This window comes from Podarcis pityusensis (assembly GCF_964106645.2).
Source record: "Podarcis pityusensis genome assembly, chromosome: 1".
Classification (NCBI taxonomy): domain Eukaryota; kingdom Metazoa; phylum Chordata; class Lepidosauria; order Squamata; family Lacertidae; genus Podarcis; species Podarcis pityusensis.
Genome location: NC_138028.1, coordinates 105,025,193 through 105,601,908, shown reverse-complemented (window position 1 = coordinate 105,601,908; position 576,716 = coordinate 105,025,193). Strand labels below are relative to the sequence as shown.

General features: G+C 42.8%; 6 protein-coding genes and 1 long non-coding RNA gene across 15 annotated transcripts in view; 4 read left to right on the top strand and 3 right to left on the bottom strand.

Annotated features, from left to right (window-relative positions):
• The first annotated feature begins 69,405 nt into the window (after window positions 1-69,405).
• RPRM (reprimo, TP53 dependent G2 arrest mediator homolog) lies at window positions 69,406-71,285 on the top strand. Its single transcript, XM_081014251.1, has one exon. It carries the CDS (start codon window positions 69,888-69,890, stop codon window positions 70,317-70,319), a length of 432 nt encoding a protein of 143 aa, XP_080870377.1. The 5' UTR covers window positions 69,406-69,887; the 3' UTR covers window positions 70,320-71,285.
• Window positions 71,286-264,636: 193,351 nt separating this feature from the next.
• Window positions 264,637-269,867, bottom strand: ARL6IP6 (ARF like GTPase 6 interacting protein 6). Its single transcript, XM_081009363.1, has 4 exons — window positions 269,498-269,867; window positions 268,727-268,780; window positions 266,832-266,964; window positions 264,637-266,048 (listed from the first exon to the last, which is right to left on the bottom strand). Exons 1-4 carry the CDS (start codon window positions 269,805-269,807, stop codon window positions 265,955-265,957), a joined length of 591 nt encoding a protein of 196 aa, XP_080865489.1. The 5' UTR covers window positions 269,808-269,867; the 3' UTR covers window positions 264,637-265,954.
• Window positions 269,868-270,248: 381 nt separating this feature from the next.
• PRPF40A (pre-mRNA processing factor 40 homolog A) lies at window positions 270,249-303,222 on the top strand. Its single transcript, XM_081006335.1, has 26 exons — window positions 270,249-271,065; window positions 273,407-273,544; window positions 276,589-276,669; window positions 279,244-279,274; window positions 280,528-280,550; window positions 285,528-285,605; window positions 285,703-285,813; window positions 286,188-286,308; window positions 286,933-286,957; window positions 288,961-289,251; window positions 290,707-290,815; window positions 292,246-292,310; window positions 292,734-292,898; window positions 293,628-293,736; window positions 294,166-294,316; window positions 295,527-295,660; window positions 296,165-296,279; window positions 296,427-296,518; window positions 296,661-296,777; window positions 297,456-297,593; window positions 298,385-298,480; window positions 299,584-299,670; window positions 299,759-299,855; window positions 299,953-300,014; window positions 300,689-300,817; window positions 301,897-303,222. Exons 1-26 carry the CDS (start codon window positions 270,655-270,657, stop codon window positions 301,987-301,989), a joined length of 3,069 nt encoding a protein of 1,022 aa, XP_080862461.1. The 5' UTR covers window positions 270,249-270,654; the 3' UTR covers window positions 301,990-303,222.
• Window positions 303,223-304,857: 1,635 nt separating this feature from the next.
• On the bottom strand, window positions 304,858-495,733 carry FMNL2 (formin like 2). Of its 7 annotated transcripts, none has more exons than XM_081006207.1 (28): window positions 495,056-495,732; window positions 391,981-392,064; window positions 371,773-371,853; window positions 369,143-369,219; window positions 366,123-366,206; window positions 363,948-364,100; window positions 352,535-352,643; window positions 351,424-351,500; window positions 350,973-351,066; window positions 345,152-345,226; window positions 339,287-339,397; window positions 335,285-335,434; window positions 331,816-331,917; window positions 330,877-331,192; window positions 329,929-330,123; window positions 327,304-327,324; window positions 323,439-323,563; window positions 322,806-323,005; window positions 320,519-320,753; window positions 319,424-319,492; window positions 319,148-319,228; window positions 317,945-318,074; window positions 316,826-316,989; window positions 315,418-315,519; window positions 314,533-314,631; window positions 313,010-313,133; window positions 309,936-310,029; window positions 304,858-307,311 (listed from the first exon to the last, which is right to left on the bottom strand). In XM_081006207.1, coding segments are annotated over exons 1-28 (3,270 nt in total). In that variant the 5' UTR covers window positions 495,173-495,732; the 3' UTR covers window positions 304,858-307,310. The 7 variants fall into 7 exon arrangements, with proteins under 7 accessions (XP_080862333.1, XP_080862337.1, XP_080862332.1 ...); XM_081006211.1 differs by having other exon boundaries at window positions 309,983-310,029; XM_081006206.1 differs by lacking the exon at window positions 309,936-310,029.
• A 31,650-nt stretch (window positions 495,734-527,383) lies between these two features.
• LOC308479287 lies at window positions 527,384-529,888 on the bottom strand. Its single transcript, XR_013987594.1, has 2 exons — window positions 528,709-529,888; window positions 527,384-528,346 (listed from the first exon to the last, which is right to left on the bottom strand). It is a non-coding gene; the product is annotated as an uncharacterized lncRNA (long non-coding RNA).
• A 537-nt stretch (window positions 529,889-530,425) lies between these two features.
• STAM2 (signal transducing adaptor molecule 2) lies at window positions 530,426-557,286 on the top strand. 2 transcript variants are annotated; one of them, XM_081007659.1, is made up of 14 exons: window positions 530,426-530,609; window positions 540,850-540,934; window positions 542,650-542,725; window positions 542,940-543,035; window positions 544,049-544,195; window positions 545,825-545,894; window positions 546,570-546,690; window positions 549,147-549,241; window positions 550,011-550,096; window positions 550,227-550,314; window positions 550,517-550,571; window positions 551,597-551,750; window positions 553,632-553,786; window positions 553,905-557,286. In XM_081007659.1, exons 1-14 carry the CDS (start codon window positions 530,570-530,572, stop codon window positions 554,119-554,121), a joined length of 1,485 nt encoding a protein of 494 aa, XP_080863785.1. In that variant the 5' UTR covers window positions 530,426-530,569; the 3' UTR covers window positions 554,122-557,286. The 2 variants fall into 2 exon arrangements, with proteins under 2 accessions (XP_080863785.1, XP_080863784.1); XM_081007658.1 differs by having other exon boundaries at window positions 530,427-530,609; window positions 546,504-546,690.
• Window positions 557,287-564,992: 7,706 nt separating this feature from the next.
• CACNB4 (calcium voltage-gated channel auxiliary subunit beta 4) overlaps window positions 564,993-576,716 on the top strand; it is a 135,762-nt gene continuing 124,038 nt past the window's right edge. For both annotated transcript variants that reach the window (XR_013986912.1, XM_081007614.1), the window contains exons 1-2: window positions 564,993-565,162; window positions 565,420-565,503. Coding sequence is in view for 1 of the 2 variants with exons in the window: in XM_081007614.1 (XP_080863740.1) it covers window positions 565,106-565,162; window positions 565,420-565,503 (141 nt within the window). In the remaining variant the exon portion in view is untranslated. The remainder of the gene's footprint in view (window positions 565,163-565,419; window positions 565,504-576,716) is intronic.

Here is a 576,716-nt window from a genome sequence, read left to right as displayed (position 1 = left end):
TGTGTCAAAAAGGGAGTATCTGTGGCATGCTGTTTCTCAAGAGTAAGGCAAAAACTTGAATCGGTGTGCCTGACTATGGGATTACATTCGCTGTGTTTCAGTTTTCAGATTGCTGTTTTTCATGCAACATCCACCACAAGTGAGCAGTACCTAAGAGACCACACTTGGGTTCTTAAAAACTGATATGAGAATCAACTCCAGATGAAATTCATGTAGTGTGACTCGCATGAAGCCTATGTAACTGCCCATCACAATATCCCCCTTTCAAATGCCAAAGCACCCCAGGTAAATGTGTGGTTACTTCCATATATAGTGGTGCATAGGGCTGGGGGAACTTACAAGATTTGCACTTCCCAATAAAATGTGTGAATTGAAATTTCTCAGAATTCTGTGGTACAGTTCTCCAACCCCCCCAAAAATGTGTACAAAAATGCATAGGTTGGGGGAAAGTGTGTGTAGAAATGCATATATTAGTGAAATTAACATATAAACATTGATTATATTGAGAAAAATACTTGAAAAATGTGAATATGATGCAGAATGTAATAGAAAACAGGCAAAAGACTAAACGGTAGACTGCAAGTTTTCACCACTTTGAGGTTGGTTGGAGATTTTATTTTTTGCAATCAAGCAGTGTATAAATTTTATGAAATAAATATCAAATGTGCCAACTCCACATTTTCTTATGTGTAAACTGTCGCATCCATGCATGAAGATGGCCGACTTACACTCTGTGAGTAGGCAGATAATCAAGACAGGCTGTGACATTGTGGTTTTTTGTGCCATGGCCTTGCCAAATATGTAAAATAAGTGCCCCCAAAGAATTCCAAGACACCTATACTCATAGCCAACAATTTAATGATTGTGATAGCTTGGTGGCTAAAAAATGTGAGCAGTTATTTAGGAAGTCAACCAAGAACTCCCAGGGACTGGGTGGATTTTACTTTCTCTAAGCCTCAGCCACCATCGGCAGTGTGAGAACGATCATATTTACCTACCTTGCAAAGGATATTGTACATATTACTGACATAGTGTGTGTGGAGGCCTTTGACCATACTAAGAATGCAATCTTAGACACACAGCAAGCGAGAGTAACTCTTGGTGGAGAGTAACTTTTCTGTGTATAGATGCAAAAGGCCTGCTGAGTTCAATGAAACGCCAACGTATTATGAGGCTGAATGCTCAATACTCTCAGACCCTCCAAGTATCCCTATTTTCCAGGGCTGTCCCTGATTTAGAGAAGCTGTCCTGGTTTCTGATTTGATCTTGGAATGTCCCACTGTTCCTTAGGATGTCCCTATTTTCCTTGGAGAAATGTTGGACAGTATGGAGTTATCTGACTCCTGAGTCATCTGATGGCAATCCTGTATAGGGAAGGTTTTTTAAAATTTTAATGTTTTATTATGTTTTTATATATGTTGTAAGATGCCCAGAGTGGCTGAGGCAACCCTGTGGTCAGGTGATGGGGGATTGTGTCCCTGCCTTGTTTCCTAGATGTAAGACTATATTTCAGCCACAGAGATGGAAGTCACTCAATGCACTATGGCAGTTTCAGTCAGTTCCTATGACAGCGTACCAGCTTGAGTCGTTGTTGATACATTTAATTAATTACCTGCCCTTCATCAGCAGCTCCCAGGGTGTATTACAACAATTTAAAATTCAGAATTAGTAACAGTTAAAATGTGTTACATCCACAAGAATAGAGTAGACCCTGAAAACACACGTCTTAGGTGCAAGAGGCCAGGGTAAATGGGTGTACCTTCAGCATTCACCAAAAGCTGTAAAGCGAACTCATATGATAGACAGCATTCCAGCCCAATCAATGCCATGAAGAGACGGTGGAAGAAGACTGGAAGAAGTTTAAGGAATATTTGAAAAAAATATGTTAATATTTAAACCTTAGAATAGCTTTGGAAGTGGATATAGGCTGTAGGGTTAGAAGTAGAAGATAGGGTGTTTTAAAATAGGATTATTTGTAAGTGATAAAATGTGAAGTTGTTTTAAGTATGATTTAAAAAAAAGATGGTTAAAAATTATAATATATGTAAACTGCTAAAGATGAAGTAAAATGAAATTCAGATAGGTGGGACTTGGGGAAGCCAACTTAACAATGTTTAGAAAAATAAGGATATGACAAGAATTTGTTCGTATTGTTTGTCTTTTCTGTCTGTGTTTTTTATTTGTGTTATAAAATGAATAAAAAAAATTTGGGGGGGAAAATATGCCATGAATTTTCTGAAGGGGAAACAATTAACAATGACTCCTCTGATGTCTATTGCATGTCTCAAATGCCAAGGCTATGGACTTTGAAGGTGTGATTTGCCTCAGTGAACCAATGACAAAATTAGAAACGATGGGATGCCATTTTGAACTCCTCCTGTACAAATTTAGAAATGCAAACTAAATCCATGATTTGAGGTGATTAAATATTCATCAAGCGTTTGCAAATACAGATTTCAATAGTTCTTACGAGAAACTAATGCACCAAGTTGATTAGCCAAGTTAAAAAGCCCTCTTAGCTCATCTTACTAATGTAAATACTAAGATATGCAGAAGCATCCCAATCAATACCATTTCAGTAGTGCTAAAAAAACCATAAAGGTTTTCAAAAGATTGAGGCAGCTTTTTCATGTTTGCCATCTTCTCTGCCAGTAATCACAGCTTTTCTTCAGCATCTTTTCTTTCTCGAGATGAGCTAGTTACGATTTATCAGACTGTGATGAAAACAATCTCTCCCAGTCAAATGGCAACAACATCAAATGGGGGGGGGGGGGGAAGGCAAAAAAAAAAAAAAAAGCAAGAGAAAAATGTTCCTTGAAGAGACACTTATTAAAATGTTCTGTTCTAAGTAAAGCACTCAAATCATCTCCTGGTCATATTACTTTCTGGAATTGCAACAGCACAGAACCAATGCAGTTGAGCTATGCGGCAGGCGTAGTGAACCTATGGGTCCATGGATGTTGTTGGACTACAATTCCCATCATCCCCGACTCTTGGCTATGCTGGCAGGGGATGATGAAAGTTGGAGACCAGCATTGCAGGGGGTTGGACTAGATGACCCTTGGGCTCCCTTCCAACTCTACACTTCCATGTTTCTATGATCAGGAGGGCATTGACTGTTGCCCAGCAGTAAGAAGACTGGGAATGTAGCAGAGGCTGTCCAGTACATCTGCACCCCCTGGCAGTGCTTTCCTGGCAGTGGCTGACCTTGTAGGGATCTAGGCCTGCTGAGATTCCTTTATGCTGTATCTGATTTTTATATTGTATATTATTGGGGGGATGCATTGAATTTGATTTTGATTTTGTCAATGGTTTGGATATTCTTTTGCATGATACTGCACCTCTGCTTTGTACAATGTCTGAAATTCTGTTCTTTTGTGTTTGAGTTCTGTTTTCTGCACACCACTTTGAGTTCTTTTGAATATAAAGTGATTAAGAAAATTTCTAGATTAATCATGGAAATATAGAATGTCAAATTGGCAGTCGCCACAAAGATCATATAGTCTAGCTTCCCTGCAATTCAGGAATCTTTTGACCAACATGGGGCTCAAACTCATGACCTTGAGATTAAGAGTCTCATGCTCTACTAGCTGAGCTATAAAGAAAAAGAGCAGGAAACATGCAGGCAGCAAGATGACTCTGGCTTTGGAAACTGGCTTCTGGGCACAGATCTGACTTCCCTCTCTTGCTTTGGATACCTGCCCAGTGTTTCTGCATTGGGCTTACACATACTGGTGGCTTCTAGGTTTTAGACTACAACTTCCATCAGCACCAGCCAGCATAGCCAATGGTCAGAGATGATGGGAGTTGTAATCCAACATCATCTAGAGGGCATGAGGTTGTGTCAGGGGGGCTGAGGAGGGCTGCACTGAGGAAGAATGGTGGGAATCACCCCCTCCCCCTGCTCCTGCTCCTGAATCTTTCCAGGAGCAGGACAGTATAAGATTTGGAACAGTGGTTTGCAGATGGGCATAGTTCAGAAAGCAGAAGCAGGGAAATACTGGATGGGGAAACAGATAGGAGAAGAAACAGTGGAAGAGAGAGGGTTAACAGATTCACAGTCTCTGGACAGCATTCCTCTGCCCAGCCCAAGGTCAAGAAGAGCTCAGGAAGTCTCAGAACAGAAAGCACAGAGGTTACAAGCTCAGATTACAAGACGCAGGAGTGACGTAGGTTAATAGGGACAGAAGGGGGTGTGATCCTTAACTGGGAGATGTGTTCTCTGTTCTCTCGCTGTGATTATGAAAGTTTCTAAATGGAAATATGTTCCTTTCTTTGATCTTCTTATCTACTGCCACAAGGGGAGGAAGCCGATTCCCTGAAGCCTGACAGGTTGGGAATGGCTGATTTTACCACCAAACAGATTATCAGTCCTGGCAGCTTTGACCATACTAGTAGTTTGGGGGTTATGTCAGGTAGTGGGGAGGGGGAGAGGGAAGAATGGGGCTAATACTGGACAGCCTGTTCTCCTGCCTTGCAAAAGGCTGTTAACATTTCCAAGAAGTTCATAGCACCATTTATTCTCTTCGGCAGGTTGCTTCGCACCAGGGGCAAGTGCAAATGTGACTTGAAACACAGCAGAGGGAAACGACCCCACTGCAGTTTAAGCTGCTAATGTGTACATCACCTTACTCATTCCGGGGGGGGGGGTATTCCAATATATTATTTTAAATATAATTAAGACTACTTATTTCCCACCACCCTTGTCTCCACCCCCTAAAAATAAAAAGGATCTTGGGTGCAATCCTGAACGAACTTACTACAGAGTAAAACCCATTGAACTTAATGGGACTGACCTATGAATAAACACATTTTGCTTTTCACTGTGTAGAGTTTTCTTGTAGAGCAGCTATCTGAGCTAGACTTTGGTTTGTTTAATTGCTTGGCTTCTACCATCCAGCTTCATCTGAAGCCAATGACAAAGGATAGATTTTAATGATTTTGGAACTGTCGAGTAAACCATGCAAGATCTACGGCACAAACCTAAGCCTTCCCATATAATTTTTTTAAATGCTTTGATTCAGTTATTGTAAATCATTATTTTTAATGAGAGGTCAAGAACTAATCGATTGGTTCTCTTTGTTTAAACACGTCGCCATAAACATTATTTTGGACCAGCATATAAGGCTGATATATAACAACGTTTGTTTCTTGTAACAGTGTGGGTACAAAAAAGCTATACCAGTTCAGCAGCAAGAGATTCACAAGGAATTAATAAAGTCTGAATAGATTGAGCCTGAGGAAAAACAGAATCCATTGGTTTACTAAACATTAGCACAACTGTCCAAGGATTACCTGGCTAAGTTTGTGCTTTGCAGTTGTTTCCAAGTGAAGTCAGGTGGCATATAAACTAAATCTTACTGCTATGGGCTTCCCTCTATTACATGACTTTTTAGATGGCAGTGCATGTGTGTGTTTGCACCACAGCAATACATGGTACTCAGGCTCTGTGTAAGCAAAGAACTGTGTTTTTCTGTACCAAAGTAGGAAAAAGGTTCTGCCTGTTCTAGAAGGCAAGAGAAAACAAATCAGTTTCTGGAATGTGGATGAGTAAAAGATACACTGCTCCCCACGTTCCCCATTCCACTATGTAATGCATGATGTAAACTAGCCTGAAGCAAACCATGACAGGCCAATGAATTTTCATCCAAAACACCTGGAGGGCACCAGGTTGGTGAATGCTGATGTGAACCTTAGTCTCCTCTTTATGTACTCACAGAGTCCCTGCTAAATGAAGTGAGATGGGAAACCACCAATGGGAGAGGGCCTTCTGTTAGTAGCATAGAACAGTATTCCCAGGGGACCTTATCTGGCAACAATTTTTTGGTCTTTTCAGCAACAGATGAAGACCTTTTCAACAACTTGCATAGTCTGTGCCTATCAATTTTTAAATGTGTCCATACTTCCGTCTCAGTGACGTCTATGCTGGCTTGGACATAGACACAGAATGGAAAATGGCAGGACCCCCAAGGATGTGCTTTATGGGGAGCCGACTTCAGGTACCAGGTCTGTTGGCAAGACCAACTCTGCATTACAAAGAGGTCTGCAAATGTGACATGAAATCTGGCAACATTAATCCTGTATTATTTCCAGTGACTGACTGGGCAGTGGGAGTCCCCTGCAGATGACCACAGTGCCTACAGACAGTCAGGACATGTATCCATAGCAGGGACCAGTGGAGAAATGACCACTGGGATGAGCTCAGAGAGCAGAAACGCCATGGTGCACCTGTAGCATCACAACCAGGCACCTTCATCTGCCTCACCTGCAACAACTGTGTTGGTCACTACAGCCACGATAGGTGCTGTAATTCTCCAGCAGTTTGACCTGACCCCCAAAGGTACACACTCTTCCATTGTCTCCCGAGACAGACAGATGATAACAGAACAGTGAGACTTATTTGGGTTGTATTTATGTAGTTTCGATTTTCATATTTTAAATTCTTGTTGCTGTTGTTGTTTACATACTTATTGCAAGTTGTCCGGACAACTTTATGTTATAAAGTTGCACACAAATGCTGAAAGGACACTTCTAGGCAAGCTGTTTGTTTTCCATTCGTCCTGATTTGTTTGCAAGAAGACTAGGTGACCTTAGCTATTTAATGAGCATTTGCTTGCGCCGAGACTAGATGAGGTTGTGACAAAACAAGTGTCATCTCACACTTTCCACTACATTTCCCAATCACTTTCCTCATCCCAAAAATCCAGATCTTTTGAGGTTTGTTGCATAACACCTCCCAATCAATTTTACTTGTGCAACTTGAATTTGCTGGTATGTGATGGAACTTCCAGCCCAAAATAGCAACAGTCTGGAAGCAACACAAATAGATCTACAGTATACATAAATTTTCCTTCGGTTAAATTTTGAAACTAGTAAAAGCAACAACACTGCATTCAACTCACCTTTCTGCTTTTTAAAAATTTTTTTGGATGTGACTGTTGTTAAATTGTGAACCTAGTAAAAAGAAAGCATGTTCCTTTAATTCAAATTACATTTCTGCTTATGACTGTTCAATTGTTATTTTAGTCCCAAAACTCTGGGATAGCATCATCATCACCCTCAGACTGTCGAATGTGACAAAACAGAACCTCAGCATGTCGCTCCGACACTCAACAAAGCACATGACACAACCAATTAGCATTCACTTCCGGAGCATGGCTGAAATCTTGGTCTGAAGTGCAAGGATATGAATGTGGAGGATTCAGTTGTGCCACAAGCAAACAGCACTACCCCTCCAATCTATCACACGTAATTTAGTTCAATTAGGCATGATTGACATTCCCTTTTCAAGAAGGAGTGAGAACCAGACTGGTCGGGAGAATGAATAACTTTTCTCACATAGCAAAGACAGCTTTCCCCAGGGCAAAGCTGAGTTAATTAGGAGAGGAAAAATTGGACAATGAAGTAGATGCAGCTGCTGTCAGTTGCTGCCACTTCCTTTATTATCATAAATGGAAGGATCTTCCCACAATAGGAAATGGCACAGGGATACATAAAATTGGTCTTTTCAATTTATTTTAATTGGACAGGATATATGTCTCAATATTTCCAAGCTGACACTCCAAATGTCAATCAGGTCCTTACAGCTAATGAAATCGATCTCTTTGGTTTCAGATAAAAGTGCACTATCAGGTCATTAAAAAGCTTCTGCTTCGCTTTTGTTGGACACTGCCTACACTATATAGTGATTTCTTAACAAAAAAAATAAATCCTCTGGCACCCAGGAGCACTTGGGTGCTGTAGGGTCAGTTCACACAAAGCCCTTGATTCAGATATAGCTACAACTAACAAGCATGTACACAGCCAGAGCACTGACTCACAATGCACATTCATACCTGCATTGCGATGTGTGTGAAATGGATATCCCCAGCAACTACCCTGTGCAGTGTATGCAGTGCCAGATTGATGTATAGACTAAGTAGGCTATAGCCTAGGGCCTCTAACTCTAGAGGGGCTCGCCAGCCTGCCCTCTCCCCAGCAGGCAACCTCCCCTCTCCCAAAATTGCAAACCCAAGACTTCATGCGAGGGCAGGGCAACTTGGGCCTCTAAATCTAGGGGGCCTTGCCAGCCTGCCCTCTCCCCAGTGCCGCAGTCTCCCCTCTCCCAAAATTGCAAACCCAAGACTTCATGCAAGGGCAGGGAAACTCAGGCCCAGCAACTATGAGACTCAGGGCTAGCCAGTGGGGCCCAATTTGAAGAAGTCGGGCCCAACTTTAGGGTTTTTTTGTAGGGCCCCAGTTCACAGCCAAAGTCTGCAACTTCTTATAGATATAAATAAAATCCATCTAGATTTCCCTGGTGTGTGGGCCCCCCTTAGGAGCAGCCCATGGGGCCCAATATGGCCAAATTGCTCCAATTGCCTTAAGGTCAGCCCTGATGAGTCTGTGCAGGGGTTGGACGGACAAGCCCTTCTAGGTCCCTGGTGTCACTATTCAGAGTACAGACCCAAGGACTTGTTATGAAAATAAAGGGGGGGCACTTACTGGAAATCAGTTTTGTCACCTCTTTCCCCCCCCCCCAAAAAAAACCCCAGGATGATGAGCCCAAACACCTTTTATTCACAGTCGCATAAGCACTACAGTACAGCATGGCCATAAACCTGTACGTTCAACTGCTGAAATACACACCCAATATGAAGCAATGGAGATTTATGTTACTGCTTTATGAATGAACACTGTGTTTTATTAATGGACTCTGTATTTTTGGAATTACCTAAGAGCCAGCAATAGGGAGCTCTAGAATCTGACAGTTAACCAATCGGGTACTACCAAACAGTGACCCCCATTGCTGAAAGCAGGTAACCAGCAGGAAACGATTCAGCTCAGCCTTTGCACTGTTGACTGAACACCCCCTACTGTGCAGATAATGGAGAGAGCTCATAAATTGTATCCCTTCTGGCGTCCTGGCCAACTCTATTATGCTGGTGTAAACCCTGGTTCATGGGAGCCCAGAACAGCAGCAAATAAAATTCGCTCATACGTCGGCGACTGATAAGACTTGCTAACCAGTTCTTCCAAAGTCTTCCTAAATTATAAAGCTCCAAAATACAGACCAAAAGAAAGCAGGTCTGGGAAGAGTGAGCCATACAATGGGCATCACCAGTGAAAAGGCCCTGCTTCATGTAGCTCATGCCCTGCCATTTGATAGGGTGCTCACTTGCCCTCCTTCTTTACATGGAATGCTCTCTATTGGAGTCTCCAGGCCCAATATAAAGACCATAAGAAGGGAGAGCAGGCACCTTGAAGTTCCCAACAGCTATTAATCAAGCAAGCAAGCAAGCACACAGGTCACCTTTTTCACAGGACGCCTATGTCCTGGCCAGGCCTGCACCCAATCTTGTTTTTGTACAATCTTGTTTGTTCTCAGTAACCAAAATTATATTATCAACATGTACAAGCAGAAAAGTTGTTTTCCTTCATTTGCAAGGAATCGTACAAAACAAAGTGGCACTAATAAAGAAAAGTTCCAGGGTGGCAGCAGAAAGCAAACTAAAAATGCTTTTGCAGTTCATCAGCAATATCAAGTTATAGGAAAGCTGGTGCTATTAACAGTAACCCTTCTAGTTGGTTAATTGATTTGGCAACTTCCATGCACATGACGTCTGATGCTAATTCCCTTGCTACAGTTGCAATGGCAACAAAATATCTGTGAAAGGAAGAGGAGCAGGTTTGCTCAAGGGTGTTGCAGGTAGAAATGCTGTTTGTAATGAAGTGAGAGCAGTAGCTGCTCGAATTAACAAATAAGAAAGTTTGAGAATTTACATGCTAGATTAAAATTGATTACTTAATTGAGAAGGGGATTGTAACAAAAAACACTGGGGCCTAATTTGAATAGTAGAGTGCCTGGTATCTGGTGGGCAATCTCATCCTTTATTTCCACACTATGAGGGTCATATGCCTTGTCAATCCCAGCAGGTATATAAGAGAAAGACCGGCCTGCCCAGGCCTGTGGCCTGCCCTATCATTAAGCAGTGTGAGGTGGCCACTTTAGATGGTTGACTTGGGGTGTCATGGAAGGGCATCAGATTGTCTTTTCATTTATTTATATTGCATTTTTTCTGTGAGGAAAAGCTGCTTGTGGGATTTTCTGTCTCAGGCACCAAAATAACTTGGCCAGCCTAGCATTTCTATGGCCGTATGGGACAGCATCATTTGCTGTTCTGCCTCAGGCAGCAAAATGTCTTGAGCCAGCCCAGTCCCTGAGGATATGCTGTCATATGGCAAATGTAATGTGTAACTGGGTGGTCGCAAGTATGGGATCAGCACCAAAATCAAACCAGAATCATAGCTGTCAACATTTCCCCTTTTTTAAGGAGAATTCCCTTATTCCGAATAGGATTCCTCGCAAAAAAAGGGAAAAGTTGACAGCTTTGACCAGAATTCCTTGCATGAATGAGAAACAATGATATATTGCCACACATCCCTTAGGTCACACCCACACCATACATTTAAAGCACTCTCATACCACTGGTGCATTTGTACTTTGCTAACCTCTGCATTGCCTTGTCCCATTCCATCTCCTTCCCAGTAAGCAGCAGCAACTCAGCTGTCAGGAGGTCAGGTGAACACCACTCCTCCACCATGCCATCTGCTACTGGGTTAGGAAAAGGTTAAGAGCTGGTCAGGTGGCTGATGTTGTGCTTGTAAGCTATGTAGGTATCTCCAGGGAGGGCTCCCCCTGCCCCAAGTGCGATATGCAGAAAGGGAACACAGCATCTGATGTTCTGTGTGGCAGATTCCGATACCATAATGTCAGGGAAATGCCATCTGTGCCGGAGGGAGAGAGCAAAAGCCAGAGGGATTCCAGAGAGCGTCCAGGGATCGGGAGAAGCAGCCCATCTTCTGGGGAAGAGAATCAGCGTAGCACCAGTGGAGAAGGGGGGCAGATGGGGGAAGCGGCAAGGCGGTCCCATGACTCCGTGCCTGGGACCAGCGGGGAGAGTAGGGGTCCTCCGCTGCCCACGCCCTCCTTGTGCAGAAGGCTTTTGCGCAGAGAGAGTAGGAGGAGACTAGGCGTCAAAGAGCTTCTTTGCTGGAAGAAGTTTAAGAAGCGCCCACTGACGGATTCTGCCAGCGATTGAGACAGCCACGGGTGAGTGGCTGTCTGGACAGAAAAGGTTCACTCAGGCAACCCAGCCAGGTGTTTGCACCCAGCCAAGGAGATAAGCTTACGCACGAGCAACCCCTAGAACCATTACACATAACATTCCCAGTAAGCCAGATGTTTCACCGTGGCTTTGAGTGAATTATGCTTTGGACCCACTTCAGGCCTGTACACCCTGTGCTTATGTATGACAATAATATTGTATGGTTGTGTGTGTGTGTGTGTGTGTGTGTGTGGTGGGGAGAGCAGAGACCATCTGAATCCATCCGCAGGTCATAATATACCAAACACTTGTCAGAGCACATTATGTCCTGTATAAAAACATGCTATAAGCTAGTGGGTAGTCATGCCCTCTGAGGCATCAGAGCCCATTAGACTAGATTTGAAGTGGCCTTTAAGACTGGCCTTCGGAATGTTCCTACAGTGGAAATGCATATGGCCTTAGGGCTCAGCACATACCTTCATGCAGAATTATTCTCTCTCTCTCTCTCTAGCTGACCTCGGAAGCTAAACTCTTGCTCAGAAAAGCAGCCAAGCAGTCACCCTGATTTCAGCTCAATCTACTCCTTGTTGTCTTCTTTTTCCACAGCTTTGCTGTACAGAGCCTTCCTCAACACACCCTTCAGAAATATCTTCTGAAAATCACATTTTTCTTGGGCTACATCTGCACCATGCATTTCAAGCACTCTCATACCAATTTAAACAGTCATGGCTTCACCTAAAGAACCCTGGGAGATGTAGTTTGTGAAAGGTTCTGAAAGTTCCCCAGTTCCCTTCACAGACCTCCAGTTCCCATAGTTCCCTGGGAAGAGGGTTTGATTGTTAAACCATTCTGAGAATTGTAGCTTTTTGAGGGGGATATGGGGTCTTCTAACAAGTCTCAACACTCTTGAGGAATAAAGTTCCCAATATTCTTTTGGGGAAAGCCATGACTGTTAAAGTGGTGTAATGGTGTTTTAAATGTATGGTCGTAGCAGAGATTAGGCATTATAGTGGTACCTCGGGTTACAGTCGCTTCAGGTTACAGACTCCGCTAACCCAGAAATATTACCTCAGATTAAGAACTTTGCTTCAGGATGAGAACAGAAATCGTGTGCTGGCAGCTGGAGGCCCCATTAGCTAAAGTGGTACCTCAGGTTAAGAACAGTTTCAGGTTGAGAATGGACCTCCAGAACAAATTAAGTTCTCAACCCGTGGTACCACTGTATATTTCCACATGGACTGTTCTGTTGTTTTCTCAGTATTTTTAGAAGGTCCCAGGTGAGGTGTGGCATACATTGGGACTTCTCCAAATGTATGCCCACCATATGATACCACACAACCTCCTTATTTCCTTTTGTTTATAATATCAAGGAATTCATATAATAACGATAATATAATTATCATAATCAAGAATGATGTGATACCACACAACCATATGATACCACACAACCTCTTTATTTCCTTTTGTTTATATAATATCAAGGAATTCATATAATAATGATAATATAATTATCATAATCAAGAAGATAAAATGAACAATCTTTCAGTACATTTTTCTTTTATTTTTATTTAGATTCTCTAGAAGAAGATCATAGATGAATTCCTTTAAATTCTTGAGGATTCTTTCTTCTTCCTTCAAGATTTGCAAAATTGGCTCCTGAGGTACCCTGAACCTAAGTTGCTCAGGACTTTGTAAATTAATACAAGGACCTCAGCCTTGGTTCAGTAGTAGATGAGCAGGCAGTGCAGATGTTTTAACAATTGTGTCACATGTTGTCAGTCAGATGCCCCCATCAGCAGTCTGGCCTCCACATTCTGCACCAGCTGGAGCTTCTGAACCAAGTCCAAGAGCAGCCCCACATAGAATGAATTGCAGTAATCCACATGGCCTACACATGGGCCACAGTGGTCGGCTGCCCTTGTGGTCAGGTTGCAGAGGGGTTGTAAGGAGGTACCGTATTTTCCATGTATAAGGCTATGTTTTTTTAACTCTAAGATAATGTTCAAAATCTGGGCTCGTTTTATACATGGATAGTATCTCCCCCCATTTTATTAAACCGGAGTCCCCCAATATAGGGGGCGTCTTATACATGGGGGCATCTTATAGACGGAAAAATACGGTAATGTGACTCTTAGACCAAACAAAGTTTAGCCACCCCTGCTATTGAAGGAATTGGAAATTCAGTGCAAAACAATGCTTTGTGAAAGAAGAGAGATGTTACATCCTTCATCTTCAGATCTTCATACAAGTGTGAAAAGAGAAATGTCAAAGTATGCACACTTGTAATAACTTTCCGACAAAAAAAGCAACTCAAATGATTTGCTTTATGGCTTCATCTTTTCAGTTTGGGAGACTGTAGTTCTCAAGAGTCATTTGAAGTGAAGTATTCAATTAATTCTCTTCCCTTATCATTACACTTCAACATTACGCCATTGTTGAGCAGTGTGTAAAAAGATGTTACGAGTTGTGAAAGCTGTAAAATGCATCCCAGAAAGCTGCATTTCACTTCTGCAGCTTAATCTTCTTTGTGTTTGAAGGAGGAGTGTAACAGATGCCATACAATGGTACAGCATTTTTCTGAAGAAGTGCCTCTGTGAAGGCTTATGCAACTGGAATTTGTTGGAAGAGTTTAAAGGTAAAGGTAAAGGGACCTCTGACCATTAGGTCCAATCGCGGACGACTCTGGGGTTGCGGCGCTCATCTCGCTTTACTGGCTGAGGGAGCCGGCGTACAGCTTCCAGGTCATGTGGCCAGCATGACTAAGCCACTTCTGGCGAACCAGAGCAGTGCATGGAAACGCCATTTACCTTCCCGCCAGAGCGATACCTATTTATCTGCTTGCACTTCATGCTTTCGAACTGCTAGGTTGGCAGGAGCAGGGACTGAGCAACGGGAGCTCACCCCATTGCGGGGATTCGAACTGCCAACCTTCCGAACGGCAAGCCCAAGTGGCTCTGTGGTTTAACCCACCGCGCCACCCGCGTCCCAGTTGGAAGAGTTTACTATCTGTCAAACTGGCAAGTGGCATCAAGATTCATCCTCTGAGCATCCTCATCCTCAGACTGGAACCTTGAGTTTCTGGTGGTGGCAGATGCTTCACTACAGACGTTTATGTGTGTAAATCCTAAGGAACACTCCCTGGGGGATAAAAAAATAACCTCAAGTAGCTGGCCTGAGAAAATCACTGCACATCAAGACTGATGGCATATACTGATCTATACAGATCATTGATCTTACTCATTATACTTTCATTATTGCCTCAGCAGCAGCAGAGGCTGAACCATTAGGGGCACTGACTCCAATGGACCAGCCTTGCCAATTTCAGTCTACCCTCAACCTGCCCTCTCTTTCCTGCCTTTTCTCAGAGGGTGGCATAGCCTCTCCACTTTCTCTTGCTCAGTCTCAGCCCGTTGGGCACAAAATTGGAGCGTGTTGGCTTTACCTGTTGTTGGCTCTGGCTCCCCCTAGTGTTGACTTCCCTGCCTGCTCCCCTATCACAGTCCTGATGAGCACTAGCCTCCGCTGAGCAGCAATAGAATGTGGGCTAGTAGCGGTTGCAGGTGCAGGGAATACTTTTCAGCTGCTGGTTTGGTAGGAATGCTGTCTCTTTTGAAATGCTATCCTAGTTAGCCAGAGATACCCCCCCCATCCCCAAATTAAACAATATGGACCTCTGCATGCACCCCTGTCAATGATTTAAAAAAAATGAATAGCCAGAACCTCTCTTTGAGTATATGAAAGCACAGCTGCAGGATCCTGAAAATTCATTCCAGGTGTTCTTTTCATAAACATCACTGTCTTTAGCATGGAGACCTTTTTTCTTCCTCTGTTCTCCATAAATGGCTGGTTCTGTGGAACGACTCTTTTTTATTACAATATGTGAGGAGGCATCAGTCATCAGCTCATGTCTCTGAGTATCTGCAGGAAGCTTCCCTGGCAACCAAGGTCAGGCTGGAGGGCACAACTCCAGAAATGCTGAGAGGAAGATGTGGGCCTGAGGCAGGGAGAGGCACGACACGGCACATCTGAAGAGATGGGCACAGGAAAAGCCCTACAGCATTTGGTGCTTCCAACAGGAACACAACCAGGCATGGACAAGCAAGGTAGTGGATGGTCCCCTTCGTCTCAATGCTGCAGATGTTGGGTGATGACAGGCTAAGTAGGATGGTGGCAACCTCAGTTCTTAGGAGCCAACCAGAAGATAGTTGGTGGGAAGAGAGCCTCCTCAGCAGTGGTGCCCTCCCTGTGGAACACCCTCCCATCAGATGTCAAGGAGATAAAGAACTACACATCTTTTAGAAGACATCTGAAGGCAGCCCTGTATGGGGAAGTGTATAACGTGTGGCATTTCATTATGTTTTTATATTATGCTGGAAGCTGCCCAGAGTGGCTAGGGAAACCCAGCCAGATGGGCAGGGTATTATTATTATTATTATTATTATTATTATTATTATTATTAAAGAAAGAAGCAGTAGTACTGGCTGTGTTGGTGGTGTAAAGATGCCATCTTAGGAGAAGGAAGAGGAAGGAACCTGAGCACAAAAAGTTAGGAAATGGCCAGTCTGGTTGATTTCTTTGCGTTGAATTTGGGGTAGGGGGTGGCACCACCTTGTTCTTCATCTCAGGCAGAAAATATCTAAAGTTGGCTCTGCTAGTGGACTTCAACATACAGGTAAGTTGATGTGGGACTAAGCATTTCTTCAGGTCCCAAGTTGTGCAGGACTTTGAAGATAAACATGGAAACTTTGAATTCTGGTCAGAAATGGACCAGCAACCACAGAAGGGCATGTTTCTGAGATTTGGGGATGGAAGAACATTCTGTAGGATAAGTTGACACTGTAAACAGCATCATCACCACCACCACCATCATCATAGATGGCTTTTAGATGCCATCTTGTAGGAAATGGTTTTTCTTCAGCTTCTTTAAAGCATATCATGGCTATTCTGATATCCATGATATGCTTTAATTGCAGCCTACAAAAATATTGGCAGATAGAGTTTGTGCATTTAGGAAATGTCAGTGAGAGTGCTTCTCTTTGCCATCCCTGCTCAATTTGTGAAGTAGGTGAGAATATGGCCCTCTTTTTAAATTAACATTTTATTAAAAGAATTTCAGTTATAGAAAATAAAGTGATAAAAAAGGGAGAAGAAAAGTGCAAAAATACAGTAACTATATTCAGTTACATTTCCATACATTATTATATAGACATATGAATAATATTATCATTCTAATACATATATGATTGTTAGTAACCTACTATATTCTGCATGAATTCATTCCAAATGTCAATATATTTATCCAAACCAAGTCTACATCCATAAGCAATCCGTTCATATGTTGCGAGTGTTGTCATGCCATCAATCCATTGATTAAAGGGGATCATATATTTATTCTTCCAGTTCATCAATACCACCAGTCTCTTGGTCACAGTTAGGGCACAAAGAATCCATTTTCGTTTTCCAGTTATCAACTTCCATATGATAGGTATATAATTCAAAAGCATATTTTCTTCTGAAATTTTTGACTTTTTGGCATAATCATATTTATATAGTCCAATAAATGCTGAATATTAATTTCTGATGTATAAGTTGTGGTTTAAGATCCATTGATACCATTGGTACAGAGGTTAAAACACTTTCCCAATGTCTAAGTAATACTGAAATGCCCAATTCTTTATTCAAGTCATTTCTTAGAGTTTGCATATCAAACTTATTTGTTAGTAACAGATATCTATAGAAAGAGATTGCTGGGGGGTTTTTTTGTTTGTTTTTTTGTTTAGTTTCAAAAGATTTACCCAATTATTCCAATATTGGATACTGGAGAATATGGCCCCCTTACCATTTATTCAAGCGGACTCCTCCTTTATAAATCATGGCTTTTTGAACTTGTAGAGCTATACACATATTGAGTTGCACTCTGTGGATTGTGCTGGAAACAGGAAAACAGAGAACTCTCATGTTGCTCTGAGGGTATTTTCTGCCTGGTTTCCCCTGCAGGCTGTTGGAAAGGTAACCGTCAGAGCAAAGCACACAGAACTGCGATTCATTTTCTCCCTTTGCGAGGGGGCAAAAAACCCCACACACCCAAATTCAGAAATAAATGCTACACTTCATTACAGTCTGGCTTGCTTCTATGAAATTTCACTTTGGTGCTGAGGCCATTTGCTCATCGTCCCCCATAGCATGTCAGCATTTCAGATAGTGCAGCCTTTGAAAGAGCACATTAGCAAAAGGTTTGCAAGTTCAGCCCTAAAATGGATTCTGAATATTTTATGTATCTTAACGTTTTGTAATAATTTCATTTCTGCAGTAAGTAGAGAAGTGCTGGGGTGGTGGTGGAGAGGGGAGAGAACATAAGTGTAAAATAGGAAACCAAATTAAACATACAATGCAAACATAATTAAAAATCCATCTTCTTAACATTCAAGCAGATAAAAGCAAATTAGAATGTTCATTCCAATAGAAGGAGAGAGAAATGATGGAAGGAAAAAGCAGCCAAGAGGGAGCCTCAATATTGCATTATAGAAATTATTTTCAGAGCAGCAAATGCCTTGCTGCGTAGAAGTCCAAGCGTGTGTCTGATTATTCAAAATATCATGGATCTTGCCAGGAGTAACTTAAGGGCATAAGAAGAGTCCAGCTGGATCAGGCCAGTGGCCCAATTGGAAGCATCCTAGCCAAGTGTGGCATTTCTCGCAGTGGCCAGCCAAGTGTCTGTGGGAAGTTGGAAAGCAGAACTTGCATGCAACTGTATTGGTTTCCTATGCATTCTAAAGACTGCCTACTTTAAATTACAAAGTCATGAGTTCGGAATGATTATGATTTTTTAGAAAAATTATAAGCCACTTGCTCAATCAGCCCACTTGCTCTCCAAGTGGTTTACAAGTTCAATTACATATATAAAACATGGCAGAACTGCACAGACCAGTTAAAAACAAATATGCTGTGCATACATCAAGCAACCATTAAAAACAAAGGGGCAAAAGCCAACAAAAGGTTAAAACAAATGTGACTCAATTATGTGTCCTAGACAGGGTGGTTGAAACAGAAAACTTCAGCAGGCATTTAAAAGAGTATACTGTTGGTGCCTGGCCAATGTCAATAGGCAGGGAATTCCAGAGCATAGGTGCTGCCACACTAATGGGAAGAGCAGGTCTGGGAAGAGTGAGCCATACAATGGGCATCACCAGTGAAAAGGCCCTGCTCCATGTAGCTCATGCCCTGCCATTTGATAGGGTGCCCACTTGCCCTCCTTCTTTACATGGAATGCTCTCTATTGGAGTCTCCAGTTCCAATATAAATATCATACGAAGGGAGAGCAGGGACCTTGAAGTTCCCAACAGCTATTAAGCAAGCAAGCAAGCACACAGGTCACCTTTTTCACAGGACGCCTATGTCCTGGCCAGGCCTGCACCCAATCTTGTTTTTGTACAGTCTTGTTTGTTCTCAGTAACCAAAATTATATTATCAACATATACAAGCAGAAAAGTTGCATAGGTGCTGCCACACTAATGGGAAGACTCCTTGCAAATGCAAAATAAACATTTTGAGACACTTGTAAACATACAAGTCCCACTTATTCCAAGTTCTTGGAATGCGACAAGAAGTCACCAAGCCCCAAAAGCTTCCCTGAGGCCTACTGCTTCCAAATACTAGATGTTGGGGGCTGGACCTTGTCAGCATTCAGACCTGGGTACCTGACAGAAGACCAGCTCAACACCTTGCTATTTTGTGCATCCATTTTTCTGTCATTGATTAATCTGTGCTACAGCATTATTTGTCCGCTTTGGGACTGTGTAGGAGATAAGTCTGCCCTGCTATTTATCAACTTCTAAAAGCCCCAGCTTTTGCTTTATTTTTTACTGTCCAGAAATGGACAGCAAAATTACCCTTTCATAATAAAAGGTCCCCCCCCCCCCAGGTTTACACTGTTTGTAGTTTGGGCAATTTGTCAATCTGTCAAACATATTCTGAAAGTTCTGCTACATCCCATCTGACATCTGCCAACGGAATGACTGAAACTCGCAATCTTTAATATCAGCCCAGCACTCAAAGGGCAGCTAATTAGATTTTAAATCTTTAGGGTCCAGAAGACTTGGAATAAGACATCAAGAATGATTAAACCCAAACAGAGTGATAATGCTATGCCTCTGGTTTATTGATTTCAAAGGAGGTTTTTTATATATTAAAAAACGACATTTTAACCCTAGAGCACTGTGTTTTTAATAGGGCTGACCCCAAATGCTTGCTATCCAGCTGTGTTGTAGAAGTCTGAAACAGAAAGAGGAGCTTTCAGTACCAGTCAACCTTTTCCCTTCTCTTCACTTTATTCTCAGCTTTCTTTTCATCATCATCATCCTCATTCTCATCCTTTCTATTAAAACATTTACAATGACCTGGATACTTCAAAGTTTAATATAATAATGCAGAAAGTGAAAAGACGATCTCTTAACAGGGAGCTTCATTGAACTTCATTCTGTAAAGGGCAAGATCTTGCAGAAAACAGAGGTGAACTACTCTTAGGATTAGCTAACATGGTGCCCTCCAGATGTTTTTGGATTCCATCTCCCATCATCTCCAGCCAGCAGTGCCAGTGGTCAGAGATCATGGTCTCAGGCAAATGTTAACACCCAAACAGATCTATGCAGCAGCCACTCCCTCAGTGAAGATGGGAGCTGGGTAACCTGGGATGGGGGAGGAGGTGGGGGAAAGCTCCACTACACAAGTCTTTGCTCAGGGCTTTTGCTGATGGGACCTGCTAGGCAAATCCTGTCCATTGTTCCCAGTGGGCTTCTAGAGAAAAGCATAGCTGTGCTCACCACAGCCACCACTGTAAAGCAAAGAGTAGAAGGAAGCAAGGAAAGTGTGTTTGGTGGGACATCAGAAAGGGCTTTTCAGTGGCAGCGCCTAGACTCTGGAACTGTATTCCTAGAGAAGTCCACCTAGGCTCCTCTCTAATGGCCTCCCACGAATGCTGTTGTTTCATTTATTTAAATTTTTTTGGTAAACTTACTTTTATTATTTATTCATTTGGACAGGCCTTCAGCCTATTGGATCAATGCTCCTTTTCCTGCACTGACTGATGTTTTTAGTTCAATTGGTGCAGGCTTTTGTTGCTGTTGTTGCCTCTCATTTTCTTTTAATCGGTTCATTTTTTGTTTTGATATTGTCTTTAGATTGCCTTAAAACTGTATGTTTTATTGTTGCTAGCCTCCATGGGAGCCCAACACGGGGAGGCAGGCTGTTACATTTTAATCATCCTGGTCTTCTGTACCATGTTGAGGAGCAGATGGCAGGGAACCTGTTATGATTAGGGGGAGGAAAGAATCTCCATGATAAACCTGGTAGCCACTTATGGCTTCTGCTAGCTGGCATGCAGCAGTGGCCACATCCTGCTGTGCACTTCAAGGCAACATGTCAGATCAAGGCATAAATGGTAAGTTTAATGGGAAACTCAGCCTGCTAAGTCTCTCAGCACCGAGAGATCAGAGCTGAGGTTGGACGTGTAAGGAACAGCAGGGCATTTCAGAAGCCTGGAGTTCAGAGGGAAGCTATGCTCTGCCTGCACATCTGATTAGAACAAGACAAATAAGCATTTCATGGATGTATGCCTGCAACCAAAATAACCCTAGGAAAAAGAAACTGCCTCTGGAAAAAGAAGAAGTGAAGCACATTGTCGTCATCTTCTTTCTGGAAGCACTAAGCCTCCCAATCTGCATTCTTAAAACACATGTAGAGAAGTAGCCAGAAAGTAGCACAAATATTTAAGATTATAAAGTGTGTGTGCATCACCACACTAGTGTGTGAGGGTCAAGCTACTACATGTTGTGTTGCATAGGGTAAAAGCATGAGGCCTCAAGATTGTTCCTGGAAATGTGGTTCATGGGGAGGAGAGGTTAAACAGGTTCCTTTCCCTGTTGGTGATCCTGACAAAGATCACACACACACACTGTATTATGCAACAATTAGCTTTCTCTCATTGGCACCTCAAGTCACCAGGGGGTGACTTGCATCAGGGTTGCAGTGGAGGTGGGAGGGACAAAGGGTTCAAAGTGAACTGATCTCCCTCAGGTGCTACATTCCCCATTGCAATCAAGGGTGGAGAATGCATGGATATGAACTCATTTTTCTGAACACTTTTGCACACAGCTCTTACAAAGAGAGAGATATAGGCCTGTACATTTAAGCTACTGGAAGATAACATGTGACTGGAGCTGGATTTCCGATTCTGAGTTCAATCTGCAAATCTATGGCAAAACAGTGTGCAAATTCCCAGGCGGCTCGCTTGAAGAAGAACACTTAAGGAAGGGTTGCTGCTATACAAATGCTAACAGCCACCCACAATCTTGCAATGGTTTGGAATAGCTGTGCTTAGGAAGAAGCTAGTATTTCGCCTGATTTCCAGTTATCAGTACTGCTGCCTGCTTTCCTAAGAAACTCCAGGGATAGGGTGATCTGGAATTGGTTTCTCCTGTATGTGGGAACACTGGAAGTACAATGTGTCTTTGCAAAATTGGCTTTATCCACAAATCTAAAAGAAGTGGAGGCAAACAGTAGACAGGGATGCAGCAGATCCCTCACTATAAGAATCTGCCCCAGAGGGAAAGGGAGAGGGAGAGAGAAAGACCCTGAACCCCAAGATAACTTCACCCAAATCACAGCTTCCTCACTCACTCCTATTGACTGCCCATTTGTTCCCATCAGCCAACCATTCTGGACTATTAGCCAGCCATCAGCCTGATGGCCCAGCAATCATCACAATAGCTTTGCAACAAGATGGGGGGAAGCATTCTTGGAGTGAACTATTTTAAGGAAAAACAGCAAGATTACCTATTTTTTTGGGGGGGGGGTGATTCCAAGAAAGCAAGGGGGGGGGGAGACAAATAGAGGTTGAGGTTAGTCTTTGACAAAAGGGTATTCATTATTGTATTCACATTGCACATTCCAGTTCCTAAATTGGTTAGACGTTGAAATTGGAAGGTAGGGGAGAAAACTCCAACAACGTCAACAATATGTTCTATTTTAGTATTTTTAAATACCATTCTCAAACTGGAAGTAGCAGGGCTGTGTGCATGGTTCCTTTTTTAAAAAAAAAAAAATTCTTCATCATCAGCATCTTATTTAAAACAAATGTGCATTAAGAAAGATTTATGTGGCCTTTCCTTCTGTGTAATTAAGTCAGCGATGCTGTGACACAGCCTGGGAGAAATATTGGGATAAGCACTCCTTTCTTCTGCTTTCTGCTGCCACTTAGAGAAACGTCTCTATTGACAGAGTCATTATTGAGTCTGTGGCAAATACTACTTAATCCCCCCAAACTTATTAAAAAGTCAGGCGCTTGTAATCACTAGGAAATAAGAATGCTCAGAGAGCTAATTCAAGGCAGGTTAACCCCATCAGATGACAGGCCTGCCATCGGGCCACAGCATGAATCATGCAGCAGCAAACCTAGATTTACCACTAAGTGTATCCTCAAGAGGAAGCCTCTGAACAGAACTAGATTTTTATTGCACCCAGGTCACATCCATGCCATACGTTGAAAGCACCCTTAACAAACCACAGTTCCCAGGATTCACCATGACCTTTTAAGTGGTCTAAATGGTCGTGGTGAATCCGGGGAACTGTGGTTTGTTAAGGGTTCTGCTCAGGCTGTGCTCCCAACAGTGAAATGGGGAGTTGAGTTTTGCTGACTCCCCCTCTCTCTACAGCTTCATTTGCCACCTTGCACACTGTCTACAAGGATGGTGTTGGGGGTGGCATGAGGCAAAATACACCTATCCCCCTCCTACCTCCACTAGATCAAAAGCCTTACATGGATGGAAAGAACCTTTCTTTCTATGGAAGTGAGGCCTGGACCCAGCCCATTATATTCTCTTGTTCATCACATGTAGAAACCAATGCATACCTGACTCTCTCAAAATTTCAGCAGTGACTCATCGGAGAGTGAAAGCTTACTTTCAACTTCCATTATTTTTACTGAGGTCTAATGGAATCTGAAGTGTCTGCCTATTTATATTACTTGTGGAAAACCCAGTGCCTCATCTTGGACAAAAGGCACTCTCTTCAAACTTAATTCTAGTAAATGATTCTATTATTAAATGCTTTTTTAGAAAGTTTAAAATAACACTCAACTCTTTGAAAAATGCCTGCACTTCAAACCATTCCTCCCATCATGCTGTGCATCATTCTGAGTTGGGAGGAAAACCAAGTTGTGCACGATATCAAGGTGAGGCATTTTACTGAGAGGACAAAAAGTCCTCAGTAAAATGCAAAGATGAGCTAGGCTGAGGAAGTTCATCCCACATTCAAGCTCTCCTAAACTTGCTCTAGGTCCAGAGGCCGGGAACCTGTAGCCCTCCAGGTGTTTGGTGGACTACAGCTCCCATGATCCCCTGACCACTGTCCAGACTAGCTGGGGCTGATGGGAGTTGGAGTCCAACAATTTCTGGTGGGGGGGGCAAAGGTTTTCCACCCCTGTTCTAGGCGGTTGCACTAAAAACAAAAACTCAGTGAAGATAGCCAAGGTCAGTTCATGCTGGAGCTAGCTAACTTGAGCTAATTTAGCTCCATCTGAGTGTTCTCTAAATTTCAGGATGTAAAGCTAAGTGTAGCTTTTAAATGAGGAAGAGTCTCCCTATGGGGCTCAACCCTTAAGCTTTATGTATGCAAAACTCCCCCTGACACCAAAGGTATTAAATTCAGTAAAGGTGTTTGCCAACATCAGAATTGCAAAACCGGGTCCTTAGAGTATATTTTAAATGCACAAGATGGGAAAGGTAAAATTATGGTGCCCATAACAGCTGTAAGTCTGCTACGTTACTGATATATAAAGGCATAAACATTATATATAATGTACCCGAGCTATGGCCCTTATGGGAACTATAACTTTGAATCTTTTGGGTTTTTTGCACATTTAAAATTGGATGCTCAGTGCAGAATAAATGCTACAGCTCAGAGCATGAACTTTTATTTTCGTTTCAAATATTCAGTCTTCGGGATTTTTCTGTTGGGTGGTATTCAACTAAACTTTACTCACAGTAGACTCATTGAATGAATGAACATGATGAAGTTAATTAATTCAAAAGTGGTTTTGCTGATTTTTCTATTGTAATAAAGGTAAAGATAAAGGTACCCCTGCCCGTACGGGCCAGTCTTGACAGACTCTAGGGTTGTGCGCTCATCTCACTCTAGAGGCCGGGAGCCAGCACTGTCCGCAGACACTTCCGGGTCACGTGGCCAGCGTGACAAAGCTGCTCCGGCGAACCGGCACCAGAGCAGCACACGGAACGCCGTTTACCTTCCCGCTAGAAAGTGGTACCTATTTATCTACTTGCACTTAATTGTGCTTTCGAACTGCTAGGTGGGCAGGAGCAGGGACCGAACGACGGGAGCTCACCCTGCCACGGGGATTCGAACCGCCGACCATGCGATCAGCAAGTCCTAGGCACTGAGGTTTTACCCACAGCGCCACCCGCGTCCCTTCTATTGTAATAGGATCTCTAAATACATTGCTCGGCATTTAGATATGAAAATATATCTGACAGAAACCTGGACCTTTTATATAAAATGGGGCACGCTGGAGAGGAATGTGGCCCTCCAGCCTTCTCTGTCTGGCCCTCGAGAATCCCTCCAGGTGTCAGGCTTCAGGGAATCCGATCCCTCCAATGGTGTCAGCCAAGAAACAGAGAAACAATAAAAAGTTCTTACCAATAAATTTATTCAATAATTCACAGAAAGTGATGAAGGAATGCAGTCTCCCTACGATAATAGCGTTGCTCTGAGTAAGTCCCACCCCCTCTGTCTCTCCTATTCTACGTCACCCCTGTGTTGGCTAATCTGAGCTTTCTGCCTCTGAGCTTTCTGTTCTACTACCCTCAATGCATGCTTGGTCCTGGGAGAGGGGGCAGGTCAGGAATGCTCTTCAAGGACACCGAGTCTGTCAGCTGACTCTCCCCTGGTGCTTCTTCTTCCTGCTGTTCCTCTTCCAATATTCCCCAGCTTCTCCCCTCTGCGGCCTCTGAACTATGCCCTTCTGCAAACCACGGTTCTAAATCTATACTGTCCTCCTGTTCTCAAGAAGGTTCAGAAGAAGGGGGATAGTCCCACCATTCCTCCTCAGTCCAGCCCCTGACACCAGGCCATATCACCTCTACAGCCACATCCTCTTTCCCCAAGCCACACTACCCACTGCCCCAGCCCTGCTTTGCCCTCCCCAAGAGTCTTTCCCCTTTGACAGTTATACAATTGTAGGATTGGAAGGTCATGTACTGCAATCACTGTACAATATATAACCTCTGCCCCCTGGTCAACCTCTGTTTGCACAGGTACCTTTGGCCATCTGTTTCAGAGTAATTGCATGAGGAGACTGCAAATAAGAGGCAAGTCACAAAGTGTGGGTTTAATCTAGGGCCACAACATTAATTACAATTTATGATCTGCATAGGGGAGGAAGCTCACATGCAGGAAACATTTGAATTATCTATCAGGCTCCTGTTGTGATAGGGTGAGCCCATCCAGACAGGGTGTGTGTGGCCTTAATTCCATCTCTTCCCACCACTGTACCCCTTCAAGTGAGGAGGGAAGCCTTTCTAACGTGCACCTCATTGGAGACCCACAATTCTGAGCCGGTGAGATGTATTTATCTCAAAAATGACCCATACCTTGGACCTCAGGTCTGTATGCAAGTGTCACCTGAAAAGTGGCCCAAGGTACTCCCCCTGTCCTGCACACACCTGCCAAGTGACCAAACTAATCAACCCATTTATGTGGCTCACACATCTAACCGCTCGAATCCTGTACTGCAGTAGGAGTAGGCAGGGAGGGGTGGAGGAATCCCTAATGCCAGCCAGTTGCAGAAGCCAAAAAAATACTACTTGGTCCCACTATGGTGACCAGCTAATCTCACACTGCATATAAGGTGGGCAGGCTGAGCACCACATCTGCTGTGAAGGAGACAAACAGGAAAGCCTTCTATACCTCACATCCACTCATTTCAATCACTGGAACACAGTTTGGTGTTGAGATGGAAGTAGCTTACTGCTCTACATCCAGACTTACCACAAATGCACTCATGCCCACAACTCTTTGGAGGCTTAAGAGAGGAGCTTTATTGTTGTTGTTGTTATTGTTGTTGTTGTTATCTTTGCTTAGTACCAGGTATATCATTAGCCACAAGCATTCTGCGAAGCATTTGGAAGTACTATCACCAAGTTCCCTACTTTTTCAGTCCTCACGGTATGAGCAGAATATTAATGGAAGTGCATCTGTACACATCTGTTCTGCTCTATTTTAGTTTCGTTATTGGAGTGTGTTCTGAAAATCACATCCTGCAAAGAATGTATTTGCCCACAGGTTGGTTTGACCTTTTTTTTTTTTTTTGGTAACCAACCCCCTTCTATATCTTATCATAGATTGTGATAGATTATTTTTAATCTTTCCTGCTTTACCACAAAGAAGTTCTTGAGTGGTAATTATCAGTCACCATATTTTAGGTTGCTGATTATATTTAGGAACACCATAGAAAATTTGCTTAGGAAGGCATATGCTGATAGAAGGCCTGTTCTACCTCTTCCTATATCTTAAGAGCCTCCCAGCTTCCTCACTCGTATATAAAACTATAATTTACACTGCCAGTTAATGCTGCTCAAGTCTAAGGTTTTAGTGTATAATGTTTCAGGTTTCCATCGGTTTTAGAGTATTAAAACCAAAGCAGATATTTTACTGACAAAAAGCACAGAGAGGTAAAATATATAATAAAAAGACATTTTAAAGAAAAACAAAAGATAAAATGAACTAACTTCACTATTCGCTCTAAAGCTTAAAAGGATGCTGACCTGCAAAAATTGCATCTGTATTTATGCACAAACCAACAAGCTTGCCTGCAAGGAGAGATGGATCAGCACCACGGACAGCATCTTTCCTTCTAAAAGGGGTGATGGTGGTGGTGGGGAGTTAAATGGCATGATCCCTTTAGCAGAAAACAGCCCATTTAAAAGGAATTCTTGAGCCTGTGATAATAGGACTTTTGAGCTGGCAGTAGTTGCAGCCAATTGCACTTATGCTGTAGAAATCCAGATCTCTTGCAGATGTCGATCCAGTCGATAGGAGGCTGGCCTTAAAGCTGGCCACCCCATGATCTTTTTAATTAATGGCCTGCAAACAGTGCAGGAGAGGAGATGGTTAGCACAAGGATAAAGATCTATGGAAATCTGGTTAGCTGAGGAGTTTTAGGTGGTTTCTACATTCAGCTAATAAAAAAAAAAGTTTTAAAATCAAAAGGGACGGCTGCAGACAATAGTTATGTTGAAATAAGAATCAACTGGCGTTGTATGTGGCTGGGTAATAGCTAATTAATGTGATGTCATAGCAGATTGCATAAAAATGTATCCTGGTCACCATTAATGCTTGTCAGAGCAAGATGTGGGTGAATCATACAGGGTCTAGTGCCAAGAGAACCAGTTGTGGAGTAGTGGTTAAATGTTGGACTAGGACCAGGGAGATACAAGTTCAAATCCCCACTCAGCCTTCACCGATGCAAGTTCACTGAGTGGCCTTCAGCAAGTCATTTTTTCTCAGCCTAACCTACCGCACAGGGTTGTTGTGAGGATAAAATGGGGGGATGGGAACTATGTATGCTGCCCAGAGCTTTTTGAAAGAAGAGTACAGAAGAGTACAGAAGAAGAAGAAGAAGAAGAAGAAGAAGAAGAAGAAGAAGAAGAAGAAGTCATAAACAAAAGACAACCACAGTCCAAAGGATCAGAGCATCAGGCAAAGTTGCTAGAGCTCATTGCTGTCATTTCTTTCCTCTAGCAGAATCCATGGTCTGAAGATCACCGCACTAGTTTGCTGTTTCACTTTGCTATCTACTTTTCCACATCGTTCAGCATTTTCAGCAAAGCACTGAGCTGGGCAGATTCCCCATTCTGTTGCTCATCTCATTTTATTGTTTGTTTGTCAGGGTGTGTGACAGTAACTTAAAACTGGAATAACACAGAGTCATAGATATAGTGACCTCCACAGCAACCTCAGCAGGACACTCCATATCTCAAGAGATGGCCATTTGAAGATTTCAATCACAGTCCTTTTATGTGGCAGTATATTCCTCCAAGGGGACATAAAAAGAAAGTGAAACGGTCAGTTTCAATGATGGAAAGCACTAGGGGAGGTTTAGACAGTGACAGAGAAATCATCGTAGTCGTTTCCTTGGTTGCAAGTAATATTTTGCAGGCTAGTTGTGCTTGCAGGGTTTACAAAACTCGACTAAAGTGCATATGCAGAAAAGACGGAGAAGAAAAGGGGGGCTTCAGCTGAGGTTTCAGCTGAGGGGGAAGATTGAAAAAAAAAACCAGCTTTTATCACACACACACACACACACACACACACACAAAATGCTGGTTATTTTAAGTCACTTTGAAGATACATATATCACCTCAAAGTGACTTGCAAAAAGGGATAAAACAGTAAAATTATCACTAAGAAACTTACAACCATAATTCAAAACATACAGAGGTTAAAACAGCAATAAAACAAAACTAAAACAAATCAAAACTTCTACAACTTTCAAAGCATCAGGGAAAGTTCCTCTAAAAAATACTGTCTTCAGCAGATGCTGAAAGGAATACAGCGAAGGCACCTGCCTGATATCAATAGGCAGGGACTTCCAAAGGGTTGGCACTGCCACACTAATCAATCTAGTTCTTACAGATGCTGTGTGGGAATTATGTGGTGCTTGTAATTATGTGGTGCCAATTCCACCAGCTGAAGCAGCTGAGTGGATACATGATGGGTAAGGTGATCTCATAGGTATACTGGTCCCAAGTTGCTAAGGGTTTCAAGGGCATTATTTGTTAAATAATGTGTATACTGCCTTTCATTTTGAGAAGAAATACTAAGGTAATCCACAAATAATTGGTCTCTTGGTCTATGTAGCTCAGTAATGTTTATTTTGATTGGCAGTGGCTCTCGTACCCATCAGCTAGTACCTGATTCCTTTTTTGACTGGAGATGTCAAAGATTGACCTGGGACCTTCTGTATCCAAAACACTGCTAAGCTATTGAACAACTCTGAATGCAAAAAGAAAGATATCCGTGTTTTTACATCCTAGGAATGTGTGCATGTCTACAGTTAATGATTTTCACAGGGACTGGCAGACTAGCCTGGGGGCAGAAACTCATACTCCGCTCATTCATATAGTGTATTCCACTGCTGTATGGTATGGAAATGCATAACAACTTGCTTTCCATAGATAGTGTAGGATTGCACTCTGCCTTTCAGATCTGTGCAGAAAACACCTGCAGAAAGAGCAAGCTATATAGACTTCCGGTTTGACTCGTGGACAGCGAGGAAGCACGGAAAACTTCGTCGGGGTTTTCCTGGCAACATGGGGGCTTGGGGGAGTCGCAAGGGCACTGCGCACCCCAAAAATCTCAAGGGGGGGGAGCCTTGAGGGACAGGCTACCCAGCAGCGGAGGAGCGGTTTTGCTGTCTTTTCGGGGGGGTGTGTGTTTCCGAAGAACTTGAGGACGACGAGACTGCGAACGCAAGCGGGAAAGCACCGACCCTGTGTTGCGATGCCTTCAGCTTCCCCTGAGAAGCGCGATGAATCTCCAGAAAGATAAGAATAAAATCCTTGGCGAAAGTGGAATATTTTTATCCTAAAACCTTGAAGATCGTACCAAGTGATTTTCGGATGTTTAAAGATTGAAAGCAGGGAATTCATCCCTGTTGAGGGGAAAAATGGCGCAGGAAACAAAGTCGCAAGAATAAGAAAGGAAGTGACTTGCTGCCTATCTGAGTGAGTACAAAACAAAAAGTCCACAGCAACTTTTTTGCTGCGGCAGACTTATCAAATACAAAGTAACTAATAAGGAACTGACTAGAGACTTTGAATACCTTTGGTGCTGGAAAGACAAAAGTTAAAAAGTAACCGCGTTGATTTACTTTAATAGAGTTGCAGTCAAGAAGACTGCGAAAAGATTTGAGAAGGGAAGATTTAAGGAGAAGGGAAAAGAATGAATGCATGAAATTTTACTCCCTCTTTTTCTTTGTGTGATTAAAAGAGATTCCATTCAGAAGGGGGATGTACAAGGATCATTAAAGGACTTTATTTTTATTTTATTTTTTTTATAAGATATTTATTGAAATTTTCAAAATATTACAAAAAAAAGAAAAAAAAGAAAAATACAAAATAAAAATAGTTAAAAACAACTCAATCTTTCCATTACTTATTTTTCATTAGCTTATTTCCTGGACCTCCTCATGCCTCCCTTTTTTCTTTCCAGTTCGCTTTGTTGGTTCAGCAAATCCTTCCCCTCTTTGTTTATCCAAGTCTTTAATCTTAAAGTATTGTAACGTTAAATTTTTGCCTGTTAGTAATCCATTTTTCATATTCCCTTATAGTATTACAGCTAGAAACCACTTACTTTCTATCCAACATCATTCTAACATTCATTAATTTTACAATATTTCTGTAAATAGGCTTTAAATTTCTTCCAATCTTCTTCCACCGACTCTTCTCCCTGGTCTCGGATTCTGCCAGTCATTTCCCATTAAAGGACTTTAAAGAGATAAAGGAAGGAGGCGTATAAAGAACTATTAAAGTTAAGATCAGCTTTAACTCTCTGCCTCCTCCTCGCCACATTAAGTGAACAAGTGACTACCCTTCCACCCTCCCCTGTATTAGGTTTTATTTGAAACTCCTGCCAATTTTCTTTCTTTAATCAACATAAAGGACTTGGGGAACATTGAATTACACCTACTCTTCTTTTGGAGGGACTCCCTAAACCTTTTTATTTTTACAATTGCTGAAGCAGCAGGGATTGGCTCTGCAGGAGGATATTTTGAAATGGACTGAGTTGGAAAGAGATGGAAGATTCTAGACTCTGACCTCAGTGGCTAAGACTGGAAATTACATTTACTCTCTCTGCTCCATGCCTTGTTATACTGAACTCACCTCTTTCATTATAATTTAAATTCCCTTTCCAAAACTAAATTATATTTGACCTTGCAAAGCTGAATGAACTTTGGATTTACTTAATGACTTTCAACATTGAGGATATTTGGTTAATTTGATATCTATGTGAAACAAATCATGATTCCATATTCTGAGGTCTTTGGGGGGGGGCTTCGACGAGACAACAATCGTGGAAGACTCAAGTTGGATTAAGCCGACAAGTGGCAGAAGACACCAGAATTGACTAGAACTGATTAGGATTGATTAGGACTACCTGAAAATTATTCTTTGTTTATAGAAAAATTATTTTTCCTTACTCTTTGCTTTTTTCAATCTCTCCGAAAAAATTACGCAAATAGGACTATTTTTCAACTAGGCTAAAATTACTTGGTTTCCTTTAGGGGAACAAACCAAGTCTTATTAGAGAACTTTGTTTGGGGTTTTTTGTGGGAAAGATCTTTAATTTAAATCTTAAAGTTTCTAATTCTGTGCGTTCGGACTAAAATATAATTCTATATAAGGTGATTTAAGGTAATAGACATCTCAGCTTTAGCAGATATATTGCGGACTCAGAGAAGAAACTATGGAACATTCTGTATTTGTGTTTGTATGATGTTTATTATTTAGATTGGACGGGGTTTTGTCTGTATTTTTGGTAACAGAGACACCACTCGGGTCTGGAATCCTGGAAGGAAGATATTGGGAGGTACAGGATTTAGACAGAGCAAGGGAGAGTGATTGTGCACCCTCTAAGGGAGAGACTAGGTAATAAAACTGACAATCTGGGAAAATAACGTAAAATGTTGGGGGAAAACGGAAAAAAGGCAGGAGGGACCCCTGGGGAAAGGAAAGCATCTCGACAAGAGGAAATCAAATATTTAGATATCTTGTGGTTAAAGATTGAGGAATTTAAACAAAGTGAGGTACATATGGAAAATAAATTAGGAGAGGTGCAGGAGAGGATAGACAAGAAAATAGAAGGGGCCGTAGGAGAACTTTCTAGTAAGATTCAAGATTTGACAGTTAGGTCAAAATCAATTGAAGAAGCAAATAAGAAAATTCAAAAGGAGATGAAAGAACAAAAGAAAGAGACAGAAAAAATAAAGGAGGAAATAAGAGAATGGAACAACAGACAAGACCAACTGTCGGATAATTTAGCCATGGTAGAAATGCGGCAGAAACAGCTCAATTTAAAATTTAGAGGAGTTGGAGAAGAAGTAAATGAGAATGTAAAAGAAAAAAATGATTAGAGAGCTATCTAAATGGCTAGAATTGAAAGAGGAAGAGGTAGCCTATACGATAGATAAGGCATTTAGAATTAGAGGGAAAACACAACAAGCTAAATCAAAAAAACTTGTTGGTGACTGCCTAGTGGTCTTCAATTCAAATGAGATGAAAAACATGATCTTAAGAATGAGCTATTAAAAAAAAAATTAATAATTGAAGGAAGACCTATTGTTATATTTAAAGAAATTCCAATCAGGCTCTTGCGTAAAAGGGACGGATATAGACAAATAGCAAGTGTTCTGAAAAGGAATGCTATATCTTATAGATGGGAATTCCCAGAAGGGATTACCTTCTATTACAAGGACAAGAGATTTAGATTGATGAATACCCAAGAAGTGGAAAAAAATTTGAGAAGATACGAGAAGAAGCTAGGGAAAGTGGAAGAAAGACTGGAAGAGAGAGAGAGAATTACAGAGGAGAGGGAGAGAAAGAGAAGGAAAGAGAAGGAAAAAGAGAAAGTGGAGAAAGGGAAAGAAGTGGAGGTAGAAGAGGAAGAAGAAGAGGAAGAAGGTGCAGTGAGAGGAGAAGAAGAGGAAGAAAAGGAGGAAGAAATTACAAGGAACAGGAAAACTAGACTATAAGCCTGAGAACGTGTGTAGTACGAATTAAAAAAAAAAATACGATAATGACTCTTAAAATTCTATCTTGGAATGTGAACGGACTAAATGACAAATCTAAAAGGAATAAAATTTCGAAGGTTTTGATGGAAAAGAATGTTGATGTGATATGCTGTCAGGAAACACATGTGGCCAAAACATATTTTCATAAATAAAAGGTTGGGGGTTGAATTTATTAATTCAGATGCAAACAAAAAAAGAGGAGTGGTGATATACGCAAAAGAAAAATGGGACCCTAAATTAATATGCAAAGATGAGGAAGGGAGAATTTTAGGGATACAAATTAATCATCAGGGAGAAAAATTCAATGTGGTAACTGTCTATGCCCCAAATACGAATAAAGCAGAATTTTTCAAAAAACTAGAACAAATATTATTGGACTTAGAGACTCATAAACTGATTTTATTCGGTGACTTAAATGGAGTACCAATACCAGAACTAGATAGAAGTGCAAAAAGGAAAAAATTGAGTCAAGGGAAATTACCAAGATCATTTAAAAACCTTGAAGAAAATTTAGACTTGACGGATATCTGGAGACACAAAAACCCACTGATAAAACAATTTACATACTTTTCAGAGCTGCACCAGAGCTGGGGCAGAATAGACCAGATTTGGGTATCAAGAGAACTAGTAACAAGAGTTGAAAAATGTGAAATACAACCCAGAACTCTTTCCGATCACAATTCAATATCCCTGGAAATTAAGTGTGGAATTCAGGGTGTGTATAGATGGAGAATGAATGAATATTTATTTGAAAATGATGATGTGATTGAGAAGGCCAAAAACACCTTTAAAGACGTTTTTGATTTAAACCTTAATAAAGAGACAAATATTGATATAGTCTGGGATGCCAGCAAGGCGGTGTTAAGAGGCTTTCTAATCCAACAAAATAGCCATAGGAAAAAAATAAGAGAACAAAAGAAAGATGGAATCCTGACCCAATTAAGAGAATGTGAGAAAAAATTAATAACAAATCCCAGTGATGAACAGAACAAACAAACATCCAAACTGCTACAATTACAATATTCAATGCTAATTAACCAAGAAGTCGAATGGAGAATTAAATCAATGAGGCAAAAAAATTTCGAATCAGCAAACAAAACGGGGAAATTCTTGGCCTGGCAACTACGAAAAAGCAAAAAGCAAAATGTGATTAATAAGATAAAAATAGAAGAACGGCTTGTGGAAGACCCAAATGAAATAAAGGAAAACTTCCTAAAATTCTTTGAAAAATTATACAAAAAAGAAGACGATATAATAGAAACAGAAAAATATTTAGAAAACAACAGAATAACATCCATAATGGAGGAAGAGAAAACCCAACTGAACAAGTCCATAACAATAGATGAAGTCCAGGAAGTGATAAAGAGAATGAAACCAGGGAAAGCACCAGGCCCAGATGGATTATCGGCCAAATACTATAAAGTTCTGGGAGAATATTTAGCCCCAGTGTTATGTGATGTAATGAATAATATCCTACAAGGAGGGAAGATACCGGACTCCTGGAAAGATGCTCACATCACGTTGATACCTAAAGCGGACTCAGACAAATTGAATATAAAAAACTACAGACCGATATCGCTCCTTAACAATGATTATAAAATATTTGCTGAAATAATGGCAAACAGACTTAAGAAATACCTAAAAAATGTAATACATACGGATCAAGCTGGATTCCTTCCTAATAGACAATTAAAAGATAATGTTAGGCACATAATAAACATCATCGAATACCTGGAAAGGAAGAATGAAATCCCTGCAGTATTAATTTTTATCGATGCAGAAAAAGCATTTGATAATGTATCCTGGCAGTTCCTATTAAAGTGCATGGAGACAGCAGGGATAGAAGGTGCCTTCATGGAGGGAATTAAAGCAATCTACTCAAGTCAAAGAGCCAAACTGATTATTAACAATAATTTATCTGACGCATTCGAAATTTCAAAGGGTACGAGACAAGGTTGCCCCCTGTCACCACTTTTATTTATAATGGTATTAGAAGTAATCACAAATAAGATAAGGAAAACACCAGAGATACGAGGAATCAGAATTGGGGTGAAAGAATACAAACTGAAAGCGTACGCTGATGACTTGGTAATATCGTTGGAGGACCCAAAAAAAAGTATTGATAAAGTCCTGGTACTTCTAGAGGAATTTGGGAAAGTAGCGGGCTTTAAGTTAAATAAAACCAAAACTAAAATGATGGTTAAGAACATGGGGGAAGATTTAAGGAGGCAGTTAGAACTTCAATCTGGAATCAAAGAAGCAAAAAAGGTAAAATACCTGGGAGTTTGGCTAACGATGAAAAACATAAATTTAATGGTCGATAACTACATAAACACCTGGAAGGAAATTCAAAAGGAATTAGATATTTGGAATAGGATAAAACTCTCCTGGTCAGGTAGAATGGCAGCAATTAAGATGTGCATACTGCCGAAACTATTATTTTTATTCCAAAATGTCCCGGTGATTAGAGGAAGTTCAATATTCAAAAACTGGCCAAAAATTCTCTCTAAATTTATATGGCAAGGCAAAAGACCTAGAATTAGATTTAAATTGTTAATGGATAGAAAAGACAGAGGAGGATTCGCGGTCCCAAATTTGAGATTGTATTATGAAGCCTCGTGCCTTTGCTGGCTCAGAGAATGGATTGTCTTAAAAAACACAGATCTGCTGGACTTAGAAGGCTTCGATTTAAGATTCGGCTGGCATGCTTATCTCTGGCAGAATAAGGAAAAGGTGAATAAGGCTTCTCAAATCATATTATCAGAGGAACATTGTTAGAGGCATGGGAAAAGAATAGAAAACTGTTGGGAAAAAATACCCCCTGGTGGCTATCACCTATTGATATCTTAACTATTAAAAAAATAAATATAGAAGGTGAGAGATGGACCTATGAAGACCTCCTGGAAAGATCAGAAAGAGGATGGAAAATTAGACCATACGAAGAGTTAAAAAACAAATTAACAGGTTGGTTGCAGTATCATCAAATTAACGCCTTATGGAAGGAAGATAAAAAGATTGGGATGAATGAGAAAAAATCTAAGTTCCAGGTAGAGATGATAGAAAGTAAAACCAAACATCTATCTAAAATGTATAATCAGTTATTAGAATGGGACACAAGGACGAAGAGGTCAAGGATGTTATGGTAAAATGGGCGATAGACATTGGATACAATTTGGATTTTGACAAATGGACGAGGTTGTGGAGTAAAGGAATGAAATTCACAGCCTGCACTACCCTTAGAGAAAATATGGAAAAGATGATGTACCATTGGTACATCACCCCTGTGAAATTGCAAAAAATGTATAAGACTGGAGATAAAAGGTGTTGGAAGTGTAAAACTAAAGAAGGAAGTTTCTACCATATGTGGTGGAAGTGTGAAGAAATTAAAAAAAATTGGGAATCCATATACAATGAATTGAAAAAAATATTTAAATACACTTTCATTAAAAAACCCGAAGTCTTCCTTCTGGGAATGATCGGAGACGAGATTAAGAAAGAAGACCATATAATGTTTCAATATGCAACTGTAGCTGCCAGGATCCTGTTAGCACAAAATTGGAAAACCCCAAATATCCCAACCGTTAAAGATTGGCAAATTAAATTATTTGAATATATGGATTTGGCAAAAATGACGCAGAATATCAGACAGCAAAAAGGTACAAAGTTTATTGACGATTGGACCAAATTTATTATACATGGAAACAAATTCTAGAGATATAAAAATCACAGTAGGTTTAACATAATCCTTGCAACGTGTAGATGATATAAAATGAAAACTGCAGAATGGAATTATTATTTTACATAACCCAATACCGAGATGGAGGGAAGTCAACCATTATTTGTTGTTAATTAATGTTTGTATTTTGGTCTGTTTATGTTTTCTGTTTTGGTTGATGTTTTCTTTTTTCTTTGGTGTGTGTTTATTTGTTTTTTTTCTTTACTTTTCGTTGTTTGGTTATAGAAAATGAATAAAAAGAATTGAAGAAGAAAAAAGAGCAAGCTATATCTACAGTACAGATATGCAGGCACAGTCTTCAGCCTACCATGGAATTAAGACATCATTTAGGATTTTATAGAAACATCCAAATGTCATCAGAGAGTCAATTACAGCACTCTAAAAAGGAAACAAAAGCATGGCTGCAATATCTTTGATGGGGACAAACCCATTTTCAGAAAGCAGACAATGTGCAAATTTTAAGGTATGTTCTCAGTAGCACTTCAATGTAAATTTGTATTTTAAGAGGCAAGTTCCTGTGGGATAAGGGGTCCGGGCCCAAGCATCCATCCTTCCAGAGCAGCAGACAGTGATGGGTGGAAGGGTGGCTGTGGTTGCATCAGTTTCTGTATAATGAACACATAGGTGATATCAGAGGCCAAGATTGGAAGAGGGGAACACCAATGTCAGGAGCCACCATGAGTAGAGATGGGAACCTTTGATTCTTTATGCAGCTACCCTATGTGATGAGCTTCCAACAGAACAGTTGGGAGCCCCTTCTTGGCAGTGACTGGCTTCACCTATTCTTAGAGGCCATTGGGTAGTCCAGGACAGGAAGGACTAGGAACAAAAAGGTTTTCTGTTTCACGTGAGCAAAAATGGCCTTCCTGGTCCTTGAGTTTGACCTTCAAGCACAGGGGAGCTCCTTCAGGAGGAAGGGTGGTTGATTGGCTTCTAGGGGTCAAGCTCTTTTGCCCCCCTATATTTTGGGGGGGTACCCCCCCATATCCTATGCAGGCCTATGCAGAGAAGTTGCTTTTATCAATTTCTACTGTTGCATGTGGGCTGCATCTGAAGTCACCACAAATCCACCTATCAAAGAAGTGATAACGTAAGCATCACCTAGCAGGAGATCTGTACACTATTAAGGTCAGAGGTGGGAATGGGCAGATCTCCCCACAACCATGGGCCAAGTTTGACAGGTCTGCAGGAATGTCACAATGGTGCCAGCTGACCTGTTTTTTTGCCTGCATGTCTTGAAATCGACCTGTGCGAGAAAAGGCACTGTGCATGCCAACAATCAGCCTGGGGCTTGCAAAATGCCATGCCCTGATGCTCAGCTGGTCAGTAGTGCCTTCCATCCCCCTTTTGGTGCAGCTACAACTTTACCTGCCCAACACATTGCGTCATCTATGACAGGCATCCCCAAACTCGGCCCTCCAGATGTTTTGGGACTACAATTCCCATCATTCCAGACCACTGATCCTATTAGCTAGGGGTGATGGGAGTTAAAGTCCCAAAACATCTAGAGGGCTGAGTTTGGGGATGCCTGATCTATGATGTAATGGTGCAAAATTGCCAAAGGGGAGGCCTAGCAAGTCTAGTGAGGTTGAGAGGCTAGAGGTTCTCCACTGCTGCTTAGAGGGCCATTGTTATGTCTGAACCAGCTTTAAGCTTCAGCCCATAACTGTATTTAAGGACCTTCAACATATAATGTTGAAGACAAAGTCTCATCTGCCTAGACTCCTCCTTGACATTGTACATCTTCCCTCATAGTTGTTAATTATATTTCTGGGAAGGATACAGCAAAACAAAAGGTTGAGTGATTCCCTGCCCCCCTATAAATGAGCTTCTGCCTTCAAAGCCAGTGGAGCCATAATGGCTCTTTTTTGTTTTCTTTTTGCTTTTCTATGAAAGCTGCAAGAAACCTCTTCGGGAAGAAGCAACCGCAGAAATCTAACTTTAACTGTGACACAGATTCTGCCATGTTGCCAAAGTGGGAACATTTAATGACAGCTGGCTCCAGAGAAATTGATTTTTGTCTTTAAACATTTGGATGGGCAAAGATAAATATAATTTTACTTCACTTTAAACCAAATAGTCTAACCCAGAGGACCTTTTAAGACCACTGTCAGGATTTATGGAGGCAGTGTTATTTTGAGCCAATAGATAGCAATTTGTTATCTGAAGGTATTTGGAAATCTTGAAGGGTAAAAATACATTTTTAGGAGCAATTATATTAGGCCATGGATAATTGAATGGCCACTGTCCAAAAAAACCCAATCAAATCTCAACTTGTTTAAGGCCACAGCCCTATATACAGTGACCTGGGAATAACAGTGCAATTGCACCCCCTGATTTGTGCTGCTGGAGGGGGTTAGGATAACACGGGGGGTGTTCATGGGCTTCACTTGTGGGGACAGCTCAGCTGCTACAAAAGCCCCTGCTGTGTGGTCCTGCCGCTGCTGGCAGTTTGCAGAAAATCAGCAAAACGGACAGCTTAGGGGTTTAGGGTCGATCCAAAGACCTGCACATACCTTAAGACGGAGCAAGTGCAGCAAAGAAGGAGAAAAAACAACTGCCTCCTCCCCACAAATGGTTGGGTTTGGAATCCAGCAGTTGCTCTGCTCCGCAGCTTCCCAGCCACGTTTTAGACATCCTCTAGCCATCCCACTGTATCCAGTTGGACTTCTTTCTGGACAGACATGCCTGGGATTGTGCTTCAACCCAGGTTGAGTGAGCAAGGCATCCCTTCAAAATCCTGTAGAGGTCCACCCTTTAAGCAAGAGCTGAAATGTCTTTATTGAGATCAGAGATCGTTCAACCCAAAAGTTCAAAAGGGAATGGGAAATCTATAAACAATATTTAAAAGAACAGTGTCCCCATATAAAAACTTTAGAATGCTTTGAATAACTCTCAGAACTGATTAAGGTATAATGAAGTCAAGCAAGATTTAATAAGGATAAAGTTTATAGAAAAATAGAGGCAAGTAATTGAGAAAACAAAGGACCCATATCAAGGAAGTCGGAAGTTGAGGGAACATTTTTTGTGAATTTGTGATGTATTGTTCTATTGTTCTTTGATTGTTTGTAAGAGATGTATTGTGCTTCTTTTGTTTTTTTGTTTTTCTTTTCTTTCTTTTCTTTTTTCAAGCTTCTGTTGTGTGTGTAAGTGCTGATTTTAAACCAATAAAGATTAATTTAAAAAAAGGGGGGGGAGTCTTCATTGTGTGGAAAACGAACAAGATCCCAAATAAAGAAGAATGGCAACTTAAGCTGATGGAATATGCACAGCTTGCGGACCTAACACATAGAATAAGAGAACAAGAAGAACATACAATTAAAGAAGATTGGAAAATGTTTATTGAATATACAGGGTAAAATTGTGTACACTTGAAAACGCTGGCAGTATTAAGATAAATTCAACAGTGTAAATAAGTTTTGATGGACGTAAGAATGGAATAATGAACTGTTTAGTTTATGTAAAATATGCAGGGATTTATGATATGCAAAATGAACCATGGAAAGAGAAGAAGGGAAGTAATGGGTATTTTAAAGTTGTTTAAACAAATATTCTAAAATGTAAAGCAGGAAATTTAATAAAAATTAATGGGGGGGCCCCGAAAAGTCCTTTTTGCGAAATCCAGTTGGATGATTCTTTCAAATTGTTTGGCTATGCATTTTCTGCTTGAAGTGACCCTGTTTTATAATTACAATAAAATGTAACTCAAAATGTCACTGAGAATCCTTCTTGTCATTAGCAATGAACATGCTACATTAGTGAGTTACTCATTATTTGAACTATTGATAGCTACCTGCAGATTTCTGCAAATTTAATAGAGCCACATTGCAAGATTACAATAAAGATGGCTTTAAAGCTTAACATGCTTTTAAGCTAACAATGCAGACGCCCGTATTATAAGCTATGGGGCAAAATGATCATTGTGCCATCAGAGAGAGGTACTTCAATAATAAGAAACTCTCAGAAATTGAACCTGCCCTTACCAGAACCTGCAAGAGTGAGGCGCCCACTCATTAGATGTCTCAGATTTGTTTCATCACTGCATTTATATGCTAGTCATATAACTAAGTCCTCCAGGCAAAGCAATAAATGAATAGACCAGTTATATGAACCACATTGTCTCACATCTGACCTAGTGTTACAAAGCTAAATAATTAAATTAAAATAATGAGAAATGTCATTTGTTTAGTCCTCAGCGAATACAGTGCAAAAAGCAATGCCAAAATGAAAGTGAGTACTGTAACACCAGGACAAACCAAATCACACTGTCTAGGGCTCCATCCAGATAAATTAAGCAGGTACAAAACAATGACCATCATTCAGCTGAAATTAAGTATTTTAAAATCACATTGAATTAAATGAGGAAGATTCATGTTTTGTGCTTAACTCTTGCACCAAGACTGAACGGACTTAAAAGTGATTTACTTGGCTGGATTATGCCCCCGTATAACAAAGCTTTTAGGGCCCAATTTATGTGAAGATTCATTAGCAAATTTACATTTTTTCTTTGGCAGGGAATAGATCTCCTGACAGATGATTTGGACTGGAGCCAGTTTGGAAAGAAAGGATGAGATTGCTCCAACTACTATGCCAGGGGTCTCCAATGTGGTGAGGGTCATGTGCCTCATCAAGCCCAGAAGGTGTAACAGGCCTGCATCCTTGGCCAGGCCTGCGAACCCTGGCCAAGCCCCACTCTCTCTCTCTCTCTCTCTCTCTCTCACACACACACACACACACACACATATACACAAACAGCTGCTGTTTTGTGCAAATCTGGTAGATTTCGTCCTGGCTGAAAATTCAGACTGAAGCTACAGTGTGGAAATAAAGGATAAGATTGCCTCTACTACTATGCTATGATCTCCAGTGTGGTGTGTCCAGCCCCCACTTTCTCACACCCACACACAAGGCTGCTGTTTTGTGCAAATCTGGTAGATTAAGAAATTTGTATTTAAAAACAAAAAATTAAAGGTGTGTGCTTATAGGTAAATAGATACTAGTGTGCATGTCCATAATGACCACAAACAAGGCCAGCCCACCCATGAAGTGGTGTGAAGTAGCTGCCTCAGGCAGCAGAAGCCCCCAACACAGCACCTGTCAGGCTGCTGCCAGCGACTCCCACGGCCAGTTGCCCAGGAATGTACAAAGACAAGGAAGGTTCTTACCGTCCACCTTTTATTCAGTTATTTCAGATAGAGGCTATAAAACCCAGCCTCTTGGATAGTGTTGTGAATCTCCTCCCACCGTGTCTTCCACATCCTCATTCGTCAAGCTCAACGTCTCTACTATAGGTGCTGTGAAGTGCCCTCTGTCTTTGAGCTCTTTGCTCTCCTACTTTCAAGGCTTACCAGGATCAGGGAGAGGGAGAGTCTGGAATACTTTCTAAAGACACTGTGTCCATCAGCTGTCAGCCCCCTGGTGCTTCTTCTTCCTCCTCCTCCTCTCCCATTATCTCCCAACTTTTCCCCTCATCTGCCTCTGAGCTGTGACCTCCCTCAAACCCCTGTTGTAAATCTAAACTGCCTTCCTCTTCTCTGGAAAGGTCAAGCTGGGGAAGTGGTCTCCACCATTCCTCCTCTGCCCAGTCCCTGACAGCACCCTCATTGGTGCCTCCTGCCGCCACCACCCCACCTCTACCAGAGGAAATGAAGTGACAGGCAGCCTTTCATGTGAGCAACTCCAAATCCTTACCTGGTTTGTACTGAGGCATTGCTTATTTTTATTATTGGACTACTTCTTTGTGAAAGCATAGTAGGTCACAAAAGATATATGTGCACATGTAAACAAATACCCATGGATACCAGGTTTCCTGGCTTGGAGCAAAACACCCACCCACCCACAGCTGCTGTTTTGTGCAAATCTGGTAGATTTTGTCTGGGCTGATGATTTAGACTGGAGCTACAGTGTGGAAAGAAAGGATGAAATTGCCCCTACTGTTCTGCCTGGGGTCTCCAATGGGGTGAGCTCAGCCCCCAATCAGGCTAGGGGCACCTGTCTGGACCCCAATTTGCTCTGTCAATTCTTTGGTTCAGGGGTGGCACAAAATGCGGGGTTTGCAGCACAAAACTAGCACAAAACCTTGACATCAGTTTGGGGGGATCCTTAATTTTGGGGTCACACATTAATGAAGCTCTCTTCCAAACCCTGTGCAGTCCTTTGGGATGCTCTGACAATAGTGATTTAGCAAGCACCTTTTCTATGCCCCCTGTCTTATTCTGAAAATTAAGAAAATATCCTTTTGTAATAGGTACTTGAGCTCCAATTTTAAATTTTTCTACAGTCTTACAGTACGGTTTTATGTATGAGTGTTGTAAACCACTGACATATTATTGTGTGGCAACAGTATCCAAAAAAATGTTTAAGTAGATAAATAAACCCCCTGGAGAAAAGATGGATTTGCATGGCTGAATTATTAAATGCTTGTCCTTCAAGCAGGTAGGCTAATGTTAAACCTATCCCTCCTAGACCAGTTGTTTGAGGCTGGGTAATGAGCAGCATGACTCCCCCAATGTGCGTTGTTCCAGTCTAGATTTCTGCTGCTCAAGGCTGGTGAAACTCTTCTCTTCCTCAGCTTTAAAGGCCTCTGTCTTGGGTACCAATGGAAAAAGGAGGAGGAAGGTGTCAGGCATGATCCGACTGGGGTTGCTTCATTATGTGTGGAGAAAGATGCTTGTTTTGTGCTTAAGTGAATTTGGGAATGAAATAAGACCTTTGAAACGAGCCTGCGATTTAGCATGCCTCATCACAGAGACAATGTGTTCTTATTTCCATTTGTGCTGCGTCTTTAAAACCAAACTGAGAGAAAATGGCACTGTGGAAATGAATCCAGTTTATCTCCATGTGCAGCTTGAGATATTGCAATCGACATCCACCGAAAGAGAATATCTGTGGGTGGCGAGGAAGCAGGGGGAGGGACTGCAACACAGCAGCAGTTGCCAAGGAAAATAAAAATTTGTTCTTTCCCCCCCTCTATGGGGAGAGAGCAACGTACAGCCATATTTCTGACTGATTAACTAGTTATGAAGGTTGGCAGTGGTGAAGCCACTTTGCAGCCTTCTATTTATTCTTTTTGTAGACCTCCCAATGCTTTTGTCTGCTTTGTCTCATAACCAAAAATCTGAAGCAGATTTTGGAAATTTGGGCTGATTTGAATCTGAGCATGAAGTACCTGCACAATTCCACAATGGCTGAGTGAAAATCCTGCATGAAAGCCCAGCATGGAAGCTTGCCTGATGCTTGCAAAACATAAATGAAAGGGGGAAATCCAAGCCCGTATTCAAATGATAGTCCCTGGAACCATAGACAGCCAGCAAGATTGGATTTTTTAAAATGCACCCAATATGTACCAATGGAGATTTATGTTACTGCTTTATGAATGAACACTGTGTTTTATGAATGGACTCTGCATTTTGTGAATTGATTCAGCAACTTCCATGCACATGACATGTGATGCTAATTTTCCCCCTAAAGAGTTATATGATAACTAATCAGAGGCAGCTACAGTTGCAAATGGCTAAAAAATACTTGTGAAAGGAAGAGGAGCAGGTTTGCTCAAGTGTGTTGCAGCTAGAAATACTGTTTGTAATGAAGTGAGAGCAGTAGTTTACTTGCTTGAATTAACAAATAAGAAAGTTTTGAGAATTTACATGCTAGGTTAAAATTGATTAATTAATTGAGAAGGGGATTGTAAGAAAAACACTGGGGCCTAATATGAATAGTAGAGTGCCTGTTATCTGGTAGGCAATCTCATCCTTTATTTCCACATTGTGGCTGCAGACCAAATCACCTGTCAAGAGAGTGATGAGATTCAGGTGAAGGTCAGATGCCTTGTCAATCCCAGCAGGTATATAACAGGAAGACCGTCTTTGCCCGGCCTTCGTCCTAGTCTGGCCGCTGTGAACATACAGAGTTCAGTATATTCCTCTGAGCCTCTATGACATGGGTGGCATTTAGGTCCCTAAAGCTGGCCACATAAGCAATTTTTTTCAAGTCCTCCAAAACTCCATCAATTATGGGAGCAGCTACCAATACTTTTCAAAACTTTTTAGAAAGAGGTACAGTCAGCCGAGCCCAGTGCCTTGGTGGGGATGGAAAGTGCCTGGAGGATTCAACTGCAGAGGCAAGAGTTAACCTCCCCAAGCCTACTTTCATTGGGGAAGGATGAGCGGGGTAACAGGACCCTGAGAGTGCCAGGAAAAACCTCTGCGTATAAGCCAGGGGGCACCTTGTTGGCAACCTTTCTTTTGAAGAGCATTATTTGCCACTATCTAGAAGGTAAAGAATGTAAGAATGGAGGGAGGGAGTGGCTCATCTGGTAGGGCAGAGCCACTACGCTAGCTTTCCACTAGGTGTGTCCCTCTTGTTTCCTGGGGGGAGTGGAAGGGTCAAGGCCACAGGGAGGTGGAGACAATCTGGTGTTCTGACTGGCATACCTGGACCATACTGAGGCCCCCACCACCACACTCCTTTCACTCCCAGTGAGTTTCAGCGGCACACCAGTCAGGAAGCTAGTGTCATAGCTATGCCCCTGAAGGAATGTCCTGTAGGATCTGAGCAAAGTCCCCTATTCTGCGTCTGACATTTCAATTGGCAAAATGAACCAAAATGGCAAAGTTCAAAACTTTGAGCTGGTTAACTTTAAAACATAATTCTCTACATCTGGATTTTAATAATTACCATTCCCATACTGTGGCTTTATGACTTCATGTTTTTCTCCTACTTTAATTAAAAATGGGGATTTGCTTTTACATGCAGTTAGCCTTTAATTTAATCCCCAATTTAGCAGAGCCGTTTTTACAGTAGCAGGAAGCTTTCCAATTACATAAGCTACGAATTGTTTCATTAAACTATCATTTGTAAATCCAGCACCTTAGCAGAACTTTGGGCTTACAAACTGGGAAGGCATCTGTGCATTTAAAGTATCGCCTGTTCCCATTATGTATGTGTTGTGTTTACACTTGTTTTTAAAGAGGGAGGAGAACTCCCCCCCCCCTTGAACTATTGAAAAGATAATCACTGTGCTAAGCGACAGAGCTATGCCCTGAAGCAATGGTTGGGGTCAGATGCTAAAAGCAAACAAACACAAATCCTACACTCTAGGGAAAACGCATAATTAACCACACTAATTTCAATACATTATAAGCTATAGCCTCTACTGATGAAGAGGAACAAACGCAGTTAAAAACCTATTCTGTATATATAATATGAACTGCTACCTTTTTGTAGACCTTAGTAAGTTCTGTTTAGGGACGCGGGTGGCGCTGTGGGTAAAACCTCAGCGCCTAGGACTTGCCGATCACATCGTCGAGGGTTCGAATCCCCGTGGCGGGGTGAGCTCCTGTCGTTCGGTCCCTTTGCCCTAATATGACAGGAGTCTGGACACTGCCTTATGGCTGGTTTGCTTATGCTTGATCATTTATAGCAAGGGAAGCTTGCACAGATTGCTTCTTTTTTTGTATGTCTATTTGCACTTCACATTTTGTGTGTGTGCTTTTTGAGATCTCTGAAAGACAGGGAAATGTCATGTCTCCACACTTCTGCATTGCTTAGATCCACTAGAGAATGGGAAATGCAAAGGAAAAATACATTTCTGCACTTTCCTCTGATAGGAGCAACCAGGGAGGAAGTTCAGAATGGCAAAGTACATTGTTCTGGATAGCATTTCAATGGGGAATTTCACCAACAACATTCTTTAAAGCATCCTACATTAAAACTGACCCAAAATGTTAATGCAAGTTATAAGTCAAGCCATCTGCTGTTGGGACCATGAGCCTGACGTAGAAACCTTCTATGTAAAGTTGATTAGAGCTGGCACTCAACTTGCTACCACGCTTCATTCATTTGTTTTCTTACATATATATCCCAACTTTCTTAAATCATGAGACTAAAGATGGCAAACATGTGGTTCCCAGGCAGTCATCCATCCAGGCATTGACCAGACTGACTCCTACCTAGCTTCAGCAAGGTGGTGGTCTCATATGCTTTCAGACCATGCCCTGGGACAGAGTGAAATTTTGAGATAAATAAAATTTTTGAAGCAGAGTGGGAAGTCCCTGCTGTGAAGGAACAACCAAGGAATTTTGAGAGAAGCAAAGAGTTTGGGCAAGGCGTATATCCTTAATTGCTATGAACAATGATGTCATGCACTTATCATTTTCCCAGCTCACTAGGGAAAGGCTGTAGTACCATGATGGAGCAAATGGTGCCTGTCTGCTACCAGATACACAGAAATTTTGAAGGTGCAGGCAGTCACCCATCCTTTGCTGCCAAAATGCCCCCTCCCAGCTCCCTCACTGATGTGAAGCTGGAACCTACACAGGTACTTCCACAAGTAGACAGTTGCTTGTGGAAAAATCCTTGAGCTTTCCCGCACCTGGTTCTTTTATATTTCTGGCCATTGACTCCCAACAAGAGCCACTCTATAGGTCTTTATGAAGCACAAAATCTGGCAGTTCTCATCCATCTTTGCCCAGTAATTTATATCAGAGCACCCATTGACATTGAACCGCATTCAAATGTTTATTATTGAAACAACTGTATATTTTGCCGGAGAGCACTTTTATACAAAGCCATCATTATAGACAAAGTTATCTCTCAAATGGTGGAAGTGGAGGGGCAGGCAGGGTGCCACGTCTTGACCTGTCGCTGCATGAGGTAGGTGCTTTACGCCACCTAATATCTGGTCTCTCACTCTCGCTCTCGCTCTCCTTCTCTCTCTGTGTGTGTTTGATGTTTGACATAGTTTTAGGTGGGACACACAAACTTCGTTGAGATTGCTAGTGTGATGGGCTGGTTAGAATATCAGGCAAGGATTGGGGAGGCCCAGGTTCAAGTCTCTACTCATTTATGAAACCACTCAGCCTAGCCAAACACAAGAATTTGTTGTGAGGATATAATTGGAGGGAAGGAGAACTACGTATGTCACACCCTTGGAAGGAGGGTGGCATATAAACATGATCAATAAATCAGTTTTCCTCTGAGCCGTAAGGACTTTGAAATCTGTGATGTCCATCATCCAGACTTTCTGGGCAACTAAGGGGGGAAGGCAAAGAAGAAAGAGATAGACTAGCTCAGGCTTTTATGTCTGGCTCATCTTTTCTCCTTTGTAGATAATAGATGGCAAGTTATCATGTTCAGGGATCTAGTGTCTCTATGATGTTAGTATGAGTAGTTTGAGACTACTCATAGCAAAGTCAAAAGCAGTTCTATCAAGAGATGTGGGTGCTCTCCAGATGAATTCAGAGAGGAGTATATTTGGACACTTTGTTCTTGTGGGAAGAAAGAGAGGAAATGCGGTAGAATGGAGGGAATGAGTCACATTAGCCTCTACCCTTCTTCTGCCCCTTGCCACCTTCCCATCTCCCACACACAAGCAAGCAAACAATATTTGGCCCAGATCCAGAAAACACTGGTCAGCTTAGTCAAATTCAAATCAGTGAATCAAGTTAGACCTCCTATTGGGGTCATCCGTATAGCACCCACAGGTACCACTGTGCACGAGAGAATTCCTTGTGGTGCCTGGGAAAGGACTCAGTAAATATCCCTTCAAAAATTAACAATGTATGAGACATTATTAGTTCTTCCTGCTCAGTTCCTGTTTACACTGAGTTGACCTCTCCTACAGTGTACATAATCGTTTCCACATTTCTTTGGATGCTAAGACTAGACATCTACCCAACCTTCTGTCTACCAGCTCCATCTGGTACGCAGGCTGAGCCCCTACATGCCCATGGACTGTCTTGCCAGAGTAGTGCATGCTCTGGTTATCTCCTGCTTGGACTACTGCAATGCACTCTATGTGGAGCTACCTTTGAAGGTGACTTGGAAACTGCAATTAATCCAGAATGTGGCAGCTAGACTGGTGACTGGGAGTGGCCACTGAGACCATATAACACCCGGTCCTGAGAGACCTACATTGGCTCCCGGTACGTTTCTGAGCACAATTCAAAGTGTTGGTGCTGACCTTTAAAGCCCTAAACGACCTTGGTCCTGTATACCTGAAGAAGCATCTCCACCCCCCCCACTTCTGCCTGGACAATGAGGTCCAGCGCCAAGGATCTTCTGGTGGTTTCCTCACTGTGAGAAGTGAAGTTACAGGGAAACAGGCAGAGGGCCTTCTCGGTAGTGGCACCTACCCTGTGGAATGCCTTCCCATCAGATGTCAAAGAAATAAGCAACTTTCTTACTTTTAAAAGACATCTGATGGCAGCCCTGTTTAGGGAAGCTTTCAATGTTTAATGCTGTATTGTGTTTTTAATATTTGGTTGGGAGCTGCCCAGAGTGGCTGGGGAAACCCAGCCAGATGGGCGGGGTATAAATAATAAATTATTATTATTATTATTATTATTATTATTAACAGAGGCGAGTAGCACAGAGAATCTATCTCAGACTAAGCTTGGGTGTAACTCACTTGGTGCCTTTGATGGAAGGGGCTGGTAGGGCGTGTTGGGTACCATTTTGTGTCCCTATCTCTCTTTCTGATCTCTTAGATGCAGCAGCCATTTTGTGCTATGCCACACACCCCATGACACTCATATTCTGACTTATGCCCATGGCACTTTTCAAAATGGCCCTCAAAGGTTGGTGATGTATGTAAGTAGCAATAAGTGAACAAAGGATCTGTCCTCATCCTCTGCCCTGCTGCGATGGCTTTCTTTCTGTAAAGAGTTGTTCATGTAGAGCTGCATTTGTGTGGTGCCCCACCAGCATTTGGGAGTGGTACAGCCCACTCCACCACTTTGTCAGAGTACCACCACATTGTGCTGCAAGTGCGGACTAGGGTCAACAGCACACTACTTCTATAAGAATAAAAGAAAATTATTATAAATTAATTTGGAGATGGTATTTAACACCAGTCAGATTAAATCAAATAAATAAGGAATATTCGGTGTTATGTTGGAGGGGATGCCAGGAAAGAGGGAATTATGTTCACATGTGGTGGGGGTGTAAATATGTACAATTTTTTTTTGCAAAGGATGTTTAAGGAGATAACAGAAATCGTTGGGTTAAAGCTGACCGAAAGTCCAGAGGTAGCATTATTATCGATTTACGATGGGGTGGAAGGTTCACAGGTTTTGAAGGACTTGCTCACAAATTTATTGATAGCTGCACAAATTATTATAGCCAGGAAGTGAAAGGGGCAAGCAGAATATAAAATGGAAGAATGGTATAAAGAGGTGTGGGGTGTAACTGTTAATGATAAATTAACATGTGCCATTAAGGTAAGATGGGGAATATGCAGGAGAAATGATTTTGAGGAGATATGGAGGGTGTTTGTAGAATTTGTACTGTTAAAAAGGAAAGGGGTCAGACCATTGCAAGAGGTGTTGAAATTTTGGGAGGTTGGATAACAGCACAATACTGCACATGCCCACTCAATCCCATTTCATTCAGGGAGGCTTGCTCCCAGGTGAATGGGTATAGGGCTGCAGCCTAAGACTATGAGATCATGGTGAAGAAAAGCACCTCAAAAACTAAAAGAACAAGGTTATCCAAAGCGAGAACAACATCCCACCCCAACCCAAAAACATGGGAATAAGTTCTTTATAATGAGGTGGAAGTTGCAGCTTGATATTCAGGCACTATTCTGCCTGGATAATATATTAATTTACATAACTATCTTTTTATAAAAAATACTCTGTTCTTTGGATTTCCTCTGGCCCATTTTTTTTAACTAGATCAAGCAAAACCAGCTTAGAAAGTCACATTTTAAAACATCAAAGAAATGGAACTCAAAGGAACTCGGCATAGACACTATGACAGGACTTGCTCATGAAGCAGGTTTAACGTAGCTCCCTTTCATACTGTGCTGTGTGTTGAAGGAACACTGTGAACCCTTCTATCCTGCTATTAATTTAGACAGGGGTCATCATGGCCACATATTATTGCAATGACAGCTTCCGTCAGAGAAGGATAAGAAATTTTTTGCTCATTTGGGGTCCCAAAAATAAAGAAATCATTGGTATGAATTATGTTATTTTATTACATGTGTAATCCTAGGTGAGGAGCACATACGTTAAATGTGCTCTAAATATATGGTGTGTATGCAGCTATTCTTAATGTTCTCAACATTCATATTCTTAATATGTTCTGGGTTTAGAATGTGTCTTATATCCCTTTCCTCCATGTGCTTGTATGTTTCTTATCACAATCAGTGATTGGCACTTCTCCAGTATGGACAAATTCATTTTCCATCATGCTTCCATCATGAAACCCAAGATGGAGTATATGTGGTTCCATCTAGGCATTGACCAGACCCAGATCTACTTAGCTTCAGTAAGATGTGGTATTGTACACCTTCAGACCATATTGTTTCAATGTTGTCTGTCAACTATTTTTGAAGCAAGACGCAACGACGTTCCATGTGTACTTCATGTGCATCTATATAGTAATGGAGAGTTAGGAAGCATGTTAACATGGACTTCCGGGTTGGCGCCATCGCCGAATGGCGGACTCCCTCCGAGCTCCGGAGGGAGTCTGCTCGGCAGGGGCTGGGTCCTACCGCGCCGGCGACGCGGGGACCCTTAAAAACCACGGGCACGGAGCCCGTGGACATGGGTGACTCGGCTGGCACCGTTAGCGCCCTCCCGACTCGTGAAGGAGCCTTTTTAAAGGCTACGGATCGGGTGCCGGGGAGTAGCGTGGTGCTGTGAGTCCTCTGCTTTCCCTGCCGAGCGAAGCCGCATGCCATTCGACGGAGAGCGCTGACTTCTTCTATTGAAAATTTGGACTATCAACAACAACCCGTGAGTAATTCAGAAACCGGGTTTAAAAGGAGAAAAAAAAGAAATTTTTTTTCGGATTTGGCACGAGCGGGGGGGATCCAAAAAGGAAGTCAGCCCCCCCCCCCATCGTAAACATTCTAAAACAAGGACTGGGTAACCAAGGTCGAGAGAGAAGCGTATTTCTGACAAAAATTAATAATTCCACGATGGGAAATTACAAGAACTGTGCTGGAGGAGAAGAGTGAAGGGTGAGAAGGAAAATGTAACCCCCCCTGGGAACCGGGGCGATTTGCGAGAGAGCCTGGTGAAGAGAGACGGAGACTTTGACAGCTGTCAAAGTAGCTGTCAAAGTTGGAGAATTTAAAGAGGACTTTGCCATGAGGACTTTGCTAGTTAATTTTGTTACAATTTGCTACAATTTGGATATAAACTGTCGAAAATAAGGAACAACAATCGGACTTTTGGATCAGAGGAAACAAAGTTATCACAATCCCCCTAGAGGGGTTTCGGGACATTACAAGAACGGTCGTAAGTGGAAAAATACTCTTGGAATCGTACAGGACTTGTTATCTCCTGGGAAAGCTGCAAAACTGAAACAGTATTTTGTCTACAGGGGTGTTTATATTAAAGGAGACAATAGAATTTTCTATTGAAGAAAGGAAGGGACTGGACGTAAGTTTTTGTTCCTGAACAACAATAACCCCTGTAGAGGTACCAAATTTCTGAATAAGAACGTTTTAGCAGCGGAACAGGACAAGAAACCTGAGAAAGTGAGGAAAAAAGAACAAAGGACTGACTACGACATGGAAAGAACAATGGGGGGAGCCTTAAAGACCAAGGAAGCTAAAGGCCCTTTGGGGCCGTTTTTAGATTGGATGCTTGAAGTTAAATATCATAAAAATAAATAAATTAAAAAACTGGCAAGGTGGAACTGGGGAAAATCTGATTATGGATCTAAGATTTCCAGGCTGACAACAGACAGACTGATGGACATGGGGAATTCAAACCGGGGAAGGGGGGGGGGAGATTTAGAATCCAAAGGCTGTGTAACTACTTTTTGAATCCTTTTATATTTTTTATTTTTTCTATCTTTATATAGCTTTTTGTATATCATCTTATTTTGACTGGACGTGTTTATTAAAAAAAGGGAATTCGTGGAAGGAAATTGGGGCGGACCTCGGGGAAAAAATCTTTTTTTCTTTCTGTTAATGATGAGGGATGGTGGAATGATTGTATAATTTAAATTTGAATAGTGGGTTAAACAAATTAAGTTTTAAATTGGGAGTGAGAGCTTGTAGAACCAAATTAATGAAAGGGGAATACGGTAGGGAGGGGGATGGGGGAGTCCCAGAAAGTTGGTAATGAAAGTAAGGTTTCAAATGTATTTTATTTTTATTTTTATTTTGGTATTTTTATCTTTTGTATCTTGGAAACTTTAATAAATATGATTTAAAAAAAAAAAGGAAGCATGTTAACATGGATTACTATTGGTTTTACAGAGCCACAAGAAACAGATCTGCTTGCTTCTTGGTTTCTTCCTTCCCAGGAAGTTCTTTAGAGTGGTATACTGTATAGCATACCTGGTCATTCCCAGTCATATGAAATTGAATCTGTTACTAGCTCTGTATTCCAAATGATTGAGGCTCATAAGTAACAATGAGTGTTGGACTAGGACCTAAGCGACCAGGGTTCAAATCCCCACTTGACCACAAAGTTCACTGGGTGACCTTGGGCCAGTTAAGTCACTTCCTCTCAGCCTAATTTACCTCACAAGGTTGTTCTGAGAACAAAATGGAGAGAGGGAGAATCACATATGCCACCTTGAGCTTTTTGGAAGAAAAGAGGGATATAAATGTAATAATAAATTATAAATTAGTGAATAGACACAGGTCACAGTAATCATGTTCTAATTTTTAACAGTGAAAAATATTGTTGGAAGGAGGGCTTTCTGTAGGTTTGTGTTTCTCCCTGATGTCCGGCACCCCCAAATGTATGGAATCAAATGTTTCAGGGGTTTTTTTTAAGAATGAATATTTTTTGGAGGTCTGCAGACTGTTAATAAAGTTGAACTCGTATTTATTATTTAAGACACTTTGATATGTTTCGGTAAAAAAAAATCAGGGTTGTTTATATCTTGATACCATAAAATGTGTCTGAACACACAAACTAAAGAACTCAAGTCAGGAAAAACAAACAACAGGACTGAAGTAATGTCTGAAAGACCTAGGCAAATGAAATCTCTGTGCCAAAATCAGGCATGAAATACAAATACCTGAAGGAGCATCTCCATCCCCATCGTTCAGCCCGGACACTGAGGTCCAGCTCCGAGGACCTTCTGACAGTTCCCCCACTGCAAGAATTGAGGTTACAGGGAACCAGGCAGAGGGCCTTCTTGGTAGTGGCACCAGCCCTGTGGAATGCCGTCCTGTCAGATGTCAAGGAAATAAACAATCTGACTTTTAGAAGACATCTGAAGGCAGCCCTGTTTAGGGAAGCTTTTAATGTTTGATGTTTTATTGTGTTGTTCGGAGGTGCCTAGAGTGGCTGGGGAAACCCAGCCAGATGAGCGGGGCATAAATAAGAAATTATTATTATTAAATGAAATGGACTTAGTGTCGTGCAATAATGTCTGTTGCTGTAGCAATCAACCACTTGAGCACCTAATGGAACTAGGAGCACCAGCTCCACACCCAGAGGTAGTGTCCATTTTGTTAAAATGCCCCGAGGCACCAGGGCAGGATGCAGACACTGTGCCTCCTGCTTTGCTCCTCCACCAGTCTCATCTTGGGCCCTCTTTTCCTGTATGCTGCAACCAATAGGACACATGCTTTGCACCGCAGGAGGTACCAAAGCAAAAGAATGAGGTAGGAACCAGACTGGTGTCAGTTCATCAGACCATGCAAAGATATCAGCACTATCTCTTGATGAGCGTCTTCAAACCCAGATGGGACTATTGAGCACTGAAACAGGCTGTGCACACACCATAACTTTAAAGCACATGGTTCCCCATTCAGAATCCTGGGAACTGTGGTTTGCTAAGGAAGCTGGAGAGTATACCTCTGTGAGAGGTATACTATAGTTCCTGGGATCCTAGGTGGGGAGCACATACATTAAATGTGCTCTAAATATATGGTATGTATGCAGCCATTCTTAATATTCTCAAGATTCATATTCTCAATATGTTCTGAGTTTAGAATGTGTCTTATATCCCTTTCCTCCATGTGCTTGTATGTTTCTTATCACAATCAGTGATTGGCACTTCTCCAGTATGGACAAATTAATTTTCTTTCTTTCTTTTTTAAAAAATAAGCATTTTTACAACTTTTATACACACATATCCTTCATTTATCCCTTTTCCTAGGACTTCCCAGTCCATGGCATTCTAAACAAACCTTGGTCAGCTGCATTTCCTGATATTCCACCTGTTTTCCTTTCAAATCTCCCTTTATCTGATATTATCTGTTGCTCTTTTCCTGTATGGAATATTTCCTGTTAATGGAATATTGTGCTAATGGAATATTGTACCCTCTAAGATATTCTCCAAAACATTTCCACTCTTCTCTTATCTGTGACTCATCCTTGTTTCTTAATTTTGCGGTCATAGTTACCTAATTCTGCGTATTCTATCAATTTATTCTGCCAGGTTTCTTTCGTAGGTACCTCTTTCTCATGCCCTCCATTATGATGGGACATGAGAAGGAAAGGATCTCTCTTGTGATGAAGGTGCCTCCCCCGCCACCCCATAGAGGAGCTAATTCTAATAGGGCGAGCTAGGCTTCAACGACGGATGGCCTTATTTTCTAACGTTCCATTATCACACCCTGTACTTTTGCCAATGAAAAATGTGCAAGTGAAATATTGAATATTAAGCCCTGGATTCCAGAGGACACCGAGGTGAGATATTAGCTCTGAGTTTTTCTGCTGGCGGGCAGAGCGTAATAGGAACGCGCTCTCTCAATCTCTCTCTTTAGGGATGGGGGGTGGATGAAAAAGCACCTGTTCGATTGCTTCATTAAATTTTCCTTAAATGAAGAGGATCTAATGAGCTGGAATGTTCTTGTCTCCCTCCCTCCCCTTCCTTTTTCACTACATAGAAGTAGAATAAATATATTTAAAATAAAGCCGTTAATGAGACAGAGCTCTTTGCAAGTCTATAAACCAACATTGGGAGGGAGAAAAAGATTAGCTCAGAGAGCAACATAGTTTCCCCCTCGGAAGGCAGTGTATGATAAAGGTGCTCCTGCGAGGTGTTTTTGATAAAAAGGACATTCATGAAGGGTGCTAATGAGCCGGAACATTCCATGTCTCTTTTCTACTTAGAAATAGAATAAATATATTTTTTAAAAGACAGTAAATGAGAGCCTGTTAGTTGTAAGGCATGCTGCCTAAATTGGACTATAGTTATATGGAGGTCGGAGGGGGGAGGGCAGGAATCTGCCATTTTCACATCAGCAGTTGTCAAGTTCAAGACCCACAGATGGAGATATTGTGTCTTCCTTGCCTTTGGGGCCATATAGCAAATTAAGGCAATAAAAAATGAAAATGGAAAAAAATAACAATGATTATAATAAGCATTAGTCACATTGCCTGCTAAGGTGCTTCAGGGAGATGACTGCATGACTCTGTCACAATACGCTGCAGTGGTATGCTGTTTATGAGCAATTCGTGGCCAATTAGCTGAATGAAGTCATATCTTGCCAAGGCAGCCTGTATGCTTGAGAAATCCACAGACCTTGAAAGCACCTGAGCTTCTCAGCCCTGCATGTGTGATGTGATGGTCATCGTGCTGCTCGCCCAAGTGCAAAAGGCTGTCTGTAAATAGCACTGACTGAGCCAATAAAGAATGAACTTAACTGTTCAAAAGAGGTGCTTGTACAGTAAGCCAAAAGATACCATATGTAATTATCCTGCTAGAGAAAGTATAGGCAAGTTGCTGTTCCAAGACACATTCTCCAAATAAGTAACATGTTAAATGCATGCATTTAAAAGGCATCTGTGGTGTCAAAGCTATAGCAAAGAAGATTATAGGCTTAAACTTTAAAAAATAAATAAATCCACATATATCTCAGCTAACAATAAATAATAAAAGTCCATTTGTGTTAAAGATGGGTGCATGGAGATCTAGAGATATGAATAGGTGTAATGAAATTTGTCACAGATTATGGATCTTCCTAAAAAGCCTGTTCTCTAAATGAGGGGCATTGCTCAGGGAAATCTCAAATACCTGCGATCACAGGTGGCCTCCAATTGCCTCCAGGGTCAGACCTTAACCCTGAACCCAGCGCCGCCTCCTGCACTTACCTAGTTACTCTCTAGCAAGTTTCTTTATCCCATGTGTCTCTGCTCCCCACCCTGCTCTCTCCAGCACTTAGTTCCTTCTCTTCTCTACTCCTCCAGACCACAGGGTTGTTGTTTTTTTAATCCCCCTTTGTTACCTCCATCCAACTTGGGATGTCTCTTTCTGATGTGCTCCTTAGATTTCATTATCATATTGGTGATAATCTCTCATCCAGTTTCTTGCTCTGCGTGTTCCAGATGGCACAACATGTCCCTCCCCTAGATTCCTCAGTCAGACATTCAATGAGCAAAACTTGTGTTCATCAACTCTTCATCAATTATTTGTTTAAAAATCTTGCCTACAGTATTTTTAAAACTTCACTATGTGCTAAACTACACTCCCACTTACTTGGCAAGCTCTAGTTGCTTGGAGTTGTGAGCCTGTATTAAGCCTTAGCTTAACTATTTCTTAGAATTAATCAAAGTTTGATCGATTCATGTACTGTCTATTGTGTCAACATGTGCATGTTATTCTACCCAGACAATCTTTTCTGAACACAGTTGCTTCTATTCTAGAGAAAAGGGGAGGAATTCAACATCATGTTAGGGCAATTGTTCCACTAGGGCAAGCATCCCCCCTCTCATCCCATGTGAGCTGTTCTTGGGCATCTCTCAGCACCCTGAGCCAATTTTTAGGGGGTGCACAAGGTTCATGGAGGGAGGAAAGATGGGAACCTGTTGCACAAGCTGAAGCTCTTGTGCAGAGCTTCTTTTGATGAGACTCATTAATCAAATCCTAACCTCTGTGAACCGCCCTGAGAACTCTGGGTATAGGATATAAATTCAATAAATAATGAATAACAATGAATAATAATAAGAAGAAGAATAGTATGGAATCTGCCTGTTGTTTTGTCCATGGAGTTTTCTTGGCAGGGATACTGGAGTGGCTTGCCGGTTCCTGCTCCAGGTATAGTTAAAGCTATGGTTTTCCCAGTAGTGATGTACGGAAGTGAGAGCTGAACCATAAAGAAGGCTGATCGCCGAAGAATTGATGCTTTTGAATTATGGTGCTGGAGGAGACTTGAGAGTCCCATGGACTGCAAGAAGATCAAGCCTATCCATTCTTAAGGAAATTGGCCCTGAGTGCTCACTGGAAGGACAGATCGTGAAGCTGAGGCTCCAATACTTTGGTCACCTCATGAGAAGAGAAGACTCCCTGGAAAAGACCCTGATGTTGGGAAAGATGGAGGGCACAAGGAGAAGGGGACGACAGAGGACGAGATGGTTGGACAGTGTTCTCGAAGCTACCAGCATGAGTTTGACCAAACTGCGGGAGGCAGTGGAAGACAGGAGTGCCTGGCATGCTCTGGTCCATGGGGTCATGAAGAGTCAGACACAACTAAACAACAACATGGAATCTGCCAAGCCAACATATGGGTCACCTTGCTGGTTGTACATTTTAAGGAATTTTCTCCTACTGCCAGATTAACAGAGGCTGAGATACAATGCAAAAAAAAGGGAGGATAGAAATTTAAAATGACACATTTGAGAGAGGAAGTGAAGGAGAAGTAAATTTAAGCCCTGCATTTTAATGTCCACCCTGGCGCTAGCAGTGCCTATGAGAGACGCGGCACTGTGCTCTGACAATATGCAGCTTGAGCCCTGCTATGTTGGTATTATTCCCTCTTCTCCAAAGCCATTTTCTGTTTGTTAATTAGACATCATTATGTGATATTCTCGGGTAGAAACAGTGAAAGAAAAGGAATAGAACAGGGGGTAGGAATCAAGCTGCCTCATAAGTACAAATATAGAAATAATAATAATGTCAGACTAATAAAACAATATTGTATAAAGGCAATTCAAAACAATCACCATAGGCAGTTATAATCCTGTCATGTTGTGTTTTCATTGAAGGCCCCTGAAATGACCAAATTTCCCTTTCCCCCAAATGGTATGCAGAGATGGAACCAGGAGAATTCCTTTAGCAGGCAATTCCACAGATATGCTGCCATGACAAACATATGGAAAAAGGCCCACTGCACTTCTGATGGTAGAGGGGCATGGAGTAGGGCCACAGATGTTGACTGGAGTGCCCAGGTAAGGTATGTGTGGGCACAGCCAGGCAGCCACTAAGAAGTCCAGGGGATTCAGCAGGAATCTCATTACCCATATTCTGAAAAAGAATTCTCATTGCCCACATCCATTCACTGGAGTGGCCAAGCTGGTTTCAGCTGGGAAACCAAGCTGCAAACTGGACTGAAATGAATCCAGATCATCAATCTCATCCCAGGTAGTCTGTAGCTGAGCTACCACCACACACTGAAACACTGTACCCAAGCAGAGAACATTCAGGAGCAGGTGCTAGTTATTTAGGTTCCAGGAGTTCAGTGAAGATTTATTCAAACTGGCAACCTCTCTCTTCCTGGCCTGTTCTACTGTGCATTTACAAGCACATTTCCACTTCATGGTGTTTGCTCCTACAAAGCACCTGTGTGTGTGCAGGCGTAAAGAGGGAACTGGCCCCTACCGTCTTTTATGAAGCCAGGGTTTATTATAGCAACAGTCCACAATTAAGCATGGCACCATTAAGAATTGCTACATAATGGAAACAAATGCATGTTGAATAAAATGGCAGCAATAACTTCTAGAATGATCCATATCTATATATCCTGGACATATGCCACTAACGTCACTGAGATCAGTACGGAGCACAAAATAATAAAATCTCTGTGTTATAAAGAAATATATTTTCATCTGCAACCTACAGGAAGACAGGTGCAAGCTGTGAATATTGACAGCATTGAACACTTCGTGGCTGCTACAAATACCCTCAGAGACAGCAGATGTTCACCGGCAAGCTAAGTCAGATGGCAGTCTTCTACAATGACAAGACTGCAGAAGGTCTGGATGCCACTAATCTAACCTGCCAAAGCAGCAGGTGATGTTTATCACAATCTCAAATGAGGTAAGCTAAGCAAACCCATGTTCAGTACAGAACAGGGTAGAAGCGGCATTGAAATAAGGGGATCAGACAAATTTCTGAAGTATGTGGCTAGTTAGATAGATAATTTATTACGGTCAAAGACCAGCTCACATAACATAACACAATAATACAGCGTTCATAAAGATAAAATATACAATCGGAGCAGATTGCAGTGATAGTTCATGAGTTAAAATTGAGATTTATACATACACCCGTACAACTGAGATTTGGGCTGCCATAAAAAAATTGATCCTGAGGCGCCCCAAAGGGCAACTTCAGCATTTCCCTAGTAAGCTATTTTATACTAGAGGATGATCTGTGCCTACAAATCTGGGCGCAGAATCTGGCTACCAGCCAGGTTGTCTTATGATCTTTGCCAAAGAGGAGAGAATTAAGTTTAGACTTGTCTGAAAGATCGGTGAGCCTCTTCAGCAAAGGATCAATGGTGTCTCTACGAATCTCAACCTAAAAAGGACATCTAAAAAATTTATGTTTGAGGCTTCCTATTTCCCCTAATGGGCAGGCGCAAAGTCTCTGTGTGTACAGGACCCTTCTATAAGAGCCTTCCAGAACCGGTGAGGGCAAGGCTGAGCTTCTAGCAAGAGTAAAAGTCCTTCTTGCATTTCTGGATTTGAGGAAATAGAGATGTATGTAGCTACTTGTCAGGATGACTGTGTACTGCTTCTGGGATCAGAGGCAGTATCCATATGATGAATACCAGTTCCTAGGGAACTACAGCCAAAGAGAGAGCTATTGCCCTTGTGTCCCATTGGTGGATGTTCTCATAGGCATCTAATTGACCACAGTGAGAAACAAGAGGCTAGACTAAAGTAAACCTCTGATCTGGTCCATGTTCTTCTGGAATAAAAGAGAGATGGTACGGAATGTACAGTATGTGCATGATATATTACATAGATGTTGTGTTGGTGCTGCACTTCATCTGCCTTACTGCTACATATTTACACGTTGTAAATATGTAGCAGTGCAAAAGCCTGAGGATTCTACCCCACCTTAGCCTGCGGGCTTAATGCAGTTTTCCAGGCAGGACCTTCAGGATGCTCACCAGCCTCACTCTGCACCCTCCTCAAGAAGTTTTGCCCTGGTTGGAATGTTTCCTGTATCTGTGATGGTGCTTCTTGCTTAACTGGATTGAGAGATTTGGGGTAGGGGAGTGGGAATTGTAGAAGTGGGCTCGGGGCAAACATCAGTGGTTGATTCTACCAGAATGCTGTGGCAGGGACCCCAGGGCCGGGGAACTGGCCAAATGCAAAATTTCAAGTCTCTTTCTGACCCTTAGGACTCTCCTCAGGCCAAACCCCCTCTGCAGTCAAACCTGCCATTAGACCTGTTTCACATCCTCCCTGAATGGTTTTGCCTGGCTGGAACGTTTCATTGAACTCCCATAATGCCTCTTGCATGCTTTAATGGGATGGAGAGGCTGTGTGTGTGTGTGTGTGTGTGTGTGTGTATGTGTGTGTGTATGTATGTGTAAAAGCCACTTCTGCCCCCACACGATTGAGGGAATCCCCGGCCGCATCACCCCCTGGACAGCCAATTGGCTGGCTCAGGGGGCATGGCCAGCCCTACTTATTGCTGGTGCGGCCGGGGATCTCCCTCTTTTGCCGTCTCCAGCTGCTTCGGTTTCCCACCCTCCCACCCTTTTAGGTTTTCGTCCTTGAGCTTGCTGTGGACCTTGGTTGGTCGCCGTTGAGGGGCCTGGTAGGAATTTTTTCCACATGGCAAATTGGCACCAGCCACTTGGTTTTTCGCCTACCTCATAGCAAATTGTCACAACTTTCTTGGTATTAGCGGTTAGGCATTGGTATTGGTATTGTTATGTAGATGGAAGACGGGAGGAAGCACCATCACCTGCCCCGCATATTGAAGGGTGGTCTGATAAAGGATTCCGGGGGGCGTGGCCCTGTTCGAAGCCTATGGAGGTGAGGGCCTAAGGCACGCCCCAGAGTGGTGACCCCGGGGGGGGGGGTTCTGAGTTGATGTGCATCAGCAGAACTCTCCTACTGGTGGTTAACCCTTCCTGGACTTCAAGCGGACAGGCTGAAGCCGGATAGTCAGTTAGGACCAATGCCTAAGCCAATACCGCTCATCACCTGTAACCAATAAAGTTGTGGCTACATTTAGCCCATTAACCTTAAATAATTGTGTCATGTGTCTTTATTTCCACTGGGGGGGGGGACTTACCTTACAACTAACTTACTGTACAGAGGTAAAATTTGCATTAATTACGCCACCCGTTTTTGCTTGTGGCCCCTGTAAGGTTGTCCAGAAGGGGGTGCAGCCGTTGGTCTGGAAGAGGTTCCCCACCCCTGCTGTAGGGGAACAAGAAAGGATTCTGTAAGCGCGAAGAGAAAGAACTGTCTGAAAATGCATTTGCCTTCAGGCCTGCAGTAAGACAGCTGGGCGAACAGCTGCGGCTCACTGAGAGTGGCTTCTCACACAGCAATTTGCACACAGCAATTTGCACACAGCAATTTGCACTTAGCTAGAGATACCCAAGGACAAAATACAGGCAAACCATGTCAACTCTAGGAAAGGCATGGGGGGGCGCTTCTCATCCTTTGCATGTTGCCACTTGTGTGTATTGAAACAAATGCTCATGGTACCAAGATAAGAGTCACGTTTGTCGCTCCACTTCCCTTTGCCCCTGGCTCTGTCCAGCACTGAACCTGGAAGGTTACCTACAAGGAATGGCGTCCCTTGAGCTGAAGAAAGAAACAATAGTTTTATGGTCTGGTTCCTCTTGGTATCAGTACAGTTGAAGGGTGGGTTCTAATAAATACTTTTAATAATAAAGGAGCACATAAATAAACAACTACTGAAGTACACCCACAATTGTGAGGCTTTCCAAGTTGTTACTGTTGGCTATATATTTTTATTTATTTATTATTATTATTATTATTATTATTATTATTATTATTATTATTTATTGTTATTATAAGCTACCTGTGATGTCGCAATAGCACATGGAAGTTTGGTGGATATAAAGGGTGGGCTGCTTCCTCTTCGCCAACAGAATGCAGAGGGCAACAGCTATGGCATTTATCATTGCCCAATCTTCTTCCACTTGCAGCTAGATAAATCCATATTTTCCTTCCCCCTTCTCATAAGGAATTATGGACAGAGGTTATTCCCTTTTATTTCCCCCCACAAAAAGCCCTGGACCTATTTGTCTGAAAGTTGGCAGGCTTAATCTATTCTGGAATGGGTCCCATGTCTTTAAATTTTATCCATTTTGGTCAAAGAGGGAAAATGATATAACTATTTTTTAGGTTCCCCTTTATAGTGAATGGGGGGGAAACACAGAGCTTCAATTTATGCAGAGCAGCTTGGAACCTGAATTACACACTGAAGTGGAGAAAACACAGAGAGACTCAAAGACAGATTTTTTTTTTTAATGGATGCAGACACAAGATGAATTACTAATTTTTTTGCAACAGTTCTTATTTCCTAAGTAACAAGGAGACACACTGAATCTACATTTCTTGAGCACTTTTTATACTTTCAAAAGCCACTGTCTGTAAATTCAGCTGGAAAAACTGCCTAGTGACTGTTGTGCCTAACACACACTAGATGTCACTGCATGACCTGGAATGTGCTCTGTGTTTGATCTATTCCTTTTCCTTTTCCCAGACTAAATTACAGAACAAGGCAGGTGGAGAACACCACTACCCTTGCCCTCAGAAAACACTGCCCTGGTTTTTTTTTCTTATTATTTAAAAACAAAAGATGAGAGAGAGAGAGAGAGAGAATGAATTATGCTTTCTAGTACAAATTGCTCTGCTCCCTGAATATATCTTAGGATTGATTTTACTGTTGGTTATTGCTGCTTTTTCTGGTTGGAGTTTCTTCAAGAAAGCATTGTGATTGTGATTCTTCTTTGAATGTTGACCTGGGCAGAGCCGACCCTGGGCAACTCCCAAAATCTAGTTGATACTGTGCTGATTAGGCTGATTTGGATAGCTTTTAAACTATATTTACTGCTAATGTTGTGCAGCAGGGCTCTTCTTAGGTTCTTAATGCACCATGTAAAATTGAAATTTGGCATCATGCAGAGAGCTGAACAGAATCTCAATTTTCATTTAATAATAACAGTAAAAAACAAAAGGTCTTTCTGCTATGCCTGCAATGATTGGCTTCATAATCTGTACCAAACACCGACCACTTCAGAAGCCAAGGTGGAGAGTTGAGGTGCCAGATTGCCAATAGTAACAGAACTGGACCAGAGTGCCTCTCCCATGACAGCTAAATTAATATACAGTGGTACCTTGGTACTCAAACGTCTTGGCTCCTGAACGCCGCAAACACAGAAGTATTCTGGTTTGTGAATGTTTTCTAAAGCCAAATGTCCGATGCAGCTTCCTCTTGAGCGCAGGAAGCTCCTGCAGCCAATCAGAAGCCGTGCCTTTGTTTTGCAATGGTTTTGGGAGTTGAACAGACTCACAGAACGGATTAAGTTTGAGAACCAAGGTACTGTGCAAAATAAACAAGGGTGCCCTTTTGGTGTATGCAGGCCATAGAATTCAGCTGGACAAAATCTGGGTTACCTTAATACAGAATAGGTGTGTGTGCCAAATTCACATTGCTATGCTGTTCTAATTATTTCTCCCCATTCTACAGTTGACCAGTGATTGCTTCAGACACTCGCGTGGATCAAGAGGAGCTTCAAGGCTGCTCAAGTCGAAGCTCAGATGTACTCTTAAGGAGCTATTCGAGACTGAGTCAGTGCCAATTTTCAGACTCTCCAGAGCCAACTTTAGGTAAAGCTAAAGGGACCCCTGACCACTAGGTCCAGTCACAGACGACTCTGGGGTTGCGACGCTCATCTCGCTTTACTGGCCGAGGGAGCCGGCGTACAGCTTCTGGGTCATGTGGCCAGCATGACTAAGCTGCTTCTGGCGAAGCAGAGCAGCACACGGAAATGCTGTTTTCCTTTCCACCGGAGCGGTACCTATTTATCTACTTGTACTGGCATGCTTTCGAACTGCTAGGTTGGCAGGAGCAGGGACCGAGCAAAGGGAGCTCACCCTGTTGCATGGATTCGAGCCACCAACCTGCTGATTGGCAAGCCCTAGGCTCTGTGGTTTAGAGCACAGCACCTACCTTAGACAAACACAAACACATATCCATTGTATCCAGCAGAGCCTGCATTATTGTTTATCTTCTATAGCTTCTGGAAGAGGGATCAAAATGTAATTGTCTAGGTTGTGTTAATGAATTTTATTCAAGAACTGACTTAATGTTCCTGCTCAAACCTTTATTGCTCCTCCTAGGGCAGGGGAAAGACTCCATTTCTCTTTGGTTCATAGAAAACCAGCCAGCCACCCATTCCACTTCTTCCCTGCATTTCTGCCTGGATGCAGTGGGTCATAAAATGCTGTTCACCATTTGAAAGGACCATAGAGATGACCAGGGTACCAGATAGTTACATGCATGCTTGGGAAAATATGCCGGCCAGCATGGCCAATGCCAAAGCATGATGTGAGTTGGAGTCCAACAGCTTCTGGAAGACCACGGGGTCGTCTTAAACAGCAACCAAAGCAGATTCTGTGCCAAAACCGGGCCTAAACATTGATTGAAACTGATCTAGAAAATCAGTTTCCACCAAGAGCACTTGGATATTATTCGGGGAGTTTGACAACTGGCTGGTAATTACTTAGATTTTCTGAATCTAAGGTGGGTTTCTGAAAGCAGAGTTCCTTCCCAGCCCTGCCTTGAGATGCCAGAGACTGATGATGTGCATTATGTATGCTGAGCTGTGGCTGTTCAAACAGTCAAATGGAGAACTATGTCCTTAATAGGCACACAGCAACATTCAGAAAACCTTCCCATTCCAAAACCAGAACTGCGTCCTGCATATGCTCAGAAAATTTATTCTAAAATCTTGGTGTACATGCAGTGTGATTTCAACCAAGTGGCATATAACCAGAAAAGGTCAAGTTGGTCATTAAACCCATAAACCCCACTTGGTGTGGCTGTCAATACAGCTCCATTGTTAAAGATTTGCATTGCTTGTGCAAACACTTTCAACTGCAGCTGCTTCTGTATTCCTCTTGTATTCCTCGAGGTCAACATTTAGCAATATTTTTGGATTGTGACTAACATTTTGGAAGACCCAGATTCTGAATCCTCAGCATTGTGACGCATTTATATTGGCAAAACTGATGTTCATGTGTATCTAGAAAGACCTGGTGCCGTTAGTAACTGACTGGGATGCACACAATTTGAGTCGCATGCCTTCAGATTCTTAACAAGAGTGTTTTAGAACAAATACTGTGGACATTTGTATTCCCTGGAAAGAGCTAATACCCACATCATCTAACTGAATATTTTTCTATCATTTCTGTTTACCAGAGTGTTGGGTGAGCAGGCTCCAGAAATTGATTATTCCTCTGGTCCTCCCTATATTTAATCCAATTGCCACATTTATCATGTCCCTTGTTTGGGAACTTGGCAGGTTGTTCTTGAGTTGCCTGGATGCAGATGGGGAAAGCAAAAGAAGACAGGTGGTCTTTCAAACACATGATGCCCTCCAGGGACCTGACTTTGCAACTAGGAAATAGATGAGTTTAAGTGCATGTTTTTATCTAGTTCGATCTTGCTGGGTTTTCTAACGCCACCCTTCACTACCACCAAAATCCCAAAGTGTACAACTGGAACAAAGAACATATTTTCAGTCTACAGGTCTTGTACACATGGAATCTCTTGCTGTACGGCCCACATTGTCAGTTTTGATGGTCTGAATCACAAAGTTGATCATTATAACTATATTAATTTAAGGAACCCATAAATATGTGAAATGAACACATAAAGCATCCTGCTGAAAAAGCTTGAGGAGGTGAGGAGGATCAAGAAGAAATAGGGGACCTTGCATTTACTTCTGCCCCCATGAGATGTTCAGAACTCCTGGTGTTGATAAAGACTAGTAATCTGCTAAGGCAGAGGTAGCACAGCCAAAGTGATGCTTTCTAGGTAATGTTGGACTCCAAAACTCATCAACCTCAGCCAGCATGGCCAATGATTTGGCATGATGGGAGTCCCAGCATGTGAGCTATCATTGTGCTAAGGGGCTTATGCTAAAGGGTCTGGAAACCAAGCCTTGTCAGAAATGGTTGAGGGAGTTGGGGATGTTTAGCCTGGAAGAAAGGAGACTGAAGAGAAAAAAAGGAGGAGAAATGATAGCCATCTTCCAGTGCCACATGATGGAACAAGCTTGTTTTCTCCTGCTCTGGAGGGTAGGACTTGAACCAATTGATTGAAAATACAAGAAAGGAGATTCTGATAAAACATCAGGAAGAACTTTCTGAAAGTAAGAACTGTCTGACAGTGGAACAGACTCCCTCGGGAAATGGTGGACTCTCCTTCCTTGGAGGTTTTTAAGCAGAGGTTGGATAGCCATCTGTCATGGATGCTTTAGTTGATATTCCTGCATTGCAATTTTCGATTCTACTCTACACATGTTTGACCCCCACCCCACCCCACCCACACATTAAACAAAGATTTGGATTCAGCATCTGAGCCATGCTTCGTGTTAGCCATGATTCTAAAAATAATATTTTGAATTCCAAAAACAGATGTTGAGACTATTAAAAGCATTTACACGAAGAACGCATGATCTTCAAAAAATTGGGACATTACATTTTCCTAGGATTCAATCCAAAATATTGGGGGGGGGGAGAGGAAAATGTTGCTCTTCCTTCAAATAATGCAGAACTTGCTGGTGTTAATACAGCTAGATGTTTTATGAGAGTCGTATGTTTCTGCTTTTTACAGTATTGTGTATTGTATATTACAGTTTATTTAAATCAGGCTGCAATCCTAAACCTATTCTAGGCTGCAGTGAGAGTAAGGGCTCAACTACACTTGTCCCTTGTTTTCTTCCATTTGTCATGGGCTTTCTAGATATGGGTCTGAGAGGTTTTTCATTTGCCCCACTGCTTTCCTTGGGAAAACCTACTTTTTAAGGCAGCTTCTTCCTATGTTCCCTGTGAAACCCCGTCCATATAAGATCACCCCTAAGTGGCAATTCTGTATGTGCTTACCAGGGAATAACTCCCATCCAGCTCAATGGACTTAATTCCAGTGGTCGGGTTAGATCATTTTTTGAATATGGACTTAATGGTTATATGGGGGGGAAATGTATTGAGATGGTAGTGAACTTAGTGAGCCTGGATAGCTCTGTTGATTAGAGCATGGTACTAATGATGCCAGGGTTGCAGTTTGGATCCCTGTATGGGGCAGCATCTTAAAAAGTAGAGACATCATCTTGCCAACAAAGGTCCGTATAGTAAAAGCTATGGTTTTCCCAGTAGTGATGTATGGAAGTGAGAGCTGGACCATCAAGAAGGCTGATTGCCAAAGAATTGATGCTTTTGAATTATGGTGCTGGAGGAGACTCTTGAGAGTCCCATGGACTGCAAAAAGAACAAACCTATCCATTCTTAAGGAAATCAGCCCTGAGTGCTCACTGGAAGGACAGATCCTGAAGCTGAGGCTACAATACTTTGGTCACCTCATGAGAAGAGAAGACTCCCTGGAAAAGACCCTGATGTTGGGAAAGATGGAGGGCACAAGGAGAAGGGGACGACAGAGGACGAGATGGTTGGAGTGTTCTCGAAGCTACCAGCATGAGTTTGACCAAACTGTGGGAGGCAGTGGAAGACAGGAGTGCCTGGCGTGCTCTGGTCCATGGGGTCACGAAGAGTCGGACACGACTAAACGACTAAACAACAACATGGGGCAGCTGGGGGCCCCTGCTGCTGCCCTGCCCTCCTGCCCAGGCAACACCACTGCCTGCTTCCGGGTAGAGAGGCAATGGATTGCCTATGCCCCAGCAGGGATGAAAATGTATTTCCTCCACTCCCGTGCAAGGCACTCCTAAGAGTAAACAAGCGAGGAATCAAAATCCACATAAAGCTTTAAAATATTGTTATTAATTTTCACCAAAACAAAGGTTGTACAAAATTCTAGTGTTATCAGACAGGATCCGATGACAATATACATAGTCCATATACAATTGTAGGTAACTGTAGAACAAAAACGGACATAAAACTGAAATAAATAAACCACAGGTGTGTGAATGCCTGGTAGGTGGCGTCTGGAAGTATCTGACTGTAGCATAGGCATAATGGTTAAACAAGACAAGGTTACAAAACATGGACCGTATTATATCAAAGGAAAGTAATGGAAGTATTCAAGTGCCCTGAGTCACTGCATTAGCCATATTCATTCGTCGGTCGAAGCGGGAGGGGGGGTTGGTTGGGGGGGGTCTTCGGCTATGTTCCTCCTTGCTTACACATGAAACAAAGTCAGAAATCGTCCTTTTGTCTTTGGTCCCTAAAGCCTTTCAGCTTATCACTTCGTTTTTCCCAAACTGTGCCGTGGTCGTTCCAGCTGCTATAAGCAGGTGCACTATCAAGCATTTTTTTCTGGTGCACATTTTGATCTACAGTACATCTCTTCTCTGAGTCAACCATTTATATCCCGCCTCTCACAAAAGCGTTCCTAAGGCGCTTCCAAGTGCGTAAAAGTTTAGCAAGAAAACCAATGGAAACTCTCAAACAGCCGGGAAAAGCGGCCAGGCGCAATTAGGAAGGCGGGAGCCCGCGGTTTCGCCTTGCCCAGTTCGCAGCGCATTCCAGGAGGGGAGGGGAGTTGATGCCCGTGGGCCCCGCCCCGCGAGCCATGCCGTGAGGCCGAACCGATAGTCCGCTGACGAGAGGAGGTGGGCGCTTGTGCGCTCCCGCCGTGCGCTGCGCCAAAAGAGCCGCTCGGAGGCGCAGAGCGGGTCACTTCTCCCTTTCTGCTGGTCCGCTCGCCCTCGACGCCGCGCTCTCGCCGAGGACCCGACCTGCTCTCGCTCGCTCCCCTCGGCGTTTTCCTTTCCAAGAAGTGGCGAGGCGCCCTCGAGGTTCTCGCTGCAGCTTCCTTGGCGAGCCGATCTGGGGCGCCCTTTCCCCGGGAGGAGCAGCCGCTGACGCCTCTCTCTGCCCACGCCACCTCCCCGAGGCGATTTGCAGCCAGCCCGACCAGTTCGGCTCCTCCGGGCGCAATAGTCCTAGCTGGAGAGCGGGGAAAGCAGAGGGAAGAAGCGGCTCCGACGTGGATTCCTGCCTGGGACGTCCAGCCCCGCCGGAACTCGCGGCTGCTGCTACCGCCACCTACCCAAGTCCTCCCCGGGCACCTGGTCCGCCGCCTCTGCCGCATGAGGCTCTCTGGGCTGGTTCCTTGCCGCCGGGGTAGCTCTTCCACGCACGTCTTCCGACGCCAGGGCCCGCAGCCCCTTCCTCTTCCTCCCGCCGGGGTCATGAACGCCTCGCTGGGGAACCAGACGGACGTGGTGGGGCTCTTCCTTGCCAACAGCAGCGACTCTCTGGAGAGGGTGCTGCGCTCCTTCACGCCCCGGTCGGTGGTGACCGACGACGGCTTCGTGGTGACCGCGCCGGACGAGAGGAGCCTGTACATCATGCGCGTGGTGCAGATCGCCGTCATGTGCGTCCTCTCGCTCACCGTCGTCTTCGGCATCTTCTTCCTGGGCTGCAACCTACTCATCAAGTCCGAAGGCATGATCAACTTTCTGGTGAAGGACAGGCGGCCGTCCAAAGAGGTGGAGGCGGTGGTGGTGGGGCCCTACTGACCTCCCCCACCCCCTCCGAAGCCCCGCGGAGCCCGCCTGGCCACGCCAAGACTTCGACGGTGCGGACCATGTTGGTGCCTTCGTCGGAAACTCCTCTCTCGGCTATGGTATGATATCTTGAGTTGAGATGGGGTAGGCTGGGGGGCGAGGAGGAAACGACCGGCTACCCCACCCTCCTCCTCCTCCCTCTCCCTTTCCCCCTCCGTCAGGGGCACCCAGAGGACCGGGCAAACTTCGCAAGAGGGAGCCGAACTGTGCTGAACTCCGCAGGAAGCGAAGCGCTGGGACTGTTTACAAAGGCAAAGGCGTGACACGCGCTCCCGTTTCTTCACTTCGGCGTCCCGGGCCTCGTCTTGGCTCTGGGAGAGGGGTTGATAAGAGAGAGAGAGAGAGAGAGAGAGAGAGAAGGGGCGCGGGGGTTCTGATGAAGCCGTGAAGCCTTCCAATTTGATGTCGGTGTCCTGTAAATATGCCGTGTCAATGCACACAGACGATACATTCCCAACTTCGCTGCTTTTTGTTTCGTGTGGAGCGGGTGGGGAATGGGGACAAATCGCAACTTTGAATGTAAAAATCGCTCAGCTCTCCTGTGAGACGTTTGCCTTCAGAGGTTGGAGCGGGGAGGGCAGGGACATCATCCATCGGGGTGGGCAGTCAGGTTGTGCTTTTGTGTGTGTGTGTGTGTGTGTGTGTGTGTGTGGAGGGTGCCCTAGAGCCACTTTGCAGCATGTTGTCTGTAACACACTTCCCAGTGCTGATGTGTGAATGGAACAGTTTCTTGCCTCCTCTGCTTTCTACTGTAGCTCCCTATCTATCCTTCCTTCCTTTTCTTTTTTAAAAAAATTGTATTCAGTCAGAGTCCACTTTGTATTTTGTACCTCTCATTTCTTGATGCTTGTCTGCTGCTAAAGTCAGCATGCTTGGTTGCTGCACCTGTGGCTTTATAAATTGCATTGGTTTACACAGCTCTGGTGGTCTTCTTCTTTTCTTATTTAACTTGCTGTAATAAAATCTGCCAAAAACTTCTCTCCAGAGTCTCCCAATGCAGCTCTTTCACATTGAAATTCCTCTTGCTCTTTGGGCAAGCTGTGATGAGCATCTGGGCAGACCAGGGGAAGCATGTAATGAGGATTTCTCCAGCAGTTGAGATAAAGTTGAGAAGGACAAGGCGATTGGGAGGGAAAGCATTAAAAGAGTTTCAGAGAACCCTGGCAGATAAGAAATGCAGGACACCTGTGCTTAGGAGTTTTGGGGACATTATTATTATCATTAATTTATTGCATTTATATCCCAGCTTTGCTCCCAAAGGAGCCCAGGTCATCAAACACAGCAGTGATAAAACTATACCTTTAAAAATAAAACATTAAAAGCAATTGAAAGGGATATAAAAGGGTGTGAATTTGCCTACAGAAAGAAAGAAGTTCAGATTTAGACGGTGGCACTAAAACCAAGCAAGTTAAAGGTACAGGGAGTATTTCCCCCACCTACCCACCCAAGAATGCTTTTCATCAAGCATGGATTCAAAGGGAAAGATCTGCAGGAAGATAAAGCAGCTGTCATGGAAATGATCCAGCTGGGGAAACATGTGCCGCTACTAATGAAAGGTGAAGGGTAGTGATTTTTTCTCCTCGCACAATTATTTATAGTCAGGAAACTGATGAGAAAGATGCATCGACTGAATCTGTGCCTGGCCAGTTGATTGAGCCAGCAATTTGCAACAAGCCCTGGGCTGCCTAGCAGTTCAAGCTCTGCTCTTATACTTGCATCCCAAAACTGCATGGAGAGGAAACAAAGGAAGGTGAGATCTTCTCTCTTAGCAGAACTTCCCATAGAGACTCGAGCTTCCAGCTACACACACCTGTAGGTTCCTTAAACACAGTGGTGTTAGAAGGATTGACAGCTGCTTAATTACATAGAAAGAGGTTCATTGTGCAAAGGTAGGAAAAAAACCCCTTCTTGCACCCAATATAGGGAATAATATAGGTCTTACAAGCTGCCCTGCCCAATATATTTCAAGACACTCCTAGCCCTACTCTCGCCATTCATTTTAATACTTGTAATATATAACCTCCCATCAAGACAAAATGTATAGTTCAATAAGGCTAATTGAAAGGAGTTAGAAATAGTTTAGTGGAAACAAAATGATCTAACCTCCCCAATATTTACTTTAACCCACCCCCTTGTCGTTTTGCATTGTTTTCTTCCCATGGTAAGAGCAGAAGGTTGTGTGCTATTGTAAAACAAGAAGCAAAACACACGACACAGTTTGGTTTTTTAAAAGTTGCTCGGTTGCTGTGTCCATGGAAGGATCGTCTGGGGGGGGGGCAGATTTTAAAGATTGGAATTGCACAGTTGACCCCATTCAGGCTGCCTACGTATGTGGCCTTGGAAGAGAGCTGTTATGTGTACATTGTGCACATAAGACACAGGAAACAGGGGTGGGGTGGGTGGGAAGGTAGCACAGAAGCCTGAACATAAAAGGGAACAGGATCACACAGGAAAAACTACTGCAGTGGGGGAAACCAAGCAGAGGTGATGAAGAAAAGGGGACTCAGAGAGATATTTGCAAGGATGTGATAGAATAAGGACTGATTAGGAGGAATCTGTTCTTTTAGCTCCCTTGGTCTTCAAGCCTAGGTCACAACAAGTTTCATGCATTTGGGCAGGAAGAGGTACATCAGATCTATGCCTTTATTTTTAAGCCACAAATCTTAATGTTTAGAGACACCACTTTGAACTGAACAGCAATATCTTCTTCTCAGATGCACAGGAAGCTTTGTCAAGAGAACATGGTTATGGTTTGGAAAGCAAGTTCTCGAATCTGAAACATCCGTTTCTGGCAACTTCTATCAACTGCTGGTTGTCTTAATCTAGACCAGCCTTGCCTGATTCGCCAGCCTTTCCCGTCTCTGCTAGTGATATTCACATAAGAAACAAAGGCTCGGCTCGGTAAGAGAGGAAGTTGCCAAGGCCTGTGTGGTATCTAAGGAAGCTGCGCCGAGTGACCAAGTCTCAAATGTGTAAGGATTATCTGTAACACAGTGATGGAAGGGAACAACACTAAACACAGAGGTATCTTCTTCAGTATTAACTGACAGGCTCCATGGTTGAACGAGGCCTAAAATGTATTTATTTGCCACAGTTTAAAGTAAATAAATATGGCTTGCTATCATGAAAGTGGCCGACTTTCATTGCAATAAAGGTTCAGACATTGACAAACAGCAGTAAAATTACAGTGTAATGCAAAACAGAGTAAAAATGGCAGCAGTAAAAAATCAAAAGGCAATGCTAAAGAGAGGTAGGTTCTTAGCTGCCAGCCGAATGCTCCCCCCCCGCTTTGTTTTTTGGGGGAGGCTGTCTCCTGACCCTTCTAGGTGGATTTGAAGCAGGCATGATGGCAGGGAGAGGGGAAAGCCCTATTGTGCTAGCAGGAGTCCTTATACAAGCTTACGCTAGCCAAACAGGTACAGTGGTACCTCGGGTTACATACGCTTCAGGTTACAGACTCCGCTAACCCAGAATGGTGCTTCAGGTTAAGAACTTTGCTTCAGGATGAGAACAGAAATTGTGCTCCAGCGGCGCGGCAGCAGTGGAGGGCCCCATTAGCTAAAGTGGTGCTTCAGGTAAAGAACAGTTTCGGGTTAAGAACAGACCTCCGGAACGAATTAAGTACTTAACCCGAGGTACCACTGTACATTGAATTCACCCCTCTGGTCCCAGGTAATTTAGGACCAAGAGTGAGAGCATGTTGCCCTTCGGATGTCATTTGATTCCAACATCCATCAGCCCCAGCCACCCTGCCCAGTCATAAGAGATTGTGGGTTTTGTGGTCTACAGGTGCCCCCCCCCGCACCATCCCTAATTTTGGATTTTAAAAGGCCAAAATCAGCACTTTGAACTGAGCCCAGAAGCAAATCGGTGCCTAGTTCAGATGGTATAATATTGGAGTCAAATGTTTCTGAACTACCAGTTCCAGTTAATATTCTGGTAGACACATAAATTAAGCCCTGAGCAAAGTGCAGAATTCTCAGGGGATGAATGTAGTTTAAACTGCTGGTTTTCTTGTACCAATATCCTATAGGAACACTGTCTAACAAATTGGGTCCTCTTGCCTGTCTGAAAGGCAATAATAGTTAAAACAGCACTTCAAGTGTCCAAATCATTCCACACGTATCACTGTGGCCATCTTTACCTACGTTATTATCCCTGTACTGTAGACAAAAAGACAGAAGACAAGATAACAGCCCTAGAGCTACAGAACCGCTGAGGTAAGATTTGAACCAGGGAGAGACTTCCCAGCTCACATTCTTATGCCACCAGCTCTGAATCTTGATTGACATAAGCATTGATTTTCCATTATTAAAGACCAGTGAGAGCGGCAACTAATTGTTGCAGTGTACCCCCTGCTTCCTATCCAGGGATCCAGCCAGCCATTCTCTTCATGTGGGACATTCCACTCTTCCCTCCCTCAAGTCCTTTTTTCTTTTCCAAGTGCCACTAAACTTTCTGGACTACTGAGCATGCTCAGTTCTCCTTTGGTCTTCTTGGGGGGGGGGGCGGCGTTTTGACCTCTTTAAGTGTTGTTCATTTATTTAACTGCTACAGACCTCAAGGTTCCCCAGAGTATGTTAATCCTTCCTTCGTTTCTTAGTGGCTCTTCTTGGCCTACAATTTTGTCACCATCTGAGTTTGTTCATTCATTTGTTCATTCGTTCACTGTGTTTATATTCCACATTTTCCTCTAAGGAGCTCAATGTGGGATATACGGCTTTCTTCCCCCCTCTTTCAACCCCCACAACAACCCTGTGAGGTAGGTTAGGCTGAGAGGCAGTGACTGGCCCAAGGTCACCCAGGGAGCTTCATGGCCAAAGGGGAATTTGAACCCTGATCTCCCAGGTCCCAGTGTTGTGACTTTCTAACCACTGTACAGCACTGGCTCTTTCGTTTGCTATCAGAAGGAAGAAATGACTCTTCATTTACCACTAGAAGAGAGGCAGAAAGCATTGTTAACAATTGCAGACACTGCAGGTAAGCAAAACCAAAGGGGTTGAAAAAAGAAGGAAGAAAAAAGAATGGATGATTTTCCTGTTCTTTTTTCTAAGAGCCAAGTGGCTGAAAATGTATGTGCTGAATCCTTGAGCAAGATACTGCTAAAGGTTGCCGTTGTAAAGACTAATAGAGAACAGGCAATAACGGTGTTCAGTTGTTCTTTCGAAGCAGCATGCCAGGCCACCTGAAGGCCCTTGATCAGAGACAAGTGTTACACCACGCCTAAGTGTTCAGCTGTTGTTTATAGTGCTGTCAGCCTACTGAAAGCAATTAACAATAGACAGATTTTGTAACGTACAGTACTGTATTGGTTTAAACCAGTTCAGCAAACACGTAACAGTGACCTTGTTCTCCAGTGCACCCAGGATTCTGGTGTTGTTTAACAAAAACCAGCTTTTTAGCAAGTAGACGTGAAATAGAAAGGCAGACTAATTTGCTATTGGGGGAAAATGCAAAAAGTTAGACGTAAGAGCCAATTAAGATGATGTGCTCGGAATGCTGCAGATTGGCCAGCATGAGTCGTGCCTTGCATCACAACTGAAATACTGCAATGTGCTACATGCTCAACAGAGGCCTGCCTTTGAAGACTACAGTTTCTGCTCAGAAACTACAATTGGTCCAAGAATTGCCACCTTCAGATGACCTGTTTATGGAGCTTCCATTCTGATTTGTCTGCACAAAGTTTGCAGGTCGGGTAAACAAGGCCGGCTATTTATTGAGCATTCATTCAGATTTGTTTGTGGGGAGGGCTGACGATGTTGGATCAAGCAAATGTTAACCAACACTTCCTGGCTCATTTCTGTCTCACTTTCCCTATCACAAAGTCTGGGGTGTGTTTTCTTTGGGGTGGGAGGAGAAGCTGGTTTGCTGCATAAGAGCTCCAAATAAACTTTAACTGCAACCGGTATGTGATTAAATCCCACCTGAAAATTGTGACAGTCTGGAAGCCCCTTCAGTCATCATTACAGAGACCACAGATGTGGTCACACTGCCCAACTAATACATTCCTGTGTTTTTTCACTTTGGCCTCCTGATTGTTTAAAAACCTAGTTAGTGGCAATTTTCATAGCACTGACTACAAATGCAGCATACCCAATCTGCCCCCTGCATTTATGTATTTGTTTTTTAAAATATTTCTATAAAATAAAATACAAAATCTCCTCAGCCTGCCACACTACTGATGCAGGCAGACTCTTTTACTCATCGCACAATTGTTTAGCTGCCTGCCCTGGATGGTCACACCTGTTTGTGTTATTTTAATTTATTTAAAGATTTGGAAACCACTTCCCAACAAATGTTTCCAAAGTGGTCTACAATATCTGGCAGAACAGATCTGCTAGCATAAGGATTTCCATTTGTGCCACGTAACCTTCCCTCTCTCTGCTCCCTCTGCATGCCCTCTAACTTTGTTCTGGGGTTTCCCCTCAACCTTCCTGGGCAGATTTGGGGTAAGGTATGGGAGGGATGTGTGGTGAATGGAGGAACAGGAGGAGGAAGAGGAGAAGGAGAAGTTCAATTACGCAAGCAGAAATCCTTGTGCTAGCAGATATGTTTAGTTGGCATACTGCCCATAAATATAAATAAATATATACATAGCAAGTTTGAAAAAGTGCACAGCTCTTAAAAGCGTCAAACTGCACAAATTCTGTATACAATATAAAATGGCTGAGTCACCCATCTGGAAAGCCCTCTGAAAAAGATTGCTTTGCAATAGCTACGTAAAAGTAAGAATGCTGAGCCTTGTCTAAGTTCAGTCAGAAACAGATTCTGTAGAGCTGGAGCTGCAAAACTAAAGGTTCAGTTTCTATTTGATGTCAAGCAGACCCCTGGGACATAGTTGTGCAGCAGAGAGAATTTTAGCAGACGCAGTTGGTCACTCATTAGCTGAAATTCCCTCTTCAACACAACGGTTAAAGTTGCAGGAGCCCTATCTTCTCTTTTCACCTGGCTACTTCCACTCTGCTCCACTATAGCTCCACTTCTCGGGGGAGTGGTGTTATACCTCTTATATTCTCCCCTCCACTCTGCCTTGTTTCTAGATACAGTGGTACCTTGGCTCTCAAACTTAATCCGTTCTAGAAGTCCGTTCCAAAACCAAAGCGTTCCAAAACCAAGGTGCACTTTCTCATAGAAAGTAATGCAAAATGGATTAGTCCGTTCCAGACTTTTAAAAACAACCCCTAAAACAGCAATTTAACATGAATTTAACTATCTAATGAGACCATTGATCCATAAAATGAAAGCAATAAACAATGTACTGCAGTCACACAATCAATCAGTCAGTAGCTGAACTGGGTTCCACACAGTCACAAAAACAAAAAAAGAGCCACAAAAACAAAATTGCAACATAAATAGCAAAAACAGACGGACCTCAGTGTAACACTCAAAACAGAAGTGTGGCACTCAAATCGGAAGCGTACCACTCAAAATGGAGCACGTTCAACATCCAAAAAAAGTTCGCAAACCGGAACACTTGCTTCTGAGTTTGCAGTGTTTGGGTTCCAAGTTGTTTGAGTACCAATGCATTTGAGAACCAAGGTACCACTGTGTTGTTCACCAGGGGGGATGGAGCTAACAACGGGTCAACTGTGTGTTATTCTGAGAAAAGCACGTCTAGATTTTGCTGATCGCTGCAGCAATCTTTGGGATAAGTGGTTATTGGCAGGTGAATTACATATTATGTAGATCCATAAGAGGATATTCCAGCATTATTATTTTTAACTTTTAAAGCAGCTTTGGGGAGCTGTAATCTTGATTGGAACAGCATCATAAGGGAGGGAATGGATTATTTTATTGCCACCTCCCCAAGACACTATTTTGTTGGTCTAAATCGGACAAGCATTCCCTGATGCTACTATTAGCCCTTCTAATGAAGACATGATAATACATTTGCTCCCCCCCCCCACTGCTGTATGGCTAGTAGCAGCTTGGGGGAGCAATTTAGATCACGAAAATAGTTTGTGAGTGGGTGTGGGTTAAGCTCTCCCTTCACCAGTGCCTCTACTCAAAACCAGAACCCAAAGCGATTGCTTATTTGCTTTTTTTATTTATTTTGCAAAAATTATATACCACTTGATTGTAAAACAAACCAACCAACCAACCACACACCTCTTAGTAGTTTGCAAAAATATAAAACAAAACAGTAAACTTCTCCGTTAAAACCAGTACAGTGGTACCTTGGGTTACATATGCTTCAGGTTACAGACTCCGCTAACCCAGAAATAGTGCTTCAGGTTAAGAACTTTGCTTCAGGATGAGAACAGAAATCGGGCTCCGGTGGCACGGCAGCAGCAGGAGGCCCCATTAGCTAAAGTGATGCTTCAGGTTAAGAACAGTTTCAGGTTAAGAATGGATCTCCAGAACGAATTAAGTACTTAACCTGAGGTACCACTGTATTTAAAAGCATGCAAAAGATTATTAAAATCAACCAGATTTTATTTATTTTTTTAAGATAAAAAACCTCATGTAACTTCTACGTGCCTGGACAGGCTTGCCCAAAGAAAAATGCTTCAAGCAGGCACTGAAAAAAGTGTAGCAAAAGTGTCTGCCTGATGCCAATAGGCAGGGAGTTCCAAAATATAGGTGCTGCCACACGAAAATTTGTTTCTTGTCATTGCAGAGCAGGTGTTATGTAGCACTTGCAACAGTGCCAGTTCTGTAGACTGAAACAGTCAAATGGGCATACATGGAGGAAGGTGATCTTACAAGTAAACTGGTCCCAAACAGTTAAGGGCTTTATATATTGCGGTACCCGTCGCAGTGCCACCCTCCGCCAGGCAGCAAATAATAAGAGGTGTGGTAGAACAAACTCAAACAGTGTTAAAAATGGCCACAACTTGATTGATTACAGGTGTAGGTGGAATTTTGGCTCAGGCATTGGGTGTATATCCGTTCCAGTCTCCTGCTGGAGGGCGGGAACCACATCATGGTCGTGCTAAGGAATGTGGGCCTTCCCCAAGATGTTGATCTACCAAGGTGGCCATCCTAAGGCCCACCTGCCCCAGGCTGGACAGATATTTCTACTGAGAGCCCTCTAACAAGGTACCCTGGAAACGCAACTGGTTCAGGACAGGGTGATACGATACAATACGATACGATACGATACGATACGATACGATATCTTTAATGTCATTGTCCCATGCAGAACAATGAAATTGAAAAACTACATAAAACATTCAAAACCCCCTAAAAACTCTGAAACCCCATTTTATAATACACTATACTATAGAGACCCCTTATGCTGCGTTTAGAACCAGAATTGCATTTGCGTGGAAACTGTTTCTCAGTCCTGGCCTTTATAACCCTATACCTTCTTCCAGAAGGCAGAAGCTGAAAGAGATCATTTCCGGGGTGCGTACTATCCTGCGCTATCTCTGCCGCTTTCTTATGGCACCTGGCAGCATAGATTTGATCTAAGGTGGCAAGAGTGCACCCAATTATTCTCTCTGCAGTCTTTACAACCCTGGATAGCATTGTTGTTTCCCTGGCTGTGCAGCTCCCAAACCACACACACAGACCATAACTTAATACACTCTCCACAGTGCAATGGTAAAATGCCATCAACAGGTCCTTTGAGAGATTGTTTTTCTGGAGGATTCTCAGAAAATATAACCTCTGCTGTGCTCTCTTCATCAGGTCTTTGCTGTTTTCTCCCGAGGTTAGGTCGTCTCTCAACTCCATTCCCAGAAATCAAAACACCGAGACCTGTTCCACTCACTTCCCCTCAATAATAAGTGGCTGAATATTCAATTTACATTTCCTAAAGTCCACAATGATCTCTTTTGTTTTCTTTAAGTTAAGGAGTAAGTTGTTTTTCCTGCACCACTCCCCCAACTGCTCAACTTGCTTCCTATAGGCCACCTCCCCCTCTCCAGCTGTGATTAAACCAACCACCATTGTATCATCTGCGAACTTAATGATCTTATTACTGGGGTATTTGGGGGCACAGTCAGATGCACCAATTCACCCAAAAGCTTCCTTGTAGGATTTGGCTTCTAGTCTCCTCACATAGAAAAGTAGATGCCAAACGGATGGGCAGTAGTTTAGACCTCTCCCCAATGTGCTGCTTTTCTGAGTGCAATGAATGTCTTTGCATGGCTTGTGTGAGCCCTCACCTGCACATGAGATAAAAGCTTGCATAGTGACAGATAGCATGGGGGGGGGGAGCACCGCTACTCAACTTCCTTCTGGTTGGTCTCACCACTGTTGCTCACCAGGAGGGAGAAGGAGAGATGTTGGCAAGGGCAATGCACTGCAAACACACAGGTGGAGTCAACCTGGCACCCTGCCCCTGTGTTTGCACCATGCCAACCTCCCAGCCACCTCAGTCCTCCCCTTCTACCTCCCAGTAGCCACCAACGATGTGACCAACCAGAGGTCAGTTGAGTGGCACCACCCCACTATGCTGCCCACTACTGGGTTTGCTGCCCTGATGGGGCTGCTGGTGTAGTACCCTCCCGATGTTGTTAGACTCCAACTCCCATCAGCCACCAAGGTTAGTGGTCAAGGATAATGGAAGATGTAGCCTGCCAACAGCTTGGAGGTGCCACCTTGGCTATTCCCTGCCCTTGGTGCTTAGGAATTGCTGTTTCATTTGATCGGGTATTAGTGTGGTTAGTCACAAGACCTGTTTAAGTGATGGAATTTAAAAGGAGTGAGAATATCCCTTGAATACTTCGCCTGTGGAACATAACTGGAAGGAAACGTGATCACTTGGTTTAGAGGGAAGGAAAGCACAAAGGCAGACAGGAATTTCAGGCCAGAGAAACCACTAATTCATTTGTTCCTCAAGCATAGCTTCCCTACCCAATCCCTGGGAGAGAAATTTGCTGTGGAATGTGCTGTGAAATTTAAAGTCATGCACCAGAAACATCTTTCAAATGTGACACTGACCAAAAACTAAAATAAAAAAGGGCAGCTCAACCCCCCGAACCTTTCCCTATTAACTTCTTTGTAGCTGGGAGAGCAAGAGCAGCCTGAGGAAGTGATAATTCTTGTATGCAGAGAGTTCAATCATTTTGAACCGTTATAACTCACCAGCTGCTTTGAAGCCTCTCATGCACAGAAGGAATCGAGCCAAAGGACTTGATTTGCTAAAGGTACATGCTGTATTTATGCAATATCTGGTATTTGGCCTCATTAAACTGTCTTAGTGAGACATAACAAACTGCTAAACAGTCATGTGTTATCTGCTAACCTGCAACGTTCCCCTGTGTTGGAGCCACGGCAAATGACGCTGGTTTCTTGTGTCGGAGAGATGCTTTTTCAAATGTGGGTGATTCAAAGGTCAGCTTGCTAATGCAAAACTGGAAGCCTGGGAGCTATATCCAAAGGCAAAACAACATGCCTTCTGTGCATGGCCACAGATTCCAGGTCAGTTATGTATTGATTCTGAATGCACACATAATTCAAGCAATCTACAATGTGTCATAGGCTGGTTATGTTTATATGCTCTTTGTAATCCAGCAACCAAATGAATCTGAATGAGTGGATGTTTGGAGCAATAATGGCACCGGTTTCTGATTTGTAAGATAATGTGATGGAAATACCCTTGTGGTATGTGAAGTGTAGAGATTATCTGTCTGTCTAACCTACTTGCTTGCCGATGAATGTGGATGGTTTAGGCTTTTAGAGTGAGCTGAAGGTACTTGTCCAGTAACCTTTGAGGAATGGGAGAGGAATTGTTGATGGCTGGTGCCCAATGAGCTGGGTCACACTTTAGCTTGGCTGGAGCTAGAGCAGCTTTCACCAAGCTGGTGCCCTCCAGATGTTTTGGACGACAACTCCATCAACCCCAGCCGAAACAGGCCAAATCATGCTATTTTGTAAAGCACCAAATTGGGGTCGGAACTGAATCTTGTGGTCAATGCACACCACAATCAATTAACAACACTCATATGAGCAAAGCTTTTTAGTCAGTCCCTAGCCTGCCTTCAAAACTGGCACTTAGACTATCATCATGGCACTCCTTCCTTGACACCTTTAGTCCAAAAGGGTTTGGGGGGGGGGGTGTAAACACAAAGACCTTAAAAGGATTTGGCAAACTTAAGACAGACAGTGAAGGAAACAGATTGTCATGCTTCCCTTCTGCTGTGGTTTTTTCTTCTTGACTTCTTGTCTACCACTGCACAATTCATCGTACGCTGGTTCCAAAAGAGCACTCAATGCAAGTAAGCTGACAAATTCATAGATCAGGGGTCAGCAAACTTGTTCAGCAGGGAGCCGGTCCACTGTCCCTCAGACCTTGTGAGGAGCTGGACTATATTTTGAAGGGGGGGGAAGAACAAATTCTTTGCCCCACAAATAACCCAGAGATGCATTTTAAATAAAAGGACACATTCTACTCATGTAAAAACTCGCTGATTCCCAGACCATCTGCGGGCCGGATTTAGCAGGCGATTGGGCCGGATACGGCCCCCCGGGCCTTAGTTTGCCTACCCATGTCATAGATAGATAGCCCTACCCTTTCACTTTCTATAGTAGACATTTACTCATGTATTAGAATTATATCCGATCTTTCCTTCAAGGAGCTCAAGGTGGCATTCAGCTACTCCATCCCCTCAGGTAGATATAGATAACACTGATAAAAAGAGTGTGGCAACTCCAAGTTCACCCAGTAGCTCCATGGCTGGCTGAGGTTTTGAACTCAAGTCTCCCAAGTCCTACTCTGACACTCTTAAGGCTGCTAACCTACCTGCATTTTAACTGGGAGCAGGCCCCATTTGAACTTAGCAGGACTAACCGCTTTGTCGATATCTACCACATTGTGCTATAAGGCTTTTTGCTGGCCCCAGTCCCAAACACGAATGGGAGGAATTAAAAATTTCTTTTCTATTTTGTCCCTTTCCCAGCTGGCATAGCCATCTGAAACCTTTGACAAAAGACTGAGTTCCTTCTGGCTCATGCTAGACTCACCTATGTTTAGCTGAGGTAAGAATGGCACCTGCCAAAAATTTGTATGATAACACGTATTTCAGATTATCAGTTTAGTGCTGTCAGGTCTCCAGCGGAGACAAATGCCCAGCCCTGCCCACATACACCAGGCAAAATGTCTTCTGCTTCCAGCATGGTCCACTTTCCTGCTTCTTATACATTCCTGTGAATAACAGAAATCTCTTGGTTAGGGCCAATCCCACAGCTTCCCCCCTCCCAAAAAACCCTGTGTTTGTAAAAAGAACGGAAACAAATAAGTAAGAGAAAGTTGAAATGGTTTTAGTTTGGATGCTAGAAGTTTGCACCTTACTTCACCTCTCCTGTCAGAAAGTATTTTTAGTTCCGAGAGAGTGAAAGGGACAAAGAACGTGGCACAAGTATTTGATGCAAAAAAAAATACACACAGCCATATTTCTTTTCTGTGTCCCTCACTCAATCAATAGCATGACAGAAGAAAGGGGGAGGAAAGCTATTTCAGGTGGTAAGGATAGCTCTAGGGAACAGAAGTATGGTCATTTAATGGCCCATCAACCCCAATATGCCTCTTTTTGTGGCAGCAGGTTTTTTTTATTTTGCCGGAGATTATGGTGCACTCTGCCCCTGCAGAAGGAGCTGGGTGCCTATGGAGAGCTATTAAGTGCTGACAAATGCCTGCTGTGCACCAAATAAACCTACCTTTCATTTCTCTGATACATGGCCATCCGTGACAACACCTCTAGCAAGGTAGCCCGTATCTAGCTACACATTGTTTCGTTATTTATTAAGATAATTTAGATTGCCAAGGTGGTTCACAGCAATACAGTACAACACAAAAAACAAATGGAATTAAAAATAAAATAAGAACAGAGACAACAAGTTAAAAATATATATAGTTGTACAAAAGTCTAAAAACATGAGCAGCCCAGAAGATTAAGCAACTTGCAAATTAACAAGGTGTTCATGAGCTGGCAAACTATCAAGGAGGGGGCCAACTGGGTCCTCCAAGGTCGGGAGTTCCACAACCTGGGTGCAATCACTAAGAAGTCTCTGCACTGACACCTACTTTTCCATCTGTCTATCTGTCATAGAATTTTATATAAAGCAACTATTGGATGGGATATGCACTGGATGGATCCAAGGCTCATGCTTAAGCTCTCTCCGTGCTAACCATGAGCTTTCAGCAAGATGCTAAACAAGAGACAGCAAGGATGCCCAGTGCTGACACTGGCCCTGATGCTGGAGTCAGAAAGCAGAGACCCGTGAAAGAATGTCACAGTGTGTGCTCATAGACAGCGGCGGAGCAAGCCGATCAGGTGCCTGGGGCGAGCTGGGGCAGGATGCTCCACGGGGCCTCTGAGGAATCTGCCTGCCTCCTCCCACTCAGCCGCCCTACAGCTGAGGGGGGTGGCGGGCGGACTGTTTGGGCAGCGCAGAGCCTGCCTGCGCTCAAGCCACCGTGTCTCTCCCATGAGAGATGTGTGGCTCAGGCGTGCAGTAGGCCCCAAGGTGAGTGCCGCCCAGAATTTTGTCACCCCCCTCAGTGGTGACACCCGGGGCGGACCGGCCCCACCACACCACCCTTCCTCCGCCCCTGCTCATAGACTGCTATGGTGAGAAAACTGAGCCACCAGTAAGATGTAATGCAGCACATAAGCAGTGCAACAGTGGGCTGGTCTACTCTATCCCACATAGGGCTTTCAGATGTGGCAAGAGAATTCCATTTGCAGCTTAAACCAGCCAGTGAAGGTATTAAGATCAACACCACAGCCTAATTGTTATTGGCTTTTATTCATGCAGAGGAGAGCTTTTCCACAAGTAGCACCAGTTTTATGAAATCCCCTCCCTGCTGAAATATGAAAGGCCCCAACTGTATTGGCATTCTGACAGCTTTTGATGATGTGCCTGTTTACACAAGCATTCCCTCAATCTCTCGTTCTCTCATTTATTTATTTTTATTGCTATGTGGTTTTAATGGGACAGTTTTATGGCGCATGCCAATAATGGATGTTTATATTTTAATCTTTGCATAACTTGTTTTTATTGCAAACCACTTAGAAACCTATTTTGGCATTGCATAGTATATAAAACAACATTATTATTATTATTATTATTATTATTATTATTATTATGGAGTTGGGAAATTGGGGCTCTGAGGTAGGGATAAGGTGAAAAAGTGTGGCGACAAATCCTTTGCCCCTCTGCTCTCCTCACATACCTGTACTCAACCCCTCTCAACGCCTTCTAATTTCCTCCTCACCTGCTTTCCCTCCCATCATCTGAAAACTCCCTCCTCCCCCTCCCTCCCTCCACCCTTCTCTTCCTCCTCTGTGTCACGGATTTGTAACTGCTGCCTTGTAAACTTTCCTCTGTTGCCCGGCAACTCCACAGAGCTGGCAGACAAGAGGATCCAGGTGGCAGCTGCGGCCCAGGAGCTTGGGACTTGGCTGCCACCTGGCAAGGGCTCCCATTGCCCTGGAGATCTGTGGAGTAGACAGGCAAAAAAGCCACCGAGGCCACGTTGGCAAGCTGAAGCAACACAAGTCACCTTCCCTGTGTCTTTTAAGTGAAACGATGAGCAGCGGCAAGTTCCCTTCACAATTTCAGTGATTCTGTTGCTGGCAGGAGAAATGTGGCTTCAAAACACATCACCCATCATGCACCTGGTCCACAGGCTGAAGGGAAGCAAGGAGTAGGCCGCTTGCTCCCCTTGTCTGCCGGTAGGCTCGTATGTGTTCAGTGCTTTCTCTTTCCAGTGTCTATATTCAGGGTCTTTTTTAGTTTGAGGGCCAAATTCCCTTCTAGGCAACTTTGGGAGGACATATGCAAGTGGTGGGCAGGGACAGAGCCAAAAGTGGTCAGAGCAACTAATGTGAATTTTACCTTATAATAAGCATCTGCTGCTTTTGTTTGTTGCTGAATTCTGCCTTTGTACAGGAGACTTGTTTCTACACACTCTCAACACGCACCTCTCTATCCTCTGTTGAGTTCAAGGTCACATTCCAGCCAATCCAAAATCAACAGGGCCATTGAGGTGCATGGCTGGGGAGGTGGGTTCAGCCTGGGAAAGGTCCCAAGGGCCAGACAGGATTGTACTTGGGCTCTGGGCCTGAGATTCCCCATCCAGGGCTGGTCCAATACACTTTGGCACCTGAAGTGAACCACAAAATGGCACCTCCCACTCCTCGCCAGGGAAGAAGGGATGAGTGAAGACCTATATCAAAAACATGGTGGGGGGGAATGAAGATCTACATCAGGATCTGCTGCCCTTATGGATTCTGCTGCCTGAGGCAGTCACCTCACTTTGCCTCATGGGGGTGCTGGCCCTTTTCTCCTTCTGTAGTTTATAGGCAAAATGAGGGGAAAGAGCATGTGAGCCCCTTGCACCCTAACTCTTGTTGGCCAGGATCCCTGGATTTGGGTGTGGTGTGTGGGTGGGTGTGGGTGGGTGGGTGGGATCAAAAAATGTTCCTTTTCATATCTCAGGTTACCCCTTGTCTGGAACAACCCCATGTTGCAGTAGGCTCTTTCTCCACTTTGTTAATTAAGAGGGATGAATTATATGCATGCACACAGAGAGAATGCAGCACATACCTATTCTGCTCCTTTGTTCTACCCACATTGTTGATGACAGTGGTGGCAGAGAATTGAGAATGAGGAAGGATGTCATGAGAGGAAATGAATAGGTGCAGGCATTGGGAAGGAAGCTACAACGTCTTATCCCCAGAGTTACTGACTGTGATTAGATTAGATTTCCTGCAGCATTTCCCTCACAAACAAACAAACAACCAAACAAAAAGCAATTGAAGGGACTGTGACAATTGAAAGCAAAGGGAGAGAATTAAAACATTAAGCAGAACTAGCTGAATAGTATGGAAACAAAAAGAATCATAGAATCATAGAGTTGGAAGAGACCACAAGGGCCATCGAGTCCAACCCCCTGCCAAGCAGGAAACACCATCAGAGCACTCCTGACATATGGTTGTCAAGCCTCTGCTTAAAGACCTCCAAAGAAGGAGACTCCACCACACTCTTTGGCAGCAAAGGCTGAGGCTGTAATCCTACATCCACTCAACTCAACTCAACTCAGCTCAACTCAACTCAACTCAACTCAACTCAACGGGACTGATTTCTGAGTAGATACATGCAAAGGATCACATGTCCCTTCTGGTTTATCCACAAATGCACACAGCTGTTAATCTGTTGTGTGGGATTCAGACAACATTTCACAATGAAGTACAAAACAGTTTCAGAGAACCACATCTGCACTCTTAAATTGCTAGGAAAATTCTCTCCCCCTCACCCCAGCTAGAGGGGCCATTGTAAATGGCAAATATGCCATTTTCAGTTTCTCTCCATTTTTCAGATCTCTATATTGCCACATAAGCTTCTTTTTTTTTAAAGTCCTCGTGAAAATTCATCAGTATTTCAGAGCAAAGTTCTCTTAATACACACATTTTTATGATATATACAAAAACGCTGGATAAAAAATGTGTTATTTTCACCCATATATGCATTTTTATGTGCAATTTATCCTTGAATATGCATTTTTGTACACAGGTACGTTTGTACTTTTGCTGGAGAATTGCCCTCCAAAATTCAGAGGAGTGCAAATTTTGGAGGATGGCTGTGTTTTGGTTCACTTATTGTTTCAGGAAGTGCAAATTAGATAAGATTGCCTTCAAATGAAAACCAAACAAAATTTCCCCCTATCCCTATGCTTTCTTGAACATAGGGGTTCAGCATGGTTGTGCTTTGAAGTCCAGCTGTGCATTTGAAAGTGGGAAGAAGAGAACAGGAACCTAGAAAGCTGCCTTAGTCCAGATCAGACCAATGACCGATCTACCTTAGTGCTGACCAGCAACAGTAGTTTTCCAGTTTCAGAGAGAGACTCTTTCTCAGCCCTGCCTGGAGATGCCAAGGATTGAAGCTGGGTCCTTTGGCTCTACCACTGAGCTACGTCACTTCTAGTGCCGAATCGTTCAGCTGGACACCGAGGTCCAGCTCCAAGGGCCTTCTGATGGTTCCCTCACTGTGAGAAGTGAAGTTACAGGGAACCAGGCAGAGGGCCTTCTTGGTAGTGGCAACCACCCTGTGGAACACCCTACCATCAGATGTCAAGGAAATAAACAACTATCTGACTTTTAGAAGACATCTGTAGGCAGCCCTGTTTAGGGAAGTTTTTAATGTTTGATGTTTTATTATGTTTTTATTTGTGTTGGAAACTGTCCAGAGTGGCTGGGGCAACCAGCCAGATGGGCAGAGTATAAATAATAAAATTATGATTATGATTATGATGACTTCTGCATTGACCTTTCACTAACTTCTGTTTCAAGCATTAGCGTCTGAGCAGGAAAAGGCCAGCAAACTGTTTAAGCAAAATTATTAACAAAACATTAGCAGCAATTTGTACCTTTCAGAGAAAGCTGTTAGCAATTGTGGGTGGAAGCTATCTATCTATCTATCTATCTATCTATCTATCTATCATCTATCATCTATCATCTATCATCTATCAATCTATCTATCTATTATCTATCTATCTATCTATCTATCTATCTATCTATCTATCTATCTCTCAACACCCACCCACCCATACCCTACACATTCAGAGTTTGGCTGAGAAATTTATTCCTTCAACTCAGAGCTTTGCTGCACATGTGAAAAGCCCTTCCATGTGTGCAGCAGATCATTCCGTGGGGCTCAAGAGTGCATGCGAAGTTACCAAGTCAAGAGGAAGCAAGCCCGAATGAGATTCAAAATCAGCCGTTTTATGAGGAAGGATAAGCTTGTGAAGAAGGATCGATGCTTTGCAATTGCTACCCTGACAGTGCTGCTTGGAGGAGATTTTATACCCCTGTTAAATATTTCTGTTCATCGAAAGGAAGTGTCCCGCAGAGTTTTCAAAATATACCTCTGCTTCCTCCACAACCCCCCTTCCAACCCACGTAATGGTTTCGACAGAATGACAGCATTTCCAGGACATGGATCTCATCTTGCCAAAGCTCCTCTTGAAAAGGCAGCCTGTTTACTAAACATTTTAAACAGATACATGGAACTGTATATGCTAGAGAGAGGGAGAAAAGGACAGGGATTTAGGTCATTGGTCCATCTCCTTGCCAAAGCAGAGAAATAGCCCATTGCATTGACTGTTTCTGTGTCATGTTTAGTGCAAACATCGAAACAGGGGCATTAATTCATTCTCTTGCAATGATTCTGAAACCACGTCCAAAGATTTCTCCCCATGTTGAGCTCTCCTGAATAATATTTCCTTTTGTAAGTCTGTCTCCTTTTAAAGCCAAATTACTAATTTTTATGGATTTTTTTTTCTTACTCATGTAGCCCCCAATTATTCAAGGCACACAAATCATTACAGGCTGAAAATATTCACTTTCTTTCCATAACATTATGTGAATTAGGGTCATCATGCAATTAAGCAAATCTTAGTCAATCTTAGGAGTTTAAGATGATCAGTTGATTGATAAAATTGATACATGTCAGTATGAGTAAAAATAAATAAATTCTGAACCCAACAAGGGCAATTTCTTTTCTTACTTTTTTATTCATTTCCTACATTTCTGTTCTGTCCTTCCACAAGGAGCACAGAGCAAAAACTCTCTCCCCCATCTCAAAGTTTTATCCTTGCAACAATCCTGTGAGGTTGGTGAGTCAGAGTGATCGTGAGAAAGAAATAGTGAGTGCTTCATGGTCACCTGGCAAGCTTCCTGGCTGAGTGAGGATTGAAACCTGGCCTCTCATGTCGCAGACCAGCACTGACAATGCAAGTTTAATTATCACAGCAATGTTCCAGTCTTCCATTGATATCACTCATCCCAGAATCACATATGTCTCCTAAGGGAAGACAGACAGAAAGAGACTGTGCGCATCTCAGATTGCTCAAAAGTACATATGGGCATAGAGAATAATATTTGATGGACAAAGAATGTATGCACAGATGCTGGTTGGCCCATGCGAACGATATTTTATGACTCACAGATGTACCATTCCACACACGGAACACCAACAAATATCTAATTCACTCCTACACAAAGCAGAGAGCTCTGGACTGCTCATTGCTTGCAGATGCTCAAAATGCCAATCCTGAGGATATTTTCACCCACGGTGTAAATGTTTCTTACAGCTAATTAGCATTTGTTTGACTGTGAATCTGAGCTTGTCTAACAGTTAGATTGCTCTCTTTTTTGTGATCTAACCTGCATCCCAACAAGAAGAATCAACAACAAAACCGTCAGTGTTGGTTGGATCCAGACTTCCCATTACTGGAGCTCTTTTCACAAGATGCTCCGTGGGAGGAAGGTGGCCGAGCCATTTTGGCAATGCCTACTTCCCCAAGAAGCTACCAGGGCCCCCTAAGGAACTGATCTGAAGGAGACACTCCTGAACAATATGGGAGATGGTGCTGGGAGCTACAAGGAGTAGTGGATCTTGGGGTCTCAACTTTCAGTGGTGCCCTGTGCAACACCAATATTTGGCGGCCCCTACCTCTTGACTTCCATTCTGCATCATAGTTGTGTCAGCCCCCAAAGCTTCATACCCAGTGCAACTGAACCAGTCGTACTTCCCTAATTCCGCCTCTGCTAAAAAGGGAGAGGGGAAATTGGCAGAAGCCACCACTCCCTTTCCTCCACTGGGCGCTTCTGAATCCCCTCTGCAAAACCGAAAAAAGCCTTTCATTTGCAGAAGGGCATGCCTGGATTCAACAACAATGGATTCCATTCCAGTCAAAAGCATGACACAAGCACTTTATTTCATTCATTGGATGGCAAGAAATCCCAGTGGACTTTAATCCGTCAAGGTATGAACTTGCAGCAATTGCTTACCAAAGCTTGCACTGTTATTTAATTCTTTCCTTTGGAGAATTGATTGAATTGTGCTTGACAAAATTATCGTGAATACAGTGGTACCTCGGGTTAAGAACTTAATTTGTTCTGAAGGTCCGTTCTTAACCTGAAACTCTTCTTAACCTGAGGTACGACTTCAGCTAATGGGACCTCCTGCTGCCGCCATGCTGCCACCCACAATTTCTGTTCTCATTCTGAAGAAAAGTTCTTAACCCGAGGTACTATTTCTGGGTTAGCGAAGTCTGTAACCTGAAGCATCTGTAACCTGAAGCGTCTGTAACCCGAGGTACCACTGTATTGAGTTCATAATGGGTAAGGGCTAATTGTACACTGGCTTAGGCATTGTATCATTAACTCTGTGAATCAGACTTCCACAACATTCTAACAATCCAGTACATGATATAATTATTTTCGTTCCATTGGCTGCAATGGGTTGGGGGAGAATAAACCAGTTGCCCCACTATCTGCTGCCCATTGTGAGGCAACAGGACTCTGGATGCTCTCGATCTCTCCCTGTCATCCCAATTATTAGCCTGTTCCTGGTGTTTCCAAGAACCTCCATCTTGCATTCAGATTGTGGCCTTGGGCTGGTCACTTGTCTCCATCTATTGCAGCATCTCTTTACTAACACTGGATAGCCACTGCCTCTAAAAAGTAAAGGTAACGGGACCCCTGACCACTAGGTCCAGTCGTGACTGACTCTGGGGTTGCGGCGCTCATCTCGCTCTATTGGCCGAGGGAGCTGGCGTACAGCTTCCGGGTCATGTGGCCAGCATGACTAAGCCACTTATGGCAAACCAGAGCAGCACACGGGAACACCGTTTACCTTCCCGCCGGAGTGGTACCTATTTATCTACTTGCACTTTGACGTGCTTTCGAACTGCTAGGTTGGCAGGAGCAGGGACCGAGCAGCGGGAGCTCACCCCGTCGCGGGGATTTGAACCGCCGACCTTCTGATCGGCAAGTCCTAGGCTCTGTGGTTTAACCCACAGCACCACCCGCATCCCTAGCCACTGCCTCTAGGAAGCTCATAAACCCACAGCTTCCTCCAATTTCTCTCCCTCCCTTTCCCCAGAAGTAGTATTTATTACCGCATTTGAACCTATACATTCTAAAAGCCGTTGATGCAGCCATTCTCACATCTCCTCCTAAAGACACCTAAGCCAGTGATGGTCATCTCATCTTGTTGCAGCAAATTCCATAGGATAGCAATGTATTTGTGAGGAGGACTACTTTCCTTTGCCTCTCCTGAATCCATTAGCAGTCAATTCTAATGGGTAATGTCAAGTTAGAGTGCTGTGAGAGGGGATGAAAATGGTCTCTCTCTGTTCTTTCCACAGCAGTCATAATTTTTATGAGCCTATTTACAAAAGAGAAGTCTACGTGAATCAAATGTGTCAATGGAACTGAAGAAAAAAATTGATCTCACTTTCCTGAGTACAGTTGTTATTCAGAGATAAAAAAAAAACCAGTATACAGAGAGGGAACAAAGCATTACACCAAGACAGGAACAACAGAGTATACTTATCTTTTAAACTCACTGCTATTATACAAGGACTTTATATAGCTATATTAAAAAAATTAACCTCATCTTCATACTTTGGCATAAGCACAATTTTAAAATACAGTTTGATTATGTGGACATCTAGCATCATGGATCTGCAATTAAAGGAGACGACCTGCCTGTATAACACTGCAAGAAAACAGTCTTCAAGCCAGCAGACATTTTGCACAAAGAGTGCCTGCAGAACTCAACAGGGGATCTGTAAGCAGAATGACTCTAGAATCAAGTCAGGGCTTAAATGAATTAGCTTACTGTACTGGTGGTGCTCACCAATACAATGTAGACTTACACAGTAGATGTATTATTGTTGTTATATTGCATAAATGTCATGCCTTAAATTACTCTCTGTCCAGATTCCTAATCAAGAACAATAGGCATAAGCAATGCAATCAGGAATCTTAGAAGAAAGTGCTCTCTCTATCAAATATCAGAGGTGAAGTGGTGAGAGGGTTGTTTTTGAACTGGGCAGACCGAACTTTCACTTTGCCTACTCAGTTTGTGTCAGCCTAACTGACCTCACCATGTTTTTGTGGCTTCTTTAAAATAATTGAGTAAGACTTTTGAAAGAAAAGTAAAATCCAACTGTGATTTTAAAAAAATTCTCAAAATGAATTTCCGTGCACAAAAAGCTTCTCCCAATTAAAGCTGGCCAAGTTGTTGACATTATCTTGACTGCTATGGGATCAAGTTGAGGAAAGGGCATGCTAATAGGGACCTGGTCATAGCTCAGGGGCAACACACATAACTTGTATTCAGAAGGTCCAGGTTCAATCCTTTCCCTTATATCTCCAAATAAAAAGAATCAGATAGAAAGTGATGGGATTGCCTAGTGCTTTCTTTCATCCTATACACCATCTCTCCAGGTGTATGTACTCCTTAGCCTTCCTGGGTGCCCACATTTCCTGAAAAACCCACAGCGTCCTCAGCTGTCCTAGGCTTTCTTGTAAGTACAGAAAATGGGGAGGCTGCCTGCTGTGTGCCTAACAACTTAGGCTCACTGGGGAAGCAGGCAACGTCTAGCCACAAGTCTGAGATAACACAGGACCTTGGACAGCTCCAAGGGACCTTGCGAAGGTGGCTATGTGAGGCATCTCTTCAGAGAGTGAGAAGGAACTCAAGCCTTGGGCTGGCCAGACTTGAAGTGTGGCACACTCTGCCTTTCTGGAGAGGTTGGCTGGCTGATTAAAGAACCCTTGCCTTGTTTTGTAGGCTTTGGCTTTTGTGAGGACAGGCAGACAGAGGAACTGCAGGGGACTCGTTCTCTGACTCAGATTCCACTGAGCACATGGATTGATAATATGGACAGATTAGCTAGATACGAATGAATTTCATGTTGATGCAAAATAACAATGGATAAATATGAAGAAATCTGGAACAAATATTTAAGCGATAAGGCGGATAGTGGTGGGAAGTAGAGGGAGGAGAGAGAGGTGGGAAATATTGTTTAAAAAGGTGTAGTCATAGGTATATCAGTGTATCCAAATCTGAATTGTCAAATTGTGTTATTACTGTTATTATGATTTTTGTTGTATGTGTCTTTTGCAGTTGATGTTTGTATTGAAAAATTGATTAAATAAATTAAAGAGAGAGAGAGAGAGAATGGAGACAGAGCTGTATCCTCTGGCTGAGAGGACTACAAACAAGCCACTGTGGTGCTCTCCCTGAGGAATTAGCCTGAATAGAATCATGGAATTATAGAATCATAGAGTTGGAAGAGACCACAAGGGCCATCGAGTCCAACCCCCTGCCAAGCAGGAAACACCATCAGAGCACTCCTGACATATGGTTGTCAAGCCTCTGCTTAAAGACCTCCAAAGAAGGAGACTCCACCACACTCCTTGGCAGCAAATTCCACTGTCGAACAGCTCTTACTGTCAGGAAGTTCTTCCTAATGTTTAGGTGGAATCTTCTTTCTTGTAGTTTGGATCCATTGCTCCGTGTCCGCTTCTCTGGAGCAGCAGAAAACAACCTTTCTCCCTCCTCTATGTGACATCCTTTTATATATTTGAACATGGCTATCATATCACCCCTTAACCTCCTCTTCTCCAGGCTAAACATGCCCAGCTCCCTTAGCCGTTCCTCATAAGGCATCGTTTCCAGGCCTTTGACCATTTTGGTTGCCCTCCTCTGGACACGTTCCAGTTTGTCAGTGTCCTTCTTGAACTGTGGTGCCCAGAACTGGACACAGTACTCCAGGTGAGGTCTGACCAGAGCAGAATACAGTGGCACTATTACTTCCCTTGATCTAGATACTATACTCCTATTGATGCAGCCCAGAATTGCATTGGCTTTTTTAGCTGCCGCGTCACACTGTTGGCTCATGTCAAGTTTGTGGTCAACCAAGACTCCTAGATCCTTTTCACATGTACTGCTCTCAAGCCAGGTGTCACCCATCTTGTATTTGTGCCTCTCATTTTTTTTGCCCAAGTGCAATACTTTACATTTCTCCCTGTTAAAATTCATCTTGTTTGTTTTTGCCCAGTTCTCTAATCTGTCAAGGTCGTTTTGAAGTGTGATCCTGTCCTCTGGGGTGTTAGCCACCCCTCCCAGTTTGGTGTCATCTGCAAATTTGATCAGGATGCCCTTGAGTCCATCATCCAAGTCATTGATAAAGATGTTGAATAAGACCGGGCTCAAGACAGAACCCTGTGGCACCCCACTAGTCACTCTTCTCCAGGATGAAGAGGAACCATTGATGAGCACCCTTTGGGTTCAGTCAGTCAGCCAGTTACAAATCCACTGAGTGGTAGCATAGTCAAGACCGCATTTTACCAGCTTCTTTACAAGAATATCATGGGGCACCTTGTCAAATGCCTTGCTGAAATCAAGGTAGGCTACATCCACTGTGTTCCCTTCATCTACCAGGCTTGTAATTCTGTCAAAAAATGAGATCAGGTTAGTCTGACATGACTTATTTTTCAGAAATCCATGCTGACTACTGGTGATCACAGCATTCCTTTCTAGGTGCTCACAGACTGTTTGCTTAATGATCTGCTCCAGAATCTTCCCTGGTATTGATGTCAGACTGACTGGGCAAAAAAAGCCTGAGATGAGCCCAAGTTCTCTGCTAGTCCCTGCAAGGTCCCTGGGTCATGAGACTGATGTGTGGTCTTGTCCAACATTGGCTTTGCATATGATGTGACCACACAGAGCTTTGGCCCCTTCTTCTATGATTCTATGAAGTGTTGAAATGTCTTCAGGAAACTATATAGAGAATATACACCTCTCTAAGAGAGAGTCTTTTAGCACTATGTTGACTAAGAGGTTTCTTGTGGCCTTATATTTAATGGACAGGAGCTCACTTCATCAGTGGCATGAAGTCTTACCCTTATCATGCATCTGAGGGAGTGCCCCCTAGTCCACAGAAGCTTATGCTGAAAAGGGGGCTATGCATTGTGTACATGTGCAAGTGTATGAGAGTGACCACATCCACCACTGGCATGTGGCTTCCAGTGGGTTAGCCAAGGGTCAATGTGACAAGCCTAGTGACAAAGGTCAACTACATATGGAGAGCATTCAGGCCCAAGCCTATGGCATATGCCCCATAAACACAATCTACATAACCACAAAAAGTGCAGGTGCAGATATATGGACATGCAATCTGCATCATGTGGCCTTCTGCCCATGATGTTGGGGTAGGGTGGGGTGGAGTGTATGAGCCAAAGTTCTTCACCTCTTGTGGAAGCTACAAGCCAAAGCAAAGCAGCATGAACTACTCCACAGTTTCACAGACCAAGGAGAGATCAAATGAATTCTGGGCGACCAGCTATATGCTTATGGTAGATATGCTTCACCCTGTCATGCTACTATTTCAAATTGTGATCATTAAGATTACAAGGCTTTCAAGCAAGAGGCTTCAGACATAAGCTATGCTTCTTCATATGCTGTAATCCCTGTTTACAAGTTATTAAAATTATACGAGCTACAACGACCTGGGAGCCTGTTGGCATATGTACATCAACAGGTAGAAACAAAAGAGGAGCAAGAAAATTTATCTTAAAAAAGAAAAGAAAAAAGCCCACCAATATCCTGAGTTTAAAAGAAGCATTCTGATCACTTGCTTGACTGGCAGATATTTGAAGCAGTGGGCTTCCAGGTGAGAAGCTACTGGAAAGATCTTTTGGACAAGAGCATGGATTAATGCTGAGAGCTTGAAAAGAGCTCACAAAAGAAGAATGCATTCACATCAGTTAGTGTTTAAGATTACCCGAGCATCACTCTCTTTAAACAAGTGCAAGGTTCTGATCCGCTGGAGACATGGCTTTATTCAGACTGAGTTCACAGTGCAAATGAAGAAATAGAGAAATTGTTTCATCCTTGATTTATCTTGGTACCTTCATATGCATTGGATTCAAAAAAAAAGTGGGGGGAATGGTACAAGCTTCTCCATTCATTATAGCTATCTGGCTTCCATGCATATTTCTGCTGCTCAGATATTAGTCTTTTCTCTCTCTCACCCTAGAGAAAAACCATTGATGTGTGTCAGGCATTTTGTGTGTGGATGGATAGATAGATTTAAAAATTCACACTCAAAGCATTTTGCCATTTTTGTCACTATGCCTGTGAAAAGAAATGGAGACTTATTCATTTATTTCAGAATATGAATACACCACTAGCCAACTCCCCACCACCACCACCACATTTTGGTTAATGAGGGGCAGGCGAAAAGAGGCAGGTCACCTCTAAGGGAGATGGTTTCATTCTCAGGTGAAGACAAGTGAAAATGCAAATAGGCAGGATAGCTGGGATGAAATTGGAGCATCAACAAACTGACATTCTGCAGGGAAGGTTGCCATGAAAATGAAAAATAATCCCTTGTCCCTTGCCTGTAAAGTGCAGAACACCTGTGGATCCCTCATCCCACCACAGCTTGAAGGGAGGCGAGTGGGGTCCTTTCAAGGGAAGCTGGTGCTGCAGGATGGGGAGACAGAATTAAGAGTGTGATATCAGCAGAGCACAGCCTGCGCTAAAACCTTCTCCTGATGTTAGATAATAAAGAAACAAAACAGAATCACACAAGCAAACAAAAGCAGCTTTAAAGTAAATCAGCTTGCGGCAGTCTTTCATTTTGGTAAACGGCTAAAGGAATGCGCCTGGTGATAATGCAGTGAGATTGTAATATATTACTGTTGAAACCAGGACACTGCACTATGAAAATGATTCAAATGCTGTTTATGATTCCAATGACAGCTCTGCCATTTCCCCTCCAAATCTCAGGGAAGATTAACGTGATGGTGGAAAGGAGGTGGGGGGGGAGAGAGAGAGATCATTATGTTCTGGTCTTTGTGCTTCACTCACAAAATCGTAACTCTGTTCATTGCTCTTTTTTATTTGGCATTTTCTTTTAATTTAGTGATCAGCAATGGCTAGCAACAGGACCAAGTGGATGATCACAAATCCTGTCTTGTTTCCCCGGTCCTGCCACCTTTCTCACAGCATGCCAGGAAACTTTCCCTTTACATACATATATGGTATATAACAGGCTGTCAGTAAGACAGAAAGTCCCTTTAAAATTTGGAAAATTAAAAAGAAAGAGCCAGGGATAAACAGGTTTATTTTTAAGGAAGGAAGTCCTGACGCTAAGTGCTTAAAGAGACAGATGAGCTAAGGGCAAGGGGATTGGAAGGAAAGCTGTTGCAGTTAATTCATAATGTTATCAATGAACCTATCATCAGTGCTGACAGTGGAAGTTAAATGGGGTTTGCTTACCTTGGCTATCCTGAGATCAGGTGCTGCCTGTCTTGAGGGAATTGGCTCAAAATGCAAGTGGCCAGGTATTTCTCCAAAAGGTCTTTGAATAACACTTAGCCTGCAACAGAATTCATGTCACTTTCAGCTTGTCAAAAGGATTTATTTTGTTTCTTTATTTAGAAAGGTTTATAATCAGAAAACTCTCCAAGCCATTGGTGGGGAACTAGAGGCCCAGGAGCCAAACACAGCTCTTCAGGTCTCTCTCTATCTGGCGCTCAGGACCACAGGCCACGCCCCCTCATCATACCCTCCTTAGCTTAGCTGTGTCCTTCCCTGTTTTAACTTTACCTTGGAAGTGCCAGATACTCCTGTGGATTCTCCTTCCTTGGAGGTTTTTAAGCAGAGGTTGGATGGTCATCCATCATGGATGCTTTAGCTGAGATTCCTGCATTGCAGGGGGCTGGAGTAGAGGACCCTCAAGTCCCTTCCATCTCTACGATTCTATCATTCTAAGACGTATCCACAGATAGCCATCTCCTGTTCACAAACTGCAAGGCAAGCCCTGTGTTGCACCGACATCCATTGTTTTGTCTCCTGCAGAGTTTCTACCCAGACATGACACCAAAAGTAATTCATGTGTCAGTTACTGAGATCTTTCCCGCCCCACGCCCTGCCCCCATTTTCATTTTCTACTTGTGTGTCAGGGAGACACACAACGCAAGAAGCTGATAAAGACCTCTAGGAGAAGTATAGAAAAACAACTGTGGGGGGGGGGATAATTGTATATCTCCCTGAATGCTTTGCCTTTGCACCAGTTGTTATTGAGGGTATTTTTAGCAGGAAGCTTCCATCTCATTCTTAGCATAGAAGGGAGTCAGTTCAGCTTTTGGCAACAAATCATAGGTGCCTTTTTCCAATCACTCTGGAACAAGTTAACATACATACCAATGTTCCAGGGCCATAGAAAACAGTATTTCATTTAATCCATTGTATGCCTTCTCCTATAAACAGAGCTATGCATCTGTATCTCTGTTTGCCTTTGTCTGGTGGGGAAGTAGATTAGATCTACTCTGTGAATAATGTGATCTTGCTATCTTGCTATGTCCAGGTTACATGAAACAATCTTTCAAAAAGCCTTTAAAATGTAATGTGAACCCCACATTTCTAAATCAGAATGAATGCAGTAAGTAAGGTACAATAACCATACACTAAGATATAACAGTGCAATAGCATCACAGTAACCTGCTACACCAGGGCAATTTTATCGCTATGTGCAAAATAATGTCTGCTTGTGGCCTTGGATTTTTACAAGCATGTGCTTTTCTCTTTTGGATATATTCATATGGGAAAGAAAACACGAATTCTGTGCTCATTTTGGCACATAAGCATGCCTGTCCCTGCCACTGTATATGGAAAATGCCACCTGAATCAGATGGTACATGTATACTTTATGTGCATAATAATGCTAACGCTTGCAATTCCTCCACCTCTTTTTTGAGGAAGAAGGCTCATGAAAACCCTGTTGATCTGAATATCACTTTATATATTCACCTACCTGTGAATCAGCCATTCAAATTCAATTAATGGCTGCTCATTTTTAATCCTAGTTCTAATATCTCTATCACTTCTCCCCAGAATTAACTTGAAATTTATTTATTTATAAACCTTCTTGCCTCCAAGAAGCTCAGGGTAGCATACATAGTTTTTCTCCCCACCTCCACCCCAACTCCCTAATTTTATCCTCACAACAGCCCCGTGAGTCTCCATAGGATGAGAGGTGGTGGCTGATCCAAGGACACCCAGTGGAGATTTGAACCCATGTCCCTGCAGTCCTAGTTCACTGTTACAAACTGGTAAAGGAAACAGTCTAGTCCCAGGGTGGGCAGAAAGCAGGTTTGGATCTAGTGGTAGATCTCTAAAAAGGAGGAAGCACACAACCACAAAGACTATGGATCACTGTTAATCCCTTAACCACGGTTATGCTGTTTTATGTCACAATGCCTGCACCACCACCCAGGACAGTTTTAAAGGAGTTTGTTATATAGCAATGGTACTTACAATCCAGATGCTCTTTCGATTGTGGTTGCTTGACAGATGCAGTTTACAAATAAAATCCAGGAAAAAGTATATTTGTGTCCCACCGATTTCAGTGAAAATGAATGAAGTACATGCTTAAGGCTGTCTTATTGCACCCACTTCCTTGTAAGTAAGCCCCACTGTATTCAGCAGAATTTACTTCCAAGTAGACAACACAGTCTATTGTAAATCTCCCCCATCACAATGAACAGGTCGGAAAATTGTTTGTCTTTGGTTGGGCTGTGTCCTATATAAAGTTCAGTAAACATTTATCTATTCATTTAAAAAAAAGGTGTTTTGAAGGTGGATTTTGCCTTCCAGCTCATTTTTTTTATAAATGTAAGAATCTCTGTTCAAAGACCATTTACATTTTCATTAAGAGGAAGATGGACAAAATCTTTGTCCCACCACTTTGTCATACTGCGCTTTTAACAACAAGAAGATGCACTTACAACATGGACTGATGCTTTCAATGTAGCAGTAGGCTATAGCTCTCTAACTCCTATGGTTGTTTTAACAGATTGATCTAATTAAAATGTCTTTCAAAAGACTAATTGTCCAATCATAGATCTCTCTGCATCTCTCTACACAGGTAGTCAATGTATTATTATTTCTTTAGCAATTGGTATAAGATCATCAAATTGTTGGGGAGTTTTCTGCATAAACAGTGCCTAAATAAATAAAATAGGCATTGTTTGTTTATGCAAATTTAGTGCTCAGAACAAAGTAAATCATGCATGTTTCAGTGATAGCTATGTAGCATGTGTGTGCGCATGTGTATGTACCAGAAAGTTCAAGCGGTAAAAGTTTGGGTTTTTTCCAAGCTGCAGCTGCAGAAGTTTAGATTTAAATGTTCCTCCATGAAAAGACCTCCCTGCATGAATAAAATGGATGCTCACTACCTGAACCCTCCTTTTTGACAAATTAAAGGTTTGCAAATGCACGGACTTTCTTTGGGAGAGAGCTGTGCAGATTCCCCACAGGCAGCCTGAAGGGGGGCAGTCCAGGAGAAGCTTTGCCACTTAATTCTGTTGAATGTATAAGCAAGGCTTTACTTAGGGGTTGGGTTGGAGACTTTGCACGTGAGTTGATAAGTTAATTCAGTGATGGCTGCCAACTTGGATGGCTTTAAAAGAGAAGTCTACAAATTCATGGAAGATAAACCTACAGATAGGGACACGGGTGGCGCTGTGGGTTAAACCACAGAGCCTAGGACTTGCCGATCTGAAGGTCGGCGGTTCGAATCCCCCAACGGGGTGAGCTCATGTTGCTCGGTCCCTGCTCCTGCCAACCTAGCAGTTCAAAAGCAAGTCCAAGTGCAAGTAGATAAATAGGTACCGCTCCAGTGGGAAAGTAAACGGCATTTCCGTGCGCTGCTCTGGTTCGCCAAAAGGGGCTTAGTCATGCTGGCCACATGATCCGGAAACTGTATGCCGGCTCCCTCAGCCAATAAAGCGAGATGAGTGCCGCAACCCCAGAGTCTGTCGCAACTGGACCTAATGGTCAGGGGTCCCTTTACCTTTACCTTTAAACCTACTGAAGGCTGCTACCTCTGATGGCTATGTCTCTACTGTAGAGACAGTATGCTTCTGAATGCCAATTGCTGGAAACTGCAGGAGGTGAGAGTGCTCTTGTGCTCAGATCCAGTTTGCAAGCTTCCCATAGGCATCTTGTTGAGCACTATGAGAACAGGATGCTGGACTTGATGGGCGACTGACCTGATCCAGCAAGCTCTTCTTATGTCACTGTGATGGAATTCACTGTATCTTGGTCAGGAAAAAAAACAATGAGGAAGATGAAGCAAGGGGGATGGGTGAGAGTTGAGGAGACTTAATGGGGTCCTGAGGAGGTCCAGAGAATGAACAGGGAGAGAAATGAACCAAGCAAAGCTACACACATTCTGCCTACTAGATGCATAAACATAGCCCTCTCTATGGAAGAAAGCGAACATTTTCATCACTTGCTCCAGGCAATAAGAACCCCCAAACACCTGATTCCAGTTATGCCAAAAGGGTGATAAAATATACTTCTCTGCATCCTGGGTCAGAAAAAGGACATCCATACCCCAAAGCAGGCTTTTGTACTGGTTTGGGAATGGTGAAGGGTTTTTTAAAGCAAGAACTCAGGATAGCTGAGTTCCTTTGCTTTTCTTAAAATTAAATAATATTTTTTTGTCTGTGGGAGCTGGAATGGATATACACCCAACGCCTGAGCCAAAAATCCACCTATATTTGTAATCAATAAAGAAGTAGATCATTGTCTGCTTGAGTTTATTAATCACATCTTACATTTAGCCATGGCCGGGGGTGGGGGCACTGCGATTGGGCCTACAATAAAAAAACACACTTCATGGTGAGTTCCCCCACCTTTTTTCCAGAAAAAAAACAAACACTGGGTACAGGCAGACATGGAGGCATATTTGAGCTGTGCTGTGATGTGGATCAGCAGACAGTAGCTGATATGATCCCCATTGACACTGCAAGGTGTGGATAGGAATGTCTGTTACTTTAGCATGTGTGTAGTTAAAAAAAAAAAAGTTCCATCACAGTGTTTAGCTTTACAATATTGGTGTGCATTAGTGTGTTATTCTTCATACTTCACCACTAACAAGTAGGTCCTCAGCCTTTTGACAGTGTAGACCTGCCTGTGCTCTTTTCTGAATGCCTAAAAAAGATCTGAACTTGCGTATTCTGTCAAATACATGATGTGAGGTATGTTGAGTTAAAGCAAGATAGACAAAGCACAGTTCATATTTAGAAAATAATGAATTCTTACATACCAAGGGGCTCATTTTCCAGCCTGAACATACAGCTGCAAAGTCGGGAGACAAAAGCACAAGCTGAAAACTCTGTCCAAGGTTCCCTTTGGTTTCTTTGGCACAAACTGCCTCTTCTATCTTTATTTTTTTTTAAAAAAAAATGAAAGCTATAATTTGTGTCTGACTGGAGGCTCCCAGTATGGAATTTTACACGTCTGCTTATTGTCTCTTTTATTGCACACAGAAGAGCAAATCAAAACATTTAGCCAACCCAAATTTAGTGATGCTTAAGAATTAAGAATAGAGGACTGCTCAAGAAAAGCTAAAATAGATTTAAAGTTAAGTGGCAAATCGCATTGGAGGGGGAGAGCCAATTAAACCAAAGAGTTGAATAACAGCATTGATTTTGTCCCCTCGTTAAGTGCTACAAGCATATTGATTAGAAAAAAAGCTCAGTTTAAGGGATATAGCAAGAAAATTGGCTTTTTCTTGATGTACTATGGAATCCTTTTAAAAATTAAAGCCTGTACATTCTTGCTTTGAATTAAGCCCCATTGTACTCAATGGGACTTGCTCTCCAGAAAATGTGCACCCTAAGAACACAGTCTGATGCCCACTAACCTGAGAAAGTATGCTCCATTGATCACAGTAGGACTAAATTCTTTTGTTGTGTTTATAAACTGAAAATAAAGACAAAACAATATTGATTATTTTATTTAAAGAGTTAAACCACCCACTGTTCAAAAATGTTGGGGCAGTGTGCAAAAATGAAATAAATACAAAATACAAAGGAAAGCATTGGTGGATATTGTTCTGGTTGAAGAATTTAATGGTCACAGAACCAAGGAGAGTTACTGGAGAGCAGTGTGCTCCAACTGAGTCTCAGAATGGACTGAATTGTACCATGTTCCAGCAACTTCTGGAGGGCCAAAGCTTCTCTATTCCTGCATCAAACATTAAAACCCTATCAAAATAAGAGCACTTTCCATTTCCAGTGAAGAGACACAAAGAGGGAGCCTAACCAATTTAGCTTTACAGATTATTTTGAAATCACCATAGAAATGACATTATCTCTTGAGCTCAAGTCACAAGATTTCCTGAGATGGCACTAAGAGCGAGTCCTCAAACACTCTTCTTGATCGCCAGGCAGGCCTGTATAGGCAGATCCTAAGGAACCTTTCCTCTAAGGCTTCCAGGCATGGCCAAACTTGGGCCCCCAGCTGTTTTGGGGCTACAGTTCCCGTCATCCCTGACCACTGGTCCTGTTAGCTAGGGATGATGGGAGTTGTAGTCCCAAAACAGCTGGAGGGCCAAGTTTGGCCATGCCTGCAAGCCATTCAGGATTTCAAAGACTAAAACCAACAAACTGAATTTAGTGCTGAAGCAAATAAGAAGCCAACAGAGATAACATGGTCAGAGTCACATGCTTTGACCAGCATGTGCCAGCCTAAAATCATGCTCTCATCTGTCCATATCAGGCACCCATGTTTTCTTTCTTTCTTTCTTTCATAAAATTTATATACTGCTTGATTGCAAGGGGGGTGGGATAACCTCAGAGAAGTTTACAATAGGATGAGGAACCTGTGACTCTGTAGAAGTTGTTGGGCTCCAACTCCTTAGAGCCCTATGCAACGTGGACAATGGTCACTGATGAAGGGAGCTGTAGTAGTCCCAACAAACTCTGGAAGACCTCAGGTTCTCCATCCCTGTTATATTCCAAGGTATTTTCAGCACCCTGGAAAGCTCCAAGTGAAAAGGTTGTCCCATCAAAGCATGCAGGTGAACTGAGGCATTATAAATGAGACAGCTTTTCTGAAACTGGGCAGCGTGATGGCATTCTGGACAAACTGGTGCAACTGTATGTATAAATAAATTGTACAGTTAGCCTTTTATATTGCCCCTACACTGAAGATTTTGATCACCACTTGGGGAAATGGCCACCAATTTTCACATTTTTTCTTAATGCATACAATCAAACTTATGAAGCTTCTCGTATCCAATATTTAGTAGCCACTTTCAGAATGAATACTGTAAAATTTAATATTATAAAATCTGTTCATGAATTAAAAAAGAATGTGAACATTATTTGGTAAAATGTTTACAACCATTTTAGAAATGCAAAGCCTGGAAGTTGAAAGCACTTCATATTCTTCCCCACCGCCGCCTTCTTTTTGCTGAATTTCCATGATGTGATAAATAGATTTGCCCTAGGTTAAGGATAATTATGCACACCATTTCTGGCATACAAATGAGTCAGGTGGGTGGTTGCCCTCGATGTTAAGCTAGCAACTGCAGCCCACTTCACTCACCTGTATACTTCAAATTGTGTACTGTGTCTTTCTTCCATTCTCTCAATTTTATTTTACTTTCTATTCTTTCTCATGCATTTCAGGACAGGCTGCTACGATCAATTTGTGATGTGCTTTGCATGTAAATAACAGTGGATCTCGTAAGCTGCCTGAAGAAGAGAACTGCTGATACTCATAATGCCAAGATCTGCATATTTTGCCAAGAATCAATATATAAAGGGGTGGACCATGTGAGGAGTCAGTGAGGAGTTGCACGGGTTAGAGATGCTGCACACTGAGATACAACTCAGAGAGTAGACTCTACATCACCTGGTGAAAACAAAGATGTCTTGTGGTATCATATATGTTACTTATTCCTCAAAGGGCATCAGTACTTTTTCAGGTTTTTGAACCAGTCTGGTATGACATCTCTCCATCCAATTAATCTCTTCTAAGCTCTGCCAGCCTGCCTGAAGAATGTGACTTCTCAGCATCCTTCACAAAGTACAGCTCTCAGAATTCTTTGGAGGAAGCCATGACCACTTTGTCTCATCTGAAGCAGCTGTGTTTATTTGAGCATGTGCACAGTGCATTTCCTTTCTCACCAGGCAACCTGTCTAAAATATGCCCTGAAGCCCTGATACCCTTCTTTATAGCAGACTGGGGGCTCCTCCAGGTGACCTGTTTGTTGTGTGCTTATCCTGATTAGCTTACCCAAAGCTTATACAGAGGTCAGTCAGTGTGCAGCCTTTATTGAGAATTGATTTAGATTTGTTCGTGGGGAAGTCATATGACAATTGAGCATTCATCCTAATTTGATTGTGTGGTGTTTCTACATTTCCCCATTAATCATTTGTTCACCCCATACTTTGCTGTGCAAATATATATTTTGTGGTATTATATTTTGATTTTGTTCTGTGAACCGCCCTGAGACCTCTGGTATATAAATTCAATAAATTATTATTATTATTATTATTATTATTATTATTATTTCTCCATCACTTTCCTAACTGCACAAAGTTCTTTTTTTTAAAGTGGATTGGTTGTGCCAGAGCAACAGAGTGCTTTAATTAACTTTAAATATTCAAAATTACATTTTTGGAATGCACTCCAATCCCTGCTGCAAAATACTGATCAAAATACTGGAAATCTTTTTTCAAGCAGTCCTGATTAAAAATGAACACTCCCTCTCAGAGTTAAATACCATTAAGTCTCATTGTTTCCAGTCAGAAATGGTTTGGCAAATGCCTTGCTATTCCATTGAAATACATGAAACTGGTAGTTCGTTTTGACTTGCTTGTGCCCCAGCATTACAGATAACAGACACCTCTTTATAATGCATTGCATTTTTCTTTTGCATGATCCTACAGATGTATCTTCAAGTGGAAGGTTTACTTTGTAGGAGAGAGACCCGCCCTTTTTCAGTTTCTCTAAATGCTTTTTTTAGAACAGAAGAAGAATATTTTGGAAAAGAAGCACATGTCTACAAATTCCTTTGTATGCTTTGGGACAAAGGTTGGAATTCTGGCAGCATCCACTGACTGACATATTTTAATTAAGATTGTGGTCCCATCCTCTGACATTCTTGAAGCTTTGCATGAACCACAGATATGAGAAAGAAAGAGACACAGAGAACACGGAGACTAAGGAAGTGGTTGCCCTAGCAATGGTAACTATGCTAAAGACCTTCTGGTTTCCTTTAGCCTACTTAAAATGTGCAGTTTTAAATAGAATACTAATGGCTCAAAGATATTTAACTTAATAAAACATAGTCAATTTCAAAGTAGCCAAGCAATTATTTATTAAGGTTTCCCCCCCCCCTTTAAATATATAGCGTTAAGCCTAGTTCTGCATTAATTCCTACTCCTTAGCACTCTCCCCCCTCCAGGGAAAAATAGAAAAAGACAAAATGTGAAATACACACATGGGATTTGGGGGCAGGGGAACCCCAGGATATTCCACGGCCTTACATGTTAGATGGATTTTCAGCCTATTTTCATTGCCTGGCTCCCTAGGAGGAGCAAAAATCCCCAACCCACAAACACCATTTCAGAACATTGGTTTTTAAAACATCATTTCAGGTCACTGTGATCTCTCTTTTAGTGCCCCTTAGCTTAGAAACTCCTCAGACATATCTTCTCTGGCAGCTTTTAATGTCTGCCCTGTGGGTCCCTTTTTTTTAACACCTAAGGCTGTGTAATCTTCCAGCCACTTACTTCAAAATAGTGTCATTAAAGGGCACATCTGGCCTGTAGGGGAACTCATCTCTGTTTGATGTGTGGATGCTGAGACTGTGCACATCTTGTTGTTCAGACAGAACTACACTGAAATGGCGTACCAGTTATCGTGAAAGTTGTCACACAGCCCAGAAAAATTACCACAAGGAGGCTACCAAAATATTCATGCATTGCTCAGGTGTAGGTGATGACCTTCTCGTCTGGCTACATGGCAGTGTCTATTTTGTAGTTCAGTGTAGCAGGACAAGAGGACATTAACTTGGAAGTGTTCCTCTCCATTCAGAGCAATGGACCTTTGCCTTCAGTGATGTTGCAAGTGGCTGGGACCATGACGCCACCCTCTTCACTCCATGATCATATAGCAACAGACAAGAAGTAGGGATGAGCAGGAGAGAGGAAGGGACAAGGTGAGTGCAAACACTTGTGAAGACAAGTGCGGAGAGGTATATTTGGGATCTTTCAATGGGGATCTCATCCACTGAAGGCACTGCTCCCATGCTGAATTTTCACACTTGCAAATGTTTTCTATAGCCTTACTCTAACCTAATAACCTTTCTATAAAAAAAGAAAAAGAAAACACACGCATAGAAAATAAGAACAATACATCCTCAAATCAGATCTGTAAGATTTCTGTGCAAATTATTCTTAATAGAGTTCAGTGGAGGGAAGCACCTCTCTAGTCTGGTGTAATTTCCGGCATTTCGGGACTAAGCCGCAGTGTGCCTCCACACCATTGTTCTCAGTGTTGATGAGATCAATCTTGTGGCGTAGACATTAGCATATGTGTCATAGAGGCTTATCAAGATACTTCCACTGATCTATAAAGTGCTAATGTGCTGTAAGTCAGCGGAATCCAGCAGAGCAGATGATAAATGCGTTTTGCCCTTTGCCTGCCTTGTTAGTAGCCCTCTTCCTTCCCCCCGCTTCCCCCAATACTAGTTTCTAAAGGGGAAAAGATAAATCTTGATCTACTGGTGGATTTCTAGATCAGCAATGACAAAATGAAGCCATTCCTTTTAAAAACGAAGAAGAAAAATGCCAGAATGAAGAAAACTTTGGGTAGTCAGGTATGCATCTGTGTTGAGTTTTGCTCAAGTCCGGCATTCAGAACAAATTCCTGGGATCAGAATTCCTTGATTCTAAGAGTATGTCATTTGCAGCAGGCTCCACTTGATTGATCTTGGGGTTCTAGTATAAAACAAAATAGATCCCACAAGCCAGAAGTCTGCCCACCCACATTCTAGAGATCATAGAGGATATATTACTCCTCAGCTTACCTGTGTGGTTAGGAAGTGGGGACAGGATAGAAACTTGAGCAATTCAGATTTTAATTGCCCTATGGGGCAGAGCTTGCATCTTCTTTTTTGCCATTTTAGGATCTTGGATGGAAATAGCAGGGGCCGGTGAGGCAGTGCACTAGGTGGGGGCTGGTGAACAAGAGGAAAGGGAAGGTTACACCCTACCTTTCCATACTGGTAGCAGTGGGGAACGGATTCCTGCAGCCAACATGTGCATGGTTGCCAGATAGATACAGTGGTACCTCGGGTTACATACGCTTCAGGTTACAGACGCTTCAGGTTACAGACTCCGCTAACCCAGAAATATTCATTGGGTTAAGAACTTTGCTTCAGGGTGAGAACAGAAATTGTGCAGCGGCGGCGCACTGGCATCAGGAGGCCTCATTAGCTAAAGCGGTGCTTCAGGTTAAGAACAGTTTCAGGTTAAGAACAGACCTCCAGAACGAATTAAGTTCTTAACCCGAGGTACCACTGTACTTAAGAACAGGTACCATAAGAACAGGTTGTTGCCAGGGCAACAATCCACTCAGCTTCTTTGCACTTCCTTGTGGCTAGCTGTGGTGTCCATAGGAATAGGAGAGGATTCTTACTGCAGACCTACTTAACCTTCCCGAAATAGTGTATGAATTGAAGCACAGCTATGCACGCAGCTCCTTAGTTTTTAAAAATGTACAAAAATGCATATATTGGTAAAAACAGACAATGTATATTGGTGATAAACAGACAAGATGCATTACATTGGACAAAACTGCTTGCAAAAATGCCTATATTAGGGGCAGGGCTGCCGAGAGGTGGGTACAGGGGGTGCTGATGTCCCAGGCCCACAGCCCACTTTTATAATAAAAAAAAAGTCTCTAGCACTTCTAGAAAAAAAAGGATGTGGAATTTAACGTCATTCTAAGACAATCATTCCATCAGCGCAAGCATTTCTCTTTGCTAGATAGAACTATCTCTACTCACCTCTTCACATGCACTGTTTTGTTTTGTTTTGTTTTGTTTTTTTGTTTTGTTTTGTTTTGTTTTGTTTTGTTTTGTTTTGTTTTGTTTTGTTTTGTTTTCTGGGTGGGGCAAAATGATCCAGTTCATGATTCCATTTGGCCATTTAAAGATGGAGCTGCTCTAGGCTGCATCAGGGAACTCACTAGGCAGGTGCTTTCCTCTAATTAGAGCAGCATAGTTTGTATGGAGAAAACAGAAGCATAATTTGTTCCGCACATGCTCCAAAACACCTGACCCATTTGGCTCAGTCTCTCAGTTAAAACAGTTTGCCAGCCACTTTGTAGAGAAGCCATTGTAGGATGCATCCATTCTAAAGCTTTCACAGCTATTGAATTCTCAGGACCTCCTACTGCGCTGTCGGGAACTGCAGAACAAATACAATCTACCTAATAGGTTTTTTAAAAAAAAATATGGATAAAATCTGTAAAACCTGATAAAACACCTCTCCACAACATTATTTAGATCTGACGCATCCACAGTTTCTCAAAGCCGATTCATGTTCTGGTGGTAATTACATTGCTTCCCAAAGCTACAATTCCTTTATATCACCACTTAATAAGAAGAAGCAATGTACTTGATTTGAGCATAATACATTTTGGCATAGAAAACAGACTCAAGATTCATCATCAATCCAGCCCAGTGGAAAAAACAGGCTCTCAACTCTACAGTATCTTCATGTATGAAATGTCTAGATTCATTTCAGTCAGGGTTTCAGCCTGGTTTTGGCACTACAAACTGCTTTGGTCACCCTGTATGATGACCTCTGTCAGGAGAGAGACAGGGGAAATGTGCCCCTGTTAATTCTCCTTGAGCTCTCAGAGGCTTTCAATACCTTTCCGGAATGGCTGTCTGTGTTAGGGGTGGGTGGCTCCACCTTTCTGTGGTTCCAGTCCTACTTGGATGGACGTTTCCAGAGGATGATGCTTGAGGAGTGTTATTGGCCCTGTGGGGCCTTCAGTGTGGAGTTCCTCAGAGAGAGAGGTGGAGGTTTCTTAAGCATTTAGGGCCCTAACCATTTGCATACCTTTCAAGTATCCCAATTTCCCACAGGCAGCCCTGGAATTACAAAAGCCACCCCAGCTTTTGATTTGGTCCCAGATGTCCCTGTTTCCCTTGCCAGTGCTGCCACCGCTGAGTTTGGGGAGGAGAATGAGCCAGCACTTCTTCCAAGTGGCAGCAGTGGCGAGGGAACACCCCACTGCCTCTCCACAGCCTCTCCATGGCCGCTGCTGCCAGCCTCCTCCCTTGGGCAGTTCATAGTGGTTGCTGGAGAGTGGGGGAGGAGGAGGAGGAGGAAGAGAGGCTGCCACTGCAGAGGCCCAGCCCCTTGTGAAACACGAGCTCTGAGGGACAAGCAGAAGGCAGGGGCACCCTGGGCGAAAAGAAAAAGGGAGCGGAGCAAAGCACAAGGACCCTTGGTTTTTATTTTTATTTTAATGCTCTGTATGTCCGAATCTAATCTTGCCCCTTTCTAAAATTTATTTATTGGTGTGGGTTTTTCTTTTTGTAACTCTACCAAATAATAAAATAAAATAAAATTGGGAGTAAGATATGGTTACCAGTTTTTTTTTGCAATGAATCTGGGGACCCTTTTTTTTTTTTTTTTTTTTTTTTGAAGCTGAGTAGTGAGGATGGTGAGGCAAAAGACTCTGGGCCCAAGCACACATGCATATTTTATAAAGGTGCTAAGCCCTTCTTTCACACCCTGTGAAACATAAATGCGCAGAGTTTTTAAAAAACTGGGCAATGGCCACCCACAATTCCCGAGCCTCCCCCCATCAGTCAAAACAAAGGGGGAAGGGGGCAGGAGATGGCACAAGATACATCATAAGCGCACAAGACACATCATATGGGGACTTCCAGTGAGCAGCTTCTGAAGCCAGTCAGATAAAACTGCGCTACCAGGCTGGCTCCAGGCTGTTGAGGCTGCCGCTGCCATGTTTCCCGGGGACAGATTTGCAAATCTGGGACATTCCAGGGACGGAATTTGTCTGGGGACAGATTTGCAAAATCCGGGGACTGTCCCCAGGAACCAGGGACGTCTGTAACCCTAGAGTAAGAGGTTTTCTCAAGGCGGTGGAAGGTATGTGTGCTACGTCCCATTAGTATGGTGGTAGCAGCACTCACCCTTCTTCTGATAGGAAATGCTCTGCATGGGGGGCTGTGACAAAAAATGGGGGTTGAGGAGAGTCAGTTGGGGAGAGTGAGAAATGTCCCTATTTGCATCTGAGAAATGTTGGAGGGTATTCATTGGAGGGTCCAATAGGTCAAAGTTGCATCTTATGTGGCAGTTTATCAGTCACTGACTAATCAGTTCATATAATTGCTATTTTGGTTAGCAATTGGAAGGCACCATTGTTTTCAACTGTTCCACCAAAATCTACAGGGGAGTAAACGGGTGTGGCACTCAGAATCAAATTATTATTATTTTCAATAATAATATTTTCAATTATTTTACAATAATAATTATAAAATAATAATATTTTCAATTATTTTATGATTTTAGTAATGGCACGATGATACTATAAATCTTTCCATACATTGTGTTGGTAGTTTCTCCGTTCTGTTGTGAAATCTGTGCATTTGCTTGTCTCTCTGGAGTATTTGTAAAGTAAACCAGTTGTACCACAAAGAAAGATTTATGGGTACATTTTAGAGCTGAGGAAAATGCACATGTCTGACAATCTAAGATTGTGTTTATGCACATAAGGCAAAGGTATGTGTTAGAACCAGAGTCAGGGACTTGACTCCCTCTTGTTAAAGAGTGTGTGTTGTAGGTGGAGTAACTCTGGGAAAACTTTTATGCTGGTAACATTTGGCCTTTTCTGTAACAGACATAACATGTTGCAGTTTAAACCTGTGAAGTCTGAGTACTTAGAAAAGGCTTTCCTGAAACACTTGGGAGGAATGCATTGGGGATTTTAATGGCTCTTGAAAGGTCTGGAATTGTTTACCAATGCCACGCTTGTTTACTGAGGCTGAAGGACACTGATTGGGAGCTGAAGTGCCTTGCACTCCAACAACCGATTTCAAAGGGCTCGTTCTGAAGAAATTATTTCTGAGCAGGGCTAGCAGTGAGGGAAAGCAGTGGAGCAGAATGGCAGAGCATATGTCTTGTTCCATAGTGATTATATGCCATGTGGCGTCATAATGCAACATAATCCCTGAGCAGAATGAGGCAAGGATGGCATGATGATGATTCTCACAGGTATTTTGTCTAGCCTACCACATTCTCATCAATGGCAGATGATGAAGCAAACCATCTGCTTCCAGGCTGCGCGACTTCAAATTGCAGGAAAATGCTATCATGGTTGCACTATGTTCCTTCATATCAAAAATAAATAGAATCCTTCACATAGAAACTTAGCACATCAGAGAGAAGGCTAGGCTAGCCTCCTGTGTGCAAGGATATATTTGTTGTTATTGGAGGAACATTTAATGGTGTCATCATCCACCCACCATCAAAGATGGGACAACCGAAGAACAGGTTTAGCTCCTCATCTGCCTTTTGAGAAAACCAGATCATTGTTTATATACCAAATTCAAAGGACCCAAATCCCAGTGCTAGGCTAGAATCCAGGATGCCTAGATTACATATCTGTCTCAACGGATGACTGTCAGCGGGAAGTGTGGGGGTCATGTTCTCTGCTGCCCCCAGGGGCAGGAGTAGACCTATCCAGCTTAGGTTATAGAAAGATAATTTTCTATTGCAAATTAGGAGAAGCTTCTTGACAGTGAAAGCAATTTGAATATGAAGCCAGGTGCAGGGAAATTGAGGTCCTCCAGATGTTGTTAAACTATAACTCCCATAATTCTTGGCCATTGGCCATGCTGACTATGACTGAGGGGTGTTGTAGTTCAGGAATGAAATTTTCTGAAAACCTCTATGTCATTCCTTGATCTCAGTAAGAAGAGAGTCTCTCTCTCTCTTTTTACGGGTTCTGCTAAAAATATCAACAGTTCACACAAAATATTTGTGTTATTATATTATAATGCACATGATGATGTGGATAATGTTAGTTGCGCATTATTTATTTCAGCTGCTTGAATTTCATCCAGTTATATGCTGCACATGCCCTCCATGTTTCCCAATGTAACCAGCACAGTGACACATACATACACAAATGCATGTAAGTATATAAAGAATACTTGTGCTAACACTTACAAAATTATGCTGCAGAAATGTAGTACCACATGAGGCTGAGCTCTTATGTTTTGCAAGGGGTTGGGTTAGATGACCCTTGAAGATCCCTTCCAACTTTATAATCCCATGTTTCTGTTAAATGTATGTGTATAATATATGCATTTTTGCATATCAAAAGGGACGCGGGTGGCGCCTAGGGCTTGCCGATCGCATGGTCGGCGGTTCGAATCCCCGTGGCGGGGTGAGCTCCCGTCTTTCGGTCCCAGCTCCTGCCCACCTAGCATTCGAAAGCACTCTTAAGTGCAAGTAGATAAATAGGTACCGCTTTATAGCGGGAAGGTAAACGGCGTTTCCGTGTGCTGCGCTGGTGCTGGCTCGCCAGAGCAGCTTCGTCACGCTGGCCACGTGATCCGGAAGTGTCTCCGGACAGCGCTGGCCCCCGGCCTCTTAAGTGAGATGGGCGCACAACCCTAGAGTCGGACACGACTGGCCCGTACGGGCAGGGGTACCTTTACCTTACCTTATTTAAGCTTGGTGTGGTTTTTTTAAGCCAACAATGCACAAACAGTTCAGACCCAAGTGGGCCCTTGATGCAAGAGGTTGTCTAATGTGGGCAGAGCTCACTCACAAAATTCCGTGTATAAATTCATTTAAAATTGATTCTTCCTCCTTCCCTATTCTCAAACGAGCCCAACAGCTGCCAATACCTGCTCGGGGTACTTTGTGTTTCTGCTAGGTGCATACCAAAGCAGCCATTTATCATGTGCAAATTACAGCTGTGAATGGCAGGCCAGCACAATAGCTCCTTGCCCAGGTGAGCTGAAGAAAGGCCAAGGAATGCAAGGCAGAGAACATCTACTAGCGCAACAGCCTTGCCGCAGCATTAAAATCAAGCAAAGCTATAAAGCAGAAAGGGATGTGAGTGGTGCTGTGGGTTAAACCACAGAGCCAAGGGCTTGCCGATCAGAAGGTCGGCAGTTCGAATCTCTGTGACGGGGTGAGCTCCCGTTGCTCGGTCCCTGCTCCTGCCAACCTAGCAGTTCGAAAGCACGCCAAAGTGCAAGTAGATAAATAGGTACCGCTCCGGCGGAAAGGTAAATGGTGTTTCCGTGCTCCTCTGGTCCACCAGAAGCAGCTTAGTCATGCTGGCCACATGACCCAGAAGCTGTCTGCGGACAAACACCAGCTCCCTCGGCCAGTAAAGCGAGATGAGCACCACAACCCCAGAGTCGTCCGTGACTGGACTTAACTATCAGGGGTCCCTTTACCTTTATAAAGCAGAAAAGTCTTTTTGTCTCGAAGACTTCTCTTTGGAGGAAATGGAGGGGAAAGAGTAACAGTAGCAGGTCAGGCATTTTTGTGGGAATACTTCGAAGTTCCCCAGGCTTTCTTCAAAAGTTATTTCTAAACACGGCAGAAATCATCCAAGAAGAAAATTAGAAGCTTCAACTCCTTTATTTTCTGCCAGGAAAAAGAAACTGAATATAATGTTTGGCAAAGGCTTGTTATAATTGTCATTCCCTTCCTCAAAAATACTTGGGTGTTATCAGACTGTGATGTAGCATCACTCCAACATGGCTCAGCATGTCCCAGAGCTGACATAGCTGTTAGAAAGGTGACACCTTAAGATAGGGTTGCCAAATTCTATGGGCCAATGGAGACACTAAAGTGAGCACCTCTCTCACACACCATAGCAGCCTATCCTATTGGCTGAAACAGAATGCTTCTTTCAAGTCTAATTTCATCATAGGGTGGGACCACCAGGTCATGTGCAAACCATGGCTTCTCAAACGGTTTGATACTGGTATCTTGGCTCCACAACATTTCAAATTGTCAAAGAGTGCACATTAATTTTCTGTACTACATAAACACCAATTTTAATATTGTGTGTAGAGTTTTTAAATGCCATGGAAACAGTGTATATCAAATTTTTATTCAACTATGATAGCAATCAGGTACCCGAAAAGGAAACCTACGGGAGTTTAGTTATCTCACACATTAAAAAAAATAAATCATAATGAAAAGATTGGCAGAAGTAATTGTGCTATTTTTATAATGCAGTATGTTGTAATGAAATGTCATCGCGCGGAATTGTATTGTAATCTTATTGTAAATCACTAACATCACCTCTCCTTTTATTTCGGAGTCAGTTGAGCTAAAAGTTAGTGGAAGCTAATTTCTTCAAGCTCTTCACTAGAAATGATGCACACTAAACCATTCAGATTTGTAGCAAAACATGGCACTTTTGTCAGCTGGTCCTCAAAGACACACAGAATGTTGAAGCGTAAGCCGAAAAAGCTGGCATAAAATCCTGTGTTATGGCTGTGTTATGTTTCAGATCTGGTTTGGGGACTGGGCTGGCCTTTATCAAGAGAAGAACCCGGGAGTGTGACCTTGTTATTCTTACTTAATCTCTCAGCAATTTTGATACCATGGACTGTGATATTCTCCTGAGCAAACTTGGTGAGACAGGTATTGGCAGGGCTGCCTTCCCCCAATCAGCTCAACTGCTCACTGGAACAAACTTTCACAATTATGTTACACTGCAGCTGAAAGAATTTCACTGGCTGGAATAGGTCCAGGGTGCTGGCTATGGTGTTCAAAGCCTCAAACAGCTCAGGACCAGGTTATCCTATGCCCTTTTAAAATGTGGATTTGGGGGGGGCGGTATTGGGTTGCTGTTTTTATTTTGATTATATATTTTGTGGTTTTATATTATGATTTTATTCTATTAACCACCCTGAGACCTCTGGGTATAAGGCGGTATATAAATTCAATAAATAAAAGTATCTCGAATGGTGTCTTAATGTCAGGGGCTGGACTGAGGAGGAATGTGGGGGCCACACCCCCTTCTCCTGAATCTTCCTGAGAACAGGAGGACAGTATAGATTTAGAACAGTGGTCTGCAGAAGGTCATAGTTCAGAGGCTGCAGAGGGGAGAAGTGTGGAAATATTAGGAGAGGAACAGCAGGAATTGGGAGAGGAACAGCAGGAAGAAGAAACACCAGGGGAGAGACAGCTGACAGACTTTGGAGAGTATTCCTGATCCCTCTCCTCTCCCAGGGCCAGGAGAGCATTGAGGGTAGTAGCACAGAAAGCTCAGAGGCACAAAGCACAGATCAGTGAACGTAGGGATGATGTAGAAGAGGAGAGACGGAGGGGGTTGGACTTATTCGGAGCAACGCCATTATTTTAGGGAGGCTGCATTCCTTCGTCTCTCTCTGTGAACTACGGAATAAATTACTTGGTAAGAACTCCTCTTGTTCATCTGCTTACTGGCTGACACTGGGGGAGGGATCGGAGTGAAGTGAAGCCTGTCACTTAGCTATTATGTAACCCAGAGGTTTTCAACCTTTTTGATTCCACAGTTCCCTTGACCAACTCCATTCTTTCTGTGCTCCTGTGTTATTCCTTACAAACTGTCAAACCAGGCAATATAAACTGACACTTTATATGTTCCTGAGTGGTATTGAAGCTGTCATGGAGGAGAGAAGACCCTGACTCATTTCAGGTTCACCATGTAAGGAGGACAAGGTACTAGCCCTCGGGTATGTCGGCACCTGAAGAAAAACTCTGTAAAATCCATATGCATATTTGCCATAATTTTTAAATTTTAATAAGTAATCAAAATAGGTTACAACAAACCAAAATGAAGAGTGAGTTTGTGACTTGCTAAGTATAAATCCATAGTATTTGGTTGGTTATGCATATTTAAATACAGAATTCATATTCATGCAAAAACACCACGATCACAATTTTAGCACAAGATCCTTTCACTTCAATAAGTGCACACAGCTATGTACTGTCACCCATAGCTGCTGGAATTTATGTTATGTTTCTATAAAAAGAAATACTTACATGCCACAATTTATTTATTTTACCAAAAAATTCAAAGCAATGTACAAACCAATATATTTACAATAAAACTACACAGGAAAGGGGGGGAAATCACAGATCCCCAACTACTGCTAAAAGATATTTATTTACTTATTTACTTATTTACTTATTTACTTATTTGTCTACAGAAGCCTGTGGCATAGAACAACTTCTAGCCAATGTTCAAAAATTAATACTGAAGATGCTATTTTTCATCTAAAAAGAAAAGTACTTAGAGTGGAAAATAAAGGCCAATCAAATCTAATATTGTTGTCCGACAAAAAAGCATCTGAACAAATTCCCTCTCGACACCTTTTTATTGCAACTGAGTGTTTAGCCCCTGATATAAAATCTGACCCATCAGTCTCTAGTTTCAGAGAGGATTTAGCCTGAAAGGTTATTATCCTGAGTGCACAGGATGTTCTGTTCAGCATCCGAACACTTTCCTCCTTTCCTCCCTCAGGAGAGGACTGACAATTGGAGAGGAACTTGCCATTTGCTCTAGATTAAAGAACACATTAGGTTGCATTTTTCTTTCTCCCTTGAATTAAATAGGAAGTTGCATTCCTCAGCTGGTGGCCTACACTTTTTGACAGGAGCTACTGCTCGTTTTTGTGAGGCTCTTAAAAAAAATAAAAAATATCTGGTCATTAAAGCTGACACCTTGCTCCCATGGGTCTAAGCCAAGGAGATTTATAAATGCACAGCGAGGGCAAGGTTGCAAGGAGAAATATCGATCCTTTCCTTTTTCTTTTCTTTGTACAAGACGTATAGAAACAACCACATTCTGAAAACGCTGTTAGTTAATGCACAGCAAATGCATCCATATTATGGTACTTGAAGTTGGTTCCCTTGAAATGCATTTGAGCTTAGGCTTGATTGAAATCAATGGGATAAGTTAGTAATAACTCATCCCATTTATTCCAGTGGTAATTTAGTTCAACTAACTTGGTCTGGATCAAACCCTACATATATTTTTTTCTTGTACGTCTGGTCCCCATAATTTTCTTTTTCAACTTTTTGACTTGGTCCATCTTGTCTACATCTTGTCGTTTGTAATTTGCTGGGTTCACCTTCGCATGCAAACCTGGGTCAGCCCATTGACCCATCTAAGCAGGGATGTTTTTGAAGGCTGCAAATGTATACAAAAGGCAATGTGGTATCCGCCTTGAAGAACAAGAACTTAAGTTGCTGTGCATGTTCAGGATAACATTTTAAAGATGAACTTGACTCCTGCAAAAGAGTCCCAAATGGTTGGGCAACAAATAAACAAGATGTGAGATCTGCCTTGAAGGCTAAGAGACTGGAATGAAAGTTGGTGAGCTCATTCAGGACACAACTCTACATAACAGGTTCAGTCCCATATCACTGTTCAAAAGGGAATGGCCAATGATCAAGGATGCTGGGAGCTGTAGACCAAAGCACCTGGAGGAAACCATGCTAGCTACCCCTGGTTTAACTAAGGCAGAATATGTCAATGACAACCTTTTGATTGAAATGGCCATTGATACACTACTGTCTAGATACCAATTCCCTACTGTATTTTTAGGCATTTTCTATGGTTTCAGATTTACATACCTAATGAGCCCCATTGTAAACTTTTGGATCAATTGAATGCACCCACTTAAGAACATCATCATCTCTGGAACAAGTTAGGATATGTATGTATTGGCCATGGTCAGCCCACAACTGAGAAACTTTGTGTTATTCAATAATTGGAAGGTCCCTTACACTGTTGTCAATGTTTAACAAATGGGCTCAATATTGGTGGTAGTGAATTTGACATGCAGCTGTAAAAATTTTCTTTTGTTATTACTTTTAATGTTGCTTATGAATATACATAATTCCTAATTTGTGCAAATCAGCTTTGCATAAATGTCTTCCAAGCCTAATCTTTCCCAAATTCATATTACAATAATTTACAAAGCATGAGCCCCTCTCAACAAAACTTGTATGATCGGAGATGCCGTTCATCTTGTAGACCAAATCAGTCAGCTTGCCCTTTCCCACTCATTCAAGATACTTCAAAACCCATTTCCCTATGTAGATGGAACATGGTAATCATTCCATTTTCTGGCCCACACTACTCTGGCTGTGATGAACAAGATTTTAACTAAAGACTTCTGTTCTGCAGCCACATCATCCTCAAGCCAATTAACCACTACAAACATTGGAGAAAGTCTCAGTTCTGCACCTAACATCAAGATAATTTGTTGCAAAGTATGCTTCCAAAAATCATAGGCATATTGACAGTCCCACCATGTATGTGTCAGAAAAGCATTTGCTATTGAGCACGTCCAGCATTTAAAACGTGTTTGATTCATCCTGGCAGGTGTTAAGCACCATTGCAACGATAGATGGTTAATGGAGCCGGAATGAGTTCAAATGCTTCTTTATTTCTCACCAGGCCAAGTTGTGAGGTCTGTGTTAGGAAAACTACATGATAGTTGCAGAAGATGACTCATCCCCGATAACCCCACTGCTACCTCTAAGCACAGGGGGAGAGCAATAGATTGCTGTTTAAATGAATTGGGGAAAGATGAAAAAAACTGAGGGATCAGAGTCTGTGCTCTAAAAGCATCTTAGTCTGCCAGCCTTCTCCCTGGATACTTTAATGTAGGCAGATGGGATTTTGTCTGCCTTTTGAAGGGTTTAAGCTACTGGCCTCCACCTGTTCTCAACCTGCACATTTGCAAAGAGATGCAAATATCACAAGATGCCAATGAGTCCCCAGTGATTTCCTTCCAAAGGAAGCCAAAGCTTCGTGCAGCACTGTGGCCCTTGAAGAACTGGAGTGAGAGAAATGATACACACAGCTCACAGACATAAGGCATACACAGAGCAAGTAAAAGGTGAAAACAATTGTCTGTCTGATTGCATGGAACATCACAAAATGCTCTGCCTACTGGAGGGCTGGAGAAACAGTGTTTTCACTTCCTAGGTGCCAGCCCATCATCACATGTTTAAGCACCTGGGATATTTCCAACCACGACTACAGATTAGACTGCCTTACTCACCTTGCAGAACACCGTTAATGGTCATATACATTGCCATCAAGGTTTCATGGCACTTTGCAAGGCAAAATAAAAGGGAAGACCCCTGCAGACCCCTGTGTCAGGAAGCTTAGAATACAAATTTCAAGAGTTGGGGAGACAGTAAAGGAGGGGGGCTTAGCATACAGTTCTGGCCTGGCCACCTAGTGGGAAGTAAGTCCCACTAAGTTCAATGGATTGTATTTAAAGTAGTGCTAAGCAGTGGCGTAGCGTGGGTTGCCAGCACCCGGGGCAAGGCAAGTAATTTGCGCCCCCTAACCCGTGGATTTGCGCCCCCTAACCCTAACCCCCAGATGTTGCGCCCGGTGCGGCCAGCCCCCCCTGCACCCCCCACGCTACGCCACTGGTGCTAAGTGATCCCTTGTGTGAGCAGAATAGCTTCTACTTGTACAATGGGACTTTCCCCCTCTTCTTCCCCCATGCACTCATTAAATCTGTTATCGATGTTCCCCAAACCCTCTGGAGCAGATTTGGGGGTGGTGAGGGATGCATGCAAGTGGAGGAGAGGGGAAATGGATGTCATTCCGCTCATGCAATTCTTTAGTTGAATGCTGCTCAATGGAACTTGCTCTCAAGTCAGTATGCACAGGACAATCCCTTACTGCCCAGAGGGGGATGAAGAACTGAAGGTTCACCCACACTTTCACTAGATCCATGTTTTGATTGTATTTGATTGTATTAATTCCTCCTGAGCCCCAGAGCTTTTCTCATTGTTCCACGGCTGTGCCTTGTGAAAATTTGATCTTATCTACTGAACTGAAGTTCCATTAAGCAGAATCTCTCTTTGGATTTTCTGTGCATCTGATTAGATCCAATTCAACAGGTAAGATTGGATTTTCACAAGACGCAACTGTGGAACAGCAAGAAAAGCTCTCAGACCTGGTGGGATTCATTAGTACACAATACGATCAAAATACGGGTCAAGTGAATGTGGGGATGAGCCCTAAGTGTTTACGATTTGATTTTCCCAATGGATTAAAATTTTGTGCTACTTTCCAGGAAATTAAAAAATGCACTTCAAGTTATGCATGTTAAGCAGCATCAGATTGCCATTACGAAGTTCTCCCCCCAAGACAAAGGTGATCTCTAATTATAACAAATAAGCTTTCTGTATTGTTAGCAGATGAGACCAGCAAAATAAATAACCACATTCACATGCACATTTTTTCCAAGTTATATTTTTAAGCACTTCTTCATTGTAAAAGAAAATAAAAGAAACACACACAAAATCTTACAAGCAACTCACTTTGCATGTGCAACTATGCCAGTGGCAACAGAATACAGGGAGGGCGGGGGAATTACATTGGACTTCAGGGTGAACAAGCTTTGTCAAACCATTTACCTTGATTTAATCCTCCTTGCTCTTGGGGATGAAAAATGTATGAGATGCCCGAGCCCCATGTTCATACCCCTTGGTTTCACTGCTGATTTGCTTTTACTAGTATAGTTGTCTGAGGTGGAATAAATGATTCACAAATTTCCTTCCCCTGCCCCCGCAAAAAAAATAAATACAAGTGACATGAGAGAGAAGACAAACCAATTTGATATATTATTTATATTTAAAAGACACAGAGACGCACATAGTTTTGTTTTCCTACCATGGGAGGGGGGGGAATAGTTGTCATGGTTCGTATGCCTGTATTTATTTATTAGTTCCTCCAGAGGCAATGGCAGAAGCACTTCTTCGATGCTACCAATTTGCATATGTATAGCTCCCTCTGAATCATACAGGAGGCAGCAGAAAGCAAGACATGGGCAGGGGGAAAAGTAGGAAGGTTCCCAATGCCATTAGTCATCTGTGCATTGCCAGGAGCTGTCAATTTCACCCGTACTGGAGAAGGAAGCTTTATTGCTTACAAATACTTTTTTATGAGGCTGGCAACCCGCAGGGCTCCCCCCCCCCTTCTTCTCATTCTTCTCGAGGGAGAATCAAACAGCAGTCATCTACACAAGCCATGCCACACCAAGTATAAAAGTATTGTTATGAGTGCCTGAGCACTCTTCTAATTCCTGGATCCAGCACAGATTCAATTCCTGGAATAGCCAGGCTATTCCTGGAATAGCCTGGAAGGACAGATCCTGAAGCTGAGGCTCCAATGCTTTGGCCACCTCATGAGAAGAGAAGACTCCCTGGAAAAGACCCTGGTGTTGGGAAAGATGGAGGGCACAAGGAGAAGAGGACGAGATGGTTGGACAGTGTTCTTGAAGCTACCAGCATGAGTTTGACCAAACTGCGGGAGGCAGTGGAAGACAAGAGTGCCTGGCGTGCTCTGGTCCATGGGATCAGGAAGAGTCCAACATGACTAAATGACTAAACAACAAAGCTTCCTGCTGAGGTTATTTCCCTGTAAGTATGTACCATTAAGGTAACAAAGGAAGTGTCTCTGTGCCAGATAGGAAGTGAGTGGAGGCCCCTCCCTCAACTCGCTGGTAGGTAGAAAGAGAAAGGCAGAGTTGATAGTTATGTGAGCTAGAAGCTGGCGGGCTGCAGTCTGGGCAACTGGGAGACAGAGCTATGCCTGATTTCTGATTGAAACCGAGGCTGTGGCTACGGGAGAAGCAAGACCCTCTTGGACTGTTAATGCTGTGAACCCCTCCATCACAGACTCAGGTTGTAAGATGTGTAAATAAACCATATATCATAAAGACACCCAGTCCCTGCTGTCCCTCATTCCAAAGGAAGCACGAACCCTGAGTAAGAGCTTGGAACCCCTGGAATCTCACATTGCTCAGAGATTGGGGTTGTGTGCAACAGTATAGTAGCTGATCACCTTCCCGGGACAAAAGGCTACTATTCACTTCTGTTACTATTTTCTTCTTCTTCTTCAAAATGGCCTTTATACACTTTACCGTTCTGATAAACGGAAGGAAAAATAAATGCAGCCTTTCTTCTTAGCCAGGAATTTTCCCGTGCTGCTTTCATTTCTTTGGTTCTTTTGGCTAAACAAGTAAGACAGAATACCATACAGAGAGCAAATAAATTAACAACAACAACAAAAAGCCTAAAAGGGGGCAAAAGGGGAATCAGGTGGGGGAATCATGTGGTTACTACATCCCACTCTAGGAAGACCAGAGAAATAAGATCCTGGAATTGGATCTAGGACAAATGTAGATGTTCTGGGACTGCTACTTTTTAACTGGGACAGTCATTTATCAATGGGAAAAAACAATGGGCCACATCCTGCTCTCTCCAAGGCACATCCCTCATCAGCCTTCATCAGCATTCTTCTTGAGTATTTCTGCCTGGCTGAACTGTCTCCTTGACGTTTGGTTCTGCCTCTTACTTGTCTGGATGGAGGATAATGAAGGGTGTGCAACTGTGTGTAGAAACCAGCTTACCGTACAAAGTAACATGGGTTACTGCCTCTACTCCTACTTAAAGCATATATACACACTGCGCCAACATTGACCTTTGCAAGGAGCTCTGGGAAAATAATTGCAATTTGCTTTTCTCAAGACAATCAAATAATCTTTAATGAGTTAGAAAATCCACTTGAATGAAACTGCAGGTACAGTGAGCAATTTCCCTCTTCCTCTCTAATTTTTGGACACTTTTCATCGTATGTCCATGAGGACAGTCCATTTCTATTTTGCTCTGGTCCTGCCTCTGGGCAAAGCCTATTAAGGTTTCAAAGAAGGGACATCAAGCTTCTGCTGGGGGGGGGGAGAGAACACCCCTTTCACAATCTGTGACATCTAGAGCGACTCATTCATTCTGACACCCTGATGCTGTGTATTTCTGCAGCCATTAGCAGGGCTGTCCTGGGGGAGGGGGGCACAGTCACTGGACCACAACACTCTGTGTGCTCCTCCCATTGCCATCATCTCCCCCTGCATCTGCTGTCCCTCCTCCTTATGAGGTGAGTGGGAGGCGGCCGCTGGCTGCCCCAGCTACTGGCAGGAGGCAGACCAAAGCTGCCACTGCGGGAGATGGGGGCATGGTGAATGCCTAGCTAATATAATAACAAAAATTATAAAACAATGAACAGGGTGGTGATACAATGACTACTACAATCGACGCAAGGTAATATCCCCAAGGCAACTATCTGTAAACAAGCACTAAACGTCCATAAAAAATGGCAAAAGTAGTTTCTTTCCCAAATAGGTTTCATCTTAAACAATAGCAACCACAGTAAATAAAGAGTTCAGTGGTTCAGTTCAGAAGGAGGTTTAACAAACTGAAGGACATCACTCTCTTTCTGTGCTCCTTCTAGTGGAAACATGCAGATGGGGGACAGATAAAGCCCTGCTTTAAGTCGTTTACATACTGTCTTCTCTTGTATATTATTTACTACAAAGCTCGATGACTAAGCTCTTTAGTGACAAAACGTCAGATTACCGGAATGACATCCGAGCATTGAACCATTGGTATATCACAGGGATGGCCAACTCCTATGAGACTGCGATCTACTCACAGAGTTAAAAACTGGAAGTGATCTAACCCCTTCAGGTCAAGGTTGGGTTGTGGACCTTTTTTAGGGAGGAGGAAAGCCTCATTTTTAAGAGGTTCAGGTAAAAGTTTTTGAGCTTTTTTTTAGGGGAGCCAAAGTTGTTGAGCTTCTTTGGGGGGAGCCGGTGATCTACCAGTGATCTACCACAGACGTCCAGTGATCTACCAGTACATCACAATCTACTTCTTGGATGTGCCTGGTATATCACAAGTGGACTCTTTATACCTTTGTTATTGTTTAAGATAAAGCCTATTTGGGAAAGAAACTACTTTTGCCATTTTTATGGACGTTTAGTGTTTGTTTACGGATAGTTGCCTTGGTGATATTATTTTGTGTTGATAGCTAATATAATGACATCAGTTATTACAGAGCCAATTCTACTAGACATGATGGGGGGCGGCTTGACAAGGAGTTGCTGTTTTCTGCGGCAATCCTATATTTCTTGTAACACCAAGTCCTGCCCTTAAGTATGCAATTGCTTAATTAGAGAGAGCAACTAAAGGTTTACCATCTACCAACAGGCAGATGTTCCCACCTCCTCTTTGCATCTGTTCTCCTTTGTTTACCTGTGTAACAACAGGCCCAACTCAAGCTTGCAGTTAAAGCAAACGTGTGATTTGCAAGCTGTGTTTTAGCACATGGGTAATTAGTTCTGTGCTACTACGAAAGCTGTGACAGTGTTTCACTAAGTGATGAGCCAGCGCTCTATATTTCTCCAGGGTAGCCATGATCCCATCCTGGTCACTGTCATCTTCTTCCTCCTAATAGATACAAATTGCATTCTAATGCCTAATGCACAGCAAAGATTTCATGAAGTACCGGGAGAGGGGGGAAATCACATCTGTATAAGGCTTTCTGAGTGTTCCAAGTATACATTCTCTTGTTCAGCCCTCCTTGCCAGTATCTCACTTCCTTCACCAAGCATAGAAGAAGAGGAGGAGGAGGAGGAGGAGGACGAGGAGGAGGAAGAAAAGCTTAGCATGGGAGAGGGGCAGTAGCATCTTGGAGCAGCAACACAAGTGAGCAAAGCTCCCACACTATTTAAACAGCACAATAGATGATATCATCTGCTGGAGCAGTATTATCTTCGTCAGTGGTTTAAGCCTGAGGGATTGGAGGACAGATCCTGCCTGTCACATGATCTCTTTCTGAAGCAGTCTAGGCTCAGGCAGTGGCTGGTACAAGGTAACCTAAACGTAAACCTGGGTCTTCTCAGTCAGGAGGAGTTCAAAATGCTAACTACCCTTATTTATTGGTTTATATGCCCATTAATGTCAAAACGGGCTTCTAAGTGGTTTACCAAGTATAAAGCTAGTTACACAGATATTAAAATATTAAATGGCCACAATTAAAACGTGTACTACAACAATCTCATTAAAGCAACACTGCAATTAAAACGACTGAAACTACTCTGCCATCTTTAGCCAAATTCACAATTCTATGACAGTTGGCTGATCTTATTAAAAGGGGTATTACACTACATACAGTTCCTTTTTAATGTTATGTTTTAACTGTTATGCTGTTTTAACGGGCTTCTTTATTATAGTTTTTAATTATGGATGTTTTGATGCAGCTGTTTCACGATGCATTTTAATTACAGGTAGCTGTAGTTACATAATTGGTTATTTTGCTGCTGTTTTTTATTTGTGCGTGAACTGCCGTGGAATTTCTTTTCGAAACGAAATGTGATATATATATTATTTTAATGATAACATACAATAATAAAGTAATGCTGCTCTTTGAATATATAATATATTGAATGGAGAGAGAGAGAGCTATGAGTTTGTGGGTGTTATAATCCGCAGATCCAGCAGGTGTTATAATTTAATTAATGCTGGGGGTGTTAAAACTGGGAGCTAGACCCATGTGTATTAAGTTGTATACTAGACACTTCTAATCCCCTGGAATTAGCAAGTGTCAAAAGCTAATTAAGTCAGCCTAGTCTCTTGTATTGAGGTGATAGCTTGGCAGGTAAGCCATTAAGACAACAAAGGATCAAAAGTGACTCAGTGTGAGACAACAAATGAGTGGGGCCTTTTTCTCAACAGATAAAGCCAGAGCTTCCAGTAGCAGAGTTAGGAGTTACAAGCAAAATAGCAGGTAGAGCACAAAGACTAATGTCTGTTTGAATCCAGGGCTGTGACTATGGGAGAAGCAGGAACCTCTTGGGGTGTTGCTGTTGTGAACCCCTCAATTATAGGCTCAGGTTGTATATACGTGTGTAAGTAAGCCATACATCATAAAGACACCACAGTCTCCACTGGCCCTCATTCCCAAAAGGAAACACAGACCCTGGGTAAGCTTCCTGGAACCCCTGGAATCTTGCACCGCTCAGAGTACCCTTTCACATTGGAGATCGTGAAACTTGTGGTTTTCCATGTCTGAAACTTCAAGTCCAGAGTCTCTGGAAAGAAGCTTCTGTTCCTTGCACCACTTTCTGTTCAGGGTAGGCCTTTCAGTGCCTTTCAACTGTGGCCACTAATCCTCCACATTGCCTCTGAGCCCCTCCTCCTCCTTTGCTTGTGGAAGGGAAACTAAGACCATGCAGGGGAGGAAGGCCTGCATTTTCAGCGTTCCTGTCGAAAGCTCATGATAAAAGCTTGACTCCTGCCACCCCTAGTACAGGTGTCCTCACATATCATTCTTTCTAAGGTATGCATGTGTTCCTATCTCCACATTAGTATTCACAGATTGGAATGTGCCACCTAGAGATACACAATAGTTGCTTTCAGAGAAACATGATTGCCCACACAGTTGGCATTTGGGCGGCGGAGGTGGCGGTAGTATTTTCAAAACTTGCAGAACATCTTCAGTCAAAGATGACAAAAGGAAATGTGTGTGAAACACCAAGGACATTGATGTTGCTAGCATACACTTTCAGTTCCTTTAGAAATTATGAAATGCCGTCTTCACCCTTGGCAATTTCATGTTGTTGTGCGATTTGCCTCTCGCTATACTACAGCAGCTCTATCCTAATTGTCATCAACAATGAGGGGGGAAGGAGGCAAAGAACCAAAGTGGGATAGGCAAATAGCACACGCACAACCTCTTTTCAGATGAAGAAATTGCTGGCTTACCATAAGAAAAGGGCATTTCAGTGGCAGACTTTACTTGACTGTGATGAGGCTCTGAACTCCCTAAGATGTTAATCGCCAGGAACTACCACTGCAGGGCTCAGCTTTTTCCAGTGTGCTTAATTTTAAGTTGCAGATCACTGAACAGAAAAAGATGCAAGATGTCTGCCACATCCAATAGCTTTGAAACAGCAGGGCAAAGCCATCGGTTGTTCCCATGGTACTTCCACCTGTCTGGCCTATATGACACCATCACCGTATTTCTAAACATAACATAGGGGCTATGAGCATCCTGATCCTGAGCTCTGAGGTTTATTCCAAAGTGTGCATAGCATTGCAAACTTAGTGTGTAAGCATCCATGGGCATGGCATCATGACACTGGAAAATAGCTTGGTTTAGTACAAACCAAAATGGGACTCCACTGCACTCCCAATAATAATCAGACACATTCCCATGAGCTGCTTATCTTCCTTCCCAAAGCCCAGTTACCTGCTCTGATGGTGGTAGGTGAGGAAGGTCTCCCTCGTTTCCTCTCCCCAGTCCATACTCTCTGGCACTTAGGATCCTGATAAAGGAAGCCAGGCTACAGGACCCTTCAGAAAACTACATTTCCCAGAGACCCTTGTGCCCAGGTCACTGCAGTATCAGCAGTCTGTAAGAGGCCAAGGAGAGAAAGTTCTTTCCTCTCAGTGCTGAATTGGGAGCAGCTTTGGGCATTGGGTTTGGGGCAAGGGAGGTTGGAGTTCTATGTCTCTCATTAAAACCCAAGCTGGAGAAGAACTTAGCAGTCATTATTCTCACTTTATATTTATGAGAAGTATAATGAGTTGCTGGCGTTTGCATTCAAAATCATGGAAAGACAGACTTTGGTGACATCTCAAGATGATTCCCTGCAGCCAATGCATTGAGGAAAGATGTATTATTTAAAGCCTAACAATTTTGCCAATTTTTACTCATCTGGAGCTGAAGATTTCCATTCTTGTTCTTCATGCTCATTTGTTAACGACAAAACTTTGGGATAAACAATTCCAGCTGAATAAAAGCAATGAGAAGAATAAATGACTTGTCAATTAACAATGTTCCATTTCAACATATCCTTTGGAATGCACAGGCTTCTTCACAGTTTACATAAGAAACTTCTTGCACAGGAGTGGATTCGGAGCTGTCTAGCACAGTCTGTTCCTCACCCCCTTTTACAAGAAGCTTCATTGATCCACTGGTATGTTTTTAATCTACAAAGCAAGTGTGCATACCCTGGATTTCTGCGCTGTTGGGACATAACTAATCTGCTCCAAAGTGCTCCTGAGTGCTCACTCTCGTTCAAGATCCTAGCAAGCACCTTTCATGATGAAAACAAGCTTCTCCTAGTCCAGAATATTGGTTTTGATCTAGAATTCTAGCAACCAGTAGGTACTAGGAAGCCTACCACAAAAAGTAGTCAATTGCCTAACAAGGAACCATAGTCTACCTTCTGCCCAAAGTTAGAAATACTAAACAACACAAGGAAAGTCTAGCTGTAACTAGAACAGAATTAATTTATACTTTTGGTGACTTATTTGAGCGTCTTGGTCTTTCCCTAAGTTTCTGTGCCTTCCTCTCAGTCTCCTACTTCAAAGCTCTTCCCATTCCTACTAGTACCTGGATTGAAAGATGGTGAGTCTATCATTTCCCGTGTCTCTCCGTTTGCCATTTTTCCTGTCTTAAATTCAATCCTCCATATTTTCACAGCAATTTGCAATTTTGAAGGATAACTGCATTCCCCCATCCCTACCCGGATCCCATCTGGTCTGGTCTCCTAAGCATTAATTGTTTAGGTTTCTCTATGATTACATCCTCTCCATAAGTATGCTCTTGTCTTGTCTTGTCTTGTCTTGTCTTGTCTTGTCTTGCCCTGCCCTCCCTTACCCAATTTCATTTAACCAACCAACTTTTGACCACTCTGTTGTTGCCATTAGGACAAGCTCAGGACCGCAATACCTCAAGGACTGCCTCTGCCCACATAAACCATCCTGGACTCTGCATTCATCTTCTGAAACCCCTTCTTTGTGTGCCTCCCCCACGTGAGGTCTGAAGGGCAGCTACATGAGAATGGGCCTTTTCTGTTGTGGCTCCCCATTTATAGAATGCTGGTTCGCCTGACTCCTTCATTATACATTTTTAGGTGCCAGGCAAAAACGTTCCTCTTCAAGCAGCCCTTTGGCTAATTAATGTCCTACAGCCTTTTAAATGTGTCTGTGGGAAGGGGTCTTTTTGTTTTGTTGTTTTGGTTTAATTGTTTACTTGTATTTTATCTTGTAGTTCAGAGGTTTTCAGCCTTTTTGAGTCCACGGCTCCCTTGACCTACAACATTCTTTCCATGGCACCACTGTGGGGTTCAGTAGCCCAGTAATGTCACCCCTTGCCTGCAGAGATGACAGCCTCTCACACTTTTTCAAACACCTTCCCTTGTGGAGTGTTCCCTCAGCCTCCTCTCCTCTCCTCTCCTCTCTCCTTGGGAGTCCTCAGGGCAGCTGTTGCCACTGCCCCTGCTCTCTGAGCTGCCCCCCACCCCACCCCAAAGAGAGGTGCCTTCTCACACTGCCCCACAGGGGCCTAAGACTTGTCTGTCCATTCCCAACAGCAAGGGCTGGCAGGCTGGCTGGCTGGGCTCCCTCACCCACTTGCTTGCTTACTTCTGAGGCCACCTCACTCCTGGCAACCATCATCCCCAGGCCAGCCCCAGAGGCACCATTCGCCTGCAGAGCTTGTAGCCAGGGCTGCTGCAACAAACAGCTATGAAAGCCTTGGGGAGGCAGATACAAGAAGGCACCTCAGGGTGCCATGGCACACTGGTTGGAAACCACTATTGTAGTTTATTCTGTGAACAGCCCTGAGATCTTTTGATGAAGGAAGGTTTGTTTGTTTATTTGTTTGTTTGTCTATTCATGAGAGAGAGAGAGAGAGAGAGAGAGAGAGAGAGAGAGAGAGAGAGAAAATAATAATAATAATAATAATAATAATAATAATAATAATAATATATTTATTTATTTATTTATTTATACCCCGCCCTTCCCGGTTCAAAAACCGGGCTCAGGGCGGCTAACAACAAAGTTAAAACACTTAATTGATTCAACAAAAAACAGCATAAAATACTGTATAAAATGTGAATAACGATAAATTCAGAATTGAAAAATCAATTTAGGGGGGAAATCCATCCAATAAACATTAGATGATCACCAGGGCTAGCTGGCTAAATTAGTCTTATTTGGGCCAGGATGGAGACCAGGGGAGAATTAGCTGTGGGATCCCTGAGCGGGTAATCTTCATAAAAAGGGGAGTGGGAGGGAAGGAAGGAGAATAAAAGGTCAGGCTAAGTTCAAGCTGAAAGCCAGGCAGAATAGCTCTGCCTTACAGGCACTGTGGAAGGAAGTTAAATCCTGCAGGGCCCTGGTCTCATGGGACAGAGCATTCCACCAGGTTGGACCCATCACTGAGAAGGCCCTGGCCCTGGTTGAGGATAATCTAACTTCGTTAGGGCCCGGGACCTCTAAACTATGATCATTCATGGACCTTAAGGTCCTCTGCAGGGCATAGCAGGAGAGGTGATCCCGTAAATACGAGAGAGAGAGAGAGAGAGAGAGAGAGAGAGATGCAGTGCTTTTCCCCTACTCATATTGAAATACTGCCCCTTAATGAGGCCAAACCTAGATTCACAAAATATTTTGGGGTATACGTACCCCTGCGTACCCCCAGAAAAAAAGCACTGGATAGATGATAGTCTTTTGAGGAAAATATCCAGGACCTCATTCAGCAGAATGAGCAGCAGGGTTGGCTTACCACCCTATGATCCATACCCTCCCTCCATTCATAAGAATGCTAAGTGTAGAATATAGGGGAGGGCTGTAGCTCAGTGGTAGAGCATGTGTCTTGCCCATTCAATCTCTGGCATCTCTAGCTAGGGCTGGCAATGTTTCCTGCCTGAAACCCTGAAGATCTGCTGTGTGTTAGTGTAGACAATACAGAGGTAGATGACCAGTGCCAGCTTCCTATGGTCCTATGTAGAGTCTAAAATTATCTAACTGCACCACTGGATCAGGCTTGACCCCCCCACCTCCACTCTTCAAACAGCTGCTCAAATCTTGGATTTCGGGGTGACGTGACCTAGCTTGTTTGAAGATATAAAGCTAATGCCAGCCTTTTAAGTAGCATTCCATTAGCCCCAGCTGCCAATGTTTATAACAAACTTTTTCTGTGGTGGTCATGGTGTGGGGACAGCTGTTGAATGCTGACCAAACTAGGACACAATCAAACAGAGCAAGAGTAATGCAGGATCAAAGCCAGGCAATCAAGGATCACATCAAGAAGCTGTTCCCTCTTGAGTACTAAGGCATAAGAAGTCATAAACAAAAAATGCGCTTTTGAGCGTAGGCAGACTGCTTGTCCTTTAAGCTTCTGACAAATGGGATTAGAGCAGAATTGGGGGACCTGTGGCCTCGGCCAGATGTTGTTGAGCCACAGCTACCATCATCCCAGACCATTGGCCTTGCAGGAAGGAGCTGATAGGAACTGGAGACCAATAGTGTCTGGATGGCTACAGGGTCCTCATTCCCTGAATTAAGAGATGGAACTTCTAGGTCAAAGTACATGACCACCAAGTATGTGTTGGGCCAGGATTTCTCATTTTAGGAATTAAGTATTGCTCGTGGGCATTGAGGAACTGTTGGAAGTATCATATTTGGAAGGGTGGAATGTGGAGACAAGTTCTTGCCTCACAACATTTCTTAATTAACATAAGCAAAGCTAAGACGATTGCTTTTGTGAATGGCCACTTTGCTTGATTAAATCTTAAGGTCCTACATACTGTAAAGGGTCTGTTTTTGTGGATTCCTCTTGCCCCCATGTTCATCCTAAGAGGGTGGTGGGAACCTCCAAAACAGTTTGTGAGGCGGTACTGGGGGAAATGGCAAAATCACCTCCCCTGCTTCCGCCAACCTCTTTGTATCGGAGTATTTTGTCTACAGTGATCTGATGGAAAGCCAAATCAGAATCCAAGCAAAAGAATCATCACCAACTGTAAATTTTGGATTTTATAACCCAGGGTTTGCCAACGTGGTACCCCACAGATGCTGCGAACTAAAACTCCCATCATCCATGACCACTGGCCATGCTAGCTATGACTGATGGGAGTTCTGGTCAAAAATCCTGGCAGGCATCATGGTGGCTACTCTGTTTACTATTTCTTTTCTCCCTACTAAAACAGAGACATTCTCACCAGCTGAGGATAACACCATGAACCTGATGAAGTGGACACTACTCAGTGAAAGTTTAAACCATAACAAGCTTGTTCATGTTTATGGTACTGCAAAACTCTTTGCTTTTCTTATAAGAAATATAGGACTCAGTCGTCCAGCATGGCTCAATCCCATTGATTTTAGCAGGAGAATTAAGTACATCCTTAATTCTCTTCCACTGAAATCAATGGGATCTAAACATGTTTAATGTTGAGAGGACTGCTCTCATGTGGAGCAAGCACTGCAACAGCAGCTGAAAAAAATGCCGGGCTCAAAGAAAGAACTGCAACTTTGCTGAGAGCTCTTTGCAATGTACGCAGCAATCATGTTTCCTGCAAATGTACTGATGTTATGCAAGGGCGTTCTCCTCAATGTATAGGGCAGGGATATGCCTGGGAGCTGTGACCAATTCAGGCTCTAGAGATGTGTGTCTACCCATCACATTGCACATACTTACTGTAGGCAACACCAACATATCTGCAGTAATTATGACATAACATACGGAGTAACTATGAAAACAAGGAAAGTGGGTGACTCAAGGTAGATGGGCTCAATTGGAGAGTATCAGCATCATAAGCGGTCAAGTGCTCTCTTATGAACCTGATACTGACAAGGTACTTCCTATGAGCAATAGATACAAAGGGAAAACTCAGCTGGGTGCTGAATAGGAAAGAGACTTGGCAATAATGATGGTAGATTTCCAAGAATCTACAGTTGTTAAAAGATGGCTTTTACCAGCAATGGTAAAAGCAAATGGACAATCTGAAGTATAAGAAGAATTGAAATGGTCTCCTGGCACTTAAAGGATTTCAATGTACCACAATGTTTCTGATCAAAACATTTACATATTTGGAAATAACTAGCACACATTTTGAAAGTTTGCCAGCTATTTTCAGGAAGGGGGAAAAAAGACAGAGGAAAGGGTTTTTGCCTTGCTTGTTGGATCTATAAAAGTAAAATGAGAAATGTACAGGAGGGAAGATTATCATATAACAATATTTAGAACAAGGATGGGGAACCTCAGCCACAGGGGCAAATGTAGAGGGCTACAGGATATTCTGTGTCATTCTTTTAAAGATACCGCAAACTGTTGCACTGGGATAGCAGGATTTCATACCAGGAGAAAGCAGGCCTCTCAGACACAACTGTCCTTTATCATTACATAGCAAACCTGCAAAACTAACAGGAGCTCAAGAGGTCCAAAAAGCAGTACAGTCGTACCTTGGTTCTCAAACGCCTTGGCACCCGTACGTTTTGGCTCCCGAATGCCGAAAACTCAGAAGTAAGTGTTCCAGTTTTCAAACGTTTTTCAGAAGCCGAACGTCCATCGCAGCTTCCGCTTGAGTGCAAGAAGCTCCTGCAGCCAATCAGAAGCCGCACCTTGGTTTTCAAACAGTTTCGGGAGTTGAACAGACTTCCAGAATGGATTACGTTCAAGAACCAAGGTACGACTGTATACTGAAACAGACTTGAATCCAAGACTTTTTATGCCTTTGTCCGTGGATGAAGAAACCAGCATACATAAAGAAAGTGCTCTAATACTGGTGACTCTTACTGGTTTGGTTCAGGGCTATGTTAAAAGTAGTATTCCTAAATCTTGTCTTCCCGGCATGGGCTAATAAACTCATAATTGTTATTGGCTACTTTTGAGAGCGTATAATTAGAATGCAGAACAGATGGTGAAATTTTCATTTAAGTGATATGTTGTGAAACTACATTCTGCTGCCAAAGAGTAGATTTATTGTTCACAGTGAATGTGGCAGGATTTTTAAAAGAGCTAAATGCATTTTAAGGAAACAAAGCTCTGGGAGAAAAATTGTGCTGTCTCAATGTGTTTTCTTAAAAAAGAAAAGAAAAGAAAATCACCCCACTCCCCATCTTGTTCAGCCTAGAAGAGAGAGCCAGAAGCTACAAAAATATAGAAAAATAAAGCTGATTCAATACAAATAAATGATAGAATATTTGTCTGGAATGTAACATATCCTATTAGATATCTCAGTAAATTTGAGAAAATGTGGCCAAATTACACCCCACCCCAGTCTGAAGTAACAACCTGATTTCTGCACTGTTTTGCACTAATTTAGATTATTCTAGTACTGAGGATGAAAAACAATTCTAATCCTACTCTAACAACCCTAATTTGGGCATAAACTCAGGGAGGGGGGAAAATCTATTCAAAAGCTTGTTTCACAGGCATCTTCTCCAGATGGACAAGTCACATGAAAATCCATTCCACATGTCATATTTCCCTTTTAGCTAAAACTACAGTGTGATCCACCTAAATTCCCTAGGGCACAATCTATCGTCATATGCAATCCCTATTGAAATGAATGGGAGTTGTGCAAGAGGTTGCTTGTGTAACTAGGTCAGGTGTCAGCAGCACACAGCACCCATGGGAAGCTACCAGCACCCCAGTAGGACCCACTGCTGATGGTTGCTCTGGGCCTCCCTTTAGTTATTTTTCAAGCACTTTGATCAAAGCTGAGTCACTTTGTTTGTCATCTGCCATTTTAAATTTCCACAGGGCCCCCAATGTAACATCCCTCCAGAAGCTCCCAAACAACTCATCCCTACTGTCTGATGCTACCATCATTGCAGCTCTCCCATATAAGAGAGAATCCATCACGTGGTATTTTGCAAGGGCCCCACAAAACCCTACGTGCGCAACTCCTGTTTATTTCACTGCATTTCCGCAGGAGGACTTCAAGATGGATTATTCCCATAGCCATGACTTAAGATTTCAGCTACTGCTTTACCCATGGACCAGTTCAAACACATACTTAGCTGGTGAACATCCTACAGTGACAGTGATGAAGATGCACACCACCCCCCTTCTCCCACTCAAAGAACATATTGTGTTCTATAAGTCCTCCACAAAGGTAAAGGTAAAGGGACCCCTGACCATTAGGTCCAATTGTGACCGACTCTGGGGTTGCGGCGCTCATCTCGCTTTATTGGCAGAGGGAGCCAGCGTACAGCTTCCAGGTCATGTGGCCAGCATGACTAAGCCGCTTCTGGCAAACCAGAGCAGCGCACGGAAACGCCATTTATCTTCCCGCCAGAGCGGTACCTATTTATCTACTTGTACTTTGACATGCTTTCGAACTGCTAGGTTGGCAGGAGCAGGGACCAAGCAACGGGAGCTCACCCCGTCACGGGGATTCGAACCGCTGACCTTCTGATCGGCAAGTCCTAGGCTCTGTGGTTTAACCCACAGCGTCACCCGCGTCCCATCAAGTCCTCCATAGGTCCATACAATTTCTGAAGCTGCCTTACCTGAGTCAAACTATTGGTCCATTGAGTCCACTTCTCTTTACTCTGACAGGCTGCTGTGTTGGCATTTGGTAAATATATTGCAGAAAGAAATAGGCAAGATGGAGCCAAAAGGTTAACAACAGCAAATGGAAATTCATACAGATACTGGAGAAGAAGCAAGAAGAAAGGAGAGCCTGAAAGGAAGTGGTCCACTTTACCAACAAACAGTTACTGAAAGAGAAGGACTCAGTGAGGAGGAAGACAAGGTTGCCTTTCTCTCTTCCCACCACTGGTTCAGGTAGCTTCTTGTTGCTTTTCTCCCAACGTACAGCTCTCCAGCTCCCAGTGGAACAGATGTTTTGCATGCAAGTTCAAACCCTGGTGGGGAAAGGCTGAAACTTTAGAGAGCCTAGGTGATATTGAGATAGGTGGACCAGTGGTCCGATTCTATGTATGGCAGCTTCCAATGTCCCCCTGCCTAGTTGCAGATGAACAGGAGCTCCCAGAAATTGAACTGGAGGCTTTCCAAATGTAGCACATGCACTCTACCACTACTGAGAAATGGGGTTATTGATTCTTCCTCTCAAAGGGGAGACATGGCACATATGAATTTTTGCACATATGAGCCTCCTCACAGAGCACTCCGAACCCTTGCGGTTGTTGTCATTCTTATTTATTTATATATGTACATCACTTGATGCCATAATAGCCCCCTAAGTGTTGTACATAATGTAACGTTATGTTTCTGGCGGTGGAGCAACTGCCACTGCATGCATAAGCGTTCTGGGCTACCCAATGGGCACCCAAAGGAAGCCCTGACAATGGTGAGAAATAGTCTTTCTCCCTGCTTTTAGCCATGTTCAGAACAAGGAGAAATGAGGAAATAAGTTATTACATTCCTAACCATGTAGTTGGAAATCTGACGCCAGCTGCTGTGTTATTAAGAATGGCTTTAATTAACAGAACTGGGCCTACAAAGGCTGTGCTTGCGAAACTCTTCAGGGAGTGAGTTACTCGTGAAAAGGACTTTGTGGGGATTTGTGAGGAGGAATATAGCTGGCTCCGAAATGCAGGCGCTGCATTTTGTGCAACGCTTTGTTCCCACAGAATTTATTTTGTCAGAAAGAAGATGTCAAGATAGGACTAATCGCTTCATCGCGACTTGTTTCCGCCCCCCCCCATAGGATCTGTAAGACCAAGTTGCAATTTCATTACATCCAGCTTTCCAGGGGAACCCCACACTGTGCGACTGCCGAATTCAAAAGTTATGGCGAGGAATCGTAGTTGTAACTCAAAGGGAAGCAGAGTGAATGCTGCATGTAAGTGCTTTGTTAGCCCACACAAAACCTAAATGGAAGAATGCACTCACGTGGAGCTCTTGCAGCATGGGAGTATCAATATCCACAGCCTCGAACAACGGGGAACCTTGGAACAATTTGTCTAGCTTATTTGTAAACCCAATTATAATTTTTCATTAACCGAGCAAAATGTGATTATGGCACATCCATCACAGGGAGAAAGGAAATAAGGATGGATGAGAAATGCCAGCATGTTCTTGCTGTGCCTGCAAGGTAAGGTCCGTAGTGAGCCAGCTCTTTCCTCAGGATGCAGAGACCAGAGGCAGGAGCTTCTGGGGATTGTTCAGAAGGCAGATTCATGAAGACAGGAGTAGACACCTGGGAAGGCAATCGGCCAAAGCTAGAGGAGCAAGAGCTAGAGGAGCAAGTCAGGGGTCAGCAATTTTTTTCAGCAGGGGGCTGGTTCACTGTCCCACAGACCTTGTGGGGGGCCAGACTATATGGGGGGGGTTGAACAAATTCCTATGCCCCACAAATAACCCAGAGATGCATTTTAAGTAAAAGGGCACATTCTACTCATGTAAAAACACGCTGATTCCCGGACCATCCGCGGTCCGTATTTAGAAGGCAATTGGGCCGGATCCAGCCCAGGGCCTTAGTTTGCCTACCCATGGTCTAGTGTTGCTGTACTCCAACTCCCATCAGCCTCAGCCAGCATAACCAATAGTCAGGGATGGTGGCAGTTGGAGTCCAACAACCTCTGGAAAGCCAGAGGTTCCCCGGCCCTGGCATTAGTACCTGCAAATATATATGAGTATTACACCTATTTAAAATTCATGGCTTTGGCCCTCCCCTATGAATCCTGGGAAATGTAGGTTGGAGAAGGGAGCCTTCATGCAGTTTCCAGGTTACACTCCAGAGAGGGAATATTAATTGTTAAGGCAGTTAAAGTTTGCCATATGCACACATCGCATCAGGTGATATGATGACTTCGTTCCCAGGGGTGGAGGAACTGAGGCCATTCATATGTTTGCTGGACTACAACTCCCATCATTCCCCACCATTGGCCATGATACCTGGGGCTGATTGGACTAGGAGTCCAACAACATCTGGAGAATAAATTAATTGTTATTGTTGGTGATTATTGCGGGTATATTGGAAAACTAATTTTATTTTATTTATTTTATTTTTAAAAAACATCTGGAGGATCATAGATGCCACACCTCCTTCTCTGTGGGCATATCCACACAGCAGAGTTAAACTGGGTTAACAGCCATTCCCTTTCCACAGAGAAACCTAAAAACTGTAGTTCTGTGATGGGGAGGGGATAGCAATTGTGAAAAGAATGTTCAGCACTTCACTAAATACGTCCGCAAGGTGTCCATATTTCTGTTTTTAAATTCTGCTGCATTAATTGTGTCCCCCTGTGTACAGCAACTAGAACCTCAACAGGCTTCTCATTCTCATTCTGCATGTGAGCACATGTATGGCTGTGTGTTTGCAGGTCCAGCCCTACCATTACACAAGTGGTACCTAACCCAGGTAGCTGAAGGCAGATCTTTACTTATCAATTACATTTATATACCACTTTTTCCTCCAAGGAACTCAAGGAAATGTACATGGTTCTCCCTTCCCAATTTCACGCTCACAACAAACCTGTGAGGTAGGTTAGGCTGAGAGACAATGATTGGCTCAAGGTGAGCCGAATGTGACTTCAAACCCTGGTCTCTTAGTTCATAGACTAACCCTCTCACCATTACACCACACTGGTTCTCAAAAAATAACCAACAGTAAGTAAATATTTTTACTTCATGATAGTTTCGCTCCTGGGATTACCTACCTCAGATGTGAAAATAGCTTGGTCAGACTTGGGCACTATGTGCATTGACTTACACAGGGGAGCGCCATTTAGGTCAGGCATGTGTGTGCATTATGCCCTGTCTTGTATACTTCTATGCATTGATACCATTCCTTTGTACAAATCCTGTATGCTCCTGTTGCTGTTAGAGATAATATTTTCAGTTTCAGAGGAATCCTTTCCTTCTTCAGGCCTCTTGTGAAGACAGAGAACTTCACAAGCATCTTCAGGTCAATGTAGTCCTGTACAATGGTAATAGCTGGGGCCCTGACCTTCCACAGCTGTGACTCACATCTTAGAGGAAACAAGGAGTAAGTCCTGTAAGTCCTGTGCTAAAATGCTGGTGACAAGTATGCCTGGAGGCCCTTACCATTACATAAATTTACTAGCAGTGATCCCAGATTTCTAGGGGGGGGGGGAATCCAATAATATTTCAGTAATCTACATTTCCTCACATGAAGTAGGGAACATGAATTTTGATCCTCAAAAAACTCTTAAATTGAACCCAAATCTCATATCAGTATGAATTATTATGTTGGTTTTGCTGTGAGGACCTTACAGAGGTGCAGAAGATGAAATAGTAAATTGCTTGAAACATAGCAGAGCTATGCTTATGTTATCTTCAGTGATACAATTTGTACTAGTGACCAGACTTCCTGAGTTGTTGGGGGTTTTTTTCTTCCTTATTAAAGAGAAAATGTTGACAGTGAATAATGAAACTCCAGTCATCCCAAGTTAAACATTTATACTTTGGCCTGAAATGTTATAGCTTTCCTGTGACATTTTATTGTTTTACATTCTCTTTCATATGCCCAAGAGCAGCAGTTTAAATACCAGCCATTTAGCAATGCTATTAACACTTTTCATCCTTTCCAAAACAAATTCTAAGTCAGAATGTGACACATGCTCTGCATTCCAACTTCCAAAATGAATTTTTAAAGCAACCTGTAGCCAGTGTAATAGATGAGCCCATGGCTCAGAACAAATGACAATGAAAATCAGAGTGGGCTTTAGCGATGCCTTCCAGCCTTTGAAATGTTGAATATTGTACTTCCAGGCACAGGTGGCAGTTCTTATTGAAGCCAAGTGTTTTCCTCATTTTCATTCAGAAGCAGCAGAAAGGATCAAATTATATTTATATTAGTTACTTCATAATCTGATTCCAGAAGCCAGTTCCACCATTATCTGAAGCTAGAGTTTCAGAAAAAAACTGGGTAAGAAATCTATCCATGGGTAAGAAATCTATCTGCAGGAGCCAGAGCTCTATCCTGCAAAGCCAAGCATCTCTGCAAGCTACCAGCAGAATGAAATATCCCCAGATGAGAATACCATGTCTCCATATCTACTCGTATAAGCCTGGTGTGCATTGACTGGGCATATTGGAAGCAACACTGGAGACAAGTATAATGTTTTCCAATGGATCAAAAAAGCATGGAAGGATTTTTGTCCCCAGCCCTAAATCATTTCTTGCCTAAATCATTGCAGCTCATTGTGAGTAATATCAGAACAGGAAAAGCTGAAAGAAAGAAACTTTAGACAGCCTGCCATGCTCTACAGCAGGAGTAGCCAACATTATGCTTTCCAGATGTTGTTGGACAGGACTACATCTCCTATCAGCCTTAGTGAACAAAGCCCATGGTCAGGGATGATGGGAGTTGTAGTCCAATGACAGCGGGAGGGCAATGCATTGGCTATCCTGTTCTGCAACATTCCACAGGTTTACTTTAAAGAGTAGGATGTGAAACGACAAAATCTTCAAGACAAATCTAAACTACTTCATCTTTATTTCTTATAAGACAAATGCCCATCATCACAGTACAGATTGGATGTGTAGAAGCCCAGTGTCAGGAGGGCTGCACTGAGGAGGAATGGTGGGAGCCCCCCTCCCCCTCCCCATGCTCCTGATCCCGATCCTGAATCTTCCCAAGAGTAGGAGGACAGTATAGATTTGGAACAGTGGTTTGCAGACAGCCATAGTTCAGAAGGCAGAAGCTGGGAAATACTGGATGGGGAACAGCTAGGAGAAGAAACACTGGAAGAGAGAGGGTTAACAGATTCACAGTCGTTAGGTCGAGAAGAGCTCAGGAAGTCTCAGAACAGAAAGCGCACAGGGTACAAGCTCAGATGACAAGTCGTAGGAGTGATGTAGATTAATAGGGACGGAGGCCCTTAATTGGGAGCACCACCATTCTAGATATACACTTTCTTTAGTCCTTCACTGTGTTTATTAAAGAAACTAACTGGTAAGAATTTCCTTTCGTTTGATCTGCTTATATACGGCCAAGGGGGAGGAAGTCAGTTCCCTGAAGCCTGACACCCAGGGAGGTTTTGTGCCTTGCCCCATGGGATTTCTTTATCGTGAGAATCAAACTTCTCCAGTATCAGAGAGAGGCAGAGAGGGGGAGAGAGTGTGTGCACGCCAGGAGTGCCAACTTGGCCCCAAAACCATAGGTGCCCGGGGCTGTGGGTGCCATGCAGTGTGCATAGCCCTGACACCAAAATTTGCGGGTGCCCAGCCCCTTCATGGGGAATGTGGTGGTTGCTCATACACCCAGGGAGTTGGCACCTATACAGCTGGACTGCGGACTGTACAGTCTTCCAGTTGTTAAACTCCAGCTGAAATCATGCGCAGTCAGTTTGCACGGCAGAAGCTCCAAGGTTCAACCTTCAGTTATAAAAGGATCAGGTAGCAGGGATGTGAAAGCTCCCTGGAGAGTCACTGCTAATCAGCGTAGTACAGCAGACAATAATGGACTAGATGCACACTGAGTCTGGCCTGCGATAAGGTAGCTTTCTATAAGCTAGCTAATAGGTAGCTAGATGGATGGATGGACAAGGAAGAGAAGAGCACAGTACGGTGCCAGTTTTGGACAGGCCACTCTTTACAGCAGCAACAGCAGCAACATCAAACCAGCTAGTAAAATCAAAGGAGAGCTGCGTCCCCGAACAACATTACTATATAATGTATCCGGCGCTCTTTTAATTAAATCACAATGAGAGCTTTTCTTCCTGGTGCCTAATTATTCTTGCACTTAATCTCATCCCCTTCTAGTTTCTCCTTATTTGTTTCTCTGTGACTAACTCTATTTTATTTTTTTAAGGGTCGTTCTGCTTGCTGGTGGCAGCCTTTAAACACTAGCTGTCCTTTAGACAAAGAAAAAAAGGAAATATATTTAACTCAAATCTTTCAAACAAAAGAAGCCAGTGCCTTTTGAAAGCGGGGGGAGGGACCAGTGACCGACCATTCACAACAAACACGATTCATTAATCTTTTCTCCGCAGACGACTTAAACCCCGTTTTCAAAACGGAGGAAATGTTGCAAAAAAGAAAAGAAAAAGGCCACATGGTAATACTTCAGAGAGGAGAATCCTTTTGGAAGGTGAACTGATGACTGATCAAGCTTTCATCTCGCTAATAGCTCTGTCAGTTGGTTATTAAAGAAATGCAGGTCCCGACACCACCAGATCAAGCTGGAAAATAGTATACGAGATTGTTGACATGCCAGGTTAGACATTTTGTGAGGCGGTTTTGTCAAAACTGCAAAAAAGGGAACAGAGAAGGAAGTATTGAATAGCATCAGTTCATTGGGAAGGAAGCCCTGAATAGTTACAGGGATGCACTGTGGGGTCAAATGAGATGTAATGTTTCTCATGTAGTTTGCCCTGGCATGCTGGGGGGGGGGGGTTGTTACATAGAATTGTAAAGTTGGAAGGGACGACCCAATGTGGGACTTAAACTCATGACCTTAAGATTAAGTCTCATGCTCTACTGACTGTAGCGGGGAAGCAAGCTGGATCAGGGCTATGGCCTGGGTAGAGGGGAGTGTTAACCCTTTACCCCTGCAATCATCTTGATCAATACCACCCCCTCCCCAGACCAGCTTTGCATTATGGAAGGAAAGCTTCCATTGCTGCCATTCATCACTGAATGAGGATTTTAACCTGGGTGTCTTCAGTCCTAGTCCAAATGTTGTTGCTGAAAGCTCCCTTTGGTGTTATCTTCATGGCATAGAAAAGACAATATCGGAAGCTCCAGGTCACATGGAATGTATATTGCGCAACTCCTTCACACAACAGCATCTCTTGGGGAAAGGGCAGCACCAGTGCAGGAAGGATACACCATGGAAATTCTTGCCATGTGGGCTCCGGGACAACATGAGGAGGAACAATACTTAGGTGGTTCTGAAATGGCAAAGACATCATCAGAACCAAACCTAAATTGTGCTTAAATGTGTCAATAGACATGTGTATAGATTACCTTCTTCCCTACTGCTCAGCTCAGCATTGTTACAGTTTTTCCATGAAAATGTTGATGAACCTCTGAGTGCCAGGAGAGGTAGGGATGGATGAATTGGTCATTTCTCATTCTCCACATTAGTTTGCAAATTATTTTTAAAACTTTTCATGAAAATTCATTTTAGTGTGAATACTTCTGAATATACACATCTCTATATGCAATTTTGCTTAATGCACATATTTCCCCCCAAAGAAATTACTGGTACTGTAATGCATTTTTGTAGTTTATTTTCACAGATATGTGCATTTTAATTCACACTTTATCCTAGTACTTGCATTTTTGTACGCATTACTTGGCTAGAGAACTGCATTGCAAAATACTGAGAAGGATGCATTTTGAAGAGTAACTGTATTTCTGTTTGCATATTCCTTTGGAAAGTGCAAATTAGGGAAAATCCACCAATAAATGTGTACTGAACTGAATTTCTCCCCCCATCCATACTATTTAATACATACTGTACTCTGCCCTAGTATTAATACATATTTGTACACATTACATTGTATTTGTACACATTACATGCATTGCAAAATTCAGAAAGGGGTCAATTTTGAAGAATGACTGAATATTATTTGCTTTGCTTTGTGTATTATTTCAGAAAGCACCAATTTGGTAAGCTTTCCTTGAAACGTGAAGTAAGTAAAAAAAATAATTCTCCCCCCCCCCCGACTGATGTTACAGCAACCTAGTCTGCAACACTCCAAGCAGCATCAGTTTTCAAAATCTCCTTGGTATTCATTTCAATCTACCCAAGTAGTTTAATTACAGAGCATTTACTTAATTACAGATCTACTCTCTCTATCAAAGGCAACAGAGAACATGTTTTTGCCTTCCTCCATCTGAAAGCCATCCCTTCAGACAAGTATATAATCCAGGCACCCTAAATGGGGGCTGAATAACAAGGCAAATAAGAATGATTTGGGAATCTTCCCCCACCCCCCACTTCTGAGTGATAGCACAATGTCAGTAACTTCCACCTATGTGAGATCAGGGCCCCCACAAGTTTCGTGTTGCTCTGTCACTCTGCTATTACTGTAGCTTACAGCTATATTTTATTGCTATGCTCATGGGCTTTGCAGTAAGTGAAGCTGTCTGAAATATTGTCTGCAGAGCACAGGATATTTAAAAGTAAAAAAAATCAAGAATTATAAGCTGTTTTCCATGCCAAATTTCTAGATGACAATAGGACGCAGAGTTCTATACAAAGGAAGGCGTCAGGAAGTAATTGGTGTGTTTGATTTGGGAAAGACTGTATTTTAGCAGAATCAGCAGTGGAGGAAGGTCTTACAACACGTAAAAAATTAAAAGTCACTCCGTCAAAGAAACGTCCTTCTGCAGCGCATAGCCTTTTGTATTAGCTATGACATCTGCTGTGAAGGTTACATCTGTGCCACTGTTAAGAGTAGATGGAATGTATTCATCTGAGAGAAAAAGCAAAAGAAGTTTGCCCTCTGCTGAAATACAAGACAGATGAAACAGTAGCAACAGCTGCTACTTTGCATCCACACAGTCCCTCCCCTAATCAGGTTAGGGACTCAAAACAACTTCTACTAACAGAATTCTGTTTCCAATCATCTTTACCCTTGAATATATTTTTCTAAATTGCTCTGTTATGAACCATAATTCCTGTTGCATAGAGCTGGTGGGAAAACCATATCAAGGTCTGATCTAGAAGATGAAGAATCGAAAGCTCTTGAGAGCCTTAGAAAGTGTTGTTTCTGTCTGGTTGTTGTTCTGTTCTTCTGGCTCTACATCTACAGATTATTATTTTTTTACAAATGTAAAAAGTGTAATTGCTAGAGTAGCTCAATAATAACTCAAGCAGTCCCATTATGTCAGGTATGAGTGTCCATCCACCTGTCTGTCTGTCTGTCCTTCAATGCATACTTAAGCACAGAGTGGCTGATTTAGCTTAGACAGAAAACAAATATAAGAACTGGAGGGTCCACTCATTACTGGATCTCAGACAGGCCCTGATCTAGGTGGTATTTACATAAGCTTTTCCCTCCTCCTGATTAGACTCATGTACAGCTACCCAGACACCCTATCAGTGGTCTTGAAACTCCTGCCTAGCTTGCCATCTCTTGGAAGTGTTGGGGTGGTATTGCCTGAGAACTGGCCAGAAATAATAATAAGAAGAAGAAGAATTTATTATTTGTACCCCACCCATCTGGCTGGGTTTCCCCAGTCACTCTGAGCAGCTCACAATAGAATATTAAAAACATGATAAGACATCAAACATTAAAAACTTCTCTAAACAGGGCTGCCTTCAGATGTTTTCTAAAAGTCAGGTAGTTGTTTATTTCCTTGACATCTGATGGGAGGGCGTTCCACAGGCCACTACCTAGAAGGCCAAGCAACACAAGCAACTGACATGAAGACTTCCAGCCCAGAAATTGGAATGTCTGGGTTTGAAGATGTCTTACATTCATTGGTAGTGCTACTCTTTGGGGGGGGGGGTTCCTGTGCCTCCCCCACTTTGGCCAACAAAGTTATAGATGTGTTTAGATTCACCATTATAATGAATGGAGGAACACAGAGTTTCATTTTGTACAGAGTTGCTCAGATCCCCAAATATAAAATTAAAGTACAGTGTGGCAGAAGATCCATTAAAAATAATAATAATGCACAGATAGCAGGCAAAGCATGGGGACCATTCACACCGCTAGTACATTGGCTATGTATCATGCATACATACAACTCTCTGACACACATAATCATAAAAAAGGTTAAACAAAATGTCCAGCATATACACCAGGGGTTGGCAAATATTTTTAGCAGAGGGGCCGGTCCATTGTCCCTCAGACCTTGTGGCAGGTTGGAGAAGTGGCACGGGGGGGGGGGAGCTGGAAGAAGCGGCAAGAGGGGCAAGTAGTCCTCCTCCCCACCCCACAGCCCCAGCCGCTGTGCTTACTTTCCCTGGGGCTACCACTGTCACCGCTACTTCTTCTTGTGGGTAGGCAGAGCAAGCACATCTGCTCAGCTTTCTGGCCCACAGGAGCACTGTGGCGGCAATGGCAGGAAGATGAGCGGTGCAAAAGGGCTGGCTCTGGAGAGGGGCTGTTTAAAATGGCACTCAGCCAGCTCAGCCCAGCCCCCTTCCTCCTCTAGGCAGGGCGGGGGGAAGCCAGGAGGAGGGAGGGAGGAAGCACACCGCTGTGGTGTGTGAGAGGGAGAGGGGGGAATGGAATGGCACGGGGGGGGGAATGGCGTAGCCCGAACAAACAGAATCCCCATGCTGATCCACGGACTGGATCCTGAAGGCAATCCTGAATTTGTGGGCCTTAGTTTGCCGACCCCTGATATACACCAATGCTTGCTTGCCAGGTAAAAATGCAGAAGCAGAAAGGAACATCTACTCCCTCGACTTCTCACTACTGTTCTCCTAGCCATGGTGAGGGGCAAGTGAACAACAGGCTGCGATGGTGAAGAGGAGGACTAGGTCCACAGGGATTTCTGACAATGGGTCTCCAGCTGATGTGTGGACCCTTGGCAGATGCCTAACTTTCGCAACCCTTGATGGCCGTCCACCATGCTGCAAGGCGTATGTATGTGAATGAGGTGCTGCAGATATCAGAACATTATGTTATTCAGGGGACAGCTAAATGTGATTGAACAGAGACAGTAAAGCTCACGCTGGCTCTTAGCTAGATTGGACCACACTTGCTCTGAAGCATGATTCATTTTTCTCCTGGTTTCGCCTTCTTCAAAGCAATTAATTCACAAGAAACATCAGTTGCAGTTACACATGTATTGGTTTGCAATTAGTGAAAGAGAACAACACAAGCTCAGCCAAAAGGTTAATACTATTCTTCTGACGTCCTTTTCAGGGAAGTGACAAGGGTCACTGAATTTTTATTTTTTTTTGGCACATTGTGCTCCTGCTTTAGAGTGGGAGGGGAGATGGGGAGGGGAGGAAGAGGCCTGTTTTATGGTACATAAGTCAGTGAGGGATGTTAGATCCCAAAGAGGAGGTGGAGGAGGGAGAGATCATTGCAAAGGGTCATGCTTCCAAAGATCTTGGATGCAGCTGCTGGAATCAATCTAATTTAACTGCTAAATTAAACATGTTGATTGCCTCAGAGACCTCTCGGAGGAGGAGGAGGGGGAGAGGGAAGCCTGCCTTATTATTTAACTGTCAAAGTGGTGTTGTATCATACATCATAATCAAAGATGTGACACACATTTCACATAAATGTATTCTCTGCACAGAGAATGCTCACTTACTAAATAGATGCAGTGCCTATTTTCTCACTGTATGTACCAGTTACTGCCTTAGGACTAGCACTATGGCTGCTTTTCATTTGCAAGCTCTCCTGAGAGACATAGGGTCAGAAGTGGCTTTTGAACAAGTAACACTATTTGTTCATCTACTCCAGCATTGCCTATTCCAGGAGTAGTCAACATGGTGCTCTCCCAGTGTTGTTGGCCTAGGACATCTGTCACCTCTGGTTTGGAGGCATGGTAGCTAGGGCTGATGGGCATTGTAGTGCATCAACTTTTGGAGGGCCAACCCATATCCATTCTGATGGGTGTCAGTTCTCTGAGGTATTTGGCAGAGGTTCTTTTGAATCAACTCCTACTTGGTATTTTGGTTGGTGATACCAGCTTTCTGCTTGGAAAGTGTGTGCTCTGTCACTGGGTCATGGTCCTTGCAAAAAGAGATTACAAAAGTACCATGCAAACCTCAGTGATCCAGCTCTACAGATCCAGCTTTTTAGAAAACAGTCTGTTCATTCTGTAACAGCCCACTTTGTTCAAAAGAAACAAAGTTCCTTATCGTAGATGTAGATAACTGAAGACAATAAAACACCCATGTAGATGAAACCATGGTAAATACATCAATTCTCCTCCACTGAATATTCAGGGCTAATGCACAAATATTGCCTTTTGAAACATACACACCTTTTCCTCCCTCACTGGGCTGAGTCAGACACTCGGATGGTACCTCTCGCTTATTCCCAGTGATGAACCACTGCTGTCTTCCAAAAGCCATTATTGTTAACAGTTTTCTCCCTTGTGGGCCATGTTTGAAAAACAAGTTGTGATTTTTACCAGTTATGCCACAACAGCTCAGTAAGAGGCAGGGCAATCTACCCTAGGCAGTCGTTCACACACTTTCCATCTGTTACACAGCGTGCTCCTTTATCTTTTCTTGCTTCAGACCTATTTCCTATAGTACCCCTTAAGGATGTCATGTTTTTTAAGGTACTAATAAGCAGGCACAGAAGAGCAGCCATCTTGCATCTGCAGATTTCGTTTGATTCAGATGCAAATCCTTAAAGGAAATGAGTTAAAATGGTACTCACTCAATCCTTGAAGGAATGCTAATTGACACTGACTAGATTGTCATGAGAAACTGGCAAACAGAATATTTAAAAATGGACGGGTGACTTCAAAGGTGTCTCTGTCTGAAGGGCGAGCCACCGCTTCCTTTGAACCAAGCTTTACATTTCAAATATCCAAATTACAACTAATTGGCTGAATTCTCAAAGAAATGTGGCTAATGGCAGAGCGTGAGTTTGTACTTGATGTTGGGAGTGCAGAAACCAACACGGAGCGCAGCAGGAAACTGCCTTAAACACTTTTGCTGTAGCTCTGTGGTGAAAGCAAATAACAGATTTACAAATATGGTAGATCGTACTGGTCCAAAATTTGTTACAGGGTTAATTGTTAATTGCCCATTTTTTTAGAGGTCTAATCTGGAAAATTGCATTCTAGCAGGTAGACAAATTAGGGGTCCGAAAAGTCAGTATATTATAGAAATGGCCCAACAAAGTTTTGGAGTTATTTTTTACTAATAATCTCACCACCAGGCTTGGCTGTTGACCAGGGTCTTCTCTGGCTCCACCCCTAACTAGGACAGGGGAGAATTTTTTTTGACTCATTTCATATCTTAAGGCAACTTACCGATTTGGTGCTTTCTGAAATAACACGCAAAACAAATAATATGCATAGCCAGCCTTCAAAATTCACACGTCTCTGAGTTTTGCAATGTACTTCTCCAGACATGTAATGTGTACAAATGTGCATTAGTACTAGGAGAATGCATTGAAATGCATCTATTAGCAAAAACAACACATACACGTATTCCCTCCCTCTTTCCTTCTCTTACTGCATGCATAGTTGAGGTTTCTCAGTTGTGCTTTAGAATGGAAAGCCTAAAGCAATTTTGAAGGAAAAGGACTTACAAGCCTGTGAGAGAATCCAGAGAGCTGGGTGGGGTGGGGTTAAGACATCTGCTGAGGTAGAGAAGACTTATAAGAGAGGAATTATAAGAAATAGACCTCTGTTGGTATCTGTCCTATAATGCCAATCACATAAGAGGAGATATTCTTTCATTGTAAACATTTAGACACCTTTTAAAATAAGATACAGTATGTAAGAAAAGGAAAGACATTGTCTTTTGAATAGCAGCTAATAAATTTGGTTAGATTAAATAATATGCAAGCAATCCAAAACCCAAGAATTAAAAGGAACTCCTACACAGAGAAAACAGAAATCAGGCACTTCCCCCCCCCAAAACGCATAACTAACAAATTCAGTAGTGACAGTAAAGCCCTTGAAATTTAAAACACCAGTTGTAGACTGACAAAGTTATCAGCATGGAAAACTTGCCAGTTTGCATCTTTTTTGATGCAGAAGGTATTGATCAGAAGTATAGAGATATTTCCTATTCTAATCAATTAAAGAAGGTTCTGGAAGCTTCTCTGTCTAATACAAGCTGGTGCAAGCTGGAAGTTTCCAGCTGACAAGCAAGTTTCTATTCTGCCTAGAAACAAGCAGAAGGTTCCTGTTGTTTTGGTTATTCCTTCATAGAAACTGAACAGCTGGTTTAAATTGATTCTCTTATCTCTTTCACTCAATGTCATGCTGACTACAAGAAGGAGCCTGACTTTCACTTTCTGTCTCTCTTTCCTTCTGGTGTGGTGTTCTGTACACAGCATGTTTAAGTGCTAAGTTTTTTGTATTACTGTAAGTTTAAGTACAAATTTTTTTTTTTACTGCAACTGGATTTCTTAAGGACTATTCCTTCCCCCCCCCCAAAAAAATATTAGTTTTCTCTTATAACACATAGACAAAAACACAAAAGAAAAACATTACATTTGACACAACATACAAACTTAACAACAATAAAAACACACAAAATAAAAGAAGAATTTCTTCTTCTTATTCCCTGGTGTATTTACATTGCTAAAAGACTTCTTCGACACCCTCCAATCTGGATTTCATATTACATATTTAGCAGTTCCCAATTTCATATTTATAACATCAGTATCTTCTTTCATTACAAACTTAACCTTACTTCCAATTGTCATCCATAATAATCTTTATTATTAATCTTTTTCTATCCCTTAGCCTAATCTGTTACTTCTAGGGATTTCCTAATTATCTTATATTACAGTATCTCACTAAATATTCTTTAAATTTCTTCCAGTCTTCTTGTGTTTCTGGTCGCGGATTCTTCCAGTCAGGTCAGCCAGCTCCGAAAAGTCCATCATCTTCATCTGAATTCCGATACTGAAGAATATTGGATTTGTGACCGTAAAGCTCATTTACCTTAAGTAGTGAAAAAAACCTCTGCTGGATGTAACTAATGGCCTCTGGTCTGTTTTGAGGGGAATCCTACAACGTGGTTTATGTTTTTACTCTGCTAACTATACATTGGGATATGCTCTGGATAATTATGAGCAGAATTCATGGCAGAACTAGCATTAAAATAGAAAAAGTGACAAATATAGTGACAAATAAAATACTATATGCAATGAGAACTTAAGACAAATTGCTATGAATAGGGCACTTTATAACTATAAGAAAAGAGTAATTTATAGATAAGAGCATGATCAATATTAAAGAAGCACTTTTGGGTGGCTGTTTTATTTGGTGTTTTTTTAAAGTGCCGCTGTCTACAAACAGGTGTGAGGAACAGCTGCTGCAGAAATGCCTGGCTGCGTTTTCCAAGCCAGTTGCAGACACTGGAAGAAATTGCAGTTTTCGCAGACAATGTAAAAAGAACAGAAAGTGCTTTGGCAGTTAGAGCTAGAGGATATATTAGCTTTGCTTCAAAGCTCCAGTGGAATAGAATGTGCGAATGCTTACAGCTGGCGTTCCCAAGCAGAGTTTGCTGTACCCATTGTGTTGTAAAAAAGTGGCAGTATATGACATGTGGACCCACAGAACTGGAGTGGCACACAAATGTATGTGCAGTGGAACCTAGGAAGCCGAATGCCTGTAAACTCGAACGTTTCGGCTCCAGAACGATCAAAAACCAAAAGTGATTGTTCCAGTTTTCAAATGATTTTCGGAAACCGAACGTCTGGCGCGGCTTCCGATTGGCTGCCAATTGGAAGCTGCGCCTTGGAAGTCAAACTTTTTGGAAGTCAAACGGACTTCCAGAACGGATCCCGTTCGACTTCCAAGGTATGACTGTACGAATGCAACACACAAACGTATAAAATTTCGTAATACACTTTGGGTAGAATTCAGCACCATGCAAAAGCCGTTCTCCTGTCAGCGAAAGCATATCTGTCTGCCAGACAGAACAGCCTCCCTTCTCCTCCCCGCTGCACACTTGTTTGGGGGTCATCACAACCCCAGCCTTGAGCCAACTTGGGATAGGTGAGAGGGCACAAGAGGAGAAGTAGTGAGAAAGCCTCCTTGCACTAGCAGGACTTGTTTTGCTGGTTTCCACTAACATAACTTTTTTTGCCCTTTATTCTACTCATTACCTAAAACAGTTTGATGGTGCCTTGTATGCCTTCTTCTGGCAACTCCTGTAGCCAAGCTGGTTCCCAATGCTCTGTTTTCTTCTGGACCACATCAGTGAGGCCAAGAGGGGGGGTCTTGTCTCTGGGCAGCCCAGGACATCCATACACACTGCCCAGGCCTGCGCCCCAGATAGATCACTATGGTGCTGCCAACACAGCAAAATCAATGTGGGAGGCAGCCTTTACAATTTACTGGTCTCTGCAGCCACAGCAGGTGCTCTGATTCTCCTGCAGTTTCACTTCACCCCTGGAGGTGCACTCCTTTGTCTCTTGAGACAGACGGATGCCAACAACATAATACACAGATAATTATGTGATACCTGTGGCAGGAGCAGGGTATACGAACCAAAACAAATATCTTCAGACTCAAGTTTTAATTTGGATATCTATCATACTACCAAAGCAGTTCCCTTGGTCCTAGAGCTGCAGGGTGTAGCCTGTGAGTGGGAATATTGGCTGAGAAAAGGAATTAATCTAGAGGGACCTCAGTCCCAGGGCATGATTTGAAGGCAACCAGCTAGCCACAGTGAGACCAGAATGCTGCAGCGCATTGGGTCTTTGGGTCTGATCCAGCAGGGGTCTTCTTATATTCTTACACATGGCTTTCATCTTGCTGAAGCTCATCAGGTCCGGGTTTTTGTCTGGATGGGGAATTGCCTGAAAAGCCTATGTATATCGCCTTAAGTTCCATAAAAGAAAAACAGTAGACAGGAGGGAGGGAGGGAAGTGGGTCTGTGACAGATGGGAGAGAAATTTGGTTCAGTTTGCATTTAAAGGTGGACTTAATTCACACTTCCAGAAACAGTATGCAAACTGAAATGCAGCCATCCTTCAAAATTTCAAACTTCTCTGAATTTTTCAGTGCAATTCTTGAGTCAAGAAAGTGCACAAAATGCATGCATTAGGGTAAAGTATGCACAGGATCAGTGCTCCCCCCCCCCCCCAGAAAAATAAGTGCAGGTACTAACCATGAAGTTGTTACAGTAAGTGCCATACTTTTTAACAACAAAGTCATTTCATACAGATAAGATTTCTCATCTGCTTACAAAGACCAGGATTCCCGTAGAAAGGATTTCCACTAGCACAATGGAACTTTCCTTCTCCTCCAAAGAAAATTGGCTTAGGTATTTGGCATGGAGAACCAACAGAACAGTTCACAAAGGAGGAAAGGGGCGATTGTTCTGTCTGGCAAGCTGAGAAGCTTACACTGTTTGGATTTTTATGCAATTTCCTCTAATATACACATTTTTGCAAAGTGGTGTTTCCTATTATGATGCATTTATGTATGTTATTTTCAGTAATATATGTATCATATGCAATGCTTTTTTCAGTTGGTACGCAAGGGTACAGAGTACCGGCACCTCTTTTTACTTCGTGTGCCACGCCACCCCACAAGTACGGCCTTTTCTTGGGGCTGCTGCCCCTTGGCCCTCCCACCCAGGGCAGTTGTTTGTTATTTTCATTTCCACACAGTGGCTCAGAGATTCCCCTAAACATCTTCGCCAGGCGCGCACACGGCAGTCTGTCATGCTAATAGCTCATCTCATCTTGTAAGTGTTTATAGTGGCATGGGTGCAATACAACAACAAAAAGGCTTCACTGAGAGCAAGACATTCTGTTAGCATGAAGTGTGTGCAAATGTGACAGCTTTTGACTCTTCTTGCTGCCAGGTTGTCAAATAACTCACTGGGTACTGAGAATTGTTGAATGCTCAGATTATGTTTTCACCTCACTTTTAGTGTGCAGAATTGAATCTGTCATCCCCACTACTATTGTTTTTCTTCTCAGTTGTAAATAGAGTTGCAATGTTTGTGTGTGTGTAAAATGGTTGTGGGTGGCGCTGTGGTCTAAACCACAGAGCCTAGGGCTTGCCGATCAGAAGGTCGGCGGTTTGAATCCTCGCGACGGGGTGAGCTCCCATTGCTCGGTCCCAGCTCCTGCCAACCTAGCAGTTCGAAAGCATGTCAAAGTGCAAGTAGATAAATAGATACCACCCCAGTGGGAAGGTAAACAGTGTTTCTGTGCGCTGCTCTGGTTTGCCAGAAGCAGCTTAGTCATGCTGGCCACATGACCCGGAAGCTGTCTGCGGACAAACGCCGGCTCCCTCGGCCTATAGAGCGAGATGAGCACGCAACCCCACAGTTGTTTGCGACTGGATTTAACGGTCAGGGGTCCCTTTACCTTTAGAGAGAGGGGGGGAGTGGCACAGCCTGGGGGGGTTGTGATTTGATACTGGTATTTGATGCAAAGGTATTTATATTTTTAAAACCAGGAGCCTGGGTTGGCTGATTTGTTGTGTCGAAGCACATTTCTCCCCCACAACGAAACCTGGGCACAGAGCTACAGTTCCCTGCACCTTTAACAAACTACAGTCGCTAGGATTCTTGGGATGTCAGTGCTTTAAAGGCATGATGTGTCGGGGTCTTGGACTGTTTTAAGCACTTACGAATTCTAGCAATGTTAAGACAGCATAATTCTACTTCAAAAGTGGCTTTTCGTTGCTTATTTATAGCCACCCTTCAAATATCTATATCTTTGCTAGTAAAAAATTTATCTTTGCCTTCTAGCTCTCTGCTGATGCACTTCAGTATTTATATGGAGAAAAAAAATCACCATATTCTCTTACCACTCTCTTCACAGCTCTGTGTCTCACCAGAAAATTACACCAGGCAGGACTCTACCTCCATGTCACATTCAGGGCCATTTTGGGATGGCAATTTAAGGCTCACAGGCAAGACTAGAAAGCTAGAATTATTACTGTGAGCTTGTCTCTGGAAGCCCTTATCATTCCATTGCTCAAACTATACCTCTGCCACGAGGTGAACTAGGGGAACTGCCAAGTGTTTTGAATAAGCCACACACAAATACAGTGGTGCCCCGCAAGACGAATGCCTCGCAAGACGGAAAACCCGCTAGACGAAAGGGTTTTCCGTTTTTGAGTTGCTTCGCAGGACGAATTTCCCTATGGGCTTGCTTCGCAAGACGAAAATGTCTTGCGAGTCTTGAGATTTTTTTTTCGCTTTTCCCCCCTTTATCTAAGCCGCTAAGCCTTTAATAGCCTTTTAGCAGCTAATCCGATAAGCCGATAAGCCTTTAATAGCCGCTAAACCGCTAATAGCGCTAATCCGTTAAGCCGCTAATAGGGTTGCTTCGCAAGACGAAAAAACCGCTAGACGAAGACACTCGCGGAACGGATTAATTTTGTCTTGCGAGGCACCACTGTAAGGGTCTGTTGAGAAAAAAGGAATATATACTCAGGAAAACAAACATATATAACTTGAGGCAAGGCAAGACATAAAACAGTGTTGTGATTTGAGGGTTAAAGTTGGGGTTTGTTTTTGAAAACTTAAATGTAACAGTACAAAAAACCCCCACAACCATTTGATCTACAATAAATTAATTTTTTCCTTCCCCAAGCCATGCAGCCCTTTATCATTAACCTGAAATCCCCTTTCGCCAGCCTCCCAGAGCCTTAGCTTCAAGATGCCTAACTCAGATAAGACACAATTAATTAAATTAACAAATGGGGGAAACAGAGAAGTCGGGAAAGGGAGCGGCACAGCTCCACCCCAGAATGTGCGCCACTGCTGCATGTGCCCACGTGTGGTTGTAATATATGTTTCTTTCCGACCAAAAAAACCAAAACAAAGCAAAACAAACAAACGAAAACTTTTCGCACAGTTCCTATTTAAGCAAATACTTAATGGAGCTGAGCGTACTTCTCTTGGCTGAGAAATGTTGAGCACACTCCGAGTCCCATAATGTCATAGATTATATGGCAGTTTAATGTAGCGTGGCATAATTGCTTGTGACAAAGTGCTCCCATTTGTCAGCATGCAACGCAGCTTCCAGGACAATCGATTTTATAGGAAGAGAGAAACCGAAATTATATAACACCAGTATGTGATGGTATCTTCTGCCCAATTAGAACTTTGCATATTTCCAAGGAGCTGCCGTGTTGTGTGTGTGTGTTTTGGCAAATGCTTCATCTTCCCCCATAACTGCAGAACTTTTTTTTATCAGGATTCAACACAACGGCTGGTCCCCAAAACAGACATACTATTGATGTTGCATCAGACGCTTCGATTCATCTCTTATTGCGAGCCTTGATGTACGACAGAAAATCCATCAGGTTTCAATAAAGCTCCAGGGGGGGTTATTCTTGATCCAGGGCACTCCTAGCTGCTGTAATAATAGAGCAGATCAGGGATTTTTTCATCTGGAACTTGTAGGAACTAAGTTCCAGCACCTCTCAGGTGGACGTCATTGCCATTCTAAGAGAATGAGGGAGGCATTCATGAGGAGTTCTGGCACCTCTTCTTCTAGAAAAATATACAGTGGTACCTCGGGTTACATATGCTTCAGGTTACAGACTCCCAGAAATAGTGCTTCAGGTTAAGAACTTTGCTTCAGGATGAGAACAGAAATTGTGCTCCAGTGGCGCAGCAGCAGCAGGAGGCCCCATTAGCTAAAGTGGTGCTTCAGGTTAAGAACAGTTTCAGGTTAAGAACTGACCACTGGAACAAATTAAGTACTTAACCTGAGGTACCACTGTAATGGGAACAGACCATATTTTTCTTGGTGGTGATGGTGGTGATATCCCAGATCAGCAGACCCAAGGACCAACCTTCCCAGGTTGCAGCTCTGCCATGTTTTGATTCCTGCCCATGACTTTCATACTGAGGTGACTGAGCATATTCTTCCAGGTGGTCTATAGCAGGGGTGGCGAATCTTTCTCAGCCCAAGAGCCTCATTCATGGGGACTACATGCACTGGTAGGCAGAGCCGGAGGCAATGAATGCAAATTTGACCTTTGTATAGGTTTCCCCACACACTCCTGTTGCATTCTCCACTGCAAGAAAGCAGGAACCGATCACCTTTGTTTTCTTAAGTGAAGAATATTTTGGGAAGACTTAGCATGGAGTGGATTTCAGACCCGCCTTCTTGGATTGCATGTGAGGATTAAGATCCTGAAGATCTTTCCTTTTTCAAATACATATTGTGCCTGTGGTCCATTTAGGAAAATGGGGCACTGCCCTGCTAACCTGTGTGTCCTCAGTCAGTCCCCATCTTTCTGCCTTTTACTTACAACTAGTCAAGGGGGCTTGTCCTGTCATTGGCTCTGGCACCACCTATAACTGGTCTCTTTGTCCTTGCCCAATGATAACCAGCCACCACTGCTTTTGACAGAATTTCAGAATCTCGGCTAGTTAGATTTAACGGGCATATTGATGTACCTGCCTGTGGCTTTTTAGAGTCTCCTTCAGTATCTAGCATGTTCTTTCATCATTGTTGCTTTCTCAGAGCACCAGCATCAAAATATATATCAATAATGACTCTATAGCCCAGATGCTATCTTCAGAATACAAAGGATTAGCTAAGTGGCATCAGCTGTCTGTGCTGAGATGAAAGATAAGAATTTGGACAAAAGGTTCCCAAACCTATTCACCTAAAACAATCCGAGTGAAGTAAGTTCTTTCTCCTTCTCCTCTGTTAAAAACGAATGTTGTTGTCTTTTAGGAACCACCCTTTCATTGCTGGGAGTGAGGGAACATCTGTAATGATTCATCAGAAACCTAGAATGGTGACCTTTAAAATATGCTCCATTATTTTGCAGTTATAAATGCAAGAAAAAGCTTGGCCATCTTATATCAGAGTAGCTGCTTTTCTTTTGCTAATGTATCTTTCCCAGAAGGTCACCACATCCTAGTCGTTTTTTTGAGTACAGAAAATGAAGGAAAGTTGGGTGCAGGGGGCAGAATGCAATAAGATTCAAAGCTTGACGTACAGTTATCCCCACATACCATATCTTTTAGTTGGGGCTTTTGTTGGGGAATGTATTTTTTATTAGTTTGCTATATTTCCCCCCCCCCCAAAAAAATTAAGTTTAAAATTGGGGGTAGTCTTATACACGGAATGTTGCAATTTGTTATTTCTTAATTTTGTGCTCAAAAAATAGGGGTTGTCTTATATACGGGGGCATCTTATACACGAAAAAATACGGTAATTATTTTTATTATGTATTTTGTACTTTATATATTGTAACTTTATGTTGTGAACTGCCCTGAGACCCACGGGTATAGGGTGTTTTACAAGATAGGGCTATTACTCAAGATGGCTGGGTTAAAGCAAGGCAGCAAGAAGTCACCCTGCAAAACAGGTATAAGGTACCCCATCCCTACCTTAATAACTATTGAGGTTATTGATATTGTGCATATGGAAGTTGTTAGATGAATAAAAAACTGGTTCTTGTATTGAAATAAAAATTCTCTAGTACAAAAATATGGTTCAAAAGCTTTACTTCTAGAACTTAACTCCTAACAACTTAAAACTAATAAAGTTAGATTCACTTAGTTGCATAATTTCTTATACTTGTCCCAATATAAGGCATAATCAGCATCTTAAAAAGCAGAGACATCACCTTACCAACAAAGGTCCGCATAGTTAAAGCCATGGTTTTCCCAGTAGTGATGTATGGAAGTGAGAGCTGGACCATAAAGAAAGCTGATCGCCGAAGAATTGATGCTTTTGAATTACGGTGCTGGAGGAGACTCTTGAGAGTCCCATGGACTGCAAGAAGATCAAACGTATCCATTCTTAAGGAAATTGGCCCTGAGTGCTCACTGGAAGGACAGGTCGTGAAGCTGAGGCGCCAATACTTTGGCCACCTCATGAGAAGAGAAGACTCCCTGGAAAAGACCCTGATGCTGGGAAAGATGGAGGGCACAAGGAGAAGGGGACGACAGAGGACGAGATGGTTGGACAGTGTTCTCGAAGCTACAAACATGAGTCTGACCAAACTGCGGGAGGCAGTGGAAGACAGGAGTGCCTGGCGTGCTCTGGTCCATGGGGTCATGAAGAGTCAGACACGACTAAATGACTAAACAACAACAAGGCATAATATCTTTGGTTACAAATATATTGCATCCTAATCAAAAAATCAAACCTTAGCGGTTTCCAGTCATGTCACGAGTCAATGGCAGTCACTCCCCATAGCCCCTCCGTGGGCTGCGAGGAGGTACAGGCAGGGGAAAGCACAAATGAGCCACAAATCCTGGCAATGTTCCCCAGTGGGGTCTACTGATTCATCTATATTTCTGACAATTGGCATTAATCAAGAGGCGCTCCTGGACTGACATATGCTATTGCCCTGCAATCAGTCAGCTTCCGAAAGGACTGGGCTTGGCTCTTGGAAGGTATATGAATGTTTTCTTTGAAGAGTGAGAATCCTTAAAACAGCCAGGAAAGGAAGGGAGAGGACAAGGTGCTTTGTGCTTTCTTGTGGTTTTCAAGTGGTCTCTTTCTATCTTTTTTTTTTTTTTGGTCCTCCCTTGCATAATGGGGGCTCTTCCTGTCATCGGCTCTGCCACCACCAACAATTGGTCTTTTTGTCCTTGCCCAATGATAACCAGCCACCACTGCTTTTGACAGAATTTCAGAATCTCAGCTGGTTAGATTTAATGGACATATTGATGTACCTGCCTGTGACATTAGTCAGACTCTTCTCCATTGCAGCCCCTGTTAGCCTCAGGCTGTTTTCTAGAGGCAGAGATTCACACAGCCATTCTCTTCAGCAGCTTGGCATAAAGAGAGCACCCTACAGATTAGCATATGCATAGACTTTTTCATATGACTGTGGGCTAAACACCTTGTCACTGAGCCACAATGATACAATCCTTTTAATGATTAACCTGGTAGACTCTTCATGGAAATTTCCAGTCATGCTTCACAGTACAGTATAGGAACATTGTATATTTATCTTCCATTTCAGTGTGCATTAAACAATTATACTTAACAAGAAAAAGGGTAGGAGGTAATATTAGGATGACAGGAGGGATCCCAATCCAGCAACAAGCCGTGTGTGCACACACACATGCATACACATACCAAAAAGCGTTATGCCAGCCTATAGTGGATGTAATTTGGAATTTGAATATTTGTAAACCACATTAGAATCTGAAATGATGAAGGTCGATATTTTTAAACAACAACAATTGAAGGAATAACTAAATGTAGACCCCTCTCAGGAAATGAGATATATTATACAGTATTTAATTTTACAGCTGGTAGAACAATAAGAAGCTGGGAGGGTGTAGGTGTTTCAGATAGGGACTATCTGTGTAGTTCTTTAATCAAAATACATAAATAAATGGCAATTATCCTATCCTAGCCTATTCCATCCCAATTCCAATTTAATACACCAATTCTGAATCAGAAACGACGAGGAATAAACTCCCCCCCCCCCAAGGATGCAAGTTTGCTCTATTTCATCTTCCTCCAGTTTTTTAGCAAGCAATTTGAGAGTCTTGTGTCCCTAAACAACACATAAAACAAGTTGAATTGTGACCTTGGTTGTTTCTGCAAAGCTTGATTTATTTACACAAACCATAGAAGAACTACTTGCGGGTATTTTAAAAAAATCCCTGAAACAGCTCACATAAAGCAACAAACCCATAAGTCTCTCCACGGTGGAGAGCAATAAAGAAAACATTGCCAAGGAATCAGACTGAAGTAGTTTTCTAAAGTGACAAACTGTTGTGATCCATTAGTACAATATGTTGTGGAATATATGCTTGTTCCTTTGCACCACTGAGTTTTATTTATGGTTTTTAGCAAATCTCAATATGTCATCCCTAATGGACCTAAAGGGTTAAGGAGAAGAAAACCGTGTTTGTCCCAGAGGAAAAGGCAGTTGGCATGTGTGTTAATTGATGGAGGACAGTCCTCTGTGTGAAGGGCTTTCAGAGGGCAATCCTCTGTTTGAAAGCCTATTTGAAAGGGTTGATCTTGCCCAAATTTCAAGATAAAGAACCATAAGAAGGGAGAGCCTTAAAGTTGCCCATCAACAGCACTGGGACAGCAGATTTGTGCATACAAATATTATGCAAACTAGTGCCCTCTAACCTGGACATAAACACTCCTATCCACTGAAGCGATCTGAGACTCCAGTGACAAGTTGGAATCTAGGAGACTATGAACCTGATCTTACCAGAGCTGGGGGGCACATAACCCCTCCCAGAACAGGACATATACCTAATTCCTTGACATGAGAACCACCACCCATAGCACTTTCATCTTATCAGGATTCAGCCTCAGTTTATTAACCCCTATTCAGTCTGTCACTGCCTCCAGACACCTGTCCATCACTTTTACAGCTCTCCTGATGTTGATGGAGTGGAGAGACAGAGCTACTTGTCTTCAACATACTGATGACACCACATCTGCAGTTGACATCTCTGAATGGTTTCATATAGATGTTAAATAGCACAGGAGACAGAATAGACCCTGTGGGACCCCACAGACCAAGAGCCATGGAACCAAGCAACAATCTTCTAGTACTACTTTCTGGTAGCAACCTTAAAGGTCGGAGAGGAACTACTTTAGTACAGAGTCACAGTAGTGTAGCGGTTAGAGTGTGGACTTGGCGGACCAAATCTCCACTCAACCAAGAAGCTCATGGGATGGCCTTGGGCCTATCGCTGCCTCTCAGCCTAACCTACCTCACAGGGCTGTTGTGGGGTTTACATGAGGAGGGGAAGAACCATCTACACCACCTGCAGCTCCTTAGAGAAAAAAATGGCCTACAAATGCAGTCAAGTAAGTAAGTAAAGAATAATACCTCCAATTCGCAACTCCCAGAAGGGCACCATGGTCAGTGATGTCAAAGGCCACTGAGAGAGTTACATTCCCCCTTTCTGTCTCTCAATAAAAGTAATCAGTCAGGGCAACCAAGACTGTTTTAGTTCCAAAACCAGGTCCGAAACCATACTAGAATGAATCTAGACGGTTTGCTTCCTGCAGACATACCTGCAACTCACAGGCCACCACACTCTCGTTCGCCTTCCAAAACCTCTGAATCCAGGTAACAACTATGTAGAAGGGACTGTTATCTCTTTCAGGGTGATGGGCATAACTCCCTTCAACAGAGAAGCATTGGCCACTCCCTAGAACCACCCATAAGCATAAATCTAGAGAACAAGGATATCACCCTTCTTTAGTACATAAATTCATTTTCTATAAGAGGATGACAAATAACAAATCTAGATAATGGAGGACACTTTGGTTTAGAAATGTTACATTAGCCTCATTAGAGCTGCAAAACTAACTTGAAATGTTATCTGTGACGGGTTTATTACTTGCCCTTGGGACTTGAAATATAATAGGAGGCAAAGCAGATTTGCATGAGCAAGTCTCTCTAACTCTCATTATGTGGGTTTCTTGAAGTAAAGAGCCGAAGTTATATCAGACAAACAGATTGCATGTTAACCTTTCCTATCTCCTTCATGTAGGCAGCTTCATTAACACCTACCGTGCACTGTCAATCCCTAACAACAAAGATTAGCTGTGAGGTATTAGAATTATAAACACATTACTCCAGAGACAAAGGGATGAGCCAAGGCACTCAGAAAAATAAATGAAAAATTTGTAATTAGAGTCATTGTCAAGTTTATTCTATAGGCCCTTTCAAAACCTAGTTAAAGGATCTGATCCTTCACAGTTGTTTACCACTTTTTAAAGGAAACTATGTTCAGTATTTAATCCTGTTCTTTCACCGATGTTAATAGGACCGTTCTGGAGTACCATGGGCAAATATTTTAATCAAGATGAGAAAACACACACACAAGCTCAGAGAGATCACAATTTATGCCATTTTGGAGGGAATTGGCATGTCTAAAGCAGGCACGGGGCCTTCCAGATGTTGTTGGACTACAACTCCCATCATCCCTAACTACTGGCCATGCTGGCTGGGGTTGATGGGAGTTGGAGTCCGTCAAATTCTGACGGGCACTTCTACCACCATGTAGTTCTCCCACCCCCCGCACTAAAGAACACAATATAAAATGTAAATGTCATATGCTGCACCCTTCTGAAGTGCTTTGCAAGAAAACTTTATTGCCTTGGAGCATAGGTGGCTAACATGGCCCCCCAGATGTTGCTGAACAACTACTCACATCATCATAGGCCATGCTGGCTGTGGCTGATGAGAGTTGTAGTTCAGCAATGTGCCACAGCTCAGGCACCACTAAGGCAATAGCTGTTGTGACTAAATATCTTAACTGGCTGCTTTCCCAGTTGGCACACAACCTCCACCCGGTTTTCCTTCTCTTGGTTCTTATTTTCTTACATGCCTGGGGAAAGACAGAGGTTTGGACAGTGGATTTATAGAGATCAAATCGCTAACAACAAGAATGTCATTTAATTCTGAAGAAAGTCTTCAGTATATATTTTTTGACAGCCGAATAGCCGGTCCTCCAGGTGGCCCTATTTTCCAGGGATAGTCCTGGATTTACAGAAGCCATCCCGCTTTCTGAGCTGATCCCAGAATGTCCCGCTTGTCCTCAGGACATCGCTAGTTTCATCAGAGAAATGGTGAAAGGTATGGAATAGGACAGCCCTATTTTCAATGAAGAAATGTGGGAGGGTTTGAAAGAGATATTCGATTTTTTTGAATTTCCCATTCTGAAAAATCGTTTCTCTACTGATTAACTTTATTTAAAGCAATAACAATACGAATTCCATGTCAAATGACAGAAAATGGCCAAGAAGGTGAGGTGACAGCTCTACATCCTCAGCCATTAACCATTCTGGAACAGGATTTGGCATCAAATTGTCCCACAAGATGCACAGAAACAAGCAATTGGAATTCTGTAAATGAGTTTTTCATTATATGTTCAATTTGACCTCGGGATTCCCTCAAAAGGCTACACTTACCCGGGAGTAAGCCACTCAGTGGGGCTGCCTTTTGAGTTAATATGTCAGAGGTGTTTGAAAGTTTAATCATTTTGTGCTGCTATCTGCTCTTGAGCAGATGGTTCTTATGAGGCCCAAATGTGCTAAATAGGCCTCTCACTCGGTTGAATGGCAACCGTTCTCTACTGGGGCACTGGTATGCAGGCACAATGACTCATTTCCATGCAACTTGTTTGTTCATTAAGCCAGGTAAATCTTCGAATGATAGCCAATGGGGGATCCAACATCGCAATAATTAATTTTTAAAAATCTGAGAAAAACAGAACTGAAATATCATATCCACTGAGTGGAAATAATTCCAAGGAATTTCTATTATGAATATTATTATAAGTTGAATTTCTTACCTGCCGTTCATAACCTAGAGTAGGTTACCATGATATAAAATTTCAATGTTTAAATCAGTGAAAACTATTGACACTCAAAAGGAATAGGGTGGATCTGTATCTTCCACACCTTGAACACTCACATAGCTAAATCTTCAGCCATATATTTCACTTTGCCACAATATTATAACTTCATTCTTCAAAGCTCCATGCTATATCACAGTTGGGCAGAATACTTCCAGATGGTGTGGCATAATGTAAATTTGCATGAACTAAAAGAAAAAGAAAAAAGAAATAAAATCAGACCATCAGAAATGCAATACAAACAGCCAAAACTATAGATGAATTTAGTAGACCTTGAGTATAATATGTAGGGGGGGGGATGCATTTCTTTCCCGGGAAACGTCAGATCATTCTTTTCCTGAGCCTTAAAAGACTACTGAAAACCCTTCAGTGCTTTTGTTTGTGCCTGCATACATTGTATAAGTTATTTCATGTGCTGCTTCCTTATTTACTTCTTCAATTTTTACTTTTCCCTTCAACCCTGAAGGGTTCTCACTGAAAATTTTAATTATGAATGCATAAAGCCCCATTATTCAGCAAGAAGCTTCATTCTTTTTAACTATTAATATTCTGGTGCCCTTTGAATGAGGACAAGAGGAGCTCTCCCCAGGGAGGCTCGCCTAGAGCCTTCACTACATATCTTTAGGTGCCAGGCAAAAACACATTTCTCTATAACCATGCCTTAGGCTGATTAGGATTCTATGAATGTGTTTGTGGGAAGGGAGTTCTTGGTTTGTTTTTGTATTATTATGTATTTTGTGTTTTCAATTTGCATGGTTATGTTGTGAACTGCCCTGTGATCTTAGGATGAATTTAATAAATAAGAAAAATAAAATCTTGGAGGCTTAGAGAATGAAAATATGTGAATCTTGACCGTGGGTAGATGATCTCTCCCGGTTGCACACTTACACTGGAGTAAGACATTTATGTCTAAGTAAACACAGACAGGACTGAGACACAAGAGTTAAACTGTGGTACTGAAGTCCAGTGTCTTAAAGATATAGCTGATCTGTGATCGTAGAAATAGTTTGATTGATCAAATTCTTTAAACTTGTGCTGTATGAACTGTATTTTGTTTCCAGCTTTCCTTCATCTGCTTCAGTAAAGGAAATAATTGTAAGGTGTGTTTTAAAAAAAAAAATACAAAACAAAACATTGTGACAAAATGTATTCTTTAATGAATGAAGCTAAAGAACAGCTACTAAGCAACAGTTTGCCATCTTCTTAAGAGAGCAAGAAAAAGAACAAATTAGCTCCATTCTAATATTAGCTTTCGGCTTTGTGTTAAGATTTCAGCTCAAGTCTTACAACAAAATTATTGTTTTGACTACTTCATATACTTCCATGAAAACCAAGAAGCAATGTTTTAATTTCAGTTTGAATCAGACAATTGAATCAAATCCATTTATAATCTCATTTTAGTTAGTTAAATATAATGAACCAAGATGTTAACATAAACAAGTATGTGGTTGGATCCAGATTGGCTCTCGGGATCTTATTTTCTTGAACTGCAATGTTAATTTTTAAAAATATACTACTGCAGAACCCTTTAAACCAATGCCCATGGGACAGAATGTTAGTTCATCAGCAACCCCTACTGTGTTCTGCCCCTAGGGAATGATTAGCCGTAGCCCTGCAAGACAGCAATAGTAGGTGATAGATTGAACACCACTGAGAAGCCAGGAGAAGCAATATGGCCATGATTCCCCTTTCTACCCCCTCAGCACAAGTCATCATTCCCAGCCAGCATGGCCAATAGTCAGGGATGATGTGAGCTGTAGTCCAACAACATCTAAAGGGCTGCATATTGGCTACCCATGCATTAATAGGGTGCCCAACTTTGAAGCCGTACTGAAAGGGATACAGACAATTGCTTTACTTGATATCACTTGAAAAGCAGTTCATGATGCTCATATTTAATTTCTGCAATAGTGGAACTGGTAGTTTACCTAATTGTCAGTTCATCCATTGCGGGGCTGATTCCTATGCAGCACCATCCTATGAATTTTCCCTCATGTTTTTATATCTGTTGGAAGCCGCACAGAGTGGCTGGGGCAACCCAGTCAGATGGTCAAGGTACAAATAATAAAATCATTATTCTTATTCTTATTCTTATTCTTATTCTTCTTAGTAGTAATAATAGTAGCAAATACCATTGAATTCAATGGGGCTTAATCCCAAATGGATATCCATAGGATTAAAGTCTTTTTTAAAAAAATAATATTTATTGAGAATTTTAAGATTACAAAGAAACAAAGAAAAAAAAAGAAGGAAGGGAAAAACAAATAGCATTTAAACAATACGAATCAATTAAAAAAAAACAAGGTCAAAAAGAGGGGGGGGAAACAAAACACATAATACATCAAAATCAAAAAACAAAAATAGACAAAAAATTTAAAAACAAATCCAATATTCCCAAATCATTAACTGTCATTACCTTGTTTCATCGACCTCCTCACACCTCCATTTTTTGTATTCTAGTTGTTAATTATCTCAGCAAATCCTTTCCATCTTTCATAATATTCTGTCATTAAATTACCTTAATCTATTTTAACCTTATCCTGCCATAAAAGGCCCTAAAACTTAAAACTTAAATCTTATTTATACCAAATTCTCTTAACCATAACATACTCTTACATAATTCTTGTTAACATTTCTGCTAAAGCCAAATAATTTCATTCCAACATTTTTCTAATACTCTTTACTTTTACAGGCTTTTCCTAAATAATTTGTTTAAAACTTTCTTCCAATCTTCATCCAACGTCTCTTTCTCCTGGTCTCGGGTTTTGTCAGTCCTTTCTATCCCATCCATCTAGTCCATCAACCTGGTAACCTTATATCCGAGGCCCTTGGATCTCTTCCATGTCCCATCCGCAGATCTTCTTCATATTTATACCTGTGCTTTACTTTGTCTTCTGCTCCTTTCACTCGGGGAGACTCCAGCTTGACAATGTTTTTGTCCCTTCTCAATAGATCAGCCCCTTTTCCAAAGTCAACACTGAACTCCATGTGGTATTTAAAAGCATGTTTCAAAGTCCCTCCAAAGTTAAGGGCCCGCACAACTCCGAACGCCTCCCGGCCCAAAGCCAGACTTGAAAGGTCAAAACATCCCTGCATAGGGGGGTCTATCCAGCCCCCCATCTCCAAGCCAAACAGAACTCTGTCTCTCCAAATCTGGCTTTCTCCAGGTTCATTTGTCAAGTCCAACAACTCATGTTCCTGCTGGGCCACAGTTCCCTCCATCTCTGCCTCACTAGGTCCAGCAACAACCTCCTCCCTCATCTGATCTGTCAAAGCACACTTCTGAGATAATTCCTGAGTGGGTTCTAAATAAGTACCCACTGCCTGTCCAAACTTTCCGATTCCCAACAGTCATCAAATCCATCTTCTCATGTAACTGTTCCAATAAAGTACTTGTCTTACAAAAAGCCAACACCAGAGCCTCCGAGTACATTCTTGTTGAAGGTCAGAGTCTTTTCCCACGATCTTAATCTATTGCAGCTGCAAAGCTCCCCAGTTCGAATTTAATAACAGTTTCACAAGCTCCCTCTAGGGGAAAAAGCTTCTATTTGTATCCATCTCTCTTTTTTTAAAAAAAAAAAAGCAAATCTAACAACAAAGTTTCCTTTTTCAGATATTTTGTCAATATTTTGTTCCTTTTAGATGCGAAGGGGAACAATGGAATCAATATGTTTCTCTTCTTTTAACTATCTGTCAAAAACGTTTGTCTATAGTCAATGAACTTCCCGAAGACGTCTGTCTTGACACCCCACTCCCAGGTTCAGGACGGTGGAGAATTGCTTTTCTTTACTTATCTTCTGCAAGTTTAATCAGTCCAGAAAAAGTTCCCCCCTCTTCTCCTGCTTCCAAGGGGGGTTCAGTAATTTTAAATGATGGAAATTGATCCTTTACAAACGATTTTCTAAGCTCTAGCTTGCCGTGTCTTTGCTTCAATCTATTTACAAAAAGCAGAAGGCAGACTTCCTGTTTATACCTTTCCGCTTCAGTGTCAAATTAAAGGAAATTTCTAATTCCAATTTTCCGTTCTACTCACGGACAGTTATTTAAGCTCCAATTGTCCACAGGAAAAAGTCAGCACTCTCCGGCAACAGCAATGCGGCTTCACTCCGTGAAAGAAGCAGTCGATTCAAGGCACCGCGCCACTCACCCCACGTCGCTCCGGAACCCCGAAATCGGGTTTCCCCGCGAGTAGGGGGGGCGCAAAGGTGCCGGCCGAATCCCACGTCCACAGGCTTCTCCCGCCTGTGGTTTTTGATGGGTCTCCGCCTCGCCGTGGCGGTTCAGACCCTGTTTTCCACGGAGTGGATTCCTCCCGATCGGAGGAAATCCGCCATTGCCAGAGGCGCCAACCCGGAAGTCGATTAAAGTCTTAGTTTCCAAGTGCAGAGGAAAAATTCAAATAACTCCAGCCAAGACAGGTTATATATTTGATTTTCATTAGCAGCCACCAGATGTTTCTGAATCTTAATCATGTCTGTGAGCGGATGTATCTTAAGGGAAAGTGAACAAACTTTTCTTTTTAAATGGAAAAATTAGATAGTGTTCTACAGGTCCCCTGGAAACACTGAGATTTTTTAATTTTTATTTTAATGTGAGAATATTGCTTGCCAAAGCTGATGCTCAGTTGTTAGTTCCTTTCATTTGAATGATGAAGTTAAAAAGAGAAACTCAGCCTGTCAACATATTTTCCTAAACAACTCATGTGTGGACTAGGCTGTCAAGAAATCTCAGATGCTTCTGGGAGAGCACAACCTCCCATTAGTTTAAAAAAAAAAAAGCTGAAACCACACACTAAACCCTCATACATTTCACAATAAGAAAAAAAATGGAATGTGTGTGTGTCAACCTTTGACACTTCCCAGCAACAATACAACGATAGCTAGGAGACAAGAAGTCACAACGGATTCTTGGAAAATAGCCCTATCTGAGTGTTCTGTTTACTTATTGAATACTTGGGGGTGTTATATGGGCAAGGCCTGCCCCTTTCGCCAGACCACCATAACTGTTGCCTCCACAGGTCGACTATGGAATACGTTAATTCGTTCCGGAGGTCTGTTCTTAACCTGAAACCGTTCTTACCTGAGGTACCACTTTAGCTAATGGGGCTCCTGCTGATGCCGCACCGGCGTCAGCGTCGATTTCTGTTCTCATCCTGAGGTAAAGTTCTTAACCTGAGGTATTACTTCTGGGTTAGCAGAGTCTGTAACCCGAAGTGTTCGTAACCCGAGGTGTTTGTAACCCGAGGTACCACTGTAATGGGGAAACTTCTCTACTCATGGGGGCATCTACAAGTAGGAGAGCCTCCCTTCTCCAGGATATTACCCTCCAACTTAATGGAGGGTTTTAAGGAAGGGGAAAGTGATGCACTGAAGGGATAAGAGCTTGCTAATGTCTCCCTGCTCTCCCGTGCATGATTGTCTTTATGTGAGCTGATGCAATGAAGCAGGGATATCCTTCACAATCTGTTGGTGCTGACAGATGTGTTTCAGAGAAAGCTCCATCCATGTTATACAGTTCATTTTAAAGTTTCTAATATGGGTGTGGCACAGTGCTATTTTTCCAGAAAAAAGAGGTGCCGGAACTCACCACAAATGTCTTCCTTGTTCTCTTACAATGGCAATGGCACCCACCTGAGACGTGCCGGAACTAAGTACCGGCAAGTTAGTGAACCCAGGATTCGTGCAACCATGGTGTTTTGGAAAGTAGCCCAATTCAGCTTGGATCTGCTTTGGAGGCTACTTTCTTCACCTTGGACCAAAATCAGAGCAGGTACATGTAAATTGAAGCACATGGCAAACTTGACTGATTTCGGTGGGAATATGACTATGTTTGCTATAGAATTAGTGCCATCTCAAACATTCTTGCTTGGGCTGTCAGTTAAATCAAGGTTGTTTTTTAAAGATTATTTATAAATTTCAAAATGCAGACAGAAAAAATATAAAGAAATAAAGACAAAAGAGAAAAAGAAAATACAATTAGTTGACTTCCCATCCATCCTTCCATGGTTTCTTTGAATAAACGGTTACTGCTGCATATTCTAACCAAATCAATCATACATCTATATTTTCCTCCATACCATTATTAACTGCTGAGATTACTCCAAACTGACTAGCGTCTTAACATAATACTTTTTCAAATAATCTACAAATGGTTTCCAGTCTTCTTTAAACCCTCCTTTTTCTCTATTTTTACTTGTTAAGTTTGCTGATTCCGCATACTCCATCAATTTCATTTGCCATTCTTCCTTTGTGGGAACTGCATTTTCTCGCCATCTTTGGGCGTATAAAATTCTTGCAGCAGTCCTAGTTAAATCAAGGTTAAACTCACAGCCCTGGTGGTAGAATCTACAATTCCCAAATGAACACCAAGAGCTGCAATTGCACAATGATTGCATCCTTGTCTGCTTTGGGGCATAAGATTGGCTGGCAGCTAAATTCAATCAGTTCTTATATTTGCTTCCCAGTCTTTTCAGTTATGCTTTCCAAAGAAAACTATTTTATGTTATTTACCATTGTGTTCTGCAAACAGAAAGTACCTTACATATTCCATACATCATTTTCTTATCAAGCTAAGAAAAAGATCCAGCTGTGGGCTCTTATTTCTGACAAATGTGGAGTGGTTTATAAGCAGGACAAAGGAGAGTGGAATGGCACCTTTCAAAATAATTGTGCCTTAGCCTGAAAGCCTGAAAAATTCAGTATTAAATTAAATTGATTTATTTTATTTTATTTTGTTCTAGTTTGAAAAGAGCATTTGCAAAGCAGTGGTTTCATGTTACTTTCTCTCTGAAGAGAAGTCAGTTGCCATGATTTTTCAAAAATCTGAGCTGGGAATAAAACCAAAAGCACCATTCAAAAGGCTAATTACAAAATGCAAACTGTGACATGCTCTCCAAACATTTAATGTACATTTTACTGGCTTGCAGGATGTTTACAAAGTTGACATTAGCAGGCTATTTAGTCTAAATACAACCGGTCCCATAATTCAGGCTATCCATTTTGTCCCTGCACTGTTTCTTAAACACATAAAGCTTTAAATCAGTCAGTCAATCAATCGATCACATTGGGGATGTTGCATCACCATAAAGATAAAGATATGACTAGCATATGTGCACATCACCTCTCAAGCCCACTGCATCCTAAAAAGCTGTGGGGGAGAGGCTGACTTGCTGACAACAACTGAAAACAGAAGCTTCTGCAATAAAGAAGATAGAGAGAATTTGGGGAGGTGGGTACCAGCTCTCTTTCTCACTCACACACACACGCAAACACTGCCACTTTTAAGAGGGAGGGCTGTATCTTGCCAAAGTGCCCTTTGAAGGAGATGTGACACACCAGGATTTTGTGTTTTTTAAAAAAACTGCTTCTTGGTGAGGACTAATTATGGATAGGGGTTGTTTGTCACTTTCACAGCTCCTCTGTGAGGATTAATTATGGAAGGAGTTTGTTTTGGCTGTCACTTTGCTGTCCCGCTGCTCTGCTCAACTCTCAGCACCTACAATGGCATGAAAATCAGGAGTACAGAAACAGGCACGTGCAAGAATTCTTGTAGCACACCAAACCAAGCCCAGGCACTGAGCAGCCTTCCCATTGGCTACATTCCCAGTGAGAGGGTGGGCAAAAGCAAGCAAGGAGGAAGAGACCACCCATGGGCTTGATCTCTGACTTGCCTTGTCTGCAGACCAAATGCTGCTGCAGCCGCCAATCAGGATGGGCAGGCAGGATGTGAATCACAGAATTGCAGAGTTAGAAGGGACCCTGAGGGTCATCTAGTCCAACCCCCTGCAGATGGCCATCCAACATCTGCTTAAAAACCTCCAAGGAAGGAGGAGCCCACTGTTATGATATGAGTGAGTACTACGCAGCTGCAAACAAGCAGTTCGATGTTTACATCACATGATGGGTCTAAGCGTGGGACAGGATGTTCCAGGCGATTCTCAGGGATTTGTTCTTTGTGTAACATAAGACCTTCCTGTTGTTTGTGTCCAGGAGGACTGCCTCAGTTGCTCGGAGGATTCTGAGTGAGCAGACATGTTTTTGTACAGTCTACAGTCAGGAATAAAGTAAAGATGAAATAGACTACTTTCTGACTGTTTTCTTTCTCCTGCTGCTATGCAAGGGGGAAGGGGGTGTGCACCATCAGGGAGGTGTCGCCTATCCACGATCTCCCTGGTCTGCCGGGATGCCAGCCAGGGTAGATCACCGGCAACAGGCCCCTAGAGCCTGGGAAGAGGAGTCAGCCTTTCCCGAGGGGGGGGCAGTTTCCAACACCCACAACCTCCCAAGGGAGACCATTCCACTGTCAAACAGCTCTTACTGTCAGAAAGTTCTTCCTGATGTTTAGTCAGAATCTCCTTCCTTTTTACGCGAAGCCATTGGTTCGAGTCCTACCCTCCAGAGCAGAAGAAAACAATGTCTCTCATGTGACATTATTTGAAGATGGCTATCATATCTCCTTTCAGGTGAGCTAGGACCCTGATCCAAATCTGCCGCCTCTTCCATTCTGCTGTTGAAACACCAGGCTCACTTTGGCTCATCACAGAACTGGCCCTGGGTGCAGGATTCCAGCCATGTGGTTTCCCAGGAGTTCCAGAGATGAGGTGCCATGACTGAAAAAGCTCTGAAAGAACCATGCATACATCAGGAGACAAAAAAGAAGATTAACATAGAATGAAGAGGGGGTGGGGATGGGGGCAGTTAGTAGTGTGCCATAGACCCATGGAACTGAAAATGTCATTCCCCATGCCTCAGAGGTACACATTTTTCCTTCCATATCTCACACCACAAAGGCACACTCCTTCATTGTCTCCCAAGACAAACAGGTGCCAACCAACATCTCATGCTGCAGAAGGCAACATTAAAAGAGCAAATGAGGGGTACCACTCCAAGATGTTTGTTGTCAGTCTGTGTGTGTTTATATCCATTGTTCCTTTTGCTATTAGCATACAATACCAATTTATGAAATAGTTTGAACATCTCTAAGGAAGGAATGTGTACAATCTGCACTTTAAAAAAAAACCAGAACTGTGCTCAAGTGACCCAAATTTTGCACCAGGAAAAGTTGGATGCTCTGAACTACCTACACAACACAGATTAAACCTGGTCTGATAGTTGTGATTTATTCTGATTCTGTGGCTCATGGAAGAGGACACAGTGCCACAAACTGAAAGTTCTCTTGAACTTCCTCTGGCTCTGGGGCATCTTTTCAAACCCATCTTCACATCCATAAGGACCAGAAACTTGTTTGCTTGCTTGCTTGGTTGCTTGCTTGTTGTTAAGACTAGGTCCTTCAGATGTCTTAATTCTATACCTATACCGATGCCCCTGCTTTCGCACATACACACTTGTATGGAAAACACAACAACCCTGCTCCTAAGTCTATCTGTTATTCATGTCATGGTTGCCTGTAGGGTTAGGTAACTCCATAGCCTATGGTGGTTTACAATGCAATAACAAAATGCAATAAAGTCAATAAAGCACTTTCCCTGTCAAGCATCCCAAAGGCACTGTACAAATAAGATTTAAAAAATAAGAGTCATTCTAAGTTTTTATGAGGAGTCTGTGCAGCAGACCCGGAGGGGTGGTGTCAGGGAAAGTGATGACACAGTGAAAGGTTGATAGGTTGTTTTAAGACCAGCTGCCCCATTATTTTTGTATCTGCTCAAAAGTCCATTTCAAGTGACTAATTCCTAAAACCAATAATTAAGGAACTGCAGTTAACAAAAGTATTTCTTTCACACACACACACCCCTATATAGCAGGAAAAATGCAAGACAGGCTTAGCTCTTCTTTTCCATCCATAGGCCTAGTTGAGTCTCAGAGGATAAAGAGGGCGGAGAAAAAAATGATGCCTCAGATGCAAGATGAGGAAAGGCAGGATGAATCCACTCCAGGTGAATTGCACTTCAAGGACAGTCTGTTTGGTATTCTGAGTGAACGTTTAGCAGCATTTTTAACCCTTTATTATTTCAGAATTAGTTTTGAAACATCCATTCTTCAGTTTAAGTGATCTGGGTGCTCTGTGCTTCAATAAGTAGATCAGCCCTGGCAAAGGTCAATGCAACTCCCAAATATCATTTAAAAAATGACCTTTGGGTTATATTGCATCTTCTGCAACCTATTCCTATAGGCACCTGTTAATACTGTGCATGTGGGTGTTGTTGACAACCCAGCAATCAAAAACAAAAACAAAAGTTCTGAAAAGCACCACTTTTAATGGTTTTAGAGAGCTAATTACTTTAAACCGTTTTGATTGGGCCGCAATCATGTATAATCAGTCTAGAATACAGGCAAGCAAACTTGTCCGCAGCCAATTTTCTGGGGGGAGTGAAAGCTAACATGTAATAGCCAAGGCTAAGATGCTTCTCCTGGCTAGATGCCACAAAGAGAAAGAAACTGGGTCAATTAAGCGCACTTCAGGTACCTTTCAGACAGCCTTGTGATCGCTTCTCATCTAATTAAGACTGATTGTGGCACAAATGACACTTGAGGCAAGTTGATCTCTTTCCTTCATGAAACACAGTATGTCAGAGCTCTGCTGTCTCTGTCTCTCTCTCTTTCCAGCTATATATATATATATAGTTGTGTGGGTGGGTATTTTTGATACTAAAGAGGGTGCTCTTTTTAGCTGTTAGTTGTGTTTTATAAGATACAGAAATTCTCTGGTTTCTCTTCAGATCGTATAAATCTTTCACCTTTTACTTAAGAAATTATCTGATTTTGTTTTTGTATTTCCTGTTGTAAACCACTTAGAGTTTTGCTTAAATATAAGGGGTGTATAAATTGGCCAAATAAATAACAAATGAAGTGACAGTCTGCTATTATTGCTGCCAGGCAGTGATGGCCCAAAACAGGGCATCAACAGAGCCAAACTGTTAGGCATTTTTCAGCTTAGCAGTGAATTACAAAAGCAAGCACAGCTGGCCTGAGAAAATCTAATTCACGAAGTTTATTGCTATTTTTAAGACCCGCTTTTAAGTAATGTGCATTTGCTCTTTATGTCAGTCTGCTCTAATGGGAGCCACTTTCACTTATAAATATCCATCTTCAGTCTAACGCACTCAAAACCAAACCAGAACACTGTTGCTCTTCAAATGAGATTGTTAAATTCTCAGGTCTCTGTTTTTCTTTCAAGTACCATATACATTTGCGTGAGTAAAAGAGTGGGGAAGAAAATAAGATGCCCTGCCTTCAGGTTTAGTTTCCTTTCTCTGAGGTCTTCCTGTCCGATTTCAGCCTCAGTTCCAGGAAAAACCAGACAGCCAAATCCTCTGAGGCAAAATGTGAGGTGGCCCCATCTGAGCACTCTGCACTTTTCAGGCTGCTTAGAGCAGATGAACAAGGAAGTCAGGCTGTCTGTAATGAATGCCTTTCTCTCAGACCCAAGGCAAGTGGATTAAATCAAAGGGAGCAAAATAAGCGCTCGGTTCTATATCAGGCTTTGCCTCCACATTATAGAACAACAAGCTCAGAAGGGAATACAAGATGGATATCAGCGCATTAGGCCTGATCTTGTCTGTATTGCTGCAAAAGGATTTGATTTATATCAGAAGCTTTGTGGCATATATTGCCGAGGAAAAATATGTAAATATAATTTACCCTTTTGCAGATGCAGCATGCAATTGAAAAAGAAAGCATGGCATTAAAACTGGCCAGAAGCTGGCTTTGTGCGGCACATAGCAATTTCGAGACTGATACACTGATGTCATCCCTCTGTAAGTCATGCTTTCCAGGAAAAGTAAGGAAATGGCAGAGACCATAATGAAGCATTGTGCAAATTTCTTCTACATTGTGTTTGCTAAAGCCTCTCTTCTTCCCAGAGGGGAGGTATTGTGAGCGGGAGCCATTTCCCGCATTAGCAGGGGGGCATGTTCGGCCCCCTGCGTCACTTCTCGGCTGCCATGCTGCCCATTTTAGGCTGGCCAATAGGGTTGGCTTGGGGGTGGGGTTTAACCACTTTCGAGGGGACGCAGCAGCCCCCGAGCCTCATTCGGTTCTTCGGCGGTATTGGCGGTTAGGCATTGGAATATGTGTTGTGTGTTGGTGGGCGGGGTGTGGCCATCACCACCAGCCCCACTTGTCGGGTATTCCATTAAAGGAATCCGGCGGTAGTGGATCCTGTCTGACGCCCTGCTGGTGGCTAGGGCCATGGCATGACCCCCGGTGACATCAGGGGAAGCTTTCAGTTGTATTTGCATCAACAAGCTCCTCCCACCGCTTGTTTACCAAAATACCCCCCGTGGGGTGGGGTGGGGTCCTGTATAGGTTGTGTGATCCAATGCCTAAGTCAATACCACTCACATGCTGTAACCAATAAAAGTTGTGGCCTTTTTTAGCCCATTGACCTTAAATACATGTGTCCTTGTGTCTCGTTTTCCACCACGCGGGTTGCAGGTCCTCAACTCACAATACAGATTCCTGTCGATTCTTAGTACCTAACAGGGGCATGTGTGATGAGGTAGGGCTTTAGAGGTATTCTCCTGGCACCACCAGTGGCACTGAACATAAGAAAAACCCTGCTGATACCTAGATGATACTGGTGGCCCATTTAATCCAGCATCCTATTCTCACAATGACCAGCCAGGTACCTATGGGAAGCCCATAAGCAGCACCTAGGTGCATCAGCCCTCTCCCCTCCTCCAGTTTCTAGCAACTGGTATTCAGAGTCATGCTGCTTCTGGCGGTGGAGATAGACCATATCCATCACCATTAGTGGCCATTGATGCTGCTTATCGTTGATGTTGCTTGCTTGGATATGGATATGGCAAGGCAGGGTGGGCAGCAAAGTTAGGGCTGTACAGGTGCACCAGCAGGACCAATCCAAAACTCCTGCCAGTGTTTGGCACAGCACCAATCTCACTACTGCCCTGCCCAAGGATCTAATGGTCCAGTTCTAAAGAAGCAGTGCCTGAAAAGGCAAGGCAAAGCCATAAGCCAAAGCAGTTACATGTATCAGACATACACATCACATAAGAACATAGGAAACTGTCTTGTATACTATTTATCCAGTGCTGTCCAAGCTAACTGGCGACAGATATTCAGGGTCTCAGGCAAGGTCACATCACCTGATCTTTTTAATTGGAGATGCCAGGAATTGAACCTGGAACCTTGTGCCTGCGAAAACAGAAAATTAAAAAATAGGCTCTGCTGCTACCTATGATCCTTTTCCCATTTCCCCCAATGCATGTGGGTAAGTAAATGAGGATGCTAAGAATGTTCTGCTGCAGGAGTAGCCAACAAGCAGTATTGTATCCTCAAGATGTATTGGGTTTCTTCAGATTTGACTGAGCCTCACTCTTGTGCTCTGTGCAAAATCCTCTTTCTACTTCAGGAATTCATGTAATAGAACAGGGGTATCCATCACAGTGCCATCCAAAAGTTATGGACTACCATTCCCATAATCCTTCACTATTGGCCATGCTGTCCAGGGTTGATAGGAGTTGTCCAAAAGTCTGGAGGACTGGCTACTGACAACTCCTGCTTTATTACATGGATTCCTAAAGAAAAAATATTTATTACAAAGACAAGAGCAAGACTCAGTCAGATCTGAAGGAATTCAGCAATACTCCTTGAGGACAGCCATCCGCCACATTCCCTGAAGTATTTCTGTGTGTGATCAAGCAGGTATCCTATCCATAAGCCCAGAAGAATTTGTTCCCAAGATCTTCCATTCTATGAACCTGACACCAAGCTGATCAACATGGTGGATCTCTCCAATACCACTGTCACAAAGATTTGCTTGAGCATAAAATGTCTGCAACAAATTAAGCAGTATCACATACAAATGCTAAGCACATCCCCTCAAGTTTGGCACATGGAGTACGAGTAATGCGAACCATCTGCTACCCAGCATCTGGTCAGTGTTGGACCAGTTCCATGTGAGACAAGTGCACTGTCTTCACATTTTCTTCCATGCTATTGCTTTTATTATTCATTAGGGCCTCTTTTTTTGTTTCCAAAACTGACTTTCTGACAAATATTTTTAGAACTACATTTGTCATTTGTCTAATGAGTAATCTGTTGCAATTAGCTATTTTTGGATCTTTTCACACATCGCTGTGCTTGCCACTGCAAAGTGAGTACAGTCATATTTTTTTTAAAAAAAGAAAAGCTATATGAAGTGCTTCTTTCAGACTCATCAAAATTGCATGCAGTATTTAGTTCAGCTGTACTGTATGCACGTGAACGAAGGGAGAAACATGAAACTTTAAACTTCCAAGTGAAGAGAGGTAAGGGACACAATGGAGCAGAATTTCATTTGTGCAGCTTTGACTGCTTACTAAAGTGGGGTTGGAAACTTCAGCTCAGGCTAGGATCGACATATTTCAAAAAGTGAATATCCGGATAACTTAGCCAACATTGTTGAGCTTTCTGGCAGCCAAATCCTAGCGATTTCCGGGAGATTCCACCCCCTGCAAATGTTTCACCAGGAACATTTTCCATAGTCTCCTCAAAACAATGGTTTCAGCCTCAAATAATATCAAAATGCCTGATCAATGAACAAAATGTTATGATGCATAGTAACACCAGTTACTATTTTCCTCATATAAAACTGCAGTTCCTGCCATGAACATGGGACCATATTTGCCGCCTCCTTCAGAGACAGAGAGGGGAAATGCTTTCAGGGAAGGTCCCAGAAGGCATGGCTTACAGTTGAGACGGGACTGCTGCTCCTATATATGATTCAGTCGAAGGCTGACTTTTGTTGCAGCAACATTAGATCCCATAGCATTCAGTCTGAGCCTTGCCTTGTATAAGGTCAGTGCTGAACAGTAAGAGTGGTTCTTACACTAGTGGAACGAAACTTTCCCCTTCCCACCTCTCCTCTCACCTGCAACCCCCCATGCACCCTCAAAATCAGCTCTGGGTGGTGGGTGAACCCTCTGGAGAAGACTTTTCTGGGTACCAGGGGCAGAGAAGAGGAAAGAGAAGTGCCACTGTGCCAGTGGAACCCTGCTGCACACCATTGCATGCAACCCTAAATGTATGCTGGTGGTGATGAAGTAGATCACCAGAGGCTTCCAGAGTCCACTGCTCACTGTTGGCGGGGAGAGAACCTGGCACCTTTACCAAACAGTGGCATGAAACAGTGGTAGAGGCATAAGGTCTGTTAGCTCATCACCATGCAGACAGAGAACTCCTGAGTGGCTACAAGTGTCCAGCACAGGCCATGATGTCAGTGGTCCTTGCTGGAACCTGCTAACCACTTGGTAGTTGCATTTGTTTGTACAGCAATGGATGCTGGTGGGCTCTAGCATGCTGGTGGAGACCATGGTCAAACATCTGTATCTAGAGAAGGATTGGAGAAGTGGTGCTTTAGACTTCTTGAAAGTTTTCAACATGATTGGCCCTTGATGACCTGGTTGGAGGTAATTGTACTTTGAGTCTGTCCTTAAAGTCCCAGCTGATGCAGAATTCTATAGTCGGCCTGTTGCTTGAGATTGGCCCCAAACAACAACTGGTGTTTTCTTCACTTGAACTGGTAAGTTCTTTGAAAAATTAAAATCAGGTACCTTTCAAAATACCAGTAAGAGCCATTATTTTTAGCCTAGCTGGGCTTCATAGCCTAAAGTAAGCCCACCTGGAGGGAAATGGCCACAGAGGTGGGGGTTAGTTGCAGGGGAGAATCAGGAGAAGGAGGAGGAGGAGGGATTGCCTTCCCTACCTACCGATCCTCTCAGCCAGTTCAATTTTCAGGAGACACATTTGCTGAGACAATGTGCAGCTCCTCTCTAACACAGAGCAGAGATGTGACCCTGCAACTATGCTTGTTAGGAAACTAATGGGCTGATAGTTGTAGTGGAACTTGAGCAAAACTGCAGTAAGTGGATATTTTGGAGTATTCTGTAGATCAGCTTTGTAGATGAAATGCTGTTTAGTTTTATTTGGAGAACAGCAGCAGTACAACACAACTTCTTTCACCCCCACAACAAGACTGCAGTTTTGAAAAGCCAGTTGAATGTGTGTCACAACTGCATAGGACTTTATGAACTTGGTGGGTCCTATGCTGCTGCTGCTGTTGTTTGCTTTAAAAAAAACACACCAAGGTTAACACTTGACATTTTGAAAGCAACCAACATCAGTAAAGGCAATACAAAAATATGTGATAGCTTTTATTTGAACATCCTCAGTCTGTAGGCAAAAAAAGGTGATATATGCTTTCAGCTGGGAACTGAAACTCTCAGATCACTCAGGTGAAACCAATTCAATTGTCATCTCGAGTTCAATCAAAGGATTTTCTATGCCTTGAATAGAAATATATAATATACTATAACAATGAGATATGTGGGAAATCCTCACGAAAAGATTCATTGGTTTTTTTCAAGGAACCTTATCAGTTGACTCTGGGCTTTTCCAGACAAGGAAGGAAAAAACGCAAATTGATCTGTTAGTGCCTTAGAGAGCACGGGAACAGCATTAATAGGATAGGGAAGCTATTCTGTTTCCATAGAATGGACAGAGGGATCTGTGGCTTCCTTTTCCTTAGGAAATAGCTGTTCTGTGGAAAAATCATCCACTGATATGTGTGTTCAAGGACTGGAAAGAATATCATTTTTCTAAGCAGATGATTGACAAAATACAATTTCAGTTGTTTCTTTGGAGCCCTTAGTTACACGATACCTTGTTTAATACTAGGGATATTTCATATTTGATCTTCACTGCAGTATAAACTCCAGGTGCACAGATGGCTTCCTAAGATCCACATCATTGACTATTTTTTAAAAGATTGAAACCTCACTGCTTCAAGTAAAGATTTGGAAAATGTGAGAGCAAGCTTAATAACAGGTGACCAACCAATTGGACAGGGCTCCTAGAGGCCAAAATCTCCTGTGACATGTACCTTCACCAATCCTTGCAGTTTCTTAGAGCTCTATGGTTGCAATGCTATGCGCACAAAGGAGTACACAGTACTGGTCTTACTTTTACCAAACCTTGGACTGCACAGAGCCAGTATGGTGTAGTGGTTAAGAGCGGTGGACTCGTAATCTGGTGAACCGGGTTCGCTTCCCCGCTCTTCCACATGCAGCTGCTGGGTGACCTTGGGCTAGTCACACTTCTCTGAAGTCTCTCAGCCCCACACACCTCACAGAGTGTTTGTTGTGGGAGAGGAAGGGAAAGGAGGCTGTTAGCCACTTTGAGACGCCTTAGGGTAGTGATAAAGTGGGATATCAAATCCAAACTCCTCTTCTTCTCTTCTTCACTGTTAATTACAATTACTCGGTTCTGCATTCATAATGCAAACCTCCATTGTTGTGTTTCAGTATTCCAGCATCTGCATGTACACATATATTAGAGCTATAATTTACTCTAAATGCATAATTTGGCTTTTCTTATCCCACAGTTTTATCTGGGGGTGGGGTGGGGAAATGTTGTTTTCCAAGAATGTAATTCCAGCTTTGAAAAACATAGGCACCAGTTTTCATATTAAGCACAAAGGCTTATGTCCCCTTAAACAATTCATTTTTTAAAATACACCAAGCAAGTTCATTTATAATCCTTTACTCCCGAAATTGCAATGGCTATTTTTTTTTAATTTGGAAGTGTTAAATATTCTTTCAGCAGCAGCATTCCTATGAAAGAGCATTTATAAATCTACGCTGGCAAGGCTCATAAGCAATTAATCAAAAGGCACGGAGCAAAAGGCACGGAAGTTACAATAAATTAAAAGGGCCTGTATTTATGTGAAAAGAAAAATCCGTTAGTCTCTTTTAAACAATTGAACCATCCTCTCTAAAGTGACTTTAAAAAATATATATCCATTAACCAATATTTATGTTTGCATTCGTTTTTTAATCAAAGTGTTGCCAATGGATTTTTGGGACACTTAAAGTATAAGCTGCTTCTGCAAAGAAAGGGTAGCATGAACTGCCAAAGCAGAAATGGCACTCTGCGAAACAAATGGGGAGGTTCAGCTGTGTGTTATAAAACAGAGAAAAACAAAGAAGTAGTGCTCCATACATTCTAACTCTCCCAATTTGCTAGGGAAAGTTTTGTTTTCTGGTCCTTGTCCCGGCTAAATCACTACCCTCTATGTTGTGCTGCCTATTTGCTTTTGGGACAGCCAAGTCCTATGAAGATGCAAAGCAAGATGACTCGCGGCGAAAAGGTGAGCGAATGGGCCGAATGGCTGGCGCGGCTGCATTTGAGCAGCAAACCACGCCCCCACCAAGCCGCCCGGTTGGGTGCTCAACTGGGGGCATGGCGCACCAGCCATGCAAATGGGGCAGGGGGCAGAACGCCCCCTGCATGCCGCTGGAATCTTGTCCCGCTCATAATACCTCCCCTCCGGAAGAAGGAGAGGCCTTTTGGGACAGCCAAGCCCTATGAAGACGCAAAGCGAGATGGTTGCCTCAGGTGGCAGATAGTGGAGGGCAGCAAACCTTGGCTGCTGAAAACCAAGATGCAGTTCTGTAACTTATTTGGCCTAGGATTGTGGGGCTGGTTTATAGTGTGACTTGCTAACGAAGGTGACATCAGCATGGAAGCCCGAGCTGTGCATGAGCCAAAAATGGGACATTTTGAAGCAGTTTGTGGCCCTAAGGCATGGGTAGGCAAATTAAGGCCTGGGGGCCAGATCCAGCCCAACCCCCTTCTAAATCCGGCCTGGGGACGGTCTAGGAATCAGCATGTTTTTACATGAGTAGAATGTGTCCTTTTATTTAAAATGCATCTCTTGGTTATTTGTGGGGCATAGGAATTCATTCTCCCCCCCCCAAAAAAAATATAGTCCAGCCCCCCACAAGGTCTGAGGGACAGTGCTGAAAAAGTTTGCTGACCCCTGCCCTAAGGCAATCTTGGCATCAAATACTACAGACAAGTATCTGCTGAAACCAAAAGTAATGTCTCTAAGATTACCATAACACCCAGCCGAGATAATGGATGGAGGGACATCAAACACTAAACTGGGGTGAGGGTGCAGGGAAGAGCTCCATTGAGAAGGGAAGGACTAGTTTGCAGTTAGAATTATTTTACCAGCTCTCTCCAGTTCCCAATGCTTTGGGATGGGATCCGCTTTGCAAGAGCAAAACTTAGAATCATAGAATCATAGAGTTGGAAGAGACCACAAGGGCCATCGAGTCCAACCCCCTGCCAAGCAGGAAACACCATCAGAGCATTCCTGACATATGGTTGTCAAGCCTCTGCTTAAAGACCTCCAAAGAAGGAGACTCCACCACACTCCTTGGCAGCAAATTCCACTGTCGAACAGCTCTTACTGTCAGGAAGTTCTTCCTAATGTTTAGGTGGAATCTTCTTTCTTGTAGTTTGGATCCATTGCTCCGTGTCCGCTTCTCTGGAGCAGCAGAAAACAACCTTTCTCCCTCCTCTATGTGACATCCTTTTATATATTTGAACATGGCTATCATATCACCCCTTAACCTCCTCTTCTCCTTGCTTGTCTCCAAGCTTAAGGAAACAAGAAGAGGGCACAGAGGGAGACTTTGTTGTGACTGGCAGGTCAACCTTGTAACCAGGCGGAATAATTTTACCAGTAAAGCAAATGAATCCTTTAGTTCTTTCTACCTCAGACCCAACTTTAAAGGAGTTTAGCACAAAAGCCCCTGGACCAATTTGTAATTTGGCAGCGCTCTTGCCCAAAGGCATCTCTCTCATCTCTGCATTTTTCAGACTGCTTGCCACAAAACACCCAGAGAGATTAGGTGATTTCCACCCTAAAATGCTAACAGCTGCCCTTGCAGGCCCTCAGAAGCAGTGGTCTTGCCTGCAAGTCATCAAATTCTATCCAATAATTAAAAAATGGCAGATGGTTCTTTTCTTCGGGGTGTGTGTCACATTTTAGAAGCATCCATCACAAAAGCCCCTGGATCAATTTGCCTGCAATTAGGCAGGCTGTATTCACTCTGGAGAAGCAGACTTCAAATCCTAAGCTGAATCAGGCAGCCTCTGAATAGTTCCATGCTAAATTGGGCTATTTTTCAAATTGCAAAATTGGGGTCTGAAAATAATCTTGTGGTTGGTTCACATCCTTGATGAAAACCCTATCTGCAATGACTGTTATTTCATGAGACATGGAGTCCTCAAGTGATGAACATGAATGAGTGAACTAGCCCATCAGTCTAATGTGATACTATAAGTTGTACCATTGCATCATTGAGGGAGGTGTCATACACTGGTCTTGCTGCTCCAGGCATCAAGAACCAGTGGTTAGGATAAACACAGAAGTGGTAAAACAAAACCAGTGATTTCTCCAAATGCATCTCAGGCACTAAGGTTGAGTTGCGGTTCCAATGCATTATTAAGACTTCATTGCCCATTGACTTTGGACTACTTTTGTAGAAAAGCAATGGGGAACCTGTGGCCCTCCAGATGTTCTTCTGCCCCAGCCAACCTGGTCAGTGCTCAGGGATGATGGCAGTGGTAGCATAGCAACATATGGAGGGCCATAGGATCCTCATCCCCATCATAAAATAATACATTATTGCCTAAATATTGTATGCTAGCAATGATCACTATGGATGAAATATGATTGTAAAGTCATTTTGACCTGGACTAGAATGAAGTCTGTTCAATACCATATCTCTGCAGATTTATAAGGAAAAATGCACAGAAGTCCTATAAAATTCACTCAGATTTAACAGGGCTTTGAAAACGTTTTTTAAAATAATAATAATAATAATAATAATAATAATAATGCAGTAAAAAGAATTCAGTAAAACAGAGAATACAGCACAAAGCTATACATAGTGTAACAATAGCAGTTCCAAAGCAACTCAGAAAACCAGCCACAATGTGTTGACTGAAACCTGAGAAAATAAAATAGTTAGATTTTTTTTTTAACCACTTGCCTATACTATATGAAGCAGGGGCCAGGCAAATGTCATTTTACATGGTCTTAAAACATTGACAGACCATATAGGTTCTCTATAGACAGGTTTGTGAGACTGGTGACTTCTTCCCTTATGTATGAAAAGAAGGGATTTGAAATTCCCTCTCCAATAATACTTAAGAGGTGTCCAAGGGTTTTCATGACTGTCGCATGAGAGTGATGTCATCCGTACCCATCATTCCAGGGGAATTGTAAGAACTGCCAGCAGTGGGCACACCAGCTGCTTGACGTGGCAACTGCGAGTAAAGAAAAGACAGCCCTCCACCACCTGCTCAGCATTGTTGCGGAGACTCCAGTGTGCTTGGCCACCTCACCATAAAACCCACAAAGATTCTCAACCATTTCTGATCCACCCTTCAGTCCAGGAGCTGCAGATCCAGTGAGTCTGCTCCAGAATTAGCATTCACTGAAGAAATCCTTCTCCATCCCTAGTGATTATACAGCCATGAATAAAGCTGAGGCGACATTTGTTGTTACTAACATCTTTTGTGGGGTATTGTAAAAATATGCTCTGCATGATAACATCAGCCAGCAAACGAAGTAATGGGGGAAATGACATCTTTAGGCAAGGAGTAAGAGTGATGATTATGGCATATTGACTACAACATCCTTTTAAGGCACTGCTTGAGTGCAGGTTTATTGGTTTTCCATTGCTCTACTATTAAATAGTTTTTTAACATCTTTCTCAATAATATCACACTTGGTGTCTCAGATTGCCATCTGTACGTAGTATCAGTAATTGGCATTCGGTCAGTGCTAATACATGTTATCAGTGTTTGAGAGAGCCTGCCTTTTTTATCAGTATCATAATCACTGGATTTTTGTGGGGGGGGGGCAATAAAAATGATAAAACTAAGAATTAGTTAGAAACTGAAGTCAAATAGGCTATAGGAACACTGTTACACAAATACATCTAAATTCAGAATTATCGCTCAGATGTTAAGATATCCTTAGTTGTAAGATACTTCAGCTAACCTATAATTCAAATAATTCAGTTATAGAGGGTGAAGCATTCCATCCTTCCACCTGCTCTCCCATGCAGCTACCTGTGGTTCCTGAAAAACCTCTCTCTTGATGAGGAGCTCTCCCTGAAGCATGTAGGATAGTACATCAGGGACTGCTGGAGGAGCAGGGGAGGGGGGTTGCACAAAACCAGGTTTGGACCTTAAGATTTTCACTAAAGGAAGTTCATAGAAGGAAAGATTTTCATCTCTCCTCCCCCGGGAGGCCTGCCCACATGCCCTTTCCACATTTTTCAGGAGCCCCCAGCAGGGGAGGCCCATCCCGTTTTGCCACCTGAGGCCAAAATGGAAGCTGCTGTCCCCGTCTCCCCAATCCCCAACACCAAAGCCTCAGTTATTGGGGTCATGCTGCGGCAGCTTCCAGAAAGATTGGTACACAGGATTTCACCGCCTGAGGCGGCTGCTTCAGTCATCCTCATAGGCAGGCTGGCCCTGGATAAGGGAGATACTGCTGCTGCTGTTAGGCAGGCTGAACAGCCACCCTATCAAATACAAAAATGGTGTGAAAATGACAGACATAGCCCACCTACCACTGGCCTTCCTGCCTTCTGCCCTATTGTTCCCAATGGGCACAAGCCCCTCTAATCCACTTCACAGGAGGGTCAGAGGGGAGAGTCAGCATCCTTGTTTCCAGCGTGGTGTAGTGGTTAAGAGCAGTGGACTCGTAATCTGGTGAACCAGGTCCGCTTCCCCGCTCCTCCACATGCAGCTGCTGGGTGACCTTGGGCTAGTCACACTTCTTTGAAGTCTCTCAGCCCCACTCACCCCACAGAGTGTTTGTTGAGGGGGAGGAAGGGAAAGGAGAATGTTAGCCGCTTTGAGACTCCTTAGGGTAGTGATAAAGCGGGATATCAAACCCAACTCTTCTTCTTCTTCTTGTTTCCCCTTCCAAAGTGGCTAAAGGGCAGAAAGGAGAGATCCCTCCTCCTCAATCGCAGGTTTCCCACAGTTCAGAGCCTCCCCTCCCCTGTTTTTTCCTCCTCCGCCTGGGCTTGCCAACACAGGTCTGACCCCAACAATGTGGCAAGGCTCATGACAAAAGTATGTTATTGGTTTTTTTAATTGTTATTATTGTTTTTATATGAAACAGCATAATTGGTTTTTTCTTATGAAATCATTATTGAGATGTTTTGTGGAAAGCAAGTCATAAATGGAATTAATTAAGTAAATAAACTTTCCATACGTCCTGTAAGATATATATATACTGTCTAATAAACTTAAGTTTATATATATATAATAAACTTAAGTTGGGCAATCCAGACATGATGGGGGAAGTAAAACTTGGTGTGTGTTTTGCAAAATTAGTCAAACTTGTCTACCAATCACCTTCTTTCTCCATTTGCAATTTTTTTTTTATTTTTTTATTTTTTTTTTGCCTAGAAAAGAGGCACTTTGTTCTCAAAGTAGAGTATCCCTTCTTTGCAGTACGGTCCCATAGTATAAATTAAAGCTGACATCTCCAAACATTCAAATCAGAGAAGGCATATGCTGACTGTAGGCTACTGTTAAGTTTCAAGAAACACTTACTTCAAACCCCAGCAGGCTTCAGTGCATTGTGCCATATAAAAATGCCTCAATCATTACCCTTGAACCAGCATAAATTGTCCCTACAGAATTCCCCAGGAAGCCCCAGGAGTATCAGCTCCACCACCCCTTCTATTACAGAGTATAAGCAACATGGGTTCTTCTCTCTTCCTTTAATTATTGACGGGTCCCTCTTGCTGTTCTTGAACCAGACCCTCTATCCCAGGATGACTGCTGCCTTCTGAGCCTCAGATCTTTTCACTCACAAACAGCTGCCCATCAGTCGGTCACACGGTCATCCTCCTAATGACATAAGACCAATGGATCGCCATCCCTGCATCCATTAATAGAAACAGCCTAAAGAACTGCACGTGGCCTGCCCTGGGCCATAGCTTTCATTTTGCTGCAGACAGCATCTTGCAGAGAGAGACTACTGTGCTGCATGAGAATCAGCCGAATTATTTATATACTTCTGTTTCTCCTCTGAACTGATCTATTCCAGACAAGGACATGCTTGTTTTCCCTACATGTTTATTGCCCCCCTGCTCTCTCTTTGAACATACTAAGGGTTGTTGCTTGAACTGAATAAATTTAAATTGGGGATTGCATTGAAGTATGATGAATGTTTTCCATTTAAGTATGCCACTCTCAGTTGTGGTCACAACATTAATCCGTCAGTTTTTCTTGATTTAATTGCTCTAGATAATTGCCAGCTATGTGATTTAATTGCCAGTTATATGGGAGACTTCTTCATACAGTAAATGTGTTGTTATTCATTTGTAGTAGACAATGCAGACATGTTCCCTGTAGGTTCTGATGTTGCATGGATATAATATTTTCCTAATGTTTCAACAATATTCTGAGGTGGATTATGTTTGGTGTGGTGACAATTATGCACAAGATAGGTTGGACCTTCAGGCCACATAATCTATCCTCTGCCCCTCATGCATGACAATGCTTTCTTTCCTTTCAGATGCCTCCAAATCATAGTTGGTTGTTATATCTGAACCAGCAAATCAAGCTTTCATTCATGATTAATCCTGGCTTCTGATTCTAGTTTGCAAGGTACGTGTGAAGCATGTTTTGTCAGTTTAGACAAAACAGTAAACTATGATTTGCTACAAATGAAAACAGGCAGGAGGGAGCACCACCAAGTCTCATTCACACAGTTTGAACCAACACCTTGCCACTGAGAAAATAACATTTCACCATACCAGCCAGCAAAGCTTTCTTCAACCTCATGGCCTCAATATGTTTGGACTACACCATTATACTATTAACATTATATTCCAAACCATTTGGAGGGCAACAGGTTGGGGGAAGTTGAGCTAGCACAACCTTTTCATTTTTTGATTCCTGATCCAGGTAGGGTCATAGATGCACAAGAACAGACTTCCGTGTGCATATTTACAGCAGGGTGGGGAAAATCAGAATGCAACAGATGGGGTGGTCAAATAAGCTGCAGCACCTCCAGAGGCAAGTAAAATATGTGTTCTGGCCTTTAGACTTCACCTATTTGAGAAAATACACAACCGCTCCTGTCCTGACATTTTCCAGTCTGTTCCTAATCAGATAAAAGTTCATTCACATCCCTACCTTACTGTTTCTTAAACTGGTTAGATCTGCCTTCATTTGCACACACAGGTTTCATATAGCTGACATTTTGACAGTACTTATGAAGCTGGAGTTAAAAGAAATCTTATTGCCTTCTGTGGCTGTTGTCCACCTCTCCCTCTGCCCTTTAATGCAAGAAGGATCTTAAATGCCTGCTAATGTTTTCCACTTATATACATTTGTTTTGATTGCCCATACCATCATTTAAACTGGGGGTTTTGCCTCCCACCCCCTACTGAACAACTGATGGTGGAATTTCAAGTTATTTGGTAGAGCTCCAAACATATTTAGTTGGATCAGGACCCTAGTGGATAATCTCCATGGCATTATTAGTCATCAGCAATGCAAATCCACTCCCGCCTCTCATGTCTATGCCAACTTCATTCATGCTCCTGTTAGTGGATGTTCTCAACCACTGTACTGCTTGTGTGTTGCAATTCTCATGTTGCTTTCTCTCTGTGCACACGTTTGGATGGAACAAAAATAAGCAGAGTTATTCCCTTCCGCCCACTCCCACCAGCATTTTGTCAATATTTACCGTAGCTTCTTAAGGCGCCAGTTCTGAGCTCTCCCCCATGAAAAGGCCAGATAAGGGGCCATGGGATGCAGCAGAAGTACACCAAGTGTTTTGTCAATTTTTTGTTGCTTTCTTTTTCTCTTTTTTCTGTAATTCTTAAACTTTTAATAAATATCATTAAAAAAAAGAAGAAGAAGCTAACAGCATGAGTTTGACCAAACTGCGGGAGGCAATGGAAGACAGGAGTGCCTGGCGTGCTCTGGTCCATGGGATCACGAAGAGTCGGACATGACTAAACGACTAAACAACAACAACAGGTGGGTGTCAGGGATGGGCTTGGATCTGCAGGTTCCTATGCCCCCATTTCCCCCCCCACACACACAATATGTCCCCAAAAGGGGATGACTGCTCTAGAGCTGACATAGTTAATTCCCTTCCATTATGCTCAATGAGAAGGGAAGGCATTTAAAAAAATAAAATAATAGGACAATATGCCCACACTGTCTACTGCTCTGACCATACCAAGCTCACAAATACCATGAATCTGCCCCCACCCCCATGCATAAGATTGCTCTGCCTATTATTATCATTATTTGGTACTGAAATACTAAATAACATCTTCCTGATGTTATTAAAGAGGTGAGCACGAGTACAGCTATCCCCCTTAACAAGGTTATCTCCCCTGCAGAATAGCAGAAAATTAAAATGTGTCTTGTTTTAATGGATTTGCTAAAGGAGCATGGGGCAATGCCTTCCTTGTAAATTGTTTTTACACCCAGGAGAAATAAAAAGCATTCCAGAATTGCCTTCTCATATTTAATCTTAGATGAAAGGACAGTTTAAACTTTGGGTTGTGTGCATTTTAGAATGTTGAATTATCTGATTTCATTCTTATTTATTTAAAAGTAAAGTGGCTTTTAAAAGGCTTCTGGATGGGAGGATGGGGGGTGGGGGAATCAAGTACCAAGATTTTCTTGTGTCAGTATAACCAGACTTGGGATTTTCTAAAATAAAATAAAAATGCATTGGGTTTAGCTTTAGCATTGCAAAATGGGCCAAAACCTAAGCCACAATAAAACCAGAATTGCCCGTCTACTTCTCAAAGCAACACAAATATAACAACAAAATGGAGAAATAGGCAATTGGGAACATAATAAATGCCCTGCTGGATCAGGCCAAATGTTCATTAAGTACAACCTCCTGTTTTCACCTTAGTCAACCAGGTGTCTATGGGAAATTGGGAGGCAGGATTTGAGTGCAACAGCACTTTCCAACTTCTGATTCCCAGCAACTGGTACGCAGAGGGGAAATGCCTGACAGTGAAGGCTGAGCATGACCATCGTGGTTAGTGGCCATTTATAACCAGAAGGTTTGTAGGAAAGGAGGTGGTCTATCAGGTATTTGGCGCCTGAGTCATTTAGGGCTTTAAACACTGAGGTGAGCATCTTGAACTGGGCCCGGAACTGAAGTGGCAATCAGTGCAGCTGTTTTAAACCAGGGGTTACATGAGATCTGAAAGGAACCCAAGGATGGAGTTGCATTTTGGACCAACTGAAGTTTCCAAGTCTTCTTCCAGGGCAGCCTCACATAGAGTGCAGTGGGTTCTCTAAATAAACAATATCACACCTGTAGGTCCAACAGTGGCATTTCAACCACTTTTTAAAGAGCTGCTGACGACGACATTTTTGAGTGGTGTGCCCAACTTCTTATTCCATGTGAGGCACAGAGGTTCAAAGTACAGTTCGGTGTCAATTCAACCATAATCATACAAGCTCTTGGCAGAGTCATGAAAAATGCCATAGATGGATAAGGGTCAGTAAGCTGAGAGAACTGCACAATCTATTTTCTGCCCAATCACTGGCCCAAACTTTCTACCAGACAGACTTTTGATTCCTTAAAAACATCACATTGGTGCAGTAAAACCCATATAAACTTTTCTCAGGCAATATATACTTTTTCAGTGGGGGGGGGGGCATTTTCTTGCCCTGAAGGAGAATAAGCTAAGCACATTCAGGCTATGAAAATATTCCAAGAGCTGCCACTGTCACCGCTCAAATGGATAAAAATGACACATTCAACAGACACTGTCAAGTGGCGTACACCTTCTTCATGAAGATTGCATGCAAATTGTGCCTCCAGTTTGTAAATAAATATGCAAATGCACTGCAGACCTCAAGCACATAATGTTGCCATGGCAATCCATACAGACTGAACAAGCTGCCCACTCTTTCTTCCAAAAAAAAATAATATTACTTGGGAAAAGGGACAGAAAGGGACAGCGGGCTTGATTCCAGACATGCAAGAGTGTCAAGCAACAGTTCTGGATTTGACAAATATGAATGCTGAGCGCCTGCTCAGACTTGGGAAATCTGGTCTAATAGTCTACTTCCCAAGCTCACGCCTCTGTTGTTATCCTTAGATGAACTGCGGCAAGCCCATTAAATTGTTATATAGATCAATTAAAGCAATTAGGAAAGCCCCCAGATTTAATGCGACACAGACAGAAAATTCTCTTTCAAGGCAAGACAGTGATTAATTCCTAGAGGTTGTTGGGGGGGGGTGCCAGAGTTCAAAAATGTCAGCGGGAAAGGAATCACCCACTGGATCTGGAAGTCCTTCCCCTACGCCAGGGGTGAGGGGGACGTTTTTCAGCCAGAAGTCCACATTCACTTTGGAGCAAGCTTCCAGGAGGCCATGGTGAACATTTCCAGAGGCAAAGTGGGCCTGGCCAGAGAGAAAAGTGGGTGTAGCAATGTGTGCAGCTCTTAAAAAGGTAAAGGGTAAAGGGACCCCTGACCATTAGGTCCAGTCGCGGATGACTCTGGGGTTGCGGTGCTCATCTCGCTTTATTGGCTGAGGGAGCCGGCGTACAGCTTCTGGCTCATGTGGCCAGCATGACTAAGCCACTTCTGCCGAACCAGAGCAGCACACAGAACCACCGTTTACCTTCCCGCCGGAGCGGTACCTATTTATCTACTAGCACTTTGACGTGCTTTTGAACTGCTAGGTTGGCAGGAGCAGGGACCGAGCAACAGGAGCTCACCCCGTTGCGGGGATTCGAACCACCGACCTTCTGATCGGCAAGCCCTAGGCTCTGTGGTTTAACCCACAGCGCCACCCGCGGCTCTTACTTTTGCATAATATGCTACATTCTGCACACTCCAAAAGAACATAAGGAGAGCCTGTTGGATCAGGCCAATGTCCCATCTAGTCTAGCATCCTGTTCTCTCAATGGCCAACTAGATGCCTGTAGGAAAGGCGCAAGCACATCTCTCGATTCTTCATCCGGGCACACAAAGGGCATTATCAGAATTCAAGGAGACATTCAAGACAGGCAGAAGGTGAGGATGTGAAGTGGAGACATTGAGGGCCTGGATCCCAATAAGCCTTGATATATAAGGCATCCGTGTAGTTACTCAGGACTAAAGCAAAGGCACTCTGCACCAGCTGCAATCCATTCTAGGTCTGAGCCCTGGCATAGACAATCAATACCAGAGGTGAGCCCTGGCACAGATTTAGTCCAGAGTCAAGCATAGCGTCTGTCAAAATGAGCAATGTCTGAGATTCCTCTCTCAAGGGCACTGCATTAAGACAAATTGATGCCCAAAGACAAAATCGCCAGCAAAATCCCCCTTGCACGCAGACAGAATGGCAAAACTCTGCATGGACCAAAATAGCTGCTGACCACATTCAACAAGAGTCATTGGGGACAGTCTGTGCAGTCTGATTTTTTTTCTCCCTGGGTCAGGAGAAGTGAGAAGGTTATGGCAGAAGAACACCACCTAAGGAGAAGCAGTCTGTTGGAAATAGCTGCAGGCTCAGATGCTCCTGGTGTAAGGAATGTTTGAATTATTATTTATTAAAGCATTCTTATCCCTCCCTCCTGGTACAAAAGCACCAGTCAGGATGGCTTACAACATTTGAATTTACAATTTTGTAAATACAGCAATATAAAGCAGTCAACCAATGAGGCAGAATAAGCAAGTAAAACTAAGCAATAAAATTTAAATGATGGTATTTGCAATCAAAACAAATGTATATAAGTGGGAAACATTAGCAGGCATTTAAGATCCTTCTTGCTTTAAAGGGCAGAGGGAGAGGTGGACAACAGACACAGAAGGCAATAAGATTTCTTTTAACTCCAGCTACATAAGTACTGTCAAAATGTCAGCTATGTGAAACCTGTGTGTGCAAATGAAGGCAGACTTAACCGGTTTAAGAAACAGTAAGGTAGGGATGTGAATGAACTTTTATCTGATTAGGAACAGACTGGAAAATGTCAGGACAGGAGCAGTTGTGTATTTTCTCAAATAGGTGAAGTCTAAAGGCCAGAACGCATATTTTACTTGCCTCTGGAGGTGCTGCTCAAAATGGCAACCCCTTAAGCCTCTCTCCTTCTGGTAACATTTTGATGTTCTCATCACATGAATCGGTGCCATGGTGTTGTGTGGCCAAGCGTGCATACTTCCCATGCAATGTTTGCAGCAGTCCTGGAGGCAAACCAAGTGGTGTTCTCAATCCATTGTGTTATGGCAGAAAGGGCAATCAGGTGCCATTTCTGGCAGCCTTCCCATTGCAAATCTAATGTGCTCTCTGACCCTTTTTCCACTTAATGACTCAACTCAGTTGTCCTTCCAGACACAACAGCACCATCATCTTCATGAGGGTACTTTTGCCACCCGCATAGCCTCCCCATTTCACATCAACAGAGGGGCAGTGCAGTGCATACCTCCCTTTGCAGGTAAGGATCTACCTCTCCCATTGGACCAAATGGATGATCTGCAACCAAGATGTGCACTGCAGCACCTGCAAGTTTCTTGAGCAGAGCGTGTGTCTTTCGTCTTGGAAATGAATTGTTGTCATCGCCGTTTTTGATCTTCTATGATAAATCTGAATATACATTTCAGCAAAAGTATAAGATGGGCCTGCACAATTTGTAAATGCCCCAAGTCATGAGCAGCACCCATCTCTTATGATGTTGTGGTAGATAAGTCTTCCCTCTCCAGATGTTATTGGGATACAGCTCCAATCAGCCTCAGCCAATATGCCTTATGGTCAGAGAGGATGGGAGTTGTAGTCCAACAACAGCTGAAGGGCATCAGGTTGGGAAAGACTGTACAAAGCGTTTGGCAAATGGTCGCTCTTGGTTTTAGTCTCCCATCAAACAGCATTTAAGTAATGCTTTGCTTGTGAAAAGCCAGTGGGATGCATGTGGTTTGCTAGAGCCCTTGTTCAGGCCTGATCTAATATGTGCCTTTCATTAACATTAGTGATGGACTTTCACATGCATTGTGTGTGTCAGAGAATCAATACATGCTGCAGCATAACTATGGGCTTTTCAAGTTCTGTGGAGAGGAAGGATTTCACAAACGATTAACATAGTTAAACTCCTAATATGCATGAACATAAGATTAACCACCTCAAGAGCTTCAGCTGGAGAGGCAGGTTTTCTTTGTCTTTTGAGTTTGAGAATTAAACAAAAAAAATGCAGAGACAGTGAGTGGGGTCAGTAGTGATACTTGTGGCAGGCAGAATGAGCCTTTTCCATGTGTTCTAAATGCAAGTTCAGTAGAGAAGCAAGCTGAGAGCATCAGGGATCAGCACAGTGGCTTCAATCCCACAGTGCTCTCCTGGTCATCATCCACAAGCTGGAAGGTGACCATTTGAAGCCTCCTGGAAAAATGGGTTTCTAAAACACAGTATGAGTACCAAAGGCTTCCTCACTACAGACATTTGCCCTCCAAGTCATGGAGGGTGACCAGGATGGTGATGGGAGGTTGAGGTAGCATGCTTGTCCCCACTGCCACATACCACCCCACCACCACCACCACCATGTGTTAACCTACATTTAAAATGCCTGCAGGGGGCATTGGTCAATCTACATTTACCAAGTACAGTGGTACTTCGGGTTAAGTACTTAATTCATTCCGGAGGTCCGTTCTTAACCTGAAACTGTTCTTAACCTGAAGCACCACTTTAGCTAATGGGGCCTCCTGCTGCCGCTGCGCCGCTGGAGCACGATTTCTGTTCTCATCCTGAAGCAAAGTTCTTAACCTGAAGCACTATTTCTGGGTTAACGGAGTCTGTAACCTGAAGCGTATGTAACCTGAGGTACCACTGTATTGAGGCTGGAAGTTTTGATAGCCAACCCACAAATCCCACCAAAATCAACAGGAAGATCCAACACTTTGCCTCCAATACTCTGGGGTGGGGGAAATGAGACTGATGCAATTCACAGTCCGTGTGCATTGGAAAACTACTCTGCCTTTCACATTTTGAAAACAAATTTTAGTAATCAGATAAGCCATTTGAGTGTGCAACTCCAAGTTCTGGTGGCGCGCCATCTATTCTGCCTGCTGTTTGCTGTTGTGAAGTGGGGTACGCAGTGGTGCCATCTGTCCAGGCCCCACTCAGCAAACTGAGCAACATATGAGGAAGAAACCAAAGAGACTTCAGACTGCTTCACACATGTGTCATCAGGTGAAGGCTTGCACTTGAGAATGATGAGCAACCACGGGTCAAAGACCACAGAGTGAACTTTCATCACATCACCTCAAATACAATGCCTTTCTATGGTGAAATGCATATATCCACTGGCAAGTCATAAATAAAATCCTGATAATACACAATGATGACAAGTCACATTATTATGTTTAATGTGTGAACCACCCCTCCATAAAAAGAATAACATGAGCTAAATTAAGTCTCTGTGCACAGTTTTGGGAAGAAGTGTGTAGGAGAAGTGTGTGCTTTGGAACCAGTTTTAGATTTCCTTCTGTTGAGGTTGTATGTTTTGGGCAAACTGCTCATAATCCAAGCAGTTGATAGAGAACTCTGTAGGAGTTAATATCCCTTTATTAATCATAAGCCGTACCTCACTGAGCAGAGAAATTATCTGCAGTGTTTGTGAACAGATAAAGTTCAAACCATTAACATAAAGTCTAGTAGCAATTATATGAGCAAACAGAACAGGGATGTGTAAATAGAAGCCAAGAGCATATTAAAGCTCTGGAGGTGGAGGGGGAATGGGGCTGTTGTTGGGGCACTGTATGCTTCAGAGAGTGGGTGCTAAAATTTAGATGGTGGCAAAAGTGCTAATGAGATAGGTGCTAAATTAGGACAGGTGCTAAATTAGAGTAAATGGACACTGGAAGTTTAGATAAAGGTAAAATGTCAAGCCTTTCCACACAATCAGGTGTGTGTGTTTTAGCACATTAACACAGCAGCCCATTAGTTACAGAGATACTGTTGATATTGTCACATATGTAAGCACACTTCCCTATTGAACATAAGCTAACCTGTGACAGTCCCAATATACCCTGTACAGTCCAAGAGGGATTATCTTCCAAGACCTAACATGACTTCAGGATTGCTGCTTTGTTCAGCTATACACACACACACACACACACACACACACACAATTTCTTTAGCACCCATGTTCACGGTCACAACAATCATTCCAAACGCAAGACGTGTGAATGCTACAGCTAGTACTTCATCTCTCTCATGGTGAGAGCCTCATCAGCTGAGGATTTAAACTCTGGCATTTTTGTCCAACCTGACTTGCTTCTCATTTTCCTTCTTTCACAGTTTCAGGGGGGAAAGCAATCACTACACACCAGATCAGGAAACACCGACAGCTTGACTTTATTACAGGTTTCAGAATATTTGTTCACTGAATGATAGCTATCAGCCATAAAGGTTCCTGGCAAGAAATACAGACACAAATATATAGGAAGGTTTGCTTTAGAAGGAGAGAGAGAGAATGTTTTCCCCCTTCTTGTTCCAGCCAATCAGCCAATGGGTTCAAATGATCATGTGAAAATACTGCTTTCTAATGATTTCCAAATTATATGCTGAACTTATAGTTAAATAGTCTTGTCTGGACTGGTTGGGAGAACACATTGAGTCATGAATCTCGTATAAACATCCAGCCACAAAGTACTTTGCATCCAGAGAGTTTTGGATTTATTCTAGCCATGTAGCAGAGGGGCTCTGGAGAAATCGTCGGGAGGAAGCAGCTCTTGCCTGAAGCAATTGCCTCACTTTGCCTAATGGTAGGACTGACCATGATGATGCGTTGCAGTAATCTAAACTGGGGAATGGGGCCAGAGCTGAGAGAACCAAAATGGAAAGATCCGTCTATACCTAATCCTGATACAGAGTCTCCAGCTAACCCTAAAATATCTGAGTGTCCAAAGGGGAAACACTGTTTCCCCCCAAATATTCATTAACAGCTTGCAAGTCATAATGAAAGTCATTCCATCAAAACCAGACATTAACTGAGTGAGGCATATCAAGCACAACAGCTTAAAATAGATACCATTACCTATCACTGAGCAGTATCCTCAACAGTGATCTGAAGTGAGACTCCTGTTTGTTCCACCTCCATAAACAAAGTAGACATATTTCAATATCTTAAAGCTCTGGGTTATTAAATATAACTGCAACCCAAAGGAGATTCGCACCACACAGTAGAATGGTAAAGTAGAACCAATGGGTACAAGAGAGATTTGATGACAAGCTCATCTCCAAATTTCACAAGGAATTGTGTGTGTTTACCTATATATTACTTTTGGTAAATGTCAGCAAGCAGAGCTATCTGGCACTGACTTACTGTGCCTCTCCCTCTATTCTCCAGTGAAAAAGCATCATTCCATATCTAAATAAATGCAGCAGTTTGGATTCTAAAATAAGTGAATTTAAAGAAGTTTTTCTAAGTTATTTTAGGACTGAAGCCCAATTTTTGGTAATTCCCCCCTCTCCTATAATTCCCCCCCCACACACACATACATTGTTTAAGAGGGCTCTCAGGAGAGACATTTTGTGGGGTCACAGAAAGCTTTGGGGGATGGGAAACTTTCCTTCCATAAACTTCACTTATCTTAAGATCCAATACAATGGTCTTCAGTGGTTTCTGGAAGTTATCAAGCTTATGAGGTTTTTACACTTACAACAATGAACTCTTTTACTATAGCTGTACACACATTACCATTTTCTCTGCCCCCAAGATGCTCCCACAACTGGTGTTTTAAGACATGTGCCCATGGAATTAGGCCTAATCCATATCTATCTTGTAGTTTCTTGAGAAATACTACCGCTTGCCGCATTTCCCCTTAAACCAGCTTCCATCCAATCTGAAAATAAGCTCCACATTTACCTCACAGTTAAGCTGAGGTGTATATGCATTTGAGACAGGCATTGCACATGTACAGATGAGAGTGTACATGAAGATGACAACTTCATGAATAGGAGATGCAGGCACAGGGGGAACCAAACAGGTAGTGCACATTGTGTGAAGACTTCCCTGCCCCTCTCCGGTGTGTACAGCAACATGCAAATGCAACTTGAAATGCAGAAGTGAGGAGTTTCCTTGGTGCTTTTTAAGCTGCTAATGTGTTTCTAAACAGACAGACTGACAGGCAGACAGACAGGTAGACATTGTTGTATTGACTAAAGTGGAAGATTGCATATATATATATATATATATATATATATATATATATATATAGAATGGATTCAGTATGTGTTTACTCTTTCACCTAAGGATGCAGACAGATTTTATTTCCAGAATGGGAATTTGTCCATTGTATGTTTCTCTTTCCAAAGCAGGCCTTGAAAACCTGGCATTTGCACAGTGCTTCAAAGAGCCTCATGAGAATGTTTGTTCTCTCCTTCCAGATGCTCTCTGAAGAATCTTACCAAATGGAGACTCATAGTTTCACTACTAACCAATTTCCCTATCTCTTTTGATTTGATTACCATCAAGCCTGTTGAAGAGTTTTCAAAAGCCTTCATGCTCTTCTGTGATATTTTGATTTGACTAATATGGATTCTTTCTCCTGGCAACAGTGGTGAGCTCCCATTGCTCTGTCCCAGCTTCTGTCAACCTAGCAGTTTGAAAGTACACCAGGGCAAGTAGATAAATAGGTACTGCTGTGGCAGGAAGGTAAACGCCATTTCTGTGCTCCCTGGCTTCTGTCTCGGTGTCCTGTCGTGCCAGAAGCGGTTTAGTCATGCTGGCCACATGACCTGGACAGCTGTCTGTGGACAAATGCCAGCTTCCTCATCCTGAAAAGCGAAATGAGTGCCGCACTCCATAGTCTCCTTTGACTGGATTTAACCATCCACGGGTCCTTTACCTTACCTCCTGGGCCAACATGGCTATTTTTCCTCTCTATTTTTTGCAAAGCTTGTTACCTTGGCAGAATACATATATGTTCAAAATGTGTTGGGAAATCTGGAAATTCTATCAAAAAGAACTGATCACTCCCTAGCTTTTAAAATACGCATTGGAACACAACAATATTTCTCAGCAGGAAACCTATTCTGGCTGTCCATGATTGTTATCTAGTTCTGTGTGTTTCAGCCATTTCAACACAAACTGCCTGAAGATAAATAATGCTGGAATGTAACAAATATTTATTACCAAAGCACCCATAATGGTGCACCCATAATCCACACACCCTTTCTGTCAAACAAAATGTTCTGTGTTATTGTGAGCTACTGACATTTAATGGAAAACACCCAACCTGGTTGTCTAGTTCATTTTAAAGTTCATGATGGATCATGTTAATGTTTGTCTGGTCTGCACTGTATCTTTTTTATTTTATTTTCTTAAAAAAACATAGTTTTCCATACTATTTATGGTTGGAAAAGTGAGATAGGCATCCATGTCGTACTTATACTAATCCACCTTGTTTACTGATAGTGTACATAGTCAATTCTCTGACTTCCAAGCCATACTCAGCTTTCTTAAGTAGAACGATGACAGGGGTTGTGTAGCCTACAGCACACGTCATAGTCAAGCTGTTGTGTTACATCTCCAAAACAGTTCTGAAACTTCAGAGATTGTTACATGCCCATAAGCGGTGCTTGACAAGCTAACATCATTATATACACAGAGTGGGTATGAAGATAATACGCTGACATCAGCCACTGGAGCAAAAATTGTTGCAACCTTGCAATATTGGTAATTAATGGCGGGAAATATCAGCACAACTGACCATGGCAGAAGTCAGAACCGTTCCCCCATATACATAACTGTTTGTTAACAAGAATAACCTATATATTATTTTAGTAATTAATTGGATACCAATTTGGATTCAGAGCAAACGTATGTTAAGCACTGTTTGATTATGATGAGTGTGTGTTTGTTTGTGTGTGTGTGTGTGTGTGTGTGTGTGTGTGTAGAAGAGGCTCATCTAGTCCAATATCCTGAAATGCAGGAATCACAGCTAAAGAAGAAGATAAAGAACTGCACAACATTTAGAAGATATCTGAAGGCAGCCCTGTATTGGGAAGTTTTTAATGTTTGACATTTTATTATGTTTTTATGTGTGTTGGAAGCTGCCCAGATTGGTGGTGGTGGTGGTGGTAATGATGATGGCAGGTGTCCATATAACCTTCATTTTAATACCTCCAATGAAGGAGAGTTCATCATCACCTTCTGATTCCAAAGACACCGAAAATGAGACAGGCAGACGGGAATATATTGGACAGAGGGGAGGGGGAAAAGAAGACAGCACCAAGAAGAAGAGACAGACCTCAGAAGAGGCTCTGAAAGTACAAATGCGTAAGCTATATGTATTCAGAAAAATGCCATCTGCAATTTCTTAAAGGCACACAGGAAGTCATCCTGCACAATTAATAGTTGTGTAAAAGAGAGAATTTCATGCAAGCCATACCAGCAGCCGTACAATTGTTAAAAACATGGAAGTCTGCCCTGCTTTATTATTTGGCTACCCTAAATCTTTATTCTCATATTCAGCTCACATATAATTTCCTCTCCATCCTTTTCCCTTCTAACAGCACTGCCAAAGACTCTTCCCATTCATTGGGTGTGCTTAATAACTGGAAAACGCATGTTCCAGTTGTTGGCATATATAAAAACAGATGAGGCAGCGCTTGGTTCTTGGCTCCATCACTTGGACTCTGTGTGAAACTTTCGGCTCCCTTTACCTAATTGAGCCACCTTTTCCTGCTAATATGCTTTTCCCAGCTTTTCCTTTCTGTTTTAACTAATTGCCACACTTCAACACTTCGGGGAATTGTCTCCCAAGGGAAGTTCTCATTACGCACCAGCTTGCTTCTGCAAAAATCACACAAAGCTGGTATTTTCATTTCCATTTCATTTTTTCAGATAATGTGTTAATTACCTGGAACAGTCCCCGAGGCAACTTCTCCAAAGCCACCTGCATCTTCCAAAGTAACAGCCGTCTTCTGTCTGTCAAGAAGGAAGAAACTTGCACTTCTTTCCACCTACAAACAGGCAGCAGGATAGGCAAATCAGAGAAGAAAGACAATGCCCTTTGTAACTTGTTCAGATGCTGATCTTTGCCATTTGCAAGCAGTTTCCAGTTTCCAAGGTGAGGTGTCTAAGTTGTCATGATCTTCACATCTTTTTCTCTGAAGCATGGTTGGTTGGTTGGTTGGTTGGTGGCTGTGTAAAACTAAAAGTGAAATGCAAGGCAATGTTAAGAACATAAGGAGAACATAAGGTCTGGATCAGACCAAAGGCCTACCTAGTCCAGTATTCTGTCCCAACACTGACCCAAATGATGCCTCTGTGAAGCCCTCAAGCAGGACATGAACACTATAGCACTCTTGGATGGGGGGAATATAAATAATAAAGTTGTTGTTGTTGTTGTTGTTGTTGTTGTTGTTGTTGTTGTTAATGCTTCCCAGCAACTGGTACTCAGAGGCATACTGCCTTTGGTCCTTGAGTTAGTTTGTATGCAGCCATCATGCCTAGCAGCTATTGATAGCCTTACCTTCCTTGAATTTGTTAAATCCCCTTTTAAAGCCATCCAAGTTGGTGGCCCACCTTCATGGATCACTGCCTTGCTGTGGCGAAGGGGCTTGAATAACTCAGAGAAGCTATGAGCTGTGCCGTGCAGGGCCACCCAAGACGGATGGGTCATAGTGGAGAGTTTTGACTAAATGTGATCCACCTGGAGCAGGAACCGGCAAGCCACTCCAGTATCCCTGCCAAGAAAACTCCATGGACCAAAACAACAGGCATATAAAAGTTATGACGCTGGAAGATGAGCCCCTGAGGGCACAAGGAGAAGGGGACGACAGAGGACAAGATGGTTGGACAGTGTTCTTGAAGCTACCAACATGAGTTTGACCAAACTGCGGGAGGCAGTGGAAGACAGGAGTGCCTGGCGTGCTCTGGTCGATGGGGTCACAAAGAGTCGGACACGACTAAATGGCTAAACAACAACAAAGTTGGTGGCCACCACTATGCCTGGTACAGCGGCATAGCATGGGTAGCTGGCACCTGGGGAGGGCGCACCCCGGGGGTGGGGGGTGGAAGGTGAATGGAGCCCACCACACCAGTCCAGCCCTCACTGACAATGACACCGGAGTGACCGAGTCTCAGGGGTCTGACGAGTCGCATACGTCACTGCCAATGCCACTTTTGACTGTGATGGCGTGCCTTTACTTTGATGCAAGCAAAAGTAATTGGGCAGCAATTGTCACCTGACAACAATGCTTATTCAATTTGTCTCTGACAGAGAACATGGGCCCTCTTTCACGGGAGAGAGCAATAGTTTTAACAAAATGTGACCTTTCATTAGAGCAGTTGGATATCAATTTTGGTTGAAGTACAAGGTACAGAATCAAAAGAATCCATAATGGGGGTAGCATCCCCTTGTGGTTGGAGGGTCTATTGTTCCCTAGTGACAAAATCCCATCATTGTAGGTCATGGGAGGTCTGGGTGGCATGTTATTGGCTATCAAGAACAGAGTAAGAGGAAAGAATGAGTTATGCAATAAAATGCATCAACATCAGAAGAAATATTATCAAGGTTCTTTTGCATAGCAGATTTACTGTCCGTCTAAGTGAACAGCATTTGTATTATACACAGCTGATTGTGCCGTTTTACACAGACTCTTTGTCTCATTAGATTTCTAAAGCTGTGAGGAATTTAAATATGCAAGGAAAAGACAGCACCCTCTCCTTCTGCATGAAGTATGCGGTCTCTAAAACTCCTCTCCTCTCTCCCCTAGTTATGATGGAAACCACTCCTCAAGCAGCTCCCTTAGGACCTAACCTCATGTGACATTAATGATGTGATTAGCAATCATGTCATGTTTTTAAAAATGACATGATCTTGGGTGGGAGTTATTCTCAGGAATGTGCACAGGGGGGTACCTGTAAAATCTACAATCAGTTTTAAAACCCTCTGCCTCTCCCCTGCCCCTCAAAAGTGCTGCTTCTGTTATTAGGAAGAAACTTCCTGCTGAGGTCAAAGGTTTTTCCCATTGTTGCTGACAGTGTTACAAAGCAGGCAAATTATTCCAACAGCACCTCCTATTCGCTGAGAGGTGATTCTAGGAGCCACACTGCATCGTAGCCCCTCAGGGAATAGGAGGCGCTGCTGATGGTCTCTACCCACCCCTGGGGGGATAGCATCGTGGGGACTGCTGAGGAGGCAGCATATACAGCCTCCAAGGGGTGTGCTGCAGCAATTGCTGCACCAGGTGATGCAGTCCTTGGAGGCTGGATCTGTGGATCCTGCTGCCCGAGGCAGCCACTTCACCTTGCCTCATGGATGGGCCAGCCCGGAATACATTGCTATCTTGCAACTGGCCTCAGAGTTCCTGTTCCTGCACCTATGCTAGGCAGGTTTGGTCCTGGTCAGTTAGTAAAGTACAGAATAAGAAGAAATCAGAATAGGATGGGCAGAGGATTGGAAGCTAGGTCTCAATAGTGCCTGCTTGAGTGTAGAGCTGGTATTTGAATGGGCCAATCAGGATCTTCAAAATTGCCTTTTATCGTGGCCTTTCCTCAAAACCAACATTCCCATCTCCAGATGTTTTGCCTCCATCAGCCACTGCCAGGATCCAGGATGACCAAGGATGATGGGAGTTGTGACTAAGTGCAGAAGCTAAGTAAAGTTATTGATTTGTAGAGAATGTCACAATTCTACACTGCCTTTGAGCAAGGTCCAGTTGGGGCAAAAGAAAAAGGCAAATATGGAAGGCAGAGAGAACTCCCAAGTCACCCATCATATATACATTTTATAATAAATTTCTTAATCCACTATTGCTAAATGTCACCTTTACTCGTACCCTGCAGAGATTGTACTCAGTAATGCCTCATCAGCTTGCACAAGGTTGAGCCTAACAGCAATTAAAGCAGTATTGATAGCCCCTGAAAGATAAAGTTAACATACTCAACATACTTCATCTATTTTGACCCAAGAGACAGGCTTCTAAAACCAAAGAAGAGAAGTCAGGTCCAATATATACAGCTGACCAGAGTATTAACTGAGTGCTGGGATGCTTGCTAGCAGAATCCTTCAAGCAAGAAGATGTATTTCTATGGCTATTGTACTGCCAGTGCTGTTTCTTGGCTCATCTTCCATGTGTGGTGTGGACTGTACAGTCAATACTCATTAATCATTTTAATTGTTCATAGTGTGGGAGGCCTTGAAAAATAGCAAACTTATTATGAACCAAATTTGCCCATATTTTTGTGAAGACAGAATGATAGAGCTGAACAAACCTCAATCAGCATTGCCTTTAGTTTCAGAAATAAGCAAGCTTTCAGGGATCAAAATATGTGCAAAATGCAATGGTAAGCAAATTTTCTTAAAACAGGACACTCTACTGCCACGAAACTAAACACAGCACATCATGCTGTAGAAATATGGATTAATGTTTGTTTTACCCTCTCTGAAAACTGATTATTAGGCACTAGTGACCAGTTTCCAATTTTATATTTAAGCATTTAAGTTATTTATCTACAGTGGTACCTCTGGTTAAGAACTTAATTCATTCTGGAGGTCTGTTCTTAACCTGAAACTGTTCTTAACCTGACGTACCACTTTAGCTAATGGGGCCTCCCACTGCTGCCACGCCGCCACCGCATGATTTCTGTTCTCATCCTGAAGCAAAGTTCTTAACCCAAGGTACTATTTCTGGGTTAGCCGAGTCTGTAACCTGAAGCGTATGTAACCTGAAGGGTTTGTAACCCGAGGTACCACTGTACTAGGGTGGCCACATGTAAAAGAGGATAGGGCTATTAAACGTTCAGATGTCCTGCCTTCTTTTAATCTGCTAACAATCTCTTCACCAGTCTATTGAGATCCTAACCAATCTATTGATATCTTTCTTTCTTTCTTTCTTTCTTTCTTTCTTTCTTTCTTTCTTATTTCCCCCAATGCATTGGATGGGTGAATTGCCCATGATTTGGCACATTGTGTCACCTTCTAATGTTTCATTACCAGGATGCAACGGATATACACTATACCAGAACTCTAGGGGGGGGAAAGGTCTGAACTATTTCTATAACCTCGATGAAAAAAAAGCTCTACCAAAAGAAGAAAGAGGAAATAAGTTAGACTGCTTGGTGGGAGAGATTGTCAACCTTTTGCAGCCTAAACCGAGGAAGCAGGATCAGGATTGAGAGGAGTAAAAAATAAATCTCATCAATGTATCCATTTTGAAAGACGAGATGCACCTCCTGGTGGTAAAAGGATGTAATAATTCAACACAAGCAGACAGGCAGGTTTTCCGGGGGGGGGGGTCAACATCAACAAAAATGCACTCGGGGATATTTAATGGGAGAAACATACAGAGGAAGTTGCCCACTGCAAGGATTTGTGCAATCTCACTGGACATGCATATGGCTAAGTTCTTTATGGGACTGTCAGCTATCTCGGCTTCATGAAGACAATTCAAGAAATCTCTAGCATGCATATTTAAAGATGTCCTGGAAGCACGTTATAGGGACTAGTTTAGAATGTGGTGGCTATGCACTCCACAAAGGGTGGTGCTCTACTTGGTAGGGTCTCAATATTGCCCATCAACAGCTACTACCTGACCAGCAGACTGAGCAGCCACACAGTTCACCTGGTCACAGCCTTCTCTATTATGGTGAGATGTTCCGCATTTCTGTTTAAATTACAGTTCGTACTGCTTAATTTGCATCTATACATATATATTAGCATATGCAAATACCATGTAAATTGGTGCAGTCTTTTGGGATGATGTGCTGTTTCCTCTTTTTCAGCTGATGCATAAATGGCCAGCCTACTTTAGAAATGGACACTTTTCTAAATTACAGCAGCCCATGACCTGTTCATACTGAAACTGCCTCCTACAGTAAGATTTGTTTGTTTCTCAGAAGCAGGTAGGATGCCCAGCTATTTCATTTCATTTCCCTGAGGTGAGAATCTCAATTTTACCTGTTTTTCATCCCCCAACCAGCACTGGCTAGCTAAAAGGATGCTTATCTCCTGCTCAAACATAATAGATTCCTATTGTTGGTTTGGCAATCCCACTTTGAGAAACTGTTTTAAAACTGCACTTACTAATGTAATACAATATTGTATGGTGTTTTTTTTAATGTGACATACTTCACCAACAACAAAGTGCCTTTGCAGTCTCTGGGTGAAGTTACAGGAAGATTTGCTATTAGGCATGTTTGCTAATGGCTTTGGGTTTCCCATTACTAGGAAAGAGATCTAATTCATTTAACACTGATGCTAGGAAATTCCAGCACCAAGCAGAATGCAATCAGTGTCTTTATAGTTCCCAGAAGTGGAGGTGGAATGAAACAACAAGCCTCCTGTTTGATTTTCTATTTCTGTCATGTTTTTGTCATGTTTTTAATGTAGGAGTACCTTGTGGTATCTAACTAGTCTTCTTCAGAGTAGTGTAATGGGCTAGATGTTGGAGTCTCAGTAATGTAAAGTGCTATAGAAATTATACATAATCAAAACTGTTCCCATTTTCCACAGGGAGCTTACTTAAACAAAACAGCGAGTCCAGCCACTTAAGCGAAAACTATTGACAGAAAGCACACTTATCCAAAAATCTGATTTAGAGCAGTCTAGTACCCTTTCATGAACATTTTTACAGGGGAAAATGCCTTTGCTATTGAAAAACATGGAACAGAATGAAGACAAATCAAATAGCTATCCATTTAAAAATTCAGAACAACCAGATTATGAAGTAACCTGGTTTTTGTCCTTCAGTGTTGTTCCAAATCAGATATTATCAATAAAACTATTATAATTATTTATTACATTTTTATATTGCCCTTCATCCGAGGATCACAAGGCAGTTTAAAATATAAAAAGACAAGCATGACAAGTAAAAACAATAACACAGACACACTGTTTAAAAGGCCATAGATTGTTTAACTAACCAAAGGTTTTTGCCTGGCACCTACAGTTCTGTAATGAAGGTGCTGGGTGGGCCTTCCAGGGGACAGCATCCCACAAGCAGGGAGCCACCACAGAAAAGTCTCGTTCTCATGTTGCCATCCTCTGGACCTCTCATGGAGGTAGCACGCAAAGGAGGTCCTCAGATGGTGATCTCAAGGTCTGGGTTGGTTCATCGTTTCACATGCCCCAAAATCTGAAATGAATCTTCCCCCTTTACCTCCCTCCCTCCCATGTAGCATGACTAGCATCTATTTGCATGTGTCTTTAGCTTGACTGGCTCACTGTGGTTTGCTCAGTGAAATAATGAACTGAATACATGCATTCTTCTGCCTTTATCATGACTGGTTTCCACAGAAACAAATGTCCATGTCTTGTGGTTCTCAGGGTATGTCTATCACTCAACACGCCCTCCCTACCGAGATGATAGCAGTCATTTTATTAATTACTTTTGTGGGGAGAATGGTACGTGCCAGACTCAACAGGAAGATAAAATATACAGCTTTCAATGAAGAAAGTAAACAAGGTTTCTTATTTTCTGCAAACTGCATCTACAAGTAACATCTTGGGACATGAACTGCCTTTATTGACCAGGTAAAACAACAGTGGGAAGCAGAAATTGCATAACAAGCCAAAATTAGTTTATTTTAGAGCCATTTTTATTTCTAGGCAATTGCATAATTGGCTATGCTGTGTTGCATGCTTAATCAGGTGCTGAAAGCTTTATGCCTGCATCTTCATTGCAATGCCTGGATTTCCAACGGTTTTGAGCTAAAATGTCTAGATCAGGGGTTCCCTAACTTGGGTCTCCAGCTGTTGTTGGACTACCAATCCATCATCTCTAGCTAGCGGTGATCAGGGATGATGGGAGTTGTAGTCCAGCAACAGTAGGAGACCTAAAGTTTGGGAAACCTTGGTCTAGATCAGGCATAGGCAAACTCCAGCCCTCCAGATGTTTGGGACTACAATTCCCATCATCCCTAGCTAACAGGACCAATGGTCAGGGATGATGGGAATTGTAGTCCCAAACATCTGGAGGGCCAGAGTTTGCCTATGCCTGGTCTAGATAAACGGTGATGAACAAGAAAGCAATAATTGTGCTATGCTACTTTTCAGATAATGGTTTTAACAGGAGTGCAATAACTAAGCTAAGTGGGATAGGTGGAATAGTGGAGTAGAAATAAAACTAAGAAAGAATAGCTTTTTGCCTAAGCCCAGTCTGCCGTAGAATCAAACGTCTGTCAACAATACCATGAAGTAGGGGGCAGAAGGGGTTTCCTGAGCTCCCATCAGGTCGGTTGCTGATGCTAACCACAAGGGAGTGTTGGGGAGGCCAAGGAGATCAGTGCTGCACCGTGCAAGTGCATTGGCTGAATTGGAACACCTTTTTAAAAATAAATAAATAAATCCACGAAGCTATTGCTTTGAGCATTACATAGGAAGCTGCCTTGCACCAGATGAGGCCATTGGTCCATCTATCTCATTATTGCTGACTCAGATGCTCAGCAGCTCTCCATAGTTTTGGAGTTTCTTTCCTAGCCCTGCCAGGATTAGCTTGGCATGGCATTGGACATGGTAGTTCAACTGCCCTCGGTCCTCTCTTAGATCCATTCCTAAACACAGCTTCCAGGACATATGCCTCATTGGAAACACTGGGACTTGCACCCAAGGAAACATTCTTAGGATTGCAACGGAATACACTGTTGAAATGAGCGCGGACAGAGTTTCTGCTACAGCAGCTAACAACAGGGTAAAGTGTAGTCTGGTTTTAAACGAGTGGGGTGTTTAGATCCAGTATGTGTTAGACTTCGTTTAATCTTTATTTCATTTAATTTATATTTAAGTTACACAGTTTACACATTTGTTGATGTTCTTAATTAATTTTATTGGGGACCTCATTGAGTTATATTAGCTTTTTGCTGTTTAAGGCTTATGTACAGGATTTTTTTTTTCCTACATAAGTTCCAACTGTTCACCCATACGTTGTAAGTGCTTATAAGCTAACCAGCCATATGGAAGGTCGTTATCATTATCGTAACAGAAGGCTGGTTAAGATCAGTCAAGAATGAGTTTTCTCTAGGAAGGACTAGGTTTTTCTTGCAGGGGAAATGAAGGATTGCTGTAACTCAATATGGGTTATTGGGTTGTGGTCCCATAAAATTTCCTTCTCAGAAGACTTAGGCTAGGGCTATTTAATTGCCCATGTAGCCCGTTCAGGGAGAAGCTGATCAGAACAGAAGCAGTGGCACATACTAACTATGTAACTTGTGGCATGGTCATATGTGCACCTCTTTGCTTGATCTCCTCCTTCCTTTTTTTGAACAGGAGAAAATTGTACAACTGATTTGCATGAGCTTAATTTCTGAAAGGCAGCACTTTGTCCTGGATCTTAGGCAAGTCAGTTGAAAAACTGGAGGCATTTAATTGGCATAATACAAGAGAGAGAGAAAATTGAAAGTGGGGACAAACAAAAGGGAATGCCAACTAGTATGAATGGGAAAAAACTGAAGTTGCTCCTCTTGTACAAATTTAAATCTGTGCAAGTGTGGACTTCTCTAGTCTAATTTGAAAGGAAGGGAAGTGGATTAACAGCTAAATAATGGTGAAATGCGGGCCAGCCCTGTATCTACAGGACATCCTGCATTTACGCTAAAGGACAAGTTTCCCCCCTGCTAGGTGATTATTTCAGTCTCTTTGGAGATGCTCCAACTCCATCTGCCAGCCTTAGAGCCTCACACTATGCCTAAATGAGCATGCCTGCCTCTAGCACTTCCTCCTGTCAGTCACTAACAAGCACCTTGCTGGATAACCAAGCTGGCCACAGCAAAACGTGCATAGATTCAGCCCACTGGTGCTCACCTAATGCTTGAAACGACAGGGAGGGGGAAATGTCAATTAAGATGTCATGCCCAGAGAAGGATAAAAGAGAAATTTGGTTCAGCCAAGGGGCAGCAAGCCGAACTGAAGGATGAATAGAATAATGGGGAAGAGAGGAACGAGGAAACCTGTCTCCTGTCACTCACTCTGAACCGCACATAGTGTGCTACAATGATAACTTGCTAGTTTTGTAAAAAGCCAGTCACATAATGATCCCTGGGCTTCTACCCCAATCCTGCTGCCCTCATTTACTTTCTTCTGAATCCCTGTGTGAACTAATTGCTTGCAAAAAAAGGTTGGCAGCTCTAATGCGACAGGTTACAGCACGCAAAAGTTGTGGCCAGTCAGACACAGTACGCCTCTCAATATCTCATAGGAAATGGCCAGAAAGAGCGTTGACCATGCTAGAAAATGGAGATCCTGGGTCTATGGACTTCCTCCTTTCACTTCAGTGAAGAAGAAGCCTTGTTATATACATCATTGGAAAAACCGGACTCCCCCTTCCATCCGAAAGCCCTTGCTCTGTGTGTGCGTGGAAGCCTCGGTTCTCTGGATCAGAGCAGTTTATTGTGTATTTAAAGAACTAGCTTATTACATAGCAAGAATTGAGGTGGTTAGGACAGTGAGCTGAAAAAAGGGTTAAATTTTGACCCCATTCAGAATGCAGGAAGGAAGCACCACACACACATATATATGGGCATTCTCTGGTTCAGGTATAATATCTGAACAGGGCTAGCAAGGACAATGCTTCTGGCCCCACTCTGATGTGGCTTTGTGACATATTAATCCAGACAAAGTTGATTGGCTGCATAATGGTATGATGTCAATATATTACCAACATATGATCCCTGATAGATTGGGCTTGCTTCAAGAAAACAACACCATATTTTTTAAAGGCACCTATGCGCAGGTGGCGCTGTGGGTTAAACCACAGAGCCTAGTACTTGCTGATCAGAAGGTGGGCGGTTTGAATCCCTGCGACAGGGTGAGCCCCCGTTGCTCGGTCCCTGCTCCTGCCAACCTAGCAGTTCGAAAGCACATCAAAGTGCAAGTAGATAAATAGGTACCACTCTGGTGGGAAGCCTGGAAGCGTTTCCGGCCTGAATAGTGTCCCCATGTGGTGCATGAAGCATTGGTTTCACCGGTTCCTTACATTGTTTAGCTTTTTGCAGACTATGACAGGGCTTTTGCAGATGCCTCAAGAGCTTGCCTCTCCTGCAGAGGATGACTTGCGGACGCCCCAGGTGCCTTCTTCCATAAGGAAGCATCTTTGGAGGCTGCGATCCAGGAGGAGGGCAAAGAGGAGCAGGGATGATGATTCAGACATCACCTTGGACCTCTACAGGGGTCAGAGTGAGGCTGTCCTGGGTCTTTAGGGATCATCCTGGATAGATCAGCTGGTCAGTGCATAGTGCCGGTAATGCCTAGGTTGCAGGATTGGTCCCTGTATGGGACAGCTACATGCCCCCTATTGCTCTACCTGGACACTTAGGTCCATGTCAAGGGCCTTTTGGTGGTTCCCTCACTGCGACGGATGTAACGGGCGCCACGTTTGCAATATGCAAGCGGGAGAAAGCACCTTTGCATGTCCGCATTGCAGTTTGCTCTGTGCGTTGCAGGGCACGGCGCTGCACGGGCTGCATTTGCATTGCATTGTATTGCGTGAGAGATTGCATTTGCATTGCACGGAGGGTGTGTGCATTGCACGGAGGGTGTCGTTGCATTGTACGGAAGGTGTGGTTGCATTGCACGGAGGGTGTGTGTGTGTGCATTGCATAGAGGGTGTAGTTGCATTGCACAGAGTGTGTTGTTGCATTGCACAGAGTGTGTGTGCATTGCACAGAGTGTGTTGTTGCATTGAATGGAGGGTGTGTGCATTGCATGGAGTGTGTTTTTGCATTGCACGGAGTGGGTAGTTGCATTGCACAGAGTGGGTAGTTGCATTGCACAGAGTGGGTAGTTGCATTGAATGGAGGGTGTGTGCAGTGCATGGAGTGTGTAGTTGCATTGCACAGAGTGGGTAGTTGCACTGAATGGAGGGTGTGTGCATTGCACGGAGTGGGTAGTTGCATTGCACAGAGTGGGTAGTTGCATTGAATGGAGGGTGTGTGCAGTGCATGGAGTGGGTAGTTGCACTGCACAGAGTGGGTAGTTGCATTGAATGGAGGGTGTGTGCAGTGCATGGAGTGGGTAGTTGCATTGCACGGAGTGTAGTTGCATTGCATGGAGTGTAGTTGCATTGCATGGAGTGTGTGTGCATTGCATGGAGTGTGTTTTGGCATTGCACGGAGTGTGTAGTTGCATTGAACGGAGTGTGTAGTTGCTTTGCACGGAGTGTGTAGTTGCATTGAACGGAGTGTGTAGTTGTGTTCCATTCCCGCTAGGCCAGGCTGCCTGCGGCCTGAGGTCCCCTTACCTTCGTGTACGCTTACCAAGTGAGGTGATACGCAGATCTCATGCGATGGTTGCAATTCCAAAATGAATGCAATAGTAGTTCGCCATGGCAGGATACATTGAACCTGCACAGGGATTTTCAGGTTCATGCTGATGCTGCTGGATCTTTGCCCTTTGGTTTTTTATTTCAGGGGCTGCTGGTGTGCATAGCCATGGCCTCAAGCCCGGTGTGGTGAAGCAATCATGTGACCTAACTTTTCTTGAGTTTTCCCCATTGTAGTAGCAGTTCACATGTGGCCCGAGGAGTTCAGTGACCATGGGATCTGCTTTTCGTCTGATAACCAGGCAGTGGTGAGCATCTTGGCTAAACAGTCCTCACGCTCCAGCAGAGTCTCCGCCCCTCCGCTCAAGCTTTGAGCTGCGCTGCTTAAGGTTTAATATTGTGCTTTATGCTCTCCTGATTACGGGATCCTCTAATGATGTTGCTGACACTCTATCCCATTTTCAGATGGAGCGCTTCAGATCCTGGGCTCCAGACACTCAGCTACTGCCAGACTTTTCCAGACCACCTGTGGCACTTTGACAACAATTAGTTGTCAATTACAGAGAGCAGCAGCTTCCATTTCCCCTTCTGCTTTTAGCTCTTATGAGAAGGCCTGGATGGATTTCTTAGCCTTAAGCTGGCAGTCCTCGGCCATTCAGAAGAACTGGCCCCCATCCTCTAGCAGATCCTGCAATATTTGGTCCACCTGCTGCAGATTGGATGTGCTGTTAAAACTATCAGTATTCAGTCCGCTGCAATGTCTGTTATAGTAAAGCTTTAATTTGCAGATACTCTTGTATAAAGTCTGTCGTGCGCAGGGCCTTGGAAGGTTGGAATAGGCTCCAGCCTCATAGGACAGTGGGCAGGAAGTCGGTCAATTTTTACCTATGCAGTATCTGCAACAAGTTATAACTTGTCTGCTGGTTAAAGATCAAGGCGAGACTCCTTTCAGTATTCCATTGCATTTTTGGTGCACTGAGGGTTGGGGAAATTGTGTTGGAGCCAGCATGGGGCTGAGAGTCTGGAGGCTTATTGCTTCAGGACTTTTCCTTATCTGCTTTGGAGCTGGTCATTAGAGTGGGGAACTCTAAAACAGACCTGGTGGGCAGGAGTGCCACCATCAGGCTTCCCCTCACAGGTGAGGAGGGCCCTTGCCCAGTTATGGATACCAGAAATATTTGGCTTTTCATTCCCCTGGGGGCTGGCCCGCTCCTAGTGCATGAAAATGGGTTCCCGTTAGCCAGGCATCAATGTGCTTACGTCGTGCACCAGTTATTATGGCCTGCGGCTTGCCTACCGCTGAACACGCCTCATTCCTTCCGAATAGGACTGCTGCAAAGGCTGCACACTGGGGGCCTGTCGGTAGACAGGATTGTGAATACTGGTCATTGGAAGTCTGATGCTGACAAGGGTTACATCAGGAAGTGTTACCAATGATGTCTGTGCTGATGCCTGTCTGTTATTTCCTTTTTTCATAGGAGCAGCTGTGCACATTTAGATTGGCGGTTGAGCAGGCCAGAAAGCATGTTAATAAGGCGGTGGAAAATAAATAAAATAAAGTAAAATAAAATAAATTAATTAAAAATAAATAAATAAATTATAAATAAATAAAAAATAAAGCATTGTACACTGGGCTGGCAAGCGCGCTGACGAGTCTGGACTGGGGCGCCATCTCAGTCTTCCTGCCCAAGTGAACATATACTGGGTGTCCAGATGGGGAATGCTTTGGGAGGAGTTCCTTCCTTTGGTGCGGTTGAGTGTGACCTGTACAGGTCCTCCCGCAGTGCTAGTGGTGCAGCTGGACGAGAATGACTTGCCGTCTTCTTACAGCATAAGTTTGCGTTCCTGCATGCAGGAGGACTTGGATGAGTTGATGGCAGCTCTCCCTGGACTCAAAATAATTAAACGCATTGGTTCAAGGTAGTCTGGAGGGGGGGGTCGGAGCACCTGTCCCCTCCAATGCGCAAAGGTAATCCTTTAAAGAATCCAAGGATTCGCCATGCTTTTGTCGACCCCTTTTGAGGGGTAGGGCCACGCAAGGGTCCCTGGAGCATTTGGGGTGCGCTTGAGTCTGATCCTGGTTCATTGCTCCCCCACGATGTTTGCTTGTACTGACGATATGGTGGGGCCCAGTCGTCAGTGCTGCCCTGCTGAGGTCAGGTGCAGATAGTCAGAACCAATGCCTAGACAAACTACCACCGAGCAGGCCAGAAAGCATGTTAATAAGGCGGTGGAAAATAAAATAAAATAATAAATAAATAAATAAAATATAAATAAATAAATAAAATAAAATAACAGTGGTTCTATGATATTGCACCCTATTTCCTTCAAGGCTGTTGCCCTCTTTAGGGCAGATGGGGTGCATCTTTCCCCTACGGGGAACGATACCTGGCTGGATGCGGTTGCTTTGGGATTGAAGGAAGGGTTGCATTTGTGAGTGGTTTGGCGGTGAGCTTCAGTGCTCAGTTGGCAGTTAGGCATTGGTCTGGAATTGGTTGCTGGGGGGTATGGATTCGGCTGTGCCTGCCCCTCCAAAATGCTGCTGCTGAAGGGTTTTACCATTAAAGGAACCCAGGGGCTCCCCCATGCTTTTGTCCGAAACCCCCTGGCAAGGGGCTAGGGCCACGCAAGCCCCTGGGAGCATGCTGGGGAGAGGTGAGGCATGGTTCCCAGTCCCGTCTCTCTCCCCAGGTGACTTACCCTTCCTGACTTCGCGGGGGGTGCGAATGTCAGAGCTGTCCCCGTGCGGGGGCAGTTAGTGCTACCAATACCTAAGCAACCACTCACATTGCTGTATTTGAATAAAGTTGTGGCCAAAATTATGCCAAAAACCTTAAACAAAAATTAAGTGTCAATTGTGTTTTTCTTGGGGGGGTGTCTTGGGGACCTCGACGTGCAACTTGGCAAGGAAATGAGTATAACAGTAAATGAAGTTTGATGTAGCTTCAAAGGCAGTGGATTTGACAACATGAGTAGACCCCTTCCAGAGCTAACCTCAGGGACAAGCTACACATTTTCAGTAGCTTCATAGAACAGGTTCAGTGATGGTTGCCAACTCTTGGCATACAGAATTTTGGTACCTGGGTAAGTGGTAGAACGCACAGGGCAGGGTAATGCTCTGTAAGTCTAAGATGTACAGCTTATTACATGTGCATGCAAATTTCTGACATCCAAGCAATGCCACCCATGCAGTCCCCTCTTCAGCTTTTATCCACCTGATCATTGGGAGTAAGACTCCATAGGTCTGAAACAAGGCACATACACACTGCAGCGGGGCCAGCAGGATATACAGCATGATGTTCTCCCTTCCCCAAGGATAGGCCATACACATGGATAAGGTCTGAAGAGTGACGCAATCGAAACAGGGCCCGGATTTCTACTGTGCCACCATCAGAAAGCAGAAAGCAACCTCCTTGCACATTAAGCAAGTCAAGAGAGCAAACTGTTGAATGGTCTCTTTAAATCTGAAGGTTCATTATTGTTCCACAAGATGTGTTTTTCTTTCAGGGCCAGAGCAAATAGCGTGACCTAGTTTTACAGCTGTGAAGCAGTATAGAAGGTGTTAAGTTATGTTAATTAAGCTGTTGGGTATAGTATATAAAGAGCAGCACCTAGCTCTCTCAGTACCTTGGTGGATGGGTTGGTGTTTGGGTCATGCTTATCGATATTAATGTAAAAGGAGTTTTTGTTATTAAAACCTAGCAAAAGTTATTTTGTGTTTCTTGAATATGTGGTCTCCCCAGCAAGTTTTTTGCAGCGCAACTAATCTGCAAATAGCCCACACAAACTAGGCCACTAGCTTACTCGTCAAGTCACACCAATATCTCATATGTAATTATTGATTTATACCCCAACTTCCTCTGATCAATCATACTCAAGGCATGTTAAAAGCAAAATATATAAGCATGACAAATGAAAAACAAGTGCTAAAACAATTGCCCATCAGAATAGACCAGTCTTAAGACTAAGAGTCTGTTTAAAGGCAAATTTAGAGGAGTTGGGCAGGTGAACCTCCTTGAGAAAACTATTCCCTTGCTATGGCGCCACAACTAAAAAGACCCTCTCTTTCATTCCAATCAACCATACGTCTGTTGGCAATGGGATAATAAGTAGGAAATCAGGAACTGAACACAGATCTGGAGCAGGTTCATCTCAGAGGAGGAATCTCGGGTTCATATGTGTAGAAACACAAAAGCTTTTTCCCATTCTCCAGTCACTTCCAGACAACCTGTTCATTGAGCATTCATCTTGATTTGCTAGCATAAAGTTTGCAGTAATTAATGGGGGCAGGAAAAGCAGATTAGGAAAGCGGGGGGGGAGGGGTAAAGACAGTGTTCTGTTCTCATCCTGAACTACAATCCCAGAAGTAAAACTAAGCAAAACTGGTTGAGCGCTCCCCTGCCTGCTCCACACCATCAGACAGCAACCCTAGCTGCAATGTTCTGAATGCAGGGAAGCCATTCAAAGGGGTTCCTGCAGTTTGCTAAAAAACAAACAGCCATGGCTGACCAGCTCCATTCAGAAACCTCTCCCACAGAGTGAGCAATTTGTTTCTTAATAGCTGGGGCTGAACATTTCAGGTATCAGAAAATGAAAGAAATTTGGTAACAAGTCACACTGCCTTATGATTGCTTGGCAGTTGGTCAAACTTTTGAGTTTGGAGATACAACCTTGAGCAACTAGTTTACTTATTTGGAATCAAAATGCTGAAAATTGTGCAGCGATAATTTGTGTAAGGCTTTGAGCAGGAATAACAAAGATTGGAGGGACGCGGGTGGCGCTGTGGGTTAAACCACAGAGCCTAGGACTTGCTGATCTGAAGGTTGGCGGTTCGAATCCCCGTAACAGGGTGAGCTCCCGTTGCTCGGTCCCTGCTCCTGCCAACCTAGCAGTTCGAAAGCACATCAAAGTGTGAGTAGATAAATAGGTACCGCTCCGGTGGGAAGGTAAATGGCGTTTCCGTGCGCTGCTCTGGTTCGCCAGAAGCGGCTTAGTCATGCTGGCCACATGACTCGGAAGCTGTACGCTGGCTCCCTTGGCCAATAAAGCGAGATGAGTGCCGCAATCCCAGAGTCGGTCACGACTGGACCTAATGGTCAGGGGTCCCTTTACCTAACAAAGACTGGGTGGCTGGCACTCTACTTTGTACTCCTAAATATATTCTTAGGCTGTAATCCTATACCTGCTTGCTTAGGAACAGTCCCATTGAACTCAATGGGGCTTATTTCTGAAGAGATGTGCACTGCTAGCTTTAAGTGCAGGATACCTTTGCTCACACAGACCCAGGGACCCTCCTTCCATCCTGCCTGTCGCAACGATGGCCATTTTGCTAGTGTTCCATTAAAAATTAGTTATGGTCTTGAATTGTTGGGGAGGGCAACTCTCTGCATTGCCTTTTTAAGAAGCCGTAGAATAGAAGGGCACTAACAAAGGACACAAAGGCGTTCACATATATTCCGGAGGAAAGGGCAAAGCGGTAGCCACAAAAGGGTAAAAAAAAAAAAAAGCCCAGAGAATAAGTGGAACTTCGAAATGAAGAAATCGAGCACTGACCTTCAGAATTTCACAGCAGTCCTAACAAAAGGCAAGGAGGCAGATTTCTACAGTCAGTGCTTTAACTTCAGACCCAGGGGGTTAAAAAGATAATAATAATAACTGGCAAGAACGTCCTTTAAAACATTCTCATTACTACCACTGCAAGAATCTCAGGAAAGTGCTTTTGTCTCTGGCACAGCACACAGTTCGTTGTTGCTTAGTGACAAGCAAAAGACCATAAACCATTTTGTACAAGGTTCACAAAGAAGAGTAAAAGACATTCCTCTTCACTTGCTTATATAAAGAAATATTAGCATCACATTTTTCCCCCATCCCACACGTACCCCTCTAAAGTAGGCCAACCATTCTGTTTACCCACTCTGAACCACATCCTATTTTCATTTCATGACCATCATCATTCAGCAGACTGCTTCTGGTAAATTGTTTATATGTAATGTTTTTGAGATTAGAATCTCTGTCCTAGTTTATATACTACTCCAACAATGTGACTGTCACCAGGAAGCCAAAACATAAGAAGACCCTTGCTGGATCAGAGCAAAAGCCTACTGGGTCCAGAATTCTTTCAACGGAAGTGGAAGAAATTTGCAGGTGTAGTTGCTCATGAAAAAGAGATAAAGCCTGCCAAATCACAGGCAAATAGATCCAGGGGCTTTTATGCTGGACACCTTGAAATCATTTTGAAATCCTTAATCTTTGTGGCAAAATTAGATTATATTGGCAGATTTCCTCAACCCATCTGAGGGTATGAATCCTGCCAAATTTCAGAAGAATAAATGCAATGGTTTTTCTGCAAGGACAGCCTTTACAAAGTCGGGATGGGTAAAAAATGTTTTAAAAAGGAAGCACTTAACCTCCTCTAATTATTTGTGGACAATTCCTCTGAAAATAGTGACTATGAGAGAGGTGTTGCTAGGTTGACTTGACAAAGTGCAGACAAACTGCTCCAGTAGTTCTGAATCGCCAGGGCACCATGAAACTTCCTGGTGCCCTGGTGTCCTCACTGTTGGTTTCTGCTTTCCTTCACTGTGCAGCGAAAGGGCTTGTCACGAGACAGGTGTTTACATTCCACAGTCTGTACTGTTGGAGTTTCTCACGGGAAAGGGAGACTGGATGTGACGTACACTGGTTTCCTGTTTTTCACTGTACTTTGCAGTTTCACTGTGTGATTCTCTCCGAGCTGTTGAGGAGAGAGGATGCATTTCTGCTCCGGCAGAGGCAAGATGTCTTTCTGTAATATACCAGCTTTGAACTATAAATAAAGCAACCAAGAGTATGCAGCACGTACTCCTCATCCTTCCGCTGGGCACGGGACTCTGCTTTAAACTAACACGTGGTTATGGGCCCAGAAGTCGAATCGGAGTGCCGGCAAAGGATCGGAATGCAGAGGGACAGATCGGAACGGAATCTGCTCTGCGCGTAAAAGTGATTGATGAGGTATGTGCTACTGCTCCGGGCAGCCTGCCAGCTTCTAGTTAATGGCTTTATGGCTGGATTTTGAACTTTTAAAGCCGGTTTTGCCGGGAATAGGCAAAAGGCTCCCAGGCACAAGTCACTATGCTGGGGAAATCGAAAGTAACTTTTAAGTGCGCTTTTGGAATAAAGCAGCTGCAGCAGTGACGCAGCAAGATTTAAAGCAGCATATATGACGCTGAAGGCTAATGCCAGAGTCATGATGGCCCTTCAGGATGCTTGTGGGATTCCTAAGCTCAACAAGAAAAATTATGCCGACTGGGTTCTGTATGCAGAGGCAATTCTGCGGAAAGAGGGTTTGTTTGAGGTGATTACAAAAACCCCCCCAGTTCCAGTTACAGATGCATGGGAAGCTAAGGATTCCAAAGCAAGGGGAACTCTTACATTGATAGTATCCCCAGAAGAGCTCTGTCTATTGCGTGATAAGACCTCAGCCAGAGAAATTTGGGACGCTTTGAGAGAAGCTCACTTAAGGACAAAAGCTGGGTCCACTATGTTTTACTTTAACAAGCTGCATAATATGGCTCTTGCTGAAGGTGGAGATGTGCGTTTACATCTGATGGAGATGCAAAATCTGAGACATGAGCTGCAACAGAGAGGACTCAACTTTCCAGAGGCTGTGTATTCTTTCATGATACTACAATCTTTGGGTTCAGGTTGGGAGTCTGTTGCAACCCAGATTGCTGTGCAACCAACCGCTCAGCTAACAGTGGACTATGTAACTGCCGTGATTTTAAATGAAGCAGATCGCCGGGGTGCTAGCTGCATGGGCAAGGGGGAGTCTTCACAGACGTCATCCCATAGTGCAGTGGAACCACCAGATGGCGCCAAAGCTTTGAAGGCAGTGAAATGCTACTCGTGTGGACGTCTAGGCCATATGAAGAGGGAATGCAGATATCCCAGGGCCAAGACAGAGCAGCGCAGCGAAAGCTCATCGCGCGGAAAAGGCCGAGGCAAAGGCAAAGGTCCGGTGTCTAGGACAACGCAGCACAAGGCTATGGTTTCACGCTTCACTCCAAAGGTTGCAGAGGTCCAGAAGACGTCTAGATCTTTCTTCGTTGTTGATTCAGCGGCAACCCACCACATGTGCAATGATAAGAGACTGTTTGTGTCTTTTACACCGCAGGAAGGTGCGATTCACCAGGCGGATGACCACACTATTCCCAGTAAAGGCTACGGAACTGTTGTTCTTCACAGTTTGGACTTATCGATACAGAATGTGCTTTACGTGCCAGACGCCAAACATAATCTGCTCAGCGTTGGACAGCTGAATGAGCGGAACATTGACGTATCCTTCAAGAACAAGAAGTGCATCATCACAAAGAAAAATGATTATGTATTGCATGCTGAATATGTTGATCGTTTGTTTGTTTTGTATTATGATGATGTTGTGCAGGATGACACTTGTTGCATTGCAGGTTCTAACAAAAGTTTGCATGCAGAATGTATTCATGATTTTCACCGAAAATTTGGTCATTTGCATTTTGAGGCAGTATCTAAAATGCCTGCCTTGGTTGAAGGTATGACTATTAAACCCTGCAGGTACCACATGAAGTGCAAAGCATGCGCAGCAAACAAGGTGAAAATGGCTGCGAAAGGTAAGGTGTCTAGTAGGCAACCTACAGAACCATACCAGGTTGTTCATGCTGATTTGGTTGGACCACTAGCGCCCTCTTTGGGTGGCAATAAGTACTTCATGGTTCTCGTTGATGCATTTTCCAGATATATTTTTGTGTATAATCTCAAGCAGAAATCAGAGGCTTTTCCTAGGTTCAAGGAATTCTGTGCTTGGTTGGAAAATGTGCATGGTAAGAAGATAAAGACTCTTTTCACTGATCGCGGGGGAGAATTCACTTCTCAGCAGTTTGAAGCTTTTCTGACTGAGAAAGGAATTCAACACGATTTGTCTAGTCCTCGCTCGCCATGGCAGAATGGACTTGCGGAACGGGCAAATCAGACATTGCTTCAAGGGTTAAAAACCTTGCTGCATGATGCCAATCTTCCAGAGAGTTATTGGGCCGAATCTCTCTCGTGTTTTGTTTACAGTTACAATCGCAGGTTATCTTCAGCGATTGGTTGTACCCCCTATGAGAAGATGTTTGGCAAGAAGCCATACATCAAACACATGAAGATTTTTGGTTCTGACATGTGGGTTCGCTCACCACAAAACTCCAAGTTAGACAAGCGTGGATTGCATGGTATCTTTCTAGGTTATCAGAAAGGGTCATACAGAATAATGATGACTGACTCTAAGACAATTAAGCTCACGAGAAGTGTTGAGTACAATGCAAAGTGGGGGGAGAATGTGGGAATTTTCCAATGTTATCCTGATGACAGTGATGAGACTGAGGATAGTCAAAAGCAACCACAACAACCCACACCCACTGATGAAGGTTCTGAGTCTGAATCTGAAACTGAATCGGGTGATTCAGAGGATTTCAAGAGTGCGAAAGCCTCTATGCGACCCTCTGAAAGCTCTGATCAAGAATTGGAGGAACCATTGTTCACAGTAGGTCGTTTTTCTCCTAAGAAGGAAGAGGAGAGTGTTGAAGACTTAAGGCTAATTCGTAGGTCACAGAGAGCCACAAAAGGCAGACCTCCAAAGAGATTTGCTGATGAGTTTGCTACGATAGCAGTAACAGCTGTTAAAAGCTCCAAGAAGGTATTTGAACCTTCAAGTTTCCAAGACATCCAGGGTTTGGATTCAAAGGAAGCTGAGCCATGGTTAAATGCCATGAAGGCTGAGCTTGATTCCTTAGAAAGGAACAAAACATGGGAGCTAGTTCCAGTAGTTCCAGGAATGAAACTGCTTGGAAGCAAATGGGTCTTCAAAGCGAAGACAGATCAAAATGGCAAGATAGTCAGACACAAAGCCAGATTGGTAGCCAGAGGTTTTGCACAGGTACCAGGTGAAGACTATCACGAGACCTACTCACCGACAGTGAGATATGAAAGCATTAGGCTTATGCTCAAGCTAGCTGCAGAGGAAAATCTACACATTAGTCACCATGATATTAATACAGCTTTTCTGTACGGATCTCTAGATGAATCACTTTATATGCTTCCACCTGATGGCGTACAGGTAAAACAGGGATTTGTTTGTGCTCTGAAGAAATCCCTTTATGGTCTCAAACAAAGTGCACGGTGTTGGCACACAAAACTCACTGAAGTATTGTTTTCTCTAGGTTTTCAGCAAGGGAAAGCTGATCCATGTGTATTTGTCAAAGAGGAGGGGCAAAAGAAACTGTACTGTTTGTTTTATGTTGATGATTTATTATTCTTTTGGAAAGATGTCGCAATGTACAATAACGCCCTAGCTCAACTGAAAAAGCACTTTGACATGAAAGATCTTGGTGAGGTAAACAACTACCTATCTCTGGAAATAGAGAGAGATCAAGATGGTAACATTCTAGTACACCAGTCACGGAAAATTGCTGATGTGTTAAGCAAACTAAATCTGATGGATGCTAACCCTGTAGACACACCGATGACAACAGGTTATCAGGTAGATGACACTGAAGAAGCATTTTCTGACACTACACTGTACAGAAGTGTGCTAGGCAAGCTAAACTTCATTGCCAGATGTTCAAGACCAGACATTGCTGTTAGCTGTAATTTGCTAAGCAGACAAGTCAACAATCCTAGTGTCAAGGATTGGAAAGCTCTGAAACGCATAGCGCGGTATTTGAAAGGCACTATGCATTACAGACTGAGATTTAACAATCAGAAGTCTGGTGGTCTTGAGATATTTGCAGATGCAAGTTTTGGAAGTGACACTACAGACAGGAAAAGTACGTCTGGAGTTTGCTACATGTACAATCAAGGTCTGTTTGATTGGTCATGCAAGAAGCAAACAACAGTTAGTTTAAGTACTTGTGAAGCCGAACTGAATGCACTATCGTATTCACTTAAGGATTGTGAATGGTTAGTACAATTGTGCAAAGATATGAAAATTCCTGTCAAATGTCCAATCCAGGTTTACCAGGACAACAAAGCATGTTTGGCTTTGCTGAAGTCTGAAGGTTGTAAGCAAAGCACGAAGCACTTGCAATTAAAGTTGCAGCATGCTAGGGAATGTATTCAGAAGGGACTCGTAACGGTGTCCTATATGCCAGGTAATGAAATTCCTGCTGATGTATTGTCCAAGATTGTATCAAGGGATCAACACTGTACCTATGTGCAGAAGTTGGGTTTGTACTGATATTGTACGAACACGCTGCCCAGTGATGTTCACAGAAAGGGGGAGGATGTTGGTTTCTGCTTTCCTTCACTGTGCAGCGAAAGGGCTTGTCACGAGACAGGTGTTTACATTCCACAGTCTGTACTGTTGGAGTTTCTCACGGGAAAGGGAGACTGGATGTGACGTACACTGGTTTCCTGTTTTTCACTGTACTTTGAAGTTTCACTGTGTGATTCTCTCCGAGCTGTTGAGGAGAGAGGATGCATTTCTGCTCCGGCAGAGGCAAGATGTCTTTCTGTAATATACCAGCTTTGAACTATAAATAAAGCAACCAAGAGTATGCAGCACGTACTCCTCATCCTTCCGCTGGGCACGGGACTCTGCTTTAAACTAACACTCACTTCATTTTAGGCTGTCTCGTACAGATCCTACTTTGCCTCAAACAAGACTCATCTAACCCAACATGCTGTTCTCACAATTGCCAACCAGTTGCCCATGGAAAGCATGGAAGCAAGATATGAGTGGCCCTGAGATTTATGGGCTCAAAACTGAGACCTAGGGGTAGTCCAGTGATGTCACATGGAGTGGGCCCCATTGACATCATGGGGAAAGGTCTCTTTTCCCTCAGCCACCATATCCTATGTGACATCATAGAAGATCCACAGTCAACGGCAATAGCTGAATAGGCATCAACACAACCTTCCCAGGCCTGATTATTGTGGGGCACCTCAACACTCATTTATTTACTTATTGCTTATTTCTCAACCAACCCACCCTTCATGTGTACTGATACGGGCGGATGAGAGACACCATAACGCTGCAGGTTTTATGTTTCCTTATTTATTTATTTTTTGGAGGAAAAAGATAGAATGAACACTACATATTCTGTATATATAACCACACAGCAAAAAACTTCACCTATGCCCCATTTGTATTACCGTATGTGTTGGCTGCTAGGTAGCGTTAACTGGTTCCAAGGCTGCAAATACTTTCAAGGCACATTATTTCCCTCAACGAATTTGGAGTACTGTAGTTTAACACACACACCCTCCTTCCCCAAGTTAACATCCCCAGCCCATAACTCTTTGAACCTTAAGTTTCTATCAGTATAACTCAGGGGTAGTCAACCTTTTTATACCTACCGCCCACTAATGGATTTTTCTTGATGGTAAAATTTCCTTTCCGCCCACCAGTGCTCAATGGAAGGAGGATTCAGCTTGTGCCATAGAACCCCCTACCGCCCACCCAGAATCCTCAAATGCCCACTAGTGGGTGGTAGGGACCAGGTTGACAACACCTGGTATAACTGAATAAACAATAATTTACTCCATTAGGTCTAGGTCTTGGCAAGTCTAAATAAAGGGGAAACCTAGAAGGGTGTGCATTTTCACAGGCACCATTTGAGAAGGGAAAGCTGTCTCTGTTTGGGTTTTCTCTCCCCATCCTCTACACACACCTTCATTAGCTCCTACTGAAATCACAATGCCATCATCCTAAGCTATATTTGCATACAACTCAGATTTCGCTTCTACAAGTTTTTTTCTGCTTGAACTGCTTGTTCCTGTTCCAAGTCACAGTCCTTTGAAATCACAGCTGGTTACTCTATAAATTAGCTTAATGCAGCCAACGCCACACCGTGAGCTCAGCTTGGAAAGCAGCAGCATAAAAAGATCAAATTTAAATGATTTGCTTTACATTGGGATTCTGTAGACTAAGGAAGATGAATACAGAAAAGCTATCACTGAATAAGAAGCAAGGCTTTCCTTTTTAAACGAGATCCAAATGAAAGGGGGGTGGGCATTTTCTGCTTTCAAACCCTGCTGTATTGTTCTGCCAGCAGCTTGAGGTCTTCTGATTAAGTAAAACTAATATCTTATAAATACAGCAGTGCTGTGTAGCTTTTAAATGTGTGAGAGAGTATTAGCCAAAATGAAACAAGGTCAGTTTTTGTGCTTGGTTTTCAATATTAAATTTGATGTTAAATATTAGCATCCATTGTCAATTTAATAATACGCAACAAAAAGTCACCTTTGGGCAGGAGAGTCCTGTTTATTCTGTATAACAATGCAATAGGGTAGAGATATCACTGGTATGGCATAATGGCTAACTGTCCAGTCCTAACCCCCTGATCTTTTTTGCTGAGGGTGGCGTGCAGTAGGAAATGGAGCTGATCCACCACTGACCCCTTCCTGTCACCCCCAGCTTTAGGGGTAAAGAGGTACTGGCAGCTTCCCAGCTATGGAGAATATGTTATTGCCAGATCCAATTTTGCAGCTCACAGCACAGAAAAAGTGACAGCTGGAAATTTCTTTTTATTCTCCCCTCCCAGCTTCTTTCTTATTCTTACTAAAATGTGTTGGCTGGAGTGTGTCTACCAGGATTTTCCCTTAAAGAAGAAGAAGCATATATCTATGGTGTAGTGGTTAGAGTTGGACTCGGACCTGAGAGGCCAGGGTTCAAATCCCTACACAGTCATGAGGCTCACTTGGGCCTCTCTCTCTCTCAGCCTAACCTGCCTCACAGAGGATGAAAAGGGGAAGGAGAGAATTATGTGCACCACTTTTATCTCCTTGGAGGAAAGGTATGATTGCGAGAAAAAGCCCCCCCCCCAAAAAAAAAACCAAACCCTGATAATCACAAAGTTTACATGGACAGAAAAGGTAAAAACAGTTCCTAAGGAAAATATTTGTGTAAACATAGAGGAAAGAAAAGAAGATAAATGTTGGTTCTTACCAACAGGATTGGAATATAAGTGTGTATCTCCAGATTTTTCTGGATTCTAACTCCTATCCACTCAAGCCAACATGGCCAGTTGCCAGGGGTGTTGGAAATCCAACAATGGGTGGTTGAGCGCAGGTTCTCCATCCCTAATATAGACCACAGAAAATGATGGCTCTGCTGGACACCCGTGTGGGCTCTGACGCATGCCTTGTAACACTCTTATCATGCCCTCTCTTATGAATTGTATGTCTCCAGTCATGGAGACTGAATAACTTTAATTATCTGTTCCACTGAAATCACACAATGCACAACAAGCAAAGGAAAGGAAGCCAGAACCAATACTCCAAAGAAAATAAAAGAAAGCCATTTCACATAGGGTTATCCTCCCTGTTCGCAAAAGAAAGTTACTGTAAGTTTGGAACTTTTTAGTGATACACATCAATATTTACAGGTAACCTCCCAAAATAGACCAAAAGCTTCCTGAGCATTCAAAAAGCATTCCATCAGCACCTGGTAATGCTGCTTACGAAACATGAAAGTGGTTTTTAATTGTTAACAATTGCCAGCTGCAAAGAGGCTTTGCTTCCCTTTGTGCACCTGACCATCTCAGCCCCAAAGCTGCCAGAGACCATTTCAGCTGCATGTTACAAATGTCGAAGGAAACAATTCTTGCCACTACCAATACATTAACGCTCTTAGCTTTCCTGTCTATGCTATCAGAGTCCACATCTTTCTGCGTACATTCAGGTCAGATCTGCCAGGATTTTGCTTTCAACAAAAGGGACTTAACAGATCCTTCGCTCAAACCCTTTTAAATGTCAGGCTGTGTCCTTTACAACAAACATCACAAGAAGCTAAATGGATTCATTATCAACAAGGTTTTTTCTCTGCCCCAACCTGAGGCTTTCTTTCCAATGTAATTCTTGATTTAATTGCATTTTTTGCCCTCTTTTCTTTAACTCGGCGGCGGCCACCTGGTGGTTTGTTGATAGCAGCAGCTAGCATCCCACCCCAAACAAAGCAAGAGCTTGCCCCCAGGGGACAAACCATGGTTTAGTGTGAATGTGTGAACATGCTGGCTCCCAAGAAGGAGATCACAGCGACTTTGCTCTTGCCTGGGTTTTCTAGGTCAGTGTGGTGTGCCAGCTGAACCAAAGGTTGGTTTAGTTTGTCATCTGAACACGGGGTTGTAGTTAAGGTCTCTCCTCATTAACCACACTCTAAGCGATCTTCCTCAAGTAGTGGCACTGCCTTTGTTGTTGTAGTTTAGTCGTTTAGTCGTGTCCGACTCTTTGTGACCCCATGGACCAGAGCACACCAGGCACTTCTGTCTTCCACTGCCTCCCGCAGTTTGGTCAAACTCATGCTGGTAGCTTCGAGAACACTATCCAACCATCTCGTCCTCTGTCGTCCCCTTCTCCTTGTGCCCTCCATCTTTCCCAACATCAGGGTCTTCTCCAGGGAGTCTTCTCTTCTCATGTGGTGGCCAAAATATTGGAGCCTCAGCTTCAGGATCTGTCCTTCCAGTGAGCACTCAGGGCTGATTTCCTTAAGAATGGATAGGTTTGATCTTCTTGCAGTCCATGGGACTCTCAGGAGTCTCCTCCAGCATCATAATTCAAAAGCATCAATTCTTCGGCTATCAGCCTTCTTTATGGTCCAGCTCTCACTTCCATACATCACTACTGGGAAAACCTAACAGCTTCTTGGGAAACATTCCCAGCCCTCGCCAGATACCAGGGATTTAATCTAGGACCTTCTGCATTCAAAGCAGATGGCCTACCACAAAGTGATGACCTGTCTCCAAGGAAGGCTTCACAGGGCGTCTTTCATCCTCTCTTGATTGTTGGTCGCTTTTGATAAACCATTTGGCAGTCGCTGAGTTAGAAATGTGTCTGTGCATTGCTAACAAAGAAAAGAGAGAGTTTTAAAACACAGAAACTGAAACATAGATATGTGCACCAGGTTCCCTCAGCTCAAAACTGTAAACTGAGTGTATTGATCTGCATGGGCTCTTAGATGTCTGGAAGTCTTTGGATGTCTCAGATGGTTACACAAACAGCCTCCCACACTATATTGGGATAATGTAATATTTTTTCTCTTGTAGGAAAAATCCTGAGACACGGTAAGTCCATCCATCACAACAGTGCTAAGGTTAAACACATCCCTAATCCAGAAATATCATGCACACTGAGCATCTGTAACAGTAGCCCACTGTTTTTAAAAGTAGTGTCATATCTAAATAACTATTATATTCACTTTGGTTTCATCCACCCTTTTATTGTGTGATGCTCCCCTGTGTAGAAAGCTACACATGAGCAGTATGATTTGACTAAAATTCAGGGGAATCAGAAGGCGGGGGTTTTGACTTTCATTAAGCCCAACCCTGCCTTTCCCCTATAAACAAAGCACTATTGGTGAATTTATAAGAAGATTATGTTTCCGCTCAATGAGTCAAACAATCATTGGTCCGTGTAACCAAGTATTCTGTGTCTTGACAAGGAGCAGACCCTCCAAGTGTCCCTCTTTTCCAGGGACAGACCCAGATTTACAGAAGCCATCCCAGTTTCTGATTTGATCCCGGAATGTCCTGCTTTTCCTTAGGACGTCCCTATTTTCATTGAAGAAATGTTGGAGGGTATGGAATAGATAAAGGGACCCCTGACCATTAAGTCCAGTCGCGGACGACTTTGGAGTTGTGGTGCTCATCTCGCTTTACTGGCCGAGGGAGCCGGCGTTTGTCCACAGACAGCAGTCAGGTCATGACTACACCGCTTCTGGCGAACCAGAGCAGTGCACGGAAATGCCGTTTACCTTCCCGCTAGAGTGGTACCTATTTATCTATTTGCACTTTGACATCCTTTCAAACTGCTAAGTTGGCAGAAGCTGGGACCAAGCAATGGGAGCTCACACTGTCGAGGGGATTCGAACCGCCAACCTTCTGATTGGCAAGCCTTTGGCTCTGTGGTTTAGACCACAGTGCCATGGAATAGGATGTCCCTATTTTCATTGGAGCAATGTTGGAGGGGTATGCAGGAGTGGTCCCTCAAAGGCCTAGGAGAAGGCCTTTGCTAACCAAGTTACCGAAGTTCTGTTTAATTGGTGATTAAAAAAATACTGAATCTGAGACCTGCGTGTGCATTCTACCAACAATCCAAATTCCTTCCTCCTGCAATTAAAAGGTAACAGGTTTCTTCTGGGTTTGCACCAGAAATGGCTTCAGAACAAAAGAACAGGGTCATCAAGGAAGGTATTGTTTGTTTTCTGCATAATGAACTGGGGCAACTTAGAAGAGCTTGACCCAAAGGCTTGACCCAGTTAGTTTGTAGAAGACCTTGGCTTCTTGATAATGAAAGCAACTTCTCTCATACACACACACACACCAGCTCTTCTTTGTGTTGATAACATTGGCAGCGAAAGCTGTTGCTTTGTCTGGCTTAAACAGGGCCAGTCTCAGGTCCCAGAGCTGCAGAGATATTAAATGCCAGCTCTGTCTCCGAGAAGAGACAGGCTGCCAGTCAATAAGAGAACTTCATGTATCACAAAACAATCAATCCTTTGCTTTCAAGGAGGTTCAGGTGCTCTGACTTCAGTGGAAACCTGTGATTAAACCGATTCATTCCACAAAATGCACCCTAATGCTTTTTTTAAAAAAAAACATCGGCTATCCTTAAAATGGCTGTGGTGCCTTGTTTCCTCAATGATTCTTGGCAGTGTGCGGTAATTTTATTTATTAGGAAGGCTGAGAGCCACAGACAGATGCAGACCTTCACAACTCTTCTCATTCAGGAGGTTGGAAATAATCAGTGAAAGAAAAGCTTAAGTAGCAGGGTTGGTCAAACCTGTTGATGTTGGGTTTCTCATTTTTTCCAGTCTTCTGTTCACCACATTTACAGTTCAATTGACTGTTGTTGCTGTTGTTGTTTTTATTAAAAAAAAATACACACTTCCTCATGAAAATGTCTCTGCATTTTAGTGTCCATTTCTCCTAATATACACATTTTTGTATGCAGTTTTGCAAACATGCACATTTTGCAAGCAACTGTCCTGAACATTGTCTGTTATTTTCATGAATGCATGCATTCTTATCCCTGCTGTCTCCTAATATATGTGTTGTGGGGGCACATTTTCTAGTTGGAGAAATGCATCACAACATTTGAAGAAGTACAAATTTTGAAGGATGATGAAGTGCCGGTGCATAGATTGTTCAGGAAAGTGTGGATTGGGTAGGCTCACATTAAATTAAAATATGAACTGAACCAAATTTCTCCCAAGTATTCCAAGGCAGCCCTGTTGGCATCATTAGCAGAAACAGTCTAGGAACCAAGGGGCAGTGGCTACAAGCTCTACAAACTGTTATACAGACACACTAATGGCAACAGTAGCACTTATGCTGCAATCCATGCATTTGCCAAGGAGAGAATGCACAAGTGACCTGGGTTTCCTACCCAGTTTCCAAGCGATTGGCCCAAGGTGTGAGCATGATCAGAGTGCCAGGTGGATGTTGGGCATGGGCTTAGCCAAGGTGGGGCAGGGAGGGGTAGCTGCTCCCCTAAATCAATAAAAACACATAGCAAACTAAGGTTCTTCCCTCCCACACACAAAAGGCCTGCCCCTCCTAACAAAAATCCTGGCTACACCCATGATGTTGGGCCTAGAGCTGGCAAGTTACAGAGGTCAAGGGCAGAGCCACCTGTCATATTCCCATCTTCTCACACCAGTTCAGCAAATGCATGGATGAGAACAGTAATAATGTGACAGTGACACTAAAGGACAAGTGAACCATGGTGGTGAAATCAGATGCCTAAGTTGAAGAGTGAGGAGGGCCCTATTCTCATTGTTCAACAAAGTGATGGAATGGGCCGAGAGGTCTAAACTTCCCCAGCCTCACACACCAACCCCATCTCATTGCTGAAATGAGGATGAGAATAACTCCTTCTGTGAGGAAAGGAAGCTGTGTGCCTATCTGCAGGTGTGTATGGTGTACATCTGAGCATGTGTGAGAGAGTAGGGCCATCTTTGGCCCTGCCCACATGTAGCACTCAGAGGGTTGGCAACAAAGAAGTCAACCAGCTCCCCACCCCCACCCCTTGCTATAAGCTGTTGTTGTTTAGTAGTTTAGTTGTGACCAACTCTTTGTGACCCCATGGACCAGAGCACGCCAAGCACTCCTGCCTTCCACTGCCTCCTGCAGTTTGGGCTATAAGCTGTAGCAAGGGACAATGTACAATTCTCACCAACTCTGTGGCTTCAGTGTATCACCAAACCATCTATTTACCTGTTGAAAACCAAGGAACAATCATCAAGGGTTTACACACATTTTAGGACACAGTCATTAATGGTATACAGAGTTTTCAGCTTCTTCATAATTTAGAAAGCTTCACATTGTCCAACAGTGATAATGCCATCCCTGACTCTGGGGTTTTTTCTGATCTAAATTAAATGATTACTAGTTTTGTGATCGGTTAGATGAATCAGAAGGTACTGTTATGTGGCAGCATAGATCTTTAACTTGCAAACAGAGATAAAATAAAAGATCTCTCAGATTATTATTTGAGCTATAATTTGATGTTTTCATTCTACTCCAGTTGATCTGATCGTGGATCCATTGTAGCAAATTTTAACACCAAGATCTGAAAAGCACTCTCTAGGGACAGAACAACTACTTATAATTGGCATCTCCTCAAAACATTTGTACAGGAGATTAATCATTATCAAACACACTTGTTAATTTACTGCCTGATTATAACATGAACATCAAAATTGCTCCTTTTGAAATGGCTTGATATTAAATATAAATGTTTTATCTATAATAGTTGAGGAAAAACCACACACACATATATGGTTACATTAATCTTTAGAAAATCACAGACCTTTTGCAAGAAATTCAGAATGAACCATTTCATATAGCAAGATGGGAGCCAATTAAAATGACAGTGAATGGCTTCAGTGAAGTATAATCTTCCATAAAGGTTACATTATACTTTTTTCCTCAATGCATTGCTGAAGATAAGGCTGAAAAAGCACTTACTCTATAATGCTCACCTTATATGCTGATAACCAGCATTGCATGTAAAAGGATTTTCCTGCAAAGTAAGAAAATAAGCAAGTGTGACATGTTCCTCAGCATGGGGGAAATGTAATTTGTCAGATCCACCTGCTATATCAGGGTTAAGGCGAGAGTATGGAACCTGTGACCCTGCAAATGTTACTGGACTACAGTTCCCAGCAGCCCCACCCAGCATTGTCAAGAGCCAGGGATTATGGGGGTTGTGGTCTGACAAAATCTTAGGACCACAGGTCATAGAATTGCAGAGTTGGCAGGGACCACATCTAGTCTAACTTCCTGCAATGCAGGAATATGCAGCTGTCCGAACCTTCAACCTTGGCATTATCAGCATCACACTCTAACCAACTGAGCTATCCAGTCCTGCTAGAAAAAGAGGCAAGAATGCTTCGTATATACAAAATAGAATAAATTAGTCACGTGGAATAAAGTGCATTTAAAAAAAAATCCAAATATTATGTTTTTTAGGGGAAAGTAAGTTATCCCATATAGTTTTATATTTGTTTTGTTTTTTATTTAAAAAAAATAAGGCAGAACCATTTGGATTTTATGGTTCTTAAACTATACACTGCCTTGCAGTAGAAAGATGGAAGCAAACTAAAAATCAATCGCTACCTTACAACAGTAGAATAGCAATTTGGAATGCAGTGTACACAGAACGGCGGGTAATGTCATAAAGAAACATTTTACAGTCCATTTTTAAGGCTGAATATAAGAATGGGAAGAACACTCTGGCCTCTGCCATTGGCCAGGGGACTGAGGGCCACTCAGAGGCTGCACCCCTGCCTCCCAGGAAGAATATCAAGACTGTACAAGAGAGGGACCAACTTGGCCACATCTACCACAGGCCACTTTGACAGGTGGGTGGGACCACTCTCCTGTCAATGACCTGATGTCATATCATGTCAGGTGATTCAGATTTAAAGGCACAACTACAAAGGAAGGATCAGGAGTGCATTCTAGGTCCCATTTGTGCTATAAACTTAGCATACCACTTAAAACACTTATGTCTTCCCCCATAGAATCCTGGGAACTGTGGTTTATTAAGGGTGCTGAGAGTTGCTAGGAGATGCCTATTCCCCTCACAGAGCTAAAGTTCCCAGCATACCCTGAGAAGAGGGATTGACTGTTAAACCACTCATAGGATTGCAGCGTGAGTGTGATTAAAGAACTGAAAGCAAAGAACAGCAATTGAAGAGTGCCAACCATCTGTCTGCAAACAAATAAATTGACAAGGCAATTATGCATCCATCTATAAAGGAAGGAGGCAAGGAAGCCAGGAAGAGGAGACTAATAATGTCCAATTTAATCAGTTTAGACAAGGTCAACCAACAATGGAAAATAATACATTTTTAAGGCTACTTCAAGCCATTTTTCACAAGCATCTGAAGATTTTCCATGCCAAAACAACAACGTGCACATTGTCCCTTGGTCTAAAGTAAGATGATGCATATAGGGCAAGAGAGTTTTCCTCATAAAAATCTTTTAGGTCTCTACAACGGTAACTACCAGAATTTTATAAACACAAACAGGCACATCTTTAATTGAGGAGAACAGTTCAGGCTCTCATTCATGTACAGTGGTACCTCTGGTTACGAACTTAATTCGTTTCGGAGGTCCGTTCTTAACCTGAAACCATTCTTAACCTGAGGTACCACTTTAACTAATGGGGCCTCCCGCTGCCACTGTGCCACCACCGCTGTGCAATTTCTGTTCTCATCCTGAGGTAAAGTTCTTAACCCAAGGTACTACTTCCGTGTTAGCGGAGTCTATAACCCGAAGTGTTTGTAACCCTGAGGGGTTTGTACACCTATATCCTCAAAGCCAAGAAGATCACTGCTTTGATTCAGGATTTATTGCAAAAATATAGAACTTTCTTCCTCAGTCATGAAGTCAGGGTGGTTTAGAATTCAGAGATGCCCACCCGTGAGTGCAAACCGTCTTATACTTGAAGAAGGTGTCCCCCCCCCCCTTACTTCAAGATTCTTGCACAAGAAAGAGAACTAAAATTCAGAGGTGTGACTTTTCTTGCTCAAGACATGGCGCAAGGTCTTGTGGAAAGACAACAAAGAGTTGTTGACTGACATTTGGAGAGATTTCTGTTGTGTACAATATCCTTCATCTCCTGAATTTTCCCAAAGAAACCTGAAAAATGTTTACAGAACTAGAGATAGAGGCTCCATGCTAAGATATAATTAATGACAAGAAGCAGAATGTAGTGTGTGACCCTGAACGATATGACACCATATGAAAAGGAACATAGGGAATGTGTGACTAGGCTTGATGAATTTTCCTAGCACTTAATAATTCATTCACAACAGGCTTGGTCTTTTATCAATACCAGCAGTAGTGTTTGATGCCTCAAACCCTGGATATGTTCTGTAAGAGCTATAAAGATGTTGTAAGCAAGCTGGTTTTAAAATGCTATAGCTGTTAAGCTGATATTTTTCGTTTTGTTGTAACACATTAAAAATTAGTCTATAGCGCTGTGAAATCAATTAATGTGAAACACAAGCCACTGATGAGAAAGCATAAACAAACAAACAAAAAGATGGCTCTGAGGGCTGGAAAACTACCACGTAATAAAGACTATTTTTCTAAATATGTATTCCTTTGCAACATCTATTTCTTTCATTTAGCAATGGGAAGCAACCTACTTTTGCCTCCCACCATTTCAAAATTTCTCAAATTCGCAGAATAATTTTAAAAAGAATGCTGCTGTATCAGGCCAAACATGCTCCAGCACCATTTTCCCAATCCAAAATACCCTGGAGCTGCTTTTTATCAGGTATGTTTGCTCCATGTATGTGTCTGTAAACCACTGACAGCTGTAATGAGTCATTTTAATAACATGTGATCTCCCATTGTCAAGTCTAGATTGGTCTTGCAAGCAGATGTTGGCGATCCAGATATCAGAGACCTCCCAGCTCCTTTAATGTACCGTATTTTTCACTCTATAAGATGCACCAGACCATAAGACACACCTAGTTTTCGGAGCCAGAACAGCAAGAGGGATTGCTGCTTTCACTGTGCAGCGATCCCTCTTGCTGTTCTGGCTTCTGGGATAGCTGCAAAGCCTGCATTCGCTCCATAAGACGCACACACATTTCCCCTTACTTTTTAGGAGGGAAAAAGTGAGTCTTATAGAGCAAAAAATACGGTATTTTAAAAGCAGATGTGAGGGATCTTAACTGGAGCCACACCATGGTGCTTGAAGCAGAGTTTTAAAAACAGCAGTGGGGAGGGGACCCAGCAGCTCAGGAGCCAAATGCAGCCTTCCAAATCTCTCCATCTGACTCTTGGGACTCTACCCCCAGGCCACAATCCTCATTGGCCCTGCTTCCTGCCCTCCTTGACTGTTTTGGCCTGGCTGGCATGTGTTCTTGAGCAACGGTAGTGCTCCCTGGGGCAAAGAGCAGCTGTGTATGGCAATAGCAGCCTGGATGGGAAGCTGGAGAAGTGTGTGTGGAAACTAGCCTAGCATACAAAAGGAAAAGAAATACACTTACTGTTCCATCTACTTCTAGCCCCAAACACCATTGGCATGTGCCCCCCCCCCAAAAAAAATTGCCTTGAAGGGAATGCAGCCCCCAGGATGATAAAGGTTTACCACTCCGTAAACCTGTCCCAGGCACACATTTTTCCACAGTGCAACCCAGCCCACCACCACCCCCAAGCATTTATTTGTGCCTAGGAAAAGCCATATGTACTGAGTACCCAATCACAGTTCTCTAATGTCTCATCTAATTTGGCCCAAAGCATCAAAACCAATTTCGCAACTATTCAAATAAACCAATCTAGATTTAAGTGCTTTTCATCTAAAGGGAAAAAAGGGAATCTTGCCTATTAAAGTTTCATATTAAGAAGTGGGGGGGGGGGGGGGAGAGACTGGAGTTCCGGCAATCATTACTGGAAGCAAAGTGGAGTAGAATGAAAACCTCTTTTTTATTTTTTTTATTTTAAAAAGCTTTTTGATTTAATAGAGAAAAACCTTGAAGGCTTATTAATTTTCAGGAGCACTGGGAAGGCATTCACCTGTATATTTTTCCCTACCTGTTTCTTCAAATCTCTAAATTGCATCCTATTTCTTGTGCCTAATATGAGCAGTTTATATGCTCTGCATTCATTCATTCTGCCTGTTTAGCAAACCGTGGAAATTCATCTCTTTTAAACACTGTAGGAGCTGATGAAATGAATTGACAGCTTCAGAAAAACTGGGTTTTGTTAGAGAAATGCAGCTCATGGGATTAGATGCTGCTGCTTTTTGCAGCTAGCGACAATGGTTCTCTAACAATTCCATTTCTCTCTAATATATGAAATTGCAAGAATGTCATCATGCTGCAGTTTGCTTGGCAGTAGACAGGTGGAGCTGCAAACTACAGTGTGATGAGCTGCTGGGATTAAAGGTGGGTGGGCAGCCCAGGAAAATACAGGAGAGATCCAGAGGGTGGATCCAGGGGCAGCCTACATGAGTGGTCCAGGTGAGGTGAGGAGGAGGGAGTCAGAGTACAGAGACACAGGCAGGGGAGCAGGTAGGACACAGAGCTGTAGAGTACAGACCTGTGCCTGAAAAATGCAACTCAAAAGGAAGTCTAAATGAGCCCTTTGCTTTAAAAGAAATGCAGAGAAATTGTACAATAGCTGGTTAGATAGAGGGTGTCCAGCAAGTTGGGAGGAGACCCAGCACTGTGATGGGGAAACTGTGATGGACTTGGTGAGCCACCAAAAGCAGTTTTGTAGGATGTGGGTTTGCCACCTTTGCTATAAGGACAGCTACTTAAGACAGCTATATTTAAACATGTAAAAACATGATTGCTCAAACATATGGTGCTTGTGTTGTGAACACTATTTATACATAGCAGCTCTAAAGGAAATGGGGAAACACTTTTACTGCTTAAAGCTTCCCAGCTAAAGCAATGACCACCGCAGTGGTATACATTTCAGACATTAATATGTTTCAGTAGCAATTGATCGAGAACAATTCAGTGGATGAGTAGCTGTTGGCCAAAGCATTAACAGTTTCTTTGCCTTTATTCAAGAATGTTTACTTTCCCTCCTCAAATCCCCTCTTCCTCCCTCCAAAACAGATGGCATTTGATTCCAGATCTGTCTGGGAAACAGCTTCTTTGAAAACATATTATGGCATCGGCATCTGGTGGTTGCTTCAGTTTCAGTCTGAGCAGTGTGTCTCCCCAGTCACTAGAAGTGATTCAGTTCCTGAGATAATTTATTATGCCATCTCAGGTCACTCAGTGCAGTGAGCACCAAAAAATGTAAAAGAAGATAAATATAACATGAGTCTGTCACCGGAAAAGAGAATTGGGAGACGCACAAAGTGATTTAATGGAGCAGCAAAAATGGCTATCATCTGGCAAACATCACCCTAGAGAGCAAGATGAAATTAATGGCTAATAGATGGTAAGGCAAGATGTGAATGGGGGGAGATGTTCCCCAAACCCAGAGAATAAGGACAGAAGCGCCACGTACAATGATGGTTCTAAATAATAGTCATGGTGTAACAGTGCAGAGAAGAGAGACTTTGCTGTGTGTGGAGGGGAAAGCAATGTGTGATGCCAAGGCTGAATAATCATGGCCATAGCCTCAAAGTCATTCCCCTTGAACCCAGGTATGTTGTAGCTACCTGTTAGTGAAGGAAATTCACTTTTCTTCTCATGCTTAATGGTGCACTACTGCTGACCTGAGCATGGGGCTCAGCTCTGGCAAGGAAAAAAGGTTCCAGGGCTCCTGAATTCTAGCTCAAGATGAACTGCTGTGAAAATCAGGAGAGGAGATCTGTGGGTGAGAAGACCAACGGCATTCCCTACGTTCAAACACAACGAAGAAGGCGACATGGAAATATTTCGTCTTTTCTTGAGGTAGTCTGCAATTTGTTTATAGGCAACATTGGGCAGTTAACATCAGTGGGTACTGGAACTTACGATGGCTGCCTAGAAACACTTATCTTCTGGATCAGCAGTATCCTACCCCTGAATACCAGCTGGTGAGGAATAACTCATGGGCTGCCCATAGGTTGGTCACTGTGAGAAACAAGACACAGGACTAGATAGGCCTTTGGTCTGGCCCAGCAGGCTGCTGTCCAAGGTGCTACTGTCAATGGGGAACTTCAGAACACCTGATCTCATGGCTTATGGTTCTTTATCTTTAAACCAGACTTGGGTTAGACAGCCCTTCAAAGAGACAGCTCCTTCAAACTTCAAATTGCTTGTTTTGATTTATTGTATTCCTCCCCCCCCCCACCCATTTTTATGGTTTTATCTTTTTGTAAACCACTTTGAGGGTTTGTTGTTGTTGTTGTTTTTACAGTCAAGCAGTGTATAAATTTTATGAAATGCACGGGAGTCTACAAGATGGTACCTGTGACATCACATTGCTAATAAATAGAACACAATAAGTGACCTCTTACCTATTGGATTCTGTTTTTATTTCTATTTATATAAAATGTTTAGAGGCAGAGCATTCCCCTGTTGTGATGTTCAAGTACAAAATTCTTTTAAGTGCAGAACAAAGTGGCAGACATTATAACTGTCACAGCTCTGATGTGCTGCTTTCTGAAAAGCATGAACTTGCCTGTTTCCTTTAACGAAGCCTTTCTTACAATCCTTATCCTTGGCGATTGCAGCTGAAATATCTATGGGCCTAACTTACCAAGTCTTTATTTTAGACTACCATTGATCACCGGATTGAGTCCTGCTGTAACAAGACCGAAAGGCTTCATTTGACATCACTTTGTTTAAAAGTAGGCAATTGCTTGATGCCTCATTGTCTTCAAAACTTAGCCCTGCAGCTAACCAACATGTCATCACTCAGATTTTTATTGCTCTCTGTGGGGCATTAACAGCTTTAAAATGTTTTCTTTTTTCACTCAGAGAGCATGTAGAGGTGCTCCCCCCATCCCCTACAAAAAACCAACATCAAGAATCACAGTAGGCTACATTGAAGGATTTTTGTTTTTCTATTGTACACAGTGCTGATTCCAAGTGTTTAAAATGAGGCCTCCTCTGAAGTCCATTGAAGAAAACACTCGCATCCCTATTCCTTCTTTCTTAACTGACGAGCACATATAACCTGAGGCATCGTAACTTGAGGATCGACATCTGAGTTTCCAAGATATCTTTCAAGCCTAGGAAGAGCTAGATCTTCACAAATGCAACAAAACTAAAAATTGCCATCATTAACTGGATTAGAACATTCATTAAAACAGGTGCTATTTGAAGCTCGAAGGCAAGGAAATGAGTGAGCCAGCTTCACCAAACTAGCCCCATCGTGTGCAGGTTTTCCAGCACAATTGCCTCTGATTAAAGAACAGATGTCCCTGAAAGACAGAAAGTGAGGAACCTGATGGCAATGATTTGATTCCAATACAGTGGTACCTCGGGTTAAGAACTTAATTCGTTCTGGAGGTCTGTTTTTAACCTGAAACTGTTCTTAACCTGAAGCACCACTTTAGCTAATGGGGCCTGCTGCTGCCACTGCGCCGCCAGAGCACAATTTCTGTTCTCATCCTGAAGCAAAGTTCTTAACCCGAAGAAATATTTCTGGGTTAGCAGAGTCTGTAACCTGAAGCGTATGTAACCCGAGGTACCACTGTACTCACCCTTCACCCTAACATCCTAGGGCAGGTTACAGCAATTTAAAACACAGTTTTTAAACTTACAATTAAAAAGTTTCATAAAAAGAGGGGGAGCCCTGAAAATATACATCACAGGTATCAAAGGATGTGGTGCATCCTTTTTTATGTGAAAAGATGCCTCTTATCTGACTAAATTTTCATTGTTTGGAACTGGCCCCACCAGAGTGTAGCAGCCACCTCAGGCAACTTTTGACGAGGAGCACACAGCACACAGAGCTATTTGCACCTTGTGGGCTGCCATGCAGGGGCTACACAGCATCTGCTGTCCTTGGCACTCCTTTATAGTCATTTATATGCATGATGGGCCAGAACTAACTTCTGTTGCCTGCCTGAGGTTGCAAAACCAGAGATCAGAAGCATTAAAACAGGGGGTTGCCAAAGAAACAGCCACTGGTGCCAGGGCACCTTCCAGAGCCTCCTGTAGCACCTGCAAAAAGGTCCCCTCAAAAATCCACAATGCATGCTTGCTATTCCTGGTCAGTTCCTTTTTTTACTGGCTCTGCCTCTCCTCTATTTTGAACATGCCAACATTTCACTGGATACCAGGATCTCACACCCATCTGTTCTGAACGGAAGAAATATTTTCTCTCTGTGAGCAAAGATGTGCTTTCTCAAAATTCCAAATGTGGCCACCGGCCCAAAAAGGTTGGAAACCCCTGGTCAAGTACTCACTGGTAATTCTTTTACCAGACAGTAGTAGCTCTACATATGCATCAATCAGCATAGATGTCCACACATCTGCACACATAGAAGCCTTTCCTTAAAACTGGGAACTCTGGGAAAGGCTGGCTGCTGGAAAGCAGGAAAACTCCGGTGTTCTACTGGAAAATTCTGCTGTAGTTTTCTGCACTCTGCTGATCACACTAGTTGAAGTGTGGTGTGGTGTCAACAACAGGTTATGGGACAACTAACTTCTACAAGTCTAACAATACATATGTGTGTGTGTATTATATTCATTCATTTCCTTAGCTCAGCTTCACTGCTTTCATGCATCACCACACACAGATAGGAAGGCCAGAGCAGCAGCATGCCAGACCCCTCCTCATTCAACGGGTGCAAATTGGCATTCATATATTCACCTGCGTGACTTCTTGCTTGCTGAACTGACTGGCAAAGCATGAGGTCAGAGAAGCAGCAGCAAAGGGAGAGAGAGGGTGGCAAGGGTGAGGCTTTGGAGTAGGAGACAAGGGGTTAGATGATGCATGAGAGTGGAGAGATGAAAGAGAAAAGGAGAAGGGGGGAAAGAGTTGTGATGGGTACTGTGATGGGACGATGAGCTGCTTGTGTGTAAAATCCTAGTCCCTCAGAGTTTGGTCAAGTTTGCAAACCTCTGTCTGTAACGGAGCCCCTTAAACATGGCTCCGTCAGTCGCTGGCAGATTCCGACAGTGGTTGCTTTCGGAATCGCTTCCAACATAAAAGCTCCTTAACGGAAACACGTCTTCTGGACTCTCTGCGTGACAGTTTCCGGCGAGGAGTGGGTGTCCCTACAGGAGGTCCTGAAACCTCCCCACTGTTTTCGCTGGAAGTGTCTCTGAGCCATCCCTCCAGCTCCCTTTCCCTCAGCTCAGCTCCTCTCCCCCTACTGGTTCCCTCTTCAGCTGCTGAGTCTCTCCCAACCTGTGTGAGCCCTTTCACTTCCCTTCCTTCCGATGGCAGTTCCCTGACATCCACCTCCCCTCCAGGGCCCCCTTCATCCCCTCTCGCCCCCTCCTCTACGGGCGGTGAGGAGGCAAAACCCCGGAATGAACTTCCTTCATCTTCCGATGTCCCGAACACTTCTCTCCACCTGTTGCGGTTCCTGGTCTCGAAGTACTCCTCCTCCTCAGAGTCCATCTCCCCTTCCCCTTCCGATTCCGAGAATCCTTCCAACTCCTCCTCCTCATCGGTGGTCCCAAAGTATTCCCTCCGGAACCTCTCCACAGGCTGAGGTTTCCTTGGGAACCTTTGATGGAACGTTTCTATCAATACCTCGTCATTGATATCTTCTGCCATTACCCAAGTGTTTTCTGACTCCGGTTCTCCTTCCCACGCTACCAAATACTCCACCTGATCCCCCTTCCATCTGGCGTCGAGGATTTCTGCCACATGGCTGCTGCATTCCCTTTCTTCTATGACCGGTCCCCGAGTGGCCATCCCTTCTCGTCCCCCCTCATACGGTGACAGTAACGACCTGTGAAATACTGGGTGCAGTTTCATGTGGTTGGGTAACCGGAGCCTGAAAGCCACTGGGTTGACCTGTTGAATGACCTCAAAGGGACCCAATCTCCTGGGTCTTAATTTCTTACAACCTCCTTTGAACGGCAACCCTTGGGTTGACAGCCACACCCTATCTCCCACCCTTATGGTTTCACCTTCCCTTCGGTTCTTGTCTGCCTGCCTCTTGTATTCTTCCTTCGCCCTTTCTAAGTTGAGTTGGAGCTGACGATGGATTGCTTCCATTTCTTCTACAAAATGCTCGGCTGCCGGGACACCCCATCTCTCCCCTTCTCCCCCTGGGAAAGCCCTGGGATGACACCCATAATTAGCCAAGAAGGGGCTCATCCCTGTGGACACATTCTCGGCATTGTTGTAGGCAAATTCCGCCAGCGCCAACTTTTCTACCCAGTCATTCTCTCTGTCATTGACATAACACCTCAGGTATTGCTGGAGGACCCCGTTTGCTCTTTCCGCCTGCCCGTTGGTTTCAGGGTGCCGGGCAGTCGAAAAGTTGACCTCCACCTGCAGTAAGCTCATGAGCTTCCTCCAGAACCTGGAAGTAAATTGTTTTCCTCGGTCTGAGACCACCCTCAATGGCACCCCGTGCAACCTAAAAATGTGTTCTACAAATAACTTCGCTGTCTCTTCCGCCGTGACTGCATGCGAGCAGGCTACAAAGTGGCACATCTTTGTTAGTAGGTCTACCACCACCATGATGGCTGTTTTCCCCTTGGACTTCGGCAGATCAGTCATAAAATCTATCGACACTGCCTCCCAAGGTCGTTCTGGGGTTGGTAAGGGTTCTAATAGCCCCGCCGGTGCCCGCCTCTCCCCTTTGGCTCGCTGGCATTGCTCACACCCTCTTACATACTCCCGTACATCTTCCCTCACCTTAGGCCACCAAAATTCCCTGGTGACCAACCACATGGTTTTGTGTTGTCCAAAATGCCCCGCCGTGGGGCTGTCGTGCAACTGCTTGAGTACCCTCCCCCTTAAGTCTCCTTCAGGGATATACAGTGCCCCTTTGTAATACAAAGCTCCATTTCTTTCCTCGAAACCCCCTGGTTCCTCTCCCTCACCCCTAAGACCTCTGAGCTTATTCTGGGCGTATTCATCATTCTCTGTTTCCTCTACCAGTTCTCTTTGTCCCACCAATGCCGCCCCACACACCCAGCGGTCCTCTGGAATGACATGTCTCTCTTCGGGTGCTCCCTCCCCCTCCAAATATTCAGGTTTGCGTGAGAGAGCGTCCGCCCTAATGTTCTCTGGGCCTGGCACGTAACAAATCTCAAAGTTAAATTTGGAGAACTCCTGGGCCCATCTCACTTGCCGTTGGTTGAGCACTCGTGCCGTCCTCCAATACTCTAGGTTCTTGTGGTCAGTGCACACTTGCACCTTATGTTGTGCGCCAATTAGCAGGTGCCTCCATCTCCGGAACGCCTCATGAATGGCTAGTAGTTCTCGGTCATACACCGTGTAGTTCCTCTCGGATTTGTTCAGCTTTCGCGAAAAAAAGGCACACGGTCTCCACTCTGACTCCTCCTTCCCTGGCTGCAGAAGCACCGCCCCAATAGCTCTGTCTGATGCGTCAGTTTCCACTCTCATCGGTTTTTGTAAATCCACATGCAGGATTTGTTGTTCCGAGGCGAAGGCCCTTTTTAGTTCCTCAAATGCTCGCTCCGCCTCCTCAGTCCAAACGAACTTCTTCTTACTGCTGAGACAGTCCGTAATGGGCGCCGTCAGGTGGGCAAAGTTTCGGATGAACTTACGATAGAAGTTCCCAAATCCTAGGAACCTCTGCACATCCTTCCTTGTTTTGGGTGTTTTCCATTCCAGCACCGCCTGGACCTTGCCGGGATCCATGGCCAATCCCTTGTCTGACAGGCGATACCCCAGGAATTCCACCTCCTTGGTATGAAACTGACACTTCTCCAGTTTCACCCACAGCTGGTTGGCTTGCAGCCTGCTCAACACTTCTCTGACGTCTCTCACATGCTGCTCCTCATTCTCAGAATACACCAACACGTCGTCTAAGAAGGCCACACAATTCTTGTAAAGCAAAGGCCCCAGGACATGGTTCATAAACGATTGAAAGCACGCGGAGCCTCCTTGTAGGCCGAAGGGCATAACTAAATATTCAAATGCCCCCAAAGGGGTGAACATGGTGGTTTTCCATTCATCCCCCTTCCTTATTCGTATCAGGTTGTACGCCCCCCTTAGGTCCAGTTTAGTAAAAATCTTTCCCTTCCTGACCCTTGTCAAAATGTCGTCAATCCTGGGCATAGGGAAAGCCACTGGTTCTGACACTGCATTTAAGGCCCTGAAGTCACACACAAGCCTCGGCTTGTTCGTGTTTTTTTTATCCACAAAAAACACTGGGCTGCCCCCCACCGCCCTGGACTCTCTGATGAACCCTCTCTTCAGGTTCTTGTCAATGAACTCTCTTAGCTCCTGCATCTCTCTGTCTGACATGGCGTACAGCTTGCCTACAGGGAGCTGTGCCCCAGGGAGTAAATTGATTTGACAGTCAAAGGGTCTATGCGGGGGTAGTTGGTCAGCTTCCCTTTCGCTGAAGACGTCGCGGAGATCTGCGTATTGTCGTGGTACCTTCACGTTCTCCGTTACTTCAGTCCCTGCTAGGGTGGCTTGGGCCCCTGCCAAACCCTTTCCCTCTTTGCAGTGCTCTAAGCAATGTGCTGAACCAAAAGAAACCACTCTCTGATGCCAGCCCACCAGCGGATCATGTAACGCTAGCCAGCTCATCCCCAATATAATGGGAGCTCCTCCCAAGGTGGCCACATTAAACGCTATCAGTTCGGTGTGCCTTGCCACCTTCATTATCATTGGGACGGTCTGCAAGCTGACTTCTCCTCCCAACAGCTCCCTGCCATCGATCGTGGTCACCTGCAGGGGGTTGCTTAAAGGGATCGTCTGTATCTGGTGTTCAGCTGCAAACTCTTTGCTCATGAAATTGCAGGAGCTGCCTGAGTCCAACAGCGCCTTTATCTTTAGAGGGTGTCCGTTTGGCAGCTCTAGCGCCACTTCTATCACTAGGGCGGGTTTAGGAGGTTCTGGCGTGGGCACTTTCACTGCTCTTTGGCCTGGCTGCTGTGCCCCGACGGTGGCAGCCAGGCGTTGGCTTTTACTTGCTTCGGTATTTCTTCCTCTCTTCCCTCCACAGCTCCTACCATCCCTTGCCATTCCTTCCTCTGGGGGCAGACTCTGGCAAAGTGACCTGGCTGTTGGCAGAGATAGCATTTCCGGGCGCCTTTTCCCTCCTTCTTTCCCCCCTCACTGGGCTTTGAAACTGCGCGCGCGCGCGCTGTTCCGATTTCCATCGGCTCTGCCGGCGGGAAAGTTGGCTCTGGAATGTCTGGAATGCGGAACTCCTTCCAACGTTCCCCCTTCCCTTCCCGCCTCTCCAATGCTCTCGCCTCCTGGCGCGCTCCTATGGTCAGCGCTGATTTGGTCAGCTGGTCCATAGACTCCGCCCTGGGCGCCCGGGAAAGTTCGTCTTTCACAGCCGAAGAAAGCCCTTCTTCAAAGAGCATTTGAATGGGTTCCGCCGATAGATCCCACCCCAATTTATGGATCAACATGGTGAACTCAGTCCAGTACTCACGGACAGATCGGCTCCCCTGTTTGCAAGCCATTAACTGTCTGCGGACCACTCCCTGTTCAATATCGCTGGAAAACATCAGATCCATGGCGCGAAAGAACTTCATCGTGTCCTTTAGGACGTCACTATTCGCTGCCATCAGGGGTCTAACCCAGTCTCTCGCCCCCTTTTCAAGATGCCCAATCACGAAAGCCACTCGTGATTCCTCGTCAGGGAATTCATCAAACTGCAGATTGAGGGCATATTGCATCTCTGTCCGAAAGCCATGATAGTCTTTGGGCTCCCCCCCAAACTTCTGCACCAATCCTGGTACCTTTCTGACGAGCTGGGTGTCTTTCCCCTTTTTGTCTGCATCCTGAGCCCTCCTCTCCTCAAGCCTCGCCGTCTGCAGCGCTAGCTGGACCTCCAACACCCAGTACCTTTCTTCCAGGCTTGGACCCGCTCCAGCTCCTGCTTCTCCGGTTCCGGCTGGGTTGCTCATGATGCCTTCTCCTGCACAAGCTGCTCACGAAGACTGTCGGAATGCTGTGATGGGACGATGAGCTGCTTGTGTGTAAAATCCTAGTCCCTCAGAGTTTGGTCAAGTTTGCAAACCTCTGTCTGTAACGGAGCCCCTTAAACATGGCTCTGTCAGTCGCTGGCAGATTCCGACAGTGGTTGCTTTCGGAATCGCTTCCAACATAAAAGCTCCTTAACGGAAACACGTCTTCTGGACTCTCTGCGTGACAGTTTCCGGCGAGGAGTGGGTGTCCCTACAGGAGGTCCTGAAACCTCCCCACTGTTTTCGCTGGAAGTGTCTCTGAGCCATCCCTCCAGCTCCCTTTCCCTCAGCTCAGCTCCTCTCCCCCTACTGGTTCCCTCTTCAGCTGCTGAGTCTCTCCCAACCTGTGTGAGCCCTTTCACTTCCCTTCCTTCCGATGGCAGTTCCCTGACAGGTACATAGAATATGAAGGACGCAGAGTCAAAAGGGGAGAAGAGCGGGAGGCATGAAAGCTGCCTGAGATGGGAAAGAGACTTGCAAGCAGGGATCAAGAACATGAGGATTTTAGGGTGGGGGGGGTTAAAAAAATGACTGTTTTTGCAAGAGTGGAAAGCAGGGGAGTGTATATTGAGAGATGCTGAGGGAGCAGATGGGTACAAGGAGGTGTGATTTGGACAAAATGTGGCTTTTTCTTTGAAAGCCCTGGGAAGAGGGCTTTGTAATAGCTTTGGAAGAGCAGAATGTGTTCATATATTAAGGTTACCAGACATCCCCGTTTCCCGGGGACAGTCCCCAGATTTACAAATGAGTCCCCTGACAAAATCCATCTATTTAGTAGGAAGTTGAAAAGTGTCCCCGGATTCATTGAAAAAAATCTGGTAACCTTAACACACACACACACACACACATATCACTTGGGCCTTTTGAAGTAAGCTGTGCAGAAAGCATTAGTCATTTTGTATTTATGATAACAAAAGGCAATTTGTAATAGGCTTCTTTTTCTGTCTCTGTAGCTGCTTCCACTGAATGGGGAATGAGAAATTAAAGGCAGATACATTATGGTCATCAAAGTGGGAGGCTGGAAAGGGTTTAGCTGAACCCAAACATCATTTTGACTAATCCACCCTAAGGCTACAATCTTAAGCCTAAAGTAGGAACCCTTGTGATGCATGTGGATGCCTTTTGTTTGGGGGGGGGGTATTTATTCCACTTTATTTATTTGTGGTATTTATGTGTCGACCAATAACTAAAGTTCTCAGGGTGGCTTACAGTAAAAAAGGAAAAATACAAAAATACAAAAAAGAGCCATTAAACATAATATGGGATAAAACCAGCAACACAGGGGAAATCAAAATTCCATAGCATCATTATAAAAAAAAATATTCATAGGTCTTCAAATACATCCAGAGGATATATATACACTAAAGTATTGTACACTTGAAAGCTAGGGAGAGGAATATGGTCTTCAGCTGGTGCTGAATGGACTACAACATAGACTCCAGGTCAGTCTCTCTGAGGAGATTGTTCCACAAATGACCTCTCTCTCTAGTATCATGGATGTTACCTCATTTGGTGGAGTTCCTGGAGAACAACTCTGGAAGATGATGGTTAAGGGTTGAGTGGGTACATGTGGGAAGATGCAATCCTGCAAGTAACCTGGCACCAAGCTTCTTAAAACTTTAAGGGATTACATCACCAGGACTGTCTTGGCTACCTCAGTTGCTTGGCAGAGAATGATACTGAAGAGGTTGAAATCTGTTTCCAGTCTAATCTAACAGTATGTTGACAGATGCCCATAATAAGAGAGTAATTCAAAAAGCCTCTTCCTTGTCCAGGAACAGCTTCCACCAGCTGGTCTCCCTTACAGCCCTGACCTCAGCCAATTACAGTGCTTGCCATTTTATTTTACATTGGGATGTTAAAACAACAGATCAAGGGCAGCATTCTCAAAATGTCCCCTCAACAAATAAACGCCTAAGCATAATTCATTTCCTGTGATTTCACCTCTCCGCTTTTAATTTTTTCATCCTTTTTGCAGGAAGTTGCAGCTGGTGGCTAAAACATGGGTGCTGCCAAACCTACTCCATATTTGCAGAATGGGTTTGTTAAAAGCTAGCAGGGAAATGAACAGACCACTTGCGGATTTTAGCTGCTGAGCTCTGTGAAAGCAGCATGTACTCATGAATGAGAGCCACTTACTAAATTGCTTGTAGGAAAGAGATCAAATGTCCAGAAGGACTGCTTGTTGTCCAGAGGTAATCCTAGAAGTCACATGCCCCACCACAAGCAGTCCATTACTAGGAGCAGAGGTATAGATGCAAGTTTGACTCAGCCGATTTCGGCAATTCTTCCATCCTTTGATGAAGTGGAAATATGAGGAGTCGTGTTTATACTGTATCTGTTTGTGCTCAGGTCTCTTGTGTTTTCTTATACATGGGGACAGGTGTGCATCATGCCAATAGCTTAATTCTCCAGGTGATGACATAGTAAACCTATGAATGAAACCTAAATCTTACTTTAGCCCTAATCCTCAATCGTTTTCATTATTCATTGTCATGGATTCCATGTACAATTATTCCATTTATTTTTCTCTGTTTTAATTGTTCTTTCTGTAGGGCTGCAGATTAACCACCTTCTTTGTCATTAATCAACAGTCAGCCAGTACCATTTGAAGTGAAAGATTGAACATTTTGACTTTAAAAAAAAATTAATGCTGTGCTACATGCTTTGTACATAACACACAATCACACACACACACACACTTTGTAACTGTGGGCTGGATCTAGATTTTCCATGATACTTCAACTCCCATGGATGGAAGAGAGGAAGAGGCAATTTCTGCTGATTCCTCCTTTCCCTTGCAAACACCTGAAAACCTACTCTGGAAGTTAAGTTGTGGGTGAACATATCAGATGACACAGAGATTCTTCAAACAGCTCCTGTTTATTCACAGGCCAGGACAGAACCAAACTGAAGGGTTCAGTCAGCCTGCTTATATAGAGCTCCAGTACAATGTAACTGTAACAATTTTCTAAAACTATCCAATCACTGAACGTCACTTTCGATCCCTTCTTTGCATAACCATCTACAGTATCCCCCTGCTGGCCCAGGGTGAGAACTTCAGTACATAACACTGGAGATTTGGGGTATCTGCCAGAACAGTATGGAAGGGGGGCGGGGCTGCAAGGCTAAGTGGAGATAGTGAAAATTACCTCTCCAATTTTCTCTAGCAGGAACCTCCACTGTCTCAGTGTTGTAAGCAGAAGAAGGCCTTCATTTCACAGAAGGAATTGTCTGGAAGCCAGAATTTCATGGCCCCTTTAGGCTTGGGTAGGGCTCACTTTGAGGGGGAATCAGGGGCATGCATCTACATTTGCAGGAGCTTCATTTACTAGTGAGTAAGGAGGCTTCCGGGGATGCGGGTGGCACTGTGGGTTAAACCACAGAGCCTAGGACTTACCAATCAGAAGGTCGGCGGCTCGAATCCCCACGACGGGGTGAGCTCCCATTGCTCAGTCCCAGCTCTTGCCAACCCAGCAGTTCAAAAGCACGTCAAAGTGCAAGTAGATAAATAGGTACCGCTCTGGCGGGAAGGTAAACAGCGTTTCCGTGCGCTGCTCTGGTTTGCCAGAAGCGGCTTAGTCATGCTGGCCATATGACCCGGAAGCTGTACACCAGCTCCCTCGGCCAATAAAGCGAGATGAGTGCCACAACCCCAGAGTTGGTTAATGATCAGGGGTCCCTTTTTACCTTTAAGGAGGCTTCCAGATGGACTTTTTTTCTGAATTGTTTATTGGGAAGTTAGGACGGCAGACCCCCAGTACCTCCGAGCGTCTCCCGGTAGGCACGTCTCTGGAATGGCATGTCCCTTCACTCCAGAATGCCTTTCTGCGACACTTCTCATATGAAAAGTGCACACAAGTCTTCCGGCATCACACGGCAAGAAGATAGAAACATCTGTAGATCTAAACTACGTTTTGTTCACAATATATACAGAGAATCCATAATCACGTCTGTGTTCTCCAAACTCTGGCAGAAAATAGAAAACATACAGCAAAAGTGAAAGTACAGTCCAATAACACTCTCAGACAGAAGAGATAAGACAGTCTTCCATTCCCACACTCTTCTCAGACATCTCATGTGATTTATACTAATCACACTAGCCAGCATCGGCTACATAAAATCCTAACAGTTAGATGTTGTTGTGTGAAAACAGGTGCTATCCCACAATTTCCAGTGTATTTTCCAGTCACTTTCCCTATCACAAAATGTCTAATCTTTTTGGGAAGTGGGCTTGTTGCCCATGACTTCCTATTCCACTGTAACTGTGCAACCTGAATTTCTCTCTATATGATTGGATCCCACTCAAAAATAGCAACAACCTGGAAGCACCCTGTGTCTCTGCTATTACCTTGCATTTGCATAGAAGAATGTTTAAATGAGTACTTCTTTTACATGAGAAGAATAGCGCATGATTACCTCAAAATCATCCCTAGCAGCAGTGACAGTGTGAATGAAAAATGGCAACGAAAACAAAATTTATTATCATTTAATTTGTAATGTATGAAACACTGAGAAATTGAATCAGTCATAATAGTATCATTTGTTTTACCTGATGCCTTTCAATACAATTAGCTTGTGTTCACAGTTGTGCAATTATTGAAATGTGTATCAGAAGTAGTAATACTGCTGCCGCTGCTTTCACAACCAAAATAGCATCATGGACAAGTCCATTGTCCTTAACTTTTATCTGTGTCTCTTACACTTAAACATTACAAAAAAGTCTCAGCTGACATATTTCCTGCCCAAAAAAATCGAATTAAAAGTTTCTGTGTAAGCTGATTTTCTTTTGTCAACAGAACATAATTAAATTCCTCATTGTAACAGTTTTGGCATCCAGCAGATTTCTGGGGAAATTAACTGCTACAGAAATTAGTGATCTGAACATGCCCTACTGAGATACAGGATGTAGCAAGTGGGTTTCCAATACTTTATGATCCCAGAATACTGGCTAATAAAGTTTTGAAAATGAATTACCGTATTTTTCGCTGTATAAGACGCACCAGACCATAAGACGCACCTAGTTTTTGGAGGAGCAAAACAAGAAAAAAAATATTCTGAATCTCAGAAGCCAGAACAGCAAGAGGGATTGCTGCGCAGTGAAAGCAGTGATCCCTCTTGCTGTTCTGGCTTCTGGGATAGCTGCGCAGCCTGCATTCGCCCCATAAGACGCACACACATTTCCCCTTACTTTTTAGAAGGGAAAAAGTGAGTCTTATAGAGCAAAAAATACGGTATATTAAGCCCACACATTAAACTAAGTTGCTCCCCTTAAGTTAGTAAAAAGTTTGCATTCTATAACTAGTTCATTAAGGGTAAACAAACGCCAAATGTAAGGTCTACAAACTCCATAATGATCAGTGGCATTGGCTGGGATCTCAAATGTCCGATTTACCTTTGCTGTTAATGTTGGCAATGTGACTAGTGGCTGATGCTCAAAGTAAGCTGGGCAGATGAAAGAGGACAGGACTGCTGCAACTTCAATAGCTATGTTGTAGCAAAACCTTTGCAGGTGTACTTTGTATGTACAATACTGCTATTATGTAAAAAAAGGTAAAGGTACAATACTGCTTTTCACCTGGCAGTGCTGTAGCTGGGGGGGGGGGGCTAGCCGGGTTTTTTGTTCTGAGTGAAGCCTCCGGGGGACGCCACTGAGGGTCCCAGCCTGTGTGTGTGTGTGTCTGCAAATGCACATGGGGGGGGGGGCAAACTGGGTATTTGACCTCCAGGTGAAATAAAGCCTAGTTCCGTGCCTGTCACCTGGGCCCTCTCTAAAACAGTAGAGAAATAAAGGAAGTAGAATGATTTCAAATCAGACCAAAGTGGGATTGTCTTATATCTTTTCCAGGGTCCAAATGCAGAGCTCCAGGCCTCTCTATATGGCCCTCAGAACTCTGCCTAGGCCATACCCCTCTCCCCACCCCTAATAATAATAATAATAATATATTTATACCTTGCCCATCTGGCTGGGTTTCCCCAGCCACTCTGGACGGCTCCCAAACTCTCATTGACTTTGTTCCACAGCTTTCTTAACTGCTTTGGCCGGGCTAGGATAAGTCCTTGAACTGCTTTTGGCTTGCATGAGTAAAGGATGAAGGGTGTTGACTCATATTTCAAAAAGTGAAAATCCAGACACAAAAGTTAGCTTTGCCCAAAGTTGTTTAGCTTTTTTTTTCCTTTTCAAAATCTAAGAAGAAGAGGAAGAAGAAGTTTCTGAGCTATTTTTAAGCAAATTTGCCAAAATCTAAACTTCCGACATGGGTTGCCATATGTCCAGATTTTCCCAGACATTAAAGCAATTTTTCGCCCAGGCACTGTTTCCAGCAAATGCATCCCGGCTATGTCTGAGAAATTCCAGACGTATGGCAGTCCGAGGGGCATACGTGTTTGCTTAGAAATGTCTGCTTTTTTCACCTGCTGTCGAAAGGTAAGAGTCACATCCATTGCTCCGCCCACATTAGCCTCTGGCCACACCCACCATCGGAATATCCAGCTCCCAGAAGGTTCCCCAATGTGGCCCTCTGGCTGAGAAGGGTTCCCTGTGGCTTACAGAATAGCAGGAAGAAGAGCTTCTTGCCAGATCTCACCATGGGAAGCTATTCCAAAATGGCAGTGTTGCTACTAGTGGAGCAAAGGTATCGGAGAGGATGCATTTGGGTGGGGATAGGATGGGAAAGTATTAATAAGTGACCATTTTGCACACTCATTCTTCTCAGGTATAAATAACTACGCAATATTTAGATTATGTTGCTTTTCAGCAACTTTGTAAAGCTGATAGAATTAATGTTGGTGGGGAAATGGCAGCTGAAAACCCATGTTGGCCTGATAGCTATTAGAAAGTTAGCTCCATATGAATGCTAGTGCTGTGCTTTGTATTCTGATTGTTCTGTTTAGATGTAACTGCTTCTTTTAACCTTGTTCTTTTGAAGAGTCCATTTTAGAAATACATTACTATGGGCAAGAGTTAAGCGATGCTTAGCCCTTGATCTTCCAAACAGTCCAGTAGAAAGTCAGCGGGGTTATTCCAGAGAACACATAAAGGGAACTGTCACTTCAATGTCATTCTAACCTAACTTCTCACAGTCTTTCTTGTCCCTCAACTCTTCTCTGAAGAGTCATTCAGGGAATAGGTAGGTAGCCGTTTACAGAACATGTTGCAAGTCCTAATAGAAGATTCTCTTAGCATTCTACTTTATTTTTAGTACAACGGAGCAAAGCTTATTTGTGTAAATAACGCGATTTTTTTAAAAAAAAAATCCTCTGCAGCATGAGATATTTCCCCAAGGTTTACCCGTGCCTACATACCCATCTATAAAATTGTGATTCCTTGTCTGCGTCATTACGATTTTATTTGTCAGAGCCTGGCTCTCTTAAAGCAATTTTCCCATTCTATTAATATTAAGAAATAGTGAAAGCATGCTAGCTTTCTCAGTTTGTTTGTTTTTAAATAGTCTCGGATGTGTCATCTCCAGGCTTCTTGCCTTATTTGCAAACCAATCTGCCAGTAATATGCATAGGGTTGCTGTGCACATGTCACTGTAAGTTTGGGAGCACGGAGACAGAACCAGAATTGGTTGCTCCTCTGCCTACCATTGCCTGTGGGCTGCCCTGCCCTCCGTAGTACCAGCCCCAATGGGCATCAGCTGCCATTGCTTAGCAGGATTCAGCTGTTCGTGGTATTCCAAAAAACTTTTTTTTTTCAAGTAAATTTTTATTATTTTCTTTACATACATATTCTTTTCCCAACAGTCCTTATTGTTACCATATGTTTCCTTTGACTCTGCCGAGTCTTGACTTCCCTCCCTCCCTGCAATTGGTATATTTATCCCATTCTTATCACACACATTATTCTTATATCACTACTGTTTTACATTGAAGGTATTATTCCAGTCCTGCTAGTGTCTTTACATTTTTACAGTTCTCCTTTAAATATCCAATAAATTTACTCCAATTGTTCCTGTATCTCTGGTCTTCTTGGTCCCGGATTCTCCCTGTCAATTTGGCAAGTTCTGCAAAGTCTGTCGTCTTCACCTGCCACTCCTGGATGGTTGGTATCTCTTGTGTTTTCCATTTTTGGGCCAGTAGGGTTCTTGCAGTGGCCGTGGCATACATAAACAAATTCTGATCCTTTATTTGAATTTCCCTTCCCATTAGACCTAGCAAAAATGCATTTTTGCCAAAAAAACATTTTTAAGAACTATTTCGATGGATCTTTGAGACTACATGCTCTCCTTTATGAAGACATTGTTCAAAGGATGTGAAAATAACAATTTTTAGCAAGTTGAGTTTGCACGTGGGATTCACTGAATAATATGAAAGTGAGCTGCTGTGTGTCTTTATTACAGTTACACTGTGTGTGCCAGAACATTTAAAGTAACCAGATTGATGTGATTAATATTTCTCCAGCTTCACATTCAGTGAGGACATTAAAGACTATTGAAAATGTCACATTTAAAAACAAGCAGGGTTATTCATCAAATTTATAGCAAAACATTACTAAGTAAATTAAATAACACTCAAAAATAAATTGAAAAGTACTTTCCCGGCTCTGATTGAGAGCAAAGCAGAATATAGAATATAGAACTTTAGCTACATGTATACAGTCATCCAAGCCGATGAGAAGAAGGGCCAAAATTTCAAATGACATTCACTATAAGAGCAAAGCACTGCACTTTGGGGCAAATAGTGTGTGTGTGTGTGTGTGTGTGTGTGTGTGTGTACTAGTATACAACATCACCACATTAAATAGATTAACAGCAGATCAAGAAAAAACACAGGAAAAAGAATCCTTGTTTCTTCATGCCAAACAAATGCGATGCACGAAATTCACTACCAAAGAAAAGTAGGGGTTAGACGGTTTTCAGAAAATGACAGATTCAGGGAGGATGGATCTACCAGCGGATAAAACAAAGCCTGGTGGCACCTTGAAGTCTAGCAACTTTATTCGCAACATAAGCCTTTATGAATTTGAGCGCCTACTTCAGCTTATGCCAACATAAATTTGAGAGACTTTAAGGTAACGACAAAAACCGAGACCCAGTCTCAAAGATGCAGAAGAGTAAACAGCTGCAAAATATCTGTTTTCAAATCACTGGAAGGCAAATCTCCTAAGATTGGTTCTCCTTTCTTGTCGCTCTCATTCGACGCTGCCTGTTTTTCACAAGAGGGACTTTAAGGTACGACAAGATTCTTGGTTTTGCTGCAGTGGCCTAACATAGCTACCCATCTGGAAGTTGCTATTAAAGAAAACAACAACACCCATCTAGTATGTCAGCTGGAGACACCATTGTCAGAGGTAACTTAGATTAGCTTCCCAACTGGAATCATAGATGAGTCCTGGGTCTGATACAGCCCAGCTCTTATTGGGTTGCCATTAGTGCTTTATCCCAAATCTGCCCTCCTGTTTCTTTGTAGCAAGGGTATCCTTTGGACTATAGGGAGACAACAGGATTTTCTGGGCATAGAGTGTTATGTGAATGGGACAGTTCAGAAATTAAGATAATGGATGACTAGAATATCACTGGCACTGCTTTGCAGCACACTCCACTGACCTGTAAGCGAATTTATTTATGAGCTCTCCATGGAAAAGTTCCCATGATTTATGGGTGGTGTGTATGTGCTTTTAATGTGCTTTAAGGATTTGGTGTATATGCAGCCTATGTAGACAAATAGCCATTTCGGGAAAATGTAAGTAATATGGCATGTTATTATCAGAACAAAACCTGTTCCCAAGCACAAAGGAGATACAGTGGTACCTCGGGTTACAGACGCTTCAGGTTACAGATGCTTCAGGTTACCGACTCTGCTAACCTAGAAATAGCACCTCGGGTTAAGAACTTTGCTTCAGGATGAGAACAGAAATTGTGTGCTGGCAGAGGGGGGCCCCATTAGCTAAAGTGATACCTCAGGTTAAGAACAGTTTCAGGTTAAGAACGGACCTCCAGAACGAATTAAGTTCTTAACCTGAGGTACCACTGTATAGGTAAGCATAAAGCAATTGCACCACAGACTTCAGCAAGCTTACAGGAGGTAAAGAACACCAATAAAGTCAACTCTTAGACCATCCTGTAACTCTCACCAACCCCTACAATAGACCAAGTATCCTTCTCCTAACCGGTTAACTCAGATAGAAAGCACTTCAGCTTTGGGCCCAATGCACTGCTTGCTAGGCCGGCTAGACAATGCCTTGCTTTGCCATTTCCCACTCAAGTTGAAATGATTTGCATTGGATTTTTGCTGCTTATCTGCTCAGAGCAGATAAAATGATTGCATCCAGCCATTTGATAGCTTTAATGCCTCAGTCACCTGCAATTGTCCAACTTTCAGGCTCACCCCTGCTGCTGCTTCAGTTTAATCTGTCACACTCTAACGCTAGTGGCACAAGATATATTTTTCACATTCATTCATTCACTATCACAGTCTGACCTAATTCATTTCTGGTGGGTGGGGGGTAACCCCAACAATGCCTACATAAAATATATAATTCTCATCCAGCACAATCTGTTTAAAACATCGCTCTCATTTACCTTTGTTTGAAAGACGTGAAAAATGCTGGAGGAAGGCAGGTTATAACTGACATTTGGAAGATATCCACCTCACATTTTAAAAACACAGTAGAGAAAGAAGCAACTGAGGCATTTCGTATCTCTATCTAAATCAGATTAGGGAAAATAATTTCTGGAGCACAAATTCAGATGCAACGTCGGCTGCTCATTCACCCATGCAACACACACAGAAAGAATTCATAAGCTTTTAATTTTTTAATTAACGTTTATATCCCACTCCAATATTAGTAAGCATGTCTACTGTTATGAGCTGTTTAGCTATGGACTTTTCCAGAAGTTGGAGAACTCTGCATTAAAAGTCTTCAAGCAGAGTCCGGTCCTTCTCCAGGATGCCGTAGCAGCAGAGTTCCTGCAGTGGAAAGGGGTTACTGTTAGGCTAAGGCTGTGTACAACACCATACAACTCTCAACTGAGTCTTCATCTGGGAGCACAGAGAGTATGCATAATTCTCCCTCTGCCATTTATCTTCCCAACCACCCAATCTCTTTCAAAGGTTGCCTAATTGACTTCATAGACGAGCAAGGATTAAAACCTAGGCCTTCCTGGTCCAACACTTACACTTAACCACTATATCATACCTTTCAAAGCAAGCCTCTCAAGGTCATGAGAAACTATTCAGTTTGCCAGCCACAAATTGTTGAATGGTCTCTTTAAATTTGAAGGTTCATTATTGTTCCACAAGATGTGTATTTTTTTAAGGGTCAGAGCTTTAACGGCCAGTTTTACAGCTGTGAAGCAGTATAGCAGGTGCTGTTAAGTTGTGGTAATTAAGCTGTTGGGTATGGTATATAAAGAGCAGCATGTAGCTCTCTCAGTACCCTGGTGGTTGGGTTGGTGGATGGGTCATGCTTATTGATATAATTAATGTAAAAGGAGTTTTTGTTTTTGTTATTAAAACCTAGCAAAAGTTATTTTTGCATTCCTTGTAATGTGTGGTCTCCCCAGCATGCCTTCTGCAGTGCAACTAATCTGCAAATAGCCTTCACAAATGAGCTTCCTACTAGCTTGATAGCTCACCCACTGCACTCAGCTCCAATTCTGGGATACAGAATATACAGTAGCTGAAATGTCACATCCTCTTCCCTCAAACTTATGTCAACTACATATCGCACCTGAAACTCATTAGGTGAGTGTGCAGATATGGCTCTCCAATGGCTATTCAACAGGAGGAGGAATGCTGATATTCTGCCTCCTGGTCCAGCAAAGATAAACATTTGGATTAGAGATGAGTTTATGCTACTACAGGCTATGCTACTGAAGCAAATTATAACTCATCGACAAAAAGTTGATAAAAGGATTGGAGCACGGGAATAGTTTTTAAATGCAATTATGCCATTTGTACCTTTAGGAATTTTTCACCATAATAGAAAAAGGCTTCACTCCTTATGATTCCTCATAATTATAAAGAAATAAAAAGCACTCTCGGCACAAATTGGGTACTGCTAGGCACAGAATTAGAGGGAAGAGTGAATAAATCAGCAGTAGAGAATCTAATTTCATATGTAAATCAGTCCAGTAAAACGTTTTGCTTTCATTCTCAAGAAAATGTATTTCGCAAATATGATTTTTAAAAATGTATCTTTAGCAATTATCTTAAACCAGAATCCGAGGCCCTACTTTATGCTTGCCAAAGGGCTTGTGCTGCTTCCTGAGCAGCAAACTGCATTGTCAGACCACAAACAGCTTTTAAACTCCCCTCTGTTCAAAGGGGCCTTAATGCAGTGGGTGGGCTGGGGTGAGAGAAACAGGTTTAACATGCCCTTGAGCACAGAGCTTTATCTGGAAATGCAACAGCTTGCCTAAAAGCAGACTACAAAGACCTACCACAAGAATGAGATGCCTGATTTTTTAACATGACAAAATTGCTGCTGTGGATTTGAGACTTGATTTTTGACACAGACCTCAGGTTGGATGAAAGCAAACATCCCATTTTTTTCTCCTCACAGATAACCAGAAGACAAGTATAAACTTTTCTTCACCCTGCTAGGTGGTCCACACAGCAATACCTCCCTGCTTGGAGGCATTGGCAGAAGCAAATGAGAAATGCCAGGTAATACCAGTACAGTGGTACCTCAGGTTACATACACTTCAGGTTACATACGTTTCAGGTTACAGACTCCGCTAACCCAGAAATATTGCCTCGGGTTAAGAACTTTGCTTCAGGATGAGAACAGAAATCGGGTGGCGGCGGCGCAGCAGCAGTGGGAGGCCCCATTAGCTAAAGTGGTGCTTCAGGTTAAGAACAGCTTCAGGTTAAGAACAGACCTCCAGAACGAATTAAGTACTTAACCCGAGGTACCACTGTAGTGCTAAGCCCTCTTCCACAACATCCCATATATTCTGGCTGCACTTGGGTCTTGTTGCAACCCAAAGGGACGGAGCAATCTGGTTTAAATACTTAGGGAACCTGGAAACATTTCAGCAGTCAATATGAAATGGCTACCAGTTTTAGTGATTACTTTGGGAGACTTGAGTGATGAATAACCAATGTGGTACAATTTTGTCCAACTAGGACCCAGGAGATGCAGGTTTAAATCCAACCTCAACCATGCAACTCAGCCACCATCTGTCAGTTTAACCTATTTAATGGGCCAAGAATCCTTTTCTAAAAAGCTGTGGTTTTTGGTCCATAGTAACAATGATCAAGCCAACTTATTACAAAAGAATACATCTAAACCAGCCTATAAGGTTTATAGGGTGGGGAGAGAAATATTTTTGTAATGTTTTCAGAACATCTAGATGTTCAATGATAATGCCCAATCTTATGCTGTTTTCACCCTACTGTAACAATATTTCCTTATGCTCTTTATTTTATTAATAAAATAATTTCTTCACCAGGTTAAAAGGGGTGGGGCTGAGGACAGCCTGCAACTGTTGCCTGAAGCTGCCATTGCCAAACCGTTGAGATTAAGTTTGCAATGTGAGCTTGGATTAAGTATAGTGCAAGTTATACCAATAGTACATTGATTTAGATCTATTTTGAGCTGCATACTGCCAATTCCTCCCCGTTTTTTCCTATAATCCATTTGAACAAACTGCTTAACTGGGGAGTGGGCAGGCATTCAATAAAAAAGCTGTGTGGTTAGTAGTCAGAAAGTCATTAGCAGTAGTGGGGTTTGAATGAACCCCCTTGTGTGTTAAAAGCACATGGGTTTGTGGTATTACACAGGCTAGCTCCCTCCATTCCCCAAGCTGGGCAACTGCGAGAAGAGGTCCAATACCAGGGTTGGTCCTGTGGCTGAAATAAGTTTTGAAAGAAGCATTCTATTGTAGCCAATAGACTAGGTTGTGGTGTGTGCATGATGCCCACAAGTTTCTCTGTTTTGTAGACACATCCACAGGCCCAAAAGGTTAGCAGTCCCTGCCCTATACATATACCAATGTAACTTTGCAGTTCCCCATGTGTGCAGTTTTGCATGCTTTTATTGGTAAGTGGGGTCCCGTCTATTGGTGAAGGACAGTTCAGAGAAGGACAAGGGAAGGACTGCTGCACAACAGCTATCACACATAGGTGTTTCTACTAGCTACTACTTAGAACTACATGTACATATTAAGGTGAGCAATAATATTCATTCAAGAGGGGCAAGGCATGATGTGACTGGTAACAAAATTTAGTAACAGAATAAAAGATAAATGATCTAACATCACCAAAAGCAGAATAAATGACCAAACACCACTAATAGTAAACAAGATTAGTTTATTTGCAGTAAACAATTTACAAAAACAATGGGGGGTTTTGTGACGCAAAAAAATACTGCATGGACAAAATGAGTTCGGTACAAATATCCATTTCCAGTTAAAAAAAGGCAATTATTATATTCTATATTTAAAAGGAACATGTGTTTATATTATACTTTGCCTTGGACCCAAAGGGCTGTATCCGACACTGCAGGTCCATTGGCACAAGGAGCTTCAGCCCCCTCCCCATAACCCTCAAAACCACATCTAGAAGGATGGGAAGCTCTCCAGAGAAGATTTGGGGGATGCACAGCAGGCAAGGATAGGCAAGTCCCGTTGCACCCATGCAACCCTGCAGGCACAGCATCAGCTACAATCCCACCCCAAATGATCTGAATGAATGCGTATGTTGCCTGCCCACTCTCCCTTCCCAAATGCAGCCTTCTGATGGTGCAGCACACTCCATTCAAAAGGACCCCCAATCTCAGAAATGCATGGAAAAGACAACAAAGTTCTACAGAGGGAAAATAGCAGGATGTGTATTCTTTGGTTCAAAGCCATACATTAAAAAATCTAGTCAATTAATTATTTGCCTATTTGCATACTTTATCAGGTTTTCATTATAATTAGAATATTTTAATTTGTTACCCTAGTACTCATTTTAATACTATACATATTGTAATCAGTGCTGCTTCTTTTTTTAAGGAAAAAAAAGGTGCCGGTACTCACCATGAGGTTGTTACAGGAAGTGCCACACTTTTAACACTTGGAGAAAAAGAAAGGTGCCGGTACTGCGTCCCCTGAGTACCCCCAGAAAAAGCACTGATAGTAAGCTATAAGAGAACAGCCCTGCTGTTTTAAAAGTGTAACAAGCAAAATATACAGTTCTGTTTGGACAGTGTTAAAATATGGTTCAGTTTTACATGCAAGAGCCTCTGGCCTCAGTACTTCCCCTGCTGTCGCTGTGAGAAGATGTGAAACTTTCACTTCTGCTTTCCATTAACTATGGTTTGTCACATCTGACCCTTCAAACTGTGGTTAATCTTAACTATGATTTCTGGAAACAAGTAAGAACTGTAAACCAGGGTTTGAAGTCCAACAAAAGTTTCTCTAAGTTCAAACACAGTAGATGTATAGGGACAATAAATCTTCCCTTTGTGCCAGTGAATTTCAACCTAATCAGAAAACTATGGTTAATGGAACAAGGCAGGAATCCAGTTTGATGTCGGTTTCATATTCTGTCTTGTTCCTAAGCTGTTTCCCAATTTGGATGAAATGAGAAATAAAAGTAAACTGAGGAGTTCCTGGGGTTTTCACACCCGTTACGAAGGGGTTATGTGCATGCTCACAAGCCTTATTCATACTGAACTTATTTAACTCAATATACGATTATCAGAACCTTTGCTATGGCCATCAGCTGATGCGAATAAAGTTTTACAGTGGTGCCTCGCAAGACTAAATTAATCCGTTCCGCGAGTCTCTTCGTCTTGCGGTTTTTTCGTCTTGTGAAGCATGGCTATTAGCGGCTTAGCGGCTTTAAGAAAAAGGAAATAAACTCGCAAGAACTCGCAAGACGTTTCGTCTTGCGAAGCAAGCCCATAGGGAAATTCGTCTTGCGGAACGACTCAAAAATCGCTAAACCCTTTCGTCTAGCGAGTTTTTCGTCTTGCGAGGCATTCGTCTTGCGGGGCACCACTGTATCTATCTAAGATTATCAGAACCAGGCCAATAAATAATTGTTAGTTGAAACAGAAGCAGAAGTTTCTGATCTTCTCCTTGTGGCTGCAACAGGTGGACAACAGAAAGGAGCCCATGAATCCAAGGTTAATACACATAACACTAAGCCATAGTTTATTTTAGCACTACACACTTTTGCAGCCAGTCTCACTGAGAACAGAAAGAAACTAAACTGAGAACAGGGACAAAACACATTACAGCCGCATTAATACAATATTGGTGTAGTCAGAATTTTGACCCAACACTTGGAGGTAGTGAAAATTAAAGCAGTGCTTTCTTAGCTATCAAGTGACACAATCTACACATACTTCTAATTGAAATCCCCCCCCAGCACTCCTAATAAAAGTATTATGTAACATTGTTACAGCTTGACAGCTGGTCCTGAACTGATGCCTGTCAAATGGGAAGCCCCTCTTTCTTAGCGGCATGAGGGAGCGAGCGAAGCTGAGAGTTGAGACTTGTAAATTAGGGATCAGCCTGCAAGAAAGAAGCTATGTGATTTTGTCTTCTAGGTCTTTGACACACATATAGCTGTCCTAGCCCTTCAATGACCCCACAGCAGGGCAAAACTAGGCTTTATTTCACCTGGGTCAAAGGGTAGAGTTTGGCACTCCCATGTGCACTTGCATATGCATACACAAAGGCTGGGGGACTCAACTATGCCCCGCTAGAGGTTTCACCCAAGGCAAAAAAACTTGCTAACATCCCCCCCCCCCGTAGGGCTCTGCCCAAGAGATAAGAATTAAGGTGGTTAGCAAGTTTATTTGCACTGAATTTATGTTCTGTATGTAAACCTTTTTTTTCCAATCTACAAACCCTGTCCTTTTAAGTCTAGGAACAAAGTAAGTCCCATAGTGGAAATTGAGTGAAATTGCAGGATCTCTCCTTACGCTGCTGTCCCCTTCTCCCAAATGAAATTAAGTAAGTGTAAATCCTCTGAAATCGAATGAGCACAACTGATGTGATTCAAACCTCCCCCCCCCCAATTTTGTTGCTAAGTATGCAGCATGTCAAAACCAAACCTGAAAGTTCACTGAATGGTATAATAGAATAATGGCAATTATTATTAATCCAGTGGCTATTTTGAGCATTTTATCAGCAACAATCCTGAGCTAATTCTCATGAAGTGGTTGCCTCACGAAGTCTTTTGAAAATGCTGCAATCATTTCATGCAGCCGGACATTTTGTGTACACCTCCTTTCCTTATTAATCTGTCTCCACCCATTGATTTGTTTTAGAAATGCCTCCAGCTGCTTCCTAAAACATTTGGCATCATTTTGGAGAAAGCATATTAAAACAGAGATTGAGGCAAGTATACTGAACACATGGATGGTTTGTTTGTGTGAAGGCAGCTTCAAGCGTTGTCTAGAAAGCTGTCTCTCTATGAGAAAGTTCTCAGTACAGACTAAAGGAGACACCATACTAGGGCAAGAGCTGCCACTATTCCATTCAGTATGGCCATACTATAGCCCATGTGAAAGGAGTGCCCAGTCATTCGCCTGAAAAAAAGCAGAAAACCAGTATGTAAGTAACAAGAACAGTACAAAAGCTAAAATTAAAACTTTTTAATCCTAGTCATAGTCCTATTCCAAAAATGGAAAATTATTTCATTACCACAATAGAAAGCCTGAAGAAGTCAAAGTATAGCAGATTATTACCAATTCCCTTCAATAAAACTCCCACAAACAGCAAAAACACAGAGAAATGGGAGTATATTCAAAATATTCTACATACAGAAAGCAATAAATATTGGTAATTTGGGGGGGGGGGTTGTTCACTGTATATATTGTAGATCATGGATTTAATTATTTTTTACCTTGACTTAAAATTGTTTCAGGAATACTAAAGTAAAGGTAAAAGGACTTTATATAAGATATGAAAACTTATGATAGGACACACCCTGCTGGCTAACTTGTAAAATTGTTTAATATGAAGTCTCAGAAAGAACACATTCTTTGTATTTTGTGAATACAAGGCAACAAAACTGTCCTTAACATACAACATAACAAATTAAACCTATTTTACATCCTATCACGTATAACAGTTTATGGTAATATTGCATTTCTCAACTAAAAACATAGAAGTATTGTACTCTAGCTAGTCACCGTGGACTCTGTCCCGGTGACTAGTCCAACACTAGTTGGCATAAATTTGTTTCCTCGAATATGAAGTTGTAACAGCACCAGCATATTTAGTAACAAGCTGTTCCTTACATATCTATTATAGTGGTTTACTAAGCCCCGTATCTGGTCGTATTTCAGTCTTACGAAGAAGGAACTCACTTGAATCGTGCAGGTGAGAGTGGAGTAGGAGGAAACATTCCCGGTTCAAAGGAATCAAAATAGGTCACTGTCCAAGAAAAACTGCAACATGAAAGTCCACTCATCAAGGATAGAACAAGCAGACTCCAAAATCCTTAGGGAAGAGAAACAAAGTGAAAACCTGGAATACAATTTTAATTTGGCCACAGGAGAGATGCATCAACTCCACTGTAGAATAAAGATCAAATCCGGAATAAAAGTAAACTAGGAAAATGACAATTACAATACAACCCTACGAATGTTTACTCAGAATTAAGTATATTGAGTGGAACATGTTTGCATTATATGTGTGCAGAATGTTGTAATTTCCATTATGGTTAGAACAAAACTAGCATTTTTGTGTCTGATCTATGGAAAGTAATCATCCATTGAGTTGTTACTGTTCGCTCTATTCATAATCTATCTGGAGCCAAATACCATCTGTTGTGGATCTTCATGTAGTTCTCCCTGAATGAATTGCAGACTGTAAAGTTTATATTTCCCCCAATATTTTTTTTCCAGTCTTCTAAATCGATTGTATAGCCTAGGTCCCGTTCCCACTTTAGCATGTTCTCTCCTTGTACCTCTTGATCTGAAGGTACTTTTTCTAACAATCTGTACATTTTTTAAAGTGTTTTTTGATTACCGTGTAGTACCTCTCTTTCAAATTTTGAAATTTTGTTTTCAAATCCCCTAGTTTTTATATCTTTCTCATACGTTGCCTTTAATTGGAAATATTCTAGCCAATTTATTCCCATTGTTTTGAGTTCTTCATAATTTTTTTATTTAGTGTTTCCATTTGTTTCTTCTGCTAATTATCTATATGTTGGCCAGATAGTTTTTATATTATTTTTTAGTGTCGAGGTTGCCTCTAGTGGAGAGATCCACCATGGGGTTTTTTCTGTAATTCTCTCTTTCGTTCTCTCCCATACCTCAAATGGGGCCTTTCTTACTAAATGAATCCTTTATGTAGTTGTATCTTCCCATAAAATAGATATCCGTGCCAACCATATATTTTGTCGCAACCTTCTAACTTTAAAACTTCAGCATCTTTTAATAATATCCACTTTTTCAACCAGTTCCAGCACGCTGCTTCGAAATATCTTCTTAAGTCTAGGACTGCAAATCCCCAACTTTCTTTTGATCCCATCATTATTTCTGATTTTATTCTGGCTTTCTTCCCCTGCCATATGAAATTGTCAAGGTCTCTTTGCCAGCTTATGAAATACTTTGTCCCAATTATTATTGGGATAGTTTGAAATAAAAATAGGATTTTTTGTAATATCACCATTTTAATCATTGAAACTCCCCCCCCTAATGATAATTTTAATTTGTTCCATTTTTCTATATTCCCTTTAATTTCCTTCCATTTTTAACGTAATTGTCATTAAATAAATCCGTGTTTTTATTTGTAATCCATACCCCTAAATAATTTACCTTGTTTTCTAGTTTTAATCCTGTTGTTCTCTCTTAACTCATTTCTATCTTTCTCCCCCATATTTTTTGTTAATAACTTTGACTTGTCTTTATTCAAATCCTGATACATCGCCAAATTCTTTCATTTTTATTAATGCTTACTGAATATTTTCTATTGGTGTTTCAGTTGTTATAAATACATCATCCGCAAATGCTTTTACTTTAAAACACTATGTTTCAAGGTTTATGCCCTTTATTTCTTCATCTTTCCTTAAAGGTATTAATGTTTACAATACTGTTATAAATAAAAGTGGTGATAGGGGGCATCCCTGTCGTGTCCCTCTTTCGGTTCAAATCAATTTTGGACAAGATACTGATACATCGCCCAGCCCTATTAGCCAATAAACAAAGCCTAAAATGAACAGCCATTATTCCAAAATAAAGCGACATGAGCAGCTTACCTAAAATGCTTGTTTCTATATTCTCATCGGTCTTCCCTTTTTCAGATCGCAAATCTGTTGGCAGAAACAGCAAACAATTAAAGTTGTAAGGCAAAGCAATTCTGGGTAGAAATTGTTCTCTAGCAAGTGGCACACCCAAGCATTTTTTCTTCTGCCGCACGACTAGACAATCATTTTGTTGCATTAAAAAAATCAGTTAGAATTCAAATGCCTGTTAAAGTGTGCCACAGGTTTTTAAGCAGAAGTATGCGGGTGGCACTGTGGCTTAAACCACAGAGCCTAGGACTTGCCGATCAGAAGGTCAGAGGTTTGAATCCCCGCAATGGGGTGAGCTCCCGTTGCTCGGTCCCTGCTCCCGCCAACCTAGCAGTTCAAAAGCACCTCAAAGTGCAAGTAGATAAATAGGTACCTCTCCAGCAGGAAGGTAAACGGCGTTTCCATGCGCTGCTCTGGTTCGCCAGAAGCAGCTTAGTCATGCTGGCCACATGACCCGGAAGCTGTACGCCGGCTCCCTCAGCCAATAAAGCGAGATGAGCACCGCAACCCCACAGTCGGTCACAACTGGACCTAATGGTCAAGGGTCCCTTTACCTTTACGGATCACTATGGATGCCTTCCTTGAAATTCCTGCATTGCAGGGTTGGGGTTGGGCTAGATTACCCTCACGGTCCCTTCCCTACGATTCTATGGCTGCTGGGAAGGCGCTAGGCCTAGCAAGCGGTATCCCATGCATTGAGGCGTCTCCTGCCGCTTCTCCTCGCCCTTTCCTCACCTCTCAGTACCAGGCAAGCGATGGCCAGCAGGAAAGCCAGCAAGGACACGGCCAGGAGGCAGCACAGCACGGAGAAGGCCCTGCTCGGCCACCGGCGAGCCGCCCCGTCCGGCAGCGGGGCCAGGGTAGCCCGGGACACGGGGCTTCTCCCGAGGCCGCCCAGCAGCTCTCCTTTGCCGCCGCCTTCCTCCTCCTCCTCAAGCTCCGCCTGGAGGTTCCGCGCTACCTCCCCTCGCTCCGGCGGCCACGGAGTGCCGGGGGGCCCCGCGCGGCCGTAACGGACCACGGTGTTCCGGTAGCGCACTGCCATGGCAACGGCGCTTTCGAAGTTCTCGCGCGCGAAACGGCCGCCGCGGCGTCGCCCAGTCAAAGCGGTCCGCTCCCAGCCCCCCACGCGACTGGCTCTAAACCGGAAGCGTATCTATCTCCCGAAAGGGGTGGGACCGAGAAATTGCCCACGCCGGAAGAACGCATCGGGAGCCCCGCCCTCTTCTGTCTGTCTGTCTGTCTGTGTCTCTCTCTCTCTCTCGCACCTGCCACCCCACCGCCTCGCTTGCTCAACGGATTAAACTGCTCAGGGCCTCTTAAAGGGACCGAGCGAGGAAGCAAGCCAAACGCCTTCGCTGTCTCGCGCCCTCCGCCCGCCCTTCCAGTTCAGCTGAGGGACCTCTTGGCTTTCCGTAGCCACGCCCCCGATCTCGGCTCGCGGGAGCCCATTTTCCCAGTATCCTTTGCGCGCACGTCCCTCTCTGCTCCCACTCTGTAGTTTCCATCCTCCTCAGGCCCTTCCGTTGGATAAGCCCTGACCCCACGCGCGCTTCTTTTTTCTTTCCCCCTTCGCCCCCCGCTTTGCTTTTTGCCTCCCGCTGAGGGGAGGAAGAGCGGGAGGCGGCGGCGGCGGCCCTCAATTCTCCCCACAACCCGGCCTGGAGTGAGTTTTTTGTTCCGGCCCAGCCGCGCGCGCAGGGCGCTCCTCCTTACGTGTCGGTGAGCCTGACTTTCGACGGAACCCCTTTTCTCCCATTGCCCCGCAGGGCGGCCGCCGCCCCCTGCCCCTCCTTCCTCTTCCCGTTCGCTCCTCCGCTAACGGTTCCGCTTAGACACCCCGCAGCCGGGAGGGCAGGCTCGCCGGAGCCGGGCCCGGTCCAGGGGAGGCGATGTCAGGCGGGGACTCGGCGGCCGCCGCGGCCTCCCCTCAGCCGCTCCCTTTCTCCCTGCCCAAGCCGCCTCCCCTCATGCAGCTCAACCCCGGCGAGGGAGTGCGGCCCGTGGGGGCTCCCGGCCCGGAGCAGTCGCCCAAGAGCAGCCGCATGGGAGGCCGCCCGGATTGGCCGGCCGGGAAGCCCGTCAGCCTCTTGGCTCCCCTCCTCCCGCCTCGAGGGGAGCCCGAACCCCTCCTGCCCTTCGGCCCGTCTTCCCGCCAGCCGCTCCGGGGGAGGCTGCTGGGCAGGTGCGGAGGTGGCGGCGGCGGCGGCGGCGGGAGCCTCCTCAATCCTTCGATGCGACCAGGTGGCGGCGGCGGCGGTGGAGGAGGCGGCGGTGGCGGTATGGGCCGAGAGCCCCTCATGGTGAGTGGAATGGTTGTGACTTGTTTTTCCCGCTGCGTTAACTCCCGCGTGGAGTTACCCGTCGCGCGTTCATTCTGAGCGCTTTCAGCGTGATCCTCAAACTCTGAAGTCGAAGAATAGGGTACGGTTCTGGTCTAACCTGAGTGGAATATGGAGATGGGTAGTTGTTATAAGAGGTCCGGGGCAACTTGCAGTCCGGCATAATCGCCCTTCTCTGTTTCCCACGCCCTACACACATCCCCCAAAAAAGAAAAAAGAGTGTACTTCATGCTTCTAACATAATCGGTTTCTAATAATGGAGCTTTTTCTGCACAGACGTCTTGTCCTATCTTGATCTCTTAAGCACATCATGTCCGAAGTCCTTTTGTTCAAGTTTTGGGCTACTTCGTTACCAGCAAGCTGCTTATCAAGTTATGTATTAAGTAGATTCATACTTTGATTAACCTTGTGCTTTTCAAGTAGCTGGATGCAATGTGTGCTCATAAAATGAGAGAAAAGGGTAACTTTTTGTTTGGTGATGGTAATATGTAAATTTGGCGTTGGGCCTCTAAGGTAGAAAATGGCTGTTTTTAACAAAAAATTTAGTTGCAAGTCTGTACATATGAAGAATGGTTGAGCAAGGCCCAATCAGGTATTCAGTTTAGTGTCTGAAGACAATCATGAGAGGGGAGTGGGGGCATGCTGGCAAGATTTGTCCCCTCCTATGCCTCATCTTCCCCTCCATTATAGCCCACTGCTCCAGGAGTTGGAAGATAAAGTTCTGTAGCAGGGAACCTCTTGTACGTGGAGGTATCATAAAGGTAAGGTAAAGGTACCCCTGACCATCAGGTCCAGTCGTGACCGACTCTAGGGTTGTGCGCTCATCTCGCTCAAGAGGCCAGGAGCCGGCGCTTGTCCGCAGACAGCTTCCGGGTCACGTGGCCAGCATGACTAAGCCGCAGCTGGCGAACCAGCGCAGCACACGGAAACGCCGTTTACCTTCCCGCTGGAGAGCGGTCCCTATTTATCTACTTGCACTTTTTGGGGTGCTTTCGAACTGCTAGGTTGGCAGGAGCTGGGACCGAGCGATGGGAGCTCACCCCGCCGCGGGGATTCGAACCACCGACCTTTCGATCGGCAGGTCCTAGGCTCTGTGGTTTAACCCACAGCGCCACCCGCATCCCACGGAGGTATCATAAATTTAGGTAATTGGTAGTGCTCACTTGCCAATACAGTAAGTTGAAAATAATATGCTCATGATTGTCAGGATAGTTTCATATTTTATGTTGTTCTTTTTTGCCCATTACAGGGTAATGGCCTGAATGGCAAATAGGTGTATACATGTTAGACACATAATGTGGGAAGTAATCCAATAATATGCTGTTTTTAGTAGTTGTATTTAATTCTATTTAGTTTTTTAAACAATACTGCTTGAGTTCCTTTAGGAAGTTAAAAACTGCAATTCTATCAAACATGCAGCCCTCATCCAATTGTGGTTGGATGCAGGAGACATTGAGTATCCATCATGACTTGCCATGCACTACTTAAGTGCAGGTGGCATATCCTTCAGTTGGCCTTTATATTAATACAGTGAGGATTGGAGCTTAAGGCTGTTCTTCAGTAACATCTCTAAATGTGATAAAAATATCAGGACATTCTTGGTAATCAGATTGCTATTTCTGTTTTTATCGAGGCTGAGTCAATGTTTAAGCTTTCTACAATACTTTAACATTATAAATAAATTAAAATTCATAAAAGCCTAGCAGATAGGGAGGATACTTGGTTGGATCCACGGGAATCCTACTGTTAATGAAAGAGATTTTTATACAATAAAGACTTCTGTGAATGATAGTGGGGAGAGGTGGTAGTTTTTCCTGATTGGATCAGGGCATCTACACCCAGTTTCATTTGTTGGAGTCCATATTAAATACAAACCTTTTTCAAAAATTGGGGAAGTCCTGTTCATGAAAGAGCATTTTTATATCTCACACAATGTTCTAAGCTATACTCTATAGCTCTATAACTATATAGCTCTATAACTCAATGTTCTAAGTTACTCTATAGGGTAATGCTGCAAAGAATCAAAAGTTTGGGGTTTGCTTTTGTGGAAACTCTGGAAAGCATTAAAAACCAGTGGATTGGAATATTATAGGTTGAGAGTAATCTACTTTCACGTTAGAAAACTTAAGAAGAAATATATTGATGAATCCGAGAATTTCATGGAAGCAAACAACATGTGAGGCCATAACTTTATTATAGCAGACAACAATACCTAAATGACCTGACTTGGAACCCAGAGAGGTTATTTCCATTGTGTTTATTATCTTGGAATCTTGATCTGTCACGAATATTGTTTTTTCAGATGGGACATCCGGGTATGCCTCACTACCCTCCCATGGGAATGCATCCTATGGGCCAAAGGCCACCCAATATGCCTCCAGTCTCTCATGGAATGATGCCTCAAATGATGCCCCCTATGGGAGGGCCACAAATGGGACAGGTAAGTTGGTTTTTGTTGGTTTTGTTAATAGCGTCTTAAAAGGTGCATTTTGAAGCATGAATTTTAATCCATTTTAGGGTTTTCCGTAACTCAGTAGGTGTTGATTACTCTGAGCTTCACATCACTACAGTTTTTAAACTACCTTTTCTTTTCTTTTTGGAAAAAACACATTATTGACTTCATTGAATTGAAAGTTGTCTTGCAAGTAGACAAATCACTTCTTCTCAGTTGAGACATATTTTAATTCATGTAACCAGTAGGTCAAAAAGAAGACAGAACCCTACCACTGTAATGCCTTTTATAGGAGTTCCTGAATATTTATAGTTATGGGGCCTTTGTGCTGTGAAGTGAAGGAGTTTAGCCCTTATATGATCAGAGTGACGAGCATATATCCTGTGTTCTCCTTGAGAATCCGTGAGAGGTATGGCCAGTGAGCAGTTGAGCCCTTTCTCTCAGCACTTTACTTTCCCTGTTCTCTCAATTGTAGAGGTTGTAGCATTTCATTTGTCTCTTCCATGGTTATCTAGAAGAATCAGAAATATTAAACTCTGTCTAGCATTTGCTTCTCTGCTTCTCCATCATTGGGAGAAATCCCACTTCTGACGATAGTTAAAGAAGACTTTACTCTGCTTAGGATTGCCGCCCCCCCGGCTGTCAGATGCCTTTTCAGTAAAGCCAGCAGCTTCCAAATATTTCTTCCCTGATGTCCTAGTTGAAGGCGAATAAAGGGAACCCTGTCCTAGCATGCAGTTCATAGATCAGATTTGTGGGTGGCATGCTTCCAGATTATGAACAGTGTGACAGCTTTTTAGTTCAGATGCTTGTAGGGTAGCGTAAACAAGAACTAAAGAGGAGAAGGAAAGACATGCAAAGTAATTTGGGCAGTGAGTGTTATTTTCTGTAATTGCTCACTTTCAACGGTGATTTTTACTACAAAAGCTTTGTATTCTCCAGTGAAGCTTTGCTGGTCAACTTTCCCTTGGTTAATAGTGTCAGTAAAATTTCTATCTTTCGGTGTGTATTTTAGAGGTAAATTATTAGAAACAATTGTTTTTAAGTAGGTCAGAATGTGGTTTGGTATCCAGAATATAGGAGTTTTGTATCTTAAGAGTGTGGCTATCCATCTGTTTAGACTCCCACGTCTGCCCTCCCATGAACTTTTATCTGTTTGTTTAGAACCTCTCTCCTTGTTGCTTTTGGGGGCAAATACCCATAGTTCCACTGGGAATGTACCCACAGTATTTTGTCATATTCCATTGGACCTTTTCCCTTAATTTAAATAACAGCTTGTTCCTACTGATGATAGAATTCACTTTCTTCTGCCCTTGGTTTATAGTGACCCTGAACTTGAAAATTGTGTGCATAACCCATAAAATTAATGTTGCCTCAAAGTAGTTAAAGCAGGGCTGTTAAAAACACAGTTAACAGGCTTTATAACCATGTATTGTGGCCCATCATATATTGGATAAACATGGAGTTTTTGTGGCTCACCAGGATCAGAACAAACTGGATTTATCAAGTTCTGTTAATGTGGGAAGCATACAGCTTGTGTCCTGGAGGCTATTAATCTGGCATCTCTGAATTAAGAAATCCTTTGTTTCAAAAGCTACTTGGATAGAAGCTTTTAGGGAGCATCTCTAGCATGGAACACAATTATTTGGAAGCAGCAGTGGGGCAAGACTCCTTTCTTCTCCTGCTTCTACAGGATGGTGGGGAATGGGAGGGCCACTCCCATTCTTTCTTCTCTTCCTCACGCTTCCAAGAAAACCTTGTGGATTGAGGGTGGAGCAGTAGCCCTACCAAATACCTCTCCCTCCACACAAGATGGAAGGTAAGAGGGAGCAGTAACCTGATGCTCCCTGAAGATACATGGGAATGGGGTCACTTGGCCAATCCTCCAGGGACTGTCACTTTATAGTGGGGGGTGATTTCCCAAGAACTTTTTGTGGGGCTTGCCAATCAAATTGGCTGAATATGGCCAATTGAATACATTACACGCATATGTAAAGTCCACTGCTCTTGTTGTCATCCACTTGTTGCAGTCCCCCAATAAGGGCTGATGAAAAAAATCGGAAATAAAACTTCTAGCTTTTCTACAAAATTCATTTCCAGTTAAAATATCATGTGCATACACAAACAGATTAATTCTTCATAGTAACTGCATTGGGTCTCTGCCTTGAATGGCTTTTGCTAGACCCCCACATAACTGTTGCCTTGCAACGTCCCAATGTGAAGAATAGCCCCCTTCAGCATATTTATGATGCTTTCAGGAACAAGGGCAGTGTTGTGGTTTTAAGCAGCTACGGTAGTTTGCATCCCTGTTGCATGCTTTTCTCAGCTTTTTTTAACAGTTCATGTTTTTGAACCCTGCAGTCATAATTCTTAAACTTTATAGTACTCTTCATCTTGGAACATCTTTGCAAGCATAACTCTTACTCCAGCCCTGTGAGACAAGTTCTTCAGGTATTATCCTCTGTTCATAGATGAGGTAAATGAGCCCTCAAGATTATTAGAGTTTACATAAGTCACATGGATTGGGTTTGGGAACTGGAATTAGATGCTTAATTGATTTGGGCCCCATTCCTACAGTGTTTCATGAATAGTGCTAATATTTTGGGTTATTTAATATTAAAACACTGAGTTTTGGGAGCCCTGTATTCTTGAGAGAACCTTTCTGCTTTCCCCTCCACCCTGAAACTTCACTTCCTTTATCTTTTGCTTTGGGTACCCATTTGACAGACCACTATGAGTAGCTGAAAAATCTTGCCCTTATTTGTTGGCCCTCTAGCTAATAATCCCATGCCCACAGAAATTCCTCTGATCACGTAAGACCTTAAAATTTTGTACCCGGAAAACCATTAAGCTATTGGATAAATATTTTGTTAGGAGTATAAAGCACTTTACATAGTTATATTTCTTTGTTATGCCCCAATTTATTTATGTTTGAGCAGGATTAAACACTATTTCTATTAGCATAAAAAGTTACATATGTAGCAATTTGTATTAACTTGTAAACACGTACTATAATGATACTTTTATTGTAGATGCCTGGAATGATGCAATCAGTGATGCCTGGGATGATGGCACCCCATATGTCTCATGCTCCCATGCAGCCTACAGGACCGGTAATTATTAAATCTATATTTTGTGATTTTAAACCGTTGACTAACTGTATTTTATTTTTAACCTAACATACAATGCATATTTTTTCACCTGTTTGAATAATTTTCCAGCTATGTTGTTATGGGGGGGTTATGTTAATGGCTTATTCTTATTATAAGGTACAGGAGTGTGTGATTTATTTCCTACTTAATGTCAGGAGCAGTTGTCGGGAATAAAGCACCCAGAGTAAGTGAAGTTAACTCTTTATTAGCAGAAATGTCTGTTCAGGAGCGCTAGGCCTGATGAGCACAGCAATTCTTCTCAGTAGATCTTGTCCCTGCGAGGCAGTTGTAGAGGCTGAAAGTCCCTGCCTTCCCACAGCTGCCTAAATCATCTCTCCCAGGTCCTTCCCAAGCATTCTGAGACTATGCTGACATGCCTGTCACTGCTGCTCTCTCTTCATATGTCTTCTGGTCCTGGGAGACCCAGGGGAGGAGAACTTGTAGTAGCAGGACAGGGAGGCACCCTGGCTTCTTCAACAGCCTGACATCTCTGCCTCTTGGCCTCCCTCCTCTCCTCCTGATTCTGGACTTCTTTCTGTCACAGACTCTCCCTTCTCACTAAGCTATACTTTGTTATTCTAGTGCAGGGATGGTAGAGTGCAACTCCCATCATCACTGACAAATAGCCATGCTGCTTAGGGCTGTTGGCAGTACAACAGCCTCAAGGGTCATTCTAAGTAACCTATTGTGCACATTGCTTACAATAGCCCACTCTTCAATGGTAAAACAGTAAACTTTAAAGATTAAGTAAACAATAGTTTAAATAAACTACAGTTTTTCTTATCAAATGTAACAACAAACTCTGGTTAATTTTAAAAGGTACTGGATTCTGCCATAGTCTTGAAACTGTATCAGAGGTGGAGAAGACGGGAGAGATGTCTAGTGCTAAACTATATGTTATGTCTTCATAATTCAGTTTCATGCATTCAGAATAAGTAAAGCTTCCTAAAACACCTGAATAGCAGCTTCAGGGACCCAGGGAATATTTTTACAGCATCAGAGCTATGCTTAAAGCAGCAAATGCTAAAAGATAAGTGGCAAAACAAAAGTGGCACACAAAATGACTTCTCCATTCTCTTCCCCCCCAGCCCCTTCCCCCCTGTTAGAAAAACAAAATAAATCAAATTTTATTATGTGACAACTTACCCGAGCAGATAGTCCTGTATTGAAGGATTCTTGAAATAATGTGAGGTGATGTGAAAGGCCTGGTGATGTCATGAGCCTTGCCACCCGATTGTGCTGCTGAACATTTAAGGACAAGGCTCCCTCGGGAAATTTGTTTAGCTATGGCATATTTATAGTATAAATCTAAAGGCTTTTTTCTGGTTAGGTCAAATTATCATAAAAAAAAATTCATCACCTCTCACTTGACTAACATAGTGTTGCTATACTGTTGCATCACCTTCACAGTAATTAATTGGAATAACAGAGAGCAACTCATAGGATTTCAATTTCAAGATTAATTGGTTCAATCTTTTGAAACAGTCCTTTGAAGATTTTCCAAGTTTAGCGGTTGGCAGAACAATAATATGGTTCACCAAGCACCTGTTAACGAATTGCATTATCTAGCCATGTTTAGTGTCGGCTTCATCTTTCTCATAGCTCCTTTTTAGCATCCAGGAGAATGAGGCATGTCGTAGCAGACATTTGAAAATCATATTGGAAGCGCTATCAAAAACATGACTAGTAGGGCTGCTTTGATAGTGTGATGTGTAGCTTTATATACAGGCAGCAACCATTTCGTGCAGAGGGTTCGTTCCCAGCCCTTGCACACATTGGTGGAGCACGGATAAGTGTGCTCCATTACACCACACCACACACACTCATCGGCGATCGTGTGTCAATTGGATGTGCCTAAAATGGTCACCACCCACATAGCAGAGTTGCTTCTTAAGCAGGGGTTAGGTTTCAAAGCAAAAACTACCTTATCAAATTCCCAGTATTACCTTGTTTGTAGTGCCTTCCTCAGTCTCTGTATTTTCTCATTGGCTGTTGGCTGGCAAGGGGGCTTTCCTACTGGCTGACAAGTGGGAGAGGGCTTGCAGGGACACCTCCATTGCTCCACTACCTCTCTTCACTTCTCCACGTGTGAGTGACCTACCGAAGTTGGGAGGGGGAGGCAGAAAGAAATACAGGCAGGCAGAGGAAAAAGGCTGGGGTGGATTCTTAAAGTTGCACATAGGATCCTAACTTCTTTAAAATGGAAAAGCTTCATCATCCCTTGTTCTTCACTACCATTACTTCATTTTGCAAAGCTGTGATATGTTACTCACTGGTTGTGGTGGCAAAATAAGGTTGGTGGTTGTTTACCAGGGGGTAGGCATTACAGGGCAATGTCATAATGTAGTACTGGGTTTAAGTCCTCAGTGGGACGAGAGTGTGTGAGAGAGGGAGATGCTGTCTTGTTAATATTTTACGTTCCAAGAGTGATTTCTGTCTATAAAACAGTAACTGCTACCAAGCTCCTATAGTTGAATTTGCTCACGTTAGCATGTAATACATCGTGTAAGTTTTAACTTTTTTTTTCCCCTACAGCCAGGAGTAAACAGTATGGATTCTCAAATTGGTATGTAAAAGGAATTCACTATTTATTTAACAATTTAATCAGAAAAGGTTCAAAACTAAAAAGAAGTTTGTTAATAATAATGTGGGTTAAAATTAAGAGTTTATTCAGTTACAGGCAACTCCTCTTTTATGTGGGGGTTCCATTCTGAGGTACCAAACGTGTCAGCGGGCCATAAGTGAGCCTTCCACCCCCATTCTGCCCCTTTGTGGTGCCGAAAATGGTGCACATGCCAAACATGCACAAATGCCTGTATGTAAGGATAATTTGAAAATATGCCTTCTTCCTATTTACTAATTCTCAATGAACTAAAACACTGAGGTGCTTCCCACTCTGTTGACAAGGAGGTAGGATTTTTTTGCGGAAGGATTCATCTGGGATTGAAGTATGATGCACCTCACACTATGACTTGAAATTGAAATAGTTTGTTCATTTACCAATGGAGAATTTCACCAGCATCTTTCCCTCTTATTTCCAGAGAGTGAGTGTGGCATCCTTGCATACCTAAAACATTTACATGCACAAGAGGGAAATTTCACTAGGCTTGGGAACCCTGAAGTTTACAGAAGCACAAAAAAGTTAAAAAATAACACTTTTGGCAAAGTGGGAACCCCAAAAAGTGGGAACCCCAGAAATATCCTTATAAGCTCTGAGCTTACCCACAGGCCATGTAATGCTGACTGATTGATGGGAAATCAAATGGGAATATCATGTAGGGAGACATGGCTGTCTATGACTGGAACACTGAACAGGAGCATTGCATGTTACAATGTTTCGTTACAGGTCACAGTTTTAGCATGTGAGTATTGTCTCTGGAACGTGCTGGAGTTGAATATAGTGACTCTTGCATAAAACTGTGAACATGACAGTTAGATCTTCATCGTTGTCAACATTGTGGATCATTAGATTTTGAGCATTCATTTCAGATTCTGGCCTTCCTGTTCTGAGAAAATTATTCGTTTGAAGCTCAAAGTGAATAGGCAGGAGTAACTGAGAGATTCTTGAAATATTCAGTGAGCTTCAGGGGGAAAGCTTTTATAACAAGAAGTGACTGGCTGCATCTACTATCTGCTCATTGCCAGAATGTAAATTCATAATACAGTCTGCTTGAAATGGTTAATTGTAAGTCACTTGTAAAATTTAACATGTATGTTTTCATGTGGTCTTAAAGTCTTTGAGTCACATTAAAAGCAAATGTGGAGGTGTGGATTGTTCTGGTTGTGCTGAAATGTGGTTTATCATTTTATATTTCATAGGTTTAGCCCCCCCAGGAACTCAGGTAAGCAAGGAACTTTTGTTGCTTGGGCAATTTAATAATTTCATGTATTAAACTTTGTCCAGTTTCCATGATTTTTCTCCCTTCCATGCTAAGGCGAGATTGCACCTTGCCCTGTGCGTTGGATGCCTGGGTTCCTTTACATACCTTCCAAACATCCACATGTATGCATAACAAGAGTGTATGTGCATAAAATACAACAACATGGTTGACTTTTATGTCAGCTCATCTGAAACACGTACATGAATGAAATACATTTTATTTGCTCCCAAAAGTTCACTTTCTTTGGAGAGGTCCTTTTGGAGCTCCTCACAACTTCTCTTTTTTAATGACCCTGAACAATTTAATGTTATCAGCAATTTAGCAACTTGGCCACCTCACTACTCATCATTTACTCTAGATGCTAACAAACTAGTTTTGAAAGCACAGCTCCCAAAATCAGCCCATAGGGGACTCCTTCCATTCATAGAACTGCCCATTTATTTCTACTTTCTGCTTCCTGCTACTAAACAATATGTGATCCACAAGAAGAGATCTCTTCTAAATCCATGACATCTAAGCTTATTCAGAAAGCTTTGGTGAGGTATCTTGTTGAAACCTTTTTGAAAGTCCAAGTACACAATGACAATCGGTTCACCTGTATCTATAATGTGCTCTTAAAGAACTCATAATATGTTCGTGAGACACCTTGCTGAGAACAGAAACAGATGCTTTTGAACTGTTACTTGGTATGGTGGGGGAGGTTTTTAGCATCTTTCTGAAACTGCTGGGAGCTCTGTCTCTGTGTTTCCTCTGAATATAATAATAATAATAATAATAATTTATTATTTATACCCCGCCCATCTGGCTGGGTTTCCCCAGCCACTCTGGGCGGCTTCCAAAAGAATATTAAAATACTATGTTACATCAAACATTAAAAGCTTCCCTAAACAGGGCTGCCTTCAGATGTCTTCTAAAAGTCTGGTAGTTGTTGTTCTCTTTGACATCTGGTGGGAGGGCGTTCCACAGGGAGGGCGCCACTACCGAGAAGGCCCTCTGCCTGGTTCCCTGTAACTTGGCTTCTCGCAGTGAGGGAACCGCCAGAAGGCCCTCGGTGCTGGACCTCAGTGTCCGGGTAGAACGATGGAGGTGGAGACGCTCCTTCAGGTATACTGGACCGAGGCCGTTTAGGGCTTTAAAGGTCAGCACCAACACTTTGAATTGTGCTCGGAAACGTACTGGGAGCCAATGTAGGTCTTTCAAGACCGGTGTTATATGGTCTCGGCGGCCGCTCCCAGTCACCAGTCTGGCTGCTGCATTCTGGATTAGTTGTAGTTTCCGGGTCACCTTCAAAGGTAGCCCCACGTAGAGCGCATTGCAGTAGTCCAAGCGGGAGATAACCAGAGCATGCACCACTCTGGCGAGGCAGTCCGCGGGCAGATAGGGTCTCAGCCTACGTACCAGATGGAGCTGGTACACAGCTGCCCTGGACACGGATTTAACCTGTGCCTCCATGGACAGCTGTGAGTCCAAAATGACTCCCAGGCTGCTCACCTGGTCCTTCAAGGGCACGGTTACCCCATTCAGGACCAGGGAATCCCCCACACCTGCCCGCCTCCTGTCCCCCAGAAACAGTACTTCTGTCTTGTCAGGATTCAATCTCAATCTGTTTGCCGCCATCCATCCTCCAACCGCCTCCAGACACTCACACAGGACTGTCACCGCCTTCACTGGTTCTGATTTGAAAGAAAGGTAGAGCTGGGTATCATCTGCATACTGATGAACACCCAGCCCAAACCCCCTGATGATCTCTCCCAGCGGCTGCATGTAGATGTTGAAAAGCATGGGGGAGAGGACAGAACCCTGAGGCACCCCACAAGTGAGAGCCCAGGGGTCTGAACACTCATCCCCCACCACCACTTTCTGAACACGGCCCAGGAGGAAGGAGCGGAACCACTGTATGACAGTGCCCCCAGCTCCCAGCCCCTCAAGACGGTCCAGAAGGATGTTATGGTCGATGGTATCAAACGCCGCTGAGAGATCCAGCAGAACTAGGAAACAGCTCTCACCTTTGTCCCTAGCCCGCCGGAGATCATCAACCAGTGCGACCAAGGCAGTTTCAGTCCCATGATGAGGCCTGAATCCCGATTGGAAGGGATCCAAATGGTCCGCTTCTTCCAGGCGTGCCTGGAGTTGTTCAGCAACCACTCGCTCAATCACCTTGCCCAAGAATGGAAGATTTGAGACTGGGCGATAGTTGGCCATCGTGGCCGCATCTAAAGATGGTTTTTTAAGAAGCGGTTTAATAACCGCCTCTTTCAGCGGGTCTGGGAAGGCTCCCTCACGGAGGGAAGCATTCACCACCCCACGAAGCCCATCGCCCAGCCCTTCCCGGCTAGCTTTTATAAGCCAGGATGGGCAAGGATCAAGGAGACAGGTGGTTGGTTTCACTCGTCCAAGCAGCCTGTCCACATCCTCGGAGGTAACAGATTGGAATTGATTCCACGCAATTTGACTAGACAGGACTCTAGCACTCTCCCGCCCCGGCCCTGCTCCCACGGTGGCGTCTACCTCTTCCCGAATCTGAGCGACTTTATCTGCAAAAAACTTTGCAAAATCATTGCAGGAGATCATGTGGCCCGTACTGGGCCCCGATGTAGCAGGTGGTTCCGCTAAATTGCGGACCACCTGAAAAAGTCTCCTGCTGCTGTTTTCTGCAGATGCAATAGAGGCGGCGAAGAAAGCCTTCTTCGCCGTCGCTACCGCCACTTGGTAGGCTCGACACTGAGCTCTAACCTGTGTCCGGTCAGCTTCAGAATGGGTCATCCGCCACCGGCGCTCTAGCCGTCTCAACGATTGTTTCATTGCCCTCAGATCCGTGGAAAACCACGGGGCTGTCCGGGCTCCATGCAATCGGAGAGGGCGCTTCGGAGCCAAACAGTCAATAGCCCTGGTTAACTCCACATTCCAGCGGGCCACCAGGGAATCAGCTGAAAGGCCATCAACATGGGATAAAGCATCCCCTACCGCTCTCTGGAAACCATTTGGATCCATTAAGTGGCGGGGGCGGACCATCCGAATCGGTCCCACCTCCCTGCAGAGGGGAAGGGTCGCGGAGAAGTCAAGTTGCACCAGGAAGTGGTCTGACCATGGCACTTCTTTTGTTTCGCTTTTACTTAGTGTCAGAACACCAACATCCATGGAGGTAAACACCAGGTCCAAGGCATGTCCGTGGCTATGGGTTGGGCCAAACTTATTCAGGGACAGCCCCATGGAGGCCATGCTTTCCACGAAGTCCCGAGCGGCCCCTTGTAAGGTCGTGTCGGCATGGATATTAAAATCCCCTAGGACAACCAAACTAGGTGTCTCCAGGAGAACATCCGCCACAACCTGAAGCAGCTCGGGCAGGGAATCCTTGGTGCAGCGGGGAGGTCGGTACACCAAAAGGAATCCTGTACTGCCCCTATTGCCCAACTTCCAGAACATGCACTCAGAGAACTGGGTCTTCCTAATAGGACGCCTGGTGCAAACTAATGACTTCCTAAAAATCACTGCAACCCCCCCTCCCCGCCCACAAGGCCTGGGTTGCTGTGCGTAAGAGAAACCTGGTGGACAAGCAGCAGCAAGAACAGGCCCATCTGCTTCATCCAACCAAGTCTCTGTTACACAAGCCAGGTCAAATCCTCCATCCATGATCAAGTCATGGATGGCAGTGGTCTTATGAATCATTGACCTGGCATTGCACAGCAGCACCTTCAGGCTATGTGGGTATCCCTTGCTGATTCTAGTATCCGTCCGGACAGGACCAGACCCGGAGGCAGGGATAGTCCTCAGACAACGACTAAACCTGCCTCCTCTGTAATGACATGGTCTGGTCTTAGCGTAACTCCTCCTCCTACCCGTGATCACTGAGATCGGTTGTCCCAGCGCATCCCCCTCTGTGGAACATACCCCAGCCATTTTGTTGGCTGGGACCCACTCCCCGGCAGCCCTGGCCATCCCCTTAAGAACAAAATAAGACCTTAAAACAATAAAAAAACCCAGAAAACAAAAAACAATACAAATGAAAAACTATAAAAATTACAAATCCATTAAAATCAAACAAATTCCCAACTAAACATCCATCCCACCCCCATCCCCGTCCCCGCATATACAAAAAATAAAAGGAAAAGGAAAAGGAACATTTTAAAACATTTTAAAAAGAACTCTGCGCCCCTCTGGATCCCCCTGGGCCGCAGCAGCAGTGACAGCAACCGTCCCTGTGAGGCCTGTCAGGCCCTGCCCTGGGCCAGGTGGTGAATTGGGAGAGGAGGTTGAAGGGCTAGGCTGGTGCTTGGAGGCGGTAATGGCTATGGACTAGTAAATTAAAGCTGAATTCTGAAAAGACAGGTGCTATATCTTCAGAGCTTATGAGTCTGGAAAGTGGGGAGATGGTGTGTTCTGGAGGAGGTGAACTCCCCTGGAAGGAGCTGTCATTGGATGCCACCATACCTGCAGCATTCTAAGCTTCCCATTGACCTGATCAAGCAGTCTCTTTGTATGTTCTTATCACAGACTGCTCCTGGAGATGTAGTGGCATCTTGTGAGCAGGAGACTTGGAGAGGGCAGCTAGGACTGCAGACTGAGGAACAGGAGTGCTAGATAGTGGTGGTCTTTGTAGAGTTGGTAGCTATCACTTCCCACAAGATCCAGAAGACGTCTGCTTCACCTGACTACAGATTTCAGGTGCAGATGAGTTTTGCCTGGACTTCACCTTTGCAGTTATTCTGGCGTGAGTCCTCTGACACTGGTTGGGAATGCTAATGCCACTCCTAGTAGTGAAGCCCAGAATTAATGAATCATGCATGGCTTAGCATTGCATCCGAATGGGACCATTTTACAGATTGGGGGTATGCTGTACTTATAGCTGTGTATTCTTCTGTTTGCAATCTTACATTGTTTTAAAGAAAAAGTAAGCTGCTGTATTTTCTTCAGAAGTGTGCTTTCCTCTTTAATATTTAGCCTACGCCTCCAGTAGTTTGTTCAGTGCAGCAAGTCACCCCGGCCAACAGCTCTGCTAATGAGGAACCTTCGAAACAGGTATCAATTTACCCCTGTAGACATTTTTGTGGCACTTTGTCTTGCACTTCCTAGACATGTTGCAGAATTTATTGATACGAAGCTTTGTTTTTCATAGAAATCTATGTGGTCAGAGCATAAGTCACCAGATGGAAGAACATACTACTATAATACTGAAACAAAGCAGTCTACCTGGGAGAAACCAGATGATCTCAAAACACCTGCAGAGGTAAAATAAACAAATTGAGAAGAGTGCCTATTTAATTGACCATGTTTTCAGTGAGTATAAAATGCCTTTTATCGCTGGAGTGTGTGCCAGTTTTCCTTTCCAGCTGCAGCCATTCGTGCCACATTGAATCCTACTCTGGAGAGTTCCCTAAACTTCAGGATTAGCTTTTTGAGGGGCTGCAGTGGGAAGAGGGTGCCCCAAAAGCTCCATTACAGGCATGGTATTTCACGTGCAGCCCTTTATATTTTGTCCTTTGTTTCTTTTGATATGGCTTTGCATGCCTCTCCTTTGATTTTATAGGCATTTTTAATATATGGCGTGTCATATTACAGAATGATTTTTAAAACGTTTTTTCTAAACATTCTGTTCTCTAGCAAATGTTGTCAAAATGTCCGTGGAAGGAATATAAGTCTGATTCTGGAAAGCCTTACTACTACAATTCCCAAACAAAAGAGTCACGCTGGGCAAAACCCAAGGAACTTGAAGATCTTGAAGGTAAATTTTGTGGGACCTTTTTTTCTGTCTTGATTTATAGCTAGCACCTATTGGGTATAATCCAGGGCTTGGCTAACCTGTGGCCTTCCTGATGTTGTTCAGCTTCCATCAACCACAACCATCATGGCCAAAATGATGGTGGATGTTGTCATGCCACAACTTCTGGAGAGCCAAAGGTTGCAATCCTGGCATACACCGTATTCTCTGGGTAGCAGAGATAACTCTAGTCATTGAAGTCAGGATTGGATGCTGTTATATAATGAAACTGTCCCTAATCTAATAAATGTCTTTATTGGGGGAGGAAAAGAGAATATGTTGGCTAAGCTGTCATGGACAAAGACGAAAATAACATAATTGACCACAATAGCTATTGTGGAATCACTTGAAAGAGCAGCTGTCACCCAGTAGTAGTAGCTTCCTTCAGTAATTTTTAAGTGAGAGAATTGTTGCCTCTATTCCCAAGTTCCACGCAGATGCCACAGTCTTACTTTGCAGATCAATATTTTGATACAATTTATTGCATTTGGATCAGTTTAGTACTTGTCTTAACATACTTTATCTTCTAATATGCACTTTTATTCAACTTATAAATAAATCTGACAACAATTTATTTCTTTTGTGCAGCAATGATTAAAGCTGAAGAAAACAGGTATGTTTGAAAATATTTTACTCGAGAAAAATTCTATGAGCTGGGATTTTAAAAGAAGGGTGGTATCAATACAACTATATTTACACTAGCTGTTTGTGGGTAGAACAGACTTCCACTTGCACACTAAACTTCACCTTCCTCTGCTCGGCTGCCTCCACATGCATTATTGCCAATATTGGGGGGTGGGGGGTGGTTGTTGTTGCCTTAAACAGACATTTTATTTCAGAATCTCCTGAGTATTTCTTAGTACTGAAACATATTGTTGTTTAGTCATTTAGTCATGTCCGACTCTTCGTGACCCCATGGACCAGAGCAGCCCAGGCACTCCTGTCTTCCACTGCCTCCCGCAATTTGGTCAAACTCATGTTGGTAGCTTCGAGAACACTGTCCAACGATCTCATCCTCTGTCGTCCCCTTCTCCTTGCGCCCTCAATCTTTCCCAGCATCAGGGTCTTTTCCAGGGAGTCTTCTCTTCTCATGAGGTGGCCAAAGTATTGGAGCCTCAGCTTCAGGATTTGTCCTTCTAGTGAGCACTCAGGGCTTATTTCCTTCAGAATGGATAGGTTTGATCTTCTTGCAGTCCATGGGACTCTCAAGAGTCTCCTCCAGCGCCAGAATTCAAAAGCATCAATTCTTCAGCAATCAGCCTTCTTTATGGTCCATCTCTCACTTCCATACATCACTAATGGGAAAACCATAGCTTTTAACTATACAGACCTTTGTCGGCAAGGTGATGCCTCTGCTTTTTAAGATGCTGCCTTGGTTTGTCATTGCTTTTCTCCCAAGAAGCAGGCGTCTTTTAATTTTGTGACTGCTGTCACCATCTGCAGTGATCATGGAGCCCAAGAAAGTAAAATCTCTCACTGCCTCCATTTCTTCCCCTTCTATTTGCCAGGAGGTGATGGGACCAGTGACCCTGATCTTAGTTTTTTTGATCTTGAGCTTCAGACCATATTTTGCGCTCTCCTCTTTCACCCTCATTATAAGGTTCTTCAATTCCTCCTCACTTTCTGCCATTCATCCAGTCCAGCCTTTCACATGATGAATTCTGCATATAAGTTAAATAAGCAGGGAGACAATATACAGCCTTGTCATACGTCTTTCCCACTTTTGAACCAATCAGTTGTTCCATATCCAGTTCTAACTATAGCTTCTTGTCTCACATAGAGGTTTCTCAGGAGAAAGATGAGGTGATCAGGCACTCCCATTTCTTTAAGAACTTGCCATAGTTTGCTGTGATCAACACAGTCAAATGCTTTTGCGTAGTCAATGAAGCAGAAGTAGATGTTTTTCTGGAACTCTAGCTTTCTCCATAATCCAGTGCATGTTTGCAATTTGGTCTCTGGTTCCTCTGCCCCTTCGAAATCCAGCTTGCACTTCTGGGAGTTCTCGGTCCACATACTGCTTAAGAGTGAAACATATACATTACCTAATAGAGGAGGGGGATTTGGGAACAGATGGACATAGTTGTTCACTTCGCCTTTTCTTTCAAACAAATTGCAGAACTGGCTTTTTTTAATTAGCATGGCAAATTAAGCTAACTATTAGTCTTCAGCACTGCATTCTGCAAACCTAGAAGTCTGCAGTTTTTTTCATAATGTGTAAGTTTACATTGGACAGTTGGAACCAGTAATCTGAAAGCCATATACATCAGACCCTACCTTACGGAACTCTACCAGTAGAGAGCTGGCAGGAACTATCCTTCCATTCATGCTTTTCCTGAAAACTATGTTGTTTAGGCTGGCCAATTGCACTCTAGAAGATTTAATGATGTTTTTAATGTTATTTTTATGCTGATTCTATGCTCCTTGAATTTTTAAAATGAAAGTATGTATTATAAATATATAATTAAAGACATAAACCACAATCCAGTAAGAAGGTTGTAGGCTGTCAAAATCTGAAGAGAAATTGGATTTCCCCCAGAATAATTCTCAATGATAAATGCATTGTTCCTGTGATTGGCAGGGTTATTAACACAAATATGATGTCTGCTGTTTATGTAGCGGTAAACCAGAGGAATCTGTTCCAACATCGTCTGCAGTCGCACCAGGGGTTACAAATGCTGCAGCCATTGTTCCTGAAGCTCCTATAGCTGCCCCAGCAGTCCCTGCTGCTCCATCTGTTGCATCGGCTCCGGAAACCGAGCCTTCCACTGTTGCTACTGTTATAGAAAATGAAAGGGTCACTGCTACAGCTGATGAGCAGGTACAGCCAGCTGCTCCTGTTGTACAGGAACAGACTGCAGAAGTTGTGACAAACTCTGTCGAAGAAGCTCCTAAACAGGAATCCTCAGAGTAAGTAATGCTATGTCTAGTTGGTGTGCACTAATCTCTATTTTTTTTCAAGACAGTACTTGGGGTGGGGGTGGGGAATTGGATTTGGCAAAAAAAAAAAAAGCGGGGAATGCGAAAGGAAATAACTCGCCTCCCCACCTTTTTACTGCTTCTGAACTTGTGTGCCTCACTCCCTTTTTTGTGCATGAATAGACTTGGTTAAAATAAGGGTTGGGAATTGTTTTGTACTCCATAGCAGACAGATGAGGAAATTAGTGGATACAGAGTCAACCCTCCCACTCCTTGGGAGCCTTCCTAGCAAATTTGGAGTGATTTCCCCTGTAGATTAATCTTTCTTTCTCCATTCCTAAGTGGTATGTTGTATTGCCACTTATAAGAGGCAGAAGCACCTAGTTGATCTCCCTTCACATCCAGTGAGTGGAGGGAGATCAAGACTAGATGCGGAAGGCTTTCATGTGCATCCTGGGAAAGTGAAAAGGCTTGGCAAGGTGAGATAAGTATGAATGGACTTGACAGTGCCATGTCCAAGCCATTATTTTCTTCCTTTGGATATATATATGGGCAGTTCTGTGGAACAAAAGTTTTAGAACATGTTTAAGTATACTTTTTAAATAGTGTAATGTGTAGTTTGGCCATTAGAAGGGTATATTTTATTAGAGTTGGGAAACTAAATCCCAAGGGCTGTATTTCCCTCATAGCTAATCTTCCAGGCTATGCTACCTCTTCCCCATCCCCCCCTCATGTCCACATTCATTCAAATCCAAACAAAAACATATATACACACAAAAATGTATTCATTTGCAAGCTCATTTGTACATGCACCATGCAGCACATAGGCTGTGTAAACAGGTGCAAAGTGTATGAATTAGTTAATGGATTGGGTTTTGAAAAAAGTCAAGGGCATTTCATACATAACAGTCTTATGAACGCCTTATTAAATTGCCTTCAGCCTTTACCTGATTTGCAAGAAAACTAGCACATTAGAGCAAACAGCTCTTTAAAATTACTGGTCTGATAACTACTGTCAGGTATGAAATTGCTTCTTCCTTCTCAGTGGAGAACCAATATATTTTTAGTTCTGAAGGAATCGGAACTACCCCATCCCACATAGGTCTAGAGGGTCTATCGACTCTCAAGAGCTCTTTTTGGGGGGTGGGGGGGGGAGAGGCAGGGAGTTGCATGGTTTGTAGTGGAAAGGAGGAGCCAGGAAAGCCCTGTTGCATGAGCAGTGATTTGCTTGATCTTTTAAGGATTTAACCCACTGGCTAGGAGCTGTCAGATAATGCTGTATCCTGGAACCACATTACGCCTGAAGTCTGTTTGGGTTCATCTGTGTATGGTGTCACTTCCTGGGAGACATTAGCTCTATTGTTTACAGTTCCCACTCTTCGTGTCTCTTACATTTAATTAGTACTGGTTTTTGCTAAAGCGGCATGCTGTTCTTTAAATCCATAGTGTTGCCGCCAAAAAGGACGAAGAAGATGCCCAGCCAGTTAAAAAGACCTACACATGGAATACAAAAGAAGAAGCTAAGCAAGCATTTAAAGAACTATTGAAAGAAAAGGTTTTTAAATTGAGTCAACTACTGTTTAAAATTTCAAGAATTGCAAATATACTTGAGTTGGGAGAATTGCTGATTTTGAAAGAAACTTTATGGAATAACATTCATACTGAAGTAAACATGGAAAGAATATTCTAGCCAAAATGTACTTGGTATAAACTTTCACATCATGCTCCAGTATTGGTGAAAAATTCTTACATTTGTTTAGGTCTTTTGCGGGGGGCAGTGGGACCAAAGAAGGAAAGACAAATGAAATTTTTATGTGAGAAGAGCATTCTGGTGGCACAACAGTTCCACATTTGCAGAATTGGCCTGGGGAGGAGGGCAGAATGAAGAGAAAGAAAAACGGTTGTGTTAAAAAACTTCAGTTATCCACTTAACTCTTTGTAAATTCTCGCTCTGAAGAGTCTGATGTTGCTTTATTAAGTGGTATTACATCCCAAATGTTACTAATGAAACATCACTGCAGAATCAAAAGGACAAAGTCCTGTTTTTATTAGCTTACCACCCTATCAAAAAAAGTTAGAAAATAAGGAATGCAACACTAGCCATATTCACTCATGATAAGCCATAAACAAAGGCTAAATCATATACAAGACAATCATGCATGCTTTGCTTCTCTTTACTAGCACTAGGGGCAAAGCAAATGACAAACCCTGGCTTAGTGCTATGTTTCAATCAGAATGTAGTTTGTTTCCTCTGTATGGTATAGGAAGAAACAAAGCAGTCCAGATAGGTATGTTAACAGTAATCTGATAACTATGTAAAAAAATTGTCCAGTAGTACCTTAGAGACCAACTAAGTTCTTTGTACAAGCTTTCTTGTGCATGCACACTTCTTCAGATACACTGAAACAGAAGTCACCAGACCCTTATATATAGTGATTTCGGTTCCAGTGTATCTGAAGAAGTGTGCATGCACACGAAAGCTTATACCAAGAACAAACTTAGTTGGTCTCTAAGGTGCTACTGGACAATTTTTTAATATATTTCAGCTGTGTCAGACCAACACGGCTACATACCTGAATCTGTTAACTATGGTTTGCTTTCATGTACAAACTAATTGATGCACCATTTCTAGAAGTGTAAGTAAATTATGAGAAGGCTAAAAATACTCATGAAGATAGAAAGTGTCTTGTGTACCAAATTTATCATTTCCTAGTTTTATGGTAGTTTATCATTTTTACAGGAAAAGCAAAAAAAGTGACAGTCTTTTGTACAAATATTCTTTTATTTTTATAGTAAAAACATACCAAGCAGAATATTTACCCACTTTTGCCACCAAATAATCTGAGTCATTACATTTGACAACTATGCCCCACTGCACAATTTAGATGCAGCCATTCTTACCTTAGCTAGCATTCCTAAAGCTACCATTGCACAAACAGAAGTACTGATTTGATCAGTTACATGATTTACTTCATGTCTTCATAGCGTGTGCCATCCAACGCCTCTTGGGAGCAAGCTATGAAAATGATAATTAACGATCCAAGATACAGGTATGCTGTTCTATTTTCTTTTTGATCAACATGCTTTTAATTAGTTGTTTGTATAAACTGATGTTCTGACAGCTCAAGTGAGCTCATGGTTTGAATGCTGCCCTAATGTTCCTATTTTCTGATATTTTAAATCTTTTAAAAATTGTGTAAGTTGTATTTTTTTTCCTTCGTATGCCACTTTGAGACACATGTAAAAAACAAGTTATGTATATATTTTAAAGAAATCAACAAATTTAACTTGTTTTACTCTTGCATGGTTTTTTAAAACTGGGTTGTTGTTTTTTTGAGGGGAAGCAATTGTGTACTAAATACTTTGAAACTCTCCCCCTGTGTGCAGTCTTAAAAGGAATCTTCATAAAATGATCAGTTGTAGTTGGTACTGCATTTAGCAATAGGTTTATGGCTTTTTTCTTTAATTTGTAGTGCTTTGGCAAAACTAAGTGAGAAGAAGCAAGCATTTAATGCTTACAAGGTCCAGACAGAGAAAGAAGAAAAAGAGGAAGCAAGATTAAAATACAAAGAGGCAAAAGAATCTTTTCAGCGTTTCCTTGAGAACCATGAGAAGATGACATCCACTACCAGATACAAGTAAGATAAATCTAATGCATAATACTAGTTGTACAGTTCAAAATTTAAAACTTGAGCTTGGGTAGACTTAAGAGGGGAATGTGAATTAAAAAACAACACTTTAAAATACTGTTTCAAATACTGTGCTATAGGGAATAACAATTTGTGCAACGTCACTGTTGCAAGGTGATGTTCTCCAATTTCTACTTCTGCTGCCCATGCCTCCTGTCTGGTGCAGATTTATATGGAGGAGGAGGACTTGGCAGAAATCTATTCCCTCCCCTTTTCTGTTGTGAGTGAAACTCCGACTCTGCAGCCATTTGAAAGTCTAGATACAAACCACGGTTGCCTCTGCATTTCTACAAAGACTGCAGTGTATGAGAAGTTGTCACTGAGACTGTTGGCAAAATATGTATTGGGAATGGATCCAAGCAAGGAAGGGATCCATTCTTGTGTGTTTTAAAAATACAAAAACCTTTCCTCAAAGCAATGGGAGAAAAGAAATGGCAGGAGCTGGAATACAACACATAGAAATTTTAAAAAATTCTATATTGTTAACACATTCTTTTATTTTAGTTGTGCAAGCTGGAATGATTTTGTAATATTAAACATGAGTTACGTACAATTACACATTTGTACTCTCTTGGTTATTCACACATTTGGCAAGGATTGGGATGTTGGCTGACCAGTGGGAAAGAGCGGGAGCAAAGTGATTTATAGAGCTTTTTTTCTTCCTATTTCTATCTACAGAAAAGCTGAACAAATGTTTGGAGAGATGGAAGTCTGGAATGCAATATCAGAACGTGATCGTCTTGAAATCTATGAAGATGTCCTATTCTTCTTATCAAAGAAAGAAAAGGTAAGTTATTTCTTCAGATGGGGGGCATACACACCCACTTACTCCTCTTCCTCTTTTCTATAGATAAATCTGTCTTCCTCTACATTTTAACAAATATCATATCAAGATTTTCTACAAATGACAATGTCTTTTCCTTAATGTGGCACTACTTAATTTAGTTCCGAACAAAATAGAGCAAAAGCTTGATGTGGTGGTTACACCATAGGCATTTCTTGAAGATAGTCTTCTAGTCTATCTGGAATTATGCACGCATCCTGGCGATGCAAAGTAGTGTGATGTCTCTTTCTTGTTCAGTGATGAAGTTATGTAGTTGCTTCAGACTGGCAGATTTGCTACAAAATGCCCCCTCTTAATAATCTGTTGGTAATGTTTGATACCGAGCATTTTAGCAAAACAAATGCCATTAAATGTTTCATTTAACTTTTTCAGGAACAGGCCAAGCAGTTAAGGAAGAGGAACTGGGAGGCATTAAAAAACATCTTGGATAATATGGCTAATGTCACATACTGTACTACCTGGTCAGAGGCTCAGCAATATCTGATGGACAATCCTACCTTTGCAGAAGACGAGGAACTTCAGAGTAAGGAGACAGGGTTGTATTCCACGTAGTGCTAAAGTTTTCCCCCTCTCCTTCCCCTCTGTGCCCCCTAAATCTGCTCCAGGCTTTCTTCTCACCCCGGAGCAGACTTGGGGGCAGCATGAGGAAGGATTATCCCAATGCACTAGCACAAACATTTAGTTAAATACAACTCAAAATACCCTGGTTCCTTTATTGTCGGAATTTGATCTTAGTGATGATCTGATGGCAATAGCAACTCAGATCTTTAACCTTCAATCTAGCTTGCTCCAGTTTAGAGGTGGTGTGCCTGATAAAACAGCATTGTTACTTTGGCAGTCAGGATTTCCCAACTCACATTGCTCTTGGTGGAGAATGCAGGAGCCAGCACTGCACAGACTATGATCCAATTCAGACCTAATCAGTTTATTTTCCTTTATACGGTTTAGCAGTATTTTTTGTTAATATTTTGTTCGGGGGGGTGCGCGCATACATGTATATATAGATAGATAATATGAATATAAACAAAGCACCTAGGTATCTTGGGTTTGGAAATCATTGGAAGCTGCTGTTACTTTAAAATCGAAAGCTTGTCATTGGTATAGCAGAAATGAAGGGAGGGAGTGCATGTTTCTGAGGCTTGCTACAGATTGCTCTTGTAGTGAGAAATTGCCATTAAAAATGTTGGGGCAGGCAGGGATGTTGAAGGAGACTTGTCTGATGTCAGAAGCCTGCTGTACTCCTAGAGGCTTCCTGTGCACAAGTGGCTCCAATCTTCAGGCAGTTGCCCTCCAGAACTTGGATGCTGATGAGAATGATGCGGGGGTCGGGTTAGCACATTTGCCCCATGCCTGTTCCTTCTTTTTTCCCCTGATAATGTAACATCTAAAGAGGCGGCTATGGTTTCCTCTGAGACTTTATAAAACTTACATGAGAAACAAAGGAAAAGCTTTGCCAAAAGCATTAGCCAGTTTTTTTTTTTAAAAAGGGCTTGCCTCAGCATTGGGAAAGATGCAGTTGTGTCAACAGGCACAAAAGGATTCTCCCTTCCTCTCAGCCCCCCTCACCTCCTACCTGCTGAAGCAGATTTTTTTTTCCAGGGGCGGGGGGCTGCTGTGGAGGAGGAGAGGAAGGGAAGTCATGTTTGTCCAAGCAGAAGATTGTGGCACAAGCAAATTACCACAGTTGGACCTCACCCTTCATTTTCTGAAATGTTTGTATGCTGCTTTTCTAGATATGGATAAGGAGGATGCATTGATTTGTTTCGAAGAGCACATAAGGGCTTTGGAAAAGGAGGAGGAGGAAGAAAAGCAGAAGGGATTGCTCAGGGAAAGACGACGGCAACGTAAAAACAGAGAATCTTTCCAGGTTAGTGACAAAATGAACTATTAGGTTTGGGATAGGTTACCATCAATCTTGGTATTCTGTAAAGTGCAAATAATGAGTGTAGACAAATACTAAAAAATCTTGCAGGTCAACATTTTATGGCTTCACCATAGTCTGTTTTACCTGAAGAAAGTTTATTTCCGATTCATCATCTCCTCGCATGTCTGTCACAGTATGGCCCATGGTCAGGGATGATGGGAGTTGTAGTCCAGCATCATCAGGGAGCACAGGTTAGCCACCCCTACTCAAGACTGCAGTCCTAACTCCACTTAGCTGGTAGTAAGTGCCACTGAATTCAGTGAGACTTAATTTTTGAGTAGACATTATTAGTATTGCAGTCCTACGGGTATGTTAGATGCTTTTCCATTTGAGGTCCACATGCTATATTGTAGCATTCTATGGGGCAGTAAAAATGACAGGGCCGACTCATTGCCATTTAATATACAGGATTGTGAGATTCCCCATTTTCTACTGTTTCCTCTGCAGATATTTTTGGATGAGCTGCATGAACATGGCCAGCTGCATTCAATGTCATCATGGATGGAGTTATATCCAACCATAAGTTCTGATATTCGATTTACTAACATGCTTGGTCAGCCTGGTAAGTATATTCTCTCCTGCCTGTAGAAAATAAGATGGAGGTAATGTTTGTGCATTTTTGGTAGATAGAAGCAGGGTTACTAATGTAATAAGAAATGCAACTCTTGGGTTAGCGGGAGGTTTTAACCAATGTAGTTTCTTTCTTCAGGCTCAACAGCACTTGATCTCTTCAAGTTTTATGTTGAAGATCTGAAAGCACGCTACCATGATGAAAAAAAGATAATAAAAGACATCTTAAAGGTGAGGGGGAATGTGTTTTTAGTTGCTGGGAGAAAACCAGTGTTTCCAGTCCAAAATGAGTGGGTTTAGATACCTTGAGCTGGGATTCCACACTGTCATGTTGTAACATGAGTTTGTGTCATCAAAATTTGCTGTTTTGCAGGACAAAGGATTTGTAGTTGAAGTGAATACTACTTTTGAAGACTTTGTCACAGTCATCAGTTCAACTAAAAGAGCTACCACTTTAGATGCTGGAAATATCAAGCTAGCTTTCAATAGTGTAAGTTGGGCTTTTAAAAATCTAGAATATTTTTTAAAATCCTAATGTTAAGAAGACTTGATAAAATGTTTACAAGTCTGCAAATAAGTATGTAGTATCTGTATTGTCAAATGCTAGAATATAAACTTAATGATGATAGGTGGAAAAGTGTGGAATTGATGGGGCTGTTTAGACCTAAAAGCAAATCACAGTTGAGGAGCCTCAGGCTTGCATCCTACCTCCTCCACTCAGATAAGTTTCAATCAAAGTTTAGTGGCAAACTATGATGTATCAGAATTTGCTCTGTTAGTCATTTATAGAATCCAAATCATGGGTGGTGCCAAATGTTGCATGAAAAGACTTCCAGTCATGCAACATGACTTCCTCTTCTCCTTCCTACACACCCCCCCCCCAGATCAGCTCCAGATGATTGAGGGACTCCCCAGAGGGGATTCTGGAGGTGCTCAAGTGAAAAGAGAGGAAGGCAAAGTCCTACATAGTGAGTGGGAAGTCTGTTCTACTCATGAATGGATCACATTAGGTTCAATCACATGATTTGGTGGTGCGTCTGAACCACCATTATATGTGACACATGCACAGCAAATAATGAGAAAAGTACTCCCTTGCAAAATGGGATTTGATTGCTTTCCCTTTTTTCCATTGCCCTTACATTGAATGGTCACTTGCTTTTGTTTGTAGCTGTTGGAAAAGGCAGAGGCTCGTGAACGTGAGAGAGAGAAAGAAGAAGCCCGCAAAATGAAACGGAAAGAGTCTGCTTTTAAGAGTATGCTAAAACAAGCAACCCCTCCAATTGAAATGGATGCAGTGTGGGAAGATGTAAGCATTCCCATTGTTAAAGTTAAATGAAGAGTGTGTGTGTGTGTGTGTGTGTGTGTGTGTGTGTGTGTGTGTAACTATAACTATCAAAAGTAATGAACAGCAGCAATAGACCAATAATAGTTAAATGTATCGTTCTAAGTAAAATTTCTTTTAAATGAAATTAGAAAGACTGTAAATGGAATAATAAAATAGGTGAAGTGCTTGCAGGGAAATAAATTGAAAGATTTTAATGCAAGTGGTCATGGGGTTGGGCAGTGGGGTTTCTTCCCAGGAGGATGCAAAAGGGTCCTGTTTAAGAACAGAGATAATATACATTTTGGAATGAAATGCACTTTTGAATGTTTTCTCACATTGAAAATTGTGGCATCAGATATTCCAAACATGGATCAGACAGGTTTTTATACAGGGTACTCTTCTAGAAGTCAAGGAAGAATTAATCCCACTTGGCACAGTATGAATATTTGATGATTGGAAAAGCTTTGGATTATGTTCAGTGATAATACTGGAAGGCATTTCTGAAGAAAATTGATGTGGGGTCTAAATTCTTAACCTTTATAAGCATCGTACATAAAGCACCTCATGTTTCTGTCTTTACCACTGGCACTTGGCTAAGATTCAGCTATGCTAAGAATATCAGCAGGAGTGTGTTTCATCATTATATGATCTGGTTTTTATTAACACAATACTTTTAACTAATAGATTCTATTGAGCCATAATCTTTCTTTTTTAAAAAAACAAAAACAAAGTTGCTGGCTGAACCGTATACATAATTCTTCTCTTATCTATAGATTCGGGAAAGGTTTGTGAAAGAACCAGCATTTGAAGACATCACTCTAGAATCAGAAAGAAAAAGAATATTTAAAGATTTCATTTATTTACTAGAGGTAACGATACTATGATAAGAGCATTGTCTGATAGATTTGAAACAGATTTTTAAAAACTTAACTTATTGAACTGATCCCCTAAAATAGAAGTGGAGAAGCTTTTCTTCCTGTATCTCTTAGTGAAAATCTGTTGGAGCCTGCATGCAAGTGGTGGGTGGGAGCCAGAGCCAAAAGTTGGTGAAGTATTCCCTTTTCTCTCTCTTGCGGACACTCTCTCCCAATTTTTTCCTCGGACAACTCATGAACTAAAGCCGCCTTTCTCCAATCTGGTGCTCTCCAAAGGTTTTGGAGTACAAAAGGCCTTGCCTAGCTTGCTTATTAGAGGGAGCCAAAGGGGATTAGCTGGGTGGGACCAAAGAGAATAACGTCTCACTGGGGCAGGAGCAAGTTCCAGCCATCCTTAAGGGGGCATCACTGGACCAAGTTATTTATTTAACAACTATCATTGAATGGGGAATACTGTGGCAAGGTGCTTGAAAGGGTGGTGGCAGCCCAGCTTGGATCAATTTCATTCAGGCTTCATCTGAGGTCCAAATAACAGAAGGATGCTGCCCCTAAAATATTTAGCAGCAGGTGTCAGCATTTGCCTGGACACAAAATACTATTGAAAGCATAGCTTTGTAGAATATATTTATGGGGACATTAGCTTCCTGTCTGAGAGTGATCTGTAATTAATTTTAACGGTTGGCATCATCTTTTTCATTAGATTATATTTTTAATAACCTAAACACTGGTAATGTATTCATCATCAGGAAGGATTACATGAAGATGTCAGCCCTCCCACTGTTGGAACTGCTCTTTAAATGTTGTAATTCATACCTCCCAAACATCTTTATTTGCAAGAAGTGTCCTGTCTTTCCAAAATCTCAGTTGCTGTTAAGAAGATGGAAGAGTATGAACAAGTGTGGCTTTGCAAAGCCAGTAAAAGCCAGTGTCCAAAAAGGCATGCAGTGCAGTTTCAAAATAAAAGTATATAGAGGAAGTATTTCAGAATAGAGACTTAAAGAGATACGCTATACATACTCTATTTGTGTAGCAAAAAATTTAACAAAACGCATGCTTACTCTTTCAAATGAGTCATTTTTATTCTTTCAATGCTGCAGCATGAGTGTCAACACCATCATTCAAAGAACAAGAAGCATTCTAAAAAATCAAAAAAACATCACAGAAAAAGGTCTCGCTCTCGTTCGGTAAGATAGAGTGCAGTATTCAGTTGGTTCTTTTTACCACCCAGCCTTTAAAAACTAATGTTACATGTCAAATACTCTTGCTTTAAAGGGTTCAGAATCTGAGGATGATGACAGTCATTCAAAGAAAAAGAGGCAACGCTCAGACTCTCGATCAGTCTCCGAACGCTCCTCCAGCGCGGAATCTGGTACTTTTAAAAAAATCTTACCTAACAAAATAGAGATTGCTTAGCAGTTATCAACTTAAATAACCCTGATACCTATTTAATTCTAATGCATTAATAGAGAGAAGCTACAAGAAATCAAAGAAACACAAAAAGAAGAACAAAAAGAGGAGACACAAGTCTGTGAGTTTACCTCAGTTTGGCACTGTTCTCCCCCCACCCCACTCAATTTCTTGTATCTATCTGCGAAACGAAGAATTAAGGCGCACTTAAAGCAGTGCACTGTTGTTCAATTTTATTATTATTTGTATGTGAATTGTGTGGCTGTACATTTGGTACAGCCATTTTTTTCTTTTAAAAAATTCCTAAAAAGTAGTTGTTGTCTTCCTTCCTAACTGAATTCTTGAAAGTTAAAGCATTCTGTATCACTGAAGTTTCCTGTCCTGAAAGCTCACAAGCTGCTAGATACTTCTCCTGAGCCAGAAAGTCTGAATCCAGTTTGTTGTGCTTTACTTGCACATAATTTCTGTGCTATGAATATGATGTACAGTTAGAAGCCTTGCAGGTAGACAAGTCTTGTTAAGACTTGCAGCCAGTTGGCATGAGTAAGAGCTAGGTTAACTCTCTTTAAATGTTCAGTCATGATTTTGAAAGTTAGTATTTTGAACATGGAAGACCCAGGTTGAAATTCCTGCCTGTCTTCACCAGACTGTTGTGTGGTAATGAGAACTGATTGAAACACAGGCTTGGGATAATAGAAAGACTCTTGTGGAACTAGAGGTTCCCATTGGCCCCACCCTTCTACAGTGTATTCTCTGTGCATCCTTGATTTATACTGTTTATTTTACTCTGTACAGGATTCTCCAGAATCGGATGTGGATCGAGAAAAAGACAAAAAGGAGAGAGAAAATGAAAAGGAAAGAAGTAGGCAAAGATCTGAATCTAAGCATAAATCACCTCCTAAAAAGCGACCTGGCAAAGATTCTGTGAGTTTGCTTGGCTTTATTGTGTTAACTATCTTACCAGTAGATTAGTGGTTGTGTGGTCTAAGAGTGGAAGGATCTGCTATTTCTGATCGGTGTCACTATTGCTTGTTTTTTACCCATAATAGTTATTCTGCAATTTTTAAAAAAACCTGGGACCCTCCAGATGATGTTGGGTGCCAATCAGCCCAGCCAGCATGGCCAGTCATCTGCAGTGATGGGAGCTATATTCCATTATCTGGACAGCCACAGATGTATTTTAATACATATAAGCTACCAAAACTATCACAACATTTGGAAAAGAACAAATTGGTGGATAACTGATCCACACATTGGCCCAAGAGGTCATTTTGTATAGCTGTAGTTTTGTTTTGGCCTTTATAAGGAAGCATGGACTAAAGTGTAACATTATATCTTCTCTTCATCAACAAAATTTCCTGAGAGCTTATTAGCTGTAGCTGAAGACCTAAATGCTAGAATTTAATGATCCGCATTTAAGTTTTGCTGGCTTCTGCCTGGCCCAATTACAATATAGATTGGCTCTGCTAATTCTCAGTAGAGTGGCAACTGTGGATCATAATGGCTTAATGGGACTAAGTTATTGTGGTTCAAGCATAACAAACTATTGTTTGGTCTCCAGAACTGTTTCTAGCTAATACACATCTCTTGTACAGTGGTCCCTCAGGTTAAGAACTTAATTCGTTCCGGAGGTCCGTTCTTAACCTGAAACTGTTCTTAACCTGAAGCACCACTTTAGCTAATGGGGCCTCCTGCTGCTGCCGTGCCACCGGAGCACAATTTCTGTTCTTATCCTGAAGCAAAGTTCTTAACCCGAGGTAATATTTAAAAGTAGTTATTTGAATTTGGTCAGTAGATAGGCCTGAGGCCTGTAATTTACCAGTGGTGCTAAAAATTGTATAGTTTGAGAGTTTCAAGTGATTTTTAGTATGAAATCTTAGGTTGTCTAGTGATGGCCAAACTGCAGTTCTTAATAAATACTGAAATGTTCAAAGTAACTACAACGACTGAATTCTAAACTGTGGGAAAGAGTATATCAATTATTTTTCATTGTCCTTTTTCAGGGTAATTGGGATACCTCTGGTAGTGAATTAAGTGAAGGTGAACTAGAAAAACAAAGGAGGACCCTCTTGGAACAACTGGATGAAGATCAATAAAAAGTATTTATACCAAATATGTTTACAATGTGATTTAATAAGAAATATAGATGATTCATTTCAGGAAATGGATTCCAATGTTCCATTGGCATAGCAATGGCTTTTCAGTTCTACTGCATAACTAAATATTTCAAATAATATCATTGTGTGCCTGGCAGCAAATTGTCAAAGACGGTGAACATTCAGAATTCAAGCTGAAGTTCTGCTTCTAATAAGCTAGGCAGCCTGTATATATACCCCATGCACCTTGGCATTCTTCAAAGAGCACATTAAGATGAACAGAAAATCTTTTTATTTTTGAGCCCTTTCAGTAGCGGCTTGGAAAAGTACTTGAGCCTTTCGGGCTTCTTGTGTCTATAAAACAGCTCTTGCTATGAAAGCCTAAACTTGTTTTTCTTGTCAAATAAGGTCTGGGGGTGGGTAAGGGGTGCACATGTTCTGTTCAGAAAGATGCTCCTATAATTTTCTTGGGCTCCATTTCTGTTGGGTTTTTTTAATTACTTTTTTATTTTGCAAGTGGAGGGAAAGGAAGAAGAGAGGGGAAAATATTTTTTCTTCATTTATGGTAGTCCAGAATCCATTATTGGGTTTTTGTGTATTACCTTGCTGGCCAAAATGATGTTTTAGGTGGTTTCTATTGAATTTTGACTTTAGGTTGAAATGTATATCGAGTTTCACCCTGAAGTGAATTTTTAGTGTCAAGTTTTAAAACTGTGAAAAATAGATTAATTAATGGAAATCCTAATAGGCCCTTAATTTTCAAGGCTGTAAGGTATGCTGATGTAATAACATAGCTGCCATTTTTTATTAGAGAAGAACCTGGTATATGTACAAAGAAAAAAACCAAATTGGCTAAGGGTATTATTTCAGCATTAATCTTAATGTTACAGAAAATAGCAAAATCAGACTAAATTGATGCAATATGTTGCCTTAAGGACTTCCGAAGAATGTACCACCAAGTTTTGGAAAGCAGTTGCAATACTCTTGTCTAGAAAAATCAATGTTAACATAATACTTTTCTTTTGAAAGATGTTGACCTAATGTTGAAAACCTGGTCTCCTTTTATTCTGTTCTTTTTCCTTTGTACTGAATAGATTCTGACCAGCCTTTGATTAAAACTATCAGCCCTATACATTGAGGAGTATTGACTACTGTGGTACAGACTCTAAAATCTTTCTGATTTGAATATTTTTGTACATTTTTATCACTTATTAAACCTTGTCTTCTAGCGTGCACTAGTATTTTTTCTGTTTTTTAAAAATGCTCTGTACAGCCAACACATTACTGATCTCACACAGTGTTACTGGTTAAGTCAAGTACTCTAGTGTGGTGCTTCCTTTTTAATATATGTGTAATCACAGCAACAAAAGAAAGGAGCTGTCAAAGATCTGTAACAGCACAGAAGTGGAATACTTAACAATATATAGTGGTGGTAATTCAAGATTGGCCTTTTTATTTGTGAATTTTGCCTCTACTATGCAAATTAAGAAATAAGGACAAATATAGCAGGCATGTTGTTATCCTTAGGTTTTACCGATTTCTATGGCGCTTGTGTAACAGTTTGCTCTACTTGCAAGTAAAAGGTTGGCTTCACAGTACAGTGGCTTGGAACTGACACTCCTATAAGGGAACTCTGCTGATTGGAGAGAAGCCATTTTCACTGATTTTTCCTTCTCTCCCCCCCCCCAATTGATAGAGTATGGGGGGAGACATCAAACAGTACAGGGTTGTACACTGTGCATTCTGAATACTCTCAGGCGCAACAAAATGAATCATCCCTCCTTTATGGTGATCACTTCTTAATGAAAAATTATTCTTACTAATTTTGTCTAGTTATATAGCTTAAGGTAGAGTGCAGTGAAACGTCCAGGAAATTCCAGAGCAGTAAGTGTTGGGGAATGAGAATGTAAAATGCTATGACTTCCTGCTGACATAGTGTTTGGGACTCTGCTTATAGAAGAGAATTTAAATATGTATTTTGTTAATGTTGAGGAGGAAAAGAAAAAAAACAATTGCATATTTGGCTTCCTGTTTGAGAAACTGCAAGTACGGTTAACTCACTCATACTAATTGCATAGTTTGCTGTACATGGATTGGTAGCGCATCATGCTTCACACTCAGCTACATACTGGTATAGAGGTGGGGAAAGTGTCACAGTACTTAAAACAGCTATGAAGGTAGCCGTTTTCCCGCTCCAATGCAAGTGATATTTATGTAAAATATTTTCTTATTGCCGCCTTGCATAATTTACATGAAGAAACATGTTTCTAAGTAAACATTACTTTTTAAAGCGTTGTCTTTATTTTTCCATTAAAAATAAAAAGCTTTAAGTATAAAGTTAGTTTCTTCATATTTCTGCAAACTGTCGTGCCCCATATCTTATTTGCTACAATCTGATTTCTTCTCTAGTTTGCATATCTTGTACATTTGAACTTTCCCCACTACGTCTCACAGAGAAACAACATATATATATATTGCATCATTTGAAACTTCTTCAAATAGGTTTTGCCTAATGCAAAAGTAAAGCAGCTGTATTAAGTGCAGGCAATGCAAATGGTTACATGGGGTTCTTTCCAATTCTACAATTCTGAGTATGTGGTCCGCTCATCCCATCCCTAGGTTTCATTTTTCCAGCGTTTAATTTAAAAAGGGTTGTTTGCTCTTAACCTTATAGGAGAAAGTGCATGGTAATGAAGTTACCTGTTTATAGCTCATTACTACTACATTGTGGAAAAAGTCCAGTGCCAATAGGAACTCACATCTACATGCAGCCCTCTCTGGTTCTTGTTTTAGCACAGCCCTGCTACTCTGCATAGTTCTAGGGCCCTATATAGATCAGTCTGAGTAACAAGGAAGAGCTGTGGATCATTTGTAGTAGTGTAAATAGTTTATTCAATCATATGCCATGAACAGATCAGAAAAGTAACATGAACTGCTTTTATAAAACACCTATAATATTGCTAAGAAGCAGGTCTGTTACTAGATAAAATATTGAAGAGAACATGCCAATATTACAGCCCATTGTTCCTTTCTAAATATTTTTAGCATACTGTGATTTCTCATAGCTCCTTGAATTATATTACCAAATGTTGTTTCCCCCAAACCTAAACATTCATCTTTCTGTGAAGGAAAATGGCACAATCGTGGCATGTTCTCTTTAACATGTCAAGTACACATTGCTGTAAATTGAGAGAACAATTGGCAGTTTGTTTAAAATAAACTTCTCTGTAAATAGTTAAGCAAATGTCAATGTAATAACTTTTGAGCCCCAAACTGTCCATTTAGTTAAATATAAAAAAACAAAACTATAAGTTAAAATAACATTCAGATTGTATAGCACAGGCTGATGCATTTTTAAACAATATTTACAATATTACCCCGAGGCTAGAGTGGGAATTAAAGAGAAGTGTAAAAACCATAAAAAGCACCAAATTTGTAGCAAAATATCTGTACATTTAGAAACATTATCATATAACTACACATTATTAAAGGAATATGGGACCTTTACCAGTGGTTCACATAAGCACAACAAAAAAGAAAATAATTCAGTGGTTAAATACTATACAATAAATTTTACAATTAACAGTGATGCAGTGCTACCAGGAAAGGAAAGCTGTAAGCAAGATGTCCCTTAACTTTAGTCTGATTTTTGACTTGGGAGAGAAAATCAAGTGCCCTGCCTTGTAAGCAGTAGGTGGGGCTGGCAATGGCCGCTCTTGGTAATTAAAACTTGGCTTTAAATGTTTCAACTGGTTAAAAATTTGAAATACAAGCACTCTAATCTGGAAAGGATAGCCACAAGCGCAAGGCAGACGCATTTCTAAAATGAGAAAGTCATCTGTGCACTGTAGCGTTCAACAGCTTGCGCGTTCCCTATTAAACCCACATGTTTGGAAGAAATGAAGTGCAAATGCATTTACAATTTCCAACTGCACATCTGACTTACACTTCTTGTAAGATGCTGCATCCATCAGCAGATCTGAACTGGGATACAAAAATCTATTTCAGGTTTGAGAATGTATGCAGTGATAACCTGTTTCGTTAACTAGCTACATTTCAGCTGAGAGACAGCTCTTTATAAGCCAACCTGGATTGTCGCATGGCAGAATTTCTTGTGGAATGGAGGTACAAGCTTATTTATGGAGGGCATCCTAATTTTTCGGCAGGGCACCAGATTTTCATTATTCCGACAACTGAACAGTTGTGGTCCTCAGGAATTATAATACTGATTACTGAGAAGTTAATATCTTAGTGCTAATTAATAAATAACATTGTTACCCAAAAGCTGCCTCTACCTGTAGAAAACAGTAATGGAATTTCATCCATGATTCTTCTGTGTTTGCATTGTGTTCTATGAGCTATACCTCCTCACTTCAGCTTCACTACCAACTGGTATATAGCAGGTAGAATCTGAAAGCAGGTAGCTGTGTATTTAAAATAAGCCATATGTTATCACATCCTATTTACAGCTGAAAGCCCACTATCCAAGCCTTTCTTATCCCAGTTAAGTTTAACCCTTTGTAAAATGTAATCACATCTACATCAACTTCTGTTTTCTGGATGTTTTCCCCACCCTTAAGAGGAATGCATTTTTCTTAAAAGGGTACAATTTAATGAGTTTCTCCCCTTCGTATATGGTAAGTCCTTACATATGCATATGAAGATGTATGCATACATCATCATCATCATCATCATCATAAGTGCAACAGAATCTCAAAACTAAGTCAAACTGTCCAGGAGGAATGTATTGAAATCATTAAAAAAATCCACAGCGGATCACTTCCAAGTATTACCTATTTACAAGTCATGAGATCAAGAAAGCCCACTGAAGGCTATTCACTAAATGGTATGTAACAAAACAAAACAAAAATACAATATGTATTTTACATTTTGGTTAAAAACACTGATCAAATTTATTGGTGTAAAACAATACCCAATCAAATAAAGTCCTATTGCTTTGATTAATTTGAGCAGGTAATTGAATTTTAGGCACTTGGTAGTTACAGTTGAGTGGAGAGCTCATCTTTTTCCCCCCTTATTTTTTCCCTCTGTGTTCCTATGTGTTTGCTGTTGTTATTGAGCCCTTCAGAAGATAAGTTAATGTACTGCAATAAAGTCCACAATTAGAATGGTAGCGCAAATATAGTTCACATGGCAAGGAATCAATCAAGCACACGTTCTACTTTACACATGCACGTTCTCCCAATCCGGCTCACATGGCTATTTCAGCACCGTTGAGAGTGCGTAAATTCTGATCATCAAAACGCCGCCTCACGCTTCTCCTCACCGCATCGGCTCGTCTGTAGGGCTGGTTTCTAAGATCTGCGGGGAAGAAGCAGGAAGGTGTCAGAAGCGGGCTAGCCTGTGCCTCTGGATCTAGACAAGGAAAGAGTCCTGCTGGTAGCCAATCAAAGCAGCTTGAAGCAAAAGAGAAAAGGAGACTGTTTAAGCTCCCAAGAGAGCCGAGCAGAACAGCACTGATGGGTCTCTCTCTTCACTGACTATTACTAATATGGAACTTCTGCCTACTGCATTATTCAGGGTTACGGATCTAGGTATGAAAAGGGTTCTGCTGCGGAAGCAATCTCGCAATTTCCTTGCATAGCAAAAGCTTCCATCAGATTTCTTCTGTATAGAGAGAATCAGGTGGGGAGCTGCTTCCACACCAGGGTTCTGCCACTGAAGGACCAAACAATGGGGCCACCATGAATCTGCATCAGCTGCATTTTCTTATGAGGATGAAAATGAGGGTATGGATTATTATTATTTAAAAAAAACACACACAAGACAGGATGGCAGCAGGGTTAGATGCTAATGCTGGTTGGCTGTCACTTGCCACTAATTTTCCCTGAGACCCAGGCTTCATTCATTCTCTGAACCTCTTCAAACTGTGACCTCAGACTCTTCTATACTGGTGAGTTATAATATGAAAAATGTGTTATAAAAATGGGACAACAGGGCGCTGTAGTGTTGCCCATGTGAAATTGCATTGAGAGCTATATTTTTATAATGTTTTCTAGAACAGTGCAGATCCAGCTAGCGACTCCTTTGCCCCACATGCTACCAATTTCTGCTTCCCACAGGAGGCAAATCTATTGTGTTTGCTAGTGGTATGACCAGCAAGCCAATCTGAAGCCTTCCAGGTTTTTTAAATAAAACAGCAGCAGCAAAAACAATAAGCAGGCACTGCTCCTCTTTCCCAACCCCCCCCCTCTACCCTTAGCCCTTTAAAATCACACCTCCCCAGCTGTGCTAGATTTCCAGACTGCAGCAACCTACCAAACCATTCACAATTTGCACAATATGTACTTGCTCAATGCCAGCAGTTTTGACTACTGTATTACACTGGCACTTTTAAGAGCCAGTTGGTCTACACTGCTAGCAGTGGCATGGTCCTGATTATGCTTAAAAGAAGGGAATGACATGGGTAGGACTGCTTGTGGCTGCTGCCCCAACAACATTACCCTACCCTACAATGCTGCTGTGAGCAGCAGCCACATGGCCAGTCCCATTTGCTTCAATAGACTATTGTATTTTAATATTCTGTTGGAAGCCACCCAGAGTGGCTCGGAAAACCCAGCCAGATAGTCGGGGTATTAATAAACTATTATTATTATTATTATTATTATTATTATTATTATTATTATTTGCTGAAACTAGGGACAGTGCTGCATCAGGAGCAAAAAGCACACACCTATCCTTAATTTGTTTCCCTTTCCACCAACAGGGTTCCCTATAAACTCCCTACACACACACTCCCCCATACATCCCATACATAGCAGCATGAAGGTGCTACACACACACACACACACACACACACACACACTGTTCTCCATTGTTTTTTCTTAGATTTTATTCTAAGGTCCATGCATACTCCTGCTCCAGGAGAATGAGATGGATACAGGAAACGGGCACTTTCAGAGGAATTGCCCCTCAACATAGCTGATGCTCCCAGAGCCCGCACTGATAGTTCGAAGAAGCCAGCCAAATGCTCTCAGTGGCAGCGTACATTGTAAGGATGGCTGCCATTGCTATGGGAAGCACTGCTACTGAAGCAGAAAGGCAAACAAAGGTGTCGTTGTTAAAAGAGTAGCAAAGAGAATGACAGTCCCCCCTCACAGGGAAGATTTAGTTGTAGCCCTTACTCAGCCTACAAGAATAGGATTCACTAGCAGCCCCCGAGGTCTTTTGGATAAAGCAACTGGCTGTAAATCACAGGAGCCTCCCAAAGACCCAATTGGGGAGGCAGGGGCGGCTAGTAGATGTGGGAATAATAGTTGATTGCTAAGATGCAACTAACAGCCATAAGATCCACACACAGCCTTTTCTCTTTTCCTAGGGTTTGCTTCCCTAATAGTGCCTGAATCCACTGTCCTTGCAGGGTAGACAAAGCACACAAATAAATCTTTGTACATAAGCTCCCATTTCTGAGAGGTTCCCACATTTCTTTAGTATGGCAAAATGCCTTTTGGAACCACCTGGCATATGGAAAAGGAACGGGCAAAGCCTTGTACACTGTATGCTTATGTCAGGAAATGCTATATTGCTGTTTGATGGGCTGCTGTTTTAAAAAAAGGAGCACAGAGCCTGTAAAATAGTTGGCAATCCTACTTTGTGCCCCTTTCCTCCCCTCTCTCCCTGCTCTGCAGAACACAGACTCATCAGTACAACACAGAGGCAACAACATCTATCTTGTGGAAGAGTCTGGAAAGGGAGTAGCCACTAAGTGATGTGACGTCATCCAGCACAGGCAAGACCTGCAGATTAATCCATCCCACACGCTACAGATAAAAACACACGACAGAAGAAAGACCGAAAAGCACCAGCAACGCTGCTAAACGCTTACAGCGCCATCCCTCCTTTATCTTAAACTTGGCTGTGATTTGCAGCAGTTTTTGTGTTGGCATACAGAGAGAGGAGGAAGCTAAGTAAAAAGTGATGCTTGCCAGCTCTGTGTATCCTCCACCACCGGTGTGCTAGAAGAAATCCTTACCCTCGAGTGAACATTTGGAAATTTAGTGATATTATTCTTCTTTAAGGCTAAACAGAAGGGGGAAAAAACACAGAATGATGGTTAAGTTAAAAATGGGATGGAACATGAAGAGCAACTCAATTCTGTGCCCAAAAAGCAAAATAATAATATATATATTTTATTTTTTAAAAAAAAAATGTAAAAAGCCACACATGTTAGCAAGTAAAGCAAAAGTGGGTGAGGTGGAGGCTTAAAGAAGGTTAAAAAAGAGAAAGGGAAGGGAAGAGGTGGCCATCATAAGCCTCTTACTAATAAAATTCCAAGCTGCTTTGAACATTGGCTCCAGGATGACTGTCCAGCAATTAACTTGAAAGAGCAAAAGAGGAGTTAACAGGCAGCATTCGTATTTTAAAGCTCCCCATTAAAACATATTACACCAGTAGGAAATGAAATGCTGCTTTAAGATGATTGGTTCTTGTATCAAAGACAACAGCATTGACAGACACATGCAGCGTAAACAGCACTCCTTTTTAAAAAACATTCTACAGTGCAAGATGTTAATGGAACCAGTTCCATGACAATAACACGGGGTATCTTCTATGGCAAGGCAATTTTGATCATATTGCTTCACTAGGCCTTATCTGCTGCCACCTGGGTAGTTTCCTTATACAGCCCCTCAATCTTTGTTTCTTGGCCTTAGATGAGCTTAGCATGAGAATTATTTAAAATTTATTTCTTATGGCTTGGCCCAGAAGTCAAGACCTGCTTTCAGAACCATGGTCTGCCTGGATCCTGGGTTTTGCCCAGCCTCCACTATTACAAAGGACTGAACTGATCAAAGGCAGAATTCTATCTCAAGTGAGGCTACCACTTGGTTCAAAGGAGATTTCCCATTAAGTTGCCATGGAACTGAAGCTAACGACTGTGGGTGTGAAAAACGAAGGGAGTGAGTGTGGGGACCACGACCACATTTATTTTATTCTTGTTCACGCATGCAAACACAAACATGCAAGCGATGGTTAGAAGGACCCACGTGGAAATATGTGCTCACAGATCACAAAGCAGTGACTTCATTTTACATGCCATAAAACAAAGCCCATAAACATTCAGCCTGGCTCACTGATGTATACTAGATTTGCTTCCAGAGATAGGCTTGGCTTAACAGGACTCATGCAACATAGATCAAGTCACAAAGAAGTAAAGGAGGTGCGAGAGCCCAGAGGAGAAGACACAGAAAAGCCAAGTGAACTGTCCATCACATTTGTCATTACAACCCACAACCATCCCTTGCAAATTGTGGTGGCTGGCTTGAAGCGCAGCCACCATGGGCCTCAAGGACATTTCTGTGACTTCCATCACTTGCTGCTCTATGGCGCTGAGCCCACAGGGTGACTCTGAAATGTGGAAGGTAGAACAAACGGTCACTGGGAGGATGGAAGGGAACCAAAAAAAGGTTCCTGACAGGCAAAAACATGCAATGAGATGAGCGATGTCAAATATAACTCCGACGAGATGCCAAACATCACTAATCCATTCAAACAGCTATATTGCAGAGAAACGTCAAAAACCTACAGCAACCTTTTTTTTTTTTTTAAAGAGCGTCGGGTGTGAAAGAGGAAAAGTTTAGTAATGGAATTCCTCTGTGAGAACAGGTTCGCAGAAAAAACGAGAGCCACGCTTGGCCGTTCGAGCAGTAAAGGGCACAGTCTTCAGCACTGCATGGAAAATAACAGCCAGACAAGACAGAATATACAGTAAGAAGCAAAGATCTATTGTATTAGTACATTGTTAGTGCTTTGTTAAAGACACCCTGAGGTGGCTTATTCAGTCATTTAACCACAATAGGATTTGTTTGGCTGGGTTACCAGTAGTATTATCTTTCTGCAAATCACAACAGTTACTGGGGTGTTTTTTTCAAAGGTAAAATTGGTGTATGAACAAGGGCATGATGAAGTGCACACTTTTATCTCAGCACAACATTTATTTGCATGGCTGTTCTCGCACTCTGATGGACTGCTCTTGGAACTTAGTGAAATGAAATCACACAACAACAGAGTGGGCAAAGTAAACCCTAGGCAAAGTCTCAGCCAGGGATCAGCCATAAATTTACCACTGAAAATGAGACATGTGATGCTAGTGAAGTCCTGGCTGGCTAGGATCCATGCCTCTGTGCGTGGATGTTTTTAAAACCCACCATATTTGTTGCCTGGCGTGCTCTGGTCCATGGGGTCACAAAGAGTCGGACACGACTAAACGACTAAACAACAACATATTTGTTGCTTGCATTTGGTATTACTCATACTCAGGGACCTATTATTGATGATTATGGAGAAATTATTAACAATTAGCTGCTGCTGTTTTCATCCACTCTGTGATTGTCACAGAAGCCACTAAATCAGATTTCAGCAAATCAACTGTCTGTTGCAGGAATAGTTTGCCCACACTGTACTTGTCACGGCTGCTATAAATTAGACCCAGCCATTGTCAGCCTATTGCGTTCAATTATGGTTTGCGGGAAAGGACTAGTATTAGTCTGTTGCAAGAGGAATATGCAGCTCTGAAGTTCAAAATCGTTCAACAAATCCAAATCACACAATTTTGTCCTCCATCACATATTTAATGCTGGAGAAATTACCATTAGTAGGACTTGAAGGACAAAACAAGAGCTTTTAAAAGCAAGGCTCAACACCAGTGGCTTTGCACGTGGATCAAAAATACTCAAAAGTTTGCAAGGCATGCACCTGTTGCAAAAATACGTCTAATAAGGCTCTACGTGGTCTACAGCTTGAGTTATGAGAGCATGCTGAAGTGAAGGAGAAATTAAATAATACACAAAAGTTATGTCAACGAGGCCTTGCCAAAGAAGAGGCCTGAAACCCTGAGCGCTATATAATGTGCACCATTTGTTAAATGACTGATACATGTGATTATTGTCACTGAAATCAATTTATAAAACTTTAAAGAGCTCTGTTAGAGCTTTGCAAAGTGAAAACTATGAAGGGGCACTTTGGAACAGCCTCTTCCTCCTCCTTATTATTATTATTTTACCTGTGATGATATCTTCAATAGCTCCATCCTTCCCCTCGTACACATGTCTATTGTCCTTGACTTGTCGCCGTCTTAGCTCTGCAATCAGCTCTTGCTGCTGCCTCTTCGTTTTATGAGACGGAGACTGAAAGGGAGCAAAGGACGGTAAAAAGCAGTGGCCAACAAAATGCTGAAAACACCTGCTCTTCTCTTTGAGGTGTAACTTAGGTACCTGCCCCGTACAGAGTTAGAACCACTAGGTCAACCCTGTCTTTCTTTCCCCAGCCCTACACATATTTCACCTGCACTCACTTTCACTAACTCCCAGTTCACTTTTGGGGGGGGGAAGGGAAGTTATGGTTCTAACCTATGAAACTTTGAAAAGTTTGGGATCAGAGTATCTACAAGACCACCTTTTCCCACACCAACCTCTCGGCTGAGAGAACAACGTTTGAGGCCTGTCTCAGGGGGTCCTGGCCTTCTGAGGTTAATCATAATAAGGGCCTTTCCTGTGTTGGCTCCCTGATTATGGACTGCCATCCCCAGGCATACCCATCTGGCACCATGATTACTACTGTTTAGATGTCAAGTGTGGTCTGTCTTGTTTGTCACATCCTAACACTTAATCTGCTTTCAGCTATTTTTGTGATTTGCACATTGTAGTGCCGATGGTTTTTGTTATTTCTTTTTTATTGTTCTACACAATATCAATGGCAATTGTAAAGCTGCCATGAGGGCCAAGACACTGGAAAAGTGGGGAACACAATCCTGACATTAAAGCAGGTGGGGGTGCTTTGTGCAAATATCTGTAGAAGTGCAAATATCTGTAGAAGTCACTTTGTGTAGCCTGACCTTGCATAGTGAGAATTCCTAATTGTATTGTATCATGGAAGAGAGGGTCTCATACGACAAGCAGAACTCTGCAAAATGCTAGAAATGGCCGTTTTCTTTGAGCCTCTTCCGACTAGCCTTCCTTCACATTTGGTCACTGCATACTTATGGGTGACTATGTGCTGAATGTCTTCCTATTATCGAATTGCTTGGCCGAGATAAATGCTTATTACTTCTCAGTAAGCATCTTTCAAACAGGGCAAATTCCAAGCATTGTATCAATGGCTTTAGGAGAATAAACACCTTTCGGAGATTTGGGAATAACAGGAAAGGGCATACACATGAAACCGCTCTAGTTTCCTTTTAAGTTTCTTATATGACTGCCTTGTTAAAATGTCTCTGTGAGAAAGAGAGCTTCAATAGTTATCTTTGAGAGAAAACACCTGACAGAAAGGTGTTTGGAATGTTGGTTCCTTGCCAATCCCAAAGACTTGAGAGAAGCAGTCTCATCCAATAAGGCAGCAGTAGCCAAGGTGGTGCTTTCCAGATGTGTATTCCACAACTCCCATCATCCCTAACACAGGAGTTCAATAATATCTGTACTGCACCACATCGGCTGCTCTGCAATAAGACGATCTCTTTCACTGGACCAACATGTGCCACTTTATCAGTGCACGTAACCAAAATCGATTAATGGCTTGGTTGTTTGCTACCTTTTGGTCTTGCTGCTCCATCAGTGCCTCCTGCTCCAGAAGTTTTTCCATCAATGCCTGTTGTTGCTTTTTCCTCAACTCGTTCTCCTCTTCCGCTTGCTATCGACAATTTTAAATGAAATACACACACTGGTTAGAGCTCGCAACGACTTCAAAAAAATGGGGTTCGTTTTTAGCTCTCTCAGCAAAATACAAATTCATTAAAGCCAGTTTAACTTGAATGTGCCGCTTCCTGTTGTGGCGTGATACGGCAAATTCTCCCAAGAATTTCTTCAAGAATTTGTCCTCTTGTGATTCCCAACAGCTGTCTTTCAGAGGCATACTGCCTCCGACAGTGGGGAGCATAGCCATCGTGGCTTGGAGCGACTGACGGCCTTAATCCCTCTCTCTTTTGAAGTCACCTAGTGGCGGATTTTTCCAGCCACATGTCTACCTGCCTTCATGTCCTCTGCATGTCTGAATGTGTGTAACACAGCAGCAGTGCTGTGTGTTCTTGATGTCTGGCATGTGTTTGTCTTCTCTTTCCCCCTGTTGGATTTTGTTTCATTTTGCCCCAGTCATCGTTGGAATGCAGCCTCCAAGAGGCTGGGCAAGTTTCAATCTGGCCTTTCTTCTGAGACATGTTTCCCAAAGATGGAACCTTAAGGCTCTTTCATATAAATCATATGGAAGGGACCACGAGGATCATAAACCCCTTGCGATGCAGGAATCTTTCACCCAACATGGGGCTCAAACCCACAACCCTGTGATTAACTGCCCCATGCTCTACCGACTGAGCTATCTGTGTATTTGCTAAGGAAACTACACAACCACAGAGGAAGCCTTTGGTTAGAAAGTGTGGCCACATTTGTAAGAATAACAGAAGTGAACTGAACTTCTGTTTACCTTGTAAGCTTTCACAAATCGAACAAAGACTGGGAAGAAGACTGATGGAGGTGTTGTCTTGGGATTCTCTCCAAAATACTTCACAGCATCATCAAAGGCATCCTGTAAAAGAGAGACGTTTTAAAATATATATATATATATTTCAACAAATCTCAAGGCATAACCCAAACTATGCAAGATGGTGTTTAACCCACGAAAAGGAAACCCCCCCCCCCCACAAGCTGAAGGCTGATCAGGTGGCAAGCAATCAGGAAGGAAGCAGCAGAGACAAGAGTGTAGGTGTATTGGAGCCTTTATTACCAGTGCAACCTGGCCTGCTCTGCAACCTGTTTTGCAAAGTGCACAATTTCAGGTCTTTTCTTAGGAAGCAAGAAAAATCCCAGTTCCAAGTATAAACTTGCAGTTTGAAAATATGCATTTTGAAGTTCTGCCATGCACTGCTGTTAATTGCCTTCTTGTGCTGGGATTACTCAACCATTTTTGCCTTTTGCAGATTCAGAACAGATAAAAGGAAGAAACTTGTTTCTACCATTATTATTTTAACCAAGAAAATAAGTAATGAAACTTGAGTGGAGCTACTAAACATTAAGTATCTGTGTGTTTCCCCTGGAAAATAGCTGTGTGTGTGTGTGTGTGTGTGTGTGTGTGTGAGAGAGAGAGAGAGAGAGAGAGAGAGAGAGAGAGAGAGAGAGGTTTAAGGGTGCATGATTGCACATGCCACTAAATGAAATGCTATTGCATAAGGTGTGAAGTCACTCTCAGTGACAGATGTCACATCAATACTGCAAAAGAATAAACACATTCTATTGTTTTTTTAAACCACCCTTCCTTCTTCAAGCAGCACAGAGAAGCATTCATTGTTCCCCTTCTATTCCCCCTGAGGGGGAATGACTGGCCTAAGCTCACTCATTTGGACACTCACTGTGGGTTAAACCACAGAGCCTAGGACTTGCTGATGAGAAGGTCGGCGGTTCGAATCCCTGCCACAGGGTGAGCTCCCGTTGCTCTGTCCCTGCTCCTGCCAACCTAGCAGTTTGAAAGCACGTCAAAGTGCAAGTAGATAGGTACCGCTCCAGCGGGAGGGTAAAGGGAGTTTCTGTGCGCTGCTCTGGTTCGCCAGAAGTGGCTTAGTCATGCTGGCCACATGACCCGGAAGCTGTACACCGGCTCTCTCAGCCAATAAAGTGAGATGAGCGCCACAACCCCAGAGTCGGTCACGACTGGACCTAATGGTCAGGGGTCCCTTTACCTTTATCTATACAACACAACACTACACTAGAACAGAGGAATCAGTGAATACCTGTCCTGCCTACTCCAAAAGGAACATCTTTGAGCTTGAAAAAGGTAACAAAAGTTCTCCGTTCCTGAAAGCTAGACCGCTGAACAACTGCTGGGATACGCAGAATACCTGAGCTATTTTTGCATCATCCTGCAGCTTCTTCAGTTTCCCTTCATTGTTCTGAATAAACTCCTTCAGCATGGTGTTGTGATCGTGCATGGTGTACTCGCGCTTCGTTAGGTCGAGACCTCTTTGGAGTTCCTTTACATCCAACAGAACATTTTCAAGGGATACTAAAGGGTGGAAGGGGAAAGACATTCAACATGTTACTACGCATTGCCTAATTGATCCCTAACATCTCCAGTTAGACAGATCTCATGTAGCAAAGCCTGGAGATATAGCTGTCTGAGACCCTGGATAGTTTTAATTGGGGAATCTCTGTTAACATGTGTTGTTGTTCCTGCTACTACTATTAAAATTGAGAAGCCAACAATGGAGGGTCTCTCTCACACACACACAAGACAGAATTGCAGGCCAGCGAGCTTATATTTTGCATCCAAGAGACAAAACTGGAACGGAACAGAAAGGCTAGGAATGAGATGGGATGGGGGCAGATGCATCAAACAAAAAGGAAGGTGAGTAGTTCAGGGAAGGTATTGTTTTAAACCACCTTTACAATATAGATGCACATGCTCCAGTAGGGCTGATGCCTCCTATACAGTTTCTACCCTGACCATGCAGAACAGAGGAGGAGAATAGGATCTGACCTCCTCCACCTCTCGTGGGCCATTTTGGCAGGTGGGCAGGGCCTCCCTACCCCTTCCAAGTAAAGATTTCTCTACATGTAAAGATTTCTGTTGGAAGGATCCTTTCTGTTCGGTATGTTCACACAACATTTACAAGACGTGCCTTCCAACAGGATGTGCATCTCTTGCACCTGAAGTTAAGGACTTTACACAAACTGTGTGGGAGCAATGAAGGAAGCCCAATTAATGAAAAGAGGAAAAGCTCCTGTCAGCTTTAGGGAACAGTGTGCTAGAAGAACCAAGAAGGCATTTGAAAATTATGATGCTTCTGTATCCTATTGTGCTCACAACATTTAAGACGCCCATCTGTCTTCTGCAAGGTCTTCTTTTCCAAACAGGTAGCTTTCCCTAGGACATGGGTGCATTACAGTATTACAGTATCCACAGAACATATCTGAACCGGCTTTTAAGTACTTGGGAAATGAATGTGTGGCTATGTTACCTGCAGCAGCTTTCTCCACATAGTGAAGCTCATTGTAAAAAAGCGATACTTGCTGATATTTCTCTCTCACAACATTTGATATATAGTGCAATAGAGTTTGTTTCCTGTCTGTTGATTTTGTGTCTAGTAACTGTAAACAAGAGGCAAAAGAAGTATGTTAGATTCAGCTTCAACATCCTTGAGTTAACTTTCCTTAGCAGCCAACCCATGATCTGCCTATATAAGCAAGGGTGGAAAAGCTATAACTCTCCAGATGTGGCTGAGCTACAATCCCACCACCCCTGGGGCTGATGGGAGTTGGAGTCCACAACATCTGGAGGGTCACTGGTTAGCCACCCTGAAATAGACACACGAAACAATGAAATAAGTGCAATGCAATGAAGATATCATAGCCCTGTATGAATGTTACAGGTCAGGGGAGGGGAACATGTGACTCTTGAGATGATGTTTGACCAGAACTCTTATCATCCCTGATCATTCGCCATGTTGATGGGAACTGAGGTCCAATAACATTTGGAGGACCACAGGTAAAGGATTTTAGGACCCCTGCAATTGCTGCCCATAGTTTTGTATTTATTTATGTTACTTAAACATGATAATTCATCATATTGTCAGAAGACAACCACAAGTAAAAGAATAATCTGAATCAGGTAAACTATAGGCCATTAAAGCAATTAAGGTTGTCATCTCATTAAATCTGTCCGGTGTATTTTTGTCGCATTGGTATTTATTGTTTATTACAGGTCATTAGAGGCATTCATTCCCCACCCCTAGCAACAGGGTCCATCGCATATTGCTTTTATGAATGGCCCAATGCTATTATCCAGAAAGTGGAGAGACTCATAACAAGAACTGGCAGAAAAGACAGGGCAGTGCTAAACAGACTTCTCTGCCATTGCAAATCTGTACAGGGGGTCTACCTGATGCAGCTAGTGGTAAGGAAGAGTTTAATCACGGTGAGAAAACAAACCAGGGAAGGGTAATGAAGTTATGGGGAACTGAAATTTACCTTTGTCTTGACAATATGACATTAGAAATCTAAGCCAATGGCTCCATTCCTTCCCTAGCTCATTGACAACTCACTAAAAGGATGCTTAAACCACTGTTGTTCATACAGGCCATGCAAATAAATGGGGATGTGCAAACAATCTTCCAAGCAAAGCTACTTTCAAGTCCACTGGGGGTAGATTTCCCCTTACTTACCAGATCTAAGCTCTGCAGTTTAAATCCATAAACAGCTCCTCGTTTACTGCTGTTCATATAGTTACCCAGAGCCAAGATTATCTATGGAAATCATAGGGGTGGGAAAAATTGTAAGCATCAACTAATAACACATAACATTCTGTAATAAAAAGGAAAGGGGTCATTTTAACTTAAATATATAGCCCCCTAAAGACCACTGTTTAAGGGTGTGTGTTTTTACCACCAATATTTTTTTTAAAAAAACAACAACATTGAATAAACAAAATAAACACTTGCCTCCAGGATTTTCTTGAGTTTCTGAGATGACTTTATTGAGACAGATGCTGCAATTATTGCATGAAGTTGCTAGAGGCAAAAACAAGAAATCATGTGAACATCTGTAAAAGCCAAGTGTGAACAAAAAACGGACACCCACTGGCTTCTACAAGACGGACAGATTGTGTATGTGTAGCCTTAGTCAGATATTAAGGTTCACAGAATACTAACTGGATGAGCCAAGTCACAGTCCTTCACCCCAGCTCCTATGACACCTCACATCAGCCCCTCCCTAATGATGCTTGAGATATTTGGGAGGATGCCTGTAACCTTCCAAATGCATGTAGATTGTCCTCATGAACTGCAATCCTGAGCACTCAGGATTGCAGGTCACAAGGAGAGCCTACAAATGTTTGGTAGGCTGTTGATATCCTCTCAAACATGCAAACCTCATTGGGGAGGGGCTGGCATGGGCCACAATGACATGGGGAGGGAAACACATGTGACCCCAAGTGCTGTGCACTCACACTGTGTGAGCTTGAATGCCCAAATAGTGCTTGGGTCAGAATCATATGGATGGCAAATGACTATTTACAACTGGATCTGAACCAGAAAGGCAATCCTGCATACACAAGGGAGGGTGCCCAACTTTTGTTGATACCCACTGGCTTGCTACGGTCCTTTGCTAGATCCCATACTATTCTGGAGCACGTGCCAAAACTCAGGGACAGGTTTTTTTAAGGGTACAGCAACATGAAGGGAGAGGAGATATGGCCTTATGCCTTGAGTAGACCTTTGCTCACAAAATTTAGGATGAAGGCCCCAATGGGGTCAGAAAGAGGCAAGCAAGCAATGGTGCACAACGAACTTATCACCATGTAGTTCCAGGCAGCTGCTAGAGGTAATGTGTCAAAGATAAGCAAATATTCCTGCACTGCAGGGGGTTGGACTAGATGGCCCTTGGGTTCCCTTCCAACTCTACAATTCTATGATCAAGCAGGGGATAACTTCAGCCCATCTCTAACAAACAAACTGCTCCAAAAGGAGCGTAGCACATGCATAAGCCACACCATGGAATTCCATTCAAGAAGGAGCTACTCTCCCCATCTCACTCACTGGAGTCAGCATCTGGATGCTTTCTGCAAAATTGCCAACGAATGCCATGATGGTCATCTTCTGCATCAGCCTCTCAATCTTGCTGAACTGCATCATGAAACGATCCTCGTCTGAGAGGTTCTCAAGGGGCTTCCTCTCCCGCTCATAAAGCCGCAACATTTTCACTTCATTTTCCGTGGGCAAAAATCTCATCAGGCATTCAACAAAATCCACTGGTAGAGTCTTCAAATCGAACCTGGCCAAATGCAAAAATATATAAATATATTTAAAAGAAGAGATGTTTACAGGGAAGGAAGAGGCAGAGAGCTGTGTTTTCACTGAGTTCCTCTATCAATGCATCTTATTAAAGCTACTAATCAATTCTACAGACAAGGCATAGGTAAAGGTAAAGGGACCCCTGACCATTAGGTCCAGTCGTGACCGACTCTGGGGTTGCGCGCTCATCTCGCTCTATAGGCCAAGGGAGTGTACAGCTTCCGGGTCATGTGGCCAGCATGACTAAGCCACTTCTGGCGAACCAGAGCAGCGCACGGAAACGCCGTTTACCTTCCTGCCAGAGCGGTCCTTATTTATCTACTTGCACATTGACGTGCTTTCGAACTGCTAGGTTGGCAGGAGCAGGGACCGAGCAACGGGAGCTCACCCCGTTGCGGGGATTTGAACCGCCAACCTTCTGATCGGCAAATCCTAGGTTCTGTGGTTTAACCCAGAGCGCCACCCGCGTCCCACAAATAAGGCATACTTAATGCAATAATCATGTTAGCTGTGGGCACACTTATTTCACACTGGCAATTTTGGCAGTCAATATGCAAAGTGTGAATAGATGTGTGTCCCTAAGTACTTGAATATGGGTATCTGTAAGTGAAAGACATGCACAAGTTACTGGCATTTTATGTATTTGCTGTAGGAAACACCACTGTAAGTCAGGTACAATCGCAGCAAACAATTACCATATTAAGTGTGAAGCGGCACTTGGGATTTTTCAATTCTGAATATAGGTGGTTAGGACTGCACTGAGAACTCTCTTGGCTGCTTTTTATATATTGCTCTGGGAAGCATCTGAAGACCAAGTAATTGTATTTTTAAAGCTGCTAAAAGAACACAATTGCAACAAGCATAATGAACTTTATGCAAATAGGAGCAGAAAAAAGGCAAATTCCTTTAATTGAGATTTGTAGTCTACACACAGGTTCCATTTGCACTGAATCTCAAAATGTTGGTTTTGACCTTTCATGCTCCTTAATTTGGGTGTGTGCTTCCTCCTGTAGGAAGTGCTCCCAGGGCCCTGTAGCATTTCCCAGCAAGCTCAGCTGAGAATTTGTACATTAATGGAAGAGGGAGGATATAGGGGAAAGGAGCGCCTTCACTGTGGTAACCTCAAACACAGAGAACGGTTTACTGCAGGAAATCAGTCTGCACTCCACTCTTCTGAAAGAAATGCAAAGCACATTCCTGCAAGACAGCTTCTGCAAGACTTTAAAAACGAATGGCTGTCAGCATGACCATTGCACTGAAGTGTTTTTAGCGTTATGACTTTCAGGTACTTTAAAAGTGTTTTACTGGATCATTTTATTATTGCCAGTTGAGTATTTGCAGACGCAGCCTAAACACCACAACACCAATCTGCATTTCATTCAAGACACTTGGACTCAATTCAAACACTGTGAAGGGGGGGGGGGTAACCTAGCCCTTTCCCATTCCTTTAATAGCTACCATATTTATCTCACAATAGTGTTTAAATTGCTGCTAGAAATGAAAGCCTTGCATGACAAGAATTATAGATGAAAAATACGAACAACATTCTTCAGAAAACCACCAGTTGGTTTTTACAGTTCTCATAATGGAAGGAATTCAACATTGCGTAAAGGCAGTTTCTTCCATCACAGCAAGCGTTTCAGCTTGCCAGATGAAACAACACGCCCCCCCCCCTGCACATTGTTCTGGGGGTTCTCCCAAACCCCCAAGACCAGTTTGGGAGGGGAGGTGTAATAGAGGGAGGGAAAGTCCCATTGCACAAGTAGAAGTCTTTGTTCAGGGCTTCCACTGACCGGATTCATTAGGTGAATCCTGCCCCGTGTTACTGTGATATATGCAGAGTAAGCAAAATTAAATGGGCTTACTCCAGAAAAGTGTGCACAGCTTAACAGCTTTATGGTGATCAACTGCATATATGAGCATTACTGGCATATGAGGATCTTCCTTGGATCTAAGCAACTTGCAGAAAGACTGCTGACCAATTAATACAACGTGCCTCAAACCACCTTTGTAAAACGGCCTTTACACTTACGCCTGAATAGCTTTGCATATCTCATCTGCAGTCTTTCCAGCTTTCCTTAAGGTGATCGCAAGATTTTTAGCCCTGTTTGCTTCCAATAGCGTGACTTTGTTTGATCCCTTTTGAGTTATTTGCTTGCTTGAAGAAAGATCAATGGCCGGGCCTTGGGCTTTTGTCTTGAATATTTCTTCAAATTCATCCACATTTAAATCCTAGGACAGAAACCAAACAGAAACAAGAAGGAGTCTAGAAATCTATGTCTAATGGGGGGGGGGGAATACAATTAATGAAAAGTGTAGAAGCTGTAGGGCATTGGGAAAGGGAGAGGTGACTGTGTGACAAGGAGAAGGCTTTGATGCTCTGTGAAGTTTCTTGGTCCATCGCAAGATTAGCAAAAATACTGCACGTAGCACAGCAGACTAGGACTCTAGTTACCTTAATGTCAACAAGACCATCAAACAGAGTGATTACTGAGGTCTATGGAGTGTTTAAAACTCTTTAAGTACGTATGATGCAAGGTCAAAATGACTGCATTTTAACAGGATACAGTAACTTCCAAAACACAGACAGACAGACAGACAGACAGACACACACACAGAGACAGAGAGAGAGAACACACCAAATCACAATCTGCAGGTTTCATACCTCCAATATCCTTTCGTCATCAATTTCATTGAAGACTGTCCCGTTAATCTGATTGGGTTTCAGAGCCACCCAGTTAAAAACTGGCATGCGGAACTTTGTCTTAATTGGCTTCTTGATTTTCACAGCTTTAAACAAAGCAGAGAGTACAATTACACATTTCAGAAAAAGGCAACAAGCCTCTTGAGCAATCCAGAAGTACTTATGGGGATGGCACTTCAACACTGGAGGAGGCCTGACAAGAAGTAAACAAATATTGTAAAGTGTTGGGGAAAATTTGGGCTGGCTAGAAAGCTTGAAGAGAAGAGACAATTTCTCTCTCTAATTCAGGAAGTTTGCCTATCATTCATGCAAAGGTTTGACAAGAACAAGCATGTTTTGGTACAATTGTGCCTATTTTCCCTATATTTGATGAGAACACACGATTCAATCACTGCAGGAAGTCTATAAAATTGTACTCTATTTACCCATGTGATTTTAGCTACGTCCTGTGATGGTCTACTATTATTCTTCTGACCACACTAAAATTAACTCAACACACGAACATTGCCTGATTATTGGATGAAATCATGTGGAGTTGCCTATTTAAGGAAGAATAACCATACATTTACCTAAAAATCATAGAAACATGACTCAAGTTTCCAGTCTCCATTAAATGTGTAAAAGGCACCAGTGGTACTCAACTAAAGGCTGTTTCTGAGGGGGCACTAAGGTACCAACCGGTGAGTGCTGTCTAGTCTCACTCCATTTAAGAGGCAGAAAACCTCATCATTTTCCAGATGTGAGCTCCGCCCCTTCCTGTAGTGAGCAGCTCATTTTCTGTCTTACTTGAAGTTGGAGCGATTGCTCAATGGCGTCTCTGGTTCAGCATTTCCATTAAAGAAACTAAGTGTGAGTATATGGTATTTTTCTCTCATGAAAGGTGGTGCCCAAATGCCCACACAAGAATTAACAGATAGGGATGAGGTTTATTGCAAAGCATCTAGAAGTGTGAATGTCAGGTGTCAGCCACATTTATGGAGTGATGGACATGAGCCGGGAGACTGCCAATTCCCAGCAGGAAAATATTGTGATATGTTGCACCTACAACACCTTCCAGATTTTAAAAGCAAGCGAGGACACACAAACATGCATCTGTTGATTAGGATTGCAAATGTGTGATCTGTACCTTTATTTAGCATGATCAGTGTCACGACAGCTAAAGGAGCTTCTCCTCCCACATCAACTTGCCCAGGTGTTAGCAGGGGAGGCCTTGTTGGCAGTGCTGCCTCCTTCTGTGGCTCATGCAGCAATAAAACTGCTAGCACATTTGCAAAGCTAAGCAGGGTCCGGGGGGGGGGGGAGTGGCACGCATTGCAGGGGGTTGAACTGGATGATCCACAGGGTCCCTTCCAACTCTACGATTATATGATTGTGGCAGTGGCTCATGAAAGGGCCTTCCCTGTGTTGGCCCCCAGGTTGTGGAATTAACTCCACTCTGAGGCACGTCTTGTGTCATTACTGCAAGCCTTTCAGTGATTGGTCAAGATGCACCTCTTCACAAAGGCCTTTTTTCTGAGTGGATCAGTATCGCTGTGGATTGCTGTTTTGCCGTTGGTTGTTTTGGGTTTTATTCTAGGTTTTTAAAGTTTGCATTTGCTTTTAATTATACTATTTTTTGTAACACACCCTGGGGCCATTTGGACAATCAATCAATAAAGTGTCCAAGTTATTGCATGTTACATTTGCATCATGTGTCACTGATTCACTGGGACTACCAGTTTGAAGTCCATAACCATGCTGAAAACCTCACTCAGGGCTCATCCACACTTCCCTTCGCTCCACATTTCTAGCAACAGGTCCAATCTTTCCAGGTCTGTGTCTGAGTGTTTTCCCCCTTCCTTCCTTCCTACCTTCCTTCCTTCCTTCCTTCCTCCACAACACCCCATTCTTTACCACTGACAACAACTTCGTGGAAAACCCTAATGGCCGCTTACTCCAATTCAGCAGTAAAGATGGGGTTTTCCTGAGGAAAGCAGCAAGGGTGGGGGGAAGCACTCAGTCACAGACCGGGAAAATGCAGACCTGTGCCTAGAACGTGCAGGGCAAACGGCAAGAGTAGATGAGCCCTCAATCCTAAACAAGCAAGTGGTGTTTTGGAAATGCAAGAAGAGAAGCTCTAAGCTGAATATAAGCAATTGGAATTGACAGCAGCCACCAGGGAAATTATGCTGCAGATTTAAAGAATCCAGAGTCTGTATTTTAAACAGTAAAAGAACACTCTCCAGTCTCGGCACAATCATTTCTTGGATTATTTGTTACTTTGACCATCTCTCGTTGTGATTGTCTACTACATTTTCCAAAGCAGCTCTGAAGACATGCCTTCCCCATTAACTGGTGGACAAAGAATAATAAGCTGAAGCAGGAAAATTTAGGTTAATTACTAAGGGGTGGAGAAACTTCCTAACCCTAAGAGCCAAGGGAACTGATTAAATGTCCATCGCTGGAAATATCCAGCAATTAGTAACTCATTCACTGTAAGCATTAATCTTCATGAAGTTCAGGGGACGCGCACATAAAATTCAGGAAATGACATTCTAGAGAACATTTGCCACTGAAAACATCAATTACGGCAGAAGTTTTAAATTGGTTCTGAAGCTTTAAGCAATTTGGTTAATTAATCAACTCAACCAGCTCCTTCCTCACCTTCATGTCATTAAGGACCAACTCCAGTTTGAAACTGGACACACACACAGTGCAGATTCCAATGCACAGTGTTTTGCAACAGTAGATAAAATCCTGCACTACAATGGTAATATCAAGTATTGCCAGAGAAAATCCTCGCTTATTTTGCCACAATGTGTATTATTATTTAGTCGGACAAGCAGTTTATCAATTTGACAGCATGGATTTAAAACTAAATTAGTGAATTGTTAACATTTTTGCAAGCTTCACACAGTCAAGAAACCCCTGCTTCTTACTCCTCCAGTTTTGAAGAAGCTACTTAGCCAGGAAAGTGAAGTTGGAAACATGCAATTGTTATGTTCACCATCAAGCAAAGCATACCTAGTGAATTTTACCATGGGCAAACTCACATTCCCAAAGGACACTATTGTTCACGTATGGTGGCTGGGAATGTGTACACCCCAAATATCTTGTTATCTATCCTTTCCCCCCTTTCCCCTATAATGCACCAAAACCCTTGTGCAAAGTTTCAGACTGGGGATACATTTGTAATAGATTCCACAAATTCATCCACTAATTTTAAGCAAATTTCCACACATCTTTTGTCAGCTGTCAAAACTGGAGCTGCGAATTACAATTTGATAGGCAGTGAGCCCGATATTATGTGATGATGTCACTATCCACTCAAAGGTCTGAAGCTACTTCTCATTTGCTTAAAAGATGCACTTGTTTGGATGTGTGGTGACATCACGAAGGGAAGGTATATTAAGAATATTTCTGTTTGAAGGTAGCCAAGTGATTGATCTTGATGAGTCTCTAACATAAGATGCAATGCTGCATGCAATGATATGCCTTAGAATACCCTTAGAGTTTCTATTTTATGGAAAAACCAAGGCCACATACGCACCACACATAGAAAACAGCAATGACACGGCTTTAAACAGTCATGGCTTCCCCCAATCAATCTTAAGAAGTATAGCTTGTTAAGGGTGTGGAGAGTTGTTAGGAAACCCCTATTCTCCTAAACAGAGCTTTTGCACCACAACAAGTCAAACAAACATCCCACGCTTTCGGAGAATGCAAAAACACAGCAAGCTAGTTTTTAAAGTGATACACAAATGGATTTGGTTAACAAGACAGGAAAAGAAGACAGCAGAAAATGGGATTAAAATGTACTTAAAATACTCAGCAAAAAGGAACCTACAGAAAAGCTTGATTGGCCCATCTTACAAGGAAGCAGAGGGAATAAATAAGAAAAAGGTTAGCTATTGTTACGTAGGTCATTTAATAGAACAATCTATTATCACAAATCAGGGCTCCTTAAAACCACTTCACACATTATCATTTTTCTACATAGAAATAATCAATTGCACTTAGGCGTATAGAGTTTATGGACCGGGCATCCTACCCATGGTAATAGGTATTTACCTATCATCACCCATTAAGGTAAATTGCATTTTCCTACTTGAGGTTATCTTAGTGTAGCAGAACAGCAATGGATGAGGCATGTGCCCACCAAAAGCCTTCTATGGATTTCATTTAAGTATCAAACAAAAGGTAGCATCCATTATTGGATGGTCCAGTACCATATTAATTCTGCAGTAAACAGTATTATTTGGAAGCTACACTTTTCCCAACTTATTTATATGGGAAGATTGCAAACAACGCCATAAAGACCAATAACCTAGAATTAGTTTACCAACAAATAAACTACTGAAGGTTACATACAAACTCGGGTTACATATGCTTCAGGTTACATACGCTTCAGGTTACAGACTCTGCTAACCCAGAAATATTACCTCGGGTTAAGAACTTTGCTTCAGGATGAGAACAGAAATCGTGCGGCGGTGGCGTGGCAGAAGCAGGAGGCCCCACTAGCTAAAGTGGTGCTTCAGGTTAAGAACAGTTTCAGGTTAAGAATGGACCTCCAGAACAAATTAAGTACTTAACCCGAGGTACCACTGTATATGGAGCATTCGTTTCCTGAAGCACCAATATGTTTTCCAAAAGGAGCAGAGATGGCCACCAACTTGGATGCCTTTAAAATAGGTTTAGAGAAATTCAGGGAGGCTAAGGCTGTCAGTGGCTACTAATCCTGATGGACTATGTTCTATCTCCACTGTGGGAGGCAGTATGCTTCTGAATACCAGTTGCTGGAAACCACAGGAGAGAGTTCTGTGGCATTCAGGTCCTGTTTGTGTGCTTAAACAGGCACAGTGGCGTAGCGTGGGGGTGCAGGGGGCCCCGGCCGCACCGGGCGCAACATCTGGGGGTTAGGGTTAGGGGTCGCAAATCCACGGGTTAGGGGGCGCAAATCCACGGGTTAGGGGGCACAAATTACTTGCCTTGCCCCGGGTGCTGACAACCCACGCTACGCCACTGAACAGGCATCCGGTTGGCCACTGTGAGAACAGGATGCTGGACTAGATGAGCCATTGGCATGATCCAGCCAGGCTGTTTTTTATTTTCTTTTGTTAGATTCCCCCTGCAACATATTTCCTTCATATACAGGCAGGAGATCAAAACCCAGCTATTCTGAATTAATTTCAGTTCCCAGTGGCTGTCATTTTCAATAAGACATCAAAAATGACTCTAGATTCAGCCTCAGGACCAAACCCAGAACTGTGGCGTTGAGGGTCTTTCTTCATTAATGAAGTTTTGTCCAGGGATGTTAATGGGCCGGCCTGATTCATGATTTTTTTTATTCTTCCAAATTGTGCTCAAGTCAACAGAAACTGTATTAATTGCAATGAGGCAACAGATAGAGTATTAGCAGGCTGAATGAACATCAGATTTGCAAAGAGGATTGTGACTAATGACAAAACCAAGCCAAGGGTTGTAAACTGAAGGGGGGCGGGAGAGAGAAGAATAGGCTGGAGCTACACAGCCAGTGCAATGCCCCTGAAGAACAAGAAATTGAATCTCTCATCTTCCAAGTTCACCTCTACTATCAGAGGATGAGCAACTGTTGATGTTGGACTCAATGCAGGAAGAGGAAGGTGGGGTGGGGGGAACACACATTCACTTGAGTGCTTTAGTCTTGGAAACTTCAAGCTACTGTTATTCCAAATAAATTTCTCAGTGGCACAGAGGCATCCAAATTCTGCCTGTTTTTAAGGGATATCAGAGAAGGTTTAAAATAAAGAACCAGCCACCTGCTTTTAAACATATACCGTATTTTTCACCCTATAGGGCACACCGGCCCATAGGACGCACCTCGTTTTTTTTGGGGGGAAATGAATAAAAAAAAAAATTCCCACCCCAGCCCCCAGAACAGGCTGCTGCCCGCAAGAACCCCAAATTTGGAGATTTGGATTCAGTGTTTGAGGCGAGGCATCTAACACTTTTCCACCACCAGTGAGACAACATGAAGGGATTGTAGCAACTGTATAAAGCCTCCGTTTCATAAAATCAAAGCATTTTTCTGCTAGCTACTCATAATCTGCAGAATGGTGAGGGAGGGGTGGGAATCTCTTAAGTGTTCAACCTTTGTATTGGCTCCATCAGGTGCTCACCATCTCTCCTTTGAGAAGATGCAGCAAAACAACACACAATTTTTAGTTTGAAAAAATTTGCCTCTCCACAAACCTCCACTGAGAATAGGCCATCACCTTACCTCTTGTCATTTCTTTAGAAAGTTATTTTGCTTTTAATTCACTGCTGCAGCTAAGGTTTTGCAGCACTGGGTCACCTTGATTCATTAAGCAATGAAGACTTTGGAGCACTTTTTCATAACATCCATTCTGACTCATTCCTCTTTGACTAAGGACATTTTTTGTATTGTGTATAGGATTTCCATAGCACTCCAGCAACACTGGCTGCTTCTTACCTGCTAATCCTGAGTTGAAAACGACTGTAGGGGAGGCTGTTCCCGGAAGAGGAGGTGCTGATGGTGGGGGTGGGGGTGGAACCGGAGGGGCCAGTCCTGGTTCTGCAGCTGGGCCAGGAAGAGGTGGTGGGGGAGGAGGGGGAGGAGGCGGTGGAGGGGGAGGAGGCATTGGCGGTGTCACAGGACCATTTTGAACTGAGAAATGAAAAAGACAAAACAGCATTTTAAAGTATTCAACCAAACTATGTTCGCCTCCCTCCCACACCCCGAGGGAGTTCTCTCAACTATAGGCAATCCACATGGTGAACTTTGCTATACATTGTGCCTGCAGAGTAGAGAAGCTGCCAAATAGATGTTATTTTGCAGACCCTTGCAAATCATGCAATGTGTAGAATGGACCTCAAACACAAGACGGCGTTCAGCAAAAGTGAAGAGGAAGAGAATAGGATTAGATAAACTCCTCAGGGTAGAGGAATCATTCCCTTTTCATGCTTATGTTACTCTGCATTGTGTCATATACCTAATACTACTACTACTAGTAGTAGCAGTAGTAGTAATAACTACTTATAGTAATAACAATTACTGTCACTGCTTTTTATTATTATTAAGTTCACTAGCTTGTCATGATGATGAAGACATAGGGTGTAATCCAGAGCCAGTTTGGCACACTTCGACAACAGTCTAATCATAAAGTTATTTATTTGGGAGTAGACCATATTGATTTCGAGGGAATTAATTTCTAAGTAAATATTTTTAAGGTAAGATGCCTAGATAGCCAGTGAACACTTAAGCACCACTTGATTCACCGCATCCATCTTTCTCTGGATTGGGTCCCAGCCTCTTTCATGTGTGGTCATCACAAAGTATGGCCAGATGTATTGAGGGGGATAGGCTAACCCCCACTACCTTAAGTTGAGCAAATCTCATTTCTTCTGCAACATTTCTCACCTGCTTCCGATTCTGATTCTGACAATGGCAAGGGTGGTGGTGGAGGGGGCAAGAGAACCGAAGGTGCAGAGCCGGAAGCTGATCCTCCACAAGTGCCTGTGGCAGCTTCTGCCCCTGAGGGCAATGTCCCAGAAGCCACCCCAACAGGAAGAATGTTGATATCACCATCTCCTTTCTTCTGAATTTTAATGGACCCTTGCTTCTCCAGTTCATGGATCTTCTTCTCCAGCGTTGACTGTCGTTGAATAGCTTCTTCTTTTTCTTTGACCATTTTCCTCAGCGTGTGAACCTGTGTGTTTGCATCCTTGTATATTTCCTGCAAAAAGAGCCCACGAGTAAAGAATCGACATGTGTTTGATATGCAGAATCATCTCAAAACTGAAGGAACAACATAACATGGGATTCCCAGCTGAGTCATTGTAAGGCAATGTTTGATGGTTGCGGCAAATGCACTTCTCACTTTATCTTCATCCAAACTGCGTTTTCCTTTAATAAGTTGGATAAGGAACCTCAATCATGGCCACAAACTGGCAATATCAGAAAGGTTTAAATTATTTCCTAGGGTAATGAAGACTCTATGATATGTACTATTGGCACACCCAATCCATTAAGCCAATAAGATCCTATTGTGTTTTGGGTTAGATTGCCTGACTTCTGGTGGAAGATACTAGTGACAGAATATCGGCTGGTTTCCTGTCCTCCCATTCCATGGCTAAGAGACTCACAGAAAGGAACCCAAGTGTTATAAACCTTCATTGATCCAACGTGCCCACAAACTTTAGGATTAAATCATTTCTGCAGACTGCAAGTAAACTGAACTGTAGCCAATTGCGGGGGCAACAGTGAATCTAGCAGATTCCATGTTTTATACTTGTGAGCAACTTGGCTGACCATCCAGTGAGCACCCTAAGCAGCACAATCCGCACTCGGTACACTTACTCGAACGACATCCAGTTCTTTGTTCCTCTGCATGAGTTGTTTTTCCAGTTCCACAATCTTAGCCATAGCTTCATTTTCTGTATCTTGCAGTTTTTCTGATAACTAGACATAAAAGGGGTGGGGGAGGGGAGTGTTAATTGGCAAAAAGGCTTATTTATTCACAGTGGTGGGAGCCATGCCAGAGCCATACATTATATAATAAACATCGTATCATTCGGTTATTCATGCTGTAAAATGTCTAAGAACAGGCCCCTTGCCAGAGCTATAGGAACCATACATAATCTTTACAATCATAGGGTCTATTTGTGATGGATCAATAGGTTTGGTGTTGAATTTACATGGTCAAAGGCTGTGGGAGTCGCCCATGTAACTGTGTGTGTGAGTGAGTGAGTGAGTGAGAGAGAGAGATGTCAAAGTTTCATTTGGGTAGTAATGGTTTACTCAAAGAACCAACTTCCATTTATTTTTCTCGAGGCTGTGAACATCATAGTTACATTTTATGAAACTAATGAAATCTTGAGATATGGGAGATATGGAAGGCTAAATGCAAACACCAGAATTGATGGCAGTTTGTTCTGATTTAGCACTAATCAACGCTCACACCTCCTTCGGTGGGCGCCCTTTGCGGCGCGCAGCACCCCCAGGCCACATGGGACTCACCAGCTGGTTGGGCTGGTTGGAGTTCACGCCAAACCCTGGTTTAAACTGTCCAATCAGCGGCTTGCGGGGGCGGGGCAAGCCGAGCGGACCATGTATGGGCAGGCTTCCCTCTGGTTTGCTTGAGTTGTATTACGCGGTGGGAAAAATTAACAGGGCCATCCGCTTGGCAATCTTGCGTATCGGAGGCCGAGTTGTGAAGCATTTGGACATTAAAACCAACAGATTGGAACTTTTCAGACCCGACAGAGTGCACCTCACCACCTCGGGAAATGAACACTGGCTGGATGACATTAGCCATCCTAAAAGAATGGTTGTCAGATCGCTAATGTGTTTTCAGGAGTACATAGTCTTCGCGGCGAGACTGCAAGTTTGTGGTCTCAGGTGGCGATTTTAAGCCTTGGGCGGAATCCTTTAGTCTACCTTCCCTAAATGGGGGAGGGAGGGCATGAAGTGGTCACACACACACACACACACACACACACGGCAGCGATTCCAAGGTTCCCCGTTAAAGGAGTTTTGAGTTGAGTCACTGGCCATACACTAAAAGGTTGTCAGTGAACTCCCCTGCATTGCGTGGAAATGGGGAGGGGGGCTGCCTGCGTACACAAGCGTCTTGCAGTGCACCCTCCCCAGATCCATTTAACCCTGAGGAGCCCCAGTTCCCTGGCTGGGGGGCTGGGAGGGATATACCCCCAATTCCTAAGCCAAGGTCTTCCTACATCTGAAAGGTTTAATAAAGTTGTGGCCAATTTTAATTCCATAACACGTTGTCATGAGTCATTATTTCTTCTGGTGGTGTCTTGGGGGGGGGGGTCTCTGTCTGGGCACGCAAAGAGTGGGTTTTCCAGGGGAAAGCAGAATGGCAAAGACAAAACCGCTTGGATCCACGCCTAAAAGCATGGGACAAGCAGGAAACCGCTTGGAGACATACTTTTTTGGCATGGGGCAAGCACAAGTGATGCCATGTTCAAGTACTTCAGATAGGATCACCTATAACACAGACTTTTTTTGCCTTTATAACTAGTAACTAGTAATTCTTAAGTAGGGACAACTACTCCTCCACCACCCCATTCCAGCATGATCCCTGCGGCTAATACATTTTTAAATCTGTAAGCTATGCTTTGCGAACACTTACAGTACTGTATATCTTGGAAGCTACAGAGATTTATGCATGCACTTTTATGGTATGAAACACAGATCTGCTTATTTGTGTTTTTCCCCCCCTATGTGTCCATGGAATTTGCAATTTATATGTAAATTAGCACACACACACACACACACACACCCAACCAACCTATAACAAAAGTTCTCGGTCAAGCTGCTCTCCCAAGTGATTCCATCTGGAATTGTAATTCAGCTGAAATTAAATACTCCAGAGCTGTTTTGAGTCAATAACATGATCAGAGAACAACAAGGACCACACGCATGCAATATTAATATAGGGAGTTTTCATTCATATGGATATAACACCATTGGTTCTATATCACACACACACACACACACAAATGCAGTTTAATAATATTGAAGTTGGACCTAATAGGAAAAACATTTGTTAACAAAATTGCTTGTGTAAGTTTTAAAACTCTAGTTGGGAGTATGTAACCACTTCTACTTAGGCTGTAACCCAGGCTTCCTCAACCTCAGCCCTCCAGATGTTTTTGGCCTACAACTCCCATGATACCTAGCTAGCAGGACCAGTGGTCAGGGATGATGGGAATTGCAGTCTCAAAACATCTGGAGGGCCGAGGTTGAGGAAGCCTGCTGTACCCTTATGAGATTTGGTTCCAGATTTGCTCCTACCAGCTCCAGACCTCCACTCCAGACCCTCTGAAAATCTCTTCTAGGAGGCTGAAGTGTCCTCCAGACTGGGGGAGGGGGCAGAAGCTTCAGGGAAGGATTGGTGCAAAATGGCTTCCTTTCCCCCTTCTGCCATTGGGATCAAGTGTCTTTCACAAACGGAAGGAGCACTTTCAGTTGTGGATGGCTATGTCTGGATGCAGCCCCTGTTTTTTTAAAAAAAATTAGTGTTTTCTAATTGTTTCAGTTATAAATATTTATTAACCCAGAGAGGGAGATGACAAACACTTAAGAGAGTAATCAGATGTTTGGTTCACAAAAAAAATCTTAGTAAACCTCTGCAGCAAACATCACTACCTGTTTACTAGGCAGTAAAAAGAGCAGGCCTGCTAGATCTGGCAAAGGGTCCATTATCTCAGTATCCTGCTCCTAACGGTAATCACTCAGGCACTTCTGGGAAATCCACAAACTGAGCATCATTTATACAGCAGGTAAATATTTTTTTCCACATTTGTGTCAGTTTGGAACAGGGACAAAAATTGAAGTTAAAGACTAAAATCACAAGGACATTTTTTCAGTCCAGCTCTAAATGAACTTCCAGACAGAAATTGCTCAAACCTCTTGTGCTTTAACAGGAATTTGCCTCCTTTAGTTCCTAGTAATATTAAAGTGTCTGTTTAATGATGTCTTGCAGGCACGCTGTCCGTGACATTGCCAAGATAAAAGCAGGCATAGCACTGCAGACTGAACTAAAAATATTAAATCACACGGAAACCAATTATCCAGGTAAACTAGCCTTTCCTCTATATTTTAAGTGTGTGTGTGTTTTCTTCTCAAGGTAGCAATAAAAATAATAGAAGACCAAAAGCTTTACTGGTAGTAATGGATATAAACGAAATAAAGTGCATTTGTAATCACATTTTGATGCCCAGATAAATAATCGAATGACCAAATAAAAACCAGCCTCCAGAAAGACCCCCCAACGTCTACATTTTAAAGCGCCAATACTAACATGAGATATATTTTCTTCCAGTTCTTCTACTCTTTCCAAGGCAGCGTTCTTGGTTTCCGCATCTTCAAGTAAAGCTCCCACATCAAACACGTTGTCCAGATAAGCTTGAATCTGCACCTGCAGCTTATCGCTTTCTGTGTGTTTCAGTTTCTGGAAGATCAAAATAGGGCAGGGGGCACAGCATCGTTTAGCACCGCTAAATAAGTCAGGTTTTCCACCACCGTCACATGTTGCTAAAATGGTTGATTTCATTGTTACTAATAAAAGCAATATATATGCAGGCCTCTGGGTTCAGGTAAGTTGAAAATAAACTATGGTTTAACGTGAAAGAGCAGCAAATGTAAGACAGAGTTGTTCCGCCTGGCCTTTGGCTTGGAATCAAATTGATCCCCTCCCCCTCTTCCTTTTTTCTTTTCTCCTTCTGTGATGGAACTCCTATTTGGGGACTTCCCTGGCTTTTTTCTGGCCCACGTAGGACCAGTCTGGATAGCTGGCCTTGGTGAAGACTTGATGTTTTCATCCCCAAAAAGGTTTTTTATTTGAGTTCCTACTGAAATGAGGCTGCATTTTAATGTTGTATTTTAATCTTGTTTTTAAGTTGTACAGTGGTACCTTGGGTTAAGTACTTAATTCGTTCTGGAGGTCCGTACTTAACCTGAAACTGTTCTTAACCTGAAGCACCACTTTAGCTAATGGGGCCTCCTGCCGCTGCCGTGCCGCTGGAGTACAATTTCTGTTCTCATCCTGAAGCAAAGTTCTTAACCTGAAGCACTATTTATGGGTTAGCGGAGTGTGTAACCTGAAGCGTATGTAACCTGAAGCGTATGTAACCTGAGGTACCATTGTATTTCAATCAATTGTTTTTATACCGGTGTTAGCAGCCCTGAGTCTGGTCTTGGCTGGGGAGGGCGGGGTATAAATAAAATTTAATAATAATAAGTTAATAAAAAAATGGGTGCACAGTGCTCCGAAGTCCCTGCTTCACACACCGTCACCATTCCTGTTGTTGTCATGCCAGGGTAAGTTACAAACCATGAGCGGAAGCTTGTCATGGTGTGTTCTTTCTCCCTCCTCCAATTCCCATTGATTCTGCTGGATAACAAGGTCAATCATGCACATCTTGTTCAGTTGTGGACTTTAAATGCATAATATAATGGCAATGTGATCTACTCCAAATCACCATCAACCCTCCCCCCTCCCTCAAAAAAGCAATTTGTTTGAGTTACTTTTTAAAATACCCATCACATTATTCACCCTGACTTAAAAGGTGGCTCTGTGTAAGGAATTTTAAGAGCACTGCTGTTATGGCATTTCCATACCAGCAAAAGTGTTTTTTCTTGTTGAACTGAACTTACCAGCGGGGAGGGGTTGTTAGCCTAAGGTTGAATGAAAATAACTCAAAAGGGTTAGCTTGGGATGGTGAGTAAGTGAGTGTTTAAATGCGAAAAATAGTCCCCATGCTGCACTGTACCACCAGGAGAAGCATATTATATGGAACATAAAGTATTGTTGTCAGAATACATGAAAGAAGCTCTTGACTATGTTATATGATGGAACAAAGCCAAAAAGCAGCAAGAACAGCTGAATTCTAAGCAACAACAAAAAAAATCTGTCTCCATGTTAAAAGTTCCTAATAATAGAGCACCATGGGAAGAGAGGAATGAAAAACAATTCAAGATGGAGAAATAGGACACAAGAACTTAACTGTAATTGGTACCCACAAATTCATAGCAGGTACGAGAGGAAAAAAGTAATAAAAAGATATTCCTTTTGCTGTATAAGCCCAACCAAAGCCCATTGTTTCATGTTAAGAGGCCAGTATTATTTTATAATTTATATCACAGCATCGGTGCAAACGTTCAGACAATGTGATTACAATACATCAAGCCCAGACTTCATTCTATAGAAAGCAATTTAACCAACACAGCATTACATATCAGCTGCAGTCTCATATTGGCTTTTCAAACCCAATTATGGACATCCCCATTTCTGAGATGAAAAGGAACTGGCTAGTTATTTTGGGACTCTAAGCTCCAGCTCTAAGTCACAAGACTGGACACTCCCCACTCCCGGGTCAGAATTACGTGCTGCACGTGGTGAACATCACTGGAAGAACAAACCACGTTTTTGTAGATCACAGTTCAACCTGCCTTTGGGAGGTTGGCTGCAATGAGTAGATTAAGAAAACCCAGGGCTTTTTTTCCCCAGCCAGAACTCACTGGAATTGAGTACCGGCGCCTCTCAGATGGGCGCCATTGCCATTATGAGAGAACAAGGGAGGTGTTCATGGAGAGTTCTGGCACCTCTTTTTCTGGAAAAATGGCACTGAGAAAACCCATTGTCCTTCTAAACAATTCAGCTGTCCCATTATAAAGTCTATGGATTCTAGGAGGTGGGTCCTAACTCTGTAATGAAGTGCATGCTTTGGATGCACAAGGTTCAATCCCTGGTGTCTGAAACCCCGAAGTGCCAGTGCTAATCTGCATAGACAATACTGAGCTAGATGAAATACTGGGTCTTGATACGCTTCTCTATGGAAGGCAGAGAAAGACACACACACCTCCATCTGAAATTCCAGGCCAGCAGAGCGACTGGTGAGTCATTGCTAGTTAGTGCAAACAATACAGACCTAGATGGACCAAATAACTGACTTGGTCATATAAGGCAGCTTCCTATGTTGAGCGCTAAAAATGTGTTCAAAACTCAAGGAAGACAAGGGGTGTGGGTGCAGAGAGAGGAATGGGTAACGACATAATAAAGCGAAAATTAGAAATATTATAGTGACACTGGAGTGGGGGATTTCAAGTGTGCAATTGAAGTTTCTTATTCCTCTTGACAGCAGTTTCTCACTTACGCCCATGTCATCCTTTGCTTCTTCTATCTCCACAATTGTGGTTAACTCACGGCTGCCAAGAAGGCAACCACTGTATGATTCCCGCAACTGAACCACAGGGATGCAGAAGGAAAAGAATCCTCAAAAGTCAGCACAGTTTTGGTCTGAGCGGTGTATGTCGCTCTGCTTCTCAAAAGAATGAGCAGGAGAAAGTGGGGAGCAGGAGAAGTCGGGGGAGCAGAGAGAGTGTTGAGCTGCCGGGACTCCTGAAATGGATCCAGTTGTCTCAGCAGTTAGGTCAGCACAGTGGAGGTGCACTGTGGCAGAAGCATTCCATTGGCGCAAAGGTCACCGCACCAGAAGTGTGCACAGTATCTGGCTTCATTCACATTTTCTTGGCATTGGAAGCGGGTGATCGCTGTGCATAAAATGCAGCGTTAAGAGGCGATTCTACTAACCCCTTCTGACTTCTTCCAGGTTTGTGGCTGGCTATTATTTGGGACCGGTTGAAGCCTCAAAAGTTCAGCAAGCAAAAAAAACAGCAGCACAAGGCACCGGTCAACAGAAACATGTGAGAGAATTTGGTCTTTTTTCTGAAGATGGCATGGCTCGGGGCAGTCAAGGAACAGCTTGATATAAAGAGCCCATGACACTGACGTTTGCAGCTGGAGCATGCATTTAGCTCGTTGAGCACTAAAGGCAGAATGGACATTTCTAAGGAAAGACTGGCATGGGAAACATTGGTCAAACAGGGTGGGCAACCTTTTGGGGACTGAGAGCTGCACTCCCGTTGTGGGGAAAGTATAAAATACTGGAAAAGTATAAGACATGGGAAAATATAAGATATACTTCAGAACATCCAGGGGTGACCCCTAAGGGAGGAAGGTAGGTGGGTAAAACTGAGAAACATTCATTTCCCCCCCTGCATAAAGATCTCAAGCAGTGGATCAGGGTGTATTGATGGTGGTTGATTATTCATTGTATTGTCTTTGTGAGAAGTTTTTTATTTTAGTATGGCTAATGTCTGGCAATTGTTGTGTGTGGTTTTCTTAAAAAAGTAAAGTAAAAGCAAAGAACTCCCTATCGCTTTTTTTAACACAGAAAGTAACAATGAATTCTCAGCAAAATCATATCCAAGTACAAAACAAGCAAAAGCAGGCGGTACTCACATCTAGGTATTCATCCAGGCCTAGCTTAGTAAATTCATACTGGAGGTGAACTCTGAAATTCATGTCCTCTACTGAGTGAACCACTATGTTGATGAACTGCATACACGCCACCTGTAAAACAAGAACCATCAAAAAATGGAAACTGGTCATGCTAACCCTTCATTTTGCACAGGGACAAATCATGTGCAGCAATGTTTGCTGCCTTGTGTGCAACCTAGATGTCTTAAGACCATCTCAAGATTATGCCTGACAATTTGTGGGAGGTGGGGAACGAATTATACTTGACAAAATAGAAATAAAGTTTTCTGAGTAAGAAGCATGTGTCTTGAAGAAGAGGAGATGTCCTACAACATGTCTACTCAGAAGTAAATCCCACTGACTGAATTCATTGGGCTCACTCCCAATTTTTTTTTCCCAACAGGAAAAAAAGTATACTGCAAACTTAAGCTCTTCTTTAATGGCAATTCATCTCACCAATTATTGCATATGTCGTGCCTAGAATGGTGTGCATTTCAGAATGGGAACTGTAATCAGACAAATATGGTACTGTATGCAGAACGCAGCACTTTGAACATTTCAAGAGGTCTGGCCTAAACACATTCAGTGAACTGGGACAGGGAGAGGGAGAGTAGCATTAACACAAGCAAATAGAAGAAGACTGAAAAGAAGTCACCCATTAGAAGTCATTTTCCCTGCTTCCTGGATAGATGAATAGATAGATAGATAGATAGATAGATAGATAGATAGATAGATAGAGCGAGCTACAGCAGTGGAAAATATAAACACTATCTGATCCAAATGTGGTGGAATGGTTTCAGACACTAATTCACAAAGTTTCCATCATTAATATCTCTACTTCTCTCCCTTCATTCCAGCTACAAATCCAAAATCTGATTGATACAAACCAGCGTTGCAAGAACAATTTATTTGGACTGAATAAATGGATGCTCTGACACTCATTTCCACATGAATGGGGCACATATTTAAGGATCATGAGCTATAGTTTACTGAAGCAAAATATCTGGATCATTTTAAAATGGCACTTCACACACTAACAGTGTCTAGGAATGCCTTTTCAATTTTTCTTTATTCCAGAAAGCTTTTTTTTGGGGGGGGGGGTCCCATTCTTCTGCCCAGGTGTCATGTCAAGTTAAAGGTCAGCAGCTTAGAGTGATCATTCTGTTTACGTCAGGTCTCAGTTGCTCAAGTTTCAAGAAGTGCTGTGGAGCCTTGCTTGACCCTTTTTTACACTGTTATGACAAATATAGCTTCTGTTCTGCTAATAAGCAACCAGCAAATACAAGGAACAGAAATGGTTCCCCCAACGCAGACGGGCTCAGAAACCAGTCATGGAAGGCCACCAGACACTGGTTCTTTTCCTCCTCAACCTAGTTCCTCTCTCTCTTTTTTTAATAAGATATTTATTAGGATTTTCAAAATATTACAAAATAGAAAAAGAAAAAAGAAAAATACAAAATAAAAATAGTTAAAAACAATTCAGTCTTTCAATCACTTATCTTTCATTTGCTTGTTTCCCAGACCTCCTCACGCCTCCCTTTTCTGTATTCCACTTCAATTGCTAGTTTAGCAAATCCCTCCCCTCTTTGTTTATCCTAGTCTTCGATCTTAAAGTATTATAACATTAAATTTTTACCTATTAATAGTCCATTTTTTCATATTCCCTTATAACATTACAGCTAAAAGCCACTTAGTTTCTATCCAACATCATTCTAACATTCATCAATTTTACAATATTTCTGTAAATAGTCTTTGAACTTTTTCCAATCTTCTTCCACCGACTCTTCTCCCTGGTCTCAGATTCTGCCGGTCATTTCCACCAATTCCATGTAGTCAATCACCTTCATCTGCCATTCTTCCAGAGTGGGTAGGTCTTGTGTCTTCCAATACTTTGCAATAAGTATTCTTGCTGCTGTTGTGGCATACATAAAGAAAGTTCTATCCTTCTTTGGCACCAATTGGCCGACTATGCCCAACAGGAAGGCCTCTGGTTTCTTTAGAAAGGTATATTTAAATACCTTTTTCAATTCATTATAGATCATCTCCCAGAAAGCCTTAATCTTTGGGCACGTCCACCAAAGGTGAAAGAATGTACCTTCGTTTTCTTTACCAACCTAGTTCCTCTCTCAAACCTCTTGAAACACATGTCCCACAGGTGGTTTCCAGCGACATGCAGATCTTGTTAAACACCAGATGGCAATAGACATAGCTGATCTTTTTGCCCATGTGCCATTAATTCTCAAGTGGCTCCTTCTGCATAATTATTTCATTTTATGTCACTGGGGGAAGGTGGGGGCTTAATGTAAATGACCCAAAACTTTATTCACAATGAACAAAAGTCTTGACTCCCAGATGTAACGCAAAAACAGATCTCAAAAGTGCACTCTAAGGAGAAATGCTTCTTAAAATGCTTCTTGCTATTTTGCAAAAGGCAGACAGTTTATACTGCCCTAAGACAGGGAAGGGTTTAGTAACCAGTTCTGCTTGAAGCACCTACAGTTGAGGTTCAGCTGGGACTTATTTAACTGGTCAGATCTCATTGTCCCCAGCCTTTCAACAACTCCTGAAAAGGGGAGGATGGTGAAGAGCAGGCTTCCTCAACCTCGGCCCTCCAGATGTTTTTGGCCTACAACTCCCATGATACCTAGCTAGCAGGACCAGTGGTCAGGGATGATGGGAATTGTAGTCTCAAAACATCTGGAGGGCTGAGGTTGAGGAAGCCTGGTGAAGAGCTTCTTCCCAGAGCAACTGCACTGCATCTCACAATGAACTCTCTCTCTCGAAACCAGTGATCCCTGCCTGTCTATGTATTGCTTTCTATTGGACTGAATCTTTTACCTTCGGTGCCTATCAGAATGGGATGTTCTTTGATTTGTTTCTCTGGAGTCTCTGCCACGCAGTGGTACTAGATGCCCACTGGGATTGGTAGGGTGGGAAACAGGCTGACCAACACCAGGTGGAGCCAGAGACAAAGGCAGATGAAGCCAACTAACTCTAGGTTTGATTCCATCCTCCTCTGAGTTTCATAAAGGAGTTCAGACAAAGGAGGAAAAAGCTGGCAACCAGTGTCCCGGACTGGTTGTAAGTAAGGAAGAGGAGGCAGGAGGGGGTTGGCAGAGTGTGATCTGAGGCTGTTGGGGCGGGGTCCCATTCACTCTAATGGATGAGCCTCCAGTGCTGTGCCCGGGCCCTACCGTTGCTTATCTCCTTCCTTTCAAGCCCAATCTTGGAGGAAATGCAATCGTTCAAAATCCCTGGCATCCACAGAGATCTCTGCAGGGAGCTTCTGCCAGTCAGTGCAGCCAAACCAGAGCTAGATGGATCAGCTGACTTTCTGCAAGACCACTTCCGATGTTCCCCTCCATCCTCTTCACTGAAACTAACCACTTGTGCTCACAGTCTGAACTTGTGGGCTTTATTCATGACAGAAAGAGCCCTGTGGCTGGTGAGTCAACTAGACGTCACCACTTTCTCCTCCTTGCAGATGATCAGTCTGTTAGCTGCCCAAAAAAGTTAAAAATATTCTACAGTGGGGTTTTTTTAAATCTCTTACTTCCCTTTTGCAAGCAGCTTACATGGTTTATAAAGGCACGCTATATCATATGACCATGCATGAAAAGGGTACTTGAGTTAGTACAACAGTCTATCATGAGTCTTGTGAAGAAGGGGGGGTGGAGAAGGGGGGGCTGGAGGAGTTCAACCCAGGGGAAAGGTCCTAATGAGCTGGGGGTGGTGATCAGGAATCCCAAGAGGAGTCTTAGATCCAGGGGAAGGCAGAGTGTGTGGTCAAGAGAATAGCACACCTAAGTGTCATGGGATATCCCAAGCTCAATGTCACTGCCAGCTGAGGTGGCTCAGCTGTTTTTCCCCTGCCGGTGAGAAGCCACCTCTTTCGAGGGAAGTACTTAGGGATAAGTACAGCAAGCCAGCCCTGCCATCTCCACCTACTTGGGACCACCAGGTCTCCCCATTTGGCCTTAGAGTTTGATTGACCAAGCCATGCCATCCTGCCCCTACAACTGATGATGTCAGATGCAGGGAGGAAAAGACAAAGCTGAGCCAAAGGGGATTTGCATAGCACTCTGGAAGCCCCGACAATCAGTTGGTTGTCAGGGCCTGTGCACTACACACAACACTTGGCAAGTGACAATCAGCTGACCATCCACACAGGCACCTGGTGTCATTGTGATTAACAGGTGGAAAGCCCCGTCCACCTGTCAAACATGCCTCACAGGGGAATAGACTCTCCAGGTTCAGGTGCAATAAACCTCTGAATGCCAGCTGGAAGAGGATATGAAGTCAGGAAGGACTGCTGGTATTCTGTGTTAGTGGACTTTTCAGAAGCATCTGGGTGGCCAATGTGGAAAGTAGGGTGCTGGACTAGGTGATGCAACTAATCTTGTATTCTTAATTTATACAAGGGCTGGTTCACATACTCTCTTTTGCTTTGGAACACTGATGAAGGGATCCTTGCTCAGTGATGGTCAGCGCAGGAGATTAGAGAGGATTCTAGGACAAACGTGCCTTGCTCCCTTGCACACACATGCTCCTTCCTTGTGAGAAAGAGGAGTGGCTTCTGCTGCCAAACACCAGCCTTTCCTTATTAGTAACATCTAGAATTTTTAAAGTATTGCATTGCCTAAATGATCCAAAGTTGGTCTTCTCACACCAGAGAATACCTTTTCAAAGTGCTAAACCCTGGTGCCTTCATATAAATTTCTATGTGGTAAGAGAGCACAGATGGGTTCAGTGACCAAACTTATCTTGTGGCCTTTTAATTTCATGCTGGAACATATAGTTCACTTGCGCTGTCTGTTCTCAGTGTCTATTTTCTCTCTCAGTAAAAGGGGATGTGGGGATCAGTGACTAAACTAGGAACAAGGAAACTGGTAAAATGGAAGTGGAACATTTGTCTGTAGAACAGGAAGAGGAATAGCATGCCACTTCCCCATCTATGCTTTGGTTCATGAGGCATAAGCATGCTGTAGACTGCAAATATTTACTTCATTTCCCCTCTCAGTTAACACTGTTCCTTACTTTAAAATAAGCCTTCCCAGACCATGGCAGTATCACTTTGACTTTTTAAGTTGGGGTAATCAACATGGTGCTTTCCACAACTTGTGGACTACAAGTCCCATCAGTCACAGTAAGCACAGCCAATGGGAAGCGATGACAGGCACTGTAGTTCATCAACATCAGGATGAACATATTGGCTACCCCTGGCTTACACACTTTTTCTGAATCCTAAAATTTTCAAAACTGCAGCCTAGGACCGATAACTGGAGCCAATCAAGCTTTCCCATTAGGACACACAGCAAAGAAACACAGAGATCACCAAGGAAATATATCCTATGATTAAGTAGAAAAGAGTGTGTTGCATGCAGCACTGCTTGGGGAGCAATGAAACAACTCCTATTGCTCATGCCTATTGCATTTCCCACACGGTCTTTGCCTTGGAGCCCCGTTGTTCATGGCCCTAGAAATGAGGGTTAGCATTGCAAGTGGGCCCATAAGCTTGGGTCCTCAGAATGGTGCTTACAGACCAGGCTTTCCCTTCTGTTCTCCCCACTGCAGCCCTCCCAAAAAGTGATCATGAGGTGCAGGAGACTCTCATGGATGGAGTGGTATGTGCTGCTGCAAAGGACTGCTCATGCTGAATACTTACGCATCAAAACCATATTCATTTTGTCTTTGTTAATCTGGGTAAAGCTGAAAAATTCTTTTTCCTCTTTAGGTAGGCCCACTGCAGAAAGTTTTGAAACCCCCAATTTATACGCAAAATATACACTTAAAAGTAAACGATAACAATGATCCAAAGTGACATAAGGTGACACATACAACACTCACCATGAAATCTATATTGTTATCTTCATTTCGAAAATGTTCCATCAGCTTCTCAAACCTCTGCTTTTCCCCACAAACCTGGAAAGGAATTGCAGAGAGGTTCCGTTATACATCTGTACACTAGAGGGAGTACTAAAAACACCGCTGAATACCTCTTGGCTTGTAACGTGCAAAATAAATGGAAGTTCTGAACTAGTCAAGTAGATATTCTGATACCACATATCCAGAATACTGCAGTCAGAAGCAGTGTCTGGGCAGAAATTGCTAAAATGTCCATGAAAATCCAGACATATGGCAACCCAGTGTTGCCTTTGGCGATTTCCCTTTAAAATAGCTCGAAAACGTTTGTTTTCTTTTGTGATGTTGCCAAAAACAGCTCAACAACTTTGCCCAAAGAAGTTCAACAACTTTTCTGTCCGGATTTTCACTGTTGTGAAATATGGCAACCCTAACCACTATAAGCTTCTAAAATACAAAAGAACATGGAAAATCACTATTTAATTTAACCGGGGTGGGGTCATGTTTAGTAACCAAATTTGGCACCTCTTTTATTTGCTCTTGCATCTACAAAGGCAAGTTAATCCTCATAACAGCAACTTTTTCATTGCTTTGCTCCTTTGGGTTTTAACAACACCTTAACACAGAGAAATTAAACCACTGAAACTATGACAGGGAAACTGTTCACCAGTATAATTGATCTTGCTGCAGCATGTATGATTTGTGTGATACCAAATGAACAGCATGTAGGCCTAGACTTACTTAGGATCCTTCAATCATGTCCTATTAAAATAATAATTGACCATGTCAGACTCAATCATATTGTTAATACTACAGCAGGTGTGGAGACCATTGGACCCTCCAAATACTGCTGAACTACAGCTCCCATTAACCCTGGCAATTGGTCAGGCTTGCTAGCGGTGTTGGAAGTTAGAGCTGACCAGCATCTGCAGGGCAAAACTTTCCCCATTCGCACTACAGAGGAAGCAGAGCTTAGAGCACAGTCTTGGTGAAGGCCCTAAGAACTGAGGCAGGAGGGGTCTTCTGCGTTAGACCAGGGTTTTCTTTTTTTCAGCCGGAGCTCACAGGAGCTCCGATCAGGTGGACAACTGTGGCTCATCCCAGTCACTGCTAGGGATTTCTGATGGTGGCACAGAAATTCTCTACACAATCAGGGCAATCCATCTGGCAAGCTGCTCTAAAAATTGCGGAACATTTGCCAATTGGCAACTGGAACAGGCAGATCAAGCCCTGGGACTCTGCTGAACTTTTGAGTTAAGTGAAAATGCGAGAATAAGACACAGAATTCAATTCAGAGTGAACTCCTTAAGGCAGGGGAATCAGGAGGCAACCATGAATATGATCTAACTTTTAATATGCTTATGCGTTTAAACCTTCAAGTCACACTCTCTTAATTGTTCTGCTTTCTTTCTTTTTCTCCCACTACCCAGAGGTCACAATGACTTCTTTTTCTTCTTAGTACAATGGTCTAGTGTAATCAACCCATTTCACTCCAGGGTAGTACTATTTTGGGAGGGTGTTTCTTCCAGACTGGCATTGCGAGCTTACAGATTGTTGGGGGAACAAAAGACCAGTTTTCTTGCAAGTTTCTGTTTAAGTAAATGGTTGTTTAATGTTTACTAGGCTGAAAATACTTTGGAATAAAAATAATACACACACCAAGAGGGCTAACATCATTTACAGATTACATCTCCAGGCAAAGACGATTGGCTCATGTTTTCCAACACGTCCTGCTGTTACTTATAAAATTAAATAGCTGAATTGACCAGTAAGAATGAAACTGGCTTCTTATTTGCAATAAAATTCTCCTCCTGAGTTACGATACATAAATTTGAACCTCTATTAATCTCTGTAAGAGTCTGGGGTTCAACAATGGACCCTGCAGGAGGGAAAGTAATGAAAAATAAACAGCCACAGTTCACTTGCCAAGCACTGATCCTCAAGCTCACTAAAAAGTAATAATAACAACAATAATAACAATAACAATAAATCCTTCACAGCTTTCTATCAGAGGCCCAAAATTCTGATGCCATAACACTGCATTTACTTGTTGGTAAGCCCCATTGATTTCAATGGATTTTTTTCTCCAAGTGAGCATATTTAGAATTGTAGCCTCGGCCAGACTAACCAAGGAACATGATGAGGTGCATTTTCACCAGTCCTTTCAATCACAGGTTTTAAAAACGCATGTTTAACACCATCACTGGTTTTTCTGAAAAGAATTCAGCCCTATGAAGCCCCAATCCAGGGCCACATTCTTGATTTGTGTTGGCATTGATCTGGTTTCCTGACCATAAATACTCCCTTCCATCTGCACTTTGGGGGCAAATAAGAGTGCAGACATTGATTTCTGTATGGCTGCTTTTCCTCCCAAATAAAAGTGGCAGAATTAAGCATGCCCCTTCTACAAGTAGAGCTCTCTTCAAGCTTTCAATTTGTGAGACTGCATTAGGCTGGTCCACAACAGGGCCTTCTTGGTAGCAGTTCCCCATTTACAGAAAGCCTTCCCTAGAGAGATGAGCCTGTCTGCCTTTAGTATTAACATTCAGGAAGAATTTAAAAGCATCCCTGCTTATCCAGGCATTTGATGTCTGGAAGATACTGTTCCTGGTAATCTGGAAATCATTTGCTGTTTAGGATATCTGGATGCTTTTAAATGTTTTCAAATATTTTTAATTTTTTTAAATTTAATTGTGTTATTTTGTGGTTTTGTTGTTTGCCACCCTGGGCTCCTTCGGGAGGAAGGGTGAGATATAACATGATAAGCAAATAAACCAACTTGGAAGTGGGGGCGGGAGAGTTAAGTCTGAAATATGACTGTCGGACAATTTAGTGCATGACGGATGGTAGCTACAATTCATTTCTTATAAATAAAACCCAATTTGATCCCATATAACACAAAGAGAGAAATACAGCCTCCCTTAAACTGAAGAGAATGCTAAAAATCCCGACTCATCCATCCATTTATATTGTATAGCTGCTCTTCAGAAGAGTTGTTCTGTACAAAATAATGATGATAACAATTAAATTTAAAAAAATGAAGATCAACCCATACTCCAGTTTTAATGTAACTGCAATATATCTGTAAACTTGGTATCCCAGGATGTTTTAGAGGCTGGATTAAACTAGATTAAACTACTGGAACCAGCTCAATATGTCTGCCTGACTTCCTGTCCCATTTAGCTGCTCGTAAATATCAGATAACAGACCTTCATATATCATTTTAATGCAGTGCAGAGGAACTTTCTTTTGACACACAGTGGCCAAACAATGTGCTGGGATTGTAATGAACGTCATTTGTTAAGCCTGGAACTGGGGGAAAGAGCATGCTGGTATTCAAACTGGATGAAGCATAGCTCTTCTCAAGGACAACTAAGGCTACAATCCTAATTCCACTCCCCTGGGAGTAAGACCCATTGAATACAGTGTGAATAATGTCTGCGTAGATATGGTAAGGATTGCACTAAAATGAAAGAACAGTATAGGAAACAAGAGCAGACAAAACAGAAAGCACAAAAAATCCCTTTAGCGCCAAAGGCTCTTCTATATCCTTTGAAACAGGTGAATCATTATTTTTATATGAACCACGACAGCTCGGTTCTCAGATGCATTCCAAAAGGAATGTATTCCTTATGCACTGCTGCCTGAACTTAGCAAAAACCAAGTGTGTGTGTGTGTGTGTGTGTGTGTGTGTGCCTATCTTAAAAATGGAAATATGCTGCAGATTCAAGCCTTTGTCACAATTCGCTAATGAGATCACAGGAGGTCCTTCTGCCCCGAATGGAAACAACAAACAGCAGCAGAGAAGAACTCTAATCTCTCTCGCACATTCGCCTCTTATACCTCCTCCCCACAGCATTCAGGCACAGCCTCAAACACACACCTCCTTTCCACTCACCAATTCATATACTCCCTACCTAGCTCAGACCTCTATGTCCCACAAAAGGGAATGAGCAGCTTCTGTCTTCATTCTTAAAAGGCAATTTGACAGGAAGTTGTCACAGAGTACTCCCTCCTTAGACTGAAGACTCTAGTTTACCCTCCATTTTTGAAATGATCCTGGATTGAGTGGGGGGTGTGGGTGTGGGTGTGTGGGTGTGTGGGTGTGGGTGTGTGTTGAGTTTGGCCTGCATTTATGACTTTAAATTTTTTAAATATTTTTTTTAGCTGCTGTTTTAACAGTCTTAAACTTAACTTGGCTCTGGCTCTAATAGTTGGTTTTACTGTTCTGCCCGTTCAAAATTATTGCCTATTACTATACCCTATAATAACTACACACTATAATTATTTAGTGCATTTATTCTTGGTTTAACCTCTCAATTGCATGCAGTTCTGGGAACCCTTCGAGTTCGAAGAGAGGGATAAAAATGGAGGAAATAAATTTTAAATGTGTATTTCTTGGATGGATGCAAGAGAGCTGGGGAAGCATCTTGCTCGGTCAGCAGCTGCTCAAGTTCAGTCACAGTTCCACTGGACATCACACTGTTTAATGTTTTTGTGTGTATTTTCCAGATATTTCCATTTCTTACTCCAAAAGCACTGGTGGGGGGGGAGGGGTTCTACTCACACTACTACATCCCTCATGCTTCTCTGTGACTCCACAGCCATCTATGGACCAGTCAATGTCCTACTACTATCTCCATAGAGGGCTTCCAAGTTCACAATTCTACAGAAAATTTAATAATAAAATGGTAAAGTATATGTTTCACAATGGTACCTGCTAATTAGGTTGATCTGTTTAGACCTGGGATGGGAAACCTGGGGCCCTCCAGATGTCTATGGACTACAGACCCCCAAATTAAAAGAAACATAACTCAATGTGCTAAAAATATGTGGATTTTATATACAAAACAGCCCAATGTGTTTTGGCCAATTATCATTTTACTGGCGACAGCTAATGTGAATGAGAGAGATATTTACCCGAGAACTCTGTGGGCTGTTTTTGTCAATTTGACCTCTGAAGGTTTTTAAACAACAGTGGGGCAAAACATGTTGGCTTGTTTTGAAAATAAAATCCCTACCAGTGAAGGAAGTGGGGCAAAATAAGGGAGAGGGAGGTGGAAAGAAAGGAGGGGGGAGGGAGGGAGCAGTGCAGAGGAAAGATCAGTCAGATGGGTCAAGGATTTTATTTGCAAGGTTGGAGAAATAGATAAGACTGCTTAGAGTCATGGAATTGTAGGGTTTGGCTCAGTTGCAGCATGGTGCTGATAATGGCCAAGGTTGCAAGTTAGATCACCATATGGGACTGCTGCATATTCCTGCATTGCAAGGGGTTGTGAGCCAATGTTATGTATTATAGGCCCCAAATGCAAGAGCTGTGCTCCTTCACACTCCCTTCTTTATAATTGCTTTTAACCATTTGTCCTCGTTTTTATCTTTTTAAGTTATGTATGATATAATCACCTTCTAACTACCAGTTTTTATCCCTTACTTGTTTTAAGTCTTAAGTGTTCACTTTATCCGTAAGTTTTATCTTATGCTGGTCTGCGACCAAAATAAAAGCTTGATGCTGATACTATGTAGTATGAACCACGGCGATCTGACATTAATTAGGATCCTGCTTCTAGATTCAGTGTGAACTAGTGTCACAAACTAATTTGCACATGGAGGCTAATGTTCACCACACTAGAAGCGGCGTGAGATAAGCATGCTGAAATGTGTCCCCATGACGCACATGTATGAACAGCTATATTAGTCTCAGGCTGGGCCTCATGAAATAAAGATGAGCCGCTGAGCTCCAGCAGACCTTATCCAAAGCAGCTGTGCAAGGCACATGGCAATCTCTGATGAAACAAGAGCAACCTACCTCTTTAAAATTATCAAAGGCAGACAAAATGATTTCGTGCCCTCCTCTTACAAGACAAACTGCTGCCAACAGTTCTAAGACCAGCGCCTTTGTTCTGTGCAAAGGAAGAGAGAAATCAATTAGAGCAATGTGATGACTCAGCTTTCGCAAGATGGATGTGACGGCATCTGAGAATAATATTTCTTTAATATTCAGCTGCTGCTTCAAAAGAATGACCCTGCTATTAGCTTCAAGCAAGATGCTGCAAATGCTCAGTACCTCTGCGGGTCATAGAGTTGTTTGTGTCAAGTTAAGCGATGGCAACTTTAGATTAAAGCAAACCAGCTGAAGGAGGAATTAATCAGGGACTGTAGCATATGCAAATGAGGGGTTTCTCGCAGAGCAACTTCAAGCAGGAAAAACTAATCATCGCCACACACAAAATTTCCAACACAAAAGAGGAGCCTTTTACCTGGGATTCTTGTTGTTCAGGCTTAGTGCAATTTCGTTAACAGCATGGGGGTGCGACATGACCATATTGAACCCGTACTAAAATAGAAATTGGAAATAAGAGTTCAGTGTTTGGAATGCATTATTATCTTTATTAAAAATCTGCAAACCTGGGCAACTTCACTCATTTCTTGATAGTGAGCGCAAGTTTGCTACCGAATGTAACTGAATTAAACTGGGAATTAGAGCCAATACAGGCTTTTCAGCAAGTGTATCTATATGATGTTTGTACATTAGGGTTGCCATATTTTGAAGAGCAAAAAAGATGACACTGATGACTCTCATTTTAAATACCCCTACTATAAGTAGGCTATAGAGACTGTGATATATTGCTGAGAAGGGCAGGAGAAGAGGAAAACAAGTCTTCAACCACCAGTTAAGTCTATGTCTCAGCCAGAAAGTATAGCCAGAGATGTTTTGGCAAATTTAAAAAATCTACCCGGAAAGAAATTTTACCCTGAAAAAGAGGATTTGTCATGGAAAAAGAGGACACATGGCAACTCTATACATCTAAATACGACTGACCACAAGATTCAGTCTGAATTCTGATTTGGTGTTTAGAAAGCAACCCACCTTAATCCAACGCAGTTTGTAGGTTGTCCAATTCAGCTCAGGGTCAATCCAAGTCTGCTTTGTTTCCCCCTACCAATTGACTATTAACACCACCAAGAATGCATCCTGACCATGTCAGGAATTCATGCCAACTTTTTTACCCAGTTTCAGCTGCAGAATGCTTGGTTGATCTGCCATGTTTTATATTACTATGTCATACTCCTAGTAGGCCCAATTAAATCAATGGACATGAAAAACCGACATCTATTTATTTCAATCTACTATGAGTATGACTTAGAGACAAGCCTTTAATAATTATCAGTAGTGGGAGTCACAGGGATAACCACTATTTTTGTTTTCTCTCCAAAGCTTTCAGTTATAGTGCTTTACATAATATTTTGTGCCCATATGACTCATCCCACTACATTTTTATAAGCATGGACGCTTGCTTCCTTTACTGAGGGAAGGAACACAATCCATCCCATTGAAATAAGTTACCAAAAGAACTAAAGTTTCGTTACCTGGTAATTCATGATGGCACGTAAACACATGATGCAGACATGGACATCATCCTTTTTACTCACTAATCTTGAATTTTTAAGTGTTCTTCTGCTTGGTAAGGTGTTATACCTGCAAAGAGAAGATATTTGGCTATTAACAAAAACTGATTTTCCATCCGTTCTCTGCCATCACCTGTGAAGATACCCAAGCAGTCTCATTATTAATAATGACAACAACACAACAAAATAATAACAGCAGCAGAATTTCAGTCTTGCATCAGCGTTTCAGTTGCTGCAAAATGTTCGTAATAGTGTCATGAACAAATTAACAAAGTTAGCTTCATATCATACCATGGAATCATAGTTGGAAGGGTTAGAAGACATTTCAGTAGAACAGTTAACTGGTGCGTTATACAACAGATCTGGATTCAGTTGGATTATTTTTATTCAGTTGTGTGACAAACTCAAAGGCCTTTATGCTATGAGAAAAGGATTGGAATATAGTAATTCCCAGTATTTCTGCATCCTCTCGAGCACCTGTCCTTCTACCTTTTCTGAGGTTAATAGATGCACTAAGAAAGCCGACATCTTTGCAACAACAAGCGAAGATGTGCTAGTTTCGCAGCTGTTTACATTGTGATTACAACCTGGCACCTGTCAGGTCTTGGCACTCCGTCAGTGCATGATGTCTGGAGTAATCACTTAATCACTGCTGTGGTACTTTAGGTCCTAGCAAAGCCATACATTCTTTCTGAATAAACTCTCTAGCTGTCAGTTTCTTGCCAAGTGTCACTCATCCAAAGAGCTACATGTTGCATGAAAGGCAGGAAACGTTAACACCGATGTTCTTTGGCTTCATCTTGTATCTGCCTACACAACTGAGTTCCATACAAGCATATTCAACACTTTAACGGGGATTTTCTCAAGCTGCACAGAGAGCAAACCTACATATACAGTGAAAATCCACAGCAGATTCTCCCCGAGACTGCAGCTTCAACCTCCACCACACTAGAAATTCAACACCTGATTCAGTTTTACGGTGTTTCTTCAGACTTTGCTCACAGATCTTCAGAGCAATGCTAACCCCTGATCTGTGACAGTGGAAAGAAATGCACACCCTGCCCACCAGCAGTGTTGCTGCTGACAGAAGTTATCATAAGTCATGGGTAGGATAAAACCACCATCCCATTTCCTAGTAAAGGGTTTAATCCAGGCCCCTCTGCTTCACTAGCCTGGAGTTGGCACCACAAGACACTGGAGAACTACCACCACCTCCATCCACGTTCCACCCTGGCCAGCAGGGCTGTAGAGTTGGCAAGAAACCCCCTGCCGCCACCCCTAGTTAGCACTGCACTCTTTCAAGTGTATATTCATCACCATAAGGGCTAAAGACTTCGTTTTTAAAATGGAGAAAGATAAACAAAAGCTGAGATTCTCAAGAACCTGGGTTTGGTGCCCACTAGCTTACTGTGGCTTTCCTGCACTTACTCAGCCCTGCATTTAAAATTCTATCAGCTCTCCATTCATCCCCCCACCCCATAAAGCCCTGTGCTAAACCAGAGCCTCCTTCTAAAGGTCCTATAGAATAAGTTTACACAGAACATATCGGCTCCATGGTTGGTTGGATGGTTAAGCTTAGAAGTGCTATTACATACTTGGATTCTACAGAAACACACACACACACACACACACACACACACACACACTGGACCCAGGCCCGGTTCTTCCATGGCCTCCATTTACTTATTTAATATTCATGGGAAACTGTTTTCATTAGTCAAGCTACAACAGCACTCTGCATTTTAAAAAAACAACAACTACCATCATCTAACAAACTCCAATGCAGCTCATTATCCCACAATGCATTAGGAAAAATATACTTTTATTAACATGTTTTATCTTCAGTATCATTTTAACATGCGGATATAAATGTTCATAGATTAGGTGCTTTTTAATAACCTGCTCCTTCTAATTGCCAAATAAAACAACCTAGCACTATTCAACCTAGCCAAATAAAAGCTAATTATTCTAAAATTGTTTTAGCTGTTGCTTTTAATGGCCATCTTACTAAATCATCCTAGCGTAATTTAACTGGGGCTGGAATACTACACAAGGAGCAAGTCTTGTTGAAGTATATGAAGCCAAAATATATAGGTCTGGATGCAATTATCATGATGTCTGCATTTAAACTGAAAACCTTACTTACCAGTATGAAAGAAACAGACATTCAATATTCCCGAGCTTCATGTTAATGGAGAAAATGTTTCCATTTGTTCTATATCAACTCTCTGCCAGGTCTCATTGGCAGTTACCATCATGTGATAATTAAATTCGATATGAGAACATCACAGCCTTTGTTCTCACTGGATATTCTCATAAGCAAGCATGCCAGTCCATCAAAGACAGCTGGTGCCTCAGACCAACATATTTTGGGGGGGAAGTCATATCCTATACCATTTATTGAACACTGACTCTGAAACTTTGGAGGGAGGGATAATTCAGGACCACACCTACACCACTGTTCTGAGAGCTTTCACAGGGTGAGATTCACAATTTTCTCCAAACATGTACCTCTGACTCAAATGTCAATCAATAAATCAGGGAATTGTACATTAGATATTACTTAAATTTGCAATGAACAGAAATAACAAACAATTGATATCTCCCTCTGACACAAAATAAATAAATGTAGCTGTATACTCTCTGTTGAGCATAAATAGTCGAGTGAAAAAGACCTGTGTACATTCATGAAAAATATATATTTCTGATAGGTGGAAAGATGAAATAAAATATTATCTTGTGCTGTGCAGCAGGGCCTTGCAGAGATCTGTTCCTCACTGCTCATATATGCTTCATCGTGGCAGCACATGATATATGTTATTTCAGCTCTAATGTCAACTGTCTAAGCTAGTTTATGCTACGGCTTGGAAAAGCTATTTTAAAAAGTGCATTACTGCCATAATTTCCAATGTTCATATAACTACCCATTTTTATTAGCCACCCTCTTCTACTAAAATATTATCATAAATGGAACCAGGAACAGCTACTTAAAAAATGGAATGCTATTAAAGAACATATGAGTTGGGACTCTGCAGTATAACTCCCTTCAGGCCAGCTCTCAAACTGAGCATGTAAATACAGGGCAAAGCTCATTTTGCTTTCTGGACTCAAGTGCACCACTTCTAAGGTTATCTAAAAGATTGTGCTCTCCCATGCAAGCCTGCCTGGGTTGTAAGAACTCTGAGAGAGCCTCTTCTTTCTGTTCCATCAACACCTGAAGTGTTTGGGTAGGAATTTGATAGGTGGTCTTCTCATTGATTGCCCTCAAACTCTGGATCTCCTTGCCAAGGAAGGCCCTTCTAGTCCTGAGGTGACTTGAGGACAACATTCACCCTTGGGCCAATCCTCCATGGCCAGATACCAGTGGTGGGTGCAACCACACCACCCTCTTGCATACACCCAGGCATAGAACACAAAGAGACAGCTGTCTGGTCAGCTGAGGAGGGGAGGCTATTGTCTTCTTCCCATTCATCATCTGGGACACTCTGCCCCTAACCCCCCTACACTCCTATTAAAGAAAAAGTCACTGTGTGTAATCCAGGTTTCCAGAATGGAAAATTAACACCAATTTCTGTTGGTGAAATGAATATTCTGGGCTGAATACCAGGCAAGAGTCATTACAGCTGGCAAAGCTACAGCCAAGCTGAAGGGACAATTATTTAAGGGCCTCTGTTAATAAGGAAACACTTTACATTAACCAGCTACAAGAGTGGAAGAGACTGAAAATTCCTAATCTGGATGTTTATTTCTCAGTGCTATGAGCAATGTGGTATGTGTGTGGATATTCCTTGAAGTTATCCATTTCAATTATTACTGTAATTGGCAGAGGGCCTTCTCGGTAGTGGCGCCCGCCCTGTGGAACGCCGTCCCATCAGATGTCAAAGAGATAAACAACTACCTGACATTTAGAAGACATCTGAAGGCAGCCCTGTTCAGGGAAGTTTTTAATGTGTGACATTTTAATGTATTTTTAATCTTTGTTGGAAGCCGCCCAGAGTCGCTGGGGATACCCAGCCAGATGGGCGGGGTACAAATAATTTATTATTATTATTATTATTATTATTATTATTATTATTATTATTGCTAAGATTAAGGTAAACATAAGTAAGGTCATCAAAGGAAATGTTCGCTTCCATTCTCTCCACTGCAGCCCCTATCCCCATTTCCCAGAAAGTCTCTCCAGAGGATCAGTGGCCCTCCTGAACAAATCTGGGTTGGGGTGAAGGGAGCTGCTGGAAAAGAAAACAAGGGCCCAAGCTCGGGTGTGCCTCCATTCAATTTTGGACAATTTCCCACTCCAACTTCCACTAGCAACCCCTTGTGCTGTATCCCACATTGTTCAGGACCCCACACCCAACTCTTAGAAGAGGCTGCAGAGAGAGAAGGGGTAGGAAACATTCCTTCTGTGAACTTCATTAACATGTCACTGTATCTTAGATTGCAAGCCATATCAGCATATCAGTGGGACGCGGGTGGCGCTGTGGGTAAAACCTCAGCGCCTAGGACTTGCCAATCGCATGGTCAGCGGTTCGAATCCCCGCAGCGGGGTGCGCTCCCGTCGTTCAGTCCCAGCGCCTGCCAACCTAGCAGTTTGAAAGCACCCCCGGGTGCAAGTAGATAAATAGGGACCGCTTTATAGCGGGAAGGTAAACGGCGTTTCCGTGCGCTGCGCTGGCTCGCCAGATGCAACTTGTCACGCTGGCCACGTGACCCGGAAGTGTCTGCGGACAGCGCTGGCTCCCGGCCTATAGAGTGAGATGAGCACACAACCCTAGAGTCTGGCAAGACTGGCCCGTACTGGCAGGGGTACCTTTACCTTTACCTTTATCTCAGTAGTTGAGAAACAAGTGGGGATTGTTTCTGACACTTTGCGGATAAAGATCCATAGCCCAGAAAAATATATATATTAAGGAGAATAGAAAACAGAACGTTGTTCTTGATCTTTGCTTATGCGGCACGACTTTAGCGTCAAGTTTATTGCTTTGACAATGGCTGTAAGATGTGGGCATATTTTTGGTGCTTTTCAACTGTCAACAGATATCAGAGCTTTAGTGTGTATCTCTATCTTCAGCATTCCCTCTGTTTTGTTTGCTTTATAGTGGCAGAAAACACTGGTACCCAGTGGAGACATTTCACTTAAAGGAGAGCTTGACATGACACACACACACACCCCAACTGAATCTAGGGTGGGTGAGGTTATGCCCCTGGTCTTTCACTGCTTTCTTTTCATTTCTTGATACCAAATGTTAGGGCAAAGAAAAGCTCTTAGACGAGCTGCTGATTTTCATTTTTCTTCTGCTGCAAGTCAGAGATGATGCCTCTGATAATATATTTATTTTAGTAATTAATATCACATGTTTCCCTTTTTGCCCTCTACTTGTGCTTTTTCTTTCTCTCCTTCAAAGGCACATTCTAAAGATAGAGAAGCCTTGGGGGGTGGGAAGAAATCCACCCTGTCCATATTTCTCTAGCTTTAGAGGTTTTCTTACTTCCAGAGAATGAGCTGCAAAGCACCCAGGTCAAAGCTCACCAGGGCCATAGATTTTTAGGCAATCCCACTATCTTTCAGCCTCAGTGCACACTACTGCGATCCCAAAAATTTATATTGTTGTATGGGTAATGCCGTGGGACGCGGGTGGCGCTGTGGGTAAAACCTCAGCGCCTAGGGCTTGCCAATCGCATGGTCGGCGGTTCGAATCCCCGCGGCAGGGTGAGCTCCCGTCCTTCGGTCCCAGCTCCTGCCCACCTAGCAGTTCGAAAGCACGTCAAAGTGCAAGTAGATAAATAGGGACCGCTTTATAGCGGGAAGGTAAACGGCGTTTCCGTGCGCTGCGCTGGCTCGCCAGATGCAACTTGTCACGCTGGCCACGTGACCCGGAAGTGTCTGCGGACAGCGCTGGCTCCCGGCCTATAGAGTGAGATGAGCACACAACCCTAGAGTCTGGCAAGACTGGCCCGTACTGGCAGGGGTACCTTTACCTTTACCTTTATCTCAGTAGTTGAGAAACAAGTGGGGATTGTTTCTGACACTTTGCGGATAAAGATCCATAGCCCAGAAAAATATATATATTAAGGAGAATAGAAAACAGAACGTTGTTCTTGATCTTTGCTTATGCGGCACGACTTTAGCGTCAAGTTTATTGCTTTGACAATGGCTGTAAGATGTGGGCATATTTTTGGTGCTTTTCAACTGTCAACAGATATCAGAGCTTTAGTGTGTATCTCTATCTTCAGCATTCCCTCTGTTTTGTTTGCTTTATAGTGGCAGAAAACACTGGTACCCAGTGGAGACATTTCACTTAAAGGAGAGCTTGACATGACACACACACACACCCCAACTGAATCTAGGGTGGGTGAGGTTATGCCCCTGGTCTTTCACTGCTTTCTTTTCATTTCTTGATACCAAATGTTAGGGCAAAGAAAAGCTCTTAGACGAGCTGCTGATTTTCATTTTTCTTCTGCTGCAAGTCAGAGATGATGCCTCTGATAATATATTTATTTTAGTAATTAATATCACATGTTTCCCTTTTTGCCCTCTACTTGTGCTTTTTCTTTCTCTCCTTCAAAGGCACATTCTAAAGATAGAGAAGCCTTGGGGGGTGGGAAGAAATCCACCCTGTCCATATTTCTCTAGCTTTAGAGGTTTTCTTACTTCCAGAGAATGAGCTGCAAAGCACCCAGGTCAAAGCTCACCAGGGCCATAGATTTTTAGGCAATCCCACTATCTTTCAGCCTCAGTGCACACTACTGCGATCCCAAAAATTTATATTGTTGTATGGGTAATGCCGTGGGACGCGGGTGGCGCTGTGGGTAAAACCTCAGCGCCTAGGGCTTGCCAATCGCATGGTCGGCGGTTCGAATCCCCGCGGCAGGGTGAGCTCCCGTCCTTCGGTCCCAGCTCCTGCCCACCTAGCAGTTCGAAAGCACGTCAAAGTGCAAGTAGATAAATAGGGACCGCTTTATAGCGGGAAGGTAAACGGCGTTTCCGTGTGCTGCGCTGGTGCTGGCTCACCAGAGCAGCTTCGTCACGCTGGCCACGTGACCCGGAAGTGTCTCCGGACAGCGCTGGCCCCCGGCCTCTTGAGTGAGATGGGCACACAACCCTAGAGTCGGACACGACTGGCCCGTACGGGCAGGGGTACCTTTACCTTTACCTTTATGGGTAATGCCAATGAAGCACTTTCAAAAGTCTTAAAAACGCTATAGAACAGGTAGCTATTATATTAGGACTGATGAAAACAGCACATTTTGTTGTTGTTGAGAAATAGCTGTTGCTTCTCTGCATGAAGAGGGTAGTTCATAGTAGCCTCTTTCCCCCCGCCCCACACCTTTGCGTACATGCATGTACAGAGGTATTAAACAGTGTGAACCATCTTTCCCATTTCGAGCTTTTCAGCACAACTGCTCAAATGCTCACGATGTGGGATTCGATCCAGACATAACGATGCTAAACCACAGAAATCAATGGGACTTAAAACAGTCTTGATTAAGTGAAACCCTGTTGCTTTAATAGGCCTACTCCATCCACTGCATCATTCTCAGCAAATGATTTTGCAGGGACTTAACAGACTGGGGAATGTGGAAGCAGAGACCTGCTGGAGAGGAGAAAACTTTGCTGTGGAAGGATGGCCTCTTTTTCGCCTAAACTGCCAGCTGTGTTGGCAACAATGAAAAACAGAAAACGAATGCTCATTCAGAAGCAGCAGCAACCTCAGGGGAGCAGTGGTAGGGCACAGAGGGCGTGTTGCCTTCAATAACTTGATCAACAGACATTAGGCAAGAGGTGCTTCTGACATTCTGTACAGCAAGAAATAAATGTGCTTCCCCAAGTAGAAAAATACCGCACTTTGGTTGCTCAGAAATTACAGTATCGGTGCAACAAAACTGTTGCCTTGGAGGTAGATCTGCAGGGAGTGCAGAACAAAAAGGGAAGCAATTAATACATTGTTGTCGCCTCCGCTGCTTTTCTGCCTCTGCAGTGAGGTTGTGAACGTTACAGCACAAATGTGGAAGGTGTGGGTGATACAGTGCAGTCCTATGCATGTTAAACATTTGTCTCGTATAAAGACAGTACACTAGAGTCAACTGCACAGAGCCCCTTTTTTTTGGTAGGCCATAATAAAGATCACATGAGACAGTGGGTTGCTTTGACAAACACATTAGCTTTGAAAAGAGGCTCTCTAACAACTACACATACCTGAGGAAGGAATATCTGGGAAGGTGTGATTTACAATTCCTTTTGGGACTTCAGCCAGATTAGAATGCTGGAGATGGCCTGAACTAGGCTAGCAAACCAGAAACAAATCTTTGGGAACGTTTAAAAAACAAAACGTTCCCCTTGATGGCGGTGACATGGGCCTCAGAACAGGCCAGAGCGAAAGCCTTAAAATGCCATACTATGAAAACTAATATATGATGGAATACTAGCCAATAAAAGCTGAAAGACAACAGTGTACATTTTGTGGTTTATTTATCACTAACCACAAGCTATGAGGAATTCCTACTTTAAATTCCTATCTTATTTTTTAAAATCAACCCCCACCACCACCACTGCTGCCAACACACACACACACACACACACACACACAAATACAGAAGTAAGTATCAGCATATTAGATATAATGAGATAATCCACATCTCAGACACTGAAAGTTCCTCTAGCTGGAACCATTCATGAATGACATGTGGTCCACCTTCATTATAACACATGGCAAACAGTGCAAGGGAGCCTGCTTCCATGTACCAGTCAGCTTTTTAAATTCTATTTTCTGGGCATAGCTTTTACACCCACGACTTACGAGATTTTCCGGCTTGAAGCCTCACCAGCAGAGTGTAAACTGAAGCCACTCCAGAGGCAGTTGTGTGAAAAGCAGCTCTGGCGGCGTTTGAACTGAAGTTGTTCAGGCAGACAAACCATTCTGATGGCATTTTGAGGCATGGATGAGCATGGAGGAGAAAAGGAGAACAAGGCAAGTGAGGAAGAAGAAGAAGAAAATGATGCCATAGGGAAAGGAAAGGAAAGCACAGGAGAAGCCGTTGACACAGAGCGAAGAGAAGGTGTATACAGTGTGGGCGGCACATATGAAAAAGGAGATGGAGAGGAGGAGAGAAAGAAAATGTAAGCAATGTGTAATGCACACCTGTATTTCTGCTACAACTATCTCCCAATGGGGGTTCAAGGAAGAACACGACCAAAATCCATCTACTACTGATTTATGAAGTTTTAAAGCCCTGATTTCTTAAATGGAGCGACAGTGTACCAACTGTGCAAGAACCACTGCTGCATAGCTGTTCCTGGGTATCACCCGATAAGCAATTGCCTTGCCTCTTGAAAGCATTCAAATTATTTGGCCCACTGGAGACGTTTTTGATATTACCTTCGCTCTTCCGCTTTTTCCAGATCAAAAATTAGCCCTAACAATTTGATCTTCCTTCTCTGCACTCTTCATTCCAGTTGCATGGATCTCTTTTGCAAATTATCTGTCCTCTGATTCTCTCCAAGCTTCTGAAGCCTGAATCAATGGCATGGGCTAAATCTGTTCTAAGTCCGCTGATGCAGCCTGACTGTTTAATGTCGAAGTTCCAAGAAAAGGAGTGAAAGAGGCTGCATAAAATTCTAAATTCTAAACCCTTGGTGATTTGAAAGCTTCTTTACTTTTGATGTCAGCCAGCAATATTCAAAAAGGAGCAGTGAACATAAAGCAATTTGATATTTACTATCAATAGCTGCCTTAAGACGGATACTTGCATTGAATAAAAAACAGGCTGCATTTGAGGTAAATCGTTAGGGAAATTAGCTTGTGCATGAGCAGTTCCTGCTGATCAGGCATTCACTACTTCCAAGTGATGTTGAAGAAAACCAACTATACAATAGTGGCATAGTTTTTCTATACTGATAATTCTACATGGTATTAGAGGGAATAGTAAGTGCTAGAGGAAATAGTAGTAGAGGGAATATCCCACCACAGATAGATAGTAAGCAAGAGATACTACATGATAACCACAGAACAATAAGCAGCGATGAAGAAGCTGTTTCAGAGGAGCTGAACTAGGGACCTTGAGAGGATCTCAGCCTACTTGGTGGTGGCCCTCAAAAATGCCTTGCCTTGACCTTGCGTTGCACTGACACCAGCAGCAGCAGCTCCCCAAAAGCAAAGAGAATAGGCATACTCAGAAGGGAGAGTTGTTTAAGAGAGCGCTGAAAGAGAGAGAGCTTCTAGGGCACAAGTTGGATGGGAGGGAAGGGAAAAGGAAGATGAAATGGATGGTGGGCTGACAGACTGATTCCTCAAGTGTGAGGGAAGGAAGAGAACGAAGGGGAAGGGGACGAGAAGTGCCCGAGGCTGCTTCTCTGCAGTCTAGTCCCTCTACTCTGCACTCATGCCCAAAAAGTCCTCCTTTCTTTCCACCCACTATCCTGTTGAGCCAGCGAGCTTCTCTTCTCCCTTCTGAGCGGAAAAGGCCATAGGGAGTGTTTTAGGAAATGAGAAAGGACAAAGAGGTTCCATCTAAATAAATAACAAATTGGAAGGGCCATCTACCATTAAACAGAGTAACATAGCCACTTCATGAAACAGATTCAGAGTGTCATGAAAGGGTAGCAAACTGGTAGTTATTCAATTTATTACTGTTCTTATTTTTACTACCAAGGACGGAGAGAGGTGCTTCCAAGATTTTCTGCCTCAGGAGTCAAAATAAATTGACTGGTTTTAGATACTGTTGGGAGGATCCACCTAATGGGCTTCCACTCCTCCCCCTCCTCCATATAGTAAATATCACAAGTAATGGGTTTTGCATGTAATAGTTCAAAGATTTTTGCCAGCCTTGGTCATTCTGAGTATTTATTTATTCTTTAGTTCTGAGTACTTATTTATTCTTTGGTATATCCATGCCAGAGGGTAGTAAGAGCTCTCCAAAAGGCTGTTTGCTTTAGAAATGTAACCAGACGACTCTTCAAAGTGGAAGGACTCTACAGGTGTCTACTCTGAAGGAAGCCTCATTGAGTTCAGCAGGAACGTGTTAAGCGGGTATGGGACAACAGCCTTATCGCTCCGTTAATTTCACAACACCAAAAAAAAAGCACTCCTAGGGGCATGCTAATTATTAGCCAAGCAATCACCTGCAAAATAAAAAAAAACACCACACGCAAACTACAAACTTGGCTCACAACAATATAAATAATTAGCTTCCTCAGATAATTTTTAATTTAATTAAGCACAGCCAGTGAAGTTTGGCTAAGTAGTCGTCAAAATATGTAAACTGTATAATGAGGGTTGGTGTCAATCTCAAAATATGTAATATTCAACTGAATTCTCTCCTGCATGAAGCCGCCATCTTGTTCCCTGGAGCCACCAGCCCTGGAGTGCTTTCTTACCGTAGGGTAGAATGTCTGCTAGAGCGGGTAATGCTATTGCCAACGGGAGAGGGGAGGTTACTTCCTCGATGGAGGTCTTCAATGGATCGACTCCAAGGCTTAGATTTATCCATTGAGTTTTCCATGTTGTTTTCCAAGCTTTCAAAGTCAAACCTAAACGGAAATGAACATTTCAATGCAGGTTTGCAAAACACAAAAACGGAAAAGAGAAAGTAAGCAAGAAGAGAGAGACGTAGACAACTTTTTCCTTCCTGCTGCTGAACATCTGCAGATTTACTCTGTCCCAGCTGATTACAGTCAACAATACAGTGACAGAGCGCACTGTAACATATTTCCCCTTGAGCTAAAAACAGAGTGCTAGTTACACGTACGTTTCACAGTAAATTTGGATCTTGAGAAACCGGGAGAGGGCCATCGTGCAGATAGAACTGAGAAAGAATCTTACAACCTTATCCAGATTTTCTAACTTCAAAACTGCTTGATTCGTTGGAGGAAAACAAGTCTCCAGGGCTCTCTTCATTTTTATTTTATTTTATTTTTTAAAATCAATTAGCTTTGCTTTCTAATTTAGTTTCAAATCTATCCCTGTATAATGGCCAAGACCAAACTCCAAACATATGCAATGCATTTAATGTAATCATTTCTGCTCTTCCTTTGTTTTATTTTTCCCCAGCCCTTACTCGATGCACTGCTCTTTGAAAGTGGAGCCATCTCTTCCCTTCTTATATGCTCTGAGGTTATTCTCTACGCATGCCATGTTAGGGAAGAGTAAACGACAAGTAAAACGCCTTGCTCTTGGTTCAGTACGGGAGGTGAAAGTATTTAAAGCAAGCACTTCTTTTCCTGCAACGTGCCTTTCCCCCCAAATCAGTAATGTCCTGCCATTAACTTTGTTCCAGTTCAAACAAAACAACTGTCTCTCCCAAGCACCTTTGTCTGTATATGTCCTAAAAACCAAATCACATTTCTCTTCGTCTTAAGAACCTGAGGTCCTGAACCAGGAGAACTGCAAGTAAAGCAGAAACTTGTTTGCCCGTTGCTGAATTCATGATCCTTTGAAGTAGAAATGGGAAATCTGTAAGCCCTCCAGATGCTGTTGGGCTGCAGCTCCCATCAGCCGCAGTCTGCTGAGCCAACGGTCAGGGATGCTGGGAGTTGTAGTCCAGCAGCATCCAGAATGCCCCAGGCTCCCCATCGCTGCTTCAGAACATTCAGGGCTGGACAGCACAGAGGCGAAACAGGACACTGAAGCACAGTTCAGGCCAATCTTCTTCTCCCCTGCTTCCCCGATAGATCAGCACTGCAAGGGGATTTCTCATGGGGAGCTAACAGCATGTAGCTCCATAAGACAACTCGTGCTTCCCAGTTTCTGCCCAGTACTAGCAATCACACCACTGCCATCATCTTATTGTAGGCATTTTCATGGCCAGTTCAAAAACTTTGAGAGTGGCAAGAAGAAGCTTGACTGCAAAGTGGTTCTACTTTCTGCAGTTCTGCCACAGCATACCAAGTGGAACTCATTGGTCTCAGCCGTGGTAAGACTGCGAACCTACTGCATTTTAAGATATGAAATCTCACTTAGGGAAATTAGAGCTATAAAAGCTTTGGAAAGGGCCCATTGCTCAGCAGAGTAGATGTGTTGCATGTAGAAAATCCTTGGTTCAAAGCACTGGCATCTCTTGTTAAAAGGATTTCAGGTAGCAGGTGATGGGGAAAACTACTGTTCGGGACCTTGGACAACTAATGCAAGACTTGACAATACTGGGCAAAAGTGCTTCCTGTGTCCCTAAGAGGTCTACAATTCACTTGTGCTTTTGCTTTAACTGCTTCCATGGAACATTTGAATGGGTATGTTCTGAAGGTATGGAACTATCTACTTTGGACAAAGATGCAGAAGGCCGAACTCATCTCAGGATAGAGGAACAAACAAGTGCGGTATCCAGTGTTTCCTATATGCTGCTGATACAACATACTAAGACAAGCAGTGCATTGTGTAACCCCACAAAGAAGAGATTTCTGGCAGCAATCTTTGGAACACCATCAATTGCTAGAACGGTAAACTATTGCACTAAAGGGTGTTCAAGCTTTAGTGCACTGTGATGCACTAGCAAGGCCAAAACAGCAAATCACTCTACACTGTAATGTTTTGCTTTGCATAAGCCGGGTCTTACTTACGTGACTGCATACTGTGCAAAAGACAAATACTCTACCAAAACATCCAAGCCTTTGTTTTCTTCATTCAAAAACTCCCTGACCCACCTGTTAGGGGAAATCATTAGAGATCAGCATATTTGTACTTGTGCAAGCAAGTCTGCACACACACAAAAAAAGAACCCAGTAATTACAGGAGAAAAGAAACACATTTTGCAAAAGCTAGTACTGTATTTTTTGCTCTATAAGACTCACTTTTTCCCTCCTAAAAAGTAAGGAGAAATGTGTGTGCGTCTTATGGAGCGAATGCAGGCTGTGCAGCTATCCCAGAAGCCAGAACAGCAAGAGGGATTGCTGCTTTCACTGCGTAGTGATCCCTCTTGCTGTTCTGGCTTCTGAGATTCAGAATATTTTTTTCCTGTTTTCCTCCTCCAAAAACTAGGTGCGTCTTGTGGTCTGGTGCGTCTTATAGAGCAAAAAATACAGTAATTTCTCTCTCAGAAACTTTTCAGCATGGAATGGAATGGTGTCACCAAATCACAAGGCCATTGCACGTGCTCAGAGCCAAGGTAAAATAGTCAAGATTTTGAGGTTATCATTAGAGGTCAGCACAATTACCAGGTATTTCACTTATTTTAATTTAACCATCTGAGCAGTAAAGCAAGCATCATTTGGGCTTTCTGCCATCTCTATGTAAATGTAATGCCAAGGATATTTTATCGTTTTGAAAAACCTGGAAATGCACTAACAGAGAAAGTTGGTCAACAGTAACACGGCGGCAAAACCCAAGCAAATATCATGTTAACTGGATTATACCCCCAAATCTCAAGAAACAAATGAGTTTTTGAACTTCCAATGGTCTTTCTGCAGGGATAATTGGACCCGAGCCATAGCAACCACACCAGTGATTCCGAATTTGTATGTACTGATTTATTTTAATGCAATATTCTTTTTATCATGCTGTACACTGCCCTAGTATATACTACATGAACAGCAGTATAGAATCTTTCAAAATGGATTTTCATTTGACATAGATTAGGCAGAGGCCTTCTTATTGAGGACCCTTCCTCAGACTGGGAACTATGGGAAATTGGCCAGGGGGTGGAGGTGGGGAGAGTGAAGAAAGAAAAGGCTAGGGAGAATACTGATGGCCCAAAGTCTGTGTTTATTTCACAGCAAGTGATTTAGGCTGTAATCACATACAGCCTAAGTGGGGATGCCCATTTATACTTTTTAAGTAGACAGGTATAGGATTGAGCTATCAGTCACAGTTTTAAGAAGCAATGCTCTCGATGGATGGGACCAGGAGTGCATGGTACGGCTGACATTTCACCACATATGGAAGGAAGCCATTTTCTGTCTCAAAGGATTCATGTGTACAGGTACGGATAGCTGCACACAACCAATTAGCTCAAGCTAATAGTCACATTGACACACACAAAAGAATTTCACAGCAGCCACTGACTTCAAAGTCCTAATGAACTTAGCAGAAATAGTCTCTCACTTCAGTCACAGCTAACATCTGGCAAGACATTAGGGTAAGTCATAAATTTCGCTTGGCATTTTTAAAAAGTTAACTCTCGGGCAAGTTTCCATAAAAGAAAAGAGTAAAAGATGATATACTGACAACTTCTACTGCATATTTAGTTTGGGAAATATTACTGAAGTTTGACGTCCATCTGATGACAAAACTGCTACAATTGCTTACAGACTTCATTGGCATGTCATCTCAAAGATATTGCCTAAACATTTGCTGCTCTGCCAACTATGTATTAGCAATGTTGGCCTAGCTTTGGTATTTCATGGTCAATTTCACTTCAAACGGGCTTTGCAAAAGGTGGGGGAGGGAGGGGGAGAGAGAAAGAAAGAGAGCCAGAACTTTTAACAAAAATAGTTTGTGAAAGATCGGGTGGGGGGGCGTGTTCCAACACACTTTAAATGCAGCTCTCTTTTGAAGCAACACTGCAGTTGTTGAATTGTGTGTCTCTAAATTCTCATTGCCTGAGCAGCACAACGCTTATGCAAAACCAGGCCACATCACAAAGTCACAATGCCTTGAAGGAAAGAAAAATATGCCAAAGTAGTGGTTTTCAAATTGTGTTCTAGGGAACCCTGAGGGTTCTGAAAAGCTTCTCAGGGTTCCCAAAGGAAAGATCTGTAATGGTGGTTGAGGTATATTGTTATTGTTGTTTTTCTCTGCCTTTAAAAAGGTTTTATAGATTATTTTTCTTTATTTCTTTATCTTTTTACTTTAACTCTTTGTAATTAATATTATTCATAAAATAAAATAATTTAATTTTTAAAAATGAAATGAAACCAAGGCACCCAGAAAAAAAACATTTTTACCCACCATGGGTGATGATGATTTATTAAATTTCTATACCACCTTCAATCAAAGTATCACAGGGCAGTTTACAATATAAAAACATAAAAATACATACCATAGTAACAAACAAAAACAATGGCTTCCTCAATAGGAAGCCCACAGAAAGTTTAATTAGCCAAAGGCCTTTGAGAAGAGGGATGCTTTCACCTGGCGTCTAAAGATATGTAGAGAAGGTGCCAGGTGAGTCTCTCTGGGGACAGCATTCCACAAGAGGAGAGCCACTGTAGGAAAGGCCTGCTCTTATGTTGTTCCTGTTTGGACCTCTCACAGAGGAGGCATATGAAGAAGGGCCTCAGATCATGACTGCAGGGTCTAGGTCTGACATATTCATGAGATTATTCAGTTGATGCATGACAATGAGGCCCCGCAGGCCTGTCCAGTACTTATATGTACTGTGCATTCTCTGGAATATGTCCCAGAATGCTCTGCAACACAAGGGAGTCAATGGCAGATATTTAGGAGTACCTCAGCAGGTAAGCCAATGAGGAAAGAGTTCCTATAGCAAAGCTTGAAAACCCACAGTCATAATACTATTTGAACCATGGTTCCATTTGAGCCATGAAGATACACAGCTGGGCCAAGGAAGCTTTAGACAGGTTGCAATAAATGTCTTTTGCCCAAACGTCAACAAAGGTAAAATAAAAAAAATCATTCTTACCCAATGTGATTGGTTCTTAAAGAAATTTCTAGTTCTCGTAATACTTGTGTAGATTCTTGAACTCTTCTCCTAAATTTCTATAATTTGCAAGGAGAGAAAACAATGCCTGAGTGTGATATTTAGATTCAGGTAGATAGTATATAAAACCTTCACACTCCCATGACAGGCGGAATACATAAGTCATTAAGATGCATATTAAGTTTAAATTCTGAAGAATTACTCTATTAATCAGACAACCAGTTGTGTGTGTGTGTGTGTGTGTGTGTGTGTACACACACACACACACGCACACACACACACAATTTCCAGTACAAATAAACTTATAGTATATGAAATACATTTAGAAATCAAAATTTATCTTTTACACAACACTTTCTCCAAAGCTATCCAATATTTCATCCTGACTTTTTAACCTTCTCTCTGATACTATACTATATGGGTAATAGTTACATTTAGCTACACATTTTACTGCATGATCTGTACACACCTGGCAAATGTGTTTTATTGTGCTCTCTCCCTCTCTCCCTCCAATCCACCTAGAGCAGGACAAGCTTAAGTGACAGAATAGTGCCCAGAAGCCGTGATGCGCTGGATGAGGACCAAGAAACTGAGACTGAATCCTGATAAGGCTGAGTTGCTGTGGACAGTTAGTTCCCAAATCCAGAAATTAAGAGAGACAGCCTGTTCTAGAAGGCTCCCCTTGAAGGAGCAGGTGCATAAACTGGAGGTTCTCCTTGAATCTCTGCTAACACTAGAGGCCGAGGTCCACAACCAGCTGCTTCCTCAGCTATGGCCTCAGTAATCCTCACTTCAATAACCTCACAACTGGATAACTGCTCTATCTGAGTAACCCTTGAAAATGTTCTGAAAGCTCCAGCTAGTGCAGAATTAAACTTCCAAGTTGCTAACCACAAGGTAGGATTCATGGAACACCAATCCCTAAAGCACAATGCTACCTGCCTGTGTGCTACTGGGTCTAAACTAGATTTTAACTTGCAGCCTACAGGTGCTGTGTTCTGCAACCCATGAACCTTGTGCCAAACCACTTTCATTTCAACTTATGCCAGAAGTCTACTGGGTTTGTAATTCCCATCAGTTCTTTGCCCACTGACCTGCAAAGACATCCTTCAATGCCCAACCAGCCATGCAACTATAAAATGAAATATAAACTTTTCACTTTAAAAAAATATGCAAGGAAGACACACTCTTCTGAACCCTGATGGGACCTGTCTTTTGATATAAAAGAATGCCCCATTTATTCCATCATGTCAGCAGAATCGGGTGGTGAAGTTTTGACTAGACATTTCCTGGGTACAAGTCTTGCTTGCTTCCAATTATATAGCACTTAATGACCTAAGTCTCAAAGCAGCGTACATAAAAATTACAAAGGTTATCTTTGGGGGAAAGGAGAAAAAGCTGTGAGAGAGAAGAATGCATGTTTGAATGCCTCTGTTAAAAATATAAACCACCATGCACATAAGGCATTAACAAGTCTAGAAGAAGGCTGAAGTGAGCCCTTCTCCCAAAAATGTACCCCAGCATGCAAGCTTTCCATATTTTCAAATGTGCAGGGCTGAGGGTCAGTGCATAGAAGAGGTAAAGGTAAAGGTAAAGGTAAAGGTAAAGGGACCCCTGACCATTAGGTCCAGTCGTGGCCAACTCTGGGGTTGCGGCGCTCATCTTGCTTTATTGGCTGAGGGAGCCGGCGTACAGCTTCTGGGTCATGTGGCCAGCATGACTAAGCCGCTCCTGGAGAACCAGAGCAGCGCACGGAAACACCGTTTACCTTCCCGCCGGAGCGGTACCTATTTATCTACTTGCACTTTGACGTGCTTTCGAACTGCTAGGTTGGCAGGAGCAGGGACTGAGCAACAGGAGCTCACCCCGTCACGGGGATTCAAACCACCAACCTTCTGATCAGCAAGTCCTAGGCTCTGTGGTTTAACCCACAGTGCCACCCGCGTCCCATAGAAGAGGTAAAGGTAAAGGTAAAAGGTACCCCTGCCCGTACGGGCCAGTCATGACCAACTCTGGGGTTGCGTGCTCATCTCGCTTAAGAGGCTGGGAGCCAGCACTGTCCGAAGACACTTCCGGGTCACGTGGCCAGCGTGACGAAGCTGTTCTGGCAAGCCAGCACCAGCGCAGCGCACGGAAACGCCGTTTACCTTCCTGCTATAAAGCGGTACCTATTTATCTACTTGCACTTAGGGGTGCTTTCGAACTGCTAGGTGGGCAGGAGCTGGGACCGAACGACAGAAGCTCACCCCGCCGCGGGGATTCGAACCACCGACCATACGATCGGCAAGTCCTAGGCACTGAGGTTTTACCCACAGCGCCACCCGCGTCCCTATAGAAGAGGTAGGCAGCATTAAAAAAAAGTTAACCCCTCTCATCTCCAACATAATTATTGTTTGCACTCCAGACATTGCTGAACTACAATTCCCATCATCACTGACAATTGGCCGTGCTCGGTCTTGTTTCAGAGGAGCTGCAGTTCAGCAAAATCCAAAAAACCAAAAGTTCCCCACACCTGGTCAACTGCTTCATTTGGCTGATTTTATATACTACTCCTAAATGAAAATGGGGGGGGGGGGGTGGGATTCAAACATTTACAAAATAAAATCTCTTACCTTCCTAGTTACAGCTGGATCGAGATAGCCTTTTAATTTCTGGATATATGTGTGTGGAGGATTCTTGACTTGAAATCTTTCCTGTAGGGGAGAAGAATAATGGTTAGCCATCCAAACAGTTACTAGATATGCATTATAGCTAGATACCATAACTGAACGTGCCACTCTTTGCTTGCTGTTTTCATTTAATTAATATTTTATCTTCAGTTTCGTTAGGTGTCAGAAACTGGAATAAAGGCCCCGGAGTCTAAATGCTTTGAAAAAATTAAACATGTCATAATTAAAAATGAGCCACAGTTATGCAAGTTAACAGCTCTGTCACCTTCTCCTGTTTCAATTAATACCATAGGATAATTATGTGTGCCGTGAAAAAGCTTTGCATGAGAAAGAGAGGTTTCCACTACCAACTTCAACATACAAGCTCTGAGTTCATTTTCTGTCTTCTTCCTTCCTTCCTTCCTTCCTTCCTTCCTTCCTTCCTTCTTTTTCAACACCTCTTTGTGCTTTACAACTTGCTGCTGGCTTTGAAGGGTAAACTAAACTATGAGAATATTATGTATAGGACAGTAAGAGAAAAGGAAATGGGAAACGCTACTAATAAACAAAAATTATTAAATCTGTTTAATTCATCACTGTAGCCAATCTGCAAATACAATGGAAATCACTGACAGAAAGCAAATATTATCCATGATCATGTCCTGTACAAGCCAGCAATGGGCAGATTACTCTATTTCTGGTCCATTTCAGTTCCGCATGTTCATGAGTCTGCAGTGTTCGAAACTCCCATTGTTCTAGGCGCATTTTGCGACAAGGAATTTCATTAGCGCAAGCAGTTTCTGAGCTCTGGGCGAAGTACTGTGCCTAAGATTTCAGATTAAAACTGCAGAGTGGAAAGAAAGGAGGACCTTTTTCTGCCTCCCCACTTCCAGCCACTCTCTGAAGACTGAAGAAGAGACCCTCTTAAGAATATTAGGGGGTGGGCAATAAACATGAGTTATATCCTACAATAAGATTTGCATTTTTGTTTCCTGTAGTATGGCTAAGAGCTTCAAAAATCCTCCTTTTTGTTCATATGCTAATCTCATAACTGCACAGCGTGACTATGATTCCAGCACTATGTGCTGCTTTGGTACAGTATTTTTTTTAAGTGTTTGCTTATCTCCTGTAAATATGGATTAAATTCATAAAGCTGAATTATAATACCACACACCATTTTATGTCAACAACAAATCCTTCACATTAATATGCTTATCATATTCATATCTACCGATTATCAACACCCAGTGAATGCTAAATACTGATAACCATATCCTGAAGACTGAAACAGAGAGATCCATTGTTTCTTTAAAGCAGTGGTTCACAAATTACACTGTTTAATATCGACTTATGACTGAGCCTGTTGGCATACTTTATAACTTACATCCCTTTTCCTTTGTCACATCATTCCACCTTTATGAATAGTTCCATGCATCCTAATAATTTGCTAGCACATGAGAAGTGGGGACTAAGATAATTAAAAAGAAATAAGTCACGTGTGGAAATCTAAAGCTTGTGAACTACGATGTGAAAGGCAAATCTAGTAAATGCTTAGAAATCGTGACTTATGCAAGTCTGCAGCATAAGGTGGCTGCAGGTCAGCACTAACTGGCTAAGACCTTGCACCATTTTAATTCCTCAGAATAGTTCTGTGGCTACTTTCATTCCCCCCACCCCATGTGTGCATGCATATGTCTGTGTTTTTAAGCAAGCAGAAAAATAAATGCTTAACCCTTTTTGAATATCCAACCTAGATAATCAAGAGTAGCATGTGGGTAAACAAACAAAGCCAACTCTAGAAGAAGATTCCGCTTTTTTTTCTTCACACATAAAGCAACATACTATGGAAAGGCACGTTACTCAGGTGTTACGCAGCATAAGTAGGGTCTGCAGGCCATGAACACTAGCCCTGCCCCCAGTATTCCCATATGTGCCAACCACGCCTATTTCACCACAAACCTTCCCATATTGAGGGAAAGTTCTGAATGGGGCTTTAAAGTATATGGCTGATATACATTTAGAAGTTTCGTTGTGCTAAGGAACCCTGATAATGCAGTGCTCCTGCTCTCCCGGAGACTTCTAAGCAAGCTCAGCCAAACACACCTAGACGACCCCTTCACTGCACGTCTTCATTCAGCAGCTAGTAAGTTATGGAAGTCTCTACCACAATGAGGTTATGAATGACTACTAATCTCAAGGGCTACAGTATATTACTTCTAGCATCAGATGCACTATGTCTCTGAATACCAGTTGTTGGGGATCACAAAGAGTGCTATTGTGCTCATGTCCTCTTTGTGGGCATCCCACAGGTATTTGGTTGACCACTGCAGGAACAAGATGCGGGACTAGATGAGCATTTGGTCTAATCTTGTAGGGCTTTTGTTATGTTGTGTATGTAGGGGTTGTGTACATTGGGGCCAGGGCTGGATGCACAGACCTTGAGGATGTCAACCATGTTGCCTTTCCCTATTCAGGCATAATGTCCGAACAGAACCTTAGAGTATGCCTTTAGGTTGCAGACCTACATAATTTAATACAGAAGGCACTGCCATGGTTGATGCTAACCAGGAACTGAATCCAGAGTTTCAGCAGGGTTTGATATTTAAAGCCTCATTAAAAGCAAACCATAGTACCTTTTATGGTTAGTTCTAATGTCAACAACTTATAACCATGGTCAAAGCTGGAAAATGCATTTGTACATGAGAGGAAGAGAAGCGATACACAATTTATTTCAAGAACTAAGAGTATTAAATGTTCGCTACATTGCCATTTTCACTATTCTTGTTTACTTTTTTTCCCATTGTTTCAAGCATTCGGTCTCTCACTCTTCAGCCCAAAAGAATCCAAAAAGAAGAAAACCAAACAGTAGCCAAACAATTTAGTAGCACAGCATACAACAGACCAGCAAAAAAAAACCCTAAAATATTACATGTATTATTATTATGCATTATTACATCATCAACAACCTTAAATACCAGGTAGGTATCTTGACCACCAACATCCCAAATTGCTAATATGTATTGCTAGATGTAAACAAAATGCTCATCTTTTTGGATAAACCACACAATGGGCTTCTTTTCCAGAGCAACAGTCCAAGCCTTCCATGGGTAATCTATTACGTAGGCACAGATATATTATAATACACACACACACACACACACACACACACACGACCATAGCAGTGGTCAGAGGCAGAATTGCTTCTGAGTACCAGTTGCTAGAGACTACTGGAAGGGGGTGTGATCCCGCTTGCATGCTTCCCACAGGCATCTGGTTGGCCACTGAGAGAACGGGATGCTGGTCTAGATGAGTCATTGGCCTGATCCATCACATTCTTCTTAGGTTCCTAAAAAGTGTTGCCATTGCCCCTGAAATTGTTGCTGCCCATAGGCATAACTGCCAAGGTCACTCACACCTGATGAAATGGCACAGTGGTTCAAATGAGTTAGAATTGTTGTTTCCATGAATCATCTGCAATGTGAAAATCATCTTCAAAGAAGCTAACAGAAGAAATTGAAAGTTTCACATTATTGCTCTCTGGTGCATAAAGCTTCTTTGACCAACCATGTGGGAACTGCTCACTGAATCATAAACCCGGCATGCATAATCCATAAAATGTAATAGTTAGTTAGAAACTCATATAACGAAAGCATGACTTTCCTGCCAACTTCCCTAGAGCAGACAAGATAACTATTCTAAAATAGTGGCTGTTGAGAGCACATTATTCAGATGGGAATACTGTTTGCTCGAGCTTGTTTACAACTGTCTGCAAAGCCATTCCCTCCACTCTCGTTTCCTCTCTGCAGAACTCTTTCAACTCCTTTTGTTTCATTTCAGTTTGCAAATGAAGAGATCTGGAAGTCTGAGCTTTTGCTGGAGTTTTCCGATCACTGTGAAGGCTAAATACACTCCAGGGAGATCTGCACTGAATACAGACTAGTAATGCTCCCAGAAAAACATGAAGTCTTTTGTCTGAACCAAGCCTAGCCCAATTTGAAAATCATTTAACTAGTAGTAAAAGAACAATTAAAGGTCACATCACTGGGGAAAGTGGGAGGAAATGTAAAACCTGAGTAAGGTGACTTGGCAGGTAGCAGATGACTTGAGTTACATTACTGGAGACAGTCTCAGGGTGCTCTGAACTGATTTCCCATTCTTACTGTTAATATTACAAAGTGGAACTAGAATGTACGACAAAAGACCTACCTCTTGCAATAACAAATACTTTGTTCTCAGCTTTCAAGAGAAAGGGAGAAATGATTTAATAAACACACTTGTCAGGGCAAGGTGACCTCAGAGATCAGCACCAATAAAAACTCAGGATTGTCTGTGCTTGAGCCTATGTAGAAAAGGCCAAGTGTCAATGGACACACACCAGACTCAGTGTCTTATCCTGGCAGGATATAAAGGTAAAGGTAAAGGTACCCCTGACAATTAGTCCAGTCGCGAATGACTCTAGGGTTGTGGCGCTCATCTCGCTTTACAGGCCGAGGGAGCCGCCGCCTGTCTGCTTTCGCAGACAGTATTTCTGGGTCATGTGGCCAGCATGACTAAGTCGCTCCTGCCGAAGTCAGAGCAGTGCACGGAAATGCCGTTTACCTTCCCGCCGGAGTGGTACCTATTCATCTTCTTGCACTGCGTGCTTCCAAACTGCTAGGTTGGCAGGAGCTGGGACCGAACAACAGGAGCTTATCCCATCACGGGGTCTCGAACCGCTGAACTTTCAATCGGCAAGCCCAAGCGGCACAGTGGTTTAACCCACAGTGCCACCCATGTCCTACCTGACAGGATATGGCATCACTTAAAAACAAAAAACCAGGGGGACACACATCACATGCAAATATTCACTGTAACCATAAGTAAGCCCATACTGTTCGAAACAGAGTGACGAGTGCTTCCTTATTAATAAGCTACATTTTTATTCCTTCCTCCATGAAATGAAAATCAGGCCAATGTACACAGAGCACTCAATGACTTTTTTTGGCACGGCAAATCTCTGACAGCTGCTGAATGTCCCAAGATTTGAAATCAGTTGCCTTAATCCAAATCTAAGAATAATCTCTATCCAATTACACTGAACCTCTAACTTCAATACACTGACGCACTCCGCAAATAAAACAGAGCCAACAATTGTTTCTCTAAAAAATGAGTTTCCGTGCCTAAATGCACAAAGGTTCTATAGTCAAGAGAAGAGAATTCTAAATCTATATCTTCTGGGGCCGGTGGGAAGAACTCACTGACCCATTTCACCCAAAAATATCACTTTCACATTTGAAAAAAGTAAATGTGTATTCAGGGTGACAGGGCTAGTGGGGGCTGGTGAAATACAGATACTGAACATGTGAAGTTCAACCATGCTACAGAAGAAACAATTCTCCATCTTCTCCACCAGGAAATCATATTTATAGCACACCATTCATTTCTCAAAAAATTGGCTGACAGGTTTGCTTTACCTGAAGGAACAACTGTACACGGGCAATTTGCATTCCTACTAATTCAACAGAAGAAAGCATGTTCACCGAAAGTAAGCAAATGAGATTTTAAACTCCTTGGTATCTGCCTTTTTGTACTTCACTGCTTAGTACAGTGCTGATGTCAATGGATTATAGTTGCTATTACATTATATGGACAACCGTAAATGGTTCCACCTTTGAAAGCTAAACCGTTTGGGCACCATGTCTATGGAATACCACTGCAAAACATGCTTGCCTGGCAACCATTTTCTTTTAGGGTTCTTTTCTTTGCTCAGGCTTTCTTCTCCCAGGCAAGTATGTACAATCTTAATTGTTGTATGTTTTATTCTTATATTTGGGACTTGGTGTAACCAACATGCAGGTGAAACCTGACCCCTGCCTGCTCTCATTTCCACCTAAATCCAAGGAAGCTCAACCAAGATAAAATAGAGGTGCTCCTCAGCAGCAGAAAGGTAGGGCAGAGAAGAGGGGCTCAACTTACCTTGAACGGTGTTACACTCCCCTTGAAGCATTCATCTCTGAACCCAGAAGCCCACATTTTCACAGTACTTTTGCACAACAGGGGTTAGAGTGTCAACAGTGCCCATTCCCTGAGAGGTCAGACATGGCCCTGGCAACACATACTTTGGTTACATCTTATGCAGGGCTGCCTTTGAATGAAGAGCATTTAGAAATTTCAACACTACTGACTAGGGTTAAATATAGGACTCATGAGGCTCCCATGTTACAGCAGCTTCACAGGCCACTGGACCATTCTCTCATATAAGTTTGTCTGGGTCTTAAGCTCTTTGGGAAAGGACATCCTCTTTGTCTAGTTAATATCTAACTAGTCAATGTATGTCATCATTTGGTAGAAACTAGAGAGAAGGCATTCTCAGCAGCTACAGGGCAACCATAATTTTTTCTCCATACAATGCTCCTGGGAATTATATCATGCTATCCTGCAGCATCATTCTATGCACCGATCTTAATAGGTTTTTAAAGCAACCAAGCAGCTACATGCTGATCATGGCATGCATGTTTTTAAAGCAAGGATGAGGAACCTGCGGCTCTCCAAGATGTACTTAAGACTCCAGTTCTCATCAGCACCAGCCAGCATGGATGGTCGATAACATCTGGAGAGAACTGTAAGATCCCCATCTCTGGATTAAAAACTTGAAGAGACAAAGGAGAAAGATGGAAAGACCACCTCCTCACCTTGTAAGTGTCCCTACACACCCTAAAGCATAGGTAGGATCCAGCCCAATCGCCTTCTAAATCCGGTCTGCGGACGGTCTGGGAATCAGTGTGTTTTTATATGAGTGGAATGTGTGCTTTTATTTAGAATGCATCTCTTGGTTATTTATGGGGCATAGGAATTCATTCATTTCCCCCCCCCCAAAAAAAAACATAGTCCGGCCGCCCACAAGGTCTGGGGGACAGACCTTGCTGGAAAAGTTTCCTGACCCCTGCCCTAAAGTGCTGTGATTCTTGTGGGCATTCCACAAAAGTTGCAGAAATCCTCCCTACAACTTCACCCAGCCAAGAAGGGGTCATGCACAGCCCTCATCTATATTCTGACAGGCCTTTGGCCTGATAAGTTTGTTTGTTTATGGCCACTATTAAGTGTTGGAATCTGTTGGCTTGATGGAAAAGTAAGATATAAATTTAGAAAAGAAAGAAGTTATTGGTTTAATTTGTTTTTAGCCACCTTAGGGATTGTGTGTTCAAAAGCCAGGTTATAAATATTTAACACAAACAAAAAAATGCCTTATCAGCTAAATCAATAGGCCAAAGCTTGGGAGCTACAAGCTGGGAAATAACAGAGAGTTTAAACTTGGCTTCAGAGTGCATGAGATGAAATCCAACTACAAACTGGTTTACAAGCAGACTTCAAAGAGATAATAGCAAACAATAAAATTAGTCCATTTTTTCTGCATACTAAAAACTGGAATAGTGAAACCAATTGTGAACAAAAGATCGTCCCCTCCTTAGTTTGAAGAATCTGTATCTTCTTGGGAGTTCCTCAAGAGATACACAATGTTGCCGTGTTTAGTCTAATTGTCAAGAAATCCTGTATTCTTTTGGCAGCAGTGGAATGCTTTCTATTAATGATCAGAAAATGTTATGGTATGAGCCTGTCCAAACTGCAATTTGCAACCAGTAATAAGAGGGTGAAAGTGCATTTGTTAAAGGAAATCTCAGGGAGTATATCCTTACAATTTATCTTCAAAACACTCCATACATCCTTTTCATTTCCCAAAGCAAATTCACTTTTTTTTTATAAAAAGCAGTGCTTGCTCATCTGCATAACATAAGAACAGAAAGCATTTTCTAAAATGTGCTTTAGTCTTACCCATTGGCTAAGGGCTTTCTAGGGAGTGACCTGCCTCTAGCCTAAAACCACACTGATGTGGAACACCTGCCATTGTCTAGGGCCTTGGAACACACAGTCCTGTTGTGGTAGATAAATATAACACAGGCATCATTCCCACTCTGCATGGAGGCAACCAGCCAAAACCATAGTTTTAGTGCTAACAGAAGTGAACTTGAGTTCACTGACTCTCTTCTTCTCCAATGCAGCCATGAGGAGGGGATTGGAAGTTTATGCTTCCGTCTGCAGTTAATTGTGGTTACAAACAATGGTCAGTGTTAACTATGCTCTAGGGCCATCGGGTGGGAGGTCCACATGGGAATGTGGGGAACACATTCCTGTGGCATCATGGGCAGGGCATTGGGTGTGACATCCACCTATGTAGCACAGTCCTACCATTCCTGCTACACAAAACTCAAAGGTATACACAGTAGTGGCCAGAAAGGCAACACGGGTTGGTCTCCTGCCTTGCCAACACCACAGGGCACTTCCGGTTACTAAGAAGGGGAAGGTGCAGTGCTGCAGGATGCTCAACAGTATACTGGAGCAGCAGAAAGGTCAATTCACTGCTTCACCTACACCATGCTGAACTCCCCACTCTTCAGTAAACAGCAGCGATGCACAACATTTGGAAGCTAGAAGAGTAATGCAGCCCCATTCGCTCCACCCTACTAGCCGATACTTGGGTGGGAGAGGTGGAAAAGAGAGACAGTGATAGATGATAAATGATAGATAGATAGATATGATGATAGATAGATGATAGATGATAGATAGATAAGAGATAGATAGATATGATGATAGATGATAGATAGATAGATAGATAGATAGATAGATAGATGATAGATAGATGATAGATAGATAGATAGATAGATGATAGATAGGTAGGTAGGTAGGTAGATGATAGATACACACACCACATCTAGGCAAGCAAGAGGCATTACTGCCGCTCAAAGACACATTCCATCCATGCAAAAGGAAAGGCATTGATGTGATGGAGGAAGGCTGGCTTAAGGACAGTTCCAGGGGCCAGATACAGATGTTTGTAGGGCTGCATATGGCTCTACCCAACCCTAGTTTAGAGAAGAAAGCAAACCTCAAACTTTGGCTCGTTTCCCATAGTTAACGTGAACCACAGCAGGGCTTAAAGAACTTGTGGTGATGAAGCTTTCTTAGGGAAGTTGGAACCCACTTACAAAGCAAGATCTGCACAGGTCAGACTACTGTGTTTAAAGTCTTCCCACCTTCAGAAGTGAAGCAGGCAATGACCCATGAGAGGGGCTTCTTGACTGTGGTGACTTGACTCTTGAATGCTCACTTCAGTAAGGCTCCTCCAGCGCAGTGTCTGATGTCTTCACAGCACAAGGAAAGGGCCTCCTTAAATTTTGCACAGCCTTTTAGATACTGAGTTCTACACTGTTTAAATCTGGCTTTTTCCTTCTCTGCTGCTACTATTTTTAGCAGTTGTTATGAACCCATAAAGGAACTGATGGCATCTAATGTATTTTTTATATAGAAATAAATACGATGATATTTTACAAAGAGAGAAATAGATAAACAGAAGGACAAAGGCAGCAAGAATTATGGAAGCAATTTTTATACAACCCAATGCTTACATCTACTCTCTGGAAAGAATGGCTGGATAATTTTAACTGGAGAGTGGAAGGCTTCTTTTGTAGAGGAAGAACAAGAAGGAAAAAAGAGAGAGCAGAGATTTTGTGGATGTGGTCTGTCATATGCAGTATGACAGTCTGATTTAAAATAAAAACTAAAAAAAAATCCTCTGACAGGAATTCACTTGCTGTTTGAGTCTGCTGTACCAAACAAGGCTAGCACCACATGCTTCTGGGACTGCTGAAGGGGGAATCCCAATACAGTTGCATACAAATGTGCTGCTCAGCAAGAAGCGATGGAACTTAAGATGCTCTGAAGCAGAAGCAGAAACATATCCCCAGTGCAACACAAGACACAACCTGGCTTGCAAGGGTTTCTATTCATAATGTTAATAATATAAAAAGTTCACTCCCACAAGATCTGAAATCACAAATTTGCTGACATTTGCTTATATATTCATTTAAATTTAGCCTTACTGCAAAGATTCCAAGTGTACTTCTCAAAAATCACAAAATAAAACAGCCAAATAAAAATAATTTCATCAGGTGGTAAGTGCCCTGATCGATTTTCAAAAACGGCTGTGTAATTACAGCCCATTTAAAATAAAATAAAATATAAAATAAAATAAAATTCAGTCTAGAAAATTTCCACAGGAGGGAACAAGGAACAGACAAAGCATTCCCTCATCCCCTTGTGTGCCTGGCTTGACAGAAGACTTCCCTGTTAGTTCAAACACAGTCTCTCGTGTTGTCTAAACTGGGAAACTCTGGTTTAAGCACTGTTTACAAACCAGGATTTCATAACTACAGTCTGCTTTGCAATCCTAGTTTTTAGGTGGTAATCTACAGGTGTGGGTGAGTTATAATTTCATAATTACAGTGGTACCTTGGGTTACATACGCTTCAGGTTACATACGCTTCAGGTTACAGACTCCTCTAACCCAGAATTAGTACCTCGGGTTAAGAACTTTGCTTCAGGATGAGAACAGAAATCGTGTTCCGGTGGCGCAGCAGCAGCAGGAGGCCCCATTAGCTAAAGTGGTGCTTCAGGTTAAGAACAGTTTCAGGATAAGAACGGACCTCCAGAATGAATTAAGTACTTAACCCGAGGTACCACTGTATATGAAAGAGTGGCTGGGGAAACCCAGCCAGATGGGCGGGGTACAAATAATAAATTATTATTATTATTATTATTATTATTATTATTATTAGTATTATTATTATTATTATTATTATTATTATTATGTAACAAGAGACTGCTGGATCAGGCCAATGGCCCATTTAGTCCAGAATCCTGTTCTCAAACTGGCCAAGCAGTTTGTGGGAAGATCTTTTAAGCAGGACCTGAGCGCCACACCACCTTCCACACCTGTGATTACCAGCAACAGGTATTCAGGTGCATATTGCCTCTGACAGTGGAGGTGGAACATGGCCATTGTTTTTAGTAGCCACTGATAGCCTTATTCCCTATGAATTTGCCTACTCCTTTTTTAAAAGCTATCCACCATTGGTGACCACCACTGCCTCCTATGGAAGCGAGCTCCATAGTTTAACTGTGTGATACTTTCTTTTATCTGCCCCGAATCTTCCAACATCCAATGGATGTCCACAAATTCTAGTTGTTACGAGAAATGGAGAAAAACTTTCCTCTACCCACTTTTTCCATTCCATGCGTAATTATATAAACGTTTACCTCGTCCCCTCTTACTCGCTTTTTCTCTACTCTGGAGAGTCCCAAGTGATGAAACCTTTTCCTCATGGGGAATTGCACCATCCCCTTTTATCGTTTTGGTTGCCCTTTTCCAAATTTCATATCAAAATTCATATTCTACTGCAAGTGAAGAAAAGTAGTAGCTCAAAGGGAGGTTCTAAATTTCTTCAGAACAGAATTATAAACATTAAGGCGTTTTTTGTCCCCCCCCCCCCCAAAAAAAAGAATGTGAATTGGACAAATTAAATTTCAAATTCCACTCTCTTGGTGCTTCAAGATTCATTGACATGTTTTATGCCAAGAACTATGGCCTTAGTTTCTAAAAATAACCCACCTTTTAATGCAATGAGGACACACACACACACACACACACACACACTCATATTCCCTTGTCGCTAACAAATATTTTCTAAAGAAGGTGGAAAAGCCACTCATAAACCGAGTCATAAATGAGAACATGGAACAGCTGATTCCAGAATATCCTACCCACTGCTGCAGAAAGGTTAACAACTCCACAAGAGGACAAGAAGTGGAATATTTTGTTTTATTTTTCCTTAGTCTAGTTGGCTAAAGGCCAATTTAGGCATAATGAACTAAAGAACAAAAGTTTGGGGCTTTAGCCTTAAACAAAAGGGAACATTTGCCTAGACGTGTCTACAAAGCCCTTAGGGTGTAGATCTAAAATTGTAATGGGGGAGCGAGATAAATTTATTCGATTCTTCATTTATAAAATTTGTATTCTGCTTCTAATAGATAAAATAACATCTAAGCCTTTTTTTTTTTTTACATACAATATAATTGGAGGGGCATCAATGCAGAATCAAAGAAGAACAGCCTTCACATCAGACTTAAAAAACAACAAAAACTATATAAAAGCAGAGTAAAACTATATACCACAGACAAAACTAAGCACTGCACAGAAAAATTAATAAAGAACATTAAAAATTTGGAATCACGGTCTCCAGGAAAACTTGTGTCATTTATTGGACAAGGACTTGGACTTTGTAGACCAGATTCAAAGTCTACTTGAGCGTCCCTACATCCAGTCCAAAATTTTGGTCACATCAGCTCTCTACTATGAATCCTGTAGCTTTCCTTCCTTTGGTAGGTTCCAAAACTTGCATTTCAAAACACTCTTACTCTGAATATACCTGATAATTTCAACCGCTCTGGTGCAATGGGCAGAGGACTGGTGATCGAATGGAAAGCCATATTTGAACGGAAGCCCCCTATTTGAACTCCTGCTCAAAGAGCTCACTGGACAAAAACTTACTCAAGTCTTCATCCTTCAGGTCAACATAGCTTACAGGGCTAAGGACTTTTAAAAAAATAAGCATTCCCTCCCCCCACATCTCCCTGTTGAAACTGCATTGCCCCCAACCACCCATCAGGGGGCATAAGAGAACTTTGTAAAGGTTCCAAACACCTAATCTCCTCCCCACAAACCTTAATAACCAACAGACTGTACTAGTCAAACACAAGGGATGCAATGATCACATTTCTCCTAAACCAATGAAAGAAAACTCTCCTTCATCACTTGCCCTAGTCATTGAGGTCCTACTTGAAGATGGCAAATGAATTTGCAGTCAAGAACAGGAAAAAGCAACCTTTATTTCTTTTCGTATTGCTCTTTCCCATTGACCTACCTAGTGCATGTGTTGTCCTGAAACATAATCTGATTCCCCCACCTTCCAAATTCCTACCATTCCAAACTGCAGAAATAGCTTTCTCAAGCAATTCTCCCCATTCTAAAAAAATGCCTCCACCCTAGTCTTTCTACTGAAGTCGCAATAAGGAGCCCTCCTCTTTCTCCTCCTATCCAGGTTTCATGGGGAAAGCATTTGTGAAGTATGCAGATGCTTGCGTTGATCTTAATTTGTTTACTTATTTAGCTGAACAGACAGGGGTGGGGGCAACATTTTAACATGTAATCCCAGAACTATCCAAAATCTCAGATGCTTGGAGAACTATAAAAGTTGGGGTAATTTGTATTTGCCTTTGGGATGATGAGATTTTTGAAATGAGCCCTCTTTCCCCACCCCAAGTTAAAGTAAGAATTCTCATGGATGATTTTTAAAAATAAATAAACAAAAGAATAAGGAGAAGCCTACTGAACCAGGCCAAAGGTCCACTTAGTCCAGCATCCTGTTCTCACAGTCACAAAGCAGATGTCTTCCCTTATTCACCATTTTTCTTAACTAAACTAAATAATATTTTGCTATGTGAGAAAACGAAAGCAGGTCTCTCTCTCTCTCTCTCCCAAACACAAACACACCCACACCCCTGCTTCAAATGTCCAAAATCTCTCATAGGGTTCTCAGCTTCTTAGGCTAGTGATTCAAATACCGTATTCTTTGCTCTATAAGACTCACTTTTTCCCTCCTAAAAAGTAAGGGGAAATGTAAGGGGAAATTATGTAGCGAATGCAGGCTGCGCAGCTATCCCAGAACCCAGATCAGCAAGAGGGATCGCTGCTTTCGCTGCGCAGTGATCCATCTTGTTGTCCTGGCTTCTGAGATTCAGAATATTTTTTTTTCTTGTTTTCCTCCTCCAAAAACTAGGTGCATCTTATGGTCTGGTGCATCTTATACAGCGAAAAATACGGTACATAAGGCAGCTTACAGAGGAAGTGTGCCCCTTCCTTTCCTGGACAGGGGCCTAGCAACAATCAAATACTTATCAGAGGAATAAACCGTCTGTTACCGCCAAATAGGATCTTGTCAGTATTATGGTCTCTGCTGTTTGACATGCCAAATCTGCTTTAACCACGTGCTGTAATTGCATGGTTAGAGATATAAATATTGCATGCACCATATGCTTCATCCGAATCTCTTTATGAAATGTCTGCCTCATGGCTGCTCTAATTTACACCCACTGGCAATGACCCTCGAGGAGTCAGTAGGTCAGCCACAGATGGGGCTGCTGCAACACAGAAGCTCTTGATGTTTACAGTTGTCGTAGAGGTGGAAAGGAATGGCATAGGGGATGCATAGGAGGAATCATCATAACTGTTCTGGAAATCTCCCCCTTTCATTGGAACAGGGAGATGAGAGCAAGTGCCACTTAACAGCAGGGCTTTGATGAACCAAGGTGCTTCAGACAATGAAATGACAATATTCAAGAGTATCTCTCAGATTTCCCCACCCCTTTCCTCTGATTGAAATTCTCACCTGCCTTCCTGAACCCTGCTATCAATGTATCTCCAGACTCCAAGACTACTGATCTCTATCTGAAATGGCAGGGCTGTGTGCTGCAAATGAGCACAATTGACTCTGAGGTGTGAATGACAGTGCCTAGGCCCCAACCATATAGCTATTGCATTCTTCCTGAATCCTGCTGGCTGACAGTGTATACAACCGAGGACAAAGCTCACAATTCATAGAGGCTTTTCGCTCTTAACTGTGCACGCTGTAAGCAAACAGCCCCGAGGAAATGAGTTACTTACAGCAGATTAAGCAATTTGCCACAGTGTCTCAGTAAATTGCAATTGTAAGCTGTACAATGCTTTTAAATGTTCTGCGTGGAATATCCAACCAACACAAACTGTTAGTCCTGTAGCTCCAAGACAAAATGACAACTGCACTGGGGGATATACAAGGCATAGTCCATGGGTTGCTTTTGGTTTTAGTTATTAATTTGGGGTGACTCTATGAAACTATGGGCAGACCCACTGGCTGAGCTTCAGAAGTGCTTAAGTGCAAACAAATTTGCTGAGCCTAGTCCTCTATTTGCAGGTCTTCTGTTTAACGGAGCCTTTCCAAGATTGCCAGATACCCCTTTACAGTGGTGCCCCGCAAGACGAATGCCTCGCAAGACGAAAAACTCGCTAGACGAAAGGGTTTTGCGCTTTTTGAGTCGTTCCGCAAGACGAATTTCCCTATGGGCTTGCTTCACAAGAAGAAACGTCTTGCGAGTTCCTGCGAGTTTGTTTCCTTTTTCTTAAAGCCGCTAAACCGTTAATAGCCGCTAAGCCGCTAATAGCCGTGCTTCGCAAGACGAAAAAACCGCAAGACGAAGAGACTCGCGGAACGGATTAATTTCGTCTTGCAAGGCACCACTGTATTGTAAAACATTTCCCCTTCTTTTTTAGTGATTGCTTCAGATTCAAAGAACCCTAATGCTTCCCCGTAGCCGTTTAGTCGTGTCCGACTCTTCGTGACCCCATGGACCAGAGCACGCCAGGCACTCTTGTCTTCCACTGCCTCCCACAGCTTGGTCAAACTCATGTTCATAGCTTCAAGAACACTGTCCAACCATCTCGTCCTCTGTCATCCCCTTCTCCTTGTGCCCTTCATCTTTCCCAACATCAGGGTCTTTTCCAGGGAGTCTTCTCTTCTCATGAGGTGGCCAAAGTATTGGAGCCTCAGCTTCACGTTCTGTCCTTCCAGTGAGCACTCAGGGCTGATTTCCTTAAGAATGGATAGGTTTGATCTTCTTGCAGTCCATGGGACTCTCAAGAGTCTCCTCCAGTGCCAGAATTCAAAAGCATCCATTCTTCGGCGATCAGCCTTCTTTATGGTTCAGCTCTCACTTCCATACATCGCTACTGGGAAAACCATAGCTTTAACTATACGGACCTTTGTCGGCAAGGTGATGTCTCTGCTTTTTAAGATGCTGTCTAGGTTTGTCATTGCTTTTCTCCCAAGAAGTCTTTTAATTTCGTGACTGCTGTCACCATCTGCAGTGATCATGGATTCCAAGAAAGTAAAATCTCTCACTGCCTCCCTTCTATTTGCCAGGAGGTGATGGGACCAGTGGCCATGATCTTAGTTTTTTTGATGCTGAGCTTCAGACCATATTCTGTGCTCTCCTCTTTCACCTTCATTAAAAGGTTCTTTAATTCCTCCTCACTTTCTACCATCAAGGTTGTGTCATCTGCATATCTGAGGTTGTTGATATTTCTTCTGGCAATCTTAATTCCGTCTTGGGATTCATCCAGTCCAGCCTTTCACATGATGAATTCTGCATATAAGTTAAATAAGCAGGGAGACAATATACAGCCTTGTCGTACTCCTTTCCCAATTTTGAACCAATCAGTTGTTCCATATCCAGTTCTAACTGTAGCTTCTTGTCCCACATAGAGATTTCTCAGGAGACAGATGAGGTGATCAGGCACTCCCATTTCTTTAAGATCTTGCCATAGTTTGCTGTGGTCGACATAGTCAATGAAGCAGAAGTAGATGTTTTTCTGGAACTCTCTAGCTTTCTCCATAATCCAGCGCATGTTTGCAATTTGGTCTCTGGTTCCTCTACCCCTTCGAAATCCAGCTTGGGAATAAATAAATGATGCTGTATTTCTATTTGGCCCGCTGCAGATATAATAATTGTGCAGTGGCAGGAAACTGTGCATCCCCAAAGACCATGGTTTCATTCTCAGAATGGTTGGCAGCAATTCCATCATTTTCAGAAAAGACTAAAAGGTACTAAAGAAGAGGGGAGGCAAATGTTTCACTTCTCTACATCCTGCAGAAGTTGGCCCAAGTTAAGCAATCCAAACAGTATGACACAGGGCCAGGCTTTCCCCCTTTCCTTAACAATGGTGGTTGCCTAGTCTCTGGAAATGAAATGGGGACAACAGACTGCTGATCCCTCAGTTTCTCTTTGTGAGGAGACCAACTGTGATAGTCATGCTGCATCATGAACTGGCAGGATGACAGAGAGGAGGAAGAGGATCCTGGTGAGGGGTGTAGCCAGGACTGGGACACACCAAAGCAAGCAGGGAATGGGGAAGGAAGTACTCACCGGGTGACAGAGCATGGCAAGGGGATGGGTTCAGTGCACAGGAACCAAAATAGCAAGACCCATCACCAGAGCCAGAGGAGCCTCCGGCTCCATGAACACAGTGGGCTCTGAAGCGTAGGGATGATCTAGGAAGCTGAGGCAGGCCCAGAGCCCAGCTGCCTAGCTGGTCAGGTAGGGCTCATTAGCCCTGGGAGGATGTGTGTGATTCCTCAGCTGGAGTGAGCCTGGAAAAGGTGAGGGTCATCTGCCTCGTCAAGCCCAGATGCCGCAATCAGCAGGCAACGTACAAAAGGGAAGCAGAGCTGAGGTGCTGGGTCTGCTCAACTTGCCACGTTGGTTGGACCATGGCTTGGATGTTCCAGGGAACTCTTCGAGACTATTCTTTTGTGGGACTGACCTCCAGGTGCCCTGACCCCTGGATTGGCTGCAGAGGTGGGAATTTGGCCTGAGTGGACTTTTGACTTGTTGGCCTGCACACTAACATCTGCTGTGGGAGTATTCACTCCAGCAGGACTTGCCTCCAGGTACCCCGTGGTTCAGGACGCGGCGACCTGGAATTGTGTCTACCAAGAAACAGACAGAACCCATCTTGTTTCTACTCAGGTCAAGCAAACCATTTAATCTATTGCATTTTACGCCAAAGCTTAGAAAGCTACACTGTCCATATCCTGTATCATATCAATCAATAATAAGAAAAGTGTTGCAAAGGGGAAATAAAATACATATGCTCTAAAATACAGATAGGGAGGATCCTTTCAATGAGGGTTTACAACTGGCCTGTCCTTTAGTCTGAGCTAACGCAATTCACGTGGGTTTAGAGCCCAAAGATTTGCATCTTTCCCCTTGGCTTTTTCACAGTCATGGCACTTTTATGGCTCCTGGCCATCACTGGCAAATCACACATTCCGGGTGTAGAGCATCATCCACACTCTGCAGCTTCCACTTCTCAACCTCAAGGTGGGGTGGCTGCTTTCCTTTCCCCAGGGGTCAGGCTCTCTTTAAATCAAATCACATAGCCAATGGGTATGTGGTAATGACCAGGAAAGTCTGTGCTTGCTCAAAAAGAGGTGTTTGGATTGAGGTACAAAAAAAGTAAACATAACAGCAAAAAATCTAGGTCTATTTAAGGACAATTATGAAAAATGTTGGACAGAAATTAAGAGAGACCTAGATAGTTGGACAAAATTGAAACTTTCTTTGTTAGGCCGAATTGCTGCTATTAAGATGAATGTATTGCCAAGGATGTTGTTTTTATTTCAAACACTTCAGGTTTTGGACAAAACGGAGTGCTTTCAGAAGTGGCAGAGAGACATTTCCAAGTTTGTCTGGCAGGGCAAAAAGCCCAGAATTAAGTTTAAGATATTAACCGATGCAAAACAAAGAGGGGGCTTTGCCCTGCCAGACTTAAAGTTGTATTACGAAGCCGCAGCGTTCTGCTGGCTAAAAGACTGGCTACTTCTTGAAGACACTGATGTGTTGGATTTGGAGGGGTTTAACAATACCTTTGGATGGCATGCATATTTATGGTATGACAAGGTTAAAGCAAATAAGGCCTTTAAGAACCATATTGTCAGAAAATCATTGTTTAATGTCTGGTCAAAATATAAAGACTTGCTGGAAAATAAAACACCAAGGTGGCTTTCACCTTTGGAAGCCAAGGCCCGAAAAAGACCCAATATGGAGGCTAAATGGCCAAAATATTGGGAAATACTAGAAAAGGATGGAGACAAATGGAAATTGCAGAGTTTAGAGAAAATGAAAGACAAAGTGCGAGACTGGTTACATTACGCTCAGATCAAAGAAGTTTTTAAAAATGATAAGAAATTAGGGTTCCAGGTGGAGAAATCGAAACTAGAAACAGAATTGTTAGAACCAAAGATTAAGGTACTTTCAAGGATGTACAACTTGCTGTTGAAATGGAATACACAAGACGAAACGGTTAAATCGGCTATGATAAGGTGGGCACAGGACATTGGGCATAATATCATGTTTGAGGACTGGGAGAGGTTGTGGAATAATGGACTGAAATTTACTGCATGTAACGCCCTGAAAGAAAATGTAATGAAAATGATTTATAGATGGTACATGACCCCAGTCAAACTTGCTAAAATTTACCACCTGTCTGATAATAAGTGTTGGAAATGCAAAGAGTGCGAGGGAACGTTCTTCCACCTCTGGTGGACTTGCCCTAAAGTGAAGGCGTTCTGGGAAATGATCTATAATGAACTGAAAAAGGTATTTAAATATACCTTCACTAAGAAACCAGAGGCTTTCCTTTTGGGTATTGTCGGCCAAGGGGTGGCAAAGAAGGACCAGACATTCTTTATGTATGCAACAACAGCAGCAAGGATACTTCTCGCAAAACATTGGAAAACCCAAGATCTACCCACACTGGAAGAATGGCAGATACAACTGATAGATTACATGGAACTGGTTGAAATGACCGGCAGAATCCGTGACCTGGGAGAAGAGAGGATTGAGGAGGACTGGAAGAAATTTAAGAACTATTTACAAAAGTATTGTAATTTGAGTGAATGCTAAATAAGATGCTAGACTAAAACAACTGAGCACCACTAAATTTAGAAGTTTTTTTAAGAAAATAAGTAAGACTGTGAAAAATTAGCTCCTTTTGAGAATTATATGATTATGAAATATAGAAGGGATATAAGAATTTAAACAAGATGATAAATTGCTGACAAAATGTTTTAACGATGAAAATGGGAGCGGGAGGTGTGAGGAAGTCCAAAGAAAATGTGAAAATATGTTAAGACCGATGTTACATTGTTTATTATGTCTATTTTTATTGTAAAATTTAATAAATTGCTTTAAAAAAAAAAAAAAAAAAAGTGGGGAAATACTGAATATTGAACACAGCAGCGGGTGCACACAACTGGATCATCAGAGACTAGAAGCCTCATACACAGGCTTTTCTCACAGCTACCATACACTCAAGAGGTTGCATGAATCAATCCTATGTTAGAAGTCTTCTGCCAGCAGAAACAACCCATTAGATTTCTGTTCTCAGCTACCCAAACATTTTAAGAGACTTAATGAGAGCAGTGGTCTTGTTTGCATGGAGAAAAGTACCAGGTTCAATCCTTGGCACTTTAAAAGAGCTGCTCTAGATCTGGAGAGCTGCTGCCAGTCAGAATGGCAGATACCAGACCAGATGAATGAAGAGTCTGGTCCTGTATAAGGCAGCTTCCTAGGCATCTACTATCATGGCATAGGAACAGTGTTTGTAAGACCAGCCTTAAGGAACCTATTGGTTGTCACACTTACCTGATCACAGATCAGCTCCCACTTCTTCTCATTGTCGTACTGTCGAAGTAGCCTTGCTTTGTCAGGAGGCAAATTCATTGCATTCTGCGGAGAAAGAGAAAGCAAACATGGGTGACCACAGCAGGCTTAAGGTTTGAGAGGTCTGATGTGAACAGACCATAACAATGTGGTTGCAATTAACGTTAATTGTTTTCCTTTGAATTCTCGGTTAACAGAGTTAATCCACAGCATTCCACAAAAGAGGATGTTGAAACAAGAATTGCCAGGGAAGAGAAGTTGAAGCAAACAAGGCACTTTTTCCCGCCCCAAGGGGAATCAATCCAGACTTGGTCAAGATTCAGAGGTTTCTCACGTGAACCAGAACTGGATAGAAGAGTCGCCGGTGATTCGTGGCAGTTGTCTCCCCCTCCTCTGTCACATGTGCACACATTAATTGCTGCAGCACTTGTACAACTGTATGCCCCAGCAGCATAAATAAAGGAGTGTGCAAGGTAGAATGCTATTTTCAATGCACATTAAGGCAGTGCAGTTACTTATTTATATTACTTCTTATTATTTATGTTTATATTGCCACCAACACACTAGGTACGTAACTTCCAGAAGAGCAGCCGTGTTAACCTGTTGCAGACAACTGTTTCTGCGTGCGCGCGCACACACACACACACACTGATCCCTCTCTATCCTCCATCCAGACCACCGAGAAGCATTAGCAAAGTTCTAAGACACATTCCGGCCAATCAAAAACACCCTGAGGTGCGAAGTAGAATGGGGAGGGTGTGGCCTGGAAAAAGTTCAAGGGTCAGAAAGAGACACCTTGAGGGCAGCATTTGGCCTGCAGGCCTGAAGTCCCCCACCCTTGATTTAAAGGATACCAAAATAAAACAAAACATTTCACAATGAATGGACAGGATCCTTTGCAGGACTTAACTGAGTGGAAATTACAATTCCCCCCCCCCCGACAGGCCTCCAGCTGCATGGCAGGCAGATATAAAATAAACCGAATTGAGCTTTTACTGCAATCAAGCAGTATTTAAAAGTTTTGAAATATATACATATATAACAAACATTCCCTGCATCGATTTTGGGTAGGATGGGCTTTATTTATCAGGGGTCAGCAAACTTTTTCAGCAGGGGGCCGGTCCACTGTCCCTCAGACCTTGTGGGGGGGCCAGACTATTTGGGGGGGGGTGAACAAATTCCTATGCCCCACAAATAACCCAGAGATGCATTTTAAATAAAAGCACACATTCTACTCATGTAAAAACACCAGGCAGGCCCCACAAGTAACCCAGAGATGCATTTTAAATAAAAGCAAACATTCTACTTATGTAAAAACACGCTGATTCCTGGACCGCCTGCGGGCTGGATTTAGAAGGCGATTGGGCCGGATATGGCCCCCGGGCCTTAGGTTGCCTACCCATGATTTAACTATACTTGTAGAATCATATCATAGGATCAAAGAATTGTAGAGTTGGAAGGGACTGTCAGGGTCAACCACCTGCAGGAAACTTTCCCAGCTTAGGGCTCAAACCCACAACCCTGAGATTAAGAGTCTCGTGCTCTACCAACTGATCTATCCCCATTGTACTATACCTTTCAGATGTAACCTGCCCTAGGACCTTCCAGTGAAGGAAGGGTAACTCAGCATCAACATCACACAAGCAAAAGCTTCAACTGTTGAATTTCTGCCTGCGGTACAGCTGTTAAAGAGACACAGCAGCCCTGCCAGAAAAAGCAGCATTCCTGATACTATGTCAGGTATCAGCCAACAGCCTCCATAATATAGTTTAAAAATATTTGTTGCAAGCAGAGCATTCATTGCAAAGTCCTGAGATGTAAGTGTAGGTAAGAATCATAATCCGTACAGAGTGAGCTTTCCTCCTCTCTTACCTAAAGGCATAAATGAAGGCCTACACTTTAAAACCTCTCTTTTAAAAATAAACCTTGAAATGTCATTAAAATGCTAATGAAGTGCTATTCTGCTGTAACAGCAGGGCAACATTCTGATTTTTAAAATGTCACTGCATGCAAACTGAAGGAGATAATTTACATACTTGGGCTCTAATCTGTGCCCATAGTGATATGGCCCTTCTCATATAAAGGTAACACAATGAATTGGAAATGATGGCTGACAGCCAGCACTAACAAAATATTTGAATAGATTGGGGGGGGGTCAAAACAGGGGGAAATGGTGCTTGGCTACAGTCAATGCCTTCAGGGCAGCCTCACGTCTTAAGATTTCAAAAGGTAGGATCTCTCTGCTGTCACTACCAAGTACCTAACAGAGCACAAGAAAATCAGTGATGTTGAACTCAATATGCATACACTGCTATGCCACTATTTACTGTAATAAAATTAGCATGAAGCTTGTTTACATTGCAACTACTACATCAAGCAGAAGCTAACTCCCAAGTTGTTCCAGGTATCTAGTAAAATACAAACGGGTAAACGAAATGCTACACAGAGTTTTGTCTATTCATAGCAATACAATTTAGTTACACGCATTGAAAGCAAATAAACAAATCATGGGCATATCTCATCTAGGATTTGGAAATGGGAATGAACTGGAGAGAAAGTTATCAAAAGTTGTGAATGTAGAACTGCAGTCATTTCACAACAGATCCCAGGTTCCAACCTACTATTCTTTTCCACCATGTTTTGCAAGCTTCTGTGCTGGTGCTCTTGAGGAAAAGTCACTTTCATCCAACGTTACATCTACCAGGATATCACATATCACATTATTATTATTATTATTATTATTATTATTTAAATGCAATTTCTAGGATGCTAAGTGGCAAAAGGAGTAGGGTGGGGGAAAGAACCCAAAACGTTTAATCCCATTTGTAATGGCTCACTGTGACTTTCAGTGTCATGCCTTCATACAGCCAGGAGTGCAATAAGTGGCATTCCTGGAATTGCCAGAATGTTGAAATTCCAAAGAGGAAGAATTCATGTTACTCAACAATAACTGTAAAAAATTAGCTCCCTACTACCTGTATGGTGTCTAAGTCAACACTGTGGCTACGCTTGATGTGGAGAAGCTTTGCACAACACCCTTTACAAAACTTGCCTATTGCCTCTCCCAATATCAAAAGGAAAAGAAGACATGGCAGCCACTACAGTGCCATAAAGGACTCTTTACAGCCTAGAGGGAGCACTCATCTACATGCCTGGGGCAGTTGATATTTCTTCAGAGTGAAGTGGGGCACCAAGTACTTACAGCCCTGCTTTAGATGCTCAGCTAATAAGAAAAATTCTACCAACTGCTTCAAAAATGCGGGTTCTTTTATTACCTCTGCTTTTGAGAGCAGATCCAGGCTTGCTCTTTCTGCCTAAATCACCATTTTATTAGCATCACAATTGCAACTTTCTTCACCCTTCTGTGGAAGGCTAATTCCTTGCAATCCTACCAAGAAATCCTCACCTCTCCTTTTGCATTGTCATAAATGATTCATAGTCTACCCTGGAGATGTCTATGGTGTGACTTGTCCTCTTTCCTGTAATTACACCGCATGCTTGAGTGTGCTGGGATTGTGTAACATTTGCTAGTCATGCTGTACTGTGTTGTAATCACCTCCTCCAACTGAAAGATAACCTGGCTGCAGTTCACAGAGCCCTGCTTCACTCAACACAACCCGCAGCAAAGTGAATGGATGAGGCAACAGTCTCCTTTTGACTGTACCTTCTCAGGCTCAAAAAATAGTTCAATCTTGGGCTTGGCAGTCTCTGGTCCTGAGGCTCAAAGACATGGCCACTCTGGGTTACAGGATCACCACATGCATTAATTTTGTTTAGATGTGTTTACACCTGCACATGTACAACATAGACAGGGTCTATGTGTGCTGCAAACCAGGTATACCTGCAGCTACCTGGTGATTTTACTTGGTAACAAACCCTGGTTTGCACCTCTATAGACAGAGTCTACAGAATAAGTGAAACACATCTGAAGCTGCAGTTCTAAGCACATATTCTTAGGGATTTACTTCCTATTATTGCTTGGAATCACCCTGTAAGTTTCGCTGTCCTGTTTTGCAAGCTTCTGAGCCAGGGATGGAATGTTGTTGGAACCACATCTCCCATCATCCCTGACTGTTGGCCATGCCGGCTGGGGCTGACAGAAGTTGGGAGTCCAGAAACCTCTGGAGGACCATATCTGTTCACAAGAAAACGTCTCCTCCACTCAACATTACAACTGCAGAATGTCACTTCAGAGACTGACCTCATTCTAGGGTCCGCCTATCAGCCAGGTTTTCCCATAAGCAGAGAAAACTCAACACAGTTGGCTTTCCCTTCAAATTCTCCTACTTTCAAAATGGAACTAGCAGGTTAGCACTGCATCAAAAATCCAGCCTATTTGTCACAACTTCCAGGACCTTCCCTGTCCTATGATCTAGTTACATTCTAGGCAGGAAACATTAGCATTCCTAACTCTCACCTGCCTTTTTGCAGAATTGCTCATTCTATCACCCCAGCAAGTGACTCATTTCTTCTCTCTGGTGCTTTCCACTTTCCTGTGCAAGGATATTCCTTGGCTTTTTTTCCTCTCTTGCAAATGTTTTCCCTTCAGGCCACTGTTCTTGTTCTACCTTGTTTTGAAATCACAAATATGCCTTTTTTCTCCATTCCAACTGCTAACCTACACGATAGATGCAAGACTGGAACAATAGCAATGCAAGCTTCCTTTACATACGGTATCTCTTTCCACCCTTCTTTTCCATCGCTTTCTTTTGCTCTTGGTGTATTTTTAAAAAACAAAAAACCTGGAGTTCTTTTATGTGTATGTTTTTGCTGAGAGGCCTTCTTTTAATCCTTCCTAGTGGAGGAGAATCTAAATTGCATTCCAAGACTATACAAAGATCCAGGGTTATGTAAAACATTGCTATTGGCAACCGACCTGCTAAATCACCTTGAACTGTGATCTTAGGAGCGGTACAAGGCTAGGAAGAGAGTTTCGTCTCAGAACTCAGTCAAATCTGCAGCTTAGAAATGCTATGAATTTCAAGATGATTCAGAATCACTGACATATACATTTCATGTCACTTTCTGTTGACACCAAAACAAAATTATGTTGGGGTTCAGGCCACGTAACAATTATCTCCTCCTCCTATGACTCTAGTAAATTCTTATTTAAAAAAAACCACACCCAAACAGTGAAGTTGACACTTATATGAAAAATATGCCATATGCATAATATAGCCATATTCTTTTTGTCACATTTTGACTTGAAATGAGGAACTTTACAACTGCTTCCAGATTCTTTCTGGGTAATGGCTATTTTTAAACATCCATACATTATCATTAGCTCCCCAGATTAATTTGTGACAATTCCATTTGCATGCATCCAAAAATAACACGAGCTTCCCCAAGAAATATGTTAGCTTCTGTTCTGGTGAATCATATTGCTGTCACATGCCTGGTCATCTTAATGGGGATAGCAGCTTAATTCCTACATAGTAGTACCTTGCATGAAGGAATTTTGTAATGAGTGAAACAGCTCTTCATATTTTATAGTTCCAGCGCAACACAGTTCCCCCTCCCTCACCTCATACCCCTACCAAATTGCCAGAGGGCAGGAGAATTCCCAGAACAGCACACAGGAGAAGAATGTTCCATCAGGCAAACAAAAATTATGACAAAGTTTCCTTACAAGCAGTTAATAACTACTTTTCCCTGATGTAATTTACATGTATATATTTCATGTCTTATTATCCCAACTTTTCTGTCACGCTAACCGAGTAGCTCAGCATACATACACACACACACACACACACACACACATTATAATATAATATAATTTAATTTTTGCCTCTGATAGTTCCCCTTTTTTAACTTCTGAAAGAATCCAAGAGTTGTGTGTGAGCGCAATAGCAATAGTAGATTTAATAGCCTTTTGGCTTGTACGTAAAGGGAGCAAAATTCCGTAAGAGATTGGATTTTCTTGCTGTTAAAAAAAAAAACAACTCCAAGGAAGACAGATGTTCTACGGGTGCTGCATCTCCCAACTCTATTGGAAAATCATCCTGTGAACATTGTCCTGTTTGAGGTAACTTAAAATGACAGGTTTACCATATCCTTTATGGAATTGTGGACACCCTAGTTGCAGTCACTTTTAATCAGAAAAAGTGCAATATTTAAAAAAGCTATCTGAGGAACGTTTTACTCCTGATCTAAGCAGCTATGCACAGAGCATAGAATTAGGAGTGCCAAACCTTGCTAAGGGAGGTAGAATTTGGAGTCCAGACAGCTGCTTTTCGTGTTCTCACCTCTTCATCACCCGTGATGACATGTTGCATTTACACACTGATAGAGAACAATAAAAAGCTTACCGGATGCTTAGTTGTGCAGGATGTGGCCAGGATTAAATAAGGAATGTTTGGTCTGACTTTGGAATGTAGCCATCATATAATAATAGGTTACTAGATTGTGTCTGTTCATTCTCACTTCACTGCACCTGATTTTACCATACAGAAATAAGGAGTCCAGAGGGGAATTGAGTAGACCTGATCAGATTTCTAGGAGGCTACTCACACCCTTTCTTATAAACACCTAAAGGTCACTTTAACAATAGGGAACTCATTCTCACCTCTAGAAAGACAACCAAATACCACTTATAACATTACTGCTGAGAGCATTTGTTAAGCTGAACACCACAGGAGCATTATTTAATGTGGGTTCAGTCCTCAGGATTCACACACAACAGGAACAGGAGACAATGAAATTGTGGTTAAGACTGATTTCAGGAAGAAAATTTCTCTTGAGCCATTCCTCTCATGGGATGAAGGTGAACTGTTTTCCACGTTCTTTTCTCTTACAAACCTTTCATTTCCATTTATTTTCAGGATTACTTCAAGCTATTGCTGCTAAAAGTGGTTCTACAATCACAAGGTGTACTTAGTTTTTCACATGTGGTTTCTTCTGTTTTGGCTTTATTTCTGTTAAATAAATCATGACACGGTGTGGTACGTCATGTGCTGTTGTTCATCTGAGGTTGTATTTACCTGATTTTAAGACGTAATAAGGAACAGATGATTGTTATTATGTCCTCATACGTAAAACCACAAAATTCAAAGAGGGTATACTTTCTTTTCCCCATGACTGTACCTTTTGAAAGGGCACCAAATAAAACTGGGATCACATTAATTCTTTTCTACAACTACTGTTACTTCTATTTTCTCCAGTACCCTGTGTCTGCAGACCAAAGAAAAGTTGGGGACTGCAGAAGAAGTAGTTATCTGGGATAGCACAGAAAATGTTTTTATATGTCAGCAGTATTATAACTCCTCTGTTTGTTAGCATGAGGCCTTGTAAACAGCTGCCAATGGGTCTCATAACACATACCATTTGTATGTATCTTCCTAATTAAATTCTAGTTAAATGAACACACTACTTCTTTCCATTCCCCCTATTTGTGTCTTATACTAATTGCCAAACAGTACCTTTCATTTGATTTATTCACGTCTCATATTTACAAAGCTTTAGGTAAATTATGATTACAGATTGGAAACTAGAAAGGAAACGTTAGAAAAATGATAGAAATGTAATCACCCAAAGGCTTTAAATTTATTACAAGACTGAACCGAAGACTCTTATTATTATTTTTAGACCACCACACTGATATATATCCCAAATGACACAACATGATTGAAGACTATACATTACAGACTATACAACTACACATTTTCATGATTTTCACTTCAATCTGTTCATAAAAGGTTTCATATGTCACAACAGAGGTATCACTATGGAACTGTAACGTATCAAACACTGCATGAAAGGAGTCACATCCATGCAATGGTTCTTTCCCTTCCTCTCCTACTCCCAGGAAAGCATCTTCCAGAGGTTGAGGTGACCTACCGAACATCATGAGCTGTGTTATATGGGGCTCCAGTGCCGGGGAAGAATTGTACAAAACCGGCTAAAAGCATCTTACACCAGCAGAGAAAACAACAAAGGTTAGAGGCTGCCTTGATCCAAATGACCATGGCAAGCATCATATCTGGACTTTAATAGAGGAAACCTTACTGGGCACTCTACCCCAGCGGCAATGTACAGAAGCAGTCTGCCTGAACCACTCAAAGGAACCAATGGAGCAAGCATAGAAACAAGTTTTGACATGAAGCCACACATACATTTACTTTCCTGCATTGGATGGGGGTCTATGGATTGCACCAATTCACCCCTTCTGGAGTGCTAGACTGCTGTGTCTGATGCTACTAAATAGTGCTAGACAGTTTTGGTCTGCAAACCCAAGAGTGAGCTCACTCTGTTGGATATTATAGTAATGAGTTCATTTTGCTTGCAAGAGAGGAAACCTATATGTGTCTGCTTCCCAGGAGACTAGTATATTTCAGGCAAAACTATGTCCCCTTGTGAGCTGTAGAGTATGGGTACCATGGGGGCGGAGAATGGTCTTTTGACCGCCTCTCACCCACATCCACAAAAGCAAAACAGTCATGTTAACTATTGACACAGCACTGACCACTCAACAGCCATATTCTAGGGACACTATGCACCTAAACTATCTACACAGATAGTGGGGTGGGTAAGTATCCTCTTCTACATGCAGTACAATCAGCTTGCCTCCCTCTACTTTCCATGCAACTCTTGGTATCCAGAGAGTAAAAGTCATGTTGGCTGAACTCATACATCGCACTCAGTATTGTGCGGATACAAACACTTTCTGTTTCCTACAAAGCAGTGTTATGTCATCTCAGGAGTTGGGGAAGGCTACATCCATCTGGACGAAGGCCAAAGCATCATTGTATCCACACCACATTTTAAAGTCCACCCCCTCAATCAGTCAAAAGCTCACCAAGCAGAGCTTTGCCGCTCAATGCCATGTTGAACTCCTTTTTAACGGGAGGTAAGACAATGAATATTCAGTTAGCTCTGCCACTGTTTCCCTTCACTCTCTACCCAGTGCTTGTCAACTGTGATTCAGCTACTTCATTTTTTAAGCATTTTGCAGGTTATACGGTTCAAACTGCACTAGGGATGCTGCACATTCATTCACCCCAAATGGCTCTCCTGGTAAGTGATCCACAACCCAGCCATCCAAACATAAAGGAAGTACTTATCACATTGAGATCCACCATCATGCTGAGAGCCTCAAAATCCCCTCCTGCTGTTGCCAGGAATGTAGGCGAGAAGCATGGATTTCCCTCTCCACATACTTTCATTATTATTTATCTACACGTTCTGGGTCCAAAGGAGGCCATCTTTAGCAGTGGCCAGCTGGAAGATCTCATCATAGCTAGCAAGTCTGTCTATTTCAAGGGTGTCTAACCTGTGGACCCTCCAGATGTTACTGAACCAACCAGCATGGACAATGGTCAGGGATGGCAGCAGTTGTAATTCAGCAATACCCGGAGGACTAAAGGTTAGCTAGCCCTGGAATATGGAAAATGGAATAGGAGAGAGCTCTTGACAGGCAAAAGGGTTGTGGGTAGGGAATGTGAGTCCAATTAAAATGTAGCACTATAAGCCCTTTTCAGACCTTCTCGTTGTGTGTATACAGAATGTATGAAGAAGAGTGATGGTGTCTTTGGTCCCATCTGCTTATCTCTACTTATCCAGAACAAGGTCTGGAAAGCCCCTGCTACACACAAAGCTGAATGCACATAAAAGCCTCTTTTTAACCTTTAGCCTACCAGTCTCAGAAGCCAGAGGCAGTGCTGGACCCCACCACTCAAGTCCACAAATGGTGAACATTGGAAAAATATGATTGTCATGCCTGCAGAGAACATACAGAACTGTACTACAGTGGTACCTTTGGTTACGTACTTAATTCGTTCCAGAGGTCCGTTCTTAACCGGAAGCTGTTCTTAACCTGAAGACCACTTTCACTAATGGGGCCTCCCACTGCTGCCATGCCCCCGCCACACGATTTCTGTTCTCATCCTGAAGCAAAGTTCTTAACCCAAGGTACTATTTCTGGGTTAGCGGAGTCTGTAAGCTGAAGCGTATGTAACCTGAAGCATATGTAACCTGAGGTACCACTGTATAGTGTTTATGAAAAGAAGTTTGGGGCTGATGAAGAGAGCGGTCTATGTCCTACAGAGCATGTGTGGTGTTGCTATTTGAATTTCCTGGTGTACTTAGAAAACCTCTATCATTTTTTTCTTAAAGCATTCTGAACAGCTGGTGAAAAGAGACAGCTGTGGGACTGGAGAAAGGCAAACATCCCAATCTCTGAAAGGCAGAACAAAGAAGATCTGAGGAACTGCAGACTAGTTAGTCTGACTTCAATATTAGGACAAGATATAGCAGTAGATTTCTAAGTAGCTTGATAGCAATGAAGGTGATTAGTAGGAGCAAGAACAGATTTGTCAAGAATAAATCATGGTAAGGTAATATTATACCTTTATTTGATCAGGTTACCAGGATAGTGGATTGCAAGAATGCAGTGGATAAAAATTATTTTGACTTTAGCAAAGTTTCTGAAAAAGTGTAAGTGACATTGTAGATATGCGTTATGTGGTTGTAAGTAGGTTCTAGTTTGTTACTCCCTGAGAGCTGTCTTCTTTCTTGAGAATAGATGAAAACCTTAGAAGATATCCTCTCTCTAAAAAAAGTTTGCAGGCCTGTTTCTATTTTTAAAAAACAAAAACAAATAACTGGCATATGCTTTACTGCTTAGTTAGCAGAATATGATTTGCATGATTTAGCAACACACTCATTTAACGTAAATCCAGGATCACGAATTGATATCACAAGGTCAATCTATCTCATTTCCTGGAGGCTTTCGTAATTCGTTTCTTTGTTCTTGGGAACCTTTCTGCCTGCGCCCTCCCTTTTTCTTCACGAAATATGATGCCACACCTTTATCAAGCAGTTCAGCATCTCAAAGATGTATCAGCATCCTTTCATAGGACAGATCTGATATACACATTATACAAAGCAAGTGAGAGAGAGAGAATGGTAATTTACTGGTTCACACTTTCATGTGAGATAAATTGGTGCAGCTGCAAGCCTGCAAGCTTTCACACCAAAGATGTCACTCTGCCACTTTGACAGAGGAAAGAAATTGACAGAAAGGTTTCCTTATTCTGGAGGGTCCAAGAGATTCCTTTTACAGTTCACATCTCTTCACCACAATCTGACCCAACTCCCACTCTGCATGAATATCTAGAATAATACAAAACATCCTGAGGGGAACTGCACATTTTTTTAAAATCCCTGCTATTTATTGTGGACAATTAAGCTGAAAAGAAATTCTGGACCAAGTGGCATCACCTACCTTTACCTAACCTTTGGCCCTCCAAAAGTTTTTTCGACTATGCTACCATCCTGACAATTGGCCATGCTAGCTGGGACTGAAGGGCAGAGGAGTCCAACAACAACTAGAAGGCCATCCCTGCTGTTCACTAACCATCATTCTGGCACAGTTGGCCTGATGTACAAAACTGATAAAACAGCTGAGAAAGTGCATGCATGTATGAAAGGCATAACACAACCCAGCCTCATCCTTTGCTGGGCTTGTACATGGTCCACTCAGTGAACCAGCCTGTTAGGATGAAACAAGAGGTCTGTGTGCACCACTTAAATTCAGCTCTCATTCCCCTGGGGCGACACATATTTTGTTTAGTGCTTAAATCAAAACTGTGCCTGTGCAAAGAAGTAAGCACAAAGTTAAACCCACAGCCACAGTACAAAAGAAGCCCAAAGTACCTTTTATGGGGGAAAATACTGTCACAACTCCATTGAGCAAAAGAGAGAGAAAAAGACATGCTTTCCTCTGCACATGTTGTCTTTGAGATAAAACAAGACTTGGGGCACCTTAAACACTAAAACATGTTTCCATGGACTAGAGTCTCTTTCTGCAGATACATGAAGAAATGAACTTTATTATGGCACCAGTGTTCTTAGACTAAATGTGTTATTCTTTAAAGTGTCACAAGACTCTTGGTTGTTCCTGCTGCAACCAAAATCACCCTTTAGACGCAGTTATCTTTTGAGTGAATTCTGTGTTCTCACCTTTTTCTTCGTGACAAATTCTAGTGATCACCTGAGCATGTAAGTCTGCTTTGGGTTGGATCTGTATGTTATCCCATCACAGTGTTACCCAGCATGGGGTGCAACTGGAAGAAAATAAGACTTGTTCCTTTTTTGTTACAGACCCAACTGAATGGAACTGTTAGGAAAATAAAAAATCCTCACCCAAAAAACTGCTCAGTTCTAGTGGTCTGGTATTTCCCTCCCCATCACTTGCTTTAAGAGAACTGGCATTTCTCTGAACAGAATATCAAGTATTTCCTAGGCTACTTGAATGACCATCAACCAGTAGCAACTTTAAGCTACTTGTGATCTGGTCTGCACTTGAACTGGTGATCTAGTGGTCAAAGGCTCTTATATCCCATTACCTGTTCCTTGAGTCAGTCAATCCCCTTATTAAACGGGTTTGTTTTTTAAATCTGCAACCATGAAGTCTGCCTCTTCTACTCTTACGTAATGCAATGTTGCTTAAGAAGGCCATGTGGAACATGCTCAGTAAAGGATTGTTCTCTCCTTTCTTTTAGATGTCTACACTGTGCCAATTAAAAATAATAGAACTGTACTTTAAATGACGGGAGAACTATAAGCTGCCTTTCATTGAACAAAAGCTCTACATTCCTTTTTACTCCTGCTGCAAGTACAAAGGCAATGTGATAAAGAACTGAAGTTCAGGTTTATTCTTTGCTGAAAGTACGAGCACAACTTTCAGAAATCTAAAGCTAGGAATGCTCATATGTATGTGGAATAGGGTTTCAGTGTTGATGCATATTACTTGTTTACCCAGTTTTAATATATTAAGCATATATTTATAACTCCATAGTGTCCACCCCGAGAACGGAGTAGTATAGAAATGTGAAGGGAAAGAAACTGAACTATAAAACATCTCACAAAGTATAAAGTGTATGATATGAGAACAAGTCCAACCTAATTATTCTTTTAAAAACCAAAATAGGTTTCCACAGATTTCTTAAGAAGCACATTTTACTCTGTATATTTTTTTTCCAGCACAACAGTCAGCTACAAACCTTTCCACCCTATCCTGCTATCTCGAGGCATATGGAATTTGCCCAAATACTATAAAGGTAACAGAATGGGTCACATTGCAAATCCTGAATAAGGTTCAAGATTAGGCAAGTCAAAGTAATTTAGGCTTTACAATAATAGATTTTGAACGTTGTGGGCAGAAGGAGGAAATGGAAGTTTACCGCAGTGGGAATTCCCAAGATGTTTGCTGAAACTCCAAAGTCAGCTCATGCCATTGGTTAAGTGGATGTTGACATTTTTTGTTCCTTTCCTCATCAGTAACATGAACTTTCCTCTTGAGGCACAAAAAGTGTGTGTGTGTGTGTGTGTGTGTGTGTGTGTGTTCCTTTTGCTTTGTTTCATTTCAAATTTCATTTTAGATGTCAAAAGGGTGTCTATAGTTTTTTCTCTACAGATTTCAACAGAAGAGATAATAACAAAGGCAGAGACTATTCCTGCATGAAACACTCCAGGTTGTTCAGCCATTTGCCACATGATACCCTCCAGCATTTCATCCCATTCCATAATGATAATTTTACTATTTATACCCAACACATCTTACTGGGTTGCCCAGCTACTCTGGGCGGCTTCCAACTTATATAAAAACATAAGAAAATATTAAAACATTTTTTTAAAAAACTTCCCTATGCAGGATTGCCTTCAGATGGCTCGGGGGTCAAATAAGTCCATACCCTCCAACATTTCTCCAATGAAAATAGGGACGTCCTAAGGAAAAGCAGGACATTCCGGGATCAAATCAGAAACTGGGACAGCTTCTTTAAATCAGGAACTCCCCTGGAAAATAGGGACACTTGGAGGGTCTGAACATGTTGAAGTGCATGAGGAGAATGGGTCAGTAAGACAGCATTGCTGGCATCCTCACTCCAGCATCATACATGGCATTGTCCTCACCCCACCCTCAGGTGTCAGCAGCATGCTGGGCCAGATGTCTACATAAACTCCCTTTTGAGCAACCATTTGTTGATCTATTGCAAGCAAAAAGGTGCAGAAACAACTTCAAACATGCTTCATGCATGAATATATTAATTTGCTCTAGCTGGGTAGAGAGGATCCTTTTTGACACGTACTTCACCAAGGTTTCATGCATTCAAATGTCTGGAACATTTTTAGCGGCAGATGCCAATTACTTCTACCCCACAGCTGCTTAATTTGTTTGAAAGTCAGTATTCAGCCCAAGAGGCTGGAGATATAGGAAATGCTGGAGCCTCATTAATTCACCGCTTATAAGAGAGATGCTCTAAAAGCTTCAAAGCTCAACTAGGTGGAGTATTTATTATTGTTATTATTATTTAGGTGTTGAATCACTTATGCTGGAAGGCTAACTCCAAGCAAATACACTTTCATCCCAATAAAGGAAAGCCACAAAATCTAAAAGTTAATGAGTTATTTAGGGAAGATCAGAGAGAGTGAGATAAACTATCTCAGGCAATCAAATCTGTTTCAATATTACAGATGAACTATCACTGAGGGTTTCTGATTAGTTCTTCTGATCTCATAATAGCTTTTAACCAGTGGTTCACACCCAATGTTCTGTTCACAAACAGCTGCACTGAAAAGAGTATTTACTATTCCTCCCTTATAATGCAAAGTATGACTTAAACAGAAAGTAAGGCTAGATTGTGTGTTACATAGTCCCAGGGACCATGTAACCACCTTACATGTAGCCACCTTACTGAAGCTAAGTTGTTCTGGCCTGTGTCTGGGATGGGAGTCCACCTGGTGTACACCATCTTGATTTTCATGAAAGAAAAAGGGAGAGTGATATAAATGAAATAAATATTACAACACTAAAGTAGTGGTGTTCAGACAATGATTCTATGAAACCTCGGGCTTATCAGACAATTACCAGGGTTTCCACAATTAGAACATTTGTATGAGTGGACAAGCTAGCTGAAAGGTGTATTTTCTGCCACATATATTATTTTACGCTTTATAAGACGCACTTTTCCCCTCCTAAAAAGTAAGGGGAAATGTGTGTGCATCTTAATGGAGTGAATGCAGACTGCGCAGCTATCGCTGAAGCCAGAAGAGCGAGCGGGATCTGTGCGCACCGATCCCTCTCGCTCTCCTGGCTTCAGCAAAAGCAATGCAAAGCCTCTTCAGGGCAACAGGAGGAACACTCCCCCTGCCCTGAAGAGGCTTGGCATGGCTATCCCAGAAGCCAGAACAGCAAGAGGGATCGCTGCTTTCCCTGCGCAGCAATCCCTCTTGCTGTTCTGACTTCGCTTCGCTGGAGAGGTGCTGCGCAGCTTTCCCTCTCTGCGCTGCGCCTCTTCAGCGAAGTGGGAGGAGAAATGGACCCCCTTCCATTTCTCCTCCCACTTTGCTGGAGAGGCGCTGAACAGAGAGGGAGAGAATATTTTTTTTCTTATTCTCCTCCTCTAAAACTAGGTGCGTCTTATAGTCAGGTGCATCTTATATAGCGAAAAATACGGTAGGTTCCATTCATATGAACACTGCTAACTCTGACTGCTGTGTGCGTGCGCGTATCTGAGAAAAGAGCGATACATAGGTATTTCCCAGTGTGTTGATTAGGTGGGAAAGACCCACTCAAATTTACATTACCCATGTGGTTGCAGAATTCACACAAAAGAATAGGCACACTAGGGATTGCCTTGCACAATGCTTTCCCCAAAAACGAGTGGAATTTAATCTCCAAATCGGCAACATGATCCACGGAGCAGCTTCCTAAGCACTACACACATGGCCAAAAAGCCCACACGCTATCACACACATACACATATTACAAAATGCTGAAAGAGACACTCTTCTCTGCATCTGGGGCGGCGGCGGGGGGGGGGGGAACACTTGTGTGAAATGATTCTGGGTTCTCTCAAAGCATTTAAAACCTTTTCAAGCATTCCACCTACTTCAATTCCCAGGATCTAAGAAAACTGGGAAGGTTTGTTTTATAAGAGGGGTGGGATCAAAAATATTTTTTAAAATAAAAAGATAGAGATCACCATGCAAAATACCACTATGATAACAAGGTTTTGGAATGCATATTGTGGGCAGCTGCAGAAGAAAACGGCATTGTTCCACATACGTTTCGCAGGAAAGGGGGGGGGGACGGCAACACTGGTGCATTTCAGATTACTTTTCATTCTGCATCTAACACAATTCTGTATTGTTTTGTGGAGTATTTACTGTAGTGCCTGCCTGTTCAATTCAAGCATTTGTAAACCTTTTCGCATAGCTGCGCTGCTGACACACATTGGTACAAAGTAAATGTCTGTTTTTTAATATATATATATATATATTGTCTTTTATTGTTCTGCTTTGGCAGTACTTGTGATTTTTTTTGTTATCTGGAAAGTAATAGCCCAGCAACAAAATGATCAGACAATTCTCCAAACAACACTTCCGAGTTTTTTAAGGACATTTATTGGCATAACGTGTTTACAGAAGATACAGTGAAAATGTCCTTCCTGTCAGCTTATCAGTTTGCTAGAAGAAGAAGAAGAAGAAGAAGAAGAAGAAGAAGAAGAAGAGGAAACTGAGAGCAAAAGTATCGGCTGAAAACCATCTTCATGGTAAAGGAGATAGAGAACAGTTCATTCAAAAGCCAAGAACTTCTGTCAGGGTGTAACTTTTGTCTCTCCAAAGAACTAGCTCATTCAGTGACCACACCAGAAGTCATAAGGGAAACATTTGGCCGCTGTGTGTGTCTGTAATTTATTTGTACTTTAAAAAGTAGAGTGAAGACCATTTTTCAGAAGGACCACTATTTTATCAGTTCTTCCCTATTATGCATCAGCGCTGCGCTGGCATTATGCTTGCTCCCTCATAATCACCACTAATAAACCAGGAACCAACATGCTTTTCTGCCCTGCCACTCCTTCCCTTTTATCCATGCAGGAAATTCTTCTACTCAACTATGATTCAGCAGTTCCGTGGCATCTAGTGCTAACTGTGGATAAGATCGACAGAGTCGCCCTTGGGTCCAGGATCTAAAGCCTACTTCAAACCACTGTGTCACGCCAGAGTTAACAAATGATGTTCCAGAACTGCTTAACCGTAATTGAAAATGACTTGGAAAAGTATACTGACGGTATCATTACTGCCCTTTATACAAATCTATGGTGTGAGCGCATCGGGAATACAGTGTACTGTTCAGTTGCCTCACCACAAAAAAGGGATAGGTAAAGGTTCAGAAAGGTACTGGCGGAGGAAGAGGCATGCAGGGGGAGCGCACCGCCCCCGGCAGCGCAATCCCGGAAGGGTGCCATTGCGGCTGCCCCCCACTTGTGCTGGACGCCACGCCCCAGAACGTGCGCCACGGCCCTACGGGTGGCATGCCCTGCCCCCAGGACACACGCCAGCCCTACCCCCACCTGCTCTCCGCCCCCCCGGTGCCGGAGCATGAAGCTCCGCCACTGCAGAAAGAGGCAACCAAACTGGCCAAGCAGATGGAGCAACTCCCTTTGAGGAACAGTTACAACATTTGGGGCTTTTTTTTTAGTTTAGAGGAAAGGGGAGTAGGAGGAGACATGAGAGAGGTCCATTATGTATGCTGTGGAGGTTTTTCTCCCTCACACTACAATTGGGAACAGAAAATGAAGTTGAATGTTGGACAAACTAAAGGAAGTCCTTCTTCACACAGCACATAGGTATATTGTGAAACTTGTTGCCACAAAGTGTAGCAGTGTCTGTCCATTTGAGTGCTTTGAAGGGGATTTAGGAAAGTTCACGGAAGTTAAGACTACCAGTGGCTACTAGTCATGATGGCCGTGTGCTACTTTGAGTTTCAGAGGAAGCATGGCCCTCAATACCAGATGCTGAAGAACATGAGACAGCTGCTGTGCTGTGCTCCTATGGGCATCTTTCTGGCCAGTGGGAGAACAGGATGCTGGACTAGATAAGCCTTTAGTCAGATCCAGCAGGGTTCTACCTACATCAGTGAGGAAAACAGAAAAGGACAACACTTTCCCAAAGAAGGCTGACCATTAACTGTGCTTAACATTCAGACAGCGCTGCATTTGTGGTGACCTCCTCTGATAGATATTACTATGCAGAACGTTCCAGTGCTTGCAGACTATTTGTGCATCTATCTATCCTGACCCTACCTCCATCGCTACAATAATAATATAATAATAATAATTTATTATTTCTACCCCGCCCATCTGGCTGGGTTTCCCCAGCCACTCTGGGCGGCTTCCAACAAAATATTAAAATACAATAGTCTATTAAACATTAAAAGCTTCCCTGAACAGGGCTGCCTTCAGATGTCTTCTAAAAGTCTGGTAGTTGTTTTTCTCTTTGACATCTGGTGGGAGGGCGTTCCACAGGGTGGGTGCCACTATCAAGACGGCCCTCTGCCTGGTTCCCTGTAACTTGGCTTCTCACAGTGAGGGAACTGCCAGAAGGCCCTCGGCACTGGACCTCAGTGTCTGGGCAGAACAATGGGGGTGGAGACGCTCCTTCAAGTATACTGGACCAAGGCCGTTTAGGGCTTTAAAGGTCATCAGCAACACTTTGAATTGTGCTCGGAAATGTACTGGGAGCCAATGTAGGTATTTCAAGACCGGTGTTACGTGGTCTCAGCAGCCGCTCCCAGTCACCAGTCTAGCTGCTGCATTCTGGATTAGTTGTAATTTCCGGGTCACCTTCAAGGGTAGCCCCACACAGAGTGCATTGCAGTAGTCCAAGCGGGAGATAACTAGAGCATGCACCACTCTGGCGAGACAGTCTGTGGTCTCAGCCTGCGTACCAGATGGAGCTGATAAACAGCTGCCCTGGACACAGAATTGACCCGCTAGTAATTAAAAACGACATCATCATGTAAAGGGCAGAAATATTTTCCACGCAACATAGCTGCCAAATAAGAGCCTAAAGAGAACTTTTAAAAAAACTAAGAGAGGCTTGCTTGGGCTAATAGCTTGAAAGCAGCCTCTTCGATTGGAATCTGCTGGATAAAAGAAAGTACAATTCAGGCTCCTACAACAACAGTCCAAAGGGCTCCAAACATGAAACGCTATGTGATCTGAAATTGCCGAAACTGAAACAAAAAAGAAAACATGACCAAACAAAACACATCATTCTGGCCTGAAGGCATCTCTGTTTCTGCATGTGCTACTAGAGAAACCTGGAAATTATCGACTTCATCATGTATGGAAACTTCCATGCACAACTTGGAAACCAAAATAATGATTTTTTAAAAATGAAATAAGCCCATCTCTGTTGTCCACAGTAACAAAGTTTTAAAGCTTCACTTCCTTTTGAGTGCTTACATTGCTATTTCTTTAAAAAGAAAAGAAAAGCCAAGCCCCAGATGAAGATTCCTGATCAGAGACCATAAAGACATCTAGGATGAGGAACTAGCAGGAATCCAACCTGCATTTTTAGTCTGCTTTGATGTTGAAAATGATCTCCACTTGCTCTCCCATGTCCCTGAGAATAAATAAGCTTTGTAAAGCATGTTACAAAGCTACAACTCTACAACTCCTGGAAATAAATATTCATCCTCAGATGAAGATCTGTTGGTGATGGTGCATTGTCTAGAAGGGCCATGGATCAATCACTGAGAATCTCTTTTGCATGCAGAAGGTCCCAGACTCAATCCTTGGGATCTCCAGGTAGAGCTGATCTCGTTTTTTGACAACCTGAACAGCCACTCCCAGTCAGTGTAGACAATATAAAAAGTGACTTGGGGACCACATGCTGAGTGTGATGCAAGAGAGTTATCCTGAAAGGAGAAGCAGACACACAAACCCCTGACTACAGATGGAACTGCAGTGTGAATTAGGTTGATCATCATTTCATTATGCAAACAAGAATCACATGAAGGAATTCTACGAAACTGTCAGATAAGGTGCACCCATCATTAATCACCATTTTAAACTGTTGGTGTACAGCTGACACAGAAGCATCCACTTGATCAAAATATACACATTTACATTAACTATGACCTTGCAGGGGGAACACAGAAGACTTAAATAACCATCCAAATCCAAGAACAATAAATTCAGTTCAATTTCCAAATCACAGATCACATAAACCTACAATTACTGTGAGATTAAATTGCTGAACTGCATTAATTGTATATTTTGTTCCTGTAATTGCAGCACGGTTGAAGGGTTACAAACATAGGGTTCAGGCAGTCACAAAATAATTACCTTATCAACAAACAAAAGAGGAAGGGAGTGAAGAAAGTAATCATATTTATGCTTTATTAAACTAGAATCAAGCAGCTAGTATTTTTCATACTGGTTATACAATCCTTTAAGCGTGAAAATTCACTATGGGGAATTATTGCGATGGGCCAGGATATTTGCATATGCAAATTTCTGTCATTGGGCTGTGCCTGAGACCTGTGAAAAGCATTGGGCTGTGCCTGAGACCTGTGAAAAGCATGTTGATTTTCCCCCTACTAGCAAATGCAAGTATAAGCGGGGGATCCAAAATTTATTTTCCAATATTGGATGTTTATAGTTGCTATTTAACAGGTAGTGCTTCACCCTATAATAACCCTAATAGTTAGGTACCACACACATGCAGCTGTGAATCACACTCCACCATGATATTGGAATGTCTTGCTGGCACAGTGGAACACGGTTGCTAGACCTGCAGACAGGCATGAAAATTATCAACATCTATCAAGATAGGGAGCAATGAGGCAACCTGGCAGGCCTCTCTGGGGTGGGGTGGGGGGAATCACAGCAGTTGAAAACACCATGCCAGCCCACCATGCTTCAGATGGCAGTGGATAATCAACAGGAGCTTTGGAGATTTCACCTTTCCCTTGAATTCTACATTGGGACACAGCTTGTAGACACCTGCTGTACACTAAACACACACACACACACAAAACTCTAAGAAACTATTCATCAGAACTAACTGCAGAACTCTTGCTGTGACATAAAGGAACGAGAAATCTGAAAATTAGGTGTGCAAATATAATTTCAAAAAATGTAATTCCCCATGGCATGTATTCCAAGACATAAAAGCATTTTTAATAATTTTTTGGGCAGGCAGAGTCTTATACTCTGATGGGTTTGCAATGAAAACATCAATCTGCCTAATGCACAGCATACGTTGCATATCGTTCATGCATAAAGCATAAGCACCACAAGAAGAATCCAAGGGAAGCTGAGGTATAAGCGCCTTGTCCAACAGAACTAGGATGCATGTCAGCTGCAACTGAGCCTCCTAGAATTCTTACTGCAATAGCACAGTCTGGTCTGGCTGGCAACTTAAACTGATAAAACACATACAAATGTCCTTCATCTGTTCCAACCCCCCGTGCTACTATTGCAAGGGTTTTGTAAACAGATGATCATGAAGCAGGTCATTTGTATGGTTTTCTGGCATCTAACTAAGAAGAGTTTTGTGCAAAATTAAGATCTAGTGAGCCTGCCATGTCATCTTCCAACATGATTATTTGAAAAGAAGCCCTATTGATATTGATGGCCAGGAACTTCCTGCTCCCATCACTTGTTGAGCCCATTATGGGTGGGGATTGTCCACGAGTGATCTGGCCAGGGATTGAACAGCGTCTTCCCCTTGAAAAGCTTCATGGCTGGTGGCTGAGCAGCCAAGGCTGAAGATTCTACACAGCTAACTCTGCATGCAGTCCAAATGGAATGAACCTCAGGCCTGGGGGTTTCATCCAATGTGCCACCAGCATCTCTCTATCTGGCCCTCACAACCCTCCCCAGGCCACATACTCTCTCCAGGACACATTCAACCCTGCTTGGCATTCTGAATGTTTTTGTCTGGATGGAAGGTGTCTTTGAACTTTGATAGTGTCTCTTGCTTATCTGGGGCAGGGAGAGAGGTGTATGAGTGTGTTTAGAAACTAGGCTACTGTACAAAGCTAAAATTTACTTTCATAGCTCCATCCACGGTTGGCTCTGGCTTCACCCACCACTTCCATGTGGCCCCCAGAAGCTTATCTGGAAGGGAATGTGGTGAAAAAAGGGTTCTCAACCCTGCTTTAGAGTTTCATAAGAAACCTCACATCTCCAAGGGCAGGAGGCTGCTTCCATTTTTCACATAGGGAAGGGGGGCATTGACAGAAATTTCCACTTTTCCCAAAGGGCAACCTTTTGAGATGAAAGCAGAATCTGACAAAATATCCAACTCAGCCCTAACGTTTTCCATTAAAGATCCAATTCCACTTTCCACTATAGAATGAGTCATTGGGAACAGCACAAAGATCCCAGCACAAAAACCTCTATTCACTGTAACTAAGGTGGTCTCCCTAGAAAAATGAGCAGTGCATGCTAGCCAGGTGGTAAGTTTTAACTGCACACATCTGGCTTTTGTGGAGGGAATGAACATGAAAATGCCTACTGTGTAGAAGTGCTGTGTTATTGCTTGGTTCGTTTAGCCTTTAGCTGAATTGCTCTATTCCCAAAGCTCTTCTTAAAACAAAACAAAACAAAAAGTCAACATGGTCTCCTCTTCTGAATGCCACCGTTCTGCTGATTTCATCAGAAGAGAAGTGGAGTAAAGACGCAAGCACTTACAACTCTGAATTACTGCAGCCAGGCGGCATTTGCTGTGCCAACAAGGTATGAATTTCCCTGAACTGCGTATAAACATTGCCAGGGTTTCATCAGCTCAGTAGTGTGCCTAGAGTCCCTCTCATCATCCGCTTCATCTAATCCTACAACTCAATTACCTTTTATGACATCTTTCAGAGAAATAGCTAGTATGTAAACTACGGTAATTCAATTTCATACCACAGCTGAAAGGATACGGGTTTTTTATTTTTATTATTATTTACAGGTGAAATTAGGCTACACTGCAGCTTCTGCCTGAATGGGTGCAGAAGCTGTGAAATTCACTTCCCTTCTGGCCCCTGCACAGGGCTATCTTAAGCATACGCAGCGCCGGGGTGCAAACATCCACCCAGCGCTCCCCCCCCCCAGGTTGCCCAGAGTTGTTGACCTTCTTTTTTAGGGGGGGGCAGCACATTCTGGGCCGACTGCTGAGGCACACAGGCAATCCCAGGCATGCAGGAGGGCAGAGTCGGCCAACCGCCTCAGCCCCTCGCTAGCTCGCTTGCCCCCAAACTCATGGTGGAGAGCTGCCTGCAGCAGAAGAGCCCACCGCAGCACTCCGACAGGTGGACTCTTCCCCAGACTCCAACTCTCAGGCCCTGGAGTCTCGGCCTGGTGCCCCTGAGAGCCTGGCGCCTGGGTTCCCCCACACCCCTAACGCATATGGTTAAGACGGCCCTGCACCTGCACTGTATAGCTTTCATCATCTGTTAAAGATTCTCCCCTTTACCTTGGTCCACCCAGGGAGCTTATGGTGAGGTGGGTAGGAAATATTTAGTAGGAGTAGGAGTATTACAATGTTTAGAAAGTTTCTTATGTACATGGAACAAAAATAATTTTCAGCTCCATTTCCCATTGCTCTGGTAAACACACAGCAACCTAGAGATCGGATGTTGGGCAGGCAATGAAGCTCATTTAGCAAATAAATAAATCTGGAAGCCTTGAATTGGAACTTGATCACACAAACATCATGACATTCAGAGACAGAAGGATTTTAGACACCATCCTAGATTTCAAAAAGTTTCTGATTTTTGGCAAAACTTCCATGTTTGAGTTCACAACAATCAAACTACTTAGCTCTACCTTGTTTTCCACCAATGAGCTGGATTAAAAAAATGTGCCCATTTATTGTTTTTATCATCTGAAATTTAGTTCTTCTTTAGTTAAAGATTAATTAATTTCACCGAACCCTCGGGTTCAGAAAATTACCGCACAGCACTTAATCCTTCAAAAATTCTTCTGTTCCTTTGCACGCTTTGGTGGGAAGGGGTTTTACCAAGGAAGTCAATTCACACCACATCCGCATTGCCCAACAAATGATACCATCACTTCTTAATGCCACTTTGGACCGCAGGTTTTATTCCACATTTCAGGATGTAAGAGTGAGAGGGTGCAGAATTATCATCAAGCCAGCTCTGGCACAGCTCTAACTAAACACCCAGCCCTCCGCTGCTGCTCACATAGCTTGTTGTTGTTGGAAGTTCATTCAATCAGTGCACCAAGCCTGGTGATGGTCGTGGCTTTCCAAGGTTTCAGGAAGTCCACCCTAGCCCTTCTACCTTTTTAACCAAGTATGCCAGACAGAGATCAAACCTGGGGTATCTTCTGCATGTATAGCATCTTCTTTTAAGGCCAATTCAGATGGGGCATTAGCGCATTACAGGAAGTTGTTCCTTATAAACTAAAAAAGAAACCCAAAACACTAAATAGTTCAATTGGGTGTGGGATGGGACAAGATCAGGACTGCAGGGTGTGGGGATTTTTTAACCCTTCTTGTGCTGTGATCCTGATGAAGATTCCCAAGCTATGGCCAACAAGAGTTTTCCACCTGAACAGTGTGACTTTTTTGTTAGGATCACAGCACAGGAAGAAAGGGCTAAACTTGTCCATGGTCCTGATGTGGTTGTGGTTCTTGTTGTCATCGTTGTCCCCCCATCCACTCAAATGACAGCTATTTAGAGGATGGGGAAGAAGAAGAAGAAGAAGAAGAAGAAGAAGAAGAAGAAGAAGAAGAAGAAGAATACTTCCAGCGATACATTTATCACCACATCTACTTCGGTTCTTACTACTGAAGTAAGACCTCTTCCCGTTTTGATTTCCACAAAATCACTTGCACATGTATCTTATTTCCTTTGAAGTAAAGAATGCCAAAGTTAAAACGCCAAACCTTGTGCTATGGACCTACAGCTCTTGGTGTGTATACCCTTCACTTGAAAGGTTCTTTTTAATTTATTGCTCAGCGTTGTCATCTATTCCCTATCAGAACTTTCAAAAGGAACAGTACAGATGTCAAGCTTCTCCCTCCCCACCACCCCAAATGAAAATACTGCCAGGAAATTCAGCATTAAACATAAATGAAGAGTTACTTTCAAGCTGAGAAATAGCCTCAAGAGTACCTAACAGACTTGCTAAAATGCTGACTTGTTACATGCGCTTCTTTTCAACGATAGCACACAAACTGCTGCCTGCAACAAAATATAACCCATTCAGGCACACAGACTGCAAAAGTGGGTGGAGGGAAATCCATGCATATTTCAGGAAACTGTCTCTCTGTTGGGGTCATACAACCACTGCTCAAATGCTTATTTGTTAAGGCAGCATAGGATGTGCATGGTAGGTTTCTCCACCTCTGCTTTCCACGTATCAGTACTATAGAACTGCTGTTATGCTGGAAAAAGCAAGCTATAGCTTGATGAACTATAATGCTCGTAGGAAGGAATTAATGACTGAGCCATGCAAAAAAAATCATTGTCCTTCCTACTGGGTCAGGTGGTGGTATTTTTAATGTTAGAATCAGGATCAACCCTGAGTTTGTTGGGGCCTTTGGTAGGCTTATTTCTGGGCCTTGCGTTATCACCACCCTGATTGATCCTCTCTCTCTCACTCACACACAAATGCACCCCACCACCCAAGAAATGAAAATACAGTGGTACCTCTAGTTATGAACTTAATTCGTTCCGGAGGTCCGTTCTTAACCTGAAACTGTTCTTAACTAGAGACGTGCTTTCACTAATGGGGCCTCTTGCTTCCGCTGCGTCGCTGGCACACGATTTCCGTTCTCATCCTGGGGCAAAGTTCTCAACTCGAGGTAACTCTTCCAGGTTAGCGGAGTTTGTAACCTGAAGCATTTGTAACTCGAGGTACCACTGTAGCAAAGGCTTCTATAGCCAATCCACTCTGTATTTCAAGTTTGTGCTGCAGCTCATATCCACTGATGCTCACTGCCTGCCCCCAGTCCCTGAGGGCTGACCAGACTCTGTGGCTGAGGGCAGTGATGGGAATGTCTGCCATCAATGTTCAATATAGCGTAAAGCCTACTGCAAGTTGCCATTTTTATTACTCCAGAAGGCCTATGGGCACCAAAGTAGTATATATTGGGTTCAGAGGCATTCTGGGGTAATAAAGGTAGCAGGTGCTGTGGACATTTCACTCTGGGCATTCCTTCAGAGCAGCAGATGGGGAGGGGGTTAAAATAGCAATAATTAATGATTATTGCATGGGCCCTTCTGGAAATACTAGGCCTAGTCACAGCCTCTGATGTTTGTTGCAGCAGAAAAATCCATTTCCAAACCATGGCTCTCAGTTTTTCCACTCTCAACACTCCAACTCTATGAGAAAAAGCATTTAGAAGCAATGCCCTGTATGTGCAATTAATTCATATTGCAGTGAAAATTCTTACATTTCGCTTGTTCTATTTTAAATATCAAAGGGTGGCTATAGCATGCACATTTTAGGATCTCCAATGGAGAGAAGCAACATGAACTTGAATAAGCACATATAAATCTTCTGTGACCCACTTTTACTGCTGACACCTCAGAAGCATGAATGATAATCCCCAGGATGGATTTAAGGCTACAACATAGTAAAACGTAACACAGTATCACTAGGCGGCTAAAATTCCTAAATGCAGTTTTATCACATATTCTGCAAATATGTCATCAATCAGTACTCTACAAATTTTCCCCTTTTTGCCCAGAGAATGTTATTATAAAGCATCATCTCTGACATATGGAGCTCCTTTGTATCACAACCAAAGAGTTCAAGGTAAGGAAAACTTGACATGCTGGAGTAATTCACTCTCTGTGCTAAATACTGTCAGCAGATCTGCTCCAAAGCGTTGCTATTTCTGAACAGAGGTTCTGCTGTCAAAGTGCAGATCTTCAGGACCAGCTATGAGGAATGCCTCATTTAAAAGTCTCTGAAGCATCCTCTCATCAATGTGTTAACCTGTGACCAATACCTCCATTGTCATTTTCCAGCTCCTTGGTAGCAATGTGGGGTAGGTATTTTTCCATGAAAAATACTCCAATAGACAATTCTAAATTATTAAAGAAGGTTTATGGTATATTGTTAGAATGGGAAACTAAGGACGAAGAAGTCAAATCAGTAATGATCAAATGGGCACAGGATTTAGGTCATAATATACAATCTGAAGATTTGATAAGACTCTGGAAAGTGATTTGAAATTTACGGATTGCATATTATTGAAAGAGAACTACATGAAAATGATGTATACACCAGTAAAACTGGCAAAAATGAATAGAACAGAACAAAAGAATTGTTGGAGGTGTAAAGAAGGGGAAGGTACATTTTATCATATGTGGTGGGATTGTAAGATTATTTTTTAAAAATGGGAAATGATAGACAATGAATTTTTAAAAATGTTTAAAATAACATTTGTCAAATAACCAGAAGCATTTTCGTTAGGTATTTTAGGACAAGAGTTGTCGAAAGAAAAATAGACATTATTCATGTCTGCTACAACAGCGGCAAGAATTTTAATAGCTCAAAATTGGAAGACGAGAGAAGTATCATCAAAAGCGCAAAGGGAAGAAAAGCTGATGAACTATGCAGAGTTAGCAAAGTTAACGGACAAACTGTGTAAAAAGAACAATTGTGACTTTGAAAAAGAATGGGAACTTTTTACAATATATTTGCAGAAACAACAGAAATTAATGGTCTCGCTGGCCAGGATTTACGTAAACATTTACAATTTTTATTTACAGAGAACAGGAAGTATAACAATGTGATAACATAATATTGTATATAAACAGCAGAATATATCCTCTAATGTAATAAACCAGAAATGGTAGTTGAGGGAAGTCAACAGGGAGGGAGGAAATTGGAAAATATATGTTCAGTAATGATATTGGAAACTTATTTTGAGAAAAGAAAACCAATAAAAAATATTTAAGAAAGAAAAATACTTCAATGATTTCCCAAGCTTTCTACTTCGTAAATTCATTTGTAAATTAATCCAACAACAAAAAAGGCTGCCAAGTGCAAGCACAATATTAGGTAAGCTAATTTTGTCTCATATATATATATATATATATATATATACACACACCCCCACAGATGAAGAATAAATTCAGTGCCATAAACTCTTTTGCAAAAAAAAAAAAAGGAAGGAAAAAGAAATGGCCCATACCATATGTTCAGTACCAAAGGCACAGATCCAGCTATTTATTATATATTCTATTGAAATGGGTAGGTCCTGTTTTCTCTCAGCCTGCTCTTGCTGCCTAGCTTTTCATTAATGAATTCTGGCATGTGCTAGTTTGCAAAGAGAAAAGTAATCATCCAAAGTGCTTAATCTAATATGGCACCTTGTAGGTGTCCTGTCATCTTGCCAATCACACCGTCCTGCTCCAGTACAGACTGCTCTTTCTGTACACTTTTTACTACTGATTTTACCCTTTGATTACACAATGCTGACGTGTGTATTGCACAGGGCCTCGTGTTCCCAACCAGCATCAGACACCTTGGCCCAAAACTGACATCATCATATGGTGTACTTCCACAATGCTGAAATCAGCCTCAGATCAACCAACTCAGGCTGATTTGGCCCATGTAAGTATACATATCTTTTTTCCCCCTTTATATAAATGAGTAAAAACCAAATAAATAAGCAGAGTGTCCTCTGAAAATCCCTCTCATTTGTACGTTAAAATAATGAAACTAGAAGGCTAGCAGGTCATAGACTGTGGCATATTTACATCTTCAGACTGGACTATATCATCCTCAACGGTAATCACCTTTAAAGCCAATTTGTGTCTTGGTCGTGCTCAGCAAGATCAAGAGATGGAAACCACTCTGGGTAATACATCTTTCCCACTATCAAACTAAAGGGCTTTTAGCTTGGCTAAGAGATCCATACATGGAAATTGAAATTTGAATGGAGTGTGGCACCCAATCTGTAATGCAACAAACAATACGATGATCCATGTCCTTTAATTATGCAATGGCATGACTAGGGTGGAGAAGTGGTTATGTACCACTTGACCAACAGAACCCCCTTTTCCTCTTTAATTAATTAAACACTTTGCATTTGACATACAGCCAATTCTTAAGCCTGCACTTTGACCAAAGGCAATTAAAACACAACAGATTTAATAGTCTGCCCTTCTGTTGAGAGTACAGTAGCAACAAGACAAGATCAACTGATCAGAACAGTGTTCAGAGCCCAAACCCAATAAAAGCTATAGTTTTTTTGTTCGTTATTGATTAAAATACTGGTGTTGGTTAGCATTTAAAAATGAGTTGGCATGCTTCGTCAGATGTAACTTCCTGTGATAAGTTTCTAATCTAGTAAATATTGCTACCAGTGAGAAATGAGGGATCTTTAGACGATCAGCTTGGAGGAAGAGCTGTGCAGTGTTATATATTCACAGGAAGTCCTTACTTTAGTTATATCTGTTGGCTTAAAAAAAATACAAATGCAGTGAAACAGGGCAAAATACAAATTTAAAATTACCCATTCCCTTGCACTTAGCCTAACACTTTTTTTATTTAAATGCAATGGATAGGTTTGTTTAAAACACAGACACAACAAAGTGGTTCTCTAAAAAACAAGCTATATTGAGAACGTTACCTTTTTTTAAAAAAGGATGACATGGAAGTTACTTTGCACCAGGCTGCTAGTGTCAATGAACTGCAGCCATAAATTGAAATTTGGGGCTGTCAGGGGTTCAGGGACAGAGGCACAGGGTAGGCAGGAGATGGAGAGCGATGGGGATGAATCCCAGGACAGCGAGGAAGAGGATGACAATGACTCTAGAGATTCCATGAGTCTTTCCAGCGAATCAGAGGATTCCCAGAAGGGGGCACCGGTGGTCAAGGCCAGGGGAGCCCCAGGGGGGACTTGTCAGGAGCAGGGGGCCAGCGGGGGATCCCAAAGTGGGAGCTGGGCGTCAGGACCAGCCTCCCCGCCAGAGTGCAGCGAAGGGGGTGGAGGTTCCAGTGTATCAGGGGAGGCGGCTCCGGCAGTAGAGAAAGGAGGGAGGTCGGAGCAAGCCACCCTCCCGGAAGGGGAGGGGAGTAGTGAAGGGAGTAGCGTAGCTGTCAAAAGGAAAGTTAGAGGTTGGGGGCGCGCGCCAAGTTCAAATGTAGAGGCGCGCGGAAGTACAGGGAGCCCGGAGGAGGGGCCAGGTCCCAAAGCCCGCAGGAGGGGGCAAGAGCAGTCTGATTCCGCGTCGGAGGAATCCAGGAGGGGCGAAACCCCAGCGGGCAGAAAGACCCTGCGGAAAAGGAAAGAGAGAAAGAGGTGGAGCAGCGCAAGCCTCTTAAACTGGTGCAGGGCAGGGACAGATTCAGAAGGGACTTCAGCGGTCTAAGCCTAGCAGACGTAGGGCTGCGCGCCTCGGATCTGAAGCAAACAATGAACTGCAATAAACACTTTTGTATATAAGAAAAGAAAGGCGTTGGTCTTTTGTGAGCTGAGACTTGAGGCAGCCCTGACAGGGGCCTTTCCAGGTGATTTCCTGATTGATAGCTCAGCCTCTTAGCCACTATGCCAGAGGTAGGCAACCTAAGGCCCGGGGCCCGGATGCAGCCCAATCACCTTCTCAATCTGGCCTGTGGACAATCCAGGAATCAGCATGTTTTTACATGAGTAGAATGTGTCCTTTTATTTAAAATGCATCTCTGGGTTATTTGTGGGGCCTGCCTGGTGTTTTTAGATGAGTAGAATGTGTGTTTTTATTTAAAATGCATCTCTGGGTTATTTGTGGGGCATAGGAATTTGTTCATTCCCCCCCCCTAAAATATAGTCCGGCCCCCCATAAGGTCTGAGGGATGGTGGACCAGCCCACGGCTGAAAAAGGTTGCTGACCCCTGCACTATGCTATGCCATCCTATCATGTACAGAGCCTCTAAAGCCATCCCCCTTCATCACTGGGGCAGTAGTTCTTCAGTGAGTTCCAATCACAAACAGGAGCAGGGAGAAGAGGTGGGGGAAGCATAAGTTATCTCATGCTTGCCCTGAGGATTTCAGCAAAGCCCCATGCTGCTTTAAAAGCCTCGTAATATCTAGTAATACTCTTCTGATTAAGGTCCATTAACAAGAGAATCCCATTTGCAGAGTTGCTAAATCGGACCACAACAAAACAAGAATTAACCAGAGCCTTAAGATAACGTGCAGCTGACACATGGTCAGTCATTTCTCCACACCACAATATGACTCATTCACAGCCACAAAGATGCTCATTAAAATAAACAGGGGAACTCCAAAGAAAGGAGCTCATGCCTTTGGTTTTAAAAAACAACACAAAAACACGTTTTGGTTTCTTCTTCTCCAAAAAGCTCACTCATCTCCCAACTGCTGAAATGGGAACTGCTGAGTTTTCCTGGCCTCCTTCACATATTTTCTCACACAACTCCTATTCCATTTCCAGTGACCTAATGCCTGCACTGAAACTACCCATGCCTCATACAGAAAAGCAAAGTGTTTTGCCTTCCACACGAGGAAACTCACATGACCCTATTGCACACGGTCAATACAACAATGCCACATAGACAGGCAGAGTAGATCTTCATGTGTATTATCTACCTACCCACTCATCCACACATGGTACAGGGTGCTGTGCTATGCTCCCCATGCAGAAGGCTGATTCACTTTGTGTGCCAATCTGTCCTTCCAGATACAGGTCCGGATTTAACTAAACAGCTGTGCTAGCCAGAGCCCGTACAAGTCTCACAAGCATTAGGGGGCATTCTCTCCTTCTGCTCCACTCACCCTCTCCATCAGCTCTGGGAAGGTCAAGACAACCCCCAACAAGAGAAGATCGTCCAGAAATGCTTACACTGAAGGAGCAATCATAGTAGCGAAATGTTGAACTCCTCCCGACTATCCACAACTCAGTGCAAAGGCTGAAAAATCCTCTATGGGTTTTTTGTTGTTGTTGTTGTTTTTGGACACAAATTGCACGCTGGGGATCATTAGGAAATGGACTGAAGTAAAGCTACCAATATCATAATGCCTTTATACAGATCAGTGGTATAACCACAGTTGGAATACCATCTATCGTTCTCACTTCTGAAACTTGGATGTGTGGTTTTAGAGTTGGTTCTATTGGCTTTATTATTGTTAGAGCTTGCTTTTTATTCTGCTTTTATCTTTTAGACTGCTTCAATGGCTTTTTGCTGTGAAGCATCTTAACACCTCAAATGTGATATTGTAGAGCTGGGAAAGGTTTGGAAAAGGGTGACCCTAATCATAAAGGGTCTGGAACAATTCCCCTATGAGGAAAGTTTGCAAAGTTTGAGGTTTTGGAAGGGGGATGGTCGATGAAGTGTACAAGGTAGATGTTGTGTGAAGAACACAAGCAGAGAGAGGGGTGTTCTCTTTCTCTCAGAAAACTAGAATCCTGAGGACCCAATGAAGTTGAAGGGTAGGAAAATCAAAACAGACAAAAAGGATACTTCCTTCACACAGCATGCAAGCTAACTGGAATTTGCCACTACAAGCTGAAATGATGGTCACCAACTTAGATGGCTATAATATTTGAAAGGAGATTAGACGAAGTCATGGAGGATAAAGCTGTCAAGGGATGCTTGCTATTATAGCTGTATGCTACCTTCAGGATCAGAAGAAGCCTATCTCGAAATGTCACTTGCTGGAGAATAACAAGAGGAGCGAGCTGTTGCTCTCACATTCCCACAAATACCTGGTTGAACATATTAAAACATAAGCTTGATTAGATGGACCTTCGGTCTCATTCATCAGGATTTTTCCTGTGTTCTTAAGATACACCATTGTTTGTCAACTCAGCCATAGCATATTTCTTTATCGAGATAGATGCGAGTGATTGGAACAATTCTGTTGACAGTTATTTTTAAGCTAAATGGAAATCATAAGCACATGCAGGGGGCGGGGTGGATATTCTGTTTCTGGAAGCAGAACAATTCTTTTGGTGACCCTGGTGTGCTTACTTTCTTGGGGGGGGGGGAACGCTCTTCAATTCAGTTACAGCATTGGAAGGTGAATGAAAACTACCAGCTAGTTTCTTTTTGCTTTTTAAAGTTCCAAATGATTATAAACAGCACTGCCAGAAATACTCTGGGTTAGCTTTTAGATCCCAAACTATAAAGGGCTGAAATCTAGCCTATCAATGTTTATATACAAGAAACTCTGAAAAACATTTTTAGAAATTCCTTGGAAAATGTTGTTGTTGTTGATGATAATTATTATTAATATAAGTATATTATACTTATAATAACTGTTCCTTAGACTGCGTTAACACCATTCAAAATAAATGTTCACCTACAGAAACACATGTAAGGCTTTCAAACAGCATGACTGCACACCTCAAGGAGCAGATCCATGTAAGATTCTCATTTAGCATGAGAGAGAGTTTCCTTTTCCTAATGAGGAAGCCTCTTGGGAAATGGTGGAATTCAGAATTCTTCAGAGCTGTTGAAATGAAAATATCTCTGTTAAATAAAGCTATGGCTTTTCCCAGCTTCCCCAGTTGGGAGTCAAATAAATCCCTCAGATGGTAATTAGGTTAAACAGTTCATCAGGCTCACTCCGGAGCAAAGTGCAGCCCAGAATGAAAATGAGTGTGCAAGCCAGCAAAAGCTCTTGGGTAGCATATGAAGAAGACAGCAAGTAGAATTAATACTACACCAGCTCCACTGCACCAACCTTCCCCAACCTGTTGCCCTGAATATGTTGTTGTTGGCATATTAATTTATATATTGATTATGCCAAAACAGAGTTATGCACTAAGCAGACTTAAAAGTAGGTTCAAAATGGCCCCCTGCCCAAAGCTAGTAGAGGATCTTGATACAACATAGCCAGGTCTTTTTAGCGCTTGGCTATGTGGAAATGACGCGGGTGGCGCTGTGGGTAAAACCTCAGTGCCTAGGACTTGCCGATCGCATGGTCGGCGGTTCGAATCCCCGCGGCGGGGTGAGCTCCCGTCTTTCGGTCCCAGCTCCTGCCCACCTAGCAGTTCGAAAGCACACCTAAGTGCAAGTAGATAAATAGGTACCGCTTTATAGCGGGAAGGTAAACGGCGTTTCCGTGTGCTGCGCTGGTGCTGGCTCGCCAGAGCAGCTTCATCACGCTGGCCACGTGACCCGGAAGTGTCTCAGACAGCGCTGGCCCCCGGCCTCTTAAGTGAGATGGGCACACAACCCTAGAGTCAGACACGACTGGCCCGTACGGGCAGGGGTACCTTTACCTTTATGTGGAAATGAACTCAAACCCCTTTCCTGCTCGCTTGCTCGCTCGCTGCCTTTTCCTCTGCTGGACTAAATGGCAAATTGAGGCATTTAACGGACTGTAAGATACCGTGGTGCCCAACCCAAATAAAAATGCAATAAAATGCTACATTAGAAACCAATTGCTTTGGATAGGCAACTAGTCTTATTCCTTCAAACTCAAGCACATTGCAGGCTCGTTCTTATCCCTCTGACAAGCTTCCGGCTTACTCGTTTTGTTGGTGAAGTGAGCATCCTAACCACCCACTTGAACAGTTCTACTAAAGGAAGGGGGCATCTAGAAAAGACAGCTAAATTGGGCCTACTCTACATTAATAACAACATGTACATATGAGAGCTGCAGGCCAGGTATTATTTTCAGGGGTTTTGTGTACTGGGCTGCCACACTGAGCACCATTCTTGGCTCCCATCACACAGGCGCTCTCTCTCGCGTGCTCTCTCTCTCTCTCTCTCTCTCTCTCTCTCTCCCTCTCTCGTTCCTAAATCATATAGCAATCTTCTGCTGATGCCCAGTCAGGATGCCCAAACAAGATGACCTCCCTGGAGGTTGCTGGCAGAGGCACTTCCTCTTTGGCAGGTCTTGAAGCAAGCTTTATGGCTGGTGATTAGCAGCTACTTGTGCAAAAGTAGCCCAATGGCTCATGAAAGAAAATCCATTAGCACACAATAAACCCTTTCTGCTAGTGGGTTTCATTAGCAATAGGGGCTTACTGAGCTTCTTCAAATAATCATATTGTCACAAACCACACATGCACACAAAAACAACTATTGATGGCCAGTTACCTTCAGTGTTAGGGAGGGAAAGGAAAAATGGGACTATTGAGTGGGGCGGGGTTGGTTTGGGGTTTTTCTGTTTTGTTTTGTTTTTGGATGGCAGGCAAAATACAATACCAATACCAGGCAGGTGAGCCACTTGCACATTCTGTCTTCTCTTCCAGAGGTTTCAGAGCCAAAATCTGCAGCCTTTACGTCTTTATGAACTAAGCAAACCACACATTCAAGCTACAGTGCCTGGCTCTGTAACATGCAAACTGAAGAGGCTTGGTTTTGTTTGTAAAAATCAGCTCGATATGAGTATTTTCTTAAGACAAAACAGCAGTACAATGCGTGAGTGTGTAAAAGGAAGAGGAAGAGCTTCTTTTGAAGTCCTAGGAAACTGCACCTTTCCCTAACAATTATTCATAGCTGGTTAAAGGTGAGCACATTAAGTACCCCGTCACATTGCTGTAAAACAGCCTTTCCTAAAGCAGGGTGGCTGCTCTCCTGTGCCCTCCAGGGCAAAACGGTTTCCACAGTTCCGCCGACTGTGACTGCGTACTTGTCAAGTATCAGCACCAATGCCAGGGACAGAGGCGGTAGAAATGGGTAGGAAAGGAAAGGGACAAAGAGAACAGGGAAAGAATAAGGAAAAATATCAATACAAATTGCCTTTAATTAAAGTGTTCTTTTTATGTTTCATATACTTTCACTACAAAAATCACATGCAAGGGCACAGTACAACGATCACAATTATAATTCTTGTACTATATGGGTGTGGGGGTTTTTTTGTAAGCCTTGCTCAAATGTATACTTTGTAATTGTAATAATACTATGCCTATACTGTACTTGGATTTTTATATGCTCCTCCTCCTCCTTTCTTGACTGCTAAGTTGACTGACACTAATATCTAGACATATATGCCTGAATTAGTTTTACCCTTCCGATTACTCAACTGACCTGGTTAACAAAGCAAGCAAAGTTTAAAACAAACTCTGGTTTAATATGACATGTGAACTGCACCAATACTTCCTTTCTAGCAACCAATGTTGCTCCACTGATTCAAGCCGGCTGCTCATTCTTTATATACACACTATTTCCCACATCTTGCTAGAACTAAATACATACCCTTGTGACCTCATCTCAGAATTCAACAACTACTGGATAGAGTAAGAGTTAGGGTTAATATCTGCCATTGCTGTGTCAGGTTTCGTGGATTCTTGCCTTCTAAACTGAGCTCAAAAGATATAATGATTATCTTGCTCTACAAACAGAAGATATAAAACATTTGTAAATGTACAAACCTGTCTGTCAAAATACATATTTTGATGCCTACACATTAGATCTAAAAGCTACAGTGATAATAAAAAATCCATGCATATACAAAATTCCAAATATGTTTTAATATGTTTTAATACTATCATCAGTCATATTTAAAAAGGAATTAGAGGTTGTTGGGGTTTTTTTTTTAAAAAAAGATCTTTCTTTCCCTAATTGCATAATTAAATTTAAAGATAGAAAGAGTCGTTTCACATCATGCTGTATCTGATTTACAGTAGTGCGCATTCCAGAGTCTCTTCATTACTGAGGGAAAGACAACTTCACTGAGGGACAAGAAGACCCTCCAGATCCTGTTGGACTCCAACTCCCATCAGCCCCAGCCAACATGACAAATGTGAGGGATGAGACGACTTGCTAGTGGAGCAGCCTCTGGAGTGCTGTTTGCTACCTCTGGCTGAAACACATAATCTTATAGCAACAGATGCCAAGGATTAAAGTATGCAACCCACCAAAATGGAACTGGTCAAGAAGGCATGCTCAGTTTGACCTGATACGATCTAGTTGTGTGTGATTGCTAGGAAAGCATTCTTACCCTGCTTCACTTGTTAACACCTGGCGTGGCATATTTGCTTGAATTATCTGAATTGTTTCATTGACCTACTACACAACTTGAAGAAGTGCCTTAGTGAAGCACCTTAATTTTGGGGGGTATTTTAGTGGTAGTGCTTTGCATGCAAAAGGTTTCCAGGTTCAATCTTTTGCAACTCCAATGTGTGTGGGGAGGGAGAAGACTCTTCTTACCTGAAACCCTACAGCCAATCAGTGTAGATAATACTAAGCAAGATGGACCAATGTAAGGCTGGTTCCTCTTTTCCGATGTTAGTTCTGCTCCTCTCTGTCTTATGGCTCTGACAGAGAGGGACATTAGTGTGGTACAATGGCTAGAATGCTGAATTAGGGAGGTCCAGCTTCTAATCAGCCACTCAGTCACTCATCTCACTGGGTCCTCTTGGGCCAGTCATTCTCTCTCAGACCTACCTAACTCACAGGGTTGTTTTGAGGATAAAATGGAGGGGCTGATAATCTTATAAACAATCCTGAGATGCCAGGAGGGAAGACTGGACAGAAACATAATAAATAAAATAAAGGCGACAATTTGTGTGTCCAATTACAGATACTTTTAAAATATTGTAGTTTTCAAAGGGCCGAGATGCTCTTCTAACAGCTGATATGAAGGCGAGATGTGCATAGTTTGTAGGCATAAAACCCAAGTGTGAATCCTAGGAAATTATAAACGGGTTATAAGCCTGATCAATGCAGAAAACAGAATTGGTGCCCCAGTCATTTACAGTCAGTCTCTCTCTCTCTCTCTCTCTCTCTCTCCCCCCCCACACACACACGATACTTTCCAAAACCATGTTTCAGCCCTTCTTTACTGCTTGTGATTTGTTTGATAACTGCCTAATAACTTACTAATTTGTTTATAAACAGAAAGAGAAAGTTCAGACAAGTTCTCTTTGGTTCTCCACCAAAGGGTCAAAAGTACATGATAGCAGTGGCACAGATTGTTTTCTTCCCTACATGTCCTCCTTCTCATAACTGGTGGATGAAAGTAAAACTGATTATTTTAAAAGTAAAAGATTAACGAGGTTTAAGGTGGTGGGGCATTCCCCCACTGCCGTTGTTTATCTCTTTCATTTCAGTATTAAATTTGCCTTTTCCAATGGGAAGCCTTGCTAAGATTCTATATGACAATGGCAGATGTGAAGCTCTAACCTGAAGGGTCTTGATATCATCTTCTTGACCCATATACATACTTACTTACGTACTTGTCCTTAGAATTCTAGAATAAAAGAGCTGGGCCATCTCCTCTGGCCTTTTGCTTTCTATTTTCTCAACAAGCACTGAAAGGCAATTAGGTTTGAACCTGGCAAACCAAAAACAACACTTCACCATGTCATAAAAATGAAGAGAGCTATAATCCAATTAAGACAAATTACTCTTCCAATTTGGAACCATGGAGATGAAGTACAGAACACAACCGTTTTCACCTAACTAATCAAGGTAAACCACCAATAATCTAATTGATGCTACTGCCATCCAGCTTCCCACTTTCAAAAAAAAAAAAAAAAAGGAGACTGAGGAGAAACTGGAAGCAAAAAGAAGCCTACCTTCTATTATAAAAAAAGAAGTAAAGGAACCCTATCAGAATATATTTCTGATTTATTCTCTGTCTCACACACTGCATATCCCAAGGTTCTTGGATTATTATTGCATTTTCAGAGAGAAAGAGAAAGATGCTACAATTCCAGGTGAGACAGGATGGCGATGCAGACCACTGCCATTGCCAACTTCTGTTGGAATCTTGTGATTCCTGACTAGGGCAGGTGGATCCACTCCCCAAATACAGAAATAAAGAAGGTTGTTTATCTAGTTTCTGATTGCTTACTGCCTAGGTAAGTCCCTGGTTTTCCACAAACCTTTCACTACCTCCCTCTCTGTATATCATTCTTCTCAGGCCACCTTCAAAACAAATTGCTGGTGGTTGGTCCTTGAGAGACCAAGCAGCGTCCCCGCCCCAAGCCCTAGGCTGAAATATTCCTATTAAAAAACAACAACACTTAAAATAACACTTAGCAACAGTGACTGATACTTTAAGGCAAGAAAAGGAATATCTTCTTCTATAGCTCTGCTTCACAATGCAATATGGCAGCTACAAGCCATTCATCTGAAAATACCCATTCTCATTTAGTCCAGCTCCAACAATCATGGATACTTTATTCTTTTAAAAAGGAAAAAGAATGCCCCCCCCCCCTATTTTTTAAAAAGCATGGCACTCTCTTTACTACCATCCCAGTGATAAGCATATTTTAAACAACTTGTTTTGCTCAGCCTGGGCTGCTCAAGTTTAAAAACTGTGTTTCAGGTTCTTGTTACGATTTTTTATTTTTATTTTTATTTTTTACTCTGCGCGTATGCATTTTGCTCTGGGAGCTATGCTAATTTTAAAAAACCCTCATCAATAAATAAAAGTATCATTTTCTTCTTAAAGTTAAGCTGCTGTGAATCTTCCCAGCAAGCTGCAATAAAATATATATTAGAGAAGCAAACTCCCCTGAGCACACAATATCAACTGGATAATCTCTATGTTAAAAAGGTAAAGGGACCCCTGACTGTTAAGTCCAGTCGCGGACGACTCTGAGGTTGTGGTGCTCATCTCGCTTTACTGGCCAAGGGAGCCATCGTTTGTCTGCAGTTTTTCCGGGTTGTATGGCCAGCATGACTAAGCCACTTCTGGTGAAACCAGAGCAGCAAGCACACGGAAATTCTGTTTACCCTCCTGCCAGAGCGGTACCTATTTATCTACTTGCACTTTGACGTGCTTTCTCTATGTTACTTATGTTACTCTATGTTACTATCTCTATGTTACTTAGTATATTAAGTACTATCTTGCTTTACTGAAGAACTTTGGGGTGGATTCCAAAATGCCTGCCAACAGAAGGGAGAGGAAATGTTTTTATTTGTTGATTTTTCCTCTCCCTTGTAGTTACCTGAAAATCCACTTTGGAAACTTGGGAAGACTTTTTGGACCAGTGCTGATGATAGTATTAGGGGCTGAAAGGGGAGGGTGAAATCAGGGGATATAATCTCCCTTTCTTCCATTTAAGTGGGAGTCTCCACTGGCTCAAAGTTCTTTCTTCACAGAAGGGATCCTTCTGTGCCTGGATGAACACCTTCAGATTCAACAACTGCACTGTTTCAAAATCTATTTTCACTTGCCCTTGCAAGGAAACGTTTAAATTTTGAGGGTTCCTTGGCCTTTCAGGTTACAGGCAATGTGAAGAAGATTTGCCTATGGGGCTTTATAATATATGCTGGTATCAGAAATGTGCCTGGTGATTATTAACAGTGGTTTCTTTCTGCTACAAAGTGTGGTTTTTTTTTAATTAAAAAAACCTCTCTGGTGGTGAAAGCAAAAAACAACAACAGGAGAAAAAGACTTATTGGTTCCAGCAAATGAAAGATAATGAAAGGGGGGGGGGAGTAACCCAAACAAAACTATTTCCATCTAAATTCCTTCATAAAACTCAATAGCATGCTTGGAAGCAAAGTTTGGTAATTTATGGTGCAGAGCACAGGGCTGGCTTCCCACATTGCTATGCATTATGCCATAACACTCTTTGAAGTTGCACTCTGCATTGTTTTCCAGCTCTCCTACTGATAGCGAAATAGCATGTTCAGGAATCTGGATTGCTGTAAATCTGAGCAGGGAGGTCAGCCATGTGTTACGCTTCAGATATAGACCATCCATTGTAGGTAGGGGGTGGGGAAAGGGAGATAGCTATGAGGAAGAGAGCTTTCTTTCTTTTTCCTGTACTGAAGGGCCCAGCGTTTAACTTGTGCGATAACAATGCATTTATATAACAACAATTTGGCTGGGTTACAAAAGGAGCTGTTCTTTCACTTTTGCCCATGAGCTTTTGTGTGTGCTCATCTAGTGTGAAAACAAAGGGGGGGGGGAGACGAACAGTAATAAGAACACCTAGTGGGATGGGTGGCAAAAGCAGTCCTGCTTCCTTAGCCGTGACAAGCAGCCTTGTTTTCTGGCGTGTTTCTTTTTGCTCTCAAATTCATGCATCCCACTGACCTTGCGCTGTGCTGCACAAGCTTCCTCAATCCTGCCACCATCACCATTCAGAGGTCTCAAATTCACACTACGGATCTGACCTCCACTGGGAACAACTCTCAGGGAGAGACAACACAGACAACCTTTTGTTGCCAACACACACAGAGACAGGGGCAACCACCTTTTGCCTAGCTGTTAGGAATGACTTTGGCAATGCACTCCCCGCCCCCGCCTCCCCGCAGACTTCAACACAGCAAAATTAGTCCGGAAAGGGAAACAAAACAAGCATGGCTAGCAAACTGAGAATGGCCCCATCCCTTACACAGCAGTTTTGTTTCCTGGAGGAAAGCATGGAAGATTGTGAGCTGTAACAGATTTAGATAGGTGAGAGGGTTGCAAGCACACACATGGAGCAGTCCTGACTGGTACATAGCAAGTGCTGCCATGCTCCTATCGCCAAAATCCGGCAGCCTAATTTGCATGTCATGAAAACTGCATGGTGGGTTAGGAAAGGGGTTTAGGAACACATAGTCCCTCCTTCAACCAGTGGATTTCTTCCTTCAAAGCACCCCTTTTCAAAGCTGTTTTCTACAGGAATGAAACAAATGTTTGGGTCAAATACTTGTGAATGCAATGTATGCCTGAACCCTCAAAGGCGAAATAAAAATTAAGGCAGCTTTACATATTGTAAGACACCAACTCGCTTGCAAAGGCTGCGGTATCCTGGTAATCCATTCTGACTTTTCTTATGCATGCCAATTTCTTATTATATTCATCCATGTAAGTTAGTTTGGGGATTTCTTTCTGCACCTTTAGGTACTTTTGGCCATGTCAATGATTTTCACAATTTCTGGTACACTTCTATCACTGAGCAGCTTTCAAAAACACTCTTTGTCTTTCCCTCCCCTCTTGCACACACACAAACACAAATCTGCTTGTCAAATCATTTGTGCCTAATAAGACTGTGGTTAATGAAGTCAAGGCTTCCCACAGCCTCAAGAAAACTCTGTTTAAAGCAGTGCAGTTTCTTGGACAAACAGATGACAAAAGGGTCCTCCCCAAGTGTCATGTGTCAAAACATCTGCTGCCTTCATTGTGCACTTGTCAAATCTTCATCCCAAGCTGTTATTTTACTAGCACTACTACAGGACAGTCTTCAACACTTTCTTTCGAACTATTTTGGGATAATGTGAGTAGCCACTGTGTTTATTCTGCACACATATAAGCTTTATTCAACTGTCACAGACTATGCTTTTTTGCATTTCATTGTCAATTGACCTTACATTTGTTAAGTCTTTAAGGCGCTGCATTCTGTAATTTGGGGAAGAATAGGCGGAATATCAGAATGCAGCAATGACATGAATATTCAGAGTATTGCCCAGGGACACTTCTCCTGTTAGCTTTTGTGATTATCATTTCAAAAATCACACCTATGTCTAAAAAATAAAAAATAAACAACGCAAGACAATCGACCAGCTCTCACACATTGATCACTTGATTTCCCATCTCCAGAATACTCTGCACTAGATGACTCATAGTTGCACGCTTGAACGAGCTTTATTTTGTAATTTAAAAAACTGCAGCTTCACATTTGAAGAGATGCATTAATAAACTCTCTTGGCAAAGCTGGATCCATGATTATGATTGTGGTCTTTTATTAAACTTATTAACTGCTTGTCACCTGAAGGTCTCCAAGCAACTTGCACTAAAGAAAAATATATACAACTTGTGAAAAAACTTTTTTTAAAAAAAAATTGCCTCAGTTGTACAGCAAGGGATTGCATTAGCCAAAAAAAAAAAAAAAAAAAAAAAAGAGTAGCTGCCTCCAATATGTGGATAGTAACAGCCCCATGGCACTTGGAACTGGTCAGGCCACAGCTGGGATATTGCATCATGGGCAATGGAGCAAGCTTCTTGGGAGCATTGCTGAATCTCCTTTCTTAGAGGAGCTTTTAAAACGAAGCTGGAGAAGCTTTTGGCAGACATAGCTGAGGCTCAGGAAATCCCTTCTCAGCGCAGTGGGGCTGGGCTAGATTATCTTTATAACGACCCATCCAAATCAGCGGCTGCAATAGATTCTTCTGGATTTAAAACAAACAGCTGCAGGGTTGAGTCTGGATGTAGGAGGCTTGGGTTCAAAGCCCCCATTGAGCCATCAAGCGCTCTGGGTGGTCAGTCTCTGGCAAGGGTAACTTTCACAAAAGGGAAAGGGGAATAGTTGAAAGAGGCTCTTAACCTCTTCCTGTCCATGCAACCATTTGAATTGTGGGACTGCAATGAGGAGGAAAGTGGGCTATGTCCTTCCCTTGCGTCAATTCCTCCAAAAACATATACCTTTGCACCAAGGGGCAAACTTTGCAGGTGTACTGCAGCAACTGGCAGGGAATGGGGTATAATATGTCCTTCCCTAACATCAGTTTCTCCATTCTCTTTCTCAGAAGCCTTTGCTTCTACTGAGAAACACCTGTGCCAAGGCAGGATTGGGAAACAGTACCAAAAGTTATTTGTGGGTGGAAGAGATACAGAAATTGTTTCCTTTGTTGCCACTTCCCATTATGTAAACTATTTAGCACCAGAAATCCACTTTCCTTTGATTTTATTTGTTTTAAAAGAATTTGTATGCAACATAATTTAGAATCTTGTTCAAACCTTCCTACATTGCACATTCTAAATGCAAAGTTTATTTGCATAAAGGTGGTGGGTAGTCAGGTCCGGCCCAAGACATTTTGCCACCCGAGGCAGACCCCAAAAAGGCGCCCGCTCTCCACACCATGGAACAAGGGGTGAGAGAAGATCTACAACTGGAACAAGAGATGGCCTGACATATCAACACTGAGACGTGCTACCTTGGTGTATGCTGTCGCCTGAGGCAGTCGCTCACTGGGTCTCATGAGTGGGCTGGCCCTGTGTGTACTTCTAGAACAGTGTTTCTCAACCTTGGGTCCCCAGATGTTGTTGGACTACAGCTCCCATCGTTCCTGAGCTCTGGCCTTGCTAGCTAGGGATGATGGGAGTTGTAGTTCAACAACATCTGGGGACCCAAGGTTGAGAAAGGCTGTTCTAGAAGAAAAGGAGGGGAGGAGGGAGGGAAAAGGTGGTGTGGGGGGGGGGAGAGAGAGAGATCAACAGAAAACACAGGAACATTAAAAAGCTGCCAGGATTGTCTCCTCTAACAGGCAGAAGCTCTTCAAGATCTCAGGCTGGGTCTTCCACATCACCTGCCACCTAATCCTCTGGGATAAAACCTGGATCCTTCTGACAGCAGAGCATGTGCTCTTGCCCCAGGAGTGCCTAAATCAACCACAGGTCTACTGGGTGCTTGTAGCAGTTAAGCAGAAGGTGCATGAAGCAGTAAGCAGGGACAGACGGGGAGCCTTTCCTAAAGTAATGGCGAAGCTTCCTAATGCACAAATCCTTGCTGGTAGGTAAGTGGCAGAGGGCATGTTTGCTTCATTGGCTCTTCCAAGATGATGAATGTAACTCTTGCCTCACTGGCCTTTTGGAAATTGACAGGGGCTGCAACGAAATGAAATAAAAGCAACCCTGACAAATGGCTGCTTAACAACACAGATCATTCTGCTTTTAATCAGAAAGTGAACTGCAACCCTATTTTTAAAAGATCAGTTAAAGGGAGGAAGGCAATATATTGCAAACAATATATTAGCAAAGAATAAATTGAACAGTTTTAAGGAAGAATGAGGAATTGCTGAGGATGCCATCAATCAATAAGTCACAGCACATTTCATCCACAGCAGTCACAAAATGGTGTGTCTGTCAAACACAGGCCAATCTTAAGTGAGAGGGGTTGAGAAGGGGCACTGTCGGTTGGTTGGTTGGTTGGTTGGTTGGTTGGTTGGAACTTCTAACCTGCTCTTCATTACTCTAATCCCAAGATACAATAAATAAACCACAATGAAATAAAACAATCCAGTACAAAAATAATAAGGTAACTTTAAAAGCAATAAGAAGTCTACACAACTATCAAGATCAAAGTATACACAACTGACAATTGTATTTCAATCAAAGGCACCAGAAACAGTAGTTCCTTTCCACCAAGAATGTCATTTCTTGTGTTATCACACAACAGGATTGAATCCATCTTGAAATGACTATGGAGGCATCAATTTGTAAAAATGCCTAATTTTAAAGAAAAATGTGTGAAACTTGCCTTCCTTCCCTCTTTTTCTTTTTGGGAGATGGACAAATTGTTCAGACTGTTAGTGCTGGAGGAACCCAAAGATCAAGGACTATCTATAAATCTTGCAACTGTGAATGGGCTCTTGATTTGGACTTGCTTTCAACACCATAGAGGGAAGTCTCAAATTTTGAAACAAAGGCAGTGAAATGCCCGAGAGTTGCTAAAATTTATAACTATAGTGTTATAACTAATGAACAAAAATGTCCCTATTTTTGTGTCCCTAAATCAAACGCATTTGTAATGGAACTAAGATTTGATTTTAGGTTTATCACATCCACCGTCAATGCAAACAGGCTCCCACAGTATGCTCCACAAATCAGAATCCAGTCCTACAACGGTTGCTCTAATCCAACCCAGCCCAAAGCTATAAACAACAGGACAGGATAATAAACCATCAAGACAGTCTAGACTAGAAACTGGGTAATCAAGTTGACCTAGGTCTGAGATTACACAAGATCGCAAGTGTTCTTTTTGATCTTCCTCATCAGTTTAGTTACAGGAAACTGTCTGAGCAAATATTAATTAGAAAATGCAATCATTCCAAGGAGAGGCTTAGATTGGATCTCAAAAGAAGATGGTTAACAGATTAATGTAGCTCTGGAAATGTAACAGAATTTAACAGAACTGAGCCAACAGAGAAATAAATATTGCTTAGCGTTTGGAGTGTCCTCCTGCGGTGGCCTCAATTCTACATAGGGCGTACCCACAAACATTTTAAAATGCCTTCATTTCCTAGATTTATAATCCCAAACAATAAAGACAGTTCCTCATCTGCACCCATACTGCAGGCAAGACAGTCTGGGTAGACTAAGAGGCACTCTTATTTCAGCCAATTATTATTTTTCATCACCACCAAAGCAATATCCAGCTCTGGAATATGGGTAATATTAAAAGATGCAACTTAAATCCCATCTGCACTATAAATTTAAAGCCGAATCATACCACTTTAAACAGCTACCGCTTCCTCATAAGAATCCTGGGGAAGTTCTGAAAGTTGTTAGCAGAAACCTAGACCCCTCAAAGAGCTACAATTCCCAGATTGGTTTAACAGTCAATCCTTGGGGACTCCGAGAATTGTAGCTGTGTGAGAAGAGAAGTCTCCTAACGACTCTCAGCACCCTTAACAAACAAATACTTCTCATGATTCTTGAGGCGGTGCACCAGTGCTTTAAAAGTATAGAGTTGATATGGCCTGAAATAACATTGACCTATTGCCTGTTACTCTGTTTACAACCAGCAGGCGGGTGGGGAGCAGGGGCGGGGGGAACAGAGGAAGAAGGAAAGTAGCAATAAAATCCATCAGAGGCCCTTTGGATGTTAGCCCACAATCCCAATATTTCTGCTGTATTTTATTTCTATAGTTGCAGCACCCCTGCATCTGCCACATTGTAGTTTCCAGGATTTTCCCCAAGTATAACATCACTTAGGCATTATCAGAAATTTCCAGACAGAGAAAAGAAGAAGTAATCCTTTGGGTACAAACAAGTCTCTGCTCCTACTATCTGCTAGACTAAACTTGCACCGCTGTTGTTCCTTTGGCTCTCTGTCAGCTCTGCATCTTGCAAAGTATCTGACCTTGTACATAGAACTGGTGGGTGTGAGCTCTGCCTTGTCCATGTGCTGAATAATATGGCCTCGGGGAAGGAGGAGAGAAGTGAAAGTTAAGCTTTTCAGACCCAGGCCTTTGTTACTTTACACCCACTGTTCCTCATTAGCTTTCAGTTCTGACTATTAAAATGGGTCGTTTAACTGCTCAGTTCCTCAATTAATACTGCGAAAATTACGGGCTGCCTGTTTTAAAATGAGGCAGGGGAAAAAGAGTGTTACGTTACCAGTGGGAATGCCGCGGTTGCAGCAAAACTCTCCTAATTTCACTCTGCAGGAGCTGAATGCAGAAGCAAGCTGTGCGGAGCCTGTTCTTACGATTTGCCAAAAAGAGAGAAGGGAATGGGAAACAACCCACTATTTACACACTTATGCAAACACACATACAGTTCTCAGGATTGCTGGATTCACTCTGCATGGGCACTATAGTTATTGCATTGTAGCAGAGTTGCCAAACAATGCTCAGTCTTACTCCCAACCTTGAAGCAAAGGTAGAGGAATCGCCATGAAACGATTGGAACAATTCCATGTCCATCTCTGCAGCTCCACGGTTGGGAAGAAAGGGGAGATTCTCAATCGAGGCAGCAGCACATTCAGCATTGTGAGCCAAAATGTGGGGGACAAGATAGACTATGGGGGGGAGACAGTCATCCCATTATACTTTTCCAGTTCTTTAGGGGGGAAACCACAAATATTAGTTAAAGACTTCAGATGTGTTGTGCATATTCCTCATCAAACCAACTCTCCCCACACACTCCCAAATTGTAAATGAGGTACGTATGTTTAGAGTTCATAAACTTCAATGTTTTGCCAATGAAATGGTCAGGCAAACCATCTGGGAATCAGGTTTCCTGCAGCTCTGTTCTTGTCAATGTTTGTGCCTCTTCTGAGACATCTTGGTAACATCTTGGTGGTGACCCAGCGAGCGTTCATTGACTGATGCTGGCAGAGGGGTTTGGGAGGTCAAGGGTATGTTTGCATTCCAAAAAGAAATAGAAGATGGCACAAAATCCAGGGCTACTGATGTGTTCTTGTTTAGGAATGCTCAGTGATGGCAAAATAAGGAGACGGGTGCACCCGCCTGATACCCATTTGACTGCACAAAAGCCACACCAGCACATCTAAGCTGAAATGGCGGTGGAGAGCTCAGCCTTATCATTTAAGGGCCTCTCTGGTCTGGCTAATAACAGCTCATCCATTCACATTATTCTGCCACCTTACAAAGCAGGTGTGTGTTAGAGGAGGAGGAAGTTCTCTCCAAATCTCTTAATAACTTAAAAAATTGTATTTTTAAAAATCCCAAATCCCCAAAAGGCAGAACCACTAAGTAACGGTACTGGAGACTGTTCCAAGTGCACTCACAGGCCCCATGCATACAGAGTTTTCTATGGCGGTTGTTTTCTTTTCTGGAGAATCTTCCTCTCTGTGGATCTGAAGAAAAGAGGAGATTTTGTATATGGAGTGAAGCATCACTTTTAATCTCAGAGCCATTTCAGAGTATACACCAGGTGAAAAAAGTAAAATAAAAACATAGAAGCCTGGTATACAGATCTTTAAGCTGTCATGATATGCTAAATTTCAATGAGTTTTAGTGCTTAGATTTTCAAGGGGCAGGTTAGAAATGCTTGGGAATAGTTTCACAAACGGGATTCCTTCTTTCCCTGCACTTCCTGGTCACCACTTGTCTCTTACATTCCCTGCCCCAAGTCAATCCTCCTCCTCTTGTCTTGCCTCCTCCCAATCACAAATAAAAACGAATCAAATGATGCTCAGTTATTGTTGCACTTGAAAAAAATGTGATACATCTTAAATCCTTGCAAAGTCGATTCACTGTATGTGAAGACTGGTTTACTTTTAGAAACAATGAAAGAAAGAAAAAGATATGGCACCAAATGCAACTAGGATGAAATTTGCCCTAAGTGGAACAACAATGACATCTCTGCTGCTGGGTTTTCACTTAGTGGTGAAGATCACTAACGAAATGCCTTTTATTCTTCCTAACAAAATATGACCTGTCAGTGTCGTATCATTACGGCCTGTAGAAAGGATGAAAAAATGGTTAGATGTAGTGCTTAATACAAGATGTAGTGCTTAATACACCCTTGAGGCCATCACTGCACTGCCTCTACTGTGTGCTGTGTATCAATGGGCATTCACATAATCAAAACAGGCGATGTGCGTAATGAACAATTTTGTCTCATACACAACATGCACCACAGAAGCGATCCTGGTTAGACAGAGACAAAAAAGAAAAAGGAAAATGCAGGAAAGGATAATTGCTACAAAGAAGGAGGGATTAAAAGGACAGGGTTACCTTTTCACTTGAGAAACAGACAGCCATGCAAAGCAGTAAATGCTGCTAATCTTAAATAAACCAAGCCAGCTTTAGGGGTGAAGTGAGGGGGAAGAAAACGGAGTACTCCCAACTCCAGGCATCTTGTATTTGCCTCACCCTGGGAGGTTTGACAGCAGCTGTCCTAATTTGTGTGGTACAAAATTAGTCCCCGTGTTAGAACAAGGCAGAAATAATTTTCACTTGTGTATGAGTCTAGGGCTTGGCACTGCTCCCAGGCGTGAATGTGAGGTTGGAAGGAAATGTTAGGCTCATGGTAGAACACTCAAAAGCAAGTGACCATGTCAAGCCTATTCGTCAGCACAACTCCAGAAAGCTGGAATGGCTCCACATTCACAAACTGAGAGAGCATGACACACAGGTCACATCTAGAATCCAAGCCAATAAGGACCCAGTAGTGAAATGGCAGAGAACCATGCACGTATGTTCCCAACATGGAGGAAGTGATCATTTGTACTTGCGGCTACTATCGGAGACACAGCAGGCAGACTGAAAACCAGCCCTATAGAAGTGCTGCAGAGACAAGGTCAAACCTACAACACACAGTGGCCCTGAGAAGGTTGGCTTGGCCAGCATTATGTAGGGTTCCTCAGCTGCAGAACAGGGGATTTAGATCAAGGATTAGGGATCTGTGGCCTTCCATGTGTTGCTTGACCACAACTCCCAGCATCCCTGGCCACTTGCCATGCTGTCTGGGGCTGAGGGGGGTCTGGGCCTGATGGTCAGGCATTTCCCTAAAGTGGTGAAACAAAATTAAGGCCCAATCAGTACAGATTTTGCCTCACAATGTACCCTCAAACCTCTCCACTCAACACATCAGAAAAGAAGTCTGAAAGGGATGTTAGGATAAAAGAAGGATCTTTGTCTATGCCTCATACTTGCCTCCCAGTAATATGCCTGAAAATGCCATTTACAATTGCCTAACAATATAATATTTTTCAACACCAGGTGATTAAAGAGTCACCCGTTGACAACCACTGTCTGCAAAAGTTCATTAGCTATCTGTAAGAGGGAGGTTTGTTAATTATGTGGGATGGGATTATATTTGGGGTTTCCTTGTCAGACTGGAAGCAGGTGTCTCAAAAATAGAGCTGGAGGCGGCAAAGGGCACTTAGTGGGACTATGGGATGCCGAAAGGGCCTCCCTTTCCTGCACAGGAAGACAGAAATGCACTTAGCAAGTCAGTCACTTGTGCATAACCGCTCCATCGACGAGTTTAACAGCTTCTTTGGCAAAAGCAACTGCTGAGGCTAAGCATCTCATTCATACATGAGAGGAAAGCCGCAACTCAAAGACGGTAAAGCCTGGCAAAGCTTCAGTAATCTATTATGATCTGACATTATGTGCTCAGGAGGCCCATTTTCACATCTAGGTTAAACTAAAAATGGTGAAAAAAAGACCAGTTGGTTCCTGTAAGGCAGGATTTCCCAAACTGTTTCTGGACTACAGTTCCCATCATCCCTGACCACTGGGTCCTACTAGCTTGGAATGATGGAAGTTGTAGTCCCAAAACAGCTACAGTCAGTTTGGGAAACCCTGCTGTAAAAGGATCAATTGCATCACACAGCATAGTATGCAAAAAAAGGCACCCTGTTATTATATACTATTATTATATTACGTACTATTATTGTATACAGTATGTAAAGTCTCATGTTGAATCTCAGGCATCTCCCAGTTGGCTGGGAAAGATTCCCACCCGAAACTTTGGAGAGCTGCTTCCAGTCAGTGTAGACCAGGCTTCCTCAACCTTGGCCCTACAGATGTTTTTGGCCTACAACTCCCATGATCCACTGCTGGCTGATCAGCTCTTGCTTACATGAAGAAGGCTGTCTTCCTTTCACCCTCCACTTTTCCCAATGTCACAAGCTCATGCACTAAGGTGGCACTAGAAAAGTATACCTTCTACCCCACACAAAAAATAAAACAAATAACAATCCATACTCCCAAACAGGGATTCCCTAGATGGCTCCCTACACTACCTAATGGTACAGCTGGCCTTACTTGTGGAAAAGTGCTAGAATTGTACATGTACATTGTACATGTTTTTCTTCTGATATTCTATGGATCTTGCAGGACATTGTGGCATCAAACTGCCTTGCACAGGATTAAGCAGAGCTACAGGTCAAGTTTTCAGACTAGCTAAGGCTCACTATGTTCTGACTGAAAAGTGTCCACAGCCTTCCAAGTCAAGATTACGTGGCCAAGTCAACAAGCCAAAGGAACATTTATACTATCTTGCAAAGAAATAAGGGAAGAGAAAGAAAAACATGACAATGAGCTGTTACACCCATACAAAAGTGAAATTTGGGTGTAGCTAAATGTTAACAGACTTTGGCACAATTATGAGGTTGTTCCTGTTGATCCTGCACATCCCTAACAACAGAATTTATTACAAAACAATGAAGCAAGAAGAGGGACATTTTAAGAAGCGTATGGTTGCTATTTTTCAGTTAAAAGCCTGTGTAGAATATATAAAACCCAACACAGGAAAGTCATTGAGAAGGCTGTACATGCACAGTTCTGAGTTTCATGTAGTTCAACAATATTGCAACTTAAGATATTTGAAATGAAAAGCCTCCCCTAGGGAGGTGGCAATTTTTAAGCAAAGAAAGAGAGGACACTTAGCCCTTTCCCTACATCTCAAACCTGGGAGGTAGGATGGAAAGAGAAAGCTGCTGAGTGCTACTTAAATAGAAAAACCACTCTCTTGTTCTCACCTATCTGGTAGAGATGTCAATAGGGGGGAAGGGATAAGCTCAACCTCCACCATAACTCTGATGCTCAGAATTTCCGCCTCCCAAGCCTATTTTTCATTTTATTTAAAAAACAGGATCTTCTCAGACCCAAGGTTTACTGTTAGTCCAAACATGCATGACCCGCAAGTTCCCCATCCCTGCCACTGAATATGAATACAGACTAGGATAATGACTTTTGCTTGATGTTTTTCTGCAACTGCAAAGTAACTTTCCAAATTACTCCCCATCTTACCTTAGTGGACTATTCTGGTACACTGTACCTATTTTGGCTCATTTTTCAGTTAATAATCTGCAATGTGCATTCATAGTCTGAAATTAAAATTTGTTCAATCTCTGAGCCTCAAGATGACCACTGGCAATACTGTCTGGAGCTGATGGAAGTTGGTGTCAGACAAAAGGCTTCCCACACCTATCCTATACTCCCAAAGTAGCAGGGACCAAGTCTCTTTATTGCATTCCTAAAGGTAAAGGTACCCCTGACCGTTAGGTCCAATCACAGACAACTCTGGGGTTGCACGCTCATCTCGCTGTATAGGTTGAGGGAGCCGCCGTTTGTCCGCAGACAGCTTCTGGGTCATGTGGCCAGCATGACTAAGCCGCGTCTGGCAGCGCACGGAAATGCCGTTTACCTTCCCGCCGGAGTGGTACCTATTTATCTACTTGCGCTTCACATGCTTTTGAACTGCTAGGTGGGCAGGAGCTAGGACCAAACAACAGGTGCTCACCCCGTCGCAGGGATTCAAACTGCTGACCTTCTGATCGGCAAGCCCTAGGCTCTGTGGTTTAGACCACAGCGCCACCCGCGTCCTAGCACACATCTAACCTTAGAATCGAAAACCATATGGAACGGAAAGAAAGCTGAGCACTGCAAGCGTTGTGTAAGCCACTTAAGCTGTTTTGTCTATCTTTTGCCTAGACCAGATGTGGGGAACTTTTGCCCTCTAGATGGTGTTGAACAACAACTGCCATCAGTCCCAGCAAGCATGGCCAATGACCAGGTTCTCCGAACCTTAACTAAGCAGCTGGGCTTTAAAAGCTGCAAAGCTGTATAGGTTGTATTCATGTCTAACTCAAGTCCATTGATCTCAATGGGACTGCTTTGAGTGTGACTTATTACAACCCTACATAAATGTGAAGCAACTGCATTTTGATTCAATAGCTTTTGCAGTGATGTTCTCTTTCTGGGAATGCATCATAGTGATTTCCTGGTTTGCAGCATCTGTTTAAATAAGCATGAATATGAGCTTCCTGCCTAAGTTGATTTAGATCGAACTTTTGCATTTCCACTGAGGTTTACTCTCCTGCTGCCCAAGTGCCACTATCTTGGCATTTATATTTAAAAGCAGCATGTCAGTACGATTGCATACAGAAATAAATCCACTGTACTCAATGGTACCTACTACACCCAGCCAAATTAGATATAGGATTGCAAATTTCAGTGTCCATTCATGCAGTGAAAATAAGAATTTTAAGAAGAAAAGTATTTACACCAAGTTAGGTATGGTGAATTCATTTTGTAAGAAAAATGTGGTATACAAGAGCATCATTCAGTGCGGATGTTTCTATGTTATGCAAAAAGAATGAACACAGGCCCAGTTGTACTTTTGACATAATCATTTGCTACTATGCATTTCTGAACCGTGTGTGCCTGTATTTATTTATTTTGGAAGTTGAAAGGATGGGCCCATCTGGTTGACACACAAAAAAACCCTGAAGAATGGAACACTCTAAATCTCTGTAACTGGGTTAGCCAACCTGCTGCCTTCCAGATGTTGTAGAGCTTCCACTCCCATTAAAGGCTAATGGGACTTGGAGTGGTAATAAGCACTGGACACATCTGGAAGGCACCAGGTTGATAAAAGCTTATTGATTGTCTTTCTTTAGCCCTTTCACATGGTTGAGTTTGGACCCCCCCCCCCAAAAAAGCCATTGTTCACATGCATTCAGGCAAATTGAAAACTGCAGACAACTTTGCGCATATTGAAAAACATGCAGTAGTTTGTCTGACTGCAATGATTAACAGCACAATCCCAACCTTGTCTACTCAGAAGAAAGTCCTATGGAATTCAGTGGCTCCTTGAATCCAGGTTAAGTGAGGTTAGGATTGTAGCCTAAGCCAGTAATGAAGCGCATGTGCAGGCTCAAAGCATGCACACCTCCTTTAAAACCAAGCACTCCACTTCCCCCATCTTGCCTCAGATGATTATTGCATTAGCATAGGAAAGCCTACAACACCTATTACCGGGTGCTATGGCTCTGAAACACAGGTATTGAGAAGTAGTAGTAGTAATAGTCAGGGCTTTTCTTTTTCCAGCTGGAACTCACCAGAACTCAGCTCCAGCATCTCTGAGGTGGGCACCATTGCCAATGTAAGAGAACAAGGGAGGCATTCGTTATGAGTTCCAGCACCTCTTTTTCTAGAAAAATAGCACTGGTAATAGTTAATACAGACAGGGTACAAGACATCTAAAACATAGGAAAAGCAGCAGTCAATGCTGTCCCAACTTGGAGTAAGAAGCATGGAGATTTGTAAAGCGTGGGCATTTCAAGTCCCAGGAAGTTAAGAAAAGACTGACAATGTATTGGCCAATCAAGTGATTGTTGCCAACAGCTTCTGAGCAAACCTTTCACACTTTCCATATCACTCCAAAGGAATAAGACAAGATCAATCAAGTTTTAAAATTGAGCCCCCTTATAGAATTGATGGAACTACTGGACAGCTACAATGCTGGCACACCACACAGATAATGAAATTTGTAATTTGAAGGGTATCTGAAACACATTTCCAAACTACTTACTCTCTGCGACCCACTCACCAATTAAACTTTCGCAGGGTTAAAAAAAAACTCTGTCTCTATAACCATTCTGTGATTTGCTAATTTTTTCTCTCCTGAAACAAGGTAATGTTTAGAACCTGCACCACAGCAATACTGTTTGCTAATCACAACATTGGAGAATCTTCTTTAATTAGATTTGTTTACAACAAGTACCTACCAACTCAGTCCTTTAGAGATATTCTGGGAGGCTTCCTGCCACAACTGATTTACCTTCCTCAATGGCAAAGGTCACTCAAGGTACAGATTTAGCACTTCCATGGCCATCTGTTGATGCATTTGGAAAACAAAAGAGGAGACAGGAAGGGCTGGAGTCTGCTTAGTCCCTCAAAATATTTTATGGTTCAAACCATTTTTGTTGTTGTTGCGTTTTTGTTTTCATTATGCATCCCAAGAACAATAACCACAATTTTGGCCGTGGATATTCTTCAGTGCTTATGGACATTGGCAGCTTCTGATTCCAATGTGCATGCTTTGACTAAAACTGTTGCAAAAACTGAAAGCAACTGAATCGTGATGTCAAGCATAAGCATGCTCAGTGAGCACAGACAATTGGGCACTGAGGGTATGGAAGAAGGTACAATATCTAGACATCAGGCTGAACCATAAGTCTGAATTCAGCACTCTTTAGTTTAAGGCCTCTGTGTGAAAATGCCCAATAAATTAAGCCAATGTGCAGTGTAGTTTAGTACTATCAGTGCCACATTTTGTTATGGCTCCTACGATGAGTTCCAAATTCTGCTTCTCAGTCCGAGTCATACTCTCATAGGGTTGTGTGACTTAGGCTCATCCAGCCCAACAGCCACTTCAGACATTACTTTTACCCATCCTCAGTTGTCTTTTTTTTTTTTTACTCATGCAAGTTATCTGTTCTGCAGAATCAATGGTAAGTATTTACTGAAAGGTCACAGACTTCAACTGTGAGGTTTTCTGTATCTCTTGGGTACAATTTATCAAGGAAATTACTGTGTGGTTAGTAAGCCCTTGCACTCATTGCACACTTCACAAGAGTAAAGCAGTCTCCCCAAAAAGTCACAGCAGCCAATCCACCCTAAGAATATGAATCAATAGTATGAATAAGTCACACACCTATCCCTATGCATAGCTTCAGATGCTTCTCTTCATGTCTGTAAATACAAAACAACTTTAAAGGTTGGAAGGCTAGTTTGGAGGTTCTAGCAGGGGAGCACAGCTATTGTATACCCTTGACCGAAGAATGGTACACTCCTTCTATCTGGGATGGTCGTCCTCTTCCACCGAGCACACAGCTTTGGGAGGGACACACATGGAGTGGTGAGGGAGGAAGGGGACACCAGGCTAGCCAGCCAGATAAGCCGAATCAACCCTGGCAATCAATGGGGTGACAGATGTCACAGCCAGATCACCCTCACATCCTTAGGGTTAGGGTTAGTGAAATACAAATGTCATGTATGTACATTATAAACAAATGTCATGTTATAAGCAAACTACATAATAATACGTTTGGGAAGAGAGCAAACTAATAATTTTCTTCAACCATTTTGGTTTTTTTTAAGAGGATGATCTGAACATAGGTTCTCAAAAAGCAGTACCCCCTAGCAGATTTTGCCAGTGACTCTTGAAGAAGTGGCATTCAATCCCCCCACTAGAGCTGAAGGCACGCCAACTGTCTGGATTCCTGTCTGGATCTCAAGCCCTGCTTCATCTACCCAACGGTGGGAGAGACAGTGCGGAAGGCAGGAACTTCTGGGCCACTACCAAAGTGCCTAGTAAGAACACATGAAGCTACTCAGGAGGATGAGGGGAAAATTAAGAGCACCTGCCTAAATCAGGGCATAGCTGAGAGCCAGGAAAGGGTGGAGCCTTTCACAAATGCATCCTGTTTATGAAAGGGCATCTGCTTCTGCAGCAGAACTTCTCTCTCTCTCTCTCTCTCTCTCTCTCTCTCTCCTCCTACCCCCATGCACTCCCCAGGTTTTCCCCAACCCTCCAGATCAGATTCAGGTGGGGGGCACAAGGTGAACTAGGAGGGGGAGAGGAGAGGCATAGGAAGTTCCATTGGTCAAGCCATAGTTCTGGTGTGAATGGAAACAACTTTGAAATCAACCTCAAGTCTGAGCTGCTTCACTGCTGAAGCATCCTCAGGGCAACGGACATTATGGCAAAGTTATTTCTGCAAAAGGAAAATAAAAAATAGTTAACCAAAGCCATACCAGCCATTTGTTTTCCAGTCAATCGTTATCTTTTCTGTGTGTTACTGAAGTCACACATCACTCAAGTCAGCTCTAGTAGTTTCACCTGTGTTAGGATGTTTCATAATAAAAAAATTCTACAAGGAAAAAAACCTCACCCAAAAAAAACAGAGGGGCAAGAATCGCTAGTTGTCATGGAAATGAGTTATTGTTTAGCCTTTTCCCCAACATTCTACTTTTTATATGAGGGATTTGTCCTCCACAGAAGCATTAAATCATGTGATCACCTACAGAGCAGCCCTGACAGAGGTTTACTGTATGAGGTAGAAGCAGGCCGAAGCCTCACTGCTAACATTCATCACTCTGTACTTAATATAAATAATATTCAATAATATAAATAAATAAAATTTTATTATTATTCTACATAACTTTTAGAAGACATTCAAAGGCAGCCTTGTACGTTTTGACATTTTACTATGTTTTATACTTGTATATGCTCTAAGCCGCCCAGAGTGGCTCGGGAAACCCAGCCAGATGGGTGGGGTATAAATAAAAAAATTATTATGATGATGATTATTATCATTCTTATTAAAAATTATTATATACAAATATCACACACCCAAAAAACCCCCACTAAAGGTTTGTTCTGTGGCTAAGGATTTGCAAAAACTAAGAACAATATATCTATTTTGACACTCAGGAGAGAGTATCTTGCCAAACTGCAGCAACGTATTGTGTACACAATAAAAGAGGAAAAGCAAATCTTTCAGAAGCTCCTTTTGGCTCCAAAACAAATGAATCATTGAAATATGCTTGCTTTCCTTAAAATCTCAACAAAGACTTTTCAGTCAGGAATTGTGCATACAGAAAGAAACTTGGGTCACCAACATCAGGAGAACTGTAACCGATGCACGCTCTAATTCACAGAGCAGTGTCCTCTCTGCCTGAAACAACCAAGGGTGAAGAGTTCAGATTCAAGGAAGTATCTTTAATGCTGCTACATTCAGAAAGAATTCCAGGGCATGACTTGAGCTCAGACACATTTTTAAAAGGCAAATGAAAATCACATTTGGAAGAGCACTACAGCGCCCCCCCCCCATCATAAGAAGGGACTGTTACAAAACTTAAGGGTGACACACGTATAATCTAATACTACACACGTATTAAAGAATAAACACTTTAAGGCTACATAAAGTAGTGATTAGCAACTGATCATTCTTGGGGAAAATCTGGCCAGCAGACTCCTAGTCAGCTGATCCACTAGCCAAAGGAGCCAGGTAAAATGTAAGCAGAGACCAGGTAAACTTTAACTAGCCAATTTCTATAGTTGTTTACCAGAAGCGTAAGACGGTCTATCAGTATAATTGATAGAACACTAGAAATGGGATTTAGATTAAGATTACCATATTTTTTTTCAATGAATCCAGAGACACTTTTCAACTTCATTGGATTTTGTATGGGGACTGATTTGTAAATCCGGGGACTGTCCCCGGGAAATGGGGACGTCTGGTAACCTTAGTTTAGATGCCTTGTTCATGATCAATCATTCAAATCCTTTTGGTGGTGTCCCACCACTAAATGAAGTCCAGTGGGGACTTCAGAAATATGATACCAGAGTTTTTTTTCTCTGCTAGAACCCTAGCTGTGGAATTTTCCACCAAAGTATAGGTGAGAGCAGCCCCATCTCCAACTGTGTTTAAGCAAACAGCAACAGCAACAAAAAAGCATTTTTTTTATTCCATGTGGTTTTTAATCTGTGATTAAGACAATAACTCTGCTCCTTTTGATTTTGAGGATTTTTAAAAAATTTATTTTATTTGTTAATTGATGCTTATTTTGGTTGGTTCTGCTCTTTTATGCAAACTGCCTTGGGGGCCCTTTACAAAAAAAAAGTATAAAAATATACTGCTATGTTAAAAAACAAAGCTACTTCTTATCGCATCTACAATATTAACCAAACAACAACAACAGACCTAGGCAACATATGATTGTTATTATTTATTTATTAAATTACTATACCACCATTTCCTAACCCAGGTTTAAAGTGGCATGCAATTGAGGTCACTCTGAGCCACTCTGGACACAGTTTACTGTGGGAAATCAGCATCTATGTAATAAATTAAGCTTAACCTGTGTTACTTGTGTCCACGCCAATCTTTTTTTTTGATCGTGTTAATTTAAGCAAGAATTAACACGGCTCACTCTTAGCCAACTTCTCCGGCCCTCCCTCTTTTTTCCTTTTAAAAAAGCTTTCCTCAAGCCAGGAATGCAGCATGATAATGTCTTGCTAATTTGCAATGTGAGAGTAAGTATGCTCTGCCAACAGATGCGGCAAATAATTGTGGAGCAACAAAGAAAAGCCAATAAAATGCATGCATATATTAAGATGTGCAGCTTTTAAAAATCAATTACTCGGTGATAGCAGGAGCAGCTTGCCTCCACTATTGCTTACTGGGAAGGGCAAGACGGCAGCAAGGTCAGGTAGTGCAAGCTCCAGCCTTGCTGTCACTGCCTTCCCCTTTCCAGTAAGCGGCAGTGATGGAGGAGGCTCCCAGGAGGCTATTGCTGTGGCTCTGCCCCACCAGGCAAGCCACTCCTGAACTGCATAAAGCACGATTGAATATAGCGTGAGAGTGTCTCGTAGTGTAGCGGTAAGGTCAGCGACCTTTTTTCAGCCATGGGTCAGTCCATCGTCCCTCAGACCATGTGGTGGGCTGGACTATATTTTGAAAAAAGAAGAACGAATTCCTATGACCCAAAAATACCCCAGAGATGCATTTTAAATAAAAGCACACATTCTACTCATGTAAAATCACGCAGATTCCTGGACTGTCTGCGGGCCGGATTTAGAAGGCGATTGGGCTGGATATGGCCCCCGGGCCTTAGGTTGCCTACCCCTGGGTAAGACTGTCATACTAGGACCTGGACGACCACTCAGCCATGAACCTCACTGGGTGACCTCGGGCCAGTCAATGCCTCTCAGCCTAACATACCTCGCAGGGTTGTTGTGGAGATTAAATGAGGAGGAGGAGAACCCATGTATGCATGCCACCTTGAGCTCATTGGAGAAAAAAGGTGGGTTATTAATGTAGCTGAGTAAGTGAACATGCTTTAGATTGCACATTTCTAAAAGCAGCTCAAAAACATGATCATGACAGAGCACAGCAGGCGGGGGGAGTACACTAAAACATATATTCTCCTTCTTACTAGTACTGAAGTTAACACACACAAAATTCTAAGGCTACATGGATAATATGGTTTGCCTCCGTGCCACATTCTTCAGGTACGATTAAATTCCCTTTTGCTGCGTAATGATGCAGAAGCCATCTGCAGAGGGGGGGGAGGGAGAAATTAATTGTGATCCGCTGCTTCATGGGTAAGAAGCTCAATTCATTAAGATTTTAAGACTCAGTAAAAATTCCCTGGGTTAATCATTACTTAATTTATTTACAGTATATATCACTGTGCACAGGGCGGGGGGAATATAACAAGGTGGAGAAGAGCCATGTAAAAAATATTTTCTTCTGTGTATTAGCCTTTGCCTATATTGCATGGATTATTCTTTCGTTTTGCTTGGTTTTGGAGAGGAGGGGGACCAATATTTCATCCTGGTCCTATGTGCCAATCATGCAGGTCACCCCCTGCTTATAACTCTGTCCCCGTTTTATGCTAATGACTGCAGCAACAGGTTTGGCATTGTCGGTTTCATATATCTACCAGTCAGCAAATTTAGGGTATGTTTTAGCTGATACAGCAGACACTATTCTTTAAAGCTGGAGCACTGTCAACACACAGCTCATTACTATAGAAAATGTGCTGTGATGAATCTGTCTTGCTTCATATTTCATCTCGTATCACACTGCTGGTGTATTCAGCTGGATGGTGAAGAGGGTAAACAGCTGAAGGCCAGGTCTGTCAAAAAAAGCAACAACCTCAAGCTGACTTGTGTAGTTTCCCATAGTGTTATATAGAGCTGTCCGTTCTTTTGTCCTCTGTGGCAGGCCTGTCCTCTTACATAGGTTCCTTCTAGATGCTTCCTGGAAAGGCAATGGTAAACCACGTGGTGGTAATATCCAAGGGGCACCATCTGGATATCTGCAATTGTCGTTCAGACACTCTTGTGAATGGATAGATACAAAACATAGGACCAGTGAGTGTGGTAACTACGAGTGTCCATGAACTTCTCTTTCCAAACCTCCTGTAAGTGCCAACAGTACAGTGCTTGCTTCATTCAAAGTCCACTTTCCTCAGCAACCCCAGTCTGTCATACCAATGGTTCCCTCCTTCCATGTTCCCAGTCGCTCACTCAAAGCAGCTGGCTTTAAAAATAAACTGGGAGAGCAACCCTGTCCCCACATGTCTTCCTCAAGTTGTGACCCAAAGGGCAGATACCCTTTGGTGTCTCCCTTTCAGGGTCAGCCCAGGCAAGTGTCAGCCCTGCCAGAAATGACTCACCACCCACCATCAGGTCAGCTTTGACCGACCTTGCCCAGAAGAGCTCCACCATGGCCGCCTTCATATTAGAAAATGATTCTCCAGCCAGCTTCACATTGCTGCTGCTCCATCACTCGCCAATGTCCTCAGCACTCACACACACTCCAAATGGAAGTGACAACTGACAAAGCCAACCAGGAATCATTTAGCAAGACAACCCAAATCTACAACCTGGTTGAACAGCTTATAGGGATTTGGGCTGACATATTTCAAGAGATTTCAATGGGAATTGGTCATCTTGATTCAAGTATATTTTCTTAGGCGGGCTGTGGATGACAACTGCAGTTGATTAGGCTGTAATCCTGTGCACACTTACTGAGGAATAAGTTTCACTGAACTCAATGGGACTTTCTTCTCACTAGAAATGAAAAGATTGCCCTGTTAGCCATTGTCAGGAAAACTATTTGAGGGGCTCCATTCATTTTGCCTGCAGCCTTAAAGCATTAGCTGTCAACCCTCTCTCTCTTCAGCCTCCTTGACTTCAACCTCCTGCTATGAACCCCAGCTGAACTTCCATTAAAGCATGGATCTGGAAAAAGGTTGCACAAACACAATGTGGCCTAAGTATTTCAGCCTAAATTCTATCATGCAGATGGGGGGGGGGGAGCAGCAGACTGTCACAATGCAACCATTCCTTTAACAGGGTAAAATGTGTTGCCAAATGCTGCTAAGAATGTATGTCATTTGCAAGGAGCACCAGTAGACAAACAGCACTTTAAGCCCTAGTGAGCAATTTGGTCTAGATTAACGCTGCTTACTTCAAGCCGTCACACCAGCAAGTGAAAGCAGACTGGTTAATTCCTGGAGGCAGCCAAGAAACATTATTGGAAACATGTGGCGACTGTTGCAATGGGTTTACCTAAACTTACCGTATTTGGCCTTAAGTTGGCCAATTCCCTCCCCTTTCTGGTGTTGCGGGAAGACTCTAAAACTAAAGATCTCATTCAATATTTTCCATAATGAGAGCCAAATTCTGCCTTCAGATACTTGCTCTGCAGTTATGCAAATGCATTCAAAAGGCAGGATCATGGGACTTAAGATTCTTGTCTTCCTTAGCACACTGAATTCTAATTAATGAAGGATGTAAAAACAGAACAGCCTTTTTACCCTGAGTTTCTTGAGGATTCTGCCCCCCTTCCCTAACCCCATAAAATAGTTACAGAGTTATTACAATTAAAAGTTCTGAGAATAGAACAATAAGTATCATTTCTGGTATGAGGTAAAACTCTTTTTCTAAAGTAGGTTAACACGAAGTGGTGAAAAATTAAAAATAAAGAGCAATGAAAGCACAAGTGTCCACTAATTTAGACTCCATGGTCTGGAGGATCAGGAACAAACCCCGCACTTGCACAATTCCCAACTTGTTCTCCATTCCTCTCCTCATATGTTAAACCTACTGGGCAACATCCAGACGTGAACAAATTGGAATCCACTATTACTTCCAAACCAGCAAACTACCATATGCCCATGGCCCTCAAAACCACGATTGCAGTAACCACTCTTATTTCTTGAACCTGGGCTTGGTCTACATATGCCAGGCATGTACAAAGTCATTTGTGGGGGCTAATGCTGCCCACTGGTTGGTTTAATCTGGCCCTGTGGCAGTTTATTTCCTAGGGTAAAATCTTTTTAAAAAACCCACCCACAACTCCAACCCTAAAAAAAGCTCAATAACTTCAATCCTTAAAAACGGTCAACAACTTTGGTCGGCCCCCACAGCCCTTCACTTCCTCAAATCTGGCCCTCTTTGAAAAAAGTTTGGACACCACTGAAAGAACGAAGTAATCTAGAATGGGCTGCACCACTACAGAATATAGGTAGGAACATTTTCCCCCTGCTTGTTAAAAGAAATCCCGTAAGGATGGAGGGAAACCACCTCATTTGGGAGAAATATTTTATACCAGCTTAAAAAGGTAAAGGTAAAGGACCCCTTTCAGTTAAGTCCAGTCGCGGATGACTCTGGGGTTGCGGCGTTCATCTCACTTTACTGGCCGAGGGAGCCGACGTTTGTCTGCAGACAGTTTTTCTGGGTCATGTGGCCAGCATGACTAAGCCACTTCTGGTGAACCAGAGCAGTGCACGGAAACCACCGGAGCAGTACCTGTTCATCTACTTGCACTTTCACATGCTTTCAAACTGCTAGGTTGGCAGGAGCTGGGACCGAGCAATGGGAGCTCACCCCATTGCGGGGATTTGAACCGTCAACCTTCTGATCAGCAAGCCCTAGGCTCAGTGGTTTAGACTACAGCGCTACCCGCTGTCCCTTATACCACCTTACTTCTGACTAAATCATGTACCTGCACATTATGTTTGCTTTTCACACAGGAGATGAGTTTTTTTAAAAAAAGAAAATGTATCCCTCACCTGTAGTCTGGAGTGAAAAACAGAGCATTCTCTCACCCAAGACCTCCATCCCTTCATTCTTCTGCACATGTAAACAACACATCAAAGTTACCTTTACAGGGAATCACAGTTGGACAATCATAATCTGGCGTATGAAAATCCAAGGCTCTATTTATACAGTAAAGTAACACACATGATGGCATCTGTCCCAAAACAAAGATCCCAAGAAAAGTAGAGTCAAGTGATATAGATAATTGAATTCAAAACATGACACCTTAATTACAGATTTAGATGGCTGCATTATTTCATGACTATTGCACCATAAATGCTGCAGGCACAAAATGGTGACTCTCCCCTAAACCCATATCTCTCTTGCAATAATTTGCTTGTCATCGTGCCCAACGGGCATAAAACAAGTGGATTGCTATCATGAATACAAGTGAATTTAAGTGAATTTACTGCATGTCAAAACTCCCCAAAAGGACACACCATGACTTCATATGTAATTGCTTGCAACAAAACAAGGGATAAAAATGATCTGACTCCACCGAAGTGTTTCAAATATAAATTCAAGACATAAACAAGATGAATCTTGATTTTGCTAATCATTGGGAGAATGGCTTCCTGGAGGATGTGGCCCCTAATGCCAGAATTCATTTCAGTACAAACTGATGTTGCTTCATTCACAAATAACAGTACACCAAGAAACCATATCATCTACCAGCTACATGCTGGTACACAGAGTCCAATCACCCATGCTTGACTCTTCCCTTCATAAATAATCATGGTTTAATTTCAGGCTGGCTAGCCACCCTGGCTTGCAAGGAAGAAACAAACCATGGTTTTGGATTCAGATCCATTGCTAAGCTATCCCCTTTCTGGTTTGTTTACCCCTTCATGTCCCAAGACAAGAGCAAATCAGAATAATTGTGAACAGTATGGTTTATTAAGCCAAGGTTCCTGATTTACCATTGCATATGAACACTAGTCTTAAATAGGTCTTCTCCTCTTTCCCAGCAGCCTAGAAATCGACAAGTCATCCAGTGGAATGATCAGTGAGCTGGAGTTGAGAAGACATACTAAGAAAACTGGCACCTTATCCCTGACCAAGGTTCCCATTATTTTCAATTTTCTGCACTTCAAAATGACTATTATTTCCAGAGAATTTTCAAATCAGCAAGCAAAATGTTTAAAAGAATTGGCTTATGAAAAGTTCCCTCTGAGTCAACATTGTAATCTTGGGTGGGGAAAATGTTGCCATAATTGTTGAAGTGGGAAATGGAAACAAAATGTTGATCGTTTTCTATTCCAGACAGACTTTACAACAAGCCCTCAAAGGGGGCTCACTGTTTCAAGGCTCTTACAGCTGGCTATTCTTGTAAAATACAGGTACAGTGTTACCTCGGGTTAAGTACTTAATTCATTCCGGAGGTCCGTTCTTAACCTGAAACTGTTCTTAACCTGAAGCACCACTTTAGCTAATGAGGCCTCCTGCTGCCGCCGCGCCGCCGGAGCCCGATTTCTGTTCTCATCCTGAAGCAAAGTTCTTAACCTGAAGCATGATTTCTGGGTTAGCAGAGTCTGTAACCTGAAGCATATGTAACCTGAGGTACCACTGTATTTCCTGGCTCATCTTTCGCTTTAAAAAATAAAATATGTGGTCACTTCTGTGCATTGGGAGGGGTTGAGTCCCATACTGAAGGCAACAAATGGATTCCTCTTCACATGTCTCTTTAGTTATGTGACCATTTTTCTGCCCAACCCCGTTTCCCCAAATTCAGGTGCACACACATGCACATACCACTGATCTGAAAATGAGGGCATGGATAAGAGCTTATAACACAATATTGTGGGGAAAATGTGCTTCATCATATGCAGTGTATTAAAAACCACTGATTATGTATGTATGTATGTATGTACGTATATGTATGTCTGTGCGCACACACGAGTGTACGTACATACGTACGTACACACATTTCTATTACCTTTATAAAACCATGAGACTGCATCATTGCTAGCAATCAAATATTTGCCAAGCACAAGTCATACCTGAAATAGGCAAGTCTAATGCTGATTTCAAATGATTTTCTTCCTCCTTATGGGAATTAAGAATTAAGCAAATACCTTTATATATTGGCATGGTAAAATCCTGACTACTTGCTGAGTTCTCTCTGAGGCAGTACTACTTCTTCAGTGCTATGTCTAATTAAAGCAGTATATCTCTGAATATGCATATTACCCTCCATCTTCCTCATTACCTGCTCCTCTTTCTTTATTTTAAATTGCTGCAAGGCCTGCCACAGATTCTGTATTGATACTGGAAATTTGCCCACCAATCTCAAATGTAAGGCTCCATCAGCAGGAAAGTACAAACCACAGGAAGTTAAGACCAAGGGAATTCCTTAGCTGTTGTCCAACATGAGCTATTTGAATGCTACAATCAATCAGCATGAATTGTAAGGGGTTCCCAAGTAATTCCAGGAACGTACTGAAAAATTATACAAGAAGGGCTTCCCCCAAAGACAGCTCCACATAGATTATATGGCCAACCAAACAACTGAGAATGTATCTGCTCCAGTTAGCCCTTCCAGCTCAAAACAATACGTAATTATGTATTCCTGTTTCCCAAGTCGAATGGTGATATTTTAAAAAGGCAGGGTGCCTGCAGTTTTGGTCTTCCTAAAAGAAAATGGCATTTTGGAATGCATTAACAAAGTCTTCTTTCTAAAAAGGGATCTTTATAATGGTTGCCAAATATCACGGGGGGGGGGGGATTCTAAATGACAGGCAAATACTTCCAAGACTCGTATTTTTATAACTGCTGGGGATTGGGAGAAGGGTTAAAAGGAATGTGAGACCACCAAAAACACAAATAGTGATTACTTTAAAATAATACACAGAAATAGAGGTTAAACCCCTCAAGGCTGGTCTTGCTGTCAGCATCGTTCCTGTTCACTCCTCAAGTACCCTAGATTCACATAGGACCATGCACTCACGAAACTAAGCAGCTACATAGTTCTTGCTGATTTCATAGTGTTGACAGAGCAGAGGTCTATTCCCAACTCCTCAGTATGCATAAGCACATAGGAAGACTGGACATGGCCACAGGTGCATCTAATCTAGCCTTCTCTTCTCACAGTGACCAGCCAGGTGCCTATGGGAAGTCTGCAAGCAGGACCAGAGTTCAGCTGCCTTGGAAAACCAGGCCAAAACCTAACCAAACTCTAGGTTTATTTATTTATTTAATTTATATATATTCTTATATTTATATCCTGTCTCTCTCCATCATGGAACCCAAGGCACCTGAGGTGGTCAACAACCCAAGTGCTGACCAGACCAAGAGCTACTCAGCTTCAGCAAGGCCATGTGTGCCTTCAGACCTGGGATATATATTTGTGATATGCCTTCAGGCCTTTAGTCTATATTCTGCTGTACTGCGCCCATCTGTCTCCATCATCTTCATCCTCTGTTTTACAATAACCTATGTGGTTTATATTCCCCACCCACACACCAAAAGTGAATTTGTTCTCTATAGGCTCACAGCAGACGGCAATCTTGTTTCTAAAATGAGGAGCAAGTGGCTACTTGCTGGTATCTCCCTCCCACGTTTACAAATTATAGCAAAATATGTTACTGACAGGTGGAGGCTACTCCTAAAATAGGAAGAACTAATCTAGCTACTGTAACTTCAAATCCATACATAGCTACTGAGTGTTTTAAAGGGGATGGGAGGGGGAAAACCACATGAATAGGACAGATTCGCAGGTCATATTTTTAGAAGTTTAACAACTGCCAAATGGTGCATACGTATATTTTATATCTGCACACCAGATGTGGGTTTAAGATATTCTCCAAGCGCACCATTAGCCAACACCCCGCCCCACAAGATGTTAAGAGCACTTTATCATGTACAACTGATCCAAAACTTGAGATTTCTTTAATGAACTGTTACACTTCCTCTCATCCAAGATTATGTGAAGTTCTGGGAATGTGAGGGGGAAGAAAAGAAATCATTCAGTAATCTCACTATGCAAGTGGAGGGGCAGTTCACATGAGGTTCCTATTGTACGTGGCCTACACACAGTAGGGTCAGATCCACCTGCCCACAAGCCCCCATGAGCTTATCTCCCTCAAAAGAAGAGTTTAAAGACCATGTCTGCTGTGTCCGTTATGTGTTGGCCCTACTACAACAATGCGAGTGTATGCCAGAACTTCACAGCTAAGGTTGAATCTTTACAACAAAGAAATGGTGCTGGTTGGAAGGTCCAAGGGTCTGGTACCGAGGGAACTGCTCATTACCAATGGTGTATATATTACCCTATGCAAGTAGTTGTGCTGCTGGACCTGACCTTAGGTAAAGGTAAAGGGACCCCTGACCATTAGGTCCAGTCGTGGCCGACTCTGGAGTTGCGGCGCTCATCTCGCTTTAGTGGCCAAGGGAGCCGGCATACAGCTTCCGGGTCATGTGGCCAGCATGACTAAGCCACTTCTGGCAAACCAGAGCAGCGTACGGAGAGAACCGTTTACCTTCCCGCCAGAGCGGTACCTATTTATCTACTTGCACTTTGACGTGCTTTCAAACTGCTAGGTTGGCAGGAGCAGGGATCGAACAACGGGAGCTCACCCCATCGCAGGGATTTGAACCACCGAACTTCTGATCAGCAAGTCCTAGGCTCTGTGGTTTAACCCACAGCACCACCCGTGTCCCGGACCTGACCTTAAGTTTGGATAAATCCTGAAGGAGCCAGGATTAAATTATCAGGTAAAGCAGAAGGAGCGAACAGAGCTCAGCAAAGGTGGATGAAAGAACACTCCCACCTCAAAAATGCTTTCAACATTCATTTAAGTCCAATGATTCCATTATTACTCTTTCTATAGGTTTTTGCCACTACCAGCATAAGGGCCACCCATCCCGTTTTGCCGCCTGAGGCAAAATGGGAAGGTGCTGCCCTGTGCTCCCACTGCCCACATTGCTGCCCTGCCAGAGCCCAGCTTCCCAGTGTTGTGTGGCCACAGCTTCCAGCAAGCTCTCACAAGAGCCCCTCAAAATCATGTAGAGGTCTCTGGAGGCCTCTGTGTGATCTTGCTGGGCTCTCATGAGATCTTGCCAGAACCTGGAAGCTGCCACAGCCTCTTCTTCTTACTTTGCCAGGAGTGGGGCACCCATTCCTTGGATTCTGCCTCAGTGTGCCTTGTGGATGAGCCAGCTCTGACAGGCGTCCATCTCAATTCTGCAGCCTCTGAAAGCACCTTTAGAATATGTTGTTTAGAGTTCTTTACTTGTTAACAGTAGAAGTAGAAGGGAAATGTTCAGTATGTTCACTTTTAAAAGGCACAAAGTCGTGTTTTTTTTAATAATAAAAAAATCCCCACCCTTTCACTAAAGGGTGGCTTTATTTTGCTGTTATGTTGCCTGCTATGTCTAGGCAACTGTCTCCAGATTTGCCTATAAATCTTCATTTGTGTTTGCCTGTGGTATTTGAAGCCCCCAGGCACAACCGCAAACTTCTATCATTTTTATTCCCCACCTTCTCTTTTTAAAGCACATTTTACAGACAGCAGTCTACCACTATATGCTGTGTTGAGTGAAACTATTAACATGGACCAATCAACAACTAGTGTTGCATATATAATTAAAATTATATATAACCCCCACCTTTCAGGATACAAATCTTTCCAAGTAGGCCTACAAGTAAGCTTAAATGGAGTCTTTAAAAGCCCGTATAAGCAGTAACGGTAAAGGTAAAGGTAAAGGGACCTCTGACCATTAGGTCCAGTCGTGACCGACTCTGGAGTTGCGGCGCTCATCTCACTTTATTGGCTGAGGGAGCTGGCATACAGCTTCAGGGTCATGTGGCCAGCATGACTAAGCCGCTTCTGGCGAACCAAAGCAGCATACGGAAAGAACCGTTTACCTTCCCGCCAGAGCGGTACCTATTTATCTACTTGCACTTTGACATGCTTTCAAACTGCTAGGTTGGCAGGAGCAGGGACCGAGCAACAGGAGCTCACCCCGTTGCGGGGATTCGAACCGCCGACCTTCTGATCGGCAAGTCCTAGGTTCTGTGATTTAACCCATAGCGCCACCCGTGTCCCTAGTATAAGCAGTACCAATGTATAAAAAGTAATCAGGATCCTTTCTACGGGACAGTTGGAGGGAGATGGCCCTGTGGGGCATGGGGAAGGTGTATTATGTTGTCTTTGGCAACCCATCAGTAGAAATGTCACATTTCGCCTTCATTATATCCTGCTTGATTCCTGCATTGCAGGAGGCTGGACTGGATGACCCTTCAAACTCCACGATTCTCTGCTTCGTCCTCTGCAGTAGAATAATATGTATATAACCAGCAGATAATAAGGAGCATTATTCCAGTGACATTATTCCACCAACACTCCCCTCCACTTTCCATTTCTGTGCTCCAGTCCACTAAGCAAACAGCTCTGCATGGTTGCAGATCTGCATACTAAATTCAATCAGAAGTGACTTTCGCTCATTACAGGACAGTCTCGTGGCATTACTCCCACCTCAAATCAGCAGAACATGAGGCACTGGGAAGCTAAGCAACAAGTCAGAACTACAACTCTAGCTGCAATCCTACATACAGTTCCCTGGGAGTAACCTCCACTGACCTCAATGGGACTGTGTAGTGAGTAATGTACAGAACGTACTTCTTAGTAATGAGTAACACTGATTTATTAATTTGAACTACTGATTTATGATGTATTTTGTATCTGTTTTGTGGATGTTGGTTTTATGCTGTTCATTGCCATTATATTTTTTTTCTTAACATTGGTGGTATGGATATTTTTGCAAATAAGTAAAATAAGCACGCATAGAATTGCACTGACAAGCACCTAATCAAGATACCGTATTTTTTGCTCTATAAGACTCACTTTTTCTCTCCTAAAAAGTAAGGGGAAATGTGTGTGCGTCTTATGGAGCGAGTGCAAGCTGCGCAGCTATCCCAGAAGCCAGATCAGCAAGAGGGATCGCTGCTTTCGCTGAGCAGCGATCCATCTTGTTGTCCTGGCTTCTGAGATTCAGAATATTTTTTTCTTGTTTTCCTCCTCCAAAAACTAGGTGCGTCTTGTGGTCTGGTGTATCTTATACGGCGAAAAATACGGTGAGCCACTTTTAAACAGAACAGGATTTCATGGAGGCAACAGGATTTTAAAAGGCCACACTTAAAATTGTAAAAAAATAAATAAATAAAGGACACGCTAAGTACAGTATTTTTTTTTAATCTACAACAAACTCATTAAGACTATGATCTTTAATAGCCACCACTGTCTTCCATGAGACTCTTAATCTCAGGGTCATGCGTTCGAACCCTAGGTTGTGCAAAAGATTCCTGCATTGCAGGTGGTTGGACTAGATGACCCTTGTGGTCCCTTCCAACTCTACAATTATAAGATTCAGTCTGAGATCACACTATGCATTGTGTTAACACTGCTGCACACTTATTTGGAATTCAGAGGACTTAATTCTTAGTAAACATGAAGGGGGGGGTCTGGCTGTAACAAGGATCAAACAGCCTGGAGCAAATAGATTTTACTCCTGGAGCAAATAGATTTGTCTCTTTGGTTATGAATGCATACCTAGTACATTATATTTACGGTAATTGTAATGGCTTACAGCAATAATCAGGACATAGAAGGAGTGAGCTGTCCAGAAATATAGATTGTGAAGAATACTAAAAAGAGAGAGAGAGAGAGAGACCAAGGAAAGGAAATTAGAAGCATTTGATTTCATCAAAGCACCTTCACAGTTTCTTTGAATCATGGCTATGGTGTGTGTAGAAAGGACAGTGATATTGAAAACAGGACAGCTGTTGGGAAAGGCAAAAAATGAAATCTACATACTGTTTATCAAGAAAGTGATTTTCCTTCCTTGCTTCTTTTATAAAGAAATATAGGAGCAAGGCAGTCAGAAACCTAAATACAGTGGTACCTCGGGTTACATACGCTTCAGGTTACAGACTCCGCTAACCCAGAAATAGTGCTTCAGGTCAAGAACTTTGCTTCAGGATGAGAACAGAAATCATGCTCCGGCGGCGCGGCAGCAGCAGGAGGCCCCATTAGCTAAAGTGGTGCTTCAGGTTAAGAACAGTTTCAGGTTAAGTACGGACCTCCGGAACGAATTAAGTACTTAACCTGAGGTACCACTGTACGTATTTCAAACAATGAAATGTGCTTTATTGAAATGACCGTCTCTTTGAACTAAAGCCATTCTCACCACACATCTTCTTCCGGTTCAAAATGTCAAAAGAACCTTCCCAACGCCAATAACCTGTATTGAAACTCAAAGCCATAAAGACTATTGTAACATCACACAACCATAAGATGTTACTGCATATTGCACAGGATTACAAGGAAGTAGATCCTACACTCTCTCTCAGCCTGGATCCCATATGGATCCTACACTCTCTCAGCCTGTCAGAGAAATATGTGCAAAGCATTCACATGCTCCATCATGAGGGAAACAAGAAAGCCAGCAAGAATACATTTGTTGCTACAGCAGACTTTTAAAAACACTCTTCAAAAGAAGAACTATTTTCATTTTTAAATGAAAACTTTATAAACTACAGCAAGAAATCAGCACAAGAGAACACAAAGAAGTTGCAAAAATTCTTTTAAGGGTGGGAGGTGTCTGCAATTCTACATTCTCAAAAGCACATACACACACATTATGGGCATGATGCTCATGGCTTTTGAGATTCAAGCATTATCCAATGTGTTTAGAATTTTTAAAATCACCCTCTCCCCCCATGGCTCATGGCAGAAAACACATCAAAAATTTCATTTTCTTTTCCTGGCTCAGTTCTTCTCATTCTCATGATGTGGGGTATAGATTGGGGAGTCTCTCAGGAAATGTGAACAAGGGCTGTTTGCAGCAGTTGCGCACCTGCACATTTGCTCTCCTGATCCTGACTTTATGCCTGGCCACACACACACCACATCCCCAAGGTAAAGCATCTAAAACAAGCTACTTCCCAGGCATAAGCAAGGAAAGACAACAATGGTACGATGGGGAGTGCAACACAGCAGGTGCTTTGTATGTAATTAAGGATCCAAAGTTCAATCCCTGACTTTTCCAGTTCAAATGGTTTCAAGCAGAACAGCTGGGAAGAACCAATTTTTTTAGACCCTAAGAGCTGCTGTCGCCCAGCTTAGACAATACTGGACTAGGTGACCTACAGTCTGACTCAGCAGAGGGCAGCCTCATCTGTTAATTGTTGGTGCTGTTCCCAGGAGTTGTACACAAAACGTACTTGGCAACAGTGTCTACAAAGATTTGTGTAACTCGTTTAATTCAACTGCCTTGAGTTAATGTTGCTTCATTTTGAGAAGCAGCTGCATTTGGGGGTTAACAGTTCATACTTTCATACGTTCTGGGTTTATGACTATTTTTTCCATATGTGGTGCCACTCCAAGGTCAGCCAAAGAGCTGAGAGGCGGTGGCTTTGTGGCAGGCAGGGTTAGGGGGTGGCAGGAGGGGAGAGGACTTCTGCTTTCCATGTCAAATTATCCCTCTAGGCCAACACCTGATTGGTGGCTTATTAATAGGACAGGATGAGGGAGGGATAATAATCCTTGCTATGCAAAAGACAGCAGACAAAAGGTGGGACAAATGACTTTCTTTGCCTTCCTAATGCTTGCCATTAAAACAAAAACAAAAAAAACAGAAAATGAGGCACAAAGGCAGCCACTGTGTTGCCCCTATGGAAAGTAATGACTCAAGTGTTTTCTTCCTCTTTGATTGTTAGAAAAACGTTGCATGCACATGCATGTTGCGCGCGCACACACACACGAAGGATAAGAAAAGCCTTCAGTTCTTTCTTTCTTTCTTTCTTTATCTCTCTCTCTCTCAAGCTTTGTATGTAGTAGCTTGCAACTGTCACTGCAAATCTTTGCCTCTTGTTTTGGATCAAGCGATTAAGAATCTATTGTGGCAGGCAAGAAGCCAAAGCCCCATTATTCTTCCAGGCTCTTTTCTGCCAAGCCAGATGCCACTGCCAGGTAGCCTGTGAAGTCTTTCGGGAAAAATGGCACTGGCACCTGGCTGAAATCTGAAGGCTAACATTAGCCGCCAGTTCTGGTTCCAAGGCAACCTGAAGATGAAAGAAAGGTCCAGTTTGATGTTGAAGAGGGAGGGCAGAAGAGAGGCGACAGCTTAAATCCAGCCATTGGGGTATGCACGCTTACAACTGTCGAATAAACAGGACTGCAAATTGTGTCAACAGAGATCAATGTAATTACATGAGAATGTAAGAACTGGGCCAGTGGCCCATCTAGTCCAGCATCATGTTCTCACAGTAGCTAGCCAGATGCAACATTACTTTCCCCATTCACAATTCACAATAACTGGTATTCAGCTTACTATGAGACAAAATGATGGCAGGATGCAATAAAATTGTTTCTAATTTGCCACTTTGGGTTGTGTGTTTGCTTTGGACTGGGTCAGCTGCTTCTTACTGCACTGATGCAATTTCCCTGCAAAGTGCCTAGCAAATCTTAAAATTTTCTGTATCCCCATTCAGAAGCATGACAGAAACGATAGACTTTCGATTCCATTCTTCAGAATTTCCTAGGAAACCCAGCAATGAGAAACAATGGCTATATCATTGAAAGCAATAAAAGAAGCAATCATTTGCTATTAATTGTGTGTTTTGATATGCTATGAAATTGGATTTGATATCTACTCTTTTTTAAAACTGCAGGAGCAATTTATTAAGCCCTACAATGAATCAAATCAGGTGCCAGCTGGGGTACAAGACACAATTATCACCTGGATGCGAAGTGTCCCTATTGCCAACCATGGGACCAAGTTTCGACCAACTAAACAAACCTTCTTCCACTATTTCCCTCTCTTTTGTTATCCTATCAAGTGTCCATGATGGTTCTTTCAAAGACAGAAAGGGAGCATAGAAAATAAAATTGCATTTCACAAGAGTCTTTAATTCTGCAACCTATGATCGGAGCCATGTGGCCATCCATGCAGTGTCTCTTTTCAATTTATTTATTTTTAAAAAGCATATTACAGCTGCTTTACAGGCTCTGGTTATTACTTGGCTGCCATTACTGTTCTGAATATCTTACGAAATGACTTTAATACACCACCCCCAAAGGATCAGAAAGATGGGGGAGCGGAATGTACTAATCAAGTCATGTTGACACTATCCGTAGCTATAGCATAAGTTTGACTTTGGAGGCTCAAGTCAATTACTTTTGAAAAGGTGCAGTTGCCAATTCCAAGAATAAGGAATTTGCATTTAGCAGTAAAGCAGTCCACCAGAGAACTGGAAAAAAAAACCCGCCTGCAATCCACAATCCATTTATTCCCAAAGTGGCCCCACTGTCTTTCTCTTTTCTTTTCTGGTGGCTCTGCCATCATTGGTTTTAGGACTGCAGCCATGTGCATATTTACATTTAAATTGAGATATATATATCACACAGACTTCTTCACTGTGTAGCACTTGGCAAAAAAAAATAAATCCCACTAATCTCTCCCCTTTTCCCCAGTCTTAACCCCCACCCTCAGGGCTGGTCTCCCTTCTGTGATTTTTGCTAAGTCATGTCAAAATGCCATGGTAACTCCATTGAACACGTAGCCATGCTGCATCTGAAAGAGCATGCCAACAGCAAACACTGACTGACCATTTCCAGTGTTTTCAGACTTTGGATTCTCCTCTCTTCCCTGCCCCACCCCCTTGCCCCTGCTAAGAGTGCTTAAGAAATTCAACCAAAGATGAGAAAAACAGCTTATGGAACAAGGATAAGTGTAAAGAAATGGCATCCTGGAACTCTGAAAGGTGACTATCTATGCAAGCAACCTTCTCTAAAGAGATAAATGTTTTGTGTTTATTTGGACAGGATCTGGCACCACTTTTAAGGTGATTTTTTAAAAAAATGAATGCAGGAAATCATTTCCCAAGCAAAGCATTGCCATTTGCAATAAAAGGGGGGAGGGAAATTCTCCTATCCTTAAACTTTAGTTAGGAATCGACTTAATCTGTAAAGCAGAGCTCATAAATTGCTCAGAATGACAGACAATGCAAAATGAAATCTTTAATCCCCTACTTATTTCCTTCCCAATGCTACTCAATAATAGGAAAGGGCTTTTCAATGCAAGTATAAGATCTCATACTCAGTTAAATTAAACAATCAGCAGGGCAGCTTCCCCCCCCCCCCCATTCTCTTTTTTCTGTATCTAAATGATTCCCATTATTAAACCACGAATAAAAAGTTTGAAAATAAAATGAAACTTCTTAGGACATGTTCCTAAACTGTTGAAACTTTTCTAATAACTGTGCAGGTGTTGTATGCAAGAATGAATGAATGAATTTGCAAAACTTTTGGGGGGAGGGGGTTGTTGTCTTTCTAGGAGAGGACAACTTTCTAATACCCAACACCTGCCTTCTACAAAGGCTGGCAGGCAAGGATATAGCAATGGAATCCTACACAAAGACAGGGAGCAATACTGTGGGTGAGTACTCTGAACCCACAAGAGATGTACAACATTTCTCTTCCAGAGGCAGCGACACTACAGCAATCTCTGCCACATCTGTTTGGGGGATGCAAAGACTAAATAAACTTTGGACCCAAATAATATCTGTGACCTCAGAGCACCCCTCAGTGCCATTAATGAGGTCTCTCAATTCCAAGCTCCAGCAGAGTGAAACAGAATTAATGTTCTCAATGCTAGAAATGGGAAGATAAATTAGTTTAATACCCTTCATAACGATGAATGTGCAATATTGAAGGAAGAAAAGGCAATTCAGTAAACTCTCTTTTTTACAATGTTTTATGCCCATTAAGAAAATCAGCAGTTTCAACGGGCGGTCATATTAAATGCATTACTACTGATGAAGCCTTGCAAATGCCATTTACAATAATGTTGTGAGTTTGGGAGTGCTAGACTCCCCTAAAATCCTGGCTCCAGTAAAGGGTTAGAATTTAATCAAGACTCTTTGAACCCTTGGATCCAGCAAGGATTAATATATAAATCAGGAAATCACCTGGGAGAAGAGCCATTATGGAAAACAAAAGGAAGTGATGGCCCATTAAGAAACACCAAGGAGAGGGCACTCTATGTCAGATGGTTCTTGGGAGGGGCCCATCCCTGAGCTCCGAGATAGTTAGCAGAGACAGTTAGTGATGATGTGGGCTGGAGGAAAATAGCTGCAGTCTGTAAAAGCGGCAAGCTGGAGGGAGGCTGAGTCATGGCTAGTATCCTTTTGACTCCAAAGCTGCTGTGGCTGTGGGAGAAGCAAGAATCGCTTGGGGTGTTCATGCTTTGAGCTCCTCCATCACAGACCAATGAGTAAATGAATAATAATAATAATAAAACCATGTAAATCACGCACAGCTAAAAAAAAGAATCCTGGAAACATTACTTAACAAACTACAGTTCCCAGTCTTATTTTGGGTTGTGTGAAATGTATAGCATGTACATGACCCAACATTGCCAGCATGCTGTCCAGTCAAACTAACTTTAAGTTGAAATTAACCCCGGGTGTGTTTCCAGAGAAATTTACAGGTAGGCTACAACAGAACATGGCCATTAAATTCCACTCAAGTCAATGGAAAAGACTCCCACTGAATTTAAATGGTTGTCAATTACACAACAGCATTACATTTAAGATTCTTTAACCATCTTACTGTTGAGCACAAACATCTTTAAGTGTGTTTTACATGAACCCAAGTCATATTTGGGGTACATATTTTAGCACCCATACTTTGTGCATTTCGTTCTGGATTCAACAGAAGCGGATGATCAGTAATTAGCAGAGTTTATTTGCCTACCAAGTTTCTGGCAGGCGCTGTTCGGGCACAAAAGAAAAATTATACTCTGCATGGCCTGTAGACGGCTTTTTTGTGCTTTTTTGTTGATAGTATAAAAAAGAAAATCTTTAGCAGGCTAACCCTGGTTCAGCATATCTCATTCAGTCACCTCATCTTAGCGGGCTGGTAAATAGCATACTGTACCACAATTCTAGCACTCTGCTAGGGCAGCTGTTTGGGGTACAGCATTCATCACCAAGCATCCATGGCATTAGCCCAACAATGTAGCCTCCAAGGCAATAAAAAGGCCATTTTCATTTTGCACAGTTCAGGGCTTAACCCCAGCTGAGAAATAAAGACAAGCAGCACGATTCAATTTAAACATCTGTGAAGCAAGCCTGTGCCTCTCTTTATATTATGCTATGTTTAACTGGGTTTCGAGTGCAGTCCCTCCATAAAGGAAAGGATGAATGGTGTTCAACTAAGTTCTTCCTCCTGCAAAGGGCTGCAACAGAGAGCAGTTTGTCTTGGGTTTATTGTCCCTTAATATCCATGAAACACGTTGTGTAATTCAGTATCTCTATTCAGCGTGTTCTAAGTAATCTTTACAAGGGTGGGGGTGGGGGAGAGAATCCTTATCAATGAGGAGGAGGGAAGGAGCTCACACTTTTTAGTCTTTTTGCACATATCAATTCTCTTGGGTCTGCTCTTTCACGAATTCCTGCTGAGAAGGTTAGGTCACTTCCTCCTAAAATGGAATCCTCAATTGGAATTAAGCAAACTTGAACACACTAGTCTTCTTCTGGAGGAGATTATGACCAATTGTCCAGGACTGGAGACTGGTCTGCAACTGCTACCACACAACTCATGTCTCTGAGGCAACTCAGGAAGTGAGTGAAGATTTATCATTGTTCTCATACAAAGCCTGAGGGGAGATGGCAAACACTAAGTGATAATAATTTACTGATTACCTAGAACTGGGAGTCGGTGAAGCATAATCAAAGCTTCTCAGAATGTTTTAGACAGTTTAGGAGAATGTTAGTGTGGGCGGCTTCAGCCAGATGCTGAAAAACTGAAGGATAAAGCAGGAGTTGCTTTGAGTAACCCTCAGGAACATCTGACTCTTGCAAATTCCCTCAGTGTCTGGGGCAAGTAAGAATTGCCTCCAGACAATGAGGCAAGAATCCTCAAGATGAATTGAGTGAGTGTGGGTTGCTTTCTTCCGCTTTCCCACAAGGTCTGCCATTATTCTGCCACAAATAAGTCCCATAAGGATGTGTTGGAAGCTCAACTAATGGAAAGTTTTGTGGACTAGTTTATTTGCCAGGCTACATTATAGGGGTTTCAGATCTGGTTAATGCATTGCATAGGGCAGATTTAGATTCCCCTTCACCCCATGTATCTACATAGGGCTCCAAGGCATGAGTGGGAGCCCAAATGGTACAGTATATGCTTTTTATTTATTTTTTTAAAAAAACCGTTTTTGAGCTATTTTTAATGAAAATTGCCAAAATCTACACTACCGACATGGGCTGCCGTACCAAAAATGTACGGAAAATTCCGGGTGTATGGCAACCCTAAGTAGAATAAGAGATCAGGAAAAAAGAGTCTTTAAGGAAAATTGGGAAGGATTTGTAGAATATTTCAAAAATTACTGTAAACAAATTAAGACGTTAGCAGGTTTGGAGTAAATTCAAAGTTAACTGAGATAAAATTGAAAAAGAAATGAACACGGATTGATTAGAAAATGCAGTGGAAAAGGGTAACTAAAATGAACCATGGAAGATGGGGAGGAATTTGATGCTAAATGTATGGCACGTATTTTGGTGAATGTAAAAATTTGTAAAATTAAAAATTTGATAAATATTTTTTTTAAGCATCAGTGGAAATTCTGAGGCAATTAGAATTTTCCTTTGCATGGACAGCCCTACATAACAGCCACTTAACAAAGACACCCAATGCCCAGCCAATGAGGGTTCTCTGGCTCTTCCCGCTACAGAATCAAGAAAAGAAGTTCCCTTGGGTTCCTGGACCGCACTATCCGTGAGGAGCACACATCTAACTTGGCATGCCAATCATGCTTCTTCTATCCCAGCTTCCGAGTACTGCTTGAACCAGCTGCACAAGCTAGTTCTGTAACTCCAGAGTATGTTCTTCCATCACTATTCCATGAGTAGTGTGCCTCTACGAGTGCCCTGTTCCCTCTGGCACCATTGTCACTTTCTTACAAAACATAAGCTATGACATTTCCATCCTTTTTTCCCCTTGACCTCACTATTACGGAGGCATGAGTATAAATGCCTGGTTAAGGTTGCAGTGAAGGATGTAACACGCAGATCTCAGCTCCAAACTGTGAAATAGAATATAAAATAAAAATGTAGGCCAATGTGCTCAAGTAAAGAAGAAAAAAAGCAGGGATTCCTTTACATACCCTGTTCCAATCGGAACTGTATTTACAACTAAATAAAATTGGCATTTATGAGAGCTGTGCCAGCCTTATGCTAATCATTAAAGCAAAGAAGCATGTAGAGCAAGGAAGTCAAGTCATGCAGATTTATTGTTCTTGTGAAATCAAAGATACCTGCTAAGCCGAAGCCAAAATGAAGGGTCACTTTGTTCAGGGTTCTTTGAACTAAAGCTGAAATGCCATAGATCTACTGTGAAGCAAGAGCAGACCTGGACAGGTAGCAATGAGTGTTGTGGGCTCTCTGGCTGCCAGCGGCAGGGCTGCCATGATTTCACAAGACTAGGCAAGTCTGAGTTAGGATGTTAGCATTTGAAATATAATCTCAATGAGCAACTGCTATGAAATTAACTCCTAAAGATACTGCTTATATGCTTTAGGTTTGCAAGCAACCTCTCTCCTGCATGCAAACAAATGAGCTAAGGAGTTGGGAGCCTTTTTAGCGACAGGTGATTGCTCCCTGTAGGACCAATGAATTTAGGGCATATGGGGACAGACAGCCCAACTACTTCATCTGGAAATGTTCTGTGCACTCCAAGAGCATCCACTGGGCTCTGCTGATTTTTTTATTTAAAAATATGTATTATAGAATACAGCTCTGCTGATTTTAATGTGGCAGGAAGACTGCAACAGTAAGGTTGGGATGGGTGGGATGGGATGGCTCCAGGGGGCACATAATGCTGGATTCTACCTAGGATCATTCATGGTCAGAAAAAAAGATAGAGGGAGTGGGGAGAACCAAGGATAAATTCAATAGGCGTTTATCAAGGCCATAATCCACAAATGAAGAACCTGTGGCCCATCAAACACTGCTGGACTACAACTCCCATCAGCCCTAACCAGCAAGGCCAATGGCCAGGGATGATGGGAGTTGTAGTTCAACAATATCTGGAGACCACCATATTCCCCATCCCTGCCATAAACCCTTTTATCCTTTCAGATTTTTGCCAGGGTATCCAGTATAGCTGAAGACCAAGGGATACAGTAAGGTAAAACAGCACACTTGCCTTTTGGTGTGAAATTACTCTTCTACTCGATTCATATGCACTGTAACAGTGATTTCACTTTAAAAACAGTAAAAATCATCTCAACTATTATAAACTATTTCGCACTTAAAATAGTTCTCCAGCTTGGAAAAGCTAAAGAGGCTGTTTCACTTAGCCACAGATATACTGGGCCACGGATTTTTATCCTCTAAACTTTTCACAATGAAGTAAGCATCCCCAACTACATTCTCATCATGGCAGGCTGAGAATTCACAAGTTAAAAGGACTGTTTTCTCACCATCCAGAAACTGTGAAACACCATTTAAAAATAAATACGCTGGCATTTCTCTCTCAAGTGTTGATAAAAGTTTCTCTCCTTCCCCACTTAAGGGCTTCATTCTGTGTGATATCATTAACACGGGAGCTCTACGTCAATATACTTTTTTACACAGGATAAAAGTCAGCCTTGGAGTAGCTGAAGGACATTGGCTGAGATCCTGAGAGCCAATTAAACTTGGTGCTCTTTAATGCTTTAGTGCTGCAGCAGCTTCTAGTGCCAAATAAAGAAATAATAATAATAATAATTTATTATTTATACCCCACCCACTCTGGACGGCTTCCAGCAAAATATTAAAAATAAAATAAAACAACATTAAAAATAAAATAAAGCTTCCCTAAACAGGGCTGCCTTCAGATGTCTTCTAAAAGTCAGATAGTTGACATTTCCTTGACATCTGATAGGAGGGCATTCCACAGGAAAGCCCTCTGCCTGGTTCCCTGTAACTTCGCTTCTCGCAGAGAGGGAAATGCCAGAAGGCCCTCGGGGCTGGACCTCAGTGTCCGGGCTGAATGATGGGGGTGGAGATGCTTCTTCAGGTATATTGGGCCGTTTAGGGCTTTAAAGGTCAGCACCAACACTTTGAATTGTGCTCAGAAATGTACTGGGAACCAATGTAGGTCTTTCAAGACCGGCATTATGTGGAAGCATTCTCAGTGTGGCAAGTACTCGCTTTGAAGCTTTGGAGCAAAACCTGAATGAAAAAGAAATCAAAAGCATGCATAGACATGAGGCATATGTGCTCCAGATGAATATGAGCAATCCCTGCTAGAAATAACACACATAACATCAATAATGCTGGTTGTATGAAGCCATGTTATATCAGAACATTCATCTACCTAGCCCAATGTTGTCTCCTCTGCCTTGCACCTGCTCTTCAAAGTGTATCTAAATAGATCCGTTAGGTGGGGATGATAGGGAATTTAACACATGCACTCTATGACTCAGGTTGGTGGATAGTTGTGGTGGGAAGGCGTTACTTGATCACACTAGGATGTGAGAGTCCAAAGAGACTCTAAAGAAGAATGAAGGGGATTTAGTAAAAGGTTAACTAGGCGACCATATGACGTTTGGATAAGGACTAGCAGAAGAGATCTCAAAATGAGAGGTTTAGACAGGACTGGATGGGAAAGAAGAAGAGGGGTCGGGGACCGTGGTAACTATTTTATATTTTCTTGTCTAAATTTGGTTTCTGGGAGAAGGGTGCCACACATGCACAAACACTGAAATTTACCGTAACCTACTCATTTCACATGGTAACTATATACAAAGATAACTTCCTGCTCAGGTTTGCATTTTTTAAAAATAAAAAACTTATATAGGTATTCCTGCTAAAACAGATCTGTCTAGGTCAAATCCTTCCTAAGAGGCATGGCACTATCATTATATAAGAAAAATAATTGGGAAGTTGTTTTTTAAGGGTGCGGTTTGAATTATATTTTGTAGGGCAAAGGAGCCTGTAAACAGAGAAGCGTGAAATGCACAAATTAAATAATAAACTTATAAGTCATAGGCATATAATTGAGTTGCCTGTACTCAAAACCACAGCCCCTTTATAATGTTAAACTGCTACACTTGTTCTGACAAACACAGTCCTAACCTACTCACTTTGCGATGCTGTACTAGAAAAAAGGAGCAGGGATCTTGCACTGCTCCATACCGGTTAGTTCAGCTTAGCTTCTTGGCCCTTGGGCCACAATTCTTCCAGTTGCCACACCATGTGGTTTAATGGCTGGAACACCTTCCCCAAGCTGGTATTCTCCAGATTTGGATTACATCTTCCACCAACTCCCAGCCAGCAAGACCAATGGTCAGAGCTTATGGGAGTTGTACTCCAAGACACCTGGAGAGCACTAGATTGTGGGAGGCTGGGGCTAGAGTGCTTAGCTTGAATGTGAGAAATCAAAGTTCAACTCTCCACTCAGCCTATGGAGTCAATGAGTAGCCTTCGGCAAGAGGTGTCTCCCAGCAAAATCCATCTCAAAGGGTTGCTGCGTAAGCAGTTCTTTAATTCCTTAACGGGATGGCAGGATGCAAGTGTAGACCCAGATGAATGTTGTTCTGAAAAATGTGAAGCAGTTTATGTGAAGAGAAGGTCTTCAGATTTAGGATTTAGCTGTTATTTAGGAGACAGAGCAAACCTGGGCCAGTTTTGTAACACATGAAAGAGGGATTTGTCAGCTGCACCTGCATATCCAAGGAAGCACAATATCTTAAGCAACAAATACACCCTAGCACCAGAAAGCCATCTGGAAAAAATTCCGCCTTTCTTTTCGCTTGTTTCTCCAAAGTAAGATTATTGTACACCTCACATGCCCTCAGACAAACCATCTGCCAAAAGATCAACCAAAGGAACAAGGGAGAAGATAAAAGGAAACTGTGAATTACTTGCAAATGTTAAAAGAGTGTGAAAGAGAGAGAAAATATCCCTTGCAACACAAGAGCCCAGCACTGGTGAGGTCTACTAAAAACAAAACAACAGCAACAAACAAAACAAACAAAAGCCATTTTCTTAGGTCACTCTGTCTGAAATGGCAGATGGCTATGTGAAAGCGATAGCATAAAGCAACAAGGTCAGATGCTCTGAGCTGAGCTAAGCGGTTAGCAAAATAAATGTACTCAAGTTCAAGGACTTAATCAGCATGTTGCCTCTAAAGGAAGGACCTTACTCCTTATGTGTTTTCCCCCCCATCTCGTTTCCAAAACAGTAAACAGCTGATCTTTTCCAGCCCATCAAACCTTTAAAACAAAAGTCTCTGGAGACACACCAGCCTTCATGTGGAACAGCCACCCACCCACACAGCAGATAGCAAAAGCAGGCAACAACCCATTTAGAAAGATTGAGGGTAAAGGGTAACAAAGGAATGTTTCGCAATTGCTTTTGAGATGCATTGGCCAGGAATATTCTTTAATGCAGGTGGTGGATCTTTCTTTCTTTTTTCACCCTCACCCCCATTTGAACAGCGGAGGAGCCTCTTCTTTCTGATAACGCTGAAACACCAATCTTCCATTGTAAGTGAGGTTTCTAATAAACATTTGTAAAGGCAGGCCTCCTTCACAAAGGGGGGGAAATGGGCACACGGTGTATAACTGCAGGTTCTCTTTCAATCCCATTTGCAAAACATGAATATTTCAAACTGCCTCCGCTAAAGGTCACCTTTATATTAGCATTCAAAATTAGATGTATGGATCTTGTCAGTCCTTAATTACCTCCCCCATGTTATGATTGTGGATTTGTTACCGCGCTCCACGCTGCAGCAGAACTTGCGGGATGATTAACTTCCGTATCATTAATCTATGAAAATCTACATTGCTTGTCTTAACATGAAGGAAAGAGAGAGAAAGCCATCCGGGATGTGCTGTTCGGCACACTCACCCAAATATGCAGCGCTAGCAAAAGCTTGGCGTTTGGGTGCTGGGAGAACGTGAGGGGAGAGCACCCTTGTCAAGAACCACATTGGACACAGGGAAAAGCATTCTCCATCCTGCTGGTATCGGACCATGTGAACTGCTGCACATAGTCCCTGACTTAAAACACACACAAAACAAAAGCAGTTTGAACTTCATTTATGGCCAGAGTCCACACTTGAGTACTAACAAGGCCCACCCAGATGCTGGCCTGTATGTGACTATTTTTCTGGATTCTATGCAGCTAACACACCCAGCAGTTAGCTAATGCAACAACTGTGAACTAAGGAGACAGGAAACCTGAATTATAATCATCTGGTATTTGTTAAAAGTTTTTCATACATATATATTTACAAGTGTGAATGGCCTATAGTGCTTGAAGATGTCACATCATTCCAGCCACTCCTCACTGCATATCAAAAATAAGCTTGGTCAGCATACATTGCACAGTTCAGAAGAGTGAGTGTTGTCCGAAAAAACCACCCCTTCATGTTCTTTGTTGGTTCCTCTTTCTTGGGGTACCATGTTCTCCACTTCTGGTTTAGCACCACAACACTGGCAATGGGAGCAGCGAGCTGGTTGCCTGCACAAGCCCTTAGGCAGAACTGCACATGCACTGCAATACTGAACAGCAGCAGAAAAAGCTCATAATGTATTCAAAGGTGCGGAAATCCACATATTCCACCCCCCCAATCATCTTTCATAGTGGTTGTTTTCAAAGTAAGTTTCAGGTCCAGGCGGTTGTGAAAAATATGCCTGAAAGTGCTCAGAAGGCCAGAGGAGTCTCTTGATAAATAGGACATTCAGCGGTTGATGGGGGGGGGGGGAGGAGAGAGAGAGAGAGAGAGAGAGAATGAGAACCAGGAGCACAGTTCCTTGCCACAAATAGAAGATGGGAGATTTATACAAAACATGTAAGGAGAAATGCTTCCTGCAAATTTATTGCATTTGCTAAATTTGCAGAATTCATCTCACTCACCTTCCTTTTCTTTTTTATTTGTTCTGAAATAATTTTTGATGAAGAACAGAAAAACCCCCAGAAGATATACAAGAAGTCATTTACTCCAGCTCCTCAAATCCACTCATTTATAAGAACCTCTAGTAGGATTCAGAAAATTGCAAACAATCTCAGGCATTTTCAAATGTGACCTAACCGACTCCAGGTTGACTATAAGAGCAAAATTTTCTATGGATTTTTCACTTCCCACACCTTTGGGCTCAATCCTTGGGACTCCAAGATCCAGCTTTGCTTTCAACCCACAGAAGTCAATACCTTCTTGCCCCACAGCAAGCTCTCAGGACTGATGGGGATATGCCACCCTGAGTCTTGTTCCAGCTTTGATACTGTCAGACATCTTTGTTTTCCTCCCCTCCCAGTCTCTGGAGAAGAAGGCCCATTACATTCAACACACTACTGTCTCTACATCCCCCACAGAGGCATTTCCTATTCCAAATGAGGTGGAACATTGCCAGTCAGAAGCCATTTGCCCTGCCATGGAAACAGCTGCTTTCCCTCCCACCACAAGGTGAGAATAAGGTGGTCCTTTTTTCCTCTTCAGGGCCCAGGAGGCAATTAGCCTAAATTCAGGCCTCCCTACCTTCCTCTCTCAACACCTGTTCTTTATAAATTCTGTCCTGGGTACTTATAATTTCAGATAGCAGTGATCATCCTACAGAAACAATGAGGAAGATAAATAAATTGCCATGTGATATACAAAACAGAAAAATTAAAGTGCCGTTGCAAGAAGAAGAAGAAGAAGAAGGAGTCTATGTCACAGCAATTCCCAAATGGCCTGAAACATCAACAACACCCCACAGCTAATAACTCGTTTGGCTGCTAACATCTGTGCTGTGCAGCTTTCTTAAACAGAAAAACAACACAAATGCCCGGAGACCCAAAGATTACTTCAAAACAGTCGCTTACGGATTACTAATCAAGTTGAGCAGAATAAATGCCCACTTATTTTCAGTGGGTGATGCTCACTTGTTCATCAAGTAGGGCAGGAGTAGAAGCATGAGGGAGAAAGTGTCATCTACAGATCTGGAGGGAACAATTCCACTGCACATTATGGTCTGCTTAGCTTTCCAGCAGGCAGTATCCTTAAACTGCAGACACCCAATTCTTAGCCAATACAATCCGCATTGGTGCAGTGCAGAGTCAGATTGCCCTATCATGACTCAAAACAACGTTCAAGGAGAGAGAGAGATAGATTCTGGTTCTCTTACTCTTCTCCCTTATGCATGCTCCTTTTAACACATGCAATAGCCTTCTCTAAGCTGTGTCATCTGTCATAGGGCTAATTCACAACCTGCTAGTCCCCACCCCCATATGTATGTGAGCACACGGCTGTTGGGGAGGGACTATTTTCACAGCCCAAATAGATAAAGAGGACACCTCTTTCTTTGATGTGATAGACTGCAGTTGCTGGAAACTGCTTTCAATGTGGCATAGGCTGTGGATTTTCCATTATAAAGATATTATTAAACACCTCACTTTATTTCTGTATATCCACACTCCAAACTAACCTGGATTGTGGCCCTTACCTCTATAAAACCCTTAGGCTAGAATTCAATGTCCCACTAAGATTAATGTTCTCTCAGCTTGCCAGACAGAATGATCCCCCCTCTCCTTGCATGCCCCCAAGCCAGTGTTAGAAATTAGTCAGGCGCCAGGTGCGTTTTGCCACTGGTGTGGGTCCAACTGCAACTACATGGGGATTTCTGGGCGCCAATTGTGGTGATTGTAACCTAGATTTAAAGTGCCATTTGGTAACTAGCTTATATATCTGAGTTTCTAACACTGCCCCCAGCCAACTTCAGGGGGTAAGGAGGAAGGAGATAGGGTAAGGACCCATTGTGCAAGTGGGAAGTCCTTTTGTAGGGTTTCAGCTGATGGGGCTTGAAAGGTGAATCCCTTAGTTCTTCTTAGGCAAACACTAAAAGCAGCATCACTATGATTAGCTAATCAAAAAAGCACATTCCAATGTGGCCATGACCTATTTTGCTTCTAATATTATTAGCCAACAGCTCTGTATTAGAAATGGGGAACGTTTCTGATTCTATTCAAAGATCTGCTTCAGGAAGAACATCCACCTGCTGAACTGTTCAGATCTTAAGCAGCCCTGAGGTATCTTTGCATTGCAGAATTAGTCATTTTTGAATTGCATGTAAAGATTTAAAGGAGCCTGCAACCAAAACATACAGCTAAAATAGATTTCCCACATCAATGACATAATTATCACTACGTCGAGGTTACTTGATTGGGTAAGAAAATGTCATATCCTTGGGATAACTTATGCACTTCCCTCAAACACAGTGAAATGTTACAGTTATCAAAATATATACAGAAAGAAGATTATGTCCATCAGGAGCAAAAGACTCTGGTAAGCCACTGTCTGATTTCCAGTCCCTGCCTCCTAATGCTACTCTCTTAATTGCTTCTGCTGCCCAGAACTTCTATTCAGACCTCATTTGCATGGCACACTTAGCCAAACTGTGGCTTACTGTGAACTCCCCACTATCTGCTGCTGAACTACTGGAACCTAAGGAGAACCCAGGCCCATGGCTTGCTTCACCCAAACAAACCATGAGTCGTAAGCAAATAACAAATCTTGGTTGTAAACTCATGATTTGTTTAGAGTGAGACAATATACAAGCCTGGATTTGGCGAAGACAAACCGTGGCTTACCGCCCAGTAAGGGCCATGTTAGATGGCTGGCTCACTTGGTAGAGCATGATACACTTAATTCAAGGTCATGGCACTGAGCCCCATGTTAGCCCAAGACATCCCTGTATTGCAGAGGATTGGACTAGATGGCCTTAGTAGTCCCTTCCCAATTCTACATTTCTATGATTTCACTGCTGAATCCTAATGACTTTACAACACTTCATTCTCAAACCATTCACAAGGCAAAAAAAGAGGAACCTATTTCTATTTCAGGGTTTCCCAAACATGGTCATCCAGCTGGTTTGGGACTACAATTCCCATCACCCCTCACCACTGATCCTGCTAGCTAGGAATGATGGGAATTGTAGTCCGAAAAACAACTGGAGACCCGAGTTTGGGAAACCCTATTCTATTTATAATGTAATTCATTCAAAACATACTACTGCTGCATTGCTCCCTTCCCAAACAAAATCTACAGAAGCACCACTGACATGAGGGGGGAAACTGCACAACAGCAGACTGCAGTAAAACAGCCCACTCTAGTTATTGTTGAGATTTTTCCCAAAAAAAGAAGTGACTTTAGCTATCCTGATTGTTAGGTTAATGCACAGTCTGCTATATAAGTAATGCACAGTCTACTGTGTAAATAAAAATCACTATTTTTAGTTTTTATTTAGTACAGCCTTAATTATTTAACTTTAGCTTTGCTTTGTTTTTACCTTAAAATGTCCAACTGTATAATCAGCAACAGTTGTACAGGATCCATTTAGAAAAAGATGTTAAGGGACATGTGGCTAATGAGTATATTTTTACAACAATTTCAGTTCAACCTTTTAACATGCGCAAGGTGGAAAACCATGTGTATGTTCTGAACCACAAAACACACTGTCCCAAGCACATCCAGCGCCAATAAGGACAAGTGATGGGAAGTTTAATTCTTTATTGGCAGAGCCTCACTAACAACAGCTCCAAAGGTGCAAGAGATGCAGACACCACTTCTGATAATTAGCTTCTAGGCATCTACCTCCTTCAGAATTGTGCTCAGACCTGGACAGGTGGAGCAACACAATGTGACCACACCCCTTTGCAGCCCACTTAGACCCCTTGTCTGAAACAGAGCGTGCAAACAACCAGCAAGCTAGGAAGAGATAACTGTCTTACGCCGTTATCAGACCAGTGGTCCATCTAGCTTAGCATTATCTCTACTAAATGGTATGATGCTAGACCACAGAACATTCCATATTTCCATTCAAGAATGTTGTGCTTGACAGAGGAGACTCAGGAGATCAAGGTTTTCTTCTTGTGCGTTTGACATCCTTCTTTGATCTTGAGCCGAATGCCTACATGTGTGTCCAATACTTCTGCTCCTTCAGTTTCACTAGGCCTACCCTTACTAAAATGCTTTAAAAGAGCCCTCCTGAAGCTGCTGTTCTCCAGATGTTGCTGGACTCCAACTCCCATCTCAACCAACTAGGCAGCACGGCCAATGGTCAGGGATTATGGGCATTGGGGTTCAACAACATAAGGTGGAAACCAGGTTGTGAAAGGCTACTGTGAAAGGATAATCAAAGTGGTGTGGGCACAGCTGATCAGTTCCAATAATTTTATTAACTATGCACACAAGAGAGTTAATTTGGATGACCTGCCAAGGCTTCTCAGTGCTAGGGGAGGCACATGCAAAGAGAAAGAACAAGAAAGGATATGTCCCCATTTTTATTGATGAAAATAAATGGGGGGAGAAGATTTCATTTCACACACTCCCCAATGCCATTTTATACTCAGGACACAGGTTAGTTCCTACCACCATCGCATCTCAAAGTACCCAAGATTTAGTTACAAATGTGTTGTCGGTAATGAACAATTATCCCCAGCACTAGGCAATTCACACTCAAAAGAGAGCCTGTGGGCACTTATTGACTGGCTTCATTGTGTAAATGACCATAAATCCAACCCAAACAACATTATTAACTTTTAACATCAATTTGTGCTGGGGCTTCAGCCTAAGTGGAGATTCTCCTACAAATTAGAAGCAATTTTTCTTGACTGTGCCTCCCCCATTACCACTTGAAAGCACCTCCACTGGTGTAAAGTTTGCACTGTGCAGTGCTGGCTGAGGGAAGCAGAAAGCCAGTGTCAAGGGAGAAAGTGCAAATAGTTCAGGGATTAGGAATACCTCCTTCAGCATGCTTGGGCAAAAACAACAACAAGGAACGGGGAGGGGGAGAGACTCATCTACTACAAAGAACTCCATCCTACCTTATATTAGCTGCAAAGGTAGGTCAAAAAGTGTCATCGCTAGAACAAGGAGAAAAACTGGAAACATATGTATTATCCTGACAGTAATGAAAAATCAAATGCAATTCAATTTAATCACATGAAATGGTGCATCCTCTGTTTTGAAGCAATCGTGCCTTGATTTGAAGCAAGCACCAATGGACCTCTTCTCAATGTAGAAATGAGAGCGGACAGCAATTCGCCTTATTTGCAGGTCTTTGGGACAAAGGCAGCCTCCATCCCACTGCAATCAATATGGTCTGGTGCCAATGCATCTCTGTCCCCCCACATCACATAGCTGCTATGGGCTGGAACCTGGGGCCGCCATGCATGCTCTGCTATGGACCTATTAACCTCTACCTAGCTGTTGCAATAACAAGCACAGATCAGCTGCTAAACTTGCATATAGCTCCCTCCGCAATACAGTCTCACCCCCCCAAAAAAATCCTACTTGCAAACAGTGATCATTAAAACATTTGGATGGGTTAGCAAACTGCATACGTAAACCACTTTTTTAAAAAGGTGAGGGAGGGGGAGAAACAGCGATGAACATTTGTGCCTACATTAATAAGGAAACTCAATCAGCCCCAGCAGTTTTTGTTATTGAATGGTAACAGATTGTAGCCACTAGCAGAACTGGAGGAGTGAGAAAATTCTGAAGGAAAAAACAAAAACAAAGATGGTTGAGGCCAAGCCTGATTTTACTATGAAGTGTGCAGCTTCGCCTCCAAATTTCCTTTAATGTCCGCTGGATATCAACTCTCCCAAAAGAAAAAAAGAAAATTCACCCTCACCCACACAACGCTACCAAAGAAGGCACCCGCACACCGCAACTGTAGACAGAGCAGGAATGGCCTTTTTCAGAGAGGTTACAGCTGAGAAGGGAAAATATAAACTTCCCCACCCTGTGTATTGTGAACCCTTCAAAAAAGAAAGAAAGAAATCAGATTCCCCCACCTCCCTGGGCACCCTTTAGAAGTTCCAGTGGTGTCCAAACTTTTTTCAAAGAGGGCCAGAAGTGAAGGGCCATGGAGGCCAACCAAAGGGCCAACCAAAGTTGTAGAGCTTTTTTTAGGAGTTTACCCCAGGAAATAAACTGCCACAGGGGCTGGATTAAACCAACTGGCGGGCTGGATTAGGCCCCCAAAACAGACTTTGGACATGCCTGAAAGGAAGTCAGGAAGCACATCTGCATGCTATGCAGTTAGGATAATGTGTAGGTTGGCCCCTCAGCAGGAAGAGGAATTCCATGGAGAAACCTGAGAATTATGCCATTTATTTTAGAATCAGATATGTTCCTAGTCCTCATGGACGGAAAATCTGGGTGGCTGTGTTTATTTATGTATGTATTTATTAATCAATTTATATCCTTCTAAAGGAGGACGAAGGATACAGAAACTACCGTCTTTGAAGATTCACTAGACTAGAGCTAAACACAACCCACAATATTTTTCTCAACTTCTTGACCTAAAACGTAACACACAGTATGTGGATTCAACCACATACTTCATTTTTTAAAAATTAAACGTGCATTTATTTATTACCTTTATCTACCACCTTTCTGCCAAGCTGCCCAAGGTAGCTTACAGTTTTAAAGCACTACAATAAATTATAAAACATGCAAAGTCATAAAGTTTAAAAGGTTATAAATTAACCACATGGCTTCTCAAAGGATGTAGAGCCTTCAAAGTATAGTAAAACAATTTAAGTAGTGTTAAATATTAACAGCATTGATGCAGAATGGCATATGTTCATTTTAAAAAAAACCCAGCTTGTACGTTTTGCTGTTCTTGAAATATTTATTTCAGGGTACTGATTCAGGATTTCACATGATTGGGGGGAAGGATGCACAAATAGCTTTCAATGGTTCCAAGTTAAATAAGTGCGTATCAACAAATACAAATTAAAAAATAATTCCAGCGTGTTTTAAATTTCAGTGGGTGACATGGATGGTTACTTATATTTGGAGCAGAGATACTTCAGCGAGTCTGCTCTGAATATCACCTGATGTGCGAGAACTACCTGCAAGGCTTTGCCCGAAAGGACACAGTATTTTGCGGGAAATTGCTTTAGCTTCTAAAGTCCTACAATGTAAAGTCAAACTTTACATCAAAATGGAAGGTGAAGAATAATACCTCAATTAAAAATAACTAAATAAAGAACAGAAGGGCTTCCAATTTGATTGGAATCACAGGAGAACGAAAGGTCTGTTTCATTCTTTCCCTTCCGACCACCAGGAACACATATATACCCCAGTTATAATTCTACCTATTAATGAAATATGTCTTTCCCACGCTTAGGCCCTTGTGGTTCAGCCTGAGCTGCAGTATCTGAATGAAATAACTGGTCCTCAAAATCAGAAGGCTGTAGTTTTATTCCAGGGTTCTGCCAAAACACATACATTCCAAAAGAAATGATTTTGTGACGTATGGATTAATCTTTCCTAGCATTGGCATCATAAAGTCATCCTTTGCATCGGGGTCTTTTTATTAAAAAAATCTAGCGTATTACTTTCTTCTAGGCTACTGCGAGCTTACTGAAGGCAGAAGCAAATGACACATGCAGCTTGACAGAATGGGTTCATACCTTCATCAGTAAAGTCCCAATAAATTAAGCCAATTATCTGGTATGGAAATATGCTACCAAAATATTCATATACACACACACAACATCTTATGTATTTGAACATTATTTCGGTGCTTCATGCATATATTACCAAGTCATTTACAGCTGTGGTCCACAAGCAAACACAAAGTTCTGCAGTTTTTATTTCAGGTGCTGTAAAAATCAGAAATAGACCATGTGGTGCCTTCTGGATGTTTGATGATAGAATCATAGAACTGTAAGAGTTGGAAGGATGTCTCCTGAGGATCATCTAGCCCTGCAATGCAAGAATATGCAGTTCCCTCACACGGGGTTTGAACCTGCAACCTTGGCATTATCAGCACCACACTCTAACCAAGTGAGCTATGCAGGTTGTTGAACTATGGCTCTTATCAAGCATAGCCTATGAGTCAGGGATGATGGAAACTGGAGTCCCAACAATGGGGGCAGGGGGAAACACCACATTGGTTATCCCTACAAATGTCCATGAGAATTAGGGTAAGAAGCTTATTGATGCAAGGTTTAGAGCACTGCCTAGAGAAATTAGGACTGTTTCATTTTCCTAAAATAAATTAGAAAATACTGTTGGAAGGCAAAAGGCTGTGTGTGTGTTGTTTGCTTTGGATCTCCTTAGCATGAGGGGCTCACCTCAATGGATGGAACTGATATGACTTGTGGATTCAGAAGACCATTGCTGGCAAGGCCAGGTCCCATAAGCTAGCAAGGCTGCAGATAACCAAGAAGCAGAGGTGCTGAGCCAAGCTGGGGTTTGTAGGGCAGAAAGGAGGCAAGTCCAACAACACTGTTCTTGTAAATTGGGGTGGGGGACCTGTAACACTCTGGGTGTCACTGGGGTACAACTCCCATCACCCCTGACTATTGGCGATACTGCCTGGGGCTGGTGGGAATGTAAGTCCAACAGCTTCCCCCCACCCCCATCCTGCTCTAGAGGAAGGACAGTCCAGGAACAGGTCAGGAAACAAACCAGGTGGCACATATGGCCTTAATGGATAGCTCAGTTGGTAGAGCATGAGGCTTTAAGGCTTTGGGGTTTAAGCCCTACATTGGGCGAAAGATTCCTGCATGGCAGGGAGTTGAACAAGATGACCCTTGTGGCCCCCCCTTTCAACTCTACAATTCTATGGTCTGTTGTAACAGTGCTCTCCTGCTTCCTGAAGCTACTGTGGCAAGGCTATGGAACACCAGCAGATGCAGTTGATGGCTTGCAATTCTGGTAGGTTGGCAATTACAAGCGGTAGTCCAGCATCAGCACCTGGGACAGCACACTGTGGGAGCTGGGAAGCAAGACTTAGTCTTAGGCCAGCCTTTCTCAACCTGTGGGTCCCCAGATGTTGTTGAGCTCAGGGATGATGGGAGTTGTAGTCCAACAACATCTGGGGACCCACAGGTTGAGAACTGCTGCCTTAGGCACACACACCCTCCCAAATTGGGCTTAGATCAAGTTGCCTGGGTTATCACTTCTTTCCTAGCCTGAATCCTACTGAGAACGTGTGGGAAGGTGCAGGTTTTGCACCCAACTCCCTGGAGTAAAGCAGTCCCTCTTCCTAACACACCTAACACACCACATCAACAACCACCATGATGGTGTAAACTGTTGGAAAGGAGGCAATGGAGCAGCCTACAAGCAAACAGGGGGCTGCCTTGTGGCTCCCCTGAACATGTTGCCCAGACGGAAAGAGAGCAAAAGATGAAATGGGTAAAAAAATACCCATAGGCCAATATGTGGAGGCTGTGGATCCCACTTTCCTTTTCAACCATCAGCTAACTTGTTTCCTGCTCCTTTCTGAAGCTAAGCACAACATGAGCTTTACCATCCTAGTTGGGGTTTTGTCTTTTTTTGGTAAGTGGTGGACGCACACATCATAAACTACAAAATAACAATAAAAACGTGCTGTTCTACATCCTCTTAAACCACACACAGAGTAAATCATTTGCACACAGCTAAAGGGTAAAGGGATGTTTCGTGTTAGAATGACCACAAAAACATGAGCCAATGATCAAATCATGTCAGCGGCAGCTCATCAGGAAGCAATCCCTTCTGCAGCCTCCGCCATGGCAGCTCTGCTTCTGACCATGTGTCCTCCATAAACATGAAATGCTATCAAAGACTCAGAAAAAAGACCATCCTGCTGGAAGCACTGCGGCTTCACTCTTTCCTCCTTTGGGGAAGGGCTCATGCCTCATTGGAAGGGGATGACGCTTCGCATTCAAAAAGTCCCATCCTTAATCCATGTCATCTCCAAGTATGGCTGGGAGAGACCCCTGCTTGAAAAAGCCTACAGAGTTGCTACAAGTCAGTGCGGACAGTTCAGAGCAAGATAAACCAATGGTCTGACTCAATACAAGATGGCTACAAGCTTTATCGTTTGGGGACCGAGACATAACTTTCTTTGTGCACACACACCAGAGAGAGTGAGGGCTAATTCAGACATTCCTTTTCCCCCAACTCTCAGCTTGAAAATGTAAACAGGGGATGGAGGATACACAGTACATGAAACCCAGAATGTCCTATGATGCTTGGGGATTCTGGCTCCACATATGATTGAGAATTGCCCATGTGCAATTTGCAGTATTACACATGGAAGGGCATGCAGCCAGACCTTTGACAGCATGCATGAACTGGGTGTTTCCACACACACACCATAACCATGCCTGCTTCATAGTTTTAACACTCAAGTATGGAAAACTGGAAGTCTAAGCAATCCTTAGTTAAAACATTTCATACTGAAATCAATGTGACTTACATGCTTAACAGCATTCTTCAGTGTATCACTGATTGTGCCTAATGTCTCAGAAAGGAAGGCGAAATTGACCCTCCAACCTGTACAGTTGGTAGGCATTACTTAACTTTATGAGCTGCATGTAACACATGCCTGATGCAAAGCCACCACTTTTCGTATATTTATTTCTGACGCACAGGACATGTTGTAATCTATGAGGACAAACCACACTGTTAAGTGTACAGACCTCACCGATTTCAATGAGATACAGTCTGGCCAAGACTTTGCTCAACCCAGATGCAGACTAAACATATCTCATTGCACATTCCTTAGGTGTATCAGCCCTATTCAGGCATGCAGGATCTCAAAACCTAAAACTTCATTTGGGATGAACACATGTGAGATTAAAGTGGTGAGCAGAGAGGAACAAAAGACAGAACCCTGCCCCCAACATCCCAGCATGCAGGGGTGGCTGCTGCCCATTGGGACTGGTAGGGAGGATGACAGGGAGACCGACAGGAGGTGAAGCCAAAGTCAATGACAGGCAAAGCCATCTGATACTAGTTTCGTCCCCATACTTCTCCTCCCTGCAGAGTTCTATAAGGGCAACACTGAGTCTTAGGAAGGGGATGCTGGCATGCAGTGCCACCCCCTGGATTCGTTGTTAGTCTAGAAGACGGGCAGAGAGGGGCTGATTGAGGGGAGACCAAGGTTAATGGGGCAGTGCCCCATTTGCCCTAACAGACCAGCATGTACAGCGTCCTTTCCCGCACCCAGTTGGGGAGAACATGCCTAGACGCCTCCCCATTCTGCTTAAGAATTCTGCTTAACCCCCATTCTCTACCTTCAGACCATCTCACTCAACATGCAAGGATCATAAGAGGACCTGACTCAAAAGTGACACTGGGAAGGGGGCTCACATGTGTGCCCCTCCCCACCACACGTCTACATGCATTTGTCCAAATGCATGAACAGGTCTGCTGTATTCAGCGATTAATTTCTAAAATGATATGTCAGGTTTCAAGGCTCACACATGCCTGGAAGGCACACTCTCTGAAATAGAAGCTCTCGTTCTAGATGCCTGGAGCTAGCTGAGGACATTTGGTGGTGATGAAATAGCACTCTGCAGATTCTCTTCTTGCTATGACTTTCCATGATCTAGGGGTGAAGACATGTTCCAAAGCTAAGCCCCTCATGAAATCTGGCTGAAATGAAGTCCCACATGCACTCCTTGGTTTAATAGTCACTCTTGAGGATGGCAATACGCAGATGCCCAATATCAAAACATATTAAAAAGAAGTCTTAATATGGCTAAGAGGATAAAATAACCAGATCAAAAGAGCTCATCAAAGTAAAACTAGTGTACAAAAGCTGGCCAAATTAAACATTTGGAATTTGACAATAAAAATAACTCAATAATTTAAAAGAACAAAACAAAAAGAACAGAACAGAACTGGGATAGACCTCAGCTACCAATTTGCACCCATTTGTCAAATGAAATAAAGATTTTGGAGCAGTTGGCATCTTCCACTGGCTGCTTAGAAATTCTGTAACGATAAAAAGAAGAAAGCAGGATTGTGCTGCTGCTACTTTCTGGCTTCAAACACATCTTAAATGAGCCAGAAACAAAGAGGCATTCTGCAGGCGTCATTAACAGGGGAATATGCAGGCAACATCTCTTGAGAAAGGGTGCATTAATGCTCACTCCGAGATACAAATATGGAAAGCGAAAGATCAACGCAAGTTGGATTGGTGAATCTGGGGTAGTACTATCATTGGCGTTCACTTTAGGTCCTCCAGCCTTTCTTGCCAACACAACCAGAGCTTTGACATTTCAATCATAACACGAATGAATTAAGCTGCTGGATGGCTTCATGGTTATTCAACATTCTAAAGCTCACCCACAAAGCTGACATTGTCTAAGGAGAGTTCTGCTGGGAAAATCCAGATCAACCCAACCATTTTAGCAAGGGAATGCGCTTCTTAATTCATGTTAACAGGCCAACCAACAAGCTGGCAACAGTGGCATTTGACTTTCACACTGAACTTCTGTCCTATCCCCACCACCTCAGTCCCTGTGAATCTATTTCCTTGGGATGCAACACATGTAAATGCTGTCCTGGTTTGTCTGTATTGGTTTGTCGATGTCCATGTGGAGCAGGAGTTGCACCGGACAAGCAGAAGCCCTCAGATCAAGAGGTGGGCTAGAGTCCTTGTGCTGGGTCAAACCAAAGGCCAGAATCCTGTTCACACAGTGGCCAATCACACAGACTGATTACACAATGCTTCTATTCAATAACAAGACCTAGCTCTAGATATATGCACCATGTGAAACCAATGTGTCCCAAGCATAGCTGTCAACCGTCCCTTATTTGGCGGGAAAGTCCCTTATCCCAGCGCCATGTCCCGCTGCTGTCCCTTATTGATGATGTCCCTTAAATTTCCCGGGTTTCAAAGGAAGCAGCTATTCTCCCTCCCTCCCTGCCGACCAGGGAGGAGGGAGGCTCCAACTGTATTGCTTGGCTGCATTGCTCACCGAATAAGGAGTCTAAGAATGACTGGGGGGTAGAGCTTGCATGCTTTGTGCCGATCAAATCGGCCACGTTGCCTGGGGACTCGCCTTTGCTGAGCGCTTCCCAGCGGAGAGGTGACGCTGGTTTTCCTTGCTGCATCCCCTTTGCTGGGTTGCTGCGCTGTGGGAACCACCGCTTGAGGCTTCGTTTGGCTGCTGGTTGACTAAAATCCCTTATTTTGGCTGCTGATCCCTTGTTTTTGAGGCTGCTGGTCCCTTATTTTCAAATCTGTAAGTTGACAGCTATGGTCCCAAGACACAAACATGGAGGTCTCTTGCACAGGACAGCAATGCTATGGAATGTGTGCGCATAGATCAGTTCCTACTGCCAATCATCACTTGCACAGATTCTGTAGCATCACCTCGCTGGAGATGCCCCAGGTAGAATGAAGGAGGATTATGTGTTATCAGCAAGGTGGTTGCAAGAGGTGCGGGTTAGAGAAATGAAGCTCGGGGAAGGAAGCTGATGAACAGTTTTGGTGTATCAGTGCTTCCACAAACAGGCTTATTCACGTGATGATCTGAGTGAGTCTAATCAGAAATAGTCAAAACATGTATCAGCTTTAATTGGAGAATCCACTGCCCTCCCCCATGAATTTCACCACAGAAAATACAGTTGTATTGTTTCAGCACCGCATTCACTACTGATTTTATGATATGGTGATGAATTTCTGCACTCACCATAAATACTGCATTCTTGCCAACCTCTATGTGTGTGTTTGCACCATGATGTGTGAACACTATTGTGAAATTTATTCAGCCATAAGTAGCTTCATCTCATATTGTTCAAAACAACTGGAGCCCTACCACTAACTCCCTGGAGTTTTCTCTTTGAAAACATCTCTACCTACATTCAACCAAAACAGGTGCAATTCCAGTGTAGGGTCAGCTCCCCTTGCACTTAAATCAGCCCCAGATATACAAAGTCAAACTGCATTTTTTTTTTAAAGTCCTCAGTATTTCCAAAAGTGGGAAATGGATACAGGATACTTCTTCCCACACCCTCCTCCAGTCCTCCTTCCGCTGTGCTACATAGTGCTGGAGGGCTGGGCATTTTGTAACTATATATCAAGAGGGAGAATGCAGTTCTACAAGCAGGAAAGGGAGAAATGTGCTCTTTTCCCTTTCCTTGCATAGGTGGAGGCAATGTGCCTCTGAACACTAGTTGCAGGAGAACACAAGTGTGGAGAGTGCTCTTGAACTCAACTCATGCTTGTGGGCTTCCCACAGGCGTCTAGATGGCCACTGTGAGAACAGGATACAGTGGTACCTCAGGTTAAGTACTTAACTCGTTCCGGAGGTCCGTACTTAACCTGAAACTGTTCTTAACCTGAAGCACCACTTTAGCTAATGGGGCCTCCTACTGCCGCCACGCCACCGGAGCCCAATTTCTGTTCTCATCCTGAAGCAAAGTTCTTAACCTGAAGTACTATTTCTGGGTTAGCAGAGTCTTTAACCTGAAGCGTATGTAACCTGAAGCGTATGTAACCTGAGGTACCACTGTACTAGACTAAATTGTCTGTTTGGCCCCACCTGCCTTTAAAGAAGCTACACACCACTTTAAACAGCCACTGCTTCTCCCAAAGAATCCTGCGAAATGTTGTTTAGAAGTTGTTAAAATACGACTATTCATCTCACAGAGCTACATCTCCCAGAGTTCCCTGGAAAGAGGATCATGAAACCATTCTAGTAACTAACTCTCCAGGGAAAATAGGGGTGACCTAACAACTCTCAGCACCCTTAAACTACAGTTCCCAGATTCAGGGGGGCCATAGCTGTTTAAAGCGGTATCATAGTGCTTTAAATAGTGTGAATGTGGCCCACAATTGACACTGCGAATTTGCCCAGGTCTTTCCTTAAGACCCTTTCGGTCTAGGCTTAACAACAACAACAACAACAACAACAATAATAATAATAATTTATTATTTGTACCCCGCCCATCTGGCTGGGTCTCCCCAGCCACTCTGGGCAGCTTCCAACAAAGATTAAAAATACATTAAAATGTCACACATTAAAAACTTCCCTAAAGAGGGCTGCCGTCAGATGTCTTCAACTCTCAGCAGCACTGCGTACCTCCTGAAAGCTCACAGTTTCTATGTCAGCCAGTTGTGATCATTATTATTATTAAATTAGCATTTTTAAAATTTCTAATATTTTATTTATACCTTGGGAGTATGAAATAGATCAGTTTTGTTTTTGGGTGGCCCTGTTTCACTTCCTAATGATGGACAAGCGCTCAGTCACCCAAGTTCACTATATCAGAAGGAATAATGCTATCGGGATGATCTAGATTTACAAAGGCATGAGTAACATTGATGAGGCAGGCAAAAACTACACAGCTGGAGAGATGTGTAAGTGGAAAAGTGTTCTAGATCACATATCACAACGACTTTCTTCAGCACTCAGGAATTAATAAGCGAAGCCACTTCTGCATCAAGGCTTATATGATCTTCTAGTACAGGGTCAGCAACGTGCGGCCCATGGGCCAGATCCGGCCCACAGAGACCGTTTTACCAGCCCACGAGCCACCCGCTTGGCAAGTCCCCCGCGCGCTGTGCTAAACGGACACAGTGTGGCGTGGGGACTCGTCAAGCGGTGCCGGAAATCACATCTGTGCATGCTCAGATACCAGAACTTGCTTCTGCACATGCCCAGATGCCAAAAAGTGTTTACCGGCGCCGCGGACATGTGCAGACATGATTTCCAGCGTCACGCTGCGCTGGTCCAGCCCACGGACGGTCTCCATGGCCAGTAAGCCTTGCCGACCCCTTTCTAGTACAAGAATAGATAGAGGTGGTAGGAAAGTGTGTGTTTGAAGGGGGAAGATTACTTTTCAAGCAGGTCAAAGCACCTGACATAACTGAAATGATCTCACCACTGCTCCCCCTGAAAAAAATAATTACTTCTCTTGCATGTTTAATTGCCACCTTTTTAAAAAAAGTGTTTTATTACTTAAGGCTCCATCTAGCAGGATGCAGTTGCAAAAGTAAGAGTGGTACAAGTACAGACAAAAAGAAAATGTATTCCTGTCTGCTTCCTTTGAGCCACATCATTGCTTCTGGCTGGATGTGAACTCAGATTTCACACACCCAAGTCACTGCTACAGTGGCTGAGTTCCAGCATAAATTATGCCAAAGGTAAAGAAACAAGAATGATGATGAGGATGATGATAGCAAAGCACGTGCTTCCTGAACCCTCTGCAAACTTCCACAGCGCTTGAAAGGAGAAATCCTCACTTCTTTAAAATGTGCAAACTTACTCCCAAAGCAATTTAAGAGAACTTTCAGGGTTACTTCAAGACTATGAGCACTTCCTCCTTTTAATCACTGTATGCACAATCACTTTTGACTGATAGCTGCTGAATTGCTAAATATTCATGGGCATAGCGTGCAGAATTTTAGTTTTGCGAAGTCAAATCCACAGACAGAAACCAGCACTGAAAAGTTGATTGCCTTGCTTCTGTATGAAATACCAATCTCTGCTTCAGCACTTAAGGGAAGGGAAATGCTGCTTAGAAACCATTATGCCAAACACAGGTTTAAAATAATAATAATAATAATGTAAAGGTCAGAATTCTACACGTTTACCTAGCACCATCAATTCATAATTCTGAGAAAAAGATCACCCTCCAGCTCCTTTACAGTGCATAAAGTGGAATTAAAAGTCCCAAAGCCAGTATGAAGCAAAAGAGAGGAGGGGGGCGCACCCTCTTCATCTCACGGAAAAGGTTTGCAACTTGCCGTGGAAACTCAGCTGCCGTGAGGCGGCTTCTATTAAACCATTAAGAGAAATAAAAGGCAAAGGACGGGCCAAGACTTAATCGCTCCCAGCGCCCCATGGGCTTAAGTAAAAGTTGCGACCTTGACGCACGTTTCCTCGCGAATCAATTTAGCCGAAATCAATGGGACTTCACTTCCCACCGAAAGTGCATTTTATCAGATCCGGGTGCAAAAGCCCCCCAGCTGCGGGAAACGACATGTTTTCTCCGATTTCACAGCCAAACAAGCAGCCCACAGCAACAAAACGTGCCGGTTTTCCCAACTTTGACCGGGAAAGGACGGCCTTTCCCCCTCTCCAGGTTTCCCGACTCGTTCTCTCCCTCTCCCCAACCTCCCCTTGCAAACGAGACGAGGAACCTTTCTTTAGGTGCAGAAGCAGCAGCAACTGCGAATGGCCGCCTGCTGCACCGCAATAACTTTCGCTCTCTCCGGGATCACACAGTTAGCAAAAGCAGACCGGGGGTCGCATCTTCCCCTTCACCGGGGAAGGAGCAGGAGGGGGAGGCGAAGAACGATCGCTCGCCGCTTTGAGGAACGGGGAAGGCCGGGCGTGCGAGCCAGCGAAGCCCATTCACTTCTTTCTTTCTCCTCCCTCCTCCTCCTCTTCACGCCCCCTCACTCTCTCCCTCACTCGCCCGCAGAGCCGCTCCGCCTGCCGCCCCTTGCCCCGCTCCCCCTTTCCAAACAATGGATCAGCTGCTCCACAGGCACTTGGGCGCCCACCGCCCAACTCCGAGCGACCCATTTCCCCCCTCGAGGGGGGGGGTGCGTGCGTGTGGAGAAGAGAAGCGCAGTTGAGCCATCTCCACACGGGATAGAGGATTTCCACACCTTTTTTTTTTTGGTCCCCTTTTAACGAGGAGGGAGGACGAGGAAGGGGGTGGGTCGAGAAAAGCCCCCTCCTCTACTACCACCACCACCTCCTCATCTCTTTCTGTCTCCATTAGGGGGTCAGAGAAGAAGAAGAAGGGGCTCCGTCCACACTCACCAGAACGACGGCGAATCGCTCCTCCAGTTCCGCGGGCTCGGGCATGGGCAGCTTGAGCGGCACACTGTGCGCCCTGAAGTCCGTCTGCTGAGAGTCCATGCTCCCCGCATTGCCCATGGCGACGGCGACGGGGCCAGGGGAGCTCCGTCCGCCGCTCTCTCACAGGCAGGCCACGCCAGGCGAGGCTGCTGCCGCCGGCTCTCGGCTCCCACGACGCCGCCGCTCCGTTATTCCTTCCCCGCCCACCCCCAAGGAAAGCGGCGAGCGGACCCCCTCCCCAACCCAAGCCGCCGCCGCCAACAAAACTGAGGTAAAAAATAAATCAAAGCTACAGCAAGGCGAGCCGCCCGGATCTGTCTGTCTCTCTCTCTCCCTAGTCTTCTCTCCTCATGCTCTCCTGCTGCCTTCTCCGCCTCCCCGGCGCAATCCTTGTCTCCGAGAGGTGCGAGCCGCCAGCCGGGCTCTCAGCTGCTGCATGTTGCACAGTTTCCACTCCGAGCGGTCCCGCCTGAGGGAAGCAGCATGGCTCCTCCGGCGGAGAGGTCCGCTGCTCCGGGAGCCCCGCCGGCGCCTCTCGACCGCGGCAGCGAGCGCAGCGCCCACAAAGCGCAGGACGGCAGAACAGCAGCAGCAGCAGCAGCAGCCGCCGCCGAGGAACGAGCCAGACAGACAGACGAGCGCGCAGCCCAGCACAAAGCCCCCTTTCTGCAGCCGCCTCCTACGGAGCCGATCCCCGCCCCCGGCCCCGGGGAAAGCTGGGAAGCGTAGTCCTCGCAGGTTGTTCCTCATGCGCGGACATGCCCGGCTCGCGGGGCCGGTGAAGAGAACTTCAATGGATGAAAAAAGAAACTTGGGAAATCCTCACGGAGAGGGTGGAGACATTTGTTTTGCATTCACTGAACAAAGGATGCCTAGTGTGACGGTGGGGAAGGATCTACCATTCACACAGAGCGTGCGCCCCGTCAAAAGAATTTTTTGCAAAGTATGAATTTAACCCATATCATAATTTGCCTGCCATTCAGACATTTAAGTAAATTTTACATTCGTTGAAATGAATGTGCTTCAACCATGGCTACTGATTTCAGTGGGTCTGCTCGGAGTAAAAGTGAGTTGATTGGGATGGCTCCTCACTAGAACATGAGATTCTTAATCTCAGGGTTGTGGGTTTGAGATCCATGTTGGGCAAAAAAAAATTCCTGCATTATAGGGGGTTGGAATAGATGACTCTTGTTGTTCCTTCCAACTCTACAATTCTATAATTCTACAGCCCTATATTTTAAACCACATGTGTTTATACATTTGCAGTATCACGCAAGTCTGTCTCCTTAAGGAGTCTCAAAGCAGCTCACAATCTCCTTTCCCTTCCTCCCCCACAACAAACACTCTGTGAGGTGAGTGAGGCTGAGAGACTTCAAAGAAGTTTGACTAGCCCAAGGTCACCCAGCAGCTGCATGTGGAGGAGCGGGGAAGCAAACCCGGTTCACCAGATTATGAGTCCACTGCTCTTAACCACTACACCATGTTGGCTAGTCTGAATAGGGTTGCCATATTTTAAAGATGAGGATACATTTGCCGACTTCTATGGATTGCTATGACGACTCTACCCGTGAGAAAGAGGACGTGTCCTGGAAATGTGTTTATATTATGGCAACCCTAATATATGCTTATTGTTACTAAATTTTATTATGGCTTATGCCATAATAAACTTGTTAACCTTTAAGGCACCACAAATATATATACAATTTATTCATATATATATATGACAGATTGTGAAGCTGAGGCTCCAATATTTTGGCCACCCCATGAGAAGAGAAGACTCCCTGGAAAAGACCCTGATCTTGGGAAAGATTGAGGGCACAAGGAGAAGGGGACGACAGAGGAGGAGATGGTTGGACAGTGTTCTCGAAGCTACCAGCATGAGTTTGACCAAACTGCGGGAGGCAGTGGAAGACAGGAGTGCTCTGGTCCATGGGGTCACAAAGAGTCGGACACGACTAAACGACTAAACAACAACAAATATATATATATATAAGTGCTGCACATATTGTACCTGATTTCAGAGACAGGTGTTATTTCACGGTCAAAAAAGACACAGGTGGCCAGTGGTTTCCAAAGTAAACTACAAATTAAGGCAATGTCACACTTAACAAGAGAAAAAACATTGGCAGAAACCCCCAGTTCATCACCAGGTCCCTGGCCTGTTTAGACACGTTTCATACTGGTGTACACATCTTTCAAATGTCTGTGTCTCCTTGAGTCTGATTCTTTATGTAACCACCCTATTTATATGTATGCACTAAACTTGCAATATTTTAAGCATCTACTCCTGGGGGGGGGGGGAATCCACACACACATAACCCCATTAAACCTGTTCTATGGAAAGCACCATGTATGCAGATGGGGGGGGGGGTCCCGCCAGCAGCATAGCATGGGTGCTAGTGCCCGGGGTGAGGGGCACACACCAGGACGTGAGGCACTGAGAGTGAATGAGACCCGCTATGCCAGCCCTCACCACCAGAGCAACCTCTCCACTGGGCCACACTGCACCTCCTATTCAGCTGTGCAGAGGGGAGCCCGGCCAAACAACATGGTCCCTGGTGGGAAAATCCCCCCTCCCAATGCTCCCGAGCACTGTGCCAGGTTGTGCTGGGGTCACCAGCATGTGGGGGGGGGTTGATTCACACCCCTCAAAATTGTGCACAAGGGGCCATGGTCCTACTGCCCCCCCCACACACACTACACCCTTGGGTCTACTTTCCTCTTGAGTTAGAATTTGACCCCTGGTGATGTTATCCTCAGAAGGCCTGCTATTCAAGCACACATACACTCTTGGGCAAGATATAACTCACCAATGAGGCTTTGTTCTTTTGTTCACCTCCTTGTGTTTGACTTTAATGAAATATGGCTTTCCCTTCTCTTTGAAAGCAGGTGCAAAATGAGCATGATTTTTCCAGCACGCATTACTATTGTAACAGTTACTGATAGTGTGTGTTACTGATAGCGTGTGTGGCTTTGTAACTCTTGGTACCATCTGCAAATCCTTTCTTTTTTTTTGCTATGGGAGACGTGTGTTTCTCAGGAATAGGCATGAGTGGTGTCATGTCTCCACATCAGGACCAAAATGACATGTATGCAATTAAAAAGCATTAGCATCTGACCACTTTCCTAAGAAAAGCCCACATTTTCTTGGCAGCGAACGTGAGAGATGTAGTAAAAGTGCTATGAATCACACAATACAATGCTTCATTCTTGTTCATGAGTCTGCAATGCCAATCACATCCTTGTATGAATTCCACCCCCTCTCGCACTACAACTTCAAGCAATACCTTTGAACTAGGCTTTCATTCATAATTGAGAACCCTGCCAGCAAGATAAATATTTGTTAAAGCAAAGTTGCCAATTACTCTGCCTCAGAAAGCACCTGCAACTACCCACATCAAGATAATCCCGCAGAAAGCAAAATGGCATATGTTATTTTTTAAGGAAGGAACGTTTTGCTATTTATCTGATATAATGTAATTGTTCTTGCTAGGGGCAAAACGAGAGAAGCTGTCGTAATATATATATATATATATATATATATATATATATATAATCACAAGCCACTATTGCATTTATTAAAGTCAGAGAAGATTACAGTGTTCATCTCCCCACCATTAATTAAATCAGTATATCTGTTGCAGGTTTTGAACTGTAATGGAATAGCAAATGCCGGACTCCATCTTGATTTAGCTGCTTGCCTTTTCCTTCATTAAAATGAACGTGTTTGATTCCATAACATAATTAAATAAAAGTTTTGAATGGATGCTCTATAGTGGACTTGGCTGCTAATTTATATGATGGGACCAACGATCCATTAACATAGACAAAACACACACAGTTTACCTTCCTTGTTCCAAGTTGCAAAACAATTTCCTCGTGTCCATCTTTGGTTGTTATCTGTAAAAAGCTTTTAAAAAAAAAAGTTACACAGCTATACTAAAAAAAAAAAGTGTAGGTGGGGGCAAGTTTTATTGAATTCAGTTTCTCATAGATACAGCACAATCTTTTGCATATTTGATATGTTCTATAGGTCTGGCCGCCTGCTAAGTGTGCAAACGTATTTCACCCTCAGAGGATTTTATTTCAAGAATGTTTGCATTTATCTAAGGCAGGTGTAGTCAACCTTTTTATACCTACTGCCCACTAATGCATCTTTCTTGATGGTAAAATTTCCTTACCACCCACCAGTACTCTATGGAAGGAGGATTCAGCTTGTCCCATAGAACCCCCGACAGCCCACCTAGAATCCTGAAACACACACTAGTGGGAGGTAGGGACCAGGTTGACAACCCCTGATCTAAGGCAAAGAGTAGATAAGTACCGTAATTGATCTCACTTTCAAATAAAATGAACCAGTGGCATAAATACATTCACTCCCTTCAAACACTTTCTCAACAGGAGATGCTTTGGCATCATGGATTTGATGTTGCTCCATGTCTGTATGAACCACACAGAGTTATCCGTAAATGACACCTCTCTCAGAAGTGCCAAGCCTTCAGAGACTTGTGACTTGGATGCATTTGGTATTTATGTATTAAGTATCTGGACTTATGTTCCTCCTTTCTTTCAATATGGGGCCCAAGATGGCTCACAGAGACAAAATCAATTCATTGCTGGGGTTGCCCCCTTCAAACTTAGTACCTTCATTTTCCTAGTCTTGTATTTGTTTGCAAAAACCTCATGTTCTGTTCTATTTTCTTTCTTTCTTTTTAAAGTGCCCCCTAGAATTCAAAGTTTAAAATCAAGCACTGAAGTTCAGCATGCATTCATTCATCCGTTCATTTTGTTTCGCTCAGAATGTGAACATCATTCCTTACACATCATTCTTTTGATGGCATTCTACAAGTCACTCAGGCAACACAAGCAAATGAATCACGCGGAGGATACACGTAGGTGAGTGGTTTATCTGTGTATTTTGTAATGTCAGTTTCCATGCCTGTGCACCCATGCTTCTTGCACAACAGCTGATTCTGCCTGACATGGTGTGATATGAGCTTGTGCATTGACCGACAGCTAACAATAGATCCATCTAAGCTGGTGCCTTTGTACACTGAGCTACACATTATGCAACTTCCTTTTTGAATTAGGAATTAACTAACAGGCTTTTTGCTCTGATTCAATTTATAGCTGCGTTAAATCTACTAAATTCCTCCAGCGTCAGTGGGGTACTCCTGGGGTTTCTTAGGCTGCAATCTTATGCACACTTACCTAGGGGTAAGCCCCACAGAGCTTAATGGAGCTTATTTATTTTATTTATTCAAGTGATAATAGGACAGGTTAATAAATAATACTCATTCTGTGAGACTGTAGAAAATTCAAAAAAATGCTCCAAAATTATGGCAATATACATTAAACTAACTGGAAAACATGCACTCACATGTATAGAAGGAAAACAGTGTCAATGAAGACAAGAAACTAGCATTTGACAGAGTAAGTACCCCATTGCTGTGTAAACATAGGATTTGAATATAATTAGATAGGTAGACAAAATAAAGTACACAAAGCACAGTTGGTGGTTTACATGGCTGAAACACAATTGTCCTCTTTTCTCTCTCTAGCTATGTCCAAAAAGCTTGCTTCCTGCCATTCCAATATATAATTGCAGCTGCCATATAATTTAATGCTCGCCACTTTCCATGGCTGTGGGAAGTTCAAAAACAGGTTTGCAGCCCCCCCCCCCCCGGTTTGGATGAAAAATCCTGGGGGCTGCACACCCTTCTGTGCGAAAGAACCTTGTTTACAAATATAAAGGTTGAGCAGATAGCAAGCAGGCAGACATGTCGACAGAGTGCTAGCTCCAAACACTTAGAGATACATTTCCTGTGTCGTCCTAATTCAGAGCCAAGCTACATGCATCTCCAAATCCGAGGATGGGAAAAGTTGGATTGGGTTTCATGTATCTTTCAAAAACCGTAAACAGTAAAATAAAAAATGGGGGGGGGGTATTTGTAAGAATAGTGGGGTGCAAGGTAGGGGATTTCATCATTTCCCTCCATGTGGCAGTTCTCATGAATATAATCCCCCTTAAAAACAACTCTGCTGTTTGCCATGAGATGGAAGTTCCCATTGGTGCCATATTACTTCTCTTCCATGTGCCTTGGCCCACACCCCACATTCAAAGCAGTACCCATATGGTGCTTGCATGTTTTCTTCCACGGATGGCAGAGCTCAGTGGCAGAGCACAAACACTGCACAGAACGCAGAAGGGCCCAGGATCCATCTCACAATGAAGCATCCTGTCTGAAACTCAGCAGAGCTGCTGGTGGTAAGTGACTATAGGCAATACTGAACTAGATGGATCAATGGTCTAAGGCAGGGGTCAGCAAACTTTTCCAGCAGGGGGCCGGTCCACTGTCCCTCAGACCTTGTGGCAGCCGGACTATATTTTGCAGAAGAAAAAAGAACGAATTCTTATGCCCCACAAATAACCTAGAGATGCATTTTAAATAAAAGGACACATTCTACTCATGTAAAAACACACTGATTCCCAGACCGTCCGCGGGCCAGATTTAGAAAGCGATTGGGCCAGATCCGGCCCCCGGGCCCTAGTTTGCCTACCCATGGTCTAAGGCAGCTTCTTCTGCTCCTGTGCTTAAGAGAACAGCAATTCAGTCACTGCTACAGCGTAAACAACACAGTGGTCAAAACACTTCCCAAGTTGGCTCCTGCTGTGAGCAAGCATGCATGTATCAATACATGCTTTTCCTTTGTGGCTTTAATCACACCTGTAAGCTGGCTACATGCAGTCTGTAATTCATAACGCTCTGTGCCGGATTTTCAGAGAAGTTATCAATACAGCACTTCCTCTTCCTCTATATATTGCTGTGTGAGTTATAACTTGGATCGTCTTTGTTATATCCAATGAGTTACAATGGCCATTACAATAACTTAGCTCTCCTCCCGTCCCTTCTCCCAGATGACCTCATCTTTCATTGCTCAGGAGAAATTGCACAATTTTTCCAAAGTATTTCCTCTGTTTTCTTTGTGGAAAGGCATGAAATCCAAGAGGCCGTGACAGCAAATGAGGCTGTGATCCGCAGCCCAAGTAGTTCACTTCCAGCAATGTAAATACCTGTATTTGAAGCAAATTATTCTAACACTTTGGAGTAGACCCACTGAAATTAATGGACCCAAGTTAATCATGGTTATTAATTCCAGTGTGGGTGTAGTCTTTGGAAAGGTTAGTTGAATGCAACCCAAGTTCTCCTTTTAAGAAAACCCAGCAAGTCTCTTAAGTGGGTCGTGGATTGTGCTCTGTTAAGCAATGGGTCTTAGACTAATTTATAACCAGCACTCCCACTGGATCATTACCATTTGCTTTGCATCTATATGGATCCATTTCGGAGCTAGTCTGAAGAGCTTGAAATGCAGCAGCTTCAGGACTGATGTGATGGTTTTAGCCAGGGGATGCAGACAGCACCACTCTGATATTATTACTAAGCACTCTGCTCCCATCCCTGCTGATGCCATCTGTTAAAACACAGCAGGAAGGAAAGTAACGCAGCTTGGGAGGAGGGTGGCTTGTTTTCCTTCAGACTTTTTCTGAGAAAATGGGAATGTGCTTTTTCATCATACGCTCTCTCTCTCTCTCTCTTTCCCTCCTCTTGACCCCCAAGAGGGCAGCTTCTTGGAGACCCCCAGCTAGACATTTAAGGGCAGGCCTTCAGACTTTTGCCGCTGTTCTTCTTTTGTGTAACTCCGCTTTCTATAATCCTGTCTCGGCTCCCTTTTTTCAGGGCAGCTCCTGTCTCTGTAAGTGTCATCGCACCAGGGAAATAGGCTGCAAACACACACATTCTGTACCCCACTGCATGGAACAAATCCTATTTTCTTCAAAAGCCCATGTGTTCCGTTTGGCTCCCTCCGATGTCATTTTGGCAAACCTCGACTCAGGGAGAGAGAGAGAGGCTCTTCACAGATTGTTGGAAACCATTTGCTCAGAGGCTCCATTCTATTATTATTACCCAACTAGGGCAGACACCAAACACATTCAGGAGTCAGCCAATGCCTTAATGGATGCAGCAGTTCTCTGTGTGCTGTACCCATGTGTCTCTGCGGTGCACTTTGTGCCTGCTGAGCCAAAGACCAGCGAGCTACACACGTACTGCTAAAATCGGGCAGAGATATTCTAGTCTTTTGAAACAACCGTACATATCCTGCCATGCAACCTGTGAAGTGGACTCTGGTCAACAGAAGCTTATGTCATGAATTGGTTATTCATCTTTAAGATGCCACAGGACTTGCTGCCATTTTTTTCTGTAGCAACATGGCTCAGGGCATCCTTTTTATTGTTAACTAAAGGCAGAAGACTCCCTGGAAAAGACCCTGATGATGGGGAAAATGGAGGGCACAAGGAGAAGGGGACGACAGAGGAAGAGATGGTTGGACAGTGTTCTCGAAGCTACCAGCATGAGTTTGACCAAACTGCGAGAGGCAGTGGAAGACAAGAGTGCCTGGTGTGCTCTGTTCCATGGGGTCACGAAGAGTCGGACACGACTAAACGACTAAACAACAACAACAAAAATGGCAGGTCCTTCCTGCCAACCTAGCAGTTCGAAAGCACATCAAAGGGCAAGTAGATAAATAGTTACCGCTCCGGCGGGAAGGTACCGGTAAACAGCGTTTCCGTGCGCTGCTCTGGTTCTCCAGAAGCGGCTTAGTCATGCTGGACACATGACCCGGAAGCTATACGCTGGCTCCCTCGGCCAGTAAAGCGAGATGAGCGCTGCAACCCCAGAGTCGGCCACGACTGGACCTAATGGTCAGGGGTCCCTTTACCCTTTACCTTTAAAGGCAGGTCCTACTTTGTTGTGGCCCTATGCCCCATCACTCTGCCGCTTCAGGCAGTTGATGAGGAGCTGCCTTTTTTAAAAAAAAGTTTTAAAATTTTTTGGTTAATTGTGCAATTGATTTGGTTCATTGCATAGCCATTAAGAGCTTTACAGGCTCAGATACATGGCTCATGTCCACCACTAACTGTGCATTTGGTATTGTGGGGTCAGTTCTGGGGAGCCTCCTCGCAGCTGAGATCAGGCTGGCCCCCTCCCTGCTGAACTTCCAGTGCTTGACAAAGACCTTTCTATTTCTGCGGGCACTTTGCGTTAGTTGTATTATGCCTATTTACTGAACTCACGTTTCTACCTGCGGGTTTTCATTTGTCTTAAATGCTGCATTATTTTGATCAATGGCTTGTTTTACAGATAGTTCTGTAAGCTGCTTTGCGGCCGTCATCAGTGAAAAGAGGTCTATAAATACTGGAAATACATAATTAATGAATCCTGTGTGCTGGCTCAATTTTCTGCTATTCTGGGGCTGCTGGAATTTGTTAAACAGGTTGAAAATGGTCAACTCATTAAACTAAGGAAATATTGTGGGGGGTGGGGAAGATTCAAAGAGCACATTTGCTTTTCTTTCTTTTTTTTATTGGTTGTTAGGTGCCTTGAGCCTCTGAGGAGAAATAGATGGGACAGAAATAAAATAGTGGCGTGTTGCCATACAGGACAAGGGTTTGTTGTTGGAACGAGCATGATGGTGCAGAACTAGCTGAGATGCTCTTCAGACCTCAGACGATATATTTTATGTGCGGCGTGTAATAATGTGGCAAAATACTACTGTGAGCCAGGCTGCGCGTGGATGCAGTTGCTTCTTCTTTGGCGATCACTCATAGCCAGGTAAGACTGTCTTCCATAAACACGGTTTTAACAATGAGTCCGTAAGTGACTGTGGGGGCCGATTCTGGATCCACATGTCCTTCCACAGTGGGGACATTGGTTTCCGGGCGGGAGTTGATCACGTTGTGGATTTGCCAAGCGTGCCTTCCTCTTAGCACGTTTCTCCCTTGCGTCCTGAGTTCGAGTGTCTTCAAAGCCCGTGACACCTTTGGTAAAGGCTGTTCTCCAACTGGAGCACTCACAGGCAAGTGTTTCCCAATTGATGGTGTTTATACTACTTTTTAAAAAATTTGCTTTGAGACAGCCTTTAAATCTCTTTTGTTGACCACTAGCATTACACTTTTTAAGTTTGGAATAGAGTAGTTGCTTTGGAAGACAATCATCAGGCATCCTGCATTAACCCCCTGACAGTCACACCATTTCAGAAACTTACCAACAGTATCCTTCTCACAGTTAAGTTTTCTCCACACAACTGCAGCATTGCAGGAGAAAGGAGGAAGGGCCTCCTTATTCCCCCACGTATGGAGAATAGGCTCTTGTTGCTTAGTGCAGCACAAAGCAGTCTGCACATGCTCCAAGGTGCTTTTTTCCTCCTTGATTGCTGACTATGTTATATCTTCTAGGGACGAGCCCTAGCATTGAAACTGATTTCTCGTGTGGATCACTTTTTTTATTACAGTGGTACCTCGGGTTAAGAACTTAATTCGTTCTGGAAGTCTGTTCTTAACCTGAAACTGTTCATAACCTGAAGCACCACTTTAGCTAATGGGGCCTCCTGCTGCTGCTGCTGCGCTGCCGCTACACAATTTCTGTTCTCATCCTGAAGCAAAGTTCTTAACCCGAGGTAATATTTCTGGGTTAGCGGAGTCTGTAACCTGAAGCGTATGTAACCTGAAGCGTATGTAACCTGAAGCGTATGTAACCCGAGGTACCACTGTATTATTCAACCCTGTCTTAAATTAAATTCTGGATGTCAGGGAACCTAAACAAGCAGCCCAGGGAATTGGTAGAATTCTTCCCTCTGCTGCCCCACACCTCTGGAGATTTTGAAGAGGAGCATGGTAAGTGTCTCCCAAGGATGATTTACACTTGCCACAGCTGGAAGTTGGCCTCCAGAAAGGTGATGGCTCAAGATCCCTTTCAAATCACTCACGATTTTATAAGGTTTAGCAGAGAGAGGAAAAACAACTCCTCACCAGATGATACTCCTGGCAACAAATCCAATAGACAGGGATTTTTTTTTTAAGTGCAGGAATCTGACATTTTGCCATGACGATAGAACTGTGCTGCTATAAAAGGAAGGGTTTCAAATGTGGCCCCAATATGGGCTGCAGGTCACACATGACTTTTGAGGAATTCTCACATTTCTTGCATTCCTCTTTAACAGTGATGGAGAATGCAGGTCTCTTCTGTAGACCTGTTTTGAGGGAATCAGACTGCATTAAAAAAAGAAAGAAAAAGAGGATCATTTCTTACTGGGTAGGCCACACAGCTCAGGAAGTTACTGCTCTCTCTCACACACCACCAAGATTGCATGTTCCAGACATGTTTCAGCAATGTGTGAGTGCTCTTGCTTATTTAGAAATAATAAATAAGCAAACCCGCACCACCCATCCACTTGCAGGAGGTATCAGCAAACTTGTGGGAACCCCAATTGCTGAAGAAAGAGACATACATACAAAAAAAATTGATTTGGGGAGGGACATATGGGAAGACTCCTTGGGGAAAAAACTCCAGTGAGGAGTACGGTATGTCTGTTCAGTGGCCATGGAATGCCGACTGACTGTTGAAGAGGAACAGAAAAATGGAGCAGGGATGGAATAGAGTGGGCAAGATACTGAATAGCAAGTCCAGCTCATCGCCCCCAATATGGATCCTGTGGTATCAGTGACATAATTCTGCCACCAGAGAAGTCACTTTCCATGTACAGAGAGAGTCTCCCTGACTGCATCACTTCACAAATATGATATATTTATGTCTTGATACAGATGGAAAGATTTTGTACGTGGATAGCAGGTCTACCCACTGAGAACCAATGGAGGGTGGGCTTCTCATAGGCCAGGTCTGCCCAGGTCTTGCCACTGCTCAGATTTACCAGAAATGCATGGGCTTATTTATTTATTTAGAGTATTTAATTTGTCCCCCTCTGCCACTGCCAGGCTAGAAAAATTCCTGCAGATTTTCATGGACCTGGTGAGCCTCCACATGGGACCATGTCCTGCATTCAGCTTGGCAGAACATAAGTTGTGCATGTTGCAGCTGTGGCATAATAATTATCATATATCATGTGCGCTAAAGAAAACACAATGTTAACGCTAAGTTTGTCTGAGGCCACACACACACAGTACCGCGGTTGTGCTGTGACGGTGTCCTGCCTCTGTCCGCCAGGCCAGCTTTGCCAAGCCTATATTTCTGCTGCAACCCAGGACCTCAGCCTGCAATTACTGCTTCTATCTGAAAAATAGAATGGAGTGTGATCAGTCGCTGTGCAAAGAACCAAGGATGTTTAAGAGAGAATTACTTGCTCAAAGGGGTTTTAAAGAATATCTCGCAACAGAATGTGGCTGTATTATATATATAAAAAGAAGACATTTAACAGAGCGCTTTTCCACACATGAGTGCTATTTCATTGTTGTCAACTCAGTTTCTCTTTGTTTTCTTTCTCCTTGCTAGCTCAAACTGAGATGCTGCAGCGTATATGATTGGATGGATGACCTCAGACTAACTGCCAAATGGATGACTAAAAACGAACACAGAAAACACAATCCATTGTTTTCAAGCTGCCACGACCACTTTGTTTTACACAGAGGAATTGGTCTCTCTCCGTGTTACTCTTTTCAGTGCTGCACGCAGATTTAAACACCCAGAATCTTTCCTTTGTGACTTCAGATGTTATAACATGGGAGAATGAAGTGGAAATGTGAATGTGATGTTTAAGAGGTATGATGCTGAATGTCCCTGTCAAAGTAAATATCTGCTCAGAATACATGCCTTTTTGATATTCTGGTTATGAAGGAAAAACAAAAACAAAAAACACCCCAAACCTATTTGTAATGGAAACTGGGCATCATGTACTAAGATTTTGGGCACATTGATGCTTCAAACAAGAGCTGTCTCTAAACCTGTTTCAAAAAGAATTGTGAACTGTAGTTTATGTTGGTCATTTTAGCTTGACAGGGGTATTGTTGATGGGGGTTGAGAATGTGGTTAAAATGTGGTTTGACAAAAGCCTACCTCCTGTAGTGTCCTCTTGTTGGAGATTTCAACAACTCCCCACCCCACCCCCAACAATAATCCTGGCTATGCCTATGGGTATGATGCCTGTAACCCACATAGAGGTTAAGCAGCATATAAATCCTGTTCAATCAATCAATAAAGAACCATGGAAACTGTAGTTTTTGATGTAGCCCTAAGCATTGAGAAATTCAAGGCCCCTCCTACAACACTACAGCTCCTAGCATTCCATGGCTGGTTTGAGAGCTGTGCAGGTTTGAAACTATTGTTTTTATTTGTAAGATAGCTGAAAGCCTATTTGCTGAGCTTGGGCTATGATTGCTAACTAAGCATGCTTCCTGGAAAACATGTTCCATTAAAATCAACAGGATAATTTACAAGACCACTTTAGGTACACCTGAGTAGCTTCTTGCCTGCACATCCCCTAGTCCAGATTGCATTGCACTGAATGGGTTGCCAATTATGTGGATGCATCTTAGGTTAACTATTTCCATCTAACACAGTGTAGCGGTAATAACATGAATGGATGGCTCTTCAGGTGCTATTCCTTCAGAATACTTACTACGCAAACTCTGTCCAGAATCATCACATTATATTACATTCAAAAACCATGATCTTAACTACCTCTTGTGGTGAATGCAGGAGTGACTGCTTGATATCTGTTCAAAAATTGTTCATCTTCTAGCTACAGAAAACACTCTGGAGGAATGATGAACATCTTGCTGTACTTAAGAATCTGTTTGTCTTTTAAACAGTTTAGAAGGTGTGATATTTCTCCTGATGATTCCTCTTGATTTTTATTTTTTTATTTTGACAGCTGAAATCTCATTCTTTTGGTAGGCAAAACCCATCTGCTCTAAGTAGCTCTAAATTACAGAAACAACTTTTGGTTTATCCACACTTAGAAAGTGCGGGTTCAAGTGGATTTTCATTTGTCCTGCTGTTTTCCTTGGGAAAACCCTTTGGGTTTCCCTCTGGATCTGAAGAAATGTCCACCCACAGAAAAACTGATTGACATTTGTTTCTTGCTTCTCTCTTGTAATTTGCAAAATCCCCTAGCCCTGCCTGCACACAGTATTAGTGACTATAGAATGATGACAAATTGCCATCACCTTATTACCCAACAGAGATGAATTTATGGAAGATACTGTACATAAAGGTGCACTGAGTGTTCTCTATCCCATTTTCAATCTGCTAAGTGTTCAAATTCCTTATTGGGGTGTGTGTAAAAATTCATTTAATCTCTGGCTGCATTATTCCTCCTTTGAAGTGAGAATTGGGTGCCAAGGAGTAATTCTTTGTTGTTAATTTTGTGGCTTTGTGTGAATTTAATGACCATAATAACAGGATGCCTTGAACAGCACTTTTTACTTTTAAAAAGATGGTCACAACAAGAACATCCCCGACATCTTGTGTGTATATAATTTTGCTTTATCAAAACCAGGGACCTCTGCAACACTTAGCAATTACTGAGTTGCAAAGTCTCCTGAAACAAAGCAACATTTGCACATAAATACCAGGGCCCTGAATTATATATAGCATATGTCATGGCCAAATAAAAGGGAAATGGGCGTCTCTCCTAATATCTGCATGGAAAATTCAATTAAAATGTAAATGTTCAGAATTCTCACAGAATGCACTGCCATCTACATCCAGCTATTTACAGTGGGAGAGTTTCAGAGGTGGAGTAACAGGGGAAATTCTGGCAGGGACACTGTTCCGTGAACCATCACGGAAGAGCTAGTGGAAGTGTATTATGAAAAGCCTTAATAAAATATTGTATATATAAAAGCATGTGTCATCTTCTTTTTCTCATGCAAGGATACTGGTCCAAGTGAGAAAAAGTCATACTGAACACAGAAGAGGCCTGCTCGTGAAATGGTATTTCTGATTCCAGTTGTCTACTTCAGCCTTTCATAGAGACATAGAGTTGCAGTGTGTCGTCTGTGGCAGAATGAATGAGCTTCCCTGGTCATATGGCACGTCAGAGAAAGGTGTTGAAATGGTGTCACAACCATGACAGTATCCCCTCAAAAAAACAATAGTTAGCCATGCTGGCCCATGAGAAAAATTCCAGAATCGATATCAGGATTATTAGGCCAAACAGAGCATCACAAAAAGAGTGTGCAAGAATTGGAGTTCACCAGAACACTTCATGAGGCTAAGTGATAAACAAAGAAAGCAGGTGGGGAAATTGTCTGGCGGTGAAGCAGTAAGTCGGCATCAGGTAAGTGTCTTAAGATGGAACGTGGGAGGAGAAAGCAGACATTTAAACAAGGTTCTGTGAGGATGCTATGTAGACTTCAGGTTGCACCAATGCCAACTGGGAATGAGGGAACATACAATGGCTGATCCCTAATCTCTGGAAATATCAAAAACACTCATTAACCAGGTCTGTCCCCATGTTAGGTGAAGCACAGGTTTCTTTGTAGGTAGAAAACACCTTGGTATCTCCTCTGTGCTTATTGCAGGCATCTTTAAAACTCTGCCTCCCTTCCGTTTCAGACATTATTTTTAGCCTTAGCTTTAAGACTTATGAGGGTTGGTGGAGAGAATTGTGCTGCTCCACGAATTTGAAGCCAGGATGCAGTTCCATTGATTTCAATGGCCCTTGCTTCCAAGTATTTTCACTTAGAACTGCAGCCTTTTGATTGTCATGGGACTCATTTATTTAACTATTTATAGACTGCACTTTTCATAAAAAACAACAGGACGGTATACCAGGATACAAAATTACAATAAATTGTGGGGACAGTATCGAAAAGTCCGGTGACAAATACATCACAGAAGTCATAAATTGGGCAAATGAATGGTCCTAAAAGATGGTGGCAAGGCATATGCAGTTTTAATGAAACCCATGGACCCTCCAGTGAAATGAAACAGAATTCAGCACTTGCATAGGGAAACAGAAGTAATGTTGGTGGGAAACTCAAAGCTGTAATCAAAATGGATCTGGAAAAAATTCAGCAGAATTAAAAAGTTTTATTATTTATTTAAACATACATACATACATACTGATTAAATTTGTATACCGCCCTTCATCCAAAGAGTTTGGGGTGGTTCACAACATAAAATTACAATATAAAAAACAAAAAATACATAATAAAAATAGGAGCAAAAGTATAGGTGCTGTGAGCAAAATTTGTGACGCTCACTAAGCTATTACATACAGTAGCTAATTCATTTTGTAATCACCTTTGTAATTACTGTATATGTAAATGCTTTGAGAATTCATTTACATAATTAAAAGGGATGCAAAACTATAAATTTAAGACTGTAATTAATCTAGGGCTCATTGCCTCTTTTTATCTCCTGTATTTCTTGTATTACACCCTTCATAAAACAGAGATTCTGAAAATCTATTTATGAAGCATTTCCTATATTGTGGCTACTGAAACATCAAAGAATTCCCAGGACTTCTAAGAGCAGGTTTCACCATATCTGTCACCTTCCAATGGGAAATGAAAGCAAATGTTCCCAAATAAATGAGGAAGGCAAGTTAATGTTGAGTTCTTTTTACATATTGTTGGTTTAAGTGGGGAAGTTCTAAACATAGGCTTGAACATGGAACATAAGAGTGCTTATTAACTTTGACTACATCATGAATAAAATGGAGTGGTGATGATTTAAAGGGGGGAAAGGGCGAACCTGGTTTTGAAATTCAGATTTTGCTTTACTTTTTCACACACAGTGTCTATCAGACTGTCGGTATTTCTGCAAGATGCATTCATTCACACTCCCCAGACACTTCTTTTAGATAATTATAGTGTTGGGAACCCTTTTGTCACATCAAGTGGCTTCATCGTTTAAAAGCAAGATGGTTATCTAGGGTGTAATGAAGCAAAACAAATTAAATTTAACAGTAACACTCCTAAGACTATAAACTAAAAAATGAACTTCTTAAAAAAAAATTACCTTCAAATGTAGCTGATAGGTATGGGATAGCATGAAAAGAGAAAATGTCAGCATGATATGTACAGGATAATTTCGCCCCCGGCCTTGAGGCATGCAGTCCTGTTCTGTCCCAGGAACAAAAATGATATCGTTATGTGCCACCCCACCAGTGAGAGACTCCAGGGGTTTATTGTGCTTACTCAGGCTCGGTTTCCTCAAAATGAAGATTAACAGAGACTCGGGTGTGTTTAGAACATATGGTTTTGGTTACACATACACGTATGCAACCTTGAGCATAGGATGCAGGGGCTCACAGCATTAACACCTCCATAGATCTTGCTTCCCAATACGCTTCCAGGAGAGCTCCAAAGTCCAGCACAGAGGAAGAAGAAGAGAAGAGTTTGGATTTGATATCCCGCCTTTCACTCCCCTTCAGGAGTCTCAAAGCGGCTAACATTCTCCTTTCCCTTCCTCCCCCACAACAAACACTCTGTAAGGTGAGTGGGGCTGAGAGACTTCAAAGAAGTGTGACTAGCCCAAGGTCACCAAGCAGCTGCATGTGGAAGAGCGGGGAATCGAACCCGGTTCACCAGATTACGAGTCTACAGCCCTTAACCACTACACCACAACATGTCTCTGTGTCTCCTGCTTCCAGCTCACTCATGGGCAACTCTGGCTATTGTTCTCCTATGTACCAGGCAGATGAGAGGGAAGGAAAGGAAAAGACCACCCATCTGTCTGATGTCACAAAACAACTTCTTTCGATCTGCTAAATCATGGTACTTAACTAGCCAGCCAAAGAAAAGAAACCCAAACCCAGCAACCAGGTGCCCAGATAGAAACCTCACTTTATACTTGTGATAAAGCAACTTGCTGTTTGTTCCTCTTGTTAATGTAACTCTTTCTCAAATACACACAACTCTGGTCTACTTTTGTTGTCTGTTTGCTATGTATTGGGACACTTCCTAGGATATTGTAACCAAATTTCTGAGGGCTAGGTAATAATTTGTATCATTGGCTATTCCAAATCATGTTCCTGATTCCACCGTGGAGCCAGCCTTGGAAGCTGAATCTCCTTTTCTAGCCAGTGATGTGGTTGGAGCTCATTTTTTAACGGACAGACTGAGCACACTGAGCACATTTTTTAACGGACAGACTGAGGCGGAGGAAGAGGAGTGCAGGGGGAGCACACTGCCCCCGGCAGTGCGATCCCGGTGCGGTGCCACTGCGGCTGCCCCCCCCCCCCCGCTGGGCGCCATGTCCCCACAGGCGGCGCGCCACGCCCCCAGGATGTGCGCCAGCCCCACTCCTGCATGCTCTCCACTCCACGGTGCCAGAGCATGAAGCTCCGCCACTGACTGAGCAAACCCCCAAACCACCCCAAAGGGTTCCTAAGATCAAGGAGCAGGCTTTTGTCTAAGTTTGGATACAATTCGACGACATTTTGAACCTTTCAAAATGGCACTGATTTTTCAGTTACTTAGAATTCCTGAACAATGCCAGGTACAAAGCTACTATATATTTCAGAAAACTATCTGTTCAATATGCATTTGGATACCCCTTAAGGTGTCATAACCAAATTTTTTATGATGGCTCATAGTTGACGGAGCATGTTTCTTTTTGGCTACAACAGGATGCAATTTTGAATCAAGATGGTGGGGTGAACCTTTCAAAACTTCACTTTCCCCTGTGATTCCAGAGCTTCATTGTTGTTTTTGGTTTCTTAGAATTTCTGAGCAACACTGGATGCAAGACTGCTAACAGAGTATAAAAAATGCTTCATCACACAGACCCTGTAGATTTGATGCACCTCTGTTATTGCTATGTGATATGGCAAAGCAAATGCATTTGTAAGCAACCCAGAGGACATGGCAGGTTATAATGGATGATCTACAGATCATAAAGCTAGCTTGTCATTATCTCGTTGGTGGCTCTTCTGCATGCTCGCTCAAGCTGTGAAGGCCCAAGGCATTCACTGCAGCAGAGTTCCATGGTTTGATCCACAGTTCCTGCCCCAAGACCCAGACCACCTTCTTCTTGCTATGAGAGAGGAAACAGCCTTTTGATACAAGCTGTTGTCAAGTCCTTCTCCAGGCAGACAATGCAGTATAATTACATCCACTCTTCCTATTAAAGTGATAGACCAAAAAGCATGTCTAAAGAACAAGGGCTGAGCAAGGCGTAAAGGCAAGACAGTCTGTTGGTACCAAAGCAGAGAGAGAGAGAGAGAGAGTTGTTCTTGAGGTTTCTTTTCATTAGGGGATAGTAGAAGCTTTTTGGCGATTCTTCTGATATGGAAAAAAAGTGGGACACAGAAATTCAGTTTAAACTAAAATCAGGTCAGTGGAAACACTCACACATATTGGTAAAGCTACGGAAGGCTCTTGTTTTTATGTATGTTCAAGGCATATTTCCTCCCCAGGCAAGGAACAGTGCTTAGTGTAGCTTGAAGCCAGCTGCATCAAAATAAAATGTATCAGTAAGCACCTGTGTGTGTGTGTGTGTGTGTGTGTGCGCGTGCGCACACGCACACACACACACGTTCTCTCTGTATCAAGGGTTGGGAACCTAATAGCCCTCTAGATTGTACTGAACTCCCATCAGCCCAGCCAGGGGTGGCACATCCTGTTTCACTGCTTGAGGTGAGACAGGAATTTGCCACCGCCCCTTCCTCTTTTACCTGTGTTGTGAGGCGATGCCTACAAAGCACTGGCAGTGATGGCAGCTGCAGCAGCACCCATGAAGCGCTGGCAGTGGCACCAACTTCCAGTGAGATATTGCAAGATCTCGCCAAAGTCGTGTGAGCTCTCAAGCACTCTGTGAGATCTTGTGAGATTTCAGTGAAATCTCACCAGAATCTGGGGCCACTGCTGGCACCACTTTTCTGCTGGTAGCGGAGTCAGTGAGGCACAAGGGCAAGTGCTGGAGGCAAGGCAGTGTCAGGGCTGGTTCAGCTGCACGTCAGCATGAAGACTCAGAGATGAGCAGTAAAGTGGATTCTTTATTCATGAATACAGAGAAACCTGTGGGCAAGAATGACTCCAGTAAAGCAGTTGCCGGAACTGATTATCTGGGCACTTCCCCCTAAGTCTCTTCCCTGGTTGGCTGTTATCCCAGCAGTCATAAACTCCATCTCTGTGCTCTTTGCTCTGCTACATGCAAGGCCCTCTGTGCCCTTGGAGACAAGGGAGGAGGGGAGCTGAATACAGCAGTACCGGCAGGCTCCTGTGAATCAGTCCGCACCTCCTCCTCAGCTGCCTGTCCTACATCTGCAGGACTTTCTGGCTCTTCTTCCTCTCTCTCACTCAAGCCTGTTGCTTGTTCATCATCCAACCATTCTGCCCTCTCCGCTTCATCCTCTGACCTGTCTTCAGTGTCCTACCACCGCTCCCTTGGCTTCCCTGTGGGGGTTTTCCAGCTGGAGCCTCCACCAACTCCTACTCCTCCCTGACAGGCAGGTTTTGCCTCTTGAGCTTCTGCCACTTGAGGGAAGGGCCTCACACTGCCTCATCAGTGGCCCCGGCCTAGCCCCAGCCAGCATGGCTTCTAGTCAAGGATGATGGAAGTTGCAATTCAGCAGCATCCGAAGGGCCAGAGATTTTCCCATCTCTGCTCAACATCCATACCTAGCAATGCTGCAGACTGCTCATTCCTTGCCCTGCAAACCGGCTTAGATATTAAGTATGATGCTAACAAGGCTTGCATTCTGTATATGCTGGAGGCAGTGTGAGCTGTACAGCATGCTACTTAACTGTACAACTGTCTTTGAAGGAGACATGCTGCACTAGCGAATAAATATTTTACAGCTTACCATCACATTTGCCTTCCCCTCCTTTCATTTTTCATTTTCTATTTTATTTCTATTTTAAAGTTCTATTTCTATTTCTATTTTAAAGTTCTGAAAAACTACACAAAGGATTATAACATGTCTCCTCCCTGTCTCTGTCTCTCTCTCACACACACATACACATACACACACACACACACACACACACACACACACGTTTTTACTCTCAGTTCATGGAACTGTGCCAGAATTTATAATACCCAAAACTGGATCAAAGTTAAGCGCTTTTCATCTGGCCCACTGAGATTGTGAGCAGAAACCTGCTTTCGGCGCTGCAGAGATGTAACTCCAAGGCAAGGGATCAGCCTGTTTGATGCATGTGCAGAAAAAGTAGAACAAAGTCCCTGGGATAATTAGGGCAGTTAGTAGCGGGAGAACTCAGACTTTTAAAAAGAAATAAAAAATACAGATACCCAAGGAAGTATCTTGTGCCATTCTGATGAGGTCTAAAGTAGCTGGCATAAGGAACTGGCACCCTTACACACACAGACACACAGACTGTCATTTTAAATTTTTCTACCCTGACTTTAAACACAAGGCCTTTCCTCCCAGTGCATCACTGCAATGGGGAGGGAAATGGCTGTTTCTGCAGCTCAGAGACTGGTCCTCCCATGACATGGGGTAATTGTCCTCCCTGTTACAACACATGGCTTGCTAGAGAGTTTTTGCAAGCCCAATGCTGTCACGAAGCAATTTCTCCACTGCAGTGCTTAACTTGGAGGAGAGGTGTAACCCAGGACAGCAATCAGGATTATTGTAGGGTGCATGCCTGCGAGAGGGGCAATCCCATTGCACTAGCATTGATTTTCATAGAATCATAGAATCATAGAGTTGGAAGAGACCACAAGGGCCATCGAGTCCAACCCCCTGCCAAGCAGGAAATACCATCAGAGCACTCCTGACATATGGTTGTCAAGCCTCTGCTTAAAGACCTCCAAAGAAGGAGACTCCATCACACTCCTTGGCAGCAAATTCCACTGTCAAACAGCTCTTACTGTCAGGAAGTTCTTCCTAATGTTTAGGTGGAATCTTCTTTCTTGTAGTTTGGATTCATTGCTCCGTGTCCGCTTCTCTGGAGCAGCAGAAAACAACCTTTCTCCCTCCTCTATGTGACATCCTTTTATATATTTGAACATGGCTATCATATCACCCCTTAACCTCCTCTTCTCCAGGCTAAACATGCCCAGCTCTCTTAGCCGTTCCTCATAAGGCATCGTTTCCAGGCCTTTGACCATTTTGGTTGCCCTCCTCTGGACACGTTCCAGTTTGTCAATGTCCTTCTTGAACTGTGGTGCCCAGAACTGGACACAGTACTCCAGGTGAGGTCTGACCAGAGCAGAATACAGTGGCACTATTACTTCCCTTGATCTAGATGCTATACTCCTATTGATGCAGCCCAGAATTGCATTGGCTTTTTTAGCTGCCGCGTCACACTGTTGGCTCATGTCAAGTTTGTGGTCAACCAAGACTCCTAGATCCTTTTCACATGTACTGCTCTCAAGCCAGGTGTCACCCATCTTGTATTTGTGCCTCTCATTTTTTTTGCCCAAGTGCAATACTTTACATTTCTCCCTGTTAAAATTCATCTTGTTTGTTTTGGCCCAGTTCTCTAATCTGTCAAGGTCGTTTTGAAGTGTGATCCTGTCCTCTGGGGTGTTAGCCACCCCTCCCAATTTGGTGTCATCTGCAAATTTGATCAGGATGCCCTTGAGTCCATCATCCAAGTCGTTGATAAAGATGTTGAATAAGACCGGGCCCAAGACAGAACCCTGTGGCACCCCACTAGTCACTCTTCTCCAGGATGAAGAGGAACCATTGATGAGCACCCTTTGGGTTCAGTCAGTCAGCCAGTTACAAATCCACTGAGTGGTAGCATAGTCAAGACCGCATTTTACCAGCTTCTTTACAAGAATATCGTGAGGCACCTTGTCAAATGCCTTGCTGAAATCAAGGTAGGCTACATCCACTGCGTTCCCTTCATCTACCAGGCTTGTAATTCTGTCAAAAAACGAGATCAGGTTAGTCTGACATGACTTATTTTTCAGAAATCCATGCTGACTATTGGTGATCACAGCATTCCTTTCTAGGTGCTCACAGACTGTTTGCTTAATGATCTGCTCCAGAATCTTCCCTGGTATTGATGTCAGACTGACTGGGCGGTAATTATTTGGGTCCTCTCTTTTCCCCTTTTTGAAAATAGGGACAACATTTGCCCTCCTCCAGTCTGCCGGGACTTCGCCTGTTCTCCAGGAATTCTCAAAGATGACTGCCAGTGGTTCTGAGATCACATCTGCCAGTTCTTTTAATACTCTTGGATGCAGTTCATCTGGCCCTGGAGACTTGAATACATCTAAACTAGCCAAGTATTCTTGTACTATCTCCTTAGTTATTCTGGGCTGTGTTTCCTTTGCTGAATCATTTGCTCCAAATTCTTCAGGTCGGGCATTGTTTTCTTTATCGGAGAAGACTGAGGCAAAGAAGGCATTGAGGAGTTCAGCTCTTTCTGTGTCCCCTGTTTGCATTTCACCATCTTCTCCTCTGAGTGACCCCACTGTTTCTTTGTTCTTCCTTTTGCTACGAACATACCCATAAAAGCCTTTTTTGTTGCTTTTAACCTCTCTAGCAAGCCTGAGTTCATTCTGTGCTTTAGCTTTTCTGACTTTGTGTCTACACAACTATTTGTCTACACAACTACTTTGTGCGCCAGCACAACTATTTAGTTGAATACCACCCAGTGGTATTCAACATTGGCAACATCCACTTTCACCTCCACTGGCATGACTTAAAAAAAGTCTGAAATTCTGGCTACGATCAAGGACTGGATCCGTCATAAACAGCAGAGCATCCATCATTGCTGAAAGGCTGTTTAGCATGTCTTGATCCCAATAGAGCTTGGCTGTTGCCTCTGAAATGACAGGCATGTGTTCTATTAGTTCTGCATAGTTGTTTGTTTAGCTCCATTGACTCAGTTGCATGCATGCTTGTCCTTTTTCAGCTAGCAATCATTCTGAACCAGCAACTCCTTTCCACGTAGCATTTAGGCTATAGTATATGGAAAATGTTCCACTGATTTTTCTTTTTCTTCTTCTTCTTCTTCCAGCAATTAGTTAACAACAGGAATGCACGGCAGCAATGAGGGTTTTCAATTAAATGTCAGCTTCCACATGGCCCTTTGGCATATGGAGAATATGATATCATATTCACACTGAAGAGATCTGAAAATGAGCTAATTCTATAGCCGCCCTATCGCTTGCCCCTCTGAGCCCTCAAATCTTGGCCTGCACTCAGCAAAGGATTTGAGCCTCCCCTTTGTGCATTTTGTCACATGCCAGAAACAAGGAGGCAGCAGCAACATGCGTGCACTGCTATTTCTTTATTTAGAAATTTATGGGATCACGCCGCACTCAAAACTCTGAAGGCAGAGTACAATAAGATAATAAAACCATTGAGTATATAAAACACCACAGAAATCATCACCAGAAGCAATAATTAAAGCAAAGCCAGAAAATCCCAGAGACCAAATAAGGACTTGTCCACACTGGAGTTCCCATTCCCATTTAATTTGTGTAGTACATATGTTACCCTAAAAAAAAACACCTTCCCCCTGTAAATACAGGTTTACTTGATGTGTTGTTAATCCAGTAGCTTGGGGGGAAGCAGGCTCCAAACTGCTCCGCTCTGGTCGCTGGTGATTTGCTTCTCTTTTTGCATGGGTGGATCAATTGTCACTTTCTGCACGTTCCATCCCCACAACTTCCTCAGTGCTCTCATTTCTTTTCCAGCTGTGCTTGTAAGTATTTCTGGTGTGCTCCTGACTGGAGGGTCCTTGTTTTCCTTTGATCCCCCGGATTTGTACAAAGCCAGAAAACTGCGCAAGCAGTTAAAAAAAAAAAAAATGTGTGCACCGCTATCTACATGCATGCCCTGTCAATACTTAATCTGCATGATGGAATCAACATATCAGAAGGCAGGGACCAACACAAAAGGGCAAGGACTAGTGGTGTGAATAAGAAACACTCAAGTCGTGCCTCATATTCACATATGTGGGGTTAAGGACCACTCCAGTAGGGGGGAAGCAGATTAACAGCTAAATAATGTTCAGATGTCAACAAGCCATAAATCTGAAAACAAGTCAATTTAGATTACATTCTGAAAGTACCTGGGCAAATAAAAAGGTATTGATGCCAAAATAACATCCGAGCTGGAGCCAGGCGAGGGGCCAAAATCCTCCTAACTTCATGACTGTCATGGTCACACTCTTTTTTCCTTACAGAAGCAAACTCAAAGGAATCAGCAGTAAAAATCTTTAAACAACAAACCAACCCTAAAACGTGCAGTCAATTTAGGATTATTATTTTTAAAAAGAGAGTCTTAACCAAGCTTTGAAAACCAGAAAGAGCAAACCTGGTGAGAGGTAGCCGTGTAAATTTGTTGCAGCAAAACCAGCAAAAGGTCTTGTAGCACTTAAAAGACGTAACAGATTTACTGCGGCATGAGCTTATGCAGAATAGCACTGTCTACTTCATCAGATGTGTGGTGTTATCCGTGGTCTGCAGGTGTGAGGATGTAAACACAGATGCACATATAGAAAAGAAAGACGAAAACAGTAAGGCCAAATGGCCGTGAAATGCGAAGAAGAAGAAGAAGAAGTCCAATCAGGGACAATTCTGTGTAAATATTAAGATAAGCAAGGTGACCCTTCTCAACCACAATAATTGATGGTAAGACAATTTCTGGAAAGAGTTCTCAGATCTTGCTACACAGCATGCCACAGATGTTGCCACACAGCATGAGATTGAGGCTACCGGCTCTTAAATAAAGAAAAACGGTGCAATGTGGCCTGCATCTGGGGTAGATTCATCTTAGTTCAGGGTACAAACAGGTGGGAATCCTGAGGCTTCGACTAGGTCCTGCTTAAGCTATTCACTTGGGTCCTTGGGTACATACTGGTGTCCAGCTTTAAAGAAACAAAAACAAACAAAAATACTGAAGACATCAAGAAGAGAAAATAAAAGATAGCTGTCCAGGGTGTGGATAGAAAGAAGCTTCTGGAAGCAAGGAGAGACAGGAGCACATTAAAGACTCTGGGAAGAAGCTGCTGGGGACCCTCAGTGACAAAGACTGAACTCCTCAGCAGTGGAGCCCTCTCAGCGCAATTGGCTGGAACTCACAACCATGTGATGAGGAGGGCAAAAGACACCCAGAATGTCTTCTTTAAAAAAAGGAAAGGCTGCCTGAGGTAGCCACCCTTAAAAGGATCCTATGCTGGGTTTAGTCCTCTTGTACCACAGCCACTTGAAGCCAGAGCCATAGCTAGGTGATCTTGCACCCCTGACAGAACTGTCCAGATTGCGCCCCCAGCCACTGACAAATTAGCTCTTCTTTCCGCCTCTCCTCCACTCCCCCCCCCATTCAACTCACCCTCTATTAAAAACCTTTTCTTATGAGGCAATAATCAATATTTTTATTTACAGACATATTTATGGACATATTTTTAGTCGATTTTGCACACACCCCTTGCCTGTGCCCCACCTCAACACCCCCTAACTACGGCCCTTCTTGAAGCCACGTTACACCTGCCCCCATCCCATATACAAAATTAACATATTCGTGGTTAATATGTTTTGATCCTGGGGTAAAATAATTGCAGCTGTTCTAGTGCCCGTGCATGGGAAGAGCCTTGAAATCCTGTTGCAATAATTTATATTGCAAATTAGCATTTTCACAAAAACCTTCTGAATGCTTCTCAGCCGGGGGGGGAAAGTGCTGTGACCATTTGGACACGAGAGTGGCTAATGTGTGTTGCATGGTATCTGACAGTGCACTTCTTTACATGGCTATTTAAAATTAAATTCCATTCCAGTTCAACATGACTTATTCCCAGGGTAAGTGGGAATAGGACTGCAGCCATGCAGCACAATCCTATACATATATACTCAGAAGTAAGAAGAAGAGTTTGGATTTGATATCCCGCCTTTCACTCCCCTTCAGGAGTCTCAAAGCGGCTAACATTCTCCTTTCCCTTCCTCCCCCACAACAAACACTCTGTGAGGTGAGTGGGGCTGAGAGACTTCAAAGAAGTGTGACTGGCCCAAGGTCACCCAGCAGCTGCATGTGGAGGAGCAGAGAGGTGAACCCGGTTCCCCAGATTACGAGACTACCGCTCTTAACCACTACACCACACTGGCTTCATTGTCTTCAGTAAGACTTACTCCCAGGTAAGTGTGTGCAGGATCATGCTTAGTAACTTTGCAAATCTTGGAATAAAACAACCCTGAATATTATTTAGCATTTAATCTGTGTCCCAATGCGTGTTTTTATATAGCAGGCCCCTGCCCCAAGGGGCTTACAATATGAAATTTAACAATGAGGGCAGAAATGAGAGGTAAGAATCTATTTGATGCTCCATCTTGGGGTCGTAACCCCAACAGTGGTGCGTAAGCTATTGCCCTAGCATAATGTGGTCTAAATTATTTATCTGGGCTAACAATAATGAATAATAAATAATAAAAGTGCTCTCTGCGTTTTGATAAGAGCAAAGGGGTATGCATGTCACTCTGGGAGAGGCAGAAGTTTAACACCAATTTGTCAAGATGTCTTTGGCAATATTTCCCCGAGGACCACACACCGAAGGAGTGCTTTAAGTGGCTCGAAAATTCTGCACAAGTGGTTTCCACTCTTCTACCATGTATGAGTTAAATGCAACAGCTTGTCGAAGGTCAAGTCCTATTTTTATTACGTAAACTGGGAGAATTAAAGGAGGAGAAGGATGGAAAAATACCTCTGGGCGTTGTTTTTCATCTTAACAGCTCTGTCAAAGCAGCAGTTTGAGAGGATGCTTGGAAGCAAGGATATTGATTGCCGAAGTTGACCACACATCGACCAAGCAGACCCACATTTGTTTTGTTTTGTTTTTTTATGTATATATAAAAATCTATCTTGCTTTTCTTCAAAATAACTCAAAGCAACTGCCAGTTAATCTAAATATCAATATAAAAATAGCCAACAGGGGGAAGATAAGCAACAGATAATCAGCACATACAAGGAGATTGAACAGTAACAGAAGAAATCATAGCTTGCCATCAATTTATCCCAAAGGCTTCATGGAAAAGCTGTAATTATGTCCAAGAGTAGAGAATCTGTGGCTCTCCAGGTGTGTTTGGACTACATAGCCCATCATCTGTGACCACTGGCCATGCAGACTGGGGCTGATGGTAGTGGTAGATGTAGCATCTGCCTAGGCAGATAACTGTCCTCAGGTCTTTTACATAGGCTGACTATTGGGTTTTTCTGGGCAGGAAGAAGTATAAGAGGGAATCCTATTCAATGTAAGCAATATCGGGCTTGAAAGGTTAAAAAACAGCACCTTAAATTTGATCCAGACTCCAGAAATGAATAAGCAGCAGAAGCAGATCAAATCAGACTGGAGTTACAGGCTGGGTCTGGCATCACCTTTTAGGATCAGTTGGAATTTTTAATGCGTTTACAAAGGGCAGCCCCAGATGGAGCACATTGCAGTAGTCTAGTCAGGAGGCTACTAAAGCATGAATGGCTACGAACATAGTGATGATAAAGACAGAAGAATCTGTATCTGCTTCTCCACTGTGAAAATGTAGTTTTTGCATACTTCCACAAGTGTGCATAAATTTGTCAAAGATGAATGGTCTCTCCCTCTGATAGTAGTGGCAATTAGTGGCAGGACCTTTTACTGGTGGGCATTTTGTCAAAGTATCTCTTCCCCCCGCCCCATCAAGTAGTCATTAGCAAAAGAAATGTTGGGGGGGACGGGACTATGTCAGGCTTTAACAGGACTTGGTTCTGCTCTAGAATTTTAATCTTGAAACATGACACACATTTCACCTCAATCTAGCCAGTGGTGCTCAACATGAATTGGTTTAATTGGTTTATAGGCTTGTGCGCCTTCCAGGATCCCATAGTGCAGCCATGTTAAGAGCCTCTGTTTCTGTGAGGTTAAGGACAAGGCTTTCGGGGTAAAAGCTGTCACACCTTGGGGAATGCGGCCAACAATTTTTAATTTATAGCTGGAATGTGATAGGGCTGACAGGCCTCAAACAGGTTCTGCCATTCCTCCCCAAACAAGATGGCATTCTGGCCTCCTCCTTTTTTTCTGCAGAAGCAAGAGCTGCGAATTTGCAGGTGCTTCTCACAGGAATGTTGTTGAGTCCGGCTGAAGGCAGCAGCTGTTTTCCTGGGGAGAAAAGCGAGTTGGAAAAAGGGAGAGACTGTGTACTGTCACAGAGCTAGGTGTGAAGGCCATTGTCCTAGTTGCATCTTGGACTTAAAATAACCACACACCCCTCTACCAAAATATGCGAATAGTGATATATTTTGGAACTGGCCCTCTTGTGAGAATGACATGTTTCTCCATGCATAGGTGTAAACTTGACAGGCTCACACAATGGATTTAGGGCGCACCCACAATTCTGTTTGCCCCACCATTTCTCCCTAGGAAACTCACTGTTTAGCGCTAAATCGGAACAAATGGCAATTGGGTTTTCCACAGATTTGCCTTTTGTCCAGTTTTTTGCTAGACAGCAGGTTTTCCCTGAGGAAAACTGCAGGGCAAAGGCTGAACGCAGAGGTATTTTTCCTAGAAAAAGAGGTGATGAGACTCACCATGAACGCCTTCCTCATTCTCTTATAATGGCAATGGCGCCCACCTGAAAGAACTGAGTTCTGGTGAGTTCCATCTGGGGGGGAAAAAGCCCTGGCTAAACCACTCAGACCTGTACCTAGAAAGCACAGGATAAGCGGAAAAAAGCTCAAGCCCATGCTTTCTATTCTTATTAAGAATTTACACCCTGCCCTAGGTGACTTAATCCATCCCCCTCGCTCTTCCCGCTTTCTTTGAAGCTCAGACTAGAAGGCCTCAGGTGGGCCCAACAGACTGCAAAGCTATAAGGAAGACTGAACTAGGTAAGTCAAGAGACTCCATAATATCAAAACCAGGGCCTTTTTTCAGCCGGAACTCGCCAAAACTCAGTTCTGGCACCTTTCAGGTGGGTGCCATTGCCATTATAAGAGAACAAGGGAGGTGTTCATGGTGAGTTCCGGCACCTTTTTTTCTAGAAAAATAGCACTGATTAAAACACAAATTAAATCTCCAACATGTTTTATAGAGACAATAGCCATTTTGTCCCAGTTTGGGGCCACAATCCTAGTCACCACGAAAAACATTCTTGTGGAAAGCACCTGTCAAAGTTGTTTCTGCTCAAATTCCATCTTAAGATGTTCACCCTGAGAGATCCTAGGACAGGATATAGAAAACAAGCTGAATGTTTAGAATCGAAGGTTTAAGAAGACCTGCATCTGAAGTGGCAGCTCACTGTATCCCAGTAAAACAATACTGCCATCTTCAGGACATTTGTATTTAAAACAGGCCCGAATACTGTATCTGTGGCCTGGTTCACACAAAACTTTTTCTTATGGCAATAACCTTCATGTAGGGAAAACTCTGTACTGTACATTGTCACATATGCAGTACAGGACAGGTGAATGTGTTGTAGCCTACTAAGCATATCTGCTAGCACAAGGATTTCTGGTGGCACAACTGCATTTCTCCGCCCTCGTTTCTTCCCTAAATCTGTTCTGGGGTTCCCAGAACTGGGGTGTGCTGAAAGAAAAGGGAGGAGTGGTTCCATGGCACAAGTAGGAATTCTTGTGCTAGTGTAAGCCTTTTCAAAACCCAGGACCCAGCTTTAACTCATGCATGCATTTGGGGACCCCCTTTTTAAATCTGTTACCATATTGTTACATGCTACCCCACTCTCCACACCTGTATAAGATTCCAAGGGTCCAGGCACTTACGCAAGGTTCGTGTTTCGTTTGGAAATGAGGCACACTGGAGACTGTGGTGTCTTTATGTTACATGGTTTATTAACACATGTATACAGCCTGAGCCTATGATGGAGGGGCGGGTCCCATCACTACATTCTCAGAGGGTTCCATTTCTCCCACTGCTGCAGCCTCTGATCCAAACTGTTAGCCTATATTGTGCTCTGCCCCCACCCTGTCTCCAGCTTGCCGCATTTAACAGACTGACACCATTTCCCCTCGATCATGCCATAGCCAATGGAAAATCTTAAACTTCCTCCTAACAAAAACTTGGGCATTGTCTTGACTACCTCAGAGCTCTGGGAGGGGCCCCACTCATCCGCCAGCTGGCAGAGTCTCTTAATGGCCCACCTCTCAAGCAATCTGCTCAACGCAGGAAGTTGGGTCCAGCTATTAAGAGTACGACTTCCTGTTTTTCCCTCCAACCACTGATTAAATCCTAACACTTACTAATTCCAGGACCCTTGTACCCACAAACTCTGACACCCAAACTCATGACAATATATTTGCATGGTGGTAGTGCTGCCGCTGTGTCCCACCTTGGATCAGGGCACGACCCACCAAGTGAAGACCAGTGTGCTAGCAGATCTATTGACTTGGATATTGCCCTCTATTTAAAGTGATTACACAGGTAGGGAAGCCAGTATGTTCAATAACAGGCATGCGAACACTCACACACATTTTTTTTGTATGCCAGTTACCTTGATAATGATGATGATAGTAATTTATTATTTATATATTTCTCTATGCAGGAAAAAACATCATGGATGTAAAACAAACCAGTGCCATGGCTGCCCTATTCAGGTATGGGAGATTTTAACCACAGCCATTACACACAGAGGCCTCCCTGCATCTTCCACAGCCTCCTCCTAGGGCCTTCTGGAGCAGCATTCCATGAGGAGCTGCTATCCAAAGGATCCTCCTCAGTTCCCCTCTCCCCACCTTCAGAGTATACATGTACAACTGCCTTCAAGATGGAAGCAAGGGCTTTGACTCTCACCTCACATATTTTGAGATCATTAACAGCTCCCTTGTCGTTGTCATGTCCTCTGTTGCTGCTGGAACTTAATTTTTGCTAGAAAGGGGGGGGGGGAAGCTACGTCATCATGAATGATGGCCCTACTGAGGCTATACATCACACATGCCCCTACCCCAGATGACAGAGTGTCAGGTGTCATAAGGAGCTACAAAGCCCATACTGAAGCCCAGAATGTAAGGGATGCACAGCATGTTTGGACAGAGTCATCACAAAGAATTATCAAGTAGACCGTTCGAGTAGAAAGTTTTGAAGATGGAATTTTATTGTGACATGCTGAATTTGATTTTTTCCTACACCAAAGCAATGAACAATGGGGATCTGAACAGAATTCAAGAAGGCTGCCAATACAGTAGTACCTCAGGTTACATACGCTTCAGGTTACAGACTCCGCTAACCCAGAAATCGTGCTTCAGGTTAAGAACTTTGCTTCAGGATGAGAACAGAAATCGGGCTCCGGCGGCGCGGCGGCAGCAGGAGGCCCCATTAGCTAAAGTGGTGCTTCAGGTTAAGAACAGTTTCAGGTTAAGAACGGACCTCCGGAACGAATTAAGTACTTAACCCGAGGTACCACTGTCCAACCATTCCCCAGGTCCTGAAGGACCATTTCTCCTTCAGGGAAAAATATCCTGCCAAGGACAGCCAAACAGGGATTTTCTTGCCAGAAAGGAGAGGTTTGATAATTAAAACCACCACAAAATTTGCTGAGCAAATCCTATGAGGAATACAAACAAACATAAGAGATGTCATTCAAATAAATGTAATTTTATTGGAATCTGAAATACAGAAATGACAATGAACACATTTTTGTGCAGAGAGACTAACCAGTCAAAGAAATAAGGATGGATGTTTTTAATAAACTGGGTGCCAACAGTACTATTTATTAAAGTTGGAGGGCATAATATAATTTTTTTAATACCATTACTGGATCTAAAGCCCAGGAATTCACTAATGTGGAAGTGAATACTGCTGCCCTTGCTGGTACAGTTGTCATTTTCATCAGTGACTCTTGGGCAGAAAAAGTGCCCTGTGTAGCCAATGTTTTCTTTCCATGAACAGTTTTATTCTCCTTTGCCATAGCTGATTCCATGCCCAAGCAGATTCGTGATTTGTGTTGCTTATTTACTACATGTTAAGTGCGTGTAACAAGATGCAGGACAACTAGCTCTGTAACTGGCTGTTGAGTGAATAAGCCTGCTAGTTAGAGACAAGTAATCAAACTTTTGTTGACATAGACTCCGGCAATACTACTGCAAAACCTGTAGCTCTGTCAAACCTCCACAGCAGGGCTTAAGCTGAAAGCTGTAATATTAAAATATGTTTGGGTTTGGATCAAAGTCCTCCAGATCATTCAGAAAGTCATCGGGATTCGTAGACATGCCCGCCCGCTTTCCCATACAGTTAGGTATCATGTTCTCACAGGTATTACATTTAAGCTCATAGCCAAGCCCTCTCCAGAAATGGATGCATGGCTATGAATGCATGTTCTTGGATCTGTGAAATGAAACTATATAAAGTTTAGCAAGATTTATACACTACTATAAATGCATACACTCTAAACAGTTTACATGAAATGATATAAAGCATTCATTAAAAATAGCAGTCGGTGGAATTCAACATTGTGCTAAGGCAATCAATCCGCCATGGGAAACATTTGGGGTTGCCAGATGGGACACTCTCTCCTTTCCTTCCATTGTGCAGTTTGGGAGGTTCTATCAAACCAATCGGGAGACGCGGGTGGCGCTGTGGGTTAAACCACAGAGCCTAGGACTTGCCGATCAGAAGGTCGGCGGTTCGAATCCCCGCCACAGGGTGAGCTCCTGTTGCTCGGTCCCTGCTCCTGCCAACCTAGCAGTTTGAAAGCGCATCAAAGTGCAAGTAGATAAATAGGTACCGCTCCAGCGGGAAGGTAAACGGCGTTTCCATGCGCTGCTCTGGTTTGCCAGAAGCGGCTTAGTCATGCTGGCCACATGACCCGGAAGCTGTACGCCGGCTCCCTGGCCAATAAAGCGAGATGAGCGCCGAAACCCCAGAGTCGGCCACAACTGGACCTAATGGTCAGGGGTCCCTTTACCTATCAAACCAATCAATGAGGCTGGAGTGGGGGGCAAATAAAAATAGACTTTAAAAGAGTAGGAATAAAAAAATTATCAGAATTACAGTGGTACCTCAGGTTACATACGCTTCAGGTTACAGACTCCGCTAACCCAGAAATTGTGCTTCAGGTTAAGAACTTTGCTTCAGGATGAGAACAGAAATCGTGCTCCGGTGGCGCGGTGGCAGCAGGAGGCCCCATTAGATAAAGTGGTGCTTCAGGTTAAGAACAGTTTCAGGTTAAGAACAGACCTCCGGAACGAATTAAGTACTTAACCCAAGGTACCACTGTATCTCTGAGATCATCTGGAGGAGTGTCATTATTTGCCCCTTGTGTTTCAGAAGCCCAACTAGTTTCAACCTGAGGTTGGACATTTAGTGTCATCGGTCCCATGCTGTCGAAGACTTTTCTAGCTAAGATTCCAGCTAAGATTCAGCTTCTAGATTCAGCTAGTATCCTCACTGACAACTTACAGAACCTCTTTGAAGACTGCTCCTTATGTCAACAGTCCTATTCAGTTGTTTACACTTTTTAAAGATAAGCCAGTCATTTTTATGATCATTCTGTACTGTTTTCATTGTGCGTGTAAATTTTGTTGTACACCCTACTGATATTTTATGCGACGGGTGGGCTATAAATACTAGCATAAATAAAAAATGGATAATAAATAAGAATATAAATAAAATAAGCAGACTTTAAGAACAAAAGTGGTTGTTAAAATTACATTTCTTGGCAGGCTTGCCGGAACAAAAAAGTTTGAAGCAGAACATATGAACTATGGGAGGGATTCATTTCTCTTGATCAAAATAGGGACGTCCTATTCCATAGTAATAATATTTTTTTTACTATTTATACTCTGCCCATCTGACTGGGTTGCCTCAGCCCCTCTGGGTGGCTGCCAACATATGTAAAAACATAATAAAACATTAAGTTCCTTATAGAAGGCTGCCTTCAGATGACTTCTTAAAAGTTGTATAGTTACTTATTTCCTTTGTTCGGGTGCCGAATAACTCAATACCCTCCAACTTTTCTCCAATGAAAATAGGGATCAAATCAGAAACCGGGACGGCTGCTGTAAATTTGGGACCGTCCCTGGAAATTAGAGACACTTGGAGGGTCTGCAGTCTGCACTGGTCCCACTGATGTCCATCTGAACTCTGCGAAACTGCACCTGCTGCGAAGTCAAGTAAAACAGCAGCCTTAACGCCAAGCAGGGCTGGCGCCACAATTCCCGAGAGCGCCATTGCTTTCTCTGCCAAGCTTCTGCCTCCTGCCCTCTTCCCCTAGAAGTCGCTCTGCCACTTCTCACCTCTATGGTTGAAGCCCCCTCTACATTTTGCATTGGAATTGCCAGGTGCGCGCGACTCTTCCATTCCCCCCCCCCCACACACACTCCCTACCTCTGCGTGATGGGTCTTCTGTTCAAGGGCCAACCGACGCAGGGTACCCAACGAACTGCCTGCCTGTTCCTTCCCCTCTTCGTCTCCTCCCTTCGGAAACGGCGACGTCGGGATAAACCTGCGGGATTAAAAAGAGCCCATGCCTAAATTGCCATTCTCAGCCCTTCTGGACCGGCCCTCTCGCCTTCCTTCCCGCGCCAGGATAACTCAGGCGACTATGTAGACGAACCCAAACGGGTGTGGGCGGGGACGGAGGAGAGGGGGGGTCCTTACGGAGCGGGCGGAACAGGAAGTAGAGCGGAAAGGGAGCCGAGGGCGGGGCGGAGCTGTGCTGAGGACGGGGTAGCTGCGCACCGAGTCGCTTCCTTACTTGGGGGCAGCAGCCGGGCCCGAGCGCCCCGGAGGGTTCGCCGTTCGCCGCCATTATTATAATAGCCACCATGCCTCTCTTCGGCTCCAACCCCTTCGAGCAGGATGTGGGTGAGTCCCGGCGGGTGGGATCTGCCGCCCACCCCCCTCCGCCTGGGAAAACGGGGTCGCCGGGCTTCAGCAGGCAGCCCAAGTGCCCACGGGAAAGAGGGGCCAGGGCTCCGGGGCGCCGCGCCGAGGCAGCTGACCCCGGGGCGGGGCCGGGAGGGAGAAGGAAGGAATGAACCCGGCGATCCCTGTTTCCCGGGAGGCTCTCTTGGGCAAGAGGCCTGATGACACAACCGACAGTTCCTGTTGGCCCCTGGGGACGACGTTGCAGCAACGCTTCCGGGGTGGGGGGTCCCCGCGTGGACCAAGGCCGAGGGGCGCGACCCTGGGCTCCCTCGTTCCTTTCCTCTCCACCCCCCCCCAATTGTTTTGGGTTACAAACACTAAAGGAAGCCGCTAGAGACCTTTCGGGAAGTTTTTGTTGCGTTGAGGCTACAATCTTGGGCAGGCAAATAAGATGGGCGTCTAGTGTTGGGGATCGATGCCGGGGTGGAAGCGGGCACCTCTTAAATATAAGAGGGGTTGGTGGTGGTTGAGGATGTCCGCAGGCGCTCAAAGCTGCGGTGAAGTTATTCCTCTTCCCTGCGTTAGAGTTGTTTGGCCCGTTTCTTAGATACATAGAGGAATCACGTTCGTTTATTCCCCAGAGCTGGTGCTCCTTCTATTAAATATCTCGTTGGCTGTGAGCTACCTAGAGGAATACAGTGGTACCTCGGGTTACATACGCTTCAGGTTACAGACTCCGCTAACCCAGAAATAGTGCTTCAGATTAAGAACTTTGCTTCAGGATGAGAACAGAAATCGTGCTCCGGCGGTGCGGCAGCAGCAGGAGGCCCCATTAGCTAAAGTGGTGCTTCAGGTTAAGAACAGTTTCAGGTTAAGTACGGACCTCCGGAACAAATTAAGTCCTTAACCTGAGGTACCACTGTAAGGGCAAAAGTCCCCCCCCCCCCCAATCACCCGTTGTTCTAGGCGCGTTTTTGGGACTGGGAATTTCATGAGTGCCAGCAGTTTCTGAGCTTTGCACCTAAGATTTCAGATTAAAACTGTAGAGTGGAAGGAAAGGAGGACCTTTTTCTGCCTCCCCACTTCCAGCAACTCTCTGAAAACTGGAGAAGAGACCCTGTTAAGAATATTGGTGAGATAGGCAGGAGAAGATCTAAAAATAACCGTAATATTTTAGCTGCAGTTCATTCATTTCCAGCTTTGTAGTCTTGTTACAAAAAATCACGCCTAGACGTTCTGTTGTTGCGCCCATAACCCAGGTTTAAGGTGCCATTTAGCTCCTAGCTTTCATATCTCCGTTTCTAACACTGTCCATCGCCACCACCCTGGTGCAAGACTGGAACTGAGAACTAATAGCTTGCTGAAATTCTAAGACGAACAAGGGTTTTAACCTGGCGGGTAGTTCCAGCAGTTAAACTACTGGATCGCTTCGTTCATATGCATTCAGGCCATAATGGTGCTGGAGACAGAGATATGTGGCAGTTTCTCATGCAGTTCCTTCTCCCAATATATCATATTGACATAACTGTTCAGATAACTGGGATTAGGGGACTGGGAAAATAGGCAGGGAGTCTTGCATGGCTGACCTTGGTTTGACAACCTAGACATTGCAAGAACAGATATGCTTGTACCAAAACTTCTGGAAGTATTGAGGCCAGGCTCCTTGCACTCATTTGCCTTCTGTGCGAAGGTACAGTTAAATTATTCAAAAACAGACTTCTAGAGATTTAATCTTAACCTTGTTCCTTCCTATACTTTCACTGTACTGTCTCTCACTCTGTCAAATAAATGTGTTTTGGATCTTAAATAAATATTGTTAGTGGTCTTGGTAATAATTTGGATGCCTTGGAAGGAACACTACACCTGGAGTTTATTAGTCAACAGACCATATATCAACAGACATGACAGGACACTTTTCTCCTCATTTACAGTGACATCAACTGTGGTCAGCTGCTTGCTTTTGTCATTCCTGGTTGGTGGATATTTTGAAACCTGAGAACACGCACCTTTTTTACAAGCTGTCTTGTGCTGTAAAAGTTGTGAAATTAGTGGCATTAACCTCTGTGTGTCTTTCAAACTTAGGCCTAAAGGGGGGGGGGAGCATTGCTTCCCACATTCTCTAGCGGTATCTGCAATGGGATTTAAAATTTTGTGTTTCTGAAACCACTATTTCAACAAAAATGTATAAGGCAGGAAAATAATCTTGAATCCTTTCTGTAGCTTCCCTGCACACGTATGCGTGCACTGTACTGAAGTTTATTGTTTTTGACAATTATTTTTTTAGATCTAAGGGGTTCTTTAAAAATCACAGAGGAATTGGGTATCTTAATAGTCTATTGTAGGTGGTAATTCAGATACTCGTAGAAAATGTGGGAAATACATGGATGACAGTGCTCTCTTTTGCTAGAGGTTCAGCTGTTGAGCTTCCTAGGATAAGGCTAATATGTAGGGAGTTGAACGCAGATGGACTTTGATTTCTGGCACAAGCTCTTCTTCAGTCAACATTATTAAAAGCATACACCAGTTACATCAAACAAAAAAGTTAAGTGATTTGCTCGCTCTTCATAAAACACCATGAGAGTGGAAAAGATAGTAATGTACTGTAGTTGGGGGAAAGCATTCTCTTATGATCCATTCCTTTTCTGTTATACGGAGATTGCTTTATATGCATATAATAGAGCAATCTGGAAACCTGCCAACCTTTCATGTCAGATGATAGGACCCTGTTGGTTCCTATGTCCTTACAGAAAAATATACATGGTTCAACAACCTTTGCTTCAGGCTAAGCAGCTCTTTTTCATGAAGGCTGATTGCATACACACTGAGTTGATAATATAGGATACCTGAATTAAGTGGAGAATGAATTGGCATTTCTATTATTGGAGACTAGAATATTTAATTGAATTAATTACCAGAAACCAGCAAATTTGCGAGATCACTTAGTAGAAATGTGAATGCTTTAGATATGCTGATCATCTGGATGTGTTTTGTTGAAACCTGCAGTCTTTTTTTTTTTATAACTTGTTGCAAGCTAGTCAGGAGTGTATGCTTTAGTAATTGGTTCACAATTATTTTTTGTTTTGTCATACAATAAGACACCTTTTATGTGTTGGCGGCTATCTTTATTTAGTATTTGGATCCAAGAAAATATAAGATGATTAAGTCACTATAGCCCTCTGTTCTTTCTCCAAACCAAGTAGATCCCTATAAGTATGCATTGCCATGCTAATTTGCATAGTATCTTGCACAAGTTTAACGTGGTTCTCCATCTGGCAGGCATGTTGTTGTTCAAAAAGGCAGTTACAACTTCAGTTAGTGCAAAGAAACTGGTGTCCGTGTGCATAGCCCTAGCTTAGTGAGGTACCACACACAGAAAGGGATGCTCCATTGACAGTTGATCTCCTTTTCTCTCTCCTTTACCCACTGAATAGTTGATCATTGCAAATATGGCTTTATGAGCACAGTCTTAACAGCTGAGTCAGGGGAAGGAACCGTGTACAGTACTTCCCACAATTTCTGCTAGAGACAAGCACAAACAGGGAAGCATTGGAAATGGGAACAAATGTGCATGTAGCGTTTTACTCAAATTCCCGGTAGAACCTTTCTCAGTCATACATTTATTTAAAGTGTGATAGTTCCTAGTACAAGATAATTTTGTTAGCTTTCAGTGAGTCCCCCCCTTTTTTTTTACTGTAAAGTTGATATTTCTGTGATTATCTATCTTAATCGGGTATGTTGAAGTTAATGGAAGTACTAATTGTTTGATTTTACAATGTATGGGCCTTCCCCAACACAGCTACCCATCAGGTCTCACTGTTATCTGAGCTTCTGGTAGTTATGGCACAGTTCACTTTTTTCTGAATGCATAAATAGGGGTTATGGTTTACTCCTCCATCCTAAAAGATTTACAGTACATGTAGAATGGATAAGAATTCTTTATTCTTCTAGGAGTACAACCCCTAATATTTCTGCTTGAATTAACTGTTCTTCATGCGCCTCCTGATTGGAGCAATGGTTGAGGCAGCAAAGCAATTGGCATTTCCTGTGTTACATTTCTTAATTGGGGATGACTTGGATGCAGAAGTAGGGCAGCAGGAACTGTATCAGGAAGAGACAAGACCAGAGGGTTAAACATTCCAAAATAAAACAGTCAACCTACTTTTGTGGGTGGATATTTCAGGCACACAGGAGCCTTTGATTTCCTGTGCCGTACAGCTTGGAACTTACTGCCTTAGCATGAGATTTGAAAATTGGTGGATAAAAATCAAGGCAAAACATGAATACACTTATTTCTGAAACTCAGAGTGTGTGTGTGTAATATTTTATTAAAGCTTTTTCATAATACAATAAGCTAAAAGAAACTAATATAAATAAATACAAAAACAGAGAAAGAGAAAAGAAAACATAAAAGTCCTTTCTCAAAGGTAGCTCTTAACCCTTGTCACCCTCAGAAAGTGGTGGAGCCTCCCAACTCTGACCTGGGAACTTTTTCTTCGTCTCCCAGTCTGTCATCCTGGGAGGTCTTCCCTTCCCTGCCTCTCACTCAGGGTCCTTCCACCAATTCAGGGTCCTTTGTGCATGTGAAATCCTTAGACCCCAATAACAGCCCGGAGCAGAGGACACCAAAGAAAAGGAAAATAACCAAAGAGAAGTAAACTCATTTTCAAACCAGCTTCTGATGTTCTTTTAACAGAGGAACAACAGAGGAAGCTACTTTATGATGGAGTTAAACCATTGGTCTATCTATCTCAGCATGACTGGCATCAGGTCTCCAGAGTCTCTGCTGAGGTTTATGTCTATCCCTACTTGGAGCTGCTGGGAATTAATCCAACCCAGGATCTTTTGCATGCAGTGCAGATGCTCTACAACTGAGCCATAACCCTTTGATTTAATAGACCTTCTTTGATAGCAGGGGGCAGTGCAAAATTATGGAATGGATCGTTCTATATCATTTCACAGCTGTTGACTAGGGATAAGGAAGATCTGGCTTTCTGGATGTTGTTGGATTCCAACTCCCAATTATCAGGAATTATGGAAGTTGCAGTGCAGCGGAGTTGGGAGGGCACCATTCATGCTGTTGGCAATGGTTGGCAGTGCTATGCTTTGAAGTTGCTCTAAAGGAGGAGTCTGTTAACAAATGCACAGATCAGATCTTGAGAGTCTCATACATCGCTTGGACAGATGGCAGAAGAAAACAGTGCCCTTTCAAGAGAATTTACAGTTTTCACAAGGGAAATGCCTCATTTATTTGCCTATGATTTCCGAGCTCTAAACAAAGTTCTGTGAGCCAGTGCTGGTGCTTGTTCAAGCTTTGTTTTGTCTCTACTTCTTGCCCAATAAATGGGTTGAATCCCGTTCATGCTGTTGTGCAAGTGCTTTGGAGCCAGCAGGAGGTGTCCATTAAAGGGAAGGGAGTGATCTTTGCCAATTTCCCCCATCCTCCTGTAGTCCTGAACCCTCCAGAACAGATTCTCAGGGAAGTTGAGAGCTGCAGGAGGTGGGTCGGGTCATCTTCCAGCTTCTACTCCAGCTCCACAAACAGAGAATTAACTCCAACGCTTCCCTAAGATGCAAAGTAGTTATTTGATTTGTAAATACATTTAAGAAGTTTTAAGTTGTTGCCTTAAAGGCAGCAACATTACTTGCTGTAAGCCAATTCTGTTGTAATCTCTTCTCCATTATATTATGAAAGAACTGAGAATTTTAAAAACTAAATACTTGTGCTGCAAACTGCTTTTTGGACATACCCACCCTACAGTTTGGTTGAAAAAAATATGAATAACAGATACATTAGACTTGTACCCACCTCTAAAGAGTTAATGTACAAAATTTCATATGTTTACACTTGGGTAAAGCAGGTATGAAGGATATGCCTTTTCAGACTAAACAGATCACATAAAATGATAACCTTGTAACTGCAGTTCTGTGGGGAGGTTTTTTCCATCGCACTGAGAAATGTGTGTCTCCTTATGGTGGTGTGATGGGACGATGAGCTGCTTGTGTGTAAAATCCTAGTCCCTCAGAGTTTGGTCAAGTTTGCAAACCTCTGTCTGTAACGGAGCCCCTTAAACATGGCTCCGTCAGTCGCTGGCAGATTCCGACAGTGGTTGCTTTCGGAATCGCTTCCAACATAAAAGCTCCTTAACGGAAACACGTCTTCTGGACTCTCTGCGTGACAGTCTCCGGCGAGGAGTGGGTGTCCCTACAGGAGGTCCTGAAACCTCCCCACTGTTTTCGCTGGAAGTGTCTCTGAGCCATCCCTCCAGCTCCCTTTCCCTCAGCCCAGCTCCTCTCCCCCTACTGGTTCCCTCTTCAGCTGCTGAGTCTCTCCCAACCTGTGTGAGCCCTTTCACTTCCCTTCCTTCCGATGGCAGTTCCCTGACATCCACCTCCCCTCCAGGGCCCCCTTCATCCCCTCTCGCCCCCTCCTCTACGGGCGGTGAGGAGGCAAAACCCCGGAATGAACTTCCTTCATCTTCCGATGTCCCGAACACTTCTCTCCACCTGTTGCGGTTCCTGGTCTCGAAGTACTCCTCCTCCTCAGAGTCCATCTCCCCTTCCCCTTCCGATTCCGAGAATCCTTCCAACTCCTCCTCCTCATCGGTGGTCCCAAAGTATTCCCTCCGGAACCTCTCCACAGGCTGAGGTTTCCTTGGGAACCTTTGATGGAACGTTTCTATCAATACCTCGTCATTGATATCTTCTGCCATTACCCAAGTGTTTTCTGACTCCGGTTCTCCTTCCCACGCTACCAAATACTCCACCTGATCCCCCTTCCATCTGGCGTCGAGGATTTCTGCCACATGGCTGCTGCATTCCCTTTCTTCTATGACCGGTCCCCGAGTGGCCATCCCTTCTCGTCCCCCCTCATACGGTGACAGTAACGACCTGTGAAATACTGGGTGCAGTTTCATGTGGTTGGGTAACCGGAGCCTGAAAGCCACTGGGTTGACCTGTTGAATGACCTCAAAGGGACCCAATCTCCTGGGTCTTAATTTCTTACAACCTCCTTTGAACGGCAACCCTTGGGTTGACAGCCACACCCTATCTCCCACCCTTATGGTTTCACCTTCCCTTCGGTTCTTGTCTGCCTGCCTCTTGTATTCTTCCTTCGCCCTTTCTAAGTTGAGTTGGAGCTGACGATGGATTGCTTCCATTTCTTCTACAAAATGCTCGGCTGCCGGGACACCCCATCTCTCCCCTTCTCCCCCTGGGAAAGCCCTGGGATGACACCCATAATTAGCCAAGAAGGGGCTCATCCCTGTGGACACATTCTCGGCATTGTTGTAGGCAAATTCCGCCAGCGCCAACTTTTCTACCCAGTCATTCTCTCTGTCATTGACATAACACCTCAGGTATTGCTGGAGGACCCCGTTTGCTCTTTCCGCCTGCCCGTTGGTTTCAGGGTGCCGGGCAGTCGAAAAGTTGACCTCCACCTGCAGTAAGCTCATGAGCTTCCTCCAGAACCTGGAAGTAAATTGTTTTCCTCGGTCTGAGACCACCCTCAATGGCACTCCGTGCAACCTAAAAATGTGTTCTACAAATAACTTCGCTGTCTCTTCCGCCGTGACTGCATGCGAGCAGGCTACAAAGTGGCACATCTTTGTTAGTAGGTCTACCACCACCATGATGGCTGTTTTCCCCTTGGACTTCGGCAGATCAGTCATAAAATCTATCGACACTGCCTCCCAAGGTCGTTCTGGGGTTGGTAAGGGTTCTAATAGCCCCGCCGGTGCCCGCCTCTCCCCTTTGGCTCGCTGGCATTGCTCACACCCTCTTACATACTCCCGTACATCTTCCCTCACCTTAGGCCACCAAAATTCCCTGGTGACCAACCACATGGTTTTGTGTTGTCCAAAATGCCCCGCCGTGGGGCTGTCGTGCAACTGCTTGAGTACCCTCCCCCTTAAGTCTCCTTCAGGGATATACAGTGCCCCTTTGTAATACAAAGCTCCATTTCTTTCCTCGAAACCCCCTGGTTCCTCTCCCTCACCCCTAAGACCTCTGAGCTTATTCTGGGCGTATTCATCATTCTCTGTTTCCTCTACCAGTTCTCTTTGTCCCACCAATGCCGCCCCACACACCCAGCGGTCCTCTGGAATGACATGTCTCTCTTCGGGTGCTCCCTCCCCCTCCAAATATTCAGGTTTGCGTGGGAGAACTTCAGTCCCTGCTAGGGTGGCTTGGGCCCCTGCCAAACCCTTTCCCTCTTTGCAGTGTTCTAAGCAATGTGCTGAACCAAAAGAAACCACTCTCTGATGCCAGCCCACCAGCGGATCATGTAACGCTAGCCAGCTCATCCCCAATATAATGGGAGCTCCTCCCAAGGTGGCCACATTAAACGCTATCAGTTCGGTGTGCCTTGCCACCTTCATTATCATTGGGACGGTCTGCAAGCTGACTTCTCCTCCCAACAGCTCCCTGCCATCGATCGTGGTCACCTGCAGGGGGTTGCTTAAAGGGATCGTCTGTATCTGGTGTTCAGCTGCAAACTCTTTGCTCATGAAATTGCAGGAGCTGCCTGAGTCCAACAGCGCCTTTATCTTTAGAGGGTGTCCGTTTGGCAGCTCTAGCGCCACTTCTATCACTAGGGCGGGTTTAGGAGGTTCTGGCGTGGGCACTTTCACTGCTCTTTGGCCTGGCTGCTGTGCCCCGACGGTGGCAGCCAGGCGTTGGCTTTTACTTGCTTCGGTATTTCTTCCTCTCTTCCCTCCACAGCTCCTACCATCCCTTGCCATTCCTTCCTCTGGGGGCAGACTCTGGCAAAGTGACCTGGCTGTTGGCAGAGATAGCATTTCCGGGCGCCTTTTCCCTCCTTCTTTCCCCCCTCACTGGGCTTTGAAACTGCGCGCGCGCGCGCTGTTCCGATTTCCATCGGCTCTGCCGGCGGGAAAGTTGGCTCTGGAATGTCTGGAATGCGGAACTCCTTCCAACGTTCCCCCTTCCCTTCCCGCCTCTCCAATGCTCTCGCCTCCTGGCGCGCTCCTATGGTCAGCGCTGATTTGGTCAGCTGGTCCATAGACTCCGCCCTGGGCGCCCGGGAAAGTTCGTCTTTCACAGCCGAAGAAAGCCCTTCTTCAAAGAGCATTTGAATGGGTTCCGCCGATAGATCCCACCCCAATTTATGGATCAACATGGTGAACTCAGTCCAGTACTCACGGACAGATCGGCTCCCCTGTTTGCAAGCCATTAACTGTCTGCGGACCACTCCCTGTTCAATATCGCTGGAAAACATCAGATCCATGGCGCGAAAGAACTTCATCGTGTCCTTTAGGACGTCACTATTCGCTGCCATCAGGGGTCTAACCCAGTCTCTCGCCCCCTTTTCAAGATGCCCAATCACGAAAGCCACTCGTGATTCCTCGTCAGGGAATTCATCAAACTGCAGATTGAGGGCATATTGCATCTCTGTCCGAAAGCCATGATAGTCTTTGGGCTCCCCCCCAAACTTCTGCACCAATCCTGGTACCTTTCTGACGAGCTGGGTGTCTTTCCCCTTTTTGTCTGCATCCTGAGCCCTCCTCTCCTCAAGCCTCGCCGTCTGCAGCGCTAGCTGGACCTCCAACACCCGGTACCTTTCTTCCAGGCTTGGACCCGCTCCAGCTCCTGCTTCTCCGGTTCCGGCTGGGTTGCTCATGATGCCTTCTCCTGCACAAGCTGCTCACGAAGACTGTCGGAATGCTGTGATGGGACGATGAGCTGCTTGTGTGTAAAATCCTAGTCCCTCAGAGTTTGGTCAAGTTTGCAAACCTCTGTCTGTAACGGAGCCCCTTAAACATGGCTCCGTCAGTCGCTGGCAGATTCCGACAGTGGTTGCTTTCGGAATCGCTTCCAACATAAAAGCTCCTTAACGGAAACACGTCTTCTGGACTCTCTGCGTGACAGTCTCCGGCGAGGAGTGGGTGTCCCTACAGGAGGTCCTGAAACCTCCCCACTGTTTTCGCTGGAAGTGTCTCTGAGCCATCCCTCCAGCTCCCTTTCCCTCAGCCCAGCTCCTCTCCCCCTACTGGTTCCCTCTTCAGCTGCTGAGTCTCTCCCAACCTGTGTGAGCCCTTTCACTTCCCTTCCTTCCGATGGCAGTTCCCTGACAGGTGGGAACGAAAAAACTGCTTCTGAAGTTTATAGCTTTGGGAGCATATACAGAATAAAAAGCAGTTGTTTTGCTAGTGGCAGTTCTAACAGAGAGTATATGTGTTTGAAAAGGTGTTGATTCTCAAAGCTCTATTTTTCTTTATAGAAAAAGCCACAAATGAGTACAACACAGCTGAAGACTGGGGAGTTATTATGGATATATGTGACAAAGTTGGAAGCACTCCTAATGGGTAAGACACTTCGTCCTGTCTGCCAGCTCTCGTTGAATGTCATTTTATGTTTCTGCTGAGTAATCTGTGTTTCCTGTGCCCAGATCTGATAGGTAGCTCTATTCATTCCAGTCAATTCAGGCTGGTATACACAGTAATGTGCTTATGTTAAAACTCATCTTGTATAAAAAATCAGATCCATTTAAGATGCAAAGGGAAAATGCAACTAGGTCACTTGAGAAACTGTCCAGGTTGTTAAGTAAATTCTCTTTCTGTTGTGAAGTAGCAGAATTTTTTTAACCTAGAGTTTCCAGTAAATGCCAGTGTTGTTTAGATGAACTTTTTTTTCCTTGTAATTGTCTTCCAGAACTCTTGGACTCTTGGTTCTCATTCTTTTTGGCAGCTTTTATTTTTATCTTTTTTTACCAAAAATGCATGCAAGATATATTTGCTTGCTTTCAGACTAAATTGTAAGAAGAAGAAAAATGTGTGCTTGGATGTGACTGTGCTTTATTCAAGCTTTGAAAGCATTTGGTGCCTATTCTGTTTGAATAGGTTGGTATAAAAATGTATACCAAATTGTGTTTAATGATATTGCTTTGTTTTTTTTAGCAGTCCACCTTCTGGTGGCAAATAGCACTGCCTAACTTAAAACTACAATTTTGCAAGTGCTAAAAAGCAGCCAAAAGACAGAGGAGAGATGAGGCCTTTTCAGACCTTCAAATTCTGTATTGGATCAGCATGTGAAAGGGGAGCAGAGATGCATCTCCTGATTGACAGTATGTGTGCAGCCTTTTCAGGGTTCCCAGTCTTGCGGAGAAAACCTTTAGTGTGTAGGCTGTCTGAACACAGATCCTATCAATGTGTGGAAGAAGGGGGTAATTAATAGGTGTGATCCAGCTTCCCATCCACACACTGACTATGCAGAATTTGAAGGTCTGGAAAAAAGGCTGTTGGAGCTTCCCTTTGCAACATGAATGGTAGGATTGTGTCCCAAAACTTTGGTTTTCAGTGTCTTTTTCCTTCCAATATTTCCTGTCTCCTTTTCAGTTAAGTCAAGTGTGGGCAATCTTGTTGATATTCCTTTGGAGAAGGTAGTCGGGGTGTGTGTGTGTGTGTGATCAGAGTGCACCCCTTTCTCAAACGAGCGTACACCCACCATCACCGTCCATTCACACAAACACACACTCCGTCCTCTCCCTCTTCTCTCTCGCATACACACGACCTGGAGAGATCTGTGCCACTGTTTTCCACATATTTCGTGTTGCAGGCTCACCCCGTTAGTGCCAGAGAAAGAGGTTTGAGCAGGCAAGCAGAGCCTGCCTGCTGCTGGCCCTTCTCTTTCTCCACTCCATGGTCTGCTCTGTGAGAGTGGGCAGGGAGCCACCAGTCTTGAGAAGAACAGAGTTGAGTGAAGGGAGTGGGAAGATGCTGGCTCTTCCGCCTTCAACTCTGCTCTTTTTAAGGCTGGCAACCCTCATCCCGTCAGCTCTTCGTGTTTTCAGTACAACTAAGAGATAAAACCCTGGATTCCACGAAGTAATGGGATGTCTTCCCCATTGCCCAGAGCAACCAAAAGTCACTCCAGGTGTCAGAAGAAGGGGATGGTCAGAGGAGGTGCCCAACTTTGGGTGGCAGTGACAGGAAGATGGGGGGGGGGAGTAGGCTTGCAGATTGCCAGCATGTGAATTAAGTGATTGAAATAAGAGTCTGAGAAATGATATTGTTTTATCTAGAGCAAAAGATTGCCTCAAAGCCATTTTGAAGAGAGTAAATCACAAGGTACCCCATGTTGCTCTGCAGGCACTAACTGTAAGTATAATACATAACTTATTTTATGAAGAGGGTTAAAACAGTTCTTTTTAATCATAAGGCAATACTAGATGATTGCTTTTGAATTCTATTTAATATCTGTAGATGAAGTAGTAAATCTTTGTTATGGCCAATACCTTCGTCACTGCTTACACCTTGTATTTTATGTGGTTATTTTCATCTACTAATTTTTGCCTTCAATTTCACTTGTTAGCTATTGGGAGCCTGTGTTTCAAACTGTGGAAAGATTTTTCACTTAGAAATCTGCTCTCGCGACTTTGCCAGTGAAGTACGAGTTATTATAAACAAGGTAAGGTTCTAATATGCTCCATATTTAATAAAAGCCAATGGGGAGAAATTCATTGTTATGGTGTCTATGCATCTGTCCAATACACTGCTGATATTTAACTTAGGTTGCAGAAAGGGACAAGTTAAACAGAATTGATAGGGCAGAGAGATGAGTGGAAGAGACTAAACCATGAAATGATTTTCCACAGCAGTATTCCATTATGGACTGCAATGAAGAAAACGTAACATGCAGTATCTGAATTGACAACTGTCATGCAGGAATGACAGACCATGAGAAAGCAGGTAGATCTTAACCCTGCACAGTAGTAGAGCTGGAAGAGCAAAATATTTGCACGTAAGCACATAATAAACCCGAATGGTATTTATAACCAGTAGGAGCCAGCGGGGGCGTGTTGCTCACCCGTCTTCTGAATACAGTGTGTTGCTTGCTGCAGCGGGGAGCTCAACACAGTGCAGGCCCAGTGCGAATACAGTGTTGGGCCTGTTGGACTGGCTCTGCTGTGGCATCTGAGCCACCCTACCTCTGCCATGTCCCATTCCCTCTCAGTAAGCAGCAGCACCATGCCCCGTTTGGAAGATGGGGAGCAACAGATCACACACACACACACACACACACACCCCAGTTCTACATTCTGCTGTTGCGTATGTGAACATGTTGTGGACATATTATCAGTTCTGCATTGACCTCTAGATTTTAGTACAAGGCAATTTAAACATAGGCCATGATCCAAAGAGCTAGTTTAGCCATGTTCAAGGACCTGGCCGTGCCTAATGGCATTTCTTTCCTTCGGGGGGCCTTTCCCCACCTTAAGCAGTAGACCCTTACACCATTTCACAATTCCTTTTTTTAAAAACTCCCTTCGGTTTCAGAAGAGGTGTGGCGCAAGCCCCAAATACCCCCAGGCCTTCAGAGCTAATTTGGGTGGTTCTTTGGATCCTAGCCACAACACTTTAAAAATCAAAATTTGCCTTGTAGATTGTGCTATAAAACCGGGCTTGTTTGTGTCTTTTTAGGGTCATCCTAAAGTATGTGAAAAGTTAAAAGCTTTAATGGTTGAATGGTCAGAAGAATTTCAGAAAGACCCACAGTTCAGTCTAATATCAGCAACTATTAAATCTCTTAAGGAAGAAGGGGTTACATTTCCTACCTCTGCATCACAGGTAAGAGGCTAGAGTTATATTTGTTTCGGCATGCTTACAATTTTGCAGATACGTGAGGACATTTTAAGTAAAACGCAGAATATTTTGACATACTTGATTTTCAGTAAATGCCTGGCTTTCATAACGAGACAGAATTTTACCCTGCATCTGAATAAACTATTATCAAATGTATATTTCATCCTTTTAAAAAGATTTTTATTTCCTGGCTAGTTTACAAATATCTAAATATACTCCGTTATTTAAGAAATGCTATTAAAACAACATAATTTTATACTATGATCCTTATGGCCAAGATGGAAAACTGTAGCATAGCTAAACCCATGACCCTGATGAATGCAGATGCATATAGTGGGAATTTTAAAACCAAGCCCCACTGACTGCTGTTTATTGTATATAGCCTTAGCAATCTGCTAATGAATTCCAAACCTCAACAAAAAGAAGGGGTGAGTGTGTTGTGGTAGTGCTATGAAAAATCAGCATGTGTGACAAACTATTTGCCATACAGAGCAAAAGAAACAGGAGGAGGACATCAGCTGGTGCTAGAAAGCAATGTATGTTGAAGAAAAACTCTGGTCTAATGCATTTTTTGGAGGGAAACTTTTCAAGGTTTGCTCTGCTTACTCAGTTACCAACTTGGGTCACTCTGGAGGCAGCGAGCAAAGGTGCTTAGAGTGTGGGGAATCGTGGATCAGTATTACTTGTGACAGGGCTAACCTGCATGTATTGTGATGCTAGTACCAAATACTGACTCTACCTTACAAGGTTTTTGTAAGAATTGCTGAGATAATGTAGATGAAGCGCTTTGAACTAGTGAAGTACGTTATAGAAATGCTACGCGTTGCTACCCTCTCTTATCACTGCTTCTGCTCCCACACATTCCCTCTTTCTTAGCAAATCATAGGTTTCAGTTGTTTCTATCCTGGACAAACTGTGGTTTGCCTCAAAATAGGGAGCCAAGGACCAAATTGATGTGTGCAATAAATAAATAAATAAATAAATTTATACATACATACTTTGGGCAGCTCCCAACCAAATATTAAAAACACAGTACAGCCTTAAACATTGAAAACATCCCTAAACAGGGCTGCCTTCAGATGTCTTTTAAAAGTAAGATAGTTGCTTGTTGCCTTGATATCTGACGGGAGGGCATTCCACAGGGCAGGTGCCACTACCAAGAAGGCCCTCTGCCTGGTTCCCTGTAACCTCACTTCTTGCAGTGAGGGAACCGCCAGAAGGCCCTCGGCGTTGGACCTCAGTGTCCGGGCACAACGATGGGGGTGGAGACGCTCCTTCAGGTACTAGCAAGCACATGAGTCCAAACTCATTCACATAATACTTAGCCTTAGGTGTAACTCTCTTGAGGCTTGAGTTGGCATTTTGTCTAGAGACAGTATATACCATTACCTTGTGACTGAAATGCTGGAAGTTGAGATGACACTTAAGAGTTCCTATCCAAAATCTGTGTTCCTAGCACCTCTTGAGATTCCAGTCCTTTCTTGTTTTAAACAAGTTTTTAAAATGCTTACCACAAGGCAGCTACATCAGTATCACTGCTGTTTTTAAAGTACAAGCAAATATAGAACTTTTTCCACTTGGTGTAGTATATTAATATTGCCAGTACATTTACAGAGTCCCTCAGCTGTTGCCAAGAATGGTGCATCATCAAGCAAAAACAAAGAGGATGAAGATATAGCTAAAGGTAAAGTATTAGTCACCATGTATCTTGAGCAATATAACATTTAAAGTGTTTCTAAGCTTATGCTTGGAGATGTGTTTTGATGCCTAAAATGCACAACATGTTCCATTTAAAGAAGACTGAACAATGAGGTGGAAATGGGTTAGGAAATGGAAGACAAAGAGAGGAGTGAGCAGTTATTTTCTTAAGGGGGGGGAGGAGTAGGGAAAATTCAAGTTTTAAACCTCAGAAAATGCATATTCTTTTGGAGCTATTCTTCCCTTCAACTGAGCTCTTGGGATGCTTGCCTCTTCTAACAATTTTCTGTTAGTGCTGTCAATCTGTTTTGCTAGTTGTCAAGAAATGACATTAGTTTCTAAAGCTTGTAAGCAGCTTGAGGTCTGAGACCATTCACGCTCATAGCAGTGGTGAACGACTTAATAAGCTCTTTGTGATCTGGAGTAATCCAGCTAATTTACACGAAATTATATTGCAGTGTATAGCACTTTATTAATATCCTTAACAATAAATAAATAACTAGTTACCTCATGGTAGAAAATAAAACTGCTATTAACACATTTCATCATTATTTGGAACATTATAAAAGGCATTTCTTTGTTTTCCAAACCATAGCTATTGAATTATCTTTGCAAGAGCAAAAACAACAAACAGAAACAAAACCTTTATACCCACCTGTAGAAGTTCACCCAAGCAATCAGAAAATTTCAAGAAAGGTGCGCGCCTTATATGACTTTGAAGCTGTCGAGGACAATGAACTCACCTTTAAGAGTGGAGATATTATTGTTGTTTTGGACGACAGGTATGTTATACTTTGAGACCTCTATCTGTAGAGAGGGCTGCTGAACTAAATTTATTTACTGTTTAGGGAAGTTTTTTAATGACTGGTGTTTTAATGTGTTATTAAACTCCTGTTGAAAGCCGCCCAGAGTGGCTGGGGAGACCCAGCCAGATGGGTGGGGTATAAGTAATTTTATTTTTATTATTATTATTATTATTATTATTATTATTATTATTATTATTATTGCTACTACTACTCTGTATGGGTTGTAGCCAACAAAGTTCTACTCAGAGTAGATCCATTGACATCAATGAACCTAAATTTGTCATGCCCATTCATTTCACTGGATCTACTCTGAATATGACTTAACATTGGATACCACCATGTATGCCATACTACTGCATGTTCATTATGCTTTGAACCCATGTGATCATTGTAAAACTTCCTTGGACACCCAAAAACCATTTAGATAAATTCTTAAATCTTTGTGGAGGGTTTCTTCTCAAAATACAAGGGGGTTCTGTGCTTGATCAGAATTTTCATGTGTGTGTAAGCCACAAGGAACCCTTTGAGGCAAGATTAGCTTACATTCATCTTTTCATCTCTAAACTCTACAACTCTACTTTGCCCTGCTTCCCAGGCGAAGGGTGTCATCCATTGGCATCTGTGTTCTGGGGAGCCCCAATCATCTGGCCCAGATGTGGGGGGAGTGCAGGTAGTGGGAGAAGAGGGGCAGGTCCTGTTGTAAGAGAGGAAATTTGCCCAGGTGAATTTCATCAGTAGGATTGTTCTTCAATTGCAGGAACACACTCTTAAGCCAAACCAAAGCACCAGGCTGCAGTATTGGTTTGGGTAGAAGTTCTGTTGAAATTAATACAACTTTGAAATAGAAATGTTCTGGATTATGATATGGACTGATACTGTAGCTGTCCCAGCGTTTGAATCGTGGAGCCATTTCTTTATTGCCACCACCAGAAGTGTTCTTTAGGAACTGTTGTTGTTGTTTTTTTTAAAAGTGAGGTGCTTCCAGAGGTTTACTGATTTAAAAGCGCTTCACTCAAGTCTTGTGGCTGAAAGCATGGCGACTTTCATGAGCCTTAGACTTGTGTGATGTCCCCTCCCCTTTCTTTCTGTGTGGCTGCGAGAAAGAGTTTTCACCTGCCATTTTCAACTAACTGGTTTATAGTTGTGTCTGAACCTCAGATTGTGATTAATCTTTATGGTGGATTATTTATTTATTTGTGCCCTGCTTACATGCCTCAATGGCTTTTGAGCAGTTTACAGCTATAAAATCAATTATGAAATGCCCATGCATAATTAAAACACACAGTGAAACAATTCCTTCAAAGCATTTAAAACATACATCAAAATAAGCAGTTTAAAAGTGCAATTAAAGCAATTAGATCAGGAAGTTCAAGTTCAGAGGAATGCTTGTCTAATGAGGTGTGTCTTCAAGACCTGGTGCAATGCCAGTACTGGCAAAATTGGCTGGGTTCAATTTGCTGTTCTTAATGCCCTAATCCTAATGCCCTTAATTGGGCAGAGGAGCAGAAGATGGTTTGTTGGGCAACATGCTCCAGTATTCTTAGGGACTTTTAAATATTAATAATGTAATTGTTGTTGTTGTTATTATTTATTATGCCCTGCCCATCTGACTGGGTTGCCCCAGCTGCTCTGGGCAGCTTCCAACAAAAATACAGAGGCAAACAGTGTTTGTCCGCAGACAGCTTCCGGGTCATGTGGCCAGCATGCGTAAGCCGCTTCTGGCGAACCGGAACAGCGCACGGAAACACTGTTTACCTTCCCGCCGGAGCGGTACCTACTTTTCTACTTGCACTTGATGTGCTTTTGAACTGCTAGGTTGGCAGGAGCTGGGACCGAGCAATGGGAGCTCACCCCGTCACAGGGATTCAAACCACCGACCTTCTGATTGGCAAGCCCTAGGCTCTATAACACATGTAACACAGCTATAGTTACATGCTAATCCATAAACCTGAATGCATAGTAAGGATTGTATATTAAATGACTCAACTGAATTTGTTTCATTCATTCATTGTTTCATTTGTTTCAACCTCTGAGGTTTTGGAGAACACTTGTGAGATTGAAACATCAGAGAAAATAGTAAGACGGTGTCAAAAACACACACAGAGAACAAATATTTAGGCTTTTGCTTCTACGGGTTTTTTTAGGAGGTTTTTTTTCAAGCGTATTCTTGTGTCAGTTTGGTACCTTGTAGGAGATGCTGGGCATTTAGCAAATCTGTCCCTACAGTGCTTTGCTTGTCTTGCAGAGCAAGCGGTTGTGGTTTGTTTCTGTGGCTTTTCTTTAATGGACCTATGAATGGCAGAAGGCAAGTTATAGAAAGTATTCGCTTGTAAATTAAGAGCCTATGCTAGGGATTTGTAGGGAAACAGGTGAGGGACAGTATATTGCAGTTGTCTGTTTTGTGTAATAAAATGTAAATCTTTATTGCTCAGTGATGCCAATTGGTGGAAAGGAGAAAATCACAGAGGAATAGGATTGTTTCCATCTAATTTTGTGACCTCTAACTTAAACGATGAGCCTGAGTCAGGTAAGACGAATAAAAAAAGGTGGTATTGAAAGCACTTTAAAAGTCACACATAAAGTATTATCCCAATTTGATGTAGGAACATACCATGAAATTTAATGACTTGTCCAAAGTCACTAAGTACCCTGGGAATTGGCTCTAATCCTCTTGACTCACAATGCCTAATTGTGCTCTGATTGCTAAATCGTTTTTATCCTATGCAATATGACAGAAGATCTTGCATTTTTATGAGCAGTAACTTCCCATATGTCTTGTCAGTGGCATTATTATTTCAAGACAAGACTATTTCACTTGCTGTGAAGCCACAGATGGAGGCGGGATGAAAATGTGAGAATAGATGGTTCTCAACGCTCTGTTGCAACCTAATCAAAAAGTTTGGTGTTGCCAAACGAAAACATTGAACTATCACAAGTCAAACTGCTAAAAGTCATGATATGAAATGACTTTTAATTTGCCATCTGGGTTTTGAGCTCAGTGCATTTGTGTTTTAAAATAAGTGTCGTACACCACAAGAGCAGAATTTAAAACTTATTTTTCCGTGTGTGAAGAGTTGCTGCATGTAGGAAAACTTAAGCAGAGATTTCTATCCCAGCCTGTAACTGTATTGAACTTGGATTTGTTTTTATAGGCATTTTTATTGTTGGGTGTTTTTGGTTTTAATTTGCTTCAGGCTGTTTTATTGGGAAGTGATTCAGAAACACAAACAAACAAACAAACAAACTGCTTGGAAAACATTTTAGATTGAGAAACTTATGCTATCATGTTCTCTTAGCTGCAACTGTGGAGAAAAGTTCTTCTGCTGAAGACACAACAGAAGAAGTTACAAAAGCTGAGCCGGAGCCCGTTTACATAGATGAGGTGTGTGGTTGCTTTCAACTAGTACAAAGTCTCATTAGATACTACTTCCTTGAAAAAGCTATTGAATTTTGACTGAGTTTGGGAACTTGCACTCCTAAGGGTTCTAGTGATGTTTTTCTTTGTCTTTCAGAGTAAGATGGATAAGGCATTACAGTTACTCCAGAGCATAGATCCATCGGACCCTAAACCTGATTCTCCTGATCTCCTGGATTTAGAAGGTATTTTTGATTGCTGATAAATGTGCTAGAAGTCCTATTCCAGAATCCATTGTCCTTTGTTCAATAAGCTAAGTGGGAGTCCGGGAGAAAGGTGGGAGGTGAGACTCCCCTATCACTGCATATCAGCCCCATTTATATCGCTTGCAGTCTCCTCAGCTATGAACATTTAACTGAACAAATATCAATATTTGTATATTCTCAGATATCTGCCAACAGATGGGTCCCATGATAGATGAAAAACTAGAGGAAATTGATAGGTAAGACAATTGAGCAATACGTGTGAGTAAAATGGGAATGTATTCTTAAGCAGCACATAGAAGACTTAAGACTGTCATGTTTTCTCTATAGACCTCTTTCAACTTATCCAGGCTTGTTTAGAAGCTTGAAACAAGACATTAGCTTTGTTGTACTTAGGCCATGCACAAGCAAAGAAGAGGACAATTCAGGCTGCAAATAGGTTTGGAATGTGGGACTCTTTGTGGATTTACTAGAACCCACCTGTAAGATAGTGTAAGTCTACTCATCTTAATTTGTTTCTGCATTCCCAGCAGGTGACCACTTCCTGCAATTTGTTTGAGTGTTGAATGAAGGCATAATGGGGGAGGGATATTAACTATGGGGGTAGTGCTATCAGTAGAACAAACCAAGTGGATTTTGGTCTCTTGGAAACAGATGTAAATCCCAATTATTTTCAGCTTCTCTCTCCCACCCCTCACCCCCTAATGTTGTTTGGATAACTTATAAACTTAGCTGTTGAAATTTAGAAATCCCGTAGATTTAACAGTCATGTCTCCTGCCATAGCTTTCAACTATATTGTCCCCTCTTGATGGAGAAGTATTGTGGGGGTGTATTGCTAAGTTATTACTTAAACGGTTCTGGGAATTGCTTGCGTAAAACTGCTAGCTAACTTTAGGAAGCTCATGTATCCTGTAGAGCAGTCTTTGCCAACACAGGAACCTCTCAATACTTTGGACTAAAGGTCCTATCATCCTCAATCCATCATGGGCAGTGGTTGGCAATGGTATGAGTTGTGGTCTACAACATCTGAAGGCACTCGGTTGAAGAAGGCTGCATGAGATCTATGGGAACTGAGCAAAGGGTTGGATATGTTGCAGGGAAGCATGATGTAGAGACTCCTCCTCAGACTTGGTATTGAGAAGCAAACACCTTCTTTCCAAGTCACTTCTTAACCTCACAGGCTTTTAATTTCTAGCAGGCTGCACATTAATGTCTAGCACATGGACAAGTGCATAACTTGACTTAACACTCTTTTTGAACTAGGAAGCACTCGGAATTGTCTGAACTAAATGTTAAAGCCTTGGAAGCTTTGGAGCTCTACAACAAACTGATGAACGAAGCGCCTATGTATTCTACATACTCGAAGATGCATTCATCTGCACCCTATCCACCCACGTCCGCTGGTGTTCCAGTGCAGGTCAGTGTCCCTGTCTAGCAAGGATTCTTTTAAGAACAGTTGCTGCAATGTGAGCGAGGGCCACTGCTCCATTAACAACTTAAGATTTTAAGGTTTCTGAATCCTGCTGCATTACATGTCAACGTACACGCAAGCGAAACAGCATTGATAACTACTATTTATTTCTCCCACAGCTATTTCTTTCTTTTTTTAACCCATACCACATAGTTAACAGATTTCGGAGAATGCTTTAATTGTAAATTTCTTGTAGGCTTGGATCCAAAGAGGGGAGCAGGTTCTGTGTTTCTCCCCCTGAATCCTAACTCCGCTTTCCTGAGAATAAGCTCCATTGAATTCATTTGGACTTATTTCTGAGTAGGCATGGTTAAGATTGTGTTGTATGACTGTATTTGCAAAATAATTGTTTTTACACCACCTCCTTCCTGGGGGAGCTACAGTTGGGTGGGTGGGGGTGTTGCGAAATAAGATCCAAGCCAGTAAGTTTTCCAAGTTAAACATGTTTTCATTGTAGCTTTGCAAATCAGGTGGATAGATTTACTTGTTCAAACTTTACACTGATGATAAGTCTAGTTAAAAGGCTTGTGGACTAGCTGATAGAGGGACTTAGGAATTAGGCATACTGCAGTACAAAATTTTGGGTGTTACACCAGCATTGGTTGACACCAAATAATAAGTAAAATAATAAGTAAAATAAAAGAGATCTGTTGGTGCACATGTTTTGAGTTGTAGTGTTGAGATTTTTGACAATGAAGTGTATCTTGGAAGGACAAAAGCAGTGTTGTCCAGTAAAGTATTGATTTCTCTTGCTTGTTCCTTTGGGCTACAAGTTCTCTGTGTGCTGAATTAAATAACTTGAAAATTCACTCCAAACACTCACGTTTGCTTTAATAAACTTAAGGGAGTGGGGAGAGGGAAATGTGCAGGCAATAATTAAGTGCAAAAAAGGGGGGGAGTGGCTGCATATATTAGGTGTATTTTACATAATCAGTGTGGAAAGAATAGTTACTATGGTAACTGCCACATCAAAGATGATGCATTTAGCTATTATGTATTGCAGTGAACATTTTTAAAATGATAGAAGATTGATTATATTGGGGGGTGTAAAGGAAATTATGAGTATTAGACATCTTAAATTCTAATATTCCTGTCATTTGAAAATAATGCTGCTTCCTGATGAGGATTAAAAACCAGTGATAGCTATAGTTAAGGGGCCAACAGTCATACTAAGAGCAGCCCCTCTGAAATCATTGGATAAGTCAATTTATTTCAGTGGGTTTAGTCTGAGTGTGGTTTAGATGGTTATCACCTTAAGGTCCTAGTAGAATATGGCTTTTGTTGGAACAAGACCTGAATATTTTATTCGTTAGACTTTTTTCCTACTCTTCTTCCAAGGAGCTTGGAACAGCAACCATGGTTTTCCCATTTGGGGAAAATGATTGCCTAAGGCAGGCATAGGCAAACTCCGACCCTCCAGATGTTTGGGACTACAATTCCCATCATTCCTGATCAATGGTCTTGTTATCTAGGGATGATGGGAATTGTAGTCCTAAACATCTGGAGGGCCAGAGTTTGCCGTTACCTGACAAATTTTGTGACCGAGTGAGGATTTAAGCCTGTGTATAACCACCACATCGTGATAGAAGCTTAGAGGAAGCTGCTTGAACCATGATGGTGCAATAATGACCTTGATGCCGTGCTATAAAATACCTACTCTTTCTTTTTATTCCCTCAAGGAACAATTCCTGCGAGTTTTAAAAACCACAGCTTTAGTGCAGTGCTTTTGCCACATACAAAACTGGCCATAGCTTTTGTGTGTGTGCTACCCCCTCTTGTTTTTTTAGCTGTGCAATTCAGACTCGTAATGTTCTGTTTCCATTGCAGTCCTATCCCATGCACCCTCACAGTGGGAACTATGTGGTCCATGGTGTTCCTCAAGGCTACAATCCAGGAAGTGATCAGATTGGTCCACTGAGGTCCTTGCCGCCAACTATAAATTCTTCAGTAACTTCTCAACCTGGTCAGGCAGCTTATTTAAGGTATTCCATCAACAAAGCTGTATTGAAGATGTCTTGCAAATGGCGTAATCTTTCTAGGGTTGCCGTTTGTTTTGCGTGTTGACAATATGTCTTTTTTCCTTTTCTTTTTGTATTTCAGCACCGGTCTAGAATCCACTGCTGCTTACATGAACCAGAATTCTTGCCTTCCGCCTCCTAATACAGTCCCTTATGCCCAACAAATGGGTATGCCTATGGATATGTTCACATACCAGAACAATGCATCCAGTTTGCCTCAAGGAACATGCTATCCAGCAGTTCCAGCTCATTCCCTTACACAGCAGCGAACAAATTACCATCAACAGCCTCTCCTGTGAAAATGCAGTCTGTTCCTGAAAACAGTTTTGGATGTTGCTGACCCTTGTCATTTAAATTGTCCCTCCATTGATTTAAAAGGATGCTTCTGCTCAAGGGAAAAGACAGCCAAGCAATTTCAAAGTTAAAAAAGTTAATTCAAGTTTAACACACTTTTTTTCTTCTTGCAAAGCTGTTTAAATAAGGGGAGCTGCTAATGTGTTAAAAGGCCTTCAACACCCTGCCTTGCATAGTGGTCTATCAGCTCTACTCCCTATTTATAATGAAGCCTCTCTAGAGTAACTTTTCCTTGTGCTACGTTTCATAAGAAAAAGCTTGAAAGCAAGTTTATATGTGCAGCTCTTCCTTTTCCTTCTTTCCAGAGTTTATTAATGACATTGTTTTTATGGAACCTTTAAGTCTGAAGTGGTATCTTGAAACCCAATTAGTTTAGCTAATTTGCTTTTCAGTTTGCACCCCTGCTAGAACATCCTAACAGATTGCATTTTATGATTGTACAATAAAGCAGTTGTAAATTTGGGAGAAGAAAATTTTGAATGACAGCAGTTAATGGACTTTTATGGTTTCTGCCAGATTGGATTTCTTATTTGCATTTCTCAGAAAACTAGTGCTACTTATTGCTGAGGAGTAGTTCTTATTCCCTGTCTAAGAAGAGAAGAGTCTCAAGATTGCATTTTTAGTATGTAAATTAATTTTCAAGCACAAGTTACTCTGATGGAACTAGACCTTTTGCTCTGTCTTCTCTCTCTGCTTTCATTCAGTGGTTTTGCTGAATACTTATTTGCATGAAAGAGAAATCTTTCATATTGGGAAGACAACATTTATGCCACAATTTATTCACAGCAGCGATCTAGGAGCAGATGTCATCTTCTTGGCCTCAACTAGCAAATACACATTTTTAAGAGTTAAGCATCTAAAATAAATATCATGCAAAAATATAATTGCAGTGTTCAGGGATCAGAAAGACTCCTGCCCTGACAGAAAATGAAAGGAAAGATTCTGTGTTTTCTGTAGGTTCATTAATTCCTTGTTGACCATTTACTTATCCAGCTATTTAACATAATCATCTTTAATATATTGTTTATAAGTTACATATGAACGAACCGTACTCTGCAAGCGGGGTGGGTAGTGAAATGAACTAATGATTTAGCCTGAGCAAAAGGTAATGATGGAACACACGAAAATCGAAAGGCATTTATACTTTGGTTTCAGAGCCCTTCTGAAATAGGCACCGTCTGTTGTACAAATACCTGTTATTTCGTAGTGAGGTCTGTGTTTGTCTAACTCAAACCTGCCTGTTGTCAAGTGGCCCTTTCACTTCCTATACTGGTGCTAAATAGGCTGTTCAGAAGCATGTTAGTGATCAGCTGCAGTTCCATTTTGGACCAATATGTGTGTGTGTGTGTGTGTGTGTGTGTGTGTGTGTGTGTTTTCTTCTGGAACACTTGCTTAGTTGATCATCAAGCCATGGTGGTTTCCTTTCTGTCTACAAATGGTATAGAATGGGAAATGGGGCTCAAATTAGCCTTTTCTGTATTCAAAACTGAATTAGTTTCAAAAGGTGTTCTTTTAGAATCCTTATTAAGAGCAGGCCCAGTTTCCCCACCACCACCTCTCTCAGCCCAAACATTTGATAAATGAAATGAAGACTTTTTGATGAGTATGTAACTCCTTCATATTAATAAATTACATAATCAGTTTTTATTGATTCACAATCTTTGATACTACATTAAGTGGTGCCCAAATTTTGACTGTGATGTTAAGCTGAAGCAACATTTTTCATGGTATTTTGTTCTTTATATATAATATATAAATAGTATGTGTGTGTATATATATCCACTTGTCTGATATTTTATACACAACATTATATATACTCATTCTCTAAAAAAAAAAAATCAGTGAAATTTTATACATAGCTGCATTTTGCATTATTGCTAGTTGCTGTAATCTTACAATACATTTATGCAGGTTGTATATATGTATAAATTCTGATGTTGAAATTGTGTATTTAGTGTACTGGTGACAATGGGATCATCTTTCCCTCTTCTTTTTTCTAGACTAAAACATTATTTATTGCTGAGGTGTGATCATAATTATGCTGCCAAAGGAACTGACTACAGATTTCCATAGGGCCCAGACTCCATTGACATCAATGAGTGCTTAGCTATTGATTTGAATGGACTTCAGAATGTACTGCAGGCACACACTTATTTTTATATTAAAAGCAAATCCTTTGCTTTTCACATGTTAACTATTTAAGTAGAAATTCTGACAGTTTGTAATAAGGGTGGTATTGTGCTTTGTTTCATGGGTGTTAAAATAAGGTACAGTTTCTTATTGGTCATTTTGTTACCTTAAATTGTATACAAATGTTTTTCCCTATCTGAATGTTGCCCAAGGGCATTTGTCCATATTGCCACCTGACTCAAGCTGCTGCTGCTGCTGCTTCTTCTTCTTCTTCTTCTTTTTTTAAAAAGGTTAGCACATAAAATTAACAATACGTTCCCCAAGACCTTGGCATCTATATGCATTCCAGTGTTTCTCCCCCACCCCAATAAATATTTAAATGGCTAATCTTCTAAATCTTTTGCTCTTTATGTGTTTATTTGGTTTTCATTTGTACCCTTTCCATGCCCTGCAAACATCTAGCATAACCTGCTGAAAGATTGCCAGCTAAGGGATGGCTATGTCATGCTATAACTGAAGACCTTTCCCTTATTATCTATGCATCATTTCTCAAGATAAGTGTTTTGCAGTGTTTCACAATGTTAAGCATAACCAAGTTTTCGTTGCTATAAACTTAGTTTGTACAAGGCTTGACTGTCTTTCCCTTGGAATAATCTTAATCCTTCCATAGCAGTAGATTAAATTATTTTGCTCTTGAGCTAACTGGTGAAAGGAAAAGGGATGAAACGGAGCACTGGAATTGGTGGAATGCCTTCCAAATATGTACTGTTCAAGAAGTTCCCGTTGTGGTTGCTTGTCCATGTTCAGACTTACGTTTTCTTCCCATACCACAAAATACTTTCTGGGTGTTTTTACATGATACTATGTTCAAGCAACCGTCAGTATTAACAATTGGAGATCTGATCATATTAAATATCCATCCAGATTCTTGTCTACAACATGTTTGGGCTGACTTGGGCAAATAAAACTTGTTTAACAAACATATTAGTAGAGTGTCTTATTTTTATTATGTGCTGATTCCCTTTAACTTGAGCCATGTCAGCTGTTGGGTTAGAAACCCTTTTATACATGGCCCTTATCCAATCTGGCTGCAGGTTTGAATGGCCGTAGGCAATCTACACTCTGGTGAGGCTTTGCCCTGGTTCGCTTACCTGGTGACATTGGTGCACCACATGGTGCCTGTTGGTTTGTTATACTCATTATTTTAATTTTGGCACATTGCCCTAGAAGAATGCCATGTTTGGATCATTGTCTGGGAAATATAAATGGTGGCTAGTTTAAATAACCAGTCTGGGTGTTAGGGTGGTGTGTTTTTTTAAGGAGTGCTCACAGCAGGCATCAGCAGTGGAGCCTGCCAGGACACTGGAACCCTGGCAGCTGCTGAAGGATGTCTAGTACTGAATCTAGCCTTGCCTTCTGACTCAGTTTCATGTTGTTCACCCACTGGGGAGCCTTGCTGCAGCCGCGAGGACTAGGAAATTGGTTCAGATTTAAAACGGAAAACATCAGTATGCTGAATTTTACATACAGTATCCATTTGTGGTTGGACAGCATGTGTAGGTAGGGTTCAGAGACGCGTGAATGGAGTTTTGCCCCCACAACGGGGTGCTTCAGCTTCTGAGAGTAGGTGAAACTCTGGGCATGAGATGTGGCATGTGGGGCTGTATCTAGATCAGAAGGTTGGCAGTAATCGGGGAGAGTGTTGCGAGCAGAAATGCCTTCTGTTTACCCAAATGGTTGTCTAGATCCCATCTTTGTGCAGAAGAATTTGAAAATGTGCATGTCTTATCCAGTTAACCATATAATAGTAGACCTCTACGCATATCTGTACTTCAGTGAGAAGCCATGCACACAAACTTCTAATGAATGCCCAAGATCTATCTCGATCCAGCGAATGGAGACCCGATCAGATTATTGGCAACAGTGAAGCCCCCTTATTAAGAGGGCGATTCCATTTTTCCTGCTGTGGCCTCTGCTCCTTTCCCCTCCACAGGTAATGGTGCTATCACCAGTTGTCTGTTTGTCTCTCGTGCGTGCACACTCGCACATAGCCCAATTAGAGTGATAAGTATTTATAAAAAGTATTCCTGTTTTCTTGTGACTTTCCTAAATGCTTTGACCTTGAGCCACTCAGATAAACGTAATCGCACCAGATTCATGCATGTAACTACCGAGTGCCAAATAGTATTAATGAAGGTAATTTGCTGCTGGCTGAGGTCTCAGCTGATCTGCACTTTCAAAAAACCGGGGGAGGAGGGGGAGATGGAAGAATGGAGAGAGAAGTTCAGCATATTGTTCATAACCATTAAGCCAAAAGATTACTCACAGAACATAATACAAGCTAAGGACACCTTATGACCCAGTTAAGAGTAGGAAATAAAGGATTATGTAACTTGCCATCCTTATAAGGCTTGGGAGCAAAATGTTCCTGTGAGTCATTCTGACTCTTAACTCACAGGAGCCTATACTGTCAATTACTTTTTTGCATTGAGTGAATCCCTCTAATCTTTTGTGGGTTCATGTGTGGTGAGCTGCCTTAAATTCAAGATGCCCCTTTTTGCTGGGGATGGCCAATGGGTTTTGCTTTCAAAACTCTGCCGAGTTAACCACTATTCCTTTTTCCTTCAGCCCCTGGTAATGTGTTGCCTTGCCAGCAGAGAGTGAAGACTTGCGTGTGGTATTTTATGTATATATGTAGTGCAGAGAGGAGAATAAAACTTCATGATAGTGTCAGGTTGGTTTGACACCAACAGAGGGAATTAGCATTTAAAGGACAATTAGTACATGTACCATAATTTCTAAATAGTGCTCAGCCTAACAACTTAACAAAAGCTGATGGATCTTTACAGAATGTAAGTGTCTTTTCCTTCAAAGAGGCTTTCTATCTCGAAGGATTATTCCATTATTATTATTTTTAAAAAGGAAAATATGCCTTTTTGTTTCTGTTCTTATCGTAGCTTTTAGCTATATAAAATCTTATATCTGGCTGTGGATAATGGCAAGGCCTATATTGCTTCCTAATGGAGGAGAAACATTCATTACAAATCGCAATATTCCAGCTGTTCACAATCGTTCAGCTCCTTTATGTGAACATTAGTGGCAAAGCTCTGCTTTCACAACAGAACAAAAATATTTTATAATAAAGTCCAACTTGCACTTTTCTTCTCCACGGGGTAGCACTTTTTAAAAAGGTTTTGACATATTTCTGTTTAATGCTGGACTTCCAGGCATTGCTGCCTGGATTTTATCAGCATTGTGCCCATCAAAGGTAGGGAAATAAAATATCCTTGTGAGGCAAAACTAAGTTTCAGCTATACTGCGTTGACAACATGAAACACGCAAAATTGCAATAGGGTTAAAACTCTGCTGCAACTGTCTGGATTTCTGAGTTCCGAAAATTAAGAATGCTGCAGAGGACGGCACAGTCCATTATAGCTGAGGATCGATCCACTTCCACACAAAGCTGCAGGCCTCAAAATAAAAGGCAGGCAAACTTCTCCCTTTGGTCAAGATTCAGTAAAGGTAAAGGGACCCCTGACCATTAGGTCCAGTCGTGACCGACTCTGAGGTTGTGGCGCTCATCTCGCTTTATTGGCCGAGGGAGCCAGCGTGCAGCTTCCGGGTCATGTGGCCAGCATGACTAAGCCGCTTCTGGCTAACCAGAGCAGCGCATGGAAACACCATTTACCGTATTTTTTGCACCATAACACTCACTTTTTTCCTCCTAGAAAGTAAGGGGAAATGTCTGTGCGTGTTATGGAGGAAATGCCTACGGGTGGCATGCCTACGGATTTTCCTCCTCTAAAAACTATGTGCGTGTTATGGTCGGGTGCGTGTTATAGAGCGAAAAATACGGTACCTTCCTGCCGGAGCGGTACCTATTTATCTACTTGCACTTTGAGGTGCTTTCGAACTGCTAGGTTGGCAGGAGCAGGGACTGAGCAACGGGAGCTCACCCCGTTGCAGGGATTCGAACCGCCGACCTTCTGATCAGCAAGTCCTAGGCTCTGTGGTTTAACCCACAGCACCACCTGCGTCCTTCAAGGTTCATTACTAATGTCTTAAATAAGCTACTGTGAGTTGAGACGGAATGTAGGAGAGCTCCATAGTTCTGCAGGTTCTTTCAGGTTTCCTCCATTGAAGGTTCCTTCAAAATTGCCACCAGCCAAGGAATAAGGCCCTAGAGATATTAGACTACCAGTTGCATGACTTTTGACCATACTGGCTGGGGCTGGTGGAGACTGAAGTCCAACAACATCTGCAGGACTACAGATGCTCCATCCCTGCACCCCATGCTCTCCTTTGCTCCTTGTATTTAATTTGGTCCAATGGATATGCAAGAGTGCTCTAAACCAACCTGTGTGTCTCTGGACTATTTAGGGTGGGTGGGATTCTTGGTCCATGATGGCAGTGTGGCTTTGTTGAAAATATTGAGGTCAGTACTGTATTTACTCTAATGCAATGCACACCTTTTTCGGCCAAACTATGTCATGAAAATTAGGGCGTGCATTAGATTTGATGGCGCATTTACATTCTCCAGCAAATACCTTTTTCATATAAAGGTTTTGAAAATTGAAGTGTGCATTAAATTTGATGGTGCATTGGATTCGTCTAAATGTGGTAATGCAACCCTTTGCTTTGCAATTGCTCTTAAGAATGCATGTAAAGCTTACAGTACAGGTGCCGGAAGCTGCGGTCTTCAAGATGTTGCTGGACTTCAGTCTCCATCAACGCCAGCCAGTATGGCCAATAGTCATGAATAATGGGAATTGGGAGTCCTAACAACACCTGGAGGGGCATGGGTTCCCCACCCATAGTGAGTATGCCAAAAGGTAAAGGGACCCCTGACCATTAGGTCCAGTCATGACCTACTCTGGGGTTGCGACACTAATCTCGCTTTATTGGCCGAGGGAGCCGGCGTACAGCTTCCGGGTCATGTGGCCAGCATGACTAAGCCGCTTCTGGCCAACCAGAGCAGTGCACGGAAACGCCGTTTACCTTCCCGCCGGAGCGGTACCTTTTTATCTACTTGCACTTTGACGTGCTTTTGAACTGCTAGGTTGGCAGGCGCTGGGACTGAGCAATGGGAGCTTACTCTGTTGCGGGGATTCGAACCTGCCAACCTTCTGATCGGCAAGTCCTAGGCTCTGTGGTTTAACCCACAGTGACACCTGCGTCCCAATGCCAAGAGGTACAACCATATTACAATGGCAAAATTTGTAGTCAAAAGGTAATATTTTTATGGGACATTGGAATGCTCAGAGTGCCATGATACTCCACTCTATCCCCCCCCAAGGCCATCAACATTCTGTGCTCACTGAGCACCCCAGGTCCATAAAACTGCTACCCCCCCCTCCACATATCCCTCACCTGCTAAAGATGTATTTGCACTTTAGCAGATCTTGGTTGACATCTTCCTCTCGTGTGTAAATGGCACCTTTGGGGCTATATCAGGAGCTCACTGAATGAGTTCATTATTAGTATATATGGTGGCAACTTGAAAAACGTACCGATTCAGGGCCACTCCTATTTCCACATCCTGGACCGCAAATAAGGAGACATTCAGTGTTTGATTTCTGAGGACAGATTTATATGCGATACTCTTATGTGAAGGATAATGACCATGTAAGTATTCCTACACAGTCTATGTTGCATTTAAGAGGTAAGGTTTTTGTGGGCTGGCTCCTATGTTAGAAGATGGGGAGAATGTTTTTTGACCTAACTGTGTTCATAGTGGCTCCTTGTAGCCCTTTGTGTTCTGCTGTTGCTATGCAACCCGTTACCAGGATAAAAATTCAAGTTGTCCCATTTGTTGTGCATTTTATTCACCAACTGCCCATTTATCATCAGCAACAGCACCGCAAGACGGGTGTGTGTGCATAGGATGCTTTTAAAGCCTCAAAATATTATGAACTGCCACCTAAGCTTGAGCTTATTCATTAGAGGTGCTGAGCATAGAAAGACAAACTAGAATGCTTACCAATCAAAAGGTTTTAATGACCTGGCTTTGTTGTTTTACAACGTTTAAGTCATCTGGCCTAAACTAATTAGAACCTCAAATCATGTGCTTTTCTGAGAAATGGAAAGGGATCAGGTTTTTTAAAATCTATAAGCTAGCAGGAAAGTGTAGCTTAGGAACACAGAAAATAATGCATATTCCCAAATGTGATTACATAGGTTGGCTACTGTGAGAGCATAGGTAGCAGACTCAGAACATTGGTCCATATAGCACAGTACAGTCTACATTTGATGACAGTGGTTCTCCAGGATTTCAAAGAGGGTGATTGCCCATTGCTACCATGAAATGCTTGAGGATTGAACCTGGGACATTCTGCATGCAGGCCAGGTGCTAACCCCCCCCCCCAAACCACAGCCAAAGCTTTCCTCAAGGTGGATTTAGATGGACCTTTGGAGGCTCATTGCCTTATGCCCTTCTGAGGAGCATGGCTTAGAGGAGGTTACTAGTTTCCCCCATAAAAAAAAACATGCAGCGTTGGGGAAATAACCCCCCTATTTCTCCCAAAAATCCGACGAGGTTTGAGCTCAAGGATATGAGCTGAAGGAGAAACCACTGCTAAGCGATCTCAAGTAAGACCCGCGGTTCTAAAGTGCTGCGGGCGCGTTTTCACGAGCACAACTTCTATGTCAGCCTGATGAGACCAGACGCATCCCCAAAAGCCCCCTCCCCCGGGGCACTTGAAAGCCTGACGGTGGGGGGAAACAAAAAATTAAAAAAATTAAATCCTTCCAGTAGCACCTTAGAGACCAACTAAGTTAGTTATTGGTATGAGCTTTCGTGTGCATGCCCACTTCTTCAGATACACTGAAACAGAAGTCACCAGACCCTTATACAGTGGTACCTCGGGTTAAGAACTTAATTCGTTCCAGAGGTCCGTTCTTAACCTGAAACTGTTCTTAACCTGAAGCACCACTTTAGCTAACGGGGCCTCCTGCTGCCGCCGCGCCGCCAGAGCACGATTTCTGTTCTCATCCTGAAGCAAAGTTCTTAACCCAAGGTACTATTTCTGGTTTAGCGGAGTCTGTAACCTGGAGCGTCTGTAACCTGAAGCGTATGTAACCCAAGGTACTACTGTATAGTGAGAGGGTGGGGCAGGTTATTACTCAGAAGGGTGGTGGGAATGGGTGATTGGCTGATAGGTGTGGTAAACCTGTTGACGACTGTTAACGACTGCAGTTGGTCTTACAGGAAAAAGCAAGGGGTGAGATGGCTAAAAATCATGTATAATGAGATAAGAATCCAATGTCTCTATTCAGACCAGGTCTCTCTATGGTTTTAAATTTGGTAATAAGTGGGGGGAAAGTGTTGATGGGAAAGAAAGTGTGTGGCGTTACAGTAAGGTTTTTCAGTGAATCCGGGGATACTTTTCAACTTCAATGGATTTTGTATGGGGACAGATTTGTAAATCTGGGGACTGTCCCTGGGAAATGGAAACGACTGGTAACCTTACATTACAGGACCTAATACAGTGCTACCTTGGTTCTAAAACACCTTGGTACTCAAACACCTTGGTTCCCAAACACTGAAAACCTGGAAGTAAGTGTTCTGGTTTTCAAATGTTTTTCGGAAGCTGGACGTCAGATGCGGCTGTTGACTATTGTTTCCAGGGTACCTGCACCAATCAGAAGCTGCGCCTTAGTTTTCAAACATTTCAGAAGTCAAACGGACTTCCGGAACACATTAAATTTGGCGCTTTTGTATTTGCTATTTATTTTGTGTTTTTATTTTTGAGGCTTTTTCAGTTAATTTGTTTTTGTGACTGTGTGGAACCTAGTTCAGCTACTGATCGATTGTGTGATTGAGGAAATGAATAAAAGCCCCCCATCTAAACAACGACTGTCATCAGCGCAGGTAAGTAAAAAATAATAATTTTAATTTTTATCATCTACAATACGGTCTTATTTTATAGTACAGTACAATGATTATTGCTTTCATTTTATGGATCAATTACGTTGTTAGATAGTAAAATTCATGTTAAATTGCCGTTTTAGGGGTTGTTTTTAAAAGCCTGGAACAGGTTTATCCATTTTGCGTGACTTTCTATGGGAAAGCATGCCTTGGTTTCAGAATGCTTTGGTTTCGGAATGAACGTCTGTAACGGATTAAGTTTGAGAACCAAGGTACCACTGCATATTTAAAATACAGTGGTACCTCGGGTTACATATGCTTCAGGCTACATACGCTTCAGGTTACAGACTCTGCTAACCCAGAAATAGTGCTTCAGGTTAAGAACTTTGCTTCAGGATGAGAACAGAAATTGTGCAGCAGTGGCAGCAGGAGGCCCCATTAGCTAAAGTAGTGCTTCACGTTAAGAACAGTTTCAGGTTAAGAACGGACCTCCGGAACCAATTAAGTACTTAACCCGAGGTACCACTGTAATGTGTGTGCTTGAGGAGCGACGTTCTAGTCGGGGGTGGGGGAAAGATCCAGGGAGACCCGAATTGGGTGGTGGGCGGGCAGGTGGGTGCAGGGGCGCCGGGAGGATTCCCAACCCGTCTCTGGCTTTCGCGCTGCTCTGCTTGAGCGCTTTGCAAAGTGAGAGAGCGGCTGCGGGAGGGTGGGGAGGAGCGGAGTGCAAAAGCGGCGCGGTCTCTTTAAGGATCCTGCCGCTCCGCCAAGCAGCGCCCCGCGCCGCCGCCGCCTCCTCCTGCATCCCCACGCGCACGCAGCTGCCAGGCGCAGGCAGAGCGGCAGCCGGAGCCATCCGGGGCGGCGTGTCTTGCAAGGCGCTTGGCGAGAGCCCCCCGCCGCCGCCGCCGCGGCGCCCTCAGGCTCGCAGCATGTCCAAGCACCCATCGTCGTACGGCAAGAACGGGCTGGCGGACCCCATCTTCCAGGTGCGGCCGGCGGCGCGCTCTCCCTCCGCTTCTCCCGTGGCCTCGGGGGGTGGGGTGGGGATGGGGCTCGGGCGAGTCCTCGGTGCTGCTGGCGGCGTCGAGGGGGGCGTCGTCGGAAGAGACGCCTGTCGGGGATGAAAAGGAGGCGGGAGGCGGGGGAGAGCGAGCAGGGAGGCTGAGGCGCGCCAGGAGCCGGGGGTCGTGTGAATGTGGTGCGTGTCTCCTAAAAGGCTCTTCCCCTCCGCTCCGTTTCCTAGGGGAGCAGAGGCACGGCGACCCGCAGGAGCCGCTTGAAACGGTCCGACGGGAGCACAACTTCCACCAGCTTCATCCTCCGGCAGGTAAGGCGGGAAAGGAGGCGCTACCTGCCTCGCCCGACGGTGCCAGTCCTTTGGGGAGAGTCGAGGGCGCCCAGCCCGCTGCTCTTTCAAATGCCGTCTCTTTATTCCTGTTCCTTTGGCGGCCACCCTCGCACCCCTCTTCTCAAAGGGGCGAGTGAGGGCCCGGGCTTGCTTCTTTTTTCTGCTGCAACGTTACTTTGAAGGGAAACAACCACCCAACCAGTTGTTTAATTTTCTTTTTTTCCTAAAGTGCACAGCGAAGAGAGTTTATTCAGCGAGAGGGAGGCACTCGCGCACATGCGCGTGGGTGAGGTACCATTGTGTTTCTTGGGCACAGGCTGCCTTTATCCCCCAGGTTCTTGAAAAGCCGTTTCTTAGGCACAAGTCAGTTTTGGTTGGAGTGGCGTTTTTAATGGGTGTTCTGAAAAGAACAAGGAGCCTTTCTTTTTTGTTTAAAGTACAGTGGTATTGAGCTGTGGCAACTGCATAAAAACCTGGATGCAAGCACAGACCTTATATCTGAGGAATTGCAACCAGGCGGCTCGTTTTATTGATTGTATTTATTTATTCCTGCACTTACATCCCACTTTTTCCTCCAAGGAGTTCTTCCCACTCTCCATTTTCTCCTCACAACAATCCTGTGAGGTAGAGTAGGCCGAGAGAGACAGTGACAGGCCCAAGGTCACCTAGCTGAGCTTCATAACAGTGGGGATTCGAACCCCTGGATTCACCACAGTGGGATTATAGTTTTGGGCCAAGTCAGTGGGACGAACAACCGATACGAATGGTAACTTGTGGGGTTCAGTGGCAGTTCATGTGGCTGCGTCCCACTCTTCTGCTTTTCCACCTTATACAGATTGAATGTATTCATAGCAGACAATTTACATGTGAAGGGGTTTGCTAGGAGCATAAATGACCAGATTGCATTCTATGAGCTGTGTAAGAAAATACTTCTTTTTGTTCTTTGCACATGGGCCAGTTGGTGGTTTGGGCAAGTGAAGTTCCCCAGCCTGAGCCTTCTCCCAGTTTGGGCGTTGTGTTAGGCCTGTTCAGCATGGATTGCAGAAGAATGCTGGAAACTGAGAAGGTTTCTGCCCTTGGTATTGGGGATTATGTGCCTCTTGCAACCTGTGCTGTGCTAATGAACGCCCCCAAGTGCAGCTAGCCTTTGCCTAGTCACTGAGGAGCTCCAGTCAGTTCACAGGCATCTGGAATTAATGGGCAATGCAAAGCACAGGTTGTGGTGTCCTAGAAGCTGACATGCTGGGGGGCATATTTTTTCTTTATGAAATGGTGCTGCCTATTACTGGCTTAAATTTTGTGGGGGGGTGTCAGTCTTGAGTGGATTTATGGACAGGGCTATATATCCACAAGATCAAAATGCTGTTCTGGTTTGGCTGATGGAGTTTAACCTGTTCCTGACCTTGACCTTTAATATTTCAGACTGGACACACCTGGATTCAAATGCAAGTTTGCCCACGTTTAGCAAAACAAAGGAGGCTAGATATTTGACCCTAAGGGCAGAAGACAGCTATTTGTAGGCGGGTTAGACAAAAGGAATCCACTTTTATGTGCATTACAGACAGAAATAAGACACATGACTCAGGGGAGGTGAATTGGAAATGGGTCTGGGACCTTATATAGGAAAGTTGCACTATCCTTTCCCGTAAACTGGAAGCGGTGTGGGATTTAATCTCTTAAATCTTTCCAGTGTGTAGCATATTCCTTCTATGCTGCTAGACAGCAGTTTTCAGTTAATTCTAGTGGCTGTCTTGTTGGATTCTTCTCTTCCTTAGAGAGAGAGAATGGGTGAGCTGTCCTGAGCTGAACTAGGTCGTATCCCATCGGCTTGACTCCGTGATGTACTGATCGTTAAATTTAGACTCGAATGCAGGAAACTTCTCTTTTACTGTCTTGCGTGCTGTGAATGTCTCAGAGCACCTTTGTGTGTAGGCAAAATTAGTTGGTATGTGCTTACATGCTATGCATGGATCAAAAGGACTGTGATTCATTCAGCATGCCATAGGGAGTTTTGCATCTCTTTCTCATGTGGCAGTTTCCCAATCTTAACCCTGACAAATCTCATTTGAAAGTGAGGGGTGTTTCAAGATAAGTTCATGATCTATGATTGCAGGTTGGAAAGAAAAGTCAATATTCCACTGGCTGTGCCTTGAGTGTACCTAAAGTAGCCGCTCTTTGGATCCTAGCCACTGTCAAAAAGATGGTATTGGCTTTCCCAAATAGTGGAACATCTGTTATACCGACTTCTGCCAAGTGCTCGGCCTAAAGAAGGAACTTTAGCGCTTTACATGGTGCTTTATGTATACTGTGGAGGGATATGTTGTTTGGAGATCTTTTCATAGGTGTAACATGCATACTTTTATATGTTTGCAATTATATGCTGGGCATGATCCAGCCAGTTAAGCACTTTTTAATTTCACTTAATTCATTCCCAGCTAACTGTACATAGGTCTGCACCCTAAATCCTACTGCTTTCATTTCCATTGCTTAAGTTTATCCTTAGAAAAATGCTCAATTTTGATTATTTTATGGCTGTTGTTATTATTATTATTACAGGTGTGTTCTTCACATTTGCTTTTGATATCACTATCTTAGTAATTATTTCTATATCTTCTTAAAAGAGCTGGGATGTGTTCATGTTAGAAATCTTCTGTGAGCATTTTTTGTTGAAGCAGAGCATGATGGTAGTAAGAACTTGAAATCAGCACAGCATTCTTTGGGGTGGTTGTTTGTGTTATGTAGTGTAGTTTCACCCTGGGCCAACAGGGGGATACTGTATATAGTTTTCACTCAGGTCTGTAGATAGTTTTCACTCAGGTCCGCGCCAGTTATTTTAGGCGGGAACTCTGGGCTGTTGTGGTTACAATGTTGACAGCCGGCTGCCTATAAATACAGGCCGGCTGAGCTGTTCGCAGTCAGTTCTATTCCAGCTTGCCATAATAAAGAGCTACTTGAAGAAATCGCTGTGCCGGCTGCTATGTCAACCCACGACTTAACAGTTTGCCCCATAAGAAACAGACTTAGGACAGGGATAGTACAGGTGAGAAGCACATTTTAGCCATATGCTCCTCCACCAGACTATGGCCATGCCACTTGCAATGGCAGAACGTTACACCAGCCCTGGATCTGGCACAAGGAATTTCAGTGAGAATGGGATTTCAAAAACAAAACATTGCATCCAGGACTACCTTGACTTTATTGCCGTAACAGAACGTGGCGGAACTCGGCACCAAGTCACAGCACACCACCAGCAATCTGGTCATCCTCCTTGTGTGTCCCTGCCCCCCCCCAATTGCTTGGCAAAAGAGCCTTTTCCTCCTTGTGTGGTTGTTAAACCCTTGTCCCATGGAGGGGCTGTGGATGAGTTTTTTCAGGCCCCTGATCAGGAAGCTATGTGGGTGCTATGTTGGCTGGGCTTTCCGTCCTCTCCTGGCAGTAGAAGGGCCATCCTTGTAGGCACCACTGGGGGTTGATGGATGAATGGCACTGTGTGTGATGATGCGGGTGTGTGTGCTGAGAGCGGGTCCCTGTTGTGTGTGCAGCATCAGTGGCATAGTTTCTGAACAGTGAGGAGTGCATTCCTCAAGCTCCCTTCCTTTGAAAGTTACTTCAGGCACAGGGATCTGCCTTATATCTTCTGCTGTGAAGAATCCTTCAGGTTCTCTTTAGTCTTTTTCGTCCTTCAGCACACAATTGACTTGTTTGTTATCCAAAGGTCCAACAGCCTCCTTAGCTAGTCTCCTGCTACTAATGCCTTTAAATAGTGTTGTTGGTGGTCTTTTACGTTTTTAGCAAAAATTATTTTTGAGCATCCCATATCGTCTGCTTGTATATCTTTTGTTGAAGTTTGTGTTCCTTTTTGTTCTCCTCCTTTGTTCAAAGTCTTCCATTTTCTAAAGGAAATCTTCCCTCTGATAGTTTTTTTGACTCTGCTGGCTATCTGTGCAGGCATCCCCCTGGCCCTTGTGGGACCTTTCTCAATTTGTTGTATGCATTTTAACTGAGCTTCTAATATTGTAGTTTTAAACACCTCCCAAGCATTTTGGAGAGGTCTGACCTTCTTGAGTTGGCCTTTCAACTTCCTTTTTACCAGTCCCCTAATTTTTTTGAAGTTTTCTCTTTTGAAGTCAAATGTGATTGTATTGGATTTTCTTGGCAATTGCCCACTTACATACATATTGAAGCTGATAGTACAATATCAACTCTTGTGTTTTAGCCTATAGTGCTTTGGTCTTTCTGAATAGTTGTCATGTATCCCTTTACCCTTGATGCCTTATTCTAGTCCTTCCTTACCTGAACACTTATAATAATAATCCTTTTCCACCTTACCCCAGAGGGGTGATTTGTTCTGAAGCGGACGCTGCTGCCAGTCCCCTACTGCCACCAGTTTAAAACCTCATTTAAATAAAAAATATGATTGCAATCTGCTTTGTACAGGCATGGTTTATCCCAGAGCACATCTGGCAAATGAGTTGTTTAATTTCTCTTGTGTTACCTTAATTTTATACCTGTTTCAGTGCCCCCCGCCCTTTTATTGCATGTTAGAATCCATGCCCTTTATTTGATGCCTGTTTTAGGGATCTGATCTTTGAACAGTATTTTGGAACAAAATCCTAGCAACATGTCTCATTAAATTCATCTGAATAGGCATGCATGGGGTTCTGCTTTTAGGCAGTGTTCGAAACAGAGATATGAAAGCTAGGAGCTAGGTTATGGGTCCAACGACAAAATGTCTAGGGACACTTTTTTATTACAAGAATACAAAGCTGAATATGAATGAACTGCAGCTAAAACATTATGTTCATTTTTCACATTATATTATTATTATTATGGAATAGGACATCCCTATTTTCATTGGAGAAATGTTGGAGGGTATGCAAATATAGGAATGGACTCATATGCCTTTCATGAAACCCTTGCTCACTGAGATGCAGATACAAATGGCACACCAAGTACTGTTGAGGTGCTCTTGCCTTTTTGGGGATACAGAAGTATATAAATCGGTTTGCAGTCCAGGCAGTGCAAAGGTTTAGCATCCCCTGGCAGTGTACATTGACTTAAGTGTTATGCCGGATGTGAGGTAGGAGGCATGACTTTGAACAGTGTTAGAAACTGAGATATGAAAGCTAGGAGCTAAATGGCACCTTCAACCCAGGTTATGGGCAAAGCAATGGAATGTCTAGGCGCGCTTTTTTATAACAAGAATATAAAGCTGAAAATGAATGAACTGCAGCTAAAATATTATGTTCATTTTTCACATGGTCTAGTCCTTCCCTTGCCCACTCCGCTAATATTCTTAAGAGTGTCTCTTTTCTAGTCTTCAGAGAGTAGCTAGAAGTGGGGGGGGGGGGGGGCAGTGAATGATTTCCTGGAAATGCATTTTGTTTGAATAGCAGGACCTGCGTGTCCTGAGTTCAGAATGTTAGTTGCATTGGTGAATCTTGTGAGACCAGTAGGCTGCAAGAGACGCACATACAGTTCTACTTAGCCTTTGTGATAGGCCTTCCATTGCTTTACAGCTACTGTCATTCCACAAAACAGAATGACAGCGATGCCAAACTGAACAATTCTCAGTTTTTATTGGTGGTTTGTGTGAGAGAGAGGAAGAGAGGGAGAGATGGACATCATTGTCAGATGAATTATAGAGAAAGGAAGAAAGAAGAACTGGCACCTTAATATAGCCTTCTGTCAAAAGCACTGGGATGGCTGCATCAAAAATTAATAAAATGAATTTCATTTCAGCCCATAATAAGGGGAATGATGTGCCAGTCTGGCAGACCTTGCAGAAAGGCTTTTGGGCTCTTTGTGCATCAGTCAGATAGATGTGCTCAGACAAAATGCATGCTCTTTTCAGGTAGTAGTGTGCAATTTCCTTGCCCCCCAGAGCTGTTTAACTACAGCTTGTATTAAATGCTCTCCTGTGTGAGCAGAGAGCAGTCATGTTGCATTTCATGGAGCAGATTTCAAAGATGCACTATAGAACTAATAACGTGTATTGTTTTCATGAGTGTACTCTTAGAGTGGCTTTCCTCAACTTGGTGCCCCCCAAGTGCTTTTGACTACAGCTCCCATCATCATGTGCTGGCTGGGACTGATGGGAGCTCTCCAAAACACCTGGAGGGCACCGGGTTGGGGAAGGCGGTTCTGAGCCAGTCACCAACACTCTTGAATCGGAAGATTCTTTTCAGGAGCTTAGCTGTTTGATAAAAACTGATATCTAATTTGCTCACAGTATTGAGAGAGCGTTTGGAGGCCCAAATAAACTGAGTTGAGCAAGACCGCTTAGTTCGCATGTAGCAGTTTGTTCCCTGTTTTATTTTATTTTTTCCGGAAATTGCATACAAATAGCCATTATCTTGGGCTTGTGTAGAACTCAGTAAGAGTTCAAAATTCAATTGAAGTATTCAGTTTTGTACCTGGAAGGAATGATATCATTACCCACATAAACAAAATTCATCTAAATCCCTCAAATCTCCAGCCTCTGAAAATTGCTAGGATGGATGCGTGAGCTTGGGCCCCTAAGTCCTTGCTGGATCAGGCTGCAAATGTACTGTCTAAAAAAATTATGATGTGCACACCAGAGTTAGAAAGACGGGAAGACTTAAAGGAGACATGTTGGTTTTCAATCACTTGGAAATATCCTTGTCTGTTGAAGGAGCATTAGAGACCTGAGTTGAGGCCTCAAAGAATTGTGGGAGCTGCAGTCTGTTAAGTATGCTGAGAGTAGTTGGGAGACTCCTATTCCCTGTCCAGAGCTATAATTTGCAGAGTAGTTTTTCAGTCAATCCCTCTTCACAGGGAACTCTGTCAGGGGAAGAGAAGTGGGGAATCACTATTGGGAAAGCCATGTTGCTGAAGAAGAATACCTTGTTCAGGGGTTCTGGTAATGGGACTCTGTTGAATTGTATTTGCCTGGGCATGGGTGTATCTATCAATTTTGAATTTTCTGTTGGTCATTTCCCCAGTCCTTTTAGCTCCCGGTATTCCCACATCGGTTAGTGATAAATTTTTTTTTTAAGTCCTCGTGAAAATTCACCAGCATTTTCGTGTGAGTTTCTCCTGAGATACACATGTTTCTGTGCAATATTGCCTCATGTACATGTTTTTACAAAGCAGTTTCCCCTAGTACAATACATTTTGGTGTGTTACTTTCCACTAACACGCACTTCTTCGCACCCCTTACACCCCTTTTTTTGTGTACAGTGTACTCGGCTGCAGAACTGCATAGCAAAATCCAAGGAAGTGCCAGTTTTGAAGGAGGGCTGTGCTTCACATATTGTTTCAGAAAACTGTGAATTAAGTAAGCTGGGCTTTAAACGATAACTGAATCAGATTTCTCCCTCTGTGTAGCCCGATGGTGAGGGATGATGGGAGTTGTAGTCACATAACATCTGAAGGGCCCCATGTTAGCTCATCCCTAAGATAACTTTGACCGCAGTTGCCTAGATCTGAGGATGCTGTCGGGAAGGAAGGAGAAGAGAGCATCTTGCAACTCCAGGCTTCTGTGATTCAGTGTTTGTTTGCTTGGCTAGGCCTCAGCTGCCTGTCCCTGCCACATCTGAATTCTATTCCCTCTGACAAGATATGTGTCTCAAACGTTCTCTCTCTGCGTTTCACAGTTTGTTCAGCATCTCATGTTTTTGAATCCCTGGTGAGCTGCTTTTCCCTCTGAATTGCTGCAAACCTGATAATGCACGAGCGGCCCGGTGAGAGATACTGGCGAAGCCACGTAGACATCTGTTGTGAAGGGAGCACAGATAAACACTCATAAATTTATCATCTTCATCTCGCTAGCCCAGGGGCTTGTAGCTCTGCTTCTAGTTTAAAATAATCTGTCTCTTTGTATATGTGTACATAATGTGCTGTAATGTGTTGCGGCTTTCTTTTTTTAGAGAATACTTCCTCTGCTTCCCTGTTTCTTTACTAAAAAAAACTGCTGCTTTGGTTAAAGTGGTCTCTTGTAGCATATGTGCTGGGGAATTTTTGCTTTTATTTTTCTAAAAAATAGCATTAACTGCTGTTCTACTTGAAGTAAAATTTAAGAGGGAAACACTATTGACCATTTCCATTTTTAAAAACAACAACAACACAGTAACCACCACCCACTCCAGCACACAATCTAGTAATAATCTCTGTATCATAGAAAGGCTAATTGAAATTTGTTCCCCATTCTTCAGCAATTTCTGCTCAGGGCTGCTAGTGAGTAGTCCATTAGAAGAATAAAGCAACATAAGACAACATAAGAAGACAATTATAATAGCATAGGTTAAAAACTCCTGAGAATGGCAAAAGTGTAGTAAATCAACCGTTTAAACACTCTGGGAAAATTAAAAGAGATTTTGCTCAGTGGTAAAAGGATCAAAGAGTAGGTGGCAGGTGATCCTTCCTGGGGAGAGTGTTTGAAAAGCACAGCACCCCAGCCAAAAAATCACGTTGTCAGAAGCCACATCCTTCACTTGTTTATCTGGGCTAGTTCGGCATTCACAAGACCATAACCAGGGCAACACTGTTTAATTGCTTGGATTGCCTGTTAAACAGATATTCAGAGTAGACTCCTGAAGCACACTGTGTGTGGTGCTGCTTTTAAAGACCAGAAGTATCATATGGTGCAGAAGGCAGCCTCCCAGTTGCTTGCTGGGGGCCAAGTGGCTGGAGCATTTAACACCTCTTCTGCACCAGCTACACTGATTGCCAGGACATTTTCAGGTTGAATTCAACATGCTGGTGATGACATTTGAAGCCCCCTAATTGCTTTGAACCAGGCAATTTGAAGCATCGCCTTCATCTGTGTAAACCTGACCAAGCCCTAAAGATCAGACACAGAGGCTCATGTGCTTGTTGGTAGGAACTATCAAGTTGGCACGTGCAGGAGACAGGGTCTTTTCTGTGTGGGCCCCAACCATATGGAAAGCTCTTCCACCGGAAGTTTGTCTGATTCCCTTTCCAGCTAGTTTTTAAATAGGCCCTTGAAAACCTTGATGGTTTCAGCCTGGTTTTAAACTGATGTCGGTTTTATCCTTTATAGTTATGATTTCAAATGGTTTATGTTCTTTTGATTTGGAATATTCTATTAATGATGCTGCTTTAGCCAATCAAAAAGTATTATTATTAGTATTACTATTTATTAAATTTGTATACTGCCCTTCATACAAAGATCACAGGGCGATTCACAACATAAAAATATGATATGAGAACATATATATTATTACTTTATTTATTTATTATGTTGACAACTGCCTTAGGAAGATTTTTATCTATCTATCTATCTATCTATCTATCTATCTATCTATCTATCTTACACATAGATAGACAAGGCAGCTTTGTTTCCTGAGAAGGCCCCAGAATTTGCATCTCCATCCCTACTGTTAAGTTGTGGGTGAACATATCAGACAACACAGCGATTCTTGAAATAGCTCTTATTTATTCATAGGCCAGAACAGAACTGAACTGAAGGGTTCAGTCAGCCTGCTTATATAGAGCTCCACTACAACGCAACAGTAACCACTTTCTGTAACTATCCAATCACTGAACATCACTTTCAATCCCTTATTTGCATATGTGGACCTGAGTGAAAACTATCTACAGTATCCCCCTGCTGGCCTAAGGTGAGAACTTCAGTACATAACACCTACCAGCCTGGAGATGTCAGTTGCCAACCTGGCGCCCAGAAATCTCCAAGTAGTCGCAACTGGATCCGCAATAGTAGCAAAATGTGTCTGGTGCCTGGGGAATTTCAAACACTGAACTCCACACATTACAACAAGGCTCCAGGGTCAACAGAATCCCAACTTTGGGGCAAATGTCAGAGTGGTGGGAAGATGCCATTGATGGGTAAGAACCTGCAGGTGCTTGTTGGGTTTAAGTACCCCTATTTCAATACAAATGATGCCCCTTAATTTGCTGGCATGCACATTTAGGGAACAGATGTTTGCTGATGTAACAACAGTTTCTCCTCGAGGGAAGCAGACAGAAGGCTGTTTTGCTTCCTTCAAATGTTAAGGCTTGGCTACAAACCTCTTTTTCATATATAAATAGCAAATTGATCAGGTACGTAAGAAGCCATGTGTAAGAGGCAGTTTTAGTATGCCCATTATATGTTTGGCATCTTTGTACTTGCTGTAGCAGCATAGCTGCAGTAGTGTAGTATGGATGCAACTTTGGGTGCTTCCAGATGAGTGTTGATTCTTTGCATCCATGCAACGTCTTTGCGGAATACACAAAGAATCATAGCATCATAGAATTGTAGAGTTGGAAGGGACTATGAGGGCTATCTGGCCCAACCTCCTGTCATGCAATAATAATTTGTCCAACGTGAAGCTCGGACCCATGACTCTGAGATTAAGTGTCTCATGCTGTCCCAACTGAGCTATTGTTGGCTTCAAACGTACCAGCCATGCCCCCCAAATTATATTTGGACTTTCCCTTCCCTGGGGGAAATATTACAAGTTTTTTATTTATTTTTAAAAACCCACCTTGTTGATAGTGATCCATTCGCAATATCTTAATCAATTTGCAAATTAAGCCCCCAGGTCTTGCATGTCTTACGTGGCAGAGAGCAATTGCTGCATTTCTGTGCATACAGCTTTAACCTCTGCTCAGCCTGCCAGCACTTACAGTTCCTCTTAAGCTAATGCTATTTTTGTGGCTCAAGACAATGGTTTGTACTTTGCCAGCAGCAGAGGCAAGCAGATTCAGCAACCAAAGCTAATCCCAGAACTGCGCTGACACAGTTGATGCTCCTGCACCAGTATCAGATTTGGCGCGATGGCTGTTCTGTGTTTTTGAAGTTTCCATTTCAGGGCTGCACAAATGCTTGCCAGAAGAGGCGAGGGAAACAAATCCACATTTTCAGCTTTCTAGTAGAATTTAGCGTTCTAAAATATATACAACACAATGCATTTTGAAATGGGAGGGGCAAGTCCAGTAATGTAGGCACAGACAATTAAAACAGCTACAGTAAAAATAATAATCACACTTTAGCAAGAGAACTAACTTTTTTAGACTGACATGCTTTCTCATATTTTTGATATGAATAAGTTTATTCTTAGGGGATGTTGAGAAAGCAACTTTCCAAGACTTTAGTCCAGGGGTCAGCAAACTTTTTCAGCAGCTGGCCGGTCCACCGTCCCTCAGACCTTGTGGGGGGGGGGGCGCTGGGCTATTTTTTTGGGGGGGGGGGGAATGAACGAATT

What these genes read in the sequence shown, in the direction of transcription:
- RPRM (XM_081014251.1), top strand. Translation starts at nt 69,888, where the DNA reads ATGAGGCTCTCTGGGCTGGTTCCTTGCCGCCGGGGTAGCTCTTCCACG.
- ARL6IP6 (XM_081009363.1), bottom strand. Translation starts at nt 269,807, where the DNA reads ATGGCAGTGCGCTACCGGAACACCGTGGTCCGTTACGGCCGCGCGGGG. An exon ending in TATAGAAACAAGCATTTTAG is followed by an intron (nt 266,965 to 268,726) that starts GTAAGCTGCTCA and finishes CTCTTCCCTAAG; the next exon opens with GATTTTGGAGTCTGCTTGTT. An exon ending in CTCTCACCTGCACGATTCAA is followed by an intron (nt 266,049 to 266,831) that starts GTGAGTTCCTTC and finishes GCTTTTTTTCAG; the next exon opens with GCGAATGACTGGGCACTCCT.
- PRPF40A (XM_081006335.1), top strand. Translation starts at nt 270,655, where the DNA reads ATGTCAGGCGGGGACTCGGCGGCCGCCGCGGCCTCCCCTCAGCCGCTC. An exon ending in GGAACTTGAAGATCTTGAAG is followed by an intron (nt 286,309 to 286,932) that starts GTAAATTTTGTG and finishes TCTTTTGTGCAG; the next exon opens with CAATGATTAAAGCTGAAGAA. An exon ending in AAGAACTATTGAAAGAAAAG is followed by an intron (nt 290,816 to 292,245) that starts GTTTTTAAATTG and finishes ATGTCTTCATAG; the next exon opens with CGTGTGCCATCCAACGCCTC.
- FMNL2 (XM_081006205.1), bottom strand. Translation starts at nt 495,172, where the DNA reads ATGGGCAATGCGGGGAGCATGGACTCTCAGCAGACGGACTTCAGGGCG. An exon ending in TGGAAGAAAATATATCTCAT is followed by an intron (nt 331,918 to 335,284) that starts GTTAGTATTGGC and finishes TTTTATGTCTAG; the next exon opens with TTATCAGAAAAACTGCAAGA. An exon ending in AACTCAAGAAAATCCTGGAG is followed by an intron (nt 319,229 to 319,423) that starts GCAAGTGTTTAT and finishes TGATTTCCATAG; the next exon opens with ATAATCTTGGCTCTGGGTAA.
- STAM2 (XM_081007658.1), top strand. Translation starts at nt 530,570, where the DNA reads ATGCCTCTCTTCGGCTCCAACCCCTTCGAGCAGGATGTGG. An exon ending in TTGCTCTGCAGGCACTAACT is followed by an intron (nt 542,726 to 542,939) that starts GTAAGTATAATA and finishes TTCACTTGTTAG; the next exon opens with CTATTGGGAGCCTGTGTTTC. An exon ending in TTCCTACCTCTGCATCACAG is followed by an intron (nt 544,196 to 545,824) that starts GTAAGAGGCTAG and finishes GTACATTTACAG; the next exon opens with AGTCCCTCAGCTGTTGCCAA.